Genomic DNA, 576,716 nt, shown 5'->3' with positions numbered 1-576,716 from the left:
ATTCTGTTCCATTGATCTGAGTGTCTGTTCTTGTGCCAGGACCATACTGTCTTGATGATTACAGCTTTGTAGTATAGCTTGAAGTCTGGGATTGTGATGCCTCCTGCTTTGGTTTTCTTTTTCAAGATTATTCGGGTCTTTTCTGGTTCCATACAAATTTTAGGATTATTTGTCCTAGCTCTGTGAAGAATGCTGGTGTTACTTTGATAGGGATTGCATTGAATATGTAGATTGCTTTGGGTAGTATCGACATTTTAACAATATTTGTTCTTCTTATCCAGGAGTATGGAATCTTTTTCCATTTTTTGTGTCTTCTTCAATTTCTTTCATAAGCTTTCGATGGTTTCCAGTGTGTAGATTTTTCACCTCTTTGGTTAGGTTTATTCCTAGGTATTTTATGGGTTTTTGTGCAACTGTGAATGGGATCGATTCCTTGATTTCTCTGTTGCTTCATTGTTGGTGTATAGGAATGCAACTGATTTCTGTGCATTGATTTTATATCCTGCAAGTTTGCTGAATTCATGAATCAATTCTAGCAGTTTTTTGGTGGAATCTTTTGGGTTTTCCATATAGAGTATCATGTCATCCGCAAAGAGTGAAAGTTTGACCTCCTCCTGGCTGATTTGGATGCCTTTTATTTCTTTGTGTTGTCTGATTGCAGAGGCTAAGACTTCCAATGCTATGTTGAATAACAGTGGCGAGAGTGGACATCCTTGTCTTGTTCCTGACCTTAGGGGGAAAGCTCTCAGTTTTGCCCTATTGAGGATGATATTAGCGTTGGGTCATTCATATATGGCTTTTATGATCTTGAGGTATGTTCCTTCTATCCCTATTTTCTTGAGGGTTTTTATCAAGAAAGGATGCTGTATTTTGTCAAATGCTTTCTCTGCATCTATTGAGAGGATCATATGGTTCTTGTCCTTTCTTTTACTGATGTGATGAATCACATTAATTGTTTTGCAGATATTGAATCAGCCCTGCATCCCAGGTATAATCCCACTTGGTCGTGTCTCTTGTAAAGAGCATATAGATGGATCTTGTTTTCTTATCCATTCTGTTACCCTATGTCTTTTGATTGGAGCATTGAGTCCACTGACGTTTAGAGTGAGTACTGAAAGATACGAATTTATTGCCATTATGATGCTTGTAGAGTTGGGGTTTCTGGTGGTGTTCTCTGGTCCTTTCTAATCTTTGTTGCTTTTGGTATATATATATTTTTTTCATCTTTTCTCCCCTCAGAGAGTCCCCCTTAAAATTTCTTGCAGGGTTGGTTTAGTGGTCACAAACTCCTTTAATTTTTCTTTGTCTGGAAAACTTTTTATCTCTCCTTCTATTTTGAATGACAGCCTTGCTGGATAAAGAATTCTTGGCTGCATATTTTTCTGATTCAGCACACTGAATATATCCTGCCACTCCTTTCTGGCCTGCCAAGTTTCTGTGGATAGGTCTGCTGCAAACCTGATCTGTCTTCCCTTGTAGGTGAAGGACTTTTTTCCCCTTGCTGCTTTCATGATTCTCTCCTTGCCTGAGTATTTTGTGAATTTGACTATGCTATGCCTTGTTGATGGTCGGTTTTTGTTGAATCTAATGGCGGTCCTCTGTGCTTTCTGGATTTTGATGTCTGTGTCTTTCCCCAGGTTAGGAAAGTTTTCTGCTATGATTTGCTCACATAACCCTTCTACCCCTATTGCTCTCTATTCCTCCTCTGGGACCCCTATGATTCTGATGTTGTTCCTTTTTAATGAGTCACTGATTTCTCTAATTCTTAAATTGTGCTCTTTTGCCTTAATCTCCCTCCTTTTTTCCGCTTTGTTATGCTCTATGTCCTCTATATCGCTGATTCTCTGTTCTGTCTCACCCATCTTTGCCGCCACTGCATCCATCCGTGATTGCAGCTCAGTTATAGCATTTTAAATTTCATTCTGGCTATTTTTTACTTCTTTTATCTCTGCAGAAAGGGATTCTAATCTGTTTTCAACTCCAGCTAGTATTTTTATTATTGTGATTCTAAATTCTGGTTCAGACATCTTGCTTGTATCTGTGTTGGTTAAATCCCTGGCTGTCGTTTCTCTCTGCTCTTTCTTTTGGGGTTAATTCCTTCGTTTTGTCATTTTGAAGGGAGAAGAGGAATTAATAAAGAAGAAAAATTGAAATAAAAAATTAAAATTAAAAAAATGTTAAAATTAAAAATTAAACACACACACACACACAAATCAAATAGATGATGCTAGATCCTAGGTGTGTTTTGGTCTGGGTGTTGAAAGTGGCTTGACAGATTAGAGAAAAAAAAGGGGTGGGAGAAAAAAAAAGGAAATCATTTGAGAATTTGAAAAATGAATATGCTGAAGTAGACTAAAATGAGATGATGGGGGTAAAAAGAAAGAAGAAAAGAAACAAAAAAGAGAAAAAAGAAAAAAAAAGGAAATAGTTTGAAAATTTGAAAAAGTGAATACACCATAGTAGACTAAAATAAAAGGATGGACGTAAAAAAGAATTTGAAAAAATTTACATAAAAGCAAAAAATATAGTAATAAAACTTAAAGAAAAATATTTTAATAGAAATTGAAAGTAAAAATGAAGTTTTTCTCTTTCTGCATTCAAGAAAAAGAAAGGAAACTAAAAAGAGAAAAAAAGAAAAAGAAAGAAAAAGGAAAAAAAGAAAATTGTTTGGAAATTTGAAAAGGTGAGCACACTGAAGTAGACTAAAATAAAATGATGGAAGTAAAACAGAATTTGAAAAAATTTACATAAAAGCAAAAAATATAGTAATAAAAATCAAAGAAAAACATTTTTAATAAAAATTGAAAATAAAATGAATTTTTTCTCTTTCTGTATTCAAGAAAAAGAAGTGTAAAAGAGAAAAAGAAAAAAAAAGAAAGAAAATTGAATAGACGGTCCTGCTAACAGATTCAAGTAGGACTGAAATTATTTCATTTTCCCCTAGAAGTCAGTCTATGTAGTGTTTTAGAGTCCATAAACTAAGCCGGCGGTGAGACTTGTGTTCTTGAAGAGTGAAGTTGGCCCAGTTGGGCGGGGCTCAGTGTAATGGCTCCGCTCTCCACTAGATGGCGCTGCTAGCCTACTGGGGTGGATTGTTGCGGCACTCGTAGGTGCGTGTGCGTATGCGCATGCGCGGGACCGGTGAAAATGGAGCCACCCAGGAACCCAGTCTGTTCTCCCGGATCAGCAATCGCGCGCCCATCCTCTGTCTTCAGCTCTCGTCCATTCCCCGCTTTTTCACTCTCCGTGACCAGGCCCCAGGCAGTACCTCTCTCCTGAGTTTTGTCTCACTTGCGGCTGTTTTCCCCGGCCCTGTACTTCCGAAGGACTGCGGCTTTGACCTGTTCCGCCCCTCTGCAGGAGGGTGTCACCGAGCAATGGCCGAACGATGGCCAAATGTCAGTTGCACCCAGGAACGCTTGCTGGACCCTGCTGCTGCCGGTGCCCCGAGACTACAGCCAGGTGCCAGCCCGCCCCAGAGGAAGTTCACGAGACAGTGTAGCAGCAGCGTTTCAGGGATTATGGAAAATCACAACACACGTCTGGCACCAGGCTTCACCCTTAACGACCTTGTTCCAGCACCAGCGAATGTGGCCATTCTCTGGGGTCTGCTGGGACCAGGTGGCTTCAACAGTCTCTACCAAATGCCCTTCCAGCAGTGGAACCGCTTTTCCCCGTGTGGCCTGAGACCCTCCCGGACTCCAGTCTGTTCCTGGGGATTCGCCCTTCCCACCAGAGCACTGCCAGGTATCGAGCTGCAGAGTTGCAGCCTTTGTGCTCCCTTTGTTTACAGTCTTAATGGAATTTAAACCCTCTCCTTTCTCCTTTCTCCCTTCTCCCTTTTAAGTTTAGTCCCTGTGGCTATTTCCAATTTTCCACTTTCTCTCCAGCTGCTTTTGGGGAGGGGTGCTTTTCCCATATCCTCTCCCCCTCCCTAATCTCCAACCTCTCGCCACCCGCAAAAGCGATTCTCTACCCTCTGCGGCTTCTTGCTCCCCAAATTCACCTCTCCGTGCTGCGTACCTGCTAAATTCCGTGGTTCAGGTTGTACAGATTGTTGTGTTAATCCTCCAATCAGTTTTCTAGGTGTGTAGGATGGTTTAGTGTTGGTCTGGCTGTAGTTCATGGACGTGAGACACACAAAAAACTTCCATGCTGTTCCGCCATCTTGGCTCCTCTTAACCCTGAAATTTAACAAGTAATGAACACACCAGGACACCTGTTGGTGAGTGCAGAGTCCTGTCCAAGGACACTGAAGCCACCGGTGTGTGGCCAGTGACGTACAACCATCTTTATTCTCATTAAATCCCTACTGTAGATGAAAGAGGTAGTAAGTGCATTCAGATCCACTGATGTGTTAGGATTCAATATGGAATGTGGAGTTACAACCTATAAAATGATGGGCGTTAACAATGGGCTGACACGGCCACTGTCTGTTTTCCTATTTTAGCTGTTAAATCAAGTGGGAGCAAGCATTGAAAATGCTAAGTAAATCATCAAAAGGGTAAACAAACTGTGGTGTATTCATTTGATTCATTTAAAACTGAAAGTTGATTTTGCACTACACAACACATTTATATGCATGTGTGCATGCGTGTGTGTGTGTGTGTGTGTGCACATGGGAAATTGCAAAAGGATACACATCAAATTGTTAATAATTGTGACCTCTGGGGATGCGTATGAGGACAGGAGAATGAAAACTTGCTTTTTACTTTGTCATTCGTTCGTTAACACAAACTTGTATTTCTTTCATCGTAAGACAATCTTAAGGGAAATAAACAGATTTAAAAAAACAAAAACAAACTTATGCCCTTTGAAATAGAACATGCCCTGAAACAGAGATGTTATAAGTTATTTTACTATTTTAGAAATTTAAAATGTATAACCATATGTATTAGTTTTGGTGAAATTTGTATGAATTCCCTAGTATTTTGCTTGCTCCTTAAGATGAAATGGAGTTTACCTATCCATAGATCTAAAATATTTTCATTACCTGCTGTGAAGCAGTTAGGGCAGGAAATCTGGAATCCTTCTTCTAAGTCACAATTTCACTATTTCTGTATTTGTTGGTCTTTTTAAAAAGTTTCTTCTTTACAAAACTGACACAAAAGGCAAATAATGTTTTATAGACCGCATTAAAAGTAACTCTGATGCCATTTATTTATGTGCCAAAATATTTAAGGTGGGTTTTTTTTGTTTTGAAATCTATATAGAATACCAAATAACAAAATAAAAATAAGCATGAGGGATAAGGAGAAAGGAGAAAAGGGTAAGGACATAAAAAGAACCACATTTGAAACAAGTGAAAGCACATGAATGAAAATGAAGATCCGTAGAGCTTTTGGTAAGGGTGAATCCTAAATTCAGTTTGGAGTTTGCCAACAATTGAAACAAGGAAGAAATATGAAAAGTTCCAGGAGTCACAGGCCCATGAGACACAAACTAATCAGTAGTTACAGAGAAACAACAGCTTCTGGGCTATTAAAACAAGAAAAAAATCTGTCCCTGCTCTGCTGGCTTCTAGAAATATATGATGTTGTTCATCCATTGCAGAAGAAGATGGGATACGTGTGCTAGAACATGCCTTTATCCTGGGCTTGAGGCGAGACTGACTGTTAGTTAGTCTTCAATCCCTCAGAGGTTTTCACTGCCCATTTTTAGTGGTCTCTGTGTGCTTCCTCTGCCGAATCTTGTCCGCAACCCCACCCTGTCCCTGGGACAGGGCGGGAGTGGGGGGGGCGCTCTATGCTTTCTCCATTTCTTCCCAGTCAGACTGTGCTCCATGGAATGGTTCTGGAAGACTCCATAGTCATGCATAAGTGATTTAGAATACAAGTGTGCCCCCTCCCCCTTCAGGCATTTGGATTTATTTTTTGTTAGAATGGCAGCTGGGTAGGTGGGAGTCATTCTTCATTCTTCATAACAACGTTTCCACTTCACTTGGCGACACACGGGTTAGCATCTCCTCTGACTCTTTCCTGTATTTACAAATTCTCCTTTGGCTGTGGCGATCACAAGTGAACCCTAACCAATTAAATTATGTCAACTTTATTTAATACATCCTGGTTCTATCTTCCACATATTTTATTCTAGAATTGCTTATTTTTCTTACAGCCATCACCCGCTGATAAACAGGTTAGGGTCTACTATGACCCCATCGTCTTCTAAATCAGTCTTGAAACCTTGTAAGGAGTCCACTCATTCCCACTGGCTGTTTGTCACCCCCTCCCCCTCTCCCGCTTGAAGTGTTCGTTTAGCATCCAAGTTCACACATAAAAAAACACATTGTGCAATGACAGACTGTGATGCCCTAACCCAGGGCAATAAATGGACTATTCATCTCACCAACGTCTTGGCCTAAGAAGCAGACTTGAAAGGAAAATAAACAAAGTTGTGAGTTGGTATAGGTGGAACCCTCCAGATTTCCTTTCCCAGACAGCACCAGGCAATTAGGCCGAACGCCCATAAAAGTGTAGGCACTGATATTCTTTGCTTCTGCAGTTTTCCTTTATAGAAGGCAGGAAAGTGGTGGTGAGTCCATCAAGTTACGTACACTAGGTAATGGATGGGCCAATCCAAGAAGCCAGAGACTCTCTTTAGGACCAGTGTTCCCTTAGTTATTTTTGGTCATGAGAGGATGATCAAGGTCTAAGAGCAACAAACTTTATGATGTGGGCACACACAGACCAAGATCACTGATGTCTTGGGGAGGGATCAGTGCTTCCAGGAGCCCAGAAACATCTCATCCCACCTTGGCCCATCTGATGCAGCCTTCATGTCTTGCCACGTTGCCCTCCCACCCCTGGAATGTACTATATAGTGAGGAAGAACTGGCATGCCTCTTCCAGAGGAGGTCCGTGTATTGGACCTGCCATCAAAGAGCGGTTTGGTCCTCACGAGGAACAGAGCTGTATTAGGTCACAGGTTTTGTGACCAAGGAGGTGGCAATGGTGCAATTCACCTAAGTGAGAGGAAGTTCAAGTTGTAGACTCTGTCCCTGTCATCATCCATTATTATGTACGTGTTTATAAATGGGCATGCACATGGTAGAGGCTCAATGTATACCCTAACGATGCTTTTGGCAAATGTTTTATTGTTCAAGTATTTTGCTTAATAGAATTCAATGCTAGTTGATTTGAGGCACAGAGGTTTGCAACTGATTACCTTTACGGTGGATTGATCTGTCAGTGTACAAATGACATTTTAATCTTATTTGCTTTCAGTTTATATTTGCTTGAAAATGCCTATAATTTGCTTTTAAAATAAAACTATAAGGAAGTATAACACAGACACAAAAATGAGAAGGTATAACTCAATGAATTTTCCACAGTGAACACCCCAGTGTAACCAGTTCCCGAGTCAAGAAATGGAACACCACCAGCATCCCAGGGGTTTCCTCAAATCCCCTCCCTGATACAACCCCACTTCCAAGATAAATATTAGCCTGACTTCTTTCTTTTTTTAATATTTTATTGATTGATTGATTGATTGATTTAGAGAGTAACCAGGAGAGGGGCCGAGGGAGAGGGAGAAAGACAGAGAGACAGACAGACAGAGAGAGAGAATCCCAAGCAGACTCCACACCAAGCACAGAGCCAGATGTGGGGCTCAGTCCCATGACCATGAGATCATAACCTGAGCCAAAATCAAGAATTGGATGCTCAATTGACTGAGGCACACAGGTGCCCCAAAGATTTTTTTTAAGTAATCTCTATACCCAATGTGGGGCTCAAACTCACAACCCCAAGATCAGAAGTTGCCTGCTCTACTGAGCCCACCAGGGCCCCACGTTAACCTGACTTCTAACACCAAATATTAGTTTTACCTGTTTTTTTATACCTTCTATAAGGGAGATCATACAGCTTGCACCATTTTGTGTTTGACTTCTTTCATTCATCATGCTCATGATGGCCCTTCAAGTGCTTGCATGTAGAAATAGCACATTCATTCTCTTTTCTGAGTAGAAATCCATTCTATGAATATATCGCCATTTATATATTTTATGGTAATGTACATCTGGGTTGTTTCCAGTTTGGGGTGATTGTATATTCTTAGACTTGTCTTGGGTGGACACATATATAGATGTTTCAGTTTGATATAAAACCAGATTGTCGCACTGGGTAATGGGGCATGCCAATGTTGGATTTAGCAGACCATGCCAAATCATTTCCTACAGTGGCCACACCAAGTTCAGCTCCCCAGCAGTGGATCAGAGCTGAAGGTGCCCCACAACACTTGGTATTGTCAGTCCTTTCACTTCTGGTCATTCCAGTGGATACGCAGTGGTACCTCAGTATAGTTTCCATTTGAATTTCCCTGATGTCTGATGATATGAAACACCTTTATATATGCTTATTTGTCAGTTGAATATCCTCTAAATCAAGGGCCTTTTTGAGGCTTGGCCCATTTTTCTATTGGGCAGTCTGTCTTTTTCTTTTTAGTTTGTAGAAAGTCTTTATATATTCTCCATGTAAGTCTTTTGTGAATATGTCCATTGCAGATGTCTTCTCCTCCCTTGTAATCTGCCTTTTCACTCTCATAATGGTGTCTTCTAATGAACAGAAGTTCTTAATGTCAGTGCTATACACTTATTCCCCACCCCCCATAGGTAGTGTTTTTTTGCGACGTGTTTCAGAAATCTTTGCCTATCCCCAAGGTCATGAAGATATTCTCCTAAGTTCTTTTCCAGAGTGCTTTATTGCTTTATCTTTGATACTTGAGGTTATCATTTATCTGAATTGTTTTTGTGTATGGTGTGAGGTAAGGGGTGAGGTCCCTTCCCTCCCCCACCCCCAACCCCTATATGGTTATCCGACTTGCCCGGCACCATTTGCTGAAAAGTCTGTGCTTCCCCACTGCCCTGTAGTGTCATCTCTGTCAAGAATCAAGCAACAAGGTAAGGGTGTTTCTGGATTCTCCGTTCTGTTCCCTGGTCTATTGGTTTATCCCTATGCTATTACTACACTGTCTTAGTTGTCTATAATTTATCTTTAACTTGTCTGTGTCTTTTTGGTTTAGGCACACCCCTTATTAGCAGCTTATAATTAGATTTAGGTTCTCTAAACCCACCTTGGAAGTAATGTCTTTTGAAAAAGGGGTTTTATGAAGCATTTATCTTTATTGTTATAGTGGATACTTTTGGCCTCATTTTCTGTTTTGATGATTTCACATTTCATCTTCTTTTAAAAACACCTGAAAACGAAATAAGCTTACCTATTAAAATCAGTAAGTGTACAAGTATTAGCTTCTTCTCGGTCATCTTTGGTCTCTGCTCTGTTGCAACTTTCCTTCGGTTTCCTGCACTTTATAGGTTGATATCCCTGTCCTTTATAGATCAGTCTTTTATGGACAGTTTGTCTCCATAACTGTCACCTCTCCTTGGTTCCTCATTTTGTCCTTTCTCCTGATCTTTTAATTTTTTAATGTTTATTTATTTTTGAGAGAGAAAGACACACACACAGACACACACACACACACACACACACACACACACACACACACACAGAGTGCGAGTGGGGGAGGGGCAGAAAGACAGAGGGAGACACAGAATCCAAAGCAGGCTCCAGACTCCCAGCTGTCAGCACAGAGCCCAATGCGGGGCTCTTAACTCCCAAACCGTAAGATCATGACCTGAGCTGAAATCAGATGCTCAATCCACTGAGCCACCCAGGTGCCCCTTTTCTCCTGATCTTTTACGAGATTTCTCCACCTCATTGATTTGTTGTCCTAAACCATCATTTTTACTCTTGGTCATTTCACTGTTAATTTTATTTTTGCTATTGTAATTTTCATTTTTTAGTAATTTGGCCTGTCTCTCAGTCTCTGAGCCAGGGATCAGACTGTACAGGAAGCAAGAGAGCCTATTTCTAGGCTTGTGCATTCCTGACAAACTCTGGGCTTTAGTGGTCTCATATTTTCAGTCCAGCTCCACGATCTCTGTAAGTTCCTAGAAAATCTTCCCGAGTTATGGCCATAACTTGACTCTTAGTTTTTCTTACTGTGATATTTATATTATGCGTGAAGTGGGATAGATATAGTAGAACACGGAGAGAGATTTCCTCCACTGCTAACAGCTGGAGGTACCGGAACCTCTCCCTCCAGCATCGCATAGACTACATCTTTCTAGCTTCTTACAAATACAAAATACAGTTTTAAATAGTCATTACTCTCAACTTAGAGGTTTCACGTTTCAGCAATCTTTCAACCTTGGCTCTTCAGTAATCCTGACTCACGGTCAGTGCCATTCATTCACTCTCCCTTGGAGCAGCCTCCTTTATGAGACCGAGGCTTGCTTTTTCCGCTAGATATACGTTCTCGCCTGAGTCATTCAACTGCTGATGATCTTGGCTTCCTTAATCCAAACAATGAGGTGCCTGGATTATACCCTCTGATTGCTTACAGTTTGAAACACCACGCTTCTGTGAAATGCCACAAACGGTCATTCCCAATTTTTTTTTAATTGAGATGACAGTGATCGCCGAACAAAACCAGCTTGCAGAAATCATAGTTCTTGGCAATAATAATGTGTCCTTCCTAACACCTTCTTTAGTTGACTTGCCCAGAAGCCACCGGCACTGTAGCGGTGAAGGGCTTGTTCGTAACCAAAATACACCTGCTCTGCGTCTTTTTGTTGGATAGGATGGTAGCGTTAATGGGTCCCTACTAGGTACACTTGTTTATCAGAGCTTTGAAGTTGCCTCCTCACAAGGCTTCTATGGAAACAGTTCATGGCTGACATATTAATCCACTCTTTGAGGACAAGAAAGATCCTACAGTAGGGGTAAGGGAAACCCTTTAAACCCTCTGGAAAGGTAAAAGATAATGAGACATCAACGACTCTAGAAAACTTGAAGTTATGACTTATATCCTCTTTCACGTGCATAAATTGTCACAGTTTTTCCTACTATTCTATCCAAGAAGGGAGATATTTCTATCCCGAGAAGGGAGTGTTTTGTTTGCTTATTGAAACCAAAATCAGGTCCTTTTGTAGGATGCCACCATAAAAATAATCTGATGGGTCGGTGGCTCATTACAGAAATATCCAAGATGTGAACAAAGGAAAATAAACTCCAAGTCTGAATATTTTATCTCCATACTGCTGAATCTGGCCTTTGGGACAGCTGCAGAATCGGTGTTTCTCTCTCTGACTGTCTGGAACTGTGTGCGTGGAATGTGGGCACGGGGACACACATGCAAGATGGCACCGGGGTGGTGGCTTCTCTCTTTCACCATTTAAACGACTCTCTATGAGATGAAATAATTGTTTTAAATGTCCAAAGAGGCTTGGGTAAAGATTTCGAGTTGTTTCCTCCAAAAAGCTTTTTAGGGTCCATCGCGGGAATGGTTTTAGCATCAAAGACATCGTTTCCAGCCCGTAAAACACCACTTTCATCCACAATGAAGCAAACTTTAATCCTCGGGAAAGCAGGGTTAGCACAGACCAGTGGTATTTTAGTACCAGGCATTCTCGGTAATGACCTGTAAGATTTTTTAAAAAGGCTCCACTGGTGAATTCAGAGGGAGGCGAAATGAAATGTGTCCAACACTCTGGCCAGCCTGTAGTCGCCTCGCATCTTAAATGAGAGGCAGGTGTTGTTCTGGGGCCAGGTGACACAGTGGTCATAAAATCCACACATATCTACTTGAAAGTTGCAGGGCGCATAACCATTGACATCAAAGGCAGCCTTGGGGTCTGCAGTGATCCTCAGCCAGCTTGCCCAGACACCCATGGGTCAGAATATTTTTAAAACAAGAAAAGTTGGTGAGGAGAGTTTGCAAACAAGAGGCTTCCGTTTTGAGGTTCTTCTAGAGGCGAATGAAATTGTAAAGCAATTGAAAAATAACCAAAAACATGTAGCATTGGAGGAAAAGGAATACAACTGGTATTTAAAATCTGTCCCATGAGAGTCATCACTTTCTCAGCAAAGCCTTGTGGATTGTTTGCATAAGGAGCAATCTTAGGGATTATCCAACCCAACCTCGGTGCCCCAGTTATCCAGGCCACAAGTGCGTATTCAGTCCTACTATGCACCAGGCAGAGAACTGAGGTGTAGAGATCAGTGGTTTTCCCAGCATCACACCACATCTAATACTTATCTAGGTAGGTCCCAAATGCCCCCCAAATTTAGATGCCTAAACCACTTAATAGCTTATGGTTTCTGTGGATCAAGAACCAAGCACAGCTTGGCTGGGTCCTCTGCTTCAGGGTCTCCTCACAAAGGCTGCAACCGAGGTGTGAGCCAGGGCTGAGGTCTCATCTGAAGGTTCACCTGAGGAAGAGTCCCCCTTGCCAGGCTCATGCATGTCGCTGTTGGCAGAATTCAGATCTTAAGGTTGTTGGACTTTGGACTTTGGTTTCTCATTTGTTGTTGGCTAGAGGCTTTCCCTGGTCCCTTGTCACTTGGGCCTCTTGGAGATGCACTTTATTTCATCAAAACCAGGATGACAAGAAGTCTGCTGGCAAAATGGAAGTCACTGTCTTTTGTAACCTAATCACAAAGTGACCACCGTCACCTTTCCCGTATTCTTTTGGTTAGAAGCAAGTTGCTTGGTCCAGCCAAGGAGAGGGGATTTTATGAGGGCACTCAAGGGGAGAGGATTATATAAGAGTGTACATACCAGGAGGTGGGGATTAGTTTAGACGTTCTCCTACTATGCAGAGTAAATGGTAAGACTTAAAATATACTACAGTGTACTTTCCACCCTGCAGGCAACATACTTTAGGTACATAACAAAAAAGAATGCATTCCCCTTTTCTGAGCCATGTAGAGTGGTATCTGCAGAGAAATCCAGTTGATTTTTGTTAATAATTTTTTTAATATCCCACCAATGACTTACAATTTTAAGGGAAGTGATTTAAAAATGTTTTCAGTATAGCAGTCATAATTCAAGGGGCCCTGTCTCCTCACTCTCCACTTTAACCCACTTATATTAGGGTGAGCATATAATTTATCAACCAAATGGGGGCACTTTGTGGAGTGAAAGGGGTTGGTATGACATTAAAAATTACAAGAGTAAACCAGGGCCAGCCCTGGTAAACCTGACCGTATAGCCCCTCTACTTACATGCAAATGCAAGAAAAATCCTCATCCAATTAGGAAGCCCAAACTTGAATGTTGAGGAAGGGGAGAGAGATGGAATCAACCCTGACCTTCGGTGGGGCTATGGATCTGCAGACAGATAACCGCCCCCGTCCTGCATCTGACTTGGCTTCTCTGGGAGCCTTTTAATGAAATTAAGGGTCATTAGAAGCCCAAAGGGTTTCTTTTTCTTTAAAAAAATTTTTTAAGTTTTATTTACTTATTTTGAGAGGGAGAGAGAGAGAGAGAGAGAGACAGAGACAGAGAGACAGAGAGAGACAGAGATTGAGAATCCTAAGCAGGATCCACAGGGTCTGTGTGGTGGCCAATGTGGGACTTGAACTCAGGAACCCTGAGATCATGACCTGAGCCAAAATCAAGAGTTGGCTGCTTAACCAACTGAGCTCCCAGGAGCCCTTTCTTTCTTTCTTTCTTTCTTTCTTTCTTTCTTTCTTTCTTTTTTTTTTTTTAACTGTTTATTTTTGAGAGAAGGAGAGAGAGCACAAGCAGGGGAGGAGCATAGAGGGAGACAGAGGATCAGAAGTGGGCTGTATGCTGACAGCACAGAGCCCAGTGCAGGGCTTGAACCCACAAACTATGAGATCGTGACCTGAGCAGAAGTTGGCCAGTGAACCGACTGAGCCACCCAGGCACCCCTAGAAGCTGGAAGAGCTTCTTAATGGTCTTGTATTGCTTCTCCTTGTTGTCACTTCTCATTCCTTTTTCTGTTAATTTAATGAACAAATATGAAATGCACCTTGCCTCCTTCAAGGTTTTGCGACAGTTCTGTTGTTCTTCAGCTCTTTTATTTCATCTCATTTTTAAAATTTCCAGATGCAGGTTGGGTTATTTCTTGATACAGTATTGACAACAGATTTCAATGGAAAATGATAGTCCAGTGTTTCATTAAATGCTTGCTTAAAAACGAAAATCTGAGACATCACTGTCTATTAGTTGTCGGTTCCTCTGTCTCATTTAACACTCATACCAGATACTTCCAAATTAAACACATAGTAGACATTTTTAGAACTTGATTAAATTGACTGCTTAAAGGCAGCAAGCATGTGAGATATTTATTGAAACTCATGGAAATATTGTCTGCAAAGCAAGCATTTCTTTGGTAAAAAAAAAAAAAAATCTGTTGAATGCTTTCACTGAGAAACAAAACCTGGTAAAAATATTTACTTTGTTTGAATCAATATACTCACTACTTTAAACAGAGTCCTCAACATGGAAATCACTTGTGTATGCCCAGGGCATCAATTAAAAGTGAGGTCAGACAAAGAAAGACAAATACTGTATGATCTCACTTATATGTGGAATCTTAAAAAAAAAACAAAAAACGTGTATTCATAGACACAGAAAATAAAGCGGTGTCTGCCAGAGATGGGGGATGGGTAGAGGGCAAAATGGGTGAAGGTGGCCAAATGTACAACCTTCCAGTTATAACATAAACCAGTTCTGGGGATGTGATGTGCCGCATGGTGACTATAGTTTAAAAGAAATAAAGTGAGGTTTAAGACAGTTTCTCCTGAGGCGCCTGGGTGGCGCAGTCGGTTAAGCGTCCGACTTCAGCCAGGTCACGATCTCGCGGTCCGTGAGTTCGAGCCCCGCGTCAGGCTCTGGGCTGATGGCTCGGAGCCTGGAGCCTGTTTCCGATTCTGTGTCTCCCTCTCTCTCTGCCCCTCCCCCGTTCATGCTCTGTCTCTCTCTGTCCCAAAAATAAATAAAAAATGTTGAAAAAAAAAAAAAAAAATTAAAAAAAAAAAAAAAAAAAAAAAAAAAAAAAAAGACAGTTTCTCCTATGGGAGACTTGCCTGCAGTATAGTGTATGTATGATTGAGTTTGCCTATGGCGGCCTCTTGAGGACTCCTTCCATGTCTGAGCTGTCCATCAGGAGTCTTTTATTATTTTCTAGTCCCTCAAACAAGAAAACCATGATAATGATCATAATTCCACCTTTATACCCACCTGACCATCTCTGTACTTTTCTTTGTGTGCATACATATATATATATATACATATATATACAATATGTATGTATATAATATGTACATATATAATACCCTGTATATGTATATACACTGTATGTATATATAATGTATATAATATGTATATATAATATGTATATAATATACATAATGTGATATGATATGATAAATATTTCAAACTTTACAAAAAGGCATACAGTCAAGCACACGTTATAATCTCATTTCCTGGGGCAACCATTATTAATGATTTCTTATATATCCTCCAAGAATTTTTCTATGATATGCAAACATATAAAAATTTGCATGCATGTTCTTCTCTCTTTCTTTCTTTTTACACAAAGGGGAGAATATTATCACATTTGAAAAAAAAAAACAATTTAACACTATACTTTGAAGATCTTTCCAAGTCAGTACTTATTTGTTGATCTGCTTCATTATCTCCAGCAATGCTCCCAAGTATTCCACTAATGGAGATACCATATTTAATGTAGCATGTAGCCAGTCCTAAACACGTAGGCTGCTTTCTGTTATTAAAAACTTGTTGCTGTGAACATTCTTGTCTTTGTGTATGAGTGCAAGTATATCTGTTTGTAAACCCCTAGAAGTAGAATTGCTGGAACAAAGGAAATATCATTGTAAAACTATGATAAATATTGCCAAGCTAATTGAGTATCTTTATACTCAAAATATCTCCAAATAGAGCCAATTCATACTTCCATCCACGGAAAATGAACATGCCATTTCCCTACTTCATTAACTTGTGTGTCACCAAAACAGTGTCACTTCTCTCACAGGTGAAAACGTTCTTTTTTTCTAAATTGATTTTCTTTCATTATGATTATGGTCAAATATCTTTTCAAATATTTGGATTCCACTTATATTCCATTTTCAGTGAACAGCAGGCTTTCAGATTACTTGCCCATTTTTCTATCAGATTGTTGGCTGTCCTCACTCTGAAATTAAAAGTTCTACCAGCTTGGGGTGGAATTTTTACATAGATATATTCCAAATTTATACAGATATATACCAAATCCTGAATCAAGTGTTCTTGGGAACAATCTAACCGCCATAATGTTCTTATATACAATTTTTATTACCCTTCAGCTGCTATGGCTTTGGGCTTTAAAAAATACACAAGGCCTGTCTTTTACAGAATGGATTTCAATTTTTAATGTCAGCTCTTAAGAAGGCCTTACTCCTATCTTTCGCTTAATGATGTGCTGGCACTCAGCATCCACAGACGGCATTTTGTTTCTATGAAAGCATTAACTCTATCTGGTCCTGGTTTTCATTGACTTTCTCTGGATTGCGGTCAAATGCTGTGGTAATAATAAAAGTAATTCTGTGCTTCACTTTGAAGTGTTAAAGCTGAGGGTCACTCGGACAGGCTGCTTTTATTTGGCCAATGCGAGAAGGCTTCATGAAACTGGGGCACACGGGGTTGTCCTGATCTCGCTAATGCAAGTCTTCAGAGAGGCTATGCAAATAGAATGTATTTATCCATTCTTTTGATTTATATGTTTTCTTAAAGGTCATGATTTACATTCTGGTTCTCCATCTCTCCTTGTGCTGCTTTCTGAGAAATGCAAAACCTGTGAGGAGAAAACTGTATTTGGGGATCTGGCTTTTGAGACATTTTCAAGTGTAACTCCCATTATTATCACCAGAGGTGGGGCTCCCTAGTCCTTCCTACACCAGCCAAATGCCTGGAGGGGAATGGATTATCTTCCTGTCAGTGACTCCATGGGAGATATTCTCAATGGTTTATGCATTCTGGCCGGAAAATGCTCCCTGCAGACATGTGGGGAGATTTCTTCCTGTGTTCTCCAGCAGCGGTCCACTGGGATTGAATCTGGCTCACAAAATGTAAACCCCATGTACTGTAAAGAGAAGATCAAGGGGCAGCATTGGCACTAAGTGGTTGTTCAAAAGTTTCCAAATGCTCTAGCTTTTCAAAAACAGAGAGTGAATTCTTGCCGCTTTAGCCTCAGGGAATGCTTTAAGAAGGTGTCTTTAAACACCCACACAAAGTGCCCAGATTTTCAGAGGAGGGAAAGGAAACCATAATGGGAACAATGCTATTGGTTCCATGTTTGGAGAAGAAAACAGAAAGGCAATAAATAAATAAATAAATAAATAAAGTGCAAAATCTTCCAAAGCAGACCTTCATGTTTGTGCAGAAAGCATTTGCAAATGCAAAGCCAGGCAATGGATAACCAAAAAATTGGTAGCTCACAAGTATCTCCTTCACATGTAATGGCATTGCGTTACAGTTTAGATATCTGTAACAGCTTTCGCGATAAAGCAAGAGGTAAGCTTGGTAAACGAATAATGTGCTTTTGGAAAATGAGCAAGAAAACTCTTTGAGTGTGATCCAAAGAAACAAAAGAACTTTCTGAAAACATCTTCGGGGTGGAGTCCTTTCTGTATCTCAGATCCCGGATCAGGAATATTGGAAGATTGATGCCATTAGCCAGTGCACATCCAACCAGGGCAGCTTTATCACGTAATGTTTTTCTGGTTGTTCTACTGAGCTTGAAGGACAAAAGGTTAGCAAACACTTAAATTACCGGGCACATTAAGCTTTTGTTTTGTGATTCTTAGGCTCCGGGGAGGCCTACAATTTTGGACTTGAGCTGATAAAAGGCAGATTCAGGGAATTATTTATTTTGCTCTTTTTCCATCTGGGCTTCCACATTTAATTGAATGGATTCATTTGGTGCCATTTTTGTTCCCTTTAGAATTTTGGTCATGAAAATTAAGAATCATAACTCTAATATCTCACACAGCCTGTGAGTAATGGCAGGATGCTTTATGGCTCTGACCTTTCCAGTTTTCTAAGTTTTGATTTGCTGAGTTCTTTCCTCCTCTTTCTTGCAGTTTACTTATTATAATTATTAATGAGGAAGCAGAAAAATGACCATTCAGTCAAACTTTAGGGAATGGAACATAATAAATGGTCTCTGTCTAGGATCTAACATTTGCCCCTAAATACAGTAATTATTAGGTTGCCTGATGATATGCTGAATTTTACAAGGCTCTTATTAGGGGAAGAAAAAGAACATAATAAATCCACTAATGTGGGTAATGACTGGTATGGCAATTGAAAATGGTTCAAAATTAACCCACTCCTTTTTTCCATCTTCTACATGCCCTCTGGGTCCTAATATTATTCATCATATAGTATCCTTGCTTTTCTCTCATTTCAAGCAGTTCTGCATTGCTAAGAAGCTCCAGAATTGTTTGCAATTAAGTGCTATCTCGCCTAACCCAAGCACTGCCAAGAATTAAACAGAATCTGTGGGAAAATATAACCAACTTGCATTAACAGATTGATTCAAACGTTGGCCTGTGAACCCTTTGTATCTTACCCATTGTTAGCTCCCTGGTGCTCTGAACAGCATGGGACCAGAGAGGTCCCCAGTGAGTGGGAATTTTTAGCATTATCTCCAGGTATTCAGTGATCACTGCTGGAGGGCTGAAGAGCCTAGGTTTCTCTTTTCTACTTCTAGGGTTTTCTACTTCTATGGGAAAAGGTAGTCGTATATTAAATGCAGGACTTCCTATGTGCCTTTTAGAGAAGCCAACAGACAAGAAGTGAATAGGGGACATGGTGAAGATTGAGGCAGGGAGAGTACAAAGAAATGTTTTCTACTTCATTGTCTCAAGAATATTTGAGGTCTGACGTTCACTGTTTGCAATGTTATTGTCTACCTTGTAGGTTGTTGTATAAAACACTGCATTTATACAACACATCTTTGGAAAAAATTCCATTTCATGTAGAGATGTAATTATTTGTTGAGGCTAAAACTGAAAAGAGTGTTGGATTGAAAAGAAACCTTAATGTCACCCAAAATCTGTTTTCCACATACCTCCAACTGATGTTTGCAATTTTTTTTAAGGCTTAATTGAAATCAGAGTGTAGTGGTGGGAGAAAATCAAACTAAACTAGGACCAGACACCAGCTCTGCAAAACAAAATAAAAACAACGAAAGGAACAACCAACCAAATAAACAAAAACACACCAAACCTTTAGTAACTTACAAGAGAAAAAAAAGTCGTCAACCTAATAAGGATTACTTACCAGAAAACAAGAGCAAACATCATACTGAATAGCAAAATATTAGAAGTATTAAAAATGGAAAAAAGAAAAGGATGTTTTTAATCACTGTATAATTCAACACTGTATTTGAGAGTTTGCCAATGTCATAAGACAAGAAGAAATTAGAAGTATAAATAGAATAAGACGAAGAAATAAAACTGTCACTATTTGCCAATATGATTGTTATTATGGGCTGAATTGTGTCTCCCAAAATGTATATGTTGCAATTCTAACCTTCAGAATGTAATCATGTTTGGAGATAGGGTCTTTAAAGAGGTGAGTAAGTTAAAATGCGGATTTTTAGGGTGGGGTCTAATCCAATATGACTGGTATCCTTTAAGAACAGAAAACTTGGACACATAGAGACACCAGAAACATGTGCACTCAGAATTGTGACCATTGGGGGAACACAAATGAGAAGCGGCCATTTGCAAGCCAAGGAAACAGGCCTCAAAAAATCCAAGCCTGGGGTGCCTGGGTGGCTGAGTCAGTTAAACGTTGGACTTCAGCTCGGGTCATGATCTCGCTGTTTGTGAGTTCAAGCTCCCTGTTGGGCTCTGTGCTGACAGTTCAGAGCCTGGAGCCTGCTTTGGATTCTGTGTCTCCCTCTCTCTCTGCCCCTCCGTCACTCACGCTCTGTTTCTCTCTGTGTCTCAAAAATAAACAAACATTAAAAAAAAAATCAAAGCATGACAAACACTTGATCTTGGACTTCTAGCCTCAAAAACTGTGAGAAAATAAATCTGGGTGGTTAAGCCACCCAGTCTGTGGTGTTTGTTATTATGGCAAACCTGGCAAACTGATACAAATACCTGTCTAAAAATGCAACTGAATCAAATAAGCTCAATAAAGTAGCCAGAAAATGATCAACATATAAAAATCAATTGTGCTTTTATACACTATTGTACCAGGGAGAAAAGAGATCCCATTCAAAATACCAACTTGCAACATAAAATAAACACCTAAATATAAATGCAACTGAAAATACACAAGACTTAAACATGATAAAATTTTACTGAAAGACATTAAAAAGGCTTAAGCAAACAAAAATATACAATGTTCCTGAATAGGAAAAATTAATTATAAAAATGACAATTCTGCCCCCAAATTAATCAAAAATTCCAGTGCAATTACAATGAAGTTCCTCCTGTCAAGATTTTTTTCTAAGGCTTAGTAGAAAGGGTCTAAAAATTTATAAGAGAAACTATTAACATTTCATAAGAAAGTTTTTTTTTTTAAATTAGAAGACAGGGGAGAATATTTTCCTATTATCTATCAGTATACCTTAAAGAAATAGTAAACAAATTGATGGGTATTCATTTAGGACTAGATCAAAGGAACAGAATAGAAAACATTAATGTGCTTATTATAGTCTTTCTTTAAAAAATTTTTTTTTAACATTTATTTATTTTTGAGAGACAGAGAGAAGACAGAGTGTGAGCAGGGGAGGGGCAGAGAGAGAGAGAGAGAAACACAGAATCTGAAGCAGGCTCCAGGCTCTGAGCTGTCAGCACAGAACCCGACACGGGGCTCGAACTCATGGACTGCGAGATCATGACCTGAGCCGAAGTCCGACGCTTAACAAACTGAGCCACCCAGGAGCCCCTAGTCTTTCAAATGAATAGCTAAATAGTGTCTATTTAATAAATGATGTTGGGACAGTTGACTTGCCACTGGAGAACAATACAGCTAGACTCCCACTTAACATCTGGAATTTAGATTTCAGATAGCTTAAAAACAAACCCAAAGAACTACCTGATGAAAATATAGGAGATACTTTTCACTGTAATCTTGAGGCAGGGAAGGCCTTAAAGACACAAGACTCAGATCCCTAACTAAAACAGAACAAAACAAAAAATGTGTATGATATTATAAATATGTCATAAATAAAATAAAAAATTATGCAACAAGCTTGGAAGAAATAGTTATATAACAGGTAAAAGATCAATAAGAAAAATTTATAAAGCATGCCTACTAATTAAATGACCAAAAAGCTATCCCAATAAGGACACAGGAAACAAATAGTTAATTCACAGCAAGATGTACCATAAGAGGTCAGTAAACTTAAGAATTCTGAGCCTCATTAGTAATCGAGTAAAACAATGAAATACCAAATTTTGTTATCACTGGTAAAAATTGGAAGGATTTATATGTCAAGGATTGGCAAAGATAGAGAAAATGGTAGTGACTACTTCTTGAAAGGCAATTTGACAATATCTGTCAAAATTAAAAATTCATCATATGCTTTAACTGGGGATTCCTCTTCTAGTAATTTAGCCTAAAGAAATACTCACACATGGGCACAAATATGTACGTACAAGTCACCAGAGTGGTCTATGTAGCTACAAAAAAATTGGTATATTACTTAATTAGTTTGTTGGTACTGCCATGACAAAGTACCACAGAACAAGTGATTTATTTCTTTACAGTTCTGGGAGCTATAGTCCAAGTTCCAAGTGTTGGTAGGGTTGTTTTTTTTTTCTGAGGCCTCTCTTCTTGCAGACGGTCGTCCTCACTCTGTGTCATTTATATGGTCTTTTTTCTGTGTGTGTCTGTATCTTAATCTCTTCTTTTATGGACAGTAATCACACTGGTGTAGGACTCTCCTCAATGACCTTATTTAACCTAATGACATCTTTAAAGGCCCCATACAGGGGCGCCTGGGTGGCTCAGTAGGTTAAGCGTCCAACTTCGGCTCAGGTCATGATCTCGCGGTTCGTGAGTTCAAGCCCTGAGTCGGGCTCTGTGCTGACAGCTCAGAGCCTGGAGCCTGTTTCCGATTCTGTGTCTCCCTCTCTCTCTCTGACCCTCCCCCGTTCATGCTCTGTCTCTCTCTGTCTCAAAAATAAATAAACGTTTAAAAAAAAAATTTAAAGGCCCCATACAAATACAGTCCCGATACAAATAATACAAATACAGGCCCTATACAAATAAAGGCCCTCCAAATACAGTCACATTCTGAGGTACTGGGGGCTAGGACTTCAACATGTGACTTTTGACGGGACACAATTCAGCTATAACAGTTGAAAACACTCTTAAATACAAAATAGGAAAATGGTTACGGTGCATTCAGTCTGCACTGAATGAAGTTGACTTATGAAAGATTTTCAAAATATTGTTAAGTGAAAAAGGAGTCACAGTGTATGTGTATAGTATGATTCCACTAATGTAAAAAGAAGACAGAGAAATTGATATGAGTGCACATATCAATGTATAGTTTGAGAGAGAGAATTAAAAGGGAATACACTGAGGCGTTGGGAATGGCTGCCTTTGCTTGGGGAAGGAGGTGGAAATGTGGCTAGGGCGGAGGGAAGCATAGCAGATGAAGGATGAATTTCATGTTTTTCTCTCTATGTGTTTCGATTTACTTGAATATTTTACAATGGGAATGAATTCTTAAATTACCTAAATACCTTACTTACTAACATGCTTAACAACTTCATAATAAAGTGGCACATGCACATACAGAAAAGGAAATTTGGAGTTTGGAGTTGAGCAAAACAGAATTGATAACTATTCAACACCCTTGATGCCCCAAATTCCACTCTCCAACCGAGTCCAGAGCAGCCCTAACTCGAAGTCTCTCTTCTCTGCCGTTTTCTACCATAAGGAATGTGAACTGATGCCCTGGTCAACCGGCAGAGCGATGTCAAAGCGTAAGATTCAAAGGAGGAGCTAGAGAAAACGTCTCCCGGCTTTCTCGAAGGAGGCATTCGCTGAGGAAGATGGTAGCAGAGAAGCAGTGTTAGCAAGTCTAGGCTCTGATGAGAGAAAGAGAACCGAGGTCTTTTTAAGTTTATTTTTTATTTATTTTGAGAGAGAGAGAGTGTTAGAGGGAGAGAATGAGCAGGGAAGGGGCAGAGAGAGAGGGAGAGAGGGAATCCCAAGTAGGCTCCGCTCAGCGTAGACTCCATCCCACAATAGTGAGATCACGACCTGAGCCGAAATCAAGAGTCGGACGCTTAACCCACTGAGTCACACAGATGCGCTGGAACTGCTGTTCTTCTGGATACTCTTTACCTCCCTCTGTCCTGGGATCCTGGGAGCTGTCAATGAAGAGTTCGGGGCAGCAGCTGGTCCTGGAGCTAAATCCTCAGAATCGGCTGGGGGTGAAGCCGCACTGGTCCAGGAGTTCTGCGCTGGAGCTCAGCAGGAAAGTAACGTGGTGGACTGGAAACCCTAGCCTGGCAAAACTATAATCGACATGCCTGAATGTGTGCCATTGCCCTTAAAAAACTTAGATCCCAGTATAACACTCAGTCATTTTTAGACATGTCAGAGTTTAAATAAGAGCAAAAATAAATGATTGGCTGTTGTATTGAGGGTGGCTTTTAAGGCCACCACCTACTCAGCTAAGATTTATGTTTTTCTAATTCCAGTTTCTGTCCCATAGAAACTGCCATGGAGGGAGTGGGGATCGCACCTGGGTGGCTCAGTCGGTTGGACATCCAACTACGGCTCAGGTCATGATCTCACAATCGTGGGTTCTAGCCCTGTGTCTGGGTCTGTGCTGACAGCTTGGAGCCTGGAGCTTGCTTTGGATTCTATGTCTCCCTCTCTGTCTCTGCCCTCCCCCACTTGTGCTTTCTCTCTCTCAAAAATAAATAAACATAAAAAAAAAAGAGAGAAAGAAAGTGCCACAGGGAGGCATATGGATGGGAAGAAAAGCTTCGAGTGTCAACATACATGAAAATTCTCACAAGATAAATCAATTTGCAACCAACATTTTAAAGAATGCATCATTGTGGATAAGCAGGTTGTGATTGTGGAGCTGTCTAAAGGGGGTAAGATTTGAACTGTGATTTCTGGGGCATGGTGGGAGTGGCCAGCAGTCATGAGAGAGGGAGGTTGCTCCTGCTGTAGGGAAGGTCAAACAAAGATGTGGGGTTTGAGAGCATGGCCAGAGAGAAGGATGTGCACATGGAGAGGTGTCAGTTGGGGAGGACCAGGGCTTCTGATAGAAAATTCTTTAGTCTTCTGTGGGGCTTATACTGATCTTCTAGTATTTATGCTTCTTTTTTTTCATATGAAAGTATCATACATGAAATGGCCACCCACCTTAAAAGCGTTAAGAGAAATTGATGAATGCAATCAGTAATGTATTGCGAAATAACAATACCTTTATTTACAATTTTATGCATTCTTCACGTATTAGGGTTATTAGCCCTTTGTCTAAGATACATGTTGCAAATATTTTCTCCCTGTTAATCAGTTGTCTTTTGGCTTTTTAAAAAATGGTATTTTGTTTGTTTTTGTCGAAGAAAACCTTTTAGTTTTTATTAGTTAAATTTATCTCCTATGTCTTCTCAGACTGGCTCTGGATTTTAAAGTCACTATTAGGAAGACTTTCCTATATTGAGACTACAGAACAATTCACCCATATAAATTTCTAGTACCTTATTATTTTATTACTTTTATTTTTTTATTATTTTATATCCCCAGACTATTTGAAGTTTATTCCTATGTGTAGTGTCAGACATTGGATTTAATGCTATCTTTTCCCAAATAGCTCTTCAGTTTTCCAACATATTTTATTTAAAAAGTTCATCTTTATTCCAGTAGTTTCAAATGAGACCCTTGTCATATTCTACACTTTTATATGTATTTAAATTTATTTCTGGATTTTTTTAGTCTATTCTATTGCCTGTGTCAGTACCACACTGTTTTAATTATAGAGACTTTATAGTATGTTTTAGTGTCTGCTGGTCCCCCCTCATAAATATTCTTTTTCAGTGATTCTTGGTTATTCCTCCATGTTTGTTTTTCCACGTAAACTTTGGTATCAACTTAACTCTATAAAAGAGCTTGTTGGCATTTTAATTGGGATTGCATTGCATGTGTAAATTATCTTAGGGAAAACTCACATCTGTATAATGTTGAGCTATTTTGTTCAAGGACAGAAGATGTCTTTCCACTTGTTCAAAACCACTTTTTAGTGTTTCAGGAATTTATTAGAAGTATTTTCTATTAAATTTAATCTTATGTATTTTTGATGCTAGTATAAATGAAGTTTTTTTCTACCACTATATCTTCTAACTTTTCATTGTTTCTGTATATGAAAACTATTGATTTTTAATATTAATTTTATACCCTGCTACCATCCTGAATTGTTTTATTGTTTGAGTTTGTTTCACCCCTGCTTCTCTGGGGATTTCCTAGTATACTATCATATCATCTCCAAATAGAGATTGATCATTACACTTCATTTTACTTCTTTACCCATTCTTATACCTCTAATTGATTTCTCTTGTCTGATTGCATTGGCTAATGACTCTAGTACAACGTTAAGTAGAAGAGAGAGTGGTCATCCTTGCTTTGTTCCTTATCTTAGTAAAAATGCCTTGAAGATCTATTGGTTTTACCTCATCAGTGACTCTTCTCTATTTTTCACTTTCCATTGTCAATGATAATGCCCTGATTCAGACCTTATCATTCTTTTCCTGGACTGTTGTAGGTCACCTATCTAGATTCCCAGGCTCTCATTTCACCTATCTATCTCCTTTCTAACATACACTGTAGGCTGCTATCAGAGGTGGTCAATCTAATACGCAGCTCAGAGTTTGCAAAGCTCCTCAAAAACCTCACCACTGCTTTGTGAGCAAAGTCCTAATATGAAAGTGTGGCATTCGTGATCTGATCTCACATTATATTCTCTTCTACAACCTCTCCCCATTCTTATTTCATGAATCTCTGATCTAGACATTCACCTTTATACTTTAACTGATGTTGTTTTCTCTGATAAAAACAACCGTTTCAAATTTTTGAAATCCTCTCATTTTTAAGAACCTAGCTAAAGTGCCGTCACCTCCTCAAAACATTCCCATTCCTTCAAGTCAGAATTGTTCTTCCTTTATGTCCCATAGCATGACTTGTAACAATATTTAGCATTTATCTTATATAATATTATGAGTTAAAATATACTGAGAGCTTACTATATGCTAGAGGGAGTTAAGCTCTGGAAAATCATATCTCATTTATCCCTTCAAATTCAATGAGAAAGACATTGCTATATCCATGTCATTTGAGGTGGATAAATGAATAGTGACTATCTCAGTACCTTCTATGAAGTAGACTCTTATTAAATCAATTTTGCTGAAACAAAGAAGCTCTTTATTGGATGACTTCCATTGGCCTGGAAGTCTTATTGTTAACAAGAGGTCAATTCCTCCTTTCAGGAAATTAAGTCAAGGAAATATTTATTGAACATTTACCATGTTAGCACTTGTAGATTTCATATGATCTTTAACACAAGTTCTATTATTATGTTTCCCACTTTACAGTTGAAGAAACTGAGGTTTTAAGGAAGTTGATGAGCATGCTCATGGCTACACAGCTAGTAAGTGCTAGAGCTGAAACTAGAACTCATGGCTTTCTGTCTCCAGAATTAGAGACTTTAACCATTATATTGTCCTGCCTTAAAGGGCTAATGATAATTAGAATTGGTTTCAAATTTGATATTCAAAGTACCTGGCACAGACCACTGTTTGTCTCTTTAAGTTCATCCTCTTTTTCTTCTCGGAAACATGGCTTCCCAGCTGGAAACTAAATTTCCCAGTCTCCTTTGCAGTTAGGAATAACGATAAGGCTGTTTTTGGCCGATGGAATGTAAACTGCTGTGATGTGAACAATTTCCACCTCACTTTTGTGAAGGAAAATTATTTGCTTTCTATTTTCTGTCTTTCCCTTTCCCAAGGGTGGGGTGCGCTTTTTGTTATGGCAGCTTAGCCTTTATTACCCTAACTAATACACCATCCATTCCAAACTGATGTTATCCATGCTTTTCTGAAGACAATTTGAAGCTTCTCCTCATCAAATTCTCAGAGTGGGGGACAGATAGACCAAACAGGTACTTGTGAATGCATCAGTAACAAACCAGGCATCAATGAATAAATTACAATACTAATGACACAGCTAAAATGTTTTTCATCATGCTTTATGATTCCCAATTAGAATCTGTTTCCATTGCAAACTTCATTTCTGCAACCAATCTACTGTAATCGACACTAGCTAGCAATCCAGCCACAGAATGTTAATATTTTTCTTCAGCTAATATGGAACAAGCCCTGAGAATTTAATGAGATAACCAGCTGGGTGACACTGAATATATTCCTCTCTGTTCTCTGGATGCACAAAGTGGAGAAGAAAACTGCCCCATCAGGGGAATAAAAATAGGAAGACACCTGGACAGAAGATAATGAGAACCACATCAGCATAGAGAATGGAGAACAGGCTCCAGAGGACTGTTCAAATACCAAAGTGTCAGAATAGGAAAACTGTCCAAAGGAAAAATCATGTTTACTCTATATGTGCCATGAGCCAAGGTGAGGCTTGGTTTGAAAGGCTAAAAGATTTAGGTCAGCCGAACACACACACACACACACACACACACACACTCCTACCAGTTTAAGGATGAGAGAATGAAAGGGTAAGAAAAAGGAAAAGAAGGTAGGAAAGAAGAACAGAAGGAAGGAAAAAAGGAAGGGAGGGAGGGAGGAAAGGGGATATATGGAGAAAAACAAAAACATACTACACGAACTGTATAGATAGGTTAGTTCATGTTCCTCCCTTAGAGGTCATAAAACGTTCTTGCGGGCCTCCCTCTGCAATGTGTGACACACCCAAAGGAAGTCTGCAACGGGTCTCAATGACACAAGAATCACACCTCATCTCAAGGCCTTTCCAGCTTCCGGCAAGACTTTTTGTGAACTTTACACTTAGGCAGGGCTTTGCTTCTCAGGCAGGCACTTCCTTGTACAAGTGGGAAAAAGAGCCAGAGGCCTCGGAGAAGCATCTTTGCTCCAAAATCTGACTTCTTTGGGCGTTTTATGTTTCCTAATGGCACACTTGCCATGTGACCATTTATACTCACGGAGAGCTAAGGACTCACATAGAACATTTGCTTCTCAGTCCCCCAGGGAGCACAGGAGGAGGACTGGGCTATGCACCAACCTCCCCAGTGACAGAGCAGGTTTGGGGTCCACGGTCAAGCGGGACATGGAGCGACCAGGGCTTCAGTGGTCTCCAGACGCACTTCAGTTTCCTAGTAAATTCCAACTTTACGATCTTCCCTCCTTCCTGGAAAACGCAAGTCTTTCGCTTTTTATACATTGGTTTGTCTGCTTGTTTTCCTAGCGGACTTCAGCGATTGGTCCCTTACACTGGATTTTTGTTTAGCTATAATAGATCTTAATTATAAATTTGCAACAACATTTATAATGATTGCCCAGAGATAGGAATACAAGCCTCTATAGCTCAACATTTAATGGAAGGACTTTTCTTTTTCCATCTGAAGTCTGAAATGAACTCATATTTCATGGCTAAATATTTTCTGGTGTGAATCATTTAGAGCTCTTGGTTTGCCCTTTTAAAAGCATCATTGATAAAATGTTAAAGAGATACATTTAAACATTCTTTAACACACTGATCTTGAGAGTTTGGAGGACTGTGGAAGATAATAAAACAATCTGTTACTTACAGGCTACTAGAAGGGAGGAAAGAAAGAATTAAAAATTAACCCAAAATATGGCAAGAAGAAAATAATAAGTGGCACAAATAACAAGAGGGACACAGAAAACAAATGGCAAGATGGCAAATTCAAACTTGAATGTATTGGTAACTAAATACAAATGGATTTAAAACTCCAAATAAAAGACAAACTTTGTTAATGAATAATAAAACAAAACTCAAGTATATGTTATTTGCAAGAGACTCCCATTAAATATAAAGGATACAGAAATACTGAAAACCAAAGATTAGAAAAGGATATAAAATGCACACATTAAGATAATGGAAGCTAATGTAGTTATCTTTCTGTGACAAACATTGGACTTCAACACAAGCAATATTACTAGAGGTTAAGAGGGATATTTTATAAAGATAAAAGATATAACAATCAGGAATTTTTATGCAATACATAGCATAGTATCACATTGTATAAAGCTAGGACTGATAGAAGTAAAAGTAGAAATAGCCATCTGCACAATCCTAGTTGTACTTTTTATCAAACCTCTCTCATAACAGAATAAATGAATAAAGTTTCGGTTAATACATAGGAAATTCAAAAAGCCAGAATAACTTTACCAAATTTCCATGGAAGGAACTCTGCACCCAGCATCTGTAGAATAAACATTCTTTTCCAGTACACATGAGACATTTACCAAAAGAACTCAATACTTCGCTGTAAAGCAAGTTTCACCAAATCTCCAAGGATGGAAATAGGCTATCTGAATACAATGGAATTACACTTGAAATCAATAACCATAAATAACCACTATGGAAAACTCCCCAGATGTTTGGAAATGAAGTAATACACATCCGAATAACCCATGGGTAAAGATACAATTACAGTGAAAAACTTAAAAATTATAAGTTGGACTAAAAGAGAGTGAAAATATGACACATAACAACCTATGGGATGCAGCTAAAGCTGTAATTAATGTCAAAGCAAATTAATGTCGGGGCGCCTGGGTGGCTCAGTCGGTTAAGCGGCCGACTTAGGCTCAGGTCATGATCTCGCGGTCCGTGAGTTTGAGCCCCACGTCGGGCTCTGTGCTGACAGCTCAGAGCCTGGAGCCTGTTTCAGATTCTGTGTCTCCCTCTCTCTGACCCTCCCCCGTTCACGTTCTGTCTCTCTCTGTCTCAAAAATAAATAAATGTTAAAAAAAAAATTAAAAAAAAAAAAGCAAATTAATGTCAAAGACAATAGAAGGAAACAATAAAGATAAAAGGAGAACTACTGTAGTAAAAGATAAATATGTACTAGAGAAAAATAATCAAAGCCAAAAGTTGGCTCACTGAAAAGACGAGCCCCTTTTGTAGGTAACCCTATTTGAGAAACCAAGAGAACTGAGAGATTACCAACATGAAGAATGGGCATTTCTACAGAAGACCTCAAGTGTGTAAGGAAGAAATGGTATTAATTTTATAGAAATTCCTCCGGAGAAATGAATTTTGAAAACATCCAACAAAATAGTTAGAAAGTGAGTCTAACAAGATGGAAAAAGAGTGATCCTTATGACTGCTTTGTGTTTCTTCTGGGAATACAAGGCCGGTTTAACATTTGAACATCTACGGAATTCATCACATTGTCAGAATAAAGAACACTCAGATAATAATCTCAATAGCTGCAGAAAATTATTAGGTAGGATAAATCCCAATTTGTGACAAAAAGTCTTGGCCAACTAGGAATTGAGGGGGACTTTCACAATTCTACCAAATTTTGGAGAATATCTCCCCCCGCAAAAAAATCTGCCTCTAATTTAGTGTGGAAACATTGAAAGTTTTCCTGTGAGATGGCAAATGAGACAAAAACATCTACTGTCATGGCTTCTATTCAACATTGTACTGGGACGTCCGACCATGACCAACTCCAGGGCAACTGAACCTCAGGAAAAGGTTAGCCCTTTGAAGAGTAGAATCCCAAATCAAGCAGCTTATTTCTAGACAGGACTGTGGTCTCAGAGTAGACAGACATGAGGAGGAGTCTTACAGGATCTCTGAGAACATGAGGAAGGACATGAAACCTTGGGGACCTCCTGAATGTGGGGAGAGAGAAAGTAGGAGGAGCCTAGTGAAGGCTCTCAGCTGAGGAGGCTTCTGAAGGATCTGAGTGGGTGGGAGAGTCATAAAAATATTTCAGTATGATTATTTACAGTATTAATTCCTCCTCAACTCTTCTCTTTTTTTTTAATGTTTATTTTTCATTTTTGAGAGAACGAGCACATGTGAGTGGCAAGGTGCAGAGAGATGGGGGGGGGAGGGGGGACACAGAAGATCTGAAGAGGTTTCTGCGCTGACAGGCAGAACCCATGAACTGTGAGATCATGACCTGAGCTGAAGTTTGATGCTCAACTGACTGAGCCATCCAGGTGCCCCTATTCCTCCTCAACTTTTAAGAGGCATTTTTGTTTGTCCTGCTAGATTTCCAGGTCTTTGTTGTTCTCCAAGAGGAAAGGGCTGGTTAGCACATGTAAGAGGGTACTGCAGCAACCTGGGGCTGGGTGGAGAGGTGGCCAGGATTGGTTGGAAGAGGGTTAAAGAGAGGACAGCAGAACATATGAATGGAACCCGGAATCCGGAAGTCTGGCTTTGTGTTTGGTCAGGATACAGGACAGCGATCTGGGAAGAAGCCAAGGGAAGTAGAATCTGCAGAGAGGAAATGGTAAAGGGGATTTTTAGAAAGAGAACTCCAGTGAAGACCTATTATATATTATTCTTCAAAGCTTGCTGAAATAGTTTGGGGGGAGGGCAAACATACCAAGTTTTATTCAAACTTCTTACAGAATATCCTCTAATTAGGGTTGCCAAATGAAACCCAGGATGCCCAGGTAAATTTGAGTTTCAGATAAACAATAAATACTTTGTTTTAGTGTTAGTATGTCCCCAATATTGTATGGGACTGTTAAAAGATAAGCTGAGACATATTAGAATTTTTAAGAGTTTACCTGAGCAAAAAAAATGGTTAGAATAGGGCATCGCCCAACCGGAAGTGGTTGGTAGCCCTTCACCAACATGACCATGGGGACAGATGTTCATGGAGAAGAGAAAGAGGCAAAACAAGGAAATGATTGATTAGCTATAATCTTAGCGCTCAGTTGGCTGTCGTGGTTGGTTATTCGTAGTGTTTCAATTTTGTCACCTTGAGGTATTGACAGGCTTAAATTTCGGCTTGCTTCCACGGCCTACAATAGCATTAGAACCACAGTTTAATGGCTTCCTTATTTACTTCATTTAACAGAATAAACTTATACCAAAAGGACAATTAGTCGCTTATATGTAATTTGTTTAACTGGACATCCTGTATTTTTATTTGCTAAGTCTTGCAACCCTATCAATGTAAGAATTGTAAATGATACACAAGAGTTTTTACTATAACATCACCATCATTTGTCCATGGCAGTGGTCATTTGCATTTTGGCAGATATAAATACAGCTGTAAAAAATTTTAAATTATACTTATTTTCTCTTGATAAAATTTTTTCTAATTCACCGTGGCCAAGGTGCTTCTTAATAAACAGTTTATGTTGCTAGTAGGCTGCTGGGTGAAAAGATTTTCCTAGATTGTAGGGCACCAAGAGAAGTGTGACTGAAAATAGGTTTTATAAGTGGAGAGAGGGGCGCCTGGGTGGCTCAGTTGGTTAAGTGTCTGACTTTGGCTCAGGTCATGATCTCGTGGTTTATGAGTTCAAGCCTCACATTGGACTCTGTGCTGACAGCTCAGAGCCTGGAGCCTGCTTTGGATTCTGTGTCTCCCACTCTCTCTGCCCCTCCCCTGCTTGTTCTCTCTCTCTCTCTCTCTCTCTCTCTCTCTGTCAAAAAATAAATAAATATATTTTAAAAATAAGTGGAGAGAAAGCAGGGTTTACAGGAGCTATGGGACCATAGATGGTAGAGAAGAGAGGAAGGTGGAAAGCTGGGAGCACCCAACACGAGCTTTAGAGACTGGATTCTGAGCTACACTGAATTTTTGTAATTTTCATTTGACAGAGAGAAACAGAGAGAGGGAGACAGGGAAGGAGGGTGTGAGAGCAGGAGAGAGGGACAGAGGGAGAGAGAGAGAATTTTAAGCAGGATCCATGCTCAGCTTGGCCCTACACTCAGTGTAGGAGTGGAGCCCAGTGTGGGGCTTGATCCCACAACCCTGGGATCATGACCTGAGCCAAAATCAAGACTCGGGTACTTAACCAAATGAGCCACCCTGGTGTCCCTGAGCTACACTTAATTTGTAACCATAGCAAAAATCAAACTTCCTTTTATTGTTTTCCCCCACCTCCACCGAAGCTCATTAATTGTGACTGTTTTTCCACCTTGGCACACGTTAAAAGTACTCTTTGATAGAAGACCCACTGTTTTCTTGCTCAAGCCAAAATTACTGAAAAATCATTTCCCTATCATTTTAACACTGACATTTGTTATGGTAGAGGATTTTGATTATTGGTTTCAGTTCTCTTCTTCTCATCTCTGTTATTTCGCTCCCTGAATATATTTCCTGTCTCTATTTCCTTTTTCCGATTTCTAGCCATTTTTCCAGTTGATTCCAGCTCACGAACCATGAGCATGTTCTCTCTAGCAGGTGATGTGTAAGTGTATGTTGCACATGTATTATTTCTTTGTAAACCAATTTTCAAAAATTTTTTGAAATATACCCTTAGTCAGGCACACATTTAACAAGTTCAGGACTCCTTTTATGTGCTCTGCCACATACTGGACTGAACTGCGAGTCCTGTGTGTACTCTGTTCTCTCTCTTTCTGCACCTACGTAAAGAACATAAAACTCCATTCATAAACATGACTTACAATACATCCTAGGTACAACATTTAAAAGAGTTTTCGATTTGTATAACTGTATCTCCAACAAAGAAGCCCGAATAAACAGCCTAAGGAGTCAATGTCACCATTGAAAAGAATTTATTCAACATTCACTGGATGGAAAATGCTCAAAAGATTTGTGCTGTTTTTACAGAGTGAGTTATAAAATGTGTGGTCCATAGAGAGTGGAGAGTGTATATTTATAGCAGAGTGCCTAAGACCCCTGCCCCCACCCAGAAAACTTCAAGCTCATCCAATCACCTTGTCTTAGCTTTATAAACATGAAACCCTGTATAAATAACACTGAAGAAATGCGAAGACATGTTGGCATTAGAGCTGCTTCAGAATAAACACAAAAGTAACATTTTAATGTGACTTTATTTTCTAAAGGGAGCCGAAAGGGTAAATCGTTTGTGTGCAACATATCTCAACTGATGCCTTGAAGCAAAAAAATGGAAAAGTAAAGTCAAATGTCACCAACTGCATCAGAATCACTTGGAAATCTGAATTACTTGTGTTTAAAGCAACAATAGTTCACTCTCCTGTTAATGGAATGTATGTGGCATCCTGAATAACCAACAAGAATTTCCAATACCGGTAACCTTAGCCCTCAGGAGAGGAAGCTAGATAAGAGATACTATTTTTAAATAAACAATTAACATCTTTTCTCTTATTTTTTTTGATTAAAATGTTTGAAACTCATTTCTCCCCTAAAATTCTAGTTGTAACTTAACTAACCAGGAAGCCCTATCAGTTCCCAAGATTTATAAAGTCAGAGTAATTGAGATGATGCAACTTTGGTACAGGAGAAGACATGTTGATCAAGGCAACAGAGTAGAGGGCCCATCAGGGTCCCATGTTCATGAGGCAATCTTGCTATTTGGAAGAGGTGGTCTTGCAGATGGGTAAGGAGGTGGATGGGGGGATCCCCACCTCATACCACAGGCAAAAAAAAATAAGTTAAAAATTATTTAAATGTTCAAAGCAAAACTTTAAGACTCTGGCTTAGGAGGCCAGTGAAGAGAATATCTTGATGAAGGTAGGGTGTGGATAGATCTCTTAATGAAGACACAATGAAAAGTTCAATACACTTAGCTACTTCCAAAGCTGAGAATTTGTTTGTCAAAAGAACCCACAAAAGCGAAAAGACAAGCCACACGATTGGAAAAGACTTTGCACTTCACATAATTGGCAAGAGATTAACATTGAGTATTTATAATGAGCTATAATAAATCAGTTAGAAACTAACAGAAATAAGAAAATAAGCAAAGGGAATAAATAAGCATTTTGCTGACGGGGAAACATACATGATAAATTCAATTGTGAAAAAGTGTTCAACCTCATCATTAATCAGGGAAACACAAATTAAAACTGTAACGTGATTTGTTTTCTATCTGCTTAATTGGCAAAAATGCAGAAGCCTGACAATATGGTATTGGTGCAAATACCATACCCCACTAGTGACTTATAAACTGATACAACCTTTTTGGAATTAAATTGCCAAGGAAAAAAAAAAAGCCCAAAAAACATTTGAAAAGCTTATAAACCAGAAATTCCACTCTGAGTTACATATCCCAGAGAAACTCTTGGACACGTGTACCTGGAGACACATACAAATTCCCTGAGAATGGAATTGTTCATAACAGCAGAAATGGAACCGCCTGAAATGTTTATGAACAAGAGAATGAATAAGTAAGCTGTGGTATATTTCTAATAAAGTTTATTGTGGATCAGTGAAAATGAATGAACTATAGTGAACTCCGAAGCATGAAAGAATTTCAGGAACATGATAGTGACAAAGTACAGGAGATTACATGCAACGTGACACCGTTTTTGTAAAACTCAAAGAGGAAGAAACCTCAGAAATGTATCCTGTTTTTTCAAGAATTCACACAGCCTGCGTAACCATCTTTTTTAAAAGTAAGAGAATGATAAACACAGCATTGCGATAGCAGTGGGTGCCCTCATACGCTGGTTTTTAAGTTGAGTGGTGAGGTCATGGGTGGCAGTTTATTTAAATGTTTATTTATTTTTGAGGGAGAGAGTGTGAGTAGGGGAGGGGCAGAGAGAGAGGGACAGAGGATCCCATGTGGGCTCTGTGTTGACGGCAGAGAGCCCGATGCAGGGCTTGAACTCACGAACCTTGAGATCATCACCAGAGCTGAAGTTGGATGCTCAACCGACTGAGCTACCCAGGCACCCCGGCGGGGGGGGGGGCATTTTATGATCATGTTGCCAAGTTTATATACCTGACATATATTCTCTTTCATGTATCAATTATTTCATTATCAGCAGAAGCAGCAGCATCTTCATCAAAGAATCATACAAACTTTAGAGATATGGTGCCCAGCTTCCTTCCCTTTTTGAGGGCTAGGCCACAAGACCCTCCCCCAAAGCTTACTCCTATTAATTTTTCTCAGTGGCTCCACCTTTAGAACACGTGTATTCCCCCATTCACTGGCCAGTGTCCTATTGCCCATTCTTCTCTCCAACCACCCCTTGGACTCTCGGCCTAGGTGGTCCTCACAGGTTCAGGGACACTCATAAACATGCAAGCTAGCCAGAACCAGTTCTCCCAAGACCTCAGCCGCAGATCAAGGCTCAAGTCCCACTGGCTTGGGAGAGGAGGTTGGACGGTGGGCCCCAAGCAGTGCAGGACCCAGAGAAGTCTTTGTGGAGACGCCAGGTGAACAGTTCTGATGCCCGGGCAAAGGGAATACGAAGGAGACTTACAGACCATTTTGTACTCTATTTAGTCAGCCCTTAGGGCTCTTCCGAGAGGGTACACCTTACGTAGCCCAGGCTCGGGCAGATTCTGAGCAAGTAGGGATAAGATTAGTAACATTTTATGCTCGCATAGTGCCTTGACTGAACTTGAATTCACGGTGCCAGGCTTCTGTGGATTATTTAAACAGACAGATTACATTTTTTATTGCATGCTCCTAAGCTGAATTTTACACCTGGGTCGTGGGAGATTGAATAATTGGTTCTATTTCTTTACTCTTCTCTGTATCCACGGCGTTTCCCACGTGCCTTTGTAGTTCTTCCTGCTAGAGATGGAGGGGAACCCCCTGCCCCTTGACTAGGTGCAGCCCTGTGATGTGGAGACGCACAGGGAGAGAGGACTACGCCGGTGACAGCCGGCTCCTCCCAGATAGATGCGAGCAGACCTGGTTGGAACCCGCAGGCTGGAGCCAAACCCCAGTGAGATCAGCAAAGTTGCCCCAGCCAACCTGTAGGTGTGCGTGATAGAACACGTGTTTATGGTTGTATGCCACCGAGTTTTGAGTGGTTGACACAGCGTTGTATTGTCCCCAGGTGACTGATACACTCGTTGAAGGATTACATAGCCTTCCAAGGGATATCAAGTACCAAAGGGACCACTCGGCAGTAATGACACTTTTCACCACCACCACCATCATCCCTTATCATCGTCATCATTAGGAAGGCAATAATAATTGCTCCCGGCTCTGCTTCCTAACGGCTCTGTAATCCTGGGCAGGTTTCTACTTTAAGCCCAAATTTTCTTATCTACTTACTGTGCCTACCTCTTGGGGATTCCTAGTGCTTACTCACCTGTTAAAAACTCTGAGAAGTTCTATAATAAAAAAAAGCTTTAAATTTCTTTAAGTTGGTTTTCCCCAAAGTTGTTTTACCATGAAATCTTTTTGTTTTCAGAAAAGCATTTAAGGGGTGCGTGGGTGGCTCAGTCGGTTGAGCGTCCGACTTCAGCTCAGGTCATGAGTTCAAGCCCCACGTCGAGCTCTGTGCTGATAGCTCAGAGCCTGGAGCCTGCTTCGGATTCTGTGTCTACGTTTCTCTCTGCCCCTCCCCTGCTCACACTCTGTCTCTCTCTCTCTCTCAAAAATAAATAAACATTAAAAAAAATTAAAAAAAAAAAAGAAAAGCATTTAATATCTCACAGGACACACAACACTTGGGACAGAAAACTGGTTTCCAAGTGTTGTTTAGTGGCCGGTAATGTGGTCAAATGCCTTCCATGCAGGGGAGTCTGCCTGGTTCTGAAATATTTCCTTTCCAGCAACAATAAAACTTTACTGCCTTTTTCTCATTTTTCTGCTTAATAGAATAATGGTCAACAAAGCCTCACTTTAACTCTCCAGTTGTAAGCATTAAGTCTTTGGGTAACTCCTCAAATACAAGCAGAGCTCAATCCATTTAAAAGTAGACGTTTGGAGTCAAAATTATACTGCCTACAGAATTACCAAATTTTCCCTCTTTTTTGGGGGGGGGGTCCATGCACACTGTTCCTCAAAGCCAAAACATCATCTCTAAGCCCTTGCCAAAGTACCAGATTCATATTTGCTTTTAATTTTTTAATGTTTATTTATTTTTGAAGGAGAAAGAGAGCGTGAGTGGAGAAGGGACAGAGAGAGAGGGAGACACAAAATCAGAAGCAGGCTCCAGGCTCTGAGTTGTTAGCACAGAGCCTGATGCCGGGCTTGAACTCACGAGCCGTGAGATCATGACCTGAGCTGAAGTCGAACGCTTAACTGACTGAGCCACCCAGGGGCCGGTAGACTCATATTTTCTATTCTCTGGCTGAACGTTTTCACCAGCACCTGAAAGTCAGAATGCCCACAGTTAAGCCAGCCATCAAGGGGAATGGCTCTTCCTGGTTTCTTCACTGTAATGACAGTGCCTCTGTTGCTGGGCCCTGGGCTTAAAATCTCAGAGTTATTGGTCCTTTCTTTTGCTCGCTTTTTCTAAGACCAAGCAGTTACTGGCTCTTACAGATTTGATCCCCTCCAGTCACTTCCTTTTTACTTCTGATACTCGGGGTCAGGGGTGGCAAACTTTTTATGCAAAGGGCCAGATGGTAGAAATTTTAGGTTTTGCAGGGTCATGTGGTCTCTATCACAACTACTACGCATCTCTGCCATTGTAGCTTGAAGGAAGGCATAGACAGTATCTAAATGAAAAGGCACGGCTGTGTTCCAGTAACACTTTATTTACAAAACCGTTCTGCCTGAAGAGGGTGGAGAGCTGTAGTTTGCTAGCTCCTGCTCCAGGCCAACCTTCTTCATCTTCACAGTTAAAATTTGAATTTGTTTAGGGATTTATAGGCTGATTTTCGCATGTGTATGTGCATGTAATGCTTTGCAAACTCCCAGTCAGTCCACACTGCAAACATTATCTTAGTTGGCAAAGGAAGAAATTGAGTTTGGAGGGATTAAGAAACTTCTACAAGTCCCAGAGATAAGTGGCAGAGCCAGGATTCAAACCTGCTTTATGTCAGAAATTCTAATGCTCTATTCATAGAAATTGTCTAGATCACTAGGTCCCCATCTTCTGCCTCCATCTTCAACATTTGGCCTTGTAAATGACCACATCATTTTTCTAAGTTACACCCTGCCTCTGCTCAAAGCCTTCATTGCTTTCTATTTCTCAGCTGGGTACAGGCTCCTTATCTTGTCCTCAAGACCTTCCAAGGCAGAGTCACAATTGCCTTTTCAACAATAGCTGCATGGTTGTCCTCCTGTTGGAATCATGGTTGTCACCCAAGGCCTATCACCTTCACCAAGTTTCCTGTGAAGAATTATCTGGTCTACCCAACTGTTAGGGGTTGGATTCTCTGGGAAGCAATCTCTGAGCTGAGCTATGCATGCAGGATGTTTATTAAGGAGTCCTTGGGGTTGACACCAGTGGAAGGGAGGGGGTGAAGCAGATGTCACTGTGAAGGCCCAACAAAAGATCAGTCAACACATGGGGAGCTCTGGAGCCAGAATTGTCCTTAAGAGGTATCCCAAGTTGAACCAAGATGGCCAAGTTTTTACTTCCCTTTCAGGCAGTGAGTGGATATGGGCTTCTCAGGAAGGGGTATGACTTTGGACAAGGTGGTTCTCTGTAGATGAGACAGTCCCTAATAATTGAAGGTTGTATGTCCCCAGCACTCCCAGCAGTGGGGACAATGAGCACTTAATTGAAAGGGGATCATCAGCGTCCACCACATCACACATATTTTGAATTTCTTTGGGACTCTTGGATTCGGAATTTCTTACACAAATTAGTATAATCGGCTCTGTACTACAGTTTTGGGTACACTTGCATTTCCGTATTTCTATTTCCATTTTTCTCTTCTTTGGGGGTAAAGGAGACAGTATGGAAAGAGCATGGACTTCCGAGTCAGATATACCTGGCTTGAAGCTCAGCTTTGCCTCATATTAGCTGTGTGGCCCTGGGCAAACACCTGAACCCGACTGGGCTCCTGTTTCTTGGTGCAGAAAATCATACTAGCATAGTATCATGTAGTCGCCACAAAACCCCCACAAAATGGCAAATGCAAGTGCTTGGCTCATGGAAACTGATCAAGTATTAGTTTCCTCCCTTTTGAGCGAAGAGACTCATTTTGGTGTCAACCCAAAAGAAATTCTCAGAGTGCCATGAACACATCAGTCACTCGATACATCTTTGCTGACTTGAATCTTTGAAAGTTTCTTTAAATTCATTCCTACTATTGATATGAATTCCTCATATATAGGTGGCCCGTCTCTGTTGGATCTAACCTAGAGACTCTGGAAAACAAAGTAAGTGAAAGAGAGTGAGAGGTGGGGGTGGGGTAGAGAGAGGGAAGATAAAGGATCTTTTACGATTTCTTTGTATGGGCTTGAATGTCTGTGTGTGCATAAGGCCATTGGGACCAATGGGTAAACACTTCATGAGTGTCTCACTGGAAATCCATCATTTAAAAACTGGCTGTCTTAAGAACCATAGGGCAGCAACAGAATCACAAAAAAATTAGGCAAGGCCTTTGTTCTCATAGTTGGCAGTGCTTAATGACAGTTCTGGCCCTCTCTTTGAGGCTACAATCTCTTTTGCACAAACAGCAGTAAATGTCAACTCTGAAAGCCACCCAGTTTGACAACAAATGATTTAAGCACTAGGGGTGACAAGAAGACCATATTTTATTGAGCCATTGAGCTGGATTTGAGGACTACTTTCTGGCATTTTATATCAGATGGGCAAAAATGCCGACAGTTGCAGATGGGAAGTGTCAGCCTGAGAGAGAGAGAGAGAGAGAGTGTGTGTGTGTGTGTGTGTGTGTGTGTGTGTGTATAAACATATATATATATAATCAGCTTGCAACAAAGGATAGAAACTAGAGCTGACTTTCCATATTTTTTTAAAAGAATTTTGGCTATTCTCATAGTCCATATTCATGTAAGTATAAAATTCCAGAGAGTGATACTGTCCTAGTCCCAGTTAGAAGCTGATCATGGATCTTGGATGCTATCACTTATAACTTTCCAAGAAACTCTTGAAATTGGGAAATTGGAAACAACTTCTTGATTTATCTGAAAATTCATCATTTCAATGGAATATTATAAACGAAGTTTTGCAAAAAACGAAGCTTACTAACACATAATGCCTCCTTTCTTTTTTTCCTTTTTAAGTGTTTATTTTTGAGAAAGAGAGAGAGAGAGAGAGAGAGAGAGAGAGAACAAGTGGGGGAGGGGCAGAGAGAGAGGGGGACAGAGGATCTGAAGTGGGCTCTGTGCTGACAACAGAGATCCCAAGGCGGGGCTCAAACTCAGGTACCGTGAGATCATGACCTGAGCCACCCAGGAGGCCCTCTCCTTTCTTATCTTAACTGCTATTGCCTTAAACACAAAGCCAAAGCATATATTTGTGAAGGCTGCACCTTGCACAAAGATGCCTATCCAGGTAGATGGGTAGGGGCTGAAACCCATGTTTAGAAATCAAGCTCTGGCTGCATCCATTACAAGGAGACACCTTTTTCTAAAAGCTCAGATGCTTTCACTGACGGCAAATAATTTTCACTAATTTGGTTTCTCTTTACTATGCATAAAAATTCAAAAAAGCTCTGAGAAGAGTAGATATTCTCTGGGGGAAGGGAGAGGGGGGTTGGTGGGTATGAGTATGAAAGAATTCCCTTGCAGTGTTGGAACTGTTCTGCTCTTGACCATGGTGGTGAATACACAAATAGGCACATATGATAAAATTGCATGGAACTTATACGAACATACACACACACACACAGACACACACACACACACACACACACACAGATGACCACAAGTAAAACAGGAAATCTGAATAATATCCATGTCAATAATCTGGTTGAGAGATTGTTCTATAGTTTTTGTAGGATGTTATCCTTGGGAGCAACTGGGCACAGGGCTCATAGGATCTCTATTAATTTGTACAACCGATGTCAATCTACAATTATCTCCAATAAAAAAGTAGATGTTCCAGACTTCACAAGTGGCTATGTCTTTTACAGGGTGGTCCTTCTCCTATCTATGGCAGAGCTTTAACTTACTCAGCTAGTGGGAAAAGATGAATGGCTTACCCTGTTTTATTAATAATAACATGACTTGGCCAGGACAGGAGGGAAATTATTCTTGATCACTGTCTGTGTGCATTACAATGACCTTATCGCGAAGATTTTTTCCATTGACATTTAAGAGAGAATATAAATATGGGTGTGCGTGTTTTAAGCAAGCCCCAAGAGACAGGAGCTTGAGATTACAAATCTTCAGAAGTGTTTTAATAGTCTGTCAAACTCAGTTGACAATGTTTTATCAATTATGGAAGCTATTTCCATAATGATAAAATTAATGGTTTAGAAGGAGATGGAGAATTTCTTTGACATCTAAGCACAAAAGTCATCCCCAGGGTTTTGCATATAAATCAAACCCAGTGCTCCCTCTGTTAATGAAGAGAACCCATTTCAAGAGCATACTTCAGTTCCAGAAATATCATTAGTCGAGAAGGAAATAATAAAGAAGTTACAGGGAAATGTTCCAGGATGTCAGATACAAGGCAGTCCAGATTAAGAAAATATTAAATACTAACTAAAATGAAGTCAGATGTTGCAGAAAACACACGCCACTCTGGTGGTGGTTGGGACTATGGTTTTCTTTTCTTTCTTTTTTTTTTTAACGTTTATTTATTTTTCAAGACGGTGGGAGGGGCAGAAAGAGAGGGGGACAGAGGATCTGAAGGGGGCTCTGCTGACAGCCGAGAGTCTGAGACAGGGGGCCTGCCCTCATGAACGGAACCGTGACATCATGACCTGAGCTGAAGTCAGACGCTTAATCAACTGAGCCACTCACGTGCCCTGGGACTATGGTTTTCATGTTCTTTGTATCTTCAGTTTGTGTAAAGGACTTCAGGGGGGCAGAGAAAGACTCCCCACAAAAGGAGAGTAGGTAGTATCTTGTCTCCCTTTGCCCATGCTTCCAGAACTCCACAGTCAGCCCTTTTGTTTGTTTCATTCAGTTTTGCTTTTGAGAAAAAAATTGTAGCCACATCGACCATCAGCACGTCTAAGATAATATTAAGGAACCAGTTTTTAAATGTTTTTAGTGTTCCGCGATCCTTCCCTCTTTTCACTTCTTAATTCTGCCTCTTTGTCTTCCACCCCTATTGTCTGTTTCAGATTTATTTAGTAATGCTCCACCACTCTGGAGGAAAATTAAGGATGAGCCCCTTTATCCCTTAAATAGCTTTAAAGTCAAATAAATGAATACACATTAAATGAATCTGACATAAAATAACATTTTTTTATTTTCCCAAGCTATTTCACAGAGGGATAATATCCTTCCAGAAGGCACTAAGTGCCCTGGTGCTCCTGTAGTAAAACTGATGGTTTCATTTATTATTGTTAATGCTAGCAATGAATTTGACCAGATCAACCAAACCCAGGGCCTTTCATTACAAAACCTCAAGAGGCAGAAGCTGACGCCAAGAAGAGGCAAATGGAAGATGAGTTTTTTTCCCTCCATCTGCCATGTTAGAATCACAGAAAACTTAACTATTAATCTTTGAAGATATTGTTTCTTATTATTTGAAAATAGCAGGGTTGAAGAGCTTGGCTGGTGGTCATCTAGGGAATCTACTGATTGTGGCCAGAAAGATAGATCAACAAGGATCTTTGCTGAATAAACAATTCTTTTGGAGACCTCGGCCAGGACTCATTTATGTTTATTTTCTTCTTTCACCTAACAAATGGAGCATTCGGAACTTAAGGCCTTTGAGGACAGGGATCATTTATCTTTTTATCTTTTAGAAGAATGAATTCCAACATTGAAGCTGGACCTCCTGAATTTCCACCAAATGTGAACATGTTTCTCTCTCATACCTTCTTTTCCTGTTCCACTTATTTACCAGACCCTTCAGAGGATTCCCCTGGCTCTTCAGATCTCAGGATAATGGTTAAGGTCTCCAGTGTCACTTTCCAAGCCCTGCATGATGTGTTCCTACCTACTTCTGCAGCCACACTGACCTCTTGCCTTTCTTGACCCCCTCAAGCCCCTCATTGCCATGGAAGGCCTCATCATGTCCTCATGGGAGTCTTTCCTGAGCCCCTTGACCAGCTGATCCCCCATGAACGGCACTCAGAGCATACACCTCTCCTAGCAGCCCCCATCAAGTAGTAATTTCCATCTATTTGTGAGCTTTTAAAAATTAATTCCTGGCTTCTTCATTCAACCATAACTTTCTTGGTGGAAGCAATGGTTTCGTTTTTCTTGCTTTGCCATTAAATCTGCAGCACCTAGCATTGTGCCCAGAACGTAGTGAGTGTCCAATAAATGTTGAATAGTTTCATGACTGCATCATGCAGAAATATTTTATTGCTGGCCAAGTTTGGGCATGGGTAGGAGAGAGAAGGAAGGGAGTACGGGAAAAGCAGAGAGAGAGAGAGAGAGAGAGAGAGAGAGAGGGACTATATGGTATATTTAAATATTTTACAAAAGCAAAAAAAGGATCATGTAATTATATCCCCAAACTGTACCATATAAACCAAACCCATGTAAATATGCAGGGTCAGTTTTGCTGTTCATTCATTCAAAAAGAAAAAAAATGTTTCTTGAGCACCAACCAAGAACTATGCTCACTGTCAGGGCCACAGGAATGGATACAACACTGTAAGTTCCTGCTCTCAGTGAGCTTGAGCTCTATATTTGCAAATAAATATTTAATATATAGCTGGTGGTGGAGCTCCATAGAAAAATAAAGCAGGATGAGAAGACAGTATAGAAGGTGCTAACAGGGTGGTCAGAAAGGGCCTCTTTAATGGGGCAGAGACTTGAGTGAGACCAGGAAGGAGATTTGTAGATGGTGGAACAATAGCGTTGGTCTGAAATCAGAGCAAGTTCAAAGGCCCTGAGGCAGTAGTGCTCTTGGTAGAGGCACAGTTAGGAATGCAAATGCCTTCTTCAGATGTGGGGTTTTTAAATCTTACTGCTCATGCATTGGTGCTCTTCTTCGGCCTTCTCTGGGTAAGTTCTCTTGGGCCTGGTGGGGGAAGGCTCTGCTCCTTTCAGCCATGAGGAATCTCAGTTAATTTGCAAAAGTATCCAGCAACCAGGAGATTCGAGGAGCCTTGCACCTGATTCTGTCTTAGCCCTGACTTATTGGCCATCTACCTTTCTCTTTCGACTGTCTTCATCTTGCCCTTTATGCCTGACTGCCGAGAGTGTCCTTGCTATCTCTTGACTGTGACACTCAACCCAGGGCGGCTAGGTTGACTGGACCTGGGATCAGGCTCTCCATGGTACTCACCCCTTCTCAGAGCTGCTACTTCAGACTTCACTAGGTTCTTGGAGTAGAACCAGCATGGGTTAGCCATCAGCAATCCTTGCCAAGGCATTATCTGGTAGATTTTCAGTGGTAGCCTTCCAGAAGAAACTTCAATGTCAAAAATACCAAGTAATTTCCAGGGGTGCCTAAGTGGCTCAGTGGGTTAAGCGTCCCACTCTTGATTTCAGCTCAGGTCATGTTCTCAAGGTTCATGAGATCAAGCACCGTGTTGGGCACTGACAGTGCAGAGCCTGCTTGGGATTCTCTCTCTCCCACTCTTTCTCCCTCCCACACTTAGGCTCTTTGTCGGTCTCAAAATAGATAAATAAACTTTAAAAAAATATACCAAGTAATTTCCAAAAGCATCCTTCCTTAAAAGGAGGTAGAAGATGTTATAATGCAAGAGAAGTGGTTGATTCTACCTAATATGTCCCTGACATAGTCTCTACCTTATGAGAACATTGGACATGATTAGCAATGTCATTGGCAGTTTTGTATCTCCTGGGGGAGGGAATTCATGCTATCGATGGCTCCCTGGGTCTGTTCTGGATGATACACCTGCAGAAAAGGATATGGAAGACAAACAACACCACCCTTCCCTCAGAAACATATCTTAATGCTCAGGAATAATCCTGGAATCTCCTTGGCTGGTTTCTGTCTTTCCTCTGAAGCATGACAAATGTTTGTATTTCTCTTAGGAAGACACTGCTAATCTCGAGACAGATAAAAGAACATTCAGTTTCATGGAAGCTTGGTTTTTAACAAATGCCACTACACATTTCTAAAGGCTGGTGGAAAAGATTGTGACAATGGTGTAGTGGAGAAAGTAATATTTTTGCCCTAACATGCTGCTAAAGTAAACTCAAATATTGTAACAAGGAGAAATAGTATCGCCTTCTTCTGAGCTTGGGTAAGACAGAAGGAACTCTTTAGAACTTTTAAAAGTTTTTACAAGATCCAGTTTATAAGGATCAACTATGAAATTACCAGCGAGAACTTGGATTCCAGATCCATATAGGATCCAATAGTACATTCAAGAAAAGCAACAGGTGAGGCCTCTCATGACCTTCCTGCTATCACTAGCACACGTTCCATGCTTAGTGACAATTAGTCATCTGGTTATCGATAGAAAGTGCCTCTTTTAATGTTTGTTCAACCTAATAGTTGGTTGTATGAACAACAGTTTCTGTTATAGGACTTACTGACACATCAAACCAATATTTATTAAGCAAAATGGTACATTATACCGATATCTATTCCTTTGTTCATATTTCTAGTTTGTCCTGTTGAAAGTACAGTGCATAGAGATTAAGGGCCTTTAATTGGGTCTTTATTTGTTGCTTAACTGAAGGCAATGATGAATATCCATGACTACACGTACCTTTTCTGATGAACACATACAAATATAGATAGAGTACATACGTACGCTGGTAATTTAAATAATAGAAGTTCCACACTAATGCATTCAGATTATACTTACCATAATTTATAAAATGAATGAATGTGCACAAAAATATAGATGGGTTGAATTTTGTGGTGGCCATTCCTTCATGTCTGGCTGCCCTTTTCTATTGGCATTCCAATTCCCTTGGGGAGAATTATGAAATCCCAAGGCCAGTCTCCCAGGAGATGTGTGGTGTAAGCATCCCCTTGGCTTAAATTTGTCAGAAAAAAAATTTCTTTTGCTTTCAGCCAAGAATCCTAACTGATGTACCCTTTATGAGGAACAAGGAAAATAAATAAATAAATAAATAAATAAATAAATAAATAAATAAATAGTGGTCAGCATTTGAGGTATATTTAATAACTGTTAATCTGATAAAAAACTACAAAAAAAAAATCTTTTTGGTTGGTATTCCAAAATGATCCAATGGGAAAGGAACTTTGCATTTATGCACATTCGAATTAGGCATCACATTATCTTCCTCTCAAGAGTAACATATTCTCTTGTTTCTTCTCCATAAATAGCAGATAGGAAAATGCCATATCTTGACATCAACGAACATGGTGAAGTAAGCGGGTTAATAGTCGTGCTTCATTTTAAATGTCTTTGGACGAAGGGTGCTTCATTAGAACAGCAGATTATTATTACTGACTGCTCACTGGGGTATGAAGAAGAGAAAAATCAATACTCAATAGTGTTTTCTAAATCCCTATGTAGTCTGACCAGAGTTATTTCATTTTTTTAAAAGTGAGAGTGATGAGCAAGAAAACAGCATACAGTAGGATGTTTCTAACATTTTTTTCAATGTTTAATATTTTTTCAAATGGTTATTCGTTTTTGAGAGAGAGAGAGCACAAGTGGGGCAGCGAGAGAGAGGGAGAGAGAGAATCCCAAGCAGGGTCTGAGCTGTCAGCACAGAGGCCCACACCAAGATCAATCCCACGAACCATGAGGTCATGACCTGAGCCAAAATCAAGAGTTGGACGCTTAACCGACCAAGCCACCCAGGCGCCCCCAACCCACCACCTTTTTTCGAATGTTTATTTATTCATTTTTGAGAGGGAGAGAGAGTGCATGAGCAGGGAGGGGCAGAGAGAGGCAGGGAGGGAGGCAGGGAGAGATCTATCATTTAAAAAAAAAATGATCTTCTATTTATTCTCCTCCACTATCTACTCATTAAAACTTGGCACCCAGGTAGCTCCAGTGGTGGCAGGAAATTTCTGCCCCCTCCCTCCCCACGTACTTAAATTTTGCCAGAAGAGCACCTTTTCCAGGGACTACTGAGATAATGGGCCATTTCCTCCTAGTGTTATTTGTCCAGGATCCATAGAATGTTCGATGTAAAAGCTACTTTAGAGATCATTTGGTTTAAACCTGTCATATACAGGAGGAGAGAACAGAAGTTAGTCTAAAAGAACACAGGTAATTTAGGTGTGGGAAAGGAGACAAGAATTTTATTTCTAGACATGACTTCAATCCTTTCACTGAAACCATTGAATTTCTCCCACAGAAATCATCTTAAGGCATGGTTCTGTGGTCAGTGCCTTACCTGGTAAAACCGTGTATTTGCTTAATGCTGTAGGCAACACTGTCCAACAGAAGTTTCTCCAGTGATGGAAATAGTCCATATCAGCACTGATGATGTGACTCATGGGCCTGTGTGACTGAGAAACTGAATTTTCTTTAACTTTTTGTTGTGCAAGTACAGAGAGTTCGCCTATATCCTTCTCCCAGATTCCCTGCGATGTTGACCACTCAGATAACCCCACTGCATTTGTCAAAATGAAGAAATCAACCTTGGTACGAAACTGTTAACTAACCTACATGCTTCATTCAGATTTCACCCGTTTTTCAACTATTACCCTTTTGTTCTGATTTAGGATCCAACCCAGGATCCTACATTGTCTTCAAAGCCTTAAAGACGTGAATATTTAATTTGATTAAATTTAAATTTAAGTGGCCACATGTGGCCAGTGGCTCCCGTAAGGGACCATGCAGCCACGGAGCGTGCAAAACACATTCACATCCATTATCTTCTTTAATTCTGACACCAACCCAACGAAGAGCCATTATGACTCCCAAGTTATGGTGAGGGAAATTGAGGCCCAGAGAACGTGTGACTTACTCTTGTCACATCACTCGCGAGTAGCAAAGTGGATGAAAGCTTCCAGGGTTTTCTGACCCTTAGCGGCACGCATTTTCTGCTCTACCACAGCTGCTTCCCCACGGTGACACGTGTGACTTAAAACTCACAGGAGACTCTGATGTAACATTTATTGCTAAGATATGTGGAAAAATCTATATGTCTTAGGACATCTTTTAAAAAGCAAACAGCCCTTTGGAGTGGAAAAGGTCTCAGTATTCTGGAAGAATGGCCCCTCCTCCCCTTGACCTCTAGATAGATGTTGGATCCCGGTCCCCAGTCTTGGGACCTCTTCTGTATTTACACTCTCTCCCGAAGTGATCTCATCCTGTTCTGTGGCTTTAAATAACATTTATAAACTGATGGGCCCCAAATTTATAACTTCAGGCCAAACCTTGCCCTGAAACTCCACCTGCTTCCTTCCCATGGTCATGTGAGTGTCTAATGGCATCTCTAACTGAGAATTCTTAACATTGCGCCCTCCCTAAGGCCCCCAGTCCGGGCTTCTCCAAGCCTTCCTATCTCTATAAATGGCAGTACTGTTATTCACTTTTTAGTTACTCAAGCTGAAAACCTAGAAGTTGTTCTTTATGCCTTTTTCTCTTACTCTCATTTGTAACATCCAAACCATCTGCCAGGGTTGTTTCTCCAAAACGTACTCGTTGTCATCCACCTCCTTTGAGGTTGCATCCTTTCTCACCGAGGCTGTCATCCTGGCTTCCTGCTAATCAGTCTCCGTCAGATCTTGCGATTATTCTCTTTCGAATCATCTCACAGCTTCCCGTTGCCCTTAAACTGCAATCCAGCCACACCGTGATGGTTCGAAAGGCTCTAGATGATCCCCTATCATCTCCGTCTTCCTTCTCTCTATTCTCCATTTATGACGTTCCAGCCCAACCAGACTTCTAGCAAACTGAAAACTCAGGCCCACCAAACAAGAACTCATCCACCTCAGGGCTTTGCAGCTACTATTCCCTCTGCCTGTAAGTTCCACCTCCAGATCTTCGCGTGGCCGTTTCATGTTACGAGCTTAACTGTCACCTCCTCCTGGAGACCGTTCCTGACTGCCCACTTGCACTCTGCCACCTTGCTCCAGTTATTTTCTTAGGCACAGTTGTCCATTCTGAAATGATCTTGTTGTCCTTTTTGTTCCCTTGCTTATCTTCAATTAGAACGTCAGCTCCCTGAGACTAGAGACCTTACCTCTCTTGGGCACCATATCTCTAGCGCCTGTAAACGTTTAGTCCACAGTAGCAGCTCTGTAAATACTGTTGAGTGAACGAGCGAAAGAAGGCTCACAGGTGAATATTTACCTGTTGGGCTCTCGGCCGTAATGAAAATCCATTCTTATTGCCTGGTGAGTGATTTTCAGAGTGGCACTTCAGGGTCAGCCAGTTATTGGGTCTGTCTGTCTAGTAAGATCACTAAAGCAGTCATGAGGATCACAAAATGACATGGCAGAAGTCAAAGAAACATTTTTTTAGATAGGTGAGGTTAGGCGAAGCTGCAGTAACAAACACCCTCCAAACCTCAATGAAGGCTGGGTCACTCTCTAGGGCACTTCTTCTCTATGTGGCAATGCAGGAGTCTGGACCATGTTACGATGCTCTCATCACAATAAATGGCTTCCTGGTCTCACAGCAGGCGAAGAGAACGCTGACAGTTCTCACACCAGCTTCTGAATGCTTTGGCCCAGAAGTGACAAACACTGTCTGACCACACAGCCCATTAGCCAGACCTGCCCGTGAGACTGAGTGATTGCCAGGGGGCTTGCAATATGGAGGCATACATGTCTCTTTGGTGAGTGGAAAATGTCTCCACAACAGTCCACCCTTGAACACGTAAAACTACAAACACCTCTCCAAGGGGGCTTATCTAAAGTCCCATCTAGTCATAGCATCTAGCTCTTGGTCCAGGATCTTGGGGGGATATGCCAGATGTGACATCTCCATCGGGGCAGGATGCAGCTTACTCTGGTCCGGAGACCTGTGACCTAAAGTGACTTTATCTACCTTCTCCCATACCCAACACACAATAGTGTCATAGGGAAGGGCAACCACAACACACACTCCCTTTTGGAAAAGAGAAGATTGTGAGGTATAGAGTGGTCTCTGGTCAGTAACAGGGCCCAGACTTCAACATGGCCTTTAGTTCCACCTCTGGAAGTTTCTTCCTTTCTTGTTATTTTCCTTGGTCAAATAGGAAGTGAGTTTTGGGGAATACACTCTCCTAGAGATATACATGCCTTTCTCAGCCCATTTCTTGCTTGTAAAATATTAAATCTCAAATAGTCTCTTTCAAACCAACAGCAATTTTCTCATCTATCTGCTTCCAGTCAATTCTATGAGCCAGCAATGACACCCATCTTTTTTTTTTTTTAATTGTTTGAGATAAAGGATTTAACGTTTATTTCCTTGCTTTCTTGCCTCCACTGCCCTCCATGTCTCAACTTCATGATACTGTCCACTTGGGTGGTATCATCACTCCTTCCATAGGATTTTATCCTGAGTCTTTTTATCCAACAGGAAGATTCTATGGAGCACCACACCATTCGTCTAATTCTTTTCCCGGAGTTCTTTGGGCCAAATGTTTTCTCAGTATGATTAGGAATCATGAAGTGGTCCCTTGAATACATGTATCAGGTATCAAGTTTCTAGAATGTATCTTCCTTCTTTTCTTCTTGTAAAAGAGTCAGTTCCTTTTTGAGCTCATCTCTTTCTTCTCACACTTTAGGACACATAATCTATAGCAATCCCGTCCCCTGAAGCTATGGGCTCACAATCCTGTGATCTCCTCCATTACTGCAGGCGACAGACTGCACAATATGAAGTACTATTTTCCCAAAATTGGACATTAGTTTCCACACTGCCCACTGCCTAATCGCCCAGGCAGTGCTGCATATTTTAATCCTGAGTACTTCTGTTATTGCAGCACCCGTGGACTGGGCGATCTCCAAGATCCCTTTAAATGTCCTATGATTCTAAAATGATGCAGTTTGCTTCATCCTATAGTAAAATCCTGTTGCTAGAACACTATTGTTAAGCATGTGCATTACACCCATAAATAAATCAGGATACAGAATAATATTGAATGAAGTACATTTTCCTCTTGCGTGTGCTTAAAAAGAGCAGGATAATAAGGAGGGAGTACTGTGATCTGAAGTTGTAAGTCTTCCATAGTTTTGGTGGGATGGTACCATGTCAATCCAGGAAAAGGAGAACAAGAGACAGGGAACAGCGGAAAAGGCAATCTCGTGTGATAAGGGAGGGAGGAACAGATTGCTAAAGAATGTAATTGAGAGGAATAATTCCTATAGCCGAGGAGGGTGTGGTGGGCGAAGGCAGGAAGGACTCCACCTTTTTGAGTCTCCCAGGCTGCTCAGGCAAGGAGTTTATGGCAAGCTTCAGCAAGTGACTCAAGAAAGAAGCAGGGTTAGCAGTTAAAGCTCAGGGTCTTAGAGAGCACTGGTAATGCCAGGCTTCAATGACTTTCTTTAGGGGGATTTGAAATTCTATCAATCCTGGGCTTTGTAAGAACCTTAGCCAAATTAAGGGATGGGACCATGGTCATGGTAGAAACGGGTGGTATAGTGAGAACGGTAGGGACCAGGGGCAAGTGGCTTGACCCCTTCGAGTGTCACTTTCTTTCTCTGTAAAATGGGGACAATAAAAATACTTAGATTGTGAAGAGGAATAAATAAGATAATGCACGTACGTGTAGAATTAGTGCTGAGCAAGTGTTAGTGTTGGCGATAATGATGATGCTGGTGGTAATGGGGCCATGTAGGAGGTAATAAAGCTTCTCAGCCTTCTCTGTGCATTGTAAGCGCCTGGGAGCTTTTAACAACTCAATGCCTGGGAGGCACCTCGCCCAGTAAATCAGAATTGCGGGGAGCAGGATCTAGATATCAGTACTCTAATATCTCCCTTGTTGATTCCAGTGTGCAGTCAATGTAGAGAAGCCCTGCTTAAGGGCTTCTGGGGAACAAGGATGATTTATTAGAATCAAATGCCTCAAAAAATAATAAAATAATATAAAATAATAGAATAAAATAAAGTAAAATGCCTCTAAAAGCATTTCACACTGGTCAAATTTTCAGTGATGTGACGAAGGATGGTCCGTAGGAGTCATGGGTGTGGATCCATTCATTTATACAGTTGTTCCATAAGTCTTTCACTCAATCCTCTGAACAAGACAGAGAAGCTGTTCTTGGGGAGTTAACAGTCAAGTACAGAGCCAAGCGATAAGACCAATCCCAAATGTGAATGGCAGCGGCTTCAATAAAAAAATGGATCACAAAGGGATCTCAGCAATTTTTATCATGACTAATTTGTTTTATTTGTTATTAATTTTTTTAAGTTTATTTATTTTGAGAGAGAGAGAGAGAGAGAGAGAGAGAGAGAAAGAGAGAAAGAGCATGTGCAAGTGGGAGAGGGGCAGAGAAAGAGGGAGAGAGAGAATCTCAAGCAGACTCCACACTGCCAGCCTGGAGCCCAACGTGGGGCTTGAACCCACGAACTGCAAGATCATGACCTGAGCTGAAGCTGGACACTTCACTGACTGAGCCACCCAGGGGCCCCAATGGCTAATTTCTTTTAAAAGGAAACACTGATATCAAAACATCAAAGATTTCTTCAATTTGGCTGGCAAGGATGTGGGCATTTTAGACTTTCCTTTTTTGTACACTTCTCCTTGTTTGGAATATTTCATCAAAGAAGATAATGCTACATTAACATAGAACTTAGGTGCTAAGTGCTTACCTAAGTGCTATGATGGGGTAAGATTAGGAAGCAGTGAGAACGAAGAAGAGGAGGGCCACCCAGAGTGGGTGTAGGAGGGTGGGGGGGAGGGTCAAGGAAAGCTTTCAAGAAATCATTGACGGGGTGCCTGGGTGGCCTGTCGGTTAAGCGACCAACTTCGGCTCCGGTCATGATCTCACGGTTCGTGAGTTTGAGCCCCGCGTCGGGCTCTGTGCTGATGGCTCAGAGCCTGGAGCCGGCTTCAGATTCTGTGTCTCCCTCTCTCTTTGCCCCTCCCCCCCTCACACTCTGTCTGTCTCTCTATCAAAAAATAAACATTTAAAAAACTCATTGACACTTACAAAATAGGAAGGTGTCACAAGAAGATTTGCATCTTAGCGAGAACAAGGGAAGAAAGTAGAGATATGGAGCTAGAGGTATCATTAGAAGACCATTTGCCCCTCATGTGAAATGTGTAAGGCCTGGCTAGACTAAGGCACCTACGGTAAGGATGGGGAGGAGGAGTGGAGACCAGAGACATCCTGCTGTGAGCCGATAAATTCAGATACAGATGGAATTGGACGTGAGAAGTAAGCAAGAGGAGTTCTGGAATTCCTCTTGCATTCTTGGGATGGGCTTTTGGGCAGACATAGTTCTTGGCATAAATAACCCAGCTAAGGCTTTCAGGATGAGCAATGGACTGGAAGCGAGAGAAAGTTCATTCGGCGAATGGTGCTTGTGGTACATCTAAGTGTCCACATCAATAGAATACATGGGCTCAGGAGAGAGGTCCAAGGCTGAGATGTAGATATGGGACCATGGTGTACATCCAGTTCATCTCTTGAGGAAACGGAATACATTCACACAACAGGATGACCCATAAAGGGCCTTTGAACACTCCTGCTTTATAATCACGAGGATTGGGATGAGAAGAAAATTCTTCCAAAGAGGGCTGAGAAGAAGCAAATGGACTGATAGCAAGTGAGATCAGGAAAGAGTTCTGACCATGCCCGGGGGAAGGTGTGAATACCAAGTGGAAAATAACCGAAAAGGTAAAAAACCATGGAGAAGTCGACCGAATACCCACGAAAGGTATTACTAAATATAGCAATTTATTTGCAGGCCAGTGGTGATTACAAAAGCCATTTCAGGACGCCAGGCTATAGAGGGGAACTTGTAGCATGAAAGGTACTCATTAAATGGTTGTTGGATTGCAAATGCACTGGGTTATTGCCATCACGGAATAAGCCTTGAGCCTCCAGGCAGGGGTAGGAGATGTTGGAGAAGGAATGAGGTCTTTTATGGGGCTTCTCGGTCTGGCCCAGGAACAGTGGTTCTGCTGATGAATCTAGAGGGGAGACTGCCTTTTCCTAGCCTGGTTGAACTTGCCAACATTTTTGCCAACATTCTGCAGCTCTGATCCATTATCAGTAAGTGTCACCCGTTAGCCATATATAGAAACAGCAAGCAAGGAAAATGCACCGTGGGGGCGGATGACTCAGGGTGTTTGGCAAAGGGATAAATAAGCATTTTACCTTTAGTGGTGATAGATTGAGGGCCCTCAAGGAAAAGACTGCTGTCTGGTTCTCCTCATCGCTCCTCCTCCTACTATATACTTTTGTATAGCTCCGAGCACACCATCAGTAACACCCACAATAAACCATTAATTAAAGCTAGCTTCTGGACCAGGTTTGAATAGCCCAAAGTTGCCCCATGGAGCTGGGTGTATGTACGAGCGAGCTTCACAAACGATCACAGCCATCGCCTCTCCCATTTACCCACCCAACTTAGTAGCAGGTACTGAAGCCCAGATGAGGGAAGAAATCGTGTCAGCTCTGTTTCTGGTTGCATCTCTGGAACACCCTGCATTACCCCTACCAACCGGGAGACAATCAGAAAATACTGAATGACAGCTGGGAGGAATTTGGGTGGAATCTTCTGGCACTCTGAACTTCCTTCATGCTTTTTCTGATTTCAGCCATGGGAGTTACATCAGCTATGGTTCAACCAGAGACATAGAACCAATACACACATATATAGTAAGAGGTTTATTACAAGGAATTGGCTCATACAATTGTGGGAGCTGGCTAAGCAGGCGCAAAATTCATAGGGCAGGCAATCAGGAAGACAAGATCACAAGCAGAGTGGAGCCTGGTGGGCATGGCTGAAGCTGTTGTCCCCAGGTACACTTTCTCCTCTGTCTCCGTTTCTCTGGGAAGTCTCAGCCAGGCTTTTAAGAGCTCCCAACTGATTAAGTCAGGCCCGCCCAGACTATCCAGTATAATCTCCCTTATTTACAGTCAACCGATTAGTGATTTTAATGACACCTGCAGAGCCCCCTCAACAGTCACATCTAGATTAGGGTCTAATGTAATAACTGGGGGCTTTAGCTTAGCGAAATTGACTTCAAAAAGACCAACACGGGGGTTTAAGAATAATGTGTTAGAGACCTTGTAGATGAAAGAGAAAATAACTTTGTGTGTGGTCAGAGAGAAAGAGGGAGAGAGAGGGAGAGAGGGAGAGAGAGGGAGAGAGAGAGATAGACGAAGCTGGTTCTGGAAGTTGGGGGACCTCCTTGTTCTCTCCCTTTGGAATCTGGAATCTCACAAAAGCCTGTTTGGGGGAAGGTCATTGGTATCTAACATATTGCTCAGGGAAACCATGAGGTTCTATAGCCTTAACACACGGAGGAAGAACCCAGTCTGATGTTTTAGGTAGGCGATGGGCCACCAGAACCAGCAGCCCCCCCTTACTTCTTTCAAACACACAGTGCGACTCTATTTTCCTCCAGGGCTCCCCGCGCCGGGTGAATTTCTCCATAGCGGCACCAGAGGGCGCCCGAACTGAGGGAAAGGCCTCGGGACGCCAAGAGGACCCAAGCAGGTGCTACCACGCCGGCGACCCAGACCTCCCTGGCTCCGGTATGTCCCCTTCCCAGGGACCTCTCTTATGCCCACCTTTATGTGCCCGTTTCAGGGATGAACAGATGGGAGCAAAGAGCTAGCAGATTCGCTTTCCTTCGTAAGGGGTGGGACGGGGCGTTTGCTGCGGAGGGAGGTCGTGGCCCCAGGATAAGGGAGAAGAGATGGGACTATCTCTTGCCTCACCTGTCAAATCATAGGCTCCTACCTTCTACTCCTGAAATCCGTGGGCAACTTGTCTTCGTGCTGAGAGTGTAGGAAGGCCCGCTGTCCCGGGAGAAAGGCACCTGGTGTCCACGCCCAATCCCATCCTCCGCCCCTGAGACCACCCGTGGGTGCCCTGCACCCCGGCTGCTGAAGTTTGCGGGCAGGTCTGCCTTGTCTCCCACTCAGCCGCCCCTCTCATCAGCAGCCCCACACCCTAAAAATCGAGGGCCCAAAGCAAACAGTCAGGTCTTTTCTGTAGGTTAGTATTATTACTTTTAATCTTGGGATTAAAAAGAATGTTATTGCAGCTAATATCATCCATCTGTCCTATCCTCTTCCCTCCTTAAAAGTGCAGAGTCTTAATGAAATGCTTTTAAAGGCAATATAGATTTTGAGGGAAAGAAAAATCACTAGAGGATTCCCACCAAGGTTTAATGCAATGGCCTTATTAAAAATAATCATGGGCATGGCTTTTTGCAATTCTCAAAGGTGGATGGCTACTAAGGACAAGTAGAGTAGATCAGACAGTTGGAAATTATAAAGAATGGCTGCTGCACTCATAATTTGCACAGTAGGGACATTTAAACACTCAGCAAAACTGAGCAATAAACACATTGCTCACTGAGATATAATGGAGGTCAGGGAGGGAAGCCGTGTTCTTCTTTTCTTGTCTGATGTAGGCACCTCGTGGCCTCAGCTTATGTGTGGTTTTGGAAAACTCTGGTGGGAATGAGTGTCTGGGAGACTTCTCAGTTGTCAAGAAGTTCTTACATTTCCTCAAGAAACTCAACCTATGTTCGTTAAGCCATGTCACAGAGCAAAGAGAATCAAATATTTTTTTAAGACTGCAGCTAATCCCGCAACTGAAACATGGTGGAAGGAATCCCACATAGGAAAGTTCTGTGAATTTTTTATAGGAAATGTGCAAAAACGTTGTGTTTAAATATCCTCCGATGAGGAAAAATTGAGATACACCCCCCTGCCGAAAAAAGAAAAGAAAAGAAAAAAGACACCATGATTTTTAGTCATCTAGTCTCAGACCTGCCCTCCTAGACTTCAATGAAATACAATGACATCTTTTTTGGAAAATATTTGTATATCAGTGAAAGCAAGAAGATTCTTTGAAAGATGTGTGTATTTGAGTAAGGCCAAACCTTTTATTATTTATGCTTTTTTCATTGAAGTCGTAGGCTCACATTAAGGATTTTCTCTCCCTTTATAAGCATCAGCGCAGTGCAATAACTTCCTTTATTTACAATCAGTATAATCCAGGGTTAACAAAGAACTTTTTAAAGAAAAAATGTGCCCTAATGAATTCAGTACTTCTTTATATGCATTTTTATATGCACTAAATATATAAGGATAGTGTGTCCCTGGTAAAGTTGGTTTCTGCTGATGGGGTAACCCAGGTAAATCAACATCGAGTCCATAGCACATTATAGGTTCCATTTTATTGGGTTTTACCTTCAGGTAAAGACTTCTATTAAGAATGTACAAGTGCTTGCATACCTAACCTGCCTTGTTTTACACAGTGCTGTATACATAATCTCTTTAAAAAAATTTTTAATCAAAGCATGCTATATTGAATACATTTAATTGGAATCCAGTGGTTAAAAAATATAAAAATTTACTGCTGTAGCAAAGTTTTGATTAGTACTTTCCATGAGCAAGTGTTGTTGAGTAAACTCTCTAACAGTCTATTTGCATTCAGACAAGAACGGACTTAGCAAAACAGGTGACGCTTTCAACTGTACAAATATATTATTTCCCATAAATATTCCTAATGAAAGAGGTGGTCTGTTTCAGAGGAAGTTACTGCAGTGAAGACTTTTAAATGACCGAAAAGAAATTGTTCCCAACCTTGATAAGTACGGGCATGGAGGCTTGAAGGTTGAGTTATTAGGTGTGGAAAGGTAGAGTCGCGAAAACCTCTCCCACGTACATTTTAAAGTAAACTGCCCTACAACGTGGCAGAAAACATCTTTCATTGCCATTCTCTTACATCAGAATCTTACCCTGTCTTCCTCCATCCAAACAAAGTGAACGCAGTTACAAAGAAAGGGTGTTTTACTCTAATGAAACGTTTCGGGAAGATGAGAGTTTATGCTGGGATTTCTTCACTTGACTGTGCTAAAAATTTTTTTATATAAATACAAGAAAACAAGGGGCGCCTGGGTGGCTCAGTCGGTTGAGCGTCCGACTTCAGCTCAGGTCACGATCTCACGGTTTGTGAGTTCGAGCCCCGCGTCAGGCTCTGGGCTGATGGCTCAGAGCCTGGAGCCTGCTTCTGATTCTGTGTCTCCCTCTCTCTCTGCCCCTCCCCCATTCATGCTCTGTCTCTCTCTGTCTCAAAAATAAATAAACATTTAAAAAAAAAATTAAATACAAGAAAACAAAAGAGAAAAAATAGGAATACTTCTAACCAAAATTCAAATGTAAGCAATTTTCAATGCTCAGAATTTTGATTAACCTTCATCTGACATTTAGCTATCAGCTTGGACTTTACCACTTAACAAAGAAAAGTAAAAATAAGATTCAGGTTTGAAAGGGTATTTTTTTGTTCCCCTTTCCCCAACAGCGATTATCCGATTCAAGAAGGGCTGTGTTTCTCTCCAATTGTATGCTTAAATCTGGAATCAAGATGGGAGCACATTGTCCCACCGGCTGTTTCCTAAGTAACAAGTCAGTGTTCTGTGTTTCATAGACGGCAGACCTCTGATTTCACACACTGAAGCGTGGAAAAGCCCCATGTACTGGAGCCAGAGGTCTGAATCCAGACTTTTCTAGTACATAGTTTCAGTCTATTCTTAGAGTTAAGTGCAGTGAATATCTTCATTTGTATACTAGCGTTATATTTGGGCAGATTCCTAGCTACTATAATGCTGTGTGTGTGTGTGTGTGTGTGTGTGTGTGTGTGGATGCACATTTGGAATTGGGGGCACAAGAGCAGTGGGGTGGGGGCAAACAGAGAGGAAGAATCAGGGACACAGAAAGCCTCTGCTTTGGGATATTACACGTCCTCCTTTTCTACTATCTTATTCACAATGAATTTAAAGAAGAATAACATTATTTAAGGAAGTAAATCTCCCTTTCCTTCTTTCTTAAAATTGGTCACAGTTATAGCAGATGATCTACTCTGTCTCACGACTGTTCAGATGTGATGTTTCTATTCTCTGGCTTACTTTTTGTGCATGATACACTCACACAAGTTTTCTGCTCTTTAAACCTCATCACTGTTGGCTGACAATGAAATTGGGTATAACATCTCATTCTTTGTTGCATCCTGATGTTCTTTCTTTGTGAAATTGATACCTCTCTGTAATGAATGTAATTTAATGACAGCAGCAAACAACGCTAATCACAATGCTATGCACAAAAAGGATGTTATGCCATAAGACTACTTTGCAGAAAAAGGACATTTCGTGTTGGAATTGTTTGATTTGATTGTGGTGAAAAGAAAATGTTAGTGTATTCAAATCAAATCAAACAGTAAGCAGTCAAAAGCAAAATATGTAAAAGGATCTCAATTTTCAGATGAAATGTACTGTATTTGATTACTACTCATTTAACATTCTGCCAGTGTAAATTTCATTAATTAAGTAAAAAATTACATAACCTGTTAACCTTGTAAGTTATTCAAAGAAAAAAATTTAGTTCAAAGCCTGAATAGAATGCAATTGTGTTACTTTTGGTATAAAGAATGCTTCTCCGTGTTACTTCCAAGCAGGTTTAACTGAATGACTGATAGCTTCCATTTCTAAGAGCTTTATTTGCGTGTAAGGAATGTACTATTATGTGAATATAATATAATATAATATAATATAATATAATATAGTAATGTATAATATAACAATATAATAGTAAAAGCCCTTTAATTATGCACCTGTGCTGTGTTTGGAGCTGCACACAGTGGGCTTACACGGGGAACGAGAAAGATGCAGTTTGTCCCCTAGAAGGCACAGTCCAGTGGCTCATTTAGAAAAATTAACCAATTAACCAAGTTTTCACATAATCCAATTTATGTGTTTAATAAGTCTTTCTCAGTAAATAACTCTCAAAAGATAACTTCTTTTTTTTTCTTAGTTTATTAATTAATTAATTTATTTATTTTGAGAGAGAGAGAGAGAGATCAGAAGCCAGGGAGGAGCAGAGAGAGGGAGACAGAGAATCCCAAGCAGGCTCAGCACTGTCAGTGCAGAGCCCAACGTGGGGCTCAAACCCACAAACTGTGAGATCATGACCTGAGCTGAAACCAAGAGTTGGATGCGTAACTGACTGAGTCACCCAGGTGCCCCTCAAAAGATACTCTACTGAGTGACAAACTACTTTTTACAAATTCCAAATTTGTGGCGTTTGAATTAATGAAACATTTCTAAAACATTTCCAAAACTGTCTAGGTTGAGAATTTTAAAACATCCCGGATATGTGGTCTAGCCATTCTTTTATGCCAGCTTTATATCTTGAACGTGTCTTCATAACCTTTACCAGTTGTTTTGCACTGTCTTCCCCTTTACAAGTGTCTTTGAGGGCAGACAGTTTTATAGACAGCTCAGGATCTTCAGCATTAAATGACAGCATGAGCTAACACAGTTTAAAATTGTGCTAAAAGTCCACCTTTTAAGAAAAAAAAATTTTAATTGAAAATATCATTTTAATACAAAGTAATAGATGTTCTAAATTAAAATAAAGTCATACCATAAAGGAAAGTTTAAAGAAGAAAATAAAAGTCCATCGTAATTCTGTCAAACACTCAGAAATCAGCATGGGTACCATTTTGACGTATTCACTGTTTTGACATGTTTGTCCAGATGTTTTTCTATGGATATACATATACCTTTTAAAAACCAAAACGTGTGGGGTGCCTGGGTGGCTCAGTCGGTTAAGTGTCCGACTTCAGCTCAGGTCATGATCTCACAGTCTGTGAGTTCAAGCCTCGTGTTGGGCTCTGTGCTGACAGCCCAGAGCCTGCCTCAGATTCCGTGTCTCCTTCTCTCTTTCTGCGCTTCCTCTGCTCATGCTCTGTCTCTCAAAAATAAATAAAAGTTAAAAACATAAAACCCAAAATGTGCATTTATGCTATACAATCTAACCGACTTTTTCACTTAGCAATATATCATGAGCATCTTTTGATACAGATAAGTACAGACGCCATCACTATTCTCAATGCACTTTAAAGCATTACACCATGTAAATATAACAAAATTAATCCAATCAACTTTCTGTCATTAACCATTTATGTTCTTTTCAGGGTTTGTTAGATTGTTGGTTGGCTGCTATGTGTGAAATACAATTAAAAAACATTTATTTTATTTTATTTTATTTTTATTTGGGAGAGAGAGCCAGAGTGTAGCAGAGGAGGGACAGAGAAAGAGGGAGACACAGAATCTGAAGCAGGTTCTAGCCTCCGAGCCATCAGCACAGAGACTCAAGTTCAGGAACCGCGAGATCATGACCTGACCTGAAGTCAAACACTTAACTGACTGAGCCAACCAGGCTCCCCTGAAATACAATTTAAAAACAGTGATTTTGTTTTTTGTATCTCCTTAGAGAGAACTAGTTTAAAAAACCCCATATACACAATCAAGAGGCCATTTGTGGTCACATCCTGATTCTGCTTTCCTAGATGTTTCTAAGGATCTGCTCCCTAAGATGTATACTTGTGAAGTGAATTTTGTTTCTTTAATGTTCAGAGGATCAGGAAGAAAAATCATAGAACATGTGGATTCTGCTTGTATTCCTTATGAGTCTGGGAATAAGACATTTTGCCTGTGTAGAAAGCAATGGCTTTCAGCACACTTATACCGAATAATCAAAAAAATACTGTCAATTTAAAATTTCGATGACTTCATATTGCTATGAGAAAAAAAAAATCTATTTCTAAAATCAATTACTTTGTTACATAGGCAGCACTGACCAAGTTTAAGAGAAGTTAAGAAAAACCTACTGTCTCTTTAGAAATGGTACCTAATTGATACAGTGGACTTTTAAAAAGGATGGATGTTTTTTAGATGTCCAAAGCACAAGATTATTGCTTAAGGAATCAAGAAAGCAAAAAGAAAAGTAAATGACTAGAACATTTCACTAACTGCCTTTATTCTTTATTTCATCCCCCAGAACCTTGAAGGAAAAACAGAACTGCGTTCCTCAGCTCTATCCTTTCTGCTCATTTCCTGTCACCCAAGATGTGATTTTTCAGTGGTGGTCTCCATTTTTATTCACATATGGCTGCTAGATCAAGGGACTGACATTATCTAGAAATCTGTGAAGTAAAAAACATCCAGGACCCATTCCCTGGGGGCAGAAAAAGGAGAGTAGAAAAAAGGTATGTGTGTGTGTGTGGGGGGGGGGGGGGTGGAGTGGGAATCTCTAATCAGGGTTCTCTGTTCATTGTTCTAGAAGGTTCTAGAATGAACAGGAGTGTTTCTGAGTGTTCCTAAGTGAACATAGATTCTAATGCTGCTGTAGATTTTTCTTATTTCTTTGTCATCTCCATTTATAGACTGAATTAAAACCCTCAGTCCTAAATGAAAACCTGGCCTTCTGCATGGTTGGGGAGGAGGCCAGAATCTCTGCCTTGCTGCTTTTTATCTCCATCATCTCCTGCCAACAGACTGCCTCGTATGTAAAGCCACATTTGGCTTACTCTCATGAACATTATGATTATAGCCTAGGGTTGCCTGAATAACATCTTCCTCTGTCATATTTTGATAGATCCCTACTCTTTTTCTAACATAGATGAGGAGGGGTGAGCCACTTAGGGGAAGTTACTGTTTCTTTCTTGAGATGCTCCGTGAGGAGAATCCATTGGGCCAGGGTGGGGCTAGGACCCGGCTGAAATCTTGGCGAGAGCCAGTGGGTGGACCCCACCTAAAAGCTGACAACACAAGGTCCTGGTCCAAGCTGTTCCGCAGACGTAAGCCATTGCCTTCCAGTTCCAGCTGATCTGGCTTAGTGGATGAAATGGCATCTTTCCCTGAGGAACTTCCATTCCTGAAATTTCACTCAAGAGATATGCTGCTTGTGATAACAACGTGTCAAAGAAGTCAGCCTTTTACACCCAGACCCTGGGTGACCTCAGATTCAGGAGACATACCCACAGTCCTTCTCTCTTTGTGGAGAGAAGCCTCCTGGGAGGGCAAAATCGCTCTCTTGTTTGTGGTGACCACTCCGTGCTTACCACAGAGCTTGATGTCTGGGGTGGGGAGCCTGGCCACATGGCCTCGGGGGGTTTGGGGGGAAGAACTAATGCTGGAGGCCAGGGCTGCTGATGCGATTATTTATTATTTCACTGAATTACTGCTGAGTGACAAGGGCGCTTTGCGTTCCTGCAGGCTGGCATCCATGGAACATATTTTTAACATGAATCGCTAAAGAAATAACAAAATATGAAATGGCTAATTAAAGAGCCATTTCACAAAGGTCCTGCCTGATGACAAGTTTTTTGATCAGTCTCACCATTTGCTAATTTCCAAGTGGAATGAAATCAGAGTCCATGAATCCAGGACTCAAAGCTGGGGCTGGGGGTGGCTGGGAACAGAGAGAGAAGCAATAAGGCTGAACTATTGAATATACCTTACTGCATTCATAATGTTTGAGTGAGTTCATTGTATTTTGGAAAGCTCTGTGTGGCCCCTCAGTTTTTGGTGGGAGGTGTGGACCCCTAGTCACAAAGCAAGTGATTCTAGCCTATTATGGTATTTCTAAGACTAAGTATTCCCTTTTTAATGTAAAACTCAATGCCCTTGGCAGATTTTTTTTTTCTCCTCTTTCATATTAACCATGAATAAAAACTTGAGTGAGTCTTTTCCTGCAGTGCAGTGAAATGTTACATTGTTTTCTGGGAGATTTTAAAAGCCTTCAAAGCAGGTAATCATGTTCTGAGGTCCATGAGTGATGAAGACCAAAGTCTCTATTAATCTTTGTGTGAGTATACCTTTGGAGTTTATAGAAAAGAGGAAAAATGGACAAAGAGTGTTTTCTCCATTGTGTGACAGGCTAATACTTAAACAGCTCCTTACTTAGAGGTCGGTTTCCTTATGTAGGGAAGACAACACCCTGGGAGCTTCCACAGCTTCCACAAAAGATCTCTTAAGCATGAGGAAGGAATATTATGAATTGCCCTATTGTTTGCCTTTGACTTCTATAAAGGGAGAAGATCAGTCTCAGCCCAGCAATAGAAGTACGCACAAAACAGAAGAGAACACGAAGGGACTTCGGTTTCCCTTTCATCTCAATACATACGGGCTAATGAAATGACATCCTAAGTCATGTTAGGATTCTAGTTCCCTTAGCATCGCGTACCACTGTGGGACCTCTGTGTTTTGGTAAGCGTTCCGCTGCACCAACAAACTGTCCCCAAACTTAGTGGCTTAAACCAACCATTTTATTTTGTTCACAATTTTGTGGGTCAGGTATGCAGGAAGGCATAGGCTGGGCAGTTCCTCTCTGATTCACAGAAGTCAGCTGGGCCTGCTGGGACTGGAGACCCTTTCCAAGGTGACTACATCCATATATCTTGTACCTCTGTGCTTCTCAGCCTCTCTCCTCCTCCCCCTCCGCTCTCCTCCCTCTCTTTCCTCCTCCTCCTCCTCTTCCCTCTCCTCCACCACCCTTTTTCTTCTTTTTCTCCTCCTCCTCTTTCTTCTCCTTCTCCCTCTCCTCCTTCTTTTCCCTCTTGTTTTCTCTTGCTCCCCCTACGCAATGACATCTCTTCTGCTAAGCCTTCTCCATGTGGCTTGACCTCTTCCCGGCATGGTGGTCTCAGAGTAGGCACACTCCTTACTTGGGGATTGGCTTCCAAGAGGCAAGAAGTGAAAGCAGCCAGGCTAGGGAAGACCTCCGATGATTTCACTGCTACGCCCACGAGAAGTTGACTGGTGAAAGCAGTCACAGGGCCCACTCACATTTAAGGGCTGAAGACACAGACCCCTTCTCTTAATGGGAGATGGACAAGGTCACACTGCAGAAGGGTATGTGGGATACCGTCATTTTTAGAAACTATATAACAGTAAGAAACAAAACTCTGACAGCTCTGCTGAAGAAAAGTTTATTGTAGGGGCGCCTGGGTGGCTAATTGGTTAAGCGTCCAACTTTGGCTCAGGGCGTGATCTCACGGTTCATGGGTTCAAATCCCGCATCGGGCTCTGTGCTGACAGCTCAGAGCCTGGAGCCTGCTTTGGAGTCTGGGTCTCCCTCTCTCTCTGTCCCTCCCCTGCTTGCACTCTGTCTCTCTCTCAAAAAGAAATAAACATTTAAAAAATGCTTAAAGAAAGTTTTGTTGTAAACATATCACCTATGAAGTCTTCGTTTTCTACTCTGATATCCAAGGACACATTTCTTTCTTAAATTTTCAGTCTGTGTCCATTGGGAATCTCCATGCAGGTCACCTCCTCTCTGAAGCCCACCAGGCAGTCTGCCATGCCTCCTTCAGGGCTCCAGCACTGATGTCACTTCCATTACATCACCTGTCAACCTGTTCTGGTGCCACCTGTCCATCCTCACTGATGGACTGTGAATTGAGGCAGAAGTTGTGTCTTATTTATCACCATAATTGAGAACTGAGTGTTCTTTTCGAATTTTAGCTTGCGTGAATTCTATTGATGGACTTATTAAGTGAATAAATGTCACCCTGACTCCAGGAGCTTGGCCCCGGGAGTTCATTCATGTCGGTTCAGGAAAGAGTATAGACTAGAAATGGAAGCACGGTTTGCCTAATAGGAGTGTTTTATTTTGTAGGAGCAGCATGGAGAACCTGTGTTTTCTGATGCAGAGGTGGGGATGTAGAAGCTATTAAAGCAGGGAGAATCAGCTTCAGCTGGCCATCTTTCACCTTCATTTTTACTACATTGGCTCCTGGGACAGCTCATTCATGAATATGGCTGCAGTCAGGATGGACCCAAATGGGTTCCTTCTATTATTCAGACCATTGGCATATGTGGATCCCCCAAACCTCTTGAGTGGATCCAGAGTAAAAATTTTTTGCTTCTGAAACCTCTGGGGACTTAAATGTAATGACATGTATGTATTTGTGTGTGTATGTATATCCCTATCTTTCCTGTATGTATGTATGTATCTACCCATCTGTCTATCATATCTATCTATCATCTATCTGTCTATCTATCATCTATCTATCATATCTATCTATCATCTATCTATCCTCTATCTATCCTCTATCTATCTATCTATCTATCTATCAAGAGTGAGACAGAGACAGAAAGATAGAAAATCTGCTTAAAGTATTACTTTGATAATAATAATAAACATTACAGCTTTGTTGCAGGAAAATAGAACTACTCTAACTAACCCTCCTTAAATCTAGGTCATATTATGGAGTATTTTATTTATAAATTTTTTTTTCCAAATACATTTTACCAATGAAAGAAAAACCCAAGGATAATGCCAGGAAGATTTTCCTACTTGGAATTGGGGGTGAACCAAACCCACGTCTTCTTCAACTGATAATACCACTGATAAGAGAGAAGTGGATGGGGGCACCTGGGTGGCTCAGTCGGTTAAGCGTCCGACTTCGGCTCAGGTCATGATCTCGCAGTCCATGAGTTTGAGCCCTGTGTCAGGCTCTGTGCTGACAGCTCAGAGCCTGGAGCCCGTTTCAGATTCTGTGTCTCCCTCTCTCTCTGCCCCTCCCCTGTTCATGCTCTGTCTCTCTCTGTCTCAAAAATAAATAAATGTTAAAAAAATTTAAAAAAAAAGAGAGAAGTGGATGAGTGGTGAATAGCAGCTAACTAGCCTATTTATTTCCAGAAAATAGGATTTGATTAAACACTCTCTTCAACAGTTCTTACCCATCAAAGAATTAGAACCACTCTGCCTCCCAAGTACAACCTCTCAGGAGGAAATGATCTGGAAGAGAAAAAATTTTCTCCACCTCAAAACAGGAGTAGGGAAAATATGGAAACAAATATTTTTGGTCTTGTATTTAGTAATTTTAAAATTCCATGCTCAGTGCTCCAATGACTCCCCCTCCCCTTTAGATTGAATGTTTTTTTTTGCTCAGAGAATTCTAATGTAATTTTTGATGTCTTAATCGCATTTATCACCTTTTTCTTTGTTTATCACCTTTGAGACTTGCCTACTGTCTAGAATGAATAGCTTACTTGCTAAATTAGGGGCAAATGTAGACAAAGTTTGTGCTCCCTGGTTGGGAAAGAGATTAGAATGGCCGGATCCCAAGGGCATGTTGGCAATCCGCTCTGAGCAGATCATCTGTGGCATCACAAGTGGATCCAATCCAATAGGAGACTCAGGAAGCTCCTTTCAACTTCAGCTTATCTGAAGGCTTACCTGGCAAAGACTGTCAGCTCTAGGGCCACCCATTGTGTGTGAGTCAGAAGATGTCAGATTTGGGAGAAAGTGGCCCCACCTAATCAAAGGGATGGTGGCACAAACAGGGAGCCCTGTTCGACTGCCTGAAGGACCACATCCCTGTGGTTTGGGGGCAGAGAGCTCTGCTGGGCTCCTGGAGGGATGGCTCTCCCAGGGCCAAGTCAGTGCAGTCATCAAGGAGACGGCCAGGAGCTGTGCAGCTGTGCTGTGCATTCTCGTACACACGTGCTTTCCAGGGAGCTTGCACCTTACGTGTTCATCACATGCCAGTTTTGCTAATTGCCTAGAGAAGCTATATGACAAGAGTGAAGGCCATAGGCTGTGCATAGTTAGACAAAATATTCTTGCATGTGGGTCTCAGGGTCCTTAGGAAAGATTTTCATTTTGAGCTGGGGCAGCTGTGTGTGTGTGTGTGTGTGTGTGTGTGTGTGTGTGTGTGAGAGAGAGAGAGAGAGAGAAAGAGAGAGAGGGAGAGAGAGGAGAGAGAATATGTATAGCTCTGACACAGAAATTAATGACATATATTCGAAAACATTTCTGAGCTCTTTCTCAGTGCTAAGCTGTACGCTAAGTTGTAAGGGATCATAGAAATGAGTAAGGTGTGACACCGATCTCATAAATGCCACAATCTGGTGGGAGAGAGAAACACACATATAAATATTGATACGAAGCAGGCTGTGAAATGTGCTACAATAGGACAAGATAAAGCACTGTGCAAGTAGAGTAGATGGGTGGATGCATTTTAGTTGGCAATATCTCGGAAAGGCTTTCTGGAAGTATGGGCAGTGGGCCCAGGCTCGGAGGATGAGTGAGTTTGGCAGGCTCCCTTGGGGCAAGGGAGCCAGTGGCAGGATTCCTGGCAGAGGGAACTGTATGAACAGCCATCCAGGGAGAAGGTGCAGGCCCTGTGTGTGGAGCAGCATCACTGGGATGGTGTGGGGGCAGAGGGTGAGGGTGGGGAAGAGGCTATAGAGAGTGGAGAGAGAGAGAAGGAAAGGTAGTTCCGGTGACACTGTGCGATCACATCTGCAGGCACCGAGTTACTAAATCTGGACTTTGCCTGGCATGTAATGAAGGGCCACTGAAGATATATGACTTGGGGCAGGAGTGTGTGTGTGTGTGAGCATGTGTGTGCACACCGGGGAGGGGGGGGGTAGGCAGGGCAAGGAGGGAGGATGTGAGGAGTCCCCTGCTTTGGAAGGGGCAAGCAGGGGAGACCAGTGAGCAGGGTATTGTAGTAACTCAGCCCAGAGATACTGAGATTCTACAAAAAGGAAGAGAGCATAGCAAAGAGGAGGCAGATTCAAGGTTTATTATGAAGGCAAAATTGCCAGGGTTTGCTAATTAGAGCTGGGGGGTGAAGGCATAGAAGACCTGTACAGGGGCCCCACGGCACCAAGCCGGCCTGAGATGGAGAATCAGGAGGAACAAGTGTGAACATCCATGCATTCATTTATTTATTTTTCTTTTTTCTTTTTTTTAAAATTTATTTTTCATTTTTTAAAATTTACATCCAAATTAGCATATCGTGAAGCAATGATTTCAGGAGTAGATTCCTTAGTGCCCCTTACCCATTTAGCCCATCCCCCCCCTCCCACAACCCCTCCAGCAACCCTCAGTTTGTTCTCCATATTTATGAGTCTCTTCTGTTTTGTCCCCCTCCCTGTTTTTATATTATTTTAATTTCCCTTCCCTTATGTTCATCTGTTTTGTCTCTTAAACTCCTCATATGAGTGAAGTCATATGATATTTGTCTTTCTCTGACTAATTTTGCTTAGCATAATACCCTCCAGTTCCATCCACGTAGTTGCAAATGGCAAGATTTCATTCTTTTTGACTGCCAAGTAATACTCCATTGTATATATATACCACATCTTCTTTATCCATTCATCCATCGATGGACATTTGGGCTATTTCCATATTTTGGCTATTGTTGGTAGTGCTGCTATAAACATGGGGGTGCATGGGTCCCTTCGAAACAGCACACCTGTATCCCATGAATAAGTGCCTAGTAGTGCAATTGCTGGGCCGTAGGCTAGTTCTATTTTTAGTTTTTTGAAGAACCTCCAAACTGTTTTCCAGAGTGGCTACACCAGCTTGCATTGCCACCAACAATGCAAAAGAGATCCTCTTTCTCCACATCCTAGCCAGCATCTGTTGTTACCTGAGTTGTTAATGTTAGCTATTCTGACAGGTGTGAGGTGGTATCTCATTGTGGTTTTGATTTGTATTTCCCTGATGATGAGTGACGTGGAGCATTTTTTCATGTGTCGGTTGGCCATCTGGATGTCTTCTTTGGAGAAGTGTCTATTCATGTCTTTTGCCCATTTCTTCACTGGATTATTTGTTTTTTGGGTGTTGAGTTGGATAAGTTCTTTGTAGATTTTGGATACTAACCCTTTATCTGATAGGTCATTTGCAAATATCTTCTCCCATTCTGTCACTTGCCTTTTAGTTTTGCTGATGGTTTCCTTCACTGTGCAGAAGCTTTTTATTTTGATGAGGTCCCAGTAGTTCATTTTTGCTTTTGTTTCCCTTGCCTCCGGAGACCTGTTGAGTAAGAAGTTGCTGCGGCCAAGATCAAAGAAATTTTTGCCTGCTTTCTCCTCGAGGATTTTGATGGCTTCCTGTCTTACATTGAGAACTTTCATCCATTTCGAGTTTATTTTTGTGTATGGTGTAAGAAAGTGGTCCAGGTTCATTCTTCTGCATGTCGCTGTCCGGTTTTCCCAGCACCACTTGCTGAAGAGACTGTCTTTATTCCATTGGATATTCTTTCCTGCTTTGTCAAACATGAGTTGGCCATACGTTTGTGGGTCCATTTCTGGGTTCTCTATTCTGTTCCATTGATCTGACTGTCTGTTCTTGTGCCAACCATGCATCCATTTATTAGCATTTATTAGCATGTGCAGCAAATTGTTACTGAACACATACTTGTATATTATATGTATGTGTATATGTACATATACTTGTATATTACTTGTATATGTATATGTATATTATATATATATTACATGTATACGTATAGTCTTTGTCCTGCATTCAAGATCACCTGTCCTTTGCCTTTTCCTATGATTTCAATGCCATAGGCACAAATACTTAATCTTTCTTGACTGAAGTCCCCAGATTCAGTGACTCTTGAACCTAGTTAAAGTAATAAGCGACAATTAAGGAATCACTTTTCAAGAAGGGTGTAGGGTATTTGGGCTCTGATCTTGCAGGAATCCACACCTTGGGAATCTCTCCTTGCATATCAGCACTGCAGCCATGGCTAGATTATTTTCCTGGTCCTTGGAGACTGGCCCGATCAGGTTCACCAACGACTGGATTCTCCTTGGTATTTGCTTACATAACACTATCAGGACACATGTCTTAAATATTTTATCAGGTTTAAAGGGTAGTTTTCATAACATGGCATTGTGTGGCCTGCGGAACCTACTGAGGAGGGAGGAAGGAAGGGTCTTGGCCTGTACTAAGTGACATAACTGTAATCCACATTCTGATATTAAAAATTTGATTAAGTTGATAAGAAGACTGCAGGTATTAAGACGGTGGCTTTCCCTGTACCATAAAGATAGCTATTAAAGCCCTAGTGCACTTTACTTAAGTGCATCTCCCTTAGCTAGTATAATTGACTCCTGAACATAAAACCACACGGTCCTGACCTGTGTCTATGCAGCCCGCTGGTTCTGGAGAACCAGGCATGGGCTAATTGCATGATTTGGCTGTTTGCATACCAAAATGGAGTTCAAGTGCTTCTTATAATAAGTGAACGCTTGGAAGCAGAGTGGAAATTTATCTATTAGCTGAAAAGCAGAATGCACTATAGGATGAAAAAGAGCCTCTCTATTTGATTATTAAGTGTTTTGTAATCTGAAGCTATAAGTTAACAAGAATAAAATGAAATGACCCAGGAGCAGAACGTTTTTCTAAAATCTTTAAAGAAGAGAAGCAGCACCACCAGAGCAAATTGTCAGGCTCCTTTTAGGTTTTTTTCTAGCCTGCCAGCTGATTTAAAAACAGTGTCTGCTTTGAAAACGTTCTCATATAAATATTTCAGTGTTTCCAACCAATTATAATTATCCTAAGAAATAATATTTCCACCTGACTCTTTAAACAATGAGATCCTCAAGTTTTGCCTTTGACTGACTGGCTCTGAGTCTCATGATCCTATTGGAAATACTTGCCATAAATATGTTTTAGATTTTCCTATGGAAGCTCCTTGGCTCTCTTGGCCTAAACTGTCTTCCTGATAGGTCAATCTGTCCTTAAATCAGTAATTTTTAAATGTTTTAATGGTTGTTTATTTATTTATTTTTAATTTTTAAGTGTGTATTTACTTTTGAGAGCGAGAGAGACAGAGCATGAGAGGGGCAGGGCCAGAGAAAGGGAGACACAGAATCGAAGCAGGGCCCAGGCTCTGAGCTGTTGGAACCCATGGACTGCAAGATCATGACCTGAGCCAGTTGGATGCTTAACTGAGTCACCCAGGTGCCCCAAATCAGTAATTTTTTAAAAATATTTTTAAAGTTTATTTATTTATTTTGAGAGACAGAGAGAGAGAGAGAGAGAGCAGGGAAGGAGCACAGAGAGAGAGAGGGACAGAGAGAGAATCCCAAGCAGGTTCTGCACTGTCAGCACAGAGGCCGACATGGGTCTCGAACTGATGAACCGTGAGAAATCTAGAGTTGGATGCTTAACTGACTGAGCCACCTGGGCGCTCCCCAAATCAGTAATTTTTAAATCTGAGTGGGCATCCAAGTCACCTTGAAGGCTTGTTAAGGCACAGATTGCTGGGCCTTACTCCCAGAGTGTCTGGGTTAAAAAGTCTAGGATGGGGCCTGAGATTTTGCATTTCTTGTAGATTTTCAGGTACTGCTTGCTGCTAAGATCTCTTAGCAATGTTAGTCCAACGGGCTGAATGGAAGCTTTTCTGTCAGGATAACTGATGGACTCAAAATAATGCAACCTCTTCCAGTTTTCGATTAATCAGAAAACTACTTGATTTCTATGAGAAAGGAGACTCATCACTAGTGCCTTTAAGCAGAGTAGTGGTAGAGTATTTGCAACAACATGAATAAACCTTGAGGACATTATGGGACGTGAGATCGGTCAGACAGAGGAAGACGAATACTGTATGATGTCACTTATATGTGGAATCTAACCAAGCCAGGCTCCTCTGAAAACAGAATAGAATGGTGGTTACGAGGGGCTGGGTGGTGGGGGGCAGAGGGAAGATGTAGTTTAAGGGTTCAAACACGCAACTAGTGTGTCAGTAAGTTCTGGAGATCCAATGCACAGCATGGTGAATACAGACAATACGGTACCATGATCATCAAACTTGCTAAGAGACTGAATCTTAATTACCCCCACCACTAAAACGAAATGATAATTATGTGACCTGACAGAGGTGCTACAATGGCAACCGTATTACAATATATAAATGTGTCAAATCCACACGCTGCCCACATTAAATTTACACAACGGTGGGGGCGCCCCTGGGTGGCTCAGTTGGTTCAGCGTCCAGCTTTGGCTCAGGTCACGATCTCACAGTTCGTGGGTTCGAGCCCCTCATCGGGCTCCGTGCAGACAGCTCAGAGCCTGGAGCCTGCTTCGGATTCTGTGCCTGCCTCTTTCTCTGGCTCTCTCCTATTCGTACTCTGTCTCTGTCTCTCTCAGAAATAAATGTTTTAAAAAATTTGAATTTCACAATAGTATAAATCAAATACATCTCAGTTAAAAATAAAGAAATAATAAAGAAAACATGGTGGAGTGACGTAACTTCAAACATTGGATTCCATTCCTGGGAAAAGGGCTTGACTGTTGAAATTCCTATTTGTGAGTTTTATCTATCAGCAGAATGAATTTGCTGCTTTACAAATGCAAAGTAGGCATTCGGGATGGATGATATTTCCCCTGATGTAGACGGGAGGCCAAAGTTAGAACCAAGCAGCGTTCTTGGATGAAAGGGAGGTCTGACGCGAGCGTTCAGGTGCAGAGTAGAAAAGGAGCAGAGCAAGGCTGAATTAGAAATGAGCAGTGGGGGCTCTGTGTGAATGAAAACTTTACCTGCACTAGTGAATACATGTGGTCTTCTTAGACCCTTTGGTTCCTTTCCCATTACTTTCTTTCATGACCAGGGTCTCCACACTGAGGCTACCTGGTGGACAAAACCTATGTATAAGAGCATTTTTCGAACTCTAACCGATCATCAGTGACCCGGGGGGTCTTGTTACAATGCAGATTCTGGTTCATTAGGGCTGGGGTGGGCCCTGAAAGTCTGCATTTCTAATCAGTTCCCAGGTGATACCAATGTGGCTGGTCCGCGTTCACCAAGGCAGGCTTCACGGCCTTGCACCAGTCCAGTCATGCAGGGCAAAGCCTTAAAGCAGCAGGTTGCTTTTTTCTGATTTTTCCTCTTACCTTATAGCCCTGCCATCGGCGTTTGGTTGGCTTGCGTAACTACAACTACATGCTCAGCCAGTGGAGTTATGTTTCTCTCCCTTTGTTTCAGCGATCCCGGTACTGCCTAGTTCACAGCTGGAGACTGTTGAGCAAACGCTCTCCTTTGTTCATTTTCACATCTCTCTCTAAGACAGGCATCATCTCCCTGCGCTAAAGTGTTCGTTTGACTTCACTTTTCAAATGAATCTTGGATTAACTGGTTTCTGGGATTTGGGATCGACTCTGGGTTTTTGGGCCTTCCCCTTGATTCTGGGCCACAGCTGAAATAGGACGAAGCAGGTGGTGAACCCCATGGCTGTCTTTGATTCACCAGTGGCCTCTAGCCTAGGGAATGGATAATACCGGATGGTTCTTTTTACATGGCAGTCAGCTTTCTTCATTTACCTAAGTGCCATCCTTTTCAATACCTGAGGTATATCCAACCCCAGTGAGTTGCTGGGCAGGACAGTTGAAAAATTTTTATTGAGCACTGTGTGCATTTAGGCCCCAATGAGGATACCAATCTAGCTAGGTTCTCAGGTTGGCCATAACCCAGGAGAAAACCTCAGAGGCAAGAGGAATTTGTTTAGGTGAAGCCTGAAAGAGAGTGTTCTATTGACCAATGAACGAGCAAATGAAGAAATATTGCTGGTATAACGGCAATGGTGTGGCAAGAATCAGGATGATCAGGTTAAGCTTTCTTCCATCTGATCCCGTCAGAATCCCCCCATCCATGTTAGGCAAAAATAGATCTGGCCGCTTTCATGAAATTTGCAACTTTCACGAGCTTTTCCTCCAGTCACCATATTCAGTAATTAGGTTTTGCGGCTAGTATAGGCCAAGTTCAAGTTTCTTAGTCTGAAGTCTTTTCCTCACTTTTGGAAAACAAATATTTCCTAAGCACTGTGTTGGCCTTCTTGTAGCGTCTCATAAACACCTCATGAGATATAAATTGTCCTGATTTTATAGATGCAGGAACCGAGGCCTTGAGAGGTTGATTTGCCAGGTTAAACAGTCAATGACAGAAGCAGAGTCCAGGCCTAGAAATGCTGACTTCAAGTCCATTGTACTGGCTCATGGGATTTGTGCACTTAAAAAAATGTTCCTCGAAGCTTTATTCATTTGCAATTTTTATTTTTATTGTCCCTGATGTATTTGCTCTGTACTTTACTGTTCAGAAGAGCTTTAGAATTGTTTTAAAAATAAATAAAACCAAGTGACTTTGGGGGATTGGTTTTGGAAACTCTCTAGCCAAAATCTAAATATTTTAATCTCTTATTAGTTAATGCTATTATGATTTAGCCAAGAAGTGGCTCAGGCACAATTAAGTATTATCATGCCATCATTAATGTTTAATGCACAGTGTTTGGATTTAGAGACTATTATTGTAGTAACTGGACCTCCTGGTCCAAAGTGCCTGGAATTTGAGAGGCAGGCAGCTTACCCAGGCACACAGATCAGGCTGCATAGCTGGGACAATGTTGGAAGGTTTTCACTTGAATGAACTAAAAAAAAATCAACAGGTAATCAGTATTAATTTACCTTTGACGTCTAGTTAAATGTCACCTTCTCTCCCTTTCCTGTTTCATTTTTAAAAGAGAATTTCCTTATTTTGTTGTTCATAGGGACTCAGTTTGGGGGACAAAAATATAGTCACTTCCTAGGAAAAATGACATAAGAAACCAATAGGGCCAATAGGAAAAACAAAAAAAGATAAAACAAAACACTGGTCTGGAAATCAGGAGTCTGGTGTCCACTTTCAGGTTTGTGACCTTGAATGAGTCATTTTACCACATCTGGCCTCTGATTCCTTATTGCACAATGAGGAAGTTCACCTAGCTGTTCTCTGAAAGCTTCTTCTAGCTCTGAGTCCTGCTTTGCGAGTATTGCTTATTCCTATTAGACAAAAGCATGAAAGTGAATGTGCCTCCCTCCCTCCCTTCCTTCTTCCCTTCCTTTCTTCCTTTTGCATTAGTCAAACTAGGTTAACTGCTATTAGAAAACAATCTTAGTGGATTAACAAAATGGAAGTTTACTTCTTGCTTCTGCAAGAGACATGGTCCCCTGTAACTGCCCAGGATAAAATACAAAAAGTTGGGTGAATGCATAACATTGTCTCATCCACATTTTATTCGTTAAACAAATATTAATTGAGAGGCTAGTATATGTCAAGTGCTATAGTTAACATTGGAACATGACAGACCATTCTCTTCTTATGAATTTTAAAACTAGCCAGGGAAATTTTTTTTTTAATTTTTTTTTAACGTTTATTTATTTTTGAGAGAGAGAGACAGAGAATGAGCACGGGAAGGGCAGAGAGAGAGGGAGACACAGAATCTGAAACAGGCTCCAGGCTCTAAGCTGTCAGCACAGAGCCCGAAGTGGGGCTTGAACGCACGAACCGTGAGATCATGACTTGAGCCGAAGTCGGACGCTCCACCGACTGAGCCACCCAGGCACCCCTCTAGTCGGGGATATTATACGTGCATGTGTGTATGTGTGTAAACTATGTATATATGCAATATATATATGTAGAAAATTATTAATCCTGGGATTGAAAATAGTATCACAAGGTAATGATAGATAAGTTTTTTTAGAACGTATACACAAAACATCATTCTCAAGACTTTGTGTGCGTATTTATGTATTCTGCCATTTAATCTTCACGGTAACTCACGGAAGTGGATGCTGTTATTATTTTTATTTTGCGTATTAGGAAACTGAGGCACAGAGAGGTTAAGAGGTTCGGAGAGCTAGAAGGCAGTAGAGCCAGCTGCAAATCCCGGCTGTTTGACACCAGAGCCCGTACTCAGTCTTAATCTTCTGAGAGCTTGTGCCTGACTGTGACAACGTTCCTCTAGCGGTAACTTTCTTCATACTTACTCATAATTAATTTGCTGAAAATTAGGAACTCATGAATGGGGATATATGAAGGCACTTTGTAAGCTGGGAAGCATTATAACACGGCATATTGCTTTCTCAAACCACACTTGGCCTCAAAGTCTTTGAAGGCTTCCTGTTGTCTCTTGCTTAAAGTTTAAATTGTTTAGTCCTTCACCAACTTGCCTCTCAGTCTCTATCTTCCCTCCTCTTTTTTTCCCTGCCACACTAGACAGATCACCTTCCCAGAATGTAATCCAAATATTGTCGGCCTTTTGTCTGTCCAGTTTCAGTACACCAACCTTGGGTATCCTGGGCCAGCACTAGGTTAAATCACCTCTGTCCTCTCCATACTACGGCACAGTCAGTGCTAAATCGATGCTTGACAAATTAAATCAAAGGTAGAAAAGTAAGAGGAAGGGAGAACCGTAGATAATACAAAATTTGAGGGGATCAAGGCAGACTCGTGTCCCCCCCTGCAAGGAAAGGGCAGAAAGAATGGTTTGCACAAGACATGTTCCTCTTGAAAGTCTTTATTCTCAGAGGCTGGAGATGGCAAAGGAACGATAGGAAACAGTGTGGCCACCCCAGTTCAGCCAGAATGCTTGGCTTATGCCTGGCAAAAAAAAAAAAAAAAAAAAAAAAAAAAAAAAAATCTGTTCAAAATGGAGTTATTTGGTAATGTTGTTATTAAGGTAATTGAACCATACCACAAGACATCTGGAGAAGGGAGCCCCGCCTGGAGAGGCTTCACTTAATTACTTTGTACTGGGGGCCAAGTCTTAGCATACCTTCAAAGGAGAGCTAAGGAAATAAGCACACAATTACTCAATGTCTTGAAACGAATACAATGGAAACTTACATTGTGGCAGATGCCGCTGGGCTCCCAGGCTTCTATGCGAAAAAGGACCTCCGTGCCTTTAGGGTGGTGGCCTGTCCACCTCTGGGGATGGATGGTGGGGTCTCAGCCAGTGCTTCCAAACATTTTTCATGACTTGACACATGGAAAATGATTAAATTTGCACAGAACTCTGTGCTAACCTGGAGGGGATTTGGAGGCATCATGGGGCTTGGAGAGAATGAATCTATTACATTCTCTTTGTATCATATAATTGTGATAAAAAAATATTTAGAAAGATATGAATTCTTAAATTTAGTTAAAACTTCCAAATAAAATATTTTCTAGTTTTTTAAAATGAGAAACTCAAGCTTACTTCCACAAACCAAAAAAAAAATTTTTTTAATGTTCATTTATTTTGAGACAGACACAGAGTTCAAGTGGGGGAGGGGCAGAGAGAGAGAGAGAGAGAGAGAGAGGTGTGGGGGGGGTGGGGAGACACAGAATCCGAAGCAGGCTCCAGGCTCTAAGCTGTCAGCACAAAGCCCGACGCAGGGCTCGAACTCACGGACCATGAGATCATGACCTGAGCCGAAGTCAGACGCTTAACTGACTGAGCCACCCAGGCGCCCCACCACAAACCTAAATTTTAATGATCAGATTTTAGGGCTGGAATGATTAAATACGATTTCTCACCCAGCGTCTTTTTTCTTTTTTGACAATCTCTTCAAATTCGTGAAAACCATCACAATGTTGCTCAAACTGGCGACTCAACACAACCTAGAAACATATTTCTAACAATTCAAAATTTGTCATAGTTGAAATGACTTGTTAAGCCTGACATTCTTTTGACAAATACAATATTGAAGTTTTATGTCATAACGTGAAGGTATTTTAAATCTAAACCATTCACACCAAGTATGTAAACATCCTGATGAAGCTGTAATTTTCAGGACACACAAATGGGAATGTGTGAAAGCACTTTGTGAACAGGAAAATATTGGACCACAACATGTTGCATGTGGCTCATGTAGGCTGGCTGTTCTTAAAATGGTACATCCACTGCACCTGGACAGAAGTTTCTGGTATAGGGGAGGGCTGACATTGAGGGTAGTCCACCAGAGTTGTCCTGCCAGGAGCCCCTATTAGACTTCCCTGACTCCTAGCCCCTAATGACCACACTGTGCAATCTCTTTCTTGAATACCTGGTATAAAAACCTCTCCAGCAGGCCCCAGACCCCTGTCCTTATGCACCATGGCGGACCCCGCAGCCGGGCTCCAGTGCGTACCTCCGTGGCCAGCCTCACCATATTGCCAGCAAGTGCCAGATGCTTACCACCCGATGGGACCTCAGAGTATGTCACTGGACACCACTCCTCTCAGACCACTCCACGAGGTGTTCTGGAAGGCCCCATGTGCCTAGCCAGAGGCCACCAGCCAGAAAGGCCTTGCTATACCAAGAAATGACCAGATCCGTTTTATGTGGCTTAACTGTAACCCACGGGCCTTACGCAACACAGCACGCTAGTTGGGAAGCTTGGGTCTAAACAAGCATGATGATCCTGTTTCCCACTATTGCAGCCTCTTTTAAAGCGGAGAGTGGCCCGGTGACCTAACACTGGCCAGGAAAACACAATTGGGTTGGCCAGGGGTAGGGGTAGTTCTGGGATAGTTTTTGTTCTCCAGATTAAAGCACAGGAGGGAATGTGCCTGGTATTGATCCTTCTGCCTCCTTTCTTTCTTGACTGGGGATGTGCTCTAGAGGTTCAGTAGTCATCTTGTGATCGGGAGGGGAGAACCATGAATGGGAGGCCAAGAGGGCTATAAGCTGCTGGTGCTGACATCATGTCATTTCCAGATCAGTGCCAAGCACCCTACCTCTAGATTTCCTATTACGTCAGAAAGATAAACCCCTGTTTGTTACAGCCCCTGGAAGTCAAGTTGTCCATTATTTTCAGTCAAAAGTGCAACTTACACATTTTATTATGTACCTTAGGACATGTACAGAATGAAAGGTATTAGAGTTCTTTATCCATTCATCAGAGTATTTAAAACAGTTCCAGTTCAGGGAGCCTGGGTGGTTCTGTTGGTGAAGCATCTGACTTGGGCTCGGGTCATGATCTCATGTTTTGTGAGTTCAAGCCCCGCATGAGGCTCTCTTCTGTCAGCACAGAGCCTGCTTCAGATCCTCGGCCTCCCTCTCTCTCTGCCCCTCCCTTGCTCTCTCTCTCAAAAATAAATAAAAACATGAAACAAATAAAAGTAAATAAAACAGTTCCATTTCTAGGCAAGTATAATGCTAACTTGGTGAACGTTCCTTAAGAAGAAAAGTAGCGTGACTATCCTTCAGTACATGTAGCTTGTCGGTCTGGGTCTAGGGAACCACCTCTAACGCATATTCATGTGTGTGGAATGAGAATGGGCTACATCTGTTTGCAGTGACATTCCATCTCCTTTCCTCTATCAGTATGGCAGACGCTCAAAAGGCTGAAGAAGCTCTTCTGGCGGCTTCTCATGGTAGTTCTAGGAATAGAGCATCAATTAGACCTTTGTGGCTTCTAAGAAACCCTCCTAAACTAGCTTAAGCAAAAGGAGAGATTTATCAGATGGACCTTGGGCTATCTTATGATAAAAATACGCCATGAGGAGGGTCGTGGTTTCAGTGAGCCATTAAGAACTATTTCAATAGGAAATGACCATTTCCAGAGCTCTCTCTCTGCTTCTGCTGTTTTCCGCTTTATTTCTCTTTCTTGCTATAGACTGAGTTCCCTTACCTGGCAGAAACCTGGATCCTGGCAGGTCCTAAGTTTTATATCTTTTTGATTCCAAGCCATGAGAAAAGAGAGAGAGAGAGAGAGAGAGAGAGAGAGAGAGAGAGAGAAAGAGAGGCTGACTCTCTAGGCCCCCTATCCCAGTATCTACTTGTTGGGGCTCCTATTCCATTGCAAATTAGAGGCAGAGTATTAGACTAAGAAGCTATGGCCAAAGGCTTGGACCGTGGAGTCTCCTGGAGGAGCCAGATGATGGAGTGGGGGGAAGAGAAATTTCCAGAGAAAGGTATGTTAGTGGCTATCTAAGTTCTGTAGCTAGTCACCACGGAAATAATTCCCACTTCACTCCATGTGTGTTTATACTGACAAAGGAGACAAGTGAGGAACAGAAATCTGTGTTTGTTGAAAGCCATATAGGAAATCAATGGTCAATTTGGTATTAAAATGAAAAACTATTCTTACTCTAGGTTGTTATATTCTTTTAAGGTCTTGTTCTAGTCTTCTTGGTAGCAATTCTTATGGTTTTCGTGGAGGCTTATTGATAAAAGCTGCCCTGTTTCCTTGTCACAAAGCCTTCTTTCGTTCTTACAGTACCTGGAGGGAGCTTTAAGACAAGACTGTTTCTTAACCTCACCCTGGAGACATTACGCTGACCTCCTTACAAACAGAAACACACTGGAATCAGGTATGGAGATTATATATATATATATATATATATAGCCATGATCTTTCTTGGAAAGTATAACTGTAATCAGTCAGGTTAAGCAAGAGCATGGGAAATCATGGTAAACATGACAAACTAAAATCTGTCTTACTCTTTTTGTTTAATGCTTATTTATTTGTGAGAGAGAGACAGAGTGTGAGTAGGGGAGGGTAGAGAGAGGGAGACACAGAATCTGAAGCAGGTTCCAGACTCTGACCTGTCAGCATAGAGCCCGACGCGGGGCTCGAACTCACAGACCACAAGATCATGACCTGAGCCAAAGTGTGACGCTGATCTGACTGAGCCACCCAGGTGCCCCTTTCTCACTCTTTTTGATGGTTAATTTTTATATTTTGGATATTATGGCTTACAAACTGAGCCATAATATCCAGAAAATTTCTTAGCTTTGTAAAATTAGTTTTATCTAATCTTTAATGAATATTCTGTTTCAATTTCAAGCTTTCAATGAAACAATAACTCATCAACCATTCATTCATTCAATCAACATTTGTTGACATCTACTCTATGCCCAACTTTGCATTAATCTCACTGTACTTTTTCCTCTTGGTATGTCTTAAGGGTAAATGACTACATTTCTATAGATTGTTTTAAAAATAACTACTTCCCTTTGAAATCATCTTCGCACTTCCTTCTTGGAAAGCCAGTTTTGCCCCTAGAAGTAAGAGCTTTCAATACATATAGCCCTGCTTCCCTAGACATAGTTGATTGTACTAGGATTAAATGCCTGACCCCATATGGTCAATCAGATTCTCTCTCCTGGGAAATTGGAATAGAAAGATGGAGACTGAATTGATGTTGGGTGTTTGAACTAGAAGACCAAAGATCTGCTGGAGGCTGAGGCTGTCATTTTGGAGGAGAAATGATGGGCCCACACAGAAACAATTGAGTGTACAAACCAGTTTGCAGAGACAGAGAGAGAAAGGGAGGGAAAGACAAAAGCAGAATCAGGAATGATATGGCCCAAGAGACAGACAAGCCAGAGAGATTAGTTATTTAATGACTTTTCGGAGTTGTTGGGATAGTTGCTACAGTACCAGGAGGGACTCCATGAGCTACCTCTTAGGTCCTAACAAGAAATCCACCTTCACTCAAGCCTCCTTAACAGGGTTTCTCTTTCTTTAAGTAGATTTACTCTAAGATTGATCCATATAAACAAGCCAATTTAAGTAGAGAGTACTCATTTAATGAGACGTAAATGTAGTAACAGTAGATCATGGACTTATCAGTGTAAATACAATACAATCAAGCTTAGATACTCAGAACAATTTTCTTGCTGTAAGATTAGTAAGGAGTTAGAAATGTGTGGTGAAAATAAGATCTTCCTTTTTAATTCATTAAAAAAAAAACCCACGGGCAGATCTCTTTCTGAGAAAGAGCAAGTCACTTACAGGGGACCTTTTCTAGCCCATCGGGTCTATGTGGATTTATGGAAGATGGCTGACAATTGCTACGATTCAGCCTCCCACTGGTACAAAGAAATGTGATATAAGCAAAGACACAGTACCTGGCAACATAGTAAATGAAACTCAGTGGTTACTAAAAGATTCATGACTTAATTTTCAGGTTTAAATATGACCATTTTCAATAGTATTATTATGTTTTTCAGGTCTACTATCTAGAAGACTATTGTTCAGATGTAATCATTTATTCATCCTTTCAGCCATTTTGAAAAGCCATCTCTCGTTGCCAAAAGAAGTGCTTCTAAAGTGTGTGAGTCCAAACCCAGATTCTGTATGTTTAAAATCAGTACTTTTTTTCTCTTTTGTGGCCTAATTTTCATGCTTGTTTTGATAAAATCCACATTACTGCCATGAGAACAGATCTCACCAAGTGTCTTGTTTTCAATTGCTTTAAAAGCGGGGGGGGGGGGGGGGGGGGGGGGGGGGGGCTCATCGTGCTCCAGAGTCTTATGATCTCATAGTGAAGATACTTAGGTTCCAAACCACAAGGCAGGTTGTTTTGATAAAACCTTGTTTTTGTTGGATAAGAAAATACGTAATGCAAAATTAAAACGTGATCCAGCAACCAACCAATAACCAACCACAAGAGCAAGTATAAGAAAAAAGGATGTTATGAAGCTCCAGGGACAGAGGCATGAAACATAGAATGGAGATTAGAGCTGTCTATCTTCAAAGTATAAATGTGGGATCTTAACACTTTTTTTTTAACCAATAGTAATGGCTTTGAAATTGCAAACAAGGGTGGGATGGGCATTAGAAAGACTCTCTTGGGAACCATGAGTGTAGTGAGTGGTCTAAATGTAAATGTAACAGATGGGATTGCCATTAGAACAGCAATCATCCTCCCCACCCAAATTGTTTTTCTGTCCCAGTTTCCAATATCCTGGCAGGCTACGTGGAAGACGACACATCCGGGTTCTTGGTTTTAAAATATGACTGCTGTGGTCACAGGACCAAGTGGTTGGGTTGAAGTGTTCTGAGATCAAGAAAGAAGACAGGAAGGAAACACAAGAGTATCTGCTCGACAGGTGTTTATTGTGTGCCCATCGTGTATGACTGCTCTAGATCTTGGGTCACAAGGGTGAACGAAACAAAATGCCCTTGTGCTTGCGGGGTTTACATTCTACTTAGAGGAGACAGACAATAAAAAACAACTACGTAAAATTGACCAAAGTCTGTTAGATACTGGTAAATGCTACAGAAAATAAAGTCTGTGCAAGGCAGGAGAGAATGAAGAGTGAGGGTGACATAATTTTATAGAGGATGGTCAGGAGAGGCTTAAGTAGCAGGGAGGCAGATGAGGAGGTGATGCTGATATTCGGGAGAAAACATTCTGCGTAGAGGGAATGAACAGCGTGTGAAAAGACTCTCAGGTGGATGGCTCAAGCGATGTTTGAGGAACTTCAAAAATACCAGTGGAGCTGGAGAGGTGTGAGGGGGAAGAAAAATGGTAGGACATGGGCTCAGGGAATTAATGGAGGGGCAGGTCATGGAGGGCCTTTACAGAACTTCGTAGTAAGGAATTTGGCTTTTGCTTTGAATGAGGGGAGAAGTCCCTAAAGAATTTTGAGCAGTGGAGGGACATGGTCTGACTTCCATTTTCAAAGCTTCACTCTGGCTGCCAGTCAGGAGAGTATTGCAGGGATCCAGGTGAGAGGTGCTGGCAATTTGGACAGAGCTGTAATGGTAAATCCAACATGATGGTTGGATTCTGGCCATGCCGATGGATCAGACATTGAATATAAGAGAAAGAGGAGAGTGACTAAAAAATTAACGAAAGAAGTACAGGGAAAGAAAGTAGAGGGAAAAGAAAGAGGAAAGTACAGGGAAAGAAGTACAGGGAAAGAAAGAGGAAAGTACAGGGAAAGAAAGTCTGGAAGACATCGAAAGGGGCTAAGACTGTCCTTAGGACTTCTCTGGAAGCCAAGCAAAAAACTCCAGGAGTTGACTGCCTGAGTGGCCAGTATGTGCTTCTCGGTTCCTAGAAATCCTGAACGTGAATTTATGCTGGCCATATTTCTTGATTATTCAAATCTGTTGACCCCCACGAGAAGTTGAGTCGTGTGGCCAACCCACTGTGCCTGTGTTAGACTGGTGGCCTCAGGTGGGACGTTGGATGGAAGAGGCAGTGAGAGGGTAGTGGTGGTCTGCGAAGGAGAAAAGCTCACCTCCTTTTGTCCCTAGATAATCACGACCCCGAAAGAGTAAGCGCTGGTTTACAAGGCATGAATGAGACCACGTGCAGAATAGATACCGTTATCCCCAAGCCCGAATTTCATCATACGAAAGTTACATGTGTTATTTGCATTTGAGTGCTTTATTATATTGGAATTGCAGTGATATTATTAACATTTGTACAAATGCACAAAATCTTGTCTCTTCTTGCTCCAAAGAGATGTAAAAATCTGACCTAGTTGAACAGTCTTAATGAACTCATTGTCCATTGATAACAATAAATGTGTTCACAATGCAACAAAAAGCTTAACATAAAATTGAACATATTAAATGCTGCAGCAAGTATTTACACGTATGTACCCCCATTTTTTTTTCTCCTTCCAGTAAGGAAGGTGGTTGCTTTACAAATAGACAGACAAACATAAATGCTTTGCTGTTTACAATTACAAACAACCCCCCCAGTCCAGAACTTAAAGTGACAGCACCTTTTTTTTTTTTTTTGGGACTTCCTTAATTAGCACTTTGCATAATGCTAAACTTTTTTTTTTAAGTTCCATATTTTGGACAATATTTATGTTCCAATTATCCTAGAACATGGTGTTTGAACTGAGCCATTTTTTTCCAGGCCTTTTCAGAAGATCCCAAACCCTATGTCCTCTCCAGGGAGAACATTTCAAGCTTATCATTTCTCCAAGACAAACCTCAAAGGCAGAACTCCTCTCTCCATGAGGCAGGTGTGATTTAGCAGAACGTAGAAGAAAAGAGGGTGAATAGGTCTTCTCTTCTACTGGCTGGCTGGTTAGGAGGGGTTCCTTCTCTGAAATGCCCTCCCCTACAGCACTGCTGATACCTTTCATGATCTCCTGTCCGTGACATTGGTATTCTAAGGAGACAACTAGAATCTAATGAGCTTATTGTGCATAAGATTTTAATGATATACTTAAAGCTAATTTATTCAGGTTCCACATTCTCAGTCCTGAGGCTAAAATGATTCTGTTTTTTAAAAAAAAAAAATCCTAGAAAGTTCTATAGCATGAAACTCAATGTAAGAAATCCTAAATGGCCTAAGAAGAGCTTTCTACATCCTGGCTTCTAATGAGCTAGATATTGTAAGTTGGCTGAAATGTAATAGCTGATCATTACTGATTCCCCTCTGATGATAAGCTTGGAAAGGTATCAGAGTGTGCCACGTAAGAATATTAATCTTTTAACAAATGCTGGCAATTTGGCCTTACCCCCCCCACCCCTTCAACTTGTGGTAAATAGTTTCTTTTTTTTAAAAATAGACAATTTATAAGGAAAAAAATATATAAACACTCTTTAAGCAATTTGGCTATAAGCATTACATCACTGAAAAACTCCACAAGAAATAGTAAAATATTTTGAGTTGGACATACACTTTTTCGTTTTCACAACACGATGAGCCTAGGGTTTTCTGTTCTGTTTTTTTTTTTTTTTCTTTGTTTTGGTATTGAATTTTACTTGTACGTTTATTGCTTCAGTGTCTTCTTGTCCTTTCTTAGATTATCATTGTAAAACAGAGGTGCTGTCCCTAATGACGTCACAAGGCAACATTGTATTTTTGAGACCTAGGAATGACACAGACAGGGCCACTGTTATTTCAGCAGCCTCAGAGAGACAATGGCTGGGACAACAGTCCACGTGCACCACGATGCACAAAAGAGTAAGTCTCCTGGCTCATTCAGGACACTTTGGTTTGGAGAATGAGATAGAAAATTCTTAAGTGTAGCTTAGCTGCTGCCTCACATCTGTTGCATAAGATAACATTAAAAAAAAAAAAACATGCTATGAATAAAGGGGTAAAGAATACAAACTGGCTCTTCTTGGTATTTCCGTAGCAGGCTTCATCTAGGCTGATGTGAGGAACCCGACTTTACGCAAATGTACCTGGTACAAATATTCTGTAAAGTATTTTAAACGGTGCAGCTCAGAGCCTTAGGGGGAGGGGGTGGGGGAGTTGGAAAGTGGGGAGCAGAGGCAGGTTTAAGGGCTCGGAGGGGGTCTGAGGGAGAACAAGAGAAACAGAAAGGGATCGAGAAAGCTAAAGTGCAATTTTAAAATATAAATTATCTTAAAAGCAGAAGAGAGACTCTAAATTGCTACTGCTCGCAGAGGCACAGTTTTATTCAAATTTAAATGGGTTGTTTCCTTTTCCTTCTCAGATATACTGCATAATGGAACTTGAATGGCTTAAAGCTAGGGCCCATTGTTTGGCAAAGGGCAAAAAGAGCACGAAGGAAGCTGAATAGCGCAAGGCATTCTAGGAAATTGGGGTGGGGTGGAGAGAAGCAGAGATGAAGTTGTTTTTACACTTTTACAAGAAAGTTGTTCCAGTCGTGGTTACTGATTCCCTTTAGCTGAACTCCGCTTCCTAAAGGAAAGAGCTTACTTTAAACATTAAGAAAAAAATAAAAAAAGAGAGAGAGAAAGAAATGTGAAAAACAACACTGTTCAGAACATAGATTAAAAAAATAACTCACAGAGCAATAACAAAATCCTTGAAATTTCTATGCACAGAGCTAAGCGAAACATTTCCACCAAATGATGGAGAAGAGCCGTTTGAAACCCTGAAAAATGAAGATATACACGAGTAGAGAAGTTTATTATGAACTAACACTTTAAAAACAAGTAGATCCTACGGAAGAATACTGTTCAAATGGAATGTTTTAAAATAACATTTATTAATAAATATCTTATAAAATTCTAAATTAATAGATTCCTGTTCAAATTTTGCTTTGGTCCTTGAATTCCACTGTATACACGCATACATACATATATATTTTCTTAGATGGTTTTTATTAACCAGAAAGAAGCACATTCTATTCCTAACTGGATGGCTAGTTTGAGAGCAGTTACCGATGCTTAAAACTCCCCAGCCAAAGGCTGGGCTTTCACCACAGCTGGTTTCAGATTTTAACGGCAAACTCAACTAAGACGCTAAAGTTTACTTAACGGGCAACAAAAACCGCCGGCACATTCACCGTTGACGCCCCTCTGTTCAGAACATGTGCTGCATTTGGTTCCTTTGACGGGATAGGCTCCAAAGAGCATTTGCTCCAAGTTAGTCACCCTGGTTGTAACAGTTCGTGCGGTGATACCACGCAAACTGCTGTCTCCCACAGGCCGCGTTAACCACTGGGACTCGCACACGCTGACACGGCGGGAGGAGAGAGATGGGTGGGGGTATCGAAGGGAAAACATCAGCTCCACACAGGCTTTCAAATGAGTATGTTCGCCCGTGGCCAGGGTTTCCCTATACCCGCCCTGGCATCGTGTTCTGGGAAATGTCTTCAGAAGGAACCCTTAAGATGTGGATGCCTCAGTTTAGGGTCACCAGGTAGAAATACCACCGGGGGCCCCTAAGCTGCCACGTCCCATCACGTAAGGCGGGGGAAGCGTCGCAGAAATGTCCAGGTAGGCTGGCAGTGACTTCAAAGGCAGACGCTGCCAATATAAAAAAAAACCAAAAACCAAAAACCAAAAAACGCAGGTGAATGAGGAGAGGCAGTGTTGCAGGACCCTTCCCTCCTCCGCATGGGTGCTCTGAAGGTCACTACAACGGATTTGTGAAGATATGGGTGCATGACCCATATCTAGATCGAGTGGGAGAGGAGAATGGGGCAGCAAAAAGATGTTTTCCCACATTGGCAAAAAATGTAGGGCAAGGAGGGATTTTCAGGCAGACTGATTATTCTACGGTCTGGTGAAGGCTGGACCTTCTGGTGAAGTACTTCTCCTGATAAGCCGAGTGTTGGATTTGACCAAGGAGCCTTTCTGTTCAGGGTTTCAAGAAGCCTTGACAACTAGCTGGCATCTTCCATTTACTGTATTTCCACACTGCTAATGAACATACCTAAAGGCCCCGAGCATAACAAGAAGACGGTTTATTCTAATTATACGTTGAGGCCGGTTTGCTAACGCGTGTGTGTGGTTGGTTTGCCTACTTAGCATAAAAAACAGACATAATTGAGCTCTATATAATGCACATCAGTCAAACTGTCAAGTTGCTGAATTAAGAAAACTCAGGCAAGTTCTTCACTACAGAGGCTTTCAGTTTAACAACTAAATATTCAATCAAGAGGCGGAGCAGAAGTAAAGTAAACCATAATTTTAGTGACAGCCCACTTTCTGGACATTCTGATATTACCAGTGGATTTTTAAAAAATCCATTTCGTTAAGTGCTATGCATGCAGTAAAGAAAAAAAAAGTTATCGTTCACTTAAAGCAAGAAATAAAATAAAACTAAAAAAAAATTTTTTTAATCCAAGCAAACATTTCAATGAGCTCTTTTTTTTTCTTTTTCTTTTCTTTTTCTTTTTTTTTTAGAGAGACACATAGACGGTCCTAGAAAGGAGTTTTGAAAAAATTAAATTTAATTTCAGAATAGAGATATATCTTAAATATTTCTTAGGAAGCCAGTTAGGTTCAACCATTCAGCGGTTAAGGCTGGGATTCAAAACAAAACAACTATGAATTCAGTATTTAAAATACTTAAAAAAAAGATATGTTTGTCTAAAATATAATAGAAAATCCTTTTAATTTGCATTTCTTTTTTCTCTTTCTTTTTAACATTTTTAAAAATTTTTTTTTGGTTTTTTTTTTTTTTTTTTTTTTTTTTTTTGGTGTGTGTGTGTGTGTTTATTTTTTGTTTTGCTTTTGCTTTTGTTTTGATTTTTAGACCATATATCTAGTCATGAGTTTCCCTGGACACTCAAAACTTTCTTTTGAAAGCACTGCATACACGAAAAAAAAAAGGTTGATAAATACTGATTTAAAAAGTAAGTTATTAGATAAAACTGAAACTAGTTATAAAAATCATGCTTCACGACTCTCATATTTTCTTTTCTCCAAAATAGATTCTTATGCTACAGGGAGAGATAAACACATATACACACACCCACATCCACACATGTATCTTTCCCTTTTTTGAACTCTTATAAAAGCGACACCTTTTGTAAAATACTATTATTTAAATCCCATGAACACACACACACACACACACACACACACACACACACTCATGTTAGGACGTCAAGCATTCAAATGGAGATGAAACACCAGCACCTGTCTACACTGCTAGAGAGAAACATTAGCCCATTACTTGTGAGATGTGATATTAGCACACATTAGCACAGTAGAATGGCTTGTTTCAAGGAGGCACAACCGTGGTTCGGGACTATCTGCTTTTTATAATGGGCAAGCTGATGAAAGTTGTTGAAAATATAAATCAGAATTATTCAGAAGAGTAGAGTAGCCATATCCACGGGATTCTTGCAGCAGCCAAAAAAGGCTTTGGCTGTTCTGGGGGCGGCAGGGGGGAGCTGAAAGCACCCCTACGGGAACATCAGGTTTTCTTTCTCTCTTTGTTCCTCCAGTAGAGCGTGTACTTTCACCCACCAGAATAGCAAAGCCAGTTCCATAGGCTTAAGAAAAAAAAATAATTAATAAATCTTAGTCTATTAGCAGCTGATGATTGACCATTGTAATCTGTGTAGTGAATAGAGCCCTTCTGAACTATTATATAGTCTATGGATTTTTAGCCTTATAGACAGGCCATATAAAGCCGGTTGTAATTCGAGGGTGTGATGTTACAGCCCACATCGTAATTTGGACCTTCACAATCAAGGCTTATAGGCTCCCTTCCCTGGTATCTCCACAGCTGGCATTCAACAGTGTTTCACCTATGGCTAAGCCACCTTTTATTTGTTCTGATTATTAAAAACATTAAATCAGGCACATGAAACCTCTCTTGCTTACCATTTTATAAAAAGCAAGAGATGAATGAACTCCAGCTGTGGGTCACAGGCAAGGGAAGCAATGGCTAGATCCGTATTTTTTTAGATTTACTTGTGTTTTTTTTTCCCTTTAGGCATTGTTTTCTTCTTTACCTGCAATGCTAAAGGTGGAAAAATAAAACAGAAGAAAGTAAAAATGAAGAGTACACAGGCGGCCCAGGAAAAGGTGGAAAAGGAGAGGGAGAGTGGAGAAAATTGGAGGGCAATTCAAGGAGGTGGACCAAGAGGAGGAGGAGAGGTGGGGAGATGCTTGGTGGTTTTATTTGGACATCAGTGGATCTCATCCTTTTTTTATAATAAGAGGAAGACAGATATGGAAAAGGCTCTGTGTTCATCTGGAATTCTGGCGACATCACAGCACAAACTCAACATGTGTTACGACATCATCAGACTCACCACCCAGTTACTTTGCATCCGTTTACGTGACATGTGGGCATGCCTCATTTTGGCTAAAAGCTGCGGTTTAACAAGATGCAATGTTTCAGGCAAAGGGTTGGACCGATAAGAATGAAACCATGTCTATATACAGAAGGAGTTCAGTTTATAAACAAGTTCACTGGTACCAGAAAATTGGAGAAAAGCACCAAAGCATTTCCCAAGCTGATAGATTAATTAATTGCATAACTCCCTTTTTTTCTTATAGAACTAAGTATAAAAGACGACATTTCCATAATAACTATAAAAATGAAAGCCAGTCTCTGAAGGGCTGAGGAGTCTTCCAGGTCTGAGTTAATTCTAAAAATGCCCTTAAAGGAAAGGACGCATGATATGCGACAGCTCTTCTTGGAGGCAAGGTCTGACCCAGTGGTGGATTTTAAAGGATGGGATTCAGGTCTGTTCTGTGAGTGGTGAGCTGACTGAGGGTGGAGCTTCCCACCACCTCGCTCACTGCAGAGGAAGTGGTGACGGTATTATGTTGGATGACCTGGTGCTGAGAGCAAGCTGGGACGGGGCTGGCGGGAGGACTGCTCTCCGGACCTAGGAAAAAGCACACACATGCACACACCAATATAGCTCCTCTTGGGCGGACCTGTGGCCTACTCGGGAAAACATTACTAGATGTTTACCAGAAATGGAAGAGTTTCACACGTGTTCTCCTGGACGTTAATTTCAAAACTTTATTTTAAACTGTTGTCACCAGCTATGCCTTCCCACTTTATAGCTACAAGCAAAGCCATGCTTTCTACACCAGCAGAATGATTTCACGTGTTGGAGTCTTGGTGTGTGAACGTCCCCATTTTTGTATTTTCAAGTAGCCATCCGCATATCAAATGTGGAAACATACTCACATGTGGTGGGAGAATCTGTGTTGCTCAATCTAAAAAATTATTTGAAAATGAATTGACCTTCAGCCATGAATCCTTGCTCCTCCCACCATCCCCCACTCAACTAGCATTTAACTTCTTGACATTCCAGATGCAGAAACTGGGGTCTAGAGAAAGGGGTCCACTTTACTTATTGGAACACCGAGACAAGGTCACTCACTTTTCAGCCCAGCAGCTCATATACCTTACGGCATTGGATGCGATTCACCCAATGCCTGTACCCCAGCCCCTGGATTTCTCTGGAAGGCGGCTAGCCCACTGGTAGGTGGGCTCCAGCAAGTGATTTTTCTACTGGCTGCAGAATTGGAATTCGGTACAATTTTACAATGTGAAATGGCAGGGAAGGTCTAGCCAGAAATTATCAGGAGGGGCATGGTGATGGGCAGGGGTCAGAAAAGGGGGATGACCCTGGTGCAACAGTCTGGCAGCCACTGAAGAATTCTAGTATGATTTCTGCCGGGGTGTGCAATCTACACTTTACTTTTGCTCTTTCAATAAAATCCAATGTAAAATTAGTGGCAAAAAAAAAAAAAAAAACTGGACACTGAGAAAAGAAAAAAAAAGTCAATGACTTACTTAGATATCCTTGTGATTCTTTCTGCATGGCTGTTATTGGACAGTCTTTATGTGTTAACAACAACTGTTTCAGCTGGGCCACCTCATTTTTCAACATGGACACTTCATTCTGGAAAGAGACATATCAAAGCCATGTTGAAAAGACCAGAGAATACAAGTCTCCATGCATTCTTAACAGTGATATTGGCAAACTTTCCTGTTGTGTCCAAAAGACACTGAGGATGATAGTCAATGAGATTCGCCTGAAAACGTGTACCTTGCCTTTAACTTGGCCATCACATTTACCAGGGACTTTCTGAAAAGACCAGACTTGTAACTCAAGAGCTGAATCCTATTAAAAGTCCAGAGCACCCCCTTTAGGTGGCCAACTCTGGAGCCAGGTTACATGGGTGAGAACTCCATTCCACACTTACTGGGGGACCCTAGGCAGGAAACATAAGCCAGCTGAGATTCAGCAATCTTGTATATAACTGGGGGGAAAAAGACCAATATAAAGTTTTTTGAGTTGTGAGGATTGAATGACGTAATATATGTAAAACGCTCTGAATATTGCCTAGCACAACACTAAGCAATCATTGAATTTAGCGAATCTAGCTGTTCATAATAATCATCTTCACACTGTCTGGTAAGCTCGGGCCAATATTCAGTATGAGAAGAGTGAATGTGACACATGCATTGGGAAGAACTGAGTGGCAGAATTAGTGGCTTCACATTGAAATGTCCTCAGAATAAGCCAACTCATCTACCATCAGATTTCCCAAAAGAATTTCCAAATGGGCTGTAGCTCAACAGAGCACATCCCTGCCCGATACCTGCTTAGTGGAAGGCATGGAAGCACATAGAACAAACTGTTGATCCTCTACTGGTGGGGTGAGGTCAGCCCAGGAAGGGGGGGCGGGCAATGAAGTCTTGGCCATGATTAAATGAATGTGATTGGTTCATTAACTAGTTTGGCTAATTTCAGCCTATGAACTCTGCCATCAATATCGGGGTGTTACGGATTGCGTGTGTGTACGTGCGCATGTTGCTTATTTACTTAGATCAGTGCCTCAAATCTCCGCTTTATGGAGTAGTTCACAAAGACAGATTCATGGCTTTGGAGAATAATGTGCTTGGCACCACTGTCTACAAATATAGATGCAGAATAGATGGTTGATTCTAAGGTGCCTCCACTTGATAAAAGTAAATTGTAAACGTAGCACTATCTCAAATAAGCCATTTTACAGTTGTGATAAATAATACCCTCTCTCTGGCTAACGTTCGTTTGTGGCTTCCAGGCATTGTACTCCACATGTGGAGACTAAAACAAAACAAAACAAAACAAAACAAAACAAAAAAACCATGCACACAGAAAAGGGTGTTCTAACATTGCTGTCATTACGTTGCATCTACACTTTCAATATGAACTTGGCTTTCCGGGCGTGTATTTATCACCTAAAAAAGTAAGTTTGGGATTCTAGAAGTTAATGTAAAGAAATTTTTTTTGAAACGTGTTTTAAAGAATACCTCCCATTTCCGAATTCATTTGCAAAATACATTATAAGTAACCAAATGTTGAGTAACATAAGGAACAAAATAGTGAGAATCTCATCTACGAAAGCTTTTCTCTTTCTTCTCCAAATTTTACAAAATAAACATGCCTGAGAAATTAGCATTAATGATGAATAAATCACTTAAATGTGAAAATTGCATCTTCCACCTCTGAAGAAGTGTGGTTGGTAAAGGGGCCCGATCAAAGCCAAAAGTGACCCTTGTCAGTGGGATGGATAACTTTATTTAGAGGACAATTTATTTTAGCCTTAAGAACTAATTCTTTCCTCTCTTATTTTATGCCCATTTAAATTCAGACAGCCTTCCTTGCTTTTCCCGGATTCCCTTTGCTTAAAATAGCCTGTGTAAGAGAAAGTTACTTTTAGACCATTAAATAGAAGGCAACCCCTGGTTAAAAACGAACCAACCAAACAAAACGAAACGAAAAAAGGAGAAAAAGAAAACTAAGATGTGTGTGTGTGTGTGTGTGTGTGTGTATTTGGTCTCAAAATGAAATGTCATCTTATTCACATTTAGATTATAGACATAGCACTTTTCTAGAATCACAACTGCTAAGACACTTGTGTACCCTAAGGAGAAACTCTCAGCTGCAGTTAATGCAGACAATTGCTCGTAGAAAATGGAGTCAAGCTCCAATTGGTAGTAAATCCTGCCACACTTTTCTTCTGTGATCTAGGAAACAACAAATAAGGAAAGTATTTAAAACAAAACAATGGGCGCCTGGGTGGCTCAGCTGCTTAAGCGTCTGACTTCGGCTCAGGTCACGATCTCGCGGTTTGTGAGTTTGAGCGCCGCTTCGGGCTCTGTGTTGGCCGCTCAGAGCCTGAAGCCTGCTTCGGATTCTGTGTCCCTCTCTCGCTCTGTGCCTACCCTGCTCGTGCTCTGTCCCTCAAAAATAAATAAATGTTAAAAAATATATATAAAAAAAATAAAACAAGATTCTCTTGCTTTCTTACACTTCTAGAAGAAAAAAAAAAAATCCCACCTGGTGGCCATCTTGGAGAGGTTGACCTTAGCCTCTGCTTCTTCCCCAGCTATGGCCTTCTCAGTCCCACCTTTTCTAGGCAGTGTTCGATCTCCCAGGCACAAAGTGTTCATTGCCCCTTCCTTAAAAAAACACTTTGAATTCCGTTCTTTGGGTTTCTACAATCACAAGGAGCTAACTGGCTACAATACTTGGCACACCCCAAATCATTCCACAATAAACCTTTTGCTTCCACGAGAGGCCACAATAAAACAGCACAGTGTATGTGGTGTCTTAGCCTCTAACCAAAGCCCCATACAAAATAGATAACTTAAGTGGCACTCTTTGTCTATGAATAGCAAAGCACTTCATTAGTAAACGAATACATCGTAAGTATAGAAACTGAGACCCTGGGAGGTTGAGGGTCTGTAAAAACGTAGGAACCTGAAGACTGCCATGATAACTGATCATCCTTTAAAGATAATAGGTGAATAATGACATATTTCTTCAAGTGATGTGTTAGCAATTATGTTATTTAGATGTTATGGTTGGAAAATGAACGCCAATTAATATTCTCCATAAAGAAGAAAAACCAGCCTCTTGTTTGGATCAGAAACACGTAATGATGGTGCTTATAAGGGCAAATTCAAAGTCTAATGGCCACAGAGGCACTAGAAATTCATGGGACAGCATTCCAGCAGGAAAAAGAGTTCTCAACAGGGATTTCAGAATAATAGGGTTTGGCCTCCCAAACCGCTACACCAACCTACTGTAAAACAAGACGGTTAAATTAGTTCTCTAGTTCTCTCCAGCAAAACGGTTGTTTAGCCTTTGAATGTTTCTGCTTTGCCTTCTGTTGAGAAAGCTAGACCTAATATTAGACCTAAGAGTCTAATGAAGGACTTGATCTTGATTTTTTTATTCATTAATTACTTTGGTATTGGCATCAGTATTAGTATTTCGTATTCTCAAATACGCTTATATTTCAGGTCTCATATTCCCTGAGGGAGACAGTTCTTGCACCTCCTGGGCTTCCAAGTCTTAGGGCAGATTCCAAAGTGATATCTACAGTTGCATTTTAGTGCAAAACTTCGTGTCCATGGATGTGTCCATATTGTTGACAGAGTCTGCAGCGCCTTCATCAGATCCCAGAGGAAGCCTCTGGATTAATAAAGGTTGACAATCACTGCCCTAGAGAAAGCAGCGTGAACCGTGTGCTGTCCACATGCATAATCATCGTAGAGTCTTCATACAGACTGATAGAGAAAATGCTAGACTATATTTTTAAACAAAAATCTTTTTCAATGGAACATAAGTAGAATCACCTTGAATTCATTTTGGAAGAGAACCACCAGATAGCAAATGTTCCAGAACGCACGAAAGAAATAAAATGTTGCCTGCAGCTCTAGTAGGGAAATAAAAACCAGGCCTTCCGGAGGCAGTTTCTTACTCTGAATTACCTTGCTTTATGAATCGAGGCAAGTCACCAATTTTTTTTTTTTTCTCCCCTGTGCGGGTGATAAAAATCGTTCTAGGTCTTCATATAAAAGTACTTTGCTAAAGCAAAGTATGAATAATCAGTATCAATTCTCCTGCTGAAATCATCCCTTCATTTTTTTGAAGCGAGTTTGGGTTCGCTACGACTCTAAAGCAGTTGGCCGTTTAGAGAGGGACTGGAAGAGGCTAGGTGCAGCTGAATTAATCTGTTCTTTAACCCATAAGGTTGTCTGGGGATGAAAGAGAACCCCTATAGAGACATTCAGTACCATAATAACAGCCTTTAAACAGGTACCCCAAGAAGTCCCTAATAGCTACATTTGCAGTTTGGGGCTTTGGGGATACCACTTTGTTAATATGATAAACCCAGAATGCTTTTTGGTGCAGGCAGTAGTCTGTGCCAAAAAAATAATTATCAAAATGGGCCCTACAGTAGAGCCCCTCCCCACTTTTTTTTTTTTTTTTTTTTTTGGTAGATTAGGGCTGAGGCCAGGTTTGTTTCACTCGAAAACAAAGGACTTTCAATTTGTAAGGCAACAGTTCCCATCTGGCCTAGTCTCTTGCCAAGTCCCAAACCTGGGCTCATGTGTCTAAAATTTCAGCAGCGACTTAGACCATGTGTCTTTGCACTAAAAAAGAAAAGCAATTATTTCCGTGGGTGACCAGATGATTTCCATATCATCTACTGCACACAAACAATCCACGGAGCACCACGGCAGTAGTTGATGAATTAATTCAGAGCTGATCTAAGCCACGCTGTCGGAGAAAAGAACGTGGGTTCCTTTCGCTTCAGAATTTTCTACAGTGAAAGACCCCAGAGCAGTGGGTTAGGTCAGGGGAAGACTTGCTTGGGTCATCATCCTACCACTTGCTGATTCTGACTTTTGGGAAGACGCCTCCTGTTTTTCCCTACATAACATGTCACATAGGGCAGTTTCGAATATTTCCCTCAAAAACGCAGGTACCCTGCGTTGACCTCTTGGGTACAAATTCGTTGTGAGACAAGGAAATTGAAGTCTGGGAGCTTGATTTTGTTTTCTTAGGTCTGATTTTTCCAATCTGAAACTCTGCAGCCCAACTAGAAGGTTCTATGCTGGAAAACAACTCAAAAGTGGCAGCGGGCCATCAGAGACCTTGGATATTCCGTTTGGCTGGAGTTTGTTTGCTTAGCACCTTCCATTTCTGTTTACTTAAAATTTGGCTCACTGGACCAGCCTCAAGAGAGACACCTTTTTCTTTTGACAAAGGTCCAGCAAGACAAGACGGAAAGGGTCATTCAAAGGTAGCAGAATCTGCATATCCCCTCCAGCATCACAAGGCGAGATGTGGAGTGCTCTGCGTCACAGAAAACATGGCATGGCTGTGGTTTCTGTCCCTCGGAAGCTAAGCAGTGGTTGGAAAACACCGATAATTTAGTTTTTTCAGAGACTGTCCCTTCCTTGGGCGCTGCGTTAACAACCCGAAATATCGGTGCCTGTTGATTGGCCCAAACAGAACTCTTTTTTCCTGGTTTTCAGGGGCTAGAATGCTAGTATCTTTTTTTCTTTTGCCAGGTTTGGTTGTACATGGTGCAGATTCATGGAGTAGGGTCTCGTAAAGGGGAAATTTACCTAATGTCTTTTGTAAAAGCAGTAATATACAGGCGTATGCCAAGTCATGAACATATCTGACCGCAAAGGAAAACCAGCATCTTCACTTTTCCAGGATCTCTGCTATTCTCTCCCCCCTTCTCTCTCTCTCTCTCTCTCTCTCTCTCTCTCTCTCTCTCTCTGTTTTCAAGCTCCAGGACCACAGTCAGTAGGCCCAAGTAATTCTGCAAGGGCTCATTTTTGTTAAAACTGATTTAAACATTTGTTGGCAGTGTTATGTGCCAGCTGGCTGCTCATGGCTCCTTCATCTAAGGCAGTGGTTCTCAACCCCTGGGTGATTTTGCCCCCACAGGGGATATTTGACAACATATGGAGACTTTTTGGTTGTCACAACTTGGGGGTGAGGTAGAGGATGCTACTCATATTGAGTGGGTAGAGGTCAAGGGTACTGCTAAATACCTGCGAGGAACAGAATACAACAAAGAATTATCAAGTCGCAAATTGAATAGCGCCAAGACTGAGGAATCATGCCCGTTTTCATGGTCCTCTTGCAAACCTCAGAACTGGTAGCAAATTCCAGGGATTCCCACACCTCCGTCATTGCAGAACCACTGGCTGGAACATTTGCCAGGCCCGCATGCACCAGAATTTTTATTTACTCAGCATGTTTGTACAAATTAACTCCTTATTTAATAATTTAGCCTCATCCTTACTAAGAGTATCTGTGAAATTGAAGGTTTGATGTCCTAATTACATTTTTTCAATACACCTAAAAACAAACCCATGATTACTATGAATGTTAAAAGTGCTTGCCCATCTTCTACCTAGAAGCTTCTCACATACCACTGTGGCTGTTGGATTCTAGAACTACAGACTTTCAACCTGGTGTAACTTGTGAGGTGTTGAGTCCAGCCATCCCACTGTGGCTTGACTCCCTTCAATCACATCCTTGCCAAGTGGTCAGGCTGCCAGTTCTTGGACACTCCAGAGGTGGGAAACTCGCTCATTGATTCAACAAGCAGATATTGAGAGCAGACACTCAGGAGCTCACCATGTTAGCTTGCCACTATACTAGAAATAGGGGGTAGAGAGCAGGGGGAGAGGGCAATAAGGTAAGACACAAGCCCCCCACCTCATGCACATGCAACTCTAAGCCACTGGGAAGAATTATTACTTTATTTCCCCCGCATCTGATGTGTATGTTTCCTATTTTCTTTCTCATGTCTATCACAAAAAAGGATGAGAAATTTAGGGGAAAAGGTGAACATACGTATGCAGTCCACATATAACCCAAACTTTCTTTATACATTTTCAATGTATACATTGGATGCTCCGAGGTCATTTCCGTTTAATGGCTTGAACACGCAAAAGCTTTGGGGATTTGGCAGCCTTATTGTTGGTTTCTAAGGATGCACAGAGGACCAGGTGGGGGAAGGTGAAAGTTACCTATGAACTATTAAGGTACAGAGTCTCCCCATCTGAGGCAATCTTTTCCCCTTCCCTCCACTCTTCTGCCATTTTTTATCCTCCTAGAAGCACTGGGCTATAATCCACAACTCTCACTGCTATCCCGGCACTGCTTGTCACATAATCTAGTAGGCCGCTCTCTTTCTGCTGGTGGAGAGGGCATTCCTTTTTGTGTGGAAACAGATACCCTGAACGCATCATCTGTACAGCATGAAGTCTGCTGGAGAAGCCCTGGGCACTAGAGTTCCCTCCCCTTCTCTCCCAGAAATGGCCTTGTTAGAAACCGTCCCCAGTTGAGCCACTCATGAAAAGCAAAAATCCTGTAAGATTCAAAACATGTCAAGTTTGAAAATGAGATGGGAACATGGCTTTTCCCATAGAGCAAAATAATAACCATAAATATTCCTTTCCTCCATTAAACAAAAAAACATAGATAATCTAGTGTAAGTCAAAGCAACCCCCTCACTGGTGAATATAGAGAACTGCCTTATAGTTGAAGATTTATTATGTGCTAGGCACTGGGAAAACTGCTTGGTAGACATTAGTTCACTTATTACTCCCAATGACTCCATGAGGTTATTCTTCCCATTTCATGGATGAGGACACTGAGGGCCAGAGAGGTTAAGCACAGCTACTTGCTGAACAAGAGTGCGAACCTCCGTCTGACCAAAGCCTGTGCTCTTAGCTCTGTAACTTAGTTGGGCAGGTTCTCTCTCCTCAGAGCTTGATTTAAAACCAAATGGTTATTGGGGTGCCCGCATGGCTCAGTTGGTTAAATGTCTGACTCTTGATTTTAGCTCAGGTCATGATCTCACGGTTTGTGAGTTCAAGCCCTGCATCAGGTTCTGCGCTGACAGTGCAGAGCCTGCTTAGGATTCTCTCTCTCTCTCTCTCTCTCTCTCTCTCTCCCCCCCCTCTCTGCCCCTCCCCTGCTTGTGCTCTATCTCTCTAAAAAAGAAATAAATAAACTTTTAAAAAAAAATTTTAGGGGCGCCTGGGTGGCTCAGTCGGTTAAGCGTCCGACTTCAGCTCAGGTCACGATCTCGCGGTTCGTGAGTTCGAGCCCCGCGTCGGGCTCTGGGCTGATGGCTCGGAGCTTGGAGCCTGCTTCCGATTCTGTGTCTCCCTCTCTCTCTGCCCCTCCCCCGTTCATGCTCTGTCTCTCTCTGTCCCAAAAATAAATAAATGTTAAAAAAAAATTAAAAAAAATTTTTTTAAACCATCATTAAAGAAACCCCAACTAAACGGTTACTTTGTTTTGTCCAGTGTCCCAGAATTAATAAAGCTTGAGGAGGAAGCCTGCAGTCGCTCTGTGAGCTAATGTGCGGTATTACTGCTTAGGTCAACAAGCGCCTGCTGGGGCAGGAAATGCCAACTGTACACAGGGCCTTTGAGTCCTGAGGAAAGAGACAGTGGCCTGCACCTGAAGCTGCATGTTTGTCTGGGTGAGTTCTTCTGCTTTCTTTTCCAGTGACATCACCCAGACCTTCCTCTTCTGTCTGCAGCGGGTGGCAGCGGCCCGGTTCCGTTCCAGAAATTTCCTCCGCCTCTCGTCGGGATCCTCATCCACCACCCTTCGCCGGCGCCCCCCTGTGGGCTGGGGCGGCTGTATTGTCTGGGTCGGCTGCATCTGTTGTGTCGCTGGTGAAACCTGTTGGGCATGAGAGGGAGGGGCGAAGGGGAAAGAGAAGGAACACGCTGGGTGAGAGAAGAAACCCAAGCTGGTGTTGAAATGCAAAGCACAGAGTCGACTGCTTTAGCGAGCATATTGAACTTGTTTTCTAAGAACGAAGTAAACAGTGAAATCACGCTCGTGAAAAGAAAAAGCACTGCGGAACTATCTGCTGTGATATTTTGGCAAGACGTAGAAACGACTTGGGAGAGAGAGTTAAATAGATTTTTCCCTGACAGGCATTTGGCTGAATCATGTCAGGGGAAACATTTTTTTTCCCCTCTCCTTCAGATGTTAAACATGTCTTATTTAAGGTGTGTTTTAAAAGAGTAAAATGCCAAAGCAGGGCTACAGGTGACAACAGGGAGGTCATGGTTATTGTCACCATATTGATGAGTCTTCTATCACCTGCAGAAAACTCCTTCCGGGCAAGTTGTGAGCTCCCTTCTTTCTCCTGGTGTTAAAACCGTGTTCCTAGAACACTGCTGGGACGTCACCACCGCTGCGACTCCCTATCAAAAGAACCCTGTGAGTCCCAGAAAGCAGATGAAATCCTATTTTCACTATTTCAGAGCTCTCAATGCCAAGGCCTCGCTGGACTGGCAAACTCCAGATGGGTCCACCTGTTCCTTGGAGCTCTGCCTCAGACAGGCTTTTCCAGGTGACTGGAAGCAGGGCTTGTGCAGTGGATGCCCAGAGCAGTGCTGAGCCCCAGCTGTCTGTGCAAGAGGGACAGAAGGCTAAGAATCACCATATATTCACATTTTAAGAAAACCCTGGAAGTAGCAAAGCACTTCATTAAAAACTTTGACTATACTTATAGATTCCTCCTAAGATCTGCATGGGGCTCAGCAGTATCTAAAGTTTTGGAGACCTACTGCCCATACAGCTTCATTTTCCTTCATGAGGTAGACACACAGCACTGAGTGAAATTTCCACGACGGAGTCTTTATGTGTCTGGACACCTAATGCTTTCCCTAATGCAATCCACTCCTTCCCCCCTTTCTTCGTTCTCCATAAAGGGTGTTCCTCCCCCCCCCCCCCCCCGCTCCCCACTGCCCTTCTCATTCTCAGTCACTCAGGCTCACCGCTGTAATATCTATAAAGTTGTTTTACAAGAGACATTTAACCTACGGAAATAACATGCAAAAAAAGTTTTCAAAAGGAAGCGCAGCAATGTTTTCTACCACATTCCAGTTCTGCGATTGGAACCAACCTGAATGACTGTAATTGCGCTAATAAGGGCTACCGGTTGACATCAGCTGACTGAAAGTGATATATTTTCGTCTTAAACCTCTATCAAATCTTATATGACGCACTGTAAAAGAACCGGGCTCACGGTTGACATTGGACTGCGTCTCAGTAATTTTGTCTAACCCACAGACATTTTCTAAAAGTGCTTATCGGCGATCCCTTTCCTCCCAATCACAGAGAAATAACAACAAAAATTAACTGTCTAGGGTCTTACTCACCAGAGTGGCTGGTGAAGATGTAATCCTCGTTATTGGCAAAGGTTTAGCCTTGTCATTTCAGATGCTGACTGCTAAGCTAAGCTAACCACCTCAAAGCAAAGCGTTAGGAAGGAACTCACTAACTTGGCTATTTTGGCCTGCACCATTTCTTTTTTTTAATGAATTCCCGATGTCTAATTGTCAGCCCTGGACAAGATTCTCAAGTAGGCCAAACTGGGTTTGAATCTCCACTGCCGAGACCTCTCATTTGGTCTTGTATTCTCCTACCCCAACTTCAACCAACCTTTATCTCTGACACTCTTCCTGTGCCTTTACCCAAAAGGGTGAGCCATGTGGTGGTTTTAGGCCCAGTCCAAGTTCAAGGTTTAAAGTGTAGTTTGGACAAGAGAAATTCCTGGTGACTGAGGTGTGACACCAGGACTCTGAAATCACATCTTTATATGCAGGAGAATCCTAAGGAGCCAAGAGAAATTGCAAATGCAACCCTGAGCCCAGAATTTACGTCCCATCTAGTTATTGTTGCTTATTTTCTTTTGAAATAGAATTCTGTTGGCGTAGATTCTCTGAAACTTTTCATAAAAAATGATGTATTGTTATTTCATAAAGACAAATCTATCCCAAGTCATATTAGAATCTCAGAGTCAGAAGGACCTTACTATACTTCTGTTCCTAATGCTCTAATAATCATACAATTGAGCAATATGACAAGATCTCAGTAAATCAGCCAAGTTAACACAATTTAAGAGTGGCATTTTGAGTAATGTCTAAATGATCTTGTTCAAATTTTAACAACACCAACCTGTACCCTTTCTCTTTAGCATGGGATTAAAACGCAACTGTTTGTGCAGCTAATTATAATAGCAATTAACTAATTGCATATACAATTGGCCACTTACTGACTTGAAAGGGAGGGCAATTGGCTAATTGGTAATTAGCTAATGAATGGCTTTTATATTCAACTTGTTAAATATTGTCTGTTAAATATTAACTGTTAAACTTGTCTCTGAAGTAACTTGCCGACAAAGGCAACCAAAATTTAATGCTATAAAATATAAGTACACATTTATGTGAATTTATTTGCCTGTCTTTGAACCTGTAGTTTTCCTTCTCCCTTCTAATGTCTCCATGCCGTACTACTGCATTTGACTAAAAAGGTGGTTTGGACAGCATTTTATTGCTAAACCACTTGTAAACGTCTATCATATTACTTCCGTTTGGAGTTAATCATGGCTAGTATGTATTGAAAACTGTGCCGAGGGCTTTACAGACATTCTCTTAATACTCCTAGGGGTCTACGAGTTTCGTCTATTATTACCCCATTTTGCAGATGGGACAACGGAGGCTTAGGGAGTTTGGCTGACTGACCAGAGTCACCCAGCATATAAGGTGGGGAATGAATGACAGATTTCTCACTCCAAAGCCAGCACTCTTACTTGCTATATAGAATTCCTCTAACTACGTTTGCAAATGTAAGCTTACCTAATGAATAAGCTCATCTATTGAATAGATCAGAGAGTTGCTTGTGAATGACCCATTTTGCAGATGGCTGTCCAAGTTTGGTGTGTGTAAGAGGAGGGGGTTCAAGAGCTCAAAAACTGCCTAGTGTGAGGTCCAGAGGCAGATGATGGAAGAGACGGTGAATAAGTGTTATATTTGGCGAACCCAAGTTCCCAACACCACTCTGATCCAGCTGGTTAGAACCCGGCAGTGTGGAATGGGTGGAGAGGACTGACAAAGGTCATCCTGCTTGAAGATCCAAAGTGTCTAAGGCTAGCCATTCTCCTAGACATGCCCTTTGTCCACTTACCAAAACTTACCCGGGTACACGGACCCGCCTCTCTTCTTGGGCTGGGTGACATAATGTCTGCCTGGTCCCCCAACCCTCTTTCAGTTGAGTCTAAAAGCTGGCTTTCTTTCGAGCCACTTCTGGTGACTCTCCACCCCTGGGATTTGGCCTTTCTCTAGAACCAATCATCTACTGAGCTTGGCTCTCTGACTACTCCCTCCAACGCATTTCACATTAGGTGGGATGAGTCACCTCTCTTCATCATTTACACAGCACCTTATGCCCTAACACCCATTACCGAGCTTCTTTGTCTGGAATTGTTACTCTTTAGATTTTTAACACTTGGTGCTATTCGGAAGACTGTCCGTGGTATTTAACTTCCCTTTGACACGTGACAAAATCGAGTGCCTATGTTCTAAAGCACTGCAGCCAAAACCATGGCCAGAATTAACTTATTTTTCTCATTCTCTATTCAAATCTTTCTTTACACGCTGAAATTCTTCCTAATTGTCCCATCAGTATCGCCTTTTTTAGAGTTAACTTCGTGACATGAGGTTCACATTTGTCCCCGGGGACCAGGCCTGATATTTACCATATTATTTCTAGAAACTATGGTCTGGGAAGGTCTTGCAGGTTATCATTACCTCCCAGGAAATGAACAGAGCTCCCAGAGTGTCACACAGAGCACCCAAGCTCGTCACACAAGGTTGCTGCCAATGAGCCCCCGAGTTAGAACTTGCACGGATAACAACAAGGGGGAAAGAGATCATGAAAAGGGTCTACCTGTGCTTGGTTGCCGGAGTGCAGGGGTGGGTGTGGCGAGGTCTGGTGATGTGCAGGGTGTGCGTGAAGGTGGGAGTGATGATGTGGGTGGTTCTGCTGGTGATGGGGTTGAGGGTGAGGATGGTGGGCTGGGTGCTGGTGCTGGTGCGGGTAGGGGTGATGGGCTGGCAGCGTCTGGTGCTGATGTGGGTGCGAGTGCATGTGATGGTGTGGCGTCTGGTCCTGCCGGGAGCCCATCATTTCCATCATGTGTCCCATGGTGTTCATATTCCCATTTGACATGGCAGCGGGGTGGTGAGTCAACGCGGCCTTCAACCTCTGAAACAGAACAAAACAAGAGGGGACAACTGAGGTCAGTCATGGACACAATAGGAATTTTGAAACGATGACTCATATTTTCAATTCTATGATACGTCATGGTACTACTGTTAACAATTTTTTATTGGTTGGCAGTATGGCTTATGTGAATTTCAAATTTTCATATATATTGTAGTAGGTAGGAGGGCCAATGTCAGGTGTACACGTTAATTCAACTGTCACAGCAAATGAGCAGGACACCCTGTCAAGAGTTAGACAGTCTACCCAGAGGCATTTCCTACTGATTTCCCACTATCGATTATTCATCGTATCCTATCGGCAGCTGAATGGAAGAGTAAACCAAATAAAACCAATCAATACAACAATGCCACCGAACCAAGGGCTCATCTGACAGGGCGCTGTGTTTTGTAAGGGTCACAAGAATAAGAGATTTCTTCCTCTCAAAATATTTCTCAAATACAAAGAGGAAACGATTTCAAGTTTCAGAATACAGGAATGGTATGGAGCCCTTTTAGGGCTCCAAATGAAATTCACGATCTATAACTTTTGACGGCAATATGTAGGTCTTCTCCATTTGTTACCATGATATTTCTCGTGGTCCCTCCCGATCACCTAATTTTTCTCACACAATAACTTTCTTCCGGTCTTTGGGAAAGAAGGGAGGAAAGTGGAAACATTTGGAGTATTGCATTCTATAGCTTCTTTGGTGGCCACATCAACAGTCGTATTTCTAACCCCAAAGCATCGTCCATTCACAAGCAAACAGTCATGTACACAAATAACGTCTACCTGAATCTAAAAGCAAGGATCAGCAAAATGCTTCTATAAAGAATCGGACAGTAAATATTTTCACCACCACATGCCTTACAGTCTCGGTTGCAGCTACTCAATTTTGCCCTTTCAGTGCAAAAGCAGCAACAGATGGTACACAGAGGAGTGAGCGTGCTGTGTTCTAATACAACTTATTTAGGGCGAGGAAGTTGAATTCCGTGTAATTTTCACATGCTATTCAACTTTTGACTTTTCATCATTTCAAAATGTAAAAACCATTTTTTAGCTCATGTGCTGTGCAAAATTAGGCACTGGGCCAGATTGGGCCCATGGGCCATGGTTTGCTGGCCCTGATTTAAAGAATCGGTTAGTTGGTAATCAGCTTAGTCACAGTTTCTTCAAAATTGCCTTTTCTTGTACACAGGCAATTATCATCATATCCTGAGGGGCACAATGTGCTAAGCACTGTATAATATAGTTATTCCTTGTAAATGTATCTTCTGCAGGGATGATAGTCTGGTTGACAAGCTCACACTGGCTTCACGAAGTATTTGCTACAGGACTCAAGTTCTCCCCTGATTTGTGATTTTATCTGATTAATGATGGTGGTGCGCAGTCACTGTGAAAAGGAAGAGTTAGATTTAAATGAGGGTCAAAGCAACCATGTTCCAGCCCTGTTTAATATTAGCATTTCTCAACTGGTTAGAGTCAGTTGTTGATAAATGCCAACTGAATTCATCAAAATCTTTAGGTAAACAAACGCAAAGAGCCCCCCACTTGTAAAAGAAAAATAAAAGGGAGGGGAGTATGTGACGGACTAGATCTTATTATTAGATAATCATTGAAAACATTTCCTGCATCCAGTCTCAGTAACCACTAAGCCTACCTGCTTCCTCTTTCCTGAGTACCAGCTACTGACCTCCATCATATTAATCCTGCAGAAGTTAAACTTCCTGGATCCCTGGGAAAGATTAGACGCAGGGTATTGTGTTTATTATTACTAAACGGAAAAGCAAACTAATACTCCTCATCTCTAATTTTTAGAAATGATTTCATTATTTTTATAACAATGCTCATTATAAAACATTTAAGCAATGCCTGCAAGTACGATGAAGTCCGCAACCAATGACCCCAATGCATTCTTTGCATTTGGTGGGTGAATGGCATTCCAGACAACTCTCTATATGCATATGGGGAGACAGAGGAATAAGTAGAATAATTTCATCACAGTGTAACATTAGCATATGAAGTAAAAACTAAAATCAATTCCTGGACTTCAGATACATGTTTCTTTACCCCAAGAAATGTTTCTAAATGACATCTCCGAACTTAAGGGTGAAGACAATTATGAAGAAGATTATATTGAAATCACAGTGTTTTGTTTTCTTTTGTACGTTTAGAAATTGACACGTTGGGCAGTCTTGATAGACCTTCTCAACTATTCTTTGAAGTTTCGTTATTACAACAACATACAGCTATGTAGTAAAAAAAAATCAACTACTATAAGAATATGAGGTGAAAAACTAAAAGACACCTGCCTACCCTTCCCCTCTAAGCTCCAGTCCCAAGTAACTTGCCTTTGTTCTCTTTAACAGTGTATCTTCGACACCTTTCTCTATCATGACAAATGGCTTAATAACAACGGCAGGCATTAATTGAGCACTCATTTCATGGCACTCCCCCTTCTATGTTTTACAAGCATTAACTCACCTCATCCTCAGAACAGTCCTGCAAGGCTAAAAGAGAGGCCAAGCCACCTGCCCAAGCTCAAGCCACCACCACAGAGGTGTAGAGGTGTGCTTACCCCAGAGCCTGTTTTCTAAACTGAGAAAGAAGGTGCCGGAAGGCATACCATGCACACTTGCCAAAGACCTCGTTATAAACTGTGTTATGCCACCTCCTTATCAACAAAAGAAAGGCAGAAAGAAGAGACAGGCCTACAATCAAATGACAAGGCAAGGTGCCATTGCTGCATGGTCTCAGCACACAACTGCAGATCTGGGATATACTCTTCCCGAAACTTGGCAGATGGAAGGGCGAATGGTAAGAATTTCTAGGAAGCTCCAGTGCAGCAAAGGATCATGGAATTAGCACGATCATCTCCCTTGCTACCTTAGTGAAAAAGGAATACTCGTCTTCTCCCTGCCCTGTGCCCCAGACACACAGATCTGAAAAAGTACATGTGTCCTTCTTTTCTGCCCCACTTCCTAGCGCTAAAGGTTATGACCCTTTTGTCTTTCTAATGTTCAGAGGATGATACGGGGTATGCACAGACACCGAGGAGTGTGGCCATGCCTTCCCATCAGCCCTTGCGCTTCCGACACAGGCCACAAAGGCCTTTGCATTTGATAGTCTTTTTGCCTGAAATGCTCTTTCCCTTTCTCAGCTCCTGGCTTCTCCTCGCAAAATTTTCGCAAAAGGAGGGTGCATTAACCCTCTCTGGATACATTTCCCCTGAAAAAGTAGGATGGAAAACCGAACAGCTGTTTCGTAGTGGTTCACTACGTTATCCCTTCAGTGCTACACACAGCTTTTCCACCTTTCATCAGGAGCAAATGGAGCCTGACAAATAAATACTATCCGCCAGATCTTCATCTCTCAAATAATTAGCTTGTCCTGTTAAGGGAAATTACTCGATGGCCTCAAGTCTATTCTTGCATGTTTCACGCCAAGACAACAATACCAGCGAGGCTTACAATATTCCATTTAACTAGTCTTTCCTCAACAAATATTTATGGAGCTTCTACTGTGCGCCAGGCACTGTCTTAGGCACATCATTATTTGCCCCCTACCTGAAGGAAACGGGAGACGCCAACAACAAAACTTTTTCAAAGCTCTGGAGAGAAACACACACACACAATTCAGCAAGGAAATGAAGACGTGAGAGCACCCTTTAGAGACCCACAGGCCTTGGGGTTGAGACCACCCTCCAAGCACCAGCCTGTGTCATGTTTGAAGGAAAGCAGTGCCGAGAAATAATTATTGGGGCACTTCTCGAAGTTTTAGAGCCTACTGCCTCCCTGCGTCCCGGTACCAACACGAATCCCTACACCGTAAACCATTAAAATATACCAAATATAGATATTTGTACCCCACTCTTTTCGGGATGATAAATCACCATTAAATGAGTCCAAGCTGTATTTCCCAGAATGATTTTTCTTTTTGAAGCTGAACTGCGTCTTGTTTTAAATAACATTCCACCCGATGCCAAGAAAAGGCAAGGGAGAGAGAGGAAAATTGAGGAGCAAATAAACATATATTTTCCCCCTGTAAAAACCAGGGCTCTTACTGAGGTGTGACTGCAAGAAAGAAAAAAAAAATGATTCTGTTTACTCTGTATTATCATCCTCCACCACATCCATTTATTTGAGAGAGCAAATCGGGAGAGACAAGGAGAAGCCGGACACAGCTGGTTTCAGTCAATAAGGGTCATTTTCCTTCGGTCTGTGTATTTTACAAGATCCTTGCTCACTGTTCCCGATGGGAGAGTGGTGGGCCTGCTGCCCGGGATCTGAGTCCTGGTAAGTAACGAGCCATCTACCTGGTCCAGTCCTGCGCTCGGCCACCAGGGCTCAGCCACGCCCCCTTTTCCAGGGCCAGCTTCGGGCGGTTGCACAGCGCGGCACCTTGTGAAGCCCAGGTAGGCGCGCACGTCATTACCGCCACATGGGTGCCTGCCTGTGGGCCTGCGTGAGCACACACGCACGTGACACACCCACCCACACCCACCGCAGGCAATTTATCTCCCATTAACAACTCGCTCTTGCCAATTAGAAACATTTGTGGAACCGTAAAAACATTTCTTCTCCATCTAAGGCGCAGCTGATTGCTTATGTTTTACAGACTCTGAAAGCCAAGCCGAATTAAACATTATTTGAAATTCAGCTGGGTGGGGGTGGGGGGAAGGTTGGAGCATTCTTTGGAGAAAGGTTTTCATTAAAAACGGCTGTTGGGTTTTGTTCCAGAAAAGAATGTGATAACATCAAAATGTAGTGTTGCTGAGTTGACCACAAGTAAGAGGCTGTCTACATAAAAACAGGGCAAAATCCCTGTTCGTATTTCCTCTCCAATACAGGATAATTGCCATCAGTGGCCTCCCCCAAGGTATGGCTTGAAATGTATGTAATTTCTTCTTTTTTTCTCTTCCCCAAACATCACTGATCAGATGAGATGGGTCAACACAGGCTTCTGAAAGGTCCAAATGGTCACTGATGTGAGACTGGAAACCTTAGCCGGAGGTGTACTTGAAATATCAATGACTACTAACTTACTCTAAGTATCAAGGATTTCTGATTTTAGGTCTCTGAATTAGTAAAAAACAAACAAACAAAAACACCAAAAAATCAAAAAAACAAAACCTGCTATTTCTCCACTGAATTTTATGACTACATGTGGCCAGTTTGGATTCCAAAATGCTTCCCAAACTTGAGAAGGGATAGGGATGGGCAGAAAGAGACCTGTCACATAGTGCCGTGGGTCAGTAACATAAACTTGGAGCTTTATTTTGCCAAGATAGAAATAGTTTTGATGTCCAGATTCACATCTGGGCTTCAAGATGTCCATTGGAAATGACTGTATAACTCTAATCGCTTACTGGATCTTAAAATGCACATTTATTTCAGGATCTCCGTTAAGATAATAAGCTAAAATTATACCTGGCTTAATCGCTTGGAATAAAATATGCTTCTTTCAAAACTTTCACAATGTAACTCAGCTCTGATGGTTTCATAATTTAAGTATTTCTGCTTTCGGTGTGGTTTGGTGAGTACAATTTAAATAAGGCTCCCAGGTTGGAAGGAGAGAGTACCTGGGAAGGGCAAGATGCTATAAAGTCTAGCAGGAAAGAATATTCATACTCTTTGTCATGTTGTCATTAAAAATCATTAACTCTGAAAATATTAGAGATCGTGTAATTAGTAAAAAACACAAAGAAAAAGTATTATAAATCATTACTCTAGTACACGGGAAAACGATGCAAGGGAATTTCACAAGAATGAGAAAAGCAGAACTCCACCAGTTTTAATAAAAGCAAGGAAAAGATTTGGTGTTTGATTTCAGTCTCCCATTTTCCACTTGTGGATACAACTTCTAAAATGAGGTAAAGCAGACCTAAGTGCTAGATCATACGTTAAACTGTGGTGGTTAAAAAGCCAAACAACCCCCTTAGCAATTTCCCTGCCAGCCTTTTTCCTATTAATACCCAAATCATATATTAATTACAGTTTTGCAAAAGCGAGCCTTCGAAAATTCTTGTTAAATGAAATTAATTAATGCACGCTTAGAGAATTATTTTATTTCCGATACCTACCACCTCCCCGCCATCTCTTGGACTCTGTGGCTGCCTTTTATAAGTTCAGCAGGATGGTGAGTGTTTTAAGGGGATGTACATTTTAGTGAATTTCAGAACAAACTGATGTTCTGACAGCAGGAGCCAGTCTTAAATTCTGCGATAAGACGGCTTTCGGTCCTTAGGTGAGTAAACCTCTTCGGCTCTGGTGCCTTACTCTGCCTAACACATGAGGGCAGAATCAGAGAGAAAGGATCTGAGTTCAAGTCAGCTAAGAGGTGGGAATCTACTGGAGAAGTGAGTTGTAGGCATGTCTACAATTAAAGAAAGAAAGTCATATAAACCATAAGCATATACAGAATAATTAGTGGAACAGAGTGGAGTTGTTTTCTGGGCGGTTAAACCAGTTTCTGATGAAAAATAAGAAAATGTGGTATTAAAAAACACTTTTTTCTTAGCATTAAAATATACGCTTTACTTTTGATTTTTAAAATGGATAATAAAGCACAATGGAATATTCGTCACCCATTAAAAGGAATAAATGAAGGAGTGAAGAACATGCTACAGCAGGGAGGGATCTCACAAACATTCTGTTTAATAAAAGAAGCCAGACACAAAAAGTCTTATCTTGTGTGATTCATCTGAAACAAAATATCTAGAATAGGTAAATTCGCAGAGAAAACAGATTAGTGGTTGCCCAGGCCTGAGGGGAGGGGAGAATGAAAAGCGACAGCTTAATAGGTGCAGAGTTTTCTTTGGGGGTCACGAGAATGTTCAGGAACTAGATAAGGGTGATGACTCCATACAATATTTTGAATGTAGTAAATGCCACCGAAATGTACATTTTGCAGTCTCATGATTACATGATTGCATATGGTCTGTATGTCAATTAAAACTATTTTAAAAATAGGGGCACCTGGGTGGCTCAGTCGGTTAAGCATCCGACTTCAGCTCAGGTCACGATCTCGCGGTCCGTGAGTTCGAGCCCCGCGTTGGGCTCTGGGCTGATGGCTCAGAGCCTGGAGCCTGCTTCCGGTTCTGTGTCTCCCTCTCTCTCTGCCCCTCCCCTGTTCATGCTCTGTCTCTCTCTGTCTCAAAAATAAATAAACGTTAAAAAAAAAATTAAAAAAATAACTATTTTAAAAATAAAGCAAAATAAGAATCTGTCAACAGGGTGTCAACAGAAATTCTTGATTTCATCTGAGAATTACTAATATCAATTTGATGTCACCTGAAGTAAAACACTGCATTATGAGTAATAAAAGCCAAAAAGATATTTTGCCCTAGAACGGCTACCTTCACTGCCAGAATTTTAGTCCCTGTCTCAGGGACTTTGACTCCTCTGCAAGACGTTGGTACCCTCTTTTCCCTGGAACTCTGTCATCTTCTAGCTGGCTCAAAATTACAGAGAAGTTTGCCTCCAGGGTTGATGAGGGGGGTGGGGGAGAGGAGAAAGTGGGTGATGGGCATTAAGGAAGGCACCGTTGGGATGAGCACTACGTGTTGTATGGAAACCAATTTGACAATAAATTGTATATACAAAAATTAAGTAATTAAAAATTTAAAAAAAGTATTAGAATTCTTATTTATGTTACTTTATCTCTCTACATGATGTGCCATAAGCTATGTGTGGCACATTAATAAAATGATTCAGATAAAAAAAAAAAACTACAGAGAAAACACAGAAGCCATCGAGGAGTCTAAAGAGAGACATTTAACAGGGATCGGGTAACATCTTACGCTTGCTTAACAAAAACAGAAGAAAACAAAACAAAACAAAACAAAACAAAACACGCAAAACCCCACGACTGTCCCAAGGCGGTGGAATCGGTGGAATAACGGAGGTCGCAGGAATTTCATGTGAATTTGTAAAGCACCATGATGCAAGGCACACATCGAACCAGCTGATGTAACTCTCGGCTGCGTCGATAAAACTGGATCAGGACCGAACGCAAGAGAGTGAGAATCCCGTTCGTCCACCTCCGCACGGGAGGTGGCATACAAGTCCATGTCCCCTGTATTCCCGCCCCCTCTCTCGGAGATCTCGGCATCACACCTACTAGGTGTTGCGTCTTCTCCAGGGGAATATCCCAGTTCTCAGCTGGCCGACATACGCGCCTCTCCCCCGCTCTGTAATAGCACTGTGATGAACATCCTATTTTGAGAAAGTGTTCGTTTTAACGTACATCTGATGATCTGATCAATCCAGTTGGGTTCAGCTTCTAGGCAGAGTATTGATAGTGCTGATGGCAGTGGTAGTCGTGTGTGAACGGGGGCTGGGTGTCTGTTAAGAGAGAGCTAAAAGGAGAGGGGGTGTGGACACCTGTCGAGTATCAGCTTTAGTTAAAGAGCCTTTTCTCGGGTCTCATTTTCGTATTCTATCGATACCCCCGTACCGAAGTGAGAGACTGCCTTATTATATCGTTCTAGGGGTCCCTGCCACTTTGGGGTCACCGAGCTCGTTGAGCACTACGGGATGACCTTGGGTACTGACTTGGCTCTAGCAGATATTACAGTCTCCTGGCTGGTTTCCCTGGCAATTTTAAAGGTGCTGAATCCACAGTGGGCTTAGAATAAATATTTGTTGATTGCCTGCCTGCCTGCCGCCTGCCAGTCTCCAGGAGTGGTGCCTAACCATGGAATGTCTTTGAAGCGCTGGCCTATAATTTTCTCTACAGAAAGAACACCTTCTGGTGGTGGTTGCAGGGAGAATAATGCCCTTTGTCTCACTAGCAAACACTCCTCACCCCCCAAAAACCCAGCACCTGCAAGCCTGGGTAATTTTAGGTGAGGGCTTATTTCCAGCTTTTATGGAAGAAGAAAGTTCTATTGGAAAAAAGTAATCCTTTGTTATTTTATTTTGGACGAGCTTTTAATCAGAAACATAGGCAGTAACATATGTTAGAAAAATATATATGAAACATAGAACTTTGCATTTGTAACTCGCTATGGAAAATCCATGCTAATGCAACATTAAGTTTGGGGTTTTAATTGCACAGGAGTCAGAGAATTCAGAGGTCAAGTTCCCACAGCAGGCTTCACTCCACATGTGCATCCCAGGACCCTTCCTGAATGGGGTGACCTAATTATTTGGCAAAACGTAGTGCAATGAAGAGTGCTAGAAAGGATTTCTCCTCACTGTGACACTTCCTATCATCGCAGCCAAGAGGGACAGTGGTCGACTTCAGCTACATAACTCGTACCCTTGATAACGTACGGCAGTCTTTGGTGACCATCATGGCGAACAATGTCACCGTGATGCCAGGGGTAGGACGTCCAGGTCTTGACAATGTGCCTCTCAGGTAGAGCAGCCAAGTAACCACCATGTCACCGGGTTCCCCAGCAGATGGTGCCCCATGCCCTTTCAAGGACAGCTATGTGGAGTGGGCACTGTCCCCCTCATCCTTGCTCTATTGCCAGAGGATATTCCTTAGTAATGCAGATATTTGAACTCCCGAGTCTGAAAGTCTGACTATAAGGCCCCCAGGGGATTAGACGGGCCTTCTTGGACACATCTCTGCCTGGTCCTGAGGAGACTTGCCCAAGAGAGCTGTTCTACAGTGTCGTCCTCCAGCTTCATTGCAGTCGTTGGAAGATGGCAAGATGTGTGCTACTGTCTGTCGGAGACATAAGGTGTCTGGCCAAGGGGACCACAAACTTATCATAGTAAGAAGCAGTCTCTAGGTATTTCTCTCTAATTACGGGTAGCAGATTGTATGAAATATAAGGTGTCCTGTCCCTTGGTATCTATTCCCAAGTCTGTGTAGCATGTTCTATGTGTGTTCAATTCTGTCTTTCTCCTTGGTCAAGTGGTAATGGTACATTCTAGTCCTTCATGTCACCGTTGCCTCTAGATCTGATCCCTGCCTGAGTTCCCTAAAGTGTGTTAACACTGACATGGGAAGAGGGGAAGAGGGAGAGGAGTCGGTGGTAGTGGAGGGGGTGGGGGGGGGGGAGAGACAGAGAGAGGGAGAGAGAGATTGCAATAAACTCTGATTCCCAAAGTGCTGCTTAGCCTCCACTGGGGACTTTGCAAGTGTTAGTGGTCTAGAGTCATTGGACCAACAACTGAATCAGCCAGTTGTGACGGTTCTACTATGCCATCTGGTTCTTCTATACCAAGAAGAGTTCCAGGTCTGTCTCTGGATGATCTGGATTATAGGGTGCTCAACTCAGTGGCCCTTGGACAACACAACAGCGCATCTATAAACAGCCCCCAGGCTCTGAGCACATCGAGAATCCTTGACGCCACTTACGAGCTTCCTGGTCTCACTGAGCGGAGAGGGGAGGACCAGGAGAAACCTGTAAGAGACTCAGAATGAAGATGCATCCTCGCCAACAAAAGCTCTCACAGCACAACCTTTGGTACTTTAGGTAAACCACACCAGAGAGAATAAAGTTGGGCTTCGGGAAGCCACAACAAAACATCGACTTTCCTCTCTAACCCCCGTGTGTCTACATTTAAGGCATTTCCAAGAGGAGCCATTTATAACTCACGGAGAATGTAGCCACTTGTGTATGTATAGAAAGTTAAGCTTAGGGAGAGTTTGTGAATCTGGCCTGAGAAGATGATGCTGTGGAGAGAACACTTCCAACCCAAAAGCGAATAACAAACAACTTCCTTCTGAGCTGAGGTGCATCCAAATCATGTTGGTTCTCACACGCGTTTTTTAAATTCCCTTCGTAACCAGGTATGGACAAATATCAAGTATTCTGTGCTCTTCTCTAGGTTTAGAGTTTTCTCTGAAGTTTTTCTTTTTTTGTTTCAGGAGGTCTGATCAACAGGATCCGTGAACTATTGGGCATTTTTTTGAGAGTGGAATTATAGGCCCTTGCTAAGCTACCTTTTTATGGCTTGTTTCTATTGTCTCTGTGGTATACAATGCAACGAACCAGAGATCTATATCCACTATTTTAGTGTCTAAACACAAGTAATGGGGGGCTTGGAGATGGGAGAATGTGGAACCATCTCTTTAAATCATATTGTCACAACTGAGTACCATTCTAAAAACGCCAAACAGAAAGTGTTCTCGTTGGTTTATTAATTGCAAATGACCTAAGAATTGATCCTAACAAGCTTAAAATATCATTTTCGTGATCTGTCTTCTTTCCAGCTCAAATAATTTCATTTCTGTCTCCAAATTTCTCTTCAGCAACTGCTCACCAGGAACTAACAATAATATAGTAGCTTGCCCTAAATCAGTACCTTCCTTCTAGAGAGAGCGAAACACTTTTCAGATAGTAATCCTCTGCGGTAGGTAACAAAGATCACTCCCCATGTTCTGAAGATGTAGGAAATTCTTGTGAAGAAATGTTAAGTCATCTGCTTGGAAGCTAGTGCAGAGAAAGGATTTTGGTTTTATTTTTTTAAATATTTTTTTAATGCTTATTTATTTTTGAGAGAGAGAGACAGAGCGTGAGCAGGGAAGGGGCAGAGACAGAGAGAGAGGGAGACACAGGATCCGAAGCAGGCTCCAGGCTCTGAGCTGTCAGCACAGAGCCCGATGTGGGGCTCGAACTCATGAACTGTAAGATGATGGCCTGAGCCGAAGTTGGACGCTTAACCAACTGAGCCACCAAGGCATCCCTGTTTTGTTTTGTTTTTGAGATCATTTTATTTTCCTTTGTTTTCATTTTTGTAGATGTTAGAAGCTCTTCTTAATTCCAGTATAGTTAACATCTATTGATAGTTTTGAGTGTACAATACAGTGATTCAACAATTTATGCATCACTGGGTGCTCATCAGGACAAGGGCACTCCTTAATCCCCATCACCTATTTCAGACATCCCTCACCCACCTCCCCTCTGGTAAACCATCAGTTTGTTCTAAATACTTAAGAGTCTGTTTCTTGGCTTGTCTCCAGTCTCTCTCTCATTTTCTCTCTGCTCGTTTTGTTTCTCAAATTCCACGTGAGTGAAATCATATGGTATTTGTCTTTCTCTGACTGACTTATTTCACTTAGCATTATACTGTAGCTCCATCCATGTCATTGCAAATGGCAATATTTCATTCTTTTTTATGGCTGAATAATATTCCATTGTGTATCTTCTCTATCCATTCATCGTTAGATGGATACTTGGTCTGCTTCCATAATTTGGCTGTTGTAAATAATGCTGCTATAACCATCGGGGTACATGTATCCCTTTGAATTGGTGTTTTTGTTTTTGTTTTTTTGTAAACAGAGAAGGGATTTGAACCTGATGTTCTTTGTGGTGCAACCTGACAGCTCATCTGGTTAGAAGAAATCTTATGGATAATAAAGAGCTTGGTGGAGGAAGGAAGGAAAGAAGCAAAAGCATAGAGGGAAGGGAAGCAGACCTAGAGAAGAGTAAAAAGAGAGAAAGGAAGTCAGCTCTAGTTGGAAGTGGAAAGCACACTCCACCCAAGTGCTCTAATATTTGTATTTATTAATTTACAATAAGGCAGGATAATTCTAAAAGAGAAGTGGATACGAGATTAAGGCAAACTGTCCCAAACTCAAAACAAGCTCAATTCCCTTTTTTAGAGAATTGTCCATTCCACCCTCATTTCCAGATAAATTCATCACCAAAGGGTATTGTCAAGTGGTTTCTTCTTCTCGCACACGCTAGCAAGAGGCAGTCTGGATTTAACGTGGCAGATAAGGAAGGAATCACATCTTGTAGGGTTGTTTTTTACGTGGAGAAAATCATAGATAGACACTTCCCCACTTCAGTAAGCTTTTCAAACCATACGTGGTTAACCAGAGGCTAACAAAATGGTTAACCAAATGTGTCAACCGCTAAGCCAAGTGGAAACAGTGATGGCAGTTCAAGCACTGGGAGTTGTTCTCCCATTTCCGGGACACATTCCACCCAACATCCAGCCTGACTTTCAGAATGGTGTCATGTTTGAGGAGCATGGTTGGGGTCATTCACACGCGTGAAGCCCAGCTGACCAGGGGAAGGGCCGTCTGCATTTATAGAGTGCTTCTTCAAAGCAGCTGTTGCAGCTCTGGGTAGGAATTGAGACATTCTCTCCAGTGTGTCCACATTAAGTGAGCTCACCACTTAGCTCTGGTCTGACTAACTGATGGGACCAAACCCATCAAGTGGGAATCTTTTTAAAGTAGGAGATCGATTGTTATTCTTGGTACCATTTCAGTGCCTGCTACTTTTTCCTCTTTTTTTTTTTTTTTCTCTTTTCTTCTGCTCCAAAGTATCCTTTGATTTGCTTCCAAAATCCATTCACTACGGGAAGTATATCATTATTAAGCTTCCTTGGTGGGACACCAAACACTGTATGCTTCGCCAAAGAGGACAACTGTCCGTAGTTAAACACTAAACTTCTTAGAGTTGGGTAAAATTTGCTATTTAGAGGAGGTCTATTTTTTTTAAGGCGCTGCATTAATTTGTATTATTTAGTAGTGCAAAATTCTTTCTCGAAGTAGGAGGAATATGTACTAAAATCCAATGTAAACAAAGAACGAAATAAATATTATCCTCTTGCGTGACCAACCCCAACTATTTCTCCTAAGGACAAAACAAGTCTTTAAATCAGAATCCAACAAGAGTAAATAATCTAACTGCTTTGGTTGTTTCTTTTAAAATCTTAAACTCAGTCTGGGTACACAACATTCCTCTACTTGGTGATTTTGTTTTGTTTTGCTTTTGAAGGTCTAAGAAATTTTTTAAATTATTTTTTAAATATAATTTACATCAAGCTAGCTAACATACAGTGTATACGGTGTACTTGTGGTTTCAGAAGTAGATTCATCGCTTATATACAACACCCAGTGCTCATCCCAGCAAGTGCCCTCCTCAATGTCCATCATCCACTTTCCCCCTTCCCCTGACCCCACCCCCTCATCAACCCTCAGTTTGTTGTCTGAGATGTATTTAAGAGTCTCTTATGGGTTTGCCTCCCTCTCTGTTTGAAACTATTTTTCCCTTTCCCTTCACCCATAGGGTTCTGTTCAGTTTCTCAAGTTCCACTTATGGGTGAAAACATATGATATCTGTCTTTCTCTGACCGACTTATTTCACTTAGCATAATACCCTCCAGTTCCATTTGCAACAGTGCTTGGTGATTTGGGATGGAAGAGTGGAGAGACATGGACAGAGGGAACGTGGATGGAAAAGGAGCGTGCCTTCATTCTTTTAAGTGTTTCTTCTTTCCTCCCAGATTAAAAATTTTTAACCAGTTTCGGTTTTTAATTTAGAGTGTATATCACAGGACAAAAATCAGGAACTCCAGGAGTATGTATTCATGATCCCTGCTGATTACACCCGTACTTATTATTATTTTAATCTATCTTTTGAAATAACTGACTTCTCTTTGAATCCTAATTTTAGGCCTTGTTTCCTATGCAGAGATAGAAGCACTCTTTCCATTCTATTGCTCTTGGCTTGGTTTTGATCTCAGAATTCAGATCTTCGTAATATCAGCTGCCAGTTAATTAAGTACGTTATCAAAAGCACACCACAACAGAAAACCTTTCACCTAGTCCTAATAAGGTGTGGTGTTTCCAAAGCACAGACCATTTGAACTCAGTGAATGGATCTGTTGGTAAGATTGACCTATTTTAAAATCGACACAGCTCTCATGAAGTGTGGTGATGAGGCTGGATGATAGGGTTGTAGCATCAGCCTAGTTGATTTCCTTCTACATGACCATAACTACCCAGGAAAGGGGCAAACATCTCAAGTTAAGTAAATTGTGATCATTTCAGAACTTGATGGTTACAAATATCATGAATCAGGCATGATTAGATTTCAATTTAATACTGTCCTGAGTTTCAAGTCTGGCTCAAAGAACACCTACAAAACATCAAACATGCAAACAAACTCAGTGCAGTACTTGCGTCTCCAGCAACAGATATAGGTGGATTCTGTTTATTTTGAGAAAATAAGGTTGTCAGGACAACTGACTGAGACATTTCAAATGCAATTTAAAGTCATACTCTGTAGTACACTAGAAAAACAGTGAGCCTACCATTTTAGGGAGATTAACACGTCAGATGCACATCGGAGATTTCCACATCCCGTGTTGCCAAAATAGATGCCAATTTAGGAATATGGAAGACTTAAAGTAATTGAATCTTTCACTCTTATATGCTCTTGGGGAGCATGGGTGATGTGAACAGCCTGAGCTCTGATGCGCTAAGGCTGGTCATTAAATGTTCCATGACATTTTTTTTTTTTTTTAAACCAGAAGAGGTTTAACCTGGCTCTCCTTCAGCTAGGGTGATGGCAGCCTCCCTCCCAAAGATTCCTTCTACCCTTCCAACTGGCAAACACTTGCTTCATTTCCTCCTGTAGACTAAAGATCATGCAGAATGGCTGGCTGAGCCTTGCAGCTCCTCATTCTGCCCTCCACTGGTGTTTGGGGGGCGGGGGGAACCGCTTATTCTTTCAACACACATTTAATGAGCATTTACTCTGTGCACAATAAGAAATACGAAGACAAAAATGATATTGTTCGTTTCCATAAAAAGCTTGAAATCTAGTAGATTCCATTGCCTGGGAGGTACCATGACATTACAGATTAAATGGGTCATTTCTTTTTTGTTTGTTTGTTTGTTTATTTTCAGGGGGAGGGGAGAGGGAGAGGGAGAGAGTCCCGACTCAGGGCTCAGTCCCATGACCGTGAGATCATGACCTGAGCTGAAATCAAGAGTCAGACGCTTAACCGACTGAATCACTCAGGTGCCCCTAAATGGGCTATTTCTAGCGAGATTTTTAGATCAGGGTTAAAGTACTATCACCTAAATTAAATAGATATGGTTTGTGTGCTCTGGGGCTAACATTTTTTAAATTGTAGCATATCAAACATATGTAGTGAACCCTGGCCTAAACTGGGACTTTTAGTCATGGATGAACCCAGTGGTTCTCAACCAAGGGTGATTTTGCCCCTGCCCCTGGCAACATGTGGCAATATCTGGAGACATTTTTGATCGTCACAACTTGGGGGGTGGGGTAGCACCTGGAAATGTTGCTAAACATTCTGTAATGCACAGGAAAGTCCTTCACAACAAAGAACAATCTAGACCAAACTGTCACTAATGCCAAGGTTGAGAAACCCTGCCTTAACCTGACTGCCAGGTTAACCAAACCACGACTGAATGGCACTTATCAACCAATTATTTATTTTATTACTTTGAAGGGTACACCACAGGACCACTGTGATGTGGGTATTAAAATAGGCTTGCATCAAAATCCAGGTAATAACAAAACATCTTCTGTGTGACATTTCCTCTCTGTCCTTCATGAAATTCACCACCTCACTCTGGTTCATGAACGGCAGTGATAATAACAACACAGAGGATTTAGTTTTCCTAACCATAGGCTCTAAAGACTGGAAGAGTTTTAGAGCCCACCTGGACTGAAACACACATTAAAATTTATTTATTGATTAAGATATACGTCACAGATAAAAAAGCTGAGGGTCAGAGAGATTAGAGGCCATGGTGATCGCATGACAGGTTCAAGGTTGGAGGCAAATTAGAGCCCAGGCCTCCTGACCTCCAGTCCCGGTCTCCTCTGCTCCCCTGGAGACTAATCTGGGGCTCAGCTGCATCTTGAACATTAAATAAGAAACAGAAATGACATCTGAAAATGTGAACTAGCCCATGTGCTGTGTATTTTCCATGGCATTGGATCAATGTGTCCTGAAGCTGGGCTACTTCTTGTAGGAGCCACTGTGACAGCATCAGCCATTGTGCCATGAAGGAACCAGGAGGTGGTATCTGTTAAACCCACAGACATGTGCATCTCCTCCCCTGGAGACGAGCACTCTCCTGGTAGAATCTGCCAGGGCAGATCCTAAGAACTTTTAGGGAGTATTATCGAGAGCATAAACATACTCTCCTTCACCAGTGGCGGCTGGGGTACTTCTCTTCGGTTTCTTCCTCTGACTTCCTAAAATGATTACTGGATTGTATTTTTACCTTTCAAGTAATTCCAGCCCCCTGTGAAGATCTTTAAAGAGAAGTACGCAAAGCTTCAGGCTTGATATTCTCCTCTTGGTAATTTATTAGTTTTGTGTGTGGATATGGCCCGTACAATGGGAGAAGAGGTATATGGTCCATTTGTCTACCAAAAAGCAGTAAGAGTGGGCTCTGAGTTAGGTAGTGAACTTAACAATTCTACTTTCAAATAATCAAACCCAATCCAGAGATTCCAATGCATGTTCTCGTAAACCTTTTTAGTAGACAGACTCAACATTTATTTAGTCAATAAGGGTGGGGAGGAGGTCCTCCCTCCCACCCCTACACTACCTTCTATCTATAAAGAATTTCAAAGGGGGGCCTAGAAATATGGACATCAAAGTATCTGCGTGACTCTTCCTCACTTAGTTTCTCCTCTCAGATATTTCTGTAAAATAAATATAGAGTATTTCAAAGCAACGGTGAAGTTTGAATTTTGTGTTGTGTTGCTCATTTTCTTGGGGGAAAGGCATGTAAAATGGGTGGTCATGAAGCTTCATACAAGTTGGCTGTCTCCCCTGTCAGCCTACTGACACTATCACTAATATTCTCCTTGAAACGATCACCATCTGTCCCCTACACTATTGGATCTGCCTCATGACCAAGGAAATGAACAAAGCGTGGGAAATGAACAGAGTGTGAGCGTGTATGTGCGTGTAAGCGCCTGCGTGTCGGATGAAGGAAGGGGGACAGGGGAGGAGGAAGGTACCATGGCATATAACCAGGCCCCAGAAATAATGCTCAAGTCTGCTCTGAGATTTTCCTATGGACCTTTAAACAGGATCCTTGTTGGAAGTTTTGGATTCTGTCCCGTGGAGTTTCAAGTGCATTCTTCGGGGGCGGCCAGTGACTGTTCCACAGAGGTGTGAATGTCCCGGAGTTCGACAAGCACAATACTTCACATTGTTGGTTCAGAATTACTTTAATTCCTCTTTCCACCACCCCACCCCCATCCCCATTAAGAAGCTGCTAGATCCACAGACAGGCCTAGCTCAGCCAGGACTGAAAAGCCCAATGAAAGCCACAAAAGGACCTGCACTTAGTGTTCCAGTGTAAGAATGCAGTCAAATAGTAACAAGGAGCATGGTCCTGATTTTTGCTTGGAATGGTCAAAGTCTGCCTTAAGGAATTGCATGAGGTTTGCTCAAAGAGCTCTATTTTCCTGAAAGATAGAAAAAAAAAAAAATAGCCATCACTTTATCCCATCTCCAAGCCCTACCTAAGTGTAGAGGATAAAGGCTGTACTCTATCTGGACAATAAAGCACACAGGCTCCAGAAAAGTCCCTCGGGAATGCAAGTGTTTGGAAGTCCACGAACCAAAGAGATCAAGAACCCCTGCATTCGCCCAGCCTATATCTGTTGTCAGTTCCAGATCGTCCTCTGCAGATGATTTGTATATTACTACGCAAGGCAGTATTCTGAAATGAAAGCACCTCTAGGAATTAGGGTGTTAAACTGGGATATACAACCCAGATGCTTCCCATCTTGGGTCAACCCCAGGAGGTCTCCGCGCGACGGAATGAGACAACACAGAGGAGCCTAATGATGTCTACGCAGGCATCTAGCCTGATGGTGACTGTTTATCTTTCTGACTTTGAGAAACCGTCCTCGGGACCAGCAGAAAAATGAAGGAAGAAAAGTCTCCTTAAATTGGACAGAACCTCTCGAGAGGTTTCATGAGTCTGGTGAACAGCACTAAAGAACAGCTTATAAAAATCACTACCTTTCACAACAGTGACTTGAAATCGGGTCTTAAGATACGGAGAAAAGAGAGGGAGGAGACACCAAAGAAAGTCGTAAAGTGCAAATATGGGCGAAAAGTGGCAGAGTGCGTGCAGGCTGATATTCCCTAAGACCCTGGGGAGCCTTCACTCCAGAAAGGCCCAAAGCTGTTTGGCATTAGAGGCGGAGCAAGAGAAAGCAGACATCACAACACTTCGCTCGTGAACCACATCACACTCCCCTCCCTTAACGAAAATCTTGTGGGCTTAAACCACAGACTCCTCACCGAACGTTCCTTGCCAGGGCTGCCGACAACTCAAGCGTTCCCACAGGCCGGCGCGGACTTTCGGCATCCCACCACCCTGGGCTTAGGGATCCATCATCGGGGCAGCCAAATACGTTTCTCCACCCAGAGCCACTCTCGCCTGGACCTCAGCCAAAGTGACAAGACCAGGGCGGGGGAAAAATCCTATAACTAAGTGAACTGAGCAGGAGGGTTGGAAGCAGTGAGAAAGGGTTCAAGTGGCTAATTTTTCCACTTTCCCCTGCTGTGGTTAAAGCAGTGACAGATAATTTATCACACATTTTGGTTGCACGCCAGCTGGCCGTAAAAAAAAAAAAAAAAAAAAAAAAAAAAGAAAGAGTTGTTTATTAATTCAATTAGCTGGCTTATTTATCAGGGCTAGGTTAGCAGGGGAGGCGAGAAGGCCAAAGGATGCCCGTGTCAACCTGTCGCTTTCAGGCCCTGCAGGCAAGTGGAGACATGCGTTCCTACCCCCCAGGATTTGGAGCGTCGTGCTAGCTGTGTTTACCCTGAACACTTGGTGCGCGACAAGAAAGCCCATCAATTGTAATGAAATACTAGGGTGGGAAGTTACTCAGAACAGGACAAAAGTCGACTGAGTGATGACAGCCATCAGTGTTTACCACCCACTCAGCGGCCACTTTCAGAGAAAATGCAGCGTCCTTTCCGGGCTCATTTTGGTTGTTGCTTTCTCCTCCTTCTCCTTCTCCTTCTCCTTCTCCTTCTCCTTCTCCTTCTCCTTCTCCTTCTCCTTCTCCTTCTCCTTCTTCACTCATTGGTGATTATTAGCACAAAAGGTTGCCAGTGTATAGCAGTTTGTCCAGACCACCACTGCTCAGGATCATAGAAATCATTCATTCAGTAAATGGCTTGTCAAATAAAGAAAATCCACGAATTTTTATTAACCGCTGCTTTGTGCTGAACTCTGTTTATAACGCTTTTACTGATGTTACCAGATCGACCGGGTCCTCGTGTGGTGGGTAAGATGCGCCTATCTTACCATGAGTCAGCTAAGGTAGAAATTTTAGTTGATTCAACCAATGCCTCCCCAAGGGTCTGAAATGAGATGTCCCTGAAGGCCCCCTCATTTCACTGCAGCTGTCCCTAAGACCGTGCTTTTGGCGGGTCTAAGCCAAAAGTCTCCTTGGTGACCCAGACTATACATTTTCTGCTGATCCTGGGGTAGTGAGTAAGAAAGAAGAGAGAAAAGAGAGAAAATGTCTACAGTTTTATTGTTTTGTTTCAAAACAACCTCATCATGAGAAATGGTTCTACTGTATACATTTGATTTTGGTTTTATTCAGAATATAACAGTGTCCCTCATTAGCCTGACAACTGAAGTGCTTTATAAACTTGAAGAAGGATGACTTTTGGACTGATACATAAGTCTACTAATTTTCACATGTAATTTGGAAGAAGTGATATTCCGGATTAAAAAAAAAAAATAGGGGAGAGGAATCATGATATAAGAATGTGATAAATATTCTGGTTAATCTGCTGGTTAATCAGGCAGCAAACGGGACATGACCGTGGTGTCAGTAATAGGACCAAGATGGCCATTTTAGTGAGGACATTGCATATTAAGGGGAAATTTGTGAGCCTACACCAGGACCGAATCTAGGGAGAGATGTGTGTTCTACTGAATGTTAGGATTTGCGGAATATATTATGCTAGCTTCTCTATATCATGCTAAGAGTTAAACCTCTCCACTGTTCCATATCCATCACTAATCATAGGGGGGCAAGAGCCTTTCCCCAGCTTCCGGAAATGTCATGCCACCTTTATTTTTCCTCTCTTCCTTCCTTCCCTCCCTCCCTCTCTGCCTGTCTCCCTCCCTTTCTTCTCCCATTCATGCAATACCAAATTGGAGAGTGAAACGAAACTTCGGGTGCACAGGTGGACTCACAACGGTACCACCTCAACGTGACTCCTTTGGCCTGTCTGCTCCCTACAAGCCTATATTGTCCCTCTTTCCTGCACCGTTGGCGAACTCTGTCTTTGACTCCTTCTGAGTTGCTTCTCCCTTGACAATCTGCTGATTTCTAAAACGCCCCTGAGGAATACCATACCCATAACATGACCTCTTCTTGATAATATTTCCAACACTTGCCTACGATATCTTTTAAAAAATGTCTCTTGAGTTGAGTAAAATTCAGGAATTAAATCCCCTCTTCCCGTTAACATCTTTCGCCTCATCAGGAGTGACTGGGTTGGGAGTTTCTGCTTTCAAAAATGGGAAGAAAGTTTGAGGTGGCGATGGACTAGTATTTCTTTCGCTTCTTCTTTTTATTTTCAGATCAACTTAAGTAAAAAGAAAATGATTTTAAACTGGTACATTTTACCTAACTTTGGGTATTCTCCTATTTTTCACATGTGTTCAAATTTCCCAGTTACACACGCTGTTTCCATTTTCTGTTGCTGATGATATATCAAATGGGACTTCACACAACTTGTGTGACAATTATATGTGGAGATGGCAAAAGCCAACAACAGAATGATCATCCACGTACTTTTTGAACTTTTTATACCCTAAAGGATTCTGGGTAAGTCTTTAAAAAATTGATTCAGCAGTCTTGGATAAAAAACATTCTTACTGTTTTTCCACCAAAATGACAGACAGATGCATATACATCTATTTTTGGTTGAGCAGTTGATTTCTATGTAGGAAAAACTGCTCAGTTTAAAGTTTTACATTGTTGAAACCTAATGTATTTTTGGATTCAGCAATATCTCTACGAAGTTTCAGTTTCTAAAGTTTATTTTCTATTTTTAAAAAATATAATAGCCCAAACCCTCTGCTCCAGCACAGTCTAAGCACTAGATATAATATTCCCAGGGAAAAAAAAAGTAAATTCTTGTACAAAACAATAGACCATTTGATTGATAGGAGATTTCACAGATGAATTCCTAGCTTTTCTTTGTAACTATCTTGTCTGGCTTCTCAGTTTATTCCAAATGGCAAAGCACACATTTAAAAAGTGAGAGAAATATAGAAAAGGAGGTAAATATCTTTGTTTTGTATAGAAACCTCATACACACTGAAGGTTTGGCTTCTCACATTCGGTAGGAAAGGCTGTGGATGATTTCCCCAGAGCTTTGCTTGACCCATAAAGGTATTTCTCAGATTGACTTCTGGAGTTTCCTTCCAGAAGATTCTTACGACCGAACAAAAATTTTACATTTTGAACCCAATTCCTTTAAAAATGGAAACACTCCAGATAATTTCACCCGTGTAGATTTGTAAGACCGCGTATTAACATGCTGGCAATTCTTAATTTTCCCATTACAGCCTATAGAACAGCTCTGTGCAAATAAGACTTATAATTTCCATATAAATCAGGAAAATTAAGGATATTTCAGGATTTCTCTTCATGTTTTCCCCCGAGAATGGGTATCCCATCTGCTTTGCTGAATGCAGGATAATCGAAGGGCACTGATCTCTCCAAATGGCTTCATTCATTACTGTCTCTGGATCCTCCAGGGCATCTGCCCCTAGGAAGGTCACTTCAGCTACACCCTGGCCTCCCATACGTTAGAACACAGCCGGTCCACACCTCCTTTAGGACGTACAATGTTTGGAGAAACATTGACTGGAATGAATATTTCTCCCCTTGGAGTTCAGTATTACAGAAATAACATCATTCTATTTCGCAAGTTCCAATTTAAAAGGCATTCAGAATCTAGCACTATTTTGGCTAAGACAGTTTGAACATATTTCACTATTTTGCCCTCATAAATACGAACCACGGTGCAAAAGAGGGGGATGGGCTGTAGCTACTGAATGCTGAAAGAAGAAAAGCGTTTTCTGGGTATAGACTTCAGTGTATTTCAAGGAACACAGTTGAAAGAACCACTAGAACCAAAGTATGGGTGTGATCTCTACAGGTTTGATTTTGAATCATTTTAAGATAGCATTGATTATGCTTTGAGCTGTGAAATGTCTTTTCCATTACTTAGGTGAAGGCCATTTTCTCCATTTAGAAGGAGAAAATGGTGTCTTCTGTGGTGTAGAGAACACAGATTTTGTTGGGGGATTGTCCGTTTGGACAGTTCAGTTGACATCCAACTTCTGTATCTCCGAAGTATAAAGGCATCAGCGTCACGCTGCAGGCTGCAATTTCCTTGCCCCAAACACAGAAACCAACCAAATAGGCTTGTGGGAGTCGGCAGGGAGTATAGAAACGCAGAAGACTTGCTCCCACCCTCAAGACTCTTACCGTCTAGTTGGAGGAATAAAAAGTGTACACACCAAGGCCAAACAGTCAAATTCGTGGAAGGGATGAGTTTCAGAGGAGACAGAGTCTGACAGCATCTGGGGTGGCCAGGAAGGTGAGTCATGGCCAGACGTCTTACAGGACGATTTGAAGGGGACAGATTCCAGGTTTCTAACAAAGCTTGGAGACCTCATCTAGATAACAGTATGAGCTTCCTGGAAGAAGTCTCCTTCTCTTCCTCCGTTCACTGCCAAGGCTCCTTATTTACTTTAAAGTGACCTCAGATGTTTATTACCTATCTCTGTCTACCCTTCTCTTCCATGATGCCTTTGTTCCTCCAATTTCGTCTATAAACAGAAAAACATGGTCACGGCCACCAGGTAGGTGCAGTTGGGGTGAGCAGGCCTCGATGAGGGAGTGAGCGTAATTTAGAAAAATGCATTATTTGTGCTGTAAGAATACTCACTTCCCTCCCTTCTCCTTTACCTACCAAGGGCTATGCAGAAACAAATAATTCGAGTTAATAAATATCCCAGGGTAACAAGTCCAGTGAGCCCATTTCTTTAATTTTTAAACTGTGGACTTTCATCGTGTCTACCCGCCCCCCTCTCTTTTCCTCTGAAGCGAGCTGGGTATGGCAGGCTATGTTCCAAAACAGTACCCTTTACTCTTCTTCCAGGAAAGAACTTTTCAAATAAGGTCCTAAATGCTCATACAGTATTAGTGAGCACACATACACCTACACAGAGTTGACGCTTGCCAACTCCTGACATGGGAATTCTCAGAAGCACACCAAAGTCTCTGTTTGATTTAAATTTATTTTTAATCACATAAAATCCAATTTGGAAAATTGATGCATGGGATTTTCTGAGTCACCAGAAGCTCTTTATAAGATTGCAAATGCATTGAGAAGGAAGAAATCTGTCTTGGCATGGCTGGTGTTTCACAACAGCGGTAAAAATGATGGGTTTCCTCAGTTTAGAATGAATGAGTTTTAAAATCTATAAAAATATGCTATTAAATCCTAACATAAAGTCAAAATATATTTGATATGTCTTAGTCATGAGGAAGAATTGAAGGAAAAAAGTAGTCAGTATTTTGAAATAAGTTTATTTTGTTAAGTTTCTTTTTCAGTCTTACTTAATTGCCTAAGCAATATTTATTATTCTGGATCATAATTATTAATTTTAATAGTGATCTTTACTCTCTACGCCCAGTCATATTTTGTTATTTTTGGCAATATACTACAACATTTTCCATTTCCTTAAGGAGTTCCCAAAAATGATAATGATAAATGTAATTTGAGTTCATTTTATACTCATATTCCTTATTATTTATGTGCCCATGAAAGTAGTCTGTATATCCGTAAATGGATTTCATAAGGAAAGGCATGAAGATATTTATTAAATCTAACTAGTTTTGTATCTCCAACATGATCAGGAAGCATGGATTTATAACAATAATCAGTTTTAATGATAACTGATAGTCAAATCTTCAAAGGCGGGAAGGGGTAATTCCCTATCCTTACATACGTAATGTGTCAAAATTTTTTAAAGTGTTATTTGGCCCTTCTCTGCACAGTTATTGTAATCCTGTACTTTTAAGTCAAAACTTACTGCCTTGTCACTATCAGACTTAAGTATTACACAACTTTTTATTAATTGCACATTACATTACAAAGTACAACCATAAAACTCTTTACCTGAAGATGTGTATCTGGTTCCTACAAGTTCCCAGTATTTTCTTATGAAATGTTCTTGCTTGCTATTCTTTTCATGGGAAGAGTGGGTAGGCTGTGTATGCCTGGGCCATCTTTCCCACCATAATGTGAAAACAAGTTAAAGGTATTCACAATTCCATATGGAAACATCAACAAACGATACAGAAAAGACCAATAAACTGTTCTCCATCAGGGGGATGGTCCCATAAATCACAGCACATTCATATGTAGACATGTCATTCAACCAAGGAAATCATGTTTTCAAAGAATTATTTATGCACAGACAAAGGCCCGAAAGAAAATATTCTGTCGACAGTAGTCATCTCTGAGTAACTGGGTTACAGGCTGTTTTCCTTTATTTATTTTTATCTTCTTCTATCTTTTTGCTGCATTTCCCAAAAATTGTCTTTGCGATTAACATGTATCTTTCAATCAGGAAAAAAATAAGAACAATTTATAAAGTTCACCAAGCATAAAAAAAACTTGAAAGAAACGGTGTGAGGGCTTATATTTGTGCAATAAAAAAAGCCTCCAAAATAGAGATGATTCACAAGTCCCAGAACTTTCGGTGGGCAAACATCTGGACAGCAGATTACTTTGTTCTTGTTCAGATTGTTTTGCAGTGGGGCTTGGAGAACTTCACACTTCCCACTGTCTTATTTTTTTTCTTTTCATTCAAATATGAATCACCTGCATTGTTACTGCAATGACTTACATGAAAAGTTCTATATTTTTAGGGTGGGGGGGTGTGTCTTTTTCTGATAGTCTTTTTCTATCAGAGCCATTTATGTTTGGAAGATAAAATAAATTAAGAGGGAAATAACCATACAGATTTTTCACTACAGTGAAACTGTATCAGATCGAGGTTAAGTAGGGATGCAACCTGGAATGAGACGATTTCATTCAAAAATGGAAGGGCAAGTATAAAGCTATTAGAGAAACAATGTCGTGATGTGTAGTGATGTATGTCCTGACACAGAATCATACAGCGAGTTCAGACACTGTTTTAAAATTTAGAACGTAAGCTGGGGTCCAATGATAACAAAGAAGCTGGGAATGTCTTTGGAGTGTTGAGCTCCTTAGGAGAACGTGCTGGGTAAAATGGTGCTGCTGCTTTGGGAAACAGTTTGTCAGTTCTTCGAAAAATGACACATCGGATTACCGTATGACCCAGCACTCCTACTCATGGGTATACACCCAAGAGAACTGAAAACATACCTCTACACAGAAACTTGTACACGGATGTTCAAAGCCACGCTATTCATAATAGCCAAAACGCGCAAACAAGCTAAACGTCCGACAGTTGATGAATGTGGTATAGCCATACGATGCAATATTATCTGACAATAAAAAGGGATGAAGTGCTGACACTTCATCATGCTCTAACTTGGATGGCCCTTGGAAACATTAGGTAAGTGAAAGAAGCCCACCACCAAAGACCACATGCTGTATAATTCCAGTGATAGGAGAAATCCCAAAGAGGCAAATCTACACAGACGGAAGGAAAATTAGTGGCCGCCAGGGGCCGGGGAGGGGGAAGGAGTGACTACTAATGGGTAAAGGATTTCTTTAGGGGGTTAATGAAAAGGTTTGAAATTAGTGTTGATAATTGCGCAACTCTGTAAATACACTAAAACCTACTGAATTGTGCATTTTAAAAGGTAAATTTTACGGTATATGAATTCTATCTCATTTTTAAAATTTGTTTTTACCTCTATCATTGGCCTTCGTAGTATGAGATGCAGTTCCTCCAAACGAAAGGCAGAGATAATATGATTTTTAAGTTTTTTCAAAGAATTTTCAGGTTCTGGGCTAAAGACGTCAGCTTTGTTGACTATATTTAGATAGAAACATAGAGAATAAAAAATTTCTTAGTCTTCTCTAGTAAACTCTGATGGCTTTTAAGACAGCCTTGCTTAACTTTCCAGCCAAGGGGAATTACAAAATCTAGCTTCTAAGCTGTGCTCATGGGACAGTAACATAATGTCAGTTTCCTCACTTGTAAAAAGGTGATAGTACCGCTGACTCTTTGCAGGGATTGAATTCAAAAGAACAAACATGTATGAATCACCTACTGGGCTCACCGGATTGTAGCAGGCATTGTGGCAAATACGAAGATGAATAAAGTGTAGTCCCTGCCCTCAGGAAACATTTAATCTGGGGCGCCTGGGTGGCTCAGTCGGTTAAGGGTCCGACTTCGGCTCATGAGTTCAAGCCCTGCGTATGGCTATTTTGACAGCTCAAAGCCTGGAGCCTGCTTTGGATTCTGTGTCTCCCTCTCTCTCTCTCTGCCCCTCCCCTGCTCGTGCTCTGTCTCTCTCTCAAAAATGAATAAACATCAATAAAAAAAAATTGAAAAAAAAAGAAACATTTAATCTCATAGAGGGTAAAAATAGATCTTAGGATACAATAATGATGTCATAATAATAATTTGAAAACTTTTTTGAGCTCAGATGAAACGCCTTAAGTGTGTACCAACAGAATGATAAATAAGTTTTGGTGATGGATACCATATAACAGTAGAAATGAACCAACTATGAGAATCAACATGATAAAGCTCATAAACATCAATGTGAGCTATATAATCAAGTTTTAGAAAAACACATAGAGCATAAAAACGTTTACATAAATCTAAAATACTATATGTTACTAATACTGTAAAATCCCTTATGTTATATATACATAACCTTAACTTCACATATAATATATAAATTATATATATTATATGAGGATATCCATGGGAATGATAAATACCAAAATCAGATAGTGGTTCTTCTAGTATTCGGGGGCTTCTGCACAGTAGATGGTGAGCAGATTGGCGATTGTTATATTATTTCTTGTACAGTTTTGTGTATCTTAAACGCTGCATGATAATTTAAAAATATTACATTAGAGAAAAAGTCACAGGTCAGTTTCTGTGGAGGGATGCCAGGGGATAAGGGAAGACTTCCAGAAGGTGGTGCCTGAGCTGGACCAAAAGGGATGCATGATTTCCACAGAGAGAAAGGGAAGGCATTGTGGTTGAAGGGAATAGTATAAACAAATTAAACTCACAAGGTTTTCACATTAGAGACCACAAGGTTTCTTAAAGCCACACAAAGCAATTGAGAACTCAGGTTCTTATGGAGTTTTGAGCTGCGAAGCACAAAGAACAAGGAGATTTTTATGAATCATAGTGCCGAAAAGCACGCTACATGAAAAACAAAGCATAACCAGAATCTCAAACTGTGTTTGGAGAGTTGCAAACTCGTTCTTTCTTCTTAACAGTGAGAACAAATTGGGATGCCTGGAATATACCACTTGGGAGATGGTGGGAGAATAATTTTATCCACAAGTATTAAGTTGTTGCCTGAGGACAGCTGAGTAAACAGTTTGCCGAAGTCTGTTTGACGACTGCCAGCTAGTTACACCCATAATTTCATCTCTATTAACAAAAACAACTCATACTGTCGCACTGCCCTGCTTTGGCTACCCTGTGGTTCACAGTATTTGAATTATGGAGTGTCATTTGAGTAACATTCTATAGCAGTGGGGGCTGTGTTTTGATGTCCTTTCGTTACCCACCCCCACTCTGCTGATTTATGGCACACCACGCAGAGACCTAAATCAAAACTAGAAAATACGTGTGAAATAATGCAAAACAGAGTCGCGGGGTTGGCAATTCCGTAATTATACCTAAAGGGAAAATAATTATGTAATACCGTATGGCGAGAGTCAGTCTCAGAATAACAAATGCCCATACTGTAAATGCAGAATTCTGGGAAGAACACTCAGGGTCTCTGAAGAGGAGCTGAGGGGAAAAGTTGCCTTTTAAAAGGACCCAGAGTCACCTTTGTGAATGATATTTGGCCGCTGATAATACTGTTTACAGACGTGAGTAAGAGAGGTGACATAGGCCTAACAAAATGAATGCCAAAAAAAAAGGGGGGGGGGTGGAAACACAGCGAGAGTTATTTATTGTTTGAGCTCACTCTCAACTACTACTTGCTGTGGCCGAGGATTTTACCTATCGGTTAAAATTCTGAAAGCGTGAAAGCTACTCATTGATAGAAATCCGAAAACTCTCCGCATCGTCACAGCAACCACGAAGTGGAAACTCAGTCAACGTTCAAAACGCAACAACAACAACAAGTCTGTCATACTGGAGACCTTTCAGTTAAAAAAAAAAAAAAGAAAGAAAGATGAAAGAATTCCTCAGTAGTCGAGAATATAAAACTCTCCCCTCGAAGTCTATCAGTTAATGAACAACCTCAGAGTAGAGGGAAATATGAGAGAAATGACCCGGGCAATCTTCCAGCTTAAATCTGCATGTTGGAAAACAACTCCTCATCCACCTCTCTATTGTAAAGCCCTGGCATGGGAACTGAAATAAAAGATGTTAGGAAAAGATTAGGAGACTAAGGCTTTTACAGGCTGACTTCCTCATTAAAAATTAGCTCCGAATTTAAGTGTTCCCTAAGTTCCTCAAACCACTCACCTGGGTGGAACCATACTAGGCGAAGTTGTGGGAGCTCGGGGGGGACAGGGGTGTCAATTAAAACCATTCCAAACAGGAGAATCAGGAAAGGATATGGCTTTCTTTAAGACAGGCCTTGGCTCCTGGGCCAAATCTGGCCAGCGGTGTGATTTTGTAAATAAAGTTTTATTGGGACACAGCCATGCCCAGTCATTCTTGTATTGTCTACGGCTGCTTTTGAGGTATAATGGTAGTCTTGGGCAGGTACAAGCATCATATGGCCCACACAGCAAAAATATTGATTATCTGGCCCTTTTGAGAAACACTTTGCCTACCTTTGCTTTAGTTTACCAGTTATCTGGAATAGCTTCCGTGGTTAAAAAGTTTTTAGAGTAACAATTTATAAGAATTCCTATTCAACTGGGCACAACCTTTAGGTAGTTATGCTTAAGCTTTAGAGTAAAAAGCTACTTCTCTGGGTCCTTTTTTTTTTTTTTACTTCCTTAATTAAGGGTAAATATGTATATATACATATATATACATATATATATATATATATATATATATATATATATATATATTCAATTAAGCTATAATATTTGAAATGAGGTCCTAATTTTTTTTTTTTTTTTTTGCTCTTCACAAAAGAATGACAATAGAAGTAGGTCGAGTTCAACACAATCAAGTAGTCTTAAGGTGATTCCTTTTTGAAAACCAAGCTATTTAAGAGAGTATTAATGAAGAAATTAAAAAGGAAATGCTGGAATAAGGGCTTAAAGGAGGAATGTATGTGCTTGCAAATCATAGTAACCATTTCTAAAGCTCTTTAACACATTGCCTTGTAATAAGTGATTTAATCCTTACAATAACCCAGACATTAGATATCACCCAGCCCATCTTAGAGTGGTGAACTTGAAATCAACGAGGTTTCGAAAGCTGCCTATAATCACTTGACTAGCAAAATGGTAGACCAGAGCCAGATCACAAGGGTCACCTTCAAAGCTAAATGCCTTCCATTCTCCACGGCAATGCAGGGAACCACAGAAAGAGGTTTTGCTTAGGAAAACTGAGCTCTCTAATCTTAAACCTCAGTGAGCTTGGACAAGTCTTTTAGTTTCTTCAGCTACCAGTGAACTCATTTAAAACAACGACTGATGGTATCATACAAACTATGTTATACAAACTGTAGTTGGTAGGAAAACATCTTTAAAAGAGAATTTACCTTCCTGTGTTTCCTTTATTCATAACAATTCTTGCTTCTTTCTTTTCAATTATTTGCCAAGGTGAATTGGTAGTTTGTTTTTTTTTTGTATGGGGTGAGTTCCGTGGTGGACACACCTGCCCGCACCTCTCTTCGCCGTCTGCTGACCCTGGGAGTCAAGTTTCAGGTGATCCTGAGCTCACAGCCTCTTTTGGTGGGTTTGGCTTCTCACCTCCCTTGGCCCTCATAGGTGCCCTGTTCCCCCTTAGATCTTTCCCAAAGCAGTAGCCCCCTTCGGCCTGCCCAGATCACCCTGCTTCCCCCATTGCTCTCTTGCTCCCGCATCCAAAACTGTGTGTTAACCTGAGCATTTTCTAAACCTGAACCCACAGGTTCCAGTGTCTGGCAGTCTGAAGTAGAATCTCTCTTTAGAGAGAATTCAGGAAACGCCACCAGTGTCTGCTGTCTGAGGAAGCAGATTTTATAAGTGAGACAAGTCCATGTTCCTTAAAGTCTAGGCTGGGCAGCCAAGGTAGGTGGCGGCCCCAGAAAGTGGGTGAGTTTCAGAATGAAAACTACCCTTTGCCATCTGGTTTTTACCAGGCCAGAAAGAAAATGGCGACTTGCCCCTCATGGAAAGTTGACTGCCAGGGGAAAATAGAGACTCACACACGAGCCCTGCAAAGGAGGGATGGGAGGGTCTCCGACTCCATGGAGCACAGTCACTCAACCTTCTTTTAAATGACCAAAGAAAAAAGTTACAAGCAAGGAAAATGTCTTCTCCTGAGAGATTGGATCCCACCCATCCACCCACCCACCCACCTACCCACAGGGAACTGTAAATCAGATATTACCGGCACAGCAAATTGGCAGCCAATGTTTTAAACATTATGAAGTGCCAGGTCTGGGCCTCAATACAGATACCTTTTTGTTTTAGGCACTTGCCTTTTAAAAATGTACTTGGAAGTTTCTGGAAGGGGTATGGCTATAGATGAAATGCCCACATAGGGAGAGCATGATGGGAGAAGGGATGTCCTGTTTCTAACATGTGCTAGGAGCCCGAGGTGGGTGTCATTATCTTCCTATTAAAGATGAAGAGGGGCCCTAACAGGAGGAGGAATTTGCCCAGGCTCACTTGTGAGTAGAATCCCCCTATTCCAAGATGGCTTCCTTGACAAAGCAACACTGACTGAATATTTCCCTGGAAAATTCCTGGGAATTGTGACCATGGAATTTCAAGCCTTGTCTTTCTCCCCTAAAGGCAAAAACATTTTTTTCATTTCTGTTTACAGAACCACTGGGGCCTTAGAGATCAGTTCATCTAAACCCTGTCACAGAGCAAAGAATGAAATTGAGGTTTGGAGATGTAGGATGATTTACTCAAAGACAGAAACTAATTAGCAACAAAGCTCTTCTTTTTGACCCTGCTACTGTTTCATATGTTTTTATTTTAAGAGAGAACACCTGAGTTAGTAAGAAAAAGAAAAAAAGTACCACTGACGTCGAGACGCAAAATTTAAGTCGCCTACATTTTGTTTACAAAACCATCATAGTATCATCATTCATGTGACTGCCTTTACCATACTTGGGCTTTTTCCTCATTCTTCTGAGTTATTTTTCTGGTTATGAAAACCAAAACAGTAAGTGGACTAACCAGTGAACGAAAGGGTCATGACAAAAGGTCTGCAATGTACCCCCTCACATCCAACCAAAAGCATTCCACTCTTTCTCCTCGTCCTTTATTCAGGAAGGTTGGCTAATGAAGAAGATGTCTTGGCAGGACCGCAAGAGAATGTGTAATTGCTCTGGGTTTCGTTATGTTTCTCTTTTCCTACTCCCGACTTTGGTGGTGGGGCTAAGCTTATTTGCAACTAAAAGCAGATGCTTCAGGTCACCAGGCAAAGGGCTTCCAGAGATTCCCAAGAAAGTTTGCAACCAGCGTGTGCCTCAAAGTGGCCACAATGCTGCTCTCAGAGGCAGGACAACAGACTGGTGTGGCTGAAGCCCTATTGTGTGCACGCGTTTAATCTCTCCACTTCTCTCCACTGGTTCCCCTTCCTCGCTCGCGGCTCACTTTTCACAACTCATCTCTTATGGGACTTTTTCTATTAGAAGGAAGAATGCAGCTGTTGGGAGAAGTTGCTGTCGGAGACCCTGCCCCAGTCTGAGCTTGGCTTCCATACCTGTCACCGGCCAGTAGTAGCTCACTCTGCACATGGTTGTATAGAATGACGGGGCCTCCTGCCAGTAATTGGCCCCATCTCTCCACTGGCAACAGCCCTCCTTTTTGTTGTAATGGAAATGCCTGACTTGAAAGCTGGAAGAACGCTCCTAAAATCCTATTCACCTTTTAACTCTGACCCCAATTTTCAGCTTCCTGGATGGTCCTACTGAACCAAGTAATGGATCTCTTTATTTTGGTCATGGTGATACTCCAATTGACCCCATGGGGTCCAAGGAATTACATTTCAATCAGGTACCCGAGGAGCTTTCCCCAGTCCTCCTTAATAAGGAGTTAACTTTGAAACCTAATTGCACCCACTTGAATGTACAGTTAATTACTTCATAGCTGCCACAGGACAAACGCTTTGAGGCTCTAAGACATGTCCTTTACATGCATGGGAGGTTCATAAGCAAACAAGGCACCCACTGAATGAGGTTACAGCTATGGGCCTGCTCAAAACAGAACTAATTTACCTGTTTGAGTTTCAGAAAAGGGGAAAGAATAGAAGATAAATGTCATTTTTCGCTACCTTCCTAACCCTTTGCATGTTAATGCTTCATCATTGAGAACAAAGATAGATTTTTTTTTTTTTTTTAGAGTATCAGGACTGAATTTACACCCAAGCTCATGAGTAGAGGTCAACACTCGGTCATTTATAGGACAGAATTTGAATACTCTGGAAGAATGGGAAAGGTCTTGCTTTGCCCACAAGGCAGCCTGAGAAGGAGAGAGGGTGAGACAGACTGAAGGCTACCCTCAGTGAATGCTGCTTAACTCAGATCCTATCAACGGGGTGAAACTGTCTCCTTGTGGGAAGATGGCCAAATGGTTAACTCATATGGGTGGGAGGAATTCTCTACATAGCATCATAAATGGCGAGACTAGATGGGAGCTCGTGATCAAATTTCAGTGTTTGCGGGACTTTCTTGATACTTGTCCAGAAGTGAATACGTAAAGCCTTAACTTTAAGTTAAGCGGAAGTTAAGTAGAGCTAGAAGAGACTTTATGCAGGAATCCCTTTTCTCCAAACACATACACGATATCCTCAGAAGGATGCCATTTTATTCTCTGATCCAGAAAGGGAAAGCTCACTGACTACAGAGCAACTTATCCCACTCTGATGTAAGAGCTGTCTTTCTGAAACTCTAACTCCTTCGCCACACTTATGACAACTTAGATTCGATACTGGAATTCCTTCACTGTTTCTGTGTGTTACAAGGTTTTCAGATTCTTTACCAATTCGGGTGAGGACAAAGTTCCCCCCAAGGACTTTACCTCAATTCTACATTCAGGAGAAGACTAGAGCCTGGGATGCGAGGGCCTTCAGTTGCCACTGGTTACCTCCTTGAATCTTTTCCATCTCCCACCCTCTTAATTCCCTCAAGAGTCTTTCTTCTGAGGAAAGGGAGGAAGTGTCCCTTCCTTCTACACGGCCACTACAGGCCCACCATACACTGCAGAACCTGCCGCCTCAGACTCTTCCTCCCCACCCCCCCCTCCTCCATTTCATAATACACGCAACTCAAACTCAGTTCTGCATTTTTACCAGCTGAGTCCAATATGTGCAAAATCCCACGGCTTTGTAAACGATAGTACTGTTTTCTATCCTTATGGGGATCTTTTTCAATTGACCAACTTTCAAATATTTTAAGGACACTTGGATGATTTTTCTCAAGGAACTTTCATCAAATTTTACTTTTTTTTTTTTTTTACGATGAAGTTAATATATTGTAAACCACCTGAATGGATACAACATCCCTTACACAGAAATTAGAGTTTTGGATGGGCCATGAAAGGACTGATCTTTAAGGAACAGCTTTAGGTTGAAGAGGCTTTAGGCAAAATGGGCTGCTTCTGTCCCCTAGTTGGGAGCTTTGAAGCAGTGGCTGGATGAATACAGATGCTTTGCAACTTCATAATTTGAAAGCGACTCGCTCTTATATGGAAAAAGCCACATAAAGAAAATTGAGGGCAGTAGGAAGCGTGTTTGCCAATTCACAGTAGGCCTCCCCTCCCCACCCCCTCAGGTTAAAGGTTAAAAATGCTCATCAGTCTATGCCATGTCTGTCCTGATTCATCTTGGAAACTTTGAGTCTTCAGGGCCATGTTAGGCTGAACGGTTATTTTGCAACATCTCTAATCAGAACCATTGCCAAGCAAAATGAACCCAGGTTTGTTAAGATATTTACTAATAGGAAGATTCCTGAAAGGACAGAGCAAAGCTCAAACGAAGAAAACAATGTTGTGAATATAGCAACCAGAGAGCCTGGCTGACCCATCTTACAATTTCCATTCATTTTCTCATTCTCTCTCTCTCTCTCTCTCTCTCTCTCTCTCTCTCTCTCTCTCTCCCTTTCTTTCTCTCCCTTTGTCCCTTCCTCCCTCTCATGCTTTCTGACTTGCCAGTGACATACTGCCTATAGCTAAGTCTGATACACATAATCAGAATTAAATTATATTCATACATGGGATTGGAGATGGGCAGTGAGAACTTTTAAACGGGCTAAGTTACTTGGGTACATAAATCCTGAATGAAGTCATTTTGATTTTTCAAAATTAAGTCATGACGTGAAGACAGAACACAGGTTCCTGAGCAACTCTCCTTCCAGAACTTGCCTCCTAGCATGCAGGTTAAAACCAAGTGTGCATCACTCTTTGTTAAAACCAACACACAAACAAAAGAAGCAGAACTAGACATTAGGGTAGAAATACTGTCAGGCTCTGGGTTTGAACTGGTGCACAAATGACTTGTACTTCATACTTTCTTGAGATTCAAAGGTTGATCTTACCCTGACCCCCAGAGTTATCTTAGAAATGAAACCTTGCTGAGGAGGCAAGTTTGTCCCTGCATTTTCCAGTGAAGATTAAGGCAAGGAGATTCAAAAATCTAGATTTACCAAGACTTCCTGATATAGAGCCTGAGGAAAAGGATTCTTCATCATTCCCCCCAAGGCTTAATTATTCATAAAAGCTGTTCAGGTCTCCATCTCAACCATCGGCTCAGGTCATGATCTCGCGGTCTGTGGGTTCGAGCCCCGCGTCGGGCTCCGTGATGACAGCACAGAGCCTGGAGCCTGCTTCGGATACTGTGTCTCCCTCTCTCTCTGCCCCTCCCCCGCTCATGCTGTCTCTCTCTCTCTCTGTCTCTCTCTGTCAAAAATAAATAAACATTAAAAAAAATTAAAAAAAATCCTTTATCAAGAACCAAGTAACGAATTTAACAAAAATCCTGGGGCATGAAGCATCATTTTTTTCTTCTTTTCACAGACTGTGTTTTATTTCTTATTTATTTAACCAAATGATTTTTAAGTAACTTTGCAGAGCTGGTGTACAACATAAAGAAAATAAGTCTAGTGGCTAAACCAACAAATAATATTTCACGAGATCTTATAATGCACTAGACATAGGCTAAGGAATGTACAAATATTATCTCATGTATTTTTTTATTTGGTGTGTATTAAGACTTAGAGTTTACACTTTGGAAAACCGTAGCTCCAAGTCTAAGTGACTTGTCCAAGGTGGTAAACTCACATTAGTCTGACTTCAAAGCCCTTGCTTTTTCCCGCTATACCACCCAAAGAAAACTTCTGAGGTTGGAGTCAGTGATGATTTGTGGTTGATTTCCACACTGACCTGCACATAAGCATTAGCTTTAGCAATCTGCCATCACTGGGGAGACAGAGGGGGCTTGAAGCAGGGGAGTGGCCATATTTGGAAACATGCTCTACGCTTTGCTCCGTTTACTCTCTGAGGGCACATTACTGTGTGCCCATCATTAATAGTGCTGGGTCTGAGATCTGGTGCAACGTATGAGAAACAGATTTTCTGCTGTAAATACAAACAGGCTAAGAAGAGATTCCTTCTTTTCAGCCATTCATGTCTTCAGCAACATTCTCCTCTCTTTTCATTGCCAGTGCTGACTTTCTTTTCCAGTTGGTTTTGTTTTGTTTTTCATTCTTTTTTTTTTTTTTTCTTTCTTTCTTCTTTCCTGTCTAGGTTATGTCATGGCTCTACGAGAGAGATAAAAATAGAGGTATACGCAAAGATACGGGTACAGCAAATGTGATTTTGTGGTACTTGCCTTACTTGAGAGAAGAGTGCCAAAGGAACACAGCCAAATATCGAATTGCACACCTAATGTGCATTTATATCCTAAATCTTTGAATGAAATGTTGACATAGAATCTTGGATAAATATTTTCACATTTTAAGGTGTTGGATTTGTACAATACCACAACGGCGAGACATACAGAGTCTTACGTCACTGACCTTTAACAAAAAACTCAGATAGTGTTCAAATATGCCCACTATTGTCTCTGCTCTTTACAGATTCCATCATGACACAAGTGACAACAACAGGTGAAATATTCAAAGGCTAATTTGCAATAAAGTCCACTTTGGGACCCTATCCAATACTTTATGATTCAAAATAATAAAAATGCCATTCAACTAAATACCAGAGAGATACTCAGCTCATCATTGTTACCATTTTGATGACCAACATTTTAGATTATAGTTCATGGCTATATAAGCAGAGAATCTGACTATAAAAGCAAAATTGTGTTTGGCCAGATAAGACACTGAAGCGACTAAAAATGATTTATGTGACATCAACAGAGTGTAAGTGACTCTTCTAAAGCTCATTATCCTCAGAAAGAGGTTCTTCACAAGAAGGGAAGTAGAAATTGCCATTAACATTTATACTCAGACATTAAAAAAAAAAGAAAGAAAGAAATTCTCACTTCTGAAAATATGTAAAACTAAAAATGCAAGAGTTATATGAAGAAGGGTTGTATTTCTCACAGGAAGATAGCAGCTTTATAAATCAGTAGTATTTGCAAAGAGTTTTAAAAAGTGGGAAAGCATACTATACAAATAGAAATCAAATAAATTATAGCTCAGACTTTCTTTTAACCCACCGGAATCAAATGGGCTAAGACCGTCCAACAGGAATATTTGCGCTAAGCAAATATTTGTACATATAAACCCTCTCGTTTTAGTTTTGATCTTTCTCTTAAACATCATGAATTTTACAGCTTGGCAAAGTGTTGTGTTTGCCATCTAAAACCCAGATGGCTAATGGTAGATTGAAAGGGTAAACTTTTAGGTCAGTCTTCTTAAAAGAAAACCAGGGCCTTCCCTGAATTTCAGCTCTGGCTTGTGTGTAACACCACGTCATTTTTATAACGTTAACATTGTATCATTTCTTGTCGGGTTGAAATTTTTAAAAATAACAAGTGACATATGAAAATGATAGAGAAGGTAGGAACAAGCTCAGGTCAATAGGAAAATGATTTTTATATCCGACTGAGTGGTCACTGAAGGACACTTCTCCCGTACCGTGAAATGTATTTCTGCACTACCCTCATCAAGTAAAACAATCCCACACTCCTGATTCTCCCATGTTTTCAAGTCTTATGAATAATAAGAAAAAAATCAAGAAACCTTTCCAACGGACATATCTGAGATCAATCACCAAGCCCCACAATCGGAGCAGGATAATTTATAGGAATATTAAGAATCTACTGAAAATATGTTCAAAGGCCCTTCTTGTGGTAAGGTCCATGCTCCAAAGGGTCTATCTAGGCACAGGAAAAGTGTCTTGCAGCAGGACCAGCTTCTAAAGGCTAAAGTGCAGGAGAATAGTGGAGAGTTTGGGAGTAAAGGGTGTTGATATGAATGGGGGACTTCACAATTTCTTGACAATATTAAAGCAACAAGCCCAAGAGGTTCATACTCCTGAAAACTAAAATTTTCTTCCCATCCTCAAGCTCCTAAGAAAGAGTGGCCTGTCTTGAAAAGCAAATTATAAAAAGAAAAGGGGATTCCCTTTGAAATTGCACTTACAGCCCTACGAAAAGAGATCAATATGTTTATACAATACATGCACACCCAGAACTTGAATACCTGTCAATAAGTTACTAAGGATGCCGAAGTCTATGTAAGGGATTTTCATGGTTGTGAGCACCAGCATGTTTTTATATTAAAGAGCAGAACAGATCACCAGGAAAGGCTCACAGGACAAACAAGAGAATTTCTGATATCTGATCACCCTTGAGAAGCTCCAATACTGATGAACACATATCCCTGCTTTAAGCAAGGATAGGCCTCTGCCTGTTACGATTCCCCCCTCCTTTTTTTAAGTTCCTGACAATCTATATCATCCCTGGGTAAACTCAGCAAAGGTATGAAACAAGCCCCACGTGTAAGTTGAATGCTTTCATACATAAAATCTCTGGGACTGTGTGTTTATACTAATTCAGGATTCAAATCAAGAATCTCCAACAGGTTTACTGTGTCTCTCAGCTCTAAAGCAAAATGAAGCACTAAAGATATAGAAAAATAAATGGATGAAAAGAAATGTGCGGTCTCCCTGTTTCATACTGTCTAGAGGTGACTTGAGAGTCTCACAAAGGAAAAAAAAATGCCAAGAGTCTATGACAGATAACTATTTTGCTGAGGGAAAGAAAAATCTACTTACATTTACCAAGTGTCTGTTGTATTTGCTTTTGTGCTGTGTAGGAGGGAGGGCTCAAGGCACGTGACGTTCTCAGTTGTAGGGGCACAGTGATATGGTAATACAAACACTTATAAGATGGCCACTAAAATGCTGTCAAAGCCTTATGTTGCTTTAAATTCCAGATCATCACTTGTGCTTCAGCAGGGATACATGCAATTTCACTAGTGAGTGTACAAATCCAAATCCTTGTCAACGTCAATAAGGACAACAAAAAAAGGTAATAAATATTTGTCCCCGAATTCAAACCAAACACAATATATTAAAAATTTCTTTTAAAATTACAAGTAACTTACTCTGCGTGACTTGAAGACTTGAGCACATCGTTCTGACACCTAAATCCTCGAAGTTCTGGCCACACAAAATTCGCTTTTGCGAACTAGCTTTCATTTGATATTCGGGTTTTCTGTGAAGCGTGAGGTGTCTTCAGTCAACTGACCCCAACTGACAGTCAAAAGAATAGTCCAAATGTGGGAAAGGTGTTTAAGACACCAACGCGGGCTGCATCATTGCAAAGCACGGACATAAAGCTTTCATTTCAATGACTTGCTGGTAAGTTTACCTTCCTCCTCACCGCAAACTTTCTGCCTCCAAAAGTTTGGGAATGAAGTAAGCTGTATCCTCAGCTAGTTATGTGACAGTTTAGATTCACACTAGTTTACCTTTAGGTCACAAATTCATTTCTAAAAAAGTATCCTGCCTCCAAAAGCGACCAGAATCACACGGTTACAAAAAATGGTTTAAATAGTTAAGGAGTCATCGAAACCTTCTGAAGTCTTGGCACGTATAGTTGGTTTATTTTCTTGAATGCTCACTTTTACCTCCCATACAAATATTTCCACCAGGCAAATGATAAACTCACACACACACACCCGTCCCCCCACACGTTGAAAGTGACTACAGATAGAAAGGAAATTGGAGCCTTGCCCAGTCATACAAAACGTCAGCTATATGACTTTCTCCGGCTGAAAAAGGCCCTATTCTATTTGCATTTGTGATATTGGTACCGCACCGTCGCAGGGAAATCTTTAATTAAGGCTGGAGTCGAAATTTAATTCTATAAATGTACTGTGTGGAGATTTATGCCACATCTCTGCTCAGCAGCTCAAGAGGTACCCACTCAGAAAACATTCTGCCGAGACCTCTTTGAGGAAGGGAGACATGCCTGTTGACTCACCATTTGCCTTGAGGCAAGGCCCCGTGAATTTGAGAACAAAAGGGACCTTAAAGATCTTGTCTGACACCCACAATTTTATAGAAGAGGAAACTGAAGTTCAGAACATTACTAACTTGCCCCAGGGCCCACCACTGGTTAGCAGCAAATACGATCTTCCCCCGCTCTAAGGAACACGTTTCACACCTAAGGAAACAGCTATATATAAAAATATATTTCTTTCCCTCTTAATTTGTTTCTCCTCTTGCCCTTGAACTCATCAGGCTTCGGCTAATTTTTTCAGAACCGCTGGATATTAGAATCCACTTCCTTTGTGTCTCTTTCTAACCCAGTCAATCTTGCCGTGTCACAGTCCCCCCACCTGACGACATTCACTTTGGTTTAACGTGTAGGAAGCAGGAGGAAGTGTATGTAGACAGAGTCCTCAAGGGTCTTCCTGTGAGGCGAACACCCTTCACATGCTACCCTCAGTACGAGGAGGAGAATATACGTCCCTACCACTGGGAAATATTATGGATGATTAATTAGTTGGCATTTGTAAAGCGCTTTGAAAATGAAAAGTGCTATTATTACACCTAATTAAATTTCTCCCTTATATATTCAGCAACAATTTCATTTGTATTTGTTTCTGTGCCAAAAATATAGCTGTGTGGGCTCAGAGATGCCTTAATATGAAAGCGAGTCACAGGTCTGTTTTGCTTCTGCTTCTTTTGTAAAAGAATTATTCATTTATCACCTCTTCTACACAGATCTGCCCTAAATGGGCACACATTCATAAGTCAACGCTGTATTTTGGAGCGAAATGCCTTTTAATCAAGAGTTTTGTTGTACGTGGCCGAACGGTATACTGACAAGGTAAATGCTGATTCACAAAGAGACAGCCACAAATGATACTATATGCCTGACCTAAGCTAGGGCAAGACTGCCCATCAGATGAAGGCAAACAGGCAGAGGCAGCATTGGTTGAAGCCAAAACCTCGGCGGGTCTGAATCATTCCCTCGGATCTTCAAGGTGGTATCGTCAGTAGGACCTTGTAAACATCTTTCCCTGCTGGTTAGGCTACTGTCTTAACCTGCCGTGATGCATCAGAAATGTGGAATAATTTGGTTGGTCTGGTTTTGCTGCCACATGTAGATACCCAATGGAGTCTCCAGGGAGAGGAGAGAGAGGTATGTGTGGAAACTCAATCTGATTTAGAAATCAACGCTCCTGTAGGTAATGTTGTGTTCCAATAAAGACCTGGAAATACAGACTCAGGGTGTAATTAACAGAGTTGGGAAATCAACACGCCAGAAAACTGTTGATAGAGAAGTATTTCTATTGTTCAAAACATGTTTGGTGCATTAGGAAAACAAAACCAAATTCTTTCTCTTGGCATCTACCTTGAAAAGCACATCAGCTAATGAAGGGGGCATCAGGGTTGACATCATAGCATAACCAGCAGCCTGAGACCCATTCGTATGTGGTTAGAAGCTAAATTCGAGTCTCCTGCTGATGTCATTAGTCAAACTTGCATTAGTGATGTGGATTGGCAAGCTTTCCGTTTCTTCCACATAATAAACAACCCTGGCACACCACAGACAAACATAAACCTGAGCACGTCGTGCATTCTGCAAAGTTGCGTGGTACGTGAATGCCAGGCAGGTCTCATTGCCAGAGCTGCAGAAGCAGAGACAAGGGGGGAGTGATGACACAGGACCCTCCTAGTTTGCAACCTCCCTACAAAGGCAAGTGACCCTCCATCCTGGCGTGAGCACAAATGAATGGCAATGGTTTTGCCGCAAACTTCTTAGCTAGAAATGCTGGCGGCCAATTCTCCACTTGGTAAACTCAGCAGGAAATAAAGAAAACGAAGCCCTCATTTAAGGAACACGGTTTGAACTGCATGAATGTGTACATTGTAAAAATCTAATTGTGCATCTATAATTTCCGACAGACTGCACATATCTACTGTAAAAACCACAAAAGTGCACTGCACATCTGCTCTAGCTATTGAAATTCTGAGACGGCATTCTTCAAATACATTATTCTAAGAAATCCCATGTAAGTATAAATAACCAAAGTCAGACTTCACATATCTGGCAAAAGTAAATGTCAAAATTGGGTAAACTTATATTTTATTGCTCCTTCTCTTTATTTTGGAGCTATTTCCTTTCTACTTGGCAAGTTATCCAGTACCTTAGCCCAAACTCAGTTGAGTTTCCAATACAATCTCTGTGGCATATGTGTTAACAGAAGTATGCTGGATAGGTACTCTAAAAGCTCAATTAATTCTGATTTACCTGTTTTAAGGGAAAAAATGTCCACGTGCATGAGTGGGCCCATACACTCTCTCTCTCTCTCTCCACACACACACACACACACACACACACACACACACACACACACACATATCCACTGCGTGTATAATCTCTAGAGGCTTCTACTGAAGTGTTTTCTAACAGGGGCAGCAGTTGAGCTAATCACCCCAGTACAAATTAGGGGTGCTCAGGACTGAACCATTGCTCTTCCATTGGCCTCTTGACAGTGTGTGCTTTTCATTAATGCCATTCCCTCAGTGGAATTACTGACGCCTCACTTTAAATACACTTTTCTGTAAGTCAACTAACAAAACTAATTAGGAACTGTGAAAGGCTATATTGATAGAGTAAAAATATATAAAACAGCTCTGACAATTCTCCTAGAGGACTCCATACATCATGGGACTTGGTGCTCGACTTTGGGCTTTTTTTTTTTTGGCTAGAATGTAAATAAACTGAAGTAAAATCTCAGGTTTTAAAGTGACTTTAAAGAACCACACATTTCCTGAAAGAACCATTTTCAAATTACGTATAAACATGTTTAATCAGGCTTTACTGCTCTAAGTGGCAGGGGGATTTCACAGGGGCCTGAGTCAGTGACCTAGAGACCCCAGCAGCGTCTACCTGAGGCTACTAGGTTGCTCTGTCTCACCACATTGACAAGTTAGTTCAGTCACAGCTAACTTGACTGGCTTTGCCCAGTGGACTTCCTTCCCTTCACATACCACCCCTCACCCTTCCCGGCTGCCCCAAATGGTCACTTGACGATGACAGTTATTCAACCAAGGATAACAAGCACCACAACACCATCGGAGCAGCACAGGGGGTATGGCAGCCCTGCTAAACCAACGGCCATGCTGTCCTTGGCACAAATGCATCGGGGCAGAGACTTCTACAGGCTGCTTCTTCTTTCTTACGTGTTCATCCCCAGAGATGACAAAGGATGAAGATACATGTGGGCACAAACCCTATCCCGACGCTTGCTAGTTATTAGTCCTTTCTAAGCCTCAATATCCTCGTCTCTCAAAGGAAATACAATGACAAGGACAAGAGACAATGATGACTGCCGTACTACCAACACCCCTACTCCTCATGGCTCGTGGGTTCGAGTTCCGCCTTGGGCTCTGTGCTGAGAGCTCGGAGCCTGGAGCCTGCTTCAGATTCTGTGTCTCCCTCTCTCTCTGCCCCTCCCCTGCTCGCACTCTGTCTCTCAACAATGAACACATGTTAAAAAGAGTTTAAAAAGATACTATTACTCCATATATTTCTATTCTCATCTTGCTGTCTACGGTTACGTTGGCATAGAAGTTAGAGGCAAGAACGATAACAGCGAGACTCCTAGGTTTAAGAGTCCATTCTGTTTACTTATTAACTGTGTAACTTTGAACAGGCTAATCTTTCTGGGCCTCAGTTCCCTCCTTTATAAAGCAAGGATGGTATTAGGAAATATGTCATAAGATCACTCTAAGGATTCACAATGTTTATAAAGTATTTAGAACAGCGTCTGGCTCAGAGAAAACACTATATGACATTATGCTGGAAAAATTAGCATGGGTAGTTGATAACTGGCAATAACGTAACATGATGGGCATTAACAGTGTTTAACTTGGTGCCTATATACACCATATTGCAGACTGCCAAAATTCATTTACTAATGGTTGGTCACACAATCTTGAAAAGGTGAGTGCCTGAACCAATGATCCATAAAACCACCAAACTGTCGTGACCAGCAATTTAAGCACGATGCGAGAACAGCCAGCTGACCACCCCTCCCCGCCCCCCACCTCTGGAAACTGCTGTCAACTCCCAAGAAATATCTCTAAGGATCAGTTACACAGTTTGAAGTATATGGTTGTGGCAGATACTAATCAACAATGTGGTCCTTGAGGAGGGGCCATTTTGGAGAGCACCAGTGGTAGTCATGTTGGTTAGGGAAGTTCGGGGTTCTCAATTAATATTTCTGGAAAAGAGTCATTTCTAAGTACAAAATAAACAGGTATCCAACCCACTAAAATGCCAGGGCTCCTTAGATGCAGCTTATTTTTTACCGAGACAGGGAGCTGTTAGACCCTTCTTCTGACCGTTACTCGTCTTCCATTATACTTCTCTCTTATGGGCAGGGCCACCGAGTAACTGACCCTCAGCAAGGCCAGGAAGTGGCCAACAAGCAGGTGAATTTCTCAAGGTAGGAAGGTCTGCATATGGTGGTACCATAAATGCTAAAAATTCTGGGCTTCTGCACCTTCCTATGATCCATAGGGGAAAATCTATAGCACTTACATATACGTTTTTTTGAGAAGACAGAAATGTGTTTCGTTTCACTTTATAGCTCCAGGGGCTGTCATGGTGCCCAGCACATGGCAGGGTTTGAATAAATATTTGCTACATGAATGAATGAATGAATGAATGGACGGAGTTGAAGATCTTTGAAACACTCTGAGATCACACTTTAGCCTCGGAGACATAGGGATGTGAAAGGCTACCTGCATATCGGGCGGGTCGTTGGCTGGCCGCATCCATTTCATTGTTTTCATAGCGAGCAGCTGTCAGGATCCGTGTTCCGCAGCCTTCCACAGACATGAGCCAAGTTCGTGGTTTAATCATTGTTTAACACTGCCCAAAGTGGAACTTGAAATATTCCTAACTTGGTGAGGTTCTTCCCTCCTTGTTATTGGCTGCTATGTGATTCGTGCACATCACTGCCAGATTCACCTCCCAGAAAAAATGACTCATTATTGCCTAAAAGATAATGGCCGTTTCCTTAAGTGGGCATTCCAGAGCCTCCAGGGTCTGGCTGGCACCCAGTGCACTTTTCCAGCTGGACCTCCCATCTCTCTCACATGGATGGGATCTCTCAGGTCAATACGTCTGCCACTGATCCCCAAACACAGACAGGTTTGGTCATCTGTCAGTTGATTCGTCTAGTTGAAAATCTGTATCTTGAGCAGCTGTTATAAATAAGACATCACCATCTCTCTCTCTTCATACCATTTTCCTCAACTGAAGGAGCCAAAGCTTGTTCCTCCTTCAATGACCTGTTCATTTCTTGCCTCCCTTACTGGGTCTTCTCTCTATGTCCACCAAGTCCAGAAGCACATTTTCCTCCGCTGAACTTCTATAGCATGCCTGTGCCCCACTGGTCATAAACTGCTTTGCATTCTTCAACTTCCTGCCCACCCCCTGACTTCAGCAGAGCTATAAGCTTCTCAAGAGCATGGATCAGATAACTCCCATAATGCCTAACCTTAACCTGGTCAAACTTAAGCTTTCATTTACCCCCAGTACCGATTCCTGAAATGCACTATATATAGGATACGGTCATCTTAAAGAACCACGCTTACCTATTCTTGGAGTTTAGTTTCAGGAGAGCTTTTTATGCAATGGGGGCTTATAAGCTAAGCCCTCAGGTGAGCCAGTTTTCATGGAGAGCTGTTAAAAAGCTGTTGTTATTCTAGGGGTGATGGTGCCTACCGAGGCAGATGCAAGCAAAGGCATGGTGTCCACTATCTTTAAAATATCTTATTTAAATGGGATGCTGCTTGCTGTCACACAGAGAGTGAAGGATCCCTCTGCACTGTAAAGCAGGAGGTTAAAAGCTTGGAGAACTTGTTGGAACGGGGGGGGGGGGGGGGGGGGAAGAGAGTTTTTTCCAAGTTCTCCCAGCTCAATAAAGACGGTATTGGAGAAGGGCTGTTTGCCAGCCTGCTGTTGGTAACTCACTTATTCCTTCGAGTTAGTAGGTCCTGCAGGGGAAATATGAACTGACATGCTTCCTGATCCCATCTTCTGGTGACTTAGCTCTGAGACGTGAGCCTGCCCCTGCTTGGGAAGGACACACAGAGCAGTGGAATTTCCATACCTACAGCAGAGATCCTTCCTGGATCTTGTGACTGAGCGGTAGAAAACGGGAGGTAGCGTCTTTTCCTCTGAGAACAGGTGGCCAAGGTGTGTGTCCCAAGGAGAAGACACTCTACGCTACTGTGGTTCTGGCCACATGTCACTCCTTGTACCTCTGGCTCTGTCCGGGAACACTTGAATTATTCATGACACACGGGGCATCGCTACCCACAGGCGAGTCGGGCTGCCGCCCGGCCCAAACACACGGAGGGCCTTTGGTGTGAGAATGGCAGTTCTGTGGCTTTAAGAAAGCTGGTGCGCCCTGCAGCAGGAAAGCCTGTAGATTCAGCTGTGTTCTTACCTCACTTTCCCTTCTGCAGTGACCTCACCCTGCCACAATGCTACTATTCATGCAGATGGAATGGACCACGGCATACAAAAGTTTCATTTAGTCACATAAACATGAAGATTTAGCCTGTTTGATTAAAAATGAAAGCTAGATGTTTGACTTTCTGCAATTTGATGGGGCTGAATGAGGGTTTTTTTTTTTTTAAATAAGTTTAATTTTAAAGACCAACCTTGAAAAGAATAATAGGAAAAACATATCCTTCCCACCTTTTTTTTTTTTTTTTTTCTGAAAAACTGTTCCCTGGTAGGGTTACCCTGCCTTCATCCTTTCTTGTATCATAGCCCTTAAATCCCATAGAATTTTCTATTTACTGTTAAAAAGTCAACCATAAAAAATATAGACATCAAATCTGTTTCTCAAAATACAGATTTAATTTTTCAAATTGTATTCATTTTATTTAACCAAGCGGTTCATTATGACTCTCTGAATGTGTCTGTGTGCATATGCATACACATAAATATTTCTGAGAACAAACTCAGAAAGTGCATGCCATCGATTGCTTTCAAGGTCATAATCTACACGGAGCTGAAGAGAAGACCTGGGAAGAGGTTTCAAAGAATCCACCCCCTGAAAGGACACCCGTGAAATTATTGCTAATTTTAACTTCTCAAAAATTCCTTCTTGTTGTTCTTAGAAGAAGACTAGAATGGAAGAGTTGGGAAACAAGTAACTATAAAGAACAACATAAATATCACTCATGATTCTAACACCTAAAGAGAACTTTCTGATATACTCCTTCCAATTGTGTGTGTGTGTGTGTGTGTGTGTGTGTGTGTGTGTGTGTGTGTGAGAGAGAGAGAGAGAGAGAGAGAGAGAGAGAGAGAGAGAGAGAAGGGACATATTGTGTAGACATAATTATTTCTATTTTTTTCCACATAGTATATTATTGTGATCTCCTGAGCATTTTCTTCTGACATTATTTGTGTTTCAAAAACATGATTTTAAATTGTTGTATACCTCTCCACTCTTTCCTTATTATTGGGCATTTACCTTGTTTTCCATTTCCCAAACCACTTCCCCAACACCTGAGAATAGCACTGCATTGAATATCTTTGATCATAAATCTCTCAGTAGGTCTGCCATTATTTTCTTAGAACTGAGTCTTTCAGGTGGAACAGACATCCTCAAGGCTAATACCTTCAAAGGACTTGGTACATCTTGCCAGATTGTTTTCCAGAGAGTGGAATCATGTATACGGCATATAATTGACATCCTCTTGGCCTATCTACTTTGGTGTTAGGTAGGTTATAGATAGAACAGCATCTCTTAAAATATTTTCCACCAACAATATATATATTTTCCTAACCTCTAACTATTTCTGACAATAGAAAAAAGATTCCCCTTTAAAAAAAAAAAAGGACAAAGAGTGCGAGATAAACTCTAGTTTCTTCTTTCAGTGACCTACCAAGTATGAGAAACTCTACTTATTGTTTTAATTATATATGGAGAGGAGAATATATTCATGCATTATTTAAGAGAGCATGCATTATCCTCAAAGAACACATTGTAGCAGACATTGCCTCAAAAAGCTGTATAACTATCAACATTTATTAGGCACGCCATATTTTAAATGTCCTACAGCTGAGATTGCTATTTAAAATGAAATCCTGTGGTGAATTCTTTGGAAAGGTGAAGAATCCTTTCTTCATGCAGGAAATCATATCGGTATTTATTTCACAAGTTCAGATTTCTATGTGAAGATTTTTCTCAAAAGAGGGAGTACCTAAGTCTCAAAATATTCTCTTGAGATAATTAATTACAAGTGAAAAACAGTAACTTGAGAGTAGAGAAACCAGACTGGTGAAAGGTATCACTGGAACTGAATGAGCAAGGTCAATATCACCAGTAAGAAGATTTATCATTGCCACGTACCCCTGATGTGATACACCAAAAGGGTACAGCATCACCTCTGAGGTATTCTAAAACATGCATAATGTCAATAATTATGAGAAAACATCAGACAAACACAAACTGGGGACGTTCTATAAAATAGCTGGCTCTTAAAAATGCCAAGTTCAGGGGCACACGGGTGGCAGTCAGTTGAGCATCCAACTTTGGCTCAGGTCATGATCTCACGGTTCGTGGGTTCCAGCCCTGCATTGGGCTCTGTGCAGAGAGCTCAGATCCTACAGCCTACTTCAGATTCTGTGTCTCCCTCTCTCTCTGCCCCTTCCTGGCTTGCTCTCTCAATCTCTCTCTCTCTCTCTCTCTCTCTCTCTCTCAAAAATAAATAAACATTAAACAAATTTTTTTTAATGCCAAGTTCATACAAGATTGAGGAAAAGACTGAGACACTGTCACAGGTCAGAGAGACCATGTACAAATGGCAACTAAATGCACTGTGAGATCCTGAATTTGGTGTTAGAACAGAAAAAAGACATAAGTGAGGTTGGGTGCTGGAATAGAAACAAGACATTAGTGTGAAAAGTGGGGAAATTGGAATAAAGTCTGTACTTTAGCTAATAGCATTGCACCAATGTTAATTTCCCGGTTTTGATAAGTATACTATAGCTATATATGTTGTTAACATTAGGGAAACCTTGCTGGAGAATATGTGAGAACTTGGTACTATTTTTCTCAACTTTGCTGTAAGTCTAAAATTATTTCAAAATAAAAAATTTAAAAATTAACCATTATGACACTAATAATGAAAAGAAAAAAACACAATGCACCTAAAAGACACCGAAATCTCGCATAAGGAGGCAAGTCCTATCTGGAAGGCACTGGATCCTCTCAGATATTTGCAAACCACAAGTTACTCCATGACTGAGCAGAAAATCACTGTCCATCTGAAATGGCTAATTTAACCTGTCTACTGAAATCTGAGAACATGTTATAGACAAAATCCATTGGATCTTCACATGGCCAACATGTAAATTCCAAATATGCTTGCTTCTCTTTTCTGACAAAATGATCATCATGGCAATCCCTTCAAAGGGAGTCATGGCTTTCTTAGAATGCTGAGAACAGCATCTTGGTTAATAAACATACACGGAGAAGCGCGTCCCCTCTCCACTCTATCCCCACTGGCTCATGCCCAGTCCACTTGTGCTACCTGATACTTCCCAGACTTGTGGGCAGCCAAATGGCTTCCTGTGTTGGCTAATGAAGAAGGCACAAAATCGCCTTGATATTTGGAAGAAGCCTAGAGAACCTAATCCAAAACCTTTCATCCAGGAATATGTTAGTTAATTCCTGATGAGATTATCAACTATTCCATTTCTACCCTTAAAAATTTTTAAATCTGCACTCCACCCAATGGACGGTTGAAGGATTCCATAGGGATAATTAGGCCTATGCTTAGCACAGTTCTGAAAGCTGATGGAAACCTGAAATTTCATTATCTGATAAAGTCATTCCATAAAAATTAGATTTCAACTCATGACACTCAATTGCACGTTTAAAATGAATATTTAATTTGATAATTATTACATGCTAATTATGTATAAGTGTATCATGGAAAATATATCTTCTCTGGGTTTAATTACCACATTGCAGAAACATCAAAATAAGATTTAATTCATGTATTTTAATCATTTACTAATTAAAACATAATAAGTATGAGAACTACAAGCATCCTTAAGTCCAATAAGAAAGAGTTACATATCTCAGATTCAGGCTCAAAATGTATTTCCTATATTTTTTTGTGTAGCAGACACCTATGGTATAGATTTAAAGTGATCAACATACAGTCATCCTCTTCCTTAAATAAAATTCATGAGTTTTCTTGTCAGAAATTTGCACTGAGTGAAAAAGCAAGTCCCGACAATTCCATACAAGATACCATTTCATAGAAAGCTTAAAATCAGCAAACTTAAATGATACCGTTTTTAAGAAACTCACGTATGCGTGATGAAACTATGTTTTAGATGCTGAGGAATGATGAGCCCAGATTTCGGGATAGTGGTGATCTCCAGCGTGAGGCAGGAGCATTGGGTATGGAAGAGCACACAGGTTGTTAGAAATGGCAGGTGGTCTAGTTCTGGGGCTGGGGGATAGATTCACAGGTATTTGTTACACCGTTGTGCTTTAGAACACACATATGCATGACGTATATTCTCATTTTAGAAATACGAGAGGAAAAAAGCTTATGTCCATTCGAAACGCTGTCTATTGCTATGACCAACGGTTAGGAAATATACTCGATCATTTGCACACATTGATTTATAAAAAATTTTTTTTGATGTTTATTTATTTTTGAAGGAGAGAGAGACAGAGCGTGAGGGGGGAGGGGCAGTGAGAGAGGGAGACACAGAATCCGAAGCAGGCTCCAGGCTCTGAGCGGTCAGCACAGAGCCCGACACGGGCTCGAACCCGTAAACCACGAGATCGTGACCTGAGCCGAAGTCGGAGGCCCAACCGACTGAGCCACCCAGGCGCCCCGCACATTGATTTATTATTAAAAGTTATATTTTGGGTCTAATATACCTAGAAAAGATATAGTGTACTTTTTTATACTGTGCATGTTACCAAAAAAAGCGATTAGTTGCCAAGAATGATGTCAAATTTCATCTTTTAGCCAACTTCTTGGCCAATTGGATTCTACTTCTGAGACATGTAAAACTATTTATCTTGCACAAAAATCTGGCAACTGCATTAAACACTTCTTCTACTCATACTGATGTATTAGGTACCCCTAGCAACCTAATAAACACAAAAGAACCTTAAAGATTGCCTTGAAAAATCAACCGATTCCATCATTATGGACACTTGTAATGAGACCTGGAAAATACAGATGACATTTGACAGAACTCAAAACAATAATTTAAAGTCTGTTTAATACCAGCATCTCTGGTCTTTTGTTTTAACAGAGACAGCATGCAGCAAGCATGCGAAAACTGATCAGATTTGACCAGTGCACAAACTGCCTCACACTCTGCAGTATCCCATGATTTCTTGTCCAAGAATAATTTCCTCCAAGTTAGTTGTGTTCAGCCCACTTCTTCCTACTGTCCCTTTAAGCAGGTGGACCCCCTAACAACTGGGTACCACCCAGTAGGGCTTGAAGCAGAGGAGGCAAGAGTGAGTCAGATCAGAGGAGTGCCTTGTAAATCAGCCACATGCAGCACTGAGACATCCATCAGGGCGGTGTGCCCCTTTCTCCACGGCTGCAGTCATGAAGTCATGGGCCTGCCATGGGGCTAACATATTATTAAAATAAATCATTGGCCTGGAGACTTGAGTTTAAATGCCAGTTAACTCATAAGTAAATGGGAAGAGCTGACTTGTCTCACCCAGATCACTGTTTGGAGAAGTTACTGAAATTACCACTCCTGTGTGGAGGCCTTGGTTTTCCTAGATGCTGAAACACCCAGGGAATACGGGGCTAGAGTATGTGCCTTATAAGACCAGACTTAGATTCTGCTTACAAAATCCCCTTCCCAGTTTTCTTCCTCGAGGATAGCCGCAACAGGCTTCAGTAGAAGCGTGAACTCTCAAGACCTTTAAATGCTCACTGACTGTTCAAAAACATCACAGCCACCAGCTCTTTGGTTGCTCTCTTTGCCCCTGCCCAACAGCAGCTACGACCCTGGAAGAAAAATGGCACTGAGATTTTCTTCCTCTCTTTCATTTTGCTGCTTTCCGGGCAGCATCGCCCAGAGACACCCAAGCTCATGATGTCTGGAGGGCCAAGACCTACGAACCACTCTGAAATCCTAATTGCAGGCTGGGGCATGGGCAGGCTTCTCTTCCTCACTGGCATGTCGTAGTAAGTCAAGTCCGTTTGAGTAGAGACTTCCTTGCTCAGCAATATGCTCCAAAGCCAAGTTCTAGCTTCATTTGTTCCGCGGATAGTAAAATCTCACTTCTCAAGAATGAAGTCGACTCCAAAGCCTGCTCAAGGCATTTAGAGAGTCTTCTCCAGAAGTCCGAGATTCTTCTTGTGTCACGACACTAAGCGCTAGCACCTTGCCCTCCTTGGCTGGGACACATTCTCTCTAGTTTCGAAGGGTCATGCTCAGACGCAGTCTCTGCCCTCAAAATCGCCAACTCTGGTTTTGAGGAAAGAGATTTCCCCTATCCACACGTGTTCTTCCTCACGATGACAAGCAGAGTTATAACTTGGATTTCAAAGGAGTCTTACGCATCTCTTTGCTTGCCTCATTCATAGAAATCCAAGATGCCCACAGATCTAGAGATTTATCACTAAATTTGGCTTGTATAGGTCTGGATTTGCAAAGACTACCATGAGAGCGCCACAGGCCTTGCCTGTAGGAAAACAAAACAAAACATTACACTTTAGCTCGTCACTGTCCTTGTTCCAAGTGACCTACAGACATGTTATTAAAACATGGCCTATTAAGTCATTATTTTTGAACGTGCTTATCCAAAGCAATCAGGTAACAAAGCATAATCTGAAGCCAGCCACATGGCCACCGGCCCAACTGGAATACATTCACTGACTCTGTCATATTTTTCTGGCCTTTCTCCTACGGAGACAGACACCATCCACCGCTGTGAGCAGTGACTCTAGAGGGGCTCTCCTGACACCTTACAGGATCTTATCCACCTCCTGCATCCAGTTGAGAAAGCTTGTTCCTCCAGGGAGGGATGCTGTTAACAAATTAAAGGGCGAAACTGGTAAACAAAGGCTGTTTTTCATGATCCATTACATGCTGGGAGGCTTTGATCTTTGTGTCATGCCAAGTAGGATCAAGCCATGCCTCACCGTCATCTAGAGCACAGGCCACAGGCAATGTGTCAGCTGTCCAGCACAATGTCTTGAACCTTCCTCAGAGGGAGAAACTGGAAAAAAAAAAAAAGCCTCGTCGTCCTTGCCTAGGTGTCTGGCTTCAAGTTAGGGTTCAAGAATGTGTGAGTGCCTTCTCTCTGCTCAGCTCTGGAAGCAGAAAGGTGAGTCCCTCCACCATTACGGATTCTAGACAGCTGCCAGCCATCCCATATGACATTGCGTCGTTCCCTCACTTAAAGGGAATTGGGTGTAACTCCCTTAGGACAGAATTCTGCCATGCTGTGGATAACGGTTTTGCTGGTCAGTTACTTTGCATCTCTAAATGCTTCCTTCTCATTATGAGGTTCATTTTGGCTTTACTTTTAATGAGGAGTGATTGATGAAGTCATCATCTGTTATAGAAATGTTGCTGCTGATAAATTTAAAATACAGGTGATGAAAGGCCATTGAATCTCAGACCGGGTGTTGCTGTGTGCGCTTGCCTCTGTGTGTGTGTGTGTGTGTGTGTGTGTGTGTGTGTGTGTGTGTCCCTTTTTCTCTTCCTCTCCATCTGACCTTCTTGTTCATATAAGATTATACACATCAGCAGCCCTCATATTACCTACCTACAGCACAAGTAAGGAGTTCCAGAACTGCCGCAGGAAAAGAAATTCTTATTTCTAACATGAAAAATGATGAAGAAGATAGAAGCTTAGCAAATAAGGTATTAAAAGAAAAACCTCTGATTTTTTTTTTTTTTTTTTTTTTGAGGAAGAATCGGAGTTCTTTTGAACTGGAACTATATTCTACAGCGGAGCCTAAACCTTCCGGCTTTATCAGCTTCCTCGCCGTCGAATCCTAAGAAATGTCTGTGAACCACTAACATTTTCTCAGGAGATTTCATTACTGAAAGAGCTCATTAGTAAAGACATTAAAATACGAATTACCTCATAAACTATTTAGTTGTGTACCCAGGGGGAGTGTGTACTTACTAGGGCCTGGGCTTTTCACAAACAGAGCTCATCAATTAAGCTTTATTAGAAACTGAAGGGAGTCTTAAAAAGATTGGATAAGCCAGGGGCCAATCACAAAAGGACCAGACAGGAAAAAACCATCTTCTGTGACACAACTGCTAATGTTCCTTTGCAGCTTTTGGGAGGTAGAGTGGGTCATTCAAACATTCCTGCCTTGGGCCAGAATCTCCTCAGGTTCAGTGTTTCCTATATATCAGGGGCTCCTCACAACTTAATGTGCCTCCGACCCACCTGAGGATTTTATGAAAATGGAGGTTTGCATTTAGTAAGTCTGATGTGGGGCCAAAGATCCTGCATCTCCAACAAGCTCCCAGGTGACACTCAGGCTGCAGGTTGAGGGCTCCCACTTTGAACAGCAACGTCTCAGATTATATAATTTTGCCACACGACACAGCTCAAGTAGCCTTCGTGGTGTTAAAATGGGCCGCTCCAGACGGATGCCACACTGAACATAATTTTCCTTGTTGCCCTCTGTGGCGTGACAGAAGGAGAAAGTTATGGGCAGACTTTCCTTCTAAGCGAAATTTCTTTTCCCTCAAGTCACTAGCGAATTTATCTTTGCTAATATTACTGGTGAAAGTTACCCATAACACTAAAAAAAAGGGGGGGGGGGCTGTTGTGAAATTAGCTTTGAAGCTCCTCAGAGACCAACTTCCAAAGGACATTCTACAGCAACATTTTTTTAAAATGATTTTTCTTTATGTTTGAGAGGCAGAGAGAGACAGAGCGCAAGTGAGGGGAGGGGCAGAGAGACAGGGAGGGACCCAGAATCGGAAGCAGGCTCCAGGCTCCGAGCTGTCAGCCCAGAGCCCGACGCGGGGCCCGAACTCACGAACCATGAGATCCTAACCTGAGCCGAAGTGGACGCTCAACCGACTGAGTCACCCAGGCGCCCCTCTACAGCAACATTTTTGATAGTCGGAAGGAAGGGCAGAGATAGCTTTCATTTTCCCCTTGGAATAGGAAATATTAGGAAGGCTGGACAGACTCACACTAAGGCACCGAGCTGGCAAGGGGCTGGACTTCGTAGGAGCACTTATGCAGGCTCTCAGAAGAAGTATGCGTTCTTAGGCAAAAGCGGAGAGCCAAGGTGTCCTGAAACAGGGAAATGTTAATCCTGAAAGCGCTGGGCTGAGCTGTCTTCCCTGGCCTCTTAGAAAACAGCAGCATTCACTGCCCCGCTAATCATGCCACTTCTGAAGAAAAACATCAGCACTGCTTCAGTGGTCAGATCAATGGCTGCGGTGGAGGGGGGGGGGGGGGGGGACGGGGTTGGGGGAGAAGGAAATCTCTCTCCTGTCTAGACAGCTCCAAGCCAATGCCACGGCAGCAGCGTGCTCCAGCAGTGTGCACACATCTACCCTGGGCCTCGGGGCTCTGCTCTGCCGCCGCAGAAACAGGTTTCTCAAGTTCACAGCAGAGGCAACAGCCACAGGCAGAGGTAGGCATGCGTGTGCTCCTTCTCAGCTCTCAGAGTACAGCTGGCCTCTTCAGGGAGGATCACAGCACTGTTACGAGAAGGTCGACCTCAGCATATTCCGAGCCTGAGCACAGACTCATACGGAGGGGCACTGACCCACTTGCCAAATTCCATGCTTTTCCCTAGACCATCGAGCACATGGCTGAGAATATGGCCAATGAAGAGCAAGTAACCCACTGGGTTAGGAAAGTAGAGATAAGGCACAGGAACTCCAAAACCTATTCCTGGTTCAGTGGCTGTCGCTAGCCACGAGGGAAGGACTCAGGACCCATATTTCCTCCCTCCACCCTTGTTAACCATTACACTTTCCGTCTACTTCTGAAATACTAGTTAATACTACTAAAATACTACGTGTTTGCCGGAACATGGTTGAAAGAGCTGTGTGAATGACACACGGACAGCTTTCGCCTTCCCCTCAGGAAGTGCTGGGACTAGGGTGAGCCCAGAGAGATGCCAGGGCAAAAGTTTAAGGGGATACTCGCTCTCAGCCTCCTGCAAATGCTTCGGTGCAAAGTCATTGCACGACACCGACAGTGAGTGCCTTCTTAAATTGTACCCTGGGCACCTCTCTTGCCTCTTTGTCCTAGCTCTGCTTTTAAGCTTCAGAAATGGGTCCATCTGCAAGCTATGCTTATCAAGGAAGAGCTCTTTATTGTAGAGGCCAACACAGCACTGTCAGGCTTTACTATTCCCACAGACCTTCCCTGGAATTAGAGATCTGATTTTGCAAAGGAGAATCATGGAGTGTTGGTCAGCGTTCTGCTTAAGATTTTAAGATTTAGGTGGCCTTCGGATTACTTTTGGAGACTGTTATGGGCTGAATTCGTGTGTCCTCCCCTTGCTCCTCAATTCATATGTTGAAGTTCTAACCCAGAGTACTTCTGCATATAGCCAGATTTGGAGTTGGGACCTTTAAAGAGGTAATTAAGGTAAAATGAAGTCATATGGGTGAGCTCTAATCCAATACGACTGGTGTCCTTATAAGAAGAGGAGATCAGGACACAGACATACAGAGGAAGATCCTGTGAAGACATACAAGGTGGCCATTTATACAAGCCAAGGTGAGTGACCTGGTATAAGGCCGTCCCCCAGCCCAGAGGAACCAACAGATTCCTCTGACACCTTGATCTTGAACTTCTAGTCCCCAGAACTGTGAGACCGTAAATTTCTGCTGTTTAAGCCACCCAGTCTGTGGTGCTTTGTTGTGGCAGCTCTAACAAACCAATACAGAAACGAATCAGTTTCCTAAGTGATCTAAGGTCCACTTCTCTGTCTTTTTCTTTTTTCAAAAATATCTTTGATTGCTATGGACAAGTAGCCACAGTACCCTAGGGTCTACTTTGCCATCTAAGACTCAACTCTCCTCGAGTGAAAGCAAAAGAAGAAAAAGAAACAGTCTGTGATACTGGCTGTAAATTTCCCGAGTATATCATTAGCGGTGAATTAAGGTTGCAGGGGTAGTAACTTACATTTTAAAGTATCACGGATATACTTTCTAGGTGGGCAAAAAATATTAGAAAATGTTGGCGTCATTAGTGATGAAGAGGACTTGAAAGGCTTATCCTCTAAGATGAAGCAAGCATATAGAATTGCTTCGATTAGCTCAACCCTCAGAGGGGAGAGATTTCACCTTTCTCTAGGTCATCTCCATCACTCTTGTCTTTGGTTTTGATGCTAAAAAGAATCAACCAATCAATTGCCCAGACATCAAAAAGTCACAATGTATCAATCACATGTGAGAATGGCACACTGCGGCTATTTTTAAGAGCTAGGAAAATGTCAATAAGTCGGTAGGAGATTGCGTGCCTTTGCTAATGACGAATCCCAGGGACATCGATTTCCATGGTCATATGGTCATCACTCCCCTGGTTTCTGAATCTAGTAATGTGTGGAACAGTCATCATGGAGCTCACAATAATAAAAGAAGAGAGAGTTCAAAACACACCTAATTCCAGAAGTATTGAGCTGTCATTTAAAAAAAGTAATACAACGTGAGTGATAAAGCTTCACTCTGCAAAAGGCTGTACCAGGGATAATTTCAGAGATAGGCTCCCCTCAGGGAGAAACATGTTCCCTTTCTTTCTCCCTGAAGTCCTGGTGGCTGTCTCCATAGCAAATTACAAGTGCTGTCCCTCGGGATGGGGTGGGGTGGGGGGGGTCCTGTCCCATACTACTCCATTCTTTTCTCAACACATGGAGACAGTCTTGGATACATGACAGAATAAAAGGCTTTTGTGGGCAGTCCTGGGAAAGTAACCATCTCTGACATTTCTCGTGAGGAAATCTGTGTTTTGAGTTCTGAATGACTGACTTTTGAACTCACTTTGGGAACACCACTCCTGTGTGAGAGTCAGGCCTGCCTTTAGTGGAATTATTTGCCGAAGATCCACCTTGGAGTTCCAAAGGCGGCACTGAAATCTGCTCAACCCCGCGGCACTTTGGGTGACTCAACAACCTTCAGCCAAGTAGAAATCAGTTGATTGAACAAGTGTGTAGAACATCCACTGTGCAGCCAAGTAAGGTGTTCATGATGTCTTCTTGGTCTTGAGAAGTTCAAGGTATAAAGTCCAGATAGAATATTGTTGTTTTGAATTTCTTTTTCCTGCGTTGATATCAAACAACTTTTAAATAAATTTCAGAAATTGCATATTAAGGGATAATGGGGAGAAATTTTTTTTCCTTTCCCCCCAAACTATTCATGCCCATACTTCCAGTTGTCTTTTTGTTTTCTAACGTGTTAGACATTCTGGAAGGGTTTTCTCCTGGCAAAGGACAGAGGAGAGAGCTTGTATTATCCCGTTTTAAAGGAGATTTTAAATAGGGATCTGCAAAACTGTTTTTCACTTTATTTCATACACAGTTTCTAAAGACCTGATCTCAACCTGAATCTTAGCACACATCAGAATAGTTTTTGTTAAGGAGACCGTTCTCTGTCAGCCTCTCGAATCCTTCTCTTTCTGGATGGCTGGAAGTTTTCCTTCGTGTACAGTCCTATGACTGGCATTTCCCAAACAACAAAGTACCTCAGAATCCTAGAAATGGAAGGACAAGTGGGTTTTGTGATAAGGAAGACCTCAGCTGCACTTCATAGGTTCTTCCAGCGGAGGAAAAATACCAAACACAGAAAGGAAGTGGTCATTGTAACTTCAGGGAACAAATAGCCGGGGATGAGTTTCATGAGATCCGATTGTACAATTCAGAGACTAGAATTTATATATGTACATAAGCATTTACTGATATTTTCATTGGATCTGCCTAAGTCATCTGCCCCATAATATGCCTCACAACTGCTTCCAAGTTCCCTCACCTATTGGCATATAAAAGCTGCTTTTACAGAAGTCTCCAGTTTACAGGCTACATATTGCCAGTGATTTGCATAATCCTTAATACCCACCCCCCCACACACACCCCCATCCTTTTTTCAGCCACCTAATGCAAACAAGATCTGGCTCAAGCTTCCCTAAACTAATCCATGCTAACACCATTTAGAAGGGAGACTATTCCGTGTAAGTTGGCACAGCCGAATAAGCTCCCCATTGTATAAATGGCAGTCTTAGTAGAAAGACATTAATGAATATGCCAGTGGGGAGAGCCCTCAGCTTCTCAGTTGCTTGCTGAACCCTAACGTCGGAATAACTGTGCGAAATTTGAATGTTTCTTGATCCAAGGTAGGAATTTAACTCCACCTCCCTGTCTGAATCCTCACAGACCTCTTCAAGACCCAGATCAAAAGCAACAACTTCATGAAGATTTGAAGACTGGCCCGATCTTCCAATTCTCCTTCCTAACACCCAGTAATCAGTCTCTTCTGAACTCAAGATACAGATTTTTGGTCATTTTAAAAAAAATTTTTTTTAACGTTTATTTATTTTTGAGACAGAGAGAAACAGAGCGTGAACGGGGGAGGGTCAGAGAGAGAGAGGGAGACACAGAATCTGAAACAGGCTCCAGGCTCTGAGCCGTCAGCACAGAGCCCGACGCGGGGCTTGAACTCACGAACCGCGAGATCGTGACCTGAGCCGAAGTCGGACGCTTAACCGACTGAGCCACCCAGGCGCCCCATGGTCATTTTTTATGGTTCCTATCTCACCCATATGTATGTGAGTTATTCAGAGGCTGACACTTTGTCTTATGCATCTTTGCAAAATCCATAGCTGTAACATAATAAATGCTTCTTGAATCAATACATACGCACATCTAAAATTTTTACAATAATTTTTTTTTAATAGCTACTTTTTTTAAACGTCATTTCTTCCTCAGCGTCTCCAGGCTTGGGCTCGCCCTATTTATTCTTCCTGGAAAGCCCTCCCTCTCCCATCCAGCCAATCAGCCTATTCACTTCTATTCACTGCTGTTGAATAGAAATTTCTGTGATGACGGAAATGTTCCTTGTCTCTGTCTGTAGTACAACATGGTAGCCACAGGCTACGTGTGGCTACTGAACACTCAAAATGTGGTTATCGCAACTCGGAACTGCATTTTAAATTTCATTTTATTTTCATGAGCTTAACATTTAAATGGTCACATGTGGGCAGTGGCCACTTTATTGGAGAATGCAGGAGCAAAATTCATCCGAGGGGTCTTTCCTGGAGGGCATCCCCGGAAGCCTCACCACCACTGCCACGAAGGCAAATGAGGCACAAGCTTTGTACTTGCCTTCATCGTAATATTTATCACAACATACTCAGTGGCGGACTGTAAGTTCCTAAAGGCTTGAGTTCTGTCTTATTTGCAGTTTGATCCCCCAAAACCTAGTATAATATTGGCATTTTAGAGGTGCTCAATAAAGATTTTTGAATGAAAAGCAGAACGAATGAGCTGATCGCTCAGTGGACTGGTAAAGACATTGCTTTATATGTAATAAATCTATAAAACAGATCTCTTGGCACCAAGTGAGCCGGGAACTAAGAGATTAATGGTGGCGATGTGACAAATTATCTTTGTCTGAGGAACACGCACGGCTCTTTAGCTTATCTTTCCTTACAAATGCAGGCCCTGTCTTTGCGTAACTGGAACTCAGGAACAACCCTCTTGTAGAGCCCCTGGTCATTAAGCCATGACTCTGTCCAGACTTGCTCTTTGAGAACATTCCCAGGAGATAAAGTTCGCTGCAATGATGGAGTGAGATAAACGCGCTTTTGCTGTGATCCCATGTTCTCACATACCCCATACTGGCCTGCGGAACAGCTGGACTCATTCACCAGATTGGAAAATAATCAGGTCTTCACACTCTGTTATCACGGCTATGGTTGTTCCAAAGGGCACGTTGGCAAAGAGCCTTCTTACCCGTGTCCCAGAGACTCAACTACCGCCATTCACGGTACTCTTTCTCTTCTTCACTAGCATTTCTTCCAAACCCATTTGCAGAGCATGAGGGATGCTCTCACGCAAACCAATAATGATTCTAGGTGTTTTGGAAAAAATTAAATGCCCAAAATTGGCATGCCACGACTCGTGTCATCTTAAGGGACATAGCTGGGTCTCGTGGCTAGACGTATTCCAAACATTTGTATAATCTAAAGTAATTTGTACAGACACAGCAAAAGTCTATTTTAGGCCAGGGAATTTAACATATATTTGTTGGTGAGCTTTGGTCCTTTGTGTAACTTCGGCTCTGATATTTGAATGTTATAAAATGTTTTCATATTCATATGTTTGGGGAACTAGCAAACCATAAAACAATACCATGTGTTTGAAAGTTGAAAATATGCTGCACTGAACTGTAAAATAATTTTAACTATTTGAAAGCATTTCTAAAAGTCATCTTTATTTTTACGTGTTTCAATTAATTGGCGAATTCAAAGCAACAGCTGTGTAACTCCCATGGGGTTTCTCTAGTCCAGTATCTATAAAGAACACAGTAATTTAGCGCATTAATCAAAACTGGGAGTTAAATTCTACAACTGAGCTCACCACAACTTTGCTGAGTGATCAAAGGTGAGGTACTTACTCGGTGAGGCACTTAATCTCTCTTAGCTTCAGCTCTCTACGAGACTATGGACTTTGCACAAGTATGTTTTAGCCATCATGAATTAAACCAATAAAATAAAAAAAAGTACCCTTTGAAGCAGGAAAAAGGGGAAGAAATATATATAGAGAGAAGGAATACTACATACCAAGTACTATGCCAAATAATTTCCCTGTATCATCTCATTTAACCCTCAATCTCTAGGAGAGACCCTACCATTATCCCCATTTTATAGATGAGTAAATGCAGAACAAAAAGGTCAAGCAACCAGGTCATGCAGCTAGGATTTCATTCTCAGCAGTCTGATTGTCAGGTCTTTGCTCTTAACGCTTCATTCTGTTACTCAAAGAGAAAACAAATTTGAAAACACCTTATTGTTAATTCCAGTTGAGAGCTGTGGCTCCCTTTGAGAGACTAGCGTGATAGTCTATGTGGAAGGTGTGAAAATGTTCTGCAGATCTTAAAACATGAAATAAAAGTCATTATTAACATTATTGCTAAAGATATAGAGACTTGGTATTTTCCAATTTACATTCAAGGTTTCAAGTATTAAAAAAAGAACCCTCAAATTCCATGACCTACAGTAATCTGAACTTCTGCCGGGGCACAGATTTGAACTGCATTGGCTACAGCTCTGAGTGGGGATTTGACAGTCAGTTTGGCCCTCCACTGAGGATCAGCATTACAATTTGGTTTTGTTCTCTGCTTGTTGCCCTAGGTGCAGGAAATGATGTGCCACAGGCGTGAGTTTGGAGATTCAAAATAATGCCAGGCAAAGCCCTCAGGAATGTCAGGGGCATACTGTTAAAAAAAAAAAAAAAAAAAAAAAAAAAAGGAGGCCTAATACACAGTTGACACTAATAACGAATATTTGCCAATTGACTCTGGCTGATTCCATGCTTTCATCCCTACTAGAATCCAGTCACCATGTCATTTTTAGGTTGCCAAAGCAAAGACCTAGCATGGAAAGGTCAGATCCCAAAGTGGGGCTTAAATCCTTGGTCTGCCATTTGCTGCTTGAATGATCTTGGACACTATACATCAAGTCATTTGCCTGTGAAAACAGGGATACACTATTTATAGGATAGTTGTGAGAATTAAGTCAGATAATACATGTAAGTGCCAAGTCTATAGGACTTTATGTACAGTGCCTCCCTAAATCTTTACTACATGGAAATCACACAGTAATATGGCCTGTGCTCACTGTGTCTCATATTATTATATAATTAGTTACTCACATTCATTCATCTGATACAGAGATAATTTGTGTCAAATATGTGCTAGGTGTTCAGATCCCTCCCTTTGGAGAGCCTATGCACTAGCAAGGAGGTTACAGTCTGGTCACCAGAAGACTCACTCAACCTTAAAATAATTCTCCATTAATATCACCCCACAGGACTTAAGCTGTTTTATATTTTCTGTTTAACTTTCTTGCTGGAGAATGGAATCAGCGACATTTAACCATCCAGTCATGATGATAAAGTTTAATCAATATAGACCCATCTACTTACATAGTGACCGGTGAAATAAAACGGTCAGAGGTTGATTTCTCATAAATGGGATAAAAGCAGGATCCACGTAATCCTGCCTCAGGCAAATGTGAAAGACACAGACGTATCTTCAGTTTATTTAAGATACTCAGATATATATTTAAATAGACAAAGGCTGGGCTAGATAAACACAGAAAATGTGGCAGAGCCACATTTATATCCCTAGATAAGTCAACATGTTTGTAATGAATAAGGTGAGTAACTATAAAAACCAGAAAACGTTCGGAGAATTTTTTTTCAAATTCTCAAAACACTGTGCTTCTAAGCAAAATCGTGTAAACCAAGTGAAACAACCAAAACAACTACTAAATATATTTTAAGGTATGTATTTTAAGGTCTTACAAACAAATGTGTAATGGGTAAAGTAAGGTCAGAAAGCCAGCTAGTTAATAAGAATTTGAAAAATGCAGTAGGAAGAGGACAGTCTGCTCCGTCATTTTCCCCTTGGACTCCAATACTAGCCCTAATTAAGAAAAATTGCTGCGGAAAGTACAGAAATGTATCAAAGAGGAAACGCAAGTAGCCAACAAATATAGAAAAAGACGTAACATGACTCATAACGTAACAAATGCAAACAGAAAGTGGCAAAGATTTTGTTAAAAAATGATAATACTTAACACTTGTGTAAATGCCATAAGGTAGATATCCTCCTGTATTACAGACAGGAATGAAAATTAGTATAGATTTTAAAAAATTGGCAATATATATACAATATACATACAAAGATTTGGCAATATATACACAAAGATTTAAAAATGTTTCATTCTCTTTGACCTGGTAATCCTAATTCTTGGAATTTATCCTATGGAAATAATCAAAAAGGTAATTCGATAATTTCAGATCAATTTTTTAAATTTATTTTTATAATCAAAGGGGTTTTTTTTGAGTAGAGAAAAACCAAAAATAAAATAAAAATTTTAACCACTTAAAATTTTTATGTGACACCCATAGGATAAATCATACAATTATAAAATGTTTTCAAAAGATACTTGATACGGGAAAACGCTCATAATATGTGAAATTTTTAAAAAACAGGATATAAAGTATACATTCGGTGTGAGCTAATTTTTGCATTTTAACGTATCTCCAAAAATTTGTCGCTATGTATTAATTTTTGACCAGAAGTCCATTGGAATTCACAAATTTATGTATTAAAAAAGGTACTAAAATCTTGGGCCTGCACCGAGGGGATTTCAATACTGAAGTATCACAGTGCCTTAATATAAAGCCATCTCACCCGTAGGAGGTACCATACAATGGGCTCAGAGGCCTCTCCCTGGGCTTCTCTGGAGAGGTGCCCTTGGCTGTGGCTGGCAGAACCCCAGGTACAGACTGATGCAAGGATTTAGGAAATTGTAGGAAGGATTCTCACCTGCTCAAATATCTCTCCCATCCACTTGTGATGGGTCCTGAAATTCTATCACTTGTGAATCAATCATCTAAGTTAAGTCCTACCTTATCCCTGGAACTTAAAAAAAAAAAAAAAAAAAAAAAATTAAAAACCCCACAGTGTGGGGTGACATCTTAAGTCACAGTACCATCCCCATCTAAATTAGTTTATCAAACTTTTCCTCATTCATTCTATCAACAAACATCTACTGGGCACCTAGAACATGCAGGAGAGATGCCAACCTGGGGACTTGGAGGGGAATCAAATTAGCCTCTGTTCTCTAAGTGTTCACAGGCGAGGTGAGGCAAGTACACGGACAATGATACATCATAAAGCTCCACAAGGAAGAAATAAACAAGGTGCAAATGCAGTCTACCCTTAGAGAAGGCAAGACTGCTCTCTACCTGAGGAAGTTGAGAAGACTTCACAGGAAAGGTGCATTTGAGTGGAGTCTTGAAAAAAAAAAGGGGGGGACTTTGCAGAGGCGAAGGAACTACAGTAGGACAAACAAGGCAGCCAGAGACAGCAAGAAGCCTTTAGGAAATTGCCAGGCTCAGAGAGAGACCACGGTGTGCAGGGCTGAGTGGAGCAGGAGAGGCTGGGAGGGACACAGGACCAGACCGAGCCCTTGGGTACCATGGAAACACGGGTGCATTCCCACGTGAGGTGCCAGAAGGGAGAAGGATGTTCCCGGAAAGGGTGCAAGGGAAACACCTGCCAACTCTGAAATTCTACCCGAGTGTGTTTCTGCTCCCTCTTATACTTCAGATCCTGGCTGGCTACTGGAATCACGTTATTGCCCTGCCTCTCTGGTTGCACTTTTAGGATCCAAGGGCACAGTTGGACGAAAATCTCATCTTCCTTAAACACGTCTTCTGTTCTGGTGACTGCAAACACCATTTCAAAATAAAAATACTTGACATCTGTTATTGTGTGGGGCTTAGCCAGTCTGAGAACCTAGCGATTCATCCTATTTATACCAAGGCAAACACAACAATCATATAATACTATAGTACCATAGTACAGCTACATTTTCACACTAGCAGGGGATAAAAAGGCAATCTTAAAAGGATGCCAGGAGGGAAAATACACTGCTTGTTTGTTTTTCACTCAAAGATTAAGTTCTCTCTTTAATTTTTTAGAAAAGAAAAATCCCAAAATGTTAGGAAAACATTACCCCTTCCATCCACCCCCATGTCTCACCTTCCATCCCCCTCAAGGCACACATTTTCTGACAGATTTTCTGTAGCTGCCACATAAAAAGCCAAATCAAGGCAGAGGCATCATCCCAAAGTGCAAAGCAAACTTTCGTTATTAGTTGTGCTGGCAAAAATCTTGGAAAGATACACAAATTCCAAGAAAAAGACCAAAATATATCTCTACAAAGCAGAACTTCCCCCTAACAAGATTTGTAAAATTTCCTTTTTTTCCCCCCCCTGCCTATTCTGACACAAGCTGAACTTACGTGCACAATGTTCCAAAGCAGACAGGGACACACGCACATGCACACGTACACAGAACACAAAGAAGACGTGCCTGAAAACTTTCTGAGAGGGGGTGTTCCGAACCGGACCATGTGCAGTGCTCTTGCCCAGATGCATCTGACTTCAGGCTTGGGAACATTAAACAAACACAAAAACAAGACCCGGCAATACATACGCGTGCTGGGCTGGATGACAGAGGCAGGGAGCAAATATTGGGATTGTGTTTCACCTATTGCCATGGTTACCAAAACAGGGTGGATACTGACAGAAAGAGAAAGAAATAAAACTGGGAAGACAATGAGTCCTAGAGGAGAGTGTCTGAATGTGTGTATGAGGAGCTGCTGGTGAGGGTGGAGGGGGGGAGCCAAGAGACGAGATCAGACGGAAAGGGTCTTTCAATACCCCTTTGTGTTGTGTGAGCGGCGAGCTGGGCCAATGCTCTGCGTCAGCACAATACAGACCTCCGAAAGCCCCTAGAAGGTCCACGAACCCAAGGAAAACAGAGGAGACGTGGGAAGTTTAGTTTTGCTTGGTGGCAGACAAGATCAAGGCAGTTTGTCCTAAGTGCCAAGAGATGAAATACTCAGTGTGTATCCACACTCTGGATGGTGAATAAGAATTAGCTCAGCGGTATCATGTCAAGAACCGCCAGTCTCAAGAAGGATTATGGAGAAGTGGGCCCATTTCTTTGGGCAGTCTGATGGTTACCTTCAATTCCCAGTTGACATGATGCGAAAGGGAAAAGCTGATCGACCCTCTTCTCCCCAGGGACTTTGCCTGGCTAGCCAGACTGCAGAAAACACGTCAGGAAACACTCCCCTTAGAGAATTCACTATCGCAGCAACTAGCAGATGGCTTTCCCTGTCAATTCCCGCCTAGCACATGAAGAGCAAAGTTCTAGAAACTTGAAAATCCAGAAATTGAGTTCTAATTCCCCTTCTTTCTGGGAATTAGCTATGTGACCTTGGACAAGCTATTAATTTGACCTTCAAGCCTTTGTTTCTTAAAGGGAAAGGATTTTGCTTAAATGATTCCTGAGCTCCTTTCCTTCTTTGGAATTTGGTGATTCATAGGCAATTGATAATCTCTCAAATTCTTATTTTCAAAACAAATATAATCAAATGTGTAATCCCATGTATTTGAAGTTTGGATCAGCACATGGAATGTAATCCTGTAGAAATGTATTCTGTTCTGTAGAAATATAAATAAATGGTTGCTAGCTCTTATCAAGGATCTCATAATCGGATCATTTACTTTTTACAAAAAAAAAAATGGCATGATAAATTCCTAAATTCAACTTTCTATAGTTTAAAAGGGCAAAGTGGCAATCACATATGAATGGGGTATACTTTCAGCCAACAGAAAAGAGTTGGGGTTTCTGTTCACTCTTAGAGAAATATTCCTGCTTTCAATTCTTTAATAACCATAACTAAGCTCATATTCAGCATTTGTCCTGGCCAGACAGAAATATGGATCAGCCTTCTTTCCTGTGTTTAGTTGATGAGGAACAGAGAATCTAATAGGCATAAGCTAATAGGTAGCTGGGCCTGAGCTATTAATTTGAGCCTCCTCTTACTTTTACCACTGAGTTTTGTTTTGGTAAGAGCTTGCTTCTATTCAGGATGAGTTACCATAGGGACACCAGAGACAGCGTGATAAAGTAGAAACAGGACAAAAACCACAGAATATTGGGTGCAGGGTGTGGTTATGCCACTGGATGATGCTGGGAAGGCCACTCAACTTCTCTGTCTATAAAATGAAGATAGTAATATTTCCATGTTTACCTTACAGGGTTGCTATGAGGCTCCAATGATATCTGTATACAGAAGTCTTTGCAGTTTGGAAAGTGCCCCACTAATAGAAACTCATAGGATGATCATTCCCCTGCTGGCAAATCATAATGGTTTAGAGCCAGGACCAAGGGCCCAAAGCCTGGGTTCACATCCCAGCACATTTTACCAGCTTCTATGTTCTTCCCCAGTTACCTAACCTCTCAGTTTATTAGTAAAGGAGAGTAAGAATGGTATCTCCCTGGGGCGCCTGGGTGGCTTAGTCGGTTAAGTGTCCGACTTCGGCTCAGGTCACGATCTCACAGTTTGTGAGTTTGAACCCCGTGTTGGGCTTTGTGCTGACAGCTCAGAGCCTCGAGCCTGCTTTGGATTCTGTGTCTCTTTCTCACTCTGCCCCTTCCCTGCTTACACTCTGTCTCTCTCTCTCTCTCTCTCTCTCTCCCTCTAAGATAAATAAACATTAAATTAAAAAAAAAAAATGGAATAGTATCTCCCTCATCAGACTGATGTGAGGATCAAATGAGAAAACATAAGATGCTTACCATAGTTTCTGCCATATATACAAGTGCTTAATTAATGTTAACCAGTTATTATTTGCTACCAGGTTATTTTAAGAAAGCAAATTGCTTTTAAAATGAGATCCATCACTCATATTAGTGATAGCATAGATTTCTGTTGCTGTTTTTGTTGTCATGGAATCTTACATAATTCCTACTCATCTGCATACTGGACAGTTTTTTCACAGCAGCGAGGGAGGAGGATTCTGAAAAAAGTGGCCACCTTGGCTCGGGCCATCATCATGTTTTGATCCCCAGCTACAGGGACACATGGCTTCTGGCATGATTCAAAAGTTAATGAGAGTTTCTTTAAAGTCAAACAGCATTTCCTGCCTCACCACAAAGCTTCTGAGAAGCAGACAGCCTATTCATTCACTGATTTTTTTTTTTTTTTAATTCCTGGACTTTTAGGAAGTGAAACTGGGGGTGATTAAAGCAAATAGGCAAATCGAAAAGCGGCATTTCTCAAGAGTGCCAGAGAGATGTTACCTGGAGACTGTCTTTTCATGTGTATAAACTTTCCAGGCAACTCCATATGGAGGCAGGCTTCTCTGTGATTTATCTGTTGGACAGTGGGTGGTCAAGGGGCACCGTAGGCAAACAGTTATCCAGCTCGATAATTAGGGAGGGGAAAGGCAAACACAAACACACCCAGGTTGACATTCAAAACAAAGTGGAGATTTGACCATGGATTGCTCACTATACCGCCCTAGCTCTTGTCTGCCAATCTGCCAGGAGGAAACTATGGGCCAAGAAGAGAAACACTGTTAGTCATTTATCAGTACAGCTGACGAAAAAAGCACTATGCTGGGTAGAAACGTGAAGGTCTGCACGGGGAGGCCCATCTCTGTGTTTAAATGATGGCTTGATTTCCCTGAGCTTTTATTTGCTTTTGGCATCCTCACTTGTGAGACGAGGAAGTTGGGCAAGATCTTCACTAAGTACCCTCTGCCGCTGAAAGGCTTTGACTTTCCACCTTTATTTTTTTTTTTTGTTTCATTCATTCATTGATGCATAGATTTATGTATCCATTTAATAAATTGTAAACCTAACTAGAGATGATGTATTGACAAGTCGACAACCAAAATACAGCATAGCTAGTCTATCACAATGGAAGAAATAGCATTTAGTATTGACCCTTCTCGATTCCTAAGAGGGCGATGCTAATCTAACTTCTATTTTCTCAGTAACAGACATATTGCTTTTCTCTCAAGGAAAAAAAAAAAAAAAGCCAGATGTTGTTTCCAGCTGTCCTTCGAAGAAGTCAAATGTAGTCAAGTACTCTTTATCAGCTTGTTACTTTGCTTAGCATTTTCCTTGTTTTACCCTCTCCTGAGCCCCACCCTTGCCCCTTATCCACCTCATTCCACCTCCATTTTCACCGCTACTGTTTGGTTCCTTCTCATTATTTTAATTCAACTCAACTCAACTAGTTAAATTCAGGTCTCACTCGTGGGGCCTTTCTCAGTACAAGGAGCTTACACGATGCAAAGATTATCCTCAAGGAGATCCCAATTAATTGAGTAGTGGGGGGACACACATGTAAAGTAAGAAACATCAAGATAAAAAATGTGTTTGGAGGACATTAAAAATTTTTTTTAAAGGGGCACCTGGGTGGCTCAGTCGGTTAAGCGTCCAACTTCAGCTCAGGTCATGATCTCACAGTTTGTGAGTTCAAACCCCACATGGGGCTCTGTGCTGAAAGCTCAGAGCCTGGAGCCTGATTTGGATTCTGTGTGTCTCCTTCTCTGCCTCTCACCCGCACGTGTTCTGTCTCTCTCTGTCTCTCAAAATAAATAAACATTAAATAAAATAAATTTAAAAATGTGTTTGGAGAAAGAGGCAGGGAAGCTGAACCAGTCAGCGAGACCACAGAGCTCTGGTTAAACAAAGGGGCACATCCCAAACTACCAACCACCCCTCATCTTTCCCAGGTAATCTGGACGTCTACACTATCCCTGGCATCCTTATCTCCCATTTGTACATAAACATAAATTAACCCCAATGAATTTGATGTCATCTGCTGGTTACTGTTATCTGGAAGCTGTATGATCTGGAAGCTGTATGATACTCTTTTTTTTTATTTAACATTTTTAAGTTTATTTATTTTGAGAGAGACAGAGAGAGCGCAAGCAGGGGAGGGGCAGAGAGAGAGGAGAGAGAGAATCTCAAGCAGGCTCTGTAGGGTCAGCGCAGAGCCCGATGCAGGGCTTGAACTCACAAAACTGTGAGATCATGACCTGAGCTGAATCAGAAGTTAGATGCTTAACCGACTGGGCTACCCAGGCACCCTCTGTATGATATTTTTATCTGAAGGGTCAATATTTTGATGAAGAAGCTTTGTCATTGGAGCCTGAGGTGTTAGCCTTCACTATGTGCTGTGTTGTTGGGCCAGTTTTTTAACCACTTGGAGCTTCAGTTATCTCAACTAGGAAATGGGGACAACAGCCCTGTCACGGTGCTATCCTGAGGGCAAAATCCGATCACAGCTGTACATACATACATTCTCCTTAGTATCAACACTCCCTGGACTTCCCTAACCCTGTTCAAACTGAAGGTGAATTCCAGACAGAGTGGCCACAGCCCTCTCCAGAGGGTTTCTATGTCACCCTTCATTTTAGTTGGTTTCAGTACGGTAATCATCTCAACATTACTGAGACACAGGACAGGCATACGGACAACTTCCCCCCACCCCCTTATTTAGCTTCCAGTCTCATTATTGGTGGAAGGAAGGAAGGAAGGAAGGAAAGAAAGAAAGAAAGAAAGAAAGAAAGAAAACAAACCTCTTTTAAAGCTAGATAGGATTGGTCTCATTCTCACAAATAGAAATGAACACAAATCTACGTAACTCTAAGAACACCATATTCACACCACGACAGAATCAGTCACACCCAGAAGAGTCTGGAAATGTGTCCCTGTCTGGTTTAAATGCCCCCTACCCTTTCTGTCTCCTTCTTTCTCCCCTTTTCCATTTCTATCTGCTTAACCCCCTCATTTTCTCCCTTCCCCCTGTGAATGTCAAAAAAGTCCATCAGGTATCCAGTGGATTTCCTTTCTAGCAGACCCCATTTTCATGGAAGACACCCACAGATCTCAGGGATCTAAGAACCTGTTGTTTGGGTGGCTGGAAAGATGGAAAGCTCTCACAGCTTTGAGTCTGCTCTGACCCCCAAAACAAAATCCAATATGCATATATTCACTTGTTTGTTGGCTTAATTCTTCAGCAAAAGAATCCATAAAACTCAATTATAATCTGCCAGATTATGACAAAACCATCTTGGACAGATGTGACTTCAGTACACTGAAGTCCAGAGCTTGAGACCAATAAACATTAAGTGAAAAGAAGGGCACTGTACTTCTTGATTTGGATGTCCCAGATTAACACACTCTACAGCTTGTTGGGGACACCGATATTGCTCTCTTCCACAATAAAAATGGCCAGTTTACTGAGCAATCACTAGTCGGACAGCTTCCAACAAAGCCGTATAGTTAAAGCAATCCTGTCTTAATCTTTTGTCCACCTCCAGGACCTCCAAGCGTCACCAGAGATGCAGGATGATGGCTTTTGTCAGTGGCCAATAGAGAATGTGAAATAGACACTGTGACACTGCTGTCCCCCGGAGAATAAGGCATGCAGTGTTGTGGTGTGGACGACGGCTCCCTCGCAGCTCTCTGGTTTCTCATGTGCTCCGAGAACACACCCCGCAGAGTGCATTCATCACAATAGCCCATGTGTGACCTTTGGAAAAGTCCTTGAAAACAGTGAAACAGGAGTCTGAGTTGAAATCTGGAATCCATTCCCGTCTTACACAGGAAGAAAATTAGGCATAGAACAACAAAGCCCATAGTTCAGAGAAACCTGGGGAGGCTCTGGCTGACATTAAAATCGTGGAAGTTTTTTTTTTTTTCTCCATTACTTTGTCTTTCGTAAAAGCTTTTCATCTGAGCAGCCCAAAGCTGCTAGAAAATACTGTATGGTTAGTAGACGGCAATAACTGGCTTCTCCAGTGAATAAAGAAGGCAGAATAAGAATAGAGATGCTGAGTAATGCATTAAAAGCCAATTACTAAACACTTTTCCAGGCTACTAAGTAAATGCTATTCCCCCAAATGTAAGTGGCTACCATTTCCCCCTTTGGAATAATGGATCGGTGATAATGGCGTTAGGGCTGGGAGGTTAGGACAGAGAGAAAAAAAAACTGTGCTCCCTAAGCCCTAACTCCATGATGGAATTCATTAGCCCAGACATCATGGATCTGGAAATATTCATCCACTTAGAGCATGAATCAGCAGAGTTGTGTGCTTGCTCAGTAAATTTAACTCGACAAACATTTGTGGGCTAACACTCTTTTATAGGTACAGACCAATTTCCTTTTGTCCCTGGCTGATATTATTCACGATAATTGGCCATATCATATGTTCTTATTTCATACGTATATACGATTATCAACCCGTACTCCCTCTGGAAGCATTCTCCTTCTTTGCCAGTAAGAAGAGAAGGGTAGGACATTTCTGAGTCAAGTGGTGGCATATAATCCAGTGAAAATCAATTGGCAGGGAAATTTGGTTTGGAACTGTGTGTAAGAATCCACCTAAAGTTTGTCTGGGAGGTCCCTCAAAAGGGTTACAGACCCTGAACCAAACAAGATGATTCAGAAGTAATCCAGCTGGGGGAATAGCATCGGATGCTCAGACCTAGAACACTTATTCATACATATGAATAAGTGAATTTTGTTCTTTTCTTAAGTACCTTCACAGTTCATTTTTTATTTTCCTTAAAAAAAAAAAAAAAAAAAGTAAATGGCATTACTCCGGTCTCCAAAACAGATGCCAGTTTGAACTTTACTCTGCCAGCAAGTATTTGGTTTGGCACTGCAGGGCTGGAGCTGAAAAAATATTTGCCGATTCCAAAAAGATTTAACGAGCTTTGCTGAAGATGCCGGTGCCATTTGGCATGTCACCGGGGCTGTGGCACGGCAAAGAGAACTCTCTTAACCACAGATTTTATTTGCCCAAGGTAGCCAATGCTGGGGATTCAGGCGCTTCCTTGAATCAAGAAGCTGAAAGACAAATGAGTAAAGTTTCCAAGAGAAAAGTGACCAAAGCAGGCATTAAAAAACAACAACAACAACAAAAAACGTTGCTGCCATTGAAAATGAAGCCAGTAGGTTTTGATGGCTAATTTTCAGAACTGTCAATAACATCTTCATACCAGCCATCAGACACGGTCTCCGACACTATCAGTCAGGAAACCAAATAAATCTCTAACTTGTAGCAAAGCTATTCTTATCCAATATCAGACACTAAAAACTTTGCTACAGTGTATTTTGTTGCCATCTGATAGCCTCCTAATTGTGGAGTCAGAGTTTAACTACATGAAAACTGAATGACCTACTTCAAGTATCTGTACAACCAGCAAATTTACTTTATGGTGCAAAGACAGACATGCATTGCTTTTATTAATATTTAATAGAATACCATGCATAAATCTTTCCCTGTGATTGGAAAGACTGACCTTACTGCACATAAATCTCATATGTTAAAAGCCACTGGAGGTTGTCACCCGAAATCATGTATTTCAGTAAGAGGTGCAGTTACCCTGCAGGAAAACAAGGCTGTGGTCCTCTGAGTTAACGTCACATCTGACAACTATAATAAAAAATGAAAAATATTTCCGTACCAGTGTGTGCTGAAAAATCACATGTCTGTTTTCACGGATGTGGGGACAGGAAGAGTGGCACTGAAACTGTGACCACCTTGAAGAAGAGAAACTCTGGATTGTTTTTGTTAATTTCACATTATGAGAAAACATGCATATACTTGGGTATATCCCACCTCAACTCCTATGGTTCTCCCCAAACTTCTAAATGTCCTTTTCACTAAGGCCATGAGCCGATTCAATGCTTGTTCCGTGGTCACCTGATGCCAAGCTTCAATAACAAATATCCTCAAAGAGTGAGCCAAGCTCTGTCCTGCTTTTCCACAGAAAAGACCTTTTCACCAAAAACAACGACGGAGCCATCTACCTAACTTAACTGAAATGTGGAAGTCGGAGTAGAAGTCAAAAGACAAAGCCGCGAAACAACAGAAGGATGATGATAATTGTTATTTACCATTTTGGCTTCTGAATGCATTGGCTGGACTTGGGGAGAAGCACAGGGGTTGCTGAGATTTGGACCTTGCATTCCCAGGAGGTTGGAGTTCACTGACATTTGTCTCTCCATCTAAGAGAAAGGAAAGCAACAGAATCAGAGTCTGAGAAAAGCAGTCTAGGTCACAGACAAAGCTGCATTTCTCTTTCAAGTGGGTCATTTAGAAGCTCTGTGAATAACTCCGGAGAGAGACTGTGCTTTGGGGAAGGTAAGCAACGCACTTCTGAGCCTCAAACTCAAGGACATCAAAGAACTAATCCAAAGCCAGGCCTTCTATCGGAGATGCCCCATGCCAACCAGAACCATGTCGTCATGGTACGTTTACAAATAAAAGTATGGACTATTTCCACTTTTGCAAACCCTCCAACTGCCACTAGTCATGCTTCTTTTTATAACTGGGAAGAATAATGTATGCACAGAAAAGCACTGGAAAGATACCCACCAAATGGTTATCTCAGGTTATCCATGGCTTCCCCCCCCGCCCGCCTCCTTTAGTTTTATGCAAAAACTGTGTCATTTTAGCAATAAGAAAAACACTAAATTAATTTAAAAAGTAATGCTCCCAAATACAGTGGATCTTCCTGGCCCCGTAACTCATAAGCACAATTAAGATGACTAACAGGTATTTGAGCTGCTGTCCAGGCACAACTTCCCTTCCCTGTAAATCTAGTCACAGCCCTACATAGCAGCAGCTTCTGGCCTTACGGCAGGGCTAGGACCTGGGGTGGGTGAAGAAAGCAGCTGAGGGCACTCTATGACACGTGATTGACCCCTCCAACCTTGTCCCCCCGGCCTGCCATCGGGTCTACAATTAACATCGTTCAAGTACCTGCATGAGTTGTGGCATTTTTGTCTCCAGGGTGTCCCTGTTAAAGAGTAAATACAACCAGATCTCTCTTTCAGTTGGGAAAGGGTGTGTCTGATTTTTTTTTTTTTCGGTCTAGTAGAAATTTAGCACTTTTCAAAGAACTCGAGTAAAGCAAGTACACTTAATACTCAAATCACACAGAGAATAATTAGAGTTTCCTCAAGAGGAAAAAACAAACTCTTCAATGCAAAAGTTCTTCCACTTGTCAAAGGATGGACAGAAAACAACGGTCAGAAATTTTAGGAAACCCAGGGGCACCTGGATGGCTCAGTCAGTTGAGGGTCCAACTCTTTTTTTTTTCTTTTAACATTTATTTATTTTTGAGACAGAGAGAGACAGAGCATGAACGGGGGAGGGTCAGAGAGAGGGAGACACAGAATCTGAAACAGGGTCTAGGCTCTGAGCTGTCAGCACAGAGCCCGATGCCGGGCTCAAACTCACGGACCGCGAGATCATGACCTGAGCCAAAGTCGGCCGCTTAACCGACTGAGCCACCCAGGCGCCCCGAGGGTCCAACTCTTGACTTCAGCTCAGGTCATGATCCCAGGGTTGTGGGATTGAGTCTCACGTCAGGCTCCGTGCTGAGTGTCGGGCTTACTTAAGATCCTCTCTCTCCTTCTGCTCCTCTCCCCTACTCTCTCTCTCTCTCTCTCTCTCTCTCTCTCTCTCTCTCTCTCACACACACACACACACACATAAAACAAATAAATAAAAAATTAAAAAAAGAATTTCAGAGAATCTGGTTTCTGTTCAAAGTCAGCTGGGGTAGTCTTGGAAAATACAGAGTTCTTTATCACTGGAACTCTTCCAAGAGTGGAGGACAGAAACCTCACAGACAAGAGTGGAGAGTCAAAGTTGAGGTAAATGCCCCCGTAGGGTCCCTGCCGTCCTTGAGTTCCATCCCTTCAATCCCTGCTGGGTCTGCCCAGGCGCAGGACTGTAGTTACAACAGTGTGTGAGTAATGGAGGTGTTCACTAAATGACATGAGTGACGGGCAGACAGTCCCTGTCCCAGCAAAGCACCATTAGCTGTACCTGAGCCTGAAAGAACATACCAGTTATCTGGCAGTGGACGGTGGTGTGAAACTGCTTCAAAAGGAGCTATCTGGTGAAGAATTTTCTATACATTCTAGAGCATGCCAGCAAAAACTTCTGAGGCCTTAGCAATTCAGTAAAATAACATGTTCACTCTCACATATGCCCTGAGTCTCCAGGTAGCCTGGGTATTTTATTTTTTTATGATTGTTTTTGTAATTCTGGTAAAATACGTGTATCATAAAATTTACCATTTTAACTATGTTTAAGCGTGCAGTTCAGTGCTATTAAGTACATCCATGTACTCTGACCAGTAACTCATGAAGATTGCTCCACAAAATGCTTATTACTTATAACAGCCCCTTCCAGAGGCTGGAGGATAGAAGACTTGGAAAGGCATTTGGCAATTCCAATGGGGGACCTTCACCTGGAGGGACATCAAGTCCAAATGAGCTTTTGCTTTCAGTTTCCCAGAAGGAAGGTCATGGAGAAGTACAAATGATTATCCAAAAGCTTCCAAGCTACTATCCATCAGGCACTACGAGGACGTGAGAGCAGCTTACTTGTAGCCTCGGGTTTCCCTCTTTGTGGAAAAGTTACAGTCTGTGACTATTTCTACTCCATGACTCACAAATTCAACAGCATGTTGAAAACAGGCTGATTTCTCTACCTAAAAAAAAAACACAAAAACTGCATTTTTCCACCTTAGTGATTATAAGGGCTCAGCAAGAGCCTCTTCAAGACAACTATTTGGTGCTTATACTAATAAGGCTCTGCCCCACAAGTGTGCTCGGGTGAGGCGACTAGAATCAAGAAGTCAGAAGATGGGAGTGGTTTGCTGAATACTAAGCAACATTTACAATTGCAGGTAAAACATCCAGATAAAGGTTTTTACCTTTTTTTTGGGGGGGGGGGGTAGGCTTCTCCTTTCCCCCTGAAACAAATCAGAAAACGGGAGCTCAAATGTCCACAGGTCACTGGGCTTTTGTAATGACACAGGAGGGTTCCTCTTCCCAAATTATGTCAACATTTGATGTTCAAGGTAGGAATTCACAATACAATGAAATCCTGCCTTGTTGTTCACCACATCCCCAGGATCTAGCACAGCCCTTGACCCACAGCAGGTGTCAGCAAAAGTCTGGGGAACGAGTGAATCAATCCCTGAACAGAGGCATCATTTTCCTTCTGACCGAGGACCTTGTGAGATGTGGGGTCTGGCAGTGTGCACTACACGTGAGTTCAGAATCTTAACCTTCACCGACAGACAGGCTGATCTTTTACACCAAGGGAATCGTGGTTTCCCAGGGCAGGAACTCTAGGGGAAGACTATGCTTTCAAGTGCCAAAATCTTGGGGCGCCTGGGCAGCTCAGTCGGTTAAGCGTCTGACTTCAGCTCAGGTCATGATGTCACGGTTCGTGAGTTCAAGCCCCATGTTGGGCTCTGTGCTGACAGCTTGGAGCCTGGAGCCTGCTTCGGATTCTGTGTCTCCCTCTCTCGCTGCTCTTCCCCTGCTCATGCTCTGTCTCTCTCTCCTTGAAAAATAAATAAGCATTTTTTTAAAAAATGCCAAAATCTTAGGACAGGAGCAGGAGACTTGATATCAAGGAAGAGTAGGCCTAGATTTCTAGAACCAGGGACTCGTAAAGTATCTTTTCTTAGCGATTTTATGATCGTTTTTATTAGTTACATTAGTGTCACTCTAAAACCAAGGTTTCTCAGCCTCAGCGCTGTTGACCTATTGGGCCCGAATAAATAATTTTTTTGTGGGGGCTGTCCTGTGCCTGGTAGAATGTTTAACATCATCCCTGGCCTCTCCCTACTGACCCCAGTAGCACCCTTTCCCCAGTTGTGATGGAGCAGCAGGATCTCCAGACATTTCCAAATATCCCCTGCGGGAGACAATCGCCCCCAGTCGAGAATCAGTGCTCTAGACTGATACTATTGTCATGGCAGCTGTCCGCGTCAGGGACAAGGGCTTGGGAACTCGTGTGGGGATAGCATCCCTGACTTGCTGTCTACACTGGCTCTTGATCACGCACCTGATCTTTTACTTCTATTCTGAAGCACCAACAGGAGGTCACGGTGTACAATGACGTGACGTGGGGGAACCAGTGCGAGACGCCTGTTCTCTGCGCTCCCTGAGCCCGTGTCCCACTTTTGTCCCTGGAAATGGTACGGTTTACTCAAGTGGGACAAAAAGGTCACCGCAGTGGCATTTGTCTAGTTAATGGATGGAATTTATGAAAGGAAACTAACGTTGGACAAGAGGGATTTACAGTCTACACGAAGACAGCTTATGGCGGGGTTCTTGGTGTAGCTGGCTGGGTTGAATAAAACCTGGGATAATGGCCTTGGTGGCACTGTTGTCCCTCCCCTAAAGATGCTTACGGTGAGCAACGCAGGTAAAGTGTGTCAACTCATCTGTTCCTTCTGGCCCGGTTTTGCAAAGACTCTTTCTAGCCAGGACCATCCAATACTTGGAGTAGGCAGGTGCATTTCTCTGAATTTGGGCCTCCACACTCCTGCCCCCCCCCCTCCCCGCCTCCACCTAGATAAACCAGCCAACTGCTCAACCTTCGAGAATCTGAGCTGCTCGGCGCAAGTTGCGATGGGGTTTGTCACAGCTGTGTGACATTAGGCGGCTGCCTTCAACTTCTTACCCTTTAGCTTTTCGCCTGTAGGATGAGCACGTCAATAACTACCGCGACCCCATTCCCACAGGATTGCAATGCCAGCAACGTGAAGTGACAAATGTAAACAATTTCTTAAAAATGCCCAAATGCTCTGCCAGGCATTGTTGATACTGGTGCGGAAGGGTTTTCGTTGAGTTGTCATATCACCTCTAGGGCTCTGAAAAACTCCTGTGGCCCCAGGAATAACGACACCAACCATGCTCCCCGAATTACAAAGCCAGGGAGGATGAAGAAAGACAGGGAGGGGATCCCGTGGAAGGAGAGCAAGGTTTGCTCTGGAATAGTCTGTATGTCCCTTCTAGGCGAATGCGTTGTTTTCAGAGGTGGGGGGTATAATATAATGATTAAGTGTAGACTCTAGAGTCATACCGCCTGGAATTAAAATCCAGACGCTCCATCACTTACTAACTGTGACCTTCGGCCAGTGCCTCAGTTTTCTCGTCTGTAAAATGGAGGTAATAACAAGGCGTCCCTCGCGGGTTTGCTGTGACGGTGAAAGCAGAGAATGTACATACCATGCAGGAGGTGACGGGGTGGGTTTAAAACTCAGCGATGCTGCCTCTCAGCCAAGCAAGCTACCTGCCTTACTCTTCTCATTCGAACAAAGGGGAATAGAAATAGTACGTACCTGACAGGATTGTTCCATGTGTTGATGAAATGGTTACGGGGGGGACTAACACACGGTAAGCACCCCATAAATGCTGTGAGCATGCTTAGTAGAACATGATACCCAGGACTACATATTAGCAGGCATTATGTACCATCATCATTACTTTTATCATGATAATTGTTACTCTGAGTCCTGGCTAGACCACTCCCTGGTGAGTTAGAGACACTCTGTATATAGCCCACGCTATACAGACTTTGGGCGAGTCATAAAACACTGTGCCCTTGAACAAATTCCATTCCCTGGGTGTGGCAAGCTCGCTCGCCCGCAGGAAGATGGGGCCAGGCCTCACTACGAGAGCACTGAAGGACAGGAGAGCCAGCAAGACACCTAGCGACAGACAACCGGGCACTCTACCCAAAGTAGCACACAGCTCGACTCTTCATCCAGAAGCAGCCACTCTCTTCCCAGCTTAGAGCTCAGCTTTTCTTTAGTGCCTTCAAAAGAGCAGGATTCGGTGGAAGCAAGAAGCACTTACTGGCATCGAGACGGCAGAAGATCCCGGCATTGTTGGGTTGGGCAGGGTCCCAGGCATGGAGGCTGGCATGGGCTGTCTCTGTCTGTTGTGGAGATGTAGCAGAGAAGATAGAGAGCCTGGGACAGGCCTGGTAACACAGACAAAAAGCAGACATTATTCCTGATGCCTTGGGGCAGGGGATTCACTGCCTGTGTCCAGAACCAGCGGGGACAACACCATTACACGAGCAACAGATCAGATCCTCTGGTGGGAACCACATAATTGAGGATATTAGGGAAATAATAACAAATAAAACACAAGCCTGGCTTCCTCTGCTGCTTCCTAGTTAATACATCAAATTCCACTTCATTTCCTGACCTCTGTTATCTAACTCATGTTCAATAGTCAACAAGTCGGTAAATCTCCTACAACCCCTGCTTCTTAGGGAAGGGACTTGGGGGCGAAATCCTGTGTTTTGCTCAGAATTCTCCGCCCTTTGGGAGGATCTTAGACCCTGAGATCTGTGTGCGTTTGTTTTATCCACACTCTCTTAAGCCTCTGCCTGGAAGCCCTCCCGGCTTTGTAGGGAACATACTTGCACCGTCTGGATTTGAATAGCCAACTTTAGTCATGAACTCCCAATAGAAATCTGTTTTGACTTTTTCGTAATTCTCCAGCGTGGGTGGAAAAAACAAAAAAACAAAAAACAAAAAACAAAGCCAGGACCAAGGAACCAAAGGAACAAGACTGAGGTTCATGCCACTATAGCTGGCCTTTTTCGGGCAAGTCCTGAGCCCAGCCCCCAATTACCAATCCCTCATTTTATAATAACTGGAGGTGTTAGGATGTTTGACAGAAACTGATTTTGGCCTGACCTGCAGAACTCGGGTAAGCATTCCTCGGGGGAGTACACGGTTTGAGCTTTTGCTTCAATTTGCCTGAGAACAAAATTTTTTCAGGAACTCAAATTGATTTAATGAGCCAGGGAATGTGTGGCTGAGGGAAAAAGGAAATTATTTGTGTTTATGAAAAATGGCAAATAAGTGACCTCCTCCGCTAAATTCTCAATCTCCTGATACTTTTGCCCCAGGGAGCTCTATAAATGTCAAACAGTTAAATTAAAGATTTAATGAATAAAACAAAACAAATAAATAAACAAACACCCCCCCCCCAGGACCTCTGAGGCCCTCATGTTAAGACACCTTATCCTGAATGCCACGAAAGAAGCTTCTGCTTCCAGAATTAATGCATTTTCTTAAAAAGAAAAAAGATTCCCTCCTGCTAAGTGCTGGGTAATGACTGCAGATGGAGGTGTTTGGTGTGGCTGGGTGCCTCTCTATGCTTCAGGGGAGGACAGTCCCGTCCAGAGTACTGTGAGAAGCCTCTTTGGAGCTCATGTGCCTCGCCTCCCGTGGCTGACTTAGGGAGAAGTGGGAGATTGAGACAGGGGAAACAATGCCAACATGTTCTTCTTTTGCATTGCTGTTGAAATTCCAAAGAAGATTAGGTTTTCTACTCCTTTTGCCTAATAGCTCCCTTGGGTATATAGCTAGCTATCACAGGCACATGCATCTTGGAAGGATTAGTCATAAATTAGTCAATATTTATATGTTTAAGAAGTTATATACATGAGGGGCGCCTGGGTGGCTCAGTCGGTTAGGCGTCCGACTTCAGTTCAGGTCATAATCTCATGGTTCGTGAGTTGAAGCCCTGCGTCCATCGGGCTCTGTGCTGACAGCTCATAGCCTGGAGCCTGCTTCGGATTCTGTCTCTCTCTCTCTCTCTCTCTCTCTCTCTCTCTCTTTCTCTCTGCCCCTCCCTTGCTCACACTCTGTCTCTCCCAAAAGTAAACATTAAAAAAAATTACAAAAAGAAGTTATATACATGAAAATATAAAAGAATATAAAACCTTTACACAGACTCCATGTCAAGGTACACAAATGGCACCCAGCTTTATTAATGGAACGTGTACACGAGTGGTTACACGGATAGGTCAATGTAAGTAGCCTGTAACAGTAAAATGAGTGTTTTCAGAAAAGCAAATGAGTATTATGGGTATTTTTTTGACATGTGCCCTAGGGATTTCTGGAGTATAGATTAACAAGAGGATTAGTAGGGTCTTTGAAGGTCCTTCACATTTCAGAGTTCTAGGAAACTGCTGATGTCCATTGCTCCAAAATTCTATAGTAGGCTGTAATTTCACTGGGTCCTAAAGCTTATCTCACTCAGAGGTGGACAGCTCGAATCACATAAGTATAAATGTGGCTCTATCAACAGGCAAGGTTTGCCTTATATTCTCCAGTCTTAATGTTTTGTTTGTGACCTTTTCTGGAAAGAAAATAGCTGTACAGTAATGGTCAGTTCCTCTAGGTGCAAAGTTAGTAATCTGAACGGCCCTGGTTTATAATGAGAAAGACTCACTGAGAGCATCTCTACAGATAGGTAATCATCTATCCATCCATTCGCCTATAGATATCCAGGCAGACGGAGAGATGTACACACATACATGTACACATACATATAGGTACATCTAAGCCTTCTACCATATGTCTGTTTCCCTAGTCACCAGGAGGAATGCTTTGGGTATAGACAGGGACAAGCAAAAAGAGATAACTGAGAACATTTTATTATGTTGATACGCCATATCATCCTCAGAAAGGAAGAGCGGCATAGTATCGTCATTGACATTTTGTTTCCAACATGGCATATTAATGATGATCTTGGTGATCAGTGTTTATTGATGAGCTATTATGAAAAAAGAAATCAATTACACAGCGCTGATGTGAATGGAGATGCAAAAGTAATTAAATTTAAAATGAGTTTTCATGCTTCACAAAACTATGGAAAACTCCCAGTTGGATACAGTAGCTGGGGAATGGTATGTTTCATTTAATCAATGTTCTTATTAGATCAGTTACTTCCACACCATGCATAGATGTACTAGATTTTTAAATAACAAGCATTCCCTCGTTAATTAAGAAAGCCTTTCAGGGTACTGAACTCCCTTGGAATTATAATAATAATTGCCTAATGACAGCAGTCAAACCAGTTAGCAATATATACTTGAAATAGAAATGGCTATTTGAGAACGCTGTATGTTTGGGCTCTGAAGAATTCTCAATTATTATTTTACACAGATTCTATAAACAATTTTCCCAACCCATGTACAAAACTGCGTCATTTTCTAGGCTTCTTGCTTGGGCTTTTAAAACTACAAACGCTGAAAGAAAAAAAAAATCTATTCTACCCATCACTGGGCATACAAAGGACTAGACTGAAGTAATTATGTAGCTTGGCCCAATAAATAATCATTTGTCCAGAATATTCTGATCACTGAAGCAAGAGTGGTATCGGAATAATTACATAAATTATCTAATTCCCCTTGTGTATACAGAAATAATTACTAACACATTGCACTTGCATGAAACTTTTTATGTTGCACTTATATAGTGTCATATTTTTCAAAATATTTTCACCTTCGTGCGACTTGAAACAATGCCATGTGGTAGATAGGTCAGATTACCCCTATTTTACTCAGAGTAAGCTAAATTCAGAAACATTTAAATGTGCCCAAGGTCACACGGGTCCTGAAAAGAAGCAGGACTTCTATTCAACTTGCAACACAGGGCTTCCCCCATCACACCTTGATGGCTCCCATAACTAAGTTATTATTGATTTTTTACACTAAAATAAATTCACGGTCTATTTCCTTTGATATTCACACTGCTCCCTGGACTTTGCAACGAAGTAGTAACATTCTGCAGTACTGCTAACACGAGAAGTCACTCATCCATGTGAAATTATGTTTTCTTCCTTTAAAAATAAAAAAAAAGAAACTTCCCAAACAACACATCAGTTAGACTCTGAAAATAAGATGGCAAATCGCAGTAAAGTTGTGAAAACAAAGACCCAACAGTCTTTCTCCAGTGCGGGCTTGTTGCCATGAGCTAATAATTCCAGACTTTGAGCAAGCCGAGCCTCCTTTTTAATAACCATATGCCTCTAGGTAAAGTATTTCTACTAAAAATTATTGAGGCATGGAACAAGGTAAGATGTGTGAGCTCATGTTGGATTGTTCAATTACTAAACTGAGTCCCGTAGCATTAAGAGTTTTCCAACTTGACAGATTATTCCTCTTTATACACTTGTATAAACATACTGCTTACGGCTGAAATCTATGTAAGCTTTTCTTTCAATTAAAATGTCAAGGATGACAGACTGTGTTTTCAGTGTCCTTAACAGAATGAAAGGTACCACAGCAAGCGATTTCATGTCCTCATTTTTACCCCCAAAGGATGTTTTCCAGTCTAGGGGTGTCTGAAAAGCAAGGTCTGGGTCTCCAGCCTTTGCCCTTGGACAAGCCCAACTATCTTTAAGGAGCTAAGGGCCAGTACTTTTTGGGGGGAAGGTCTCAGGAGGGTCGCTGTAGACTGCTTTCCTTTCCCAGGTCTTCAAAAGACACGTGGCACTCCCGAGTTGTCTATGAAACTCGGGAGAGACAAATCTATCAGGTGTGTGGTCAGGCAAAGGGAAGAAGCAAGCCATGAAAAAAAAAAAAATAAGGTTAAAGAATTGGAAGATCATATTAGCATCAAAATGAGACCACAGACATCTAAGAGAATCATGAGGAGATAATAAATAACCACTTGGAAGGAGGGGTGTGTGCAGAATCAGAAGCTTCAAGGCAATGAAATGGAAAGAAGAGTGGGCAGGAAGCAGAAGATCCAGAAAGCCACTGCCATTAGAGTTTTTGACTTTGGGGGAGAGTCTTTCTCCATTTTGGGGCTCTCCATTTCACCATCTATTTAATGAAGGGATCAGACTATAGGCCATCTGGAAATGGCCTGAAGCTCTAAAATTTTGATTCTAGGGGCACCTGGGCGGCTCAGTTGGTTAATCATCCGACTTTGGCTGAGGTCATGATCTCACGGTGGGTGAGTTCAAGCACCGTGTCCGGCTCTCCGCTGTCAGTGTGGAGCCCCCTTTGGATCCTCTGTCTCCCTCTGTCTCTCTGCCCCTCCCCCACTCACTTGCACGTGCATGCTCTCTCTCTTTCTCTCTCTCTCTCTCAAAAGTTAACAAACATTCTTAAAAAATTAAAAAAATAAAATTCAGATTCTAGATTTTGAAAATGAGATGTTCTTAATCTCTAGAGACTATATGTGTTATTATGATAAGGGCACTGGCTCACGGGCCCAGCACATAGTGCAATGTAGTAGGTAGTCAGTGTCTGTACTAAATGGAATGGAGTCAGTACAGCACTTAGTTCCTAATGTCAAAAATACATTTGAAATATGGACAAACCACGAAAAGAATGTGCCTCTAAACAGCAAGAGAAATTGCTAAAAAGAACTGAATACATTCCGGGGGGGGGGGGTCCACATTTCGTCCTCATTAAAAGGTAACGTAATTTCACACACAGACGTGAGAGAGAGAGTATTGTCCATTATCGCCGTATTTGCTTATAAAAAGATACATGCTTTTTTTTTTTCACCTTAAATCAAGTATTGTGGCCTATCTTGGCAAACTACTTGCTGTCTAGGATGAGGAGACTGAAAAGCTAAACAGGGTGAATACAAACTCTTAAATCTTAAGAGATAGCCGTTTGTAATGAGAAATGCTTCTTCTATCATTCTTCTCCTAAGTGGAGTTTAAAAATTCCTATTTTTGTAAAGAAAACAAATTGCCGGAAAATCAAGTAGAATGTGAAATGGAAAGACAATACAGTTCATTTCTTCCATGAAGAATTTACATGTAATTTACATGTAATAATTACATTGGAAAATGGGAGTAAAGAGCAATGCCTCAGAAGATCGTCTGTCTAGGTTGGAATCCCAGCTCTGCCACTTACTAGCTGTGTGACCTCAGGTAAGTCGCTTGGCCTCTGTGTGCCTCAGTTTCCTCAACTATAAAATGGGAGGACAGAGATATTCACCTCATGGCCTTAAATGAGTCACCACATATTAAATACAGTTGACTCTTGAACAAAACAGGCATTAGAAACCCCAACTCCTCATGTAGTCAAAACTCCACATGTAACTGTGATTCCCCCCACAATTAACTACGAATAGCCTACGTGAGAACATGAACTACTAATGCTAACAGCCTTAATGATAACACGAACAATCTATTAGCACATATTTTGTATGCTATATGTATTATATACCATGTTCTTGCAATAAAGTAATCTAGAGAAAAAGAAAATGTTAAGAAAATCATAAGGAAGAGATATCATTTATAGCACCATACTGTATTGACAGAAAAACATCCTCATATCAGTGGACCTGCGTAGTTCAAACAGACGTTGGTCAAGGGTCAACTGTATGTTGAAGATGCTCAGTAAAATTAGTTGTTTTGTTTTTATTCTTCCGAAACACAGACCAAACTATAGATTAATCACTGTACTCCAATAAAGGAACTGGGGCTTCAGGCTGGGATCTTAAAGTTAGCACCAATCCTTAGCTTTAATTAAAGAACCACAGCAGCCTAACAAAATGCCTATAAAAAGGTCCCAAACTTGCTGCCTTTATAAGATATCTTTAAATATCCATCAACTCGAGATTTCCAAACCCTTCTGCGGAGGAAAATGGACTCCTCTCACCCACAGTTTTACAGAATTTCAAAATGATTCACACTATTTCTCAGAAAGGATCTTTGAAAATATTTCCTCAAAATGGAACCAAACTAGTTCCCCAGAGATCGGTTCTCAGTATCTTGTTTTTCCTGAAAACAATGACAAAAATCCAACAGAAGCAATAATTGGGAAAACAAGACAGCTATCTGGCCCATATTTTAAAAGACATCATTTTACCCATATCTTTTTTTGAATGAGCTCATGCTCCGCACCAAGTCTCACTGCCAAGCTCCTAAAGTTGGATGGCAAATACAACATTTCCCCTTTTAACAAATGAGGAATTTGAGACAAAGAAGTAGAAATATTTGGCCTGAGAAGAGGCACCAAAATATCAGCAGAATTCAATTAAAATATGTAGTTTCCATTTCAAAGCTTTCTTAGACTCAAGGAAGGACCTCTGGTAAAGATCTGGAACCTCCCTGCAAGATTTATACCTCTCCCCTTCTCCCCTCTCCCCTCTCCCCCACACCCTCCCACCCAGTGCCACCTTTCCTTTCCTTTAGTGACACAGGCATTTGGGTGTCTAGGAAGATAATTTTGCCTTTTTATCTGTATCCTAGCCACCATCTTTCTTAAAAAGCTAGCAAAACAGCCCAATGAAAAACAGCAAATTCTCCAGCTCCTTAAGAGACACCGGTACACTTGGCTTCTTGTGACAGAACTTGATATGACTCCAAGGCCATTGCACCATGTGGCCACTCACTGCCTCCCCAGCACATGGCCCTGGGCTCCACACCAGTGACATAGTGACTTCCTTCCAGTTTCATGTAAGTGCCACCTTCCTTCCTGCCACAGCCTTGAACGTAAGTAACCTTCACCACCTTCTCCGGACATCCACAGCAGGTCAGGGCCTGTTTTTGGAGTGCCCTCACCCTGCACTTCTCCCTAGTAACATTTATCACCAATCGATGAATAAATGAATGAGTCAATCAACGAATCAATCAAAAATCAAATTAAGCATCTAACACAAAGCGGGCCCTGTACACGCTCATTTCAGAGTGGAACACTAGCTTGGCAAGTTAGGTCATTTGCCTAACAATTCATTTACAAATTCACCATCTGTGGTCACATGTTGGAAAACAAAATAGATGTGTTTCATGGTCTCTTGGAGTTTACCACCTCAGCTCCCCAGTTATAATTCTTCAGTGATTGTGAGTGATTTTTGAAAATGTGTCTGTTCCAAACCAGACAATAAACTTCACAAGAGGTTGTGCCTGCTCTATTTTTACTAATGCAGATCCTTCAGAAACCTAAGCAAGTGCATGGTACCCAGGAGGTGTTAATAAATACTTCTTGGGTTAGTAAGAATACAGATATTAAGGATCTCTTCAACTAGCAATAGATGTTGCAAGCACAGGGCTCAATAAATTATCTTTGCTAGCTAACGAGAAGAACTTCATTGATTTACAAGTCATGAGTGAAACTCCAATTTACATTAACAGCCTCATGTAACCCATTTCTGTTCTTGAAAAGCATAAGTGGTTACCCCCAAGGTAATCTGTACTTTTTTTTTTTTTAACGTTTATTTTTTATTTTTGAGACAGAGAGAGACAGAGCATGAACGGGGGAGGGTCAGAGAGAGAGGGAGACACAGAATCTGAAGCAGGCTCCAGGCTCTGAGCTGTCAGCACAGAGCCCGACGCGGGGCTCGAACCCACGGACCGCGAGATCATGACCCGAGCCGAAGTCGGCCGCTCAACCGACTGAGCCACCCAGGCGCCCCGGTAAACTGTACTTTTTATCAGTGCCCCTTAGATTAAGCTCAAGCCTTCAGACGAGTTCTAGACCCATTTGTTTTTGCATCAATTAAATTCACTTCCATTTGAAATTATATTCTAGGCATTTCATAAGAAAAGGCCAAGAATAATTCAGCCACACTCATCTGTCTCCAATCTATGTAATGTTTTAAAAATTGGATGCCTGCCCTGTAATAAGGCTGCACTTTATACTGCTCAGAGCTCTGGGCTCGGAGGTACCAGTTACACCCACACCACGGTCAACTAAACATCTCGTTTCTGCTTTGCACTGACTTATCGATATTGACAAGAACACTTTTGTAATCATTATCACCAGGGGTGTCGGAAATTAAATTTACCACGCAAGATAAATTTGGGCCTCCTTTTTTTATCAATTTTGTACTACTGCTGCCTTTATTTTATAGATGTAGTATCCGATATCTTGGAAATGTAACCTCTTTTTCTTTAAATAAAAGCCCGGCTGCGAGAGAGCCAATGGTAGTCATAAAATGTAATACAGCTAACAGAGCTGCACCCTACTGGAGCCTTTGCTGGGTTTTATAGCATAAATGCTGTATCTACTCAGGCAGAGGAGATGTTTACTAGTGCTTTCAAGGGTTTTAAACAGAGAGAGCAGGAATAGAAAGGGAGATGTAAATTTATGGCCATTCTGTTAAGACTATTAAATCAATCTCTTTTTTTTTTCTTTAATGACTGATTTCTGCACCATTAATCTGAATTAGTCATGCAGTCAGCCTGATTCATTTAAGTTAACCAAAAACACGGTTGGATTGGTTTCTGATGTACTAGTGTCACCACAGGAAAAAAAAAAAAACCACGTTTTCAAAATCTGATATTTTTTCCTTGTAAAGAGCTAAAGGCTCTTTTAAAAGACCCTTTATAAAAGACCCCTAAATGCCTGAACAGTCTGGCTTTCGCCATGGGTCAGGCTTAAAGACACGAAGAGATGGCTTTTCAATTAGCCAATAACTTCCCGGTTGCTTCAATTATTCATAAAGTTACACTTAGAAAAGGCAAGTAAATGCAGATCCAAAGACATGAAATAAAAGATGATTTTGAATGCAGGCTCAAATAAATGATATACATCTGGCTGCCTGGGGAAATTTTTTCTTTAGAGAGACGTATCTCTAAGTAGAATTTCTTCCTGTTTCTAAGTTGTTAATAAGCTTCCTCCTTGCTTCATAAGGACAAATAAGTAGCCCTCTGATTATGAGCCTTGTCATTTACATGTGATTGCTGCTTGCATTCATTCACCATCAATGAATTATTCATGGAGACATCCAGTGACACACTTGCCTGGATGTTCTGTAGAGGCAGAGAGCTCCCCGAGCTTACAAACGCCCCCACCCCACAACTCTTAAATAGGCGATTCTGTTTTGGTTTCCTTTGGACTCTCAGCTTGTCAGTTATCATATTTTAATGAGTAATTTGTGGCGGACGCCACACCCTGTACAGTCGCCCCATACCTATGATCCAAATAGATAGTGTCATTTTGCAGCTAAACGACAGAAGCACCAACTGCGAAAGACTTCAGCAAAAACAGAAGAGCTCTAGGAAACATCATCTGGACAACCTTTACTCATCTTTGCACTTTGCAAGTTCTCCCCACTAGGTCGCCCCCACTAATGCCTTTAACCTAACCTCTTCCTGAATCTCAAGGCAGGTTCTAGTAGGCAGTTTTCAAGTACCTCTCCTGGGAGACCAAATTTATAACACCCTCCACCCAGCCACTCGCCAGGATTATTTCAGCTCCTTAGGAGAAGGCGCTAGAGACGATTAGCTCCACAGCTATACTGGCAGGAGGGGGGATACGTCAGTGATGCAGGAGGAGGGGCTTAGGCTGGCTATGAGGACATGCATAAACGCAGGCTGCTAAAAGCCTGATTCCTCAAGTTCTGTTCTTAATGATAAAGTAACAGAAGTGCTGAGAGGGCAGCTTGTCCTCCAAGGAAGCACAGACAAAGACAGGGGCACTGCCTCGAGGCTTAGCCAACTCCTCAGTAGGTTACATCCTGACAGACAGCCGCAAAGTCCAAACAATGGCTGTAATCAAATAACCAGAAACCATAGGAGAGGGTGTGAGAGCCTAGAGAAATCCTTGTCAGACAGAGCTGAACATCATGAGGGTGGCGGAAAGGGAAGGGGGGGTGGGGGGGGGGGACTTGGAGAAGGTTCCAAAGGCCCACAGAGAAATACTGAAAGGCCAGAAGGGAAGACCTAAATGGAAAAGTAAAAGGAACAAGACCGGGAGATGACGATAACGGCCTTCAAGTTTCCAAATTACTATATTCAGAGAATGGTGACCAGCTACTTTCAAAGCCAACCAAAGCAGAATAATAACTGTAATAAAACAGCAGCACATGGGATTTACGTTAGAAGAAAGAGTATCTCCCAAGAACGAACAGTGTAAAACAATTAAATGGCTTACTGAAGTTTTGGAATTTCCTCTTATTAGGCTCTTAAAAAAGAGATTCGTCCCCGTCTGGCATGGTTTCTAGGGAGGAGGACGAGGAACTGGCAGACTTCTCATAGTCCTAAATTAGGTCTATTATTTTCACTGATTCCAGTCAGAGTGGCTGACAGAAATGATAGAGATAATGCTGGCTGCCATCATTAACCAGTAAATTGAATAAAGCGGCCTTGTGTGGCTGACAAGGCACAGGCTTTGGGCCACCCGCTGGCCCTGTCACGGCCCATGAGTGTGTGATCTGCACAAGTCATTTAACTTCTCTGTTTCCTCATCGGCAAAAGTAGGGCTATACTACCCACTTCCTAAGTATGGTGTGAGGACGCTTTGATAATCACATATGAGATGATATTTTGTATGGGTTTGTCCTTTGGAAGATGATCGATGTATATTCTATTCAACAGATGACTGATCTGGTTTAGAAAATAAAATTATTGCTAATGTCATTTTAAAATACAAAGGAAAACTATATTGTTCTAAATTTCAGGGTGAAGTGGTTTGGAAAAAAGACCCAGAAACTTCCAGCCTCTCTGAGATTTCTGACTGTACCTTTCTGTCACTATGAGAGCTGGTATCTCCTGGTATATCAGCATCTTGGGGAAACCTACTCTGGTTTTTTCCAGGCCAGGCTGATCCCTACTCTGTGTTTGCACAGCATGTACCAGTCTCTTCACTAGACTGGAGAGAGAGTATCGCAAAGCACAAAGCTAGGGGCGCCTGGGTGGGTCACTCAGTTGAGTGTCTGACTTTGGCTCAGGTCATGGTCTCATGGTTCATGGGTTTGAGCCCTGCATCAGGCTCTGTGCTTGACAGCTCAGAGCCTGGACCCTGCTTCGGATTCTGTGTCTCCCTCTCTCTCTGCCCCTCCTCTACTCACACTCTGTCTCTCTCTGTCGCTTGACAAAAATGAAAGGTTAAAAAAAAAGCACAAATCTTGGCACACAGTAGGAGCCTTGTAGAGGTTTGTTGAACGACTTAATGATGTTACCTCACTGTACATGGTCTTTCATTTCCTGGCAGCAGTACCTCCATGACACATCCATGACAGTCTTCTTATTAAGGGTCACGATAACTTGACACATTATCATGAAAGAACAGTCAGCTTATCATTGACTTGAACAAGGGGATTGGGGGAGGGGCAGAGTTTCTAAGAAACTGGTATCCTCTGTAAGCAACCTTTCCTGAGCTACGTTTCAAGTTCTCCCACTTTGCAGGAGCACTTATCATGAGCTAAATTGATATTAATCTCAAACACTTAATAACATAACAGCAATAGAGCTCATAATAATGACACTTGGCACTTTGCATCTAAGGATCTCAAAGGATCTAGTCATGGGCTGGACCCACAAGCAAAGAAGCCATTGTGCATAGCTTCCCTGTGGACACAGTTGATCCTATCATTAGGTTCTGAGATTGAGACTGTGGCCATACTATGTGCATAAACACACCCACTGCCCACAAACACCCCCAGACATCTACATGCTAAGAGGCAAAAGTGATAAAAAGACGACTGGCCCCAAATGCACTCTTATCTGTATTAGCTGGGTCAAACCTCGAAACACAGATTTGTATTTTGATACACTTGTTTTATTAGGATACTTCTTCCAACCTCGTTCTTGATGTATTTGTAGATATAAACTGGAAATTCCATGTCTGTTCTTTAAAGGCATGAGGTTTTAAAGGGCTTATTTTTCCTTTAAGTTCATTCTGAAGGAAATTTTGTTTAGGCTTAAACATACAGGAGTTTGTGTATAAGGCGTCACTTCTAAGGCACTTTTCCCTTCCTTGGCGGCCGTGCATTTGCCAACGACAGTGACTTGCTCAGTTTCCCATATTATTCCCCAGACAGCCCTATTCCTACTTCCAAACAAATGTGGTATTTGGGGTTTCAAGTTTAGAATGTAATTTGGTATCATTTCAGATGTCTTCCTACAGCTTAATAAACATCTTCCCCAGAGGGACTTGGGGTCTGATTTTAATTTGTGGTAGGGTTATGGTCACAGTAAATGTCAATTTTAGCTATCGACAATAAGCCCTACTAGAAAGAGAAATTGTAAGTGAATGACAGTACATTTACAGGACGTGTGCCACATTATGCTTGCTCATAGGAGTTGACTATTCCCTAAGAAATCCCTTCACTGATCTGTAATGAAAGTCTGGTTTCTCCTCAGGGCTCTGACTGTCAGTCACTCATCGGAAGAGAATGTGCCAATCTGTAGACCAGAGAAAGGTACAGTGAAGTAACCAAGCCCTTCATGATATAGCTTTGAATCCGAATACCCCAGCGACACGTCACTGTGTCAGCCGGGTGATCCTGGGCTGTGTCCTCAAGATCTCCTCAGAGTTTCTATTTCTTCATGTATACAATAAGGTGGCTGAACCAATAATCTTCAAGGACCTTTTCAACTCGAAAGTTATGTAATCGGGTATGATCAAGGGTGGGTAACCTGCCTCGTGGAGAAGCTCAAAACTATTTTTTTTGGAGAAGCAGCACGTCAGTAGGGGATGGGCTTTCCTCAAAGGTGGGACAAATGAGTAACTTGTCACTGGCCTCTCTTGGACATTCCCTATCCTTCAACAAAAGGCAGGTTCCAAAGATCACTGAGTACAGGTCATACGTAGCAAAGTAAGGCAGGAACCAGGGGTGCTGAAGGGTAGGAGAGGAGGGAGGTTTCTTCTCACATGTGAACAAGGATCCTTTTAATTAGCATGTGAAATAAAGGTTTCACTCTTTTGTGCATCAGAGTTAGTCACATATTATTAAGCAGAGTACCATTCTTTAGGAGAGGTAGGACAGGCCCTTAAATAAGCGATTCTGTCTGTTCAATGTGGTGCCATCAGGCCCCATTGGGATTGGGGAAAAAAATGGGCATTCTGAGAATGACAAAAGTCTTCGAAGTCTGACAGTTGTCGGGAAAACTGAGTAGTAAACGCTAGCTTGACCTACCTACTAAAGAGCTAAGACAGCATTCCCTAAGTGCCTATGTTGAGCCCTATGGATGATCTTGTCCATGGTGCCTGGGATGGTTAATTTTGTGGGTCTACTTGACTGGGCCATGGGCTACACAGATGGCTGGTTACACATTATTTCTGGGTGTGTCTGTGAAGGTGTTTCTAGAAAAGATTAGCATCTGAAGGGGTGAACTGAATAAACCAGATTCTCCCTCCAAGGGGTGAGTGGGCATCATCCAAGGTGATGTGGGCATCATCCAAACTACTGAGGTTCTAAATGGAATTTTAATAAAGGAGAAAAGTTGAATTATTCTCTGTCTCTCTCTGTCTCTGTGTCTCTCTCTCTGTCTCTCTCTCTCTCCCTCCTTCCCTCCCATCCTCTCTCTTTCTGCCTGATTGATTGAGCTATGACATCAGCCTTCTTCTGCCCTGGAACAGAGACTTACACATCAGTTCTCTTGGTTCTCAGGCTTTTGGACTTGGACTGAAATTTGTACCACTGGCTTTCCTAGGACTCCAGCTAGCAGACAGCAGATAGTAGGACTTCTAAGCTTCCAGAATTGGCATAAGCCAATTCCTTACAATAAATCATATATAATATGATCATATAATAAATTATATATAAGTGATTATGTAGCAAATTTTATTATATATGTATTCCATATCCTATTGGTTATTTTTTCTCTGAAGAACGCTGAGTAACACAGTGCTCATCTTTAGGCTCTTTTCTCTAGGAAGTGTCCCATATTTCTTTAAATATATGGATGCAATGAATTAGTGGAATCTAGGCATTAACTCTGACATCCCTCATCCTCTACTTCCAATCATTCACTATGTTTTATCTACTCTACCCCCCAGATAGACCTGGAATCCATCCACTTGGTTCCATGTCCATTACCAAGATCCTAGTCCTCTGCACTACAGCCAGAATGATCTCCATGAACCAATGATCTAATCATGACTTTTCCTATTCAACATTTTTCCATGGCTTCCCTCAGCATTTGGGATTTAATAAAATCATCCTTTACATGGTGTGCCTCTTGATGTCTATAGTACTACTTTCCAACCTGACTTGATGTGTTTTACCCATCCTGGCTTTCATTCAATCCCTAGGATGTGCCAAGCTCTTTCTTACCCCAGGGCCTTAATACATCCTATTGCCTTTGCCTAGAAAGGCTAGCCATTTGCTCTTCTGTTGACCAGTTCTTATTCGTCCTTTAGGTCTCAGTTGAAATATCACTTTCTTAAACTTTTCTCTGACCCCCAAACTAAAGGTGCCTCTTATTTAGAGTGTCTCATAGCTTTGTATGTTTTTCCTTCGTGCAAGGTCTAATAATATGTTTATAGGTATGATTATTTACTTAGTGTCGGTCTTTACCATTACACTTCTACCTCCCTGATGGCAGGGCTATATATCTTTTGACTGCCAGAGGTAAAATCATTCTGATTTCCTTTAACCACTGGGAAAATCTGTGCTTACTTACTGGAATATTCTACCCCATTTGGATACAGGAGAAAAAATACCATAATATAGCTAGAAAGAATTCTAGAAGTTAAGAGGATTGATCTAACATAAGTGTATACCACAGTATTTGCCTACATGCTATTAGTAATTGATCTTTCCACCTTTCTGAAGCTGGGGGCTATTTCTTTTGAGAAACACAAAAGCAAAAATGCCAAATGGAAATGTCCATTCCAGGGCGTATAATTTTTGCTTTAGGTCAATGTTGAAGCACTCAACTGTTCTTATGACAGTTAAGTGTTTTCCATTTTTGCCAATGGTTTCAATTGTTGAGGCTCTCCAGATGGGTCAAAACCCATAACTTTTATGTAAGGTTCCCAAGCGTTTAATATATATGCCAAGAAAACCTCTTCAGTTAAAATAGGGCATGAAAAACTATAGTTACATGTGCCTTGGACTGCTTTCCTTATAAGGTAGAACACTGAAAAAAGATCTTCTGGGTTTTTTACTCAAAAACAAAGTAAACAAAATCAGTGATGTCAAAGTCCAGTGTGGCTGAGAAAATTCATTTCCTTAATATGGTGTGGGCTCAGGAGTGATGGGGAGAGAGCGGACATCCAGGAATGATGGTCTGCTGCAGGCTTCTGGCAAACTTTTTGGCCTATTGGTTCACAGCCAGTGTTTTTCTTCATAAATGAATTCCACATCTTTATTAAGTTAAGTATTTCTTTTTTTATTATTATTTGAAACATACTTTAAATATTTTGTTTTATGACGTCCTGGAAATTGATACAATTCCTTCCAGATCAAGGAAGATGGAAAAATCAATTACTTTTTTTTTTTACACTGAGAGTGATTATACAAAAATTATGCCCCAATTTATCCATTACTATGAATATCATTTGACGTCATGTGTGAACAACACAAGACAGCCAGAATTAAAGGCGTCTTTCCGATTAGATGAATCAGTCACTTTCACAGAAAAGCCCTAATGGTTATTAAATAGAAATACACCCCTAGTGTGAGTTGATTTGTAGAAAACTATGTCGTAAGAATTACAGATTTTTAAATTGCAATTAACCTTTTATAAGAAAAATCCCCGTAAGAACAAATCAGAAGACATCAAAAGCCTGACCTGAGTGTCTGATGTCAGATCCTTTACACAAACAAGTTATGGTTTGCAATCCAGAAACTGAATCTTATTAAAATGAATTTTATCTGACATAGATGGAATTTCAATGTTGGCCTATTTACAGATGAGTTAATGGGGTTTATCCAAAAATGGAGGAATTTTTAGGGTCCTTTCATTCATGAGAACCATGGTTCAAAACGCAGAGGAGGACTGAGGGGGAAACATGAAGCCCAGCCCTTAGTAGAAACTAGAGTTGCCTTCCTCACACTCTTCAAAACCCAGTTCTCAAAACCTCCTAATGGGTTTCACTGTTTTCTTTCCCGTGCTTATCATAATCAGGGAACCACACATTTGCATCTCTAATGGACCCTTTTCAAAAGTGTGTTGACATTTCAGTAGGTTTTGAATAGCTCTTAATGCTTCTCTCAATTTGGTCAGATGCCCACAGATCTCCTTATATGGATGGGTCTCAACATATAGACTGTCTGCTTTACTCATGGATTGTTGTGTGTGTGTTTTTTTTTAATCCCTGGGAACCTATCTTAATTATACTCTTAAAAAAGTGAAAACTCAGAAGTCAGATGACTCAGAAAATGAGTATTTAGCTGGATATCCACACGCAGGGACAGCATCTTAACTACCTCTGTGAACTCAGACACAAGTCAAAAGCATCATCCCTTGTGTGGTAAATTCACTTTTTGGAGCTGCTATTTTTGTCAAAAGGAAATAGATATAAATAAGACCATCAAGATAAACATAGGTTAGGGGAGAAATCAGGCAGGGAGCTCATCATCTGAGCAAAAACTACACCACAGTTTTTTTACTCCTTGCATTTTCTACAAGAACTGAGGACCCAGAGGGCTTGCAAAGGAGCAATTTCAGTCCCACCTACTTTCTGTGGCTTCAATAAAAAATGCGATCCAACAGAAACACAACTAAAATTATTTTTTAAGTTTGCTTTTTTAACTCAGTTCCTGCTATGTTTCAGGAACGGGGGCTGGGAGTGAATAAAAGATAATCCTGGCCCTTAAGAAATTCATCAGAAAGAAAGAAAGAAAGAAAGAAAGAAAGAAAGAAAGAAAGAAAGAAAGAAAGAAAGAAAGAAACTAACTCATCATCTATTAAGAGAACTACACAAGGCAAGTAAGTATAATGGGTGTAATGGGAGAACCCCCCCCACCCCAGCCGCAATGATATCTAACACCATGGGGGTTTGGGGGGAAGGGTCCTAGAAGAAGAAACAAAGGAACTGCTCCGGGAAAGAAGAGATGTTAGCTCTGCACTGCATGTGTGTGCACACACACACACGTGTGTGTGTTCATGTACGTGTGTGAGACAGTAAGGGAGAGGGAATATTGGTAGTAGGGGCTCCGATCTGAGTTAACCATCTGTGCAAGGCGGGTTGTTAAAGTACATCAACATAGGCCAAAAGTATATTAAATAATTACTGATGTTCATAGCTTAACGTGAGATGAAAACAATCTCTTTGGATGGTACCAATCCCTACCTAGAAATACAGGCTCTCTGATGTGCATTCACTCAGGCTGATCCCCTTGTAGATGCCAAATTGAGAAATGCATATATTTAGAATTTTTAAAACTGATATTCCAGTATTTTCTGTAGATGGCTGAGTTATAAACTATGAGAACCATTTGATAGGCCATTCTGCACTATTTGATCCTTTTTGAATTAGGGGGCAGTGGAATAAAGGAAGAGATTTCGGGTAAGTGGGAGCAGGGAGGTGCTGGGAGCTCCAGGCAGGGGCTCAGCATTTTTTAGAATCAAAGGAGCCCTTCTTGGCCCTATTATCCCTATATTAAATTGCGTTGGAAAGGGTAAAAATGCAGCGAGAATTTGGCCCTATTTTTACTGATTCTAAAGTCTTTTCCAAGACAGAAAGTTGGTATAACTGGAGTTTTCTCTCCCAGATTTCTAGTTTCCATTTCTTACTTTGAGCTCCATAAAGCTAGATGGGTATGAGTTAGGGGTGGGTATATATTTTAACCATCACTTTTATGCAGCATTTTCATTGGAGGTGCCTGAAAGTAGTTTTCTGTGTTTCTTGTGACTTTTACTCTCCCTTTTGGATGCTCCTTTTGCAACAAATTAATTTCAGTTCCTAGGGAGGAAGGTCCTACCTCAAAGCACTGTGTCAAATGCTGCACTAACAAAATAATCCATAATAACGGATTTCCCCATTATTTCTAGCACAGAGTTAAAACATAGATTTAAAGATAGGAGTTTTTTGTTTGTGTGTTTGTTTTGGGTTTTGGGTTTTTTTTGTGTATTTTACTTGTTGTTTTTTTTTTTTTCTTTTGGTCTATATGACTTGAAACCTTTTGAAAAGTAGGTTGTTGTCCCCTCGTTTCTAAATCAATATTGGCAGTCACTGAATGCACCCTTTCTTTCAAAGGAAAGGAAAGGAAAGGAAAGGAAAGGAAAGGAAAGGAAAGGAAAGGAAAGGAAGGGAGGAAGGAAGGAAGCAAACCTTGGTGATCCCAGCTTAACTATGAAAAGGAAACAAGAGGGCATGAGACAAGGTAGCTTCGAGCCCACGCCTTCCCATCCACACTCTTTCACTTGCTTGCAGCTCTCACTCAAATCCCACTCCTTCTGTGCTGTTGCATATGAAAAATGAGGTTGTAAAAGTGTCAGCCACCTTTTGACTAGCTAGTAGGAATAGCTAGTAAAAGCTAATTGGAAGCCATTTCATCCATAAGATGTACGGCTCTCAACAGATCAATCCCTGGGTCCTTAATCTGTTGCTCCTGAGTTTCCTCAGGCCGGTAAGAATTCTGAATTCTGAAGAATTCTGGAGAAGCTCTAAAACAGCTTATCAGATCGAGAAGCTATAACAGAATTCAAGTTTCCAAGACCATTCCCAGCAACTTGAAAACCTCAACCCATGCCCTGCCTCTATAATATATAGCATTTCCACACTGTGGCTGTTTTAATAAGCCAATGGATATTTCGCTCCAATCTGTTTGCTTTTAGTGGGCTTTCTTCCCCTCTCCAAAGAAGCTGGAATTATGCTGTCAGACAAATGACTAGAATAACCGTGCATTGCTCTAGACACCAATGAATAAAATATATCAAATGGTGCATATCCCTAGAGTGTATTATTCCACTTAGAAAATGGTATAATTGACTTTGGGTAGTGTAGGGGGAAAAAATCCAAGTATTTTTGAGTTGTAGGGTTATTTTCTAGTAATTGCCCAACTTGAAACTTTAGTTTGTCAATCAGACAGTTCTCTTAGCCTTATAAAGGGTTTTTTTTTTTTTCAGGGGGCAGGGGTGGTGAGGGGGAAGAAGAGGTTATTGAAGGAGAACTAAGAAAATGGCTAAGCCCCACAGGCCTTTTTTCTTGTCATAAAGTTGTTGTCAAAAAGATTCGCTATTATGTCTGGGATGGGTGAACTCCGTGGCATTTTGCGTTCAGTAAAAATGTCTCAAACCATTTTTCAAACATTTTGAGGTTTGGCAAAAACCTGAAATCCATCTTGCCAAGCACTTTCCCCCCTTAATTCTTAAACCCATGTGTCTTTCAAGGGAAATTTAATCCGTATGTTTCTGATTCATTTACACTTAACTCATCAAAATGGTGTTTTGTAAGAGCTATTTGATGTTCAAGAAGTCTTATGAGCTTCTCTTTTTATAAGTCTGAAAAGTCTTTCTTTCTGAGAACCAGAAAATTGTATTTTACCAGCTGTAAGCCAAATGATTTGAGCTGTGTTAAAAAGCAGGAACCTGCTGAATTTAGGAGGCAAAAAAAAAAAAAAAAAATTGTGGACACGATGCATAAATAAAGGTCCTCACATGTCTGCCTGCTCATGCATCTGCCAAAGACCTTTCAGACTCCTTCTTCCCTGGAGAAGCCTAGACCATGGGGCCTAAGAACAAGCTAAAAACTGACTCGGGGTACAACTATGGTCCTAGAGCAAAAATTCCCATGGGTTCCGAAGATCCCCAATAGAGAATCTCAGCTCAGAATCAACAGAAGTAAAACCTGGTGTGTTCCGTGAGATGAATCTATTACCTAGGAGATAAAATGGTCATTGAATTCCAGCACTAGAAGGGACTTACGAAATTTGGAGTCTCAAGGGCTCCTGAGAAGAGGCGCAGACTTGAGTTAAGGGAGCAGCTGTGGGCCAGTGGGGGCTCTGTCTTCCATGCTTGGCTTCCAAATGAGAGGATTTTCCAGAAAGTACTTGGAGAGTAAATCCAGTTTAAAATTTGTTTAAAAACAAATACCTTAATTTTATATGAGGACCCCAAGGTTTGGGGAAGGAATCCTGGAGTGTTGGGACAGAACTGGCAACATGCCCCAGGTCTCCTGACCATTGTCCATCATTCTTGTGACGTGTCCACCATGTCAATGCTTTTCCAACTCTGAATGTAGTTCATTAGTGGGTCAATTGGTGAGGAATTGGTAAAATCAGTTTAATCTGACGTGACTAGTATCTCAGAAAAATGAATGGAATATCAGATATCCAAGAACGTCATACGCAGTAAAAATTAAGTACTGTTTCATCAAACTACACACACACACACACACACACACACACACACACATGTAAACACACACATGTGAGGATACTGGGCTACAAGATAAAATATTTCTTACTGTCGTTCATATCAAAAAAGTTTCAAAGCCACTTTACCACCTGCAAAACAAGACAAAACAAAACAAAAAAACATGTTTCTTTTACTCGACGTTCAGCCATTAGCAGTTTTCAGTTTGCCTCATTAAAGACCACATGGTTAAACAGACCCAGAATGATACTTCTCACCTCATGGAGGAAATCCTATGAATCACTAGCCTATTGCACCAAAGATGGTTATTTCGCAGATGAGGAGAAATGGACAAAGAACAAATGTGTGGTGGAGGCAGGAAGGGAGGGGGGCCAGATACCTAGCTGAGAAAAGAAAGGGTCATCTTCTTCCTGATATGATTTACAAATGACAGGAATGATTTCCAACTTGCATCCTGTGCAACAGCACAGGGGGAGCTTCAGACATATTAGCACCAGCATATTTCCAAAGTGCATTTTCCAAGCACTTAACAATCATTAATTAGTTAGAAACATCCTTTCAAGGTCGGGAGGCATAATAGTTCATCTTCACACAGCAGAGCTTTGGAGACTTCAGGGAAGCCGAATTGTACAGCACCTGGATAATTACTGTGGGAAGATTAATTGGGTTAACTGGCTGTGAAGAATCTTGTGATAAAGCATTATGAAAAACGCTGCCCCCGTCACACTGTGAGATGTCAGAGCTGGCATCCTTTGTGCCTAACAGCTGAAAGCTGCCTCCATGGGAAAGGATGCAAAGTCATTAAAACAACTATGAATTACCCTTTGCGCGCTCTCTCTCTCTCTCTCTTTTTTTTCTTTTTCAGAATCGTAATGAAGTGACAAGTTTTCTGTGGTCACAGAGTGCCTGAGTCTCTTTGGGATTAAAGTGCGAAGTGGGTTGTGTTGGGAATTGTGGTCTAAAACCGGTCCCTAGGTGGGCAGGAAGAGGGAGGAAGCAGCAAGTTTCAGAGCCCAGAGGTCACATCCTGCAGGTGGGTGGGTGCTGGTTCTGGGGCGGATTCCAAACTCTGTCCTCATCAGACACGCACTCAGTGCAGTGAGGGCTGGTGCAGGGAGAGGGAGGAAGGCGAGAGTGGTGGGAAGCAGAGAGCCAGACTCCTGGACGGTTACCCCATCTCATTTATGGCCCAGGGACAGCACGCCCCACCCACTAACGAGACACCAGGGAGCTTTTGGCCGGAGGTGGAAAGCGAGCTATCTTGTCCATTTATTTCCCCGTCCCTCCCTCCAGACCGGAGGGTGGAGTCACTGTACTGCTAGGTGCCTGAATGACTCTGAGCTTCTCAAGCCAGCTGGTCGGTCTCCCCTGTGCCCCTGCTCATCTGAGTCTTTCTTTGCTCTCTCCCACCACATCCTCCCCAGGAGCCAGAACTCAAAAGAGGCCCGAAAAAGCATACGCTTGAGCAAGAAGATGGAGCTCTTGGCACTGGGAAACCCAATAGCCTGGCGGGGCAGACATGTGTTTCTCACTGCATCCGAGCCAGGTCCTGGCCCTGCCACCAAAGAGCTTTACGATAATTCATCTCTCTGCTGTATGGATACTGGATAATTCACCACATCTCCAGGTGGCCTCGATTTCTGAATCTATAAAATGAACGGTTCCGCTGAAGGATCTCTAGGGTTCCTGCCTTATCGATGCATTTAGAATTATGGGATTATTATTCTACCGCTAAGAAGTTCTGGATGGTGAGAGGGAAGCCTAACGAGCTGACGTCCCCTGTGACCTGTACACTGAAGCTTCCTCGTTGCCCAGGATGGAAGGAAGAGGCCAGAAAGCAGCCATGTTCCAAGCTAGGTCAAGAAGGGAATTAATAAAAATGGTGTGGCTAGAGAGAGGCCACTGTGCAATCGTGTAAGGGTGGATACTGCCTGAGAGCCAGTGAAGGCGAAAATGCAACGCGAGAGTAATTTACATCTACATTTACACTAAATGGGTTTATCATAATTGCTGTTATTATGATTAATTCCTGAGGAATTAAAGAAGATCAGCCTTTTATTGCACTGCGGCTGAGCTGACTGAAGTATTCAAACAAGTAAGAAGGTTAAGAAGACACAGATGCAAAAGGAAACCTGCTTTATGCCATCTAAAGAAGAAACCTACTACTTAACTAGATAAAGGTGGGGGTTGGGGGCCGGGGGGAGTGGGTAAGACCTGCCTCTTCTTGGCACTGAAATAAACTGCTTTACAGAGAGATCTGAGACCTCATTTTCTGGCCAGTGAAGAGGTCTGGTGACACAGAACAGGGTCCACAATAGGACTCTCCTCTCCCCTCTCGTACTGCTCACAGTCTCACCCGCCTTCTGTGACTCAGTTTACCTGTCAGGGAAGGAACTGCTGAATGACAGCATTTCTCTTTACCTTACTGATGCCCCAAATGTATCATCATCCAGACTTTCAAAAATGTCAACCGGTCCTATTATTAAATAACTAACATTTACCGAACATCTACTATGCTGAGTGCTTTATAGTCACCATTTCACGGACCCTGTCTCGTAGATGAAGTAAATGTGGCTCAAAACTTTCAACAGACTGTCAACAGTCACATAGCTAGCAAGTGGCAAAGCCAGAGTTGGAACACAGATCTGACTCCAACACAATTCATAGGGCACAATCCCATGGGCCGTATCAGATTTCGAATAAATGGGTTCCACCTCTGACAAGAGCTTGCTTCACAGACCTTCCCTTAGCAGTAACATGGACCCCACCGAGGGCAGAGTGGCAAAGCCAGGGGGGCCGCCAAGAGGTCCACAGGCTAGATGAGGCCAACCTGGCCTCTCTGCCATATCAGCACATGTCCAGCTCAAGGACTTCAATTCTTCAAAGATCTTTGATTTAAAAGGAAAAAAAAAAAAAAGTCCACGGGCTCCTAAAACACAGCAACTCATAGTAGGCATTCCAGCTTACATAACACAACCCGTTGGCCTCATTTCCATCTCCCATTAAGATGAGTGATTGAGTCTGTGCATTAATAGATACCTTGGCATTCATTTGGAGCCTTATTATTATTTTTTCCAGGCTTTGTTTTTTTGGACACATCCAGTTCTATTGCAGTCATTCAGACGCCAAAGAAAGAAATCATACATAAGGTAGAATTCAACTTTTGGTATTCTGTGGAGGAAAGGAAGACTTTGCTGATAGCTGGATGGGCTTCGTCTGTCGCAGAACCACTGTCGCGCTCTCCATAATGACTGCGGACTATTGATTAATTCTTCCTGGGGACAGTGTTGCTTCATCAGTCATTAAATAAGCTTTCTTGCCAGTGTAAGTGCAAGAAGAAAGATGTATGGACTTGTTATAAAGTGTATATGTACTATGTAGTGGGCTTTGGAGTTCTAAGGCAGGTCAATTTCAGTTTTCAGGGATGTAATTAGCCAGGGAACCCGGTTTGTTGCAACAGAGACTCATGAAATACATAAATTTGAAAGCACTGGTGGTACTCTCTAAGAAGACTAGGAAAGACTGTTTACAAATCACAAACAATTTAGACCACAGAATTTTGATTGGCTTCACCCACCCTTATCAATGCCACTCATTTTCCTTCCTCCTCTCAGCTATTCCCCACATCCCTGGACTATGATCACTCATTCAGGTACTTGCACTCACACCTTTCTGCAGTCCAGTGCAAAGGAGTCCCCTCCAAAGGTCAAAGGCCCATGTAAACCAGACAAAAAGGGAGCAGAAAACAGAAGCCAGTGTTCAAACTACTGCTTCTTTTTTTTTTTATGTTTATTTATTTTTGAGAGAGAGAGAGAGAGAGAGACAGAGCGTGGGTGGGTGGGGGGTGGACAGAGTGAAAGGGAGACAGAGAATCTAAAGCAGGCTCCAGGTTCTGAGCTGTCAGCACAGATCCCGACGCGGGGCTCAAATTCGTGGACCACGAGATCAGGACCTGAGCCGAATTTGGATGCTTAACCCACTGAGCCACCCAGGGACCCCGCTTCTTTTTTTGTTTTTGTTTTAAGTGCAGTTCCAGATTTGACTATCCCACTTTCTATCAGGCACATGACAGTGCTCATTCTCTCTCATCAGTCCATACTAATCTCTGCCTCTTAATGACCTGGCCTTCCTGACCAACACTTAACTAAAAAAAATGTGAGAAGACATTTTTATCACACAACTTGAAACAGCCTGGGCCCCATTTCCAGCATAGACTCGGGGATCCTCGAATGGAGCCCCGGAGGTAACGTTTTGAGCCCCATTACTGTTACATCATTCCACGAACCTCGCCATCACAGTACTTTTCCACTTGCCACCTTTGAAATCCCCTTCTCTTCGGTCCCCAAACACCATTTGACCACCAGAGAAGATACATGAGGGGAGGTAGCAAGCTTAAGCAGCCTCACTCAACTCTCAAGATACACATTGCACCCATACGGTACTCAGATCTAAACCTCGTATTCAAGCCAGGAATGGAACCCAGTTCTCAGGAGCGAAATCACTCACCTCCATTACACTTCATTTCCCATTCACGGAGCCACAGCTGAGCATGAATGAGGACGTAAGTCTTCTCCCCAACCTCCCTCGTTTTCATCTCTCCCTCCACTCGGGGTGCTGGCAATTTGTCAGTCCTCACCTCACTTTAATGTGAATGGTGCCTTTGCTTCTCTTGTACCTGATATGACTTCAGACCTGCTTGCTTTTCTGGATAAGAAGGAGCATAAGGGAAGACAGGCAAGCGAAGGAAGAAGGCTGAGTGATGTGTGAACAAGCGGCCCAGTTAGAGTCTGAAGTTGGTTACCTGCACAGAGCCTTCTCCCAGAGAAGCCTTTACGGCCATTCTCATTGTAGTAGGAGCTAAGACTTGACTTCCTGTGATCCCACTGCACGCTGTGAGTGAGATCTTAAAAGAGATCTCTACCCCTCCCAACTCCCATGGTAGGCATGGTTACCCTCATTTTACACAGAAGATAGAAACTATGGCACAGTGAGGTTTTAAGTGGCTCGCCAAAGTCACACAACTGGTAAGCGGAAAAGTGATTTGAACACAGGCACCTTTTGACCCCAAAGGCCGTGCTCTTTTCAGGAAACCCTACACTATTTCTCTGATCAATAGATGCTTGACCCCTGGTGCCAGAGATGTATCCAGCAGGGCAAAGATGAGAAGGCAAGAGGAAGAATGCGGCATTTAGCACTGGCTGCGGTTAAGCTCAGGCATGGACAGTTGGCATTTCTCAGCTCCGTGCCTGCGTACAGAGGGAACACATCTGTGCCTCTTCTGTTGTGCCATCAGAGCCTTGCCTTGCCTCCCCCTTCACCTGTTAACATGTGAGGCATGGTCCCAGGGACCCCTATGGAGAGCAAAGGGGCCATTCAGACCGTGCCCCAAAAGAAGGTAAAACATAGACAATGTCACCAAGATTCCCCACTGACAAGTGCTAACATGAGGCCCCCAACAGTCATGATGGTGGTGGAAAGTTTGCCAGTGATGATGAGATAGACCTAGTGTGGCGTGAACTCAAGGGGTCAGAGCTTGTCTGGCCCTCAGTTTGCACACCGATAAAAACAACACACACATAAACAAATAAAGCCAGAAAAACTGAATAAGGGCCGTGGATCACAGCAATGTCCGTATTCTGGCTGCGATATTTACTATCGTTTTGTAAGATGTCACCGCTGGGGGCAACAGGCTAAAGGTACGTGGGATCACTATTACTTCTCACAAATGCACACAAGTCAACAGTTCTCTCAATAAAAATGCCAATTACAAAAACAATACTCAAAAGAAAAACTTCAAACAAAACAATCTCCAGACAGTGGAGCTGATGATTCTTTGATTCTTACCCTTTCGGGCCACCCTGGGGATGAAGTGAGACAATATTCCTCTGACCCAAGAGCACGGCTGGGCTCACGCTCCTTGCCCTGCCTCCCTGTCAGTTGTAAGCAGGACATTTCTGATTATGGGTGAACAACTCAGAGCCAAGTCAACAGAGATTGTAATGCTCTAAAAAAAGAAATCATGCCCTCTTTATTCCTGAAGAGTCTCAAGCACACATTTGGCACTCATCAAACTTTGCACAATGACTAATAACCTTCACCGGTGGTTTCGTTTCAGCTCCGGATAATTCTTCCCCCCAGATAGGCATAGTTGTGGCCCTTCTCCCTATGCACAATTAAGCCTGGTCCAGAAATACTTTACAATAAGGCCACGGCCCTGGAATTTGGCTGAAGAATGGGGATATTGTTTGGGAAAATCATCTTTCTAAGAAGCACAAAAGTTTTGCCTTTCATATTCTCTGAAGTTTTAAAATGTAGCCTGCAATCTCAACTAAAAACTTGAGTTTGTGTTAAAATGACTGAACCTGGGGAGCCTGGATGGCTCAGTCGGTTAAGCGTCTGATACTTGGTTTCAGCTCAGGTCATGATCTCACAGTTCATGAGATCAAGCCCCCCACCTCCATTGGGCTCTGGGCTGACAGCACAGAACCTGCTTGGGATTCTCTCTCTCCCTCTCTCTCTGCCCCTCTGCCTGCTCCTTCTATCTCTCTCTCTCTCTCTCAAAATAAGTAAGTAAAGACTTAAAAAAATGTTTTTAAATAAAATTACTGAAACATATCAAAGAATCATGTAATCTTTTGGGGGGAATAAATTCATTACAAATACTGTTCTGTATCACTATGAGTGAATGAAACATACTTGTCTGCTGCACTTTCACCATCATTTTATGCATCTGGGAAACTTGCAGGATCAGTGAATTCTCCCTCGCTATTCTGCCACTCTTTCTGACAGACTCACCTACATAATCATCTCTCTTTGAGGACCCCTTGCAGGTAGCATCTGAAAACCCAGGCTTTCACAAGAGGAATCATCATGCCAAAAAGCAAAAACAAAAAACGATCTTCAAAGTGGGGAAAGACATGTTTCTCCTCACCCTCCTCCATTCATTGAAGGCACGAATGCATCTTGAATTCAAATGTACTTTTCTCTGAAAGGCTATGCCAAATACCTTTTAGCAAAACTTTTACAGACCACGGACACAGACACAGACACAGAACTTTCCAGCTGGAAGGGACTTCAGAGACCATCTCAGATTGGTTCCACACGTGGGGGAGGGGCTTACAGCCCACCTTGTCTGCTCCCTCATTTCAAAATGAAGCCCAGATGCTTTAAGTGATTTGCTCAAGGTCATCAGGATTTGCACTCAGGCCTCTTGACCTCCCACCACACCATGCTATTGCTTCCAAAAATTACCTCTACCTTCCCTGCCCCTTCCATCACTGCCCAAAAAAGGAGAGAGGGAAGAAGATCCTTAAAAAGTCACGATCAATTATATGCAAAACATGCAGTCAACAAATAAACGTAAACACCTCTCTGGTACATGCCCCAGGCCTCATTATGCATCTCACTGTATGATGATCACGGTGAAATGAGCAAAGAGAAGTTTTGGAGTAGCCAGGAGTCAGGACTGCTCTCAGGGGGGCCGGGTCTCTAGTTGTAGAGGGCTTCAGTTGGTAACTATATAATGATGCTGGATGGTTTCAGAAAGTTCTCAGCCTGAGCAGTGCAACACAGCATTAAATATATTTTATGACACACACAGAAATGTGGTAGTAATTTTCAAAATATAAGTCTCTCTCTCTGGGTACACAAGATCCTGGAAGCATTAAGAACAGCATCGTCTGCCCTTCTCTCCATTTATTTAGTGTTAATTCCTGACTCGCCAACATTAACTGGCTGGGTCCAGACAAATCAATCAGGAAGTTTTCATCATCTCTCCCACAACCCCGGCATATCACCTTAAAATTAATTCAAGAACACAGAAGTCCCAGCGATAGCACTGGCTTAAGTTGTCACATAAAACAACAGAAAGTTAAAATCCTCAGGCAAACGCACAGGCGCTGTTCACAGGAGCTGAAATAATGGGCAAAAGACGGCCGCTACCTCGGCAGTTCGGCATCTATTCCTGTAAAAGCCTACAGTCTATTCTTAATAATAAATGCAATAGCACACCACACCGAATCCTTTTCCAGGCATTTGCAATTCACCAGTTACACTCAGAAAGCACCCCCCCCCCACGCCATCACTTCACTTCGACCTTCTGAAAAGACAACCGTTTTGAGCCATTTAAGAAACAGAGAGAGAGAGAGAGAGAGAGAGAGAGAGAATCCTGGTGGAAAATAATACACAGCTGTGATAATATCATGTTTTTTTAAATACCATAATATAGTTTTACTTTTAATAATAAAAGATAAAAAAGGGGCGTCTGTGAATAATTAGAGATTGCAGTCTGAAGCCAGTTACAGTCACTGCAATTGATAATAAACTGAAAACCCCTTGAGAGCAGGTAAATGCTTTGCATCCCTGACCCCCTTGCTCTCACATTACTTAACTACCCTGCGGTTCTTGCATTACATCACCATTGAAGCGATTGGTTCCTGCATTTTAACTCTCTCCCTGTCTCCTCCGATTAGGAGCGACACCGCAGCAAAGAAACTTCGCCCGAGTTTGCTCTTTCTCGCTTCGCTTTTTATTTGTGGCCTCTTTGCTCCTGTCGCTCTGGCTTGCTCTGCCTTTTTTTTTTTTTTTTTGCCCAACCCCGGCCTCGGTTCAACTCATTCAGGTCGCTGTGCTAGAACAAAAACTCTTATCAAAGTGAAAAGAAATGCCTCTTCGGGACAAGAAGAGGAGCGGAGGGGCTGGGGAAAGAGGAGAAGGAAGAAGAGGAGAAACAAAGACGGGCAGAAAGGGGAGAAGGGGAAGAAAAAGAAGAGAAGGAGGGGGAACGAAGACTGGAGAAAAGAAGGTGGTAGGGGCAAAAAAAATTCTATAAAATCGGGAAAAAAGAAAATAAAATTAAAAACAAACCTCATGGACATCACTGAGGCTGAATTCCCTCCTGAGGTGCAGAACATGAGAGCTCTGGAATGAGTGTGTGTAGAATTTGAGCCAAAGCTTAACTAGCCTGAGTGAGTCATATCCTTCCCACTTGATTCCAGGCCAAGCGATGATGTAATGCGCTGGCCCTTCTCTTGCGCCTAGCTCTGGCTCTCTCCCTCCGGCTCGCTCACTTGCTCGCTCTTTCTCCTGGGCTCGCCCTCCTCCCCCTTCTCCTTTTTAGCTCAGTGCTGGTGAAGTCACCATTTAAATCTGGCAGAAACTGAAGCAAAAACTTCAATGTAACCAAAACAGCCCCAGGCCGAGTTCCAGACTCAGGGAGCCTTCGTGGTGCAATTGCCCTTAGAAACGAGTAAACAGAGGGGGAAACAGTGCCGCCTGGGGAGGGCCCAACAGCTGCCTCGTACTCAGAGAGGGACCGGGGGTTCTGTGGTCCACTGGTTCCGATTTAAACACAATATGCTGGTTACAAAAAGAAAAAAAAGAAAAAAAAAAAGTCCCCGCGTTTGGAAACAGGAGTGGAGACACCAGCAGAGGTGGAGTCCTAGTGGGTGAACCATCAGGTTGGAAGGACAGGGCTTGACCAACCAAGACAGGTCCCCAGCCCAAGCTTTCCTTCAGGTGACACGGTTTCCATTGCTCAAGGCTCCTTTTTTTTTTTTTTTTTTTTTTTTTTCCTGGAGCTGGATGGGATTTTCTGTCGCTGGATGCCAACCACCGGCCCTCCAGAGATTTCTCACATCTGACCTCCCTGTCAGCAAGGGCAGCCCCACTTTGGGGCCAAACACGTGCCTGCGTCTGAAACCATCAAGAACTGGGAAATCATAGTGGCTTCTCCCCCGGCCTGTGCTGGGCAGAAGGGAAAAGGCCCCCCTCCCTGGTCGCAAAACACAAAGCTTGTCTTTCTGAGATTGGCACCCCACTCTCAGGTGAGCTGTCCAAAGAAGAGGGGATTAAAACACGTCCATCCTCAAAATGAAAGACAAGCTATCTGTTCCTCTACCTGCTGGGGGTGGGGTGGGATGGGGGGCGGGGACCAGTGCAGGTGGGGCTGTCTGTGAGTTTAAAAGGATACAGGGAGAACAAACAGTATGTGTGTCTCTCCTTTAATTACAGAGTGAGGATAAACCAGCCTGGGGTGGTGGTGGTGGGGGGGGGTGGGGGGGGAGTCAAACATCACTTCACTAACAGCAGTGAAGCCCTTTTAACTGCAGATTCTATCCTTCACTTCACACTTCTGCCCAGGACTTTACCTAGAACAGTCCAGAGACTCGCTGCTTTGTTAGCACAACTTTTTTTTATCCTACCTTCTCTCCCTTCAATCTTCCTCTCACCCTTCAATGCCTCCTTAAAAAAAGGGAGAAAAAAATGTGATTTTGAAAAAATGGGAAGTTCACTAGAATTTTTTTTTAAATACCACAAAAGCAGAAGAAAGGCGTGGGGTTGCAAGGTTTGGTTGTTTTGTTTTTTTTTTTTTTGGTTTGGGGGTTGTGTTTTTTGTGTTTTTTTTCAAAAATAATCATAGCTTTTGCCAGAGTCTATTGCCTCTCATTGGTTTTGTGACCCATGAACTGAATAGGTGCTACAAACATTTGTATCGTCTCCTGTTGCCAAGCGGAGAGGATCCCAACTCCTACACTCCGCAGTTCAGAGAAATCTCTCCATTTATTAAAGATCTCTGCTGCTGGGGACAGGGCTGTTAATCTGAGTCCCTTGGAATTTAAATCACAGCTTCAGGGAATATTGCCGCACTCAGGGCGAAGAGTTAAAAAGCAAGGTTTACCGGCCGTGTGCCTGACCCTGGGGGCTGGGGTGGGGAAGAGCTTTCTCCAGCCGTCTGCCTGGAGCATGACATCCCCAATTGATGCTGATGCCACAGTTGCTGCTGTGACACCTTTATCAAGGCAGGCAGCTCTGAATTAAAGGTGATCAGCCGTAATTACAGCTGGCGCCACTGAAGCCTGTGGCCTGACAGCGGCAAATGTGGTTGTTATAAAGTTTGGTCCACCATGTCAGTGGCCTGTATAACTCATTTACGTCTGACTCGCCAAGCAGCTCTTGATTTTTCTTCTGATGCAGGGAATAAATAAAACAAACTCTTCAATCACTCCTACGAGCCTTTCTTTCCACTTCGAGGTAGGTTGACAAGATTTTATATAAACTACCGTCTCCCTTTCACAGGAGCCATTGACCATGATGGTTAATATAAAGCTAAGGACTCTGCTTTGGCCTTCTCCGCTCTCTGCAACACCCTCCCCCCCATCCTCACCTTAGCTTTCGTATTTAAATGTTTTCTTTACGTTATTATTTGAGGCACCTCAAAATGGATATGCGGTACAAGTTTTCCAAACTGCCATCTTCCTGTAACCTCAATGGGAAAATGCTCCGTCTAGGATCTTTCTTAGACAACATCATGGGGGCAGGGTGAAGCTGCTAGAAAGAGGGTCCCTGTCCTTTTTTTTTTTTTTTTTCCCAGTGAAATAGGTAAAAGGGACCCTGCACTGTAGGTAAGATGATATAAAGGGATTACATTTAAGGGATTACTATGTAAGTAACAAAGGGAATGACAGCTTTGGCCAAAGCCAGGCACAGACTTCTGAAACACAGCATCTTCGCTTCTGCCAAGAGGAGGAAGGGGCTGGCTGGGAGGTTCCAAGACGGTGAGTGTGCCTCTGATCAGTGAGCGGTGCAACCAAGGGGTTCAGAGCTTCTATAACCCAGCCAGACTCTGAGAGCCCTGTACCTGACGACGATGCCTCTACAGCAATAAGGTGCCAGGACACAATGGCATTCCAATAAAACTTCGCTGGAGTGCTGGCCTGAGCTGCAAACAGTTTCAGAGTTCAAAGGGGTCTGAGTATTTACATTTGCACTTGCCGGTCCAAACGTAAGTACCCGGCCCTGCCATTCCAAATCAGGCATGTTCACTGGCTGCTGGGTTTCTCCCCACTTGAAAAGAAACCCTTCTTTCCCATTTTCCTTCCTGTGAGCAGCTAATGATAGAGAATATCCTGTTCCCAAAAGGAAATTCCCCCCAACTCCAGAGCTTCCTTTTTCACCCATCTGGCCCTTTCGTTGACTCTCCCTCCCACCCCCACCCCCCCCACCCCCCCCCCCCACCCCCGCAGTCCCCTCCACGTCCTAGCCACTCTTCTGAAGAAGGAGGACTTTGCAGATAGGACTTGTGAGATGCTGTAATTCCAGCGGGAGCCTTCTTGAAAGTAGCTCCCGGCCAGCAGGCTCGGCCTCCAGATTAGCTGGCTTGTTCAGGAATGCTTGCAACACCCTCCTTTCCTTGTCATCCTTGGGGAGAGGGTGGTGGGTACCGCGCAGCTGTTCTGTGTAACTCACTCCCATACTCCCAGCTCCTGATGAAATGTTCGGCTCCAAAGAAGTAGAAGCCTCTGAGATTTGAGCTCAGGGTTCAGAATGCATTTGGACCATCTCCAAAACAACCCCACTAGAAAAGGCGCAGCTTGGATGGCAGGACTGAAGGGCGCAAGGGCCGACTAAAGTAAACTGTGTGCCTGGGTGAATTTCTGAGCTCAAACGCCTGAAAACACACAGCAAATATAAGAAACGATAGAGATCCTTCCTAGAGAGAGCTTTTTTTTTTTCTCTTATAGGTTTGAATTCATTCTCCTTAAGGGAAGGCATATCATCTTCTTTCAGACGTTGTTTTTAAAATTTGACCCATGATTCCTTCAGTCCCAGGGGAGTTTGAGGGGCCAGATAATTTCAGAGTTAAATAAGCTGTAATGACTATCACATGTACCCAGCCATAAACCTAGTATTAAAAATTATTCAGAAAAAAGTGGCATCTCTTCCTTTTTTAATTTACAATAACCATCCAGGTGGTTTTCTAAGGCCTCCTTTGCAAATTGCTTCCAGCGAACCTTCCGGTCACAGACCACTGCACACCCACGTGGTGTCATTCAGCATTCCCTTCAACTTGGGTGTCCCGTGTTTTCACAGTGGACAGAGGCTGAGGGGCTGTCTGGGTGAACCTGTGAAGCATGCATCCTAACTCTGTGCTAGCTGGATCGGCTGGTTTAGATGGCTGGGCCTGCTAAGCCAGCTCCCAGCACTCCCTGGAAGAAAAAGAGACTGGGCCACCCTTGGTTACTTTTGTCTTGTACCTACTGCAACCCCTGCAACCCAGGCCCGGCACCAAATTCTCTCAGGCAAGTTGCTGCCCTTTGCTGTGGCCAAACCTACTTGTAAAGTTCTGAAGTGGCAATGTTAAATGTGGCTCAGACAAAGGAATGCATTTCTAATGGTGGAGGTATCAGGAACTTAGGGGTGGGTATGGAGAGATTATGCGAGCCCTTCGATCAGCTCTAAAATATTATCACTGATGCTGCCTACTCGTAGCAGTTTCCCCTAACTTCTCCATCTTTAAAATGTATATGTCATTTAAAAAAAACCCAACAGGGGAGCCTGGGTGGCTCAGTCGGTTAGGCGGCCGACTTCAGCTCAGGTCATGATCTCGTGGTCCGTGAGTTCAAGCCCCGCATCGGGCTCTGTGCTGACAGCTCAGAGCCTGGAGCCTGTTTCGGATTCTGTGTCTCCCTCTCTCTGACCCTCCCCCGTTCATGCTCTGTCTCTCTCTGTCTCAAAAATAAATAAACGTTAAAAAAATAAAATAAAATAAAAAAACCCAACAGTATATGTCATTTGTATCATTCCAACTTAACGCAATATCTGAAAGGCCATTGATGCCCAATGAATATTTGTTGAATAAATGAATGGTGAATGAATGAATATGCTTCTCGGCTCAGGCATTACTTTCTCCGCGAACGCCTTGCCAGACTATCACACTGGGGTAGGACTGTCCGTTTCTCTAGTTTCCCATGGCATCCTGGACGATATTCTATTCCAGCAACAAGCCAGTTATGGAAAGTACCTATTTCCATGCCTGTCCTCCTCACAAGACACTAGCTTCTTCAGGGCAGGAACTGGGCTTACCCATCCCAGCATCCCGAGCACCTAGCAAGTGCCTGACTCACACATAGTAGGTCCTCAAGAAATGTGACTGGCCTAGGAGTGTGTTGGCAGCATAGGCTGTTCTGTCTTCCCTGAATATCTCCCCGCCCCCAAAGTCCTCTTTCCCTTTTGCATCCTGAGATCTTTTTCTGTAGCTTCCTGGAGATCTGGAAACTGGAAAACCTAGAATCATAAGAAAAATCCTAGGAAATGTTCTGGTTGCCTTTCTCTATCCCTGCACTATGCCATTCCTTCTTAAAGGGCCTAGATCCTTTTTGCTCCCCTTTTCCTGGATCCACATGGCCGCGATGCCAGAATGGGTACCCTGAAGTTTTGTATCGGAGCAGCTGACGCTATGACTGTTTTCTCCAGTTTCCTACGTGAAGCATCCAGGGGAACTGAAACTTGAGGTAAGGGGACCGAATATTCTCCCAGAGGTCAGGGCGCTGAGGTGCCCTCAGGAAAGGGAGACTTCCACCAGGACTCATTCATCTCCAAAGCAATGGTGGTGTCGGCTCTAACCAGCAGTCCCTACAAGTCAAGGTTGGAAGTACAGGAGGCACACACCAAAGAGTGGCGGAGGACAGGAGGTCAGAAATTTGTAGGTAAAGGTATAGACAGGATCAGAGCCTGCCGGTGTTGCCAGACTCCAGTGAATTCATGTTGGGTGTTGAGTGCGGCTGGGATACGGCACATAATAGCAGACCGGGACTGGCTGAGGAGCAGTCCCGCTTGGGAGACGTGGACCAGCAAAGGAAGTGACAGAAAGAGGCCTCTACCACGGGCTCTGTGGATAACCTTGGTTCAGAAAGGTAATCTACCAAATTCCCCCCAGTCCCTTGGACAAGGTGTGGTGACCGGGCCAGTGTAGGGTGAAGCTGGTACGGTGCACAGGGTTCAGAATTTAAGGAGATGCTTCCTCTTGGGGCTGTGCACGTGCGGGTCAGCATTACGACCCTTGCTCAGATGTTGAGCTGTAGGGGCCCCACTTGCCTCTCCTCGTCTGGGCCCCAGGGGTGAAATTTACTACTCCGCGCCCTTCCTGAGCATCAGGAGGACTAGGGAAATGATAAGGCGGGGGGGGGGGGAAACTCTAGGTCTATCTGGCCAGCTGTGGGGAAGAGAGGTGGTGCCTGCAACGGACTGGGCTTTTCCTTGGAAGTGTCACCTGTCGCCAGTCTTTCCTTCTCAATGTCCTGTCCTTTAGCTTGCTGTTCTAGTCTTCCCCCACTCTATTTGTTTTCTGCATGAAACGCGAAGATTACGGCCTTCTCTATCCATTCTGTTAGAATTTATGGAAATTGATACATTTTTCCTCGTTCTGTAGCTATCATATGTGTCTTACTGACGTATGTATACGTGCATATGAATACATGAGTGTAGACACATGAGTACACACACTTCTATATTATACATACATGCATGGATACATACATAGAAACTCACATATATGTGAATATATGCATACATATTATTCATCATTAGCCAACATTCATGGAGCACATTCTGTGCCGTGCATTATGTTAGATGTCCCACAGACGTGAATTCTTTTCATCCTCTCCATACCCACTGTGCACTATGAAGTAGGCACTCCCATTATCCCCATATTAGGAAGAAACTGACTCAGGATTTAGTAACCTGTCTACAAACCCCAGTGGAGCTGAGAATTAAACTGAAAGTTGCCTGATGCCAAAGTCAGGGATGTGACTGTGACCCTTCAGAGCACTAACACCTTCCACGACCCAGATGTTCCTGGTGAGCTGGCTAATCCATGTGGGCAGAAGGAAGCATCATGCTGGGTCCTGGTGATCAGGATGGGAAGCGGGGGGGGGGGGGGGTCTTTCCAGCTTCAGGATTCTGATCAGAGAGATTTACCGAAGGAGGAGGCCTGGAGTAGAGGCAGAGAAGAACGAAGGCTTTTTATGGCATAACCTCAAAGAGTTAGAAATGCAGGTGGTCACCCCTCTCGGGTGAGAGGATGGTGTTGCCTGCCTCTCACCAATCCTGGGCTCCAGCACCTTCGTGAAATCTCATCAGGGGCCACGCTGAACTCACGCCGCAAAGTGAATACCTGTTGGTCTCCCAGCGACCGACCGCATGCAGCTGGCGGCCAGGGTCCTTGCTTCTTGGTGGGTCTCCTCATTTCATGTGGGGGAAACCGTGTGCCTGCCAGAACCCAAGCCTCTTTTGCCGAGTATTCATGTCTGGAAAAGCAGTCCGTGGGGACTTTCACACTCAGTGAACAACGGTATTCCCTTGCATATTATAAATTCAAAGTACTGGAGTGTCTTCATTCTGAATATCTGCCCCCAAATACTTTGCAGTTGCACAAAAGGGCTTTCTGAAAAAAAAACTACTTACTCGTTTGGATGATACCCCTGAAAATACACTCTATTGGTGGTTTTCATTATTCGACATCTTTAAATAAATTTTCTAAAAAAACTACAAAAGTAAGAATGAATTTGAAGAGGTTTTGAGCATATTAAAAATAAAAAGGCAGGCCTGAAGTCAGGAATTGTATTTGCGGTTGCGTTTCTCTTCCCAGAGACTCCTGCTGCAGGGCTCTGTGTGTATTTAGTAACTGACCTCCCGGTCCTCGGAGCAGAGAGGCTCCCCAGCACTGATTTACTCAGAGGGTTTGCAAGGAGTGCAAGCCCTCCGACACTTGTGCCCGGAGGGGATAAGAGGAATTTTTTTTTGAACCCCAAGCATGAAGCTCTTGGGCCTTCCAAATGAAATTATCTATGTTTTTATGAACAGAGCCCCTGAGTTACAAAGTTGGTTTTGATAAGAGGGAATAAATGAAAGAGAAAACTGCTGACGTTATATTTTGGTTTCCAAGCCCACGTCCAGGTTCTATGGCCCCTCATAGGCTCAGGCACGACTGCGGGGTCTGTCCTGACACCAGACTCTCAAGTAGAGAAGTGCAGTCAGTCTTGTCATACGCTGAAATTTAGCTTTAAACTTTAAGAGAAGGATCACAGGACACTTTCATACACACTGGTGTAGGTGTCTGTCTTTCTAGAAGTATTGTACTGTGGGATTCATAAATAGCTTGGTCTTGTCCTCTCCGTTCCTATGAGAGGAAAACTGAATATTATGATGTCCAAACGGTCTTTACATTTGGGAGTAAAAGAGCCAAACCTTTTCATTCTTCATAAACTTCAGAATTCCTCTGACATTAATAGAAATGGGAAGGAATGTGAGATCCAGGCATCATCTGGGCCAATGGGAGTGCCCAATTCCTTTTGCTTAGTCCTCACCCAAACTGGAAAGCAAGCTTGTAAGCCAGTGTTGGAACATATCTTTCTTGGGCAACAAGCCTCCTTGACATGCTAATGAAAACTGAGAACATTTAACCATGGAGCCCAGGTTTAAAGTCCCCAAGAAAACAAAGCATGCTGTCTTTGTATGCAATTTCAAGCGAGGCTCTTTTACAGGTCAAGAAAAGCAGGTGCAGGCAGCGAAATCTCGATGCTTTGCAAGGCTGACCCCAGTCCTGGCACTATAATCTGCTGACCTAGGTCGTTTTTCTAGCTCACTGGTTCTCAGATTTGCTGGACCTCAGAATCTCTGGAGAACAGATTACAATGCGGATTTCCAGGTACTACCTCAAAGATTGTAACTGTCAAGGAGGACCCCAAGTATACGCATTTTATTTTATTTTATTTAAAAAAAAATTTTTTTTTCAACGTTTTTTATTTAGTTTTGGGACAGAGAGAGACAGAGCATGAACGGGGGAGGGGCAGAGAGAGAGGGAGACACAGAATCGGAAACAGGCTCCAGGCTCCGAGCCATCAGCCCAGAGCCTGACGCGGGGCTCGAACTCACGGACCGCGAGATCGTGACCTGGCTGAAGTCGGACGCTCAACTGACTGCGCCACCCAGGCGCCCCAAGTATACGCATTTTAAAGCAAAACACTCTTGAGAGTTTGATGCTAGTGATCCATGGACCACACTTCACGAAAGACTGAATTCTAGCTGGTCATCCTGTGGTCACAGAAAATTTACAAACAAATGAATTAATAGGTAAAAGAAAACACAAATAAATATGGGTATATTTTCCCTATAATTCAGGCCATAAAGGGGCTGCGGTCCTCTTTCACATCTTATTTTTTAAGGTAAAAAGTACAGTAATCTGCTCTAAAATCATCAGGCCTATAAAAACTGGCTATAGTGGCTTTTCCAAAACAGGATGCCTCCGATGGATGGAAATAAAACACATATTCACAGCGACATAACACCGTTTAAACGGTCTATGGGATTATGGTCCCAGAACCCCTGATAAGATTAGAGTTTCCTGACCTGTGGCTGGTTTTAGCAAGGCATTTCTCTCCTATGTTTACTATCAATGCTTCCAGATGTTTACTTTGCAATATTCCCAGTCTCCTGATGTGACAATCACAGGGAGGGTGCTTTGGGGAAGGGAAAGAAATATCAGTAGTCGCTGAAGAGTGCATTGCACGGTACAAGCCCACCACACCTTTGGCATAACTGGGTTATCTTCTAGAACTTTAGTTGAACATCCAAGAGTCGTGTCGGTTCTGTGTACTACAGAATGGTGCGGAATTCTGCACAGGGTCGCCTTCTCAAGGGTTCTTTACCCCTCCCTTTCTCCAAAGGATGTTTTAAAGTTTTTCAGAAGTCTTCTATTTTTATCCTTGTAAAGTGCCAGGAGCACTTGAGATGCGAAAGTGCCAGTCCCTCCTCAGACCCAAAAATTCGAATGATGGATGAAGGGGAATGAGGATCATGACCTGTGAGTCATCAAGGGCTGCATCCAGTGCTAAGTAGGAATTAAGTGTCTGAATTACAATGATAGTCCTTGTATAATTTCTGTTGGACCAACTCTCTGTCATATCAATATGGTCACGGTGGCACCGAAACAACTATTAAAACAGACACCACACACAATTCCAAGGAACAGACAAAAGAAAAAACCTTGGTAGGTGCTGAATAATGCTTCCAAGGAGGTATGGAGGTTCCAGGACACCAAGGGCAGTGAACATGAAAAATAATGACAGAGACGACAAGACGAAAGAGGACACTTAAGCGTTTCTTTGGTCACTTACGACCCTCTAAGCCACAGCCCATTGCGCCCATTTCATTCTGATACTTGGTGAAATTTTACACCCATTGACTCAGAGAAGCTTTGTGTTGGTAGAAGAGGAAAGCCTCCAAGTTTGGGGAATAAAGGGATATTGGTCATTGTTCATGATTCTCATCTTTGAAGAAAAGAATCTTGGGGTACTAATCCTCTTGAAAGTTCTGGATATTTTCAGAAATAAATAATCTATAGTTGCCAGCAAATTGCCCTTTCCATTCGGTTTAAAAAAAAATGTCCTTCTTGTTGACCTCTCATAGTTGAACCCACAGTCTTCTTCGTCTCAAATCCGAGATGCTGCTGGGTGCGTGAGTGTATGTATACCTTCTCCCAAACCGAAACAGTCTCCATGATGCATGGTGTTGTAAGGTGGCACAATTCCACAAGGTCAGATGGTTTTGAGCCTAGAAGACCTCATAACTTAGTCTGGGCCAGCTCCGTTTTAATCTGTCAGAGTTTCTGGTATTTTAACAAAGGCTATATGGCGTTACCCGGTATCTCGAACTGGCCAAACCACAGCAAAACTGGGACCCTTTGGTTTCTATCTCGTTTCCCCTTTCAACACCTCTCTTTGCATTTCCTGATGCCCTTTTGTTCTTTACGGGCTTCCACTCATCTTACAAAAGATTTTAGCTGATAAAGGCAAATGTGCTCCATTGTATACGCTGACAATTCAAGGAAATGCAAAATCATAAGTTATGGTGGCACTGGAGACACCAGGCGAGAAGATGGGAGGGGACTGTCTTGGTATAAGGATGCTGCTGAATCTTTGGTTTCATGGGTCCAAGCCCCACGTTGGGCTCTGCTCTTGCAGTGCAGAACCTGCTTAGGATTCTCTCTCCATCTCTCTCGGCCCCTCCCTGACTTGCACTGTCTTTGTCTCTCTCAGAATAAACAAAAAAACTTAAAAATATATATATATATGTGTGTGTGTGTGTGTGTGTGTGTGTGTGTGTGTGTGTGTATAAAATAAAAAAAATTATAGATGGTGAAAATGGCTCCAAAGAAAATATAACATGGTGATGAGAAGGGATGTTGGTATGGTGAAGTCTTTTAGGTAAGGTGTTCAGGGAAGTCCTCTCTAAAGGGATGGCATCTTGCCTGAGAATTGAATACTGAAATATGGAGGTGTGGGTGTGGATACGGAGGAAGAGGTGTACAAACAGAACAACCTGGATAAATGCCGAGGCGGGAAAAGACTTGGGGTGTTCCCTACTCAGAAAGGAGGCCGTTACCGGGAAGAGGAAAGGGGAAAGAGATAACCTGGAAGAAGTAGGGAGGGGTCTTGCTGGCCACAACAGCATTTCTATTTCATTTTAAGGCAGAGAAAAGCCATTGGGAAGTCTAAAGAAAGGACTGACATAATCTGATTTTTATTTTAAAGAAATGGCATTAATTGCTACATGGAAAATGGATTGTCAGAGAGTAAGAATTCAAGTTTGGGGAATAGTGAAGAGATTTTGCAATCGTCTGGGCCAGTGGTGATGAAGGCTGGCACCAGGCTGACAGCAGACAACATGGTGGAGGAGGGCAGAGCTAGGACAGATTGAGGGACAGCCAGTAGCTCTACCTGAATTGGCCACAGGAGCACGGAAGACGAGGAATGTGGGATGACTGTATTTTCAATGAGTACAGTCTCATTGCTTTGCACTGTTGCTTTGCTTTGTGCACTGTTGCACTTTGTGCACTGTTGCACTTTGCACAAGTTAAATTTGAGGTATCTAGTGACATACAGATGGAGAAATCAGGAAGGCAAAGGGGTGGGACTGTCTGAGCTCAGCAGGCGGTCAGGAGTGAAGATGTCCCTTGGGAATCAATTCTGATCGACTGTCTTTAAAGCCACAGACTGGGTGAGTCTCAGAGCTGAGTCATGCGGGACAGTCTTACAGTAAGCGCTGGGCAGAGGAGGGGTAGCTGGTGAGGTGGGAGAAAAAAGCAGGAAGAAGGCAGTGGAGATTCCTGGAAGTCAGTGTAAGTACAACAGTCACTTCAGAGGACCAAGAACTACACGTTTGTTAAAAATCACCTAATCAGGGTTCTGGCTGTGCTCTGCCTAGAAAAAGATTAAAAGGCAACGCAGAGAGTCAGCTGAATGAGAGAATAGTTCCTCTTATACCCTACTACCTTCCTGCTAACACTCCTCTTTTTTCCCTCTAGTTGTAAATACCAAGACAGAAATTATTGTAAGGCAGAACATTGGAAGATTTTACTTGCCAGCAACAAAAGATAAGGAGTTTCAAAAAAAATTCTATCTGGGGCCAAACTCTTTTTTTTTTTATGTTTATCTATTTATTTTGGGGGGAGAGGGGCAGAGAGAGAGAGAGAGAGAGAGAGAGAGAGAGAGGGAGGGAGAGAGAGGGAGAGGGAGAGAGAGAATCCCAAGCAGGCTCTGCACTGTCAGCACAGAGCCTGATGCAGGGCTCAATCCCATGAGCCCTGAGACCATGACCTGAGCTGAAATCAAGAGTTGGATGCTACACCAACTGGGCCACCCAGATTTGGGGGCCACAATCTTTTAGGTACTCTCTGCCTGGATACCTTTGCCTTTTACAGTCGCTATTCATGGGGGACTTAAAACATGGTTCTAACACCCAGATAAATATATGCAGTTTTTATTAGCAAGAGATAACCTTCCTGTCAACAAGGGGTTCTGCTTTATTCATTACCAATTTTGAGATTTAGCAGAAATGATAAAATTGAAATTACCCGTGGACCTGAGATGGAAACCTTCTTTTGTCTCAAAGGCCAGGGAGAAGACGAAAAAGAAAATTCAGAAACATGTTTTTAAACAATAAACTTGACTAATGTATGTGATTTTAATAGCTCGAGGGCTTTTCTCACTTTCAGATCGGAATGTGGACTGCTCAGTAGGTTGTAAGAGCTGCTTTCCAATAGCCATTGTCGAGAGAGCACAGGTATCAGGGGACAGGCTTAAAATGGGAGGTCCTTTTGGAATGTGTGATGATATCGATTATATTGGGCCCAGGAGGCCCTGGATTCGAGAGGGGGTGGAGGGGGGAGAGACAGAGAAAGACTTGAGAAATTTACCACTCAAATTTCAAAAACTTAATAATGTATTTTAAAATGTAAAAGTCAAATTGTGGGTGTTTTTATGAGGATCCTTATATTCCGGGTAAATCCAAATCTCCCTAAAAAGCAGTGGCATTGGCTCTACATAAATCTGTCCCTTCCCTGAAGATGACCTATACTGACTTCTAAAGAGCAATGGGGGAAATCATGGGGGTGCAGGTAACCGCATAGTCTGTGACCCCAAGTGCTACAATCATTATTTTAAGTTTGGAGGGACCGCAGAAAAATTCACCCCAGGAGTCTGATGCCCAAGTCAGAGTTCCCTTTATTGCAGCCCCGGGAGGCCTGGGTTGCGGGGAGGTTCTCCTTGATTTAATTCCCTGAATTTGTTCTTGGCTTTGGGCTCTTGGGAGTGGCAGTTGTGCCCTGAACAAGGTCAGTCGAGGGGCACTGGAAATGGCCCATGGAAACAACAGCTGGGGTCCAGGGCATGTCCCCTTAACTGAGTCAAGATGGCCAGACTCTGTCGATCAGAATTTGTCAGAGCCTATTTCATACTCCATTATTAAATGCCCTGATGTTTTTGTAACCAAATAAATGCATTATGAACAGGACCCTTTTCCTGCAGTTCTCTACAACATCCTGGATCTGTTCTTAGGAGTGGATAAAGAGCAGTAGTGACTCTGGCCACAATAATGCCAATTTATACGTGTCGTAAAGCAATCTGTTACCTCATTTGATCCCCCCAGAACTTTTCCCAAGGAGAAAGCTGAGGTCAGAAAGGTATAATAACTTGGTCAAGAACACAGAGTTAACTAGATCCCAGGTCTTCTGAATCTTAGTCTGGTGTTCTTTCTATAACATAACTTTTCTTCTTGTTGGGTCTCCTGGATGCATGTTGTTTTATTTTGGAAGGTGATTTTTGTATTTGGTTGGCTGGGGTGGTTGGAACTCTTTTTTTTTTTTTTTTTTTTTTAACTGTAGTAAAATGTACATAACATAAAATTTACAATTTTAACCTTTTTCAAATGTACAGTTCAGTGGTATAGGTGAACTTTTGAGGTAGGAAAGAACAAAGAAGTGTAAGAAGAAGTATTACAAAAATAAAAGTTAATAGGTCCTTACTAAATGCCGAGCAATGTGCAAAGAGTTAACCTTCAATATCTCACTAAATTCTAAAAGCAAATCTGGCTGCAATTCTTATCCTTTTTTTCTACAGATGAAGAAACACAAGTTCAGAGAGGTTAAGTAATTTGTCCAAGGTCACACAGCTGGCCCCGGCATTCAAGTCACACACCCAGGCAGTTGATTGACGCATTCACACTCTAATGCATCACACCTTGTTGCTTTTCCTTGGGGGCTGCTGTTAAACAAAACAAAGAAGAACTGAAAGGCCCAATTCTTCTTTCTTGGCTTCTCTGCCTGGTTTGAACCCTCACATGTTGATTGGCAACAGAGCAACCCAAGCGCTACCAGAATTTGAGAAGTACTTGAGACAGGGAAAAAGGCCAAAAGTCTCTTGCTTCTCCTCTGACAATCTGAACAGTCAGGATCACTCTTTTCTAGCTGAAGCTGGCAACATCTAAGACTGGCCCAGGGTATCCAAATTATGCTTATGCTAAAGCAAACTGTAAAAGAACCTCATGTTTTTGAGAAGAGATGATGGAAAAGCAGGAAACATGTTTCTAAATAGGAAGTGTCTGAATTCATTTCGCAATAAATGTCATTAAGTAACTCAAGCGATCTAGTACACACTTTTGGATAACAGGTTATCCAAAGCGGGTTACAGGAAATGTAGCTATAACTTCATCCAAAAAAGCAGGCTTCTTATGGACTGATGGAAAAAATACACACACACCATAAAAATATGTACACACTTGTGTATTTCTATCCAAGTACTAACCAGGCCCGACCCTGCTTAGCTTCCGAGATCAGACGAGATCGGGCGTGTTCAGGGTGGTATGGCCGTAGACAACACACTTGTGTATTTCTATACCAGTGAACTTCTGCTATTTTGACTCATACTGATGTGTATCCTCAGGTTTTTATACAGCACGTGGGAGATACAGAGAATTAAAAAAGAAACTTTGGACAATTACCTCATAAAAGCTGCATATGTCTTCGTGCCCTACTCTTTGTATACAAGTAAGCATTCATGGATGAAACACATTTATATTATTTTTGGGTAAACCGTCAGCTTCTCTTAGTCTGCATTCATCACCGCAGAAAATATTTCCAATGACAGACACACAGCAGCACTTAGAATCCCAGAATCAGGTAGACAGTCTTAAATGGACAGATAACACTTAAAATCACCTATTAAAAGCCAATGAACTCAAACACTCTTCAAATGATGTGCCGAATGGTCTTAAACACATTTTACTTTCTTCTTTTTTTTTTTTAAAGTTTTATCTATTTACTTTGAGAGAGAGTGCACGCACAGGCCCTAGCAGGCAAAGGGCAGACAGAGAGGGAGAGAGAATCCCAAGCAGGCTCCCCACCGCCAGTGCAGGGCCCGACACGGGGCTCCTTGAGATCATGACTGAGCTGAAATCAAGAGTGGGATGCTCAACCGACTGAGCCACCCGGGCGCCCCCAAAACATTTTACTGACTATCGCACGTGGCAGGGAACACTCACGATGCCATCAAGAGGATGGCGGGTGGGGGGAGAACTGGTACAAAGAGCATGAGAAGACCCAGGGAGCCGGGGCTCCGCATCGCACCCAGTGCATGGGTCCTCAGGGCAGCGCCTGGCTCCCAGCTGAGAACTACACCCTTATGGCAGGGCACGGGAAGAAGCAGACCCTAAGAGCAGGTGAAATCACAGAAACAAAGATTCTTGACACAGGAAACAGACCTCCAGAGCTTACAGCAAAACAATAAATGCTTTACTCTGTTCCAGGAGCTTGGCTTGTGGCCACAGCCAAGCCGTCCCCTGACGCCCCTAACGTGAAGGTCCTGTGCTGGAGATGAAGTCCCATAGTGATGTTTTGTTGTTGTTTCTTTCTATTTTGAAATGATTTCTGATTTTCAGAAGAGTTGCACCGAGCTTCCCCTCGTGTTAATTTCTTCATTAACCCTGGCACGTTTACAAAAAAACCTAGAAACCAACACTGGTGTAATGCTAGTAACTAAACTACAGACTTCATCAGTCCTCTTTTCCTTTTCCAGGATACCACCATAACAGGGCTTTAATAATTTTATTCCCTTGTTCAAAAACAAGCTCTCAGGGGAGGCTGGGGAGCGCTCAGTCGGTTAAGCCTCTGACTCTTGATTTCAGCTCAGGTCATGATCTGGCAGTGCGTGAGATCGAGCCCCATGTCAGGGTCTGAGCTGACAGTGCAGAGCCTGCTTGGGATTCTCTCTCCCTTTCTCTCTCTCTGCCCTTCCCTTGCCCACTCACTCTCTCTCTCTTGCAAAATAAATAAATATTAAAAAAAAAAAAAGCTCTCAATTGCAAATCAAACGAAGTAAATATTCTTCAGTTATTTGGTTGCATCCTGATTTTTAGAATCATCACCACTATTATAGGATACACCAACGTGTATCCTGTAAGGTTTGGCTAGAGCCAAACTGGACATGTTTGCTTTCTCTCCGTATATCCTGACCTTTCCTACACCCACAAGTTTGCTCACACTTGTCCCTCTACCTGAAACATTTTCCAGGGCTCAGGGTTCTAAACCTTCTTTAAAAAAAAAAAAACAAAAAACATTTATTCATTTTTGAAAGGCAGAGAGAGACAGAGCATGAATGGGGGAGGGGCAGAGAGAGAGGGAGACACAGAAACAGAAGCAGGCTCCAGGCTCCAAGCTATCAGCACAGAGCCTGACGCGGGCCTCGAACTCACAGACAGCAAGATCATGACCTGAGCCGAAGTCGGCCACTTAACCGACTGAGCCACCCAGGCGCCCCACTAAATCCTCTTTAAGGCTCAAATCAAGTGCTTTCCCCTTCAAGAAAATGTTCCCAGTTCCTCAAGCCTGGTGTGTTCTTTCTGGCCTAAAAAAGCTCTGGTGTGCTATTTTGGTGCGTTTCTTGTGTTGCACGTTGGTAAGGGTACCACCAAATGAGACATCAGAGCAGGGCAGGGTGGAGGCCAAGGCCTGAGCTGCTGAGGGTCAGTAAGAAAGAAGGCCCTGACCCCTGAAAGAGGAAAGGTAACAGGGGTCCCCGGATGTAGGCACTTCAGCGAATTTGCAGAGCCCCTCCACATCCTCAACCGCTGGTAGAACCCAATTCCTCAGAAGGCTTAAGGCCTAACAATATAATTTGATTCTCCTATAGATTGAATTCATATCATAAAATAAAAAGAGCAGGATATTTCCTAACTCTCACATTCCATTACTTTAGCGGGAATAAAGCCTGTTTTCACCCAACCTCTGTGTAGAGGAAAACCTCACGCTTTGTAAACTTTCTTGTTTAGGTTTTTACATTTTGTCCTCCTTTTGCTATTCTATTAAAGATTATATTGTAAATATGCTTTTTCTTTCGTAGCCACACCTCAGGGGAAAACACGAATGTACCCCGACTATTGTGATTGTTCTGTATTTTTATAATTCTGCCTTCATATTGGCATCATTATGGCAGAATTTTGTATAGTTACAGATATATAATAAAAATGATTACTAAACAAGAAATAAAGCTTGACATATCCTGAGATGTTTTCAAAACCTAGACAATGTAAAAAGAATGTATGATGTGACCTCTCCTATTAGAATGCAGAACCCTTATTTTTCTTTTCTGCAAATGAAAAGATGTGATATGCTTTTTGTTAGTTTCCTTATACATCTCTTAGCATTGAGTGAGCAAATAAATTTAACCCAAACTGAACAGTATAAAGTGAGATCAGGCATTAGACCTAGGAAGGGACACCTTGTGAATGCGATACAATGTCATATAACCTGATGATAGGGCATTTTGCCGAAAAGTCTGATTTGTGTATATGACTATGCAATATTCAAGGCTGGGGAGATCATTCAAGAAGACGTATGATTAACTTCATGTGAGTACAAAGCAGACGTGCAGTTTTTGAACCTTTAATTATCTTGCACTCTGTAACTGTTTTTTCTTTTGAAAGGCAAAGCAAACTCTTAGAAAATTCTGTTAATAAGAATTGAATGTTTCCTGCTTGCAGTGTTTTAAAAATCGAACACATCCCTCAAATAAAAATATAAATGTGGACTAATTTCAAGTCTATTGAAGAGATATTTGTTTTTGTTTCCTGGGCTTTGTCATTTTAGGGAGACAGGCTGGATGTGACTTCAAAAACAATTGTATAGAAAACTGTTTATTTTATTTGCAAACCTAGAAATATTTTGCAAGTTTACAAATAAACTAAACAAATTTTTCTCTTTTGTAATACTGAAAAGATTTCTTTTTTTTTTTTTTACTGTTTCATCTTTGTTCTTTTATTTTTTTTTTACATCATCCAATGGGATTTACTTAGAAAATGATTTCAATCCCAAAGAAAATATTTAGGCAGATTTATTCATATCCTTGGGGTTTTTAAAATTTTTTTTAACGTTTATTTATTTTTGAGACAGAGAGAGACAGAGCATGAACAGGGGAGGGGCAGAGAGAGAGGGAGACACAGAATCTGAAACGGGCTCCAGGCTCTGAGCTGTCAGCACAGAGCCCGACGCGGGGCTCGAACTCATGGACCGTGAGATCATAACCTGAGCCGAAGTCGGACGCCTAACTGACTGAGCCACCCAGGTGCCCCTCATATCCTTGGGTTTAATATGGATAGAAGCTGCCTGAGTGTATTTAATTGAAGAAAGGAAATATATTCACAGTTCCTCTTGCATATTAACAAGTGCTTTTTACTCCAAAACCCTCAAAACATTCGATAAGAACTTAAACACCTTCAAAACAGCTTCTAGAAAGGGACATAGTAGCATTTTAATTGCCAACAATAAAACTCGGTGGCAGTTTCAAGCCATGAGAAGGGCAGGGTAAGTGTTTACCAGAAGACACGCTGCAGACCACATATCCTTGATGGCTCTGACTGGCAATGCAGCGCTTGCCCTGGGACTGAGCCGGTCCACCCAGGGACAGCATGCCTCTGAGACCTTTGAATGAGGTTATGAAAATCTTCTGGATTTGTGTTGAGTGGGTCATTCATGGGCAAGTCCGAACTTTCCGTAGGATCCCAAGAGCATCTATGCTTGCTTCACACTCCACCTCAAAGCAGATCCCCAAATCTCGTCCCTGATGACCCCCACTCAGTTGAAGCACAATTTGTGACCACCGTGCCCCGATACAGTCAAATAAGGGGCACCACTGAGTTTCTTGAAAGGGTATGTGGCCTGCAATGGATCACTTCTCCCCTGTTTCTGCTGCTCCCTTCCTTTTTCCTTCTCCCTTTTTTGGGGGCCACTCTACCCTGACTTTTATATTTTTAAAATCTTTTTTTTTTTCCTTTTAACCAAATAGGTTTGGGGCTGATTCTCAAAAAAAAGCTGCACCTGCATATATAAAGGACCCGTTAACAGCAGGAAAGAAATGTGATTTGGGACTGGCTCAAGGCGGGGAACTACCCACTGAATCATCGCTGACACCTCCAGGGTTTCCTTGGAGGTCTCCCATAAGAACACGGACCCAGCCCAGCCTGGTTCAGCTTATGAGAGCTTAGCTGAAGGTGGTATGGCCACCAGCCATATTACTCATTGGGGATATTGAGTCATATACACTTATAAGGAGTGGGCACAGAACATTAAATATCCCTAAGGTGTTTTGTAGCTTGAATGATGCTGCTGAGCCCCAGAGTATAACATGCAAGTTTCATCTCCACAACATGCATTTCATGTTTATTTCCTAAATTTTTGGCAATCGCTCCTTGTAACAATGTTCCTGCGTTCCCAAATAGGACCGTTTGTTATTTTTTGAGAGGTGGCAATGAAAAAGACAGCAAAAAGTACACTTCCTTAGACAGTTAAGGCCATTCAAGCCATCATGGGTGGAGTGACTTTTATTTGGGATTTTGAATTTGCTTAAGGTATAAGAAACACTCTTTGTTCTTCTTTGTGCTTTAGACTCGCCCCTTAATTCTACTTGGGTAAGTTAACCTCAGAAGTTAGATCACACAGTAGCATGTGTGAGACTCTATCACATGCCATTCTGGCTGAATGCAATTTGAATAATGGCTTTGCAAGGAGAAGAATAAATCTTCCATCTTTTATCTCAACCTCTAGTAGCTGAGACTTATCAGTTCAAGCCATTCCCCACCCCATATCCTTCCCAATTCCTCTTACTTACAAAGAGAAAAAAAAAATTGATAGAGCTTGCCTGTCTGTTTTTCTCCCTACCTTCTTTATAAAGTTCCTAAATACATTCTTTTTAAGTTTCATTTAAACTGGGGCATTTGGTAAGTTGATAGTTATAGCATGCTCACAGCTGTGGGAAAACTGACATAAAAAATAACCAGCTCAGAAAAATGGCCCATGCACAACATCTTTGAGTTTTTATGTTTTATTAGCAATTTGGACTCATTACTGTTTGGGGGAGGAAGGAAGGGAGGTAGATGTTTCTGCAAGTTGTTTCTTTAATGTATTAAGCAGAGTTTCCCAATCAGGTTTAATGCAACTCTGCCCAGTCCTTTTAGCTGGGCTCCAGGAGATCCAGGAAATGTTGACCACTGGCCCCCATTCTCCTCCACCCACTACCCCCCTTACCTCCACACTCCCCCATTTTCCTTCCCTGAAATTCATTATCCAACAGCAGAGGTCAAGCTGAGTATTTCACGAAGCTTCATAGAAAAGTGAGATAACCTCTTTATCTCAACCCACTATGCTCTCTGATCTTTCCCAGCTTTTGTCTTCTTCTCAGTCTTTTCTGCAAAGGCAGGATTACCACTTGCGGCTACCATGGTGTCACTGTAGTTTTGAATTATGACAGCCAGAAAGAGCTGGGTAATATTTAATAGCCTGAGATCACAGACTTCCCTGACACAATACTTAGCCAGGTCTGTCCCTCTTTCAGAACTCTCATTATTTGTACATGTTCTATGACTTCTAGAGAGAATATACTATCTCTAAAACTCTCTTTTCCTTTCCTTTTTGCTCTCCATGGTATTAATCATCCCCACCCCTCACCCATCCACCTGAAAGAGCTGTCCATTTTGTCACAGAAAAGCATTAATGAAGACTATAAGAATTCTGTTCCCCTAATCTTTGGTGCCTCTTGGTGAATCTTCGGAACATAAAAACAAACTACATGCTGAAATGGCTTTCTGTAGCCAGATTCAGGAAAATCATCAATTATCTCATTGGGGAAAACATTAAATACACAAGTATCAAGCCTTTCAACTCAATTGCCACTCTTTCCCTAAGAACACGGGAACAAGGGTGATGGAAAAATGTCAGGCACTACAGGAATCAAAAGAATGAAATAGGAAAATTCATTTACTCAAGCCCACACCATCAGAGGAAGGAAGGAAGGAAGGAAGGAAGGAAGGAAGGAAGGAAGGATGAAGGAAAGAAAGAAAGAAAGAAAGAAAGAAAGAAAGAAAGAAAAGAAAGAAAGAAAGAAAAAGAAAATGGGAGGAGGCAGGGATGGAGGGAGGGAGAGAGGAAGGGAGAGAGGAAGGAAGAAAGGAAGGAAGGAAAGAAAAAGAAAAGGGGAGGGAGGGATGGAGGAAGGAAAGGAGGGAGGGAGGAAGAAAGTAAATGACTGGTAATATTTTTCATCTTTCCATAGACAAAAACGTATTGTAAAAGTCCTATAATGATTTGAAACTGGCAAAGATTTGGAATCTGAAATATCAAATCATACTCGAAGTGTTGAATTAGCTCGATAGTCCTTGATTTGATACATAGCTCAGAGACAAGAATGTTAATTCCACCTCTATGAACAAGATGACTAGTTCAGCTTGCTTTTCATGACTAGTTCGAGAGCTCTCGGGAGGAAAAATAGTAGAAGCTAAGTAAGCAGAAAAGTCCTGTATGATGGGTTTCTAGGGCAGTACGGCTCTTAATTGAGGTCCTGGGACCAGCAGCATCAGCATCACCTGGGAACTTGTTAGAAATGTAAATTCTTGGGCCCCACTCCAGACGTGCAAATCAAAATCTCTGAGGGTGGGGACCAGGAATCTGTGTAATTGCCTTCCAGGTAATTCTTCTGCAGGCTAAATTTGAGAAGCACTGTAAACATTCTTCCCCCAAAAGATTTTAGCCTGCACTTGGGAAGGAACAGTAATTACCAAGCCCTCAATGAAATAGCAGTATTATTAAAGTACATGAAAGAATATAAGACAAGGTGTAGAAGAACACATTTATTGTGAGCAAATGAGAGAAAAGAATAAATGAATACACATACAAACACATATGCGGGAGAGAAATCAAATCACCACGTGAGAATAAGCTTTCCGTCTCTGACAGCTCAGTCTAGAAACTAGAGATAGTTTCAACTGGAAAATATAAAAATGGAATTTTAAACCACAGGTTTATGGTCCCATCTTGCCTTGGGGAGACTCCTTCAGGCTTCACACACAAGGGGAGACATATTTATCCAGGTAGTATCATATCCCCCCCCCCCCATATTGACACACATGAGCAGTGGAATATTCCATAATAGAGGAAATGGTGATCTTTCAATGATATTGAGGCTTCACCTATATCCGCCTCCACATCTGTCAATGAGAATTAAATAGTAAACCCGATAGGCAAAATAGGCAGACAGGGGCTAACACATAAACCAAAGGCTCTCTCATCCCTTCTTATCTTCCTTGAGGGAAACAGAGACAGAGCTTGCCCAGGGCAGAAGTCTCCAGATAAGTTCCCTCGTACCTCTCACAGCACATTCACTGGTCAGCCCATTCACCCTGTTGTGCCGTGCGCGTGTGCTTGTGTGTGAGTGTGTGCTGTGCGCCTGTGCGCATGCAGGGTCATCGTTTGCAGGTAAGTGTTTAAATCAAACTTCAGAGCGAGATGACAAGTCAGCTTTATGGTTTGGCCCCCAAAGACTTGCTGTGGGGAGCAAAAATCAACAACCCTGGGCAGCACAGGCTTCAGCGGGCCAAGTTTAACCACCGCCATTTCCTGCTGAGGCAAGCACGAGAGCGCACTTAACCCACATTGTGTTTGGAACTCCTCTCGGTGGCATAAAATACTGAGCTGTGGCAAAGCCACCTGGTGAAGTTACTCACCAGCAGAGCTTTTTAGGCACTCAGGAGGTCTCTGCCTCATAAAAGGCCAGGTCCCTTGAATATCGTGTCCAAACCATCTTAGGTTGTCTCTTTGTTGTTGCTTTTCTTTTCTTTTCTTTTCTTTTTTTTCTTTTCTTTTTTCTTTTCTTTTCTTTTCTTCTCTCACCTTTTCAGTCAAGGTTGGTGACTGACCCACAGCAGTAAGGCACCATTTCAACTCACTAGACCATCATCAGAGGATGGAGCCAGCTTTTCTTCTGTTTGCTCCCTTTTGGTTCCTGGTAATGATCTTAATATGTTCTCTTGATGATCAGGAGGTCCGTGCAGCTGGAAGAGCAGCATATTTTCCTGCCGTTCACTAAGGGGCAAGCACATTGTCCCTGGGGGCTGGCATGCGCAGGTCTAATATGAAACGCACTCATAGGAAATGGATCCAAACAAAGAACTGTGTTTCCCTATCACGCGGTGTTTCTGCCCGAGTACAGCATGTCAGTTTCCTTCACAGCTGGCGTGTGTGCCTATTGTTACAGGACAAGCAGTAGCCATTTATAATGCTTACAATTTGCCTGCAACTTTCATATGAAGTCCTCATTACCTTCCCCTTAAAAATAATGTATTACATTTCAAACTTGGTATAAATGCAAGGGAAGAGTAGTCACCCAAACAGGATCCTCACTACAAGGACAGGTGAATGAGTGTGCTTTGAAGCTAGAAAGAATCAGGAGGAAGTTGAAAAACCAATCAACTGTTGCTTACTTAAGAGAAAAATATCATTCGGAATAAATCAAAGCTTTAATGAATTTTGTGTCTCTTTCGATAAAGACAGGGAGTTTTATTTATGAAGTTAGGTCTCTCTAAACCTAGCAAGTAATTTATGCTGGCAGATATGCAAATAGCCAAGAGAGAAGAGATAATGACTTGAGAAACTTTTACTTTCACGCAGAAAGAGGGAGAGGCAGTTCCAATGACATAGAGACTGGGTTCCATGGAAGCTGGGGGGCTGGGTGGTAAAGAAAGGACAATAGGTATGGGACAATCTTTATCCCCATTAGTATATTCATTCAAAAAACATTGAGCATCCAGCAAAAATTATACAAATAAGTCATAGACAATTATGGTATAATAAATGCTATGGGACCACAGTAGGATGTGTCAGGAGATTGGCCACTGGGAATGGAGGATGAGGAGGAATAACTCAATTGAAGAAGGCTTTACTGAGAAGGCAACATTTGAACTGGGGTTTGGAAGCCAGAGAGAAACACAGCAGAAGGAGGAGATATCAGACCCTTGAAGGAAGAGCCATGTTTTCATCTTTCACACCCCAGCAGCACCCCTCCCATACACGTGGTTCAGCCTATAGCAAGAGTTCAATTGGTGCTGGATGAATGAGTGTTGAAAAACATTCACACAGAGAAAACAGCACACAAGAAGGCAAGTTGCTGCCAGAGTGGTTGGCATGTTCAGGGCCTGGCAAGTAATGGAGAATGGCTAAGGGTAAGGTTTGTGGAGACAGAGAAAGGGAGGAAAGTAAGCTGAGGTCAGATTGTGAAAAAGCTTTGTAGGTCGTGCCAAGAAGAATGGCTTTTTCCTCTGGAATCCACCATTTCTCACGATGTGTTTTGGGGGAACATTGTTTCCACAGAATATTAATTTAAGAATACAAATGGGAAGAAGAAGGGGTAGGGAGTAGAAAAGGAGCAGGAGACATAATTCCACATTTAAATAAGTTTAGGAAACATTTGGTTAAACAAAATTACCCAGGCATTTTATGGCATGATTTCTCAATTTTTAATAGAATAGTATTTTTTTCTCTAAGTCAGTGTGGACAGTACTAGATGGTGGAACTTATATCTGTTGCAATTATGCATTTGTTTGAGTAATTATTTATCTCTATTTCCCCCAATAAGATTAGCAACTCCAGCAGGACAAGGACTAACTCTGGCTTTTCTCACCATTATATCTCTTGTGAATAACAGAATATCTAACACATAGTAAATGCTCAAAAAATTGTTGAATGAATAAATGATAGTTTGGCTGGGTATAGAATTCTAGGTTCAAAGTAAATTTCCCTGTTGTTTTTTTTTTTTACAACTGTACTTGTTTTCTAGTAACTAATGTTTCTGATGAGTAGTTTGAGGCCATTCTGAATCCCATTCTTTTATTGGTAAGGAGGGCCTTTTTTCCTTCCTTTAAAAGCTTATAAAATTTTCTTTTAACTTTTATTGATAAGCTATAAGCCACAATAGCTATGTTATTCTATACATAACATAGTCTTGACGTTAGCATAAGGATAAACATTATTTTTTATTAAAATTTTTTTTAAAAATGTTTATTCACTTTTGAGAGACAAAGACATAGTATAAGCAGGGCAGGGGAAGAGACAGAGAGGGAGACACAGAATCCTAAGCAGGCTCCAGGCTCTGTGCTGACAGCAGAGAGCCTAACGCAGGGCTTGAACTCACAAACCATGAGATCATGACCTGAGCCGAAGTCAGACACTTAACCAATTGAGCCAACCAGGTGCACCAAGGATAAACATTATTGACAGGGGAGAAGGAAGAGTCCCAGTAAAATCAATTTATTTGAATGCAGTTCTTTTGTTCTAATGCCATTCCTGCTCTTTGGAATTACTGACTTAAAGTTTGGAGCAGGGCTGAGGGACCTGGGGAAAAACCTATTTGCTCCTGGTGTCTTGGGCAGCAGTTTTCTCTACTTTTTCTCCTCTGTTCTGATAATATCTTCTAGAAAATCCTCAAAATTTTGGATCCAGTGATGGTGCACTTTGTCATTTCTCAGTGGTATTATAGTTTTATTCATATATATGAGTTTCATTTTATTTATAAATTTCAAGGGAGGCAGCTTATATGCACTTGTTTTGTCATCTTGAACCATGTATGTGTATTTCATTTTTTTTCATTTTAAACGTTTACTAGAGATATCAAAATTATAATGAAATTTAATTCAATTTTATCTGATCCATATGGAAATAGATTTCTTATGTGTGTAAATTAGGAGGCAGGCTAAAAACTAAAAAGAACTGCAGAATTTGCTGTCACAAAATGCTGTGTATTTATAAGTTGCTTTGTAGCTCTTTCTGCCAAAGGATACCACAGGATCAACAATAAAATGTTGGTCCAAGGCTTTAGGCTCTTTGCACGCAAGTCATATCTGGCTATAGGACAGCATCACAGCATACTGAAAGAAGAATAAAGCAGCTTCAGAAATGGGTTTAGGAAAAGCATTTTGCAGCTGACACCTTAAACTTCCTCCTTAGTGGAAACAGTGCCTTGTTGCCTCTTTTGGAGCCCAGTTTACCCTCCTTGGCTTAAAATATCCAACATCCTATCAGGCATTTAACTCTGAACACCATTTCCATCTTCTGAAGTGCCACAGGAACTGACTCCAGCTGCTAAGGGGACTTTCCAGATACTAAATAATTGCCTGCAACGGCTTTCCTCATGCGTGTCTAATAAACAGGAAAAATCCCGCCTGCCCAGTACACTTATTGAGGAGATTGTTTAAAACATTGACCTTCTTGCTCATTTGTGAAAGCAGTGAGTCAGTAGGTCAGTGTTCCGAGGCAGACAACCAAATCAAATGTTCATTCTTGATTTGGAGGTCCCTCAACATGAAGACTTATTATAAATTATGACCTGTGTATTATATTTAGTTCAATGACTTAAAGCTTAGAGAGCCAGTCAATAGAGGACTATAGAGAAAGCATTCATTTACTGCAAATGGTCTATAGCATATCTCAGTGCCGCGTGGGGTTTTTTTTCCTACGACAGGAGGCTGTTATCTCTACCAGTGTTTGTTTCCAGTTGTGCCGCAGCTGTCAGCCCTTTTCTTATCCCCCTCCCCAAACTGGAGACTCAACATAGCCTTCCCATCACCCCTGACTTTAATCAGCTTGGAGTCTGAGAAAGCCAGGCTGCATCCTCCTGGGAACTCCATGAGCTGCTGGTGGGCTACTTGGCCAGACCTCAGCGAGCTGTCTATTTGATAGTGTCTCTCACGTTTCTGTGTGCAAGAGTGCAGACGTGCTTTGTTCAAGGATGCCTGAGCTCCCCAGTGCAGCTGTAAGGACTGACTTCTCTTGCAAGGAAGATAATTGCTGTACGCACAGAACAGAAACTCTTGCCTCCTCCACCATCGTTAAGCATCTCTAGCCTGTGTGAAATTGCAAACCAAAGTCAATCTAACAAGTCTTCGAAACAAAATAAACACCCAAGTGGGTTCACAGGCAGAGGTAGATAGGAGCTATTGTCTTGACCAATAATGTTGTTTCTTTCTGGGTTCACACAACCACAGAGTTGGTCAAGAAATGAATTTTACTCCTTGGCTTTGGAAATTTTACCCTCATTCTTTGGAAAACAAAAGTCTGGGGCATGCACGGGAGAAATGGCCCCCAAAAGCAATTAACAACTCATCCTATCATTTGTCTGGACCCGTAATTATCCCTGGTGTGCAAGCCATGCTCCACCCTCATCAGTGCATTTATTTATACTGCATGCTCTGCATTAAGGAGGACAAAGGTGTGGAGTAAATGATGCTCACAGTCGCTAATATACTGTTTACGCAAGAGTAACATAAGATAGACTATAATGTGCCTGCTCAGTGAGCAGACAAGAAATGGAACCCAGCAGTTCATCATTTTGTTCAATCAGTGTTCTCTGTGTGCAAACAAAGAGATTTATACACACAATAAAGCAATAAAAACATCCTTCAGAATATTTCTATGAATGAGTTTATGACTGCACTCTAATGAGCCATGCCGGCATATATCTAAGCAGCTGGCTTAGGATAGCTGATTGGTTCCACCACTTTACAAAGGAGACACAATGACTAGAATAGAGAGCTTTGGAACAATTTTTTTTTAATTGTAAGCCAAGGGGCGGGGAGGGGGTTGGTGAGGAGTAGAATTGCAGAGACAAAGGGGATTCAATGCAGCACTAATGCCACCAGACAGAGTTGTCAAAGCAGGCTCTGGCTTCGTTCCTGAATTCCTCTTGACCTGACAGGTTATATTTAGAAACCAATTGTCCAGAGACATCCCCTTCAAACTTTGAATTGGTTACCTACTTCTCTAATGCATGGCACGAAAAACTTTTTTACAAAACATCCACCATATGCTTAAGACCCTTTGTGAGTATGGCAGGTGTGGGTAATGGGGCTGGTGCCTTACAGATGGGGCAGGTGTATTTTCAGAAGGGATTATGTGTGCTTGGGATCATATCTGCATAGAAACATATTCCATGCATCCCATTGTTTACAAGTCTCTTGAAAAGCTCCTTTTCCCCTATTTTTCTTCTTTCCACAATAAATAGTCTCATGTGTTGTCTTATGATCTGGCTGTCTTGCAATATTTTTCAAAAAAACGAAGATACTGAAAGAGTTAAAATCTTCTTGGATACAAACCTGGCTTCTTATAATCAAGGAGGAACACATTAAGAACAAAGTGCCCTGGAATAAAATGCTGGTCAGTTTCTAGCATGAGTGAAAGTGTGACTGAGCAGAGATGTACTTTCTTCGGAAGGTCTCGTCTGTTTCTTCACTCCACAATCCTTTCTTCCAGGATGAGTCCAGGAGATCCTACCGACAACCACTGACGGTATATGTATGCGGTACAAATCCAAGGCTGTGCCCAGTTAGCCCGTTTGGCACATCGATGTGCCCCATTTTACAAAATTTGGATTGTTTATACCCCATGCTGCTGTGAACATCATTTGATTTTGACTCCGAATATCGCTTTTTTTTTTATAGCAAAGGAAGTAGTTATTAGGTGCAAATACATGAGAGTGATTTTTTTTTGGTTGTTCATAAGAAGGTTGCATGCGGTGGTATCACTCAAGAGCCTAAGCTCCACCATACTGACTCTGGGACTGAGAAATGCTGTATCGATTTAGTTGTTTTAGGCAGAGTATCTCAGTAAGAGTCTCCTCAACGAACCTCAGCATCATAATTTTTTTTAATTTCAGTTGAACTACCTTAAAAAGATAAATTTATGTCTAATTAGAGTTCAGTTCTTGTTGATAATGCCTCACTGTTATTGTCATGATATTTTTATATGACTGAGCCACAGAGGAGCACAGCTGGGCTGAATTTTAGAAAAGTACCTAAATATACCTCCATTTTTTTTCTTTTAATCAATAGAAATATTATTCAATAGGCTCAGTTTCCTCCATTAAAAAAAAAGTTTTATAATGTGTTAGTGAACTGTTGGCCTTGACGGGGATTAATTAAACCCCGGCTGTTATTCCTGTTCAACTCTTTCCACACAGCTCAGTTGACTCAGGACACTGACCATCCCAAATTGCATTGTGGGGTAAATCAAGGACACAGGCAAAACCTTCTGTTCATTCATTTGCAAATACGACGCCATTATGAAAGCTAAACTCACGCATATCATGACTAACAGAAGCATTTTAAATTTCATTTTATTTAAAGACTTTTTGGTGTAACTTTATAGGCAGGCGAAAATTGAAAGAGTAATACAATTAAAACCTAAGTAGCCCCCGCTGAAACTAAGAAATAAAATATTACAGATAGATGTTCACCTGTAACCCCCTCTGAGTCTTAGTCACTCCCCCTCCACCAGCTATAGGGATCACGGTGTCTTGAATTGGGTGATTATCATTTCTATGCCTGTCTGTATACTTTTGCTACATGCATGTGTACTTTTGAAACTCTCGCTTTTCAGCCAGGAGGCCCCCTTGGTTTCCACTGTGACGCTTGGTTATGTAGGAGATATTAAAATACGGTACTTCTTTAGTTTGTAAAAATATTGCCCATATGGCACCCCATGCCTCTAAACCATTTGCAAGCTCATCCCTGGTGACTTCATTCTCCAAACACAAAAAACAGAGTTCCGCAAAGGCAAATTAATTATCCAGGGTCACGCGTCATCTCAGTAGCAGAAAACACCACATGGAGTGCTCCCACCCTTGCCTCCCACTACTAGCCTATGATGCTGTTGTGCTCTAGGGATTCATAATATATTTATAAGTGCTCCACAATATGTAATAAATCATTATGTATTGATTTAAACAGCGCCATTTGCAAGCCTCAGAGCGCTTTACTGTATTACATACATAAAGGAATCCAATCACTCCGCCAGCCACTGACAGGCAGTAGTTAGAAGCCCGGGCTCCTAGAGCGGTGTCAGCAAAACTCCACAGCAAGCTGAGAACCAGAAGTGAGTGAGTCACATCGACTCCTGTAAACAGCAAGCCTTGGCTAATTGCTGAGGGAATACGCACTATAGCGTATCTTAGATTTTTAACTGTTTGGATAGAGAGAATCTTTTATTCGTCTAAATCAATGTGTTCCTTAGAGGTCTGCTGTGTTGGAAATTCCACAGGTGTAAAGCGTATTGGCTACTGGAAATGAAAGCTTTAAACAATGCACTAAAGGCAAGTGAATGGGAAAAAGCCACACGCTCCTATATGCAGCCTCAAGTGACAGGCACCTGTCAGTCTCATTAACATGTCCGTGGAGCCAAAAGAAACTCCCAAGGTCAGGACTTGAGATTTAAAAACTCACTCTAAAGGGTGTGGTGTGTTAGAGCCTGTTGCACCAGATTTGTGAGAGCCAATTGCTAAATATTCAGGAACCCTGTAACGGTCCTTAAACGGTTGGGAGGCAGAAATGGAACATGGTGGGAGCGCGAAGATTGGTAAATCCTACAGATCAGGACTTTCCCCTGCAGCAAGTGGTTTGCCAACCCACCACTGCTTCGTCACATCCCTGGGGTGGTGGGGTTTGTACTTGAACCTAATGTTTCCTGGATCCTGAAAAGAGTCTTTTGAATGGCTCACAGATTCATTCACAGATAGTTGTTACGGAAAAACATCTTTGTGCCTGGCTGGCAAGTAATGTAAGGGGATGTCTATCGTGTTCTCCTGGATGAATGGAAAACTCCCATTTTCCCAAAGTGTGAATCAGGAAATGGCTATCATGGAAACAGCTACTTCTAAAGAAATAAAATAAATGTATAGTGAATATTTTCACCCACATTCAGTCAGCCTCAATCAAACACTACTTGCCTTCACGCTGGAAATCTGAAAGGGCATGCCGTGTCAACACATTGACAAGTTACAGAATTACTTCTGTTCCCGAGAAAATCTCCAGCACCTCAAAAATCCCATCGGCCCAAAGTGCCTCGAAGGGGAAAACGGCACACGTTCATAGAAGTTTAGTGAAAACGCCCACTTCTACTTTTCAAATGGTCACTCTAATTTTATTATTTATGGGTGGCTCTTCCAGAATCAAAGTTGCTGTTAAAGTGGTAACTTCACATCTTTTGATTACAAGAAATATTTTCTGGTCCATGTCAACATTTTGCATGGAAATTATCCAAGGTAATTACCTCAGCTCCCTGCCAAATGAAACACGTTGGGTTACTTATTTTCCTAATTTTAGTTTCTTTCTAATTTTAGTTGCTTCCTAATTTTTGTTTCACTCCTGTCTGGGGGTACAGGGCTCAATGCTGTACCAAGTCTCGCTGAAAAGGATTTTCACAGATAGTAGAAACAAGATTGAATTTGGAATGTCCATCACCACGTTTTTCACTTTTTGGGCACGTGTGCAAAGGCAGCTGAACACCAATCATTTATTAAATCAGATCTTCCCCGTGTTTACATTACAGCCTGCAGTGAAACTATATACTTGGGGGGTGTCACAGTAGTCCATTACGATCATCCCCTTCGCCAGGGGGGCACCTAAGCCTAAGAGGGTTCATTGCCAGATGGATGGGGGCAGGGGATAGTTATGTCATAAAAGTTTATTGAGCATCTGAGCTGTGTACAAAGCTGCTTGCGTGCATTTTCTCCAACCCTTGCAACATGACTACAAGATATTATTATTCCCATTTTATAGATGGGGAAATTCAGACTCCAAGAACGTAGAGGGACGACACAAAAAGAATAAGAGACAGAATTCGGGCTGGCCTCTTTTCACTATGCCACCTCCCTCAACACAGTGCCATCTTGACTAGACCCCCGAATGATAACCTCCCTTCCCTATCTGCTTTCTAGAAGGTCATATTTCTGACATTTATAAAATGAGGACCACTAAGAGTTTAGATTACTAGAATAAATTTCTTTAAAGCCATAATGTGAAAACATTTCCATTATGGCTTTCAAGCAATTTGAAAATGGGGACTTTCAAGGAGCAGAATCACAAATGATGAAATGCCATCCAGTTGTTCTAGCTGTAACAGCCATGAGTGATAGTAACAAGTTGTTACTTATTAGGTATGAGAAATTAATATCAAATTTGAAATATGGTTTGCTATATACATTTACCTTTAAGATAAACTTGTCGATTAATTATTTTGGGAGTGAGCGATTACTCCACAGCCAACATATATAGTTTGGTGATTTTTACCATTTTGCCTAATAATAATGTGAATGCCTTTTACTTTAACCACAAAAAGCAAGTAAGTTAAATGGTATTGATTCTATTTTACAAATGAGGAGTTGAGGCTCAGACAGACACGGGCATACCTCATTTTATGATGCTTCTCTTTATTGTTCTCTACAGATACAGCTTTTTAAATTTTTATTTATTTATTTTTAATTTTTTTTAATGTTTATTTATTTTTGACAGAGAGCGAGCGACAGAGCGTGAGCGGGGGAGGGGCAGAGAGAAGAGGGAGAGAGAGAATTCTAAGCAGGCCTCACACTCAGCATGGAGCCCCAATGTGGGGCTCGATCTCACGACCACAAGATCACACCCTGAGCCAATATCAAGTCAGATGCTTAACTGACTGAGCCACCCAGGAGCCCCTGACTCAGTTCATTTCAATATTCACTTCATTGTGGTGGTCTGGAACGAAACCCGCCATATCTCTGAGGTATGTCTATATAAAGGAGCACAGCCAGCAACGATAGTCAGCTCTTATGATCCCCTCTAGTGCTTTCCCTGTCATATGACACAGAACAGTTAGCTTATAAAAGAAGAGTGAAAACACAAGAAGTAGGCGTAGCACTTCTGATAAAGAAAGAATGAATTCTGGCTCAAAATATAACCTGTGGAGTTCATAATGCAAACAGCACCTTGAATAGTTTGGATGGCAGGAAAGAAAGTTAAGCAAAATGTTAGGTCTGGCACAGGTTGGTACCCAGTGCCTGGTGGATGAAACAGGACCGGAAAAAAGTTGAAACAGAAATAGAAAGGCCCAGAAGTCTTCCTAAACCCGTGTTTCAAGTTCATTTGGGGCTTGTTCTATATATTGCCACACATGCCCTGCGACAACATTAATAAAGCATCTCCAGAGGCCACTTTTTGAATGTATGCACTGAGAAACACTCTTTCTCTCCATTTGCCCCTTCCCTCAAGAATGCAGTTAGAGCCCTTTGTGTTATTTTTAGCATAGCCTTCACCACATTCTAAAAAGACAGCAACAGTAGTATTCTAAGACAGCCTCTAGTCACTACTGTGATTTTTCAAATAAAATTTACCTGGCCCATGCTGAAGTATATTTGTGAAACCATATATTTGTTTTACAGGTTAATTTGCCAGGAGGTGTAAACCTGCTTTTCCTACTAATTAAAAATTTTTTTTAAAAAATGGTCAAAGCAAAATCGTATCCTCCAGCCATGAGCTGTCTTTATATTCTCATTCTCCCTTTTACCACCACTGCCAGCTCTGGATTACTGCCACAACTGAAAATAACCTGCAAAAGGGGTTTTGTTCCCATTCAGCATGGTACTTTGTTTCCCAGGCCACAAACCCTTGCCATCTTTATGGGAATGCAGTAAACACGTCAGAAAACTTCAGTCCAATATGCCAACATCCCATAATCAAAGGTGATTAAAATCACCATTTGTTTTCTCTTTTTCCAAAAAGATAATTGAATTTGAGATCTAAAGAGCCATCTGCTACCAAAGGTGTCTTCCAGTCTAGGTGAATGCACACTTCGTTTGGATATTCTTTTTCCTTGTTACGAAGGAATATGCGCTCCAGAAACTTCTGATTTACTTTGTGTTATTGAACAACATAACCTTCTGATGATTTGTTTCCTACTAATCTTCACGTTAATTTCCTATGGAAAAAATATGCTAAACTAATTCTTCAGAGCCTGGTGTTTTGATGTTTCAGCGTTCCACTTGGAGGGTTTGAGACAACCTGCATCTACATGATTGAAACAGCGTAATTGTGGCCTGGCAGAAGCAATCAGTTCAGGCAGCTAAATGATGTGTAAATGGAAATGGCCACACAATGGATTTGACCAAGGCAATCAATACTCCTTAAGAAGACAGAAAAAAACAAGCGGATCAGCTGGGCTATGGTCCCACTCAGTGGCTGCAAGTGGATACAATTTACAAAGAATGTGTACAACAGAAAACCTTGCCCCAGAGAAACTGGGTTTCTAGGTTAGGTGTATGTGAAATGCCCAAGTCAGCACCTGGCTAAGAGAAGGTATTTAACAAATTTTACTTGCCCCCCACTTTATTCTGGTCATAGAATTTTTCTAGTATTTCATTGGATTTTGCATTTTAGTACCAAGTACAATCACCATAAACAAATATTGGAGACAATTAGTATGCACACAGCTCAACTCAAATGGGAGCCCAAGAAAGTTACATACCGGCTTTGCACAGTTTGTGGGACATAGGCATTAATCAACACTTTTTAAAAGGGAATGGTTTTCAATTAGCAGAACTTCTGTTACACTTCACAGTTCTTGATATTGTCCTGTTTTCTGGTAATTAGCTGGCTAGTCAGCTCATTGCATAGAGACTAGTATAATTCTGATATTTATATATGGCAATAAAGCAAAGGTAAATAATTTGTTCCGAAACTCTATATCTATCTAGCATCTATCTATCTATCTATCTATCTATCTATCTATCTATCTATCTATCTTCCTATTTATCTATCTACCCATTCATTCAATAAATAACTATTGATTACCTCCTATTTACTTGTACAGCACTACAGAAGATACAAGAGAAGATAGCTCATGGTCTCTTGCTCAAAAAAAGTTATAGTTTACTGGGAGGATGGTGGGGGAAAAGTCTTGAATGAAAAGGCAATACTATCCTTCTCGGTTCCAAGTCAAAAAATGCCAAGTGGGTTGAATACTCTCTGCTAGCTTAGCCGATCACCCGTACTTTGGACCATGTGTCAGAGGTTGGCAAACTTTTTCTGTAAAGTGCAATCTTTGCCACCAATATGGCTATTCTGTCTCTACTGTGACTCCTCTACGTTGTAGCAATAGATAATAGGTCAGTGGCTGGGCAGAGCTGTATTCCCAATAAAACTTTATTTGTAGATGCTGAAGTTTGAATTTCATGTAAATTTTTACATGTTATCAAATGTCATTCCTCTTTTAATTTTTCGAGTCATTTAAAAGAATAAATACTATTTTTAGCTCATGAGCCGTCATGAACACAGATGGCAGGCTGAACTTGGCCCAAGGGCTGTGGTTTATAAACCCCTATCTTAGTTTGAAGGAAGGCATTCTGGGGGCTTCCTTTCTTGGGGAAATCTTGCTGGTAGCCAGGAATCACAGGAACTTCAATCCACTGCTTTGTGTATCGTTCACCTTTGGCCACATACGGGAAGGCATCCTTATAATCCATGCCTTCCAGGAAAGCACTGGGGGCTTTCTGCACACCTACTGAAAACCAGTCCCTTTCCCTCCAGGGGCTGGCACTGGTGGTAGTGTTCCGTTTAGACTCCCAAAGCACAAATACTTTACTGGTACATCAAAAAGATTCAAGGCATAGCTCTAATTAGAAAGAGAAAAAGAAGAGAAGCTTCAGAAAAGCGCAGGCTTCCTGTTTTGTTTCTTTTCAAATAAAAGGATCTTCGAGTATATGATGGAAACTCAAAGGAATATTTTAGTAACTCTTGATAACCAAATATTTAATAGCAGTTTTCCAAAGCTATCATCTTATTATTCCTCTTATACTTCATGTGGTCCAGGTTTGAGAGCCATATGCCTTGTTCACTGTCCCCATCCCAGTGTTCTGGTTTGTGAATTGAGTTGAATACTCCTTTTCTAAGATCATAGCCCATCATCCTATCTCGTCTTCAAATGAAATACTACCAAGAGAAACCACACATGCTGGTGCTAATCTGTGGTCCCTTCTCAACATGAATTCCTTGTGATCCTGATTCTCTTTTATCTTAGCACCTAGAACGACAGTCTTTATATCCTCCCCTCTTGCCAGGTGGAAACCTAACCATCTTGTAGCCAACATACTTTACATTAAAAATAGCAAACTTTTGGGGCGCCTGGGTGGCGCAGTCGGTTAAGCGTCCGACTTCAGCCAGGTCACGATCTCGCGCTCCGTGAGTTCGAGCCCCGCGTCGGGCTCTGGGCTGATGGCTCGGAGCCTGGAGCCTGTTTCCGATTCTGTGTCTCCCTCTCTCTCTGCCCCTCCCCCATTCATGCTCTGTCTCTCTCTGTCCCAAAAATAAATAAAAAACATTGAAAAAAAAAAAAAAAAAAAAATAGCAAACTTTTAATGATCTATAGGAATCTCAAATATTCCCTCCGGTTCTATACGATGAACCTGTGATTTTTCATAAGGTACAGTATTTGCTAGCTCTATATGGCTATTTGGTTTTAAGTTTAAACTAAGTGACATTAAATAAAATTAACAACTCAGTTTCCCAGTTGCGGTAGCTGTATTTCAAGTGCCTGACAGTCATTTTTCCATCACTGCAGACAGTGCTACTTGACCATGCTGATCTAGGTGAAAAAGTAGGAAGACAGTAGGTATGATGGTCAACCTTCCTGATTTATTTACGTCAGCTCGGAGTTATTCTGATCGATTTAATTCTTTATTTCTCCGGAATAAAATTCATTTTTTAAAGTACAATTACGAACAATGTGTTAGTATTAGAAAGCTCCACCCTCCAGTCATAGGCTAGGATGCTTTTCTCTTTCAGCCTTCTATCTTCCATGTTCAATGTTAGGAATTAGCGAAGTAATTTTAACCACACACCCATGGTCAACAAATGCCCTTTTAAGGAGTTATCCAGCACCCAGTCTACCTGCCTCTTTTGGCGGGAATTCCTGTTGAAAAAGGTCTTAGCGGAACACGTGATATGCAGGCTCGGTCAACCAAATGTTCCACCTGAGCCTACAATCCTGGGGCAAGTGAGGTCAAGAGAGCGCAGATGGACCATTGGTGCCATGTTTGTGACAATGTCCAGCGGTGGTGGTGGGGACTGCCCAGGGACAGCAGCAGTGATATGGTGGCCAGGCTGTTTCCGCTGCAAGCTTTCTAGGCCATCTGGAGCTGCTCTGGCCTCTGCCTCATTTACAAGGTTGAACCCCTCCAGCCTCTGGCTAATTCCGGGAAACCAAACATCCTTTGAATATATTCCCTTTTTCGTCTTCAGGTAACAGGAGTGTGTTTTTTTCCTCTTAACCACCAAGCACCTCTACTGATACACCACCCAGGTCACCTCCTGGGTTATTTCCACATTCTATTAGCAACTGTGTCATTTTAATCTGGTTTTCATCCAAAGAAGTAAGTTCAGATGCAAAGGATTCTGTTGTTATTGCCATTGTTGTTATGCCAGGGGCGGCTTTTTAGAAAATCTGTGGTCACTATTAATTGCAAAATAAATAATGTAGAGGCCCAATTGGAAAAAAAAAATCTCCCTTGCCAAAGGGTTACTTCGGCCTACAAACAAAGATGGGAGAACCTAAAGAAAACACATTTCAGATTCTTTGTGTACTTCCAACCTGCCCTCTGGGTTTCTGTGTCAGAAACATTCTTCCCTCTCTGAAAGATTTCTTTCTTCTAAGTTTAAAAGCTTTGTTCTCTGTTATCCTTGGTTAATGCTATCGTGGCAACTGGCACTATCTCTCTTCAAAACACATGAAATAATCCTGCTCTGAAGGCACCTAGGGGATAGCCTTTTGCACTGTTAACACAGCCATACCCCAGTCTGTGCAAGTGGGGATGGCTTTGAAAGATAAAGCGTGTATCACTTCCAATGGTTACTTCAAAATACTTCAGGAGATGACAGCATTGGGCCTCCACAGAAAGGTGTGACTGATGTTTCTCTTTCCTACATCCTCTCAGTTTTCTTGGGATCTCTGGACTGAAACATTGCTTACGGAAAAACAAGGTTGGGAAGATTTCTCCTTGAAGAGGGAGTTTCAAGTTCTTCTAACTGCCTGGCAAAGACATTCTTCTCTAAACAGAAGCAGCTTCATTTGCACATCAACCTACCTCCTGGTACATACCACCAACTGATGGTGTGCCCTTTCAATTCTTCCTGTGACCATTAAGAAAGACAAAAATCTCTAAACAATCATAACATAAGGAGTAAATGTTCTCCCCCACTATCTTCCCTGCCTCCACTTCCTCCTCCCTTAGAAAGAAGGTAAAAATCAACATCTATAGAACATCTATAGTTTTATGATAGCATCCAGAGAGATCACATCTTTGGCCACTTGGTTCTCCTTTATGAAGATTCAAAGGTAAATAGGATTTTATCATGGCAGTACTGATAATATGAAGAGATGCACAGTTTTTAGGATAAGGTGAGAAAATTATTCCTAAAGCCACCCACCTCTCCATGGCTTCAACTCCTTCTAGGGCTTACTCTTTATTACTCATCTAAAGGCTGAGCCAAAACTCAGTTGCAGAATTCAAAGGGGGCACCAACTGGGGTAGAAGCCGAACTTGACCTGGATATTCCTATCTTGAAAGTGGCACTGGAGATCTTCCATCTAAAAACAAAGAGTTGGCCATGGTCTGCCAGAGAGTTTCTCCCATGTCTCTTCATGTGTCTGTGCTCTAATAGGTGCCAGCGCTCCCTGGATTTTGCATGCTATGCTCAATGGTCATCATTCACAGGGAGAGCAATCTGGAAAAACCCAGTATAAAGCAGTACTGGTGGGACTGCAAATCTAACTAGTTTTTGAAAAAAATAATCGAATATCGAGCATCAGCAGGCACTCTTAATCTTAACAGGCAAACAATTTAAATGCAGATAGATGCACTAGAATCCTTCTGGCTTTTCTTTTTCTTTTCTTTTCAAGTATCAGTGGTATCTGCCACTAGAATTTGAAATTGGATCCTAATTGTGAATCCCTTGACACACTCCCCATCCCTCTCTCCAGGTTCATTCGCGTATAATGTTCTTTGTTCCCTACTTTGCAGGAGGGTGGGACACTGTGAGCCTCAAGAAAGGCTCAAGTTTCTAGATAGAGTTTTATTTTTGCCATAATGGAAATTGATTTCATTGATAGTCTAGCCCCCCCAAAATGGGTTCACATCTGAATAATCTGGAAGTCCCACTGGTAAACTGTAAGCATGTTTTTCTGATGCTATTCTGGAAAGTTCGAGGGAAAGGCATTCATGAAGAAAGATGATCAGGCATCAGTCAGCCCAAAGCTTGTGTGCGAGGCATATCTACCAATACACCAATAACACTCATCCCAAGACAGTATGTTGCATTAGACAGACTGCTTTCTTGTAAACATTTGCCTCTAGCTCAACATAGTGAGGATGATGGTGGTGGTAAAAGCTGACACCTCTTGAATCTTCCTATGTGCTAGGTACTTTCCAGCCTCCTTACTTGTATTATTTCATCTGGTGTCATAACACCTCTGGAAAGAGATACTTTTTTTATCCCCATTACAGATCAATAAACATAGAAAGGACTTAACTCTTCTAAGGCCATTACCATCCCACTCAAGTTCGAGAGGATGTGTGTCTGAGTGTGTGTGTGTGTGTGTGTGTGTGTGCGTGTGTGTGTGCGTGTGTGTGTGCGTGTGTGTGTGTGTGTGTGTGTGTATGTAGGGGGTGGCTGAAGGTCACTATGGGAATGAGGTGGGCACTCCAAGTGAATGGAGAATTAAATGTTCTATTCCAGATATTTGGAATAGAATAGGAGTACCAAATACACAAAACACCTCGAAATTCAACTCAGACACTCCAGCCTTTTTAGTGACCTTGGACAAATATGCCCTAAAATTAGCTGGAAGATTCCTTTGGGGATTTGCACGTGTTTTTAGAAATTCCTAAGAAAGCTGGATCCAAGGGCAGATCTGTTACCTTCTGGATTCTTAGATATACTCACTTTATTACATAAATTAAGTGAGAGGGAAAGTTCATAAAGTCTAAAAGTTGAATCCAGTTGCTACTGCAAACCTCCAGAACCTGTCAATTGAGAGTTGAATCTTGAGACAACAGGCTTCCTCATAAGGTGTCTAGAACTTTGGGGGCCAGCCAGGCCAGGGTGTGTGTGTGTGTGTGTGTGTAAGAAGAAGGAAGTTGATCTCTCAAAGGTAGTGCCCCAACATGAAAAATAAGGGTTAAAATCCATTCTCTTTTCTTTCTGGAAAATGTTGAATAAGATCTGTGTATACGCTGGGCCAAGGTTAAGGCATGATTGTTTTCAATCACTTCAACAAAAATGCGAGTTATTATATATGCACTTTTCTCTCTGCTCCCACCTCTATCCTGGTTGCATGCAAAAACTCACAAAGGGCAGTTTAGTCAGCTAGAGCTACAAATCTCTCTTAACAGAACTGGGATGAGGCTAATCTATGAGCCATCAATTAGAACATTTCCAGCAAAAGGAGTGAAGTTCACATCTGAAGTGTCCACAGTGGCCCTACTAAGTATTGTCCCATCGTGGGTCAACGTGTCTACTCTTTGACAAATATTAACAAGCTGATTGGCAGATCACATGAAAGCACTTACATGGAGAAAAGGCCTTTGTATGTGAAAGAGCAAAATAAAGTTCAGCTTGAACTATTTAAAAAAATGAAGTTGGTAAATGCTTGATTCTGTCGCACTAAATAGTTATGTTGGTATTAGTAACAGCTTCTCACTTTCTGGAGTTTTAATTATGTCTCTTGGGACTGAGAGAAGGGTGAGGGCGGGGGATACAGATTTTAACAGCTTATTTGGTTGCTGTCCCTACCTTTACTGCTGTTGAACTGAAAAATCTCCACAGGCTAAAATTCTTTACATTGCAAATAAAATAGTTTTTCCCTGGTTTTTATCAGCCTAGGTCCCACAAGGAACCGACAGCCGGTTTATGTCAATGAACAAGACTTATTGTTTTCAGATTTATTTTTTTATAGCCAAAAAAAAGTTGGTGTTGAGCTTAAAACAAAGGCAACAAAGAACAATGAAGACTCTAATTTGGGGTTCCAACACAATTGCTGGGTTGAATAAAGGCCATCTTGCACCCAGCTATTTGTGGGAGAACTCATTAATTTTGGTGCTTCTCTTGAACTTGCTTCACATTATGGCATGCACACACACGAACACATACACACACATGCACACACATGCTTTTCTTTTTACCCAATGGGCAGATGTGTTTGCTGTGTGTGCATTTCTGCTTTCCATGATCCATCCATAAAAACTAATGAGATAGGGAGTGGAGGTCAGAGAAGAAAAAATAAAGAACAAAAGAGAAATCCTGAAAGACTTAGAGTATTTAATATTTTATCTGGGACAAGAACAAGAACATGACAACACTCCTTGCTAAGCTAGATTTATAAAATCTTTTCTTCTGTGAGTCTATCTAACTCACCATTTCATTTCTCCTAGAGAAAACAATGTAGCTAGAAATGTGGGAAGACCCCAAGTATGTTTTTCCCCCCAGAAATAAATGTTGCTACTCTTCTACCCTTACCATGCCAGAGGACAAGTCCCTTCTGGAAGAATGGAAAGGGATGGTTTGGAAACCGAGAGACCCATGTGCTGGTCCAGCCTACCACAAATTTGCTATATGGATTCTGGCAAATCACTAAACTCCTTTAGTCCCAGTTTCTTTATCTGAACAAAAGGACAATCCAAGAGGACTGTCTGGGTCCGATATTTCTTGATTCCATGCTTTCTTCTTTGAAATTTTAGACCCATCTTCCATAATCCAAGGATGGTCCCTCTCCCCATCACCTGATGGGATGATTTGTCATGGTCCTTCACACTCAGCTTCTGGATTGTTCCCATAGAACTTATTCACCATCAGCTGCTGGGTTCTATGGAAATCACCCGGGACAAATAATTTCCTCCAGGGTCTTGCCCTGGGGAGGAGGTAAGAATTAACAGCTCGAAGAAGGGGAGACATGAGTTTCATGCATTTACAGGAGGTATAGAATTTTAAAATGCTGTCCTGTCGCATTCCCAATTTCAAGGCTCATTTTCTTCCAGCGTGTGGCCAGCTCATATTTATTTTGTAATCTCTTTTAATTATGGAGCTTATCATATGAAAGTTACTTCCATAGTTCTTCCTTATGGTCACCATAAAATTAAAAAATGCCCCTAGTCTAATTTTTCTTAATCCAATTTTGTTCCAATAGTCATTTGATAGAAATAACATAAAAAGAGCATTTTTCCCCCCAAATGGTAACATGAAAAGCCAAGCACCTGTAGTTTGGGGTAGTTGTTGAAATTGTGATTTCTGCCCTATTGTTGTTTTGAAAGATGTTTGGTAAGCTTTTGACTCATATCACCGTGGTTTGGGCTTTCTTTTAGTCCAGATGTGACCAAAGTCAAAATGCCCCGCAGACACTGTCGCAGAGTTCATGTGGCAAAAATGGAAATTTCTAAGTAGTGTTGGCCCGGTGAAGGTTGCCATCCCACTTGCTTGGTGTGAGCAGCCTGGGTAGAGAGTGCAGTCGGGCTCTGTGGCTCAGGCTCTTGGTTTACTGTTTAGAACGCCACCATTTGGGGCTGTGGTGACACAACAGAGCGTCACGCTCACTCACCTATGAGGCTCTAGCCCAGGTAATCACGGAGGTTAACATTTTCAAACAACTTCTTCCCAGACCTGAGACTGCGGGGCCCAAGTTTTACCCAGAGTGGAGAAGAGTATGAAATAAAGGGGGATTCTATTTCTCTTTTATATCCAACTGACTGGTGCGTGCGCACACACACGCCCACTCTCCAGTGTTTGTGGAAGACCACAAACATGGCCAGTTGTGAGTTCCTGTGGTCTCTGTCGGGACTGAGAGGTGTCTATTTTGATTCCACAGCATGGCTGCTGGACTCAGGGTTGAAATGCTTCTCAAAGGAACCCCATTCATAACAACCTCTTGCCTGTCACAGTTCAAGCACAGTGGAGAACTGGGTCCCCCTACACAGCAGATGAGGCAGGACACTGAAGATTCCTTGTTGGCTTTGGATGAGCATCAGATAAGGCTTAGTGTAGTCTTTGGTCCACGTTTCATGACCACCTTGCATTATTCAACGTCTAGTGAGAAGCCAGGCAGCAAGAAATGATGGACACTTTGTTTTCAGCTCGCTCACACGCTATGAAAAATTGAAATATGGATTCCTTGTATTGAATTTGGATATATGTTCATTTCTCACTTTTAGAAATAAAAAATGTACTTTTGAGGTAAAACATAATGAATGCCACAAAAATCCATATTTATTTTTTCAAATATGTGTTATTATTTTTTTCTCTTTTTAATTTTATGTTTTAATTTACATCCAAGTTAGTCAGCATATAATATAGTGCAATAATGATTTCAGGAGTAGATTCCAGTGATTCATCCCCTACAAATAACATCCAGCGCCCATCCCAACAAGTGTCTTCCTTAATGCCCCTTGCCCATTTAGCCCATCCCTCCACCCACAACCCCTCCAGCCACCCTCAGTTTGTTCTCTGTATTTAAGAGTCTCTTATGTTTTATTCCCCTCCTTGTTTTTATATTAAAAAAATCCATATTTCTGTTCCTTAGTTCATATCTCTTGAGACACAAAAATGAAACCTACCAAAATGCTTACTCTTCTCTAGAGCAAAGTGTCAGTTGACATTTTAACACAGCACATTTTTTTTTTCAGGTATTTTTGTTTAGTTACATTCTGATGTGTTTTTGTTTTTTATTTCTTTATTTTGAGGGGGGAGGGCAGAGAGAGAGAGAGAGAGAGACAGAGACAGAGAGAGAGAGACAGAGAGAATCCCAAGCAGGCTCTGCACTGTCAGTGCAGAGCCGGATGCAGGGCTTGAACTCACGAACCATCGAGATCATGACCCGAGCCAAAATCAAGAGTAGGATGCTTAACCGACCGAGTCACCCAGGCACTTCATACATTCTGATTTATTTTAAGAAGAGACTCCTGCTTGTATCAGAATACTGGACATATTCTTTTTTTTTTTTTTTAAAGTTTATTTTTGAGACAGTGAGAGACAGAGCATGAACAGGGGAGGGGCAGAGAGAGAGGGAGACACAGAATCTGAAACAGGCTCCAGGCTCTGAGCCATCAGCACAGAGCCCGACACGGGGCTCGAACCCACAGACCGTGAGATCATGACCTGAGCCCAAGTTGGACACTCAACCGACTGAGCCACCCAGGCGCCCCCTGGACATATTCTAGAAAATGCTAAAGGCCAAACAGAAATAAGACTAAGGCAAAGAAACTTACCTGACCCTCACTGAGTACCAGAGGAAATTGGAATCATTATGCGGAGCCATTATTATTCAGTTGGTCCAGAGGAACAAATGGTATGCGGCATTCGTGAAGCATAGCATGAAGGCTACTGGGCTGGAGGTGGGCATTAACACGTTCCCAGCTCAATATAGCCCATTCAGAAATTTTCTCAAAATGTATTTCGAATAAGCAGATGTGCTACTTTCCCTCTCATGCAATACATAATCAGAGAAAAAAAAATGGATATAGACATTTCACTTCTTTGGAATTTAGGAAGGAGTATGCAAAATATTCTCTACTTATGACCTAACCTCTTCTTCAGAGGGGACAAAATGTCCGTGTTTTGCTGTCTCATTTGCTATGTGAGTTGAAAATTACTGGTAGTGGGGCGCCTGGGTGGCTCAGTCGGTTAAGTGTCCGACTTGGGCTCAGGTCATGATCTCACAGTTTGTGAGTTCGAGCCCTGCGTCGGGCTCTGTGCTGACAGCTTGGAGCCTGGAGCCTGTTTCAGATTCTGTGTCTCCCTCTCTCTCTCTGCCCCTCCCCTGCTCACACACACACATACTCTCTCTCTCTCTCAAAAACAAATATTAAAATAAAATAAAATGAAATAAAATAAAGTAAACGAATATCGGAAGGCTGTGTGGAGTATATTATTAATACAAATTGTAATAAGATTAGTTGCATTGCTGTATTTTCTCTCATTGAAGAGTAAGAGACAAAGAGTATATATACTCTAGTAGCAACAAACTCTGTGTGACACATCCAGGCGTACCTTGTTATCATTGTGTTTCACTTTACTGTAATTCACAGATAGTGCGTTTTTACAAATTGAAGGTTTGTGGCAACCCTGCGTCGGACAGGTCTACTGCCATCATTTTTCTAATAGCATTTGCTTACTTCATGTCTCTGTGTCACATTTTCGGTAATTCTTGCAATATTGCAAGCTTTGCCATCGGTATTATATTTGTTATGGTGACCTGTGATCAGTGATTACAGCTCCCTGAAAGCTCAGATAATGGTTAGCTTGTTTCAGCGATGAAGTATTTTTAAATTAAAGTGTATGCACATTGGTTTTTTTAGACCTAATGACACTGCACACTTAATGGGCTACAGTATAGTGTAAACATAACTTTTATATGCGCTCAGAAACCAAAACATTCATCTGACCCGCTTCATTGCCATGGTCTGGAACTGAACTTACAGTGTATCTGAGTTGCGTCTGTATATGTTTGATCTCTTTCTTTAAGATTAAGTTGAAGGAAGTCTGGACCAAGATATTCTTTAAAAAAATGTATTTTGTTAACGTTTATTTATTTTTGAGAGACAGAGGGACAGAGTGCCAGCCGGGGAGGGGCAGAGAGAGGGGGAGACACAAAATCTGAAGCAGGCTCCAGGCTGTCAGCACGGAGCCTGATGTGGGACTCGAACCCACAGACTGTGAGATCATGACGTGAGGCGAAGTCAGATGCTTAACTGACTGAGCCACCCAGGCGCCCCCAGGACCAAGATATTCTTGGCCAGCACTACAGTGATACATATTACAGGTTCTTAGCCCATGTCTTTGCTGACAGACCTCACAAGAACCCTGCATCCAGCATTCACAAGCCCAGACAGTTGATAAACATTGGGAAAATCCAGGAAAGACCATTCACTAAATGTTGTAAATCAATGTTTACAATGTTCTGCCAGGGAAAGAGATCCTGCGGCTAATGAGGCTAATAATGAAGATTCCAAGAGACACCTATTAAGTTAGCAAAAAAGATATGCCTATCTGCAATTTGATAAAGCCATGCAGTTTCAAACACTGAGCTGTCTGAAATCCTTTTCATTTCCAAACCTAGTATCTGTTAATCTTCTCCGGTCAAACCATTCTCCGAGCATTGTTGGAAAATTACAGTGACCCAGGAAAAGTAAAAATGAAAACTGTAAATCACTCAATGCTTTACATTTAACCATAAGTTCTTGGGGCGCCTGGGTGGCTCAGGCGGTTAAGTGTCCGACCTCAGCTCAGGTCATGACCTTCCGGTTCACAAGTTTGAGCCCCGCATCAGGCTCTGTGCTGACAGCTCAGAGCCTGGAGCCTGTGGCAGATTCTGTATCTCCCTCTCTCTGCTCCTTCCCTGCTCACACTCTCTTTCTCTCTTTCTCTCTCTCTCTCTCTCTCTCTCTCTCTCTCTCTCTCTCTCACCTCTGCATTTTCACACGGCCAGCTCTTTATGATCCTTGGATCTTATGTGTAATGTCACATTTCAGATAAGCGTTTCCTACCTAACCCATCGAAATCATCTTTCTCTCCTTCCTCCCTTACTCTATTCTATACCGCTCTGTGATGACTGGTAGTCATCACAAATTTTAATTACACACACACACACACGCATGCACACACACACACTTTATACTTATTATTAATCTTCCTCACTTGTCTGTAAGTTCCTTGAGAGTAAACTATTCTAGCAACCTCTACATAGGAAGTCCCTCATACAGCGCCTAGCAAATAATAGCCTCTCAGGAACTATTTCTGGAGTGGAAGCCTGAATGAATGAAAGTTATAGGGGGTGCCACGGCAGCTGGCGACATTCTAAGCTAGGAAGCATCGTGTGATCCAATGTGCATTTGACAATGTGCATTGTGCATTTCTAGCTGCCGGAGTGTGGAGGCTGGGTTTGAGAGACCACTTAGGAGGCCAGAGAAGGAGTAGTAAGACGGAGCTTGAAGGACGAGTAGTAGGATTTGGGTTCGTGGAAAAAAGAGAGAAGAACCACATAATTAAAGTGCGAGGACTGAGTCACGAAGGAGAACCACTTTGACCACTGAAGCAACAAGGAAAGATACACAGGGGAGGGCCTGCAAGGTCCCTAGAAGTCAGGCCATTTAAAATTTTTGAGCAGTGGATGAAAATGGACTTTCCCAATGCATAGCTCGTAATAATTCTTAAGGAAAAATTGTCAAGGTGATGTAACAATATGTACTTTAAAATATGTTTCCTTAAAAAGAGAGGGAAGCATGAGGAGATTTAAATATGTCTGCCCTCCCCATGATAAAATATCAGTTTACTTTAATCCGTGAGCATGCATTTCTCTGTTCCACTGGTCTGAAAGGGAAAGGACATGATTAAAGCTTTGGGTGAAAATAGGTTTTTAAAAAGAAGCTCCTTCTGGAGCCAAGAGCTGCCAGTCGCTGTTCAGAGACAGGCAGGATGGGTAGATTAAAGCTCAGACGAAATGCGTGCGGAAATACGCCTGCCATGTTAGACGGCTATAATGGGAAACACCAAGATCACACTTATCAAACTCTGAGAAATAGATGAGGCTCAAAATTGTTATCAATTACCTTCATTTTACTTTTTATTCTGGGAATCTTGACTGATCGGAGAGCCACGAAGGCAGGCTAAGATTTCAGGCTCATCGATTTTCTTTTCACCCTTTTGTTTAAGAGCCAGACTCCTGGCTTCAGATAACAGTGATTTAGAGATTTGGTCTCATTTTATAGGCAGCACAGAAGTTGTGCTGTCCAATAACTGGAGACAGGCTAGATTATTATCTTTTAGATTTGAAGATGCAGGACTAAGGGGACCCAACGTGAGACTCAGGGCCACTGCCTCTATATTTATTTCTTTGGACAAGCTCATAAAGCCCATACGTTCATAATCTACTTTCCCTGCTCCCTCTGCTATGAACCCCCACCATCGCTGCCATCACTGTTAGATCCATACACAGCATGGCCAGCAAATTAAAAGAACACTAGTAAGTTTCAGATTCATCACTGTCAGCCTGGCCTTAACCACCGTGTGAGCACCTTACACGGGGTAGGAATGATATTTGTTTATAGAAGGGATGCTCTCTTTATCTTCTCTCCAAATGTTCTCCCCAAGTATTTTTCTAGATGTGGATGTAGACAGAAGCAAAAGCAACTCCAGATAACCTAGGAGTTAAAGCTAAAGGAATATTTACAGCCCTGAATTTTCTACCTTTCTTTTCTTTCCACACACATGCACATATGCACGCACACATGACTGAATCCTCCTTTTGTTAAACTGATCACGCTTCTCATTTGCGAGAAATAATTTTGTTGTAAAAGAGTTTTGTTTGTTTCATATTAGTATCATCAATATTCTCGTGGAAGAGCAACATGTTCAATAGAATGTCAGTGTGGTGGGTAAAATTCTAGATTCTGGCAGATTCTAGAGCCAGGTGGTCAGAGTTTGAATCCTACTTTTAGGACTTATTAGTTGTGTGACCTTGAGTGAATGACTTCACTTCTCTGTGACTTAATTTACCCATCTGCCAATGGGAATAATAATAATAATAATAATGCCCACCCTGTGTGTTTATTCTAAAGATTAAGTGAATTAATATCTTTAAAGTGCTTGGAGAAGTGCCTAGAACCTGATGAGAGGTATAGAAGTATTAGCTCTCATTATTATAATTTGATCTTTTGCCACATTCATCATTCAGCCATGGAGTATCCATTATATGATAGATACTATTCTAAAAACTGGGGACACAGGGTAAACAGGACAGATGAGCACCTTGACTTATGGTGCTTACATTGTAGTGGGGGAAGCAGATAATAAACAAAATAAATGGATATACAACATTATTTTAGAGAATGATGGACACTATGAAGAAAATGCCAGTGGGTGATGTCATAGAGGCTGACTGGGGTCAGGCACTGGCTAACCTTCAAGCGGGTAGGCAGAATATCCTCTCTTCGTGAAAGTATTGCTAAGACCTCAGCCACCTCTCCTGTGTAAGAAACACTAACCAGAGGTGCCCGGGTGGCTCAGTCGGTTATGCGTCCAACTGTTGACTTCAGATCAGGTCACAATCTCATGTTTTGTGAGATCGAGCCCCATGCTATCAGCACAGAGCCCACTTGGGATTCTGTTTCTCTCTCTTCTTCTCTGACTCTCTCTTTCTGTCTCAAAATAAATAAACATTAAAAAAAAGAAAAGAAAAGAAACACTAACCAGAAGCAGGTCGTGGTATTCTCCATTCCCCTAAGGATCCATTACAGTAGGTCCTTCCAGCTCTAGCATTGCCAATGTTCTTTACATGGCACAGGTACATTTAAGGGCGTGAACAGAACATTTAAAAAAAAATACATCTGAAAAGTAGGGGTTCAGTCCTACTGACAGTCACCCCAACTGAAGGCACCAACAGGAGACAGAGAGCAAAGAATAGAGAGGGACCCTCACTGCTCCTTTTCTTCCACCTCATCTTGCTCTACTCAGGCAGTTCAGATTCCAGACACCCACGTCCTGTCATCAGTCAACTGCAGGAAAGTTTTAGAAATTGTTGCCCAATCTGCAAGGACAGGAGGTGGAGGAAATGGAAGAGTGAGAGAGAGAGGAAGTTCTGCTCCTTGGTAGATGATGGAAATCAAGGAAAACATGATTGCTTGTGTTTGTTCAGTCCAGGCACCTAAAATTTTGGTGTGGGGGGATAAAGGCTGTTATCTTGTGGAAATGGAACAAACTTCACTGGGTTGGAATGTTAGTCTTGACTCTTATGGGAAGAACATGGTCCCAGCTATATTTTGCAAGTGCCCACTGCTATCTTTCATTTGCGACAGAAGTTTTTTTTCTATGTGTTTAGTCTATTTTCGTTTGCGAAGTATCCTTATAAAACACACATGATCACTTTTACTTTAATCCTTTTTCCCAGCTCAGAGCCCTTAAAAATGCCATTCCTAGGCCTGCAGTTCTCCTTGCCCTTCCCTTGGGAGATGGCCTCCTCACCTTCTGGACACATCCTCCTCAGAAAACTATCCCCAGCCACCTTATCTCAAAAGTGATCCCACACACTCAATTTCCCAATGCTGGAATCTTTCATTTCCTTTGGAACTCTTAACCAAAGGTGTAATTATGCATGTGTTTGCTTACTTCTTTTCGTCTAGATTCCTCACTTGACTGCAGGCTCTACAAAAAGGTAGCACTGACGTCTATTTGATCTACCATCACATACCCAAAGCTTTACCAAATGCTTGACACGTATGAGATGCTCAATATTTGTTGAATAGAAGAATCTATACCACAAACCTAAGAAGTGGACATTTTCACAAATGAAGAAACTGAGTCCCAAAGGATTGAGTACTTTGCCCCAGGGTCACACAGCTCATATCTGATGGAGCTGAGACTCTAACTCAGGGGTTCTAACTTTTGGTTGTAGGGCTCTTTTTGCCACACATCATACAGAAATCAATTCACAAATGACTGTCAAGGGCACTAAAAAAACCCACGTGGCTTCCAGATATTCCAATGAGAGGCTGAGATATCGAGACTTATAAGAAATATATATTTGATCTTCCTCCTTGTTTCTGGCACAGAGCTCCTAAAACCCTTGGAATTGCCCAGGCTGCGTTTTGTTATGTTAATTAGGTGGCTTTTTGACCCCACTTACAGATGGACCTGGCTTCACAGAGAATCAACATTTGTCATTAGCCAGTTGGAACTTTCAGTCCCCACCTCACCCCACCACCCCTGACTTCCAGGGAGGGGTGGGGAGCTGGAGGTTGAATCAATCACCAATGGCTAATGATTTAATCAATCGTGCTTATGTATTGGAGCCTCCATAAAAACCCAAAAGGACAGGTTTCAGAATGCTTCCAGGTTGGTGATCACATGGAGACTTGGGAAAAGTGGCATACCTGGAGAGGGCATGGAAGCTCCATGACCTCTCCCCACACCTTGCCCTAGGCATCCGTGCCATCTGTCCATTCCTGAGTTACATCCTTTTATAATAAACTGGTCGTCTAGTAAGCAAAATGCATCTCTGAGTTCTGTGACCTGCTCTAGCAAACTAATCAAATCCAAGGAGGGGTACAGTGGAACCTCCAGTCTATAGATGGTCAGTCAGAAGCACAGGTGATAACCTGAACTTGCAACTGGGGTCTGAAGTGGCGGGGGAGGGTGCAGTCTTGTGGGGCTGAGCCCTTAACCTGTGGAATCTGGTGCTACCTCTGGGTAGAGAGTATCAGAATTTAGTTGACTTGTAGGACACCCGGCAGGTGTTAGAGAATTGCTTCGGATGCACAGGGAAAAGCCCCACACATTGGAATTGGGGTGCAGAATGTTTAGAAGCAGATCAAAGCAGATAACACTTTGGAATCCGGATGCAAATATCCTTACCACGGAGAGGAACCAACAGTCCTGCCCAAGATACACTCAGCAGCTCAGGATTGAAAGTTTTCCATACATCTCCAAGACCCACTGTCGGTCTCAGGCGGCACTGGAGACCATGAACCTTGCAATCGCGTCTCTGGTTCTAACCCCAGGGAGACCACTTACTAACTTTGGGTAAATTATTCATGTTCACTATTCATGTGCCTAGTTTCTTCTTCTGTAACACGCGGAAGATAGTCATGCATACCCCACATTGTTGATAACACATAGACTCTGCTTAGAATACAAAGGAAGTACCGAATAAATGTTGAGTCAATACTGACGGGACCTACAGACATATCTCTTCTGTGTGTAAAAAGTCAATCTCTTAGCTAGCAGGGTGGTGCTTAAGGTGAAAATGGTGAAAGATGTATGGGTAATTTTTTGACTCTTAACCATGCTCTTGTCCTTTTATATGGTAATCTATTTAATCAGAATGATTACAAGCCCCAAGCCATAAACCAAACTGCTTTATGCATTGACCATTTTGCTTTGCCATATGTCCCTGTATCAGTAGAGTTTCGAGCAGCCACATTTTTAAAAACTTTTTTCAGCTGCTGCACACCCAGCATGATGCCTTAAGATGCAATATGTCAGGTGAAAATGAAAAACACATGCTTTTTCAGCACTTGGTTTCAAGTATTCTTGGTTTTCCAAAAAACACAGATTGGAGAATAAGATTTTCAAACAGAGTGGACCAAAATGTAGTTTCCCGTTGTTCCCGAAGTTGCTATTAGGAGTAAGTAATGAATCAGATGGTATTAGAAGTGAACAGCATTTGTTACTTTCACAGATTAGTTGGTACTATGGAATCGTGACAAATTTTTAAAAATATCAAACGGGGTTGTTTAGTCTGAAAAAAAGAAAGTTCAAGAGAAATAAGACAGCTATCATTTGGGAAAAGGGATAAACGGGCTTAGTGTTAGGTCAAACAAGTAAAACTCAGTTCTATGGGTAGAAATCCCAGAAAAAAACATACAGCAGACCTCATTTTACTGTACCTCATTTTATTGTACTTCGTGGATATTGTGTTTTCTGCAAATTGAAGGTTTGTGGCAGTCCTGTATTGAACAAGGCCATCGGCGCCAATTTTCCAACAGCATTTGCTCACTTCATGTCTCTCTGTCACATTTTGGTAATGCTCACAATATTTTAAACGTTTTCGCTATTATTATACTTGCCATGGTGATCTGTGATCAGTGATTATGACTTGCTGAAGGCTTAGATGATGGTTAGCATTTTTTAACAATAAAGAATTGTTTCATTAAGGCATATACTTTTTTTTTTAGACATAATGCTATTGCACACTTAATAGACTACAGTATAGTGTAAACATAACCTTTATGTGCACCGGGAAACAAAAAAATACACTTGACTCACTTCACTGTGATATGCTTTACTGTGGTGGTCTGGAACCAAACCCACAAAATCTCCGAAGTATGACTGTAATTGGCTCCATAGAAGTAGTACTTTGATAATAATTAAAGCTATCCCAGTGGCCATTACAGGTGCAGAGTGCTAAAGGAGCCAATGAGCACAGAGTATCACAGAATGGCTTGGCCAGAAACTGGGCAGCCACATGTCAGGGCTGTTTGGAAGGAAGGATAAGGGTGGCTTTGGGTATGTGACCTCTGTGGTTCCTCCCAACCTTGGGAGCCCATGTTTTCTAAATGCATCACAGAAGTCCATCCTTCCAAATCTATGCTCCTTGGTCCATCATCGGTCAAAAGTTCTATGTTTATAGATGCATAATCAATACTGAAGCTTCTCTGACTAATGGTGGAAACTCAACATAGCAAAGAACCTTTATATGTTAATGATATCTCTCGTAAACAAAAGCTAGCTTTTGCAATTAATAGACACCATCCCTTATACAAAGCTGAGAACACTATTCAGAATATCTGAATCAAGGACGGTCAAAACGTCGAGAAGACCTGTGACCCTTAAGCAAAGGTTATCTGAGAGGGAGGATGTTGTGGCCTGATGTTTAAGGGGTCCTTCCTAACTCTAGAAGGCCAATGAATTTTCTTCAAGCAGCACAGACCCTTCAGCCCCTGGCTGTCCTACTATCCTCTGGAGCAAGGAAACTCCCTGCTTGTTAGCTGCCCGTTCAACTATGATACAGAGATGTTCGTGGGCTGCCTCAAAGCCTCTCTGTTCTGTCTACAGAAGCCAGAAAAAAAGAGTTCAGGAACCGGCAGCAGCTGAACAGCTTGGCTGACCTGTACACTGAGTCCGTGATTCCAGAACAACTCTCCAAGGGAAGGGCGGAGGTGAAAGGAGGAGGATGGGGCAATAAATTAGTCATTTGGACTTCCCTACAGGGACTTCCTCTGTGTGTCTATCTTCACCTCTTTCTTCCCATACTTCAGTGGATTAATCCCAGTAATCCAACCTTTGTTGAGTGCTTATATGTGCTAAATACTTCTCTAAGGATTTTGCACGTATTATCTCGTTTAATCCCCTTTACGGATTTCTCAATCTCAACTTAATCTAGCAACTTGTAAATAAGTATTTTTATTATGTCGATTTTCACAGCAGTAAACTGAGGTATCACTTAGCCCAAGATCACACAGTTGTAAATGGTGGACCCACTGTTTCAACAGATAGCCTGATTTAGAAGCCTGGGCTCTTAACCGCTATCTACTCGTTGGATACGAAAAGCAGGACATGAGCGAGAAGAGGTATCGGAAGTTTGCCGTATGGTTGTTGTTGTTTAAATTCGCTTCTTTTTAATGTAGTTAACTCTATCAATGTTCAATGCCTGTTTAATGATCTGGTGTTTCCCACCAGACTGTACTTCATGAGTCAGGGCTGCCCTTCTTGTTTCTCAGCTATTAGTAGAGTGCTTGGCCAATGACAGGTGCTTGGTCAATGTTTGCTGAATGAATGAACACAGCAGAGGAAACGTCTAAGAGGATTTTCCTAGAAAAGTCAGAGAAATAGTGTACTGAAAGCACTAGCATGCACCATATCATCTCTAATTCCTTAGGTGCTACTGTCTGACTCACGAGTCTATCACTTGGCCACCATGTCCCCTGATTTCCATGTTACCTAGCCACCTTCTCCCAGGACACAGTGTTCTCTGAATTCAAATTTCCTCTGTCCAGTCCTGTCTCTATTAGTTGTCTCCTCCTTCTCTTACCCCTTGATTTCCTGGCCATGTCCCCTGGGTTCCGGAGGAGGCTGTTTATTTCCTGTGGTTGCTGAAACACCTCCTGGAAGAGTTTGAGGGCAAAGAAGATTGACAGATGCTAAGCCTGCTGGGGCAAATCAGAACTATGAGAGGTGACCAGACAGGAGACGGACAATGAGCAGGCACAGCGGGTTGCTGTGGCAGCCTTAGCAGTAATAGGTTTTGGTAAATAAACAGAAGTAAGTTCAGGAAACCTGCACAGTCTTTTCATATGCGCTGCAAGCTCAGACCACAACCACAAGTCCCTGATGGCTCTCTCTATCTGGGGTCTTACAGATGCGATCTATCAGAACCGCTCCTCACTGGCACCTTGAAAGACGAGTTGACGATGTTGGCCGAGATCACAGTAGTGATATTTAGAATGAGAGAGATTCCCTTCTCTGAACTGGGAAGTTTCTACACCATTCTGGAAGGAAGGAATAAGAAAGGAATTCTTTCTTTCTTATGAAAAGAAAGGTGGCAGGTAGATCAGGAGTTTTCACTTACGGAATTTAATTAGTCAAACAATCCAGGAAGGTAAGTATCAGCACATCTACTTTACAGATAAGAAACTAGACTCATCTCCAGACACACGGTACAGTAGCCCCTGCATTTTATACCAAGCCACATACAAATTTTGATTTCTTAAACACCTAGTATGCAGCAGGCATTGTTGTGAAAATGACTTCTGGTGACTGCCCTGGTTTGTCTCCGGCTAAAGATGAGCCAAAACATCTTAGCCACCAAACACTGACCTCTTGGAAAGGCTGTGGCCAGAGAAGGTCTGGGGAGCACTTTAAAGGTGCCATGAACTTCATCCTTTCCCTTTAATCTGGGATGACCAGAACTGTAGAGAAAAAAGCCCTTTTCGCATTTCAAGAGACAGGTCATGGGAATTACAATTGGCCATTTACATGAATTTTATGTATTTCTGAGCCAAGACCTTTCAGGGTCTTGGTATTCAGATTTAAGCCAAAAGATTAATTTAGCCCAGTATTTCTCAACCATGACCTCACATTTAAAAAAAAAAAAAAAAAAAAAAAAAAAAAAGCTGATGCCTGGACTCCACCCCAGAAGAAATGATTCAAATTTTCTGGGGGTGGGGCCCAAGCACTGGTATTTTTTTCAAGCTCCTCAAGTGAAAGCCTCAGGTAGCCGAGGCTGAGCCACTCTTTAAAATGGCCTGAGCGCCATCTTATCTAATACAAAGAATTGAAGTTCAAGTTGACTTGAAAATTCAGGATGACCCATTTTTCTCCATTGAATGCTGGCTCTCAGAAACCCCAAGCTGACAATAACAAGGCAACTACGATGGAGATCTTGGAACAAATGCCCAGCAGCCCGGGAAAAAGACAGGGAAAGAAAGATTATATGAACCACCACGCTAATTAGGGAAAACCAGACACTCTGGCAGAAGGCCAAGGGCGTGGCTGAATGGAGAGGGGTGGGGAACAGGAAAAATTTTAGGAAATTAGAAATTTTAATAACTTTGACCGTCAAGGGTTGCTATTGGATGCTGAATTGTTTCTAACTTATTGCAAGCCTTGAGAGCAAAAACAGATGAGGAAAGAAACTCTTGTATCACATTCTGGCTGCTTTTCATTTCTCAAGCTTAGGAACAGAAAGGAAATGAAGCCTTCCTGGGGCTCCTTTCCCCAAATCTAATTAAGGGCCCCCACAGGCTCCCTTTCTGAACACCAGGGGGAGTAAGACACATGCAGCCTCCTTCACCAGGCCTTCTGATAGAACGTGAGAAAGAATGAATTCTTGCTTATTGTTTACATCCCTTAATGGGCTCTTCCTTGTGTCTCTGCCTAAGATGACAATCTATTTGTACACATTTAAAATAGTAGTAAACGTCATTAAAAAGCAATAAAATGGATTCTATTCTATCACCCCACGGTTTAAAGTGGTACAAAAGGAGAGGGGTTACGAGAGCAGATCCTGAGCCCAACTCCTTGGGTTTAAATCCCAGAAACAGCACTGTGTTACCATGGGCAGGTTACTTAGCCTCTCATGCCTTGGTTTTCCTGTTTGTAAAATGGGCATAATAATGGTAATGCACCTCATAGGATGGTTGTGTAGACTGATGGACTGAGACAGATAAAGCTGGGAACCATGACTCCCATAGAGTAAGCAGTCAATGAGCATTAGCTAATGCAATTATCAAAGGGAATACCAGGAAATTTTTATTGCAATTCGAATCCTTCCATACTTCAATCATTCCAAAAATTTTATATTAAAAACCATACAACTCAAATAGTAGAATGGTAAAGCCAATGGAGTGCCTGACAAGAAATGATATTTTAAGGCAGAAACGATTGCCATTTCTCACATGTAACAAATGTTACTTATTCTAGTGATCTGTCATAAGAATATACAGAAAATAATGAATTACACTATCATAAAATGGCTAGTATATATGTTAAATACAAGATAGTGCGTCCCCAAAGAATGAACTAAAATGAGCGTACCGTAAAGAAGAAAGACAATAATCTGTTAGGATATCATTATCATAAACTCTCCCCCGGAGGAAATAAGAAATTAGGTGAAGAAAAGGAACATATGGTAATGACAACTTATATACATTTTTACTCTGGCAACAGCCAAGAAGACTAACAGTAGTTATTTCACTAAAATGCATGTACTTTTATAATTCCACAAAATTATTTTGATTGGAATAGATTATCCTCTATGATGCTACATCATTTTAACAAAATGAGAGGCCAATAAGGAAGCCCGGGGTCGGTTTTCCCCACATGAAGACTGATGGCACATTTTCCATGGATGGAGGCCACGGAATAAACATTGCTGTATCAAACATTCCTGACGATGAGGGAGAACTCCACTTGCGTATTTTTTTGTACTAGAGCACATAACTTTTTTCCCTTGTGGATCTTCAGCGAGGCAAAGCAGTTGCCTTGGCTGTATGGAATTCAGCAAACAGAAATGCATGACCAGTGACCACACACTTGCATCTGGATGAGGTTTTGGCCGACTGTGCTTTGGGATTTTAACTCCAGCCACTAACAAGGATCCCCTTCTTTTTGACTATATAAGTCAACTCCGAGAACCGCAGGGCAGTGTGAATGTTTTTGTAGTCTTTCCAGGTCTACCAAGCACTGAGAGCGTAGGTAGCACAGACCGACTCTCTTGTCCTCTATACCTCCTGCAGTTGGAGGTACCGAAGCCTGGCAAAAAATCGGAATGATGGGAGAAGGGGCATCTTAGAGAGTGGAGTGAAGGTCATCCTTTTCACTGTTTTGTCAGCATGTGTGGGGAAAACGGACAGAGATAGGTAAAGAATGACCCATTGGTTGAAGTATGGCCTCGGCCTGGGCTTGGATCCAGCTCCACACCTACTAACCCGATAACTTGGGTTCAGTCATTGACTCTCCCAAGCCTCCTTTCCTCATCTGTGAAACAGGGGTAATAACAGTCTCTTCTTTACAAGGTAAAGGAATTAAACGAGATGGTTTATAAAATACTTTATCCTATACTACACTGTATCCTTAAATCCTCGGAGACAGATACTACTGTCCTCATTTTGCTGATGGGAAACCAAAGCTCAGAGACATTATAAACTGGCCCACAGTCACCTAGCAGGTAAGCGGAGGAAGTGAGGCATGGGTCCAGGATTACTCCAAAGTTGGTGCGTATTACCACTGTACCATGCACTCACTGGCCTGTATCACAAAATCCCAGAAAGTTAGGACTTGTGGACTCCAGACCATCTGAGCCAGCCCTTCCTTTAATAGGAGAGGAATAAAATTAAGAGCTGTTCGGTACTCAGGCCAAATTATTCCAAACTGAACCCGAGGTGGAAGCGAAGGTACTCCAGGAAATCAGTTCTTCAGACTCTTGGCCCGGTGATTTTTCCTCTGTTGGTTCATATCCCCAAGGAATAAATTGAGCAAAGAATACATTGAGAGAAATGTTCAACTTTGACACTAAACTTACAAGAGTATTGACTGGGATAAGGCATAGGTAGAGGGGTAAAGAAGGAGCCAGGCAGACTCTCTTTTTGTACAAAGCCTGTTAGTTAATGGGGCGCCTGTTAGTTTATGGTTCAGTCAGTTAAGCATCCGACTCTTGATTTTGGCTCAGGTCATGATTTCATGGTTCAGGGGATCAAGCCCTGCATGAGGGTCCTTGGGATTCTCTCTCTCCTTCTCCCTCTGCTCCTCCCTCCCTCAGAATAAATAATAAACTTAAAAAAAAGAAGACAAGATCTGTTAGTTTAGTATCTTAAAATGTTGGTAAAATGCAGTATAAAATCCAACCATTGTGAACTGCAAAAAACTTGAGATTTCCAAACCTGCTATTAATTAATTATTCATTAAAGATCTGTTAGCAAACAAACAGCAACGACAAAAAAAAAAAAACACAACACAACAAAACAATAGGGCTTAGCCAAACCAATAATAATTAGCTTTTTCAAGTGTAAACAGAAACCTAGCTCACGAATTCCCAGTTGTTCTTTCCTGATACCGATACCAAATATACATACTTAAAAATTTTCAAAGAGTAAATTAAAATAAGTGTGTTACTAAATGTCTCCTTTTTAAGACAAAATTATTTATTTGTTCTTGACAGGGAGAATCCCAAGCAGGATCCCCGCTGTCAGCACGGAGCTCGACACAAAGCTCGAACTCACGAACCATGAGATCATAACCTAAGCTGAAATCTAGAGTCGGATGCTTAACTGACTGAGCCACCCAGGCACCCCTAAGTGCCTCCTTCTTTTCTGGCTTCAGAATTTGCACAAATCAGACCTGCAGAGCATAAAGGTTTTAGTTATTTCACTGGCCTCAATATTCCATTTGCATTGCTGCATTGGCCTGTGTATTTGAGGATGCTTTCTCCAGTGGTAGGATTTTAATCCTATCTGATTTAGATTGTATACCTGTAGAGGGCAGTATGCCATATTTATTTAATAGATGGATCCAGAATCTCTACTAATGGTGGTGGTAGTTGTCATCACCATCACCACCCCCACCACCACCACCATCATCATTGTTCTTATCCAATTCCTGGGTTTTGATCTTAGGGAAAATATCTATTGCAAAGTCGCAAAGTAGGAAATAGGCATATAATCTTTTTTTTTTCTGACTATTAATTGTGTTCATTTTTTCTGACTTATTATTTTGTGTAAACCCCAAAAGGCTCTTCTCCCACTTGTGCACCACAAAACTCCTTTACTAGGTAAGAGGTTGGCATAAAAGTCTGCCATTCTGCTATAAATAATTCAGGACATTTTAACACAAAATGCAAAGACTTATCACTAACAGAGAGCTGGGGGCGGGGGAATCAAATGAAACGAAAGTTCCTCACCGAGATGGGTTTTCATTCGTACTAGCCTGTGGTCAGAAACAAACACTCCGTGTAGAATCTGTTTCTTTAAGATTCTAAAAATAAATTGATCTGTAAGTGACTTTGCTGTAATACATACAGTGAGTCAGATCAAGGAATAAGAGCCATTTATAGAATGTGAACTAAGCATTGGCCTGAGACACTCCTTCGACTCTCACCAAACAGAGAAAAGGCATTTCAGATTGGGCAGAGTTTGATCGGTAAGGCTATTCTGAAATACGAGGATTCTTTGATTATATTAGAATATGACCAGAAGCTACTATAAGGCCAAGCAGCTTGCATGGGCAGCAGTGTCCATCCATAAGTGCACACTCAGGCCCACGCCCACTATAGATCTATCCATGTTCACATGCATGTAGGTAGAGACCGTATTTGGTACCGAGTAACAAGCTGTCCTCCCATGCACGCTCCTATAAAGAAGCAGGTGGGAGCATTTTGACTTGCATTGCACAATGGTTTAGAGTCCATCGGTGTAACCATAAATAAGTCATTTAACATGTCTGAGGCTCGTTTTCATCTGTAAAATGGAAATAAATATAGTCCCTACCTCAGGAGACTGATGTGACGATTAAATGAAGTAATGCGCATAAAGCACTCAGTACACGTAATAAAATTTTAAGAAATGTCAGCTACGATTCTGCTCTCTTCAGCCCTGGCAGTGATAGGATGGTATGGTTTCCCGCTTCTTTGGGTGCTCCTTGATTGCTAGAGCATGTCTTCGTAGTCTTGTCAATAGCATGCCTTAGGAGGCATGTCTGATGGCTACAGGTTACTAAGGTTTTCTTACCCCTACTTCATGGATGGCTGATGTAATGAACATCTTTAAGGGATATATGATTGGAGGGAAGAAGTGTGTGTGTGTGTGTGTGTGTGTGTGCGTGTGCGTGTGTATACGTGTGTGTGCATGTGTGTGTCTGTGTAAGAGAGAGAGAGATGAAGGGAGGGAGGGAAGGAGGAAGAGAGAATCTGTGTGTAAGAATTCATGTTGGGACATGAAATTTACCACCCTCTTCACCTGACTTTCACTCACAGGCACACGTGTCAACATTGCCTGCACACAGATCTCAAACCTGGCACACTACAAAGAGCTGCACTGCAGGGACTATGACTTCATATCATAGTGTTAATCACTGACCTCCGCCTTGGCAATAAGATCTCTTTTGGCCCTTGTACAATTAGAATCCACCGGAGACTTCCTAAACATCTACTCGATAGCGAATTGGCAGGAAACTATTAGGAAACTGCACGCTGGTGTTTGGATGAGCCTTTTCCATTGATACGGTTTCTTTGGATTACAGGGTCTTCCTCAAGTAAAACAATAAATCAGTCATTTTCATGTTCTTTTCACCTCTGGATACATGTTGCCCTTAATACATTAAGTTGCAGTCAGAATGCATGCTGGTATGACGACACCATCCTGTCTTTCAGGTGTGGTTTCAGGGTCACAAGAACACTTGCATCTGGAAAGTTGAATTCACAGCACACCACAGACACACTCTGCTACTCAGGGGGGTGAGATCATGGCGCTGGCATGAATTTATCGCTCTTTTAAATGAATGGGGTTGAATTCAATCTACTGACCTTGATCAGGAGGCTAGTGATACACGCTGTGTAAAACAAAACAAGACAGAATAAACAAGGGAAAACCACAGCACATGCAGCTACTTTGTTCAGAAGGTGACACTGTTGAATTTGGTGTGTGAAGGTCTTGTCACATGAAAGTCTAAAAATAACTATGACCTAAGCATGGAGGTAGGAGACGACCCATTTAGAAATGAATGGACACATTCCATTGTAGCTGTATAGTGGCTAAAATCTATTTTGGGGCAAAAGGGATATTGTAGATACTTTCCTTTGTTTGTAACTATCATAACCCAAGCTTTCTGGCACTAAACATTTTTTAGTAACCCTGCATTCCAGTAATATTTTACACACCACCCGACCAGGCAAACATTATTTTACCAAAGAGGCAGGATTCCCTGTGACCCTTCTGAATCCCCAGGGCTAGCCAACCCTAGACTGCACCTCATGAATGGTCTTACTCTGGAAATCCCTCGGGGCTTCCCCAGTCTCACTACATAATTCCAAGGCCACTCAGTTCTGGAGGCCCTCGGAAGATACTGCCATATTAGGCACAGGGAAATGTTCATGTCATTCTGAAATTATTTTGGAAGTAGAGATTTAACATAACTTTTTAAATTAGCATTCAACTCCAAATTTGGGACTAAGTTTTGGTGGAATTCATTTTAGGGACTTCTCGTTGGTTTTGAAAAATGTTAACGGCAGCAAGCACTCTTTCATGTTCAATACCAACTGGATCCTAGGCTGTGTTCTGTTTTTTATTTGCTTCTCCCTTTGGTAATAGCATTTCTATGGCAGGGGGCATGGCAATATATACAAACACTTCCAAACTCTAAAGTGATTGGCTGGATAGGCTTATTATTGAATTCAGGTCAATCTGTGGCCCCCTTTCCCTTCATGAGGATGGCTCTGGATGCCAATAAGAGGGTCAAAAATGAGAAAAGCCTAGGGCTAAGTATGGAAAAGTAAATAGGCATTGTCTGAATATTTGCTTCCTAGTATCTCTATCAGGCCAAATAACAACTTTTATCTAGAAATGTTACACTATGAACAACTTTATCACTTAAGAAGATTCTTTCCAGAGACAATGATGATCTTTCATTAGGCACCAAGCCTGTGTGAAGATCTGGAGATACCAAGACATGGCCCTGGAGGGTGTCCTTTTTCACAGGAAAAGCAGACTCTATAATGTTCCCTTTAGTTAAGAGTTCTCTTGTAGCACTAGTCACTGAGACGCTCGTTATAAATGGGAACACCTCTTCCAAGTGGATTTAGTTATTGAAGAAATAAAAGGAATCCCTTACAATGCAGCTTTTCTCATCAGATGACTCCCAAACAAAGACTCCAACAAGATCAGCACAGAGGGCTCTGGGATAGTTCTTTTCTGGCATTTCCAAAGAGTAGTTTCATTCCATTTCTGCTATCTCAATAATAGAGAATAAATCAGAGACTTGGCATTGACTATTCCATTGAGCTATTAATTTTTAAGTCTTTTGCTGATTGGGTTCCAACTATACGTTTGATGGAGACAACTTTTTATTTATGGTTTAAATGAAACAATAATTTAAGCAAACCCATCAGTTTAAGATGTTATATCAAAATCTGTTTGCTATTAAGATTTAGTTTACAATGGAGGCTTACCGGAGATCCAAGTCTGAGGTTTAATGAGAATATCTTATCCTACAATTGATATTGGAAGACCAACTATTTGGGTACTTCCCTAGTAAGGTACCGGGGTCCTGTTATTGATAAATTTGCACAAAATAATGTACCATGTTAATGCCTTCTGTCTTCTTATTTCTTTTGTTTAACCTCTTATTTAAACATTATCAAAAGGTCACTAGCCAATGGTGCGTCTAATTTAAAAATGTACTATTAGGCTTATGTCACGTCAGACGTAAGAAATGACTAATTCTGCGAGGATGATACGTATAACCACATTGGAACATATTTTTTTCCCTTATATTTAGAATCAGGGTCAGACCTTCCCAATTTTCAGAACCATTTACATTTTTTTTATTGCTGTACGAACATTTCACATGAAATCTACCTTCTTAATACACCTTCAAGTGTACTACTATACTCTATTACGCATTATTATATATTATTATTACTTCTCATTACACATTACTGTAGACTATAGGTACGATGTACAACAGTTCTCTAGAGCTCATTCATTCATCTTGTTTAACTGACAATTTATGCTCATTGATGAATAATTCCCCTTTTCTCCGCCCCCCCCAAGTCTACTTTTTAATGTTATGAACGTGACCATTTTATTTTATTTATTTATTTATTTTTTTAAAATTTTTTGAACGTTTATTTATTTTTGAGACAGAGAGAGACAGAGCATGAACGGGGGAGGGACAGAGAGAGAGACACACAGAATCGGAAGCAGGCTCCAGGCTCTGAGCCATCAGCCCAGAGCCCGACGCAGGGCTCGAACTCACGGACTACGAGATCGTGACCTGAGCTGAAGTCAGACGCTTAACCGACTGAGCCACCCAGGCGCCCCAAACGTGACCATTTTAAATACCTCATGAAAGTAGAATCAGCAGTATTTGTCTTCCTGTGACTGGCTTTTTTTCACCTAGCATAATGTTTTCATGGCCAAGAAGTATATGAAAAAAAAAAAAAAAGCTCAATGTCATTAACCATCAAGGAAATGCAAAGCCGAACCACAACAAGCTATCACCTCACACCTGTCATGATGGTTATTATCAAAAAAAAAAAACCAAAAACAAAAAACAAAACAAAACAAAAAACAAAAACAAAAGACAAAAACCAGACAGCAAGTGTTGGCAAAGCTGTGGAGAGATAGGAAGCCCTGCACATTGTCAGTGGGAATGCAAAATGGTGCAGCTACTATAGAAAATAGTACGAAGTTTCCTCAAAAAAAAAAAAAAAATAGAATTACTCTATGATTCAGGAATCCCACTTCTGGGTATTTGTTCAAAAGGATGGAAGTCAGAATCTCAAAGAGATATATTAGGACTCCTATGTTCATTGTAGTACTATTCCCAGTAGCAAGGATGTGGAAACAACCTAAATGTCCATGGAGAGATGAATGGATAAAGAAAATGTGGTATTCAATGAAATACTACTCAACCTTAAAAAAAGAAGTTAATTCTGCGCTCTGCAACAACCGAGCCATGTTCTTTTCAGAAAAGAACACGAGCACCGACCATGCTAAATGCTTCAAACACCTTATTTCATTTAATCCTCATAAACACCTATAAAGGTAATTAATATTACGTGCCCATTTTCCAGGTGAGAAAACAAGGCTAAGAGCAACTCACTCAGCTGCCTAGGGTCTCAGAGCAGTAAGTGGTAGAGCCAGGACTCATGCCGATCTCTCCTGATCGTAGGGAAATTCTGCTTGTCTCTGAAGCCCACCTTCTTCACCACCACACAATATTGCTTCCATCCAACAAGATTTAATCTCCTCAAGTACAAATCTTTATAAATATAAAGCTATCAAAAAGGTAACTTATTCTGAATTTTCTAGGAAAAGCTATGAGAGGATTGCAAAAATTGTTTCTCTTATCTATACCGATGAAATATATCCCTAGCTCAAACTATAAGGGATGAACTACTGTGCCATTTTAAAAGTTATTGTTTTTACTATCTTCATTAAATCAAGCCCATTTTATTGTAATGTGCCTAAATTGTGCAGAAGTTTACAAGCTGCTCTCAAATCTCATTTTTTAAAAAGTCTCCTGCATTGAGGCACGAGATGAGCTCTGAGAAAAGTAATCGCTTGCTAGAAACTGTAAGGGATAATACCCATTGCATTTGTATGATGTTCTACAGATAACACTGATTTTTATAATTTTTTTTACACGAGATAGGCGGAAGAGTCATTATTTGATACAGTGGAGGCTCAGGAGGGGTACAACAAGTAGCCCAACATCACAACTTTTAGCAGGTGACCACAATCCACGTCTCCCTGCACTGTGCTCACTGCTGCTTCCCCATGAGCCTCTGCTCCCCATAAAACCTGGAAAAGCCCTCTGTCCCCAAGGTTTGCTTCCCTGCCATCCTGGAGGAACAGAGGTAGGTTTAGACGTGTGGTTTTCTTACTGAGGAGGATAGTGTATGTCTCACTGTAGAATGACAGGGGAAAATAAATGGGCACCAAACAATTTTCTCCTTAACAGCTTTCTTGAAATCCACCCAGTATAGTAGGCCGATGAGTGAGAAGGCATTTGTCCAGCAGAAATATTTGCCATTGGGGAACGTTCCCTGTGATATCCAGGCATCCTCTCGGCTGGGTAAATGGTAAGTTTGGACAATATTTCTCTTCCAGACCTGGGTCATCTAGTGCAACTTTGGAGCCATGCTGGCTGAATTCAGATCTCACATCTACAATTTACTAGCTGTGGGCCTTTAAGCAAGTTATATAACTTCTCTGTGCCTGTCTTCTAAAGGGGGACACGAATGGTCTACCTCAGGGCTTCTGTGAGATGAATGTAAAGTGCCTGGATGGGACTTGGCAGTGTGCTCAACGAGAGCAGTTATTTTTATTATCTGAAAAAACAAGCCCCTCAATATCTTTCTGTATAAAGTAAGAATAATGAAAAACCATGTAACAAGAATCAAAACAGATCCCGTCCTTGAAAGTTCTTTGTCAGTCATAAAACGCTCTGTGCGTCTAGAGAATGCCTGCTATTGTCTTGAAGAGAAAGGTGCAATGTCTGAGCTCCACCCACCTTCCTGTTGCATCAAATTGAGAAAATCACGAATATTCTAATCTCCAGGCCAACCCCGTTGGGAGCTTGTGAGGCAGGTGTCTGGCCAGGGGTAGTGCTTACCCGAGGCGGGTGGGCCTGCATGTCCCAAGGGAAGGCTCACGATGACAGCAGTTTGACATGGCATGCTATTTCGGGCAAGATCAGGAGGACTGCAGTTGATACAAATGAGGGGAAACTTTTAAAATATCTCATCCTTTTTGTTCAGCGTCACGGTCTCACCCAGGGACACACACGTGGACTCCAAGCCCTCACGTCTTATAGGAAGATGGGATGCCAAGTAGGGACGGTTGTTTTCTGTGCCCTTTCCTGTCTTACTGCGTGTGCCCTGCTTCTCCACTCCCTGCCGGCTTCTACCCAGTTTCCCAAGTTTGCCTTCAGTGTCCATCTCCATCACTAAGTTGCCTCTTAATCCTCCCTCTAGAACTAATCTCTTCCTACTGTGTCCTCATAAAACTTTCATTTGTGCACCTTTAATGCCGTGCTGTCCAAGTTCGCCTTGTTTCGTAATGAGTTGTGCAAACTGCCTCTGCCCTACTGACTTGTAGGGAACTGCTTCTTGCCATCTCTGTGTCACGGTGACACCTATGCCGCATGCTGCTCAAATGAGCCACTCAATAAATATTCATCAAGTGAAAAAATAAATATTTGTTGGTGATAATTAAATTGAATGAGAGAACTTCATGGCCTCCAAGAGAGACTCTGCATCTTTTAATGGAGCATTGCTCTCTTCTCCTCCTATCACTCTGAAGGCTGTTTCATAACATTTCCTGCCAGGAACAGCTTCTATTATTAAATGATTAAGTGCCAGGGGAGCAGCGGCACCTTCTGTGATTAAGTACTGGGTCAAACAGTGATGAAGGGAAGCCCCCATTTGCTCCTAGTTTCTGAGGCGAGTGCTGTTGACTCTATTTTCGTTCTGCTTCTGCCATAAGCCAGTGTGATCCCAGTGGTGGGTTTGCTTTCCTTCCCCTGAGTATCCCCTCCACCTGGGCCACTTCTACAACCCATCCTATGTGGAATATAAGGCACATCAATGAGAAACCAGAGTCCATATTTCTAATTTGGAACCTGGGACTGTGCTGTCACTAGACTTCATGCATGCTTCTAACCTGCATGCATTCAGTAGTTGTACGGGTGAAAGCAGAAGGTGGAGGAAACATTTAGAGGTGGGATCACTGAATGCATCTCCTCTACAACTTGAGATCCACATTATCATCTAAGCAACTAATGAGAGTTCTCCAGATGTTCTTCTAAATTGCCTTTCCTTCTCGGGGATGTTATTAAATATCCCCTATGCTGGCTCTGCATAGCAAAGACACTTTCCATGGGGAAAATTCCAAATTGAGCTCTCAAGTACGTGGAATCATTCTTTCCATGGGGAAAATTCCAAATTTGGCTCCCACGTACGTGGAATCATTCTTATGGATGATTTTAGTAGACTTCCAAGCGTCCCAGCATCCTTTTCTCAGCTCCCTGAAATTCAGGCTAAAGTTTCAGGAATGGTACTTCCAGGAGATCCCAAAATGATAACTGTGCACAATACCTACTCTCAAGCTTTAGACTTCATAGGGGCTTGGACAGCATAAACACTTGTTTAAAGAATAAATGCATAAGCTAATGAATTAATGAATGAACACATCAGATAATGCCTTGTTAGAGACAACGTTTTAGTTCTTCGTGGTCATTTGATTCCTAAACACCCTGACATGGACGTACATTATTTTTTATCCTAAATTAAAAATCATAAAATGCTTCACCTGAAAGAGACTTTAGTGTAGACTCTTGATAACACAATTCTTGAAAGGCATGGCCTGATTTGTTCAAATGCCCTTAGAAAAAACCTGCTTCTCTGACTGACATGTAGGTAAGGGCCTGGAGACCACCAGCTCTGAGGAATCAATTATAAGGTTTGCCCAACATCATACAGATCTCAGAGGTAGAACCAAGACTGCCGAGACACCAGCCTGGTGTCTTCTCCTACACAATACCTCCCCTTATGAGTTAAGAGTTGTTTATGGGGACTTATTAGGTAAAAGGACATCTCTCTGACACTAAAATTAATGGGACACAGACTTTAAGAAGTTTTGAACCAGACTTGAGGGTAGGCACAGATTTGAGGGTAGGTTCTCTTTATGGAAATATTCTAGCTAATAAATGAAGAAGGAATGATAGAATTAGACTTCACCATTTTGCAATCCCTAGAGAAATAATGGGTCCAGGCACAGACTCTCAATCTCTGACAATACCCCAAAGACACACAGAGAATTGGTACCTCCTGACAGAAGTACTCCACATTGGCCATGAATTACCCTTGCCAAAAAAAAAAAAAAAAATTGAGCTTGACTCTAAGGCAAGTCTAGAAAGCCAGAAATTACCAACTTACAAGAAATACAAGAAAAAAAAAAAAACTTGTTAAACTCACACCATGAAAGTGGAATCAACAATATTCAGAGTGTACAAAGTCTACAGGCTCTCCAGCAAGTCAGTTGCAAGGAAAATCAAGAAGAGGGAGACGTGGATCTGTGATTTACAAGTGTGTCAGGAGACATGTCAACCAGTTTCAATGTATGGACCTTACTCCAGTTCTGATTAAAATAAAGGGCACTTTTTCTCTAAGAAAACACCAAATGGTGGAAATACACCAGTGCTGCTGGGGCCTTGGAGTAGGAGGCAGTGGCAGCTTGACCCCGATGATAGAGCTTGAAGAAGCAACACGAAGTTAGGTCACCTGGTCAAGAGCCTTAAGATCAAATCCCTAGGGGATATCTCTCTTTTCTTCTTGCCCATCAAGGAGTCATAAATCACTGACTTTTTCCTGGGGATGTGCCTCAAGGATAAGGTTTTGAACACAAGGATAAGGATAAGCCTTGGATAAGGCCATACAAGAGCAGATGTGCATTGCTCAGTGGACCAAGTTCAAGGCATTTGTCCCCATCTGGGACTATATGGCCATGTTAGTCTGGGCGTTAAGGGCTCCAAGGAGGTAGCCACTGCTGTGCTTGGGGCCATCACCTCGGCCAATTGTCCCCATGTGATAAGGCTACTAGAGGAATGAGACAGGCAAGTCCCACACTGTCCCTGAAAGGTGCCTGCCTCCACGCTGACAGCCTCATCCTACCCCCAGAGTCACCAGCATCATCTCTGCCTCTGTGCCCAAGAAGCTGCTGCTAATGGCCAGTATGGATGACTGTCACACCTTAGCCAGGGGCTGCACTGCCACCCTTGGCGACTATGCCAAGGCCATCTTTGATGCCATATCCAAGACCTACAGCTACTTCACCCCTGACTTCTGGAAAAAGTCTGTGTTCATCAAATCTCCCTACCGGGAATTCAATGACCTACAGAATCACACTAGAGTCTTCCCACAGAGGACCCAGGCCGCAGCTGTGGCTACCTCTGTAGTAGTTTTATACAAAAACAAACAAACAAACAAACAAATAAACAAATAAAAATAAAGGGCAAAAATCTATGAGACAATCAAGGAAATTTGAAAGGTATCTTAAAATACTAAGAAACCATGGGTAACTTTTTAGGTGAAAAAATGGTATTGTGTTTACTCTTCTTTAAAGAATACACACTTTTTATACTTACATGCTGAACTGCTTAGGGATGAAATGCTATGATATCTGAGATATGCTTCGTGCTGGACGTGGGCAGAGACACCAACGAAACATGACTGGCAGTGAGTCAAGAACTGTTTAAGTAGAGCAACAGGTCTGTGGGGTCATTATCCTAATCTTTGTACTTACAACAGGCTTGAAATGTTCCATAATAAAGAAATTTCAAAGGTGTTTTGTTCAGAATTATAACAGAAAGATGGTTTTGCTCAGTTGCTAAAAGAAAAACAAACCCAAAAGGCAGGAAGGAATTTCACAGGAAGTTAAGAAGCTTTTGGAAATACAGGGAACCTTCATTATGAGTGGGGCATGAAGAATCTCTCAGAAGGGCTAATAGGAATATCCAATCTGTTTTGATTGAAGCTAGACTAGACAAGGACAGGGGACCTGCTGGTGGTGAAGGTGGTATCTCAAGGGAAAAGTATGGTTTCACTGACTTAGTCTCAGGTTCACTACATTATGAGTGGCAACAGTTAAGCCTGGCCTCTGTATGTTTTAACTAACTCAAAACAGGACAGTGTGAAACCATGTATTTTGCCATGTAATTAAAAGATCATTCCATAACCGCAAGATCAAAACCCAAATGGAGGGCACCAATGCCTGCCATCTTGAGTGAGCTTTAAAATACCCTTGTCCTTACCCCCATGATAGAGCTTTCCTAAAGCAAATCCAAATGCTTCAGGCTGACAAGAAGCCTCTCCAGATTACAAGTTGCCCCTGAAAGGAGGCACTGGCTTGCACTTTTAAAAGGTCACCTGTGACACTAAACCACCCCAAGACCATTTGGAAATTACTGCTGGGGTCATTTACTAAAACTGGTATTTGACAACCTAAAGAAATAAATATTCCCACAAATGGCTAAGGTGCTTATGCACACACTTGATGGCAAGGTCTTGTCCGAATGTCATGAAATCAAATATGTCATCAAATATGACAGTTTCCTAAAGGGACCCAAGGCAGGTAATGACCAATAATCAACGGGTCAAATGAAAGCACATGGAGGGATCCCAAAGTTTACTTCTGATTTCGTCCTTCAAAAACCCAATCCGATGCAGTAATCATTTTCCATTCAGTTCACATAAAGTCAAAATGATCTTTTATTCTGAAAGTAGTGATGATGATTTGACACCTATGAGTCATAAGTGGCCCTTTGTGAAGGGCCCCGTGACAATGCGTTAGTTCATATTGAAATCTCAGTGTGCCTCACACACTGTTCCCATCAGTCTCCATTCTTCATTGCTTCCAGGATGGCATTCTAGGCCCTGGCTTAGTGAGTGTCCTCATTTTCAAACCCAATATATTGCAACAAACCTTAAAAATTCTTAGGCAGTCACACATTTGCAATGAGATTTTTCTAAAGGGGAAACACATATATTTAGTTACTTGGCCAAATTGAGAAAAACGCTCAAAATGTTGGAATAGTGGGGTTCTCATTATTTCATTACTGCTTTGCTAAGGCATAGAAGTAGAGACAGTTTCCTTTGTCATCCCAGCGAGTGGTACATTTACCAATCACGATGCTCTGCAATGAATGTCTAATAAGATACACTGGTCCTCAGGGTAATTCCAAATTCCTGCAGAGAAAGAGTTTGGCTTCTTCTCCTTTAATGGCTGCGTTTGGGGGATGAACTAAAATGGTCAACATTTTCAATACATCTTTGAGAAGGGTTAAGCACAAAAATCCCGTTAAACAATAATGGGATTTGTGTATGAAACATTACACTCTTTGAACGTTTTTGAGAAAGTTACTCTCCCCTTTCCCCTCCGACTAATAACAATTCAACATTATTTAACATAATCCTACTGACAGGTAATTTCTGACACAAAATTTATTACTGGCTAGCCCTTTGAGGGCGTGTTTCACTATTAATGTTTCCTTTTAAAAGCTATAGCATACATTAGATTCTCATACAGAGTTCCCCCATGTTTTCCTTGGAAACCCCTACTTTCTGTGGTATTTTACATTGCCCAAGTCTGCTTTAACTCTGTATCCTTAACACACACACACACCACGCGCACACACACACACACACACCATGCGCGCGCACACACACACACACACACACACACACACACACAGAGTCCAGGTATACACTTAACATCGAAGCAATGTGTTCTACCATTATTAGGTTTACTTACAACTGAATAAGCAACATTATTACAGCACATACTTAAGAAGTTTCTCCTGTACTTGAGTATACGATTGAGTGAGCTAGAATTTAATGTGATCACGCCTGGAAATAAGAGCTGCAGGCTCTGCTTATTATCCATATAGGGCCAGCGAGACCCTACAAGCAGGTACCCTAATTGGTGCTTTCAGTCTTTCACGATGCAGGACATATAAGACTTTTCAGAGCACACTTTTGATTCTGACTCATTCAGAGAAATGATTTTTTATCTGGTGAGTCAGCATGAGGCAGGTATTTTGCTACCTGTGCTAACCATACAAGGGCATTGCTACCTGGAGGGTTAGGTCATCTGCCCCCAGGAGGAAACACACACCATCTCTGCTTTTTCTGGAACTGCTTTACTGGCATCATGAGCTCATAGGCCGGAGTTGACTATGTGGTGTCCTTCCTTTGAAAGGGAAGCATTATCTAAATGGCTCACTGGCTGGCAAAGCAGCCAGGGGACAAGTGAAAGGAATACTCATTTGTTCATTCACAAATTATTTACTTATTCATTTGTTATTTCAGGGAGGTCATGTTTATTGAGCTATAATTTACAGATAGTAAAATTCACCCTTTTTAACATGCAGTTCTATGGGATTTGACAAATGCAGACAGTCATAAAATATCACTACAATCAATACAGAACAGTTTCATCACCTCAAAAAGTTCCCTCGCCCCCTTTGTAGTTAACCCCTCTCCCACCCACCACGTGTATTTTAAAATAATACTCAGATAACTTACTACAGGGGCATGAATTCACCTGCAGGTCCATTCATGGTCATCTTTATTCTTAACATAGTGGCAGGATTTACTGGTAATGAGATTCAGAGACCCTCAATAGCACTGGAAGATCAAGAACATTTGGGGGAGACCTGTTGCCTCACATGTACCCTAATGGATAACCTGTTTCTGTAGAGAAACACATGCGGGATAATGCCCCTATGTAAATTCTTAGCCCCCCAGCTCTTCCCCTAACTTTAACTGAAGACTAAGTTCCCCTCGGCTTCTCTCCTCGACCAAATGCTAACTGAGAAAAGCTGGGGCACACACACTCTGTCCCTGACCTTGGCTCCTACCTCTCTCCCCACAGACACACACGTATATGATTCTCTCTTTTACACATACACACTTGCATGCATACACGTGTGCCTGTGCACACACACACACACACACACACACACACACACACACGGGAAACAAAGGTAACACAAAAACTGCCAAGACAGTCTGTCCTCCAAGGTGGTCATTAAACCTCTAAGGCCACGACTAGATCTTCCAGGCCCAGAAGCCCGGGATGAAAATCCCTCCATCCCGAGAAGTTGGAACTGATCCGAGGTCCCTGCACATTAGGGAAGAGTTAAATTCCTAGGTTACTGGGCCATTAGCAGCTCAGCCATCCATTTTTCATTTGAAGGAACCTTTTTAAAGGTTGAATTCTTATCTTCGGGAGGCCTGTAAATGCAGTTCTTGTGTTTTCATTGGGTTTATTTAGCCTGGGGGATTTAGGTCCCTCTGTTTAGGCAGTAAATTTTCCCCTTTGTGTGAATGTATGTGGTTAATATACTTAAAAATCCATCAGGCAAGGCTAACAAAAATGCAGCCGCCTTTACACAGCAGTTTTTGGCAAGGATAGAGTCACTCAGGACGGCGGTGCGGTGCTTATAATTGAATTGTGGTCACTAAGCCGAATGCTATCAACTTCTGTAAAAACCCAAAGCCAGATACCCCTGAGCGCGCCTTTCACCACCTTCCCTCCGGCCCCTTCCCCTTGCTGCCCGCTCCCCCCACTTACCCGGCTGGCAGAGTGGGACACAGAGAGAAACCCAAGACAAACCACCAGCAGCCATGGCTACAGCCTTTACACATGTGCCACGGAAGAGTGGGTGCAGGATCTGAAAAGACATGCGAAGACCCTAGGACACGACTGACATGCTCTCGAGGCCAGGGAAGGAGAAGCTGCTCATGAAAAGGGGGACAACAAAGGTCTTCTAAGGCACCCTTGGAACACTTCCAACTCTTGGTTGAGAACAATGTGCACATTTAGCCATTGGAATCAACACTGTCTGACATCAGGGGCACAGACCCCAGCTCCCCGCCCAAGTGCCCCTCGCAATGGTTAACTTCAGGCAATCTAGAGTCCGTTAGCCGACCTTCCTCCCTTCCTTCTCTGACCTCACGTGCCCACCTCTCTGTCATCTCCCTTCCTGGCACTTAGATCAGAGCCCAGTCAACCACAGGCCGGGGTGCACGACAGACTGTGGGCTTCGGCCAACATGCACGGGGCCTTCATACCTCGGTAGATATCGCTGCCGCAGGAGACCAGACTGCAACCACACGCTCCTAGGGCACCAGACTCAACAAGCTGGCTTCGTTCCTGACAGACCGGAAACAAAAGGAGAAAACTCGCTCCTTGAACTAAGTCGTGGCAGGAGGAAAGGGGAAAAAATCCACCATACAACTCTCCCTAAGCTAAAGACAAAAGCATATAAAGCAAAAATACACACAAAAGGATTGTTCTAAAAACTACCTTTTCCACTAGGCTAAGGAATAGTGAAATATTTCTAATCCCTCCCAGGCATTGCATTTATTTAATAAATATCATTCTAAATGGGCACGTGCTAAATGTAACAGCAATACCTGGGCTCTTAGCGTGCATAAGCCCATCCCATTGCCATAAAAAGGAGAGAGAAAGCATTTTAGACTCAAACACCATCCAAAGCAAATTCTGCTGAAAATGAGCTCCTGGAGTTAAGGAGCCTAGAGCAGGTGAGGTCAAGAGTTAGAAATTCAACAAGACAGAAACTACAAGCAGCCCAGCACAAATGGCTTCAGAGCATAAGACATACTGTCCCACATACCTAGGACCTAAAGAAAACCAAACTAAGCCATATCTAAAATGCATGAATCAGAAGAGCACACATTTCTCAAAGATTAGACATACAACTTACTACTCAAGAACTACTGTGTTAATTAAAATTTTTGCTGCTAACCACTGACGGTGGCTGCAAAACTGTCTCAGGTCGACATTTTTCGAAAAAATGTATCTGCAAGGCTACCTAAAGTCATACCTCTGACATCCTGCTTTAGATGGTAAGCTCCAAGAGGAGTTATTTGACTTTCTCAATATAACCACACATACAGCATGATTTACAAGTTGGTCACCGATTAGGAATGAATACTGATGACTATTGTTATTAATTAATATTTATGCCAAACGTTACAAAATCTCCCCTTTTAAATTAATTTAAGAAGAAATGCAGAGATCCTATTCTTCTCATATATGAGCCAGACACTACTTAAGCTTACATATAACCAACAGTCCCTATCATTAACCTTTACTGACCTATGGATTACTCATATATCAACACATGTCACACCATCGTGTTGCCCCATGCTCTGAGAAATTTCAGAGCCGTGGTTTAAAGAAAAGTAGTAATGACTTCCGAAGGAGTGAACAATGAAATATGATTATCTAAAATAGTTTTAGGGTCATGGATATAAGTGTTTACACCCAGGATTGTAGTATGTTCAATGTGCTGTGCTGCAGGGAAGGAGAAAAGTCAGGGGCCAGGAAAGCAGGAAGACAGGTGTTGATATAATATGAAGTTTTAGAGAAGCATCCTTAAATTCTAACCTAGCTCTGACCATAGGCTAGTTAGCAGTTTTAATTATATCTTTTTTCTCCTTTAACATTCCCTGCCCCCCCACCCCAATCTTTGTTTAAAAAAAATAATAATAACATAATATTTATGTTATTGTCAAAAGGATCTTTCTGGCATTTTACTGCTGATACTACCACTATCAAAAAAAATCACAACAAGAAGAAAAGAGAAAAAAACAGAGAAGTATAGGGAAAAAACACTCCTTGTCCTGCCTTTTCTTAAAGAATGAGGGAAAGACACAAAGCAAAACAAAGAGCAAAAGGAGTTTGAGCATGTTCGTGTGTGCATATGAGTGTGTGTGTGTGTGTGTGTGTGTGTGTGTGTGTGTGTGAGAGAGAGAGAGAGACAGAGAGAGACAGAGAGAGAGAGACAGAGAGAGAGAGAAGCCTGTATGGTACAAGAGGAAGCCATATAAGATCTCTCAATGCCCTAATGTCATGATTAATAAACAAAGCTCACAGCCAATGACATTACCCAGGAAATACCATGTCCTGTGCTGTTCAGTGTTTGTTTCAAAGGGCAAAGTCTGGAGAAAAACAAAGGAAGTAGGAGGGAGGAAGAGAAATTCATTTTAACTGTACTGCTGTGAGCTCTAAAAGCAAGCCAAATCCCAAGTCTGGCTTTTTTATTTTGTATTATTTACTTTTCAAGTATGCACATCATAAAGAAAAACCTATAGGCACTGGTCTTCCTTTGTGTAAGTCAGTGGTCTTTATCATTTCGTGGTTTGGCAAATAAAAAGGCATTAAGCCACTTCCCTTCCAATGCAGCAGACTCCCAAAGTTTCAGCCTGCAAGTGACTCAGAGTTGTGTACTTCATTAAAACTCTGAGATCCTACCTGGTTTAAGGTTTCCAGATCCATAAGGCAACAGATGAAACGAGTATAATTTTCGCGGAAAGTAAATCCAGTCTCATATTATGGATTGGATCTTCCTGGCATTTGTACTTCCCCTGGAAGTCCCTGGAAGTCCCTGGAAGGCCTCATATGCCCCCAGGACTTGTAGGTACACACTGCTTTGCTCCCACTCAAAGGACATGCCGTGTAAGGTCTCTCTTCTTCCTGTTTCCCCTTACAATCTGTCTTGTGTCCCCATATTTTATATATTTCTAAATTAGTTTTATCCTCAAGATTCTTTTTGGGGGGTATCTTTTAACTAATTTTCATCTATTTTGGCCCCCTCACCCATCAACCCTTACCCCTGCCTCTGGCAATCACCAATCTGTTCTCTGTTATCTGTGAGTTTGGTTTTTCTCTTTAGATACTACATTTAAGCGAGAACACAAAGTATTTGTCCTTCTCTGTCTGGCTTATTTCAGTTGCCCTCAAGATCCATTCATGTTGGCACAAATGGCAAGATTTCCTTCTTTGTTATGCCTAAATAATATTCTTCTCTGTGTGTGTGTGTGTGTGTGTGTGTGTGTGTGTGTGTGTGTGTCTGTATGTGTGTGTGTATGCATGTCTTTACCCATTCATCCACTGATGGACACTTACGTTGTTTCCATGTCTTGGCTCTTGTAAATAATGCTGCAATTGACATGAGGGGGCGGGCATATACCTTTTTGAAGCTTGGTATTTTTTTTTTTAATTTTTTTTTTTAACCTTTATTTATTTTTGAGACAGAGAGAGACAGAGCATGAACGGGGGAGGGTCAGAGAGAGCGGGAGACACAGAATCGGAAGCAGGCTCCAGGCTCTGAGCCATCAGCCCAGAGCCCGACGCGGGGCTCGAACTCACGGACCACAAGATCGTGACCTGAGCCAAAGTCGGCCGCTTAACCGACTGAGCCACCCAGGCGCCCTGAAGCTTCGTATTTTAAATACTAGTTAAAGGGCTGCCATTTAGCTAGAATGTCCCTGAAATGGGTCCAGCAAGACAATCAGAAAAATTACTTTTATAGTTGCCTCTAAAGCCTAACTAGAGAAGTCAGAATCTAGTTTTTCAAAAGGATCATTAAATTTGTCACAAAATAAATGACTATTTCTGACTACTGTATGTGATTAACATAAGATGGTATTCTGGAGACAAAAGAAAAGGGAAAAGTGGGCACACAGACAATGAAAAGCCACACTCCATCCAACAAAGTTTGCAAAGACTTAAAAAGAACCAGTTCTGACTGGGAACATTTTGTACTGGAGAAGCTGGGGGCAAATGAGTATGAGCCAAGTCTGCTTGCTGAGAACCCTTTTCCAAGGCTGAGTAGCTATTCTTATACCAAAGGTGAGCAGGTACACCCAATGTGTCTTCCAGGAAGGTCCTACAAAGGTGTGCAATTTGCACGAAAGGATTTGTTAGGTAATTATTCACTCTTAGCAAGACAATAATGAAATTAATATGTAAACATTTTTTCAAGTCAAAGTTACGGTTCTACTCGCAGGCATGAGATTATCTTGAGGAATAAAACATAAACGTCTCTAAGCAAGTGGAACAATCCTGTTTTGTGAGATAAGTTATCTTTCAGTGGTATTGCATGGACGTTTTAACCTTATAAAACATGAAAAGTGGTGGTTGCTATCAAAATATTGTCCTGGAATATTGTCATGTCCTCTGTACTAAAGACAAAATTAAAGGATAAGTAAGGAGTTGGCAGTAATGCTTTTCAAACTGCATTCTTTTTTTTTTTCAGAGAGAGAGAGCAAGCACAAGAGCATGAGTAGCAAGAGAGGGGCAGAGAGAGAGAGAGACAGAGAATCATAAGCAGACTCCACATTGAGCCCAGAGCTCCACGTGGGGCTTGATCCCATGACCCTGGGATTATGAGCCAAAATCAAGAGTAGGAGGCTCAACCAACCGAGCCATCCAAGCACCCCTCAAATTGCATTCTACTCACAATTTTTAAAAAATCAACTTTATTGAGATATAAATTACATATAATCAAGTTTATTTCATTTTGAAAATTTATTTGAATTTTATTTAATTTTTATTAAATTGATTTACTTTTATTTAAAATGCATTTCAAGTGTATGGTTGTTGAGTTTCAGCAAGTGTCTACCCATATGTCACCATAAACACGATCAAGATACGACAGTTTTGTCACCCCAAAAGTTCTCTCCTGGAACGTTCCTGCCAGCCAACTCCTGAATTTCATGGAAGGAGAATCATACCAAATGCATTCTTCTGTGTCTGGCATTTCTAATCTCCATTTGCCAAACCCACTATTTTGCTAAAAGTCCCATGCCCCTCAGTCCTGCGACTCACGGTCAGGAAATCAGCTTTGACTCTGATAACAAGACTAGAGATGGACGGATGCCACTTTTGAGAAAGTTGCTAAAATAGCAGGAAACAAGGGGCAGGAAGCAGCAAAGGTCAATTCCAGTTCATTTCCTTTTGGGGTATTAATTTTAGCACATTGTTTGGGTTTCCCCAAAAAGATATTTTTGGAATAAGGGAATTCCAAGCATGAAGGCCAAAAATAGAAAAGAAGACCCTTTGGATGCTCTTTCCCATACACGCCTTCAAGTGTTATATCTTTGACCAAACAGATGCAAGTAAATGCTTTAAGATGAAATCGGGGGGTGGGGGGGGTGGGTTCTCACAATATCTAGAAGAATTTGGACAAAATACAAAAGTACAAAGCAATTATGGATTACTTTTTTTCAAATCGACCAATATTCTTCTCACTTAAGGTAGAATTTTCCTGGGCTTATAAAGTAGAAATTTTCATTTGCCAACACTTAGCACCAAACATGAATAATTTCTTTTTCTCATTAGGACCACATAGGGTGATTTGGGTTGTGTATGATATCCAGTTCTGTATGAACCTGATACTCTATAAACCATCCCAACTTTAGAAAGGTACAAATTATCAAAATTATTAGGCTAGTCTTTTTCCTGATGTCTTTCAAAACTTTCCTGTGTGACTCAACGGTTTTCTTAATGAGAAAAGGTATACATTTTTGTGTCCTAAGTCTTTACATAAACATCAGCTCCTGTGTTCTACACTCCCTCAAGCTGCTGTCACATAATGACTGGAAGAGATTATATTAATTCTTCCACGGTCCTGGGGTATAATGCAAGTAATAAATCAGTTTATATCATTTTAAAAATAAAGCAATGGGACAGATTAGTTAAAAAATGGTTTATTTAGGAGTAATATTTGTCATTAAGAAACCCTCTACTTCAAATAAAATAATTTTTATCCCAATGATAGTATTATTTTAATCAAGGATGCTATAATACATGAAAAAACAAAGGCACAAAACGTAAAACAGCCAACATGATTTATCTTGAGTAGAACTGCAGAGAGAACTGCACTCATGACTTTCATTATCTTCCTATTTTATTTTATTATTTATTTACTCACTTAATATTTATTAGTTATTATTTAGTGCCAAATTATCTGTGGAATTCATGCCCTATACAGAGTAATAGTTCCTTAATTGGACAGATTACCTGACCAATGAAAGAGTCAAAAAGTAGGTTAATCAAACCACTAAAACAGAATGAATGGTTAAAAGAAAAAAGTTTTGATTTCTCTGTATGGTAAGTCAGCATCAAGCAGTACTTAATAGGCAATCTTGCCTTCTATTATCTAGTTCTATAGGGAAACATATACTCAAAAGATCAATGGCCATAAAAATGATTTCTTCACTGACATTTCTCAAGTCAAATCTCTCCCCCACATAAGCATCTGATGGCAGAAAATAAACCCAGATCTCACCATAAACATAGATTCTCTAAGATATCTAAAGCCAATAAAAAGAAAACAGAACTTAGCATGTTTCTTTGGTATCTGGGTATGTGCAGAGGCAGACGGTTCTGGTGAAAAGAGGACCAAATTTAAAAATGTATAACTAGTCCTTGATTCCTCACTTCCTGAGCTGGTGACCTTGAATAAATCATGACCCCTCCAGTCTTTCGTTTTGTATCTGTTAACAAAAAAAAAAAAAAAAAAAAAAGTAGGTGGAGGGTGTCATACCTGCCCTACCTGGATATAGATAACAAAAAGATTCACATGAAATGATTTTAAAACTTCTTAAGTGTCACATAACTGCAGAGGCTTAGCACCATTTCATGCACACCTCTTTATAAATGCCGTCAGCTACCTGCAGTCTGAGGAAAGCACTGCCCTTAAACTTGCAAAACAACCCAGCCCTCAGCCACAGATCTCCTGCGGACACATTCCTCCTTACATCAACAATGGTTAGACCTCTGCGAATACATTTACCCCTAAACCCACAGCAAAACCTTCCACGCTCTGTTATCGAAACTAAAAGCACATCTGGCTGTAACTTACCAGCCAACTGACAGACTAACCAACTAACTAAAAGGGGACATAAATCAGCATGTTCAGTAAGCTTACCAGGTTTTGAACCAGAATGGAAAAAAAAAAAAAAATCCAAAATCCAAATCCAAAATAAGGCCAGACAAATCAGCTATTATTCCTCAAAAACATCATACTCCTTGGAAGATCTACAAGCTAAATACAAACTCCCACACCAGGATGTCACACACATTCAGACCGTAGTCACTGCTCATTAGCGGTCACTGCCAACAAAGACCTTCTTTGAGACAACTTCCACCTGGCTGGGGAGCCCAAATTCTGAAGAGTCTACTGCGCGCCAAACGCATCTCCTCCCTGTTTTGCCATCTGGTTGAGATAGGAAGCTTACAGGAATAGTGATAAGGGAGCTGGTATTGCATGGAACAAGGATTCAGATGAGCGACTGCCCGATTCCTCTTAAAATGTGATCAAAAGGCCCCCCATAGATAGGCTGTGATCAAAACAAAATATATTGGGTCATATTGGCTGAGTTCTCAAAGGCTGTGGAAAAGTTATTCTGCATGTTTTTTAGAGTCCGCCTAATTACCCATAAAGGTTTCTGTCACTGAATCTTCATCTGGAAGCAACGGAAAATAGCAAATTTATGAAATTTGGAGTAGTATACAGCTGCTGACCCTAAGATGCTCATATTCAAAGAGCTGTCCGTCAGTCGGTCTTTTAAGTGATTACCTTATCTTGTCGTGGTAGTATGGTGGAAATCAGCAAAGTTAAAAATCAAATTAGGAATAAATATACCTTTGATTTTTGAACTTTTGATTTTGAAATCATTACAGATTCACAGAAAGTTGCATAAAATGTACAGGGAGTGTCTTCACCCAGTGTCTTCCAGTGGTAACACCTTGCACGATTATGGTGCAACATCAAAACCAGGAAATTGACATGAGTACAATCCACAGAATTTGTCTCTCCAGTTTTACATGCACGCGTTGTGTGTGCGAATGTATGTGTGTGTTTAGTTATGTGAAATTTAACACGTGTAGTTGTCGCCACAATCAAGAGCTATTCTATTATCATAAACACTATTCGTGATACCCCTTTATAGCCACCGCCAGCCCTCCCACCAACCCTAACTCTTGGCAACCACTAACTGGCTCTCCATCTTTACCACTGTGTCATTTCTAGAATGTCATATAAATGGAATCATTTAGTTTGTAATCTTTTGAGGCTTCTTTCACTAACTATACTTCTGAGATCCAAGTTGTTGTATGTATTCACAGTCTATTACTTTTTATTGCTGAATAATATTCCATGGTATGGATGGACCACAGTTTGGCTTACTACTGACCCGCTGAAGGACATTTGGAAAGACACCCTTATTTTAAAATAGTCCAAATCTATGAATTCTGAAACAGATCAGATTAGTAGTATAAAGCAAATATTTATCTTTAATGGAGAAAAAAAAATATGTCACTCCATAATCTATTCACAGATCTATCCCTGATTATACAAGAATGTTATGCACTCATGTTATGGCTTTTACCTTTGGTGCCCATATGAAGTTCTCAATAATACGTCCTAATTTTATTGTACTTAAAAACAAAAGGCAAAACAAAACAAAACAAAACAAAACAAAACAAACACCTCTAGCAAAAACTTTCTGGCCTCCATAGAGTCCAGAATTTGAAGAGGTACAGAAGAACTGAATTAACATTCTCCAAGAGAATTGAGTAGTCTTGATCTGCCTTGCTTAACTTTTCAGCCATTTTGTGCCCTGAAATATTCCCACTGTAACTAGCAGCTCCAAGTGTAGACTTGTCTTCCCTTTTCTGTCATTTTAGGCCCTTAAGACACCACACATATGAGCACTTACCATGTGCCCAGTGCTTGTGGATTAACTCCGTACATTATACATACCCTTGCAAACTGCCTCTATCATTATTTCCATTTCACAGATGAAGATACTGAGTCCCGGAGGGAGGTGAGGTACCTTTCTCCTGGTTGCATATCTAGCAAATGATGGATTTAGGATTCAAACCCAAGGGGACTGATTCTAGCACCTGTAGCTTTGACACTGTGCTCCCACTGTTTTGACAATTTCAGAGTATGTCCCTGTTTGTTCAGTTTGCCAAATGATGCCCTTTTTTTTCCCCCAACCATTCCTCCCATTTTTGTTTCATATTGCTCTTATTCGCATGGTTTTTCTTTTCTTATTGTTATCTTCTATGTCTCTAGAACAATTCCTGTATTACACACCCCCATACACTAAAACAGAGAGTGTCTATTAAAGTTCACTATGTAGATCCGGGCATCACCTCCCCTCCACCCCAAATAAAAGAGAGATGAGAGAAGGTCTAAGGATCCTCCAAGATGAAGACCAACATGGTGATTATTTGAAGGGAGATAATCCTGTCTTGGAGATTTTATATGTTTCCTTCCTTTGGTTCTTTGGGTACCTCATTTTGGACTGAATACACCCAAGAAGAAAGTTTACAGGGGAAAAAGGAAAAAAAATGTGAAGCTCCTGTTGGTGAAAATGACCCTTTACAGAAACTCTAGAGTGGCGGGGGTGGGGTGGGGGGTGGGGCAGGGGGTGGAGCGGGGAGAGGCAAAGAGGCTGTTGAAACTCTTAGCTGAAACTTGTTAATTTGGGTTGAGTTGTTTATTTATGTGTGTGTTAGTGAGTCCCTCAACTCCTCTAGAGGAGACACATATTTAAAGACCTTAAGACATGTATTGAAGGTATTTTTTTCAATAGCTCCCATGCCTGTCTCTCACCCATTTGGCTTTCATACAATCTGGACTGTGCTAGTGTCCACAATTTTTTCACATTTTACCTTTTATTTGTGATAGAATATAAATACAAAAAGTGTGCCTTTGCCTTGCACCGAATCTTGAAACAAAGAAAAAGCTTCAAAAGATTGTCTGGCCTGCAAAATTTGGCTCTCTCGCGAAACTTGTGCATTAGCCAGCAACTTCTCTTCTCCATCCCCTCCCTATCATCCTTGGTCCTCGTATAATTACATTTAACAAACACAGGCATTTGCCTGCTACGGTGAATTTTATCACAAAGGGATTCTCAGGAAAACATGCTACAAAGACTGCCTCTGTGAAATTACTCCAGAGGCCCACTGTCTCATCTTCACAAGGCTGCTTGGATCAGTGCTAAGTCTTATGCCCGGATGCTCGGCCAGATACGCCAAGTATATGTCAGGGTAGTTTTGCCCTGCTTCTCTCCTTCCGGTTCAGCAACGCCTGGATTCAAATAGCATTTTCTTTCCAAGCCAAGGCACACTAGGGAACTGAAGGAGAGGCAGTGGCAAGGGAGAGAGAGGACCCAAGGCAGTTGTAGGGTCACAGAGACATAAAGGGTGGGGTATAGAACTGCAGGTGGGAGGAAAGGAAGGGAGGAAGTGGACATCTCTATAATGTAAAGACTACCTCCAACCTTCAGAATCCCCCACTCCTACACATAAGCTCCTCACCACCAACACCTCGGTCCCACCCTCTCAATGTGGCATGGCCCCTTTTAATAACTCAATTATTGATTCCCTGTGATCATCACAGGAAGCAGAAGTTAAATCACAGGTGGCATTTCTATAGAGGCAGGTCACATCACAAAAGGACAGACAATAGATCATTGTGGAATGATTCTCATATCCAGGTGTTGACTCAATATTCCTGACGTGTTAGATGGCTTACAAGGACAATACGCTGACCCAAAAAAAAAAAAAGAAGTTGTCACTAGAGTCATACAGAAAAACTGAGCCTGCCCTGGGACGTTAAGAAGCTCCTTATTGATAAGATAGAAATAGATTGTAGAATTTTATTAATTTGCAATAGTGCAGAGCCACGGAGCTCTTTCCCTATACACTTAAGGACTCATCTTTACAGAGGCTATGCTGTGAAATGGGGTATGTACTTTGGCTGGATGAAGTATCCATAAAAGACCTTCCAAATGCATCCCCCCCATCTCCCTAACATATAGTCTCTTGCTAACATCAGACCAAAATGCTTGCAAATATCATCTTGTAAAATTACTTTAATATTTCCAGACATCCTCGTGGATGGAGTTTTCATTAGTAGGTAAGCACAAAACCCAAGAATACGTATTTATGAGTTTATTTTCACATTTCTTAAAATTAGCATTATTTGAGGAAGAATATCCGAAATAAAATGTGAGATAATACAGCGTATCTGTTTCACCCACCCTCCTCTCATCTTTCCTGTATACACTTCAAATAAACTCAAAATGAAACTTAAAGAGACAGACTTGAGCTGTAGTAATTTAGTTCAAAGCAGGGGCTTCAATCGCCTCCTACAGATCAAATTGCCAACACAGCTTGAAGAAAAGGGAATGGTTCTAATCTCACGTAATTTACTGTACAAGAGCAAGCATCTTTTGCATACAGAAAATTCTCATCGAAATCTGTCAGTCCACAGAAGAGGAGGAACATTGAGGTTGTGTATCAGACCGTACTGAGTCAGCAAAGCTAGGAGTCTCATTTGCCTTTTCTAAGTCGCTTAAGATACAACTAATAATAATGTGATTTAACCCTCACTTTTTAAACAAATGAAGATACTTCTTTCCATTAAAGTATACCATGGAGCATAAAAATAATCCTGCCCTACTTTACAACAAGACCCCCTTTAAACTCAGTATGGAAAACTCACCAGTTGTACCTACGTTGCCCTTTTTAATGCTCTCAGGTCACCCCACATAATGCAAACTAGGCAAAGCCAACTCAGCAGAGGGATCAATGTTCAGATAAGGTCATGATGGACAGTGAGACGGAGAAGGGGTTTGGCCCACAAGATGCTCAACTGTAAGTTTTGTATTAGGGGTGAGTCATCTTACACTAGTTTAATGGACTCGCCACTGCTAACTAACCTGGGACAAGGAGTGGCCAAATGCATCATGAGAAGTTGTGATAATTCTTCAATGAAGTCTAATGACCACAGAAATAATTCATAGGCCAAGTGTCTGATGATGGCCCAAGGGGAGCTTTAAAAACATTTTGCCACACACAAAAGGGTCTACTAACCCTCAAAATGATTACCCATCCTTTTTACACATCTCTTAAATGACATGATTCATTAAAGTGCAAGTTCATAAATAAATAAACCTTAGTTCTAGCTCTCTGTCCTGCCTTTTCCTTTGGAGGGAAGTCGACATCAGTTTGCCGAAGAAGTACAATTCTAGGTTCATTATCCCACCTTTTTAGAATTCAAATGTAGTGCATTTGCCTTTCCCTCCACGGGAAGGCAGTCCCATGAGGTATGTTGTCTCTCTCCTTGCTGTTTAGCTTTCCTATGCTTTGGAGTCTATCCTTACTCCCACACAGCCTGGGGATCCCCCCGCAAGCAGAGCCAGAAAGGTGCAGCTACGTTGTGGCTCATCAGGATCCTAAAGTCAGGAGACTGAGGAGGCTCCCAAGTTGAGGTAGGGATTGATGTGGTCCTAGGATGGAACTAGGGACAGGCTATTCACTCCCTGTTGATCTGGTGAGACATCAAATTAAAAGAAACATCCAAATCCAAGTTGGATTCTTCCAAAAATTATATGCATGAAATATGACCTGTATATAGGCCAGACCCTCCAGGTCCACTCTATCTTTCCCCATCTGGCATCAAGTCTCTCTAAACACTCCCAAAGGTATGGTTATCACATTTTATTGGTAGAGAATGTGCTGGAAACGACATATCATTCGGAGTCCCTAGTGGACAGTTGAAAACTATCGTGATAGAGTAAGCAGGACCAAGAGATTGGCCTTCCATTTGCAAAGAGGTGTGCTCTTCTCTTGTATCGCTCCTGAGAGAACGCCTGCTCCTGGTGGCCTAATGTCTACGTGTCATCAGAAAGCAATAACAGAGGGTCAAAAGGAAGGCCTCATGCAACTCATTCTCATCCAACCCTTAGGCTCCAGGACTGTCCCTTCAACATGCATTTCGTAACTGGGAGAGGAAAAGAGCTGCACCACTTATCCTGACAAGGAGACACTGGATCCCGTAATTTCCGAGTTTGCCTTAGGAAAGTTCAACTCTCCATTCGCCACATTCTTGAATTCAGGCTAGAACATCATGCATTTCAGGTTTCATATGAAATCATGGGCTTGGTCCCAGGGCAAATTTCACCAAGGAGTAGGCAGGAATCAACATCATATGGTGCCATCTTGGCTCCAAGACTTACAAGTCATTAGATAAACTGGGATCCTTCTCGCTATTGAAAATCACCATCATGTGCTAATAACGGAAGTGGTAGTAGTAATAATAATAACAGCAAAGACTGTTGCATCCTTGTAATGGACATAATGCTAAATACTTTACATATGTATTATCTCATGTATTTCTAATGATAGCTACATAAGTTGATTGCCGTCATCCACACGTTAGGGATGATGTAACTGAGGCATGGAGAAGGTAAGCATGTCCAAGGTCACATACTAGTTATTGGGTAAGGCCAGGGCTTAGGCTTAGGTCCACACCACTACAAGTTCATGCTCTTATCCCATTCAAAAGACTACACATGTGGCTAAAGGAACTTGTTTTAGCTGGACAGGGAAATAGGAAGAAACAACATTAGTGCATCCTCCTTTCAATAATTTAATATGAACTGTTCAAAGTGAGCAATTGAGATGCTTCTAAGTGTCTGTGACTCACTTCTTTTGGATTCCAGAGTGCTGTTATGGAAATAAGTTGCAGTGTGGATCATACTTTTCTTATAATATATGCAATGCAAGAAATTCAGTGCTGAAATATGCAGGGTGGTTGGCTCCTTTCTTTGTCCTCTGGAAAGAGTAAAATTTCCATTTGTTTTATTTAGAGCATCTCTGACTTTGAAGTGATCACCTTTATCTTGCTTCCTTTGGCCTGGAGCCCCAAATATTTAGTTAAAGCAATTTGGGGGGATTACTCACTCATCATGTTTGATTCGGGGGAATATTCTCCCACCATATTCCATGGAGCTGCTGCACACCTCAAAGTCTCATAAAAATGGTACCATATTGTCTCTGAGAAGAATCTTCCAGTTAGACGGTGTGGCCCCTTTGGGAGGGGTCATTGAAATCGCAACACTTAGGTCCACTGGGTAGAGGGAGATGCATGACGTTGTGATTTAGGAGGTCTTGGCCCAAACGCTGTGGTAGGCATGATGAAAGTGAGGCCAAGGATCATATTTCCCAAGGAACCCAGAACACCATACCAGAGGTGGGCGTATGATATCCGTCTGCTGAACTTGTGACGCCAGAGAACTTCAACTGGAGTAACATGAAAACTGGCCTGGCCCCTCCAATTTCAAAAGCATCAGTTCCTATCCCCTTTGCTTTGATGGTGTGCAAAATAGGTCTGAAATGTGATCTCTAAATTATTCCCAAGGTTGTCGCTGCCAAAAGAAAGAGCCATAAGCCAGACCTTTTTCCATGTTCAATCTTCATCACCAGCTTTGAAATTAAGACCACGTTGGTGGGAAGGGTTGAGAAGCAGAAAGAGGAGACCGCTTTTTGTTCAGACTTTGGCTAAAGTTAAAAGTGATTTATCATTTTTGCACAGCTGGGTGCTTGCTATATAAAGTGTGACACATAAACAGAACCCACCAAAGAAAGTAGGTACACCCTGGGACTTGAGGTAGAAGCGGTAAGAAATGTTGAATATTTAAAACTTTATTTTAAATTAGATCATTGATTGGTCATACATCCATTTAGGCAGACAGACAGATGCTCTCCAACCCAATCCTTAAAGTTTGAGTGAGCTTACCATGGGATGGTGATACTCCCAAACTTCCAAAAAGTTTCCAAAAAATGTTCCCAGATCTTCCTAGCAGAGTCAGGCTCCCCTACTAGATGCTTTCATAACATGCATTTGTACTTTAGAGGGTTACAGTTTCAAGGTATTTGTATAAATATCCAGCTAATGCCCGTCACCCTCACTGGACCATGTATTCCTTGATCATGTCGATTTATTGTTCTCTCCATTATGTTCCACAGAGCCCCGCACATGGTCTAACACATAATATGAAATAAATATACAAATCATTTATTTACATCTATAAAACCATATGAAACATATATGAAAATAGATATATTTAATATATATCTTTTCATAGAGAGCACAGACATTGGATAGGGGGGAATAGAGGGTAGGCGTGCTCCAGAGATATTTGAATGATGAGTTTAAGAAGCTGAAGGATGTTCAAGGACTGAAGTAGGGTGTAAGGAGACCTTTGGCAGCTCATGCCCCTGAACCATATGAAGTTCAGAGAATGTGGTACCTTTATGTAACCAGAGTGGCTTGTAGAGGCTGCTGAACAGAAATTTTAAATTCTAGCAGAGAAAACAGAATAAGAAGGAAGACTTCAAACTCTTTGTAAGTCAAGGATTTGGTTAGCCGGGCCTCATACGTATGAAGGATCTTGACAATGATTGGGTTGTCTGAAAGGAGATGCTGACATCGACTCTGATACTAAAAAAAATTGTTATTAGACAGAAAATGGATTTTTATCCTTAATGTGAATCAGGGTTCTATTCTGCCTTGCTCTACTCACCAGGTACTCTTCAATAATTATCTTATTATCTTATTACTTATTGTCTACTGAGCTCCAGGTACACAATGTGCCCAATCTAGCTGGGTAAGTGACAAAAGTCACACAGGCATGCTACAGAAAGAGGGCAGAGTTGGCCTGGGGAAATCAGAAGAACCTGACAACTTTTCTAGAAAGTTCACTGTACCTAGACTAATAACCTGAGGAATGTTTTGGAGACTAGGCAGTCTATGTTTACCCAGGCCTTAAAGAGAGTTAAGTGGGCTGTAATCCTTGTAACCAGAGTTGTAGAGGGAGGTAACTAGATTTTCCCTTACCTTCAAGTCAAACAGGCATCATATTCATTGAGTGTCTGAATCCACTTCTCCCCTCTAATAACAGAACAGGGCTATGAAAATAGTTACCTAGTCTAAGATACTTTAATGAACCATTTGACCCTACCTATGAGGTTAAGAAAAAGAAACCAGTGATAAGCTTTACCTTTTTACTTATACTTTATAATTTTAAATATTGCTTGGGGTTTCAAGCAGGCAACACTGATACCAGTTTTATTGTATTAGGAGAAAGGTGACAGCTTTCTCATCCTCTGGGGAGGAGTGTTTGCGACAGTCAGGCAGATGAGCTTGGCATTGCCTGCGGAAGAGATCGACAAACTGGCTTCCCACTGCTCCAGAAGGAACCCGCTTCTGGAGGGCTCAGGGGAGCCCCTTCACCCACCGGTGGTTACTCGGCTCCCTGCGGCTGGTGATAACCTCCCAGGAGTTTTCGAATAAAGTTTCTTCGCGGAGTTTCACTCTTTCACACTTGGCAGGCTTCTTGTTGCTAATGGATCTGAAATTGATGGGTCCTTCCTCCTTTATTTCTTTGGATCTCTGACAAAGTCAGCACATTCCGGGAAACGGGGCAGGTGGTTAGCTGTCACCTGTGGCACATCTCAGCAAGCTGCATTTGTCACACCCCGTGGCTCTCCCATCAATTCCAAGTGGAATTACATGGAAGTAAATCCCCTTGCACATTCACCATCACTTTTAGATTTTATTCACAGAAGTGTCTCCAGGCATGGGTCGACCATACTGAGCATTCTTCTGGAGGCATCTTCTGTGTGTGCACAAAATGCAATTCAACCAACGCAAACAGGGCAATGATTGGAGCATACTGGAGCTGTGCACGGTGGGTAAGTCTGAAAGCATCAGCATCAATGTCAAGCCTCTTTTGGTGAGAGGCGGAGAGCTTGGGTGGAGGCTTATGCCATTTGCTCTCATGATCAGCAACCGGATTGGTCTCTGAGATGTGGTAACTTGCTGAGATTCTGCGGTTGTGTTGCTGTTCTGCATAGCAGACTACTTGCGTTGGAATGCTGGCCCTGCCATTTATTAGCTATGTGACCTCGGAGAAGTAATTGACCTGTGCCTCAGTCTCCTCATCTATGCAGTAGGGATCCTAATTGTATCCCCATCGTAAGGATGAGAAAACTGAGGCACCTAGAGATTCAGTAACCAGGTTAGGTACGTGGAACTCAGTACACGGAGTACACCTAGAACACTGCCTGGTACACAGACCACACTATTGTTGCCTCTGCTTCTCATGCTTCGGTCACCCTTCACAAGCCCGTGGGAAGTTCAGGCGGTGGCACTCAAACGGGTTTGTGGCTCCACCTCCTTCAGTATGAGGCTAAGTGACCCATGCAGGATTGAACCCTTGACCTCTGTAGGTTTAGCCCCGCGCCCTTGCCCACCGAGCTAACTGTCTTAGACAGGGCTACTAACGACCAAGCTAAAGGATGTCAACCCTCTTTGTTCCTTCACCCCAAATCCCTCCAAGATTTAAGTATACCTTCTAGGTCAATCTGTCTCAAACATTTGCGTAAGAAGTGAAAGAAGTCAAAGTGCCCGCTGCTTTACTCAAAAGTTGAAAGTGGGGGTACTGGTCTCTTCCCCCACTGGTCCTGCACTCTATTCCCCCCAAGTTCTTTGCAAGAAAAAAAATTATGTTGGCCACAGTTGCAATCAGTTTTAATTCATTCTTTATTGCTGCTCTGGTTTTGTGTTATTTGAGCTGGTTTAACTGTTAAAAGCGTTTCAAATGTTCACATGGTCTGCATTAGGTTACCGAATTAAAACAGGAACAGCCGACCAAATGTAGCTTTCTGAAATGCAAACCACATGAGTTTGATTTCTTTGTGGTATAACTTTAATTGGGTTCAGAGGTCCCCGAGACTTACCTGTCTATCTGCTCCGTGACGGCCTGATCTGATAAGGCTAACCTAAAGGGGCTGAGGGATCCTAACTGCTCCAACTCTAGTTTCAGAACCAGCGCTGCCCAACCCACCCCACCCCACCCTCCAACCCATTTGTGACCATCTGAACTTGAACTCAACTCAGTGGAAATCGCGGCACACTCTCTCAGGGCTTCTTTATTTGCTAACCTCACTAGTACCTGGCACACAACAGAGCACACAGTTCTCATGCACAAAGTGCTGGGAAATTGCTAATAAGGTATTAGTGACCTAAAAGAGTTGTCACTTTTCTCCCTCCCCTACACCCCACAACCAATTATGCCTACTATCTGCCCTCAATAGAAAGAGGGCTTTAGGCTCAGGTTGTCCCTCTTTGGGTCCCTTTTGATGGTACTTTGTGGCCAGTCTTCCTTGGACGCTGCCACCTTCTGGAATAGCTTCCACAGCCTCTAACTTTTCCCCTTATCGTTGCTGAAGGCAAGTGGAAGCAAGAAGTAACTCATTTAGTTCCTTGGGAGAGCAGACTTCCCCCATAAAGATGACTAAGAAATAATCACATGACCTAAGCAAATCTACAAATGTTTTCTGAGTATTACAAGCAGGGTACCATACGAGCCACCGTGAAAGGTGAGGCTTGGGAGGGAAGGAGAGAGAAAAATCAATCGAACATGTGGCTGATCTAAGATGGAAGGCAATGGAGAAGAGAAGCCAAGAAGTCTCCTGAGTTTTAGGCCTGGCCGTTTGAAGGGATGGTATTACACTTGAACAAAAGAGAAACCACCTTGTGACTTCAAGCCTCAAAGGAAACCCTGGGAACCATGTGATGGAAACACGATGTCCTTTGGTCATTCCTCTTCCCTGACTAAGGCATGACTCTGGGGACACAGGACAGAGACAGTGTGAGGAAAATCCAATGGTTATCCTGTCTGAGGTAAAAGTAGACATCTCAGTTGAGGTTAAACAGTGCTCATTTCCACTAAAACAGTGGGGGGAAAAATACATGGTTCAGTATTTCCTCAAAAGTTCACTGATCACACAAAAGATTGGCTTTGGCCACCTGAAAAATGTTAAAGTCTTTCTAAATTAACTATGCAAGCATGTACACTTACCTCTAACCACTCACGGCGCTGGTGTTTGGATGGCAATAATGATAATAGTTAATGCCATTGAGTCTATACTATGTGCCAGATAATTTTCACCCATTATCTTACTGAATCATCACAACCTTAAGTGACAATATCATCCCCATTTTAAGAGATGAGAGAAGAGAGGCACTGAGTGATATAACTTGCCCAGGCTCAATGTGACTTGAGTTTGAATTTAGGTCCTATGATGTCAAAACTCGTGTCCCTCACCACCACATATACTTCCTCTCCTATTGGTGCAGCAACAGGGGACTTAAGACAAAGGAGGTGAACATAGAGACGGTAGAAGGAGCTGACGCAGTCTGTTTGCAAAGTGAGGCCTTTAACATGCAAGCCTCACACCCTGCCTTGCTCTCATGGCTCCTTCCTAACTAGAACAAATATGGTAAGGTAGAGGAAAAAGGTGAGGTGAATACGCATCACCTAAATGTGCTAACTTCAGATATCACACGATATTTTCCATTTTGATGATTAGCTATTGATAATGAGAAAAGCCAGGAAGGAAAGTGACATCCTACATTAAAAGTGGCCATAAACATACCTGGGATTTATACATTTACTCTTTGTCAACGTCAACAACAAAAAAGAGCCATAAACTTATCGTGAGCCTTTTAGTGATACCGATGCTGAAGGGGTTAGGGGCGAGGTTACGGGTGTCTTACCATTTACTTTGAAATACATCAAAAGGTAAGATGGATCGATGTATGAATGCAGGGACAGATAAATGTATAAATATATGAAAAAGCACATATAGTTAGGTGGAATAGTAGAATCTAGGAGGCAAACACTTCTTTAAGCTTCTTATATTTGAAAATTTTCATGATAGAACGTCAGGGGGCCAGCTGACCGTTGAGTGAGGCTCACATTTCTGGGCTGCTGGTTTCCTGGCACCACACTTGAGTTTCAGAAGCTGGGCAGGCTGGTAAGAAGACAGAAACTACATCCTTGGTAAGAAAGCCAGCAGGGGCCAATAATTATATGTCCCTTCCGGGAAAAAGAGAGGCTTGGAGAACAACTCCTTGACTACTTCTAGCCCGGATCCCCAATCTCGAGAAAGACTGTCATGCCAAGAGGGAACAAATACGTAATGGAGGCAAAGAGTGGCCCAGGCAGACCTGGAAATGGGGGTGGGAGCTGTAAGCGGTCTTTTTTGGTTCTGCAACCTAGACTTGGAAGGTTTGTAGATCCTCAGGAAAAAAAAAAAACAAAAAAACAAAAAAAACAGGCCCTTAGTCAGTGTTTTCCCAATGAAAAACTGACTGAATGAATGATAAATATTTTGTTGAATGGTCGCAAAGAAGATACAAACACTTATGCACCTCCTTATCTCTCTTTTGATCTCCCACTCCTTAAACGTAGGGACTCTGCATATACACGATGCCTCTTTTCAACTCTTCTATATCCATATGTATAAATGCACTTTTAAGCGTAGAGTCCTCCGTATTGTGTAAAGTGCTGGGTGTTGGAGGAGATATAGGAATGAATACACCACCATTTTTGTTTTGAGGACTTAAAGCCTAGAGAAGCAGATGAACACCGAGTAGGTAGAATACCAGGTCGGAAAGAGTGAGTGCCATGAACAAGAGACCTCACATAGTTTTGCTAAGGTCTGACTTTTACAATACGAGTCCTGCATACTATATTCAAGCCATCAGAAAACACTACTGCTATCTACAGGAAATGGCCCCATCCTAGAGAAGGTGTGATCCAGGACATCAGAGGCCAAAACTCGAACTCTGAGCTGTAAATCAGAGCCATCTGGAGAGCCTAAGGTGGTTTCTCTATTTTGATCAGAAGTGTGGTATTTTCCTTTTGTGTCAAGAATTTGAGATTTCACAGAGGGGTCAGGAGGCCTCCCCTAAATAGCCCTGGAGTTCTGATCTGCATTGAAGGGGCCTTGTAGCATCCTTGGGTGCACTAACTAACATAACCAGACACGTGTTGGTAAAACCAGGTGACGGGGAAACTGGTTGGGGAGCTGGATGGGGAAAAGACTAACTCAGTGCCTGTGAAGAAATTTTAGGAATTGAAAAGGAGGTAATGTTTTCCACCACAGGGTATCCAGTTGGAGACTGGTCTGAGCTGGCTCTTGTTTTATAACCTCTCGACACATGTGTGTAGTCAAGGCTGAATTTAAAACCTATACCGTGAACCTTCGGAAAATAAACCACATTAAACAAGCACAAATTGAAAATATTACACAAGAGATTTCACAGGAAATTGGTCCAAATTTAGCCTCGCTCTTTATGTATTTAAGCCTCTTATTCGTCACTTAGAACTTTATATCGGGATTTTAATATGAGTCTGCCCTCCCCTCCCACCCCCCCATCCACCTCCACAATGGCCTGCTTAGTTTTACAAAACTGATTTTTTTTTTAACTCCCAAAGAATCCTGCTACCATTGGCCTGCTCTTTCAGTGCTCATTAACACGTGGCCCAAAATGCTACACTGATGACACACACACTACCAACGGTCAAGTGAGGCTGAACATATACCTAAAAAACCCACTACAGGACCAAGGCAAGCTTTATTTCTCCCTTCCTAGTTTGTGACTCGTGCAAGAAGCACTCTGTGCCGACAGATTCAGACACTGACTTTCTTTAAAAAAAGGCAGCAAACGGGGCACCTGGGTGGCTCAGTTGGTTAAGCGTCCGACTTCGGTTCAGGTCACGATCTCACAGTCCATGAGTTCGAGCCCGGCATCGGGCTCTGTGCTGACAGCTCAGAGCCTGGAGCCTGCTTCGGATTCTGTGTCTGTCTCTCTCTCTGCCCCTCCCCTGCTCATGCTCTCTCTCTGTCTCAAAAATAAATAAAAACATTAAAAAAAAAAAGATGGCAGCAATCATGACAAATGTCATCAGCGGCAAACCACCCCGTTGTCTTTCAGTCTCGTCAAGCATTCTCTCGTGCTGCTTTCCTTTCTCCCAAACGTTTTCTTATTTTTAAATTTGTTGTATTTTCCGCAAGGTGCCTCAAATGACTTTTTTGGGCGGGGTGGGGGGGTGGATAAAGCCAAATGTAGATAAATAACTGAGTTTCCAGAGCCCTATGAATTTAACGATCCTCCTTTTCCAATGACGTTTGAGGTGATCTTATGTCCTCAAGGCTGGTCACATGGCAAGAGGCTCACTGCCGGAAGCAATGGCTGGACCACTCTGTCCACTTCAGGTCTGGTCTTATACCATCGGGAATGCCCTGTGGGGTGCTTCTGCCAGGCACTCTAGATGGAAGCCCTTCTGCACCAGGCGGTTGCCAGGTGGGAAAAGCAATGCCAAACCAGAAGGCAGTTTTGTGGGATGGACAAGCGTGCCCTGAGGCCACGCTGGGGTGTCCCATTCTTTCCCACTTGCTGCTCCCAGCCAGAACGTGACTATGACTGGAGCTGGCTTACAAGCCACTTTTTCGAAGCCTTCCAAAATTAAAACTTATTTCGTAATTAGACTGCATTTTTTTTTTTTTTTTTTTTTTTTAGTCATCTCAAATCTGAGATCCATGATGGCTCCAACTTCTCTTTATCATCCCAAAGGAAAACACTTGCCTGGGGAACAGGATTTGATTATCCTGACTGTGTTTCTTCACCCTTGTCATTCTCTACTTCTTAGCAAACTGATGAAGCTACGAAAGGATAGAATAAGCCATGGGAAGGGTTCAGCATAAGATCTCAGCCTGGGAGAAGCGGGGCCCTGTCAGAGGGCTAGCAGGGATGATTAGCCTGATGCTTTTACTGGGCTGAACTGCAAGAAGCTTCTTTGTGGCTATTATTATTTTATGAAAATTGTAAGAGCATCCTGGATCCCTCCCAGAGTCCTGAGCTGCTCTGGGGAACAATGCGTCCTCCTCTTCTCTGCCTGCCACACAGCCACCATGCTCACCTGTGGGGTTTTCATCAGGACTCGGAGAGAAACATGTGCTTGGAAAACACCCAGCCGGAGTTCTGACCAATAAGGATGAAGACCACAAAAGAGCGTGAGTTTCGGGAGGTGTCACTTCACATCAGTTCAGTGGTTGGGCCAGGGGAATGGCTTCGGTTTTCTGGTTTATTAAAAACACTGAAGAAATCAAGGTGTCATTGTGATTTGATGAGACCATTAGGAAAAGGAAAACCCTGAATCACTCTGGATCCAAAAGCACCAAGTTCCTAAGAGGTGAGAATTTGAACAAAAAGCTACTAAGGGCTGGGGGGTGGGGGGTGGTCGGGGGGGGGTGGGGGGGCAGGAAGTATCTATTATACTGAGGGGTAAACAGACTTCCCTGATAGAAAATATGGAAGTTTCCAACATTCAAAGTGTTAGTCTGGTCCCACTCTTACAGGTGTCGGCAGCCTGCAGACCCCTCCTCAATGGCAGCTTCACAAAGGTATATGTCTACTTGCCTTGAACACCCTCCCACTTGGACTCTTGCTCTGGGTGGTCATCTCATACCCCTTCATCATCCAACACAATTCTGGTGGTGAGCTTTATTGGATTTCTCGGAGCATTAGGTTTCTTGGAGCATATAAACTCCAGGATTTTTCCTTTAAATCACCCAGAGCCAGAGAAGGAGTCAGAAGGATGCTTCAAAAAGAATTAAGAAAAGCTAACAGATCAAAAGACCAGTGCTGCCACATAAGCTACTTCCTTTTTCAAAAACATGTATCAGGAGAACAGCAGCTCAAACCCTGATCAGTCATGAAAATGAGCACCAGCCTGCAGGCTGGGGCGGGGGGGCGGGGGGGCTGAAAGGAATCAGGCACCCCCTAAAGGAAATCTCTTGGTGATTAAGCTCAGTGTCTGAAGATACACACACTCACACGCATGCACACGCATGCACACACGCGCACACACACACACACACACACACAAAACCCATCACCCTGGGCAGTCCTTCCTCAGACCAGTTGCTGGTACCTTTGCTCTCAATGTTCAGAGAATGTCCTCGGCTGCTAAAAAACTTCTAGCAGGCTGAGTCTAAAAGCCCCCAGACCCATGTGCAATGCTGATCTTCCATTCACTGCAGATTATGGGGTAGACAGGCTTAATCAACAAAAAGTGCATCCTTCAGAATCCAGCAAATACCACTGAGCAGAGTAAGCATGGTGAAAGGAAAATCCCACTCTCCCCCGTACACCTCAAAGTGGATTTCTATGGCAGTTGTAGGTTTGCAGCCCAGGTAAAATGCATCTTTGATAACATTTTTCATCAGCAGATATCAACGGTGGCTCTGTTTGATCTAGAGTTTGATCTTCATTCTCTGTCCGTACGAATGGAGAGTTGGAGGTATCCCACCGAACGGGTCCCAACTCCAAGATACCAGTTCTCCAGAGTAGTTTCGTTTTTATTCTCAGTTAGCATTTTTTCTCTTAATGTTTTTATCGGCACATCTGGTCCAGCTGAATGAAAGAATCGAGTGACAGACTTTTTTTTTTTTTTTTTTTTTAACCACAATTCTGTTGGCAAGGCAAACAGGTCCATAATTACATGAAGACATGTGTATCAGTTTCCTAGGGCTGTTGTCGCAAATTACCACAAACCGGGTGATTTTAAAACAACAGAAATTCATTCCCTCAGAGTTCTGGAGGTTAAAAGTCTGAAACTGAGGTGTCAGCAGGGTTGGTACCTTCTGGAGACTCTGAGGGAGAATGTGTTCCATGGCGCCCCTACCTGTTGCTGGCAAACCTTGTCTTTCCCTGGTTTGCCAATGCATCATCACTCCAATCTCTGCCTCGGTTGTCGCAGGACCTTCTCCCTGCGTCTTCACGTGACCTTCTCCTAAGGACACCAGTCATGGGGTTTAGGGCCTACTCTAATTCAGTGCGACCTCCTCTTAACTTGATTCTATCTGCAAAGATCCTGTTTCCATATAAGGTCACATTCAGAGGTACGGGGGTTAAGACTTCAACACATCTTTTGGGGGACACAATTTGACTTGCAACAACACACATATGGTAGTCAAAGGTAGAAATAACGGAGTCGTGCCTCTGAGACAGGACCTGCTGAGCCTGTGAAGGGGGAGGAAGTCAGGGACTGTCCTACTAGGGATGCCAAGAGGCTGAGTTCAGGTTGGACTGCAGGAAAGGTGAGGTTGTGAAGAGACAAAAAAAAAAAACAATAGTGAAATCCCATGGGATGCCTGGGTGGCTCAGTCAGTCAATCGTCCGGCTTTAGCTCAGGTCATGATCTCACGGTTCATGGGATCGAGCCCTGCCTCATGCTCTGTGCTGGCAGTGTGGAGCCTGCTTTGGATCCTCTGCCTCCCTCTCTCTCTGCCTGTCTCTCGCTCTCAAAATACATAAATAACATTTTTTTTTCCAAAATGATAGTGAAATCCTAGAGAGCCCAACCGCAATGGTGAAAGACAGTCTGCAGATGGAAGGTGGCAGGTGAGGCCCAGGCGTCTGGGGCCCTCAGTCCACAAACACGGCCTCTTTGGGTGGCCGGGGTCTCAGTGCCGCAGATCTTGTGATCCCAAGTGTTCATGTATCTCGCCAAAACAGTGAGTTGAAACAGCACAACTTCCTTTCTTGTTGCTCTACCTTTTCCTGAGAGATTAAAATGTACAAATTCCCACGAAGTCTTTATGTTTTCCGTTTAACCAGTTTCTTCCTTCCCAACCAGCTGCTAAAAGTTCTTTCATGTTTTCCTTTTCCCCATCACTTTGGAAACCACAGCTTGTTTCCCCGATCCCATGTACTTTCCACAATGGTGATGGCATCACTACTTCTCCAGGAAACCGGTCTTCATCATGGTGCCTATATAAGCATGCCCCCAAATTCACTTTTTCTCTCGTGGTACCTAGAGAGAAAAGACTCTCCTCATTCGGTAGTTTTCAAACCTTTTTCTCTCTGTAGAAGCCTTTATTCAAAGAAATGATTAGGTAGAAACTCAACTGGGTGAAAAAATGTGGAGCTTCTCTGGGCAAAGGGGTACCTGGGAGATGGGGTGCCTGTCCACCTGGCCAATCTCCACCTCCATAATCTTTGGCAGCCCCCAAGCAGGCTCTATAGAGCCCAGTTTAGTGGATTCTGGCTGCCTACGTTCTAACGATTCATCTTTGTGACAAGCACGTAGACATCACATTATAATGTACTGGGGTCTATCTGGTCATCTTTCATAGTAGGCAGTCAGGTTTTTTAAAGGAAAAATCTGTGTGCAGTTTAACTGTTACCCTGGTGTCGTCATATGCCAGACTGTGACATCACCGCTTCTCCCTTGGTGTCTGCCATCTAATGTGGCTGTAGTTTCTGACAGGGCATAGTTCTATTTGGAAGCTCCCCCAAAACTCACCACACAACCCATTCCAGAACAATTACCAAAACTTGCAAGCTCTTTTCATTGCTTGACTGTAGAAAAGAAACTAAAATTAAGTCAGTTAATGGAGAGACAGAGCTCAACAGAAGAAACACCAGGCACATCACTATAAAAACCAGTATCACGAGACTTTGAAGAACTCCCAGCCTTCCAGAGAAATCCATCACTAAAACACGAGGGATCAAATGCTTTCTATAGAAACACCCTTAAAAGAAGCACTTCCTATGGTAAGACTTGGTACAACAGGATCTTTGAATGAGAATGTAACAATGGGACTTCTATTAAGGACTGATAGAAACAATACACTGCACACAGCTTTGTAAAGACGTAGTTCCTTGTGACGGTTACCACTGAAAAGGAACAAATTAGGGTTCCATCTTTATTAAACTCCATGCTGATGCAGGCCATTTCCCTGGCCTTTCCCTCCCCTAAATCCCTAAAACAAATCACAGATGAAAAGACAGCGATTCTATACCTGCAAGCAACCTTAGCTGAAGACAAGCTTTACTACCACAGGGAAAGCGCTAGATTTCTTTTCCTTTAAAGTACCATTTTGCCATCTTTTATAAAAACCCAGACAGGAATGCTCCTTTGGAATATTTTCCCTCTAAACAGTTTTCCTACATATAATGTCCAGGATCACAAATCCCTGGAAATCACTACAGTGAAACTTTCACTCGCTTCTTATTCACACCAGCGGCGTTCACCCAAGGAACCCATTTAATGACGTATAGTAATAGAAGAAGTCACTATTCAGTGGGTGGCGGGTGGGGGGTGGGGAGCAGTTCCCGTCACTCACCCCACTGGAGCACAACGTCTGGGAGAAGGTGTGTACACAGTTGCTTCCATTCCTGACCTGCTAAGGGGGGTGTCTCCCACCACAGACATGGTGTCTCCCCCACGCCTAGCGAGGTCCCCCTAGTCTTCCCTGACACTGTCTAGCAATCTTGGTTGGCTTTGGGACGGAGGACAGACTGGGTATCTATAGACGCAAAGCTGACATTCACTCAGTTGTGTGGGCTCTGATGTGTCAAATGGAAGCTGTTGGGGATTTTCTTCTTCTTCTGATTCAGCAGTTTTTAGGAGGCTCTTGAGGGGTCTGATTCAGCAGCTTTGGCTACAAACACCCACGGTGAGAGGAAGAGGTTAAGGGGAAGAAGGGATAGACACCCCACACTTGAGGGCGTGTGCTGTTCCCTTTAAGTGCCCGCAGGCCTATGACTGGTACAGACATTGGCAAGAAGCCAGGAACGTCTTATGGGAAAAATAACGTCTGGAAGAACATCTTGTCGTGCTCTTCTTACTTTCATGACTTGGTGAGCCTTTTGCCAGGCACAGATTCTGTTGGGAGCAATCCACTCGTTGAAAATACCTGGCCCCACTCTACCTGAGATCCCTAAGGAAGGTGTGTGGGCTGCCCATGGCACAGGTATTTCAGGATGAGAAGCGAAGGAAACAATACAGAATCTGGAATCTGGAGAGTTTCCAGGAGTGAAAACAAATCAGGAAAAAAAAAAAAAAAAACAACCAAAGTCAAGGTTGTAAATATTCTGCCTCCTAAGTAAGCATGCTGCTTTTCCGTTGGGTGTTCCTCCTGTCCTTGTACGTTTTCCTCTCATACCATTTCAAACCCAGCCTCTAACTGAAGACTCAACTTATTATTTATTTTTCTATTTTTAATTCAAGGAACACAGCTTCATGAGGAGAACTCTCATCTCCAGACTTGAGAAACATCAGGAATTCAGCATTTAATAAAGAAGAAGAAGAAGAAGAAGAAGAAGAAGAAGAAGAAGAAGAAGAAGAAGAAGAAGAGAAAAGAAAAGAAAAGAAAAGAAAAGAAAAGAAAAGAAAAGAAAAGAAAAGAAAAGAAAAGAAAAAGCTTTCTGAGTGTGGGCACTCATTCATGCTGGTTTTGTATCTGATGAACTTTTCATTCAATTTGAAGCTCAATGTGTACGAAACCCAATGAAGTGAACCAAGAGAAGGACGTCGTCCAAACATGTTGAAGCACTTGTGGGTGATTGCTCGGTTCTTTGTGCTCTACAGCTCCTGTGAAAAGCCTCTGTCTCAGGCAGGCTCCAAACTGCCAACTCAATGAAGCAAATAATAATTATTCCTAATGGCAATAATAATTATGGAACGCGGTGGACCCAATATAACGTTGGTTGTATGTGGCTTCGGTGGGGCAGCCAAAGTTTCACACACTCTTTTTATAAAAATCTCTCTGTCCCTCTGTCTCTGTCGCTCTCTCTCTCTCTCTCCTCTCTCTCTCTCTCTCTTTCTCTCTTTCCATCTCTCTCTCTCTCCCTGTCTCCCTCTCCCTTCCACCCTCCCTCCCTCTCTCTGTCTTTTTCTTTCCCACACACAAACACAGACACACACACATTTGCCAAAAGAGATCTGGACAAACTCACTCCTCTAGTTTCCTGCAAAGTGCTTGACTACGGAGTTAAATTAAATAAATAGCAGCTATCCACACAATGAGGGTGGATTGGAACATGTCTAGTAATTGACACTGCACACAGACGTGCGTGCGCGCACACACACACACACACACACACACACACACAACCTCATTTTCTTTTTAGTTAAAAGTTTTAAACTCTCTCCAAATCCAGACTTTTAGCCAGAGCCATGGCCAAATGACAGACATAAATAATTTGATGTATTCCTCCTTTCTTTCCAGGGGAAATGGGAAGAAAGGAGGGAGGAAGCGAGGGACAGAGAAACGCGAGAGAGTCAGGATTCCAGATGAGTGCCCTCCCACCCCCACTCTACTGTGTATTATAAATTAGAATCTCCGGGTAAATCAAAGCCTTCTTTGGTGAAGCCCCAAGCCCATGATTAGCATCACCGCCAATTTTCTCTGAAATATTTGCCCTCCTCCTCACAGGAAGGGAATCACCACCTGAGCTGAGTCTCCCTCCCCTGCTCTAAGATTTGGCTGTCACCACCCTCCAGGGATGTTAGCATTAGCACCTAAGTATATCATCCCACATGCCAATGATGTCAAGGTGTCAGAGAAATAAAAAGTGGCTTCTCCTGAAAACATAATCCATCAACCAAATGGTCATTTTCTAGATAATGAGGAAATTGTTTCAATTTTCTGAAAATTAGGTAAAGGGGCTCATGTGAATCTACGTGAGTTTTTTCTTGTTTAATCTTATTATGCTTGTCAGTCACTGTGGCTATTCTTCAACTTAAACTTTGTTTTAAGTTTTATTTATCTAAGTAACCTCTATACCCAACGTGGAGCTCGAACTCATGGCCCGAGATCAAATGTTGCATGCATTACCAACTGAGCCAGCCAGGCGCCCCTGTGGCTATTCTTTAAAAGTGGTTCCAAGGTGCTGGTATAGTTTATTGTCATGTAAGAGGGAGAGTATAAGGGATATTCAGGGCATCATGAATAACCATGCTATTTAGAATATACAGAATATATCAAGAATTCTTCAAGGGCTTTGAATAAGGTAACACATATGTCAAATGGCCTAAACTATTTTCCAGTAGAGCAAAATATTATGAAATGTATACACACACACACACACACACACACACACACACACACACACACAATTTCCATTTGGATCTAACTGGCTTTAAAATTCCCTGGTCTCCTATAACAGTGTACACAGTTTACTTGGGATTATTTTTTAAGACTTTATTTTTAAGGGGTGCCTGGGTGGCTCAGCCGGTTAAGCATCTGACTTCAGCTCAGGTCATGATCTTGCGGTTTGTGAGTTCGAGCCCATGTCAGGCTCTCTGCTGACAGCTCAGAGCCTAGACCCTGCTTCAAATTCTGTCTCCCTCTCTCTCTCTGCCCCTCTCCCTCTCCCTCTCTCTTTCTCAAAAATAAATAAACATTTTAAAAAAGATTTTATTTTAAGTAATCTCTACACCCCACATGGGACACAAACTCACAACTCTGAGATCAAGAGTCACATGCCCCACCGACTGAGCCAGCCAGGTGCCCCTATTTTCAAATTCCTTCTCCCAATGTTTTAGAGAGGCTATCGTTTGGAATATGCATCTATAAAGTTGCATTTTTGCTTAGTTTTGTCATTAAAAATATACTCTGACTCAGCATAGGATTATGGAAAGAGGTGAAAATAATAGATTAGAGGTCAGCTGTGAAGTGCTGTGCATTTGGTTTGTGAATTACCATATCTGAACCAATATACGATGGGCCTGTGGTTATTGGGGAAGTCATTTCTGGCATTTCAAAGATGTTTGGGGCCATCTGTTCTCTGCAAAGTTCTGCAATCCTGCAAAAGCAACCCAAGCACATGCCGACATGTCTCTACCCCACACTCACAAGGGTCCTATCATTTTACAGACTCTACCAGACTATTCACCAGCCAAAATGCACTTTGCCAAAGGGGGTGAAACTATAAAACTCCAAATTCTTTTAAACATGTCTGGTACCATTAAGAATGTTTATTACTCTACAGGAATTTTACGTTGATATTTACCAAAAGCACAGCATACAAGGCAAATAGATGACTAGATTGCCTACTAAATTTGAACGTATTGATTTTATGGAATTTCTTCTTCCACGATCCATATCAGCCAAGCAGTGTTGCAGTAGAGTGTTAGTTGTGGTAAAGAAACAAACTTGTTCCTAAGAGCTACAAGAGGGCACTTATTAGGTAAGCTAGTTTCATTATTTCTTTTCATAAAATGGAAAAACAGAGCCCAGCAAGATCAAGGGGGTCTGTGTAAAGAACTTGGGAGTAGTACAGTCAAAACCACCAGCGATGGCTTTCAGTCCCCAACAATGGGTTTACGTTGTGCTTCATTGAAACTGAATTCCATCTGGATGTAACTGAAACTTAATATCAAGGATCCCCTTTATATCCAAGATCCAAGACCAAACTAGATGTTTATTAAAATGCGTAATTCTCATCCCACCAAAAGTAAATGCCCATACAATTTGTATAATCTTTGACCAAATCCTCATCAGAAAAGTTATAAAAAGTGATGGTACAGAAAATCCATATGATCTAATAAGGATTGAAATAGTATTATTGAAAAACACATATGAGAGAACCTATTGAATCATTTATCTTTTGAATCCCAAGATGTCCAATTACATACATACACGATATATGCAATGGGTACCATGAACTATCTGCAAATTCCTAGAACAGCCGTCTCTTAACTCAGAAAATACCTGTCAATCAGTTCAGATGGCGGAGTTATTCACACTTTATGAGACATACAGTACTTAAGAATATGAAAGCTACAAATGACCAGAAATGCCCACTGAGGCACTGCCATGTTATTTGCTCAGTCTTCAAAAGAGCAAAGTGCCCTCCCAGTTACAAAGGACCAGATCTGCTTTATCAGGTTCATTTCTCCTAAGATGCTTGCCTTGCAGAGCACTGCACACACTGATCACTTCCCCGTGTTAATACCCCTTTTGGCGTTCACCAAGGAATGATTACACTTAGTCCTGGGACTCTCTTTAAACCACACATCAGGAGCTGCCATGAGGCAGCTAGGCATCCATGTTTCCGGTCCTGAAAACAGGAAATACTGAGCCAATCCCCATGTAGAAACTATGACAAGTACAGAAAGGTAGTTCATTATTGCATTTTGTATTATGGGAAACATATATCCTAACCCCCAATGTCTAGTTACTTGGCACCTTATCCAAGGTCTACTTTTCTAGGAAGACACTCAATATTGATGTAAACTAAAGCCCTATGTTTCAAATCTTCCACGAAGTAAACCCCAAAATGACAATAATGCCAGAAAAGAAGACAGTGGACAGCATTTTCCAAAAGAGCTGCTTCTGGCAAGATCATTGTCCAGGTTTCTTGCATCGGACTTGCTTTATATCTTTCACTAGTATGCTGTTGCTTTTATGTTTTTCTTGTGAGATCTCCAACAATGAGATACTTTTAGCAAAGTGACAATAAAAGAACAATTTATTGATAAGATTAGTGCAAAGGAGGAAACTACACATAGCCATGCATGTAGTACTGTGCCTTCAAAGAACATACAATGTCAGGTTGTTTTCAAAATTAAACTTGTTATGAAAATCACTACATTTTTTTTTTAGTGAATAGGACTTTGAGGATTTTCTTTTTTTTAACTATTTTATTTATTTATTTATTTATTTGGGACAGAGAGAGACAGAGCATGAACGGGGGAGGGGCAGAGAGAGAGGGAGACACAGAATCGGAAACAGGCTCCAGGCTCCGAGCCATCAGCCCAGAGCCTGACGCGGGGCTCGAACTCACAGACCGCGAGATCGTGACCTGGCTGAAGTCGGACGCTTAACCGACTGCGCCACCCAGGCGCCCCTAGGACTTTGAGGATTTTCTAGTGATACCTCCCTGTTTTACAGGCAATGAAACCAAAACTTGGGGGAGTCAAGTTCATTCAGACCCACAGAACAGTGCAGTGTAGGTGGCCTTGCTTCCGGTTCTGGCTCTTGCCAGTATTAGTATGACTTGGGGCAAGTCACATGTAAATGGGTATGCTCATTTACATGTAAATGTAAAATGGGTATGCTCATTACCACGGAACAGACTTAGAAATTTGTAGTTATTCACCTAGGAGTTGACTCTGGAAATCAGATCTCTCTGGCTTCATATGTTGGGACCCCTCTGTTTGACAGCACCAGCCTCCTCTTTCCAAGCACTCCCAAGCCCTAATCTGTTCTTGTCCACTGTAGTACCTGAACACATCCGTAAACACATCATTTAGAGCTCTCACCAAATTCAACTCTCAGAAGAAAACAAGCCAAGAGGGAAAATAAATTTGAGACAGAAAAAGCACCGTCTGAGAATTCTGATACTAGGACTGACTTGAAATCAGTTGGTTAACCTTTTCATATAGAGATGAAGGAACTGAGGCCCAGGGAAGTTGAGCACTTGGCCAGAGTTGAAAACCTTTTAAATGGCAGAGCTCGGACTATCCTAAACCTATCACCTCTGAACTCATGGCCAATACTTTTACAAGGCTCTCCTCTGACCCAACATAGTTTAGCTCTGAGCAAACTCTGGTTCTCCAGGCATATCTCTTCAATATGTTGCAGAAAAGAGCAATTGTCTAGATTTACGACGGACACGGAGTGAATGATTCTGGGCTATTTGCTCTAGAAGCAGACCCTCATCTGCGCCTATCTGTTTCTAAAAATGGGGTCGGGGGCAGATTCACACAGAGTAACCTATATGGAAGCTACTGAAACTTTGTGAGCAGGGCTTCTGTTCATAAGGTCCAGAAATGAAATCCTCCTCGGAGAGGAGGTCACAGGCAAATTCACTTATCCACAGCAGAGATCAGAGTAAATCTGGAAGTACACAGTTCATCTGGGCAAAGGCTGGGGGGTCTTCCTTGAGACCAAGAAGCCCAGGGCAGAGCAACCAAATGGCTGAAGAAAGAGCAGTCACTCTCTGCAGTGACTTTGGTTTTCTTACAAAAGGGGAAATTTGGCCAGAGCTCCCAGGTACAGACCAACTCTGCTTCCCCATGTGCAAAACAGTCTCCGATCTCCTATATATTTCCCCTGCAGAACTGGAGCGGCTGCTAGCCACTCAATGTGTCTACCTCTGCCCTTGACCATCCTGCACAGCACAGAGGCTCTTCACACTGGATTCTCCCAAACGGCCAGACAAGCTCATGTGTCTTCCACAGCACTGGGATTGCTATGCATCGGAGTATAGGGAAAGCATGTGCTTTGGAGTCCAACAGACCTCCATTCAAACTCTGCTCATCTCACTGGCTGGACGATGTTGGAAAAGTTACTTCTCTTCTTTGAGCAATGAAACTGGAGTAAATAATGCCTGCCTCCCTGGGCTCTTGGACAATTATAGGAAACAACACGCAATGCTAGATCAGGGCCTGACATATAGATGTTGGATAAATGTCAACTTCCTTCTTTGTCTTCATTACCAATGGAGGGCTTGTCTAACAAAAAGCTTGAGCCATTGTGGGGTGACCTCCAAGTTTCTCTCCCAACTAGCTGTTTATGGACTAAATGTTTGTGTACTCCCCACATTCATATGTTGAATCCCTCACTCCCCATGGGATAGTATTAGGAGGTAGGGACTTGGGAAACAATCGTGTTTAGATGAGGTCATAAGGGTGGGATGGGATTAGCGTCCTCCTAAGAAGAAGAAATACCAGCATTTACCGACGTTCCCGACCCTTACCCCACCAAGCACAAAGAAGAGGCCAGGTGAGCGCACAACAAAATGGCAGTTGTCTCTAAGACAGGAAAAGGGTCGTCACCGAGAACCAAATCTTCTGACCAAGGTCCTTGACCTTGTACTTTCAAGTCTCCAGAACTGTGAGAAATGAAGTTCTGCTATTTAAGCCACTGGGTCTGGGGTATTTTCTTATATCACTGTAAAGGGATGAAGATACCAGCCTTGCTGTGTTCCAGGTGAGGAGCTGGCGGAGCAAGGCACACAAAGCTCGCCTGAGGAATCCAAGGCAAGAGCCGGATTCAGAGACAAGAGTAGGGTTATTTTTCCGCCTCTTGGAATATGCAGCCATGTGCTCTGGTGTTCTGGCTCTGCCCCCTTCATCTGGCCACAATACCATGTGGTATTACAACTTCTGAATGTTAAGAAACCTTATATTTCCTCAAGTATCAGTACTTAATTTTTCGTTCCACACATAAAACTCTGTGAGTGGAAAGGCTGCTGGCCCCCTTGTCAGAGGTAATTTCTCAAGGCTCTGCATGGGATTTAACGGGAGCCATATGGTTAAGTCCGTCAACCCTCCCAGAAAGCATCCCCCTGAAGGGCCCTCGTAAATGTTCTCAGGGCTGTGAAAGATCCAGCAACTTTCTAACAATAAAGCAATGTTCACAGCCACGATACTCAGCAAAACACAAAGCAGGAAGTAAAGGCTTCTATTCTGAATTACTCAAAGGGGTCTTCAAGCTGTCCTGGCAAAGGGCCGTGGGCCAGTGACACCCTGGGACCTGCTGGTCTGCTGCCTCCAGCAGGAAGAAGGCTGGCCTGGATGTCACTAGCATCAGCCTGGGGTGGGCAGTGACGGTCTTACTCATGTTCAGTTTGGCTTGTGAAGTTAAAGAAAACTCTGGATAGTGGTTTTACACACCTATGCATTTACAGAGCAAGCACACTCCCAAATTGTCAGCTGCTTTATTTATCTTAAGTCCTCTTGAAATGTTGCTTTTCTGTGGCAGCGCCATTAGCCGACCTCTCTCCCTCAATTTCTGAGCAACAGTGACACAAAAATCCTCAAATCAATTACCATTCCCATCTCAATGAACACCTCAAACAGCAACACCAACTTATACAACGGAGCCGCATGACTCTGGTAGAAAAGGTAGCATGCTTTTAACACCAACACACTCTGAGGCAGAACAAGCTTTATTACTATGACTACCGGTCACGTCAAGGACCAAGTATTAGCCACACCTAATACTCTGTATAATACACAGTGTCAGAGATCGCAAACAGAAAAGAAGTGCAGAAAGGGCAAAAGGAGGTACAATTTATGGCGCGTACTGGCTTCTCTTTATTTTTACATAAAACAAGGTTTGCTTCTACGGCATCTTATATCAATTTCTGGCTAAGTACCAGGCCTATACTGTCCAACCACAACCCCATGCAAATAGGGTTTAGGACCAAATTGCTAACATAGTTACACATCACATGGACATTGATGTGCCAGGATTCAAAGTAGTACAAAACGAAGGAGGAATATCATACACTAATGGCTTCAAATATGCATGCGGTTGACCATATTTTCACGGTTCCTGACATCTTAACCAGAATGTTCCCCAACGAGCCAGATATCTTTTGTTCAAGATACGAGCTTTCGTAGGAACATTTGTGTATCTTGACGTTAGGCACAGAACACTTCTATGTCGTAAACTATGACCATCAAGTACTTTTCACCGATCGTCTGACAAGCTCACGTGTTTGCCCGAATCCCTACAGAGGATTCAATTTGTAGAACATTTTGAATGAAAACGGAATACAGGAAGAAAACGGGTGGAGTAGAGTGGCAGTGTCTCTCACGACCTATCAGAATCCTGTACCAAGGTCCATTGGTGGAGAATGCCACATTCCATTCCATCTTTACTACTCTCCTGAAGAATCACCGGGCATGAATTCCCTGCTCATGCTTACACCATAAAGAGAACTAGACTCCTTCAGGAAACCTGGGATCTATTAAGATTATAGCCACCTCCTCAACTGCTTACCGGCTCCTACAAAAGTATCTCATACAAAGAGAGACAGAGAGAGACAAAGACAGAGTAAGAGACAGAGAAAGGGAATTTACATGACCACTACATGCTCATCTACCATTTTTCCCAGGTTCTGCTGACTTAATCCTGAATTAATGAGCCTGTTACATGATATCTAATAAAAATGACTGCAGCAGAGATACTGCTTGGAATCTGCCACATATTTGCTCCAAGGCTGAATCGATTTCATCTATATTTAACACATGCTTGTTTTCTGTCTCACTTGTCTCCCCCACAGCCCATGGCTCAACTCTTTTTTTTTTTTTTCCCCATCTGGAAAACTTATCTCCTAAAATGCTACCATCAATCAGCCAAAGACACTCTTCCTGAGAGAGCGTCTGCCAGTCTGACTAAGCACAAGTAGTCACTAGTTTGGGGATGCCTCCCACACTCTCTAGCACCGTGTGTTTTTCTAGCTTGCCTAACCGCACGAGTACAATTTGGGATATTTATACTTACCTCCAGTTTCTACTGGGATAACAGCGTTACTTTGACAGAACTGGGCATAGGGCATGGTGGGGGGGGTGATATGGGATGGCACAGAAGTTGCCTGTGTTGCTTATCCACCTACTTATAAATTTATTTCTTTGGATTTTTGCATTTCCACCCACTTTGGTCTAGATTGGCTCATTGCCTGCTCAAAAAGTATGAAAATCCGATGGTTACAAAGATGCATACACCTTTGCCCCTCAAAATCTTCCCTGGACTACCGTGCTGTTCCCATTTCCAACTCCTTCATTGTCAATATCACTCCTAATATATTCGAGCCTTTATGCTTAAATACAGCATGAAAGAAGGTGCAGAAAAGAAAGCAAAAGTAAGGTTGGCAGCAGAAGCCAAGCACCGGGAGAAGGGAAGGAAAAAGAGGGGGCAGGAGACAGGCGGCCCCCTCCCTCTCCCACAAAGTTCCAGTCGTGAACACACCCACTGGCCGCAGCAAAAAAGCACTGTGCGTGGGCACAGGTTGGTCCCAGCCTCCCTGCCTGGATGCAGCTTAGGCGCTGAGCCTGAATGAAGACTTTCATTGCTGTTTGCTGTTTTTGTTGGCCAGTAGCCATGGCAAACATTTGCAGGTGGCTTGGCCAGATTTTGACACTTAAATATTTGAGGTTGTGATAAAAATCAGAATATTACTACAATATGGTTCTGTGCAGTCTCAAGAAAAAAAAAAAAACTATCTGCAATTTCAAATGCTCATTTAAAGACACAGTCTCCAGAGGGAACTCATGTTTTAAAATAAGTACTCATTTCCTCTTTGCTGCGAGAAATAAAAGAGTCAACCATCCCCAAATGTTACCACCTAGAGTTTCATTCTGAATCCACTGGTGAGATGGGTTGGGTTGTTCCTTGCTGAGCCCCCATGGCCATCCGGGCAAGGTTTTAGATGGGTCACATGGAGAAAATGGAAATGACAGGATGTGTGGGTTGGAATCAACATGGTAAGCACGACAGGGAAGGATCTGAAGAAAAGGAACAGCCTCCCTCAAGCCTGGCAATGAGACAGAGTCCTAAAAGTGACAATTATCTCCTAGAACGCACCAGGAGAGACATGCAGGAGTAAATGAGAAGACGGAGTGGGCTGGGAGGTCGCATGTACCAGAGAAACACTCCCACCCACCCAGGCACAGTGACACAGCCTAGAAATGTCACCCAACTGTACAGCCCTGGGCCAGCCGGGTAAATTATTGACAGAGTCAACACGCATCTTAGAATTTAGTGCTAACCCTTAAAAGATTGTTTCACAAAAACCAGCATTGTACTAACAATGGCCGAACGCTAAGGGCCTCCAAGAGGGTAGCTGGGGTGGGGGCGAGGGGGGAGGCAGAACTCCAGGGGGGAAGGAATGTTATAAAACTGCTAGTAAACTCCAACACATTTTATGTTTTTTCCCCTTGAAAGAAAAATAAAATAATTATGATTAGCTGGCCTAACTGTGAATTGTCTGCCCAAAGCCAAACCACTAGAGTGAAGGAGTGCCTTGAGATTTAGCTGCTGTCTTTAAAGAACCCACTCCACCCTCGTAGTATATTATAGGTTCTTGCTTTAGATGGTGGCAATATTTGCTCCCACGGTCATTTGAAAAGAAAAGAAATATTTAACAGGGCTACTAGCTAATTTAGCATTGGCTTCTTCCAGCAAAGTCAAGCATTCAAATGGCCAGATTAATATTCTTTTTTTAAATGGGAGACCAAAGGTACCCATGGCAAGCTCACGAAACCATCACTGCCCACAGCTCTCATTTGTTAAGATGGGTCTTCACAAATCACAACCCATCTGATAGGTTGAGAAATGTGGGAGACAAGGCACCCCTTCTAAAGCATTCTAAGGAGGAATAAGCTGATGTTGTTCCCCATGCTCACTCTTGATCTGAAATTCCTACAAACATGAAAAACAAAGGGAAAAGCGCCTGGCTGGCTCAGTCCGTGGAGCATGTGACTCTGGATCTGGGGGTTTTAAGTTGGAGCCCACATTGGGTGTAGAGACTACTTAAAAATAAAGTCTTTGAGAGACTGGTAAAAACTGAGAATAAACTAAGGGTTGATGGGGGGTTGGGAGGGAGGGGAAAGTGGGTGATGGGCACTGAGGAGGGCACCTGTCGGGATGAGCACTGGGTGTTGTATGGAAACCAACTTGACAATAAATTTCATATTAAAAAAACAATTTAAAAAATAAAATCTTTTAAAAAACAAAGGGGGCAAGACACATTGGCACATTGCAGGTCTGCTTTGGGTTGTTGTTGTTGTTGTTGTTGTTGTTTTAAATCACCATATCCAATATTCAGCTGAATATTCACACTGAATTCTGATGCACATACCAAATACAGCAAGCTCCCTATCCTATTTTAAACAGAGGATTGTGGGAACATACAGCAAGCAGTTCTCAGCTTTCAACAATATAAATTTATCAGAGCTCTTTGGCTTAAGTTACTACTTTTTCTTCCTAGGAACTTGACTACTCTTAAATTTTCTATTTCCTCTTCACTCTACTCCTGCGAGGGTGGAAAGAAGACACATAACCATCATCCTGAAGATAAGGAAGCAGGCCAGAGATTCTGTTATTTCTGAGAAGCTCGCGAGTACTGCCCAGGCTGCTGGTCCTCAGACCACACTCCAAGTAGGCAGGGGATAGCACTGTCATATGAAACTCAGAAGTGAAAACTTTTTCCAACCCATAAACAGAGTGTCTGGGATTCTGACGAAACCGACCTTTCTACCAATTTTTCTCAATACCGCAGTACTGTCTTTTTTACATAAGCCAGGGGGAAAGGGCTTGCTGTTTTTGCTTTTTCTACTCCAGGAACGAGCCTGGGCCAACACAGAGGAAGGGGAGAACTAATAAAGAGGTATTAACAAGGAAAAGAAGCAAAGAAGAATAATCAGAGGGAAGCAAGACTGGAAATACATGGAAGACACAGGGGCTGGGCTCAGCAGATCCTAGGAAAAAAGGGACACACTCTGTGGGAGAGGAAGGTGGGCTGGTGAAACCTCCCTCTACCTTCCTCAAGCATTTGTCCTAAAAATATGCTCTGCTCTCCGTCACACCCAAGGGGTTTTCTCCCGTCATCTTGAAGTTCACAGCTCTTGTCTGAAGAAACGATGCCACCGAATGCCTTGCTTTGCCCCGCAAAGTCCAGGATCAAAAGTTTCCACCAAATGGGGACTCCCCACCCTTTTCCCATTAAAAGCATCACTCTAAGGGCCAGGTGGTACCACACCAGCCAGGAACACCAACTTCTGTCTCACCCAATCTGAGCACCAGAAACAAGGAGAAAGTCCAGAACATTCTCTGAGCTCCAGCCAGGACCCAGAGACAACTGAGGAAGTCTCCTTACCCGATCTGGCGGTTGGTGGAAGGTGCCTGTGTGATGACAGAGCTGGACTGGGGCGACGGCATGGCTTGCTGAATCACAACGCTGGTGTCATGGTTGGGCATCCGGGTGCTGCCAAGCTGGTGAGCTCCGGGCCCCGCCATGGCCCCACCAACTGTGTTATGCATCGAGATATTCTGCCCAGAGAAGACAGAGGGGAAGGTCAGAAGAAGTCAATGTTTTATGCTACTCTCAAGCTCTCAGAGGACAAAATTGGGAATCTGGTCATGTCAACTAACTAAAGAGTTATGGCTTCTGGCAAGCCATGGGTCCATCCATCTTGTTATAACTTACAGCTATGAGCAGATGAGAAACAACTATTTACCCTAAGAGTAACACACATAAGAAAACACCCTGAAATTTACTAATCACTCTGCCGCCTTCCTGATGTAAGGTGTCTATCAGGGACATTTGATGCATATCTTCTCTGACTTGGTGTGATATATACCGTGTTTGAAAATAATTTCCATGGTGAGTGCACGATACTATGATTTAGTGAAGAGCTGTTCAGCATCCTGCTTCGAATGACATGCACACTAGGTTATTGTTTCTTTTTCAGTCGCATGAGAGTGGCCAACCACCTACTTTTTTTCCCTCCCAGGAAACTACTACCTTTCCCAATCATAATCTAGGTACTCATGACCCGAGCTCAACAACCTGGAGAATGAGGATAGATGACTGGCAGAGATGACAGGGTGTCTAGAATCCAATGCCAAGAGCCAAAGTTGCAACTTTCGGCTGTATCTCCATAAAATCAATCTCTAACAATTTTTATGGAATAACGGAATATAGAATAATGATTGCTCGTTCATTTACTTTTTCACTGTCTTGTCCTCTAGAATGAAGAACGTTTGTGTTCATAACTCTCTTTCACGGTACTTGGAACATTGTAGGCACTCAGGTAAACATACATTGCATGACTAAACCAGTGAAGGCAAAATGTGACATCTGAGTCACTTAAGGGAACTAACAGCCTGTGCTTATTTCTGATGACTTGAATGAAGGTTTCCTTGTTTAAAATTCAAAAGTAAGGTAACACACGCAAGGTAAAGCTGTCTTAAAAGACAGTTCTTCTTAAAAAAACGAAAGTCACTGGGACAAAAAAAGAGGATTCACACTGGAGCAGAAGTCTTACCAATGTGGTGGAGCCAAAAGGTGAGAAATTCAGAGTCTAGAAAAGAAAGGGAAAGTGCAGGGTGAAGCCAAGTAAGTAAGTGGGCCTCTGTAAACAGCTAGGCACAGCTCTTCAGCTTAGAAGGGTAGTGAAATTCGAGAGGTCAGTTGGACAATGGGTTGAGGATGGCAGAAAAGAAATGGGAGTGTCACTAGCAATTTACCGGAGGGAAAATATATATCTGTCTGCGCTTTGGGGTTAGCAAAGAAAAAAATAAATGTTACCCAGGAGAACCAGAAGTGGTTCTTTGAAGTTCTTCTGCAAAGAACAGGATTTCCTGCACTACGTGTTAAATGATGGCGATAACATATACGGTATTTGGGGTGGTTGTGTCCATCACGTTGCACCTTTCCCAGATTTCTGATTTCTAAATCCTGACCACACAGTTTGTCAGGAGTCCAGATGGAAACTGGGCACCTGGCTTAGACTGTGGGCCGACTGTGTTATCGCGGGATCCCAAAGGCATGAACAGTCGTCTGTACACACACGCGGTCCAAAGGCTCCTCTTTTACACTGGAAGGTTTTTCTGACGTGGGAAAATATTGTGGTTGGTTAAAGCAAGATGAAAGGAAATGGCGATTTGTGTTGGAGTAGCAGTGCAGGGGTATGCTTAAGTTCTTTTTATAGGGTCTAGAGATGTAGCGAATTGAGCTCAAATGATAATAAAATAAAATAACTGGGTTACTTTTTTTTTTTTAAATTTTTTTAATGTTTTTATTTATTTTTGAGACAGAGAGAGACAGAGAATGAGCAGGGGAGGGGCAGAGAGAGAGGGAGACACAGAATCCGAAGCAGGCTCCAGGCTCTGAGCTGTCAGCACAGAGCCCGACGCAGGGCTCGAACTCACAGACCGCGAGATCATGACCTGAGCCGAAGTCGGACGCTCAACCGACTGAGCCACCCAGGCGCCCCTGGGTTACTTCTTTAAAAAGTGAACCTTAACAAACATACTTCCCTGGGTCTTAATGAGGTCTTGAGGAAGTCAGCAATTAAAAATATTTTTTTCCTCCATTGTTGGGATCCTCAGAGAGACTACCAAGTTTTCATCTTGCTCACAGTCACCTACTTTGCCAATAATAGATCTGAGGCACCGAAAGATTTCTGGCTCTTTTTAGAATTATTTTCTGTTGCGCTGTACTATCAAAAATTATGAATAGCACAGTCTAAAATTTAAAATAACAATCTTTCAGTTGCCAAAGAAGAATATAAAATGTATGAACCTTCCTTGGGTTACCCGCGGCACTATTCTTCTATCACCCCCCTATGCGGTCTCCAAGTACTGCAGAGTCAACCTACGCATCTTTGATCTGTTTCTATCCTTCTATCTCTCCTCCTGCCAACCTACACCCAACCACCTCCATCTCCTTTCCTGGACTAGAAAGTGGTCTCCAAACTGGTCTGTCACTTACTTTGCCTTCCCTTTCTCCTTTTGCCCATATACGGTCACAGTGATTTTTTTTTTAAGTTTGTTTGTTTGTTTGTTTGTTTGTTTGTTTGTTTGTTTGTTTTGAGAGAGAAAGCAAGCACATGAGTGCGCAAGTGGAAGGAGGAGCAGAGAGAGAGGAGAGAAAGAATTCCAAGCAAGCCTATGCTGTGAGCACGGAGGCAGACTAGGGGAGGGTACGCACAACGTGGCCCTAGAGATCTTTCAAACTGTGAGATCATGACCTGAGCTGAAATCAAGAGTCAGAGGCTTAACCAACTGAGCCACCCAGGCACCTGGCATGGTGATCTTTTCAAAAACCAAAACTGATCATGGCCCACAATTCTCCCCGCCCAACTGCACTGCCCCACCTCCAGCCACCACCCCCACAAGCTTCTTAGATGGCTTCCATGGTTCAGAAGACATTGACAGCACTCTTTGTGTCATCTCCAAAGCCTGTAGGAGACCCTTCCTACCTCTCAGTTCATCTCACACTACTCTCACTCTTGCTTTGTGTTCTTCACTCCACCTTATTGGCATGTTCCTGTCCTCATACTGCCCATGCTCCCTTTCAGCACAGGGCCTTGGGAATATGTTTTTTTCTGCTACCTGTGCCCTTCCCCTGATTCCACCTTCAAATCTCAGATTAAGCATCACGCGAGGAAGACTTCCCTGACCTCTCCAGTGATGGGCACCCTCTCCCTCTTCTTTGCAGTACTTTTTACAAGTTCACAACTGTTTTGATTATTTGACTAACATGTTTCTTCCTTAAGGCCATAAGCGCAATGTGAGAAGAGACTAAATTTGACTTTATTCCCCATTGTCTCTGTTGCCTAGATCAGTGCCTGCATATAATAAGTGCTCAATAAACACTGAATGAGTGAGTAAACTATAAAATGATATTCCTAAAATATTCAGTATGAGGAAGTCTTTTATTCCCTGGCCAGTTTTTGAGAGTGCTAACTTTTTGTCCATCTGCTGGGATCTCAGAACATGCTTATGGTATTAGAGCTTTAGATATTAAGGTATTTGTTCAATTATGGGCTAGAGAAAAAGAAAAGACCAGTGTTAAGACGAAAGCCACAAACATGGGATGTACACAAGAAGGAAAGCCTTTGAAAAAATATTAAATGTGCCCTTGGAAGAAGATGCCAAAAGGCGAGCTCTGAATCTTTGAGCACTTTGGCTCAAAGTACGGCAACAACCATTCTTCACCTCCACCATGAAAACCAGGAAAAACTGATCTGTGCTGCAGCACAAAGAAAATGATTTCTTCAGAGGGAAGCATGTTAAGTGAAAGAAAGAACTACTTCTTTAATGAGAATCATTAAGAAGAATTTTAAGGGACACTCGGGTGACTCAGTCGGTTGAGCATCCAACTTCAGCTTAGGTCATGATCTCATGGTTCCTTGAGTTTGAGCTCCACATCAGGCTCCTTGCTATCAGTGTGAAGCCTGCTTTGGATCCTCTGTACTCCTCTCTCTCTGCCCCTCCCCTGCTCTCTCTGTCTCTCTCTGTCTCTCTGTCTCTCTCTCTCTCTCTCAAAAAAAAAAAAAAAGAAAAGAAAAAGAAAGATAGGAAGGAAGGAAGGAAGGAAAGAAAGAAAGAAAGAAAGAAAGAAAGAAAGAAAGAAAGAATTTTAAAAACTATCCAGGAATATACCTCACACCTTCTCCCACCAACATTTAAGACATCTCTTTGTCTCTGTGACCCCAACCAGAGATGGAAAAGGCTCCTAAGTGTTATATTCTAATTCTTCAGTAATCTCTTTTCTCCACCACACATGAAATCTGCAAATTCTCCACACTCCTTCCCCCAGACCGAGGGAGTAATTTCAAAACATTTTGGAAAAATAAACAATTAGGCAAACATTATCATTTCACATTAAGAGAAGATCTTTTTTTTCCTTTAAGCATTACGTAGTAACTCAAACATGAAATTGTTTTCTGAGTTCACATTTTCCCAATTATGGGTTCAAAACCTGTCTTCATTGATAAAAGAATGGCATTTTACCTCTGGGTAAATTAAATATCCAATTTCAAAAACACGAGTGACTACATCTTGCTGAGTTACTTTTGCTAGTATAGGTGCATAGATTTGGAACTGGTACAATAGTGTCATCAAGCCAGTGGATGGGTGTCAATACGCATGGAACAATCAGAGGTGTTCCTCGAGGCTCAGCCTTTCTTTGGCCTTTTCTTGTTCTGCATTTGTACCAACAGCTTGGATGAAGATGTAAAAATTGCGCCTGTCAAATCTGCAGTTGACACAGTGTTGGGAGGCAGAGCTTATGTTCTGGGTAGTAGAATCAGGTTTTACTTGAGCCAACTGTGTGATCTGGCCTCCAAAAATGCTAACATAAATCTAGGTTGCTGTAGAAGAAGTGCGATGTCCAGCTCAAGGGAAGTAATTACTCCACCGTAGAGCGCGCTGAACTGACCACATTTGGCCACCACATTTTAAGGGGGAAATTGACAAATAGGAGGGAATGAAAGCAATGAAGGCATCCAAAATGCATCACAGGAAGAACTGTAGAGGAATCAGGGAATATTTAGTCTGAAGAAGAAAAGATTTAGAGGGTCATGCTAACTGCCTTCAAATATTTGTGGGATTAGATACAGTCTATATTACTCCAGAGGGCATAATTTCAAAAAACTGGGATCATGTTGATAAAAGCCAATGATGACTACAATTTGAGTTCTTATTTTGAGACAACCACTATGCTAGATGCTTTATAAACTGCATCTCTAACCTTCACAATGGCATTACAGGGTCAGCGTTATTATCCTCGTTTTAAAACAATAAAAAGAGTAAAATTCCTACCATTACTAATACTATGCCATTCTCTTCTAGTCATCCACACTCTTTCTGGACTGATGCTCTAAAAATACAAATTTGATCTTTTGTCCAAAGACTAAACGAGCTGCCTTGTCACGTACTGAGCTTTCTGGCATTGGAGTTAAGCCAGTAGAGACTAGTGGCCCCCTGAAAAGGATGTCACCAAGAGGATTTCTGCATCAGGAGGGAGAAAGTGCTGCATGACTTCTAAGGTCTCTTCTATTGCTAAGATTCCCTCACTTACGATACATGGTTCATACTTCGGCCCAATGCTTCCAAATGATTAGTAATCTGTGATAACACTGGAAATACACTGGCTTAGGAGTTAGGAGGTCTATTCTAGTCCAGGCTCTCTACCCCTCCTTGCAGCCATGTAACCTGGATAAATCATCCAACCCCCCTCAGCTCCATAGCCCCATTGCTAAAAGCAGGGGGTTGGACTACCTGGTTTCCATAATTATTTCTGGCTCTGATACTCCACAAGTCTCTTTGTATGTTATATTTTATGAGACATTAAATATCCAAACACACTTTTTAGATTCTGATTCATGGGCCTACAGACATTGATTTTTTTTTTTCTCCATAACCATAAGCTTTTGGAGATGAGTCTCCTAAAAATTATAGCTTTATGCCAGACCCAAGGGATCATGATTCAAGAAACGGATCCAACACAAAGTAAAATTTCTCAAACTTCAAAGATGAAAATTCGCAAACTATTTTCACCTAAATCGCTCACTCTGGGGTTCCAATTTCTCCAAATGTTCCTTTGACTTCTTCTTCCCTTCATATCCTTCAATATACTTTGCTCTCCATTCAGTGTTGTTCTGAGACACAAAGGGTGTGAATGGAATGAGAATCAGGGCATAATGAGTCTTGATTGCATACTCAGTGAGTTTGAGGTAGAGTGGTAATTGTCTTTCTGCATGCATGGGCTTGGAATACAATATGCAAAAAAAACAACGCAATGTATATGAATATATGTCCATGTTCTTACAAATACCTATAATTTCAGGGCGTGGTCATGAAGGATGAAGGGCAGTGGACCACAGATGAAAGTAAAAGTTGGAGCACACGGGGAGAAGGTTGTTGATTCCCATAAGGTCCCAAAATGCTATCTTCAAATCTATATTCTGTCCAACTGCCAAGGTGTGGAGAATTTATGGGTTTCTCTATAAAGAGCCAGGGTCATCCCGACACACGTTTACAAGTCAAGTTGTGCAATCTTGGAATTGTCTGCATCTTAATGAGGCCCGGGCAGTTACGAAGACTTTCAGAACTTCCCCGATGTAAACATCCATGAATTGCATCCAAAAGGTGTCTGAGACATTCACAGGATAACACAAGTTCTAACCTTGTGTTAGAAGAGACTAAGCTCTCTGGAGGTTTAGGAAGGATTCTAGAAGGTCCTAACTCCTTCTTTCTGATGCTCTCAGAAGCTGGAATACCAGAGTGAGTATTTTGAATTCTACTAAGAGAGTAGGCTGCTCCGTGACAGAGGGGACAGTGAGGTATTAGAGGGGACATAGTGGGGTTGGGGAGGACACCAGGGGCCATGCCAGCTGCCTCTCTCTCCATAACATTCTCCTTAGTGTAGCCACACTGTGAAAGATGAACATAAGAAAGAATCCATCTCAGGCAACTTTGCATCAGGGAAAGGGAGAGGAGAGCACAGAGCCCTGTGAAAATTCCAGCTTTGACATGCACATTTAAATTCTGCTTTTTCAGAGTATGCTACTTATCCCAGAAGACTTCTAAGGGGAACAAAAACATGAGCACTGGAATATAGGGCTCAAGTTCAGATCAGCTCAATAGCACCTGGGCATGTTAAGTTCTCTGAGCCATACCTTCCTCATCTTTAAAATAGAGATAATCATCTAATGAACAGGGTTGTAGTGAGCCCCACATGAGAGGACGGATGTTCCAGCACAGTGCTGACAACATACGTGTACTTCTTCTCTCTTAGTATAGTCCCAAACGTGAGGCTCAGAGAGTAGTGGTTCATTCTGGGTGGCTACTCCCCATGACTGATTTTAATAGAAATATTACTGATAACAGCTAGCACTTATACAGCATTACCATATGGCAGAAAACTCATTTAGTCCTTATTAGTCTATGAGGCACATAGGATTATTAATCCTCGTTTTACAGAGGAGGAAACTGAAGCACAGAGAGGTTAAGTAACTTGCTCAAAGTTATCCAACTGATAAGTGAAGGAGCTCAGACCTAAGCCCTTTGGCTTCAGAGTCCAGATTCTTACGTACTAAGCCATACTGCCTGTATAGTCTTGCTGTAAAAATATTTTCTAGTGAAAAATAACATGGCAAAAAATAAAGTATACCTGCTATCCTTTCTAGGGACATTAAAAGAAATGGTTAATTGATGCTGGTATGGGATCCTGAGAATTACAATACACCTGTCTTACCACTAACTTGGGCCAATGTCATCACCACCATTTTCATACCTAGAAAAGACTGGGATACGCCATTAATTCATTTCTAAGTTGTTGACTCGTGACACTTGTCTTAATGTTATATTGCCTGCACAGGTCTTTTGAGACTGGTTTACAAGGAACAGGGCAGATTAAGATTAGGGAGGAAAGCTGTACTTCAAAAACTGTTGAACGATACTCCTACCAAACTACCAAAACAACCAACTGTCACTCACTCGTTCTCTGATGAAGTTCAGCTTCCTCAATAGTTCCACGAGTTAAGGAAAAGGCTGAGAAAGAGGTAATTTCTTTGATGTTTGGATCAAGTTCAATTTCCAAGGCAACTTCCCTTACAGCGGGTAGAAAAGCAGCTCACACATGGATATGACCCTCAGTGGCCTTTAGCACACTCACCCGTTCCCAGGAAGTGGAAGGCCTGGCCCGAGTGAGGTTCTAGACTTGAGTCTGCAAGATACGGACCAGCAAGATCCATCTGACTGGACTGTGCTCTCCTCCAACTCCAGACCTCTGTCATCCTTTCTAATACTGGGTTTAGACAAAAGAGCCCTGAACCATCCCTGTAAGCATTTTACAGCTATTCATTTAATACTGTAGTAAAATGCTCAAGACAATAAATGTCTTCTCAGGTGCCACCCTCGACTGTGAGAAACAGTTTTCAGGTGTCTCTCAAAGATCCTGCTCCTTCCTGTTCAGATTCTCTCAGTGCCGTGGACTGTCTGTGTCTCTGCTCTCACCTCCTGCTTTAGGGTCTCGGTTAATTCCGCTAAATATAATCATATGGGTTAAAAGGAAGGAAATGATGCCACTTCATTCAGGTTACTAGAATTTTAGTTGAGCAAATCTCTGTGGTTGATGCATCCACAGATATCTTGGAAGTCAGAGACTCCTCTAATGCCCCTGAAAATGATATTGTACTCACTGCTCCCTGGTAAAGTTCCTCATTTCTCAAGAGTCTTCGCCAAGAAACCGTGGCACCAGCCTGCTTGAACACTTCTGCCGGCCATACCTCTGACATATGACTTGAGCTTTTATCATTTCATTCCAATCAATCTTTTCCATAACATCTCCTGGCAACTCATCCTCTCTACCCTTTTCCTTCTCATTCACACACACAGACCTCAATGCTTCTTGACTATTCATTCCATTTTATGTCTCTATTTCACCTTTGCACATGATATCTCCTCTTTGCGGTCAATCCAAGATCCAGCACCTTTCTCCTCTGTGGAGCCTTCTCCCACTGCTTCTGGCCCCATTAGTTGCTCCCTGTTTTGTGCTCTCATGGTACCTTTTCCATATTGCCATTAAAGAGCCTGGCTGATTTCCACAAGCACTTCCTCCAGCAAACTTGGACCAGGGAATACGCCAGGTTCACCTGAGAACAGCCAGTGTCTGCTCCTTGATATGCACCTTGCAGACGTGCAATAAATTCAATTTTTCAGTGAATACATGAATGGTGGCGATTTTCTGCAAGTCTATTGCTTCTCTTTGCTTTATTTTCCTCACTTGTTAAGCAGGAACAACCATACCTGGTAAGGTTTGCATAAATATTTAGTTAAGTAATGCCAATGCAGAGCTTAGTACAATGTTGGACGTATTAAATGCCCAACACTTGTTAGTAACCATTACTTTAATTATCATTACTGTTATCATTAACAATGGTAACGCCACCTCTATACGCAATTAACCACTCTTTGGTCCTCCATTTTATCCCATAAATACCTCTTTCAAAGCTCTGATAACACATTGGTGTATTTGTTTATTTTTAAGATTGGTCTTCCCCTCCTAGCTATGAAGACTCTGACAACAGGAACAGTTTCTGATTTCACGTGGCTGTCCCCAGGGCTTAAAACAATACCTGCCACATGGAGGTTTGCTGAATGAACGTGTAGGGAGTGCAACTATAGTGCTCCCAAAAAAGAAAAAAGAAAAAGAACCAACTTTCCCAGAAGACCTACAGTTCAGAGGCAATATGGAAATCTAAGGAGACAGAGGGATAAAAAACAAACGAATCTGAAAAACACCTTTACTCACACAGGCAATAGAAACAGAGACCCATCCTCTAGAGCTGATTAAGCGCTGGCCTAAAGGGTGAAGGGCTAGCCAATGGGTCTGCACCTTCATGTGAGTTCCACCATTAAGCACATGATCTTGCTTGACTTATTAGTCTGTTGATTTTGCCTTCATACTGATTCCCACTTCTGTCTTTTCTTTGCTATCCCACGAGCTCCAGTTTGATAACCTTCCACCCTGACCACGCTATAACTTCTTACTGTTCTCCTGGCTTTCAACCCTTCTGGTCCCTCCCAGGCCACTCCAGACCGCAGAGTCCAATTAATTGGTATGAATCAGCACATTCCCAATGTCATACCTTAACTCTAAAACCTCCCAGGGCTCCCCAGTGCTTACACCGTGAAAGCCCACTCTTAGCCTTGCCTTCAAAGGCTCTTTTAACCAGCCCCATCTCTTACCCTGTCCCCTGTGCCAGCCCTCCGCTCCAACCACCCTTCTCTACTCACTACGCAACTCATGAGTTCAAATTCTCCCCTTCACACCTTTGCAGGTACATTCCCCAGGCCTGGAATTTCCTCTCTGCTTAGCTAAATCCTATCCTCTAGGCAATAAATCTGTTGGTTGATAGATACAGTGTTTTTCTCTAGTATAAATGAGGATAGTATTCCCTGGCTTCCTTTGAACTATGAAGTTAAGGTACAGAATGGCTTGAAAAGAGCTTTAAGAACATATGTATTATCCTGCCACCCTTGCTCTCCTCTCCTCTGACATCCCCTCATTCGTGCAAAGACCGCTTTCCTCTGTTCAGCCTCTGGTTCATCTTAAATACCACCTTTTCAATGTTACCTCTCTAACTAAAAAAAACCCTCCTATTATTTTCTACCTCAGTACCCCGAACCTTTCCTTTATAGCATGTGTCATAAGGTGTGATTTTTATCATTATCATTTCCAGTTATATATTATCACTATCATTTTATTATTATTTTATTATTATTTCCAGTTATATATACTTTTATCATTATTTTTTTATTTTATTTTTTTAATTTTTTAATGTTTATTTATTTTTGAGACAGAGAGAGACAGAGCATGAGCGGGGGAGGGGCAGAAAGAGAGGGAGACACAGAATCCGAAGCAGGTTCCAGGCCCTGAGATATCAGCACAGAGCCCAATGCGGGGCTCGAACTCACAGGCCGTGAGATCATGACCTGAGCCGGAGTCGGACGCTCAACCGACTGAGCCACCCAGGCACCCCTATACTTTTATCATTATTATTTCCAGTTACCTATTATAAATTCCTGGAAGGGAAAGCGCCCGTCTTATTTTCTCTTCTGTTGCTAGTGCCCGGCTCAGTGCCGACACAGAACTAGACAACCAGTGACCGAATGGACAAATGAATTAGGATTTCTGAGGTGATGATATAATAAAGAGCAACCAATTTACAATTTCCTCTCATTGGGCACACGGTCGTCTTAAGCCGGAGATACAGAGAGATAACATTTGCTGACTTGAATCCTCATAAGTCATATCAACAGAGGCCAGACACAGCTTAACAGTCTCCTCAAATTGCCAATGCATTTGGTCAATTCAAATCACTGGTTGAAGTGAGGCAAGACAGGCCCCCCCCCCCCCCCAAGCAACTGGAAAACATACAGGAGAAGACAAAGTGAAATGATTACAAAACAAGCAAGAAACTAGGGTCCTGGGGTGTATATGGGGGAAGGGAAGCGAATGGCACCAACGGCATTGCCAGGCTCCCACTTCTGTACAGCATGGGGAAGAAAAGGTTCTCGAATATCCTGAAAGAGGCACTGAGCACACCGGGAAATGCTGAAGAGACACACTAAGAACCTGGTATGGCCACACCCGGGGCAAACGGCCCATTCTAGAATTAACTAAGCATATTTCCCTTCCTTCCTTACCAGAACGTGTGAAATTACCAAAAGTAAGGGTGAATATAAAACTAGCACAAGGATGCTGATGGTCTGTTTCCTCAGCATTTCAAAGAGAATCAAATACTTATGCTCAATGACCAGAAATACCAATGTAGCGCTCTCTTCAATGCCGCTCATGATCCACTATAGTTCTGAGAAGAGACTTTGCCTTTCCCTCTCCCAAAGCCCCCCCCCCCCCCCCTTCCCTCGGCTCTTCTCTCCTGGCCAAAAGAGCTGGAGGGTAGGGCTGGCTGCTAAGATGAATCTGCTTGAAAACTCCCCTGCCTGGAGCATTGGTGGAGTATCTGCATTCCTGAATATTTGGCAACAGCCACGCTCTTAACATGAAATAGAAATGTGATCTTCAGTGGGAAGGAAAATGTGCTACAAGATAGACTTCCTCCTCCGAAACAATAGAGAATAAGAGTGCCTGCACTTCGTTTCACTTCTGGTGGAACCCGTCGGGTGGCTTGCCATGAATGGCCTTGCTTTGTAAATTGTTCAGTACCTTCACAAACGTAAGTTACTGCTATGCTGCGCTAGTGATCAATATTAATTCAGGGAAGTGGATGTTTTATTAGAAGACAAGGACCCTCTACCTGCCATTGCTACCAAGCAAACTGAATCATAGCGACTGGTGTTTGTTAAGTCTTCGACCAAAACCCAAATGATATAATGCAACACAGGAAATCAATGAGAGACTGAGTCTGTCTTATTTGATGAAATCCTAATAGAAAGAGATAACATTTTTACCTTGACCATACCAAATGAAATTCACTTGTTGTGTGCATTAGGGCACTGGCCACAACTGGATGCAACAGTCCTCAAAAGAAGCCTCTGGAAATCTTGTCTGAATATTGAGAGCGAATTTTCAAAAAACAATTTTTAACGTTTATTTATTATTGAGAGACAGGGAGAGACAGAGCATGAGCATGGGAGGGGCAGAGAAAGGAGGAAACACAGAATCCGAAGTAGGCTCCAGGCTCTGAGCTGTCAGCACAGAGCCCGACGTGGGGCTCGAACTCACAAAACGCGAGATCATGACCTGAGCCGAAGTCGGACGCTTAACTGACTGAGCCACCCAGGTGCCCCAAGAGCAAATTTTAAAATAAGAATTCTTACCAGTCATTTGGGTTCTCTGGGTCCTTAGGAGTCCAGAGAAGTGCAATGGGGGTCAATGAGATAGATGGTTTCCATGTTTACAGCGCATATAATGTACATTCCCAAACCTACATAACACTTATTACCATTCTGACCTCATCACTTCCTACTACTCCTAACCTTACTCGCTCTGCTCTAGACACATACTGGCCTCCTCAATGTTCTGCAGACATACAATAGCCACGGCACTGGCTGCTCCCCCCTCCCCACCCCACCCCCCGAAAAGGTTCCTTCTCCTTCTCCTCACATCTCCTTCTGCCACCAATTCCAAATGTCTGCTCAAACGTTACCTCCCAATGAGCCTTGTGTCTGAGGCTGGCCACTCTAAACTGACAACTCAACTTCCTTGAATCCACATTTCCCTTACTTAGTTCATCCTTTCCCATCATGACATCCATTCCTTCCTCACTTGCTCCAATCCAAAAGCACCAAACTACTTCTGATCCCTATTCTTAAGACAATATGCAAGAAAAGAAAAGACACAAAATCCAATGACTCTATTCTTTTTGAACCACTAGAAATCTCTCTTATCTCTTTCTCCGTGGATGCCATGTTTTGAAAATACTTCTTTAAAAGTCATGAATTCATGGGGCGCCTGGGTGGCTCAGCCGGTTGAGCGTCTCGCTTCGGTTCAGGTCATGATCTCATGGTCTGTGAGTTCGAGCCCCACGTCGGGCTCTGTGCTGACAGCTCAGAGCCTGGAGCCTGCTTTGGATTCTTTGTCTCCCTCTCTCTCTGCTCCTCCCCCGCCCATGCTCTGTCTCTCTCTCTCTCTCTCTCTCTCTCCTTCAAAACTAAAAACACTTTTAAAAATTTAAAAAGTAATAAAATAAAAGTCATGAATTCATTTTTCTGTACCAGTCTTGAAGCCTTCACATTTCTTAATTTCTAAAATCTCATTTCACTCTATTGTACCATCAGACACTACTGTTTCACAGCATTGATAAAATTCTAGGCCCAGAAAGAAACTGATGCTTTATTTTTTTATTTAAAACAATTTTTTTAATGTTGTTTCATCTTTGAGAGAAAGAGAGAGAGAGAGAGAGAGAGAGGGTAAGGGGCAGAGAGAGAGGGAGACACAGAAACTGAAGCAGGCTCCAGGTTCTGAGCTGTCAGCACAGAGCCCGACGCGGGGCTCAAGCCCACGCGCCATGAGATCGTGACCTGAACTGAAGTCGGACGCCTAACCGACTGAGCCACCCAGGCGCCCCAAGAAACTGATGCTTTAGTTTTTCTGGGCAAACTTGCTGCAGATAAATGTATAACTGCAATTAGAAAATTTGACTACTATATCACTTGGGATGCCAAAAGGAAACAGACAGCACACTGAAATTGTGTAACTTGAGAACTGATTAATAAATAAACTATTTGCAAAGGTGTGGGCAGAGTGCAGGGAAGCCACAGCCACATTGCAGTACCCTGGGGCCAATAAGCGTTCCTAGGCCTATAGGAGTTGAGAGAAGGGAGAGGTTACCAGACCTCAGGAGAGAGACAGGTTAGCAGGAGACCAGGGAGGAGAGAGCTGTGTGGACAGGGCATCTGGCAGGACCTGGGACCTTTGGTCAAAGAAGACAACTAACTGAGGCAGCTGGGAGAACAGACACCCAATTCCCCTTTTCTCCCTTTCTGGAACCTACTGTGGTAGTTCATGGCCACTGGCCCAAATCCAACAGGAAAACACAGGTTAAAGGTCAGCCTTTCAGGGTAGACAGCAGGGTGGAATAGGGGGAAAATGGGCCCAGATGGACACTGAGAAAATATCTAGCACAAGTATGTTTGATTAAATTTATTTTATTTCACAAGCAATATACTTCCTTATTAGAGAAAATTTGTGAGGAAAAACAATACATGGGAAGGAACAAAATCACCCATCATCCCAACATACAGAAAAAAACTAATAGTTTACTATATCTCTCCAGATATTTTCTCTCTATATATGTATACACACCATGTACACACACGCGCACACACACGCACACACACACACACACACACACACACACACACATTATGATATGCAAGAGATCCAAAAGATCAGAAACCCCACTAGGACGCAGTAACACAGTTTGCATTCCACCCCACCTACCATGACTAAAAAAAAAAAAAAAGAAATGTTATCTGTATCTTTATTTCCTCTCTAATTTAAACCATATAAGGACAGGACTGTCACTAGCTGAACTGGCTCTGCATTTATCCGTGTGCTTAACAAATCATGATGGGACTGATAAAAACAATACAAGGCAGAGTGAAGCCTGTCCCACAGTGCACCCAAGTAACCCAGCTCCACCCCACAAAGATGAGCTGGGGCAGGCACGGCTCCTCTGAACCCAGTTACACACCCTCAAAACAAGGTCTCACTTTTAGGCCACAGCTTCCAATGTGTCTACATTCCTCCTGGTGAAACAACTGAGCTTGGAAGAAGAACAACTTGCTATGTGGGAGTCACAGAGGGAAGAAATTGGCACCTGCTGTCTCCGTACCATAGGGCCGTAACAGCGCGGAGTTCAATTGTCTTTTCCACCGAAGTTATTGCGTGGCAGGAAAGTGAGGACACGTAGAAGGTGCAGTTTTCTACCCTAGACAGTCAGAATTTATGGGTTGGCTGGCTAAATAGAAGCACTAATGCCAATGAAATGTCTATATCTAGATGACCTCCCCCAGCAACCTGTCACTCTTGTATTAGAACGCCAAATCTATGGGTCCCTGCTCTTTGACCACTTGGACATCCTGTGTATTTCCATCTTCATTTTCATCCTCTTGTGCTCTATTGACAACCTCAAGGTGGGACAAATCACTGATTATTTGATAGACTAAGAAATAATATTTCTAAATCTAAAATAAAGATGAGATTTCAGGAGAGTCAGGTACCCACGTAAGAACCACACCCACACTGCTGGAGCCTTTAGTAAGCCAGGCTTTGTGTCTTTCCCTTTGTGTTGATATGTCCTTAAGCTGATAATATATATGTGTGTTTATTTTTGCTCCCCAGATAAGTTTTTTTATTTCATTTTGAAGTTTATTTATTTATTTGGGGGAGTGGGGGAGCAGAGAGAGAGGGAGAGAAATGATCCCAAACAGGCTCCATGCTGTCCGCGCACACAGCCCGACTCAGGGCTCAAACTCACGAACCGAGAGATCATGACCTGAGCCAAAATCAAGAGTCAGACGCTTAACCAACTGAGCCACCCAGGCGCCCCAAGTTTTTGTTTTTTAAATATCTGAATGTTGTCTGGTTGCTTTTTAAAAAGTCTAACTGCAGATAGCCCATGTATAAAGAAATGTTTCTCAGATGTCTTTTCACACGTATATAGTTCAGTATCGCTTTATGAAATAGTTTCCAACTGCTATGGATGAAATTAAAGAAATTTAAATCTGCTCTTAAAAGTCAAATAGAATCTGAGAATGAAGAGCCATTTTAAAGGTTTGTAACCATTGGTAAAAGGCATGTTCAGGGCAAAAGATGAAACACAAAATATTTGAATCTCTTATATTATCTTCACTTTGATTAAACATCTTTGCCCCTAAGTTAGTTCTGCAATTACACATAATATTGACTTCTGTGGGTAGCTAATTAACTCTCCATTCCCTTTTTAAGAAACAATGACAATGGGGCGCCCGGGTGGCTCAGTCAGTTGAGCATCCAACTTCAGCTCAAGTCATGATCTTGTGGTTCCTGAGTGCGAGCCCCACATCAGGCTCTGTGCTGACAGCTCAGAGCCTGGAGCCTGCTTTGGATTCTGTGTCTCTCACTCTGTCCCTCCTCCACTGTGCTGTCTCTCAAAATAAATAAACATTTTTTTTTAAAAAAAAAAGAAGAAATGACAATGTTTAGGCATAAATCTGATCTCCCTTCTGCTGGCATAGGAAAACCCAGTCCCCAAAGCCTCAGTGTCCTTATAGATGCCTTGTCTTATATTTTACCCCATTTATTCTTTTTTTAAAGCATTTTTAAAAGTTTATTCATTTATTTTGAGAGAGAGAGAGACAGTGATTGTGGGGGAGGGGCAGAGAGAGAGAATCCCAAGCAGGCTCAATGCTGCCAGCACGGAGCCCAATGTGGGGTTCGAACTCATGAACCGTGAGATCATGACCTGAGCAGAAGTTGGATGCTTAACAGACTGAGCCACCCAGGTGACTGATTCTAAAAGTCTGTCATATCTCCACTTTTGATGAAGGTTGAGGCTCCATGTCTGAAGAAGGGCTGACAAGGTTAAAACAAACCTCTTTCCCCTTCCTCTCCTCCCTTCCATTGACTGGCATTAAAATCATCAAGAACTCTTCTTGTTGAAGGCCTTTTTCATGCTCTTCCAGAGGCAGCAGAGGGAAAAGACCTATTTCATCCCTAGTTTGTAACTTTGTGTAGAGGGAATCCGGAAAACTTACCTTTCTGGCACATCGTGACCACATTTGGGGAAACTTTCTACACACACACACACACACACACACACACACACAATGCTACTTACCACTGGCTGAACAAAATTCAAGTGGAGGCTGAGAAGGGGGAGGAATGCTTGGCCAGTGGTAGAAAGAGGTTGAATTGCTTATGGCCTTTTATCTTAATTTTTGTGACACAATCCAATTACATCTATTTAGTAGTGCCTTCTAATTACTAGCAGAGATGAATAATGAAAGATTACCCTTGTGTTCAAGCTCTCCCTCAAGTCAGCCTCCCTCCCTGGTTCACTCATGTGAACATTCTAGATTCAAATACAGAGCATATCTAGAGCTCATGGCATGCTCAGCCAAATAAAGAGTCACTTTAAAAACTGGAAAAAACCCTTCAGGGCTTCAGTAAGAGGCCAAGGTTACAGGCTGGTGCTGTGAAGGGCAGGGTGGGATAGAAAGGGACCCTGTCCCGCCTCCAGGTACGGTGTCTGTAACCAAAGAGATGTTGGCCAACGGAGCTACAAACTCTTTAATGTACAGGATTTAATGGTCAGGTTTCAGTGGTAATATAGGAATGTGAAAAGGATCAAAAGAAAAGCAGATCTACCGAAGTTAAGATAATTACGGAAACAGTGGCAACTGGGGCAGGAAAAAGGAGGGATGATGTCTCTACCTTCATTAGGAATAGAGTCCCTTGACTTTGGACGGATAAACCCGAAACAGGAGATCCAGCTTGGATGTAGGCTGGGAAAACAGGCAAAAAGAAATTCCAACCTCAAGGAAAAGATTTTTTTTAAATCAAACCTCTAAGAACCCGCTCTCAGAACTTTAGATTTGAAAGAATCTGTCCCCATCAACAGCCTTTAATCCCACTCCCTGACTCAACAGAAAAGAAAACGGAGGCCAGAGGAGAGGATGTGACCAGACCAGTAGTTCACATCTAAGTGGACAAAGAAATAGGACAAGAGTCTAGATCTTTTGATTCCTCATTCAGTGCTCTTTTGGCTATGATGAATGATTTTAGAGCTCACCCCTGTAAAGTGGAAAAAGTGACTTTATGTCATGTTCGCTTCAGACCTCAATATATTGGACTAATAAGGTAATGAATTATTTCATCTTGGGGCTGCAAAAAACTGGCAGGCACTCAAAAGAGGCAAGAGTTAGGGTCAAGTCCGGTGATGCCCATCTCCTCGGAATGACCATTAGGGATTTGGAGGGAAGGGGAAGGGATTCTCCTTGACGATGGACACACTGGCCCTCAGGCCCGACCAGCCTCCCTGCGGCCGGTCAGAATCTCTGAGAGCAGAAGTTCTGAGGTCACTCAGAACTGCATGGAAGGAACACATGGGGCCTCCTGAAAGCCCAGCACAGCACAGTTATAAGGCTGGGTCCCCGCCAGTTGCTCAAAGTACTTTCTCAACAAAAACAAAAACAAAACCCGGCAAAGAGCTCCCTTTGTCCTGACAATTCTCCCTCACACTTAAAGTGCCCAGCCCAATTAGGACCGTTTATTCTGTGCACACTTGGATAACGCGCTCTGATAAAAAGCTAAAACTGCAGAGCATGGCTGCAGGGACAGGAAAACACTATTGCTTCTATGGTTTCATACACAGATTGCGTCATACTTAATGCTGAAATCATAAACTATATATTTTTGCCCCCTCCGAGCTGCCTATTGTGTGCTTATAAACAGGAACCTGGCAGCATGTCAGGGGTGCAAATTGATTTCCTTTCCCAAATAAAATTTTAAAAAGCAAATAAACAAGGTTATGTTGGCTAATGAAACATTACATGCCAGGCTGGGGAGAATTCTTTTAAAATGTATTTTCTTGAGCAAAGGCAACGCAAAGCATCCGTAAAAGGTTCTTTCATAAACAACATGTTTACACAAAAATGCATTACTTGAAAGAAAGGCAAGTCATGGTGCATTTCCCATGATATATTTGGACCGGCTTTTAAGAAATAAATTAGGGATGGGTGAGAAGGGGGGTGTCCCACACTGCTACAGAATTTGGAAATTAACTAAAGCCACTCACAAGTAAGATGAAGCGGTTCGTGTTTAGAAAACTGCTTGATCTTAGTGTTTTTATCATTTGTCATCGAGACGTAAGTAGCCCACTTGGAGTGCCTCCTATTGGTATGAGGAAATTCAGGAAAGAAAACTGAATCGTGCCCACAGTGCTTAGAGACATAGGACGAGCAAGCCTGGATGACTAGCATCGATGGAAACATCTCTTGGACAGTGACCTGCTTCCCAGCTGGAAACAGGGTTAGTAATCCTCGTGTAAGAGGGATTCCCTGGCTCTTGTCCACCTTACACTTTACCACAGAGAATGAATTCCTGGAGCCCCAGGACCGAAGCCATCCCGAGTGGGCTGTGAAGCCCAGATCAAATATTCCTGCGTCGTCTCCCTCCTTCCACCGTCTTCCCAACACCTTTTTGCTCACGCGCCCAGGCGGCAGAAACCCTGGTGCATCCCGATGAGCAGACAAAGCCCCAGGACGACTCGGAATGCAGCTTGAAGGAGGAGGCTGAAAAGGTAGAGGGACAGTCTCAAGCCTGCGCAGCTGAGAGCTGAGTTGCTACCTGGCAGTAGTGGTAGATGGACAGAGAACATCCTGCGTGTTGTTGTGAACCCCGGTGATGCGTCCTTCCCTTACAGTTACTGTCTGTCATCAGGGAATTAGTATCTCATACTAGAGCCCAAGAGCACAAGATAGAAACTCCCTATAGTCTTGGGATGGTCCCGACTATGAAGGAAGAAAAGAAACCTTTTAATCCTGCTCAGGGGCTTTTTGTTCAGCCTAAAATACAACTCAGCCGGCTAGTCCGAAATAAAGAACAGAACGGTTCAAAATCACAAAGGTAACCCTGAAATCCCGCAGACCCAAAGGCCCTACCCTCAGAGAATGGTGTTGGGCGGTGACAGGGTGTGAGGGCTCGGGGATGGAAGAGTGCCTGAGATGACAAGTTCTCTCTCTCTTTCTTTCTCTCTCTCTCTCTCTCTCTCTCGCCCCCAACTCACCATGCAACCTTGGTCAGGTCTCTGGGCCACTCGGAACTTTCTTTTTTCCACCACTTTTAATATAAGGCAAACACTGTCAGTCTGATGGCTGTGTGATTAATGAGGTAACATTTGTAAAATGCTAAGAGCTTTCCAGAACTCAAATGCAAATACTTTAGGCCAAATACTCTGGACAACAGTTAAAACACAAAAAGGGTTAGTCACCAGTTGGCTGAGGATATGAACCTGGGAAGGAATTGCAGAAGGAGTGTGTCCTGTGAAAGGATTTGACCATGGTCGGGTGCACATCAGGGAAAGGGGAAGGAAGGAGAAAGAAGCTTTAGGCCTTGCAAAATCTAGAATATGAATTGTTTCACCTGCAACAGAGGCCATTAGCTTTTAAAACCCTGCACCCTTTCAACAATACCAAAGATAATTTAATTCCACAAAATAGTTTCGACACACATAATCCTATAGGGTATAACCCAAGGTATGACAGTAGATTATACTGAAACTTTTGTTCTTATCCCAAGAAAATGACACAGCATGAATCTATAAGGGCCACATACCAATTGGCTTGGCACTTGTAACCATCAACTTGACTTCCCCTGTTTTCTGTGGAAATGGAAGAATCATATTAATCATCGGCAAATTTGATAACAGATGTGTTTCCCAGCAAATCCACATCAAGCACTTGAAAAGTAATTACCCCCTAAAGCTTGTTGTGTTCCTACGTACATTTGGCATCAACTAAAGACTTCAGCCGCTTTGGTTTTATCTGACGTGAAGCTAAAGCCTCAGGGTGATACTCCAAATGCTGCTTTAGATTATAAAGTCTTAACAGCCCCTCGCTTTAGGGCACTGTGTTTATTGATGCTTTGTAAGCAATTTACAGTCCCTTAATAGCACATTCACCACAATGTTACAGTGTTTAACTTGTTAAATTATATTTAGAGCTTCAGGGAAAATTACCTCATTGGCCTCACTGGCGTGGGTTATTGATATCACACAGGAGTTATGGCAGCATCCACCTGACTGGGGACGGCGACAAGAACATTTTACGGGCTGGAGTCAAAAGTGGAATGCAAAATTCAAGTGGAGAAGTCAAGGCGGTATGGCGCTGGTGGGAGAGATGGAATGGGGTGGCCCTCCGGGAAAGGAGTTAGGGAAGGCAGAAGGGACAGAAGTGAGCGAGCAGGGTCAGCATCTGACAGAGTCATTCGTTAAACTGGAAAGCAAAAAAAAACTGCCAACGATGGCCATCTTGATTCGGACATTGATGTCAGCCACCTCCACAACCAGGCAGTGCTCCTATTCCTGATCTCCCCGTCCTTTGGAAAAAATGTTCTAGATCCAGGGACCTGGGAGACTGACTCCAGTTGCTATAGCCATTTATTCAACGGCTTGGTGTTTATCTCTTCAGGGCTAAAGTATTGCAAGGGAAAGAGTGGATGTGTTAATAAGTAAAACAAAGGGAAGGAGAAGGTGGTGGGAAAGAAAGGAGAAGAGGAGGAGCGGGAGGAAGAAGGAGGACGAGAAGAAGAAGGAGAATCAAGGGTAGCAACAACAACAGTAGAAGCAGCAGGAGCAAAATCTTTATTAGAAAAAAGAGACATAAAGTAGGACTAAAATATCATCAGACCTGAAGCTTAGTGATGTCATGAGACTTCTTCAGAAAAGCAACCCAAGGCCAAGGTATTAAAAATCCGCTGCAGAGGCTAGAGAACAGGCATGAGAAACCAACCAAGTGGCTGATACCTCTGGGGTCTTAATTCGTGTGACCCTTGGCTGGCTCACAGGTGGCTAAAGGTCGGAAGCAAACCATCAGAAATGACAAGTATCACGGTGTATAACCTCCATGAGACAACAGCACTTTCTCTTTCCCATATGTAGGTGCTGCACTACATGAGGTTTCTCATGCACGGGATATTTAATAATAATTAATAACCAAAATAAAACAGGCAGTTGACATTGCAAAAACAAAAGGCATCCAATGGCGTAAACAACGTTGTTCACCAGGCTGTTTTGGCAAATACAGTTGTTGGCAAGGAACCAACGAAAGAAATAGCAACTTGTATGTATTTCAAAAGACAGGAAATGAGAAGAGGGGAGAAATGCTATCCTGAATACAGGCATATAGTTTCCTACGGAAGTGAAGAACAGCTAGGTGTACAAGTATAAATCCTAGCATGTGATCCCTCAAAGACAAATTTTGGTCTTTTTTTTTTTTATTTCTTTTTTTAACATTTATTTATTTTTGAGAGACAGAGAGAGACAGAGCATGAGCAGGGGAGGGGCAGAGAGAGAGGGAGACACAGAGTCCAAAGCAGGCTTCAGGCTCCGAGCCGTCAGCACAGAGCCCAATGCGGGGCTCAAACTCACAAACCACGAGATCATGACCTGAGCCGAAGTCAGACATTTAATCGACTGAGCCACCCAGGTGCCCTGAGAAATTTCAGTCTTAAGTACAAATCAGAAATTCCCACTCCTCCTAGATTTGATAGATTATAACATTTGCTCTAATAATTCACATTTAATGTCTACAGTTGCAGTTCCCAAACTGTGTGCCTAGCTGCCTCAGATGCTGCACTGAGCTTCTCAAGTTTGAGGGAAACATGGCAATACTTGACCTCCATTGGATACTGCACAACCCGAGGTTGTCAGTGTTTCAACATTAGATCACGCTACATTCCTTTGGAGTATATCACAACTTTGCAAAGCTGGATTTTTGGTGGTTGCTGTGATAAAGAGTAAATACCATGCAAAAACAAATGTGGAACAGAAAACAAGGGTGGTTCTGTCTAATCAGACTCTACGGTTTGGGAAGTGTGGAGCATCCAACAGGTACACGCAGCCTATTAGCAAGTGATTATGGTTATTTTTAAATAAAACAAAAGCATTCTTTTATATTTCGATATCCATATATTATTTATTTCAAATAATTACTGAGATGATTTTATACTTATTAAGTTGTTTGGACCCGACATGCGTACCATCCCACTAGGTTCTCTGGGAAACCCATACGAAGTATAAGATATAATCCCTATCTTCAAGAAGTTGGCAAGACAATCCTTATATGCTTACAAAGTTAAATGCCAAAAGCAGACAATGCAAGAGATGTTACTAGCCTGCATACAATTATAGGCTAAACGAGTGGTTCAAGAGTCCTGAGGGATTACGGTAAATTTTATGTGTCAACTTGGCCAGACAATCGTGACCAGTTGTTTGGTCAAACACCAGTCTAGATGCTGCTAGGAAGGCATTTTTAAAATTTTACTAACTTCAAAATCAATAAACATTGTTTTTAAGTTTATTTATTCTGAGAGAGAGTGCGAGAAGGGGAGGGGGGAGAGAGAGAGAGAGAGAGAGAGGGAGAGGAGAGAGAGACTCCCAAGCAGGCTCCGTGCTGTCAATGCAGAGCCCAAGGCGGGGCTCGATCTCACGAACTGTGAGATCATGACTTGAGCCGAAATCAAGAGTCAGACCCTTAACTGACTGAGCAACCAGGTGCCCCCAAATCAATAGACTTTGAATAATGCACATCATCCTGCATAATGTGAGTGGGCCTCATTCAGTCAGTTGAAGGTCTTAAGAACAAGGACTGAAGTTTCTCAAAGAAGGAATTTGGCCTCAAGACTGCAATATAGAAACCCTATCTGCATTTCCTGCCTACAGATCTTGGACTCAAGAATACAAAATCAACTCTTCCCTGAATTTCCAGTCTGCCAGCCTGCTTTATAAGCTTCCAACTTCCTAGGCCCTCCTCTCCTCCATCTCTACGTCCTCTCTCCTCTCTCTGTCCAGAGATAGAGATAGAGAGGCAGACAAATATCTCCTATTGATTCTATTTCTCTGGAAGTCCCGACCGAAACTGAGGATAAAAAGGTGACTGTTGATTGGTGCAGTCAGGGAGCTCTTCAACAAGGAACTAAAGATGAGTCTTTCAGAGCAGGTAGTACTTCCGTGGGATGAGAATCACTGGTGTACTCACTGTTAAGGGACGAGGCAATATAAACTAAAGGCAAATGTGGCCTCCTGACCTACAGAGAAAGATAAAATAGGAGAGACAAACACTATATAAGTAGATATTATTCCAAAAGGGGAGACTGAGGAAGTCATGTTGGCCAAACATAGAACTTTGAGACGTCAGAAGAAATTATTGTGAATGATTCAGCCTTCACTTCCCTGCCCCCAATTCAAACAAAGCAATGCCCCACAATATCCAATAGCATCTTTGCCACTTCTTGCAAACATTGTTTCCTGAGAGCAGGGGCAAAGAGGAGAGAGTGAAGGGGAGATCTCTTCCACACTCACATGGGTTTAAGGCAAGACTGATCTCAACAGGACACAATCTTAACTGAAAGGCAGCAGTCTGGAAAGACACATTCTGAATCTATGTAATTATAAAGAGTAGACTGCTTGGAATCTACGTTGGAGATGATTCACTATATACTTCTCTTTTTTCTCCTCATATAGATGTATATCTCAAATACATATATATCATATATATATCATATATAATATATACCATATATACATATATACATATATATGTATATATGATATATACATGATATATACATATGTATATATGATATATATATCATATATATATCATAGAGAGAGAGAGTAATGCTGACTTTTTAAGAAGCTCCTGTTTTTTCTGACTCCATTACAGTTTAAAAATCATTGGCTCCCCCTCCCACAACATGTATATATCCTGAGAATAAACAAGAAAGACATAGCACACCCAGTAGAAAATGAATACACAATATGAATAGGAATTTAAAAAAAAGAAAGTCCAAATGTCCAAAACATATATGGAGAGATGTTCAAATTTACTAGTAGTAATCAGGGAAATGCAAATTAAAATGAGAACAGCATAAAACAGAAATGTGGATTATTATTAGTGTTGGTGTTGATATGGGGAATTAGGAATCACATGCTATCATAGTCATTCTGTGGTCATTCTGAAAAACAACCAGGATCAATTCAGGGAAATTAAATATGCATAGGCTATATGTCCTTATATTCTCGTGCAGGTCTATACAAAGATCATGGTCACAACCCAGCCCCCTTCTATTTTGGGGGTGCAAGACAAGAATACAGATGAAGGTCTATATACCACATGACTGAATTGTTTAGAGTCACAAATCAATTCATAAAGATGTTGCCTCCTACCTTGACAAATGCACAATCACAATGGCCTGGAAGGTCAGGTTTAAATTAATTAACAAACCCCAACTCCTTAGGGCTCTATCTTTAGCCTCTAGCTCTGGCCCCCAACCTGCCCCTCTTTTCTTCCCACCCACAGCTCTGTCTGCACCTAGGGGAGTCCCCATATGCATGCAATTTACAAATGAAGAAGCCAAGACAGACAATTTACTCAATATCACAGAATAAGTGGCAAAATCAGGGCTTGAATTCAGGTTTCTCGACACCCAATCCCGCCCAGCTCAGTTATTTTCAGTGGACAAAATTGGTCAGACAACTACCTGTAAAATAACCCTAAAATTGAGCTATTGAGACGGGGTAAGGTGATCCTAGCTGAGAATCATTGTCATAGAGACTGAAGCCCACATCTACAAGCTCCATGCAGATCCCCTCTCCCTCCAATCGCCAGGTCTTGATCACTGACCCCATATGAGGCCAGTGATGTAGACCGGCCTTGCAATAATGGACCCTAATTGGAACCCTCAAACTGTTAGGATTGAAAATGGCGCAACCACTTTGGAAAATAGTCTGGCCGTTCTTCAGAACCCTAAACATCGAGCTGCCACAGGACCCAGCAGTTCCATGCCAAGGTACATTCCCGAGAGGAACAAAGACTATATCCATACAAAAATGTGTACCCAAGTGTTCACAGCAACACTATTCCTAATAGCTGAAAAGTGGAAACAACCCAAAAGGCCACCAACTGATAAATGGAAAACAAAATGTGGTATGCCATATAGCCGTTAGAAGCAACAAAGAAGTGTGCAACAAGAACAGACCTTTACGACAGTGTCGCGTGAGAAAACTAACGGCAGAATAGCGCGTTGCTATTCAATAGCACACACAACGATGTTTTTCTAAGGACGCGTGCAGAGGGAAGAACACATGATGAATATTTTGGAGCAGGTGGCTATGGAAGGAGAGGTGCATGGGTGTGGGAACTGAAGACCCGGGAGAGAGACGAAGGGGAGGTTTTCCCAAACCAGTGATGACAAAGTACTGTGATCGGAGAAATTACTGAACAGTGTTGATTAGCTCAAGTCGGCACCTGAAGTTTGAAAGAAACTTTAAGCTAAAGGAAGTAAAAGAAAATTTTAAAAACACACGCCGGCAGCAGTGAATGGTCTATGTTTTTTCAGAAGGGCCTTCAGAACATTGCTGAAAATCACACGAGCAGCTGAATGGCCCAGGTATAGCACCACTGTGGGAACAACGAAGTGTTTCTGCCTCTTCTTCTGCATAGGCTCCTGTAATTAATGCCTAGGTCAGAAGCAAAGAAATATATCTTAGCGTCCCTCCGAAAGGATAAGGTAGTGCTTACACACCAAGTAGGCAACGAGTGAAGCAATTTAAACAAATTAATCACCCAGAGACATACCAGTCAAAAGATAACACGTTGTCCTCGAAGTTCCAGAAAGAGCTGCCAAAAATCAGTGGAGTGAGTAGGTTAGTAGAAGAAGAAAAAAAAAAAAAAAGGAAAGAAAAAACCTTCCTTCTATTTTTTTTTTAAACGTATATTGTTTGATTTTGTTTGGTTGGAGTTTTGGCTTTGACAGCAGGAGTGAAGTGGACCTTTTAGATTCTGTTTTCAAGGAAGGAAGTTTTCAAAATTGCGAACTTTACTAACTTGAAGAGAAGGCTGTCTCCAGGATTGCAATAATTGATCTATGTAGTGCTGAAATGAAAGCTCCTTCTTCACGGTGACAGACAAAATGCTGCCCCCCAATCTTTTATCTGCTTCTTCCTACCATCCGCATGGCTAATGCTCACAGAGAGGGGCTGACCCTGCCAACCAATTACATTATGCTAATTTGTCTGTTGCTCTAACTCCGGCAGGGGCATTCACCACACAGAGCAGCTCCGAGATTTATATTGTGTCTTGCCGCCTCTGCACACCAGCTAGGCTAATGGATCTTTCTGCCCCGCCCCCACACTCCCTCCTCTGCTTCAAGCTCGGGGCCGCATTTTCTGGAGGCAACAGTGTACTTTCCAAATGACAGTTCTGCAGGCTTGGGGCTGTGCAGAGGCGAGCCTGGGCATTATCCTGTACATCTCCCCAGAGCGCACTGTTTATCTTAGGAGACCTGTGCTCGGAAGAAACTTGTTTTCCTAAGAAAATATATGGCCCCCTTTTTTTTTTTTTTAACATATTGCAAAGTACTAGGCAATTGTGTCCGTTTGCTGAAGCTTCTGTGTTTTATGGAGTATGCATCACCTCACAGGAAGTCTATTAGGGCAAAAGTTAAATTAAAAAGTCATGCATGCTAGGAAATCTGTGCTGGACTGCTATTCTGTTAAAAAAAAAAAAAAAAAGAAGAAGAAAGTACTGGAGCTTTGGAAGGCGGGTTGGAACACACATCTGAGGTTGTAGACCTTTCTCCCAGAGTTAAGAATGAATGCACTGAAGGCCTTCTGTAACAAGTATTCCGACACAACATCCAAAGCTCATAGATCTCTGGATCAACCAGGATTATAAAAAAAGCACCCACCATGTGCCAGGATGTGAGAGAGAAAATAAGAAGCGATATGTAACTATAAAACAATGAGACTGGTTCCTATAAGTCACTGTTCAAAGTCAATTCCTTTATATTAGAAGTTTGAAGTCTATGGGACAACGATAAATACTAAGTCCTGAAAAGATAATAGCCGTTAAAAATCTAGCCACTTCCAAAGAAACTTACTTCATCAGCTGAAGATGGTGAAGCAGCCTTAGAGTACTCAGAAAACTCACCATTTATCAAGGCAAAAATAATCACCCTATTTAATGACCACCGCCCCCATATGAGGTAGATATGATTAATCCCACTTTACAGGTGAGAAAACTGAGCCCTGATGGGTTAAGTAACTTGCCCAACATGGCGAATCACCGATGGAGCCAGAATTCAAAATAAGCCCATTCTCCTAACCTTCATTCGGTCTCTACTAGATCTACCAAACTGCCCTATTTTGCAGATGGAGAAACTGAGGCCTACATAAATGAACCCTCCCACACCCGAAAAACAAAATGGAGGCCCAGAAAGGCTCCAAGTTATATGACTGGTCTCCAGGCACCTGGTTCAGGGCGCCTCCCTGAACACCTTGCCCACTCCTTGTCTCGACTGCTACTAGCCACATAGGAACGTGGCATTGCATGACATTTTCAGAATGCTTCACTTTTATATTAAACACAAAACGCAGGCAGTCCTTTTCAACACAAAACATCAATTTCCTTTTCCTCCAGTGGATCGGATTGAGATCGGTCCTGACAAGATGGGGCTCATGAAAGCCCATCTCTTCAAACTTAGGCATCCTTTGCTCACATATTTCATGACCTAAAATAGTATCTGGAAAACAGACTTTTGCATGACTGACATCGTTATGTGGTCGCTACAAAGAATGATGGGAGGCTACTTGTGATGATATGGAATGATGCCTAGGGTACATAATTAAGTATTTTTAAATGGCAAGGGGCAAATGATCTCCTTTGGATAAAGACAAAAAGGAGAGATAGATAAATGAGTAGACAGACAAATAAATGCATAGTATTTTTTCTGGGATGCTGTAAATTATGGTACATGAATAATTATTTTTGGAATGATATAAAAGGAGACTGTTAACAGGGATCACCTGTGGGGAGAGGCATTCTAGGAAGGCAGAGGGAAAGGAAACTTTACTTTTCATTTTATGCCTTCCTGCGCTGTCTGAAAGTTTCAATGTGCACCCATTGCTTTTATTCTGAAAAAACGGCCCACAGACATTTGTTCCATATAACACACACAACTAAATTTCAGATGTTCCAGGGGAAAGAAAAAAGCAAGTATTGAGGGTTTTATGAGGCTCACAGGATCGTGTATGAGGAACTGGCCTGTAAACTAAAAAGAAAGTTGTATGGATACAAGACACTCATCATGGTGATGGTCAGGGTAATGAGGATGATGAAGAAAATCATAATCAGAAGAGGCAGAGTGAAGGAGAACAAAGATCCAAAATTGTGGGGAGGAGGCTGGGATGCGCTATGAAATGGAAATAGCCAGATGGCATCAGCTGATTTGTTTTTAACGGGATTAAACATTAAGTAATGTACCCCCCAAAATGTACACCCAGTAAATTAAGGCTGTAATTCCATCTTGGTGTTATGGTGACATGAAAATCCACTCAAGCTTTTCTGTCAGGGTTTATGAAGTTATCCAAGCCCCTTGACGGAATTACAACACTATTATGTACAGCTGGAGAGACATTACTCCTTATCTTAACAGCAGTTAAAAGCACAGTGGCACAAAAGGGCACTAAAATGCCACTTCCTCATTAGCAGCAGGGAAAGGGGACACATATATGCGCATGTGCTTGCATACACACGCGCACACACACACACGAGCATGCACTAATGACCATCTGCATTAATGATTATTGGTCTAAGTGCAAAATGCTGCATATTCTACACTGTCTCTTTCACAAGATTTAACAGAATTGTTCACAGGTAACACAGGGTCTGAAAACAACCAGTGTTCCAACACCTTCTGGACACAAAAGAACATTGGCGGGTGGTCAGCTTTGCTCCCCAGCATCCCTGCCTCCCCCAAAGGAGCCGTGAACATAAAAAGCAGCAAAAATGACTTAAGACATTTCAAACTAAAGAGTGCGATAGTTATGAGCACAGGGTATGGATTCAGTCTGGGTTAGAATCTGGTTCTACCATCGACTCACTGGGCTACTTTAGGCAATCTACTTTCCCTTTCTGTGCTCAATTGCCTAGTAAACAGAAATTGTAATGAAACCTACTCTTTGGTTGTTGTGAGGACTGAGTGAGATAATATTAGTTGAATGATCCGTGTACAGTGTAGCTACAAATGAAGCCCTTATCGCATGTTACTGCGATTATAGTGTCAGCAGCATTATCATCTGTATTTATCATCATCTTTGATCATCCAGGCTAAAACTGTAAGTAGCCCTAAGAGAGACACTAAGAAGTTAAGGACCATGGTTGTACCGTGGGACTCTCAGGAGAAACTAGAAAGAGTGGTCAAGATGACACCAACCTTTGAGTTCAACCTAAAGAGAACAGCGAGGAGCTTTTAAACTACAGTAGAGGCCCTTGAGAGTAGTAGTTGATTAACTAAAAAGTTGAATAGAGGGAGAAGGACCATAAAAATGATAGGTGTATGCTTTAAACATCTTGTTAACTTAAAACGTATCAACACATATGCCCCACCAATCTTCCAGCGGAGGGCCAATGCCTTTTTGGAATGTGGCTCTGCTGGTTGAGTTCTGCCTATTCTTTTTTTTTTTTTTTTAACTTTATTTATTTATTTATTTATTTATTTATTTATTTGAGACAGAGAGAGTATGAACGGGGAAGGGTCAGAGAGAGAGGGAGACACAGATTCTGAAACAGTCTCCAGGCTCTGAGCTGTCAGCCCAGAGCCCGACGCGGGGCTCGAACTCACGCACCGTGAGATCATGACCTGAGCCGCAGTCAGACGCTTAACCGACTGAGCCACCCAGGCGCCCCAAGTTCTGCCTATTCTTTCTTGCATAAACCACACCCTGAATTTACAGCCAATGATTTCTAGCTTTAGACCTTTAACAGTGCCGCAAGAACTCAAAGACCACCGAGAAACCATCTGAGTGCAGGACCTGTCTGTATTTCCACAGATACATTCACGATCTCTTACAGTTTTTGCCGATGCTCAATTTGATAGTGTTTGTAAGAGATGCTCCTGTATTCTTTGCAAGCATTCCAATGAGGTCTTTCCTTTCATGCTCATACTTTATTCATGTGTACATTATTTAATTAAGTTCTGGCATTACCAAAATAGGTACAACCAGCACTGACAGTTTGAAAATAAATACAACTGACAGTTGGTATGCACACTAAAGAGCTGACAGTTGCAAGCATTCAAGGTGCCATGGACATCAGCAGATTTGTTTTAGCAGGGGAGGAGCAGAGAGAGGGAGACAGAGGATCCGAAGCAGACTCTGCACTGAGAGCAGCGAGCCCCACGTGGGGCTCAAACTCACAAACCGCGAGATCATGACCTGAGCCAAAGTCAGAACCAACTGAGCCACCGAGGCACCCCTCTTGCTGACACTCCAAAAATCCCACCTTACTCTCCTGTTCTCAACTCTTCTTTGCCATTAACACCAGAGACAACCCTAAGAGCTATCTAAAGCCAAGAACCCTAAGAGCTATCTAAAGCCAAGAAGGAATACTTATGTGCAACCGAAGAACCAGAAAAAGAGCAATTTGTCATAGAAACACATGACAATCATAACGTTACTGCTAAAGGCTGACGACAATCGTCTAACTAAATGGCATTTGGATGTGTGGTAGGATGTGGGCAGTGGCAGCTCCAGGCAAAACTTGAAGCCTCCTCTGCTTTCACATGCCCAGCCTCATAACTACAAGAACTCTTGCCCCTAGCCCTTCCAAACCCAGAGATGCCCATTATACCTATATCCTCCCCCTCTCCCCTTCCCCTTCTCAATCTAAACCAAAACACACTCTGAGGAGCCAATCTAAAACTCATTCACCCACAATATGAACAATTAATGAAATTTAATGTTATCTTTCCCAAGGGATTGTCCATTAGAACCAATAAACAAAGTATCGAGATGACATGTTAAAGGAAGAAAATTATGCAACGATGGGGTATCCAAGGAGATTTAGGATCCTCAGAAGAATGATACCAGCCCCCTTGAAGTCACCCTAAGTAAAGAAACTAGGTGCTCCATATTATAAAACAGGTTAAGAAACTGGCACCAATATGATTTTGGAAATGCCCTTTATAAAATATGTTAAAGCCTTCAATGTTCCTTGAAAATACAAACTGGCCTCTCAGGACTCGGCTTGATGTCAAATTTCCCCGAAAGACCCCCACATTACACGTGTACCATGCATCCTTGGAAACAGCCATAACAATTTATGCCCAATGAATGGGAAAGAATGTTGATTTCACTTGCTTTACGACTTGGGTGATGGTGGGCTGGTAACCAAAAATGTCTGTGCTTATTTTCAGAACTGATACCATGACGGTCCATCAACCACCATTTGTTGAGTTCCCACAAGCTGATGACGGCGGATTTTGTCTTTGGAAGATGTTAAGGGCTGGGAACCTGGACCTATTTTCAGCTCACCAGGACCCTGCCTTTCTCAGACGAAAACTGAGTGGCTAAGTTGAGGCTAACCTACCAATTGGGGAAGAGAAGTCCCCTGGCCTGAAGGATTTAGACATCCATGGGGAGCAACTGACAAAGATATCAATCACGAAAACACTTGATTGCAAAGTTGATGACTTCTTTTATTGGTATGTAATAAAATAGGAGCTAATAATATAGATGTGAATTAGAGAACAGGCTGATGCTAATATCTTGAGAAACAGACTTCCATTCAAGTTTCTTACCTCGTTTGCACTTAATCCTCTTCTTGGCAAAACACAGATAATAATAGTACCTATAAGAACAGTACCTAGTTCTCCAGAACGCTGTGAGACTTAAATAAAATTAAAACACATGCCTTACAGTTTAGCAGCAAATGACAGCAGGCAGGCTCAGCGCACTGCAGACACACAGGGGATGTTTATATTAGATCCAACACAATAACCAGTAATAATATTAATTATTTAATTATTGTTTTTACTGACTATGTACCCAATACTGTTCTAAAAACTTTTCCTTTTTAAAAAAAATTTTTTAAATGCTTATTTATTTTCTGAGAGTGAGAGAGCACAAGCAGGGGAGGGGCAGAGGGAAAAGGAGACAGAGAATCTGAAGCAGACTCCATGCTGTCAGCACAGAGCCCAATTTTGGGCTCGAACTCATGAACTGTGAGACCACGACCTGAACCAAAATCCAGACTTGGACACTTAATCGACTCAGCAACCCAGGCACCCGTAAAAACTTTTAATATATTACCAAATTTAATGTCAAACCTCATTGAGTAAAATACTACCATTTTTTAAAAGTTTTTATTGATTTATTTTGAGAGAGAGAGAGTGGGGCAGGGGAAGAGAGAGAGAGCGAGAGAGAGAATCCCAAGCGGACTCTGTGCTATCAGTGCAGAGCCCAATGGGAAGTTCAAACCCACATACCATGAGATCATGACCAGAGCTGAAGTCAGACACCAAACCAACTGAGTCACCCACGTGTCCCAGAAAACACTACTATTATCTCCATTTTATAGACAAGGAAACTGAGGCACCGAGAGGTTAAGAACTTGTCAGTGGGGTATACAGCAACATTTCCAGTGGGGATACTAAAAGATGGCAGAGTAAAGCTGCTAAAGTAAAATACAATAGCAGGTTATTAATTTTGAGCTACATAAAGCAAGCACCTGCAAATTTCAGAGAATTAAAAGTATACAGAATATGTTCTCTGATCATAATGAAATCAAGCAAGAATCAGTAGCAGAGAGATGAATAGAGAATTCCCAAGCATTTGAAATTTGAAATAGTATGTGTGTAAATAACTCATGGGTTAAAGATAAAAATCACAATGAAAACTAGAAAATATTTTTAATTGAATATTAATAAAAATATATCGAGACTCATGAGATATAGCTACAGATACGCTTAGAAGGAAATGTATATTATGTATATTTTTAACTATTTAATTAGAAAGGAAGAATGGCTAAAGCCTCAATGATCTAAGTATCCATCTCAAGAAGTTACCAATAAAAGACAAATTACACTCAAAGGAAGTAGAAGAAATGTAATGCAAATAAAAGTAGAACTCCATGAAATAAGAAATAAATATACAATTTAGAAAACTGAGCCACAGTTTTTTTCTTGGAAAACACTGACAAAATTGATCACCCTCTAACAAGACTATTCAAGGGGGAAAAACAGGTATAAACTATATCAAGAATAACAAAGGGGACATCACTTACGTATGCCACAGACAACAAAAAGAGAGAGGATATTTTCTAAAACTTGATGCCAATAAATTTGAGATATTATTTAAAAGGACAAGTTCCTAGATAATCCCAATTTATAAAATTGACACCAAAAGAAATAGAAAATCTTGATAGATGGAGACAGAAGCTATATTCTTCCCCCGTGTTTTAAGATGCTGTTTTGCAAAGGAGGGGTACAAAATACCTGACCACTGCTAAAATATAATTATGGAATCTTTATTTGAAGTAGCTGCAAGCATTTTTAGGCAGACATAAGACTTTCAATGTGACTGTCTGTGGCAAAATCTAGCTTTGAATACCTGGATTTTACTTAAAAGGAAATAAAAATCCAAAGTCAACTTTTCTCCTTAGTTCCAATGAGTATAAATTAGTTTTAAGTTCTCTCCACAAATGCCAAGGAAAGACATGGCATCTAGGCCCCATCAATCCAAAGTTTATAAGGTCTCAGAACTATGATGATGTTGGACTTGACTCTTTTCCCTCAATCTCTGTAGACCATAGGAGAGTTTAAAGAGAAAACTCTTGACAAAGAAGAGTTTTCGTTTCATTTCATGGCAACCCTGTGAAGCACACAGAAATTACCGTTGCTCATTTTATTGGTGCTTAACCATTTAAGTGATTTGTCCAAGGTTCCATTAGCCAAAAGCTAGATTATTCTATGAATTTGTATCAGCACGAAGTGTTTTAGAAAACTGATGCAGACATAGCCACGGGTCATCTGAGGCTGAGGGAAACTGGTCCTCAGGACTGTTGCTGCCGATGGGTTTCTTGCAAAATAAAATTTTCTTCAGTGAAGGGTGGCCCGGAATGACACAAGGGTCTTCTTTCCTGCACAGTATAATATAAAGCCAGTGTCTGGTGTGGAGTAAGCCTCACCTGAGCTCAAATCCCACCTCTACCACCGACCCCCTATGTGACTCTGAGCATGCTGCTGAGTCTTTCTCTTCCTCAGTTTCCTCATCTGTAAAATGGGGATGACAGGAGCATCTGTTTTACAGGCGTTCTCTGTTGTTGGTTTTCTCTTTCTCTTTTATGCGAAATAACACAAAAGCACTCAGAACATTCATTGGCACACAGCTGAGCTCTCCATAAAAACAAGATATACCTGTCAGGCATCTTTCTTTTTCCAGTCCATCATCACCTCTGACTTTATCTTGGCTTTAAATTTTAAAAACCAAAGTCTATTTTTGCTCACTGTTCTTTAAAGCAAAACATTGGCGTTTGAACCAAAATGTCCCTCTGAATACTTGCATAGTGCCCAGAATAGAGGATTTACAGCTGAGCAAATGATGTTAGCTCCATTACAAATACTTTCAGGAAACGGCGATGTGAGAGACTGCAGCAAGGGACAGGGTCCCTGTGCCTAGCTGAAATGAGTTAAGAAACCATGGAGGCGACATATAGATTTTTCCCCCCCGCCAGTATTTTTTAAGTGACATTTTAAAATGTTTATCTTGAACTTGATCACATCCATTTACAGAGATTTATTAGTGAAAGGTCTAAACCTGTACATCCAGGTAAGGGATGCACGGTTAGAAACCCAAACTGCTTACTATGAAGCAAAGATTGAATGAGAAACAGAAGGATGTGAATGTATGGAGCATGATGGAAGAGGTTTGAAATTGACATTCAGTTCTCCTTCCTCAGGACAGACCCCTGTTCTTGCTTCTGGCCTCTAGCAAGTGAGTTGTGAATGCTCAGGATTTATAAACAGAGCCCTTCTGCTGTGAGTTCATGTTTCTCTCGCTAATCTTTCCCTCTTTTTCACGGACAGGAGCATTAAGCATCAAGCATCCCCGGTTCTGCCTCCATTAGCAACCCCACCCCCCGTCACATTTAAACGGTGTTTCACCCCCCTCCACTGATCCCAGCGGTCTGCACCTTCTCTGCATCCGTTCTGAGGCATCCACAACCGGGAGGCTGTCTCAGGGTATAATTTCCGACGACCACTTTAAATGCATGTTATAGAAACTCCTTGTGTGTTTTGGTGGCGAAATTCAGAGTGCTTCTAAGCATTTATTGGGCTTCAGTGAATATACTAGAGTGGTCATTTTCAGCCTCTCTGAGCCTCCGCTTCCTCGCCTGAAAACTGGAGCTAAGTCTCCCAACTTGCAAGGTGATTCTGAGGATTAAATCACACAGCCCGTGTTAAACTTCCAGCACAGTCGTGATACACGGCACGTGCTTAACACGTGCAGCTAGTATTGCCGGGGGGGGGGGGGGGGGGGGGGGGGGGGGGGGGGGGGGGGGGGGGGGGGGAGGGAGGGCACAGTGACACAGGTGAGCAGTACTGCTGGCCTCAGAGAAGAACAAACCAGGGATAGTAGTTGGACTTCGGATTTCTCTAGTTGGACTTCGGATTTCTCTCCTTGCGGGTGGACCGACTGTAAGCAAGTGGCTTAACCGCCCCGAGCTGCAGTCTCATCTGCAAAATGGGCACAAAATCGCTACCTTTTAGGACTATGTGAAGATGACGTGGAAACTAAGTAAGCTTTCGTGGCTAAACCCTACTCAAGCGATGCGTATGCACTCAGCACCTGGTGAGCGGTCAGACACCAGCGGTCAGAAACCGTCTCTGCACCGGAATGCCGGACATCAACCCTTATTCATTAAGTGATTCCACAAACCTCAGGCGGGTCAGGCTAGCACACTGCGGCCTTGTGAAGCTGTCAAATCCTGTTGCAAGGAACGTGGGGTCTGAGCTGGATCAGGCCTGGGAACAGGAGACACAGAGTTCCCACCACTAGAATTCCTGGGTTTCAGAGCCGAAGGGAATCCGGTACCCGGCAGAGGCTGGCGGCACAGACAACCTGCCAGAGAGATGCACCCCCACGATGGAGTAGAAGAGCAGCCCAGGGAGGGGAAGCAGGCGTCGAGAGGGGATCAAGAAATACAGACGCCATTCTGGATGGCCTCTGCGAAGTCTACAGGCATGCATTCCCCACTGTTCTCTTGAAACTATTCTATGCCTTTGAGATAGAAAGAGGGAAACTAAAAAGAGGGCCCCCATAAGCTCCAGGTGCTTTTCCAGCCCGGGCCTGCTGGTTTCTCGGGCAGGCTGCACGTTAACACAGATGGCGAATCAAGACGTCGTATGAGCAGTGAATCGCGACAATAAACACTTTGGCTCCCACAAGAAAGACTCAGGATGTTGGAGGGACCCATTTACGGCTCCAGGCTTGGAACCTTGGTTTGATCTGATGTGTTTCAACATTTTTTTTTTCTCATTCCTTCTTTTTAGATAGGAAATCTAAAGAACATAGCCAGGCTTCCAAATGTAAAATCTCGGTGGGACAAAAGTTAGTATGGCCCGACCAAAGAGAAAAAGAAGCAGGTGACAGAAACCATCAGGCATAGGAGGGCAGAAAGAATATCTTTCCTAAGAAAGTTACGGTCACCAAGTCAGCGAACATTCTTCCTTTCTTCCCTCTCTCCTCCTTTCTGCTACTTCCTTCCCTTCCCCCCGCCCCTTGTTTCTCTCCCTTCCCCTTTTCTCTTCCTTCCTTCTCTTTCTCCCTTAGGTTTTCCTTCCTCCCTGTCTCTCTTCCTTCCATCCTTTGTCCTTCCTTTCTTTCTCTCTTTTCCTCAAGAAAACAGCTTAACTATGGAGGACTTCGATATTTCCAGCCAGCAGGGACAAAGCCTACACCGTTTAGCCCACGAGTACGAGTATTCCCACAGAAAGATGTGAGTTTGTTATCAAATCAGACCAGCCTAGCATTCCTAGCAGGGATGCCCCTGCGTGACTATGGGGGTAGGATAGACAGGGGATCACGCTGCCGGCAAAGGCTTCACCTTATCTCACTGCTAATTCACCCAAGCCTGGGAGGAACCTGAAACAGGAGTTGCAGCACATAAGCCCTTCCGCAAGAAACAAACCGTTAGGGAAGAATGAATTTCTAAAAAGAAACAAATAGCAAAACTAAAGGGCAGTAGGACATCAGGGGCTTGAGAAGTCAGACTCCGGCATCAGACCAGTTGGGTTCAAATCCAGATTTTGCCACTTAGGAGCTGCGTGACCCTAGGAAAATGACTTTGTCTCTCTATAGCTCTGTTTTCCGATTGCCAAAAATGGGGGAAACAGGAGTACCTACTACATAGGGTTTTGGGGAGGATTAAAGGAATTAATATGGAAGCACTATGTAAATGGTTATCGTGATGATAATGACAATGGTGTTGGAAAACCCAGGCTTATTAGATAAACGTTAAGTGAAGAGGGGAGCGCCTGGGTGGCTCAGCTGGTTAAGTGTGCGTGACTCTTGATTTTGGCTCAGGTCACGATCCCAGGGTCATGGGATCAGGTCCCACATCAGGCTCCACACTGAGTATGGAACCTGCTTCAGATTCTCTCTGTCTCTTGGGGCGCCTGGGTGGCTCAGTCGGTTAAGCGTCTGACTTCAGCTCAGGTCATGATTTTGCAGTCCATGAGTTCAAGCCCCGCGTTAGGCTCTGTGCTGACAGCTCAGAGCCTAGAGCCTGCTTCAGATTCTGTATCTCCCTCTGTCTCTCTGCCCCTCCCCTGCTCGTGCTCTGTCTCTCTTGCTCTCAAAAAGAAACAAACATTAAAAAAAAAAAAGATTCTCTCTCTTTTTCTGTCTCTCTCGCTCTCTCTCTCTGCCTGTCTCCCCCTCTCATGCTCACAAAAAAAAACAAAAACAAAAACAAAAAACAAAAAAACCACTAAGTGAAGGAAAGCAAGATAAATGAAAAAGGAAAAGGAAGTAGACACGAAGAGAAGAAAATATCTGAGAATTCTCCCCTTGCTTGAGAATTCTCATATTCGGGGAAAAGTGGGGAAAGAAGGAGTACCCACATACACGTTATACTCGAATGCCTGACCTGAAATGTCATCTCACTGCAATAATATCTCTGTGAGAGGCCCCTCATTAGGGGAGGGATTGCCTTAACTGCTACTTAGCTTAGAATACTGTTTTCACTTCACCCCAAGCAAAGGGGTACACACAGTCCTTCCCCTCCAGTAGGAGAGGGAGGGCCATGAAGAGGGCTCTGGAGGGAGGAGCAGGGCAGGGCTGGGACACAGAGGCCAGAGCACCCATCAGCCCTTCCTAGAAGCTAGGACCTCCCCATTCTGTTTAATAAAGAATATTCCTTGTCTTTTAGCATACAGAGCAATCTCTGAAAGACTGCACTCCAATTTGAGAACAAGCCAAGAGCTAGTGGGAAATTCTCTAGCAAGTTGGACAGGGAGACAGTACTATGAAGGGCAACTGATTCAAAATGTCTTTTTCTTTTTCTTTTTTTCTTCTAGAAATGCCTATCCCTGAGGCCCAAGGCACTGTTGGTCTAGAACTCTTTTCACCAGAGGTTGTCAGGATAATGCTGTTCACAAAGCAGATACAGATTTGTTTCTCCAGGGTTGAGTGACAGGATCTGGGTCCCCAGAACTTAACCGGGAAACCCTGTGTCAAAAGCAAATGTTAGAGTCCCAGGTTTGACCGGTCATTGTGACTCATAAAGGTTTACTTGTTTTGTTTTGTTTAAGAGGTATTGATCCAGCCTATATAGAAGCATCATTTAGGAGAAAGAGGAAGAGAAGGAGGAGGAAGGGGAGGAGGGGGAGAGGAGAGTAAGGAAAGAGAGAAGAGAGGAAGGAGAAGAGGGGGAGAGGGAGGAAGGGAACGGGAGAGGGGAGGGAGATGATGAAGACAAACCTCTTGGGGCTTTGGCTCGGGATGGGCACCCCACAATATGCTCAGGTTTCATTATCGTACCAAGAAGTAAAAATAGGAATGGGAATTTCAAGGTCCTGTAAAACAGAAGAGGAGTTTGTCTCTGCACAGTAAAGAAAGAACTAAGCCCATTGAAGGCTTCTTAGAAAATGTCATGTGAAATGCAGGGCTCAAAATCCTATAAAAATATCCTTTAGCCTTTTTGAAATTATGAATGGGAAACTTCTTTATCAAGTAGAGTTTAAAACACCTTGATCTTCAGGAAATCCTTGTGGCACTTTCTTTTAAATATTTACTTATTTATTTTGAGAGAGAGAGGGAGAGAGAGAGCACATGCAAGTAGGGAAGGGGCAGAGAGAGAGAGAGAGAGGAAGAGAGAATCCCAAGCAGGCTCCACGCTGTCAGCACAGAGCCCAGTGTGGAGATCAAACCCACAAACCATGAAATCATGACCTGGGTGGAAATCAAGAGTCAGATGCTTAACAGGTTGAGCCACCCAAGCGTCCCCCTTGTGGCACTTTCTGATAGGAATTCTTAACAGTATGACTTGGGTCACCATCTCCATGTAAAGGACAGGTATCAATGAAAGGAAAGAAGGACAGACACTTTGTTGGGACGGCAACAGCAATTACTGTTTTCTCGTGTGTAATGCCCCCCGACCAAGCTATCTAGTCTCAAGATCTCCTCTGTAATGAGGGCCAGTTACTTTTTCTCCTAATGTTTAGTAGGTTCATACATTTGCAAAGGTTGAAGAAGATAGGTTATGAAATCAGTCTTACCTTACACAAGTTCTGAAAGGTTGCCTCTTCCAACATGCACCCTAATTCAACTATAAGACATCTCATGGCTTAAGTATTGTTTTCCCAGCCCTGTGTTCTCAAAAACAGGGAATTAATCTTACTATGTGCGAATGCAGTTCTCAATTACTGTTTATATGAACTATTTCCTATGGGGTGGGTACTATTATTATCATTCCATTTTACAGATCAGTAAACTAAAGCTGAGAGGTACAGTAACTTCCCCCAAACCACACAGCTGGAAGACGCTGCAATGTGTACAGAGATAGCTTGGCTCAGAACCCTGTGCTCTTGCCCTTATACGATCCTTCTGCTCAAGTTACGGCTCACAAAGTAAATACAGTTTTGTTTTTCCAGGGGTGGGGTAGCAGGTGCTGCATTAAACCTCTACCGCTGCATAACAAATTGCCCCCAAACTTTTTAGTTTTTTAAGACAATAAATATTTATGACCTCAGAGTTTCTCTAGGTCAGGAATTCACTAGTGATGTAGCTGAGTGCTTCTGGCTCACAATCTTTCATGAGATTACACTCAAGACATTGGCTGGGGCTGCACTCATCTGAAGGTTTGACTGGAGCTGGAAGATGTTTCCAAGATGGGTCACTTATACAGCTGTGTTGGCAGAAGGCCTCAGTTTCTGACCACAGGGATCTTTCCTCAGGACTATCTGACTGTCCTCATGATGTGGTACTACCTGCTCCCAAGCCCTACAAAGCCCTGCTTCACAAGCAAACACTGAAGTCTCAGACTAAACCAGTAGTTTTCGGCCAATAAAATTTTTTTTAAGTTTATTTATTTTGAGAGAGAAAGAGAGAGACACACAGAAGAGAGAGAGAACAAGGGTGGGAGGGACAGAGAGAGGGAGAGACAGAATCCCAAGCAGGCTCTTTGCCATCAGTGCAGAGCCCAATGTGGGGCTCAAATTCATGAATGAGATCATGACCTGAGCCAAAATCAAAAGTCAGGCATTTAACCAACTGAGCCACCCAGGTGCCCTTAAGGGTTTTATTTTCTAAATTTTTAATTTATTTAGGTAAGTAATCTCTACACCCAATGTGGCACTTGAACTCACAACCCCCACATCAAGAGTCACGCCTTTCCCCGACTGAGCCAGCCAGGCGCCCCTCTACAATAAAATCTTAACCTCAGTTTTTAGTTAGGGTCCACACACCCCTCTTTATTGGCCTACTTTCAGAATTCCTATGTAAAAGACACCTTGGATAAGTCTGTCAGGCCAAATTATGTCCATCCCCAAATTCATTTGTTGAAGCCCCAGCCCCCAGTCTCTCAGAATGTGACTTTATTTTGGAAATAGGGTCACTGCAGATGTAATCATTAAGACAGAATAGGGTAGACCCCTAATTCAATAAGATTAGTTCCTTATAAATAGGGGATTATTTGGACACTCACCCACAAGGAGAACCCATACGAAAACGAAGGCAGAAATTGGGGTGATGCATCTACAGGCCAAGGAGCATCCCAAGAGTGGAGCAAACTACCAGAAGCTAGGAGAGAGGCATGCAGCATGTTCTCCCTCACAACCCTCAGAAGGAATCAACGCTACTGAGAGCTTGACCTTGGACCTTCAGCCTTCAGGACTGTGAGACAATAAATTTCCATTGTTCTAAGCCACCTAGTTTGTGGTACTTTGTTACAGTAGGCTTAGAAAACTAACACAGATGGCAAGAGAAAAACACCAGACATCTCCAATACCAAGAGATCTCTAAAAGACAGGAGGCATGGTTATCTTGCATCCATGGATGGACCATGGAGCTTTCCTCAAAAGATTATATTGTGCTTTCCTGCCACGCATTAAAACACACACAGGCGCGCACATGCACACACACACACACACGCACGCGCGCGCACTCACACACACACACACACACACACACACACACACACACACACGATCTTCCAAAAGTACATTCTCAAGTAAAACTGGCAAAAACTGAGTGGACAGTCAAGGTTTCCTGATCTCGCCCAAGAAAGCGGAAATTTTATTACTCTTTCATGACCACAAGGTATTTCCTAAGCTCATTAAGCACATTTTTTTCCTGCAGAAGATCTTGTCTTAATAAGGCCACTGCCACCCTGTTCCTCCAGCCTCCGTCATCAGACAGGGATAAAAGGCAGAAATGCGGGTGGAGATGAGAGGGGGCTCTAGAGAGTTCCACTCTGCTTATTTATTTTGAGACACACTCGTGCTCCGACACAACTGTGGTCAAAGCTTTCAGAATCTGAGGAACACAAACAAAGCTAACATGGCCAGGGGCCAGGGTAAAGTTTCCTCCAGCATCATACAGGGAGGGTGATTTTACATAGCCTTTTATATGATAATCACAGCTCCTTCGTATGTATTGAACTTTGCAGCAAGAAGGAAAAATAAATAAATAAGGCTGACTAATGGCTTGTTTCCCCAGAGGCGGCTTTTTATGGGATCATATGTTTTTTCAGCTTTTCAGTCACAGTTTCCTGCTTGGACGTTAGGAGCCCTTGACATTGGCTATGGCTTAGTGCACTCTGGACAGCAGCCCGAGCTACCCCTGAGTGGCCAGAGAGGGGTCCAGCTGGACCACAGCACCTTCCCAGGTCACAGCAATGGTGAACCTTGTCCCCTTCGATGAGCTGCACGCAGCGGCAGGTCTTTCAACACCTTCCAGGTCAAGCATGACCCTTCTTATCCAGTGTGGTGAGGAAAACAGAGTTGGTGGATTGGGAGCCTGTGACAAGCAATCTGTAGGCATTCAAAAGCAGTAATAGCAAATCCGGACTGCTTTTGTTCCTGTTACATTCTCCACTGCTCCTTCCAGCATCAGAGGGGACTCTGGGAATTGGACGGTCTTGATTTTAGATCCCTGCTCATTGGGAGACCAAGAACAAATAACTGAATTTCTGAGCTTCATTTCTTATCAGTAAAACTGTAGCTGATAGCACCCGCCTTGTGGACCTCTTATGAGGATAAGAGATAATGTTTGCAAGACACCTGGCAGATACTAGGTGCTCAGTAAGCAGCGGTTATTATCAGGGTTCCAAATATCCTCACCATCAAGGAAACGGGACTGGCAGACGAAAAGGTATCCAAAGTGTGTGGGAGCCAAACGTCTCTTGAAGATGGGTGGAGTTAACAAACCACAGCCCCCTCTATGCAGTTCTCACTTTATTTCACTACGTTTTAAAAAATAAGTTTACTTATTTATTTTGAGAGAGCATGCACACGCACAGGTGGCAGAGGAGCAGAGAGAAAGGGAGAGAGAGAGAATCCCAAGCAGGCTCTGCACTGCCAGCACAGAGCCCGATGCAGGGCTCGAACTCACAAACTGCGAGATTATGACCTGAGCTACAGTCGGATGCTTAAGCAACTGAGCCACCCAGGCGCCCCTCACTATTTTTGAGTGGGAAGCAATTATTCTGGAATGTTTCTGTTTTGCACCCCCCCACACACACCTTTAGAGGGCCACGGAGCAAGAGGAGTCAGGGTGGAAGAAGGAAAAGAGACAATTTTTGTTCTTTATTTTTTCCACCTTAGACTGGGTGGTTAAGGGAATGAAGAAGTTGATTAAAATATACCACCCTCTTACTCTTGGGTAATTGCAGCTTAATTATACTTGGAGTAGTGGTTTTATCATATTAAATTTGGGGAAAAGTCACAAGATGAGTCATGGAAAATTTTTTGATAAAATTGTGGAAACTTGGGACATCTGTGACTTTTTTCTCCCCCTTGCCTCACTTCTTCCCTACTTTCCTGATCCACCCTTTTCTTCCTGCCAACAGGGATCCCTGCAGGGAGCCATGCTGAGAAGGCTCCCTTCCCAGCCCGGCATCTACTCCCTGGGCCGCTGGCTTCACTGAGCTTCATGGTCTATTCACGCCTTCCCGGTATTATTCAGGGGTGGAAATCTCCTTCTGGGGGGGGGGGGGTGGCTAGCTGGTCATACAACTAAGTTATAGAAGCCAGCTGCGTGCTCCAGACCATGGCTTCAGGGTCACTCCCATGTGTCTCTGTTCCTCACCAGGAATCCGTTGGCTTTCCACATAAATCGCATTCCCTGATTCCAGGTTTGTTGCCTCGGAAGAAATGGACTTCTTCCTTGATTTGGGGGACTTATTGCAAAGTCATTTGATGCTTTACTCTCTCATTGCCTCTCTGGGGTCCAACCTTGAAGTAACAGGCTCAGAATAGCCCTAAAGTTATGGAGGCCCCTCCCAAAGAAATTCTGAGAAGGATAACGGCCAGAGGATGACCAAAGAATGGAAAGAAATACTATATTCTTCCTGGAAAGGTGAGAAACACCCTACTCTGCAAGGACAAGCCTTTTTGTTAAACCTAAAACATTCTTAAGGCAATAATAATTATAATCAATCACTCATTTTTATGCCACATTGAAGCTTATAAGCTACTTTCACATAATTTAGAATCGAAATGCTAAACACTCTTGATGTCATGGCATCCTCAAAAACTACCCTGCTGGTCGTTTTTCTTCATCATGAAAATACTCCCCTTAATAATTATAGAACAAATGATGCTGACTCATTCATCGTGAAGATCTTCTCACTTGAAGACAGACAGAAACTATACACCTCAAGTTTCAAGAAATCTTTGGACACATTAAAAATGTCCTAAAGTGTCAGTACGTTCAAAGAGAGTGTGTGGGGCAAATGTCAGCAGAGCTCTGACTGGAACTAAACAAAGCATACCTTCCCTTTATTAAATACATTCCAAGTGCTAGACCCTTTATGTGTAATTAGGCCTCAACCCCACTGCAACTTTGCAAGGCGGACAGAAATGGAAGCTTAGAAAAGCTAAGTAACCTCGTGAGGGCACGTGACCCGTAAATCTCAAGCTCTTTCCATTACAGTCCTGCAGAGTGGGTTCCAATGGGTTATGGCTCTGTGGGGCATTAATGGCTGTTGTGCAGAAAGAAACGGGTTCTGGGTTCAAATAATAATTTAGAAAAATAATGGGTTGAACAAGGTCTCTTTCTCGAAAAATTTCTTCAAGCCTTTAAAATGTCCATGGATATTGTGGGTCCCCAAGAGAAGGACAGGGTTAAACAAACAGTGAACATATTTGACAAGGGGATTCTTACAGCAGTGGTTTTCTTAGAACAGTGGTTTTCAAAGTGTGGTCCCCAACCCAGCAGCACCAGCATCACTTTGGAACTTGCTATACCCAGATTTAGTGGATTGGTCTCAAGTGGGGCCCAGAACTTGTATTTTTAGCCAGTTTCCAGATGATGCTGGTGATCCTGAGGCAGCATATTTCTCAGAAGAAATTTTCCAAAGAAGTCATTTTGGTAAACACTGAAACAGAAGTGCTTGTGTGGCACTGACCTTTGGATATTTGGTTCCAGTAGCAAGAGGAAAGACAGGAGGACAGGCTTTTACTGGGGCAGAAAATGAGCCTTTCAGCTCTAGCTCAGGAAGGGATAATCGTAGCTGTGGTTGTAATGGTCTCAAACCCATTCTTGAAAACTGGGAAGACCCAGGTAGGCATGCCTCCCCACGACGAATCAGATTTTCACAAAAGGGCAGGGTGTGTGACATTCAGCTCTGACTTCCTGATGAGTTGCCCTCCTCTGATACAAAGTGAAAAAGTCAGTATTCTGCCACTATCGCAGATTCAGTATTTCACAATTTTCCCATTCAGGGCAAGGGGTGCAGGGTGTGTGTCCAGATGTCAAGCACCTGCCGTTAGAGGTATCACAAGATACGGATGAATTAGACACCACAAGTACAGAACAGAGGGCCTCACGAAGTCTGTGACATTCGCAACAACAACAAAAAGAAAACAAGAATTAATGAACTGTATGGTTCAGGGCCCATGCTCCAAGCTAACATAGACCTATGCACGGACTTGTATTCTCTCCTAGATCCCTACCCCAGAGGGACCAGGACCAACAGGCAGACGGCACCTCTTTTATGCGTGCCCGGCCTTGAAATTCCCAGCGTGGCCAGCCCACGTGGCTGCACAGACTGTTTTCTAAACTCAGGCCAAGCTTGCCTAAACCATGAACTCAGCCTTGATGGTGGATCTGCCCAAAGAGAGAGTTTATTTTTCTTTCCCAACAATGTTCTGAAGTTACCAAAACTCTGGTAGTCCTAAACACCCCCAGACCCTGGAAGAAGCGCATCTTTCCAGGAAGTGATTCACATGCCAAAGAAGGCAAAATGAGATGGTATCAGCAGGATAAGTAACTGAGGAAGAGGTAAGTGTGCTCTAAAGATGTTAAGGTTGAATTTCTATTTGTCCCACGGGAACTTCTATTATATCGCTCTGAAGAAATCATTCCTGGACGTTTTTTCTGACCTGGAAGTCGGCCTAGCCAACATCTGCCAAATCTTCCTAAAAATAAATAGTGGGTATACTGCATTACCTGGGCTGTGAAAGGAAACACTGGGGAAGCCCTGAGACTTTTGATTTATATAAGAATCACCTGTAACAACAGAAAGTCTATCTCCTGCTGGGTATGGACTGTAGACCCTAAACCCACCTCTGAGTTTTGACTAAAGCCTTTGGAAGGTTTCAGTCTCTTGGCCCACTACAGTGGCGCAAGGGACTTCTGACTCACAACTACCACCTAAAATCCAGGAAAAAGTATGGGCGTAGAGTATTTGCTTAATATCCCATCCCACCTTGGCATCAAAGTTTCAGCAGCCTCTGATCCTTTGGTACATGTATCATGAGGGGGAGAGGACAAGAATTACCGAGACCGCTGCGTATACATTAAGTGATTTACAAAGGCTTCATTTATCATCAACGATACCCTACACATTGGGTTTTATCACCATTTTACAGACAGGAAGACCAAGGCTCATAGATTAGGTTACTTAACCAAGACCCATCACTGATACCTACTACTCTCCCCACCACACACACACACACACACACACACACACACACACACAATAATGGGTTAGGAAATCCTTAGTTTATCCCTATTACACTATTATGGTACAACATATTTGTTACACTTCATTATAAGTGCCGGCAGTTTGACTGATATCTTATTGTATCCCAATGGCTGACCCATATAAAATTTTGTTGAATGAATAATTTCTCATTCAAAGCCTTCTTGCTTTCAATGCAAGATTCTCTGCACAATATGGCTATTAACCGATAACTGTGTTATTGGATACTTTGCATGCTCAGTCATCATGAATTAACAAATTTCTTGAAAAGAAAGTGGATAATGAAACTCTTATTCTCCTTGGAGGTAGAAGGTACTTCCATTCTCCTTGCTTCAGGGAAACCAGGCAATGTAACCTTACTGTGTAAGGACATCCACTCACTCATTCACGCTCATTCATTCACCCACTCCAACAAGTCTTCACGGAGCTTCTTCTGTGTATAAGGTGACGGTGCTGGGAGTTACAGAAAGGGGCAGGCAGAGCCTTGCGACAGCATGGCTTACCGTCTAGGGGGAGGCAGGAAAACACAGCAAACACCAGAGCACAAGAGAGGCAGTTGAAAGTGCCATAAGAAATGCTTCAAAAGCAATGTGGGAATTCAAGGGAGGCCAAGGTTGCATCAGGTGAGGGGAAAGCAGAGAATGCTTCACAGGGGTGGTAGCATTCCACATAGGCTTTCATGGATGGAGTAGATTTGGTCAAAGAAGGGGGAGGGGGGCAGCTGGGTGGTTCAGTCAGTTGAGCATCCGACTCTTGATTTCAGCTCAAGTCATGATCCGAGGGTCATGGGATTGAGTCCCGTGTTAGGCTCCATGCTGAGAGTGGAGCCTACTTAAGATTCTCGCTCTCTCTGTCTCTCTCTCTCTCTCCACCCCCCTCTGCCCCTCCCCCACTCATGTGCATGCTCTCTCTCTCTCTCTCTCAAAAAAAAAAAAAAAAAAAAGAGGGGAACAGGCAGAGACCTTCCTGGCAGGAAACCTTCCAGGCAGAGACAACTGCATGGGCAAGCACAATGAGGTGGGGAAACCACAGACAGGGTTAGGGAAGGGAGACTTACTCCATTTTCCTGAAGCAGAAAAGTCACAAGAGAAAAAAAATGACACAAAAGAGAAAACTGGTAAATTAAGTCAGGGTCAGATCATGAAGAATATGCAGCGAAACTGAGTAGCCACAGTCCTTGCTGTTTCTACGTACATACGATCCCAGAGGAGCTTAGAACCCATCGAGGAAGCCAAACGCTCCCCCATATCCCACGACCAGCAGCTCCCCCCCTAGAATGTAGCCTTGGCGTCTGGCCCACCTAGCACAGCACCTGGGACACATTAAGCCCTCAATAAAAGTTTGTTGGATTGAACTGGGAGGACATAAGAGAAACATTTCCAGTGGTGGAAGTCAGGGGTGAAGAGAAGGTGCACAGCAATGCTGTCCTTTAAAATCCAACATTTAAATATACAATACTGACCACAGCCTACATACCAGCAATTACTTTTCATCCTACAGCCAAAACTCCTATGACATCAGAAATAATGGCAGAGCAACCCCTGAATCTCAAGGCAATGTCCTGGGAGACCACAGCAGCATTCTGGACGTGCTCTCCTCAGAGGTAGTTGTCCAAGCAGATATTAGTCTATTAAAATCGATGTCAGTTCCAAATACATTGCCATGCGACAAATGCTCATTTTACTCCAGGAAAGCAGTGCTCACTTGGACCAGGCCTGGAAGGAAGTGTCCCACAGCAAGAGAACGTTGCTCACACCATCCCAGAGATGGTGCCTGGTTCAGAACTGGAATTATGTATTTAAAACTTCTGGCACTGTGCCCGACAAATAGTAGGTACCCAATGAATGGTGGTTGATTTTTGATTATTGCCAGTTTCTGATCTCCATTTTTCATACTTTGGTGTCATATTTCCCCACTATGTCTAAATTTGTATAAAATAGGATTTTCACTTATCTCTGTGTCTAAACTCTGTGTTCACAGAATCATGGAAACTGTGAGTTGGAAAGAAACTTAGAAGTCATATAATCCAACCTGGATATAATCCTAAGGATAAATTAACATCCTTTCCTAAAACATCTTCCTGGCACACACGCTCTCTCCGTGCACCAAAAAACAACCCTTATTTATACGGTCAGAAACAGGATTCTGGAAGAGTATGTGGACGCGCTTTAAAGAATGCCAAGTGAGATTCACAAATACATGACTTCTCCGCGGAAGGTAAAAGAAATCCGGTCATTTAGTAAAAGCCATTGCTGTTTTAAAATCTATTAAATACAGCGACTGATGCAGTAGAAGGGATTATAAATAAACAATAAATCATGCAATTATGACTGTTTGGATTTTGGCAAGATAATAAAAAGAGCAGGGGTATAATCAGGAAATAATAGAAAAGATCTGCAAGGCACCCCTGCAATTAGTGATAAACAGAACTTGGCTCCGAGTTGGAGCCCCAATATGGCTCTCATTAAAGAGCCTTGGGACCTATTCCTGGGGCAGACCTCGGCTAGCTTGGGGAGAGGTGAGGTAAGCAAAATGTCAGTGTGTGCGCGCACACACGCGCACGCACACACACACACACACACACACACACATATTCAGATAATCTTTTACTATGGTATTATAACCACCTGGGCTGAAATGACTACCTTATGCCAACTGAAGACCAATCCATGGTCTTCCGAAACTCTAATTGAGATGTTTCCTGTTCTCAGCTTTTTGACTCTTTCCTTTGTAATACCATAAACACACACACACATATACCCACACGTGCACGTGCGCGCGCACCCAGGCATTGTGCGAAGGGCGCCTTCACTCATTTTTCCTTCCCCCTTTCCTTTCACCTTCTTTTATTAATGGTACCTCTTAAAGAGATAAATGCTCCCACACAAGTGATACCACTTAAACAGATAAATAGTCCACACCGGAGAGACACGGAGAGCATGAGAGAAAACCCTGTCTTATTAGACTGGAAACAGACACACTATATTAATGCAAAAAAATCAGCATATGGTTCTAATAGGCTTTCTTAAAATGATTTATCAGCTGTGATTAAGCCCTCAACCAGCATGTCTATCTTCATAAATAAAGCAAAAGTGCACCTTGCTCTCAAATGTATCTGCAGTATCTTATTACCCAGCCCTGTTCAGTGCACTCCATTTACAACACGGCTCTGGGGAACCAAGAATTTGTGTGCAATCACAAAGTGTGTGCTCTAAAGAGACTGCCAAGATTTAGGACTCTTATCTCAGAGATAGTCTTACTAAAAATCCATTACAATGAAGGTTTATCCCCTCTCCCTGTGCCACGGAGCTCGGCATCGCTGAAATATGAACAGGTAATTAAAAGGATATGCCTGATTTTACAGTGAGCCCGGTGACACGGAATCACCAAACAGCTGTTGGGAAAGGCATCTGGCACTCGGTGTAGGTCACCTCTGCCAAGGGGTTGTGGAAAATGGGGACCACTTTACAAATCCGACTCCGTCTCCTTCTTCTCTTCCACGGGTAGGAAACGCAAATGCAAATATTAGCCAGCTTGGTTCCCACCTCATTCTCCGACTGGCTAATATGTCAAGTGGTCTCAGCGGCAGACTTGAAAGAAAAAGCCTTCACAGACACCCCGAGCAGGGGATGAGGAAGTAAGTGCCGTGACTTCGAAACGCAGGGGGAACTGGATAAAAGCATGTGAGCGCAGTAAGTCATAAACGGATGTTTGAGCACTGCTCTGAGCCAACCGTTCTATACTCGCAGGGCATGCCTCTGTTGGAGTGGTATTCACTCTTTGATAAAAAGCCAGTAAGTCCAGGAGGATGAGCTGAATAAATCCCACAAAGCACCCCAGCAAAGTGTTCTAGGGGCTAAGTCCCTTTCGAGCCACTCCTCGCATACACACAAAGCACCATTCGTGCCCTCCCTTCTCACAGCACCCCAGACGCGGACATCACAGACACATCTGCCCCCTGTCCTATCTGGGCTTCCCAGGCATTTCTCGACATGGCCGTTTGCAGGGCGACTGAAGCACAGACGTGAGACTCTCGATACTTTTTACAACGAACCACCGCCACATGACTCAGGCGGGTTGGCTGTGGCATCGTGAGATTTTGTCAAATGGCAACAGACTCCAGGGAGGGCAAAATCTAAAATCGCAGAAAAGAGAAGGATGCTTGGGCTATTCCATCGGTGTGGTAAGCTGACTGTTTTGGTTTTGTTTTTTTTTTTTCTGTAAAATGCACCAGCCCATTGTATTAAGAGTGTGGCCTTGGTAGCTGTAGTCTGTGCCTGTAGCACTCCATGAGAACAGCGCTAATGAGGTCAAAGCGGCTCCTCTCCCCCGCGATCACAGACTGCACCCCTGGCCCTGGCCAGCTGTCTGGCAATATGTGCCTCCGGCTACCAGGGGGTCTGAGGGAGGGCACGTGCGTTTGGAGCCGTGCAAATTTATCACCACTAACGGTCAGTCGACTCGTAAGCCCACGCTTGGTGGGCAAATCGGTTGTGGCATCTTCACGAGGCAGGGCAGCAGGTAGCTACGCTCTTGACATTAAGTGTCTGTTAAAGCTGGTGTTGGCCACTGGAGGCAATTCCAGGTAGTGGTCAGCACGATGAGGAATTATTCACAAAGCCTGGATTTCCCACTTTGCCTAAAACAGGTACGCAGGTAGATGTGCATTATTGTGATACAAATGAAGGCAAAAAAAAAAAAAAATCTAGCAGAGATCTAGGACAAAAACTATCCTCCCCACCCCACTGTGCGGGAAAAGAGATGCTCCTTCAGGCAGCAATGTCACCACTGCGGTATTATCTCTGTGAATACGGAGTTTGAGGTTGTGTCCCCAGGACCCTTTTTCGACCACTTATTTCAGTCAACAGCAGAAAGAACGTTCAAGGTGAGAGGCTGCAGCGACGTGTGCATCTAACACCATCTACCTGAGAATGAGCTTTATTTTTTTATTCTCCAGCTCTCAATATATTCGAACTATGTATGTGTGTAATCCCAAGGTTGTCCAAAGGCCCGGTGTAGACAATAAAGCCGTGCGTTTAGAAAGTGACGGAGTGGGGTCGGGATTTCTTGCCCCCGTCCTGAATTCGTTACTTCTCCACAACCCGCGCCTGGGCTGTTACCAATAGCACCGGAAGTGTTGCAAGGCCATTTTCAGGTGGACCGGCAGCAGCACGGGGCGCCCGCACTGCACATCACGCTTTGGCACGTCACCCTGCAAAGGGGCCGCCAGAATTCCGGAATGGCTTCTTCTGCCACTTGGGGACCAATCAGGTGGGGCTACAAGGGTGGGGCTCCCCTGCGCTCTCCATTCTAGAGCACTACAGATTCCAGGCTTCCCCTGGAAAGAACAGGAACGCCCGGGGCCCACCGTGCCAACAAATCCAACAAAAGCCTCACGTTCATAAATCCTGTGGGAAAGTTCCTAAGCTCTGTGCATAACAAATCACGTGAGGAGAAGCCAAAAAGGGGACGGGTTCTTTGGGAATGACAGTGATTCACAAGGCCCAGTGCTGCATCATCTGCAGCCAATCAACCTGACATCCACACGGAACACGACTGCTTTTCTTCTTTGGGGACATGACTGCTCGCAGAGCCCAAGCAAGCCCCCACCCAAACATAAAGCCACAGAAAAGGGCGGTGCCTGGCACCGACTCAGGCTAAGGGTGCAGACAAGCACCGTGATCAACTTTCAAAGTTTCCATGTAGCAGATGGCGTGCCCTGCACATAACTCAGATCCCAGGGATGGCTGAGACTGCAGCCACCCTAAATGCAAAATGTGGGGTTCATCCCACTCCACAGAGGGAACTGGGGACCCCCCCTCCACGGTGCCAGACAATGAAGGGAGAGCTTGCAGGTGGGTCTCTCCCTTCTTCTAGCTCCAACACTGTGAAATGAAACAGCTCGCATTCGCCTTCAGGTCAAAGGTCAAAATACCATCCACCTACACAACAGTCTGGTTTCGCCAACGCTAGAACGTTTTGTTAGAAAGCACATGCTTAGAGGAGATGCGGAGGGTAAAGCCTTTCGGCAACCCATCTCACTCTAGAGCCAGATGAGAGAATTTGGCCTCCTCACACAGAAGAGTCACAGGTTCGAACAGGCTAAAAATAGCCTTTAATATCCCGGAAAGCAAAAAAACAAAGTGAAGTCCAGCAACGTTCTGGAAACCCTGCCGCTGATATCCCGTCATATTTGGGGTGTGAGGCTCGTTCCAGCTGAATATCAAGGAGCAGGTTGCGTGTGGCTACCCACGAGGATGGCCTGACTGCATCTCCCATCCAACCAGCCTGTGAACAACCCCCTCCCAGGTCACCACAACAGCTAGTTCCCCAAAATGTAAGAACGTGGTACACGTAATTCAAGGGGGGGAGAAAACAACACTATTTCCTAGGCCCTTGGGCTTTGGCGATCTTTGGGTAAAAAACAAACAAACAAACAAAAAAAACAAGAAACAAAAACAAAAACAAAAAAAAACAAGGAAAATGTCCGAGTAGTGTTCCGAGGCTAAAAACAGAAATTGAGCTGCAGGTTTGAGTTGATAACCAACATGCTGGAAATATGGACAGGAGGAATGCTCGGAATCCCAGTTCCTGGCCTCAGCCTTATCAATATGGAAATAACTTAACAACACACAAATGCTGAAGCAGGGTTCCCGGAGTAAATCACTCCCATACCTGCTCTGGACCATACTTAATGTTCACCTGGATTTATGAGATGATGGGGGCAGAGACTCTTGCAACCATTATATTATTTTCCTATTCTCTTTTTACAATGTCAATTTTTTTTTCTCACGTCTCTGCGAGGGGCCCAGGTAAGTGATTCTTCGCTACAGATGCACGAGGAGTCGAACATTTGGCCCAATTTTCCAAATGTGAGTGCTGTTTTCTGCCTAGAACGGAAGCTTCATCTTTAAGTCATTTCGTTTTTAATCCGGTCCTGAAAACAGATCTGTTTTCCTGCTTGCCTTTGGGAGCATTAATGCAGGGCCTCACAGAGGACAGCGTAAGCTTCCTCTGCAGATGCAAAGGCCTCCCATGCCCAGGTACACACCCGCCTCCCCGTGCCTGTCTGGCGGGTTTCGAGTTCTGAATTACTCACAGCTGGAAACTGACTCCTTCAGAGGAGAGCATCAATTCTCTGCTGTGATTCCATTTGGGCTAATACCTTGAAATCCCAGCCTGGCTCGCCTGCCTGCCTCAGGACAGGTAAGAAACGATTCTTAACTAGCTGAGGACCCAACCCAACCTGGAATAGAAAAATCACCCTGTTAAGAAAGTGTCCTCCTAGGAAAAGCCGTCCTTTTCGGCGCCCTTAAAGCGAAGCATCATAATTGTTTTAGTGAGGAGCTTCCAGACAAATAATTCAATTGGGCTGATTTTCAGCTACAGTAAGGCCACCTGATGGGAAGGCAGGCCAAATGAGTGGTCCTCACAGCCCAAGTCTGGGTTGATGGTGGTGCCCAAGGAGCTCCAGGGATCCACTGTGTTTGGGGCTATTTTTGGAGTCCTTTCTTCAGTATACTTCCATGCCCTCCCATCCCTGCTCTGTTCCTTTTAGGTGCATTCCATGCATAGAATGTCATAGAATCAAGCCTATGCTCAACAGCTCCCAACATAACTCCTTTTAATACCTACGACATCCCACACCAACCCCTCTACCTTTTAACAATCACAGTGTCTGGAGGAACTTTGAACTTAACCGAAGTAAAATACAATTTTTTTCTAAATTTTTGCAATTGTGTTTTTTTTTCTTTACTTGTAAACACTTCGGTTAGTTTCTTTATTGCTTAAAAAATGCATTCAATTTTGCAAGGCTTAATGCGAGGTATTTCTTTTAAGTTAGGTTAGCGGTCAGAAACTTTCTTGGAATCCACAGCGATAACCCAGTAGGCAGCAATGATGGTCTAGACTTGAGGTGATAGAAACGAAAACTAAAGGGAAGAGAGGAGGTCTCTTTCCTAAGAAAGTTGCTGGGGCAAAGGAGCCTTGGAAGGCAAAACGGACTCCTGCGGCGGGGGGGGGACACATGCCTCTGACAAGGCAGTGAGTTTGCACGAGGAGGCTCTGAGTACACTTTGCGGGCAGTTGGGAGTAGCGGCGGGGTGTTCGATGGGAACGTGGGTAGCAGATGCAGACTGGAGGCTAATATTCAAGTCTGAAGACTAGATGTAGAGGTGAAGGAATTGTCTGGTGGAGCTGATTGTTATGCTATGAGAATTTATGAGTTTTCTGAAGAAGAGGTGTAAGCAGAAACCACCTGGGAGGGGATACAGCCAAAAGACAAGGAGGCAGAGACAAAGCAGAGAGAAGAGCCTTACCACCGGCCCTCCGTGGGGAAGGCCTATCAACGCTCTGTCTCTCTTGATAGTTTATTCCTCTGCATTTAAAGGGGGAACACAGTACCAGTATAATCACCTATAGTTATTCCCTGTGAACTAGAGGGACCAAAATCAAATTATTAACACGTTCAAAGTGGCATACGTGGGCCTGAATACGCTTCGTGAGTACCTAAGTACTTTGATCATTGCTGTTCCCTGTCACAACTGAACAGGAAATACTGGTGCAAGAAAATACTAATTTATTCTGTGATATTCCAACACAAAAAGCGGTTCTCAAAGTCAATACCCGGTTCCCTCTTGCAATCTTCTGGTTACACCCTAAACAGGGTCTGAGCCTCCCATTCTCTTCCACTGCACAGCTTCAAGTGGAAACATAAGTGCCTCGTGCAAGGCCACCAGTCACAGCACGGGATGAATGCAAACTGTTTCTCATTCAGACTTTAGCCTCTGGAAGCCTTGCGATCAACTCTCCCCAAAGACATCAGGCCGAGACCTCCGTCTTGGTGGGACACGTGTCGTGGGCTAGCAAATATCAACAGGACCCAGGACCAAAAACTTACAGGCTTAATACTGAACTCAGAGAACAATCAAACCTGCCACTCATAGGCTGAGACATTTATCCACAAGTCCCGCCCCCCAGCCACCACCCCCTTTTAATTCAGATTAGAACACTGGCTGAAGGCGGAGCCAGGAACTGCCAAATAATTTAGCATCAGAGATTAGATCCTCAGTTTCAAGAGATAAACATATTTTTTTCTCAGTGTGCAAGTTACGTTGTGAGGATTCATCCATTTTAGTTCAAATTATCCAAATATACAAAGTCTTCAAGGGAGGAGATGGCCAAACACCAAGCACGCCTCTCGGTCGGTATTCCCCCAAACCGTGGGCCTTCCCCCATCATCCATATCAAATATACTTGATATCAAGTTCTTGTTCTTTGCAAGGCAATAGACAATGCATTTTGCCACTTTGAGGATGCCCTGACTTTCCGCCAAAAACTTATTTTTAAATTTGTTTTAATGTTTATTTATCTATGAGAGAGACAGAGTGCAAGCAGGGGAGGGGCAGGGAGAGAGAGGGAGACACAGAATCTAAAGCAGGCTCCAGGCTCTGAGGGCTCAGCACAGAGCCTGATGTGGGGCTCGAACTCACGAACCAGGAGATCATGGCCTGAGCTGGAGTTGGAAGCTTAACCAACTGAGCCACCCAGGCGCCCCTGTCAAAATTTTTTTTAAATAAAAAAATACTCTATTGTGAGTTTTTATTTCCCACCCCATTCTAAAATTGAGGCAGAGCCTCAGATCACATCTTGATTCGCTGACATATGGGGCAGTGGATGCCAACTCTTAATAATCTCTGGTAAAGACTGTACGCATTAACCCTAAATCCCAGGAAGCTGAAACACATGAAATAGCTTCCGATCTTTTCCACGGGTTTAGTCGCTCCCCTGAGTGGGATGCAAAGACCAAGCCAACCTCTCTTCCAGTGTCAAAGTCCACTCGAGCTGAGGGCATAATGTAAACCAATAAGGAGAAAGCTGAAAAGCTTTACATTTGTAGTGTACTGACATGGGAGGACCAAAAGAATCCTTACAAGATAAAGGTTAGGTTTTCCAATCACTGGCATGGGGGAAGAAATAGGTTGTTATGTCTTAGAGCATTGCTAGTGGGGGTTTCCTTTCAGTCATGCTGATTCAAAACAAAACAAAACAAAACAAAACACGAGAAGATCAAAACCAGTTTCATGGTTTCATCTCCTAGGATTTAGCAAGCATGACGACATTTTCAAAACCAGAGTAAAACCAAGTTTAAGTTTCAGAATATTCTTTTTCTCCAGACATCTGCAAGGAGGGACCGTTTTACACAAATATCGTAGAAGCAACGTGTTAACAGAGCAGCTGCTGCAAGTTTGCTCAACTGGGTTTCTTTTCGTTTCCATTCGGCACCAATCCTACCTTCCCCAGAGGGCAGCAGTGCCAGCCAGGGGTTGACAGAGCAAGAGAGTGTGGACGAAGGCAGAGGGCCTCCTCTCTGCACCCTCTCTCCCCCAAGTAACTGGTGGTGTCGAGTAACATGATTTCCAGGTACAGAATTTAATCAGATTGAGCCGCCTACTTTTCTGAGCTGAGGCTGACCTGGCCGTGCCCTGTTCCGTGACTCCTGTTGAGCTGGGATCCAAGATCTTAAGATTGTAGCTTGTCCCTTGTTCCCATGTGTTAAACAGTCAATCCCCTCTGGGAATAGACTGCACTTTTCATCATTTGGGTAGGAATTCTAGAGCATGGAAATGCCCTAATTTGCTATTGCTGCATCAGCATGATGAGTCAAATTTAGGTCCTATGGGAGGAGAGCAACACTTAGCACTTACACACCGTGCTTTTCATCTTCAGGGTCCTTCACCACGTGAGGCTGTAATGTTATATTTCTCTCAGCAAGACAAAGGAGTTCATTTCTAGTCCTCTCAACTCCCCTTACACACACTCACACTCACACACACACACACACACACACACACGCACTCCCAGACAATTATTATCATATGATGAAGCTATATTCCGCTTCCTACGCATGCATTATTCCATCCGTCTTTTAAAAATCAAATTTAAAATTAGGTCAACTCACCTTCCTCTTTATTTTTCTCTTTTTAAAAATCTTTTTTGTTTTTGTTTCTGTTTTTTTCGCCTCTGACACGGAAAATGAAATCAGCATGCTAACTGCCAACTGTTACTAGAGTCTATTCAGTATTACCGGTAGGGTTCTGTACTTGACTTGATTCTTCACGCCTCAGGGTCGTCTGTGTCAGCCCTGGCCACTGAGGAGAGTTGAATACTCTTTCCTGGAGGTTCGGGAGGAGTCCGGCAAGTTCCATGCTGAGACCTTCTCCACTTCATCGCCATGGATTCCTGGCTCAGGCGATTCCATCAAGTCTCATGTATTTAAACCCCATCTATAGGCCAGTGACTCCCAAATTCATATCTCAAGACGAGTTGCCTCTTTCTGAATTACAGACCACTATACCCATGTGCCGGTTCCATATCTCCACTGAAGTCCAAAAAAAAAAAAAAAAACAGTCTCCACGGTCTTCCCCTCAGACTGGCTCTTCCCACAGGCAACTCCCCATACTTCCAGTTGCTTAGACCAAAACCCTGGTTCACCTTTGATTCCATCCTTGCTATTACTCCCCAGATCATCAGCAAATCCTATTGACTCTATCTTCAACATAGACCCAGAATGGAACCACTTCCTCCGTCTCCACCTTGGACCAATCCACCATCACCTTTAATCGAGATTCTTCCCTTAGTCTCCTTAACTGCTCTCTCCCAGCTCTTGTCCTCCGATAGTTTACTTTCAACTCAGCAGCTGAAGTGAACTTTCTAATATAGAAGTCAGATCCTATCACTCCTCTGCTTGAAATTCTTTACGGTTCCCCATCTCACCGGGAGAAAAATCTGGAGGCCGCAGACCTTCTGGAATCTGCCCTCCTGGTGCCCACTCTTTAGCTTATTATATACTCTCCTCTTTGCGATTCCTCCAACCCACAAAGCGTCCTCCAGCCTTAGAGCTTTGACTCATTGCTCTCTCCACTTGGAACATTCTTCTCCTCAACACACACCTGCTCTGAAGCAAAGCTCCACTCTCCTCCTTTGGGTCTCTGCAGCATGTGTCCACTTACCGGCAACCCAGTGACCACCCCCAACACTCATTCTACCCCTTTCCTGCTATAACACTTATCACCTTTTGACACGCTATATGTTCTATTGTTTTTACTTATTGTCTGTCTTACCCATGAGAAGCAAGCTGCCTGAAGGCAGGGTTTTGTTTTTAATTAGCTTTAGTCCGTGGGTATATTCATCAAGGCTCAGACAGTGCCTGGCACATGATGAGCACTCAAAAAGATTTACTGAATGAATACATGATGAGCACAAGTTTCTCAACTGTTTCAGGACATAGACGACCCTGACTTCTAAGCCACAGGCAAACTGAGATTTGTGATGCCTGCTAGTGATGGATGCTTTTTCAAGGGAAAAACATCTCTTATTAAAGAGTTTTGACGTGCTCGCTTCGGCAGCACATATACTAAAAAGAGTTTTGAAACCATGAGCTTATACTTATGTGGAAGATTGGGTAACTGTGGAATGTGTTGCTTTCTACATGTGATATAGATACAGATATTAGGGCTTTTTCCATTGTCATGACCTGCCTCTAGCCTGTCCTCATTCTATACATACATTGATACACTTTTGGAGAAGGCTGTCAGGATTAGAGATAGTCCCTAGAATAGGATTTTGCCCAATGGATGGCCAAATGGGCTAATAAGCAAGGATCAATTCTCTATTTGCTCTTGAACAGAATGTTCTAGATAAAACTGCAGCTAGAAAGTTAGAGGTGGAGGGAAGGACCAGCCTAAATCTTCTGATATTTTTGTATAAAGTACATATACCCAGAGGAAAAGAAACCAGAAGAAGGTTGGAGATGTACAATTAAAAAGAAATAATTATCTGAATGTGAAGCAGAAGGAAGTAGAAGATAGCATTGCATACAAAATATAATATATAACAATAAGGTTTGCTTTGAATAAAGAGCTTGTATTCCTCCTTTTCAAGGAAGGGATGAAGAAATGAAGCAGGGGCTGTGGGTGGCAGTGTGCCAGAGATGTTGGTAGTTAGAGAAGTGGGGTCAAAGGTGGCACAAACCTATGCTGCTAGATTGGAGACAATCCCCTACCTTTCGTTTATCCACCTGAGGCTTCCAAAGAAATGCCACGCAGAAGCCACCAACCCAGCCCACTTGGCTGCTGGATAAGTCATTGTGCATTAGGTCTCAAGAAGCCAAGGCCATCCAAGGCTGGATTTGGCCCCTCTGATTTGAAAGCGGCAAGGGGAGAGGGCAGCTCAACAGCCTGAATGCTGTCCAGCTTTCCTGGTGTACAAGTAAAGTTGGGGTTTGAGATGCCCACCCCAAAACCATGAGGGAAACTGACTACCCTCACCCAAACACCCATCACAAAACCAGCACATGGCTAAAAGCAACATTCAAAAGACACTTTTTTTAAAAATGTTTTAAGGATGTGTTTAAAATATGTACTTCTACAACTACAATAGTCTTATTTTTCTCAACTTTGCTTGCCAAATTACTTGAATTTTTTAAAGTTTAATTATTTATACTCGTTCTCAACCCACAAGGACTCAAAAGCAATTCGCCAAAAAAAAAAAAAAATGTATCGCATAGAAATGTTTTTTAAATTAAAAATCAGGACCAGAGGAAATATAAACTAGAACTGAAAGTCTAGTCTGGGGAGAAGTAAAATATGTTCATCATAGTGTTCTAAAAAGTTCTCAAAGTTAAGCAGTAAACTTGGCTTTCTGTTAACCGAGCAGTCAAAGCGAAAAGAGAAACAGAACCAGTTACAGGATTCTCATGTCCATGAGGACAAAATATTTCAGTTCCTTTGGGGGAAGCAAAGTATTTCCTGGAATTCAGACCTGCAAGAATTTCCTCCCATGGGGCTTCATATAGAAGATCATAAGTACTACGCAAAGGAGAACATCTAAAACCACACCCCTACCACGGGCTTCCTAACGCTGTCCTCAGTAAATGTCTATAAGAAAATCAAGGGCACATACTTTGGTTAAAAGCATTCTACTGGGAATGAAAACAATACGAACCAAAATGAACCAGTACACATCTTTCTTATAGTTCAGTTTTAATCTAAGAAGCCAACGTTGACTCTCTTGAGGAATGAATGAATTTATTAATCCCTTGGTCTTTCACACATGCCCTGTCTACCAGGAGAGCTAAATTTATTATTCAACCAGAGGAAATTTACTAGACTTTTGGGTTCTTCTTTGCCCTTGTTATTTTCATTTTTAAAAAATACGTTTCTAGTGCAGTGAATTATAGAACATATGCCTTCTATTTTTCTTGACTTGAATTTTTAAGTGCTCAGAACAGCGCCTGGCTAACAAGTGCTAAGTAAGTATTTGTTTAAAAGGGGCGGGGGAGCCTTTCATGTCACTTGGAGGGTGAGGGAAGTGGCTGTATAGGGTACGCATGACAAAGTAACCATATACAAATAAAATGAGTTGATTGAGATTTCATACCTCTCTTGTCTCCTTCACCAATTATCATGATGTTTCCTAAAGCGGTACAGACTCAGTGCAAGCCCTCGACTCTCTGGATGTAAGAATGTGACATGAAAAGTCTGGTCGAGGGATTATTATAATTTCACATACAGGAGGATTCGAAGGTTTTGAAATATCAGAGCCTTTTAAAATGTCTCCTCCGGATGGAACAGCTGGAACTTCAGAATCCGTGACAACTTAGCCAGCCCTTCCTTTCAACCAACTTCCACATTTTAAGTCTCTGTTCATGGAACGTGTCTAATTTGTTGTTTAGTACATTGTGGGCATTCAATAATGCTCTATCGTAACGATGGGAAAAATGCCAATTATCACATTTACTTGTGACCCCGTTTCCTTTCCTTTATTGTGATTTTAAAATACAAGCACAACATTACAATAAACTGAATATATTGTGGGGGCATTCATAAAGTCGATTTTCTACATTTATTATTAAGAACAAATAATCCACACATACATTTAAATCATTTGTCTCAACACTAACAGCTGTTCAATAATACGACTGGAAAGTAACTGTGATGCTGGTGGAGTTCTACTGGGAAGATTTTACCCCAGGTTGTCAAAATCAAATGAAACCCCCTCTCCTCCTGCTATGATTATTTGCCTATCGTCTCTTTGACTTTTGTCTTCTGCATGCAACGCCCATGTAAGACTTGCTACTAAATATTTAGCAAACTAAATCAACTAGTTTTGAATAGAAGAAGTCTGAGTTTGTCCAACTCAACGTTCAAGAATCAGGTACATTTTTTTTTGCTTGAATTTCATATTTCATGTCTGTTTTCCCCTTGAGGGGTCCTACCACAATCAGGGCTTCATCCTTTTTTTAAAAAACATGAGACAAATACTTGCAAATGCATAAAATGCTGTTGAAGGGCCACTTCAGCACAATCCGCGGTGCCACCTAAGTTTCCACACAGAAGATTCTAATGGGGGTGAGAGGAGGCACCTGTCGAGGTGTCCATTCAAGCAAACCTACCCGCTTGCTGCTCTCCTCCTCCTGAGCCTTCCTGAACTCATGCTCAAGGGAGCAGTCCAGCTCATTGAAGAGCCCCACCTCCTCACAGTTCTTCAGGAATCTCGTTGGGGTCGGAGTCTGATCTGAAAACAGAGACCGAGGGGTCATACATGGGATCTTTTCCTCAAAAGCCAGTAGCAAGCATGAGCTAAAATTCACTAATCCCCTCCCCTTGCCTTAATTAAAATGCCAATTAGTCATCCATAATCTTCCACCCTTTTGAATAAAATGACAATATGGAAGAAAATAAAACCACAGATCTCACAGAAGGAATACAACGTGTAGCAGGCTGAGTATGTGAGGGTTTTCCAAACTTCCTCCAGACAACCTCCAGAGATCCCACTGTCAACTTTCTGGGGTCCCTATCACTTGGATAAACATTGCAAAGTGTGGAATGACCTTTTTTTAACTGGAAAAAAAATGATTTAGCTAAAATCAGGCCAAAAAAAATCTTGAGACAAAGATAAGCTTGATTTTAGGGGGAAAGCAGATTTTGTAAAAGTGTGTATCAAACAAAAAGAAACAAGCATATTAATTTTTTCTTTTTTTTAAAGTTTATTTATTTATTTTGAGAGAGGGAGAACAAACGGGAGGGGCAGAGAGAGAGGGAGAAAGAAAATCCCAAGCAGGTTCTGCACTGTCAGCACAGAGAGCCCAAGGCAGGGCTTGAACCCACCAACCGTGAGATCATGACCTGAGTCAAAAATCAAGAGACGGGCACTCAACTGACTGAGCCACCCAGGCGCCCCAATTCCTTTTTCTTAATGGAAAAGGAAAATATAGCAATTCTGTCTCTCATTTTTGAGAGTCATAGAGGATGATGAAAGGTTCCAAGTCAAACACATTCAGCTTTCATCCATTAAAAATATAATTATTAATTTCATTTTCCTTTGCTATAGCCAAAGGAATGTTCTGAGAAAACTCTTTAAAAGGAATTTCTTTCATATTCTTGACTGTCTAGAGAGAATATAACTTAGAAAACTGGAGGATCTGAAGCCACTATTTACACAACGTTTGCAGTTTACAAAATGTTTTCACACATGTTCTACATCATCTAGATCTCACAAGATCCTATAAGGTCAATAAAGGTAGAATTATACCTTTGTAATCACTAAGGACGGTCATCTTCCTTGGTAAAGGTGTACTGGAGTTGACATGAAGAAAATTGTAAACTGTCCCTCTGTTCTAAACAGAAGATGGCCATGCAAAATGGCCATTATTTTGCAAATGAGGAAAACTGAAGTCCTGAGTGATGAAGAGTCTTGTTTAAGGTCTCCCAGGTGGATGTGATGGATGACACCAGGACTATAACCAAGGCCCTGGCGCTATCTCCAATACGTACATATATTATTCCCACCTGAGCCTACAGTACACACTGACGGCACTTGTCCAACTTGACCTACCCTCAGTCCCCAAATCTCCTTCTGCACGGTTCTCTAACACATCACTACCACTCAACCCAAGAGTGCCCACAAGTGGACACGAATTTGCCATTTCTGCCCGCTCTTTACACTTTCCTGTATGATAAGAAACTAGAATCACGTTTACTTTTCTAAGTCACACACAGAGCAGTTAATCCCAGTAAATCATCCGTTGAGACTCAGGGAAATAGCTTAATATTCATGAAGATGAAAGTAGTTTGAGATCCCCATATATTCAGCCCTTCCAAGGCAAGATCTCCTGATTCCTTATGGCAAGGGGCTTTTTCACCTGTTAAGCACCCAACTGGTTGACCTGGATTTCAATGCAGCAAAAATCCCCTTCTGCATCCTTTCCCATTCGTAGCCCAGCCTCCGAGATCCTGAGCTCTCTTTGCAGTACACAGACAGCCTACCACAGATGATCACAAATTGGACACTACAGATAAAAGCTAGAAAAAAGTTGGGTTTGATTGAAAATGGTTTTATTATTAGCACACTAATCTACTAAGAGTCACATATACACATTTATGTCCCAATATACATCTAACATGTATATGTACATACACATAGGTATATGGTGTGATAAAATAGCATAAAAAAGATAAAATTAGTATTTATGAAGCATTTTGCAGTTTACAAACATTTTCACCCACATTGTCTAGAATCTAGATCTCACAAGATCCTATGAGGTAAGTAGGTACCTATTATTTTAGAAATGGAGAGATAAGTACCTTACACAAGGTCACAATTTGTAACCATTTTATCACTCCTCTTTAACTTTCAGACATAATCCCTTCTCAATCTGAATCCTGTGCTTTGCCGGGACTCTCCTCTGGGTCTGAAGAACTCTGTTACATGTGTAAAAGATAATGTTGACAACCCAGAAATCCAGATTTGAAAACTGTATGATTTGGGAGAAATTCCCTACATTCTCTGGACCTCATATTCCTTATCTTTCAAGTAAAGTTCTAAAGTTACATGGTTCTATGAATCCTAAAATCACCACCGTACTGGGTTCCCTTCAAAAGTCACTGTCAGCAGGTCAAAGAAACATAACCATTTAAAGGACAGTTTAAAGGAAGCATCAGGAACAGCTGGCTAGACACTAGAAGTTAGGCCAGAGGTAAAGGCTAGAGAAATAAAGAAGGTTCCTGAACAGAAGGTACAAATAGACAAGACCTGACAGTGAAAATAAAGGGTGTGTGTGTGTGTGTCTGTGTGTGTGTGTGTGTACATATTCTTCCATTTATTGAGTGCTTATTCCATGTCAGGCATAGTGTTAAGTGCTTTGTATGACACATCATCTCATTAATTTTCACACGAACCATGTTCAGTAGAAATCATCTTCCCCCTTTTACTTATAAGGAAACTGAAACTCACCCCAGACCCGTTTAGAAATTGAGTCACATAATTGTATTGGTAACTGACAATCCTAACCATCCTTGGTTCTTTTAAAATATCTTGGAATCGGGGCGCCTGGGTGGCTCAGTCGGTTAAGCGTCCGACTTCGGCTCAGGTCATGATCTCGCGGTCCGTGAGTTCCAGCCCCGCGTCGGGCTCTGTGCTGGCAGCTCGGAGCCTGGAGCCTGTTTCAGATTCTGTGTTTCCCTCTCTCTCTGACCCTCCCCCGTTCATGCTCTGTCTCTCCCTCTCTCAAAAATAAATAAATGTTGGGGCGCCTGGGTGGCTCAGTCAGTTAAGCGTCCGACTTCGGCTCAGGTCACGATCTCACTGTCCGTGGGTTCGAGCCCCGTGTCGGGCTCTGTGCTGACTGCTCAGAACCCGGAGCCTGTTTCAGATTCTGTGTCTCCCTCTCTCTGACCCTCCCCCATTCATGCTGTCTCTCTCTGTCTCAAAAATAAATAAATGTTAAAAAAAAAATAAAAATAAAAATAAATGTTAAAAAAATTTTAATATCTTGGAATCATTCATATCCCTCATATAATAGAACCATATTATAATCCCACAGACTCTACTATCTTTCAGGTCATTTTGTGACAAAAAAGCCTTCGAAAACAACACACAACAGAACTGAAATACTAGACCACTTGTCATCAGTAGGAACTTAGTTTGCCAGGTTTTAATTTTTCTTCTGCTCCTCTATATTTCTCTGTTGGAGATTTACAAGCTGAGAGCCATGATTCCAGGTAGAGGGAACAGTAATCCTAGAAGGATCCATATGAGTCCTGAACCCTAAGATGAGTTCATGAGATGGGCCATGAAATCGAATTCACACTGGCATTTGGAGGCCAAACATCAAGCAAACTTGAGAAATGTGTTCTGTCTTCTCTCAGCAAAATTATTCCCAGATTCCAGTGCCCGCACACGCACACACATACATCAGGAAAGGAGGGGGAAGGAACACGACACAGGGATAGTAAAGGCAATGGCCGCCATCACGAGCCTCTCGGCAGCAACAAGGAAACAAAAGGTCTGAAGCAAGGGGAGCTTTGAACCCTAAAGGGAGTTGGTTCCCTCCTACGCCTAGAGCAGAAGACCCAGATGGAGGCCATAGAGTTGTTACTAAATGTGACTTTCTTTGCTGTATGATATAATAAGGGAAAAGCAAAACAGATATCTGTACCCACATTTGGAAGAGATAAGGCACACTGTTCCTAATTTTTAATTCATTTTCTTCTTGTGAATGAGCTATTCTTTCCAGTTACAACAGGAACCAGAAAATGGAGCTTAACTTTTATTTTAACATTTATTAGAATTAATACAGGGTCTCTAGTGGTCTTTGATCCCACATGGTACCAGTTCCAAGTAAGCCAGGAAATGTGCAAATCTTCAAAAAGAGGACAGCTAAATCTATCAGCAACTTAAATAAAAGAGTCAGAGTTTCTCAGCCACATGAATGCCTTGTCAAATAACTATTCCGGCTGAAATTAGATCTAAAGTAGGTGAGCAATATCCATGGCCGTAAATTAAAATTCTTATAAGCCACACCTTATTTAGAACCAAGAGCATGCATCAGCTACGGTAGCAGCAGTTCATGAATAACGGTGGCTGATGCCCCATTGGTGGGTAATGTCTAAGGTGTGTTCAGTCATAACAGGCCACACTCCAAGGACTTACAGGAACTGGTTCCGGTGGGAACTCAGAGCTGAGATGATCATTGCAGGCATTTCTGCTCACCTTTCTTTTAGTGTTTCCACTTGAGTGGGGATCATCTGACTGAGAGAAAGAAACAACTCCAAATCTCAAACGAACCTAAAAGATTTTTTTTAATGTTTATTCATTTGTTTGATAGAGAGAGACAGAGCATGAGCGGGGGATGGGCAGAGAGAGAGGGAGACACAGAATCCGAAGCAGACTCCAGGCTCCGAACTGTCAGCACAGAGCCCGACGCGGGGCTCGAACTCACGAACCGTGAGATCATGACCTGAGCTGAAGTCGGACGCTTAACCGACTGAGACACCCAGGCGCCCCATCAAACTAACCTAAAAGGTAGTAACTTTTGAGTTTGGGCTTTCCTTGAGTTGAAAGTAGTTTGTCGTTCTTACCTTTGCAAATCTGAATTGGCACTGCATAAGCACCTACACATTGCTTTCGCACAGGGAGTTCGCAAAGAGCATACCAGCTTCTCAGAAGACCCAGACAGCTGGGACCAGGGCAAGTAAGGTATGTTACCCACTTCTACCTGCCTGGCATGTCCTTGGGATTTCTTTACCATTCGGACAAGAAAAATTGGCACCAAAAGGTATAAAAAAAAAATCCTTTGTAAAGTTTGTCCTATTTCAGTTTCAGGTTCCCTTCTTGGAACGGTTAGTCTGTTCCTTGAAAAAGGAGCCCCTTTTCATAGAATCGCTGCCTCTGGAAACAGCTAGGTAGAGGATTCTTGCCATACAGAGACCCTTCTTGTATACCTGAAAGAGTGCCATAGCCTTGACAATATGATTTAGAAATTCACCCCTCCGTTATACGATAGGAAATTCTGCACCCCAGTACATCGGGGAAGGACGACAAGTACATGGCTACAACTATTAGGGGAAAAAACTCACTAAGTTTTCCAATCAGTCCATAGTCTGCCTAGCATCAAATGCTTCAGCCCCAGCAAGTATGATTACTCCAAAGTCTAAATGACAAGCACAAAGCTAAAGCCTGAAACCCGATTCTTCTTTTCAAAAGTGTTTAGTCTGCTCTACATTTAATAATAGGCTGCTACCTCATTGGGTTTCAGAGCTGCATTTGAGTTGTACGTTTGTCTATGTTTCATTTTCCTCAATGATAAAAAGGCAAGGAGACAAATGATAAAAAAAAAAAAAAAAAAAAAAAAAAACAGTAAAAGCAGAGTTCCCATAACATATCAGAGAAGAAGAATGCAAACTTCCTAAGCAAAATTGTCTTACCCACTGGTCTAATAGTCTCAACTATGGTCTCACTAAAGGACTATGTGAAGTAATTTTACATCATTTCGTATTAAATTGATGGTGGCTAGGAACACTATAAAAGCCCCACTAATTCAAACCACTTATAAGAAAGATCAGTTTGAATTAGTGACCATTCTAATTATAGGGTATTTTTTAAAAGGTAATGCATTTTTACTATTTGCATGGCTCAGATTCAACCAACAAAACGTAGCTTAATGGAACTCCTGCAGAATGCTGCTCAAATCAATAGAGAAAAGGATTGGAATTAGCATATCTATTTTAGTAAGAGTTGGGGTTCTCAGAAAAGGCATTTTTCTTAGTTTTGATATTCTTTTTATAGTTATATTTATCCCGTGAATTTTTCAGCAAGTGCTTTCTTGAAAATTTCTTACTTCATCCCTATCCCTCTCTGAGTTTTCATAATGTCTTAATTAAGAGGGTTTACATTAAATGAATTTTTTTTCAAAAATTTTTAAATGTTTATTTATTTTTGACAGAGAGAGAGAGAGAGAGAGAGACAGAGCATGAGCAGGGGAGGGGCAGAGAGAGAGAGGGAGACACAGAATCCAAAGCAGGCTCCAGGCTCTGAGCTGTCAGCACAGAGCCCGACGCGGACCTCGAACTCACAGACCGCGAGATCATGACCTGAGCTGAAGTCGGATGCTCAACCAAGTGAGCCACCCAGGCGCCCCTAAATGAATTTTAAAATAACACAATCCTTTATAAAAGCAACAATCAGTAACAACTGACAGAATTCCACGGAATTTTAGACAGGCTCCTTTATACAATAGATGTGCCTTTTATTGAGTGTGACTATACAATAGGAGCAATAGGGTCCTCTCTGCAACACTGATGTTACTCTTTCCCTGCATCTGTCCCAAGAGGCAGTGCTTCCATGGGACAAACCAAGGCAACTCTGGTTTTTAAACAACAGCGGTGGGATGTTTAAGCGTTGGCCATGGTGTGGGTGATACAGGTCAGCGAGAGATGAGACACTGGCAGACTCCTGGATCGAATGCTGCAATCCATTTACTGTCTGGGTGGAGAGCTGGTGGACTAGAGGCCCTTGGGAGGGCCTTGAATCAACTAGAAAATGCTCTGACAAGGGCATCTCGTATGACATAGGGCTCCAGAAGACACAGATTCAGATTTAAATTAATCAAGTATATAATCCACACCTACTCACGGTCAGCCATGGCCTAGCCAAAGTGTTCACAGCAATCAAGCCACAATGTTATTTATTTTTACTTTATTTTATTTATTTATTTATTTATTTATTTATTTATTTAATTTTTTATTTTATTATTTTATTTATATTATCCAAATTATATATATAAATAAGTTTATATATATTATATCTTTATTATTGTATTATTTATTTTAATATTTGATTTATTGATTTATTGATTTTTAGAGCGAGAGAGAGTGAAGCAGAGAGAAGGACACAGGGAAAGAGAGAATCGTAAGCAGGCTCCAGGCTCAGCACAGAGGCTGATGAGGGGGCTCGATCCCATAGCTCTGGGACCATGACCTGAGCCCAAATCAAGAGTTGGACGCTTAACCGACTGAGCCGCCCAGGCAGCTCAAGCCGTAGTTTTAATTCATGTGAGAGGAGCTGAGCTGGTGAAGAGGGTTATGAACACCAGGAGATCATGTCTCCGCAGGCCAGATGAACTGAGGGATCCAAGGTGACTCTCTGATCAAGCCCTGCCCTGAACCATGGAAGCTAAAGCTTCAGATTTCCACTCAGTCACCAACTGCCAGAGTTCTCCTACACTCTTTGTCAAAGATATTAGTTTCCAGATGGAATAGACTGGAAGCCAGTTTTTCATATATAAAGAGTACTGCAGATCAAGGTCTCCGAGGTAATCAGGTGAATCATTCAAAATTCAATTTTGCTTGACCAGCTGGAAACATGAATGACAGGCTGACAACTCCTACTCATGCCCATTGCCACTTGTCGTAATGGAGGGGAAAATCTGATTTAAAACGCACTCTTTGTTCCTGTAAATGCTAGTGTGTTAACATAATCTCTTTCTAAAAACTTTTGACTGTTTTCTCCATATGATGAAGAAATAAGCCAATCATGTAACACCAAACCATGTTCTTAGTGCATGGAGCTCAGCAAATCTAGATGTACAATGAGAAAATTATAGACAGGAACTTTGGACAAACTGCTTACCCTCCTGATCTTATTTCTTTGTGCGAAAAAAGTGGCCAGGATTAAATGACATAATGTACATAAAGCAGGAGGCACAATTATAGGTATAAGACAAGGCAATAAATGGTAGCTATTGTTATTATCATGCTGCCCTCCAATGCAAAGCCATTTCCGCCACCCTCTGTTCCATAGAGATCTGATGAATTTCAGTAGTGGGGAGTCACTATGTACCTTCATCATCAATGGAAGAGGAGGTAAGTATGGTCCGTGTGTGTGTGTGTGTGTGTGTGTGTGCGTGCGCGCACACCCACGTGAGAGACAGAGAGAGAGTTACTTATTCAGTCTTTTTTTTAAGACCCTAGTTCATTCCAAAAAGAGTTTGTAATGAGATGGTCACCTTTTCTCTGACTTTCCCTTTAAAATGCCCATGGATTATTATGTAGGTTTGTAGCAAACGGCCATGAGCAATGGATTTGGGTTCTGAGATCATCCGGTTAATCATGATCAATCTCATGTTCTACTTCACTGAATTTCTTGCTTCTTGCTTTCTCCGTGGTGAGAATTAGGTGTAGAGCCTGGAATTAGAGATAGTCCCTCATGCTAGACTTAATCCAGGGACCCAATGGGGTTCTGAGGTACTCTACTGTCATTTACAGTAGATCTCTGCATCGAATGGGAATAAGGAAGGCGGAATAAAGAAGCCAGTCTCTCTCACCTCTCTTCCGTGTGTGTCAGCTGCACCATATCTGGTGTTGTGGGGTCACCACTTTCAGCCCCACACATTCAGAAGACAAAGAGAAAGGACACTGGAGCCCACAGTGCTGAGCATTGGGTCTTAGTTGAAATGCCACTAATGCGGAGGGGCCTTTCCTGACCTCCTTTAGCAGCCGGTTAGACACTTACTTCACATTGTCATGGTTCATCTTCACACTTGTCACTAACTCATTATTTATTAATCTGGGGGGAGGGGTGTCGTCAATTACCTCTCTTCCTCCCACCCCCAGTAGAGTATAGTAAGTTCCACGGAAGTGGGGCCTCATCTGTCGTGTTCAGTGCCACATCCCCAGCACCTAGCACAATAGGATCTTTGCAGACACTCAGTGTTTGTTGAATGAATGAATAAGTGACAGTGGAGAGACAACTTTAGCCCCTCTTTCCACACCCCAGCAGATGCCTGTTCTAATTTCCTTCCAAGCACACACACCAGTTGCCTCCAGCATTAATTGGGCTATGATGTCTTCGTGGAGGCGTTTAAAGGTGTGGTTTCGCGTATCTCTTTCTCAGATGAGATGTTGATTGGGTTTTACCTTTTGAGAAAAGGTCTGCAACACTCTTAAATTTCATGAAGCAAACTCTATCTTTTCAGGAAGCAAAATCTGTCATCTTCTAGGTCAATATTTCCACCATACTCTCCCAATATGCGCGCGCACACACACACACACACACACACGCATGCACGCACTTCTCATGTGGAATATTATTTGCTTGTCTGGCTATAAATAAAGTAGCACTTTGATTCCCATTTTGGCCTTTACCTGTACAGAACCTGGGAACTCTGTAAATAAGTGGGGTTGGGGGTTTCTGACAGGGCGAGATTTGGGAATTCCTGAATGCGTAATCATAATACCATTAAAATAGACCCAAACGCCATACTCTTTTAGCTTTAATACTAAAACTTGATCATAATTTTCAAACCAAACACATCTTTTGTCGCATAATAGCTGGTGATTTTGCAACCTGTATGTGACAGTATAATGTTCTCAGTCGGCTCCCATTTCTGCCTTGTGCCCTAGAAATCTCTGATATCACAACCTCTCTCACCATGAAATTATCTTCACTCACAACAAGAACAGCTAAAGGGAAAGACTCAAGTCCATCATCATATCGGGACTCTGGAAATGTACCACATGAACCAAATAAGGATGGGAGGGCCAAGGTGGGAGGGTCTAGAAGTTTTTGCCTCAGAATCCACCACCACCACCCCATTCATGTACCAACTGGTACTGTCTCTTTAAACTGAGGTTTTATGTTTACTGTCTATCCATAAGAGCACTCATGCTAATAAAACATCATGACTGTCACTTTTACTACTCTGCCTTATGGCATGGCGCAGATCATTTACAATCATCTTGAGTAGTAAGTTGTACCTGGCCTGAATAAAATGGACTTTATGACAAAGCCAGGAAATTATTTCAGATCTGACAACGCTTTGGACACTTACCTTCAAAAAGCCTGTGGCATCTCACTAATGTCTCTAACTATAGTATTTGCAATTAACGAAGGAGGAGGTGATTTTCCGAAATACAAGTTAACCAGATATTCTGAAATTAGTAATAAACATATATATGCTACTTTCTCTTTCTATGTCAAGCTCCACTTCATCTGAAATGAAATGTTGTGTAATTGGATATTGCAACAACAACAAAAAAAGTGGCCCCCAGGGGCACCCGAGCATCTCAGTCGGTTGAGCACCCAACTCTTGATTTCGGCTCAGGTCACGATCCCAGGGTGGTAGGATCGAGCCCTGCATCTGGCGCTGTGCTGACCATGGAGCCTGCTTAAGATTCTCTCTCTCTCCCTCTGTCCCTCTCTTAGCTCATGATCTCACTCTCTCTCTTTCTTCCCCTCTCCAAATAAATAAATAAATAAATAAATAAATAAATAAATAAAATCTGTTTACAGGCAATATATGTGTTCACACATCCTTAGTTCCTTTTTTTCAGACCTTCGGATGGGGCTCCTCGTAGGGCCATTCCAGCAGTATACCTGAAAGATACTACCTGGTCCTTACCACTAAAGTCGCAGTATCTGCACATCATTTCTACTCCTTAACACACACCTCCCCCTGTCCTAACACTAAGAAGCCTACTTGAGGGCTTCCACTTGGGAAAAATCAGAGGAGAACCGATAAATTTAAACACTGGGAATTGCAACATCTCCAGCCCTGCTACTTGCATATATATATATGCTCATCGTTCAACGATAAAGTCACACCGCTTCATAATGGGAAGGACAGACGACTGACAGAACAGAAGAAACGATAAAAAAACAAAAGAACAGACGATCCCTCCTAACGCTTCTGGGCTTTTGTAATTCTTGCAGATCTACGCTTCTGCATCTCTCCTTCTAGACGTAAGGGAAGATGAAACAAGTTCTGAAGAGCCAACTAGTTCGATCCAAACGAGGAGGCTGAGAGGTGGCGGGTGGTGGCGGAGGCAAGGAAAGACGCTGCCTTTGGGCTCGAGATTCTTCTAAATCACAGCACATCCACACTACTAACGAGTCACTGGCGGGTTTGTGAGACGTGTGGATGGCCCTGGCGCCAGGATTATCTGGTTGTCGATACAAACCGCTGAAGCCCGGCAATGCAGCGGCCATGCCAGTCAGTGGGCTAGGACTGCAGAACGAAGGACCCTTGTCTTTGCCCCGGGCGGCAAGCCTGGGAGAGCTTCTCCATCTCCCTATGCCCCTTCTTCTCTATCAGTAAAATATGACTTGTAATAATAACCTGTCTGACAAAACTCCTGGAGGATTTACTAATAATAGGGATAATAAAATACTCGTAAAATTTAAGTGCCATAGAAATGCGAAATTATATGAGCCAGGCCTGCCAGGGCAGTCCGTTTCTCTTCTGATATCATTTAAAGCATGTTTATGGGCATATTATCTCTTTCATGATGCCAAGAAGACAGTGGCTTCGGTGAAATATTTCTAGCCTAAAAGGGTAACAGGAAACCCTGCTAGGGTTTGTGAAACACTTTCGCTGACATTCTTTCACTGGATCTTCACAATAGGCCTGTGAAATAGACTGGGCAGATAAAATCATTCCCATTCTATGTGGAAAGAAACTGAGGCCCACAAGGGTTCACTGATGTGGCTCAGGGTTATCTGGCCGGTGGAGTCAGAGCCCATGCTAGAGTTCAAGTTTGCCCGCTCCTGGCCCTGCACTCTGTTTTAACTTACCGCCACCACCTATCAAAAATAGGAAGGAATAGCAATTACTTGATGGATGAATTGTTATTATTGTTTATTTCTGCTCACATTTGCTGAACACTGGCTACGTTCCCCTGCATTATCATCTCATTTAATCTTCCACTTAGGAGGTAGGCTCTGTTTCTTTAAAAAAGTTTTCACTGACCACCACAATGCAAAGAGAGAGAGAGAGAGGGAGAGAGAGAGAGAGAGGAAGTTCCTTCTACTAAAGTCACACAGCATTTTCCAAATACTCATCTGAAACATAGTCCTCCCGGCTAAATTTTCACACGTCCACGATATTGTGACATCCTCAGGAACGGAAATCGTATCAATCTTTGTACTTCCCATGGCGCTCAGAACAGCTTAGTGTGCATCACAAATGCTCAGTGAAGATGTTTTGCTTGACTGATTACAGGCATGTGATTTTTAAAATACTTAGATGGAGCCAACTTTCATAGTAATAAACATTTTACGTTCCTGAAAATGAGAAGTCCCAGCTCTCCAGTTATTTGAGTGAACACCACATTAGCTGATTACATTTTTGCTTACCATTATTTTAAGTCTCTGCTGTACCTTAGAAATATATGTCTTTGGGGCGCCTGGGTGGCGCAGTCGGTTAAGCGTCCGACTTCAGCCAGGTCACGATCTCGCGGTCCGCGAGTTCGAGCCCCGCATCAGGCTCTGGGCTGATGGCTCAGAGCCTGGAGCCTGATTCCGATTCTGTGTCTCCCTCTCTCTCTGCCCCTCCCCCGTTCATGCTCTGTCTCTCTCTGTCCCAAAAAATAAAAAAAAAAAAAAAAAAAAAAAACGTTGAAATATATGTCTTCAAGGCACAGCATTTGCCATTGGAAACTATCCTATCATAAGTTGAACAAGTATCTCCCGTGCGGCTGATGCTGTTCACCCAAAGCCTTTTTGCTTGATGGCTCCTTACCTGATAACATACTGTCTGTTTTTATTGAGGGGAACTTCAAAGTCATTTCATGCTTGTGCCTATGAATCATCAGATGGTCCTCTGTTGGGAAGCGCTGTCAGACAAATAGAAAAAAAAGGGGGGGGTGGGAAGAGGGGAGAGGAGCCATTTAGTTTTATAACATATATTTGCCATCACAGAGAAAGAGATGTATTCAGCATTGCATATGTGACAGGCAAAACAAAAAATTAGTTCTGAAAAAGTGTGAAAGCATGCTAAGTTAAATGACAAATTATTTTTTGCAAGCAAATGGGCAGAGCTGTTCCTTTGAATTGCACCCAAATATACGCGTAATTATTGCCATTATAGTTTACCGGGGGCTTAACCAGGTTGCAGTAAAATCTGGCTTAAGAGTAATAAGAAATAGAGACCTTTGCCTGCCATCATCTCTGGCTCCCCGTTCCTTCTCTGGGAATTCCTTTTAAAAATCTCTACTTCCTAGGTAGTCTTCGAATATAGTCAACTGTCATGACTCATCAGTAAATTAGATATTTCCTTAGGAACTAGAGATTTGCATCTGAAGGAAGACCCTAAATTTGTGTTTAAAGAATCAATGAGAAAGAAGAAATGAACAATATTGAAAGTATTCAAGTAATATATACAATAGAAATATGCTATACCTTCAAAGAATTTGAGTGTTTGAATGAATGTTCAATGTTTATTTATGTTCCCAAAGAAGCCAAGTAAAATTCTCTCATTTCTACCTCTACATGGGGGAAAAACATGTCCAAAGTAGAAAAAGAAATGAATTTAGACCTAAGTAGCCCTGGAGTTTCACAAAACTATTTGGAACTTTTGTCTAAAATTAAGTCTAAGGCATAATAAGTATGCTACACATGATCTATAGATTAACCAAAAGTGGGAGAAATGCATGAAGTAGGAAAAGAATTTTGATTCATGTCAGACATTGGGAAAGAATTCCACGTCATGCTCAACTATTTGATACATACACCTACAAATGTGCACATGCCATTTGTTTGGTATGTTTCTGTTTATGACGACCTTGCACACTCATTATGTGATCTTTTATAAGTATATATATATGACTTATAGTAACATGGCAAATCATTTTTAGGATTCTATACTCTGTACAGTATCGTAAACCAACACTTTATTATTAATTTTCAAAGAATGATGTTACGGTTATCAAAAATGCAGCTCCCAAATGTTTTCAGCTGTCTGGCTTCTAGTCATATAGTGGGACTGGATTTCCTGGCCCTCTTGTGGTTGGGTGGGGCCATGTGACTCGTTCTGCCCATGGAGTCATGAATGGAAATGACACGTTACTCATATGTCAGCAACTAATTCGTGGTGCAAGACCATCTCCCCTTTAGTCTGGCAACTTACAATATAAGAAATAGTGGCTCCTCAATCTTCCTAAATCTCTGCAGGAATATGAAGAGCATTTTTGAATTCTAAAAGATTATGAAGAATGTCCTGCCAAGCTCCGATAGAAATGGATGCTTGTGCAATTGAAATTAGCGATTGTTGGTTTAAGCCATTGAAGCTTCGGGATAATTTGTTATTGGAGCAGATCCTAGCCTCCCCTGACTCAGACTGGTATGTTTTTGATAACTGAACTTAACAAAGTGTCTGCTTTACCAAAGTCAAATGAAAATACAACAAAAGGCAATAAACTCTGCTGAACATTTCCGAATCTTTGACAATTTAGAAAATCTCTTGGAGCTTCCCAGTCCCTTGGGATAGTCATTTTAAGTTTCGACTACTATTGCATACCGTGGTAGACATCTTCTTTGCAATGTGTATAGATTTGGGTTCATATGAATGAGGGAATTCACTGCACTAAATCCTTTGGAATAAAAGTAGTTTGGGGAATACAAATCATTTCTTTATTTGTTAATTGTATCATATATATTGGCGCATTTAGAATCTGCAAAGCATGGTAATTATGTCAGATTTCTAACTACATAGAAGTTTGATTTGTAACAACAGGGGTTTTTGATGGAGCTTCATCTATTTTCTTGGTCCTTTATAACACCTTATAATATGGGACACTACCATGTGTAGTTTATAGACAGGGTAAACTTCTTAGTCTTTCTGCTAAAATCCTTACTTTAATTTTTACTGTGATATATATAATCAACAAACAACATGGCAATAGCTTTTACTTCGTATTTGTCAGCCATTTTCTGGCTCCATAAAATAACAACCTAAAATAGAATATTAACCACAATACTTATTAAGTGACAATAATCTCCATAGTATGCCATGTTAACTATAAACCCTTCCCCAAAGAGACAATACAGGGCATCGTGGGTTTTTTTTTTTAATTTACCAGGAATATAGCAGCAAATTGTAAATAACCAAAATGTAGAGTCTACAACAGGTACACAGCTGAGAGAAGCCACTGGAACTCAAAACATGTTCGTGCTGAGGGCAACAGGGCAGTGAAATTAACAATGGAATCTGTGAGATCAGAAAGAGCAAAAGAAGCTTGTTTCTCTTGATGTCTGGGACAAAGCTAATGTATAAGGAGCCGTAACACAAAAAACCTCCCAGGTACTGTAGACCATTCCTAATGCAGCAAAGTTTCTTTCCATTGAGGGAAAAGGGGGAAACATCACCCCCAATGCAGCACAAGCACTGGTAACTCATATTTACACTCCCCTTTCCAAACCCCAGCCATCCTTTCTTCTCTATGCAGGTTCCCAGGCTCTGGACGGTCATTACCGTAAATGCCATGATCACAACAATTGACTTGACCGTAATTGGCTAACACTCCACCGGGAGACCCTTGGAACCACTAGGGAACTATGACATTTCCTCAATTCTAACACGTCTTCAGCTGAAAGCTACGCATATTTTTTTTTTAAACAGCCTATCAAGAGAAAGAAACACATTAAATAGAAACATCAAGTTTCAGATGCATCTTTACGTTTAACTTTGGCAAGGGGTTGAGGGGGAAGGCTTGGAGTTTCACCGGGCAACCTAGAAACTACGGAAATCCTCAAGCCTCATTTTGTCCAACTGGTCCACTCAGCCTTCTCAGGGGAGAAGGCTGCTCCTTCACTGAGTTCAAGGTCATTGGAAATTCACCTCTTCAACCTTCACTACCAGCGTCCTAGACTAAACCCCGCCTGGCTAGCCTCTCGCTTAAAAAGAACCTCTCTCAGGCTGCTTCCTTCTCAGGCTACCGTTATATCACTCTGTTTCCCGTCATGCCCTGGTGCTCTTGAAAGAGTCCTCTATGCTGGCCACCTCCACTGCCTCACCACCCACTCACTCGTTAATCCCTTCCAACCTGGTCCCCGCCCGGACTCCTCTTTCATAGGTCACCCGCCAGAACCCAACAGCCAAACCCAACAGCCTCTGCTCAGCCTCTCACTGCCCCGGCTCTAGCAGCGTCTGACACCGGTGACCACACGTCTGTGGCATTATTTATTTATACCCTGCCTGATTCCAAAAAGGAGAAAAGACGGCTCATAGCAACACATAAAACGGGCGGGGAGAGCATCAGCGAGAATCGGGGGACACCGGAAAGGGAAGAGGTCCAAAAAGAAACAAAGCTAAAGCCAAAAACGCAAACCATTGGGCAGTCATTGTCAACCAGGGGCCATGGTGGCCCCCAAGGGGACCTCGCCCCCAAGGGAGAGGTCAGGGAGGCTACCGAACATCCTGGAACGCACAGGACGGCCGTCACAATGAAGAATCGTTCAGCCCCAAGTGCTAATAGTGCCAAGCTTGGGAAATCCTGCCACACGGCCCGTAATTACAACAGCAGTAGCAGTAACAACGGTGAACATTAATAGAGCACCTATTATGTGCAGGCCCTATACTAAATACTCTACATGTAGTATCTCATCTAATCCTCACAACGATTCTGCCTGATGGGAGCCACTGGAGGCAAAGAGGTTTGATGTTTAATCTCCCCTCTTGAAGTTTAGATAAGTGGAAAAACTGTGGGTTCTAGAAGCGTTATAGGGGGTTTATTTTACTCAAAGAGGAAAACAAAACAAAACAGAATTCAGCTCTGATGGTGAGCTATTCCACCAGTAATCCAAAGGCCCCGTATCAAGTGACTATTGTAAAAGCAGCGTCCTCCCTCCCCTTTCTGAAATAACAGTCCTGAACATCTGGTGGGCAGGATGCGTCTGGCTTACTTCCAGGGGGAAAGTTAAGGATGGAAAAGGCCAATGCTGATGTATTTCACGGGGCTTTGAGGGAAGTAGTTCAAACTATTCAAAGTAGAAAATAATAATGATGAGGAAGATGATGGGGGTGGGGATGGTGACGGGGGCTTTGACGATATCTTGGTGAAGAAAGCAAGCCCACAGCAGGCATGATTGGCAAGTGAGAGCTGCTTCCCTGTCAGAAGGCAGGTAGTCTCTGGCAAAACAGACCAAAGGATTCTCTCACTCACCTGCGAACAGCCTGGGGCACTGCAGACAAACGGCCTCTCCTGCTCCAAATTCATCTTGGATTCCTCATAAATCTGAAGGGTCACGGGGAGAGGGAGGAAGGAAAACAGAAAGCCATGAATATCTCCTGCTTCGACCTAAGAAACATGAGAAAGGCGATTGCTCAGAGCCCCTTGCAATGCCAGTCCCCAAATTAGACAAGATAAACGTTAACGTGAGCACAGGTCCCGCTGAAGTTCATTAGGCTTCCTGCAGTCTGCCTTCCTATTGTTCGCTTGAGTGCGTATTTATCGTACTTTGAAGAAAAATGCCATGGGGCTGTGCAGCAGAGATTCTGCCTCTGGAAAACCACCTGGACTATGTTATTACCTGGTGAGACCGCACCTGCGCAAGAAGATTCCAAAGTAAAGTTCACACCTGCCCTTTGGAGTTGGCGGGAGAGGAGGAAGCGAATGGGGTTGTCACCAGTGTGGTGACCAACCCTGAGCAGCAGTCACATAATTCACCCATGATCACCCCACCAAGCTGCAGGACAGCCACAGGATGCAAAATAGCCCTGCAGCCAGCTCAGCAAATGACCCCAGTGGTGAGCCGTGATCTTAAATTCCCTTTCATCTCAGGCATTCACGGATGCCTCAACAAAAAGTACCCGAGTTATGCAGGGAGAAACAGAAATAAGAAAAGACGGAAAACGTCACCTGGGATATTTTGTTAATTTGGTTGTACAGGCTGATTTGAAATCAATATTACATTAAGGCCATCGCCCATCTGATCTGCAGCAGTTATCTGGCGTAAGGTAGCTTTGTGGGGAGAAATCTGACGTTACGGTCTCAGGCATAGGTTAAATTCGAGTGTGGGTCTTTTCTTATGTAGGGGTGAGGTTCTAAGGTAAGCTTATGAGGCAAAACTTGAGCATAATCAAAATCACCTTGACAAATCCTCCCCCAACCCGATAAAAGTACATACACGTGGTTTTGTGGTTACCAATCTATACAGCAACATAAAAATTTTTTAGACATCGTGAAGTACTATGCAAATTTAAGTTTCACAATTTAAACCGTCTTCTAAGTCACACTTTTCTTTCTTGCCAATTTTAGAGTTGAGTTTAAATAAGCTACGTGTGCCGCTGGCGGGACGTGCCTCTCTCAGGGGACTTAAGCCTATTGCTTTATCTCTGAAGCACAGGAAGGAACTTGCTTCCTTAAAATGGTACCTGCAGGTGATACCAAAGGAGTCCCAAGTCACCTTCACCCTTGAAAGAGGGAACTCTGAACTAACTCAAGAAATAGTTACCCTTTGTCCAAGGAAGCTTTATTATCTTGCAAAAAAATCCAACGCTAATCTGTCACTATACCCTTGCCCCAAACACTAACAGACTTCATATCTATTCTTTGGGAAACAGGTGCACGCTTTCACTTTTCTGAAATACCAAGCGAAAAGACTTGCCTTAGGCAACACTCCTGGTCAGATATTAAAAAACAAAACAAATTTACAAATGCAAATTCTTCTTCACACTGCTTCCTCTTCATACAATTTTCACTCAGTAAATACCCTTTCCAATCTGTGTCTGGATTGACTGCCCACTGGTCACTTACCAACGCAGCAACTTAGCATCATTTTATAGCTTTCCTGGATCAGATGTATTGCTTAAATGATTTTACTCTATTATATGTGGAATGAGAAGTAAAAAAACAAGTATCTTTAGGAGCTTTCCACTTGTCCCTGTCTGAGGAAAGTCATGAGCAATTAAAATAACTTCTCAAATCGCTTATCACAGAGCATCCCTTCTGTCCCCTGTGAATGCTGATTTACTTCTAAGCCTCAAAATAAAGGGTGAGAGAGTGGTTTTGATCCAAGATAGAAAAAACAACAGTAATTGAGTTATCCATTAATTAAATATGCTTTGTCTTTCTAGTAAATTTTTAAATGCCTTCCTGGAACTTTTCTGTCTCTGTGACCATGATCTGCCTAACTGGGGCTGGGTCATTTAATTGCTTCAGGCCTCAATTCCCCCTCTTTACAATAAGGCTATGAACATAATATTCAGCTCCTTCATTCCTGTATCACACTGATCAGTGAGGAGGCCTGTAAGACATGCCCAAATTATGGAGAAAGGTCTCTGTATTTAAGGGTGTGTGTGTGTGTGTGTGTGTGTGTGTGTGTGTGTGTTTGGAGGTGGCTGGTGGGGGAGGTTCTGTGGACAAGTGTTACTTAATCCTCACCATAACGTTAACTATTCTCTACTTATAAAAGAGAATCTGCTATAAGGTGAGTCTTCCTTGGATGCCACCTAAGACTTTTAGTCGCTAAGGTAACAAAAGAATGCCAATACAACAAAAGAGAACCAATGCTAAGATTATCTGACAGTAAAAAGGGAAAGCTCCATATAAACGCATTTACGGCATACGTCCAGAAGTAGTAATTAGTGATAATAATTAGATTAATGTCTAACTAATAGAAGTGGTCAAGATCGGAAGTGCCACTACTGAAGGTTGACAGAGATTCATTAAAAAGCCAAAGTGAGGAGAGAGATGGGCCAAGCCCTGCCAGGTAAGTACGAGAAGAAAGTATTTTTCCACCATAATCACAACTCTACCCCACACGCTGGTTCACCAAAATGCCGACTTTCTCCCGTAAATGCAAGCCTACAATGAGAATAATCTAGCAATTCTGGTTGGTATCAGCATGAGCTATTTTTTTTTTTAATTTTTTAACGTTTATTTATTTTTGAGACAGAGAGTGACAGAGCATGAACGGGGGAGGGGCAGAGAGAGAGGGAGACACAGAATCGGAAGCAGGCTCCAGGCTCTGAGCCATCAGCCCAGAGCCCGATGCGGGGCTCGAACTCACGGACCGCGAGATCGTGACCTGAGCTGAAGTCGGATGCTTAACCGACTGAGCCACCCAGGCGCCCCAGCATGAGCTATTTTATCTTAATTGTTGGCTACAATGTGCCATAACCAACGGGTAACGTGCATAGGAGCTGCAGCAGATACCACGGACTTAGACTATGGTGTGGATGCTTGAAGACGAAATAGGCCCCAGCCATAGAGATTTACTCTGTCTTATTGAGCCATCATGGTATGGATGTTACGTTTACAGCAATATGATTAATCAGAGAAATACAGGTTGCCTTCAAATAGTTTAGATGTCAGTCAGCAGTATATTCAACTGAGTTGCTACTGTCATTTTATCATTCTATGTTTTAAACATGAATGAAGCTGTACTAATTTATCATATGCTACGGATCCCACGGCCCAAATGTTTTGGCAACACGGTGCTGGAATGAAAGTCCTAGGGTAAAATGGCAGTTGCTAAAATAAAATAGGCTTAAGTGATTAATAAAGTCTACGGTGAGTGGGTGTGTATACAGAAGTGTGTGAACCTCAACTGCTTTATTTTGACGCACTGCAGTTCCCACATTCAACCCTCGGCAAACAGCACGCCCTTGCTCATTGCTTGCTGTGTGGGTGTTTGTGATGGTTTTACTAAATGGTACCGCTCTACCACACGGGCTTCATTACTTTTATCAACTAGTACGATCTGGTCTGATGTATTAGTGAAGAACCAGGTCTCTTTTTATGGTCTATTATTATGGTTCTTTTCCAGCAAAGAGTATGATCACTATTCTTTCCAACGGACTCCTACGAAAGCCCCACAAATCTTTTTCTTTTTATCATCCGCTGAGCGGGGCAAATCACTCAGACATGATTTTAGCCAGCTTGTTCTGCATTAGGGCCTCCGAAGTCATGCCTCAACCTCTTATTTCCCATTCTGCTGTTTTACCAGCTGGGACATTTTAATGAACCCAGTTTTGTTTGGCAGTCGCCATACCCCAGGCTCCACTGCGTAGAGTTGACATGGTAGGCGTTCAATAAATATTTGTGGAATGGATAATGAATCCTGAATCATCATCATAAACCACCCCAAACAGCTTGCCTTTTCTCTACTCCTAAGGCAGTGGTTCTCAAACTTTTGGGCCCAGAACCAAATTTTCAGCAAGGCGAGAGGTTGTGCAGACCCCTTGTTCCACTCGTTCTCAGTTATGGCCAGGGAAGACAGTTCACCAGACTTCGTGAAAAAAGATGTCAAAGTTGCTTTTGGTGAAAACACTGAGAGGAGGCTAGTTTCCATTAAATTTCACATGTAAGCATCTTAATTCACTGTAAGTTCGGTCTGTTAATATTGCCATAGACAGTGAGGCCACTGAAGACCAGTCTCTTAGCCATGTGCTGGCTACTTATGATCCCTACAGAGCACCCGTTGAGAAACACTGAGTGACCCCATAAATTCGGTTAGATACAGTCATAATTGTGGCAGACACTATCTAATCATTTAGGAGTTTCTAAACAGCTCTAGTTTTTGTTCCTCTTCTCCAAAGTTCAGATTCAATGTTCACTTAGAACAAATGCCTTATGAGTCTAATTTCCCTTCAAAATTTTGGAAAACAACACAAAACCCTAATAACAAACCCTAATAGTACATAAAGTGAGTAGAGGTTTTTCCCAGTTGACAAGGAGATGACAGGCTTGATTTACAATTCAAACCCTCAACTGCCACTGGATTCCTCAGCCTTGAAATGAGCAAGAATCTCTTTCATTGTTCAGTGTTTGACCCCACAAATTCCTCCTGGTCTAAAATGGGAAATCTTCCACAATGGCTGATGCAATCCATTCAAATGCTTTGCCAGGCATTTAGAGATATACTTGGAATTACCATTTCATGAAAGGCAAATATTGCAAAAAACAAATGTTACTAAAAACTTGGACAGTCTACACAAATTTCTATAAATATGTATTTTAAGCAAGGGCAACAACCGAGCTCAAAGGGAAAAAACCTACATCAACGAAGTTTGCTATAATCAGCCAAGAGTGATGCTTCCCTGTCTGAATCATAGGAAGCTGATACTGATCCTTAGTTAACACCAAACTCCAATCTCAGGTCTCTAATCTTAGAATGGAACAAATTTCTTCCAGTAACAGCAGACAGATTCATACAATGACACAGGATTTGAAATATCAAGACACTAACAACGTTGTTTTCATCTGAAAATCTGTATGCACTTTTATCAATGCCGAAAGTTACGGGAGCTTCAAAAATGCAAACTGAAGTTGTACATATAAATGAGCACTAATGATAATATTGATATGTCCCCATCAGCTCTGACATTGTTAATCTGACCATGAATGGATTATAGATCTGAAGGGGGGGGCTGGAATTTTAATATGAAGTTAATAACATCTGTCGACATTTATTGGCCTACTGCGAGTGTGGAAAGAGCCTTCTGGACAGGACTCATGTGAAAGAGACCTCGCTACCTTGCTGAGCTTACAAGATTGCCAAGAAGGTTCTAGAGGGGAAAATAGGTCCTTCCTACAGTGCTGAGGACCGCTAACAAACAGGAGCATCTTGAGTTAGTCAAGCTGTGTGACAGCAGATCAGTCCTTGTTTCTGGAAACAAAAGTTGCTCATTAACTAAATTAGTTAAGTGCATAGCCAATATGTACTTCATGCTTCTGAAAAAAACAAGTATTTCTCTCAACATATTGGTCAGAAAGGCAAAGAGCCACATATAATAATAACCCAACAGAAATTCAAGGAGGCAGGATGGTTTTCCCAACACACGGCTAGCTCCTGGAAGAGAATTTTATATCCAGTGTGGGGCTAAGACTTTCTTTCTTTGTGAAGGATATTGTACCTTTCACTATCTCCTTTGCTCATCTATAAAACATGACCATTTAGGAAAACATTGTAAAATCAGACCATTCAAAGAGATACCATATGAAAAAACAATTCATGGAAGCTAATTATTTCCAATATACCTCTAGTTTTCTAACCTTAATATCATACTGTCAAATAGAAAAATAAACACCCTTGAATTTAAGTCCAAGAAAATCAGTTATTTTGTGAGTGTGTCTTTGTATCCCTTTCTGCCTTTCTGTGTAGGTCTCTCTTTTTTTCCTGTATCTTTGCTGTCTAAAACTCTTTCTCTTTGTGTGCCTATTTCTCTGTGTCTCTGTCTTGTCTTGTATGTCTTTCTCCGTCTCTCTTTGTGTGTCTGTCTCCCTGTCTCATACACACACGCGCGCGCGCATACACACACACACACACACACACACACACACACATGACCATGTGTGCATACACACATTTTATCAGCTGTATTCTTCCTAGCCTTACTGGGAAAAAGATCTAGTAGGCTTGTTTCCTGTCTCAGTGTTATTCTTGAAGTGGGCTGCAGCTAGAATCTGAATTTCATTGGGCTATTATTATTTGCAGCTGTGTGACCTTTTTAACCCCCGCTTTTAAAGTGACATTTCAGCCCTCAAGCTTGACACGCCTTGAATGCCGCAAAGTTTTCGAACCAGAGATTTACACAGGGAACAAGACCAACAGTGGGACCGTACCTCCTAAGTGAAAATTTCACCAGGACGTGGCGAGAAGGGGGTGTGCTGCTGGGCAGTGAACGGCCAGTACTCTTCCCCGGAAGTCCTAAACTTTACACGTACCGCTACAGTTACTTACTCTTCCACTCAAACCAGAAAATCTTTGTCCTTAAAACATGTTCGCCATCCACCGGTATCCCCAAAGTTCGGAGTCTTACAACCTGAATCACAGACTTAAGGAGGACTGTTTCGCACACTGCGTCAGGCTATGCTAAGGGACTGGCCAAAGTCTCCTTCGAACCAGGGCCCCCGTCCCCAGGAGGAAGGATTTCCAAACAGTTTTTGTCTCTGGAAACTCACCCAGGCTTTACTCCCCATCGGAGGCCCGAACAGGAGGGTGCTGGGGGCTCACGTCCACTCATGTACGCCTGCAGAGCTTTGCGGTTTTATTTATGTGGCGTTTATACTGTGTATGAAAAAACATTCCAGTGGGACTGGGTTTTCATATGTTAGATTCCTCTTTTCTTTTTTTTAAGTTTTCCATATGTTTCTTTGGATACGAGGCCTCTTTTCAAAGTTGCTGGCTAATTTCTACTTATGTTTTGCACAGTCCTGCCTTACAGCTTTCCTATCGACGGGTTCAATAGTTCAGAACGTATTTGCTAAAAGCATCAGTGTTGGGCACTCGAGGTGCAGCGCTGAAAAAGTCACCACAGCGTGTGTGTCTGTGCCTGAGAATGTGTATTCAGGTCCTCCTCTTCTTGCTCCCATGGAGCATGGTATTTTTGTTTCTTTTTTTGCAGGGCACACTCTCTCTCTAAAAAAAAAAAAGTGTATTTGGCATGCATGTGGTTAACAAAGCGCTAGGACAGAGATTCTCAGGAAGTATTAAATGGAACCAAATCAGCTGACTTATTTCTAACTGAGGACAACCTCAGAAGACATGCTGAAGGCAGCAAACTCTGCCTTTTTACCTGCTCCCGGTAAGAATACACTGAAGAGAAAAGCAATGAAAGGAGAAAAGAAAAGAAAAGAGAAGAGAAGAGAAGAGAAGAGAAGAGAAGAGAAGAGAAGAGAAGAGAAGAGAAGAAAAGTTAAATTGGAATAAGAAGGGATCCGGGGTTTTGTTGACATGGTCATCTTTACCTTTCCAGAGAGTCTTCCACTGCAATTTAAAAAAAAAAATGTTTTTTCATTGATTTATTTTTGAGAGACAGAGAGAGACAGAGCACAAGTGGGGGAGAGGCAGAGAGAGAAGGAGACACAGAATCCGAAGCAGGCTCCAGGCTCTGAGCTGTCAGCACAGAGCCCGACGTGGGGCTCGAACCCACAAAACGTGAGATCATGACCTGAGCTGAAGTCGGATGCCCAACTGAATGGGCCACCCAGGCGCCCCCTCTTCTGCTGCAATTTAAAACAATTGCCCCCTAAAATCCTGAAAGGAAAAACTCTAACAGCAAAGAGATTGACTGCAAAACTGGATATATATTTTTCTACAAGTCAAAAGCAGCCTGTTTAGAAAATCAGGAAAAAGTCAGCAGTACAGTTCTTTCTTCTCCCTTTTTGCTCTACTACAGTAAAAGCTGCCTTTTTTAGAATTACAACACATCCCAAATAATTCTGCTCTGCCTCTGGATAACTTTTGAGATGTTTGGGTATATTGGCTTTTACAACTGTGTTTATAAACAATGAATATTTTTAAATGGTCTGGAAAATCACAACATTCTAGTTGGTTTTTTTTTCACACATTCACATAATTTTTATCGGGGAGAGTCGTTTTCTCTGTATCTCCATTCTATATAAATATCCTTGTATCCCCAAGCAACACAATACGTTTAGTCCACCTAAGGGCTGCAATAATACTTTACACGTGAGTTTTCTTCTTGTGCGTGAATCTGAACTACAAAATGTAAGAGTGTATATAAACGCAGTGGTGATCATGCCAGACCTCGCTACTTTCTGCAAGGCCTGGTAAGAGATTATTTCCTTTTAAGATTACTATTACTGACTTACTATTCAAAGACATTTGCAAATGATCGTATGGAACTAGGGACTTTTCCCCTGGACTCCCAACAGAAAGCTGGGCATTTCCCAGTTCCATGTAAAGTAGCCGGCAGATTTGTGTTCAGAGCCTGCTACGCCTCACGGTGTCAGTTGGATACAAGGTAAAAATACACTCAAAGACTTGATTCAGATTCCTGACACACTATGCTTCAAATGTCAAGCATGTGAACATTGGACAGTCCTAGCGGGTCACTTAAAGGCCATGTGAAGGCAAAACCCTTGTCATCTGAAGATGCTGCCGTCATTCTAGCAGGGTTCGCTCTCTGAATACTAGCAAAAGGCACGTCTTCATCTGCCTTCCTAGGGAAGGCATACTTTCTTTGCCTGGTCCGGAAAGGGGATGCGGAAATATGTGAAGCCAATTGTTAGGTGCCTCTGTTCCTGGGAGCCCCGTTGGCAGTTAACAGGTGGAGGGCAGGGCTGTGAAACATTCTGCAAATTGCAGAACGACCGGCACAGTGTGGTACCGAAGTCTCCTGATCCAACACCCCACAGTGCAGCTTTTGCAAGGGTGATAATAGCAGGAGCACCACTGCCCCCTGGCCCGTGCCTCCTGGTTCCCAGACAAAAGGCAGATAAGAGGACAGTAAGAGCGAGACCGTAAAACAAAGCCCGCACACAATAGAGGAAATGAAAATAAGGGACTGAAGGCATATCCACCTCTCTCTACTTTTCAAAGAGCTCTGAAAAACTTAACCCAGTTAAGCTTAGGATGAGGCTAAATTCAATGCCAATGAAAACTTTATGAATATTCAAGAAAGCGTGTGAAATTATCACTCCCTCTCCTAGTGGAGCAGGGGTGGGGACAGTTGCCAAAATTTTAACTAAGCATAAGCATACCCTTTCAGGTTCAATCCACAGAGGAGACAGATGAGTAAGCTTGTATAAGCTACCTAGATTTTTTTTTTTAAATAAATTACCTGGTTTGGCTACCTACAGTCCCCACTCTCCAGTTAACTTACCACACCGTTTTAAGCAGTGTTGACTCAACAGAAGCAAAATAAAGCATTGGCCCACGGTGGAAATATGGCTCTTTCTCAGATGCCTTTTCACTCCTGATAATTGCCTGTTGGTTTTATATTAATGCTGAGGATAGTCCCATCAAAAAGAGCGTGTTTTTTTTTTCTTTTTAAAATTTAAGTAGAGAACACCACAAGCTTCTAAATTCTGTTTTCATGTGCCGGTACCATCAGCCATCAGCTCACAGAACACTTACTAGGGAATACTGGCCTCCTCAAAAAAAGTTTTCAATAAGAAAATGTGTTAATAGGCCAAATACACACACACACACACTCGCACACACACACACACACACACACACACACACACACACACACACTTTTTTTCTCTTGGCCTGTTTTCTTACTAAGAAGTTGGGGTGTGTGTGCTTATACGTACATATTCATACACACATTACAGAGATGATTTCATCCCCATAAACTAGTTCAAACACTCAAAATTGATGCCTAGTTCCTAATGTAACCCAGAGGAGAATACTGAGCTCACAAGGGGGCAGAATAAGAAAACTCAAGTCCGCCTCTCAGCACAAGGTCACCACAGTTAAGGACCATTAAACTTGTATTTTAAAAGTACAGAATTAAGCTGTATTTTTGAGGATCACTAAATTGTTTCCATGGGCTAGAAAAGTCCTTAATGCCTTTCTCAACTTCCTATTAAACAAAAGAGTCACTCACTAAAGCCTACAAATCCACTAAAACACCCTGGAAAAAGGACACGGAAAGAAAAGGCCTTTTCCTTGAACCACCACCCACGAGAGGTTACGCCGTACCAGACTCCCAATTCATCAAAAGGTCCGAGCCATTCACAAACAAACGCAGGGGCCAGCTCCTTCTATCCCCCAGGGCTAGGCCCCCAGACAACAGCACCATTTTTCGGTCAACACTCCACATCAGCACAGAAAGGGAAAGAGGATTTCTTAATGCCCCTGCTCTCCAAAATATAGGACCCCTCCCTAAGCATGAATGTGGTTTCTTTGCTCAGGGGGTATAGGTCAGGGCCTAGGAAATACCCTGAACCTGACTTTTCCAAGAGAAAAAGGGGGAAAGGGTACAGGCGGTACCCAGAGGGGATCTGGAGGCATGCCTATCAGACATTTCCATTGAAAGGCTGGGTAAAGGGGAGGGGGAGGGGCAAGTCCCCAAATCCACAGGGTAAACTGCGGTGGCTCCAGGAGGGAATTCAGGGATCTTCACAGAGCATTGTTCACAGGCTGCTTCAGGGAAAGTGGTCTGTGGACAGTGATTGATTACCTGTCTCGGAGAATTTGTTCAGAAGTGATTCAAGCTTGGCACGCACTGGGGGTAGGATCAGAATGCCGAGGACACTGGTCTCATTCATTCGTTCTTTCCTCACACAGTCGCTGAGCACCTACTATTCCCTAAGCCCCAAGCTAGGAGCAAAATAACCTCTGCCTGCTGAGCCCTGACTGTCCAATAGGGAGGTGAGGCCCACACAGATGTCTGTAGTGGAAGGTAGAATTTTAAAGGCCAGAAAGTAGTTTGAGCAAAGTGCTGTGAGAGTTCTGAGGCTGTGAGAAAGCAAGGCTATTTCAATCACTACATCGAACACCATATACTCTCCTTTCACAGCCAAATATTTCTCATAATAGAATGCCAATGTAAAGTGCATGTGCATTCACACACACACACACACACACACACACACACACACACACACACACCTTGGAGAAATCTCTTAACTGTACTAGAAGGAAGGTTTTTTAAACTTAGGCTTTCTTTTGCTTTTACTCTTGATAAATAAGATTGCATTCTTTGTGGTAAACCTAACAATGTGGTCAGGGGACCAGCTTTTACATTAGAAAGTTGCTAATTATGGGGCGCCTGGGTGGTTCAGTCGGTTAAGCGTCCGACTTCGGCTCAGGTCATCATCTCACAGCTCATGGGTTTGAGCCCCACGTCGGGCTCTGTGCCAACAGCTCAGAGCCTGGAGCCTGCTTCGGATTCTGTGTCTCCCTCTCTCTCTGCCCCTCCCCTGCTCACACTCTGTCTCTGTCTCTGTCTCTCTCTCTCTCTCTCTCTCAAAAATAAATAAACATTAAAAAAATTTTTTTTTAAAGTTGCTAATTAAATCTCAGTTCTGTTGCTCACCAGCTGTGTGATCTTGGGCAAGTTATTTAACAGTATAAGACCAGGGCTCTAACCCCTAAGCTATGGAGCCAACAAAGTTATTTAACATCATCCTGAATATCTAATATCTGAACATTATCTCCTCACTATAAAAAGAGACCATAGACAATATCAGCATTATCTGCCTCACAGAGATATTGGGAGGATCAAATGGATGATTTTGGGGAAAGCACTTAATAAACTGCAAAATGCTGTGCAGTGTTGGTCACTGTTTTTATTATGCAGTCACCTTACAGTAAGCACGTGGAGCTGCAGAGGTCCTGGATGGTGCAAAGAGTTATACTGATACTTGACAGCACGTGTAAAGAGATTGAAGATTCTGAAGGGTGTTGAAGGTGATGATCTTTTTTTTTTTTTTTTATTTTTTTTTTATTTTTTCAACGTTTTTTATTTATTTTTGGGACAGAGAGAGACAGAGCATGAACAGGGGAGGGGCAGAGAGAGAGGGAGACACAGAATCGGAAACAGGCTCCAGGCTCCGAGCCATCAGCCCAGAGCCTGACGCGGGGCTCGAACTCACGGACCGCGAGATCGTGACCTGGCTGAAGTCGGACGCTTAACCGACTGCGCCACCCAGGCGCCCCAGAAGGTGATGATCTTTAAAGACAGCCTCACCTTCTACGATTCTCTGACAATCTAGCAATTAGCAAGCAAAACTTTTTTCTACTAGCCTTTTACTGGAAATCTCCCAGGTAGGATTATTTTCTTGGTCTTCTAATTGAAACACGATGTCGAGAAATGCTTTGTAGTCTGGTCTGTGTTCAAACCCTAGCTCTGTGACAGACCAGCTGACCTGTAAGCTTGGGCAATGGGTCACTTGACCCTGGGATAAATTTGGCTGTTGCTGGCTGAGCAAACCCTCAGACACCTTGCCCTGGACTTCGAAGAGCCAGAGCCACACTGCATGTGAATTTGTTTACCTTCCTGGAGCATCGCTCCCGACCAGAGAAATGCAGGTAAAGGCCTTGGCTGGGCAAGCCCACCCGCTCATCTGTGCCTGGCTATGCTGTCCTTGTAGGCCAGCCTCCATTCACACTGAAGGCAGGGAACAGTAGAGTTTGGAGGGCACCCAGGGTAAGCCAGGAAACTCAGCACCTTCTTATCAGTAGGGGCTTGCAGGCTTACCTAGAGTCATCATAAATAAGACCAGTAGACATTATGACATTTTCATCCATCCACTCTCCACTTGGTCTATTAAAAGAAGAAACTGAATCTTCCTTTTGCTATCACATTTTCTTTAGCAAATTATATATATATTTTTTGCAATTGTGTATTCTCAGTCCCACTCTTCCCTATTTTTTCTCGTTTTTCTCCTTTTCATTCCCCAAATACTCCATGTAGTAATTAAAAGAAATACCTCAAGAAAGGCAAGAAGAAATAGTTAGCTGTGGAAAAAAGGGACGCCAGAGCACAAACGTCTGGACGTTTCAACCAGCTGGAAACGTGGAGACATGATACCTCCATTACAGCAACATTTCCTAACCTTAGGACACTGGAGGCTTCCGGAGGAACAGCCTGAGACCTCTGTCCCTGAAAGCAGGCCACCCCTCCCCCCCATAATGCACAGAGGTCTGTATGAGTAGGAAACCTAACAGATTTTCAGGTGCTCAATGCTTGGGAACGGTCAAATTTTTATGTAACGAAAACATTTCTTCCGTGTACCACTACATCCTATGGGTCGGGCATTTTTCATCTCCAAAAAGCATTTTCCATCAAGGCTGAAAGAAAGCCTTGATTGGATACAGCTTTGATTTATCTTCTCCACTGAGCACCTCTGTAGCGAACATAGCTGGGTAAAGCAGTCTGCATATGAGTCAGGATGGCAAAATTCCCAGTTATTTCCCAAACCTTCAGTTTTCCCATCCACCTCTGTGATACATACATCAAAGGATTTCCGGTATTCTTGGAATGGGGGCATTATTTAAATAGTGACACCAAGCTCATGTTTGTAACATGCCTCAGAGACCTTGAACACAAGTTAAAAGTAACAGTGTCATTATTTCTTCCTCTGCCCTCTACTGTTCCCAAAGAAACAGAAACAACCACTTACACACACACACACACACACACACACACACACACACACACACAATCCTCTGGACACCCAAGTTAACCAACATCTCCCTCCTTCCCAAACCGCCAATCAGCCAGTCACCAGGCAAACAGCTCAAGCACCAGGCAAGGAAAACATGTTATTTTTCTGGGCAAGCCTTAACTTCACTGCCTACAAAACATAGCCCCACGGGGCACATCCCACACATCGTGAGATTAAGGCTCCCCTCTCTCATTGGAAACCAATAGTTACCCGTCAACGCCCGCGGACACTGAGGTCAGGATTTGCTGGCATGCGCCCTAACGTCCAAGTTCATTTCTTCCCGAGCTTTCCTACACAAACCAGCACTCACATCCAAGCTATCCCTGCAATGCCTCTCCTACCAAAAATACTCAAAGAAAGCTCAAAAAGGAGTAGCATAAGAGAGGAAGCTGTCCACAGAGCCTCTAACCCCCAGCCACCGAACAGCCAGTGGGGACTTCGCAGAATGAGAGAATTCGCACAATGTCAGTGCTAGGCAGCGAGTCAACCTGGATGTCTCAGTGTCCCTGAAGCAAGTGATTCGGTGAGCTAAGGTGGGGAAAAGAAAGCAAAAACGGACAGCAAAAGCAGGCTTCAGATAGTCCCTTAAAATGAGGCTGTCAGGAGCCAAATTCCACAGTGCACATAAGCCACTTAAAAGCACACCCCAAAGCACTCGTCGGAAATCTTCAAAGTGCAAGGGAGGCTCCCCTGCCACGGGGCAGGGTCATGGACCGAAAGGTGACAATGAGACACTCCCAAGAACATCTGGCCTAATAAACCAGCACTGGGCCCTCCAGACAATGGACAGCGGCCTCTGTCTTTACTCATCGGCTGACCCCAGATTCTCGTCCTGGGTCTGGCTGCTTCATGCAGACCGCAGAGCACGCACCTCGCTCACCCGAGCCCGGTGCAGGGTTAGGGATTTAAGGCAGCTGGAAGAGCCACTTCTTTCCTTACTTCCCACCCCCAGCCCCCCACTGTCTTCCTCCAGGAGACTTGTCAGTCTTCCAGCAAATGCCTCTGGGGGACCTCGTTAGGTGTGTGGGTGGAGGAAGAGTGGGAAGGGAGCCAGAGGAGGTCCCTGGGCTCACGGAGCAAAAGTAAGCAAAAACCACAAGCACACAAATCAAGTAAGTGAACAAGAAAAACAGCTGCACATTTTGGAAAATCCACTGAAAGAGACAGAGAGGGTGATTTGATAGAAAGGTGGACAGAAGCAGCTTTCCAGTGGGGAGATCAGGTCCATCTCCCAGACCTCGGGGCAGACGAATGCCAAAGAGCAGCCTGGAGAGAGAAGAGGGGAGTTCCAGGTAGAGGGGATGGCAAAAGCAAAGACCTCGGCGGGTCTGAGGGACTGGAAAAAGTCCAGATGCTGGAGGGTGGCGGGTGAGGAAGAGAGAGGCCCGGAGCCACTGAGAAGCAGACGGGCCTCAAATCCTCCAAAGGTAGGATTTATTCTAAGAGTTAAAGAAAACCACTGAAGAATTCCACTGAAGGGGACAAGGCAGAGGCTGAAACAGACAGTGTAGACACTCAGCTTCTCATAAACTACACGGCACAGCCTGGCTCAAGCATAAGGAAAGACATAGACTCCCCCCACCCAAAATAAGAATGTGGTCCTAGGAGTGAGAGGTAGAGAGAAAACAAGAAAAAATAAAGAGCCCCACTTTGGGATTAATTCTTTCCAGTCACCACTTTACTTGAAGCTTGAGGTCACACTGCCTGGTTTCAAACAATGGCTGTGTGACCTTGGGGAAGTAACTTAACTTCTCTGTGCATGTTTCCTCACCTATGAACGGAGATAATATTACCTATTTCATTGGCTTGTTTTAAAGATTTATATATAGATATAATATAAATATGTAATAATGTCGGGGCTCCTGGGTGGCTCAGTCATTAAGCGTCCAACTTCAGCTTAAGTCATGATTTCGCAGTTGACGAGTTCAAGCCCCACTCCGGGCTCTGTGCTGACAGCTCAGAGCCTGCAGCCTGCTTCAGATTCGGTGACTCCCTCTCTCTGCCCCTCCCCTGCTCAGGCTCTGTCTCTCTCTGTCTCTCAAAAATAAATAAATGTTAAAATTTTTTAAAATATGTAATAATGTCTTGTTCTATATGGAAATAGAATAATTTTTGGTATACAGTGAACATACAACACATATTAGCTAAAATTATATTAATAATTACTTTTTGTCTATCAGAAGAGACTCTGATTTGCCTTTCAAACAAGACACCAAGGCCTTTTCAATCCCATATAACCAAATTTAGGACATTCTCAGTTACTTTTTTTTTTGGTTTGACTACTAAATACCATACTTTGAATTTGGTGGTTAAAAGAACATTTTCACTGGGATGGAGAAAGTGCATCAAATGTAATTTTTCTCTCTCAGTAGGTTGGATTTGTTTTGGTTGAATTTGGTTTCACAGAGCTGAGTGATTATTTTCTTTTTTTTTTCTTTTTTTTTTTTACTTTTTTTTTTTTATTATTTATTTTTGAGACAGAGAGAGACAGAGCATGAACGGGGGAGGGGCAGAGAGAGAGGGAGACACAGAATCGGAAGCAGGCTCCAGGCTCTGAGCCGTCAGCCCAGAGCCCGACGCGGGGCTCGAACTCACGGACCGCGAGATCGTGACCTGAGCCGAAGTTGGCCGCTTAACTGACTGAGCCACCCAGGCCCCCCAATTATTTTAAATGTAAAGACTCAGGTTATCCATTGAAAACTGGTCAAGAAAACGATGGCAATTGACAAATCACGTTTTATCTCAAGTTGTGATTTTATACATAAAGGATATCTTGGAGGTCATATGCTAAAACATTAACAGATTAACAGTGCTTGCAGCTGCCGATGTTTGTGACACATTTTTTGTACATCTACATATAATTTTCTATGGTGAACATTGGTCGTGTACAAGATAAATCAAAAAGTAATATATCTGGAAGCATGTGATGATGGCAAAGATCCTATAAGAGTCTGTGGGCTTGCCTGGCCCTCTGAAGCTATCTGTTCCATCTTGGGCAAACTTCTAAACCTCTTTGCAGTTTAGTTTCCTCATCGGGGAAATGGACGAAACAGTCCTTTTTATGTGGGGTTGTGGTAAAGACTGAATGAGACATATAGTGAATATTCAGTAAATCACAGCTCACAGGCCTATGCAGTCTTTTAAGAGCATCTGAGTTCAAGTCTTGATTCTTTCATTAATTAGCTGTGTGGCCTTGGATAAGTCGCTTGACCTCTCTGTGTCTCAGTTTCTTCCTATCATACAATAATGGCATTGACCTCAGAAGGGTATAAGAGGATATGAGGATTAAAGCAGTTAGCATATGTAAACAATTTAGAACAGTGCCTGGCACATGGTAAGTGCTATGTAACTGCCAGTTCCTATTACTATTCTGAAATCTGAACCTAAAACTTCTGAAAAGCATATGGTTACACAATCATGTAAATATGGTTTACTTTATGGTGACAAAAATAACAAGCAAGAGTAGCATGGCATTTTAGTATCATTCATTGGCAGAGACACTAATTTTTATTCATGTATGAACTTGTTATGTTTATGTGTCAAAAAAAATCAAGGTCCTAATTTTTTATTTGTTTCCATATATTTATACATAAGCTATAATTTCAGGACTACTCAGCATGCTCTTAATTGCCTGAGCTAATTTCCCCAATGAGCATTTTCCTTGCCATCACTCTGTCTTTATATCACTCCTCCAGCGTAGCAGAGGACTCAGGAAGTCTGTATGCATATTTGTTAGAGAACGTAATCACAAGGTGTGGCAGGCATACAAGAGGGGCTCAGGCTGTCCACTTACTTATCTAACACAATTTTTAGTGGAAGCTTGTCCTGCCTGGAACCATGCTAGATACTGGGGAGACCTGGATGAAAAAAAGGGAGCCGCAGGCAATAACATAGTGGCCAAAGTTCAGAGTAACGCTGCACCGAGTTGGACCCTTCCCCTGTCCTTTTTCTCTTCACCATTGATAGCCCAATGTCCTTAGGCACACTAGTTAATTTCTCTGAACTTCAGTTCCTTCACCTGCAAAGTAGGAATAAGTAACAATAACTACCTTATCGGCTTGTTGTAAAGATTGGAGGAGAAGCTGCCTATAAATCATTGAGCACATGGTTAAGTTCTCAGCAAGTTAACTGTTGCTATATGGTCTCAAAGGAGACAGACACAAGCTGTTAACTACAGGTGTATGTGAGAGCAAGGTCAAGTTTCAAGGAAGGCTGTGCGAGCACAAAGCAGGAAGTGGTTCAATTTGCCTGTAGGAGTCACGGTTTAGGAAAACAGAATTAAGCTAGTATTCTTAGCATCTTCTGTTCCCCACTCTGGTGTCTGTCCAACCCATCGCCTATGATCCTTGGTTGAGCGGATGTGCTCCTGTCTCAGGCTCCTGCCTCCGTGCCTCTAGACCCAGACCCAATCAAAGGTTACTCTGATCTTCATTAAATGAGATGGTCGTGGTTATCTTGTTCAACCCCACCTCTGGTGCTTGATATTCAACAACACCATCCAACCCCAAAGAACTCACCATCCAGATGCGGCTGGAAGACCTGAAGTGATGGCGAACCTGCCCTGTGAGAGACTGGGCACCGCCTTTGGGATGCCCCGCAGCGTTAGCAGACAGGCGCCGGCCCAGGCCTTAGAGCAGAAATGAGCCCAGAGATGGGCGTCCGTTCCAGAAATGAGCCCGGCACCTCACGCCCATCGTTTGCCTGCCACAGTGGCTCAGAGGCTCCTTTCTATTCTGCAGGTAAGCTCTTCTGATCAGCAACTCGTGACTTATGTTCGGGGCACCGGACACTGCCTCACACTCTGTTCCCACAGCTTCTCGAGTTCTGACCCCTGAATTACACTGCCCCTCGCAGAAGCACCCAGTGACTTCCAGGGCCACTTGCTCATCTCCATTTGCATTCATTGCTTAAAAACTTCCCCTTCACAGGGAACTACACCCATGTCCCTGTAACTTGCAGGCACTGGGTTCATGCCCATCCCAGAGGCCATCCTGACAAGGTATAATCTTTCCTTAACGTGCAGGGTTTCACATACCCGTAGGCAACCCAAAGCTGCTCACCACTCCCACTCCTCTTCAACAGCTCCAAGTCTTTTCTGTTGCTTCTCTTGGGAAGCTCTCTCTCCTAGGGTGCCAACTTGATATGGGTACCAGGCTGATGATGGCTTTTCCCTGCCACGCACCCTAGGGGACATCTGCATCTGCACAACAGCTTCGACACGGGAGGCCCAAGGAGAAAGCAATGTGGGGAAACTCTGACAAACGGGCAGGCTGATGTGAGCTGGGGTGACTTCTGCACACCTCATATCACCCCGCCAGACCAACTCTTTATCTACAGAAGGAAAGTAGAGAATTGCAAATGTCACCAGGACCAGGAGCCGTAACCCATTTTCATAAATCTTCGGTGGGGTCTTGCGAACAAGCGCGATCTCCTGAAATATGTACTGCCGGAGCTGTGCCCCAGAATGCACAGCAAACAGTAAATACAACTTCTCTGAACCCAATCCAGGATGTATTATTGAATCTTTCTCCTTTCTAGAGGTGCCGAAGGACAGAAAAAAAAAAAAAAAATGAAAGGGTAGGGACAAAACAGTTGTGTTTGTGTGTAATGCTCCTGCCCTATGGTTCCAAGGACTGGAGTTAGTCCCCATAATGCCATGGCCTGTCCTGATGACCTTCTCTCACTGAGAGGACAATTCTGCTGGATGGTCTCCTTCTGCCCCTCCAGATCTATTCTCTGCTTCCCTATGTCCTAGGAGGCTGCCTCCAGATTCCCTTGACCGGAAGGTGGAAGAGGGGAGAAGGCAGGTGTCCATTGCCTGTACTGCCTGTCTGTTGGGGTTTGGGTGGCATCGGCTATGTGTCTCCACATAGGGCAGGCAGCCCCCTGCAATGGCGAAGTCCTCTCCGTGGGTTCTTCCCCTCAGCCCCCTGGACCCTCCAGGCTCTCTGCGACGGCTAGACCCTAGTTGGCCTGCCCACAACTCTGAAGTAGTTCCTTCATTACACTGTCTTCCCTGATTCCTTAGAGGGTACCATCTGCTCCTACGGGGACCCTGACTAACACAGCAGTCTCTGTTTGAGAAACCTTTAATCATGTCCATATGACCAGATTTTCAAGGCCTTGACCTAGGGCCTCAGAATTCTCTAGGGGAGTCAACAGAACGGATAGATGCCATTCAGAATCCGGACAAAGAAAAATCAGACCCTTCAGGGCATATTTGGAAGGAGGTGGAAGGACTTGTTTGCAAAGGTTTCCTAACTGATGTTGGTCTTATGATACGAAAAGCTGAACCAAGAAGAAGCCAAGGAAGGCAACAGAGATTTACTGCTGTTTATTTGGTCCTCATCAAAACCCTACCGAAAAGGTATTTTATTACCCCTAGTTTACAGATGAGAAAACCTGAGGTAAACAACTTTTCAAGGACCCAGCTGGAATAAGGGGAGCCAGGGACCAAATCCATATCTGCCAACCCCAATGCCCACAGTCTTCCAGAACCCTGACCAGGCTCTTCTTTCAAGCCTGACTGAAACGGTCCCGAAATAATCAGGGGAAATTCCCTAATAATCCATGATAGATATGACTGTACCTTGAGAAACACGATCACTCTCGATTTTCAGGAGGTACCTAAAACTTGTGGGTTGTTGTTTTGTTTTGTTTTTTTCCCAGTCATATATTCAAGATAAGACTGATCGGTTAGGTAATAAGTAGATGGAATTTACCAGGAAGACCACAAAAGAAACATAAGGACCTATTTATTTTAATGATGCTTTTTATAAATGAAGGTACTATTATGCCCTTCAGGTCTGTTTTTATTTCATTTCTTCAACTTGCCTGAGTCTGGTTTCTCAGCTCTCCTTAGTCTGACTGCTTCTGCCCCAGCGAGTGCGGCGGGCTCTGTGAAATCATTGCCTTTACAGCTGTGCCTGCTTCATTGCAGGGGGAAGAGAAATACAGTCTCTCTGCTTCCTTTTTAAAACCTGACAGTCACACTTTCTCCACTTCAAAGCCACACCATATGACCTCAGCAGGCTGACATAAATGGACACTCATGCAAGAGATTATTCATTCAGTGGCTTTTTCCAAATGGGGAGGGGAAAAAAGAGCTATTTGTTAACCTTTGTAGAGTTTAACAGTTTACAAAGTCGTTTTCCATACATTAATTTAATTTGGTTCTTAGGATGATTTATGAGATGGATGTGTTTTTTTTTTCCCCCTCATTTTTGCAGATGACGAATCCGAGATTTAGGGCGGGAAAGTAACATGTCTGAGGTCACACCACTCGTGAAAAGCAGAGCAAGGACTCGAATCTGGGCCCCCTGCCCCTGAACACTGGGATATTCTTAGAACAAAACACAGCAACCAATTTGCCAGTGCTCTAGGATGTTCTACACCTGGGGGAATTAATCCAAATGCCAGTGAGTCCTAATAATATACCGATGACACAATACACAGTATTGTTCTAGAAGGCCCTAGGCCCCATGGGGTGTTTCCAGAGATGTGGTACATGTCGTTCTCTCCCCTTGGAGGCTGAAGAAACTACATCAAGTGCTGTTCCAGCACTTTCTGCCCCAAATCAAGCTGCAAAACCCTCTGTGCAATATCCCCAGTGCAATTAAACAATTAAAGAATATCTAAATATACGGAAGGATTTTGTAAACTGCAAGGATTAATATTATTAAAAGGCTACACTAGCCAAGTTGATCTTTATTTATTTATTATTTGTTTTGTTAATGTTTATTTATTTTTGAGAGAGAGAGAGAGAGAGAGACCACAAGCAGGGGAGGGGCAAAGAGAGAAGGGGAGACACAGAATCCGAAGCAGGCTCCTGGCTCCAACCTGTCAGCATTGAGCCCGATGATGTGAGGCTCAAACTCGTGAACCGTGAGATCATGACCTGAGCCGAAGTTGGACGTTTAACCGACTGAGCCACCCAGGCACCCCTTGATCTTTAGATTCAATACAATCCCAATCATAATCCCAGATGCCTTTTTTGCATAAACTGACAAACTGATCCTAAAATTCATACATAAATGCAAAGGGCCCAGAATAGCCAAAATAATCTCAAAAAAAAAAAAAAAAAAAAAAAAAAAAAAGAACACGGTTGGAGGAATCACATGTCCTAACTTCAAAATTTACTACAAAGCAGTGGTAATTAAGACACATAGCTTAAGACATATAACTAGATACACGGATTAATGTAATAGAGTTAAGAGTCAGAAATAAACCCTTACATTTATGGTCCATTGATTTTCAAGAAAAATGCCAGAACCTTTCAATGAAAAAAAAAAAAACCACAAACAAACAGTCTTTTCCACAAATAGTGCTGGGACAACTTGGACATCCACATGCAAAAGAATGAAGATAAATCTCTACTTCCCACCATTTATAAAAGTTCAAAATTTATAAAATTTTATAAAAACTCAAAATGAATCATAGAACTAAATACAAGAGTTAAAACTATAAAACTCTTGGCAGAAAACATAGGCATAAATCTTTGTGACCTTGGACTTGGCAACAGATTTTGAGATACGACATCAGAAGTAGAAGCAAAAAAGAAATAGATAAATTGGGCTTCATCAAAATTTAAAATTTTCGCCCTTCAAGAAACACCATCAAGAAAGTGAAAAGACAACCACACCATAGGAGGAAACATTTGCAAATCGTATCTTTGACAAAGATCTAGTCTCCAGAATATATAAAGAACTCTTACAACTCAACAATAAAAATTAAACAAATAACCTCATTAGCAAGATGACAAATGATTTGAATACACAGGTCTCTAAAGGAGATATCCAGATGGCCAAAAAGCACATGAGAAGATGTTCAATATTATTTGTCACTAGGGACATGCAAACCAAAAGCACGGTGAGATGTCACATCATAGCCGCTAGAATGGCTAAAATTAAAAAGACACACAACAAGTGTTGATAAGGTGGAGAAATTACAGCCCCTCACACATGGCTGGTGGGAATGTAAAATGAACCAGCTACTCTGGAGAACCGTTTGGTAGTTCCTCAAAATGTTAAACATGGAGTTACCAGATGATCCAGCAATTCGACTCCTGGGTCTACACCTAAGAGAAACGAAAACATGCGTCCACACAAAAACTTGTACCTGAGTGTTCATGGCAGCATTATTCATAGTTGCCAAAAAGTGGAAACAACCAAAATGCCCATCAATTAACTGATGTGAATGAACCTTAAAAACGTTATACGAAGTAAAAGAACGTAGATACTAAAGGCCATGTATTGTATGATTCTACTTCCGTGAAATATCCACAATAGGCAAATCCATTGAGACGTAGAGAATCACGGTTGCCAGGGGCTGGGGAGAAGGCAGAATGCAGTGACTGCTAATGGATACAGGGTTTCTTCTGGGGGTGATGAATATGTTCTAAAGTTAAATAGTGGCAGAGGTGCCTGGGTGGCTCAGTTGGTTAAGCATTTGACTCTTGATTTCAGCTCAGGTCATGATCTCACAGTTCGTGGGTTCAAGCCCTGCGTTGGGCTCTGTGCTGACAGCGTGGAGCCTGCTTGCGATTCTGTCTCCTTCTCACTCTGCCCCTCCCCTGCTCGCTCTCTATCTCTCTCTCAAAATAAATAAGGAAACATTTAAAACAAATAAATAAGTAAAGTTAGATAGTGGTAATGGTTACACAATTCTGTGAACATATTAAGAAAATTCTGAATTGTACACTTTAAAAAGAATGTTATAGTAGGTGAATTATATCACAATAAAGTTCTTTTATATATAAAGTCTACTAGGGGGTTCTACATTTTAGGCCAGTTTCAGTTCAAAAAATGGCAATGGATTTTTACAAGTTAAGCTTTCTAAGGCCCGTGTCTTCTGAAACAAAATCAGGACACATTCTGACACGAGAGGTCTCTGCTTTTTCATTTATTTAAATGAAAAGGTCTACATATTCAACCACAGTGAGCTGTTTTACAAATCTGTTGGGAATATGTTACAATGACACAAAATTGGAGCTCTCACAGAAAATCCTAGAGGTATGGGCTCATATGTGTCAATCATCAGTCCACATGAAATATACATATTTCACTACTCAAAAAACACACTAATTTCTAGACCCTAGCCATGATGAGTTAATGGAAAATTGCGACTACCAAAAAGGTGTTTTGCAGAAAAATAAATATCACCTATTTTCTACACTAAACTCAGAGTATGAACATTTCCCAAGCACCAAGGCCAGAGCAAATATCCATCCAAAACACGCAGTAACCAGACCGTCTTGTTTTGTTGATTGCTGTCTAATATAATAGGTGTTCCGTCAACACTGGTTGAATGAATATGTGGATTTTTTTTCCCTCACCAAATGCTAAGTTTTCCCTCTTGTTTATGTCTTTCCTTTGTACATCTTCTCCTGTGATTACACCTCTGCTAACACTCAGTATTTTTATAGGACCTGCATCTCCCTAATACCCCTCCCTCCCCTTTGTGCCGTCTTCTCCTTTCTCTGCCACTATCCTCTCTCTCCAGCTCTCTGTTTCTCTCCTCTCCCCACCCCCATCTGATTCATGATCAAATCCTCTCAATTCCACATCTCTTAAATCTGTCCACTTTTCTCCACACCCACTGAGACACCCCCTCAGACAAAACCATCATCCGTTTAACTGTTTTGGACCAGCTCGCAGTAGGAAGAGCTGACCCTCATGAGGCGTCTACTGCGCCAAACAGCTCTCATTTCGTCCTCAGGGTAACTCTACGAGGTAGGGGTTATCATCAGTCTCCATCTTAGAATCAAGACTCAGGGGCGCCTGGGTGGCTCAGTTGGTTAAGCATCGAACTCTTGATTTTGACTCAGGTCATGATCTCATGGTTGGTGAGATAGAGCCCCGCGTTGGGCTCCGCACTGACAGCACAAGAGCCTGCTTGGGACTCTTTCTCTCTCTCCCTCTGCCTCTCTCTCTCTCTCTCTCTCTCTCTCTCTCTCAAAATAAATAAATAAACTTAAGAGAAAGTGAAAAAGAATCAAGACTCAGACAGGCTAGGTCTCCTGTCCTCCTGAGCTGACAGCTGAGTGTGTGGGACTCCATGGCAGTCAGCGCCACCCATCTCACCATCCTGCTCCAGCCCTGCCACGTGGCCAACATGGCTGCCATCGTGACTCCCCGAAACCTCAGAGCCGAGAGCAGCACTGCACTGGGTACAACCCTTCATTGCCCTCCGGGGTGAAGTATGAACTCTTCATAAGGTTCTGCCTGATGATGTTCTTCCTTAACCCTCCCGTCTTATTTATTACCAATTCCCATGAGTCCTTGGGAAATCACCTTAGCTGTCACCACCTCCGTGGTAGATGCTCCACCTGAAAGAATGAGTTAAAAAAAAAAAATCCTCTCCCGGGTTCCCTAGCCCCTTGTCCTTACCCAAGTGGAAGCCCTTAGAAGGCAGAACAGCAAATCATCAGAGTTAAAAGTGCGGGCTCCTGCTTTGGATTCTGGGTCTCCCTCTCTCCCTCCCTTTCCCCTGCTTGCATTCTGCCTTTCAAAAATAAATAAGCATTAAAAAAAAATTTTTTTTTTAAAGTGCAGGCTCCAACTGCTGGTCTTTAATTCCAGTTCTGCCACTTACCAGCGAGGTGACTTGGGGCAAGATTCTTTTTAAAAAAGCTTTTTTAACGTTTACTCATTTTTGAGAGACAGAGCCCAAGCAAGGAGGGGGAAAGAGAAGGAGACACAGGATCCCAAGCAGGCTCCGGGCTCTGAGCTGTCAGCACAGAGCCTGATGCGGGGCTCGAACCCACGAACTGTGAGATCATGATCTGTGCCAAAGTCGGACACTCAACCGACTGAGCCACCCAGGTGCCCCTGCGCAATATTCTTAACCTCTTTGTGCCTTGGTTTCCTCAACTGTAAATTAGGGGTAATAACAGCACAAGCATATACCTCGTTGAGCTGTTAGGAAGTTTAAATGAAACAACACATGTGAAACAATTAGATATGGTAAGCACGTGCATGTTAATAGGTAAAACTTTTCCTTTTTACCCTCTTACCGTTTTTTTATTCCTGTCTCTGCTATTCCTCCAAACTTTCATTCTCTGCGTATAAATTTCATGATATTAGTGCGGTTTCCTTGCATTCGTAAAACGTTTAATCTTTTTCAAAATTCTTCATCCTCAAAGCAATTCCATGAAACGGGCAGAAGAAATGATTTTATAGAGAGCTCACACGTTTCTACGTGTCACATGAATGTAGTAGAAACACTGTAATTATTAGCATGTAGTGAGCTTTAGTAAGAGCTACCTCAATGGAAGACACAATACCGGTGAAAGTATCTCCAGCTATAGAAAAATCATTATTATCAAAGTCCTATTTGAGTCACTTACTTTGCTTCGCCGAGCCTCATCTTCCTCATCTGCCAAATGGGGATGACGACACATACTTTACAAGACTGCAATGGGGTTTATGCAAAATAACATATATAAAGTATCTGTTCAGTGCCAGGAACCTACTAAACACTCAGTAAATATTACTTAATGACAACAGGACCCCACAAGGACAAGGTCACTGAGCTGGTCAAAGGGGAGGCCAAGCACAAAGCCAAGTTGGACTATCCACTTCCCGCCATCACAGCTCACCCTCCCACGTGAACACAGCCTGGCCATGTTTTCAGCATGATACATCAATCAGCTCATCCATAAATTGTATCCTGCCTGCCCTCTGCTTTTCCTAGAAGAAAAAAAGCAGGGGATGGAGAGACAGGAGCATAGAAGAGGGTATTTAATGCAACCCATGACGACTAGGTGTCAGGACCTAAAATCGCCCATGGGCCCTGACTTTACGGGTGACTTAATGAGAAACACCAGCACTACATACCTCTGATCCAACAACTAGTCTCACGTTTTTGAGGGCTTTGGCAAGAAGGAAACAAAGTCCCCTTTTCCTCATTCTTATTTTCAGTGCTTTATCACTCTCCCAAACCAGACAAAAGGATCGCCAGGAAGCAAGCTCCAATTCTGACTGGTGAAATAGGAAAACTGGATTCTGGGACAAGAGATGAGAGGGGTAGGGTTTGCAGAGGTGGCTGAATGCCAGCTCCGAGGAGGGACTCCCTCTCTGAGAACGTGACCACGGCGAGGCACCCGTGCTGATTTTTCCAGGACGCCAATAAAGCCCAGTTCCACTGGGGCGTTCATGAGGAGCAGTCAGCGAGGGAGTGGAGGCTCGAATGAGCGCAGCCCATCTTGGCAGGAAGGGTGACAGGGTGTGGGTGTCCTGTCATCAGATCTGCATGACATCGACCCAGCCCATTACATCAGCAAGAATCGCATCACTCGGGGAGCATAAGGACCAGGCCCACCGGGGTCATCAAATCCCACAGCAAGGCATTAAAAGCCTCTTGCCTCTCTCGTGCACGGTTCCTTTGGGCCTTTCTATGGGAATTGCCGTTCCCGTGGCCACTAGGTCTCAGGCACCACCTAAGTATTGAACGTACGTTAACTCATTGAATTTCTACAACGTCCCTTCCAGGAATGCAATAGCATCCATATTTTACTAACGACTGGGTTGAGCTCAGACAAGTGAAGTCATTGTCCGTGATCACACAGTTAGTCTTAGCAACGTTGAGATGCAAATCCAGGCCACTCTGAGACCACAGCCCATGTGTTTTTTCCACCAGCCTACACAGTCTCCAAAATAAGTTCAGGACCCCTCTCTCGACACTACTCTTTCCTGTCTGCCTGGCTGCCTATGTCAGGGATTATAGAATCTCAACAGAGGCGCAAAGCTTTTTTTTTTTAATATATATAATGCTCCTATAAATTTAAATCCAGCTTCACATAACCTTTCATTGCTTTTGTAATTTTCAAAACACCACCGTGCCGCCCACATGGCAGTCAATACTCACCTAGTGAGTACTACACGGTCAGGTATCTTGCAAGATACTAGAGGATACGCAATAAATAAGACCGTCTCAGGCCTACCCCCCAAGACCCAAAACTAAGCCCAACCCCCTGCAAGGGTTCTTTAAGGAGCTACAGCCCCTGAATCACAAGCATGGCTCATTCATCTCACTGCTCACGGGTCCTAATCTTACACCCCAGTTTAAATACCTTGGCGTCAGCGTGCCCAGAAAGCAAGACCTCCAACTCTACGTTTCTTCTCTAGGTCTTGTCTCCCTGTACTAGTCATCTGATGAGTAACACAGCCTCTTCTTAAGAATAGGGTCTGCCATGCTTTTCCACCCCTTCTTTCCTGGCCTGGAGTCCTATCCAATGGCACAAAATCTGATGAGACAGCCACCATCTCGTCTGCGGTCTTAGTGTGCCTACTTGTTGGGAAACCATCGCAAATCTCTCACGAGGACAGTGATCAGTTACTGCCAGGGGTGCCAGGCTACTTCATCGCTCAACCAGGCTGGCCAGAGATTCTGTTCTGAGGCAGGAGGCAAACCCGGTTCTAAGCCCACTTACCACCAATCCCACCTTTGCAGGTGACCGGGTTGCACCTGGCTGAGTCCCAGGACCAGAAGAAATGGTCCCTTTGTTTCTCTATGTGAAAGCCAGTCTTCTACAAACAAGTTTTCCTGCATGTATCTAACAGACCCAAGCATATCAACATCAAATCCAATTCCCAGCGTGATCCGTGACGGGAATTTTTCATTTGTTTCGTTTACTTTTTGTGTAGCACCTTCTCAAATCTCAAAACAGATTTTCTGGCACAAGACAGATAGAAACTACTCTCAGGCCAACTAGTCCCCAATTCCGCAAAGGTGTATTAACTGCCTGCCACGCGTGGGACACAGAGGAGGACCCTGCCCCTTGCATTCTGAGCGATCTGCTATGCAGCATACACAGATTTATGTCCCTGAGATTAGTAAGCCAGTCCAAAACCCTAGCGATCGTAAAACAGGAAGCTTTACTCAGCAACGCTTGTTCTGACTATAGCCAAACGAGAGGAGAGCGTGTCCAGGCACAGTTCGATAAAGGGAGGCCGAGAATAAAATAGGTGAGGTTTGACCACATGGAAAATGGCAAATGCAGCACCCGTATTTTTCAAAGACCTGCTAACCTGCCTCTCTACTAAAAGGACATGATCTTTAGAGTTTTTCCCTTTTACCTAAGAACCCCACGAAGACTTTGAAACTATACCACCATCTAGGGCTCTCTGCTGGGGAGAATTATTATGTTACCAAAAGGGTCTTTAAAAGCAGCCTCTTGGCTCGGGGAGCGGTGCCCCCATTAGCAGGCACTCCATCACAGCGAAGCTCCCTCTGCCAAGGACCATCGTCACATGGCTGTCAGTGACCAATCCATAACCGTAAGTGAGAGCATTAAAACAGCACATGAGAGATTTGTTTTCCGAGAGCGAAGGAAACAAACTAGGAGACAATTCTCCAAAGACCGAACATTCACAACCAGCAAATGCCGGCTGGAAATTTATATGCTGTGGGTGTAAAAGCAGTGAAATTCAATAATCTCAAAGCCACAGATTTGTAACTTGCACTTATGTAAATATTTATGGATTCTTTGGAAAAAAATCAATCCTCTCAGCCTTTCTCTTGAGTACATGCTTCAGAGAGAACTTTTTTTTTTTTTTACTCCTCAGGACGGGGATGTAAACTCTAGCTGTCGCTTAAGAACATTAAGTCAGCAGACTGCCTAAGAATAATCTGAATTCCATTTATGAGTTTACTCTACAGATTATATATCCCATTCTGTTCCCCGATACCAGTGAGAGCGCCGAGGAAATGTGGTGGTCCCTCGGTAGCCTGGCCTCGCTGAGACTGGGGAGGCTAAAAGTTGACCCGGTGAGTAGCGCTCCTTACGGAGGTGCTGGTCATCCCTCCGTTGTTACCGAGAAGCAAAATGTTCACAGTTCTCCAGTATCTGACACAAGCCCGTATCCTCTTAGCCAGAGCCATTCCAACGGCCTGTTAGCCTTCCTGTCTGTTTACCTTTCCAATCCCTATTTCACACTGCCCCAGGGCAATATTCCTCGAACCCTGGCTTTACTGTTTCTCCCCCTCTTCGATGCCCCCCTGAAGCATCAAAGCCCCAAAGCTAGTCCGAGGTCTTCAACGGGGCAGCCAAGGCGCTCCGCTGTCCAGCCGACCTTTACCCCCTACATATCTGCGATCCTGGATCTCCCGTCACACACATTCAGCATTTAATTTACAAACAGCGTTTCTCTCATGCGAGTAAGCGGCACCCTCTCTCACTTCTGTGTCGGTGACAACCTTGGCTCAAATGTCACCATAAGAAAACCTCTACTCCCCGCGCCCCACCTCGTCCACTCCCAAATCATAACGAAGTGTGCCATCTGCCCACCTGATTCCCCCCTCAGGGAGCACTTTCATTCCCGTCCATCTCTGTGGCTCCGTGGAGTTTTAGCCCGGAACATTCCACGCAGTAAGCATTTCCAAATACACCTGGGGATGGACATACGCCTCCCAGTAAGTGAGCAACTGTGATGCCTCAACACGTGGCACAGACGACCCGAGACAGGTTTCCGGAAATAGCGTTATCTCCTGCCAGTCTCCTCTGTCAAATGCCACACTTAAAGCTGCTGTTCGCTGTCTGGTGAGAAGAACTAAAGACGGTAGAAGGACCGTCTAAACGCGTGGTAGTGGGGTGGGCAGGTGCCACCGCACAATGACGCGGGAGCCCCATGCGAGGACCGGTGAGGTGGTGTGCTGAAGGGCATCCCTCAGCACCCACGAAGAAAGGGTGTGGAAGCGTGGGCCAGTATCCTCGGCCCTCCCTGGCTGACCCACCCTGGGTCCAAACACCTTTCCGTATGACAGGCCAGATCCTCTGAGTGATGAAGACACCGCTGAGGTGGCATCCCAGCTCTTTCAACCTATGCCATATTGGCATCTCAGTCCCTCAGAAGGGAACTTTCTGTGCTTGACAGCATGCCTCAGGAATAACAGTCACCCCAGAGGGGTGGGGGGCCCGGAGATACAGACACTGACGAGTGGGCGTCGCAGCAATGAGGGGAGGGTGGAGCCCCGGGCAGACTGAGCATGACGTACACCCGATCATGACACAAACTGGCTGAGCATTTTAGGCTCAGGTGGAGGTGTGAGATGGCAGTGGGAGGCAACGCGGCCCACACAGATGAGGAGGGAGAAGGGCAGAGGGCAGCTGTGGGAGAAGACTGCGGACTGCTAATAATGACAGAGCTGCGGGGACTCCAGTGGCGGTGCCTATCATCACAAGCGCCTCGGGAGCCCACCTTCAGGCTGGTCTGATGCCCCAGAAGCAACGGCAGGGCCGCCTGAGATAACAACCACAGGGGGAGGACCTGTTGGACGAGAACGCGTTAGAAGAGAGGTGATCTGGAAGCTTCTACGTGAACAGGAATGGGAGGAGAGTCTCTCGGTTAGCAGCTAGCTTGGACCATATCCTCTTCCCAGCGAGAAGGTTTACAGGTTTACAAAAACCTGCTCAACCCAGCAAGGTGAAGAGGGCAGCATTTTCATTTACAGAGATTCTTCTTGTGTTTTACCCCAGCTGCACTGGAGGAAACCTGAACCTCTAGCAATTTCATGGGTGATGATGTAGTAAATGGCACCAGAAATAACTAGGGCAATGGCTCATAGCAGGATAGGCCCTATCCCAAGAGCATTTGGAAAACTGCTGGGTGCTTCGTTTTGTTTTTTACCGTGATTAGAGGGATGCTGTGGTCATTTACTGGATGGGGGTCAGGGCTATCAACCGCCCTATATAACAGATAGGACACTCCTTGTCCTGCACACACACATACACCCAACTCTCAAATGCCATTTGTGTAAGAAAAAGACAAAGTTATATGAGAAACTAACCCAATTTTATATGTATAAACTAAATGCACTTCTGCATGATTTTAAGATATGCTGAAATTTTTAGAAATGCAACCTGGTAAGAGAAGATTGTATTTGTTTTAATTTGGAATTTCTACCGTAAGTTGTTCAACCATCTGAGAACCTCAGAGTTGCCAACACAAGGCAAAACATTTGTCACATTCCTGTATTGACAGGGAAATCCTACAAGGCCCTTGGAGTAATGAACTTGACCCTTCATTAACGAAGTCTACCAGGGTAGTAGCACCTAGCTTGTGCATACTGGTGCTGTGCTGCTTTTCTCCATCTGCACCAGCCTCCTCGATCCATTGCCTGCCCTTCTCTGTCCTGTTTTTGGCATCAGGAGGCTGAACTCTATGGACTGCATCCCCCCAGGCCCCCTTGCTCTCTGGCTTCCAGCATTCAGGCAATGAGAGGAAGTGGCAGGAGATCAGAGGGTGAGAGGAGAGAATATACATTCCCGGCTCCCTTCCCTCCTAACCCTAAAGTCTTGGTGTTGCTTCCTCCCATCTTCCAACTCCAGCTCACAGGGTTCCTGCAGCTTAGGGGTGACAACATCTTCTAGCTGTTCCTAGTCTCTTTGTCCCTCACTATTTTTGGTGGGTTCCCATAACCCTGCCCTCACTTTCATCCAAGTCTTTTTGGTTAAACTCTTCTTTTTAATACTTATTTTTGAGAGAGAGAACAAGCAGGAGAGAGGTAGGGAGGGGGGGGTGCAGAGGATCTAAAGCAGCTCTGTGCTGACAGCAGAGAGCCTGATGTGGGGCTCGAACTCACAAACCGTGAGATCATGACCTGAGCCAAAGTCAGACACTTAACCCACTGAGCCACCCAGGTGTTCCATTGGTTAAACGCTTTTTACTGTACTACCTCCTTCCTGTTAGGATCCTGCATGCTATAAATACATATTATTTTATTAAAAATACATTTACTTTATGTTTCATTATATTTAGGGCATGTTTATCTATAAGATTCACTGCAAGATTAGAACAGTTTATAAAATATTTGTCTAAAGAGGGATCCTGTAGATTTGATAGAGTTAGAGACAAGGAAGACACAGAATAAGGAATCACGACTGAGCAGCAGCAGGCAAAGAGCTGAGACTGTGTAGGAATGCCAGCACCCATGTTAGAAACAAATCACCAGTCCAAGATGGGCTGGAGTGACTCAGAAGTAGACCAACAGATGATGCAAGGAAAGCAGGAGGTGGGGGCAGAGACCGATTTCCTTGTCAAGAGGAACTGGCAGCTAATACCAGAACATGTAGCAATGACATTTACATACAACTTGGAATTGTTGTAAGTGTGTATACTTACATATGTGTGTATTTCAAAATACATGATCTGTTATGGGATACCCTATGGAGGTTAATCAAGAATGTCAGCTCAGGGATCCTCATAAAACCCATCAGCTCTTTTTAAGAAAAAAATTAATGTTTATTTACTTTTGAGAGAGAGACAGACAGACAGATAATGAGCAGGGGAGGGGCAGAGAGAGAGGGAGACACAGAATCTTAAGCAGGCTCCAGGCTCCGAGCTGTCAGCACAGAGTCCGACGCGGGCTTGAACCCACAAGCCACGAGATCACCACCTGAGCTGAAGTCAGACACTTAACTGAATGAGGTACCAGGCACTCCCCTCTCAGCTCTTTTTAAAGTAAGGCAACTGAATTGTATATAAACTCAATCCTTATTTACATTCAAGTTCCCAGGACCGAGGATGGAAAGACCAAGTTAGCAACATTCTCTAGAGAGTGGTACCTGAATAGGAATGCTCCTGTAGGAACACCATAGTCCCATGCACACACAACCTTGACCTCCTTCGTCCCTCCTCATGGTATAGCCACACTATATGCGTGCGCGCGCGCACACACACACACACACACACACACACACACACACATTTTGGCAAGAGAAGAGAATGGCATCCCAGGAAAGTGGCTGGAATCCAGGTCCATTGTAAAAGACCAGAACAGCCTGGGCCCTATTGTTTATGCCCAAACCACAGAAAGGCTTACAGAAAGCTTAATACGGCTGGTATAACTTTAAGACAGAGGAACGTTAGATGCTAGCCATAATACAGGCTAGCTACTTTCCAATAAATATATATTGAATAAACGCACAAATTAAGGGGCAGTTCCCTCAGGAGAAGGATTCCCAGGCAAGGACCGTCCCAACTGTATTATTTCCTCCACTCCCTTTTGTGCACCCCACACCCATTCCACACAGCCATGCCGCAGCCCCCTATAAAGCTGTCCAGACCACGGCTACTACTAGTACTTGGAAAGCATAATAGGAGAATCGATTCCTTTTTTGTCCAAATCACCTTGATGAGAGGCACAGAGAGGGCGCTTGGTTATCCCTTACAGACCTGGCATTCCCTAAACAATGGCAACTCAAATGGCAGATACCTACAAACAGTGGATACTCACCACATAGCAGGAGCTCTCTCGCTCCCAGGTTTATAACACCTTGGGGATAGGCATCTACTTCATCATCAATGACTCCAAATACACCATCATATCAAACAGCAAATCACTGTTTCAAAAGGACTGATTAATCCAGAGAATATGTGTTATAACCCATTTTCAACACGTTGCCAGGACTTGAGACAAATTGAGAGAGCCGGTTTTCATCTCCTGCTCCCCATGTTTCTCTCCTCTCATCTAAGATCCACAAACAGACAGAGAGAAGGGGCTGCAAAGCTATGATGAGGTGAAGCATCTGGCCAAGCAGATTCAGCTCCCGTGGCAATCCATTATCCGGGGAAAATTATGGTTTAACATCAACCATTTCGGTTGTTGCAAATACCCTTCTCTAATCTGTGTTAGGCATTTCCTAATTGCATATTTTCTTCAGCATGAGAAATTGTGAGCTTGGTAAATTATCTATTTCAATATTTCACATAACATGCAATTCGAGTATCAGGCTAGCAGCTTAGAACAGCAGGCATCACACTTTGGAACTGGGATAATTTTTGAGATTTTCCAGGCTCTTCCTTAAGTAGCTGTTTCTGGTGACGTATTATATAAAGCCCTCGGATACCCACTAATTGATTTAAAACCCAGTTAGGCACATTACAAATACCCTTGGGCTTTTTATTATCTTGGTCCAACAAAAAGCATCAGAATCACTATTATCAATCACAACAGGACCCATCAGACAAACAGCATGTATTCTACTGGCATCCTCCTTCGGGACGAAAAGACCAAAAATAAATAAATAGACGAACAATATTAAACTCATCAGCAATATCAATTGACTCTGCAAAATAACAGCTTCTTTTATTATTGCAGGCCACATATAATTCCAGGGGTCCAAAGGAAGACCAAAGATTCCATCTCATCATTGGCTGAGCTTTACCTCACAAACTAGACCTTTAAATTCTGACAGTCCTGAAGTCTAAGAAAACTGAACAGTATTTGGCTGTATTTCACTGTGAAGTATTAGAACAAGACTGGAGAAAGAAGTAAGGTGGCAGGGGGTGGGGAAGAAAACAGAGGAAAGGCCGACGGGGACATTCTCTGGAGAAACTGACAAGAGTTACTAACCTAGGTCAAACAATTTAAGCAACTAATGAAACATAAAAAAAGGCAAGCATGACCTTCATGTTAGGAATACTCCTGTTTGAAAGACTCTTGAGTAATGACATTAAGTCCTCTCGAGAAGGAACCTAACACATAATTTGACCAAGCAACAAACAAAAATTGTGGTCATATATTTTTAAATATACAGTCATTCATATATATGTATATATATATACATATATGTATGTATGTATATATATATATATAAAATGACTACAATTTTTGTAGCAAATATATATATGCTATTCATTGGTTTTTAACTTTTAACAATAACCAAAAACACAGAAGACAGAGCGGTGCTTGAAAGACAGAATGGAAAGGCAAATCACCCACACAATGTGAAAGTAACTATGGCACTGACAAAGAGTGGAATGTGGAAGGGAGTAGGATAAGAAAAAGGTCCTCAGAGGACTCAGAGCTTCAACTTAAAAAACTGACTGAAAGTTAATGGTACACAAAGTGAACATGCAAGTTATAATTTTTTTCTTCCAAGTTTTTATTTAAATTCCATTAGATGACATACAGTGTAATCCTAGTTTCAGGTATAGGATTTAGTGATTCATCCCTTACAAACAACACCTAGCATTCATCACAACGCAAGTTATAATTTAAAGGCAGAGGCAACCAATAGAAGGAGTAAAAGTAATAATGGAACACTGAGAGAAGGCAGGAGGTAGAGAAGAATGAAGGCAACTGAGCTAAATCTCCATTTTCAAAGCACAGACTTAATAGACATTGTAAAAAGGTGATAAAGAAACACAGAGGGGGCCTGGGTGGCTAGGTCGGTTAAGCAGCCGACTTCAGCTAAGGTCATGATCACGCAGTTGGTGAGTTCGAGCCCGGCGTCGGGCTCTGTGCTGACAGCTCAGAGCCTGGAGCCTGCTTCGGTTTCTGTGCCTCAGTCTCTGCCCCTCCACCTGCCCCCCTTCTCAAACATTAAAAAAGAATTTAACAAATTAAGAAAGAAACATAGATCTAAGTATATTAGAGTCTGGCAGTCCCTTCCAGAAAAAAACTGAGTGGACAGAAATAATAATTTTTAACTTAAGTTCTTTTACTTTGGTTCCATGTGCACCTATTACAAGGAATATGAGAAGAAGAAGAAATTCAGCCAAGGTGGAGAGCAGGAAAATGCCATTTTAAAGAAGGTAAGAGGGGTTAGGGAATGGTGAAAAACTGATTAAGAAGCCAGAGTTTCATTTCTGCCTTGATAGGTGTGTGAGCAGAGAATAGCAGAAAGAACCCCAAAGAAGGGATCACAGGGCCTGTGTGCCAGTAATGGCTCCGGTCCTAGCAGCATGACCACAAGCATGTTATTTAACTCCTCTGGGCCTCAGTGTCCACATTTATAAAATGGAAAGACTGGACTAAATCATCGCTAATGCCACCAGGTCCCAGGACCCATATACCTGGGTTCACATTCAAATTCTGAAAACAGAAGCAAGTAGCTTTGAAAGTAACACTTCACGCACTGTTCGATGGATTTTGTTTATTTGTTTTTGTTCCAGGATTAGAGTGCAAACCCAACGACAAACTCTTCTGATTTATCAAGTCCTCTAATCCCCGCCCCCAGCTCAATCAACCCCCCCATAAACTAAAAGATTCGGGGCTCTCATGCTGTGGAAGTCACAAATGGCAACCAGTCAAGCCATCCAAAGATTTTCGAGGCTAAAGGCCCACTTCCGTATCTGAAAAGTCCTCCAGAAGACACATGAAGGAGGTGGCAAAATCCCACAGCTAAACCCACCAGCTCCATAACACTAACAAAGTTCCTGGGCCCAGATGGGAAGTCTAGTCTGGAGAATGAAGTGCCTCGGGGCCAGGGAGCTTGTGAGAGCCAAACAAACTCTGAGGTGTCCAACAATAAATTAAGCAGATCTGAAAAACAGTTGGAAGCAAGAAAAATGAAACCACACATACACCGCCCCCCCCCCCCGCCCCAAAAGTTCACTCACTGAATGGCTTCTTGCTGCTTCTTGTCTCTTTCTTTAGTAGATTCCAATCTTTATAAATACCTTCTCCAAGTCAAAGGAAGAAGCCAATGGGAAGAAGAGAAGGCCTGAGGTATACCTGAGGTCGGCTAGGAATGTGAGATGGTTGTGTAATCAGAAGCCACCTTTTGGAAATGCCAGGGAAAATAAAAGACCCTTGAGTCATCAGCTTCTTTATCTGCTCTCCCAGCTGTGACCCCCCCCGCCCCCCGCCGCCTTGCAAACACACACAAACATGTGCCACCTACTCCCCACCCCAGGCAGGTGCGTGTGTGGGGTCCACGTTCCAGGGACACGCTGAGCGAACATTCTTGGGCACTGCTTTCTCTCCCACCTCAAACCCGGCAAAGAATCACTGAAGTTGGGCCCCACTGAAGCAAACGGCTGCATTGAGAGGATGAATGTCCCCAGGCAATGAGTTGGTCGGTCCACATCTCTCCTCTCGTAGGTTTACAGCAGTGAAAAGAACAAACACGTATGACGGGAACGTTCAGAGGTAAACTCCCGCCAGAAGACCATCGCCTTCCTTTCTGAGAATCAGTCCCAGTGGAACATACCATTCTGACTTCTCCACAGGAGAAGTCAGATTCATCTAATTGTCAAAGACGGATTATAGAAAATGGAAATTTTGTTGAGCATTTACTGCGTACTGTATTTCAAAACACAGGTATGTGCCAGGAACTGGGCTTGTAAGTTCAGAAATAACCATTGCTGACACTCTCACGAGTGACTTCCAAGCCCTGGGCAAAATGTATTTTCTTATTTAATTCCCAGAAGAACTCCATGAGGTGAGTACTGTTGTGATCTCCACTTTCCAGGTGAAAGGCTAAACTTCCCCAAGGTCACAGAGCTAGCAAGGAACAGAATCGAGATCCAAGCCCAGCGGGTCAGACTCAACGGTCTGGCCCGTTGTGGGAATACGACATGACCTTGCCCTTGAGGTACCCATGCTTCAGCAGAGGAGCTACTTCAGCACATACTATCTGGCATGTAGCAGGCCCTCCATAAATGACTTTGCTCAACTCCGGTGGCACCCTTATGTGGTGGGGAAAACGACTGCTATTGACAAAGAACTGGGTTCAGAGGTGTCACCCAGCTATTAGGAGGCATATCAGAAACCAAGACCCAAAAGTGTCTGGTTCTTTCGTGCTCTCTGTTCTCAGAGAGGTGCAATGAAGACTTCACACCCTAGCATACGAGGAACATTTGGTTCATATTTTCACTGGTGTCATATTCTGGAAGCTGCCGGCAGCCACACGATCCTGCCAGGTCAGCCCCAAATGCTCCAGTGTGTGTACAGCTTCCTTGAGCCGGGGGAGGGAGGGGGACCCACAACAAACAGATCCAACAACAACCACAACAAGGAAAACTGTGCGCAGAACCCTCAAGAGGGACAAAATGGGAGGGGAAGATGGTCTGCACGGGAAGGTTCTGTGGGAGCCGCATGTGTGTGTGAGCACCACGCACCATCCACTCAAGGAAGGGTGCCGGGCTGCTCTAATCAACCAGTCAAGGGAAATCCAATGAAGGGAAAGAGGCAGAACCGAGGAATGACGAAAGCAATGCTTCACGTGTTGTTGGCGGGTTTTTGTTTGTTGAGATTGTTTCGCCACTGCCATGCAGAAGCCCCGGATATTCAGAGCCAAGCAGCAACCTCACCCGATTAAGTGTACCGGGAGAATATACCGGATTCGGAAGCCTGCTTTCAGTCTTAAATAAAACCTGGTCCCAAAGATTCTCCTTTCCTTCTTTGCTTCTTGACTTTGCTGTTAAGGTACACAAACTAATTTCCTCTTTCTGCTGCCTAGTCTAGAATCAGGTAGACAGAGCCTGTCTGAAGAGAGAATTCTTTTGCGAGATAAAGGACTCTAGAATCATCTGCTATGAAAGAGGCCTGTCTCCATCACAGGGAGTTTATGCATAACCTTTCTTTCTTGTTTAACATTTAAGATTAGGGAAAGGAAAAAAAACAAAACAAAACACCCTTGACAGCGATAGCCTCACAGGGAAGAATCATGTCCCCACTCTGCTGTGGGTTTGGGGTGGCAGAGTTCTCCCTAAAATTCTTTCTTTCAAATTCTTCACTAATTAGATTTTCTCTGGCATCAAAGGGAATTGAAAGAAGCTCAGGAAACAGGGCCAATTGCTTCAGGGGCTGAGGAGTAGGCCAACAGGAGAGAATTTCTCACCGCGCTATGCTAATCCATGAACACGGTGGCAGGACTAAATGAGCTCAAGTCAGGCTTCTTTCCTTCACTTTTTTTAAGGTACAGCTTCTCCTCTGACAGAGAGATGTCAGTAGAAGAATGTTTCCCCTGAAGACACTTTGTTGAAAGGGACCAAGGTTGACCAGCTAACATTCGTTTTGTTTCCACAGCATAGTTCAAAGCTGGTTACCAATCCTTGTCATCATTCCATTTGCTCCTTTATCATCTCCCCCAGAAAACTGGCAAACTAGCTCCCTCAAGGGCCTGTGCTGAGAGAGGAGAGAATTCGTAGCCTGGGAGGCCTTATCTAGGGTGGAGAAGACCTCTTTGTTTTGAAAAGATACCTCTAGTCATATTGTTGCCAAGACATTTTCTTCTCCCCCAGCTCCAACTTCATAATCGCTGAATATTTCCTGATAGATAGGTTCAAGCACACGTCAAGAGGAATCTCACAAGCTGGCATAGGCACTACGAGAACCTTCCACAAGTCTTTTAATGGTATCATTATATAAACATAAAAGGATGCTGACTGACTGACTGACTGGTGGAGGGGGCAACAAGGAAAAAGAACCTTCTGGATTTTGAACAGAAACCAAATTACTTCCAAGTTACGAAATTACGTTTTCCAGAACAAAATTATTCACATTGAATCTAACTTTCAATCACTTAGCACCATTGTCTCCTGCCTGCTGCTAAATATGATCTCAAAATAACATTCTGACTTCTCTCGGGATCTGCCAATACCACTCCTGCATCGCAACAACCTTACTGAGTTTGGGTATCGAGGGTGGGGTCAAAGTTGCAGAGTGAGAACCTGATGGCCGAAGAAGCACTTGTCCCAAAAGGTCATTATAATCTTCAGTTAATTTCTGTTCCATATGATCGGTCATCAGGTGAAGAGGCAAGATGGACAGTGGCTGAGGAGGTCAGGGTGGAAGAGGTGGAGGGTACAAGTTAAAGGCTTAGAGACTGTGTTGACTCACCTCTCTTCTATTTTTCAGCTATGTGACCTCAACGTATATACATGCTCAGTAAACATTTCTGGAGTGGGTGAATGACTTAACTTCTCTAAGCCCAGATTCCTTGTCTGTAAAACAGAGAGAAGTCTCCATGGATCTCTTGCTATTATGTACGTGCAAAAATCTTGGTTCCAGAATCTTCTCAAACACATCTGTATAGAGAACAGTCTCGGAAGGTAGACTTAGCGTGTCCCTCTGAGGCAGAAGGCAGCATATTAAAATGTCTCCCAAAGGGGCAAAGGTCAGGCAAGGTTGCTTTCCACAGCATGAAAAGAGGGTGGGATTTCTAAACTCAGAGTGCCTCAGCCATAACACAACCCACGGCATCCTCAGCATCCACCTGGGCCACTCCATGTCACCCTTGTCGGACCTGGGGCCAGGAAAACTGATGTGAAGTTGGAGCCATTGCTACTTGCCTGCCCTAAGTAATAAAGAACTTTGTTTCTGACCCAGAAATCTCATATTCTACCAGCCCCCAGGAAACTTACACGCTAATCTCTTAGTTTGTGAGTAGGGCAAAATCCCAGATCTTCATAGTTCTTCACAACGATCTCTACCTCACAGAGTCATGCATCTTTTTCTTTTAATGTTTTTTTTAACATGTATTTATTTTTGAGAGACAGAGATAGAGCATGAGTCGGGGAGGAGCAGAGAGAGAGGGAGACACAGAATCTGATGCAGGCTCCAGGCTCTGAGCTGTCAGCACAGAGCCCAACACAGGGCTTGAACTCACGGACCGCGAGATCATGACCTGAGCCGCAGTCGGACGCTTAACCGACTGAGCCACCCAGGTGCCCCAGAATCATGCATCTTAAATAAGACAAGCACATAACAAGCTCTGCAGTGTCTGGTCCAAAGTAAGTACTCAATTAAAAGTAGCCTCTATGCGTGGCTCAGTCAGTTAAGCATCTGACTCTTGATTTCAGCTTAGGTCATGATCTCACGGTTCATGGGTTTGAACCCCGCATCGGGTTCTGCACTGACAGCGTGTAGCCTGCTTGGGATTCCCTCTCTCCTTCTCTCTACCCCTCCCCGACTTGTGAATTCTCTCAAAATAAACATTTAAAATAAGTAAATATGATGGGTATTGAAGAAGGGCATCTTTTGGGATGAGCACTGGGTGTTGTATGGAAACCAATTTGACAATAAATTTCATATATTAAATAAATAAATAAATAAATAAATAAATATAAAACAAGTAAATAAATATATATAGCTTCTATTACCATCCTATGCAATGAATGATCTTTTAATATGTGTATATTCAAACAGCACATCATCATACATGCACTCGCTCTAAACGTTCAATAAGAGAATATAATAAAAAATGCAAGTAAGTGGTCACAACAATATGGAGAGACTCGGTTACGACTCAAGATAAACTTTGATTACAAACTATCACAGTACAGTGATTAATCACAGTACAGTGATTAATATGGCTTCCAATGAACACTACACAACTTCATGGTTAAAACCCATAGAGCTGGTTTCATATTCTGGTTCTTCCACTCACAAACTATAAGACCTTGGGTAAATTATGCAGAGGAGTTTTATCTTCCAAATGTAGAAATTAAAAGTATCGACCCTTCACCACATACTACGAGGACTAAACAAGATAGGGACGCGTAAAATGTTTCCCATAATGCGTGGCACATAACAAATGTCCACTTACTATTTTATTCAAAGAGCAACAACATCAAGAAAAGAGATGTGATTCTATACAGAGCTCTCTGTATTGTCCAAAGTACTTTCACATTAGCCCTTTTAACCCTCTCAGTAACTCTGGGAAGTAGGCAAGACAAACAGGGGCCCCACTTTACAGATGGGAAAACTGAAGCTAAGAAAGGTTAAGTGGCTTTCTCAAGATCACAGATCTAGCAAATAGCAGACATTTTCTTTTTTGGAGTTTCTTTCCATGTGCACAGCCACTAGAGATTATCAAAAGGTAAAGATCTCTTTGTGCTTTTGAGTAATAGAGCTCGCACATTACCAGGAGCTGGCAAATGCATTTGGTCCAGCTTAACGGCCTTTTGGGCTTGAAGCTTTCAACCAAACTTTTGGTGTGCTTGCGTTTAGGTTTTGCCAAGAGTAGATGGCTTTCTATTTTTAAAAAGGAAGGGAAAGGAACATTGGAAGGTATTTAAATCAAGCTCTAAAGTCTTCTTGGACACCAAATGACTCTTAGAAAACAACATTTTGATGAGTTAAGTATAAATGAATCGAAAACATATGGACTAAATTTCCCTTGAAATACACAAGGGTCTCAATATTAAGGGGAAAAAATGCATTGATAAAACACATTTGGGATTTTATTAAAACCAAAACATTTACAAAACCGTTACACATCCAGATTCACCCAGCCTCGGTGTGTTCTCTTCTGGAGGCTATGGCAAGCCTCCTTGAACGTCCCCAACAGGCTGCTAAACATATCCTTTCTTGCCAAAACATCACTGGACTCCAAGCCACCCCCCAGCAAGGTTTGGATCCTATCTTGCATACAGTTGACGAAACACCTTCAGCCCAAATGACACTGGCTCCAATTCTCAGTATTTTGAAGGATCAGCCTCAGTCAAATGGCTCTGGGCACCCCACCCCATCAAAGGCCTCATAACCAATTTTTGCCTAAATGGTTTTATAAGTGACTATCAAATTAAGCTTCCAACTTGCAACCTTAAAGCTGGTAACCCATCAGATTACTTTCCAGGCTTGTAAAATAGCTTAAGATGAACTTAGAAGCCCAAGCAGGGCTGGCATAGAACAGGACTACAATAGGTTTGAAACTGTGGGCCCCACTGCAGCCACTTCCTGCAAACTAGAATAATAAGCATGTGATATTAACTGAAGCCCTTAATTTAAGGAAACAAAATCAACCAACTAGTAATTAACAAATTACTCTTAAACAGACTTCGCTTAAAAATTAAGTTCAACTACCATTTTTCTACAACTCGTCAGGAAAATGCTGACTGGTACTTAAAGTAAACACAACTTACACAGATGGCGAGATCTCACAGAGCACCAAACCTATACTTAAATAAATCAGCATTGTCGGACTGAAATACTACATGGATATTCAGCACAATTCACGGGCATCTTTGCAAGATTTGGAAACGATTTGCTGTCACGCGAAGATGACGACGGAGAGCTCTAAGTTTTCCTGTTGGGATGCTCTGCACCCTTGAGACAGGTCAAGTCTACCTACTGGAGGGAAGGGTTTTTCAACTGATATCCCAGAAGGATGTCAAAGAAGGAACGATGACCCCAACCCATCGGGGTTCAGACAAGCGCTTCTGTGTTTGTTCATCTGCTCATTTATTCCCTTATTCAAGAAATATTTACTAAGTATTAACCCAGTGGCAGGCATTTTGCAAGGTCCCGGGCACATGAAGCTGAATGATGCTCAAAATTACTCACAAATCACACAGGCGTGGAAAGACAGAAATAATAATGCAGCTTGCTAAATGCCATTACAAGGATACTTTAAGAAGCACTTTGGGGATCCTAAGAAAGAAAGAGCTAAATCCACTTGAAGGATTTAAGAGAGCCTCTGCCTGTAGGGGAGAGGCAGTGCAGGGGGTTCAGAGCATAGGTCCTAAAGGGACAGACCGCACAGGTTCAAATCCTGACTCCACTGGTTATTGGCTATATGACTCGGCAAAGTTTACTTAACCTCTCTGGACCAGGTTCCTCCGCTGCAACATGGGACTGATAATGGCAACCACCTCAACCATAAAGATTAAATGAGTGCCTGGTACATAATAAGTGCTACTATCTTAGCCAGAGATTATAGGAATTTACCCAACAAAGACTGTGCAGAGAGAAAAGTTCCAGTTAGCAGAATAGCATGTATAAAGAGTGGGATTCATGAAAGGTCCAGTAATTGCAAGTATGATGAAAAAGTCAGTGTAGCAGGTTCATAATGTATACACGGAGAACAATCAGGTTTAGTGTAGGGTCATATTGTTAGAGACCTTGAACATTCAGCCAAGGAGGTTAGATTTTGGCCCATGGGCAGTACAGACCCAACAAAGATTTGATATAGTCAGCTTTGGTTTTCTAGAACATTCTGCCTGTAATGTGAGGCCCAGACTAGAGGGTGGGCTAAGTAAGGTCCGTGCCAGATGTGGAGATAAAGCATCACATAAAGGGTCTGATTTTTTTTTTTTTTTTTTTATCACGAGTAAAACTATCTGTGGTCAAGGATGACAAAGCAGACTTTTAGTTGCTCACCAAGGAAAATTGTGGGGCACACCCAAAGCACAACTATTCCCATATCCTTACACCACTCTCCAAATTTGGGGGGGTACCTAAATTTGCCTCTTCCCCCAGCCCACAAAACGCTGGACAGGGATTTCAAAACTCACAGTTGGAAGTGCATTTGCAACCAGTCGATTTTATTAGCTTTACGGGTGTTCACAAATCACAGAATGTTTAGAAGCCGAAGGAAATTTATGGCAATTGCTAGATCCAGTTGTTCCCCACTTGGGGGTCTCTGGATTCCTAGACAGTCTGTGAAAGTAATAACAGAGATCAGTTCTATTTTCAGTATTTCTAAAAGCTTACCATATATTTAAACATTTAGTTAGTCACAAAAGAGCTTTCACATGCCAAGTAAAATGTCAACTTTCTTTACTTTTACTGGGCTTTTCTGATTCAATATGGTAACATCAGTCACCTCATGTTTATCACAATTTCTGACGGACAATTATGAATGTCTTTCACTTAAAAAGAAAACGAGTTAATTAATATTTATCTAGTAGAAAAAAATCCTTCAAATGTAAAAGTAAGGGAAACCAAAGAGGTCCTTTATGGTGTAAAGGTAGGAATCAGTCTATCGTTCGCAGCCTCCCCCCAAATCCTCCTTTAGCAATAACCTGATGGTAGAGTCTATACCTTCATTCCGATCCCACCTCCTGCCCATTTTTAAAGTGTAAGACCTACTCTTTACTGTGAATGTCTATTGGAAGTGAAAATACAAATCAGCACGTTTGGGGTTATCTAAATGTCAAAGGAAACCCTGAACATCAGCTCTCAAGAAATGGATGAGTTAAGCAATATGTGCTCTTAGTTGAAATTCTATTACATAACAGTAAATGTGTCTCTAGATAGTAAGGCCTTTAGGACAGGTTCTTGGGCTTTGTCTCTTGCACACCCTTCCCAGTAAACACTTAAAGGCACTGCATAAATGATGCATCACAATGTATCCCAACCACAAATGGATCCTGAATAAAAGCCTTTTTGGATAACTGGAAAATATCACGCAGGGATGAATGCCAGTGTTTGTAAATTCACCCTGGGCCTGAAAGTTATCAGATTCTAATCTTGCAAATGTCTATTCTCTTTTGTGTTCCAGGACAGAGTTAGTACAGTAATTCCAAACACAATCATACAAAGAATACGAACATGTTAATCCTTGAGTGACTGCATTCAAGAAGTAGGGTGAAATAACATTGTTTACAGTTAACAGGATTGTATCTCTAAATACAGTAACAACAGCAGTTACAATTCCATTTAGTTATATTGCCAACTACACCTTCAGCTTTCTATTGTTAGAAATATAGAAATGACCTATGCTTTTATTGTACTTCTTGAAGTCAATGGCACTAAAAATTAGGATTTCGTAGGCACTCAGTAAAATATCTGGTGACAGATAAAACTAAAAAAAAAAACAAACACATCTCGTATTGGCAGAAGGTATGGAAGTAAGATCTATGGAACCAAGAGGTCCATGGTATTTTCTCAGTACATATATCTTTATTGAAGAAGATGGTGTGGTGGTTTCTCTTGGCAAGTTTTTCAAAAATACGTGTATAATACAATAATTAGCAGCACAAGAAAAGGAGGCACCCATGACAGAAAGGTTGGCTTTGCCACTTAATAACTACATGATTTTGGGTAAAATCTTCAGCCTCTCTGAATGTCAGTTTCCCCATCAGAAAAAAAGACCATAACATCTCCTAACTAAAGCAATATAAATAAAGTATTTAACATGGTGCCTGGCATATAGTAGGCATTAATCAAATTAATTTATCAGTCTATTTCCTCCTCGTGAACAGGCAGTGATAGGAAGTCTTTAGCCACGCCCCTTAACAGGTGCTCATCTATGTCATTCAGGTTGGGAGAATCCTTTCTGCTGATCACGTAAATGGGGCCTTGTGAGTAAAATCTGAGCTCACCGAGGGATGCTGTCCTACTGACTCAGTGCCATCGCCCAAGCAGAGACAAAATCATGCCTGGACTGCACCAAACCTCTGACCTTGACATGCTTTCCCTCCTTTTGAAACTGGGTCAAGGACAATTAGGGATAGTTCATCATTTGCACTAACACAACCTTGGAATTACCTCAAGAGCATAGTACACAATTCCATTTTTGGAATTTTATGTAGCAGAATAGACACAACCTGCTCCTACAAGCTCCATCATCTCGGTAACACATCTTTAAATCTCACAAGCGTATGCTCTCAAGGGCTGGGTTGGTCTCATTTATTAGAGGCCATGATCAGTTCAGGCAGAATCTTGGAGGATCTCAGAGTCTTTCCTCTACTTTGGAACCTAACCCTAAAATTCAACATTTGGCTATCTGCTAGGAGAAAACTGATGGAAATTCCACTTGGTTAGGAAAAATCATTGCATCTAAGCTCGGGCAAATAATTGGCCATCAAGAGTCAAACTCTGCGTACTTGGCATATCTTTAAGATAGTGTAATTCAAGTCTGGAAGGAACTAAATGATTTAAAATTTTGCTGATATCCATATTATGGATATCATTAAAATTATGCAGATATCCATATTCTTCAGATGTTCTTGTTCCCTTCAACTAAAGGAATAATACACAGATAAGTAATAAGCTGACCATGTTCTGTGTCCACTTCCCAAGGCAAACATTGTGACACTGGGTGGGGGGGACAGACACCCTCTAACTGCTCTCTCGCAAGCACACAGGAAGACTAGTCACAAGCCAACAGATTGTTTGTAGTGGGGCTGAGGTCTCATATGTTTCAGAAACATCAGAAAACACGGGAGACCAGAGGCCATATGCACACAATGCACACAGGCTACATAATAAGACCTCTGCAGCTCACACGGCAAGGGCAAGAAGCATTGATTTTTACTGGAGAGGACATATCAGGTTACAGGAATGCACACATTTAATTTTTATGAGACTGAAGGCTCACAGAAACAACAACAACAAAAATCCCACTTTGTGACACATTAATGTAGCCCGTAAGGTTACGTGAAACAAAGAGAAAAGCTTAACTGCGTTATCACACGCCCTTTGAAAATAAAATGTAATGCCCCAAGCCACTCTGACATTTTCTGTGACGCTTCCAGTCTCCAGACTAGAGAGATGCTGGACCCAGGTCACATCCCCAGAGCCTCCTCTTTATATAAGTACATAGACATGGTATTACTCACCCCTTTCTGGTTTCTCTAAAGAGAGATTTTCATTTTCCAGGTAAATCCAAGAGTCACCAGTCCTCCATCTCTCAGCCCCAAACCAAGAAGAGCCAGTAAGCAAGGCAGAAATGTGGTTTCATACCAGAACATCTCCTTCCAGCCACATGTAATTTACAGCGGAGTGTTTGGTTCATCTGTCACATGAGAATTACACCACCTCACCACTTACCCTGAAAATAAATATGCGCTCCTCATTCAGGTAAATGAGATCGGCTCAGAAGTAAATCGACTCCACCACTAAAACTTGCCTTTTGCAAAGAAAATAAATGTTTGAAATTTTCTTCCTGATGAAGATGATGTAGCTGACACTTAAATTGAAGAGACTTACATGGCCCTCATTCATATTAAGGCCAGCCCAGGAGAAGCCAGAGGCCCCGGGAGCTAAAAACATCTGATAATAACTCCTTCTAAATCAACCGTTAGCTCTTATCAGTACGCAAAATCTCCGTGGCAAAAGTGGAGGGGAAGAGGTCAAAATGAGCATCTCCACCGACAGTCATGCATCTGAATATAAAACATCTAAAAATTAAAAAATAAAAGAATAGCTTACAAAATGACACTGAATTTTTACTAGTCCACATGAAGCTTTTAATCTACCAACTATGAAAGACCCATCATTTAAGCTTCACAATAGCCTTGTAAATTTGAGAAGATATCATTTTTCCCATTTATGGGTTGGGAAACTGAGGCAGCATGTAGTTACCCAGGTAACCAAAGACTCACAGTTGGTTCTAGATTGAGTCATGGTAAAGAAACCAGATGGTCTAGGTGATAATTCCAGCATTTGTTGACTCTCTCTGTTTCTAGAGGAATGACAACACATGGTTTCTACTCTTCAGGTCCTTAGGACCTAATTACAAAAATAAGATGCTCACCCACTAAATTAAACAATGCCGTTGAGGAAAAAATCACCACTGTTCAATGTACATTCTTTTCACTATTTTCAGTTCACAGTCACATTAATTTTATGAACTTACAAATTGACAAAAAGATGCCTAAGAAGTTAACATGCAGTCATGTGTAAGTGATGAATCGCTAAATTCTACTCCTGAAAGCATTATTACACTATATGTTAACTAACTTGGATTTAAATAAAATTTAAAAATTAAAAAAATAATATTAACACAGTTGCAAACTTAAAACGACACAATGAAAGCCAGGGCCACTATTCAGAATACACCATTTGTTAAGTTATTGGTGCCCACATGACCCTCCTGCTGAATATTTAGGTAAACTTTAATACCTAGTCTTAGGTATAATCATTTACCAGTGACCAGATTATATGGCTCACATTGGAGGAAAAAGAAGCGAACGTGGTTTTAAAACCAACGGTTTCAAACATTTAGTTATTTTACTATTGAGTTACAATGACCTATGGAGATATAAAGTTTTATCATTTCTTTTTTTGAGGGTAGAAATCAAGCATTTTTTTTCTTTATCTCCCTAAAATTTTATAATTTCCTTGGCAGCCCCTTCTTCTGGGAACTCCAAAATTTCTACACACTTTCAACACACTTTCAAGTTTTTACATTTGGAGGAATTCACCTAGCACGGGGTAAGGTCAACGTCAAGAAGCTATGAAAATAACAGGCAACAAAATCTCCACAAATCCCGGGACCTGCGTGTCAAATTTCGGCGTATGATTAAAATTCTATAAAAAGGAGCGAAGAACTAATGATCTGGCAGTTATAATAATTAGCAATTATATTTTCGGAGTCTCTAAGAATAATTAATTAGAGCATACCTTTGAGGTATTATTACGTCCATTATAAAATGAGGCAGCAGCGGAGATGAAGGAGTTGCCTCTGGCCAAAGGCAGAACAAGAGAAAGGACTGTCAGATACCTGAAATTCCTGAGCCCCTAGGCCGTCCGATCACTAAGCCTGCGCCCTCCCAGCCGGCAGTGGGGAAGTTCATTCCTCACAGGGCATCAACAAATGACAAGAAGCTGTCTTTTTTTCTCTGTCAACTATTCCTCTCCACTAGAGCTATGGACCCCTTGGGTTCTCACATGAGGCTTTTTTTCAGACTGTGGTTTCCTTGGCAGGCTGCCACCTGAAAGTGTAGTTGAATAAAGTGGGATAAGGAGAAGTCTGGATCTTTTAAAATTTTTATTACAGTAGATGAAAGAGAGACATGGGCAGAAGAATATAAGGAAGATTGGGATAATTGAACCTGTAACAGGCAGAAGTGACATGACTCTGAAAGTAATGTGTTTACACATTTGCAAACTCATATATAAACTACTATATCAGGAGTTAAGACCCACAGGGGAAAAAAAATGCTGTTTTGAACCTTTTACCCTAAAAGCATATGGCTGGATGCTATGTTTGTGCCTCTAAGTTTTAAGGATAAAGGGTGCATATCCTTCCCCTATTAAAACGTGTAAATTTCAGCATCTTAAACATTAATACTCTGAAAGATAAATGCCCAAAGGCACAGACAGACATGAACAGGCAATTGACAAATTGCCTGCAAATAAATGGAAATAATGTTCAATGTTCCTTTTAATCAAATAAAAGTAAATTAAAATAATTTTTGCCTAATAAATTGGCAAATATTTCTTTTTTAATGACTATCCAAATCTTGGTTAAAGGTCAAGTTTGATAGGCTCTCTGCATAGTCTTGATGATGATGAGGCGATTGGGACAAGCTTTGAAAGCAATTTAATAGGATGTATCAAAAGCCACTTGTTGGAATAATTCCCCTGGAAAAATGAGAGATGCAGACAAAGGTTTGTGTGTGGGAAGGTTCACCACAATATTATTTATTTCCAGGGAAAATTTCAAAACAGACTGCATCTAATCATAAGCAGAATAGCTTAAGTAAATTAAAACAAAGAGAAGATTATACCATCATTAAAATCATATTTTCAAAAAATAAATCATGACTTCGGGGAAATGTTCACAAAATAAGTTAAACAGAAAAAAATCCAAACACAAATCTGCAAATACTCTATGAATTATAACTAGATGATATGGATGGATAAAGACATAGATTACACAAAGACTATACATCAAATCACCAACAGTGATTATCTTTGGTTAGAATTTCCGTCTTTATATGCTTCTGTATTTTCTACGAGTTTTAAAGATGAGGAAACAATAAAGTTCTCTTTAAAATTTTTAAAAAGAAAAGTAAGGGAATCCTTAAACTAGATATAATTAACATTTTCTTAAACATGTTTGTGCAAGCCTGCTAAAATTCATCTTGACTCAGAAAGGAACATACCAGCAAGGAGATTTTAGGACTGGTTGATTCCCCAGGTTAAAACTCTGGAACCTTCCCTTCCTAGCTACTCTTTCAGGAAAAATAGATTCTCCTGTGTTCCTCTCTGGGGTGTTTTTCTCGCAAGGTCAGCTTTCAGGGGGAATTTAGAGGAAAGAGAAGCTACCAAGACCACTATTTTAAATGGTGTGCTCTAATATTAAAATCCTAGAAGACACTGCCAAGTTGCCTGGGTGCTTGCTGGCTTAGAAAAGAGCCATAGGACTGCATAGAGGCAACAGCCATAAATGACACAACAGAAAAATGATGGCTGCTTGTTTGAGAAAATATGCACAGAATATGCCAAAGACTCCTACACTGGATGTTTTTCTGAATGAATTTAAGTCCTGTCGCATGAACTAACGTAATACCAGGAATCCCTATGCTTTGAGGACCTCATTCCAAATGCATCCACCACACTGCCTTTGCCATTGGCTGGTAGAAATACACAAGTCTTCAACTCCATTAAACACATTACATAATTATAACATCCTTTCACAAAGTTTCGGTGTTTGTTTCATCTTTGCCCAAGCACCGTTTTAGCTAACAGATTTCAGAATATCTCTCCCCAAAACAACTAGATGCAGTAACTTGGAATTAGAATCACTAAAAAAAATAATAATAACTCATCACTGTTTGTAGTCACGTAAACTGTGCAATGACTCTCCCTCCACTGCATTTAGATGAAATTGAAACCCCTAACCTGGTTCGCCACACCTCACGTCCAATGTCATCGCATAGCATTTGCCCCCTTGCCCGCTACACTTGGGCTACACTGATCTTTTTTCCTTTTTCTCAACCATGGCAAGCTTATTCCCATAACACTAGGTTTCCTCTATACCTGTAATGTCCTCCCCCTTAATCTCCAAATGATGGAATCAGCTTTGTTTTCCAAGTGTAGGTTAAGGGTAATCAAGTGAATGGATGAGATACCAATCCTGTGAAATGACGAATTTAAATTAACGTATTTTTAATCTGGTACTCTTGCTTAGGAAAGACTGATCTTGGTTTACCACCAATATTTGGAAAGTGCCTTTCAAATGCTTTCCTGAAAAACTGAGAGGTTCTAAATATCCAAGCCTGAGCCAGTGCCAAAAGCAAAAGAACGAACCAGGATTCTTTATTGGTTACAAGTCAAAATCTAGAAGGCTCTAACGTCACCTTCCCTTGTCTGCCCTAACTATTGTTTCTTAGGGGGATGGTGGTGCTTTTTTCCTCTATGTCTTTCATTTCAAATGGTGTAACATTATCAATGCCATAAATACAGCATTAACTCAAAGTGTCATTTACAAGTACTGTGGAGGAGGCAGTCTCTGACATGTCCCCTAATGATCCCAGTCTTCTAATATACACGTGTGTAATCTCCTCTCCTGAGTCCAGGCTGGGCCTAGTGATTTGCTTCTAATGAACAGAATATGGCAAATGTGATGGGATGCCACTTCTGAGATAAGATTAGAAAAAAAGGCTGTCATTTCTCACTTTCTCCCTCTTAGAACCCTTGCTTACTCTTGGCCAGATAAACAGCCAACAGCCATGTAATGAGCTTGGTGTGGAACTTCTGAGGCCTGCAAGAGCCATGTGAGTTTAGAAACAGATCTTCTCTGAGATGAGGCTCAACATGACTGTGGCTCTGGCCAACATCTTGATTACAGCCTTGAGAGAAACTCTGAGCCAGGAGACCCAGCTAAGGAATAACCAGATTCCTGACCCATAGAAACTCTGAGTTAATAAATATATGCTGAGGAGGGGCCCCAATTTGTTACACAGAAATAGCTAACTAACACAACTGTTTATAACCCAAACTACATACCTCACATCTTCTTTCTTTTTGTTAGGACTATAGTGAAAGAAAATTGTAGCTCCCTAAATTATAAGAATAAAATCTTAGGTTGTGTAGGGTTGGAGGATATTCAAAACTAGAAATAATTAATCAGGATTTAGTCCCAGAGGAAATAATAACTATTTTCGGGACATCGATCATAACAGCCATTCATAGTTTACATACCATTTTTAAATCTAATCGTGTTTTCACATTCATGGCCATTTACTCCTCTCGCAAAGGCTATGAAGAAAGTATTATTACAATCTCCATCTTACAGATGAGGGAACTGAGATTCAGAGGATTTTATGACCTCCATGAAGGCAAAGACCTCTCTCTCTTGTTCACCATGCTTCCCCAGAGCCTCACTCCATATAGATAATAGGAAACACTGCAAATCTTCAACACATATTTGTTGAGCAAATGCTTCACAATGTTATCTCTACAGATGGTGACCTTGTTTCAATGACATACACATCAATTAATTAATTTCTTTTTTTTTTTAATTTTTTAATGCTTATTTTTATTTTTGAGAGACACAGCATGAGCAGGGGAGGGGCAGAGAGAAGAGGGGGACACAGAATCCGAAGCAGGCTCCAGGCTCTGAGCTGTCGGCACTGAGCCTGATGCAAGGCTCAAACTCACCAGCCATGAGATCATGACCTGAGGCAAAGTTGGACACTTAACTGACTGAACCACCCAGACATCCCTCAATCAATTTCTATATAGACCAGTGTAACACACATATGTATTTATGGAACCGGTATATGTGTTTCTCAAACAACATGAGCACCTTTTCTCAAAGACAGTAAAGAGATCATTCTCTAATTTAATCCTGTTTTCCATACAGTTCTACACTGTCAAAGACAAAGACCTAGAGCTCTTTTATGACCAAACAACCCTTTCTCAGGAAATCAAATCTCTGCTCTCACATATCATTTCCTATAATCTTCCCAAGCAGGCTGGAGACAACAGACCTTTTCTAAGTCATCAAAGGAGGTCATCAGCCAGCTCAGATCCTCTCATCCCCCACCACATTCCCACCCCTCCCCTGCCACCCTTGTCTGCCCCCACCCCATAAACATGGCAATGCACATGGCAAGTAGGAATAGGTCTTGTCAAAGGTCACTATAAAATAACCTCAGGCAATGTTAGATACAGGTGTCCACAGAAATGCAACAGAGCTGCTGACAGGGAAACGGGAGGTAGAGGGATTTTGATTAGGAAGTTTATATAAGCCTTAAATTCCTCTTCTTTTGAAAGTTTCACAGGCCACCGATCATTCAATCTAACCACAGCCTACTCCTTCCTATTATCTACTAAGTGTTTTCACACACACACACACACACACACACACTCACACACGCACGCATCCCAAAAAACAAACAAACAAACAAAAAAACAGGGAGCCATTAAATAACCAATTAGCTGTGTTTTAAGAAGATAAGAAAATCATTAGGTGTGATTACTCATGAAATTGTATGTTTACAAATAGAGGAACTACAATATATCATGTATAAAGTAATAAATTAATAACAGACATCCATTCATTCAGCAAATATCGAAGAAGTGTCTGCTATGTGCCAGGGCTAGATGTTGAGAAAATGGTAATAAACTAAACATGCATGAGAAGAATCCAGATTCTAGTGGGACATAACGGATTTCCCAATTTAAAAAAATTAAAAATCACTTACAGAAATACAAATCTGAAAATTGATAAATGCTAGGAAGGAAAGGTTCAGGGTAGCAGGAATATTTACAAGGGAACCCTAATATAGATTAGGGAGCCAAGGAAAAGCAACTGTCATCTTGGCAGGAACGGTCTAGGCAAAAGGACAGCATATGCAAAGGCCCTGTAGCTGAGAAGGGCTTAGTGCTTTCGAGGATCTGAAACTCCAGGGTGGTTGGGGTCCCCTGAGTGAGGGGCTGTGCGCTGTGAGATGAGGCGGGCCTATCTGATGCCAAGACTGTGCTCCTGACTCTAGAGCTGTAGCCCAACCTCCTTCCCGGAACACCAGACTCCGCATCCCGTATTACTGGAGATCTCACACATAACAGGCTCCCTGTTGAGTTCCACTTCTCACCACCAAACCTGTTCCACAGGCCATCTTCCCCATCTCAGCCGATGCAACTCCATCCTCCCAATGCCTCAGGTCAAGAATTTTAGCATCCTCCCTGATATCTCCCTGACCCCCACCCCCAATCTGTCAGCAAGCCCTTTCAGCTTTACCTCCAAACTAAGCCAAATGCCTTCTCAGCGCCCACGATCATCTAGTCCAAGCTGCCATGGTCTCTTGCCTCCTAACACGTCTCTGCTGCCACCCTACCCTCTACAAGTCCACTCTTCAGCTACAGAGGAGGTCTTTAGAAGTGATGGATTCTCTTCTCAAAACTCCCCGGTGGCTTCCTTTGTCGCTAAGATTAGCATCCAATGTTCACAGCATGGTCTGCAAGCCCACCCATCACATCCCACTCCTTCCTCACCATCTTCGTGTCTGCATCCTTCCTTGCAGCCCCTGGAACACACCAGGCCCCTTGCACGAGCAGATCCCTTTGCCTGTAAAGCGCCTTCTCCGGACCTCTGCAGGAAGGACCCCTCCCTCCAGCCTCTCTACTCACATGTCACCTTCTCAGAAAGGCCTTCCCTGACTACCCCACCTGAAGGAGAAAAGAGCACAGAGTACCACCCACCCAGTCTAATCTTTCCTTTTAGCACTTGCTACTACTATATAATGCATTATATATTTACCTACTTGTATAGACATTTTGTCTGTTGGAAGAGTTCTAGCTAAAGAGAGCAAAGGCACACTTTTAATGATGCGCTTCATTGGGCTACCACACGGTCATCTCCAGAAGTCTTTTTGTAATAAAATGACAAATTCCCAGGAAATAGGTTCACATCTTACCAAGATTTGAGAAGCAAGAGAAGAAGAGAGAATGTGGCTAGGTGGAGGGACAAGAAGGGCAGTGTTTGTGGAAGACAGATCAGTGTCTGGGGAGGAGGGAAGGCTTGAGTTCCTGTGACAGGCACTGCAGTGGAACAGAATGTGCTAAGAGGAAGAGGGGCAGAAATAAGAGGGATAGAAGTGAGGGTGAGGGTGTCCAAGACCAGCTTCAGCTCCGACACATTTTTGTCCAAACTCAAGCCTAAAGGAAGGGTTTTTTTTCAGCCAGCATACGATGAAGGAGATTAAGGTCTTCAGAGTATATATTTCTCTTGCCAAAAGACTCGGCATGTGTGGTTTTTTTTGGTAATAATAATAAAAAATCCACAACAAACTTAAATGTCAAACGATAGGGGATGGTTAAGAAATTATGGTATAGCAACGCAATGGAATATGACACATAATCATCGTTTTGAAAACTATGTAGCAATATGAAGGAATGCCTGTGGTATAGTTTTAAGTGAAGGAAGCAGCATTTTAAAACGTGTCTATGTTCTGATTAAAACTATTTAAAAATTGTTATCTGGACCAGGTATGGAAAGGAATGTAAAAATGAAAAACCAATGATTCCTTAGGGTTGTGACATTCTCTGTGATTTACTCATCTCACTCCATGTTGGAAGTTCTGAAATATTATGACAACAGTTTTTTTATGCTGTAGGGACATCTATCCATATACCTAAAGAAGCTCCCTAGGCTGGTCTTCCCAGGAACACTCACCTCACCAGACATCATATATCTCCCTCTGGGGCACCTGGGTGGCTCAGTTGGTTGAATATCCGCCTCTTGATTTGTGTTCATCTCACGTGAGATCAAGCTCCACCTTGGGCTCCATGCCGGGCTTGGAGTCTGCTTAAGATTCTCTTTACCCCTCCCTCTTCCCTCCCCTGCTTGTGCTCTCTCTGTCTCTCTCTCTGTGCATCAAAACAACAACAACAACAACAACAAACAAATATCTCCCTCTGGTCATAGGAAATTCACAAAAGAGAACAATATTCTAGTATCCCTATAATGAATTCACTCAAGATTAATTACCTACTCTGCGTAAGGACTATATGCTAGGTTCAATGAGGGAAATCAAAACTGATCAAGAGTCAATTCTTGCTGTTATGGAGCTTATAAGCCAAGAGAAGGAATCTATGACAAATATGAAAATAACTATAATAGAAGATATTTTTTAATCATAAGAAACATTTTAAGAAAATACTATGGAACTGATTATGCATTTACTTTTTATTTGGGGAGATCAGGAGATGAGTATTTGCATAGGCAACAGGTGAGGTGTTGCAGGGAAGGGGTGTGCTGGATAAGTACGGATGTCCCAGGGAAGGGGAGAGTCTCAACAAGGCAGAGAGGCACTTAACACAAATGAGAGTTTATTATGGATCTGGTTTTAATATGGGGTATACATATAGGGATGCTGGCTGGGGTTGGCCTGGCAGGCGGGGACAGGTAAAACAGAAGGTGAAGGCTCTTGAGCAGAGAAATGACACATTCAGAGCCATAGGGTAGAAAGATTTATTTCATAGTCACAATGGAAAGAGTCTGAGCTCAGGGACGAGATAAAACAGTTCTAAACCCCAATTCCTCCATTTATAGGTCACATTTCCTTTATCATGTTGATTGGTTTGTCCCTTAGCCTCTGAGCCTCACTTTCCTTATCTATAAAAAGGGGTAAGTCCGGCTCCTGGGTAGCTTTGTTATGAAGGCTGACATAGTAGGTGAAAACAGCAGGCTCAATAAAGACTCGATAAATAATTCTGTTCCCCTTAATTCTCGGTTCCGAGAAGGAAGTGAATGAGAAAGAGACAGGCAGAACAACAAAAATCACAGGACATTGTTCAATGGGGTCTGGAAGACTTGGCAATGACATGTTTGCGATGGCCAAGGGAAAAGGAGAAGTCAGCAACTGTCATGAAGGTTCAAGCTGAGGACCCAGAGGACAACAGTGGCCTCTGCTGAAATGGATGTGTCAGAAGAAGAAATGCGACGAAGATTAGTTCCTGTTGGAACAATCAGAAATTTAAGGAGCAGGAGCAGTCCATCTAGGAGGAAATGGCCAGGGTGAACCCAGAAATTAGGGCTCCTGGCCCAGAAGAGAGGTATGGGCTGGAGACACATGGAGTATGCTGTAAGATTTTCAGTCGTTGACCATTCCTACTTCGAAGATCTGCAATGCTCCTATCAACCTTTCTCCACTGCTCCTCTTGGTATGTTCATCCCAAATATGTAGAGAAGTTATTAGATCAAAATATTCTATTTGGCATATAACCTAATTAAATTTAGCATCCTATATTTTTCTCTATGATGTGTTACATTTTTTTTTTTTAATTTTTTTTTTCAACGTTTTTTATTTATTTTTGGGACAGAGAGAGACAGAGCATGAACGGGGGAGGGGCAGAGAGAGAGGGAGACACAGAATCGGAAACAGGCTCCAGGCTCCGAGCCATCAGCCCAGAGCCTGACGCGGGGCTCGAACTCACGGACCGCGAGATCGTGACCTGGCTGAAGTCGGACGCTTAACCGACTGCGCCACCCAGGCGCCCCTATGATGTGTTACATTTTTTAACAGCATTCTTGACATACAATTTCTATACCACGTAATTCACCCGCTTGAAGTGTACAATTCCAATAGCCTGAGAATATTCACAGATTTGTGCAAAAAGCACCACAGTCAATTTTAAAACATTTTCATCATCTCAGGAAGAAACCACACATCCCTTAGTGGTTCCCAAGTCCCCAGCCCCACCTTCAGCCCTAGCAACCACTAATCTACCTTCTCCCTCCCTGGATTTGGCTATTCTGGACCTTTCATATATGTGGAATCATACAATATGCAGTCCTTTCTGTCCGACACTTTTTCTTAGCATAATGTTTTTACGGTTCATGAATGCTGTAGCAAAGGTCAGTATTTCTTTTTATAAACATAATTTGCCAATATACGCATAGACCAACTTATTTATTCATTCATCAGTTGATGGACTTTGGGTTATTTCCATATTTTGGCTATTGTGAATAGCACTGCTATGAACATTCATGTACAAGTTATTGTATGGACATATATTTTCATTTCTCTTAGGTGTAGACCTAGGAATGGAATTGCTAGGTCACAGGCTTATATTTAACTTTTTAAGGAGCTGCCAAATTGTTTTCCAAAGTGGCTATGCCATTAGACGATCCCACCAACAATGTATGGAAGTTCCAACTTCTCCACTTCCTAATCAAAACTTGTTATTGTGTGTCTTTTTTATTATAGTTATCCTGCAGAGTAGGAAGAGGCAACTCACTAGGGTCTTGATTTGCATTTTCTAGTAACTAGTGATGTTGAACATCCCTTTTGTATGCTTATTGGTCATCTGCATATCTTCTTTGTAGAACGGCTAATTCAGACCCTTTGCCCATTTTAACTGGATTGTTATTTATTATGACATATTTTTAAAACACAGAATTTTGTCTTTTGTGCTTTCACTGCGTAAAACAGAGGTAGCACATAGGCATAAATTATTCATCAACAACTATAAAAGCTTAATTTTTTTTTGCCCTGATAGAAACATCTATGTTCAACCTGTGGTGTGTGTGTGTGTGTATGTGTGTGTGTGTGTGTGTGTGTGTGTGTGTGTGTCTGTGTGTCTGTGTGTGTGTCTGTGTGTGTGTTGTGTATGGGAACTGGTGGCTATTGTTCTTATAAGTAAATATTACCACATCAAAACAGTGATTGTTAAACCTGTCAGGGTGACAAACTAATTATATTTAATTCTTTGTTTTCAATGTTAAAACTTGGTGTTGCTCTTTCACAAGCTGGGAAGACAAATTCAAGGCCAAACGAAGGACAATGCCTGTATTAGAGAATTCAGTAATCGGGGCAATATGTATATATCTATTTCAAAGCATAGCCTTGTTTTGCTGGCTTTGTCCATACCTGGTAATGTATGTACCCTCAACTCCAAAGACTTGTTCCAAGCTTTTCTGGGGACCCATCAGACGTTTATGCTTAACATGTGCTAAAAAATGTCTGGTTATGAGCCATGTCACTCCAAAGCTACCGGCTCCCGTAGGGTCCCACTACTACCTGCCCTGGGTGCTGCCTTCTTGATAGGTTTACCTACTATTACAAGTTGAACTGTGCTCCCCCCAAATCTCCAGTACCCTGAAATGTGATCTTATTTGGAAATAAACTCTTTACAGAGGTAATCAAGTTAAAATGAGGTCCTTAGAGTGGGCCCTAATCCAATAGGACTGGTGTCCTTATAAAAAGGAGAAATTCACACACAGAGACAGAAGGGCACAGGAGGAAGATGATGTGAAGAGATCCAAAAAAGAACACATCCATCTATGAGCCGAACTGAGACACTTCGAAACATTTCCCCTCACAGCCCTCAAAAGGAACCAACCCTACTGACACCGTGACTTTGGAATTCTCGAAAATAAATTTCTGAAAGCCACTCGGTCTGTGGTGCTTTGTTAACAGCGGCCGTAGGAAACGAACATGTGTAGCTGTGCACTGGAGCCTGCTGGGGCCTCAGCTGTGGTTGCTTTGGGAGGTGGCTGCCTTTCTCTTCGGAGAGGCTACTCTCTGATATAAATTATCAAAACTGCACTGCCTATAACCCAATGACCAACTGTGCTACTGTTTGTAGTTACAGTTGCTCTTGGAATGTCTAGTCACAGTTATTTTCTGCTCTCCATCAAGGACTCGGACTCAAGTCCAAGGCAGAAACCCTCCAGTCCTCTGCTGCCACAAAGGACAATCCAGGCTTCCATACCACGTCAATCTTATCCCGCCAGGCTCCCTCTCTCCTTAGGATGAGTAGGGACTCTTCCCTCCCCTCATCTTCCAGAAATCAATCCCCTAGTCATATTGATCCTTTCTCTTCAATGGTTTTTAAATCTGGCACCATTGTAGCTAAGCCACAATCGCCTCTTGCCTGGACAACCACACTAGCCCCCTGACTGGGCTTCTTGCCTCCAGGCTTGCATGCTCACAATACTCTATCGCAGAGACCTTTTTGGTGTCTGTCCTAAGGGTAAGTTCTGGGAAGAGAGGGACTCTGTCTGGTTTTGATCACGTATCCCCAGTTCTCGGTAAATATCTAATAAAGGAAGGGTAAAATGGAAAGAGAGAGGAAGGGAGGAAGGAAGCCAGGGACGGAGGGAGGGAAGTGTGGGCTTATACGCCCTTACATAAACTACAAGTCTATCTCTTTTCATTTGAGCAGATCCTTGCACTGAGAAAGGCAACCAAGTCAATACAGAGACCTTCAAATAATCCCAAATGGTGTGGTTTTCAAATGAAATGACACGGCTTTCTATACATAGGGCCCATCAAGATGCAAGCCAGTCTCCAAAAAAAAAAAAAAAAAAAAAAAAAAAAAAGGCATTTAGGGCTATGTGACTAGCTGTTGTCTTCCCTGGATTATCCTATGTATTAGAATCACATTACACACGTGTCACCTCGCTGCATCGATCAGAAACACACGAGTCCTCTTTAAATTTTTGCTCTTCCCACTGAGGCACTAAAGCTGCTACACCTAACTTTGAATAAGTGGTCCACGCGTTCTATTTCTCCATCTGGAGAATGGGTACATGCAAACCCTATCCCTCCCCCCCTTTTTTTTAATTGTGTTAAAGTACACACAACAAAGAATTTACTATTAACAATTTTTAAGTGTATCATTCCGTAGTGGCAGTAACACTTACACTGTTATGCAACCAATCCCCAGAATCCCCTATTTTTTTGAAACAAACATTAAATAACTAAAAACCATGTAAAGGAACATAAGGCTTCCTACATAGACCCTCCGAAAATATCTGCTAAATGTTAATAAAAGATACAGCATCCCATGTGCAACCTTCCTTTTAAAGATACTGTAGTTGTTGTGCTTTACGGGGGGGAAAAAGGCACATTTCCTCGAAAGAGTAAAAATGACCCTTGGGTTAAAGGGTTAACCTGTCTGTCTTAAGGATGTCCCTTCCAAAGGGCATGTCAAATAATGACATGCAGTTTTTGTCTCCCTGATTTCTGTGAGTGCTTCTAAGGCACATGAAAAAACAAAACAAACAAAAAAAAAAAGGTACATCTTTGCCAGTGCTGCCTCCATTCAATGAGCAGACATCACTGTTTTGTTTTGTTTTGTTTTGTTTTGTTTTGTTTTGTTTTGTTAATGTTTTGAATGATTGGGAGATTAGCATGGGTATTTAACAAAAAGCGCAATTTCAAATTACATGCTTCTTCATGGTGCCAAAACTCTGTGCACCGTCATCTGCGATGACGTCCACCGGCACGGCATTAAGAATGGTGGTCGTTAGTCATCTGGCTTTGCAAAAGCTGGAAGATGAAATTGTAAACAGCGTGTGCTGGGACAGGCCATATTAGAAAAGAGGAGTGTCTTAAATATGGTTTCAATTTTTTTTTTTTTAACCTCGCGATACCTTTTAATCAACAATGCGTGTGTCTAGATCAATGTGACCAATAGATACTTGCTCAAAAGAGGAACAATTTATCCATGGGCATCCCAAGAAAGATGATAATCACCTCCTGGTCCGCCCTGGCAGAGGTTTTTATTTACATACAAGCTTGACCACCATAACCACATATATGTGTGGATATTAGAGTTGTTTTCACGTTAGTAGAATGCCTAGAAAAAGATCCAAAATAACCCCTCCCTGGCACTAGTCACAGATTGCACTATTAATCACGGATGTATTTCATGCATGAAAGACCTAGAGGTGCAGACAGAAACTGCACATGGTTAAGTCCAACCCCAGTCATTACTGGGAGAAAACAAATGCCAAATACCCAAAAGCAGATGACTCAGGCCAAGTGTGAAGACAGTACACTGGTAAAACAAGAGCTAAAATGTTTTACTCAAGATAATTCAGGAGCTATCTGTCTTGCTTAGTGAATGAATACCCAAAACCCTTTACTTTCAATCCCCAAAAGAGTTGAACAACTCACATCTTTAATCTCACCGTCCTTCCACAAAGTCCTCAAAAGTCAATCACAAATTAGCCTTAGAGAAAGTTTCCCTAGATACCACTAAAAACACGGGTTTGTAACAGAGGTCTCCGTGCAACTTTCAGAATAGGTCTCATGTGAAGAGGCTGATACACCCAAATGTATTTGTTAATCAGTCCAGGTACACGCAGCCTGGAGCTGGGAAGCAAAAGTTATTAGCAGAGAAATCATTTAAGTACAAGTAACGCACGCAAAAGCATCAGGAAAAAAAAATAAAGTTATTTGTAAACTCAAAGACAAATGCAATCATACACACAATTGGCAAGTCGCCACCTGGAAACCACCCAGAACAGTGCTTATCTTTAGGTACTGATAAATGGGAGTGCTTGCCTCACCCCCTTCTAATGAATGAACACGATGCCCCGCCTTGTCAATCCTTCAGTTTCTTCTAATGAAAGGAGGGTAAAATTCTCCTGATGAATGACCTGACAGAAAACACAAATATTATCATCACAAAATGTAGAGGAGACGCGCCAGTTTGTGCCAAAAATGGTTGTAAGTCGTGTTTAAAACGCACGTGGCCACATAGACACGTACTTGGAAACACACTGCTATGCAGGGGATAAGGAGAGAGGTTTGGGGTGGAATGACTCACGAATTCGGGAATGCAGAGGTTTTCAGCAGCACCAAGTCACAAGAGACCGTCCCTGAGATCTCTCCTCCCCTCCACAAACAGTACTCGTTGTTGACTTGGAACGAAGATGGGTGAGGAGTGTGGAAACCATTGTTTTTCATTTTGGGTTCTTTGCGTCCCTTAGTGAATGCACAAACTGACACGCCGTTAAACATTCATCAAAAGAGAACACGCTGATGTGCCTTGGGAAATACTGATTCTTCTAATACTTTAAAGGATGGCAACTAGAAAGAACTGTTACTAACTTCTTGACGTGAGCAAAGGGCAAGTTTGGTCTCTGCAATGACACAAAGCTTATTTAAAAGCTTAGAGGAAAACACAAGGGGACCCAGCTGCCTCAAACGAAGTAAGATTCTCCCTCCAGAAAGAGCTAAAGGAGAGTAGTAACTGAGACAAAGAAGTAAGCTAGCAAAACCACTGAAATGCGGTGATCTTGGCCTTCTCCAAAATGGAGGATTTCTAAGAGGCTGCATGCAAACCCAATCGTAATATTTTGGGGAAAGATAACCATTTAAGATATTTGAAACTCATACAAAACTGAGTTCATCTGTGGCTCAAAGAATCCTCTTCTAAATTATTCAATCTGTACGTTTTAATGTGTTTATTTTTGAGAGAGAGAGAGACAGAGACAGAGACAGAGCATGAGTGGGGGAGGGGGAGACAGAGACAGAGACAGACAGAGACACAGAATCCAAAACAGGCTCCGGGCTCTGAGCTGTCAGCGCAGAGCCCGATGCAGGGTTCAAACTCAGGAGCTGTGAGACCACGACCTGAGCCGAAGTCGGACGCCCAACTGACTGAGCCAGCCAGGCGCCCCTGGACGTTTTAATTTTTATTGATTGTATCTCCTTAAATATGTTTTGTCGCGTGCCTACAACAACTACTGGTTAATCTCAAACTCTGAATGCTTTACTGCAGTCCCTTTCCGTCAATAGATCATAGAATATGAGAACAAAAGACACCGCGGAGATCAGATAGAATTGCAGGTCCCAAACCTGGCCACACTTTAGAAACCACTTTGGGAGCTTTTAAAAAATACAAAGGCCCAGCCCCCCCCCCCCCCCCCACCAAAACCAATCAAATCAGAATCGGGGGTGGGGAATAGGTATCGGCATTTTTTTTTATAAACTCCACGGGTGGTTCTGTTGGGCTGCCAGATGAAGAACCATTGAAGCAGAGTCCAGATTCGCATTGCCTGACACCATTGTAACTTGATGACATGTGCCTGCAGAGCACTTGAACTGTGACTGGTCTGAACTGAGAGGTGTGACCAATAACCAGATTTCAAAGATTCAGTACCAGTAGCAACAACAAAAGCGCAAAATATCTCATCGACATTTTCATATTGATCATGCGCTGAAATGATAATATCTCAGATACACTGGATCAAATTAAATGTTATTAAAAAATTAACTGTTTCTTGGGGCGCCTGGGTGGCTCAGTCGGTTAAAGGGCCAACTCTTTGATATCAGCTCAGGTCGTGATATAGCAGTGGTGAGCTCTAGCCAGAGTAGGGCTCTGTGCTCAGCGTGGAGCCTGCTTAGCTCTGCCCCCACCCCTGCCCCCCACCCAACCTCCCCTGCGCACGTGTGTGTGCACTCTCTCTCAAAATATATAAATGAATTTTTAAAAATGTCCTGTTTCTTTCTGCCTCTTTAATGTGGCTACTAGAACATTTTAATTACATAGGTGGCTTGTATTTATGGTTCCCACTGTTGGACAGAGCTGGTCAAAACTAATACTCTTTTCTCACAAACAGAGAAACTGAGGCAGAGAAGCATAATGAATTGAAGGCAGCACTTAGGGGATTCCCTCTTCCAGTGTCAGGCTTTTCCTGTTGCCATAAACCATACTGTTTGGCAGAGTTATGGCAGGGCCCTTGAGCCATCCATCGGATTTCAAATCTTTCTCGCTTTTGTCTTGCTAATTATTTCTTCTAAGATCTGATATGAAAATCTACTTCCCTTATGGAAAAATGTTCCCTCTCCCATTCTACACACACTTGTGACCTGGTATTGCAGGGTTACTCTGGAAGCAGAGTCACCAGAATGGATACTCAAAAATAAATCTAGAAAAACATTAGCATAAGAAAAATGCAGAGAATGGACCATTAAGGCTTTTAAGATGTAGATAGTTGAGCCCTAGCTTGGGAATGTCTTACCATTACCATGTGGTAGTTTAATAAATAAACTACCGGCATTCTGAAAGCCATCTTCAACACAGCCGTCAGTCCCTGCTCAAAACTGAGCAGTTCGAGAATTGAGCATATTGTCCTTCCTCCTAAAAGGCAGTGTTTTTCTGGACAAGGCTGTCATTGCAGGAAGGCAAATCAGGCTGTTCATAATGGTATGCCACAGCATGCCTAGGTACCCTGGTGGAAACAGATTTGATCCTCAATGCCTTCTATCCGCTGGTGCACAGATCAGTACCTGGTCATTCAGAGGCCAAACAGCGTCGTCGCTTACTTAAGAGAAGAAGATCTTGTTTTGATAAAGTGATAGGCCCCTACCAGGCCTGGCAAATGGAGCTAAATGTATTTCTTCTTATAATCAGCTAATTCAAGCAAAAACAAAGATGTTTTTTGTTGCATGTGGTTTTCCCCCTTGGGAAGCCAGCAGAGAGAATTGCATAAAATTGGCTGAAAAGTGTTGTATTTGAGGAATCATGCAACACAGGGGCTCCTCAGTGTAATAAAAGAATAAAAGAGACCTGAATTCTGATATAAAGTGTTCATGCAAAGAGCTGGAAAGGAAACCTATGGGTCAAGCCAAATAACACATACAGTAGATGCATTCAAGATTTCTATTGAGATATTCTTGTTCCCCATCCTAAATACAGCATAACCTAAATGTCATCTTAAATCAGATGTGTGGTGCTCTGGAGCCCCCTATGTTGCATGCTTGATTTCTATTAGCTGTGATTAGTCAAGTTTTGCCAGTGAAACCTCAAAGAGCATACTTCTAGACGCAACTCACTTCTGATGTAATATTCACCTCGTATATAATACTCTCGTATAGACCAACCTGGAAAGATAATATATTAGAGAGAGGTTCTGGGCAAAAGTACATCTGCCAGAATGAAAATAGCACTCGTTGCTCTATTCGACAGAAAGAAAGATTATTTAACTTTAAATAATTGCTCGGATCCCTTCTTCAAAGGTGATAAAGAAAAAAAGGAAGTGACAAAAGTGACTGCCTTATTCTAAAATGGTCTTTTAGACCATCTTTAAGTTCTGCCTGGTTTTTAGTCTCAAATCAAATCGGGAGGGTATAGTTTAACAGGGCATGTCTAATAATAACGGTGAAATGAGAAGAATGGTTTTCCAATAAGGAGGTCAATGTGAAAAAAAAAATTAACATTACAGATCTATCAGAATAAACAGAATAGAAACTACAGTTTTTACAGTCAGGGCATTCATTCAAAATATCTGATAAAAAAAAAAAGTTGTCTTTGAAAGGTTACGGATCAAAAGGCTTAAAAAGAGCACAGTATCCAAAGCCACAGGTAATGTTTCATTCATGACCAGGGTATTTATGGCGGCCTGGCTCATGGAAAGAGAACTCGGCCCGGAGGCAGGGACTCCGCTTGTAGGCTCGGTTTGGTACTCTCTAGCTCTGGGCTTCGGTGAGCCCAGGGACCAGGCCTTAGGTTCTCCCCCGAGGAGTGATGAGGTTGGTCTGTCAGTGAGAAGGCCTCCCCAGCTCCAGCTCTCTATATGCCACAACAAGCCTTTCTATCTCACCATCAGCATCCTTGGTCCAGAAGGCATTCTTACTCTCCAAGGTTAGTTCAAGCCAAATGCCAACATGGTAGTTTTCAATCCTGGTTCATTTTTGGGTGGAGATTAGAAATGTAAACCTTGAAGAAAGAGAAGGAAGCAACTACACTATGTGTTTTTAAAGTGTTAAGTTGATTCTGATCAATTTCTCAGAACACAGAAAGAAGCAACAGTGTGAGCTTCAAGGAAAGAAACACAAGAATGCCAAAATAACATGCATTCAGACATTTATCCAAACTTTCTAAATTTTATTTTGAAGGTCCCAGAGTCTCAAGGTGAGCTTCAAAAATTTTACTCTTGTTTCTGGCGTACTGTTATCACTACCTGAAAATTTATAAAAGCCCTCTCTCTCTCTGTTTCTCTTATGTTAAATCCATGATTGTGATTCCCAACAATGGAATACTAATGGATCCTCAAAAATCACGAATTGCCAATCTTTTCCTAATTACAAAGTGCAAGAACTTTTTAGGGAAAACATTAAACATGATGTCATTTTTAAAGTGTCAGGGTTTCTATTTAAAGCAATGTCACAAAACAGATAGCTTATTTAGTTTACAAATAGCGATACACAAAAGTTCTTTAAGTCTGCTTAGCATATCCAAAAGTGCTTCTTTCTTACACTTAAATGTTTAAGGCTATTGCCTCCCAGTTTATTACCTTATCTCAACTGCATAATGTTCTTAAATAGCATTCAGAGAGATAGTACTAGATTTAAATTTTTAAACACTAATTTATAAAAAGCATTGGTAGATTCCCATAATACAGCTGGTAGTCAAACTGGACAAGATAATGAATTGACTGAGATCATTGTTCCATCTTCATCCAAGAAAGCTGCCTCTAAAAAAAGATCTTAAATTGCTGTAGAAATCCAATTTGTAAGAAGCAAAAGAAGCGTATAGATGGGAAACACCAGCCATGATCACATTAATTTTGTGACTAACAGCACTGCTTTGAAGTGAAGAAGGAAAAAAAAGATGACAAACATAATAAGTCCACTCAGATCCCCAATTTTAATCTAACCACGCAGCAGAAGAAAACCGACTACAAAGTTCACGTCTTGAGGATACAGCAAACATCACCTTCCCACAGAACAATTTTCAGCTTAATAAGAAATTAACTCCAATGCTAAGGAAATACTACAGGACAGTGATGTACCGTTGCTAAAAGGCAAATTAGTAAGAAATCAGGAGACCAGGGACTTGACATTGGTACAAATAGCAAGGAAAGTCCATGATTAATTGGTTTTGAATCTGCAGGTGTGGGAACCTGACAGTTAGTTGTATGAAAATCTTCAATCTACTGTAATTGAAAAGCTATACAGGAAAAGTCTCTCTGGCAAACTACCATTCAATTAACCTCCTATTCAAATAAAAGCTGCAGTGTCACAGAGGAGTTTCCATGCTTTTATGGGAACGTTCTAATAAACTCTCTACTTATGTAGAAACTATATAGGGTCACAACTGACTTTTTATTGACAGGCAGTTTATGGATATCAGCAATTTACATTCAGAAACAGCTTGAAGATATATCAATTGAGCAAACATGCTTATCCTCAGTCAAGTTGAAAAATACAAGTTGTTACGCATCAGTTAGGATTTTAAAATAACAGGTTTATATGAAATGCTACAAGCAAAGGAAAATGAGGACATTTATAGGGAAGGAAAATGAGGACATTTACAGGGAAGCACAAGCGAGTTCTATTATTTTCTTTTTAAGTTTTAAAACTAAAGTAATAGCGTAATAGTTGATATTCAATCAACAGCATCCTATTTCAAAGGGAATACATATCTAGGTTTGTATGTGGGAAATGTTTTTTTGTTTTGTTTTATTTCCATTTTTAGGTTTCTTTTTTAAAAACGCCTTCCTTATTAAAACTTAAGTACTTATTAAAGTGATTCATGAAGGCCCATGGAAAAAGGAATTTTTACCTGACACATTATTTAACATGCTTCATAGCAGTTAGAACCTACTGCAGTTCACATGCTCATGAACATTATTTTACCCAGGAAATAATGGTCTTATTCACACACACACACACACACATGCACACGCACGCGCACACACACACACACACACACACCTTCCACACAAAATGCTATACCAAGTCCCAGGAAACTGACAAAGGCAATATTAAAATTCAGTGTGAAGTAAGAATTCCATTTCTGAATTTCATCTATGAAGATACAGGATCGGCCTCATTTAACCAACTGCAAAGTTCCTTTCTGCTTCATAAGCATAAGAAACATCATCTTACCATTATCTGTAGAATAAAATCAGCAACGTGTTGCTTCCTGCAGTCACCAAATCAGGTTTTTTTCTTCCTTTCTTTCTAGTAACTTCTTTTTCACCAGCAAGATTAGGAAGAAAATAAAGCTTTGAGGATTTGCCTCAGAATATCAGACCACAGATTGTGAAACTAGCTCTTAGTCAAAAAGAAGAAGAAGAAGAGGAGGAGGAGGAGGAGGAGGAGAGGCAGGTCTGCTATTTTACAATCACTTCTGCAATCCAGGGGTACCTCCTGGCCTCCGGTACCTCCTTTCCTCCCTCGTTCGCTAAGTTTCTTTTAGTAATGAGACTAATTTTTCCAGTAGCCTTGAACTCCCCCGATTTGACTGACATGGAAAATGTGACTAAAAACTTGTAGAACTGTCTAGCCTCCAAGCCTACACAGAATCAACTTTGTTGGAAGTGTGGAAGAACCCCGCGCAAGCAGCTACTTGCTCCTTGCGACTCCTGCGCCCCACCGCACACAACACCAAATAACAGTGCGCCATCTAGCTAGCAAGTCGCACTCTCCATTCTAGAAGGGGGGACGGACACCTTCAAACCCTGGGAGTTAAGAACTTGTCAGGGTTCAGCTGCTCTGAAGGTCCAATTGTTTATTTAAATAAAAAAAAAATATCGCTACTGAGATAATCCACATCGAGTGGATATGGGAAAATTTAGGTTATAATGGCACTACAAACTTTTACATCTAACTTTGATTTACAAGATAAAAGCAAGTTTTAAATTAAAAGGGCTTTCTGTTAATAGAGCTTATTATTCTGAAGACGGGGAATGATTTTCTTCGAAAGTTGTCCCTGGGTGCATGCCTATTATCTTTGCTTTTCCCCTTCCACTAATGAGCATTTATCTAAAGAGCCTGTTAATCCTCTGATGTGTGCTTCTGGTCAGAGGTAACAGTTTGAATAAAACCACTAATCACTGATCACTAAATCACTGATCATTAATCACACTCTCCAGTGCTGGTGACCCGGGCCATTTTTTCCTTGAGGTCTATACATCACAAACAAGAAGTTTCACATTTTAGATGCACATGTATTCTGCAGGGGTTATACTATTTCATCTCTAGAGGTGAATAAATAATAAATACGGCCGCAAACTTGGGGAAGGATGTCAATTAAATCCCAGACACAAGTTTCACAACTGCCTTCCCCGCAGCATGGCTGCTTGAAGAAAGTAGATCTGATTATAATAAAACATGTGTGTTCTTCAAGAAATTCCCACATACTCAGAATATAAATGTTCCTCAATTTAGCTTCCGCCAACTTCAAATCAGAGAGCACCCAGATCCTCTGCCCCGCTCAATCCAAAACTCTGTCAGGAGATCCTTTTATTTGATTTCTGCTGCTTACACACACACACACACACACACACACACACACACACCCTCCCCCACTACCAGTTCTTTTTACTTTTATCCCTTAAACGCGTCACACACAGTGTTTTGACTTCAACTGCCAGATACTAAGATTCTGACTCAATTCAGTGACTTATGTATTTAGATTTCCTCTTCAAATATAGAAACTTAAGGTTAAGAGAAAGAAAAGCATCCACCAATTTATTGTGAGGTACTTTGGGTTCAGTAACTCACATTCCCTCGCTTTGTAAACGAAACGTTTAACTCTTGATTCGTTCAGCTAAATTTGATTTAGTCAGCACCCTCACTTCTTGGCCTTCCCTCTTCCGCTAAACGGTTGGAGGAAGGCGCTATGTAAAATTAAGTACTTTATTTGCAGTGGGTGTGTGGTTTTCCTAAGTCACCACAGGGACGTAGTATTATCCTAACGACTCTAAACATTTCTTGAGATGCCTTTTCTATCAGGACAGAGAAGTCGCGCCTTGGAGAAGAGGGCTCGCTGGTGCCTTCCTTATTAAATAATAGAAAGGGGCAGATTGCGTGTGCGGTGATCAGGTACTGTGCTCCCTTCAGACCCCAGAAGCTCTTACTGCACTCTGGGGACAGTGATCGCCCCGGGAAAAGCAATAGAAAGCAGAGGCGGAGCCAGAGTGATAACGGTGTGGGCGGGGGAGGGGGTAGAGAAGGAGGGGTACCGGAGGAGAGGGCAATAAAGATGCCCAGGGAATGGGCGACTGTACGAGTCTGCTGGGGGAGGTGGGGGGGGGGGGGTTGGAAAAGCAGAGTTGCTTTGTCAGCATTTCTAAACCCCGAACTCTTGAGTATCTGAAGCTGTTAATCAAACACTTACTGGCCTGCAGAATGACGTAATGGACCTGTATCCAGCCTTTATTCCTTGACACATGTCAGAGAGGGAGGGAAAAATAAAAATCGAACACACTCTGAGGACTCTGACAACGCAACCTACAAGCAACCCACTCCAGTTCCTGGCCTTGAACGAGCATCAAGTGGGGGGTGGCACCCGTTCAGGGAAAGTTGGGGAGGGGGTGGACAAGGTCTGGGGCTTTATCTACCGGATACTCCCTCCCCCAGGAAGTAATTCTATGGCAAAGAAGAAGCGGGATGCAGCTGCCGGGAGAAAACGTGTCCTTGGTTCCTTCGCGCCTCTTTGCCCCTCTAAGAACTTCATGAAAAGTTTAAGTGGTTGCGTGGAGAATCTGCAGGAGAGGAAGGCTCCGCCGCCGGGTCCTGGGAACTGCCACCGCGCTGCCGCGGCAAAACCCGGAGCTGTCATTTGGGGCAGCGGCGGGGAAGAGGTAATGATGCCAGCGAGAACCGGACGGAGGCAGGAGACGACTGCAGGAGTGAAAGCGAACAGAGCCGCGCCACTCTCGAGCCTTCCGCGCCTGGGGCGAAAGCCAAGTGCCCTTCAAGGGCCACGTCCCCTCCCCGGGCGCGCGCGCCCACCAGCTGCGGCGGGCCGCCCTGCGGGAGAGGTGGCAGCAGCAGGCTCGGCACCGGGAGGGAGCGAGCGCCCCGCGCGCCCGCCCGCCCCCTAGGTGACCCGGCGTCCTCGCCGCGCCCGCTGGAAGTTTGCAAACTTTCTCCGGGGGTTCCGCCGCATCACCGGGAAGTTGGGGACGCGGGGGGAGGTTCCTGGCTCGCCGTCTCCGCTGCCACCGCCGCTGCCTCCGCTCGACCGCACTTCTGGAGGGTTCCGCACCTTGCCAGGTCTCTGGAGGCAAACACACACCCCCGATTCATAACTGTTCCCCGTGTCAGGGAAACACACGCGCGTTCCCACACACGCACCACGCCGGGGAAGACACGGCGCTCGCTCCACGTTAGCATCCCTCCAGTCGCACGGCGCGGCGGCCACTGAGACGCGCTCCAGAACCGACACGGCGTGGGGTCTCTGGGGTGGCCTCAGGACACAACAGAATTCCACAGTCCACCAGCATTTGGGGCCGGACTTCCCTCTGGTCCGCCAAAGTGTTTACAAACACAGATCACCCTCCAAAAAAAAAAAAAAAAAATGCATCGCATCTTCCCTACGCCTTGCCCTGTGACCTGCCCACTGGACCAAGTAATCTCGCGGCTGCTGCCGAGAACCAACCCCTGCAAACCAAGTACGCTCCCGAGATGGCTCCCGCGGCAAGTGCAACAAAAGTAGCTAAATGCAAAAGCCCCAGAAGTGGCCGAGCCGTATTTTTAGGAACTTACCAAACAAGTGTGGAGAAGGCAAGAGCGGAGCCCGGGTGAAGGGACCACGTTGGACTGAGCAAAGATTACAATACATTCTATTTAGAGTGCATTACATCACCCCCCCGGTGACGTCACGTGGGATTCCTGAACTTCTAAATCATTGCGGTCCGCGGGGGAGGGAGAGGAGGGGCGGGGCCGGCGCGCCAAGGGGGTGGGCCCCGCCCTGGCCCCGCCTCGCCCCCGCCCCCCCCACCAAGAGCGGACCCTGGTGCACCCGCCGGGGAGCGGCGGCCGCGGCGGCGACCGCGCAAGCAACAGCTTGCAGAGCCCAGCGCCGTGTGACACGGCTCCCTGACATTAGTGGTGTGAGTCAGCTTGGAAACAATCCTCACGGTTTCAGACAGGACCACGGAGGAGGCACGGACACAGGCTCTCCAAGGAGGGCCTGGTAGCGTTTGAAAGATGTGGGGATGGGACACGGGGGTGGAGGGCTGAGGGGGTGCCAAAGGGTGCGGGGAAGAGACTTTCTACAAACACAAATGCAGAACGCTGCCCCCTCCCCCCACCAGCAGATGTCCACCTCCTTTTTGCCTGCGACAGTCGTGACCTCATTAGAGTGTTCCCTGAATCCTGGCTTCCCAGAACACTCACTCGGCACCCCTTTTCACCATCCCCTACGCCGCCTCACCTCCAAGGGAATAACTTCTTTACTGTGCACCCTCACAAGGAATACACAGCCCCCTCCCTTTCCAAGCCCCCTGCTTGGTGTGTCTGAGAAGCTGGAGGGGAGATAGTTTCTCCAGGAGGCGAAAGGTGAATCACAGCTAGAGCCAAGTGATGAGCCTGATTTAGACTCAACGTCAGAGCCGGAAGGGCCCTTGGCGAACACTTCCAGAGCCTCCTCTGTAACTCGCCCAAGCTCACAGGCTGGCAAGTGGCAGAGCCGGAGCCAGAATGCAGGATCCGGGCGTCTGGTCTGCAGTATCTTCCTGACAGCTCCGTTGAGGGAGGGAGCCTGACGTTTTCAGCAGTGGCCAGTCACCATCCCCATCTCCAGCTTCATTTCCATTCGGATTTCTCCTTGTGACTAGGACTCAAAGGTAAGGTACAGGCTAAATTCCAGCGATCCTAGATGACCACTGTCATCCTTGCAGGGGCTCACCTTCACAAAGCACTCGCACCCATGCGAACGCCCCTGCTTCTCACAAGGACTGAGCACAGGAAGCAGAAGTAGGACAGGTGTTCTTATCCCCCATTTTACAGGTGAGCTAAGGCAGGCTCCAGGAAGCTAGGTACCTGGCCCGAAGTTAGTTGGGTAAGTAGTGGCACCACAACCCCTGTTTTCAAACCCCAGATCCCAGCTGGGCTCCTTTCTAGAACCAGGACGGGAGCATTCCGTTCTCATGGGTTATTTGGTAGTTAGAATCTCTGCTACGGACGTGTTGGCTGGGAGTCAGAGTTTTGCTTAGGAACAGTTTAGCCCCCGTTAACAAACAATAATCATTTCTGACATTTATGTAACATCTAACATTTATATAGCGCCTCTTATCCCAGTGCATCATAACCATGACTGTGCAGTTTGCCAGAGAATCATGACTGGACTGGCTAGAAACTGTAATACTTTGCCCGGATCGTCACATAGTACTTTCTGAGCTGGTTTTGGTATCCTAAATCGAAGAGTCTGTATTTCCTTTCTGCTTTTAAGTGTTTAAACAACTCCCTGCCCTTCAGTGTTCCTTGAGACCATAGGGACCAGCGATTCTTTGTTTCTTACAGCCTTATTCAAAGTTCATCACTGAGTTTTCTATTTGTTCTTTTCCACATGTAACCCCGAAGGAACTGCAAAAGAAGGGCTCCAGTCCTAACTTGAAATCTTCACCAATAAAACTTTAAATATGACAGCTCAATTCACTGGGTTTACAGAAGAAAGAAATAGCCTACTGAGGAACAGCCTTCTTGCCCACCTTCCCACTCAATAATGAGGATAGCCTTTTCCACCCAAAGCAGGTAGTCTACCTACTTCTCTAGCAAAGAAGTGTGAGCCAAACAAGGAACAAACCTGAGACCAAAGCTTGAAAAGCTTAACATATCAGAGCTCAGTCAGAGAGCTAATCTTTTTGCCCCGTTGACCAAAGGAATAAAATGGAGAACTGAATAAGCAAAAATGAAGTGATAAAATACTTAAACCCCTGTAAGCAGTTAATCAACGTATAAATTTAAAACATTTAATTCTCAGTATTCTCTAAACAGAAGCATACACACACACACACACACACACACACACATACACACACACACACGTATACATATGAGTTTTAATGCAAGTAGTTCATCAATTTCTAATACGATCCAAATCATTTGTTCATCTTTAACAATGGTTGCTGGTCTTGCATGTTTGACATGCTTCCACTAGGTAAACAATGCTCCCGTCTGAGCCATGATTGACAAAGGAATACGCAGGTAGCTTTTCCAATAACTTCCCCAATACCTTGCTAATCATTAGGCTATATTGGGTCTCAGTAGGTAGAGAATTTCTCATAATATCAGCAATATTGTTCATAATATTGTTCGTGGTGAACATAGCATCTGCTGAACTGATAGCAATTTCATTCAAAATGTTTCCATCCATTGTATTATAGGGTATGTATATATATCTCAAATCTTTGTTGCCATCTAAGTCATGCACACAAACTTTTTGAATGTAAATTAAGGAAGAGACATAGTCTCTCTGACTTTGGTCTCTAATGTCAGGCTGCCTGAGTTCAAACCATGGCTTTGCTACTTGAGTTTTAACTAACCTCTGGGTCTGCAATTCCTCATCTATGTAATAAGGTGATAATTCTAGGAACTCACATAAGTTAAGAGCTGTGCTTGGCACAGGACAAATACTATATAAGTATTTGTCCTCATTCTCATTTTGTATTAATGAAAGTAATGTGGCTGATATCATGATAGTAGGGCATTTGGTGATTTTAACAAACTTGGGCAAATAAATGAAAAGAGAACCTGTTTCTCCATATTTCTCCCAACCCCAACACTAACCTCTGTATGCACCATCTGTACGAAAGAGGCTCTCATCTGTCAAATCATACCCATAGAGCCCTCATGTTGTAGACTCAAATTCCTGTATGGCTCATATTCACCTACTCTCCTCCAGGATCCCTCAGAGCCGAAGTCCCATGGAAACTGAAGTTCCCAGAAGCAGCCATGAAGAGCATCTCTAGGGGAAGGTACTTTGGCTGGTGGTGGCCATAACCTGAGAATTTTCCAGTAGGAAAATTCTACTTCTGGAAAATTCTCACTCCAGGAATCTCATCTCACCCACTGGGACTCCATCCATTATGGCCTCACGGACACATGGAGATGGGGATCTTGATAACAGAGTCGAAGTAAACTGCCTGGGGTACTACCCACCCAAGGTCCTCCTTCCCAATCCCACCCCCCCCGAAAGGGTAGGGGCACATGCAGTGATACCCACTGGTAAGGTATCACGCTGGTTACACCTATGAGGGGCTGACTGGCACCTTTATTGGCCAGTGAGAATAGATGAGACCCCATGCTAGACAAAGGGTTAACCCTTTAGTTAGTGGGCCAGAGGGCAGTCCAAGGGAGCCTTGGGCCAGTGGGATAGCACAGAGCCTAGAGTAGTGGGTAATTACTAACCCCTATGGAAGAATTTTCATATTTTAATATATTTACAGCCTTACCAGTGCTTACCTACTGAATATTAGGCCTGAATAGAAGCATCCCAAGGGTCCTCAGATGAGGAAGAATCCTTTTAGCCTTGAGCTTTGGATTCTGTCATTTCTCCAACATTCGACAAAGGGTGGCAGGTCTACCAGGTGCTGGGGATTAAAAAAAGAAAAAGGTCTTCCCAGTTTCTAGGCTCCCACAGAAGTTATCAAACCTAGCAACATAAGAAGCACTTGGGCAACTTGTTAGGCAATTTTTTTGGGTCAGACTTCCCCCAGGGATTTCAGTTCAAAGCTCTGGCACTGAGCTCAGGATTCTGCATTTGTGATTCTGATGCAAGTACTTGGCGACCCCACTTTGAGTGACTCTGGTTTAGTAAATTCATAGATGGGCAGCGACCCAGGAGAAAGCTGGGGAAGGAACAGAAGAGTCTGCTGCCCGCAACACTAAATATATATATGAATATATATATATATATATGAATATATATATATGAATATATATATATGAATATATATATATGAATATATGTGTGCGTGTATATATATATGTATATATTCATATATATGTGTGTGTGTGTGTGTATATATATATGTGTGTGTGTGTGTGTGTATATATATATATTTATGACCCAGGGATCATATACTTAAGATCAGTCCTCTAGCTGCTTCCCATAAAGACACATATACTCCTAGAGAAGGCTTCTCCTCATCCCTTCCACAAGTATCCATTGAGAGGGACCTTTTCCATTTATTTTTCCATTCGAGGCTTTTCTTAACTGAACAGTTAACAGTGGTAGTGGAAAGGATGCTAGGTTTGTGGTTAAACCCCTGGCTGTGCTCCACCAGAAGTTTCTCTCTCTTCTAAGATGAATCTTCACCAGGTTTCTTCATTATCTTATTTGAAGGGATAAAGATTTTCAAACAAGTGGAACTGCAAAATGCATCCAGAAGACGGCAACAACCACAACATGGCTAGCTAACATTTCCGAAGCATTTACTACGTGCCATGCCCTAGGCTAAGTCTTTTATGTGTATCCTTTCAGTTATTCCTCAAAATAACCCTATGAGGTGTCTGATACCATTCTCGTCTTGTGAAGAGAAGATAGTCTTAGAGCAGTGAATAACTTGCCCAGGATTGCACGTCTAGAGCATGGCCGAGGTGGGAGAGACACCCAGATCACTGGTACCAATACCAGCACGTGCTGGAAGCCTGATGGGGCACGGAGCATGGGTAGATGCAGAGATTCTGCAGTGTGCCAGCTGTTCCCTCCCACCTCATTTGCATGTAGTGTTCCTGATGCTGCTTCTGTGGTCAGTGAGACCGGAAGTGAGTGCGAAGTAAGCTTGTTTCGTCTAAGGTTGGGTGGGATGGGAGAGAAGCCATGCTTTCCTTTCAAACCAGAAGTTTCTTGGAACACAGGGGAGAAAAGACCATGGCATCCGAAGAACAAAGGAATAAGAAAACCTGTCCTACTCAGGTTACATCGATGGGCTGGCCAACCAATCACACACACTGCAAATGACACTGAAGATGGGGTAGCCCTCACTTCCTTTTCCTTTCAGTCTTTCCTTACTCGTGAGTAAACAGAAGGCAGAGTTCTGGCAGAATGTGTGCACATCTAGAACTGAAATAAAGACAGGTGAGTTCATTTTGTGCAGTGTTTCCACTTGTCTGGTACGAACAAAACATATGCATATAGGAGCCATGAAATACAACTTGTGTGAATTCAGTGATTCCACACACAAGTTAACTTATAGTTACACTTATACTGGCATTGCACAATATAAAAATTAATGGTAAAATGAATGCTCACCATTGAATATTTAAAATCTGTGTTACTCAGAATGACACATTACATGGCAAATTAAAAACACCAAGACATGTTGAGAGACTAAGCTATGAAAGCAAGGCAAATCTTTCTATTTAATATCTTTAATGGCACCTTCCTCGTCTTTTGAACAAGGGGCCTTGCGTGTTTCGTTAGCCCTGAGTCCAAGAATTATGTAGCCAGCTCCAACTACAGACAAAAGACTAATGAGATTCATCGTGCCCCCAGATCCACGCTCACTTTGCTGAGAGCAAAGGCAAGCACAGCAAGAGGTCTAACAGCCTCAGCTTTGTCACTTATTGAGTGTGTGACCGTGGCCAGTCTTTTAACCTCTCTGAACTTTAGATTCTTCATCTGTAAAATGGAGCTAAGACACCTCCCAGGATTTTACAAGGATTGAATGAGTTAATATATGTAGAGTGCCTAAAGCAATGCCTGGTACGCCATAATTACTGAAAACAATGTTAGATGCGGTTATGCCTGATAAGGTGTTGGGGAGATTTTAATAAAATAATCTATGTCAAGTGCTTAGCACTATGTAGCATTTAGAAGGTGCCCAGTAAATGTTACATAAAATTGCATGGAAGCTGTAACACTGAAGTTCTTTGGATGAAAATGGAAGAAGCAATCCAATTAGTCCTCAAATTAAGGGCCTCAGTATAAGCCACTCGTATTTGAAGAAGGTACAGTTACATGAGCAAATCTGCCCTGAGCTTGTGCGCAGCAGTTTTCTACAAGCTGACGTTCTAGTTGAAATGATCAGAATTTTCCCTTCTACTCTTGACCTACGCCTGCTATTTACAGCAGCAGTTGTAATTATATTAACTCTTGTGCAGTTTAGATTTTCTAAAATAATTTCTTAAAATTGCAGCAGGTATAGCTTGAACGTGCCACACTCTTGCATCGGACGTGAGGGTGCACACCAACTCTGAAATGTTGTTTAACAAGGACAGCCTGGTCACTTGACTCAAGCTTGGGGAACCTCAGCTGAAAGGTCACCGGTTGCTGATGGCTTGACCTATTCCTATAGGGAATTACTGTACCCACCACCTTATAAAAAGTTAATGTTTTCTTTTGAACCTGGCTGAAAATCAAAAGCTTCACCTACCCCCAAAGAGTATTACAGTGTTAACATCCCTATAAAAGTTACACTTATCTTAATGTGTTCCATTCTTTTTTTTTCTTTCGCGAGACTTGATTAAATGAAAAACTACTCTTTTTTTTTTTTTTTTTCTGCCTTAAGATTAAGTGAAAGAGATGGACACCTGCTCTGAATAATGACCCGGAATAACAGTGCTGTGTCAGCACACTCCAAAATTTTAGTCATTTCCTCAAGATCAATGGTAAGTGGAAAGTAACGGTTTTACAATAATTAGGAGTGTTTTATATATACGGAAGGTTCATTTAGACTAAAACATTATTGATATCCCATAAATTAATATTGAGTGTCACCTCACATGAACTGATACTTCACATACCACCTCTTTTTATATCATCGTTAACCACATGTTTAACTCGTGTACCTGCTGACGTGGAAGGTTACTCTCGTCTCTTTAGGGGCATTCCTAAGTACCTTATTTAAATGATTCTTGAGAATTTCAGTAGCTTTTAAACCTAATTGATCAGCGGTTCCTCCTCATTCTTACATGATCTAGAAATATTTAAAACCTGGAATGTTACTCTCAGGCTCATTTGACCCATGAAAATGATCCACTCAAAGAGTTAGAAAACATAAAGCCTCCGTATTCCTCCCTCCATTCTCCTCCCCCAGCCTGATTTTAAAATATTCTGTCTATAGCTTTCACAACAGTGCCCTTACTTGACGCTTAAAGAGAATGCAGTACAAACAGTACACTGGGACATTGTGCTGTTTGGAGGGAAAAAAAAAAAAAAAAAAAAACATCTATTTTCAAGACTGCCATAGCTATTTAATGCTATGCCAAAGTCTGAGAAGAAGGAAAGAACCCTATTATCTGTGTGCACCACCTCTGGTTCAAACCCATTATATATTTTATCTCGTTTAATCCTAACAACTCGGGGTGGAAGATGTTGTTACTCCTGTTTTATTGATGGGAATATTGAAGCTCAGAGAGGCTAAGTAATTTGACCAAGGTCACACAGTTAATAGATAAGGCAGCTGGGTTCCAAACCTAGTTCTGACCCCAGAATCCACTCCATCTCTCCTTTCACTGCCTCTGCATTAACATTTTATCATTTTGTTGAGCAGCCCACCCGTGTGTGTGTGTGTGTGTGTGCATGTGTGCACACGTGCACACGTATATATGTATATATAGAGGCAAAGGTCTCTGCTGTGTCTCTCAGTGATCATTTTGTTGGGAGTTGTATCCCTCTATAGTCCTGTGTTTGTGGAGAGAAGCAGTAGGCCTATTAGATGATGAGCAGAGGACTGTGCCATAGCAAGATCTTGGCTGTGATTGGTAATCCAGGCATTCCGTAGCCCTGCTTGTGTTGGGGGGACTGTGGTCTGGAGCACAGCAGCTGCCCAGAGCACTTCCCGTGAGCGTATTACGAACATAGTTTTGACTTCAGCCTCACCGATAAGACGAATCAGCAGAGGCAGAGAAGGTGGAGGTTACTGGTATGTAGGCTGGAGGGATACTCAAAACACTGACTGAATCTGCCAGAAGAAGACAGATGCAAAGATACTTAAGACTGCCGGAATCCTATTTCTTTCTTTCATTGCAATAGTCATTCAGCCATTTCCCTTTTATGGACTCAGATCTGGATGATGCTACATAAATATACAGTTTAAGTTAGGATAACACCTTGAGAAATACAACGGCTTGCTCTTCTCCATAGCCAGAGACCCTTTATGATCTCTCTGTCATTTTTTAATGGAAACATTTTTATTGTTTCTGCAGATTATAAAAGTAATACATGCTTGTAAAGACCCCAAGTAACAAAGAAGTGTTTAACACAGAAACTAAATTCCTCCTTATAATCCCATCCAGAGATACCCACTATTAAGTTTGAGGAAAAGCCTTCCGCAAATTATATTATACATCTAAACATAAAATGCATGAGTATGATCAAACTGTATATTCTGTTCCCAGACTGACTTTTCTTTTCACTGCACGATTTGTAGTGGACCTCTGTCCATGGAAATACTGTAATTTGGCATCATCCTTTTTTATGGTTACATAAGATTCCATTGTTTGGGTTTAATCAAGTCACCAGAATGGATATTGACGTAGTTTCCAATTTGTTGCTTTTATAATCAGTACCACAGTGGACGTCTGTTCAGGTACTTGTACATACATATGTGACTACTTTTCATAGAAATGGCACTGCAGGGTCACAGGCTATGCATGTCTTAAATGTTGTTACATTTAAGGGCTTGATAGCCCTTTCCCAAGGGACTGTCCAACCTGCAATACCCTGATCAATAGGGTGCATCTTTTAGAGCAATTAAAGTCTGACACGAGATATCAAAAAGATGAAAGTCTATCTGGTAGGCAAAACTGAAATTGGTGACTTCTATGAAGAGTTCTACAAATGGAGGACCGCACAACAAACGTAAGGGATATTAACCACAGAATTCACCTTCGTAAATCATCACAACAACAGCTAATCTTGATTATTCTGAATCAGTATGTCTGTCCCATGTATCTCATTCAATGAGGACAACGCTGTGAAGCGGCTAGTATCATTATTACCCTCCTCGTATACTCTACAGCTGAAGGAACACAATTAAAGATACGGTAACTCGCCAATATGGCCAGTAAGAAGTAGCACTGGAATTCTTACCTTCATTTTTTTTATTGTGGTAAATATATGTAACGTAAAATTCACCTTTTTAGCCATTTCGAAGTAACAATTTGGTAGCATTAAGTACTCCATACTGCTGTGTAATGATCACCACCCATTATGTATTCCAGAATGCTTTCACCATCTCAAACAGAAACTCTGTACCCACTAAGCAGTAACTCCACATTTCCTCTCCCGCTGGAACTGAGATTTGAGCTCATGAAGCCTGAGGTTAAAGCTCAAGAGTTAAATTTCAGGATCTACTTCTTTGAATGGCTCTCCCATTTTCTCTTTCATTGTGCATCCGAATTAAAGTCAGGTTTTAGTGCTTTCTTTTCATGAGTAGGGCCTTGTGTGGTACAGGAAGAGCAGCCATAGAATACTTCCAGAATAATAGGAGGTTTTGTGGCAAAGGTGGGACTGTCAGGGCACCAGTCAAGCCTTAACATTGCTGACTTACCATTCCTGAACTTGCCTGTGGTAGTTCTAATTGTTAAACATGAAGGCCAAGGTATTGTGTTAGGCTGATGAATCAGTTTGTTTGTTTGTTTTTTAAAGCAGAAACGATTTTTATCCTGAGTCACTAATCCAAACGAACTGACCAAGGGGCAGCTGCGGCATGTATGGATTGCCTCAATGCAAATCTTCAATATCCCTCAGTCTAGAAGAAGAGGGAGACGCTGTATCCTCTAGGGGCTGGCTCTAACCCAAGAGACCCAGACAGATGGGATCCTTACGTCTCCTTATCTTTTTATGTTGATCCCACCCTATCCTAAATTTTGCTTTCCCAAATAGAGCCTTCTGGAGTACAGCTGCCATCACTCATTCAGTTGTCAGGGGGTGAATGGCTGCCTTTTTGGAGGAATACCACTCTGTAAATCAGCCACCAGGTGCTGTTTATCCCACTGACGGATGTCACACATCCACACATATGGGACCTAAACCAGAGCTGTGGATTTTTTTTTCCAATCCACATATTGGATTTTTTTTCTCTGTATTTTAAACTTATTACACTGCTGTTTTAGAATAAATTCTTCTTGAGAAATCAGGTTCCACATATCATTTAACACTCCAATCCAAGGTACGACAACAAAACACCTAAAGAAAATGTCTGTGTATTTTCAGGGTGTTTAAAATGTATTATAAAGTCATCTGTCTTAATAGAAAGAGACCTAGATTTTTTCTTCTTTTTATACTCACAGACAAGTGAAGTGAATAAAGGCTTAGTGATCCAGAATATAAAGAGGACAAGGGGGAAAGCAACCAAAGGAGACAGATACAGACCAAGAGAGGGAGAATGCAGACGAATACAGAAGTTACAGTTTCTTCATTCTTACAGTTACCTGGTATTCTTCAACTTGCCAAAAAGAAAAAGAAGTAATAGCATCCAAGAGTTATGGTCCTGTCCTAAAACAAAAAGAAATTGCAATTAAAATGATTAAACTAAGTAAAACAGACACGGGAAACATATAGAAAAAAAATATATTTCCTGTGCACTAAGCCTCTGATCCCATTAAATACTTAAATAATATCTTCCTGACATCATGACTGTGGAAATAACATGTTACTCTCATATTTATGACATCAAGAGATTATATTACTAGTCTATGAAAATATATGGTTAATTTGTAATTTTTAAATGACACTGATATAAATTAGTATATGTTATAGAATTAGATACATATGCTATACCAGCCAGTTTTATATTTTGTTATCAACATCCCCAACATGTTGATAAAACAAAAGAAAACAAAATGTATCTTTGGACAATAAAAGCATATCTGCCCCACATCCAAAAAGAAGGGAAAGTGTGTATGTATGTATGTGTGTGTGTGTGTGTGCGCGCGCGTGTGTGTGGAGGGGTGTATATATAAATATATAAATATATATATATATTCCAATATATAAATATATAAATATATATAAATATATATATATAAATATATGTATATATATATAAATATATATATATATACATATATATATAAATATATATATATATATACATATATATATATATTCCCATTCTCCCACATTCTTCTTTCTAGAGCTTTATCTAACTCTTTCTTGGGCACAGTGCCATAGATGTATAAGCCTTTGTATCTTCTGATTAAAAGAAAATAAGTGTAGAATCATGTATGCTACAGTCTGCGGCCAAGAGCCCATGTCTATAATCCATCATTAAAATGTGACAGTATATGGCTGCAAAGAAAGAACATCTCAGTTGTCAGGCTCATTTGCAAATGTTTCAGGGGCTGGAGATTGTTTGGCAATCCTGCTGTTTCTAGGTTATTTGTGGAATAACCGGTTTAATTGAGCTGATGATTGCCTTGTGCCTGCACTGCACTTCTGACTTAGATCTTTATTTTCTGCAGTTGGCACCGATTTGGGCTACGTGGCAAGGGAATGGCATGCATTCAGCAAGCCCAAATTCCAGAGTTCCAGCCCACCCCTTCTTTGCCCTTGCCAATCTGATTTCTGAGGAATTTGCCTAGAGTTGCTACAGGAAAAAAAAAAAAATGGGGAAGGTACTCCTTGCCCTCCTTTCAGACCATTTCACAGAATACCTCCTTTGGCTTAAGATTCTTAGCCCCATTAGGGAAAAGGCATTTTATGCTTTTATCAAAATGGAGACCTGTTTAGGATGTTCTCTGTAATTGGAGTACACCCCACGACATGTAGTACACAATGTAGACCAACCTGTTACAACCTGGAGAATAGTGCAAGTCAGATATTTGCTACCCAACAGAGCCAGTCGGAAAAAGAAAAGGGTGGGGGGAACCTGGGTTAACACCAACCTTGTCCTGACACGCACCAAGGCTATAGCATGAAGGAAAATTGAAAACAGAAACATCAGGAAGATCACTGAGAAGGCAGGGCCTTTCTTTCTTCCTTTACTTTGTTCCTAACAAATGTTCATCCTCAACCACTCTAAATCATATCGCTTGAATGAAGCTTGTGTAAAAGGGAAGTTCATATTGCAAAGCCAGTGTGGAGAGAAACTGTCCTTGACCACTAATGGAAATGGCTATATCCTGCTTTGGAATGGGCTTGTTCCCCTCCAGAGTAGGTAAGTACCCCAAGCTAGTCGAATCTTAGAATCTAAGAGTATGATGAAATTAACAGGCAGCATTTAAAAGAGTTTTCATCTTCCATGAGAACAGCCTAACATAGGTCTTTTTCCAATGAAAATTTAGATAACATTCTCAGGCATATAGCGAATCTCATCTAAAAACCTCCAAATGGTTTCCCCCTAAAACCTCTACAGGAAGTAACAATAGTTCTTTTCCTTTTTCAGGGAAGAGAAATAAGCCGTATTCTTTCAAAGTAGGGTGGAAGATAATTTTGATGAAGACTTCCAAATTTATAAAAGTCACTCCAACTCAATTTGAGAAACTTAACAGAGGACCATGGGAGAAGGGAAGGGGGAAAAAATAGTTTCAAACAGAGAGGGAGGCCAACCCTAAGAGACTCTTAAATAGAGAGAACAAACTGAGGGTGGATGGGGGGTGCATAGCAGAGGGGAAAATGGGGGATGGGCATGGAGGAGGGCACTTGTTGGGATGAGCACTGGGTGTTGTATGTAAGCGATGAACCACGGGAATCTACTCCTGAAGCCAAGAGCACACTATATACACTGTATGTTAGCTAACTTGACAATAAGTTACATTTAAAAAAAAAGAAAAAGTCACTCCAATTCAAAGAAGGCATAAGACCGACAGATGTGCTAAAGCAAAATAGGAAAGTATGGTACAATCTCTTTACTCTTCCTTTACAAAAATAAACAGAAATGCAAGGGTTAGAAGACAAATTTGCAAATAGGCTTCTTTTCACGACAAAGTCTTAAGCAACATTGTTCTATCCTGGGTGACATCAAATCAGATCCAACACTCAACAGGAACGCCGTTATCACTGAATTATGGTGGGCGCAGAGTCAAATGTGGGTGAAGTTTGTGCCGAATGCTGAAAAACGCGGGATTTTCTCTTAATATGAATTATATGAGAATAAAGCAGGGGCATCTAAAGAACACTTGGCTCTCCACAGGACTAGATTACTTACGTTAAGGATGAATTTATCTGAAACAAATAGAGCTACTCAGCTTTCTTTTGATTAATGTTAGCATGGTATATCTTTCAACATCTCTTTACTTTTAATCTACATGTGTCTTTGCATTTAAAGTACATTTCTTGTAGACAACATATGGATGGGTCTTGTCTCTTTTATCCACTCTGACAGTCTCTTTTTTAATTGGTATATCTAGACCGTTCACATTTTAAAGTGAGTATTTATGGGAGTGCCTGGCTGGCTCAGTTGGTAAAGCACGTGACTCTTGATTTCAAGATCATGATTTCAAGCCCCACACTGGGCATGGAGCCTACTTAAAAAATATATATATATAATTTAAAAATTAAAAATAAAGTGATTATTGACATAGCTGGGTTTATATCTACCATATTTGTAAATATGTCATATTTGTTGCCCTTGGTCTTTGGGTTTTTTTTTTTCTTTTGTCGTCTTTTCTTTTTCTGACTTCCTGCTTTTAATTGCCATTTTATACAATTTCATTTCTTTCCCCTTAAGACATCAATTATACTTCTTTTTAAAAATATTTCACTGCTCTCCCTAGAATTTATAATATACATTTGCATCTTAATCCAGGCCTGCTTCTACACCACGTCACAGATAATCCAGGTACATTATAACAGAGAATTCCCAAGTTTTCCCTCGCATCCCTTATAACTTTGCTTTCCTTTCTCTTATTCATAAACTATCATCGCCCAATACATTATTGCTATTATTAATCTGAACAAACTGTTTTCTGTTAGATAGTTGTTGATTTTCAGCTGTGAGAATGGGATTGATGACTTCTAAGCTCTTTACATATTGGACTGGGAACCACCCCCCCAAAGTCAACCTTAATTTACATCACAGTGAGACCAGGAGAGATCAGAGAAAGGCTAATTAAGATCTAGCAGAAACTGTAATGAGACCAGAATCCATAATCAATCATCAGAATATCAAAGTAACCAAGAAAAGTTGAAATAAATGGGGAGATGGGTGGAAATGTAGCAGAGAGAAGGGACTAGGAAGAAAGATGTTTGAACATCTAAAGCTTTAAGCGTGTTGTTTCTTTGCGAGACACAGAGTCTGAGGAAGCGTTTCTGAGAAGTGAGTCAGGTCCCATAGAAATATCTACTGTTTCTTTGCTAAAAAGCATCACTACTTTGTGGACTGAGAAAGATGGCTATACTTAAAAAGGACAAATGTGGGGCGCCTGGGTGGCTCAGTAGGTTGAGCGTCCGACTTTGGCTCAGGTCATGATCTCATGGTCTGTGGGTTCGAGCCCCGCGTCAGGCTCTGTGCTGACAGCTCAGAGCCTGGAGCCTGTTTCCAATCCTGTGTCTCCCTCTCTCTCTGCCCCTCCCCCAGTCTCACTTTGTCTCACTCTGTCTCTCAAAAATAAATAAATGTTAAAAAAAAAATTAGAAAAAAAAAAAAGACAATGAGTAAACAGAGAGGCAGCATTAAGCCTGAACTCACTAATGCTGGAAGTGGGTCACAAGACAGACAAGGTCTGAATTATGGGACTGAGGTGTCATCTGTACCTGGAAGATCCCTTCATTCTCCCAGCCTCCTTCCCCACACCTTTGAAAACAAGGATTTGACGAGATAAACTACAAGATCATTCTGTTCTGAATTCCTAAGATTCAATGTCAGGTACATCTGCGATAGAAATATTGATCTATCATTGGTCAAGAGCAGGAATGAACTGGAAAGACACAAGGGTAAAAGCCTACAAGAGAAATACTGTATAACCCATGAGGTGCAGTCCCACATAATCCTGGGCTGCTAGAGCAAAGTCATAGATGTACAGACACTTAGGGTGAGCCAAAAGAGGGAGCACTGAGGGCCGCTGACCGCCCATCAGAACTGGAGCAGATCTCATACCTCAGTGAAACTTATGGTGGCATGGAGTCTTTGTGGAAGCAATTCTCCCACGGCCAGTTAATCTGATTTCATTTATTTCATGTTTTAGCTATATGGGAAAGCATGAAAATATTTTAAGCATACGTTTTATTTGCTCATATAACTGTTTTCCAAAAAGATTCATTCTACAGCATGTAATAGCCTATTAGTAATGACAAATGAAATCCAATTAAGATCAGGGAAAGAAAGAGAGAGAAAAATGAAAAACATCTGTTGAGTGCTTATGTGCCAGGCACGGTGCTAGGTGATTCAGATGGGTCATTTAGTCCCTCTATCACCCTTTATGAGACGTATGATAACACACTTGTTACACATAAGGACAATTTCTAATTCTCAAGAATATATATAAGTTGCTGAAATATTTACATGGGCTGAAGACCATACCAATACATATGGAGGAAAAATGTTTTTGATAAAATTATGATAGAATACTAAATTTGAAATAGTACAGAAAATCAAGTATACAAATATAATCGTTTCATCCTATGAGTAATTTTTAACTGAAAAAACTTAACAGCTGATGCATTAAGGTGATATGTGAGACTGAATGGATTGTTTTCTCTGTTCTAAAAACAAAATCTAAAAAAGTTATCAACAAAGACTTTCAAAAATTCAATCAACAATAAAATAAACATAGCAGGAGATCTGTAAGGCATACTATATTCAACCCATCTTTCAAAGAGTTAAAAATGTGTAAGGAAAGTCTAACTTTAAGTCCAAATCATAAACTTGACTTGAACTCTGTTGTCAATTGCAGGGAAAGCATTCCAGACTCTAAGAAACTGTTTGATTTTTTTTTTTCTTCCTAGCATCAAGAAAAAGCTGGAAGGCTTATAGGGCCCGTGGCATGTAAATTGTAGCCATCAGGAGAAAAACTCCCTGTACTAACAAGTGATGCTTTCAAAGTCATTTTCTTTCCGTCCTTTACAATGCTGCCACACCGACAGGGTAAAAGATGGGACAGAGAATTCTTCTAGTTTGAAATCAACCAAATGATGCAGAGGAAAAAGAAGCGCTTTGCCAAAACCTCAAGATTAAAAGTAATAAGAGAGGTGTCTGTCAGCATCTAGAAGAGTTGTGCAAACAACAGATGCAAGACAGAGCTTTGAAAAGGAAAATATTGTTTTTAGTGCCACTTTTGGAGAGTGATCGGTAATGTATTTCATTTCTGGCTTAATAAGGTTATTAACAGTTTTCTTACAGAAAAGAGCAAAGTAATATTTTCGGTGAAGGTTTGTCGATAAGCATTAGTGTGGCAAAGAATTGTGTGCCTTTTTATGAACAGTCTACACAGTAGAATAAAACACTATCTACATGAGCTTTCACACAGCACAGCAATTAATTAACTTATCTCTGTGAACACTGTTCTCACTGAAACTTATTAAAAGTCTGATTCATCCCCAAAGCCCCAGGCAATCATCAATTGCTTCATAATAATACAAAAGAAAAATAAGCTTTGGTTATGTTCTCATTTAATATCCTAAGAAGATCCTCTTTGCCCTCTGTCTTTGTTTGAAAATATCTCTATTAAGAGGTTTTTTTTTTTTTTTTTTTTTTTACCTTAAACCCTCCCACTTGACATGAAATATGTTATGGCAGGGAACTGTGGGAGTAAATTACAGAGCCTCCAGGATACCAGATTAAGAGGAGAAGCTGGACTTTCTCAAAGACACACAAATCATTCAACATGCAGCACAACAGGGCACGCAGTGTGTTATCGATGCTGAGTTCCAAGCACCATTGTTAATACAGACCAGAAGAGGAATTGTTCATTAAGTAATAAAAGGGGGGAGGGGAGGGAACACTCAGACTTCAGCGTTCAAGAAGCCAGCAGTAGAGGCACGCTGGTTTCACAAGTATTAAACAGCTTAAGAATTATTAGTCTGTTTAGGATTTTGGTTTCATTCAGCTCTCCCAAATATCAACCTAATGACTTCTCGGCAGCGACTACAGTTTATGAACCGTGTATTTTTTAAATGTTTGCTATAGTTGACAATATCAATAGCGCCCTCTACAGGAAGTTTCAAACCCACAACTTCAGTTTTCTTCAGTTTTAAGGGAAGTAATAAGTAATAAGTAGGGTGAACACTATCTGACACAGGTGAAAAATGGAATGAAATTAGTAAAATTGAAGAAAAAGCTGAAATGTTGACGATGCCTCTATCTTATGTGGAAATTTAGGAATTTGGAATGAAGCAAAACAAAACCACAGCTGGTAGCCCTAGGCTATTCCGTTTGTGTGTGTATATGCATTATTTTTGTTGTTGGTGGTGGTGGTTTGTTTGTTAACACTCAGCCATTTGAGAGAAGGACATTGAAGTTCACAATGTCTTTTTTTTCCTTTACATTGGAATCTCAAAAACATATTAGCTTTCCCTCTTCTAAGATTTGCTAGTTGCAATATTGTAGTGTATTACTCAGATTCCTTTTAAGATGCAACCAGAGTTGACTTTTTTGAAAACGCATAAACGACTAATGCATTTACATTTCAAATTATGTCTATTTTCCTAATATTCAGTAAAGATTCTTAACTGGAGGCTTTTGCATGTGAGGAAATCCTGATGCTGATAAGATATGTCTGTATGAGTCCTTAAAAATGCGGCCGTTTAATAAGTACAGATAGTTGCTCTCCATGATCAGTGGTTGCAAATCCAGATTCAGAAGGCAGAATCTGCTTGAAGGAATTGTCAGGACTAAATTTTCTACTCATGTCACTACAGCCTTGGAAGGCTGAGAAGCAGACTTCTTATCTCAACTATAATACATCCAATGACCTTGTGACAATGATTTAATCTCACCTTATTTTAGCAAGTTATCACAATTTGGGGGAAATCAACTTCTGATTTCAGTTATCTACAAAGTGACACAATAAATGTCAATCTAAGAGCTGAAACGTTATTATTTTGGGTGATCTACAAAGTGAACAGGCAATTCAGAGGCTGTTTTACTTTTCCACTTTGTTGCACCTTTTTACAGTCAATTAACTTTTCCCGGGCCTTAGTTTCTTCATCAGAAAAAAAATAATTAAAAAATTCTGTTTGGCAAAATATTTTGAACTAGATACCTGTTTTAACATATAAACATATTTTTAAATAGTTGAGCTATATAAAAAAGGAAGGATAAACAAATCACTGAGCTCATAAGGCTAAAAAACAGGTGTTAGCTGAATCTCTGGCTATCCTATAGGCATTTACCAATCTTTATAATCAAGAGGCTTGAATTTTAATGGCCACACTGGGTCCTAAGCAAGATGATGAGGACTTGGAACTGAGACTTCTTATAAAGCCAAAGTAATGAAAGAGCATGCCTTCCACATAAACCATGTAAAGGGAAATAACAAGAAAATCTCAGCCTAGGCTCTGGGTTGGAACATTACATCTTCCCTGAAAATTTATAACCACAGGCCTGTCCTGTGAAGGTTTGTGGTTAAATTGATACTACTCACAATCTAGGAAACCTCAAGCCAAGAAATTAACCCAGTGTGGACCCAGATGGGTAGTGACCTGCACGGCGTGGCAGAAGGAAACCAAGATTCTCTCTGAGGGACTGACCCTCAACTCGGGTCTTAGAGGATTCCTACAGATACCTCCAAATAGGAACTGAAAATCCAAAATTATGAAGTACATGAGGAAACAGGTCCCAGGAGTGAGGGCCGGCAGAAACAATAACAGCTGAATTAGACTGCCAAGAATTTTGAATATTGGAATGGATCATACAGAATATAAAATAACCAGACAGAAAATGTTAATAAAACAAATATGGACTAAAAAACCAGAGAAAGTAATAAAATACTTTCAAAACACCAGAAAAGGGTTTGAAAAGGGACCAAATATTTTAAAAACTGAAAATGTATAATTTAAAAGCACAATGGATAGCTTAATAGATTAGTCACAGTTGAAGAAAGAATTGGTAGAATGGAAGGTAACACTCAAGAAATTAACCAAAACACAGGAGAGAGAAACAAAGAAACGGTAAGTGCGAAAGAATACTTATGAGAAACAGAATGAGACACTTAATAAATGTCTAACTGGAGTTCAAAAAGATGCTTTTAGTGAAATACCAGTAACACTGGCATAGAATTTTTTTTAATTTTTTTTAATTTATTTATTTTTGAGACAGAGACAGACAGAGCACGAGCAGGGGAGGGGCAGAGAGAGAGGAAGACACAGAATCCGAAGCAGGCTCCAGGCTCTGAGCGGTCAGCACAGAGCCCGACGCGGGGCTCGAACTTACAAACCGCAAGATCATGACCTGAGCTGAAGTCGGATGCTTAACCAAATGAGCCCACCCAGGTGCCCCTGGCATAGAATTTTTGAGGAGATGAAAGATATAAATGTTCAGGTTCTGCAAGCCAAGTCCCAAGGAAGATATGTAATAAGAAACTCACACCAAGACCCATCACAGTAAAGCTGCAAAACACCAAAGACATAAAGACAATATTGAAAGCATCTGAAGGAGAAAAGACAGATTATCCATAAAAGGAGAGTTAAACCGGCAGCAGACGTCTCAAAAGCAGCAACAAATGCCAGACTTGCAGTGGAATAAAATCTACAAAACATTCAGAGAAATGACCAACCTAGAATTTCACATATAGCAAAAGTACAAGGGTGAAATAAAGGCATTTCACAAAAACTAAAAGCCATGCGGTTTACTGCCAGAAGACCTTCGAATTTGAAGAACATACTTCAGAAAGAATAGTTGTAGAGAAGGGAGATGAGGTGCCCGAAAGGAAGACAGACAACGAAAATGCAAATAAGTGGGTGAATCTAAACAAACACTGACCATATAAAACCACAACATTAATGTTTATAGCAAGAACAGTAGAAAAAAGTGGCCCTCAAATAGTGGACAACAGTATTATGTAAGATGCAAGGGAAGTGACCAGAGTAAGCATATGTATGGATACATAAATGTACTTATTATAAATACATAAATCAGATACAATGGAGCTCTTCTGGTAGAAGTGAGGGCAGGAGATTCCGCCCAGCTTCGGTTCATCCGGGAGCTATGACCATGAAGCCACAGGGCTCTAAATCAGCTGAAAACTCACTAGACTGCAGTTTACCTAGGAAAATTCGTAACACTAACAGTCTGTATCTGTTACTTTGTTTTTATAATATTCATATTTTTATTTTAAACAATGATTATAAAAAGCCATATCCTTTTTTTTAAGAGTTCTTGGCAAGAGCTTATTAATTTGCCGTCTTTTGTTACTTAAGTATAGCTGACACACGATGTTACATTGGTTTCAGTGATTCAACAGGTCTATACTTTCCGCTATGCTCACCACAACTGTGCATCGGCCAGCTGTCACCATACGATGCTATCACGATATCATTGGTATGTTATACTTTCATTGTGTTTTAAACAGGGAAATCTTAATTATACAAGCCCTGGTTTGGTCTATTGCAGTAAGTGTGAAACATTAAAGATCTCTAGGTTAAGAAAAAGAGAGGTACAGTTTGAATCTTTCATATATAATTATTTTAGCTTTAATGACAAGGAAATATTTACTAATTCGAGTTTAAATTGATTATAACATTTCATGGCAAAGGGTTTCACAGGAACTCAGATTAACTCTCCTGATTTACGTCAGCAGGGGAAAAATAAAAACTGGAGAATACGTCCTCAGTGACCTTGTTTTGATGTCCCCTTTTTCTAGAAAAAAATTTTCTTTACATTTATTTATTTTTGAGAGACAGAGTGAGACAAGGTGAGAGTGGGTAAGGGGCAGAGAGAGAGGGAGACACAGAATCCAGAGCAGGCCCCAGGCTCCGAGCTGTCAGCACAGAGCCGGACGACGCGGGGCTCGAACTCATGAACTGTGAGATCATGACCCGAGCCGACGTCGGGCGCTTAACCGACTGAGCCACCCAGTGCCCCTGATGTCCTCTTTTTCTGTTGGCACCAAATATGCTGTCGGCGCTCTGATTATTACGCTACTGTGCCAAACTTAGCTCCTTGTCAGACTGTGGCTAGCAAACAGGACGTACGTCTATTCACATGCTCCCAAGACAGTAATGAAACGAATCCTCTATCTTTTGTCTTTTAGGTTAAGAGAGGTAACTACTTAAATAGTTAAGGTTCTTGTTAAAACGAAATTACCTGTTTTCAAATATGAAGACCTAAATGCGTGTCCGTGCCTGGTTATCTGAGGGGCAAGGCCGGGAACTCTCACTGGAAGCATAAGGCTGCAGTGCTGGGATAGGCAGAATAATCTGAAGCGACGAAATTCGAAATTTGGGGTAGTCTGTTACAGTAGCAATAGGAAACCAATATTGATACCGTTCGAAAGACGACCGTAAAGCTGTCACACTGTGGGCTTTGAAAGCAGATTTGCTGCCTTTTCTTCCTCTGTTGTGATATCATATGCTTGTTTCCACTAGCGTAATGCACACTGGGGTCGCCGTTGTTAATCTTGCAATCGTACTTTTCCAGTTAAAGACACCAGACCTTTGGCCTCTTTTTCATTCCCAGGGTGTCCAGTGGGTGGCCTGTGATGTCTCGCTGCTAACCTGAAACGATATTTCATCCGACCTAATAAGCACTCAGCTCAGATGGTCATCTGTGCAAATGCCACAAGGAACAGCTCCCACAGGACCCAGAAAAGTATTCGTTTCCCAAAGAGACTTAAAGCCTACATTGATAGCATATAAAATAAGGACTCTTTAACATGTAAAAAGTGATGAGGTTACTTCACCCTTTCGTTAGGCTTTTAGGAAAAAGCGAAACTTAAATCTTAAGAGATCCGTATGCCCACCTGACACTTCAAAACAATAGAAATCCAACTAATGAAATGTATCCTAACTTCCTCCCCTAGCTTCTTACTCCCAACATTCGCTACCCTTTCCAACTAACTTTTCCATTCTTCTAATTTTCTGATCTTGAAGCTTTGGAGTAATTTTTTTTTCTTCCTCTGATCAGCCCTTTGGAAAGCTCCCACCTTGTCCTCTTTCTCTGACTCTCCTTTCTCACCATTAGCATGCAAATATCAAATACAACTCGGGTGTCCCACGTCTGTATCCAGTGGCACGCTCCCTGGTCTCTGCCTCTTGGGTTCATTCTATACAACATATGCCTCTTTCTGCCGTCATCCCACACCATTCCCTCCACACTCCACGGTGGCTCCCTGCTGCTTTGACCTTACGAACAAATCCTTCTGCTTGGCTTTCAAGGTCTAGCCATCTTCTCAGTCTTGTTCTCCGCTCCTCTCAACATGCCTTCCCTCTTTCAGACAACCAGGCCGTTTCCTCTGCTCATGAAATTTACTTTTCTCTCTCCTGGTAACTCAGGAGAAAAAGACAAAGCTGAGTAAGACATTGACCCCTCTCTTTGACAAGTATGTAGTTTGATGGGGTGGGGGAGGACAGACAAGTAAGTTAATGAGCGTTTTAGGCTCTGTTATAAAGAGCCTCGTGGTGACAACACCAACGAGGGCTGAGGGATCAATTCTTCAGGAGACGGCAGGGTAGGAAAGGCTTTGGAGAGGAGGAGGTGATAGAAAGAGGAGTCGTCCTTTTGAGAAGTGATTGTTTTGGAACATTCTGCAATAAACAGTAGACTCTGTTAATGCTCGTCAGATAACGGAAAAAGAGGGGTGCCTGGGTGGCTCAGTCGGTTAGGCATCCAACTTCAGCTCAGATCATGACCTCATGGTTCATGAGCTCAAGCCTCGCGTCTGGCTCTGTGCTGACAGCTCAGAGCCTGGAGCCTGCTTTGGATTCTGTCTCTCTCTCTTTCAAAAATAAATAAACATTAAACAAAATGTTTTTAAAGATAATGGAGAAAGAGATAAGCAAAACTCACCCACTAGTAATTTCCACCCTGGGAGAAAATATCTCCTTCGATACAGTTCTATTTTATACTTAGGAAGAATTGTGACCTCAGTGACTCAGAAAAAGTCAAAAGTAGAACCCATATAACTCATTCTGCTGGAGTATACTTGGTTTTATTCCACTGTGAGAGTAAGGGAATGTTCCCAATAGTTTTGTATTGCCCTGCAATGAGCCGCAGATATAGCATGGATTTGAAAGCAAACTTTTTTCTGTTGGTTTCTGCCTATAACCTATGCTAACCCTATGGGAAATCGAAGTCTGGCACTCTATATGATATTTTGAGGGGCTCTGGGAAAACAGTCTGAATGGGTTTCTTAAATTCCACTATCATTGTCTTCCTCACCTTCAAAATGGAGATGAAAGCAGCACCTCTTCTGAGGATTATGTGAGCATAAATACAAAAAGCAAACGGCATATTCTGAGGCAGGCACTTCCCTCTGTAGGGCTAAAAGACATTTAAATACTGTTCAACTGCATCTAACTCTGAAAACATGAACACCCCGAGTAGTTCCGAGTCATGTGCCTTATTTGATTAGCACACCGGCTCTCTTCCAGCGGATTGGTATGTGAAAGTGAATTTCCGAAGGCTGAAGAGACCAAGGTCCCAGCTTGAGGAGGAGAAAGAATGCCAAGAGGGGAATAGGAAGTTTCTGGAAACAGCACCTGATGAGGCTCTATGGATAAACCTTCTACTCCATGGTTTTACCAAGCCCTCGTTCTGAAAAACTAGCTAAAGACAACACTATAATTTGACGGCTGGTGCACAAGAGGCTTGTTGAATAACTACCACTTACGAGTGCCGTGCTGGGCATTTTCACAAGTATTATCTCAATTAATCCCCATAACAACCCCGCAAGGCAGGTCTCATCACTCCTTGTTTTTATACATGAGGTAACTGGGGTTCAAAGAAATTAAGCGAGCCACGCAAGGTCACAGTACCAGAAAGAAAAACAGCCCAAAATGGCTACAGGCTCCTCCCGTGCCAGCTGCTTCTACACCAGGTGGTTCTGCAGTCACAGACAGAGCCAGTGTGGGGCCCAGGTTTCTTCCAAAACGTCTATCCCCCAGGCACAATACCAAAGATCTTCCACCAATTTCTGATGGCCTGTTTACGTGGTTTCCTCCAAGTGCCTGAAATAGCTGCAACATTTGTGTGTTAACATCAGGGTGGTATTCTTCCTCTTTTCTTCGTAGCAACCTAGCACGGCCACAGGTAGACTTGTATCTGCCGTTGTGGCTCAAAAGCATTCACTAAAAGCTGAAATAAAAGGCAGAAAGGAAAGGCACAGCAGAGTGATCAGCAGACTCAGGTGAGCATCTTCAGCTGTGGATGGGACAGTCGTGTGCGAGCACGAGGGGACAGCAGTCATTGTACGCTTCGGGCCAGCTCACTGGCTGCCAGGGAAATTAGAGCACTCGATGCTTTTTCTTTGGCTTACTTACCAACGCCTGTGGTCTTAGAGAGTTTTAACTAGCCTCAGACCAGACATCTTCAGGGTCAGTAGCATGTGGCCAGGCAACTCTTTTTTTCCAGGGGAAAGGAAAGCCTATAGAGCGCTGGCTTTCAAACCTTGGTATGCTTCAAAATCACCTGGAGGGCTTGTTAAAACACATTTTCCTGAGCTCCTCCTCTAGAGTTTCCAATTCGGTAGATCAGAAGTGGAAGCTTGAAAATTTCCATTTCTACCAAGCTCCTGGTGATGCTGCTGGTACAGAACTCCACTGTGGGAACTATTCACCTAGATCAGTGTTCTTGACATTGGCCACATATTAGAATCCCCCTGGAGAACTTTAAAAGACACTGACATCCATACCCAAGCCAATAATCTAAACTTCTGGGGATGTGACCTAGGCTAACCTATGGGAAATCGAACAAATGGACACCGGGATTTTAAAACTAGTGATTCCAACGTGGAAACCACTGGCCCTGGATCTTTGAGAAGCAAGCCCTGTCCTCCATAACTGCTAAGAGCCCTGTGCTAGATAACTCCTGACATCTACTTTGCCTGACAGAGGAGAAAGTGTTTATGACTTTTAGTGGAAAAACCTTTAGCTGTTCTAGACTTGAAAACAAAATAAACTACGGATATCTCAAAGATAATAGCTTCCAGAACCTTAAAAAACATGAAAAATCAGCAGAGAACAAATTGTGATAAACAAATGGTATTGCCTTGGGGGAGCAAATGACTTACGTTGCTGGACAGAACATGTTAAGAGTGGGATGGTGTGTTTATCCAAGTCCCTGCGGTCATGTAACTTTATCGTTTCACTTAAGTATCGTTATTCATCATCACCTTTGATCCCTGTGGCTTAGCTAACTTAAAAGCCTGATACTTCAGGGGCGCGTGGGCGGCTCAGTCAGTAAAGCACCTGACTTTTGATTTTGGCTCAGGTCATATCTAACACCTCGTGAGATCAAGCCCCCTGTAGGGCTCTGCACTGACAGCACAAAGTCTGCTCGGGATTCTCTCTGCCCCTCCCCCACTCGCACACACTCTGGCCCTCTCTCTCTCAAAATAAATAAATAAACTTTTTTTAAAAAAAACTTGATGTTTCCCACTTTCAATCCAATGTAAACTTAATTTTGAACCAGACTCTACGAAGACATTTGTGCCAAATTTCAGAAAGATCTTAGAGAATGGGGGAAGTAGGTTCAAAAAGCAATGGTCCCGTGCGTTCTCTGTCAAACCTCTAGTAACACTCTGAAACAAACCATTTCAAAATCAGTGAGCAGTGATCGCTGAGAGCGAGTGTACGTTCCCCAAATCAGTCTTTCGCCAAACCACTTGCATTTCCCTTTTCGACAGGTTTACAGGTCAGGAAGATCAGGGGCACATCATGGACAAAAATACATCTTGATTTCAGCAAGGAATTTGCCATCCTGTGGATAAGAATGACATAAATGACAGTACACCTGAAGAGAGTCATAGCTGGTAATTGTAGCTACCCAAGGAATGTCGACCGCTTGATGAATCACTGCCTCCCCGAAGGGCAGTCACAATGGCAGACTCCCAAGTGCTATCTATGGTTCATCCAGTCTAAAATCTCAGTTAATGATGGATGAGGACACAGAAGACATGCTTATCAAAGCCGGAGGTGTGACAAAGCTGGGAGAGAAGCCTAATTCATTAAATGTCAAAAGAACCAAGAGAGGCAAACAGTCTCCACAAACTAAAACAACAGGCTGACATGACTAAGAACAAACTTAATAAGGATAAACGTAAAAGTATCCATTTTTAAAAATCAAATGCCAAAGTAGGGGAGTAAGGGAGATTGCGATTAAAAATGGTTTCGTGAGAAAAAATCCCAAGGAGTTTTAAGCGACTATAGTCTCAATACAATCTAGTGGGTCTCAGATACCTGTGAAAATCTGTGAAAGCTAAAGACTATCTCATAGACAAATGTGCATAGTCATAAAATTTTGTTTACGATTTCAGCTGGAGCCCATGAATGACCACCAGAGTTCACAGATCCCAAGCCAAGAACTCTTAAATAGTATATTTAAGACACCATAAAAACGACATCAAGTTTTGTTAAAGCACAAAAGTGTAATATCAAAACAATGGAGATAACGGTCCAAAGGGCTTGATACATCTTAATTACAGTCTTCAGTTTACAGTATTCAGCTAAATGTAGAGACTGAAAAAATCGGAATAAAATTAATGGTGCAGCGTCTAGAAATTATGTTAAATAAAGACCATTTGATGGAATCTGAGCCATTCACTCTTAAAAAACACAGGAGAAACACAATAGCAGGGTTCTAAAATCTGAAGGCTACCATTTGTAAGACCATGCAGACTTACAATACTCTATAGCACCATTATCCAGTAGAAATGCAATGCTAGTCACATGTGTCACTTAAAACTTTCTAATCAGCATATTTAAGGGCAAAAAGAAACAGGCGAAATTAAATTTAATAATATATTGTATTTAACCCCATGGACGAAAAATAGTATCGTTTCAACATGCGATCAGTGTAAAACTTTTTCATATTGAGTTTTTGAAATCTGATATAAGTTTTACTTTTAAAACACATTTCAATTAGGACTAGAGGCATTTTAAGTGCTCTCCAGCCACATGTGGCTAGTGTCACCACATGTGGCTAGCTGGACACCACAGCTCTTTAGCTTCCCAGGATGAAGAAAGCCAATTAAGAGATATCAGAGACAGACAAATTTCTAACAGAGCTTCCCCAAAATGGAACAAGTCCCCTTACAGAGTAATAAGGTCTCTGTCATGGGATATGTTCTAATTTAGACCCGGTGACTGCACGTCAAGGATTATTTAAGCATTTCCGTATAGGCTTGGCACTGGGGTAGAGAATACGAAAGTCCAGTCTCATGCTGAGGCTATAATGCTTTGACTGTCAGGTTTGGGAATCAAAGTTGTTTCAACCACCAACTTCATGATATTCTGGGACAAGTGGCCAGCCAGTGTCTCCTTGGAAGATCTTGCCAATCTGGTTATGCAAATACACGGCAGGTGCCCCTGCCCTTCTGTGGTAGAACCCAGCCTAAGTTGCCCGTGAAGACAATCCATATGCTTTGGCTCAAGCTCTGACAGGAGGCTGAAGAGGGACTATTATCGCATCACTGAGCTAAGCTCAGTCTGGAAATAACCCACCTAAAACATGTGTCTGACATACACATTTAATTCTTGCACCCAGCCAGCCAGCTCACCCTTAGTTCCAGTTTTGCATTAAGCTCATTAACAGAAAATTAAGTGCCTAGCTATGGTAAGACCATAAAGGTACTTCTCTAAAGGGAAGTGCTATTCAAAATGGAAAACCATCCACAAAGAAGACCGCTGGCTTGTGGTTAACCACCCACAGTCCCAGCCCTCATGGTCTGCAACAGCTGATGACTGCATCAGTATATGGTCAGTCTGAACCGTATTGGATAAGCGACCAGTGTTTGAGGAACCAGCCCCAAGGTTTTTGTAATCCACAGACAACTGCTGTCTGGTGGAGCTGGAAAAGGGTTGGTAGGAAAGATGTGCTCTGGAGGCAGAGTCCCTGAGTTCAAGCCTCACCTGTGCTCTCAGCAGCTATGGGACTTGGACAAGTGACCAGCAGTTCCTCTAATTCATGCTTTTCATCTGAGAGACTAATCTGCCCCTGCCAGTCATTTCAGTGTTTATAAAACCAAAAGCCATACACGAAGTAAGATACAAGCGCTGGGTTCGCTGATGACACTCTATGAACACTACTGACAGTCCTTTTTCTAAAAGTGCTTTTATTTTTTTCCTGAATATATGTATAGGAATAGGTATATGCATATGATATACATTCATTACAGAAAATTTGGAAAATCTATGAAAGCGTTAGGAATAAAGTTTAAATGACCCTACCACCCAGAGCAAGCCGCTTTTTGACATTTTGTCGCTTCTGTACATTTCTTTAATATAATGTGCGTCATTTTTTAGAAACATCAATTTTTTTTTTAAGGAACACCAATTTCTAATACCCTTCAAAGTTCCAAGGTCACAAAGAGTAACTCTCTTATTGAAATCTCTGATGTCATGCCTCTTCTCCTACTATCCTGACCATCGCAGCAGGGATGGACTCCTGCTATCATAATGTCCCATTCGGGAGGGTCCTAGATAAGGACTTAGTAGCAGATAAAAGGCTGTAAGAGTCCCGGTCTTGCATTTCACAGGGGAGGAAAGTGAAGCTCAGAGAGCCAAAGTGACTTTCCTACGATCACCCAGCACGACCTAGAGCCGGTGTGTTGTACCCCACATGAGCACCCTCCCACCTCACCATACTCCTTTGTACGGCATGACTCAACCTCGCACATTCGAGCTAATTTGGAGCCCGCTTTCTGCCAGGCATCTCTATATTTTAAGGTCGAAATCAAATGCCTAACTATATATATTTTTTTAAAAGTTGCATGGTAGCTTGATGACAGGAAAGTCATTTATTCGACAAAGGGCACTTTATAAGGTTGTCTTTCTGAAGAAAAAGCTCAAAAGAATTCTCTTTGCCATGTGCAAAATATCCCCTTAATTAACACGAACAATCAAATCACCAGGCATTTAAAATGTTTATTCCAAGAGTTTTAGAGTTATACCTTAATACCAATCTATAGGAAACAGGGGACATAAGAGTAATAATACCTGCTATCATCCCAGTTAAATATAAGCATCATAAATAATATTTGCACCTTTAAGCAATTCATATATCCTTCCCAAAAATTAAGATTGTAACGTGGGGCTTTTGCTTTCCAACGGGATGAAATATATTGCCGAGCTTTGTTTTGTTTTTTTGCGAGTCTAACACTCAAAGAAGGACTTTTCCTGGTCTATCTGGACTATCTGTCTCCTTAAGAAATAAATAACTTTGAAGTTACAGGGTTACCTCCATTATCACCTAGTCACTCCTCACCAGATGCAGGGAAACAAAATTAGTCACCCTCAGTCCCTAGTGCCCATGCTTTTACATTACCTGCTGTGTTGTATTCTAAATTATTTGTTGATTCATCATGTATTTATCTGCCTCTCTCATTAAATAATTGGTCAACCTTCTCGAGGTTGGCGTTTGCTATAAGGATTAACTAATAGTATATATAAGGCAACTTAGCACAGCTCTAGGCACAGACCAAGAGTGACCTGATGTTACCCATTATTATCACCTTTATTATCAACTTTAAGTGCATGTCACTGCCCAGAACAGAGTCTGGAACCCTCAAATAGAGGTGGAAACATGGGCCCTTGGAAAATCTGGTGTCTTAACCACAGAAGTACCGAGTGCAGTTTTGGAAGAAGATTCTCCCTACCTTCTTCAGCAGGTGCTAACTAACCGCTGTTCGGCAGCATGCGTGTGTGTGCCAGGCCAAGTCATAATCACTGAGGCTGTGAAGATGGCCTGCCCCCAGAGAGCTCACAGATGAATCCTGGGGGAACACATGTGAGTGATGTCTGAGGACAAGCGTAAGGAGACAAGTGCAGAAGTCGAGAAGAACTCATGGTTTTATCTCGAGAACCAAAAAGGCATTTGAAATAGCAGCCTTTGTCTTGAATGTTGGAGACGGGACGCCTGGGGAGGGTGCACCAAGTCCCAGAGGACGAGTAGTAACAGTAAACCTATTGTTTTCTCGGAGGAAAACAGAGAAACACGGTCATTTCCACGTGTGGTACCTGGAGAGGGTGGGTGCGGCCTGCAGGGGGCCCTAGGGAGGGTGTGGTTGTGGGGGCCTGTGGACAGGTCCCAGCTTCAGGCACCACCTCCCGGCACCACTTGGTTCTGCCTGAATGTTCTGTGGTTCCACGGAGCCCTTTGGCTCTTCTGGCTTCCCCGGCTATCGCCGTCAGCCACTTTCTTAATCCTTCTGCTCCTGCTTTCTTCTGCCCTGTCCTCTCTTTTCTGTCTCCTGTCATTTATGTTTTGCTTCTTGGCTTTGTCCCAATCCTTCTGAAGTGCTTCTTTCCTTTCCTCTAAGAAATGACTCATTCCCAGGCGTCTAAATTACCTTCGAGTTGTGGGTTCCTCAAACTTTGGGGTTCCCATTTTCATTGCTGCTTCCCGCACAGAATGTCTCTCTTTGCCACGAGAAAAAGCATTCATTTTTCTTATTTCTGGGTTTGGCAACGTTTGAGGTGCCAAAGTACAATCTTTGAATAATTAAAGCCTTATGTAGGCAGCTCTGGGGGACATTTTATGGCCAATAAATCCTATGAAATACTGTTACTTTAACTTCCCTAAATAGTTCTCAGAAGTCATTGGAGCTGCTGTAAATATATATATATATATATATATATATATATATATATATACACACACACACACACACACATACATTTACAGATAGATATATATATACGTTTTATTATTTACAAAGTACTTCTACCTTACTCTGCTTTTATTCAAGTATGAAAAATATGCTTTCTACAAAAGTCATTTCTTTAAAACACAATGCATAGGACTCTAACACAATTTTCCCCATTTCTGCATAAAGAGGCTCACACTTGTGGGCAATAGCTTACTTAATGCCTTCCCTTCCAATTCCTGAACTAACCAGAATTTCCCTTTTACATCTCAAACGCCTTGCTTTTGTGATGTGTTTTATACTTGCCAAGCCCTTTCACATACAAGATTTCACTTACTTCTCTCAACGGCTCTGTAGTATTTGTTCTTCTTTTGCATTTGACAAAAAAACGAGGCAGAGAGGTTGCGTATTTCATCCCAAGCCCCATGGCTTAGCTGTGAGTGGCAGTGGCCACTTGAATGCAAGATGGCTGAGGCACATCCCACTGCTACCTTATATGACATGAGAAGACAGTAAGGCCTTGGCGTTTTGGCTCTAGGGCCTCGTCCCATATTCCTCAAATGAGAAATGTAATTACTCTCCTTTCCATTCTTTCTTCTTTGGTATTAAGTGGCCCTCCAGTCACTGTTACACTAATGCAAAGACATCATGATAATTCTCGTTTCAAATAAGGCTCTTACTGTGAGCAAATAACTAGTGACTTGACATTACCAGAAAAGAAAAAAAATAGCTGCCAGGGTTATAAACCCTATAAATATTTTCTAGCAGAACAAAAGGTGATAACCACTGCCGCAGTCAGGTTTTGCAGAAGCAGAGCCTGAGCGGGGATTCACACACACCTCATGTATTGAGGCATCACACGCAGGAGAAACTGATGAGGAGTGAAGAAATCAGGACACAGAGGGGGAAAGGTGACGTCTGGTGCCTGAACTTGCAGGTAGATTTGCAGATACAGAAGTGCTGCCACCAATGTTCTGGGGCTCCCCAGCATGTGCCCTGCCTTGAGGCAAAGGAGCAGGATTTTATAACCCCACTGCAGTCTGCCACAGGCCATTGGACAGGCCAGTAGAAGAGACTCTAGGGGAACCGGATCGGGCAATAACAATAATGATTTAATGATAATAACACTAATTCCACAACTATCATTGGTTGAATGCCTACTATGTGATAGTCACTTACCTGTATTATTTCCAATTCTTAGAGCAATTCTGCAAGTTATCAATAAAAAAGTGATATATAAAGAATGATGTGATTTGTTTGAGGGAATAGACCTGGACATTGGCAGTTCTGGGGTTAAATCCTTATAAATCCTTATTCGACTCCAAAACCCATGATTGTTTGCTATTCTGTAATACCAGCTCCAGTTCTGTCAATGCTCAATGGTGAGACGGCCAGGCAGCACTAGCTAGGCCTGCATTACTGACTTATTCTTCCTCCCAAAATGCCACTAAGACGTGACCTGTACTTAAAAAGAAACAACAGCAACAAAACAAAAACCACAGCAAACACAATGAAAATTTCTGCATCCACTCAGCATCTACTATGTGTTTCACAGCCTTTTGACACTGGAACTAGATTAAGACAGGAAAGATCTCTGTTTTCAGGGAGCTTATATACATAACCACAGAAATAATCCATCTAATAGGATATGTGCTATTTTAAAACATAGGATAATGGGATAGAAAAGAAATTAGCCAGAGAAGGCCTCCAAAAGGGGATGTTATGTGGGCGGAGTCTGAAGGGAAAAAATTAGATAGCAATGAGATGGCCTGAAGGCAGAAAATTCCAGACTAAGAACACAGCAAGTGCAAGGCCCTGAAGGCGAGGGGTTGGGGGAGGGGGAAGCTTGTTGTATTTAGGAATAAGAAGGTCTGGGTGGCTGGAGTTCAGTGAGCAAGGGAAGCACAGACATGAAACTGAGGTCAGGAAGGTTGGCAGGGTCTTGACCACTTGGCGCTTGTAGACCCAGATAAGGAACTGGGATTCTCTTTCATCTAATGTTATAGACAACAGAGTGATATGACCTGATTGACATTCTTGAAAGACACTGACTACACTGTGGAGTGTGGATCATTTGGATAGGGGGTAACAGAGGGAAAGCAGGGAGACCAGCAAAGATGTATCCAGTCCTCTAGGTAAACCCTGATGAGGGTGTCTCTGGAGTAAGTAGCGACCATAAGAGAGAGAAGTGAATGGATATGAGGTATGCTTTATAGGTAGCACTGACAGAGTTTGCTATAGGAACTGATGGAGACAAAAATCAAGAATAACTCCTTTTTTTTCCTTCAAATTTTTATGTAAATTCTAGTTAGTTAACATACAATGGTTATAATACTGGTTTTAGGAGTAGACTTCAGTGATTCATCACTTACATACAACACCTGGGGCTCATCACAACAAGTGTTCTCCTTAGTACCCATCACTCATCTAGCCCATCCCCCACCCACCTCCCTCCATCAACCCTCAGCTTGTTCTCTATCTTTAAGAGTCTCTTATGGTTTGTTTCCCCTCTCCTTCTTTTTTCCCCTTGCCATATGTTCATCTGTTTTGTTTCTTAAGTTGCACATATGAGTGAAATCATATGGTATTTGTCTTTCTCTGACTCACTTATCTCACTTAGCATAATACACTCTAGCTCCATCCATTTGTTGCAAATGGCAAGATTTCATTCTTTTTGATGGCTGAGTACAATTCCAGTGTGTGTGTGTGTGTGTGTGTGTGTGTGTGTGTGTGTATCACATCTTCTTTATCCATTCATTGGGCTCTCTCCATAATTTGGCTATAGTTGATGATGCTGCTATAAACATCAGGGTGCATGCACCCCTTTGAATCTGTATTTTTCTATCCTTTGGGTAAATACCTAGCAGTGCAATTGCCAGACTGTAGGGTAGTTCTATTTTGAACTCTTTTGAGGAACCTCCATACTGTTCTCCAGAGTGGCTGCAGCAGTTTGCATTCCCACCAACAGTTCAAGAGGGTTCCCCTTTCTCCACATCCTGGCCAACACCTATTGTTTCTTGTGTTGTTGATTCTGACAGGTGTGAGGTAAAATCTCACTGTGGTTTTCATTTGTATTTCCATGATGATCAGTGATGTTGCTCATCTTTTCTTGTGCCTGTTAGCCATCTGAATGTCTTCTTTGGAAAAATGCCTATTCATGTTTTCTGCCCTTTACTTAACTGGATTATTTGTATTTTGGGTGTTGAGTTTGATAAGTTCTTCATAGATTTTGGTAACTAACCCTTTATCCAATATGTCATTTACAAATATCTTCTCCCACTCTGTAGGCTGCCTTTTAATTTTATTGTTCTCTTTGCTGTGCAGAAGCTTTTTATCTTGGTGAAGTCCCAGTAGTTCATTTTTTTGAAGAGTAACTTCCAAGTTTTTGGATTTAGCAACCAGAGTTGCCATTTTCTCCGTTTGGAAGGCTTTAGAGAAATAGGTTAGCTAGAAGCGGTGCTAGAGAATCATGAGTTCTTCTTTAGGCATGGCCATGTGGCATGCCAATTAAACATTCACACAGAAAAATCAAGTCAGAAGCTAGATGTGTGAATCTGCGCTTATGAAGACAGGTCATAGCGAAGACGGAAATCTGGGAGCCTCAGCTTATTGACAACATTTGAAGCAATGGGACTAAGATCACCTAAGGAGGAGATGACCGCAAAGGGGAATGAAGGGGCCCAGGAATTATGTCTAGGGACTCAATATCTAAAGGTAGGTAGAGAAGGAATAGCTAGTTAAGGCACTGCGAAGGAAAAATCTCTCGAGTTAGGAGAAAAGCAGAGGTCTTCAGAATATGCAAAGATTTTCCAAGGAGAATGCGGGCACAGACAGTTCCAAGGAAAGTGATTTCTAGATCCTCAACTTCACATCCACTCTGCAGAAACTTAACTGCCTGAGAAGGTGCCTAGTGTGAGTAAGAGGTTCTCCATCCCCACTGCCTTTCACAGACACATGTCTCCCATCTTCTTCTGTCTCAAATCTCACTCTAGTATGTGCCCAGTAGTGTGAAAATGTCCTGGGCACAAAAAGACACAGTTAGAAATACAGATGTTAGTTTGACAAAGTTCATAACTGCAATCTCTACCTAACCACGCCTTGTCCAGGTCAGGTGATGTCAAATTTTTTGCTTCCCATAAAACTGGAGGAGAGCCTACTTGAGCTGAGAAATGGCGGGTCGTTAAAACATTGCTTTGTGATAAATTACTCTATGAGTTTTGGCATATAACCCAGGAGTTCAAAGAACCAAATAGCACTTCTAAAACAAAATTTCTATCTGATTTATATAAACATGTTTTCTCAAAGCTTACCCTTTTTAAAAAGAAAACAACAGGCAAAGAATTGATGCTAGATTCTGTCTTACCATAACAATAAGCAGTAGTATCCACGGATATATGAACTAACTGTCAAAAAAATATAAGCTCTAGCCAACTCAGAGAAATTTATTTATAATAAAATTTTCTTTTTAGTTTCATAATTTCTCATCAAAATTTGTAATACACAGAATCTATGTTATACTTTTATCAAGGGTATAAATTATTAATTAAATGTAGTGATAACTGAATCTGAAATAACTTTTAATTTGGAGAGCTTTATTTTCATAGAAAAATTGTAAAGCTTTATTTCCAATTCATATGCATAATTTAGTTGCAGAGATGCTGACACAGAGCCCTAAAATATATTACACTGGGAAAAAATTTTGTGCAGAAAGTTGAATGAAAATATAAATTTAGGGGGAAAAAGGAACAATGTAAAATTAAAATGTCAAACTGTTAAAGGAGTCTGTGTATTTTCTAAATGGTTGATGGTAAGAATCACATTTCTACCGTGTTTGGATTCCACTGGGCACATTAAAAAAGAGTGATACAACATTTTTATTTTAAGATGTCAATATATATAACATACTAAAAATTTTATCCCTCACACTATTTAAACCAAACGATGAAAAATCTAGATGTCATCTCTAAAAATGTGCAAGGGTCTACAAAATGTTACAAAATTCTTTCAGGGGCTATAGGAACAAAAGTGTTTGAAAACAACATATGTAAGCCAAGAGAAAGGCTTCAAACGGAGAGTGGTCAATTTGTCAAATGCTGCTGAGAGTAAAATGGGAATACAACTGGACTGGCAACAGGCAGGTCACTGACCACCTTGATTCGAGCAGTTTCAGTACAGTGAAGGGGCTGGAAACCCAGGTGGAAGAAGCTGAAGAAAGAACGAGAGATGAGGATGCCGAGGCCCCCAAGTAAGACAACTGTTGATAAATTCTGCAGTGAAGGGGAACAGAAAAAGGGAGTGATAGCTGGCGGGATAGGAGGGATCGAGAGAAGGTAGATAAAGGGGGCCTGGGTGGGTCCGTCGGTGGAGTGTCCTAGTCTCTCTCTTTTCTTAATGTTTTATTTTATTTTTGAGAGAGTGCAAGTGGGGGAGGGGCAGAGAGAGGAAGACAGAGGATCCTAAGAGGGCTCCGTGCTGATAGCAGCGAGCCTGACATGGGACTTGAACTCACGAACCGCGAGATCGTGATGTGAGCCGAAGTCAGATGCTCAACCAACTGACCCACCCAGGTGCCCCAAGCATCTGACTCTTGATTTCAGCTCAGGTCATGATCCCAGGGTCGTGGGATCCAGCTCCGTGTTGTGCTTTGCACTGATCTGAGCATGCAGCATGCTTAAGATTCTCTCTCTCTCTCTCTCTCTCTCTCTCTCTATCCCACCCCCCCCCCGCTCCATCTGCTCCTCTCCCCTGCTTGTGTGCTCTCTCCCTAAAAAAATTTTTTTAATATTTTTTAAAAAGGGAAGATAGATAAAGAAGATACTAGAACCCATTTGTATGCTGAGTGAAAAGTAGAGAAGAAGAAACCAATGATGCATGTGAGATGGGGGAAATTCAGGAGCAAAGGTGAGGGCTAGAATTCAAAGTACAAGGGAAGCAGGGACTTATCTTCCATTGTCACAGGAAAGAAGGCACAGATGTGGGTAGAGAGGCCAGTACTACTAGGTTTATAGAAAATACAGGTGATGGATAGTGAAAAATATAGGGTGGTCAAGGGACTAGAGGTCTTGATAAGATCAAAAAATATTGGAATGAAGATAATAGAATAAATGAGATACAAGAATAGAAAGTATCAAGGAGAAGGATGTTCAAACTAATATTTTATTACTTTACTTTTTTAGAGAGAGAGAGAGAGAGAGAGAGAGCGCGTGTGCAAGCAGGGGAGAGGGGCAGAGGGAAAGAGGGAGAGAATCTCAAGCAGGCTCCACACTCAGCACAGAGCCCGACATGGGGCTCGATCCCACAATCCTGGGATGATGACCTGAACCAAAATCAAGAGTGAGACCCTTAACCGACTAAACCACCCAGGCACCCCTAGAGATTACTCTTAAAAACAAAATAAATAAGTAAATAACTAAATGGAATAGAACACTCAACTGACTTGGCCACTGAGGCACCCCATCAAACTAATATTTTAAAGGAGATGCAATTATTGGTTTGATCAAGGGAATTGGTGGTGAGGTGGAATGGAGGAAAAAATACTTGGAGGTGATGAAGTTAAGGAGTTGAGGGCGCAGGGTATTGGATGGATTACTCACATGGATGTTGACGTCACCAGAACAGTAATGGGAGTAGAAGGAAAACGGCAGTGAATCAGATACCAATCTTATAAATAAAGGGACACAACTGGGAGGCTGGGAGAGGAAGACTCTGAGAGAAGTGTGGGCGGGACACTAGGATGTTGTGCACTTTAAAAGGACCAGCGTTTCTGAAAGATAAGGAAGACAAATAGTTTCTAGTAGGTAATAGGTAGCCAGAAGGACATCTATCCAATGTCAATGCCTTGAGGTATATGGAGCATGAGGGAAAAAGCAGCCACCACCTAGGACAAATATTGGGGGGGTGGGTACAGGGACAGGGTGTAGGTGGAACAAAGGATCAAGAGCAATTCACAGAAAAGGTTAAAGCTTCAAGGGAATTTTCTGACAGACTGAGAGCATGAGTGTGCAACATGGAAAGACACAGGAGGGAGTCTAGATGATCATGGGTGGCCCAGGAGACTTCTGCTTCTGCTAGTGACATCAGTTATGATGGAATTTACCCTATGAGCAAGATGTGCCATCAGTGCATTCTAAAATCCAGAGGATTTAAGGGCACCCGGGTGGCACGGCTGGTTGAGGTTCTGACTCTTAATTTCAACGCAGGTCATGATCCCAAAGTCATGGAACGGGGCCTCGCCTAGGGCTCTGTGCTGGACACAGAACCTGCTTGGGATTCTCTCTCTCTCCCTCTGCCCCTCTCCCCCACTCACTCTCTCTCTAAAAAAAAAATAATAATAATAACAAACAAAATAAGAAATAAAAAATCCAGAGGATTTAGCTAGAAGATTAGTGGGCAAGTGTACATTCAGTCTCTTCATTTTTCACCAGTAGGAAAAGCAATAGATGTGGGAGAATTGGCCAAAGAGAAACTATACTTGTGAACTGTCTCTGTGTAACTCATCCTCAAAGGGTTGGGTTTGTTTCTTACTATTCCTGCAATTTGGGTATGCCACCACCAGGGAGCAGAGGTACCATAGTCATGTGATGTTAAGGCTGGCAGTTTTTTCTTTTATTCCAGAATCTTTCTGCTTCAAGCTTCAGCATTTTCCAACAAAGGTTTTAACACCCAACTGAGGACACATAAATTCATTATGAGACAAACTGAAAATACCAAACATTAAACCGTTCACAGATGAGACTGAGAGCAAATTTTAGAGAAATAAGCAGTCAGACAGATTTTTACTTTTCTATTTCAACTAACCTCAACTTTAGATCTAAGCCTAATTTGGTTCACAGTTGTTAACTAGAATATGCCTTTACTACAAACCCCGTTCTTCTAAATATGGAGGCAAAACCTTTTTGTGCATGCTAGTTCAGTTAAATCAGAAATAATGCATTTCATAGGACTATAAAAGAGGAAACTAGTATCTGAGACCCATAACACCCAACCTCAAATCCTGCCTGATCAGCATTATGCCCTCCATTTCACAGATGAGAAAAGGGGCTTCAGAGAGATTAAGTAGCATTCTGGGGTTACATGGCCAGGTGGTAGGAAGTCAGGATTGAATCCGGCTCTATTGGCCTCCAAAGTCTGTACTCCTTTGATGCTACGGTGCTACTCTAGGGGACCCGTTATATGGAGACTAGAGAGGGTGAAAAAATAAGTATAACCCTTAAGGTACTTATAACCTAGTAGGGGTTCAGACACACCATAAGTTCCATAAGAGAAGTCCAAACTCATTCTCTTGTAGATGAGATCAAAGCTAGCTGGAGGATCAGAAAAGATACATGGAAGAGAAGGCTACCTGGGATGAGCTTCAAGGAATGGACAAGAGATTAGCAGGGGGAAAATACATTCACAGCCATGGGGCTCAGTCTCCAGACACTTCACATACCTTTTGGGCTCAGCAGCCCAAGCTTAGTTCACTAGCCAATTTCCTTCGACTGAATCCAAGTTGGTCAAAGGAAAATTATGTGTTTGCCTTCTTCATGTCCCAAGACCAAAGCATCTGTTTCGCTGCCATATTGGGGAGAGGGAAAATGGGAGAGAGAAAAGGAGGGAGTTAGAGGTCTTCATGATGTCACAGTAATGGAAAAGATCATGTTTCTCCCTTCCTAGAATTTCCTCTGAAATATGTGACTACTCCAGAGATGTCACTCATGACGCATTTCCTCTTTTATTTTTCTTAAGATTTTATTGTTTTTTTAAGTAATCTCTACACCCAATGTGGGACTCGAACTTAAAATCCTGAGATCAACAGTCACCTGCTCTATCAATGGAGTCAGAGGCGCCCCAGACACTTTTCCTCTTTTAATTGACCCACAGTGATACACAGTGGCTGTTTCTAGTGCTTAGCTGAGTTTACTCTTAGCAAAGAATTCTGACAAAATGCTTTCTCCTCCCAGCATTAGAAACTATAAAATCCTTGTGTATAACCAAAACTGTACGAAATGATTTTAAACTCTATACACACATGGTCTCATTTAATTGTCCAAACAACCAGATGAAATAATTACTATTATTATCCCCACCTTAGAAATGAGAAAACTGAGCCTCAGAGGTGTTGAACTTCTAACTGGCTTTATCAGAGACTTAATGTTTTTATTTTTAAAAAATAGTTGCAGGGGTGACTCATCAGTTAGGCATCCGACTTCAGCTCCAGTCATGATCTAGAGGTTCATGAGTTCGAACTGCCCCCTCCCATCAGGCTCTGTGCTCACAGCTCAGAGCCTGGAGTTTGCTTCGGATTCTGTGCTACCTGCTCTCTCTCCCCTCCCCTGCTCACACTCTGTCTCTCTCAAAAATAAATAAACATTAAAAAAATTTTTTTAATTAAAAAATATATATATTTGTGGGGCACCCAGGTGGCTCAGTTGGTTAGGCATCCGACTCTTGATCTCGGCTCAGGTCATGATCTCACAGTTCCTGAGTTCAAGCCCTGCCCTGGGTTCTGTGCTGACAGTGCAGAGCCTGCTTGGGATTCTCCCTCTCTCCCTCTCTCTGCCCCTCCCCGACTCATGCACGCGCGCACTCTCTCTCTCTCTCTCTCTCTCTCAAAATAAATAAATAAATACACTTTTAAAAAATATTTGCAAGGCTTGTTTATTCAGTGTTTTTTGTTTATTTGTTTTTAAGCAGGCTTCACGTCCTAAGCGGAGCCCAAAACGGAGCCTGAAGGCTTAACCCACTGAGCTACCCAGGCACCCCTATTTTCTTTTTTATGCCTCCACTCAATGATCATGCACATGATAAATACCACCGTGGACATGTATAAATACATACTTTGACTTTACAAATCCGTATTAATTACGGCTCCTGCTATACAACCTAAACTGGTAATAACTGTTAGTGCTGTGTACTGAGGATAATTGAAAATTTCAAAAATTGCAACTCTGAATTTTCTGTTTCAAAGACTGTCCTTTTGTACCCTTAGAAAATAAAAGTTGCTTAAATTTCTCATACGTTTGAATTTCACAGGTTATATTTATAATGAGAGAATATTACGCACAATATTCTTTGTAAACTTGAAAATGCCTGACAAACTTTAAAGCACCAAACAAATGTGATTTGGTAGTAAGCTCCTTATTTCCAAACAGAAAGTGAAGCTCATCAGAATTTTTTTTCCCCAAACAGTCCCACTTCTGGCCCAGAGAAACAACCTAAAACTAAAAGCTAAAAAACAACAGTTAATGAATGTGTTAATTGCTCACTGGCCAGTGTCATTGCTTGACTGAACTATTCCCAAATGGACACAGAATATAAATTTCTATTCTATGCAGATATTAAAATAGGGTCTGGCAAACACGAAAGATGAAGTGGCGGGGGGGGGGGGGGGGGGGCGGAGAAAGGATGGCTTCAAATGTGTATTTTACAATAAATATACCATGTACTTCTGAGAATTTGCCTAAATCAATATTTTAAGTCATACTGTTGCCCAATTCTATTAACCAAATGTAAAGGGTTCACTGCAGGACAGGGCTAAAGCACTTTGCTAATTTATGTTTATTGATGAGGACTTGGCTGGAGGAGGACGATTCAGCTTTTACTTTGATAAAGAATGGGAGCTCTAGTACTTGGAACTGAATATTGCTGCAGTGCCACCGGGAAAAATCCAGTTAGAAGATCTTCCCTGTTTTTGCCTCCATCTAGGCTACAAATCCACCCCTCTATCCCCATCTCCTCTCCCAGTGGACATGACACATACAGTCCTACGGTTCTATTCATTGGGTTACTGGTGGGGAAGGGATCGGCCGAGAGTTTGGCTGATCCAACAGAACCAACTCTGGAAATGTATTGGAAGACTGTGGGAACCTACTGGCTCCACCAGAGGCCACAGAACAGGCACGGAAGAGGACAGGAACCAAAGGGCTCTGTGGAGTGGGGAAGCAGACACGCTCGTGGCAGCAGGAACCCCACGGTTCCTGCTGCCGCGTGTTTTCATCACTTCCTCTTATACTCAAGGGTCACGTCCTGGAAGAGACTGTTCAGTGGGCCAAGGTCAGGTCACAGGACCACTCCCCAGCAGTGCAGGGGCAGGGAAAGGAAAGACATGGCCCCTTTCACTTCCCTAAAGAGAGATGTGTGGATTTATGTTCCCACTTAGGCATCACATAAACGGGGGAAAAGAAATTCTCAAAAAGGAAACCGGTATACTCTTGAAGAGGGGGAATGAATAGTCGGCAGCCAAAACTATATGAATATTTACTTACGTAAGTTTAGGAAGGGTGGATAATTAAGGATTGCAAACAAGTAATAAGGATTCTGGGGAAAGCAGCTATAGGAACGCTGAGCGTGGATTGGCTTCCGTGAACCTTAACGTACGGCAGATACGGGGCAATGATTTAGCTGCATTGCTTTTTTCTACCTACACGCAACTCCGTGCAACTCCGGCAATCAATACTATTGCTATTATTTCTGTTTTACCTCAAGATGAAAAACACTGAGGTTGATTAAGATAAAGCAGGATTTTTTTTTTTTACCCTCAGCCCTATTGACACTGGAGCCGGATAATCATTCACTGCAGGGGGATGTCCTGTGTGTTGTAGGATGTCCAACAGCGTTCCTGGCCTCTACACTCTAGGTGCTCCTAGCACCCTACCTCTCAGTTGTGACAATCGAAAACGTCCTCAGACATTGCCAAATATCCCCAGGGCGGGACAAAATTGCGCCCAGTTGAGAATCACCGAGATAAAGGCTATTCCCAAACCCGTCTGAACCCGACCTACCAGCCGTGTTTGTGACACACACTCGAGTCTACAGAGCACTTTCGCGTGGATTTTTTCACTGGTGTCTGACAACACTCTTGCGGGGGAGGGAAGGCAAGTTGGGTTGTCTTCGTATTTCCTTTGAAAAACACGGAGCCTCACAGAGTCTGTCACTCGCCTAAGATCTCTCAGTCCTCAGTGTGTCGAGCCACCGCTCAAAAGCCTCTTTTTGGTCTGCTTAGCTTTTAGTTTGTTTGGGTTTTTTTTGTCTTGTTTGCTTTTAGTTTGCTTCCAACCCAGTATTTTTTTCCACTCTGCCAGTTTTACTTGAACAATAGGATTAATGACAAGAATAAGTTTCTTGATCAAAGTGTTAGGCAGAAACAGAAATTCCCTTTGAATGGTTAGGTTTTACTAGTTTTAGTACTTTGAAAGAAGGAACGAGTCAAAAAGAATAAAGGAAGGAAAGGAAGGACAAAGGGAGGGAAGAAAGGAAAAATCACCAAACCACCTACCCCCCCATAGCCATTGCCAGTTGCTTTGCATCTGACAACTAAGAGCCCTTAGGGTTTCACCACAGAATGGCCCCATCCTTCCTCCAACATGCCGAGGCATTGTTTTATTTCTGACTCAGAGGGAGGACTGACTCACAAATACCACTTTTACCACTTAGCCTTTCGTTGAAGGTCTCATGGCCAAGACCAGGTCAAATGTGAGGCAGCTTGAAGTAAGAGAGCAGATGAGTTCGGGGCCCAAGGCAGAATGGCTGCAGATGTTTGGGAAAGAAAGACTTTCACAGCTGGGATGTTCGTGACTTAAAAGCCAAACAAACCTCCTGGCTAATTAGAAACCAAGATAATGCCTAAAAGGAAAACAACAGGCCGTGGTTAACCACTAGAGCTCCCAGGCCTTGTCCCGACTGCTGGAAGTGGTGACCGGCAGCGATACCCGGGGAACCACTAACAATCCTCATCACCGGCCTCCCCGGCCGTGAGGGGCCATGTCAAGTCCGGGAGACACAGCAGCTGCGCCCTCTCCCTGGTGAGGTGTGAGTGTTGGGTGGGAGCGAGGAGTGGCAGATGCAAGGACTCTTTCTTCCCGCCTCCCTTCCATCCTAACCCAGTGCCGTGGAGCAAAAGGTCTGGGAAATTAACAGACCATATGCAAGCCCCAGGCTCTGACTCTCAAGCTTCAATTCCTCTTGATCTCAGTTTCTTCATCTGTAAGACTAGACAACTGTACTTGTTGCCCAGGGTTGTGAGGACTACAGAAAGCTGTGCATACAGGACACCTAGGAGAAAGAGTGGCATACAACAGGTGCTCAAGAAAGGCTATTAGCTCCTTTCCTTATAGGGTCCTTATAGAACACCAAAACCCAGGCTCTTCCCTCCACGTTGGCTTTGCCCTCTGCTCTCAGTCAGCACATACCGAAAGCCGTGACATGAGTGTAAATTCTGCTTCCCCACCCTGCTCGGCTCATCATGTCCCCAAACGCCCTCTCCTTTACCTTTGGGGATCTTTCCTTCCTTCCGTGAGCCATAGCCACTTCCGAGAATTCTTCAATGAAAGCTCTGACTTGGATAGAGTGGCACTAAATGCTATTCCAAGCAATTGCTTCCACAATGAGCTCCTGGCACAAAGCTGCATTTACTTAGTTCTTTTCCTACACAGAATAATTCCAGTACGTACACTCCATGCCCTCCAAGGGTATTTTCTAACTGACATACATTCATGCTCATGCATAATACCTCTAAACTAGAGAGATAAAGATTTAGCAGCAAGTGAAAAGAAGTATATGGGGTAATATTTTTTTATTTTTTTAATTGCTTAGATTAAAAAAAAAAAAAAAAGATCCCAAGAGGGAAAATGGCAATTTCTTTAATCCAGGCTAATAGAATTCTTAACAGCAAAATCCTAAATAATTCCTGCAAATACTGAAATACCTAATTCACTATCCTTACCTTCGTCTCCAACAAATTAGATGGGCAGTCTCATTTTTCTCCAGTAAAGACTTCTGCTCTCAAGTTGGAAACTCAGAAACACATTCAAATTCAAGTGGGGGAAAAAAAAAAAGGGAGAGACATTTGAAAGTGATTTCTAGAAGAAGTTGCTTTTCAAGCAAGAATCTAGACTCATGCTGAAGAAAGATGTGCCACGGAATTTGGACATCAGCAGTGAGATTTAGGAAGAAAGAACCCTCCCTGGAGAGTGAGAAATATTCTTCCATTTGGGATTTGCTTTTTGGCCTACATCAAGTTCCTGTGTGGTTTTAAGTGAGGGATTTAGGGAAAGAAGAATGAGGAACGGGGATGGTCCAGGGCCCAAGGGGGTTTTGTCTCATTACGCGCCGCAAAACAGCTTTCTTCCTCAATAGGAACAAGTACGAAGAGCTTTCTGGCAGTCCTCTCAGTATCTCTGCTCCCTCTCTCTACGGTAAGAACATCCTTTACCTCCAGGAAGAGAGACGTGTCATTAGCCCCCTTGCAGCGAGGCATGGCCGTGTGACTTAGCTCTGGCCCGTAAGAAGTATCATGTGGCAGCCTCCGGGAACCTAACCAAGATGCAGTGAAGGCCCTCCTTTGTCATGTCTTGTCCATCCTATCACCGAAACACAGTACTCACCGCGGTGAGTGTGGGCCGTCCAAGGTGATGAGCACAGCCTGGCTCTGGACCCTGTGAGCATTGCAGCTGCCCTGAACCAACTACTTGTACTTTTCCAGGACACAGAAAGGAACTAACTTCTATCTTGTCCAGGCTGTTATTCTGGGTCTTCTCTCACTTCTGGCTGAATGCAAGCCTAGTTAGTACAACAGCTGAGTGTAGGCCCTTAGGTTCACCCTGCCAGCCTATCGATTGCCCGTGGGTTCATCTGTGCCCTGGTTCAGCTCACACTTGGCGGGCCAGCCTGGGTATACAGGCGCCAGGTTTAACTTCTTCTCTAGTTAAATGCCAGAGTGTCAAACTACTGCCTAAAATGATGTCATAAAATAAAACCTATGTCTAAGTTGAGAGCCCTGCACACACACCCGTGTGTGCACCCACGTGTGTGTCATTAATATATACACACTTTTCATTGAGATAGCAGCTGTATAGGTGGAAAGCCTTCTTTCCAGCACGCCACATCTGGGTAAATGCCAACAGCCAGTTAGTTGCCTTTTCACTTTGTCAAGGAGTAGAAAATGACTCATTGTATCTGCAACAGGTCTCAGTGCCCCCTGATTTATTTACCTATCTGCATTCAATTAGAAAAGTGCCGTTATTTTCTATTTATTTATAGACGTCATTTTGGTTATGCTGGTGCTTTGCTATATGTTGCTCGCTTCCCTTGAACAGAGGGGCGTGTTTACAAAGCCCTTACCCATAATTAGTGTCACTCAGCGGAACAAGGCACCTCTGTTTTGTACCTGCCACAGCTGTCATGCTCTCTTCAGAATGAATTGCGCTGATGGACAACTTGAGTCACCCATTTCTTCAGAAAGTAGCATGAAAAGTGTTATTGCAGTTGGCCTGGTGCTCAGGGAAGCCATATCAGGTGTTATACTCTGGGACAGCCCAAGCTCAGAAAGAGCTTCCTCTATTACATTTCCAGTTAATTATTCCTGTACATTTCAAGAGCTCCGTGTCACAAAAACATGGCACGTAGTCGATTCGGATTAGCTTTATCCTGTCAGGTGATGGCGGACCTCAGACGACACGTTAATCAGTGGGTGCTGGCTTGGGTATGTTATACATGTGACTACCGTTGGCCATGTTTAAGTGGTGGGGGCAGGAGGTGGGGAAAGCATTTTTATGGGTACATATTTCATTAGAATTCCAATAAAAGTGCCGTGTCTGTTTGAGAAAAATAGAACATGCCCCACTGCTGTGTTTAATTTTTCTTTAGGACACTTGCCTATTAACATAAATTGCTTGAAGGAAAAGCACGTTATAAGTAATATTTTTCTTCAAACACGAAGCCTTATCACAACTTCAAGGTCCTTTTGAAAAAAATTGTCATGATCCTACTACTACTTTTGGCGCCTCAGATCTAGTCACAGGCCAAATGGACTTCATTCCAATGTCATGTCAATGGTGGGCAGCAAGAAATGGAGCCATGGCGGAAGGAATTCACCAGTCCTTCTCGGTGCTGAACAGAGTAGGTACTGCATTGCACATACACATTTTATCCCAAATGGAACAGAAGCTTCACAGAGCTGTCTCCTCCAACCTGCCTGGGTAATGAGTGCACTATAGAAACTTCTCTTGCTTGAAGGATTCCAACAATGCATACGCAGTCAAAATGAAAGTGAGAATTGAAAATTTCTTGACCTGGATTAATGCATGCCACTTTTTTATTTTTTTTAATGTTTGTTTATTTTTGAGACAGAGAGAGACAGAGCATGAATGGGGGAGGGTCAGAGAGAGAGGGAGACACAGAATCTGAAGCAGGCTCCAGGCTTTGAGCTGTCAGCACAGAGCCCAACGCGGGACTCGAACTCACGGACCGCGAGATCATGACCTGAGCCAAAGTCGGATGCTCAACCGACTGAGCCACCCAGGCGCCCCAATGCACGCCACTTTTCTAGAGGTGCTTTCTCTTGTGGGTAACAGAAGAGGTCACCAACACTAAACCATACCAACTTAAATCAGAGGTATATTTATTATGTGCTGAACGATAACATCTGAAGTCAGGTCTTCAGGTCCGTTGGTTTGGAGAATTTGGCATATCATCAGGGATGCAGGCCCCTTCCATCCTTCTGCTCCTTGGAAGCATTCCTTCTCAGGTATGTATGCTACTGGAGGGTCAAAAGATGGCTCAGGCATAGGTGACCTCCTAGGACATTTCTCCGATTATCCAGAAGTTAAGGGGCGCCTGACTGGCTCATTTGGAAGAGCGTGTAACTCTTGATCTCAGGGTCGTGAGTTTGAGCCTCAGGCTGCGTGTCGAGATTACTTAAATAAATAAAACTGAAAAAAAAAAAGAAATTAGACTCTTTCCCAGAAACCCAGAACCAAACTGGGTTACATGACCACCCCATACGAACGGCTGAGAAAGCAACTATCTGAATTTTTCCATCTCTGAAGTGGGATCTAGACAAAGGAGAAAAGAATTGGAAATGGTTGAGGTCTGCCACAGGGAGGCCCCAGGTAACGCCGCGAGGGGAACTGCTGGATACCCAGATAGTGGCCTTCCTCTCCCACTTAACTTGAACTTATAAACACAAGCTTAATACTGCAGAAATCCACTCTGTGCCATGCAGCAGAGAGAAATGGCTAAAATTTTATCCTGATCAAGTCCCTCTCCTCCTATAAATTCTTTTTTATTTAATTAAAAAGCATTTTTTTAATTTATTTATTTTATTTATTTTTGAGAGAGAGAGAGTGCCTGTGTACAAGCACACGGGTGAGGGGCAAAGAGACAGGGAGACGGAGGAAGCAGGCTCTGTGCTGAGAGTGGAGGGACCGACGCGGGGCTCAAACTCAAGAAACACAAGGTCATGACCTGAACTGAAGTAGGACGCTTAACCAACTAAGCCACCCAGGTGCCCCTCTTCTAAAAATTCTTAATCATTCTCCACTGATCTCAGGACACAGTTCAAACTCCTTCATGTGCTTAATTGTCTTTAAGGCTTCACTTCTTTTTACCTCTAGAATCTTATCTCACAACCATACTACACTTCGCACTTGATCCAAATTATCCTGAACTACTTTCAGTTTTCCAACTGCACCCCATTCTCCACTTTTTTTGGTGCTTCCTCTACTTGAAACACTTTATCCTACACACACACACACACACACACACACACACACACACACACTTCTACCTGGCTAATCTTTCTTTTTAAATTAAGATATAACTGACATATAACATTATATTGGTTTCAGGTGCACAACATAAAATGATTTGATATGTGTATAGATTGCAAAAAACAAAATGATTTGATATGTGTATAGATTGCAAAATGACCACCACCTTAAGTCTAGCAAACATGCATCACCACACAAAGTTTTTTGTCTTGTAATGAGAACTTTTATTTATTTATTTATTTTTTTAATTTTTTTTCAACGTTTTTTATTTATTTTTGGGACAGAGAGAGACAGAGCATGAACGGGGGAGGGGCAGAGAGAGAGGGAGACACAGAATCGGAAACAGGCTCCAGGCTCCGAGCCATCAGCCCAGAGCCTGACGCGGGGCTCGAACTCACGGACCGCGAGATCGTGACCTGGCTAAAGTCGGACGCTTCACCGACTGCGCCACCCAGGCGCCCCAGAGAACTTTTAAAATCTACTCTCGTGGCAACTTTTAAATGTACAATATAGTGACAATAAATAAATAAATAAATAAATAAATAAATAAATAAATAAAACCGTATTATTAACTATAGTCGCCAGGCTGTGCATTACATCCCCATGACATTTATTTTATATGGCTAATCTTTCTCATTCTTCAGATCTCAGTAGAGATAATATAACTCACTTCCTCTGCAAAGCTACCCCTCACTCTAAGACCAAGTTCATTGCCCCTCCCATTGACTCTCCTAGAATCCTGTACTTCCCTATCAGTGTGTGGGATCCAGGACAGGACCCTGGGGAGAAAAAAAAAAAAAAAGCACTTCTAATGGAAAGAATGAAGATGAGAAAAATCAAAACCAATTTTGGGGCATTTCTTTAATCTAAACTGACTCCAAGTCCCTGTTCAGAGTTAGGAAGATATTTGCCATGGCCAAACAGTTGAGTGCCGTGGATAAGAACATCTACTGTAAAGACCAACTGCCTCAGTTCAAACCCGAGCTTCACCACTTATTAGCAGAGAGATGCTAGGCACATTACTCAGCCTTTCTCACTTTCAGTTTCCCTATCTGTAAAATCTGTAAAGTGGAGATAATAATAGCATCTACCTATGTAGATATGACTGGTTGCCTACTCAACATCTATACCCCACCTACCAACGGTCTTCTACAAAAGACAGAAGAAGCTGGCTCTTAATAAAATGAGAAGCAAGTGAGTTCCCTCTACTCCCTCAGGGGGCTGACATGGACAATGCAACCCCAGAAATTGTGGCACCATCTTGGGACACTGAAGGGAGTCAACCCAAAGACAGAGTCCAACAGCCAAACAACAGGACAGAAAGAATCCAAGCTCTTAACAGGGCCAGGTGATAAATTCACCAATCTTGAAGCTGTCCTACTACCTACAGATCTTTTATTCCTGGAGACAATTCATTAGCACTTAAGTCATTTCTAGTAGGTATTTTCCATACTCACAACTGACAAAAATCTTAGGTAACACATTCCCTCTGAAGACGGTGAGGATGAAAAGAAGTAATGCATATAAAGAGCTCAGTGCTGGACCTGACCCAGAGAAAATCCTTAGAACACGACATCAGTCATCAGTATCAACCAGGACACTCTTCTGTTCAATGAAGAGAAATTATTCCCAATGCCACTCAGGCGAGTATAGATAGTTGTAGAGGATAAACTCCTCAAAGGAAGGGACCTTGTCTGTCTAAAACTCATGAATTTCCATCATCACCCAGACCCATGCCAAAGACTCAAGGAAGAATAATTTGAATAATTTTTTATTATAATATGGCAGTCTCAGCAGTCTTAGGACTATCAAATGATACCAGGATACTAAGCTTCAACTCATGCCTATTTGGGTTTTTTTTAATTTTAAAGAAACTAACATCAGACACTATAAAACATAATTGTAACTAGTTGCATGTGGTTACCATGAATGGCCCAGTTTTCTAAACTTTGATTTATTGGGGGGATGTTAATTTATATTTGTCCCTTTCACTCATCACTATCCTTTTATTACCCAACTTTATTACTGTGGACTATAAATTCCTCCATAGCATATGGACCACATAACTTTCTTGGATACCTAATTAACAAGGATTTTTTTTTCTAAACTGCAATTATAACAGAATATGGTACATTTAGCTTAATTTTCAATTTAATGCTTGAAGGTGCATAGGAAATTTAGCTCCGTGGCTCAGAGATGGGGAAAGCGGCCATGTATACACTCGATTCCAAAGAGTGGGTCTGGGAAGCAGATGTTCATAGAGCAAAAAAAGAGATGAGGATAATGAAAAAGTGTATATGAAATGATATCAATGATTAAAGGCCAGGATGTAGTTCATGCTCATTAATAGATGAGGAGAAAGGAATAGGAAAGGGAAATCTCACAGTTATCAAAGAACATAAAAGACACTCCGTTTCTGGTGCAGGCAACCTGCCTTCTTCCTGGCTCCTTCACAAACCTCTTTCTTCCTCTTTCATGCAGCCCAGCAGTGTGGACCTGTAACCACTGCATGTGTGTTCTGAATAGGAAATAATCCCTCTGAGTGGAAAAAGAAAACACAGAGCACATTGGAGCACATTGGAAAACCTAATATAATAACTGTATGGTCCGAAGAGTGTTCTTCTAGGAGATGTGTTTCATGAAAATATTCAGGAGGGTGGAAACTATTCCAGAAAATCGTATGTTATACAAAAAAATCTCAAATGCCTTTTGCACTCATGCATGGATTTAGTTCCCACTTCTCCCTGCCACTCTAACCACTTATCACAGTCAGCTCTTAATTTGTTGGAGCAGGGATGTATAGAATCCACCTTTAGATTCCATTTATGAGTATCTTTGGAACGAATTTTACTTCTGTCAGTACATAAGGCTGTCTGATGGCAATGAAGGAAAAGCTCAAAATCCGGGGTACCCATTGGGATTCTTTTTGTCATAACTGACACAAAATTCAGCTCAAACTGATTCAAGCAAAAACGAGGAATGTCTTGGTTCATGTGATTGGAAAGTCCGGAGATATGCCAGACTTCAGGTGATGTTTGATCCAGCAGCTCAAACAGTATCACCAATACCTGGCTTCTCTCCATATCTCTGCTCTTCCTTCTGCAGTTTGGCTTTATCCTCAAGCTCTCCACAATGCCCTCTTCTCCCTGCCTCAACTCCGAAGCTGAGAACTCTCTCTGGGACCACAAAAACAAATGTCTGTCTCCATTCTCATGCTCAACCCATGCAATCTAGTAGATGCCATGGAAGAGAGGGAAAAAACAAAAAGATCTCTTTGCAGAAACCCTAGCAAAGATTTTCTTCTCAGTGAACATTACTGAATGAATGACCTCTCCCTGAACAAATATGTAGCCAGAGGAAACAAATAATAGTATTGGCTTAAGCAAATTATGACTCTCCCATGAAATGTTAAGGGAGTTAAATTCCACCCACATCGCGTGAGAAAAATGGAGGAAGGGAGATTTCCCAAGGACTGTAAACAAGAGGAGAAGCAACATGGGCTGAGCAGCAAGTAATAACACTGTCTCTACTCACATAGTTTACGCTCCACAAGTGGCCACTCGTCTCCATCTCAGAGATACCATGAAAGAGAACACTCTGGAGGGGGTCAGATGAGAAAACAATGAGCTATCTTTAAATAGATACAGATATACATATGGATACAGGCGCGGGTGGACATCTATTTCCTTAGGATACTCCTGAAGTTAACGTTCCCCTTTGTGACTCTGGAAGTCAGTACCTTGTCCTGCATCAACTAATGATGGCTGAATGCCTGTGTCCGCAGGGGAAATTCAAGGTGTTAACTTTCCTTTCTGACCGCCTCTGTATGACATCCAGGCTATTACCTAAGAGGCCTTGACTAGAATAGACATCAGTAATCTCATTCAGTAATTCACCTGCAAATAAAACAAGAATTGATGACTTTTTGGTGGACATCACTGTAACTTCTCCCCGAAAGTCACAGCTATTTCTCCAGTGTTGAGCACACTGTGGGTCACAGAGTTGAAGGGGAATAAATATTTGAGCAAATATTCCTCTAATTGAATGAAGGATCGAATAGGGTACAAACACAGGCATCAAAGTAAAAAGAGACATGGTCATAAGCCCAAGCCATACCTCATCTCCTGGCATCCCTCCATCACTGGAACTAAGGTCTCTGATCAAGCAGATGACCATTCACACTGACATGGCCTTAAAATATTTAAGTCCCACTGGGCCCATTCTGGGCCTCCTTTCTCAGTTGGTTCATAGGGTGTAAGAACTTGGAGCAAAAGCAAAATTATAAAAGTTCACACCTCTCCTATTGGCCCTTTCTCCTAAAGTCAATGCCAAAGCTTACACCCCTCTTTCCTTTTTCCCACCACAAAAGGACACTGGATTGACTAGGGATGGGGAGACTTTGGATCAAAAAACTATCTGCAAAATCCATTACATTGTAAGTGTGGTTCCAACATGTGATTTGACTTGAAAATTAGAAAAAGCTAAGAATAAAAGCTCGTTTTCCCTACCTAAGCTGCTTCAGATGAAGGGCAGTATTTCCAAATATTGGAAATACTCATCGGCACTCTTTTACACGTATTTTCTTTTGACTTTACTTTTCAAACTATAACCACTGTCAGAACACTCCGCGGAGAGCTTGCACAAATTCAAAACTACCGAAAAATCAAACTGTTGCTCTCTGCCTAGCCATCGCTGACGTGCTATGGTCTGTCTTCACTTAAGGCAATCACTGCCACCCAGAGCCTGGAATTATGGAGCTGACGATAACCCGACAAGGTCCAGGACCACTGCGTTGGTAAGCCTGCACCCGGCAACATTTGTCTGTGGAATTCAGTTTCCTCCATCACTACAGCACTAATACTATCATTTAAGAAACAGGAACGAGAGCGAGGCCAAAGTCACGGTGGGTTATGCCATAAATAACCTCATGGTCAAGGTGATTTATGCAGCTGCCTGGTAAGCCAGGCCCGAGAGGCTGGCACAAACAGCCGCCCCATGTATGGCCCAGTTGGAGAGTGTTCTGTGCATGGAATGTGGCGATTGGCACAACTTTGTCCTGTACCTGGACCAGCCTGAATTGCTGTCTCGTTGCCAGGAAACCCAGCAGACCTTTGGGAACCCATTAGGAAAAAGGCCATATATTTCATGTGACTTGTGAATGGAAAGATGCATGCTGTCCGCGAGCCATTTTTGCCGCCAGATCGGGCATAAGATAAGTGTTTGGGGATTCGGATTATACAGAAAAACCCTTTTTGTAGACTTAAGTAATAGCTAACAGTAATAACAGCTTCTGTGTTATTGACGGTCTACCGTGGGCCAGCTCACAGGCTGAGCATTTCAGATGTATTATCTCTGATTCTGACCACTACCAAGCCGAATGAGGGCACGTGTGTGTACTTGCCTGCACGGGCCCGATCATTTCACAAACAAGGAACCTGACGTTCAGAGAAGTTACGTGACTTGCTACAGGCTAACAACGGGCCGGCAGCCCTCACATTTCTCCGAGTCCCACTGTCTCCTGCCATGCCCTGCTTCCATCCGTGTGCAGGAAGAAGCCAAACAAAGAACTGGTGATCCCACGCACACGAGACCTCTGGAGTGACCAGTGGGAGCGTTTGGATGAACGCACAGGGATGTGAGCACGGGACACAGCCCGTGCCCGACCCAGGGCAGCATTTCACCATGCTCACCTGAGAAGGCCCTCTTCCCACAGCTTCCCGGTGGAAGGAGCACCGAGTCCGGAACGAGGGTTTCAAACCAGGTGAACGTGGCTGCTTTGGAACACAACAGTCTCTCAAGGACACTGGTCCTCCCCAGCTCGGGAGGGAGGGCTCTGCTAACAAATGATTTGAATTACAGGGAATTTGAATGTGTTCTCTCCTCTTGGACAGAGTCAGTGCAATTATGAAATAGCCCTGTTTTGAAAGTATGTTGTCCAGATGCCGCTACAGCTGAGCCTTTTCATGAGCAGCAGACTCCTGACCCATTTCATGCGGAGGAGTCACACCCCCACACGAGAAGTGGACACCCATGATCTGTGCAAAGATTCCAAATCGAAACGAGCCATTGCCCACGAAAATTCAAGCTATCAAAACCTAGACTGTCTGGGTTGGGGACAGGGGCAGAGTTAATATTATTTAGAAAATAAAATAACAGCTGTTTAACGACATTTTAGGAATTAGAAAAATCTCACACTTTGCCAGGATGAGCCAAATGTTGTGACACATTAAATGCTGACATCGAAACATGGTCTAGGATGAGTTCCCCACTGCTTACTCACTTCATTTTATAAGTGGAAAGTTTTTTTGGTGTAAGAATTTTCTATTCTTGGACTCAAGCGAAACAATTTTTTCCCTCCTTCCTGTCCTCCGAGTGGGATTAAATCAAAGACCACTTTGAGCTGTGCAGAGAGAAGACAAGCATCTCTAAAAATAAATTAATGAATAAAAAATAATATATCCCCTGCCCTAGTCTTAAAACACAAAATGGCTAGAAATGCACACTGATAATCTCACAATAAAAGAATATTAACTTAGGCCTATGGAACAAAATTGCATCAATGCCTCAATAAACACTTTTTAAAATTAATATTGCATGTTTGCACATGATGAGTAGATTTGACTAAGCATTTTTAAGGTATTAAAGCCTCAGGGTCAGGATGTACAAGATTTGCTAGAATGACAGGAGAAATGTCCCACAGATATCCACAGGGGTCTTTTTATTTCCTTATCTCTGTTTCCTCAGCTTCTCATAGCCAGGTTCACTGATGGCCTAACCTAATTAGACTTAGTCACCATCGCCTCCCACCCCCACCCCTTCACACCAGGGTCCAAAGCAATTGGGTTCAGAGAGGAGAAGTATGCGCACCGTCTTTCCTACTCCCTCCCTCCCTCACTCTCCTTCCCCTCCCATCAAGGTCCATCCAGTGGGACTGAATATAATATCAAGTCTTCCCTTTTATTTTGATCAAAGTTCTAATGCCCCAGTCCTATCATTCATGGCCATTGGGCACTCATGTTCTCCAAGTCATAACGCTGTGGTGGATATCGTGATGTGTTCCCCAGATCCCTTTTCAGGAGGGAAGGACTTCTTTCCCCAGCTGCTGGGAGCACAGCCAGAAGATGGCCCTCAGCTGTTAGCCATCTTTGAGACTTGCTTCCCTGAAAGAAAAATTCTGACCCAAAGCCATGCCTTCCTCCAGTCTCCAGTGCAGCCCAATCCAATGACTACTCAGTGCGGGGGGAGGGGGCATAAAGGCCTGACACTCCCCCCCCCAAGACACAGGCCTCTCCCTCCAGTTTAGGACAATTCTGCAGGGTTCTCTCAAGTTCCCAACGGGGTCAGCTAAGGCCTTTGTTGGGGAACCGCCTCAGCTAACTTCTCAGCTCAATCTCATTTGCCATCTCTTCCTTCCACAGATGTTGATCCCAAGAGCATTACCAAATAGATCTCTTACATACTGATTTGTATCTCAGGCTCGACTTCCTGGGGCACCCAACCTGTGACTTTCCCCTCTTTCTACGCTGTCCCTCTTCTGGTGATGTGGTGTCTGTATCTGAATCCTGAGCCTGAACAAAGACCCTCCCCCCCCCCCCTTATTCCATCCCCACCACTTCCTTCCCCATCACTGCAGCTAGAGGGCTGGGTTCTGCTTGCAACACCTGGCTGAGATGGTCTGCCTCCTGCTGGACGTCAAGCCACACCACAGCCGCACTAGACCGTGGCTGGTAGCCGAGGGTCAGCGGTTCCCAGCCTCCCAGGAGGGAATCCCTTCAGATCCCCACTGGCCCCATGCTGAGCATCTGACAGGCTGAGACAAGATACTGCCACCTCATGCCCCCTGGAAGAGTGGGCCTACTTCACCCACTGAGCTGAGCCTCTGCAATGAACAGGAGGCCCCCCCAGCACCTCCCTGCGCAAAGGGCCCACCCTGCCCTAAAGGGTAAATTGGGACCAAGCCTACCCCCACCCCATACCTCTTGGCTCCCATCAGATCAAACTCTCTTATGCAACAAATGTAATAGGTGGCTCAGTGGGATCTCAAAAACGACAACTGAAGCTCAGATAATATTGTTCTTCCTGTAACCTGTGACGTCCAAGGCCTCACAGGGCAGAGGGAGAGACCGCAAATGCAGATGAGGTGACACTGAAAGTAATAGGGAGCTCTTTTTTTTTTTTTTTAATGTTTATTTTTCAGAGAGAGAGAGAGAGAGACAGCACAAGCAGGAGAGGGGCAGAGAGAGAGGGAGACACAGAATCCGCAGCAGGCTCCAGGCTCTGAGCGGTCAGCACAGAACCCGACGTGCGGCTCGAACTCCCGAATCGCGAGATCGTGACCTGAGCTGAAGTCGGACGCTTCCCCAACTGAGCCACCCAGGCGCCCCAAGGAGCTCTTTTTTTGGCCCTTGTAACTTTATAGGAGTTTCAAGCTCAGTAAATCTTAAATTTTGTGACCTCTTTGCCATTTTAACTCAGCAACCACAATGCTGCCATATACGGAACATGGCAGCTGCAAGCATTTGTTCATTTAGTTTGAGTTACCGAACTTCTACAACTCTCCTTTCTTTTCCTAAGTGTTCAGTAATTCAGACTTTGTACTTCTACTTATATCATTACTAATTAGTCTGAATCAATGAGGTTTATATCTTATATAGTCACTTTCTTAGCCATTCCCAGCTCATGACAAGAAGGGGCCTGTGTACCACTTCTGTCTTCTTACTCACCGCCCCCCCCCCCAACAACCCGTCCCTCCACGCTATGGCAGAGTATGATAGCCACATGCAGGCAGAAAATAAGTGATTAGAATGGTGCTAATAAATCTATTCTTACATACTTGAGGTCTTAACATTTAAAGACTGTGGAATCTGTGAAATCTCAGTTAAGCAAACACGAAGACAGCCGGGGAAAAAAGAATGTGGTGGAGGGAGCAGAGAATGCCCGGTCTTCCCGCCGGGGGTGGGGCAGAGTCCAATATCTGCTTCCGATACCACATTCCTTCTTCAAGGCTGTCCTGGTGCACTAACGTGAAACTATTCTCCGTGTTTGTGAACAATTCCGTCTTCCAGCCACATTTACTATGAGGAGACTCTGGTTTCCAAATGGCCTCTCCAGCCCTTTCCCCCACTCAAATCACACCTGTCCATCAACACCAACTCGAAGTCCCACCTCACGCATACAGTTGTCCCGGTTCCTGACTTTCAAGAAAGGTGGAAAGGTGGACATAATCCAATGAACTTGGTGTCAATCCCTTGGGAATTCCAGAATGGCCTGCTGAAGAGCTAATTGGTGAGCAAGGGCAAGAGAAAGTGCTGGTGGCTGAGAGGTTATGTGGATGCACCATATACAAGTTACTATATTCTTGGGGAAAATTCGATTTAAAGCAACTGTTTACTGGGTACCTCCTATGGTACACGTCAGGCACTGTACCAAGTATGAAGGGGATTCAAGACAAAGTAAGGTGCGAGCGCTGTCCTAAATGGGCCAAGACAAAAGCCAGTACAATCTGATGAAGGCGCTGTATTGGAGGTGAATGATGGAAGACAAGATGTCCATTAGAAGTCTCATATCAACCAGGAGGGAAGCACCGTGAGGTGACAGAGTTCCATTTCCCACCTTGTCCCAGTCAACACTGCAATCCTTTACACAGAAGAAAAAATAAAGCACCTGCTTCTTGGGTCTTAATGACTGGCCTGCCAGAGCACAAAGTATAATTCCAAAATTATCTCAGTGGGTTGAAAAGATAGGAGAAAATGCATTTTCCCCCCCATGAAGCAAGGGTAAATGTAAAATCTTCCCAGTTTAAGCCAAAGGAAAACCAATAGTGTAAGAAAAAAAAAAAAATGTTTAGGATACAGAGTTCAATTTAAAAGCAGAAACAAGACTGTACCTAAATTATGATTACAATTGTATAAAAAACTCCCACATGAATGATGTTAAAAGAAATGTAAACAATAGCTCAAACACAGTTTGAAGCAGCACTCCACTTAATAACCATTCAGGTTAGAAGAACAAATTTTAGTTAATCACAGGGTCAAAAGAAGATAGCTGTCTGCCATCAAAAGAAGATAGTAACTATTTCACAAAGCTAATGAAGTCGTCTGCCACGTTAAAATAAGTGTCGCGTTTGAGTCGGAAGAAGCAGTAATAGCTCCACGATACTGGCGTGGCCAGATTTACAGGATCTTATACTGAAATGGCCATTTGCTTTTAAGAGGGACATTAGCATCCATCAATAGGAGATCGGTTAAATAAATTATGATAATCCACACAATGGAGACCAGGTAGCCATTAAAACGACGATGTGCAGCTACTTTTATTGAAAAGAAGAGATGTCCATGGCACGTTTTTGAATGAGGGGAAGAAACAAGCAAGTTACAGAATAGCCTATATAGTATTAACCAGTTTATACAAGGTTACGCTTGTCTCTACTTTGTAACATTTTTACATTTTTAAAATGCATGTTTCTAAACATGAAGGTATAAGATATGGGACTGTTTATCCTGCACAGGTAAAGATTGCTGGAGAGCAGAGAGAAGGGTCATAGCTGCCAGGTAAGTCCATCTAGCACAGGAGGCTGTAACAATGTCACTTCCCACTCGCTGCTCATACTGTGTGGATGTAAACTGAACACCTGCTGTATGTCACTCATCAGGCTTCCCAGTAGGAACATACAGATGAACGAGATACTGTGCCTTTAGGAGGCCACAGGAGAGTGGAGGAGAGATGGGGCATTTGTTTCCTGTGGCTGTTGTAACAAATCGGAGGCTTCAAATTACAAAAATTTACTCCCTCACAGTTCTGAAACCCAGAAGTCTGAAGGCAAGATTTCAGCCAGCCCACACTCCCTGCAGAGGCTCGAGGGGAAGACCCCATCCAGCTTCTGGTGGCCGCCGTTACTCCTCGGCTTGTGGCCGCGTCACTGAAATCTCTGTCTCCATGTCACATGGCCTTCTCCTCTGTGTCTGTTTCAAATCCCCCGACCTTTCCCATAGAAGGACACCTGTCATTAGATTTAAGGCCCATCTGAATAATCCAGGATGATCTCTTGACTTAATTACATCTGCAGAGATTCTTTTTTCCTTTTTTTTTAACTTTTTTAAATTTTTTTTTTATATATGAAATTTATTGTGAGATTATTTTTTCCAAACAAGGTTACATTTATAGGTTCCCGGTAGACATATCTTGGGGTATGGGGATATCATTCAATCCACTATAAACGACTGGAAGCAAAAGAGAGCCGAGAATAAGGGTAGAGGAGAGGATACTGTGGTGTATATATCAGGATTTAGCTATTTGCTCACGTGTCTATCATTCCCACTAGACCGAATTCTCAGTAGGGATGCTATCCCCTCAAAGAGTGGAAATTGGTTCTTCTAAAGCAAAACACCGAAAAACAAACAAAAAACCCACAACAAACCACAACAACAACAACAACAAACATATTCTTTATTATAAAGGCATAGATATACATATAGTATGCAAATATATACAGTACATCTGTGGTATTAAAATTTCATCAAGTAGGGGCATTTAGGGGGAAAATGCCTTAAAGTTCCCCTTGAGGGAATAATAATGAAAATAAGGTTAAGGAACACTGAAGTAGGCCAGGACCTCCACAAAACCAAAGACCATCTCATAGTCATCCATGTGTAAGCAAAGTGCTCAGTAACTGTGAATTCATTAGTTTAAGTGATGGATGAAGCTTCAGGGAGACCAATTTGGCCTAAGGAGGAGTTCTACAAACAGAGCTGATAGTGAATTGTACCTGCCCCCACAAGGTAGTAAGCACCCTGTCCTTGGAAGTATTCAAGCAGAGGCTAAATGAGGGTTTCCATTTGAAAAATGTCAGGACTAGTACAGAAATATTTGTTAAGCTTATCAGCCCATGACACATGAATGTCACAATACCATGAATCCCGTTGGGTATTTGTTCAGCTGCTTTGGCTTTCAGACAAACCGAGTCCAATTATTGCAAGTCTGAATGTCTAGGACCATACGTAAGCCCTAACCATGACTTTAGACTTTCTACCAAGATGGAAAAACAACACCCTATTGAAACTGTTGCTTTCAACCTGCTTTCAGCTAGGACACCTAGCCCAGCGTCTGGGATTGCTTTCTTTTTGCTTCGGCTATTCTGTTTTGCGAAGATACTACAAATTAAACGAATTAGCAAGGAGTGAGATTCTGAGATAAGGCACGCTATTACTTTCAATCTGTCATTGACTGTATTTCCCTTTTGGCTTAGCTGCAAAGCACCAGATGATTCAATGACACGAAGGAGAAAGGATCCCACTCCTAAAGCAAATTAACTGTGGGAAACAAAGGCAAGGCTCTGCCTCTAGCACTTGCTAAAGGCCTGGATTTTTTTTAAAACTTAAGGCTTATATTTACGCAAGGGGATGGTTTAACCCTCCTCTCAATTATCCAGAAATTGGGTAAGCTAATTGATCAAAGAGTCGATAAATCTGAGTCACTTCGAGCAGCTGGTGTTTCACAGCCGATGTGTGGGATACCAAGGAAACCTTCAAAACAGGAAATATCAGACTCAACTCCAGAGAGTGGAGCTGTGGTGAATTTGTACTTTTCGGGTTTGCACAATGATTTGCAGATGTCTTCGGAAACCTGTGGCCAAGGGAGGGCGCGGCTTGGGCCACGCTTGCCCTTCACTGGACCTAACCTTCCAGGCACCGGGCAGGAGGGGCCCCTGGAGCTGCATAGCCACTGCCCGAGCGGATGAACTGGGGGGAAAGGTGTTTCAAATTATTCCTTCCTTAAGCGAAAACAGCTCCACGAAGCCATCGGTTTAAAAACTACTTAAGCATCTGCTCTTACTGGCTTGGCTTTCTTCTCCGACCACAGCCACATGGGATGGCACAGCCAGAGTTGGGGAGTCTCCTCCTGCCTTAGCATGAGGTGAATTTATACCCCTCAGCCCTGTTACCCCCTTAAGATGCCAGGGGCATAAATCGTCTCATTAGGTGAGGAGAACTGCAGCTTGATCACTGACAGAGAGCTGTACCCTTTCATGGCTAAAAGCTAACACAAAATTTCTCACTCTGGGAAACTTCTTTCCAGTGGGGTCCAGACGGGGCGGGGGGGGGCGGGGCAGGGGGTGTTGGCTTTAAAATCTCACACACCATAATCCAGCAGTTTGATTTTTTAAAAAGAAGAAGGAAGGAAGGAAGGAAGGAAGGAAGGAAGGAAGGAAAGAAGGAAGGAAGGAGAAAGAAAGAAAGAAAGAAAGAAAGAAAGAAAGAAAGAAAGAAAGAAAAACAAAGTTTAAGAAAGAAAGTTAAACAAGTTGGCAGCTGGTCAAAAATATCACCATTCTGATTTTTATGAATGTTTAAAATTTGAATCTGGGTTTGTTTTCTGAGTGCAGGAGCCTTGGGCCCAGAGCCAGCCTGAGAGGCAATGTCCCCCATTCAGACTCTTCTCCCCAGTGTCTCCCCATTCTGTAGCTGGAAGGCCAGAGTAAGGGTGAACTCCCCATAGACTAAGGCTTCTGGAAACACAATCACAAACTCAGCCTCCACTCTAGCCTCTGACCCATGAACAGCACAACTATATAACCATGTCTACACTGAGAAGAGAAAATAATGCAGGAAAAGGGGACATAAATGATTTCAGCTACTAAATTCAACAATTGTCATTGTTCTGTGATATGAGAATGGTTGCTGCCTGTCTGCAAGACATCTTCCTGTATATTAACCCATATTAATCTATTAGAAGATTACTCACGTAAGAAATGAATTCTTGGCTTTACAAAATGAACCACTAAGAGACTCCTCTGAATGGAGAGCTTCCCTGGTTACATTGATCCAAAATACCTCTCAGAAAGGATAGTGACAGTCAGACAAAATTCAACTGACTTCACTAAGAAGGTATTTGCATATAGCTTTCCAGGAATGTAATCTGCCCCTTAAAGATGGATATGGTGGCAGCCAAGAGTCCCCTCAATACCCTAAACAATGTTTTTCAAGGTATAATTCATCACAGCAGAATTATACCTGGAACTTGTGAAAAACTCAAATTCCCAAGCCCCATCCTTAAACACGCAAGTCGAATCTCTGAAGGCGGCCTGGATCTGCACATTTATTTATTTATTTATTTATTTATTTATTTATTTATTTAACTTTATTTATTTTGAGAGAAAGAGAGCAAGAGAGGGGCAGAGGGAGAAGGAGAGAGAAAATCCCAAGCAGGCTCCAAGCTGCCAGCACAGGGCCAGATGCGGGGCTCAAACTGGTGAACTTGAACTGTGAGATCATGACCTGAGCAAAAATCAAAAGTCAGATGCTTAACCAACTGAACCCCCCAGGCATCCCCTGGATCTGCATTTTTAAACACTCTCCCAAGTGATTAATGTTGATAAAGTTTGAGAACCACTTCCCCAAAGCAGAGCACCTGCCGGCAGTAAACAGTGATACATTTAGATGGACTGTCTCAACTCAGAAAAAAATCTGTGCAGACAGTAAGTGCTCAGCAAATCTGATTCTTACTATTACCTCCAAGCAGAATGAGCATTCAAGAGCCTTTTTTTTGGCAAGGGCACCTGGCTGGCTCAGTCAGTGGAGAATGCAACCCTTGATCTCAGGGTCCTGAGTTTGAGCCCCATGTTGGGCATTGAGATTACTTAGAAAAAAAGAAAAAGCAATTAAAAAAAAAAAAAAAGAGCCTTTTGGCAGTTAGGGCATCTTAATGGAAAAGAAGAAAAGCCATGTAGAAACCTGACAACACCTTAAAAATACACAGCATTTAGCCACTCATACACCTTGTTTGAAGGCTTTTCTCTTGCCAAAAATATTTGAAACTGTCTGAAAGTGAAGCCTGTACCTCACCAAAAATGACAATGCAGACACAGTCATAAACATCTGTCTGTCTCAACTGTTCTGTGTTTTTCAGTTCCTTTCTTGCGGCCAACCATGGGTATGACATACAATGAAAATAAAGTTTATAAACTGACTTTTACTAAAAAGGGAGGCTGAAACCAAATGAGGACTTCAGGTTTAGACTGAACACAGTTATAGAAAGTTGCCATCCAAAAAAAGTGTTCTCATCCGTTCTTCAGAGTTCACTGAGCAAAGCAGACAGCTGAACTCTGGTTTGCAGGGAATCCTAGAAGCAAATAGGAGATAGGCCCACATGCTTGGGGGGTGCTGCCATTATTTAAACAGTATGCTTCAAAACAGGAATGCTTATTTTTATTTTTTGATCTTTCAGCTAGTAATTTTGATGGATGATGAGAACAGAAGCTAAATGTAATAAGGGGTCTGAACAAAACCAGACTTGTTTTTCTGAAAAAGGAAATGGAATATGAAGTAACTCATTTATCCCCCAATCAAGCCTCTAAGAAGCCATCTTATCAACCACAAATCAAGCCTCATAAACAATTGCTAATATGTGGGCTAGCATTTTCTCTCTCAGAGGGAAGTGTAAAATTTATTACAGTGATGTTCTGAAAACCTTTTATTTACAGATGTTAAGAACTGGAAGAAAGTTTTGGCCAAGACTCTTGAGCAGGACGTGTGGCCACAGTAAATAGAAAAATGAAAAACAGGGGCACCTGCGGGGCTCAGTCAGCTAGGCATCTGACTTTGGCTCAGGTCATGATCTCGCGGTCTGTGAGTTCGAGTCCCGCGTCGGGCTCTGGGCTGACAGCTCAGAGCCCAGAGCCTGCTTTGGATTTTGTGTCTCCCTCTCTTTCTGCCCCTCCCCCACTCACACTCTATCTCCCTCTCTCTCTCAAAAATAAATAAACATTAAAGCTAATTTTTTTAATTAAAAAAAAAAAGAAAAACAAATTAAAAGCTCTCAAAGGGTTGGATTACAAAGGCAACAGAAATGCCAAACTGTGGGAGAAGTGGGGAAGATAGAGACGAAAGAGGAATACTGCTAATAAATGTCTTAATCAACACATATTACAGCAGCATCTAAATTATATACATAACAAATTTTAACTCAAATAACCAATTTTTATCAGACATCTATCATGTGCCAGGAACACTGCTGACTTGTAGATGAGTATTGAGCTATATATTTAAGTGCCATTCCTTTTTATAAGATCCTATTGTATTTTCTTACAATGTATGAATCAGGCCATTAATTCACTCTAAGATACACGACAAAATGCAGAGTCACAGATTTGAAGCATTTCTTAGAACCAAAATTTGTAACTCTTAGGTATGGTTAACACATACCAGGGAGAAATAAGCATCGTTTACTTGGTTATGTCTACTCTGTCTTCCAGAATCAGAGTCAGATAAAGGCTACCAAATAAGACGTCTGTATGTTTATCCACCTCTACCTACCCAGCACATTCTTTAACTTGGGACTGCATGTAGACTGCAAAGGGGCATGTGAGAAATGACTGAGCCCTATAATAAGCTATACACACAACATAGGTATATAGGTATACTCATGTACAACAAACTTTAAAGTTTAATAAGACAAATATATTCAGAGCAGAGATACATGGTCTAGGGGAAAATCCATGAAGTCAGATGTTCTGGCTGTCATGGTCACTGGTGTGTGTATCCATAGCATTCGTCATTGTGCCTGACACAGGCTACATGCTCAGGGAACACCTGCTAGATGAACAAAGGAAAGAATGACTGACTGAATGAACGAATGAATGAATACCTACCAGAAAATTTTAAGTGGTTAATTTGAAACACTACTAGGGCTAGAAGCATGGATTCTCAATTGGCATGGGCTTGTGTGATCAGTCGTGCTACAGCCAAGGAATAAGTCTATGTGGCCAAGAGATTGGCTACATGTGGAGGGATTGAGCAAATAAATACACCAAGGATAATGGGAGCCAGGCTTCTCATTGTCGGAAGAAAGAACTACCAATATAGAAAGAGAATTGGTTAGAATAAAGTGTGTAGTTGTTAGGTTGAAACTGTGGGTAGCAGTGTGAACCCGGTTGTTTTAGATAGATGGATACACAGACTTTTGTGTGTGTGTGTGTGTGTGTGTGTGTGTGTGTGTGTGTCCTCATTCTGTCTGCTGAGAAGTCCTAAAACAATGACACTCCAGTAACAATGAGCACATCCCGATCCCATATCTTGGTTACTAAATACCATACTCCACTAAAAGGAATCAAAGCTCCTTGAAGAAATGGCTGGTTCCAAAGAAAGTGTAAAATGAGCCCAAAACATCTTTTTGTGCCAGAACATTCCAAAGTATTCAAAGAAAAACAGAGACAGCTCAAAAGGACACAAGAGCCAGCATGAAGCGACTCCTGATAGCTGAGTTGGGAACAATTTAATCACAAAATGAATTATGCGAGTACTTGGTTATAACACAATGAATAAAATAGGAACTCGTGATTCCACAGTGGTATAAATAACAAGGGTGATATTTAAGCCAAAGTATGAATAATAAGCCACTGAATGAGAAGAATCATGACAACTACTGCAAGGATTCCTTGGCTAAGATGATGTTGGCATGTCTAAAGAATAGAGAAGGCTGGTGTGGCTGAAGCATGCAGAATGGGCACAGAGAGTCACAGAAGACAATTGGAGAAGCTGACTGGGTCCAGACCAGGTAGAGTTTACAACCATCACAGGAGGTTGGATTTTATTCCGTGTCATAGGAAGCCTTTGGAATGTTTTAAGCATGCTGTGATTCACATGTTTTAAACATTTCTCTGGCCGCTGTATAGAGGAAATATAATAGTACAAGAGTGTAAGCAAAGACATTAATGGGGAAGTTACTGCAGTTGCTCAGGCTAGAGAGGATAACAGACTATAGCAGAGCCTGGTATTGGAGGTTGAAAAAGTGGGCAGATTAGGAATGTATTCTGAAGGAAGCACTGACAGATCTTGATGATAGACATAGAATGGTAAAGAGAAAATCAAAATAATGCCCAGTTTTTTGGCTTCAGCAGTTAAGCGGATGAGGGAGCTGCTTACTGAGAATGGATGACAGGGAGAGAAGCAGATTTGGGGGGTAAGGAAAATATCGACAGCTCTGTTCTAACAGCCATGATAAATCTGAACTTCCTACCAAACATCCATGTGATGATGTAGATAAACAGTTGCCTACAGAAAATCTGAAGTTCCAAGTAAAGGTCAGAGCTAGAGACACAGATTTGGGAGTCATTGGTGCGTAGGTTATATTGAAGACCATAAAGTTAGATGAGATCACCCATGGGAAAAAATACTGCTTGAGATTAGGAAAGAGCTTAGGTGTTCTCCAGAAACCTCTAGCATTTAGAAATCTAGCAGGGAGGAGGAGCCAGCAAAGGAGACAGCTAGTGAGGTAGGAACAAGACATGTGGCATCATGAAAGTTGAGATTTATTTTTCCTAAAGGACTGCAAACATGAACAAGGGTTATATAATATGAGACCACCGAGTTTGGTAACATGGAGGAAATGGCGCCCTTGACAGGCGCAGTCTCAACAGCAGTGAGGACAGAAATCCAACCAGAATGAGTTAATTAATCCAACCAGCGAATGTGAAACAAGGAAGTGTAGGCAAGCCTTTCAGGTCTGCTATAAAGGGGAGTAGAAGAATGGGGTGGAAGCTGGAAGGGTAAGTAGAATCAAGGAAGGTTTGGCTTTTTTTTTTTTTTTTGTCTGTTAGGAAAGAGATATTGGGGCACATCTTTTGCTCTAGATACGTATCCTCTAGACAGAGTAGGGACATTTGTGAAGCAGTGATGCAGGAGAGGAGATAGCTGCAAGAGTTAATGAGCTGAAAAAATAAGGAGACAGATACAGGGTACAAATAAGTCTTTTGATAGGTTGAAAGCAAGGACAATTTATTATGATATAAGGAGGGAAGGAAAGGAACACGGTAGTAGAAGGAGATTAACTGATGCAAAAACAGTAAGAGAATTACTACCTGGCTGCTTCTATTTTCCTAATGAAGACTGAGACAGGGTCACAACAGGGTCACAAGACAAGAGCAGGGAGGGGGTGAGGAGAAGGTCCAGCACAGCAATTCTGAGGAGCAGAAAAGTGAAGGAAATATGATTGCTGCTATGTTGAACGTCCACTTGAGATGTGAGACCAAGAGTTCAAAGTGAGAACAGTCAGCACACATGTTTTCCTCCAGCCAAGTGCCAGCACGAGTAGGTAGTTACAGTTTTAACCAGGACTGGGGCTCGGCCAGCCAAGTCCAGTGGGGATGAGTGTACGAGAATTCAGAATTAAAGGACAATTAGCGATGTCCGCAATGATGAAATGCAGCAGTTAAACTAGAGATGGAGGGAAATGAGGGCATGGGAGAAGATGACTGCAAGTGATGGTCAATGATTTGGAGACCTCAATAAGGTCAACAAACTTCCAGTAAGTGGTAGAATACATGAGCTAAAGGGTGGACGGAGGGGGTCAAGAATGCGTCCCGGGGGAGGACAGCCAAAGAAGCAAAAGAACAGATCATGGGAGGTGAGGAGGGGTTGAAGAACCATGAGACCAACTTTAGTTGTAAGATAAATTCATTTTGAAATTTGATAATATTTCAGTTTGCTGAGTGGACCCTCTTTTTCCAAGTTTCCCCACTCCTTCCAAAGTCTAAAATTAATAACAAAAAAAGAATGAGACACAGGCAAATTATCAGAAAAAAATTTAGTCCTATTAAGTAAGTAGTCCTGAATTTTTTTAATCTGTTAATTTTGTTTTACCCAGTAACCCAGAGTTTCCCTACAGAACCCTTTGCTCGAGTATCACACGTTGGAAAATGCTGATCTACGGCTTTTGGTTAGGAGAGCACAAAGCTCTTTGCAGAAATTATTTTATACCCTTTGGATTGACCAGTTGGTTGAAACAGACCTGCTATTTTTTTTCCCCTGAATTTCACAAAGAGTTAGAATGATTTGCCCAGTTTGTGTTGGCCTCACCAAAATGGAGAACAAAATCTAGTTTGTACATCTGAAACCAAAGAATCACTTGATAATCAAAATAGGGTTTCCACTGACTGCTAAGGAACGTCATATCTATTCAGCGATTTTCAGGGCCGGCTTCACAGACGTGTGACACAAGGGCCCGGAAAGGGACCCACACTCGGGGCTTTAATGCTCTGTGATCGGTGTTTTGAAAATTCTCAATAATTTTCTCTTTGAACGTGTTTTTGTAAGTCAAGTCTAATTAAACAACGAAGCATCAGCAGGGTTTGGAGCCTCTGTTCGTGTTCAGTCCCTCCTCCCATCACCTCCATGCCTCCCCAGAAACTGCCCCCACCCCTACCCAGTGATCTCTGCTAACCCCCGCCCCCAGAAGGAAGCTAGATACAAACACAGGGAGCGTGAAAGCCAGAGGAGCACTTAGAGTGCACCGAGTTACAGGGAGGATGCCCAAACATTCGTGAGGGTTTACGCTGACCACTGGCCTTCCCTGTGTCTGAAGGTGTGTCGTTAGATAGCAAACAGAGAACACCACGGTTGGTTGAGAGACAGAAAGACCACAAAAGAAAGAAAAAAGCTTTATTCCTGATTTTTGGACAAAAGGACCTGTAATTTCATTTTGTATCGTGCCTGCAAATGGTGAGTAACGAGCCCTGGCCATTTATTATGGATGATGATGATGGCGATGATAGCAAACAGGGGGAGGAAAAGGATAAGAAAAAAGAGAAGGAAGACCAAAAAGAATGCTTTCATCCAAAAGCTCATACTTTCATAGCACTTACTAAGTTCATGCAGTGTTTCAAGCGCTTCATACATTTTAACTTATTTAATCCTCTCAGCAATCCTTTGAGATAAGTACTCTGATGGCTCCATTTTACAGCTGAGGAGAAAGCGATGCCCAGAGAGGTTAAGTAACTGGCCTGGGGTCGCCCAGGTCGTAAACGGCAGTGCCACGATTCAAACTCGGGTCATCTCCCTCCAGAGTCTATAACTTGCCACAACTTTCCCATTTCCCCCGCTCTGGATCATACTTCAATGATACACACTGGCACCTGCCTCTTTACTAATTTTGAAGGATGTTATTTTTATAAAGAACCTTCAGAATATAAATTCAGTTTACTGATATTTGCCCTCCTGCTCATAAAACTTTCTTTATTGCTTAATTTAAGGACGGTCTTCTGCTTCAGTAACCCACCCCCAATGGAAGCGTTGATTAATCTTGACTTGGTAGTGGGAAGTGAGAGTTCTGATGTTTCAAATGTTATCTTTGCTTAAGTAGACAACGAGCATAGGCAAGCATAATTTATTCACTCACCAATAATTATGTCGGCTGAGGATATGGGCCTGCACTTGGCCTGAAACCTTAATATAGAACATTCTTCACTGTATTTCCTGAACGCTGGAACTAGGTATTTATGCGAGACATAGTCTTTATGCAAAACAGGCCATTAGGACTCAGGCGGGACCCAGAGCTGTAACACTGCAGAGAGGAAAGGAAGGCTGACGAGGAAGCCTAGGGAGCTAGACTCCTACGTGGCCAATGTTCCTGCATAAGTTTCATTCCAAACTTCTGGCTTTTATCTCTACAATCACCAGCTTCCCTGGACAGGATCCTCTGTGTTCAAGTCCCTGGATTCCCCGTTAGGGAATTTTACCCTCTTTGAGAAGAGAATCATTTCCTTATTATTCATCTACACCCTTTATAATCTAGGCTGGAGACGTGGGGTTGGTGTTACACTGAGATTACATTCAAGAAAGAAAGCCAGTTTGCAGTAAGAAGATCTAGAAAGGGGAATTATTTCCATGAGAATAAATATTAAAAAGTGCAGCTACTTTGCCAGACCCCTGCCACCCAACAACTGTTATCAATTAACGCCGTCCCTGAACACATGGGATAACACTCGAAACAGACTGTGTAAGTAAGTGAAGAAGCAAACACCAGAGGTGATCATTTCTACCTTTATGGTGCTAATCCTGCATTTGACGGGGAAATGATGAGGTCCCCCTGAGTAAGGTGGCTTGCGCAATAGTGAAGGGTGCGGTGAGACGGAGGGTTCAACTATACCCGTCTGCATCAACTCAAAACGTACACCCAGGGGGCGCCTGGCTGGCTCAGTCGGTGGAGAATGTGACTCCTGCTCTCGGGGTTGTGAGTTCAAGCCCCACACTGGATGTAGAGATGACTTAGAACAAAATCTTTTTTAAAAAATGTACACCCAGGAGCCCACGTGTAGACTGAGCACTAGAGTGGCGTTTTCATGAAGACCAGAAGGTCCAGCTTCCTCCTTATCCTTTGTTCAGAGAATGATAAAGAAAATGCTACTTACCTTCCATTAGGAATCTTGAGAATCACAGAATGAACACACTTTCACTCCTTTACCCAATACTGTCCTACAACTTACCAACACTGAGGGCTGAAAATACTCCAAGTTATGGGTAAAGGTATCCTGTGTAAATGAGTGGCATAAGTAAAGAATAAATGAGGCATGCAGGGATGATATGTAAGACACACAGCCTTTTCTGGCCTCACCAATGGGTTGTTCAGTTGTCTTTTGACCCACAGGCCTTCTATATGGACCAGGCAACACAGAAGACCTAATAACGGAGGCCATTTTCTTCCTTTTCCTCCCCTAAGGTCTTTCCCTATGGCTCCTTGCCCTTCCCAAGCTAGAGCCCCCCTGGAAGTATGCTCCAGCCCCTGGCAAAGAAACTAGAAAAGAGGGCAGGAATGAACTCACGTGCCCATCCACCAACCGAATTAGCACATTTTACATATAGAATAAGCTAGCTTCCTTCAGTTTAAATTGGTTGAAATGCCACAGATAAGAATGTCAGTCCAGATTTGGAATCTCTTGAATAATGATGTTTGGGAGGACTCTTTCGACACCTTCCATTTTTCTTCCCCACATAATCATTTCAAGGTATTATATTATCAATTGCAAAAGCCTAAGCAATTAGAGTTTCATGAACCATGGAATGTTTTCCTCTCTAGTATAGCAGCTTAGAACTTAGAATGGTATCATGTGCCTCTTCTAAGAATTCAGTATTTAACTCTGTACAATTAAATGCAGGGCATTTTGGGCACAATCCCTGGACCAGGAACTGGTCCTGCCTCTCCGTCTTTCCCACCCTGAACCTGCCCCTTAGGTCAAGCCAGGTCTTCTTCCAAGCAAGTCTGAGAAGGAGGCATTGTGGGGGGGAAAATGAGGTCCTATGGAAAGCGAATCAGGTTGAAAATATTTATATTGTTAATTATACATTTTTTGAAAAAAAAATACTACTACACTTTCAATTTAACCCACTAATCGCTCAAGGTGGGCAGTAAATGTATTTGGAAACTTAGAAGAGAATTCCACATACTCTTACAAACAGCACCTATTCATTTCTGCAACACACTCTTTTACTGGAAGGGATATTTCCAGAACATCTGCATCTTGTTTGCTAAAGCATCATTATTGCCACCTGCTCTTGAAACCAACAACTGCAGATTGGCTATATCAATAATACAACATTCATGTATCGTATTGAATCCCTCTGTGGTAATCTTAACTGAGGGAAGGAGCTTAATATCAGAGAATTTATAAAAAAGAAACAGAGGCTGTGGTAAATTGGAACCATTCCAAACTCTAAAAAAAAAAATCCTAGGGATAAATACTAGGAATGTTTGGCAGGTTTTGAAACTAGATAACTTCATTTATCTGGAAACAGTTGTCTAGAAATATTACGAATTTATTAGAAAATGCCACTGTTGCGGCATAACGGGCGAATTCCAGAAATGTATCTGAAACTTTTAGAAACTGGCTTACAGAGTCGTTAAGTAGATTCTGGTCCCAACCTTCCTCTGCTAATGGTTGACTTTGCCTTGTCACTGGAGACCAGTGTTTCAAATGCTGAATGACCGTTCACCTTGCGTGTTTGTTCGGTCCATTCTGTGGTGACCCCACGTGGGACTCAAGAAATATGAGACCCAGTCCTCCTCACGGTACTTAAAACTGAAGAGATTAGTGTGACACATATGGAACAATAATCTAAAACATACTGTACATTATTAATAAACACATATTGAAGACTTACCAATGTGCAATGCACCATGCAAAATACTTTACACACATCACCTAGTGTAATCCTTGCAATGAGACAATGAAAGAGAAGGATACTGAAGTAGATTGTGAAGCGGGCCTTCAAACCATGTCTGTCTGAAAAAGCACAGAGCTGTTGCTTTTATTTTTTTTTTAAGTTTGATTTATTTTTGAGAGAGAGAGAGAGAGAGAGAGAGAGGGATGGGGCAGAGAGAAGGGGGGATGGAGGATCCAAAGCAGGCTCTGCACAGAGAGCAGTGAGCCCGATGCAGGCCTCGAACTCATGAGCCATGAGATCGTGACCTGAGCCAAAGTCAGACACTCAACCAACTGAGCCACCCGGGCGCCCCAAAGCTGTTGCTTTTAGCAGTGCTCTCCTGCCTTCAAATGCACAGAGCACAGCATCAGCTATTGGCGCTCAGGGATTCAGAGATGCAGGAAGTCAAAGGTCTTGAGAAGATGCCTCTTCCCCTTGCCCACCAAAGTGACTGGAAGTTTTGGGTTTTGAAAATTTGAAGTTTATGGGATGTCCCAGGTGGAATAAGAGAGGAATCAGCTGTTTGCTCTTTGGCACATAGGAAACAACAGCCACAAGTCCACCTCTGATTCGAAGGCTGTCGTGGCCGTGCCGACTCTAGTCTCACGTTGGTGGGGATTTCTCCACGCCACACTCTCACAGGGCAAGGTGAACCCTGTACACAGCATTTCTCAACCTCTTCCCAGGGGATGCCAGTTTAGCGCCGCGAGACAGGGAGAAAATGAAGCAGAGCCACAGGCAACAGAAAGCAGATAATCGTCAGAAAAATACTGTCAGGGGAAGAGATGGAATGGATCTTCCAAGACGCCGGCTCTCGTTTTGTTCCTGGCAGATACCTACGTGGATGTCCTTCCCTTAAGTATGCCAGCCTCTTAAATCATGACTTATCTTCAGAAGAAAAAGTTGGCATTTTGTCATGTCGATCGTCGGCGTAACTGGGGGCCAGCCCTTTTAACAACTTGGCAAGACAAGTATTATTATCCCCATTTTACGGATCAGGATATTGAGGCTTGGAGAAGCCCCAGGCGCCCAGCTGCCTTCTACCACATGCATCCTACGCTGTGAATCAACAAGCAATTCTGAAGTATTTTTAAATGTTACCATAGCACCAGCTGCTGAAGCCACTGCGCCATACCAAGCAGCAGAAATGTCTGCTATAAAACAGTAAGCAGCTCTGCCGGTTACATACTAAGAAAGATGAAATACCCCATTTGAGTAAATCTCAAACCACATCCTGGGGACTTCCCAGGCCTTGTCGCTAAACTACAGCCAGCCTGGTGGCAGCAGTGACTCAAGACGCCCAGTGCACACAGACACATGTCAGGCTCTGTGTATTTCTAGAGCATTCATCGACTCCTGACAAAAACAATACCTGACTCCGGAGCTCCTGATTCTGATTTCTCTCTCTCTCTTTTTTTTTTTTTTCTCGCTCTTTTTCAATCCAAAGCTAAATGATAAACTATTTATTACTGACACAACCTTTCCCACCACCCCCCACCCCCCACCCCCCGCTGCCCAGCAGTCTCCCAGGAGATCCTCTGGCTCAGGTTTTCCCAGGCGTTGTCAGGCGTATCTGTGGCTCCAATAACTCCCATGTTTGTCTGCAACCGCTCCAGGCAGATGTCTGAAAATCACCCACTGACAGATTTACGTTCGTCAATCTCTGAAACACCCTCCGCCCCCACCCCCAAATCCTATCATACGTGTGGGTGAAAGTACTTGGAGGCCAAGTGCACCGGGTCCTCTCAAGTACATGCAAAGCTCGGACACGGAATTGCAATGGCATCCCGCCTGCCTGCCCTCCCCCTCCACTGCATTTCCTTATAAACCCTGGGCTCCTCAGCAACGCACGTTTCCCTGGCCTGCTTTCTTCCCAAGATCTGGAAAGACGCGGGCCTCCAGGCTTTTGAAACAAGATTAAAAGGTCTCTTTTACAGCTCTTGCGGAAAAACTCCACAGAGGAAACGTGGTTGGCAGGTAGAAAAACCGGGACCTGTCTCCTTGAAAATCACAGCTGTGTTATCTTTTTCCTCCACTGATCGCTTCCAGATTATCACTCGGGGCAGCCAGCCAATTAGCCAGTCCTCCGTGTCACAGAACCCGACTCCGGCAACAGCTCATTTCTCCACTGAAGGGAACGCGTTTGAAGATGTGTAGCCGGGCGGGCCAAGCGCGGAGCCTGGGGAAGGAAACTTGTGAGTGCGCCCTCGCCACGGCAAGTCGGCAAGTCGGCACACGAAGGGGATCGGGAGCCGGTGCAGGCAGGAAGTTTACCAAAGCCCGAGGAGGAGGCCAAACACAAAAGATTCCTTTCTGAGAGGAAAGAGGATTGAAACTGCAGGGAGACAAAATAGAAACACAGTCCGTGGGAACCGTGCACTGATGAAATCTGCTGCTGCTGGAGAACAGAACCCTTTATTCCGTGTCTCCTGCCTGCCTTTGTGAACAAGTTCTCTGCAGAGCCTGCTGGAAGCATCTTCCTCAGGATTCTTCTGGCACCTGGCCATTGCTCAGGTCTGACCTCGGGGAGCGATTCACACAAGGCAGCCACCTCTGCTTTGGATACCTGGGGTATCCAAATCTCCAGAAAGACTGGTCAGACCAAGACCCTGGCTGCTCCAAAGTCTGTTCCTTGAAGTTCTTTTACCTGGCAGCGCAGTAGGAAAGAGGCTTATGGGAGAAAGATTTGGGCCAGATTCCCTGCTCGTGGTGACAGTGCAAACAAATCGTGCATCCAGGAAGTCACTGTTTGGGCAAGAATCATCAGGATACTGACTTACACATATACCCATACCTACAACGGGCGGGACCACACTAAGCACCAAGGGCAAAGTCTCTCCTACTGATTTTAAAGGTCTCTGATCAGCAGCTCTCAAACTGCTCTGAGGGGTACCAATGTCTCACAAGGTGTTAATAGTCTTGTTATGAAAATAAGTTCCTATCACTGGAATAAGCTTAGAAAATGCTTCCTTAAACAAAGCTGAACAAGATTCATTGCTGTTGGGCTCTTCCCAGCCCTTAGCAAGATTTGCCAAATGTACTGACCATAGAGCCCTTTTAACACGATGAACTTCTTAAGATCTAATTGGACACCAGTGATGCGGGATACATAGTTTGGGAAGAACCGCTACCACTCTCTATCAAGAGATGATGGGGACCCGGGGCAATATCCCTCGTCAGGAACGGACCTTCTGGCTTTCTTTTCCCTGGGGTAGGGGTGCCACTACTCACTGACCCTTACCCCAAAATGTATGAACTCTTAGGGAGGCACCTGTTGGGCGCCAGCCTGAGTATGACGAGTGTGCCATAGATAACATCCTATTATATCTCACGACAATCGGTGGGGTGGGTATTGCTCTCCCGTTTTTGATGGGCAGTGAAAATCAGAGATGTCAAGGTCACAAAGGAGTGGTGCTTTAAAGCTCCATTCCTAGGGGTGCGTTAAATGGGTGATGGGTACTAAGGAGGGCACTTGTGATGAGCACTGGGTGCTGTGTGTAAGTGATGAATCACTACATTCTACACCTGAAACCAACATTACACTGTATGCGAACCAACTGGAACTTAAGTAAAAACTTGAAAAAGAAAAAAATAAAGCTCCATACCTAGAAGGACCAAGAGTCGCATCCTACAGTCAACAGTAAGAAATCAACCTTCTTAGCTTAGGCAAAGTGTGAAGGAAGCGGGTAAGGAGGACAGCACCATCTCGATGGGAAAAACATCCAGTTGCCTAATACATCTCCATCTTTTGAATGCAAAAGAGCACTGTAGTCTCACCTTACTATGTTTTTCCTAAAATATGTCTGACTTCATAAGGCTGTTGTACATCTAATTATTAATTAGGATTTTTTCACCAAATATGCACAAAACAACATGTGTGATCTTTCCTCATAAAGCTCTAAGATCAGCAGGATAGCCTCTCTTCAAAGGCAGCAAATATCTGCTCTTTCCTTGGAAACGTCAATAAATATATTTTCTTAAAAAGCTTCAGCTAGGGCTGAAGCTCCACTAAAAAATCAGCCCCTAATAATTCTTTTCTGAAACATTCTGCAAACTTTTATGGGGGTTGCTTTGGCAGAGCCAGTATTTTTTCAGTGGTGTCAAGGTTTTGTGCTTACCTATTCCTATTAAAATTATATATTTTTGCAGTTCCCAATAAAACTCATTGTATGGTATGCTAGAATAAATCTCGAAATCTCCCTGAAGTGCTAGAAACTTTCAGATATATGTCTATTAAGTTTTTATTTCTTGAGCAAGTTGCATGTGTGCCAAAATATGCATTTCATTGCTAGAACGGTCCTAAGTCCACAAAGCTGTGGTAGAACCACAGAGGAGCACCGAGTTGTCCGTCACTAAAAATCCATATCCATCAGGTTGGAAGTGGCCATTTCGGCCTGCCAAAGGAATTCGTGAAATGGCCACTCACCTGGGTATCTCCCACTCTTCAAACACGCCGGGCACTCAAAATAGATTTGTCCAACCTGAGTTGTTATCCCGGGAACAGAAGATCAAAATTTTTTCCCCTTAGCATGGTTTAAGGTTTTTACCATATGTCCAGAGGACCGGCACAGTCAGGTTTTTACCCTCAGAAGCGTGAGTCACAAGCCAAAGCTAATAAAAGTACTTTTTGTTAAGGCAAGGATGAATAATGTTTAACTCTACCGTCAAAGAGGCAAGACAAAGAGCCTATGGGTAGAAGGGGTAGGAAGACAGATTTCAGATTAACACCAGAAAGATCTTTCCCACAGATGGTGTCGGTGTTGCACACTCCGGAAGATGGCTGAACACGCTCGCGAGGCAGGAAGTTCTGTTTCTGGAGGTGGCCAAGCATTGTCCAGATCAGTGGTTCTCCAGGTGGGGTCCCCACACCAGCAGCATCACCATCACCTGGGTACTTGCTGGAAATGAAAATTCTCAGGCCCCACCGCAGAGCCACATATTCAGAAACGCCAGGGCTAAGATTCAACAGTCTGGGTTTTAACAAGCCCTCCAGGGGATTTTGATGCCTGCTAAAACTGGAGAAACACTGGCTAACACACCGCTTGGCAAGGATCACGCAAAGAAGATTCAACCAACAGATGAGTAATTGGACTGGATGACCAGTCAACCCTGGAGTTCTGGTAGTCTAATAAGGTTCTTTGGCCTGAATTATTTCCTTTTTGGAAATAAGGAACCAATGGCCTATCAACACTTACTTAGGCTTCACCCCTGGGCAACACTCTGAATTATGTAAAGAAACCAAAATAAATTATCACAACTGTTGTAAATCCTGACACTCAAATCTCCTGAAGAGCTTGAAAAAATAATACTAATACCTGGCCACCCAGAGTCTCTGGAGATGGGGTCCTAGGCCTACTTTTTACCAGGTGCTTTCACATCAAGTATCTCTCTTAGTCTCCACAATAATCCTATCTTCACAACAATTTTATGAGATAGGTATTAACTGCCATCCCCAGTTTTACAGATGGAACCTGAGGCTTACGGTGGTTGAGTGACTCATCCAAGTTCACGGAGCCAGGAAATGCCTGAAGTGAGATTCAAACCCAAGTCTCAAGATCCGTGTTCGTTCTCCGCCACCCACTTTCCTTCTCCTTTCCACGTCTGAGACTTTCTGGGTGCATGGCTCCCCAAGCCGCTGTGCTCCCTCCTGGTGGCAGGTCTGGTGACAGCAGCCCTCCGGCTCTATGAAATCTTGTGAAATCTCGGCAGTGGGTGTGGTCTTCTCTCACAAAGTTGCTTTCCGTTGGCCGCCTGCAAACCCACCCTCCTGAGCAAACCCAGAAGCTACCTTTGAGCTGGGCTATGAGGGCAACCAGAAGCCAGCTGGGAACTGGTGACTAAAACTCTACTCTTCTATGAATTCGCTAAATATTTTCATTCACGGAAATGAAAATGACCTTATGCGAGGAGCACGTTAAGTTGGTAACAGCCAATGAGTCTGAATTCACCAATCAGGTATTTCCCAGCTCTAAAGAGGGCCTCTCTGTTAAGGAGAGGAGCAAAGGGGCGCAGAGCACAGGGCCCTTCCAAGGAGGACTTTGAAGGAGGTAGGAAGACAAAGGTAACAGCTAAGAGCCATTGGGAAGTATGAGGGGCCTGAGAGACAGGGCCACACGAGCAGAGAAACTATCACTGAAAAGGGCAGGATGAGGACCACACAGACCGTGTCCACCGCCTGAGGACTTCGCTGAGGTCCCGGTCAGTCACTCCACGTTCTGGTTGTGTTAGTCAGAGCCTTTCACTGCAAACAACCAAAGTCCAGAGAGGTGATATAACTTGCCCAAGATCACACTGGCCAGGCATCGGGAGAGCCAGCACCAGCTCCCCGGCTCCCTGACTTCCTGCTTTTCTCAAGGAATGTGCCTGAACGGGGGACGAAAGCAAAGTCAGTGAGAAACTGAGGAAAATTAGGGAGAGAGACACCAGTTACATCAGTGGCTACACTAATTTGCTGGAGTGAAATATAAAGTACATTCTACGTGACCCAAGTTTTCTTAAAGGCAAAAGGAAGACGGCTCCAAGGGTCTGTTTCTGATCACTGTTCCACAAAACAGGTGACCGGGGGACAATGGGGATGTGTTTTCAAAGCACTGAACACGACTTTAACAGCTCAGTTCCCTTTGGTTTCAATGATGTGGCCACAGCTAAAATTGCCTACTTCTTTGAAAACAGATCCTCCTGGCCCAAGAGTCCATGAAAAAGGACCTGAGAGAGAGAAACGGTACCTGCCTTCCTGAGGTGGGAAGCCAGCTGAGGGGTGCCTGGTCACAACTGCTGTCTGCACTGGCCTCTTAAATGCTGCCCAGACTCACCCTGTCTGGTCTCAAAAGAACACTTTTTGTCTGAATTTAAAAAATCTGTTCTTGGAGCGCCTGGCTGGCTCGGTCGGAAGAACATGGAACTCTTGATCTCAGGGTCATGAGTTCAAGCCCCACTTCGATGTAGAGATTACACGTAAATAAAACTTTAAAAATAAATGATAAACAAACAAATAAATAAATAATCCATTCTTTAAAAGAGATTAAAGAAACAACCAAATGTCACACGTGGATCCTAACTGAAACAAAACAATACTGAACAGATGTTTTTGAGATGATTGGGAAAATTGTACTATGGTCTGAATTTTACATGACATAAAGCTCTTTTTTTTTTTAATGTATTAATCCATGGTAATTCTTTTTTTTCTTTTTAACTGTTCATATATTTCAGAACATTGAAGTATGCAGAGGCAAAAGACATGATGTCAGTGTTTTTAAAATAATTCAACCAAAAAGAGAGGAGGGGGGAAGGAATAGATGAAGTTAATGTGGTAAGATTTTAACAATTGGGTAAACACACTTTTGTGTATGTTTGAAATTTTATAATTAAAAACTCCTTATACAAACATATATACGCGTGTGTCTGTGTGTGTGTGTATACATATATATATATATACACACTATATATACATATATATATCTGTATATACACAGATATATATACATATATATCTGCTCTTGCAATTACTCCTGAGAGCAAAATTTATGTCAACCTTTTAAAGTTTCATATCTTAAAAGAATATTAGATCCTGTCCAGTTCATTCCATAGATCCTGCTTCCCAGATGAGGGATATGAGACCCCCCAAAGCTCTTCCAGCTCTTTAGTGGTTCAGCCAAGACAAGGTTGGTTCTCTAGACCCTCGGGCCAGAGCTCCTATGCCCAACAGCCACCAAAAAGTGTAAACATATTGCTTGTATTATAAACTCTCAGCCAAGGTACCTCACTGATTATTTTATAGAAGTGAATCCGGTCAAGGAACAAAGGAACACCTCCTTTGCTCATTCCAAGTATATTTCTGCATAAAATGATTCTCTTCCATTCTCTCCAGCTTGCCCCCCACCACTCTCTCTTCCATTCTTTTCCCATCCCCCAGCCTCCTCCCCCATAGTCCAGCCTCTTTGCATCCTTTGCTGCTTTTGAGCTCAAGCTACATGTTGAGACATCTGTGTCCACCCTCCAATGTTAGCTCTTTCTGCCGAAATCCGGCTGAGTTTCAAAGCCCAGACAAATTCAGCTATCTCCATGAAGTCTCTGTCTCCCATCTCTGGACACTGCCAGCCCTTAGTCTCGGCCTCTGTACGGCCCTTGTCACCTTCCTCCTTTGGGATTAGGCACATGTACGTCCTACTCTTTCAATGGTCTGCATATGGAGACTGCAGTGGCAGAATCAGCAGGGAAAATAGGGAACCAGGACCAAAGAGGCCCAATATAGAGCCAGAAGCTGTCACCAGGGATATGGCTGGCTCTGGAAATGAGGGAGAGAGGTAAAGTTTTGAGCCAAAATCTCAATGTGCTTTCCAGTGGGTATGAAGGAAGCCTATGCTTTTCCTGGCTGGGAGAAGCAGGATTTAAAAGGACCCAACCTCGGGGCTGGTGGCCTCTCCTGACATTGGCAAAATCAATCAGACAGCTCAATAATTTGGTGGCAAGGCAACACCAACCAGGGCCTCAAACTGGGAAACTGGTGAAGGTTAAGCAAGATGTCAGCCAAGGCCTGGGATCGAGGATAAGCCTGTCCCCCAGCAGAGGAAAACAGGCATGTACCAAGGGCACAAGCCAGAAAACCAGGCAAACCAGCTGGACATGTGTGGTGGGATCAGGAGAAAAGAGGATGCCTGGAGGCTAAGGCTCTATGGGCTGGAGTCCCGGGCTTATTAATGCTGCTCGTATTTATTGAGCACATATGCTGAGCCAAATGCTAGGTATACAGGGGTATATTAGTCAGTGTTCTCCAGAGAAACAGAACCAATAGGATGTCTGTGTGTGTGTGTGTGTGTGTGTGTGTGTGTATACAGAGAGAGACAGAGACAGAGAGACAGAGAGAGATTTACTATAAGAAATTGGCTCAGGGGCACCCAGGTGTCTCAGTCAGTTAAGTATCCGACTCTTGATTTTGGCTCAGGTCATGATCTCACAGTTTCTGAGTTCAAGCCCCGCATCGGGCTCTGTGCTGACGTATGGAGCCTGCTTGGGATTCTCTCTCTCTCTCTCTCTCTCTCTCTCTCTCTCGGCCCCTCCCCTTCTTGCTCTCTCTGTTTCTCAAAAGTAAATAAATAAACTTAAAGAAATTTTTTTTAATAAATAGATAGGTTCACACAACTATGGAGGTTGGTAAATCTAAAGTGTCCAGGGTGAGGCCGGCAGGCTGGAGACTCAAGAGAACTGATATTCCAACTTGAGGGTAAAGGCAGTCTGCTGTGACCCTCTCTTGCTCAGAGTTCTGTTGTTGTCGGGCTATTCGGGCCTTCAACTGATTAGTTGAGGCCCACCCCTCCAACTACGGAGGGCAATTTGTTTTGCTCAAAGTCCACGGATTTAAATGTTAATCTCACCTAAAAACACACCCTCAAAGAAACACTCAGAGCAATGTTTGGCCAAGTGTCCGATGGCATACCCAAGACGACACACAAAATTAGGCATCGCAAGTGGTCAACAGAAGAAGTCTCAACCACCTGCAGGAGCTAGAAGACTAGCAAAAGGCCTCATACCTGGATGATGATGCAGGTCCCGATAGACTTCGGCCACGGTCAGGAGAGAACTGGCCCAGAAGCTGGTAGGGGGGAGCCAGATGGGGCTGTGCTGGTACCTGGCAAGGAACAGACAGTTTTGTAAGCTCTTCGAAGGGAGGGGCCGGCAGGAAGAGTGATGCCACCCGCCAGCTCCACCGTTAAGGAGTTCAGATCAGTTTCTTCACCTCTCTGTACCTCAGGCTTCTCCTCTGTAAGATGGGGACAGCAGGAATACCTAAATCAAATTAGGTGATACCTGAATTCAGCGAGTTAAATATTTGTAAAGCACAAAAATACGTGTAAAGCCCGGCTGGTTACCGGCTTTGCAAGCACCACAGCAGCTTCTATATTGTGTTCTACCTCATCGGTACTTCAGAAAATTCCAATTGTAATGGTTTTCTTCAAAGAGTGCAAAATAAGAAGGAACTAGGGGTGCCTGGCTGGCCCAGTCATTAGAGCATGTGACTCTTGGTCTCAGGGTCCAAGCCCCATGCTGGGCGTAGAGAGCTCACTTAAAAATACAATTAAAAAGGGGCGCCTGGGTGGCTCAGTCGGTTAAGCGTCTGACTTTGGCTCAGGTCATGATCTCGCGGTCTATGAGTTCGAGCCCCGCGTCAGGCTCTGGGCTGATGGCTGGGAGCCTGGAGCCTGTTTCGGATTCTGTGTCTCCCTCTCTCTCTGCCCCTCACCTGCTCATGCTCTGTCTCTCTCTGTCTCAAAAATAAATAAAAACATTAAAAAAAATTTAAAAAAAATACAATTAAAAGATTTTTAAAAGAAGGAACTCAGGGGCACCTGGGTGGCTCAGGCGGTTGAGCGTGCGACTTCAGCTCAGGTCATGATCTTGCGGTTCTGTGAGTTCAAGCCCTGCATCGGGCTCTCTGCTGTCAGTGCAGAGCCCGCTCTGGGTCCTCTGTTCCCCTCTCTCTCTGCCCCTCGCCTACTCTCACTCTCTCAAAAATAAGCAAATAAACATTTTTTTAATACAATAAAAAATAAAGAAGAACTAAACCATGTAAAGACTCTTACACGTCAGTCCCATGTTTTTAAAAAGGCAAATCTACTTACGTTACCTAATTAAGACCCTTCTACGATTTCCGGTTGCCTTAGGAAACAGATCCAAATCCCTTCCAAGGCCACTAAGGCCTGCCTGAATTGCCCTGGGCATGTGTCTATCTACTCACCTCCTATCTCTCTCCTCCAGGATCCTCAGGCTCCAATCATACCAGGTTTCTCTAGGCTCCCTGAACTGCCGTCAGCACCACTGCAGGGATCTTCCCTATGCCTGGAACAGCCCCCTTTGGGCCCCGTCCAGCTTACTGGCCAACTCCCACCCATCATTCGGGGCTCAGTTTAAGGAAAAGTACCCCTAAGACTAAGTTAACTCCTCCATCATGCGCTCCCATAGGCCTGCTTTCCTCTGTGTACTAGCTGATATATTTGGAATCAGGTGCTCAATCACTGTCTGATTTTCTCCATAAGATCAGGGACTAGGTTTGTATCCTTCACAGCTGAACCCTGGGGACCCAGCACCGTGCCAGGCACACAGGGCTCAACAAATACGTGAAGAGACTTTAATAAATCTGGAGATGACAGATTTCAGCTTTCAGCCAAGTCCACCTGATGTGCAGCAGTCCTGAAACACCAGGCTGAGAAGGACTCTGAAGTTACATCATAGCTAACTGTGACACGTCTGCCATGACTGAGGGGGTCTGGGGGACAAGCAAGGGCATCCGACATCCACCTCTTTATCTGCAAAGACTTTATACCTCATGCAACACCGCTTTGGGTTTAATAGTAAACAATAAAGTTTAAAGACAAAGTACAAGGGTGGCTCAGATCTGAATAGGCAAACCTTCAGAACTACATTTATGCTACAAGAACAAGGAAGCCAAAATATTGCTATCTATCAGATGCCAATTTCAATCATCGTTCTCACATCGTGTGGTATTCACAAATCCCTTTGCATGACTATAAAATTCTATCTGCATGTACTGACACCAATTTTCTTTCACCTCCCTTTTAGAATCGTGTGCCACTGGGGAGCAAGAAAGACTTCTGATTTGGGAGTTTGCCCCGGGGGACACCAACTCACTCAGGAATGAGCTATATCAGTAAATGATAACTATTACAGCTCATATTCAGCTTGACAGTTGGGTTTCTGCTGATTGTGGACAGAAACAGCAACTGTTACGATGAATGACACTTTGGCTGCCTGCAGCCAGAGCCAGGAGAGAGTCTGGCTCTCTAAAACAGGAGGCACGAAGACATCACATAGGAACAGTCACCGCAGCACTGGCTGCAGAAATGAAAAACGGCAATTACCTGCGCTGCCATGAGCACCGGAATGACTAAATAAAAGCACATGATAGAAAAGAATGATCCCGTTTTTAAAAAAAAATCAAATCTGGGCATGTCATGTACACTTACACACACACACACACAATGTGTTGGATATGTAGACAAATACCTAAATGGATTCCCATATAACATAACAATAATTGCGACTTTTGGGGAGGCATCACATACTTCTGTTATCATTTGAATTAGTTGACAAGGCAATATATTATCAATCAATCAACCAATAAGTACATCAAGGAAGGAACGAATGAATAATGGTTCTGTCCCCAGTTCCAGTGCGTGGGGGTAGTTTTCCCACACCTGCAAGCAATTCTCTGATACCAGCTGGGTGTCCTACAATTCAACTCAATTCTGACACTATCAACCTGGAGATAGTATCAGATCCCACAGGTTAAGGACTCCGTCCCACAAGACTGCCCCTCCCCTTTCACTTGACAATAGCAAATCCAGGTTGTTGCAGGTACTTCTGACCCACTGGCTATAGAGCAAAGGTTCCAACAATGCCTCTCCTTGAATTTAATCACTCTCTTAGAGTGACTCACAGAACTTCAAGAAACATTTTACTTACTAGATTCCCAGTTTATTATAAGAGGATACGACTCAGGAAGAGCCAGGGAGAAGAGATACACAGGGCAAGGTATGGGGGAAGGACACTGAGTTTCCATGCTCTAAGCATGCCATCCTCCCCAAATCTCCGTGAGTTCATCCACCTGGAACTTCTCAGAACCCCATCCGCTTGGGTTTTATGGAAGCTTTATCACCTAAGCAGGCATTGATTAAATCATTGGCCGTTGGTGACTGAATTCAATCTAAACCTCTAACTACGAGGTTGGCCCCCTGGCAACCGGACCCCATCCTTAGGCGACCTAAGGAGTTTCCGAAATTAACATAACAAAAGACATTTGGATCACTTTCATCATTTAAGAAACTCCAAAAGTTTTAGCCAGAAACAGGTGTGTATTTCTTAAAAATCACAGTATCACATAAAAAAGTCAGCTAACATAAAATAATTAAGTTGTGTAAAATAAGTCAAGAGTTGATAGTCACCATAAAGGCTAATGCTAAGGAAGCCAAGACAGGCTGGGAAAGCATTGCTACTGGAGATCTAAATGGATGAGTCACCATCCATTCAATTCAATGAAGCCACCTCAGGAGTCCTCAAAGTGTCAGCACATTCCTTCCTATGGGCACACCCCTCACTGTGTCACACCAGGAAAGCCCAAAGGGAAGACAGCACTGTCCCAACTGCTGGGGCAGAGCTAAGGAGAAAGTCCCCAGGGTTTGGAGAAAGTCCCCAGGGAGAAACCTGTAATTCTGACAGTTGTCCTGATGTTGAGGGAAATAAAAGGTTGTCCTCCAGACCTTGGTCAGTAGTGGGAAGCAGGTTTTCCCGGGATGTTGTCTAAGGAGACTCAGAGAAGAAGAAAGAGCAAAAGCCTGGAGAAGAGATGCCAAAAAGCCCGGGGATCAGAAGACCACAGTGTCGCTTCAGAATTGCGTTCCAACACGAAGAAGAGCAGGAGAGGCTATGAGAGTGAATTATAAGAGAAGTCGACTTGAACTTCACTGCAAGAATGATGCTAAATATTCCAGGTTATAATTTAGGATGAGATTGGCAGCTCATAGCTCTGTAACTTAGAATAGGACTGGCAAAGAGAAACTTTTTTTAAAAGCTGTATTTTTTCCTAATTATGTAATTTGACAAGCATGTTACAAGTTTGGGAAATATGAAAAAGTCTCAATGAAGAAACTCATGCATAAATATGCTCTGAAATAATCACGGTGCACACCTGGGTGCATATGCTTTCAGCCTTTTATTTCTACAAATGTTACATGTTTTTATCACAAAAACAAAATCGCACAGTATTTCCTGTCTTACAGCCTGGTTTTTTTCTGCACTTAGTAGTATATCTTGAAAATTTTTCCATTCAAAGGAAGCTTCCACGATGTGAGTTTTAATAACTATACAATATTCCATGGTATGGGCGTATTATAATTTATCCACTAGCCACCCCCCCCCCCATTATTGGACATTTATATTGTTTCTTTTTTTTTAATTTATAAATAACAATATTTGCTCATGCCTCTCATTTTCTCTTTTTTTTAAATCTGGTTAATGTTTATTTTTGAGAGAGAGAGAGAGAGACAGAGCAAGAGCAGGAGAGGGGCAGAGAGAGCGAGACACAGAATCCGAAGCAGGCTCCAGGCTCTGAGCTGTCTGCGCAGAGCCTAACCAGGGGCTGGAACCCACAAACCCGGGGATCATGACCTGAGCCGAATTGGGATGCTTAACCGACGGAGCCACCCAGGTGCCCCAGGCCTTTCCTTTTCTTAGAGATCTCCTAGGTGAAAGCGACATGAACAAATTTGCAGTTTTCCCTAACCATTGCCAGGCTGCACTTCTGAAAAGAACCAACAGACGCTCCTACCAGCAGAGTAGGAAACTGCTTTCTTTCCTTATTTCCACACTCCCCAGAACTGGCAGGAAGGAGGAATGGGAGGGAGAGAGGAGAAGCAGAGCAATTTACAGGGGGGTAGATAACTTGTTTACACAGTCATTGCTTTGCTTACTCATGCAGTTGAGCCTTTTTCCACATACTGGTCATGACATGGATTCTCGCAAGTCCTCTAGTCCTGTGAGTGTATGCTTGGGACAGACAGTTTCATGCCTGGTGGGAAACAGTTTCTGCCTAAAACGCAACCAGAGACTAAGGAGTGGAGAACCCCGCGCATGCGTCCTCCACAGGCGCGAACTTAACAGAGACCGATTTCCGCGTGATTTACGGAAGACTGGGACTTATCTCCTAGCCAATGAACGTCTGAGCTTTCCCAGTCCTCTAGCCAATGAACTTCCTGCCTGGGCTGTGGCGGGACTTGCACGTCTTTGAGCTCCTAACGCGGAAAAAGAGCCGCTCCAAACCCTCAGTGCCTGGCAGGAGCTTGCTACAACTTGCGTGTCAATTCCTCTGCTCTTCCTGAATCAGTGACATTTCTGGTCGTTCAAACTTGTCCTATTATTTCTCTATTTCTGTTGACAATGGTTAAGCCATGATCGTCTATGCTCTGGTGACAAAACAAAATTATTAGACCCCCCCCCCCACCTTTTTTCTTTCCCTGAAACTGGTATGAAAGAATTTCAAAATGGTACCGGAGGATATGAAATTGAGAATCTCACGCACGCACCCTCTGGAACACAACACTTAAGAACTGAAGAGACTGATTTCCCGTAAATGCGTGACTTACAGAAAACCAAAATCTACCTCCAGACCAATGAACCTCGGCCAAGAACCTCTCCTAGTCCTCAAACCAATGGACTTACTACTTGGCCTCTAGCTGGACGCCTCCGCCCTCTTTGCACTCCTTGTTCAGCAAATACAGCCTCAGCGGAGTCGTCTTTAGCTTGCGCCAGTTTGCATTTTCTGAATTGCAATTCTTCTGCTATTCGAGAACAAACCCATTTTCCGGTAATTCAGACTTTCCTTAGTTTACCTCTTTATTTAGGCTGACACTGGGATCGCATCTTTAATAGAAGACTTTTAGATAAAGAAAACAGGATGAAGACCTGTGTTTATTCTTGCTATCCTTAGGTACTTTAATAACAATGTTTAATTTGTACATTTGAGCTGAATTATAGCATTTTGAATGCCAGTATTGGACTTATTAAAAAGCAGCTGTTCTTTTGAGCTATTTATTCGCTTATTAACAAGATTGCCTGATTTTATATTAAAACTATATTTATTTTATTTCACTTTTATTGCCAATGTAAATTAAATGGGTATTTTTCTTTGCATTTATTTAAACTTTATTTTTGAACACTTGTGCATAAAATAGTATAAAATCCAGTTAACATTAATCAGGTCCACATTTCTCAAATTCTTATTTGCAATAGCATTAACTTAAATATGTATATATATATGTGTGTGTATATTTTGGATTGTTTCCATAACGTTTTAGAAAGCGAGAAATTGGCCACAGGGAGACAAAACTGGTTATTTATATCAATCCTATTCTTTTACTGACTCATAGAAGTTCCAACACGATATACAATTCCTATTCATCTTCAACAACGATGCAAATATTTGTGTTTAAACAGCCTAATCAGAAGGCACATATACATTTATTAGGTGTTCGTATATTTTTACATACGGCAAAGTTAGGAAACCAAAAAGAACAGTCCCTCTACATTAAAATGCTTGAGCGTTAACTTGATAAAGGCTGAATCATTCCTCCTCTTGATTTATTGTTATAGCATTTTTAAAGAATGTTTTATTACTTCTTTCTTGTAGTAAAATGAAACTGTAATCATACGTTACTTTGTTTTTCTATTGGGTTTTAGTTAACTGTGCCAAGATGTAAGTGAGGGCCCAAGTTCTCAACTGACCTCAAAAATTATGCCTATGAATTGGACAGATCAACCATTGCATTTTCAAGGGCCGACAGCACTTACCCAAATAAATAAGGTTCATATAGGTCTGCTTTCTAAACATATATTGTACAAACATTTGGAATTAGACAGGCTGTAAATAGTACAACATTAGGACTAGCAAATTAGAGCTCTGCTCTGAGTTTTTTTGTTTTTTGGTTTTTTTTTTTTTAATCGGTAAGAGAAGGTGGAGAACAGCTCTATATTCTGCCATCATCCATGAAACAGCATAACAACATTCCCTGTCTTTCAAGTTTGATTTTTATAGTAATTTAATCACCATAATTGGTGGGCAAGGAAGAGCTGATCTCTATAATTCTTGTGGGTCCAAAGCCAAACAGATGTGGCTTTCTGTTCTCTTAATGTGATTTTCCACATTGGTCTTTAAAGGTGGTGCTTCAGAACCTTATTTCTATGCTGAAGAGAGGGCTGGCTGTCCATAGAAGTGAGAGGTTGTGCCCCAGGGGCCCAACAGACTCTTTAGCAGGACATTCAAGGCCCTTCCCTTGTCTCTGTCTTAGCCCACTCCACGTAATTCCCAGCTATATGAGACTTTGGAAGATGCATGAAAATTTTCTGGCTCTCAGTTTCTTCATCCATAAAATAAGGGGATTGGATTCAACATCTAAGATCTCTGCCAACTCTAAATGCTGTGAAGTTGTTATATTAAAATCCCATGGTTTCAATAATTATACTTGGATTTTTTTAAGTAAACATAACAAAAATGCATTAAGTTCATTGTACATTTTAGCCTTAATATGTATGAATTACTCAAAGGAAGACAGATTTTTAACTTGTGATATTCACTAAAGAGAATCATACATGACATATGTGTTTCTAAAATTGGGGCGCCTGGGTGGCTCAGTCGGTTAAGCATCCGACTTCGGCTCAGGTCGTGATCTCACAGTCCATGAGTTGGAGCCCCGCGTCAGGCTCTGTGCTGACAGCTCGGAGCCTGGAGCCTGCTTCAGATTCTGTGTTTCCCTCTTTCTGACTCTCCCCCGTTCATGCTCTGTCTTTCTCTGTCTCAAAAATAAATAAACATTAAAAAAAATTTTTTTAATAATTTGACGTTAGTATTTCTTCACAGTAGAAGCTAGAAATTAACCCCCCAAACCCTCAAATTATTAATGAAATGCTTAATGTAATGTGAAATAAGCATCTTTTTAAATTTGCCACTTCAAAACTGGAGTATTAATATTTTAATGTGGTATTTAGGAGTACTGAAATTTCTCACTTCATTTAGCTTAGATAATTTTCATCTTAACATATCACATTTTAGCTTAAATAATATACCACATTTATTATAAAAGAAATTAAATTTTCTAAAATTCAAATATTCTAAAATATTTCTAAATTCAAATATTCTTTGAGTTAATCCATTTATTAAATTTCCTACCTAGTCCCATTATTGTTTTCTAAAGCAATTTCAAAAAAACGTTACATCAAAGATCTAACTCCATTTAGTCACTTTTCCTAGTTAGCAAACCTCCAAGGGATTTTTTTTTTTCCCAAGGTTGTTTTAAAAGTAAACAACAGATGCAAAAAATATTTTTTAAACCTTGTTGAGGAGTGATTGTCAAATATAATTATATATATTTAAAGGGTAAACATGATGATTTGATATACACACCTTGTAGAATGATTATCAAGGTCAAGATGATTAGCACATTTATCACTGTATATAGTTCACATAGTTGCCTCATTTTTTTTTAAGAAATTGTTTCTTGGGGCACCTGGGTGGCTTAATCGGTTAAGCATCCAACTTGGGCTCAGGTCATGATCTCACAGTTTGTGGGTCCGAGCACTGCATCAGGCTCTGCACTGACAGCTCAGAGCCTGGAGCCTGCTTCAGATTCTGTATCTCTCTCTCTGCCCCTCCCCTGCTCTCGCTCTCTCTCTTAAAAATAAATAAACAGGGGCGCCTGGGTGGCTCAGTCGGTTGAGCGTCCGACTTCAGCTCAGGTCACGATCTCACGGACCGTGAGTTCGAGCCCCGCGTCAGGCTCTGGGCTGATGGCTCAGAGCCTGGAGCCTGCTTCCAGTTCTGTGTCTCCCTCTCTCTCTGCCCCTCCCCCGTTCATGCTCTGTCTCTCTCTGTCTCAAAAATAAATAAACGTTAAAAAAAAAAATTTAAAAAAAAAATAAATAAATAAATAAACATTAAAAAAGAAAGAAAGAGGGGCGCCTGGGTGGCTCAGTCCGTTAAGCGTCCGACTTCAGCTCAGGTCACGATCTTGCGGTGAGTTCGAGCCCCGCGTCAGGCTCTGGGCTGACGGCTCAGAGCCTGGAGCCTGCTTCCGATTCTGTGTCTCCCTCTCTCTCTGCCCCTCCCTCGTTCATGCTCTGTCTCTCTCTGTCCCAAAAATAAATAAACGTTAAAAAAAAAAAATTAAAAAAGAAAGAAAGAAATTGTTTCTTAACAATTATCTCTGTCACATTAGGCAACAACTCCAAGACCCCAATCATATCACTACACCCCATGCATCTTCCTCTTCTAAGGGATACAAAACAAATCCAAGTGCAACAAAGTTCATCTCAAGGCTGTATCTTCCAGAGATTAGAATTCTTTCCCGTTGTTGTTTTTTTTTACTTTTTTCCCTTCGAGTACAGAGTACTTTTGAACAAAATGGATCTTATTAAGATGTTGATTGGTTCAATGGATTTGGGGTTGGACCTCAGTCATAATTTCTAACTGATCACTGAAAGCCACCAGGCCAGCAGCAGCAGCATGACTGGAGTTTGATGGGGATGCAGATTCTCAGGCCCTTGCTCCAGACCTATTGACCCAGCATCTGCATTTCACAAGATCCCCAGGGGATCTGTGTGAACATTTGGGGAACACTGGTCTGCCTCAGTTTGGGGATTATTTCCCAATGGGTTTTGGTCAATTCTCCATTTTGCTCCCACAAGTCTAAATTTTGTCT

At 42.4% G+C, this 576,716-nt stretch overlaps 1 protein-coding gene across 14 annotated transcripts; it reads right to left on the bottom strand.

Moving 5' to 3' along the window:
* Window positions 1-89,770: 89,770 nt before the first annotated feature.
* CREB5 (cAMP responsive element binding protein 5) lies at window positions 89,771-572,136 on the bottom strand. 14 transcript variants are annotated; one of them, XM_042920979.1, is made up of 16 exons: window positions 571,938-572,136; window positions 566,985-567,082; window positions 524,392-524,513; window positions 506,465-506,874; window positions 495,714-495,777; window positions 488,796-488,923; window positions 412,006-412,077; window positions 407,586-407,679; window positions 394,683-394,804; window positions 331,311-331,483; window positions 186,858-186,984; window positions 181,077-181,187; window positions 105,638-105,955; window positions 101,348-101,575; window positions 92,857-92,965; window positions 89,771-91,933 (listed from the first exon to the last, which is right to left on the bottom strand). In XM_042920979.1, the coding sequence occupies exons 7-16, from the start codon at window positions 412,057-412,059 to the stop codon at window positions 91,770-91,772; spliced, it is 1,500 nt and encodes a 499-aa protein (XP_042776913.1). In that variant the 5' UTR covers window positions 412,060-412,077; window positions 488,796-488,923; window positions 495,714-495,777; window positions 506,465-506,874; window positions 524,392-524,513; window positions 566,985-567,082; window positions 571,938-572,136; the 3' UTR covers window positions 89,771-91,769. The 14 variants fall into 14 exon arrangements, with proteins under 14 accessions (XP_042776913.1, XP_042776896.1, XP_042776921.1 ...); XM_042920962.1 differs by lacking the exon at window positions 571,938-572,136 and adding an exon at window positions 569,935-570,077; XM_042920987.1 differs by lacking the exon at window positions 571,938-572,136 and adding an exon at window positions 569,935-570,077 and having other exon boundaries at window positions 524,392-524,505.
* Window positions 572,137-576,716: the final 4,580 nt, after the last annotated feature.

Source organism: Panthera leo, chromosome A2, assembly GCF_018350215.1.
Source record: "Panthera leo isolate Ple1 chromosome A2, P.leo_Ple1_pat1.1, whole genome shotgun sequence".
NCBI lineage: Eukaryota > Metazoa > Chordata > Mammalia > Carnivora > Felidae > Panthera > Panthera leo.
Note: the sequence above shows the minus strand (reverse complement) of the source record. Positions and strands in the feature narration are given on the sequence as shown.

Excerpts from the sequence above, each read along its gene's own strand:
- CREB5 (XM_042920946.1), bottom strand. Across the intron at positions 186,985-331,310 it reads TCCACCAACCGCCAGATCGG|GCCTGTCCCAGGCTCTCTAT; the intron begins GTAAGGAGACTT and ends CTGTGTTACCAG. Across the intron at positions 181,188-186,857 it reads CTTCTGCCGTCTCGATGCCA|ATGGAGAGACAAATGTCAGT; the intron begins GTAAGTGCTTCT and ends CCTTTCTCTTAG.